Source organism: Phocoena sinus, chromosome 6 (assembly GCF_008692025.1).
Source record: "Phocoena sinus isolate mPhoSin1 chromosome 6, mPhoSin1.pri, whole genome shotgun sequence".
Lineage (NCBI taxonomy): Eukaryota > Metazoa > Chordata > Mammalia > Artiodactyla > Phocoenidae > Phocoena > Phocoena sinus.
In genome coordinates this window covers 50,731,399-51,308,114 of record NC_045768.1, presented here as the reverse complement: position 1 = coordinate 51,308,114, position 576,716 = coordinate 50,731,399, and the positions used below count along the sequence as shown (strand labels likewise).

Genomic DNA, 576,716 nt, shown 5'->3' with positions numbered 1-576,716 from the left:
TGCAGGCTGAAGGGCTTGCACAAGACATGAAGGCTTTCTGCACAGGAAGCTTCAGATTGATGACCAATCCCATGGTGGCACAATGGGCTGACAGTTGGCCACACTGAGCCAGTGTTCTCTGCGGGTAACACAGGCAATGACAGGGTTAATGGCATGGCGACTTCTGATTGGCCAGCGTGGCTCAGTGTAAGGCACAGGATTTACCTTGGCAACACATCCATCAGCCACGGCCTGTGGCGGGTGTGGGGAATTTGAAATGCTCCTGGGGGAACTGGTAGTGATATAACAGATGACTCCATTTTATTGCTTGATTACCCACCGGCTACTCGCCAAACACGTGGACCCTGATATCCCAGACACGTGCCTTGAAGAGATTTCCATTCCTGAGTGGTGAAGGGGCTGAGACATCACGCACCTTTGGAAATGAGGTAACTCCCAGTAAATCAGTCTTTGGCCCTTCAGAAGTTGCAAACAGCAAGAGATTATCCGAGGCGGCAGAGCTTAGCAGAATACCTGCTCCACTCCGACCAGCTGGAAACGTCATCAGTGGACGGTTCATGCGGCTGACGACCCACTTGGTAAGTGCATCAGCCTAAGTTGTCATGTCACGGAGCGTAGAATATGGTGCAGGGATGCGGTATAAACCCGTGTCTTTATCATCTTCCCATGTCTTTTAGCACCTAGTGTGTGCCTTACAAAATAGGTGGGCTGGGGCGATACCTCACCAAAGACAGTGTGCTTAAGTAGAATCTTAAAGGATGGATACGAGTGGGAGATTTTGAGTGGAGGGGCCCAAAGTATACACTCTACATTTCAGGTGTGCAAAAGGTGCGGCACAGTGGGTTCTATAACTGACCTTGTCATGCTCATCTTCTGGGGGTGGAGGTGGCTTCTTAGACGTGATAAGATAAAACACTGGACAGTCATCACCTCTGAGAATTTCCCTTCCCTTGTTGACACGTGAGCCCCCCACCCCGCCGTTCACATTTCAGAGGAGGTAACGGGTAAAGACCGCACTTTCTCATAGTCTAAGTGCCCTGCCTGCCATTCACAGAATTGTGGTTCTCAATTCATCACCATTAAATTGATCGTAAACTTCAGGAGGAAGAGGGGATACAATGTCTACTTCCCCTGAGTGAATCTTCCAGGGGTGGCCAATGAATTTTCATTAATCACAACAGGACACTTTTTGTTTTTTTTTACTTTTCATTTTATATTGTATAGCCGATTAACAATGTCATGATAATTTCAGGTGCAGAGCAAAGCGACTCTACCATACATATACATGTATCATTCTCCCCCAGACTCCCCTCCCATCCAGGCTGCCACATAACATTGAGCAGAGTTCCCTGTGCTATATAGTAAGTATTTGTTGGTTATCCTTTTTAAATATAACAGTGTGTACATGTCAATCCCAAACTCCCTAACTATCCCTCCCCTCCACCCTTCCCCCCACCCCGTAACCATAAGTTCATTCTCTAAGTCTGTGAGTCCGTTTCTTTTTGTAAATATGTTCATTTGTATCACTTCTTCTTAGATTCTGCATATAAACGATATCATACGATACTTCTCTTTCTCTGTCTGACTTACTTAACTCAGTATGACATCTCTAGGTCCATCCGTGTTGCTGCACATGGCATTATTTCATTCTTTTTTATGGTCGAGTAATATTCCATTGTATATATGTAGCACTTCTTCTTTATCCATTCCTTTGTCAATGGACAGTTAGGTGGCTTCCATGTCTTGGCTGTTGTAAACAGTGCTGCAATGAACGTTGGGGTGCATGTGTCCTTTCGTACCATGTTTTTCTCTGGATATATGCCCAAGAGTGGGATTGCAGGGTCATATGGTAGTTCTATTTTTAGTCTTTTAAGGAATCTCCATACTGTTCTCCATAGTGGCTGTACCAATTTACATTCCCACCAACAGTGTAGGAGGGATCCAGTCTCTCCACACCCTCTCCAGCACTTATCGTTTGTGGATTTTCTGATGATGGCCATTGTGACTTGTGTGAGGTGATAATCTCATTGTAGTTTTGATTTGCATTTCTCTAATCCTTAGCGACGTTGAACACCTTTTCGTGTGCCTCTTGGCCATCCGTATGTGTTCCTTGGAAAAATGTCTATTTCGGTCTTCTCCCCATTTTTTGACTGGGTTGTTTGTTTTGATGATATTAAGCCACATGAGCTGTTTGTAGATTTTGGAGACTAATCCCTTGTCGGTCACATCATTTGCAAATATTTTCTCCCAATCTGTGGGCAACAGGACACTTTTGTCTGACTCGCCCAGTGGGTTTTAATTGGTAGGCCTCTCAAAGGCAGGATTTGTTGTGGGTAGTAACCATGTTTCTGATGCTTGCTTCAGAGTACATTTGTTTTTTTTAAAAAAAAGGCAATAAATGTCTCTTAGTCGTATTTCTTTATGAAAGGCACATGGCTCATTTTCTGACTCAATAGTTGATGTTCAATGATGTTAGGCTCTGCAAAAAGATTAACTCATCTGGATGCTGTGTTCCACATGGAGAATAAAATTTTGACTTACGTTCCTCTATTGATTTTTTTTCTGATACAAAACAGCAAAAAAGGGGAAAGTTTAAGTACAAAATTTATTGCAGGAAAGAGATTAAAACAATTTTCTTATGTAAACCAAAATTACATTTGTCTCACATGACTACCAGTAGTTGGAAAAACCATCTATTACAAATTCAAACTCTGGACGATAGCCCGGTTATAGAGCTTGTTCAGGTCAGTGAATGTGCTCAGACCCCAAGGAAAATTTCAGGATAACCATCTAAGTAGAGGAATAGAAAGAGATGACAAGAGAGAAATAATAAATCGCCTTGCTAATAAATGACCGCCTTCCTGTTGGACAACCACGAGTGACCTTCATGTCCAGTTATGTTCTTGATGTCAAGGATTCAAATCACAGATGCCCAAAGTCCTGCTTTGTGTAAAGGAACCAGGATTTCCTTTTATGGCTTCCTGTGTATTTGTCAGGACATGCTTCATCTGAGCGCTCAGCAATAACAGGGAAGAGAAGGCTACAGAGGCCCCATCCTATCTCTACAACCCTTATCCTCTTGAAAGCTCTCCATCCTTCCCACTGCTGTCCAGAGCCCTCCTGCACCCGTTCACCAAGGCTGTCTGTTATCATTAGGAACCATCTTTCATCAACAGTATAAGAATCAGATGAAAGGAAATTACACCAGGAGGTGAGGGCCAAGCTCCTAGGCAGAAAACCGAGGGCTTATTTACATTTTAAAAGAGCAGCCAGACTGTTAACCCTAAAGCAACCTCTGCTGCCTCTCTTTAAGATAGTGCTGCAACCCTGGGGCTCCACTTCCTGTTCGGCCGACTTCCTCAAGTGGGAGACAAGTCCACAAACTGTTCCCTGGGAGGAGGAAGTAGGACAGGATTAGCACAACCTAGCACAAAAGTGTGAAGTCGATATGTCTTCCCATGCCCCCTAGGAAACTTTCTTCACCCTCCTGGAAATAACTATGTTGTTGGAAAGGTTTCTTAACTTCTCAAAGTCTCGATGTATGCATCTGTAAAATGGGAATAACCATAGCACTTATCTCTGAAGGCTATAGTGAGGGCTAAATAAAAAGCGTAAAAAGTTCATAACACAGTGCCTGTGATATAAAAGGCATTCCCCAATTGTTAGATATTAATCCCAACATAAAGTCCTCACTTGATGGGGGAGGAAACTGAGGCCCAGAGAGATGAAAGTTTTTGCTCAAGCTCTAAAGCATCAGGCTGCATCTCCTCCCACCATTCTGCCACCTGATTTGTCCTCTTGTATTAAAACTTATAATAAGATATAATGAAGCTGACGAGGAATCACTGGGCTTTAAAATAAATGTCCTAAGTCTAAAAGTGCCTGGATCTGTATCTTGAGACACAAAGAATTTTCTGTTAATGATTAAGGTACTACAATATAGTCTCCTTTCTTTCAAATCCTAGAGGTTTACAGGGGGGTTCTCTGAAATATATGTGTATTTTAAAACTTTTCAAGATTTATGTCCAATTCTGTATTAATACAACCTATGGCTAGTACAAATTCTTTTTTTCCTGAATCCTGTATATGATGAATTTTTAAGTATTCTCTTTATTCAACTTGAGTCTCTAAGAAATCTTATCATATATGCTTGTACAACCATCCGTTCTTTTTTTTTTTTTTTTTTTTTGCGGTACGCGGGCTTCTCACTGTTGTGGCCTCTCCCATCGCGGAGCACAGGCCCCAGACGGGCAGGCTCAGCGGCCATGGCTCACAGGCCCAGCCGCTCCGCGGCATGCGGGATCCTCCCAGACCGGGGCACGAACCCATGTCCCCTGCATCGGCAGGCGGACTCTCAACCACTGCGCCACCAGGGAAGCCCCAACCATCCGTTCTTAAAATACTCATTTAAGATTTTGTACTTGAACCATTTTGAAAGCAAATAGTGAAATCACTTTCCTTTCACAGAGAAATAGAATACACATATTCAAAATAAAGTCATTCAAAATAACATTCATGGGTTCCAGAGGCAAATCTCTTACAGTGTGAATTACTGTGTCACTCTGGTAATACGGTAAATGAGGATAACTTCAAAGCCAGCCAGCAGAACCCACAATTTAAATGATAATGCCCCTTCATTGCCAGCATGCTTTCCCTTTGTGATTATTGGTAATGCGGTACATGAAGGTACGTGGTGTCCAAGCAGCATCTGTTCCACCCTTTTGGGGGTCTAGGTGATGGGAGAGGAGTTGAGAGAGCAGAAAAGCTCTCCGTGGAGCAGAGCTCTCACAACACTTTGGCAGTTCAAAAGTTCACCTGGGTTGAGCTCCTTTGAAACGTTTGCCTGGTGCCGACCACACCCTTCCAGGGCTCCGCTCTGCCCTTGCAGGCCAAGCACGTGTGCGGAATTGCATTGCTGTCACACGCAGCATCCCCTCTGCAGACTCTCATGTGGGATCACTGATGTGGCTTTTCCTCCCACAGTCCCTGCCTGGGTTTATTACTAGCAGCTGCATCCCATGAGGGTGCGTCATGAGGGCTGGAGAGCTTCCCCTGCTTCAGCACTCTTGGTTTTGCCTTTCAGCGTCCTGCAGTGGCGTTGCTGCCTCCTCCCTGTCTGCTACAGACTCGGCATAGGATGGTGGGGCCTCCGGGTGGGCATCACCTTCATCCTCAAATTCGAGGCCCATCTCTGTATACGGAGGTGGAGGAACACCCGAGGTCTCTTGCTCTGCAGGACAGCCTTGCTTTTCAGCATCAAGACTCTCTTCATAAGCAGGAGGGTAAAAATCTGGCCTGGGGGACAAAATGCCACAAGCATACATGTGTTATTTAAGCGGTTCATGCCAAAGAGGCATATGTCTGCCTCTCTCAAATCACATCGTGTGAAGTTAAACTGTTAAGAAACATTGATTCTGAAACAGATGTTCTTCCCTGGCATCACCAGGTTTTTAAAAATGTGCTGCTCTTCCAGCAAAACCCTCTTTATCAGCCGTTGGACGTGTGCCTCTATACTCATCTTTTTCCAGACTATTCCCTCTCTCTTACTCATTGGAACCAGGGACTTTCAGTGTGAGATCCTTAGCAGGGGTAGGGGACATGGGGGCCTTGGCTGTGGAGCATCTCTCTATCCAGTTATTTAGTTCTTCACATTTTTGTCCCCATTCACACACATCCTCTTCTACTCGATTGCACTCACTGTCTCAGATCCTCACAACCAACAAAATGGTGAATGAAAACCAGCTCCATGAAGATTCCGGAACTATATCAGATGCTTCTCTCTTTCCTATCACTCTTTCAATCAGCTAGGCCGCCCTTCCTCCCGCCGCCATACTTATTTCTCAAACTATTTCAACTGACAACTTTATGTAGATTTCAGTCGTGGTCCTTTCCATGCCAACAGGCCAATGGCTAAAGGAGCCGTTCATGCCAGAGCTGATGTACTCATCGGTAATCTTGCCCAGTGTTGCTAATTGCTAAATCCTCTGGCTTCTCCGTCGTGAGTGGGATTGCGGGCGGCGTGGAGGTGAAGAAGCGGGAGGGTGAGCTTGATTTAGTTGTGTACTTATAGAGTGAGTCTTTCCAGTGCCTACAGGGAGTGTTTGTGGTATGTAACCACAACAGAACAGGGACTGCCATTTGTAGCCACAGCTCTATTCCAATGTTACCAGGCCCAAAACCAAAGAGCTGGAGGAGCTATCTACTGTACAGCATAAATGTCAGCCTTCACTCAGAATAGCCAAGGCTGTGCCATGGGGCACATGTGTAAAGGCATTGAAGACAGAAAGTTGAGCTGTTCCCTGGAGTGATTTGAGAGGCTCCAGGATGACTGCTGCCTGCCCCCATGTCCCATCTACTTCTCCCATCCCCCAGCCTCCCCACACTGCTTCGCTTTCCCAGTGTCCTGAGCTCCACCATTGCAGACCCCTTTGGGTACCCATTTTGAATGCAAATGCTTCTGAGGAACGTAACTTAACCATTTACTGACTTACTAGCCATTCTGAGTGGGCTGGGCATCTATTAGATGCAGCAGAAAGAGGCAGTAAAAGGGAGGTGTCGTGATACCATAGTTTAAAGTATTTCAGCACAGACAGTGCAATATTATGCACGTGTCAGTAAACTAAGCTACATCCTAAAGGCAATCAGTTATTCTTATCAGGAATTCACACTCTGGAGGCAATCATCTAACATTTATACCAAAAGAAAGAAAGAAAGAAAGAAAACCATCACTCTAGAAGCATCTTCTACAATCACTTCAGTTATCTTTAATCTTTTATCTGCAAAGAGACCTTGCAGTGAGTGTAATAAACATTGGAAATGGGTTTTGGTCATTGTAATTAGTATCTTATTAATTAGCATAATCACGTCAAAAATCAACTGTCATGGGTAAAAATCACTTATATTCAAGGTACATGGAGTAGCTAAAATATTGTTTGGCTAAAAAGTTCGTTCGGGGTTTTCCATAAGATGTTACAGAAAAACCTGAACAAACTTTTTGGCCGACCCGATATTTTAGATGAAGAGAATAAAAGAATTTATGGAGTCTTGCAGACTGTACCTTAAGGATGATGCCTGAGGTTTTTTCCCTAAATGATTCCGTGTTCAGCCAAAAACTAGGAGATTTTTGGTTGTCCGATACTTACCATAAGGTTAACTGAAACTTTTTTATTGTGGTAAAGTACATATAACATAAAATTTACCACTTTAGCAATTTTAAGTGTACAGTTCAATGGTATTAAATACATTCACATTGTTTTGCAGCCATCACCATTATCCATCTTCAGAACTTTTTCATCATTCCAGACTGAAACTCTGTACTCATTAAACAGTAACTCTCCATTCCCTCCTCCCGTGGCACCTGGTAACCACTGCTGTATGTTCTGTCTATGAATCTGACTGCTCTAGGTACCTCATATAAGTGGAATCATATAATATTTGTCTTTTGGGCTTATTTCTGGCCTATTTCACTTAGCGTATTGTCTTCAAGGTTCATTCATGTTATAGCTGCATCAGTATTTCCTTTCTTTTTAAGGATGAATAATATTCCATCTTTTGTACGTACCATATTCTGTTTATCCATTCATCCACTGATGGATATATGGGTTGTTTCCACAGTTTGGCTGTTGTGAAGAATGCTGCTACGAACACTGGTGTACAAATATCTGTCCAAGTCCCCGCTTTCAATTATTTTGTCTGTATATCCCCAGAAGTGGAATTGTTAGATCAAGGGGTAATTTTATATTTAATATTTTTAGGATCCTCCGTACCACAGAGCAGCTGCACTATTTTGCATTCCCACCAGCAGTGCACAAGTTTTCCAGTTTTTCCACATCCTTGCTAACCTTGTTGTTTTCTGCTTTTTTGATGATAGCCATCCTAATGGGTATGAGGTAGTAAGGTTAACCAATTAAAATAATTTACCTCTGGAATATGAGTGCCTTGTCTCAGGGAAATCTTTCATGCAATGTGTGATCAGAACACCCAAGAGTACAGAAAGCTGGGACTTCACTGAGTTCACGAAGAGATTATATGGCTGATTTTATGCTTGCTTGCTCATTTGTTGCGTGACAGAATTTGGTCTGGGACTTGCTTTCCTTACAACCTGGTAGCCAGGTTATGAGGAATGACTAACCATCACCCGCCTGTAAGGACAGCTCCCATGATACAACAAAAGAAAATGAGTTTGGCCTCTTAAATTGGCTTTGGTGTGTTTTTCAGTGGTGATGGGAGAAGGGTGGTTATTCTCTGGCATAAACTCCCTCTACTTCATAGTTTTCCCCAGAGGCAGCACCATTCTTCCTAATGTCTAATCCCAGAGTAACTCCCTGACAATAAAGCTTCAGTTGTAGACACATAGCCCCATGGGACGTGTAAGTTGCTCGCCAGTGGATTAGAAGTCATTGACCTTTTCCGGAACTCAGCCCCACCTCAGTGCTCCCCAGTCCTCTGGCTTCTCAGCACGTACCTGTCCACTGTGGCCAGGGGCAGGGCCCCCTGAGCACCGTACTGTCTGAGCACACAGCTGAACACCCCTTTGCTTTCACTGGCCTGGTGGTAGGTGCTCCAGAAAATTCCACTCAGAAGGATCACAAACCCCAGAGGCAGAAGCAAATAGGCCAGGATCAGGTTCCCCTGGCAGTTGAACAGGGAGCCCGAGGAAATGAAGAAGGCCCCCAGGCAGATCATCAGGAAGCCCGTCAGAAGGGCAAAGGCACAGAGAACTAGACAGGTTCTGTTCTGCATCCCTGCTCCTTTGGAACCCAGCTCCCTGACCCTGCCACTCCCCTGCTTCCCCTGCTCAGAGAGAATGCTCTCATTAGCCAGCTGTCAGCTTTATATGCTCTGGGACCAACTGGCCTTTGGACAATTAAATGAAGCAGGCACTTAGAAGCTATTCATTAACTATTGAAAGTAACTGTAATATCCTTGGATGATTAACCTAAAAACGCAGCATTGTGTACTGCAGGAAGGCGCGGCATAGCTCTCTTGCTCTTCTGAGCTGAATGGGACCCTAGGCTGACCCCAGTTATTTGAGGGAAGGTCTCCCATCCTTTGATTAAAAGGGTCTCTTGATTCCCCTGCGGGTGATTCCAAACTGATGCTAGAGAAATTAGCATTCCTTGCTGAACCCTTTTCTTTGTGGTTTGGCAGGGAGTCGTTTCCTAATTGCTTCTTCCTTTTTCTGTCCTGAAAAGATAATTGTTAAGCCTCTTACCATATTTGTCTTGCTTCTCTCAGTGATTCTCCCTTTATTGCCCTCACTTTATAATGTTGGAAAGGTTCCATGAAAAAAGCCGAGGGGTGAACTCCCTGATTCAAAGGGGAGTGTCAGCAGGAGGGGGAAGAAAGTGCTATGGAGAAGGATTGTAATTGACAGACCTTCAGGAATGTGAGGGGATTTCTGAGGATGGTTGTAAATGGTAATAATCTGGTGACTTCTGCTCTGAGTCTGATTTTGTATCTTTCCCATCGTCCCATTGTATCTTTTCCCATTTCCCCAGTCCCAATGCTGAAATAATCCTAGGGTCATTTCTTATTCATACATAGGTGTTAGATACATTTTTTTGCTTATTGCTCAACCACTGGCTACCACACTTGGCTCGGTAGAAGTATTTAAACCAGATCTCACCGTTCCTGCTCTCAAAAAAGCCACAGGTATTTGATAAAAGAGCATTCCCTAAACATGTGTAGCATGTTTCCACCTCCACGAAAAACAAATACGTATGAGAAGTGCTGGCTGTTCAATCCTTACCCTCCCCCCAACATATCTTAGGCTTTCACAGAGCACACTAAAATACTGAAGGCTCTGAAAAGTCCTACAATTTTTTCCCTCACAAAATACATATTAAATGAAATTTGTTTTGGTAGATGCTGCTAAAAATTGTTCCCTGTCTTCTCCTCTGTACCATTGCTCTATGTAGCACTGCCTTAAAAAATCTTTCCAGGGCTTCCCTGGTGGCGCAGTGGTTGAGAGTCCGCCTGCCGATGCAGGGGACACGGGTTCGTGCCCCGGTCCGGGAAGATCCCACATGCCGCGGAGCGGCTGGGCCCGTGAGCCATGGCCGCTGGGCCTGCGCGTCCGGAGCCTGTGCTCCGCAACGGAGAGGCCACAACAGTGAGAGGCCCGCGTACAGCAAAAAAAAAAAAAAAACAGAAACAAAAATCTTTCCAGAACCAGCCTTCTGTTTTCTGTTTGGAATTGGTTTCTTCCATCTTGTCTGTCTTTGGTTTAGACACCCTACTCCAGAGCAGGTTCATGCTCTGATTCCTTCCTTTTTTATTTGATGCTTTGACATGTCCCTGCCAAAAGTCTCCTCCCAGAGGGACTCTGGATCACTTTTGTCCAGAAAGGTTATCTTCAGTTCCTCTTTGATACTCCATTACTGCATTACTATTCTTTTCCATTTACTATCCCAATGGAAAAAGCAGTTCTTTGTGCAGTGCCCTAGTAGAAGTTCCATGTATACCCTTTCGCCTCATACCCACCACCTCCTCAGCTCTACTTTCATGTTACGGGCTAGGAGAAAGAGAGAAAGTCACCGGATAAAAAAGAATATACAGGGCTTCCCTGGTGGCGCAGTGGTTGAGAGTCCACCTGCCGATGCGGGGGACACGGGTTCGTGCCGCGGTCCGGGAAGATCCCACATGCCGCGGAGCGGCTGGGCCCGTGAGCCATGGCCGCTGGGCCTGCGTGTCCGGAGCCTGTGCTCCGCAACGGGAGATGCCATAACAGTGAGAGGCCCGCGTACCGCAAAAAAAAAAAAAAAAAAATAATAATAATAATATACAGTCCTTCCTCATTTCACCTGGTAACCTTTATCTTTATTAGCTTCAATCCTTATCCTCACCTACTTTCATCTTCTAATCCTGATATTATCCTTGTAGCCTTAAAGCAACCCCTTCTCCCTTTTTCTCCAAGTGTTTCTTTTTTTTTGCCATATTCAAAATTTTAATCAAATATATGTTTACTTCCAGTCTCTAACGTGTCAATTTATATATATGTTTATTTTTAAATTTTTTAACAAATCTTTATTGGAGTATAATTGCTTCATAATACTGTGTTAGTTTCTGTTGTACAACAAAGTGAACCAGCCATATGCATACATATGTCCGCATATGCCTTCCCTCTTGAGCCTCCCTCCCACCCCTTTAGGTCATAGCAAAGCACCGAGCTGATCTTCCTGTGCTATGCGTCTGCTTCCCACTAGCTAACTGTTTTACATTCGGTAGTGTTTATATGTCGATGCTACTCTGACTTCGCCCCAGCTTCTCCCTTGCACTCTGTGTCCTCAAGTCCATCCTCTATGTCTACATCTTTATTCCTGCCCTGCCACTAGATTCATCCATACCATTTTTTTTTAAGATTCCATATATATGTGTTAGCATATGGTATTTGTTTTTCTCTTTCTGACTTACTTCACTCTGTAGGACAGACTCTAGGTCCATCCACCTCACTACAAATAACTCAATTTCGTTTCTTTTTATGGCTGAGTAATATTCCATTTTATATATGTGCCACATCTTCTTTATCCATTCATCTGTCGATGGACATTTAGGTTGATTCTGTGTCCCGGCTATTGTAAACAGAGCTGCAATGAACACTGTGGTACATGTCTCTTTTTGAATTATGGTTTTCTCAGGGTATATGCCCAGTAGTGGGATTGCTGGGTCGTATGGTAGTTCTATTTTTAGTTTTCTAAGGAACCTCCATATTGTTTTCCATAGTGGTATCAATTTACATTCCCAGCAGCAATGCAGCAGGTTTCCCTTTTCACCACACCCTTTCCAGGATTTACTGTTCCTAGTTTTTTTGATAATGGCCATTCTGACTGGTGTGAGGTGTTACCTCATTGTAGTTTTGATTTGCATTTCTCTGATAATTAGTGATGTTGAGTATCTTTTCATGGACCTCTTGGCCATCTGTATATCTTCCTTGGTGAAATGTCTGTTTAGGTCTTCTGCCCATTTTTTAACTGGACTGGTTGTCTTTTTGATATTGAGCTGTTTGTATATTTTGGAGATTAATCCTTTGTCCAATATATTTATTATTAGCATAAAGAATGTTGTACATCCCTCAATGTGCAATTCTTTGAGCACTTTCAGGTAAACTTACAGAGGAGTTCTTAGATTCAAGTGGTCTTGAGGTTGACAGATTTCTAAAATGACCCCTGGAGATCCCTCCCTCCTGCTACCCATGTCCTCTTGAGTGTGGGCTGGACATAATGACCTGACTCTAACCAGTAGAATATGGCAAAGGTGATGGGATGGTACTTTAAAAAAATTTTTTTATTTATTTATTTATTTTTATTTTTGCTGTGTTGGGTCTTAATTTCTGTGCGAGGGCTTTCTCTAGTTGCGGCAAGCGGGGGCCACTCTTCATCACGGCGCACGGGCCTCTTCACTACGGCAGCCTCTCTTGTTGTGGAGCACAGGCTCCAGACGCGCAGGCTCAGTAGTTGTGGCTCACGGGCCTAGTTGCTCCGCGGCATGTGGGATCTTCCCAGACCAGGGCTCGAACCCGTGTCCCCTACATTAGCAGGCAGATTCTCAACCACTGCGCCACCCGGGAAGCCAGATGGGATGGTACTTCTGTGATTAGGTTACAAAAGGTTGTGACCTCTGTCTTGCTAGCAGACTCTCTCTATTGCCCTCATGGCTTGCTCTCTTTGAGAAGGAAGCCACCGTATCGGAGAAGCCCACATGACAAGGCAGCTTCTGGCCGACAGTCAGTAAAGAACTGAGGCTCTTAGTCCCCCAGCCAGTGAGGAGCTGCATCCTGCCAATGACATGAAAGGCTTGCCCAGATGAGCCTTGAAATGACCAGACCCTAAGCAACACCTTGCTTGCGAGAACTTGAAACCGAGGACCCAGCTAAGTCATGGCCAAATTCCAGACCCACAGAAACTGTGAGATGATAAGTGTGTGTTGCTTTAAGCTGCTAAGTTTTGGGGCAATTTGTTAGGCAACAATGGGTCACTAAAACAGTTCTTTAGGACTTGGAAACCAGAGGAGACAATTGGTTTTATGTGTTTACCCAGTACCAAGCACATAGGAAGTGTCCTATCAAAGTCAGCTATAATCATCCTCACCATTATTATTACTATCATCACTGCTGTAAATCCAAAAAGCTTGTGTGACCTACCACAAGTGAGCCAGGGCTCAGGGCTCATGTCCCAGCTTCCCTTGGAGGCTCCTGTGTTTCCTTGGTCTTCACGCCCGTCTTTGTTGACTGAGCACATGGGCCAGCACCCTTCTCTTGAAAGCCAGAAAAGCATGTTGCCCTGGATGAGAAGTAGATGGGGACTTTGGAAAGAAGCTAATGGTATGTAAAGGGTGTTGCGTAGGAGGGACATGGGGCCAAGAGCTGGGACAGAGTGGCCAGATTTCAGAAGGTCGCTTGGGTTTAGGAAGTGAGGCTCTGTGGGAGGTGGGGAAGGTGAGTATCTGCGCAGTGAGCCATGTCACCTGGTCTGATTTCATGGTGGTGATTACTGAGTGATTTCTGGATTAGCCTTTCACACGTGTGGGTTCACTAGGCACTGGCCACTTCCTCCTCCAGCTCCTTGTTTTTTTTGCTTCTGACCCTTTCCCCCACCTCTCTTTTCTGCCCTCACTCACTCAGGAAGATTTAAATGAAGGCATTTTTAGGTCAGCAGAGGACAAACAGCTTCAGAGAACAAGTGTGGTGTAGTGAGGTAAGGAGCTATGAGACCAGCATGCAGGACTCATGCTGCCCCTGCAGGGTGAGGCCCATGAGGCACTCAACTAGAGTACAGACTTCTGGGGGCACCAAAAAACTCAGTACTCAAGATAAATCAAAATTTCAAACAATGTTTAAAAAATCAAATTGGCAAATATGGCTTATGAGCTGCCCCCTGTTTCTGTAAGTAAAGTTTTGGTGAGGAAATTGGGTCATGTCTGTGGACCAAACAAGACAAATTCTGCTCTAGAGAGAGCTCAGCTTCCAATTTAATCCAGAAACAAGCCAGAAGAGATTTAATTTCTTTATGGATCCTTAGAAAACTGAAAGGAGGCCATACTTCTGTGGCCACTTTGGATCAGAGCAGAAGCCTCAAGCCAGGGCAGCTTTGACTGCCTAGGTTACACCAATTGGTGTGATGGCCAGTGACTTGTAAATATGAAGTGGGTTCTGTATCCCACCTCATGAAATTTTCTTTAATATTGATCTTCTATTTCCTACCTCCCTGGTTTTTAATACTCTTGGATGACTTAAATGATAGCATAATTATATGTTCCTCAAAGATTTGGTAGAACTCACTCATAAAACCACAGGATCCAAGACATTTTTTTCTCACTTTTTTATATCTTACAGTTTGGTGTTTTTTTTAATTGAATGCCAGATGGTATGCATATGATAGTAGAGTCTAAGGTAAATAGTATTTACGCCATGCCTGGAAATGGGAACACCTCCTTCTGTGCTCACCTATCAGTGGACTGGGTCGAGTGAATCTAGTCAAGATTTGAACTGAGTTTGGGTTTCATTGTCACTATGGTTACCTTCAGTGCACTACTGGTTTCCAATTCTTCATGTGTTAACTGGTGCTTGGGGTGAGGGTTGGGTTGCTGGACGGGTTTTTTTCAGCGTTTCTCCTCTGCTCTCAACTGTAGAGCTTCACTGTGGGCCCACAAGGGGTCTTCCCACTCACCTATTCCCTCAGCAGTAGACTGCTGTTGCTTGAGACTGGCGCTTGCGAGTTGGGCGGTGACGTCAGGGGCTTTCTCTGTTATCCTGTCCACCTCAGTCTTAGGCAGGCTCTGTGGTCCTGGGTCTTGGGGGTGAGGGCTTTCTCAGTGGTCCCACGATTTCTCCAACATTAGTCTCCTCTAAAGATCTGGCCTCAGGATGGTTCCCTGACCCTCCTCTTGAGGTAGAGGGTTTTTTTCCTTTTCGTTGACCCCAGCTACATGGGTTTCAGCTCTGTCCTGGGGGAAGAGGTTCTGCTGCCCTTCTCTCCCCAAGCTGCAGCTTGACAACGTCAGGTGGGGTTTTGACATTCATGTAGCAGCTTGGTGAAGGTCCATGGAAAAGAACCTAGAAAAGTAGGTGCAAACTCCCCTTGTGCCCGCAGCTCCCAGTGGTTCTGTTCTCTCAAGTTAGCCCACATTTAACATTTAACAATTCACTAAAAATGTTAACTGGATTCTTCCTACCAGCTTGTGTGACCTACCACAAGTGAGCCAGGGCTCATGTCCCAGCTTCCCTTGGAGGCTCCTGTCTTTCCTTGGTCTTCAGGATGTTTTCCCTTTAACTTCAGCTCTTTGATGGACTCAAGAAAAATTATGGTTTTGTAGGTTATCAGACGTTTCATTGTTGCAAGAGTGAGAACAAAGCTCTTTCCAGCTTTCTACATTCTAGGCAGAAGCAGACCATCCTTGGCACAGTCTTTTTAAATGGGGCAATTTTAATTACTTTTTCAAAGTTTCCTAGGGATTAATATAGTGTTATCTCCTTTTCTTGAATCAGTTTTTGCAATGTACAGTTTCCTAGAAAATGCACATAGAATATATATATATATGTTTCACTCATAATTTTAAAATCTCCTCTGATTCTGTAGGTATGTCACCTTTCCATTTCTTTAACATTGCTATTTGTGTCTTTACACTTTTTTCTTGATGAGACAAGAAAGCTATTTTACTAGCTTATTTCAAAGATACTTGTTCATGTACTGATCTTTTCCAAGAGTCAGCACATTTGGTTTTATTATTCAGGCCTTTTTTAAAAGGCCTTTGTGTGGGCTTCCCTGGTGGCGCAGTGGTTGAGAGTCCTCCTGTCAATGCAGGGGACACGGGTTCGTGCCCCGGTCCGGGAAGATCCCACATGCCGTGGAGCGGCTGGGCCCGTGAGCCATGGCCGCTGAGCCTGCGCGTCCGGAGCCTGTGCTCTGCAATGGGAGAGGCCACAGCAGTGAGAGGCCCGCATACGGCAAAAAAAAAAAAAAAAAAAAAAAAAGAGCAAAATATATAAACATATAAATGATAGAAAAAGAAATGAAAATAGCCCTTAAATAATGAAAAAATATTCAACCTTACTTGTAATAGGAAAAACACTAAAATACAATTTCTCACCAATCAGATTGGTAAATCTCAAAGTCTGACAACACATTCTGTTGGTAAGACTTAGGAAAAGGCACTCACTCACATATGTTACTCGTGGGAACACAAAATCTAGCAAAATTACATTTGTATTTTTCTTCTGACCCAGAAATCATACTTCTGGAGATTCGTTCCAAAGATACACTGGCAAAAACCCAAAAGTATAAATGCATACATCCACTCATTACAGCAGCACTGTTTATAGTTACTTAAGACTGGAAACACCCAAATGGCTATGAATAATGGGTCAGAAAAAAAACTAAGGTACATCCACATAATAGTGTTATACAGTTGTAAAGGAATGAGTAATATTTTTATATTACTATAGAGTGATATCCAGGATATATTGATAAGATAAAAAGTCAAAGTAAACAACAGAGTTTAGAGTATAAAAAAAGGAGTAATTGATAAAACAATGGTAGATACATGCCAGTATAAATTTGTCCAAACCCATAGAATGTACAACATCAAGACTGAATCCTAATATAAACTATGGGCTCTAGGTGATAATAATCTATCACTATAGGTTCATCAGTTGTGGGGTTTGATAATGGAGGAGGCTATGCATGTGAGTGTGGCATGGGATATATGGGAAATCTCTGCACTTCCGTTCAATCTTGCTGTGAACCTAAAATTGTTCTAAAAAATAAAATCAATTAAATAAAGTCATTTTTATAAAAGAATGGGATAAAAAATATGCATCAATGCCTGTATATTTTCAAAAAGAAACAATGAAAGTATCAAACAAAATTAATTTTTAAAAAAATGATTACCTTTAGGAAGAGGGAGGTAAAAGTGTAGGAGGGACAAGATTGGAAAACAGACTTGTCCGAATGTGCCTTTTAAAAATAGTTTTGACATTGGAACTGTACACACGCTTTATATAATTAAAACAAAATTAAATTAAAACTGAAAGACAGGGCAATCCCTAAATATTTTCTTTTTTAAATGAAGGACTTAAGGTTTCTGGTTCTGATGTAAGGAACTTGGAAGTTGCCACACCATCCTAACAAGTAAGGACCTAAATAGACTGAAAAATCAACAATTTTCTTGGATCCATGAGAGCAGGGAGGACACAAGGCAAACCACTACCTCCAAGATTAGAAAGACTGACAGGTGAATACAGGGAGTCATGGCTTCCTGGAGCCCCTCGAGACCAGGAACCATGGTAGGGACTAGTGCCAGTACAGGAAGACACTGCACTGAAAATTGAATTGAGAGTCGCTGGAGACTCCCTGTGGACAGCTCTGAGAGTTAACAGCTCCAGAGGGGCCCCGTCAGAGGTGGACCCCTGCACAATATTGTGAGATTTACTTCTAGGAGCTCAACCAAGTTCCCACGGTAAATACTGGGGGGAAATCCCCTCATGCTTCTGGCAGGGGGAGGGGAAAAGGAACTATTCTGAAATATCCCTGAGCACTCTGTTCTTCTTAATGAGGCCTGCCCTCAGGAGAAACTAGTTAAGAGGAGCCTAACCAGTATGGGAGAATGGAAATACCCAACTCTAGCTGGCTCTAGCCTTTGATATGGAGGAAGATAAATACCCAAATTCATCCCGTCTAGCCATCCTGTCCCACTTAAGGGGGGAGAAACAAAACAAAAGTGAGAACACTTGTGAAGTTCACAGTCCAGAGGGCACAAAAAACCTGAGACACAAACATTCTCATTCTATAGCGCTCCAGAATACTTCTCCTCTCCACCTCTCCACCACATTACTAAGGGCCTGTTTACTGCTATTCCTTTTACCTGGTACATCATGTCCAGCTGTCAACAAAGAAACAAACAACCAAGCAAAAACAAGGCCTACCAAAGGGCAAAAGACAGCATTTGAAAGATTAGAACCAGACATTGTAGGGATGTCGGAGTTATCAGACCAGGAATTTAAAACAACTGTGATTAGTATGCTAAGGACTCTGATGGATAAAGCAGACAGCGTGCAAGAACAGCCGACAATATAAGCAGGTAGAAATCCTAAGAAATAACCAAAAAGTAATGCTAGAGATAAGAAACACTGCAGTAGAAATGAAGAATGACTTTGATGGCTTGTGTAGACTAGACACAACTGAAGAAAGACTCTGAGCTAGAGAATCTATCAATAGAATCCTCAAAATAGAAAAGTAAAGGGAACAAAAGACTGGAAAAAATAAGAAAAACAGAAGAGACTATCCAAGGACTGTGGGACAACTACAAAAGGTGTGGTATGTGTAATGGGAATACCAGAAGGAGAAGAGAGAAAGGAACAGAAGGAATATTTGAAACAATAAGGACTGAGAATTTCTCCAAATGTCAGACACCGAATCAGAGATCCAGGAAGCTCAGAGAACACCAAGCAGGAAAATGCCAACAAACAAACAAACAAATACATCTGGGCATATTTTCTGGCTACAAATAAAAAAAAAGAAATAGGAAACAAATAAAGCTAACTCCTGATCAGGTTGATAACAAACCATAATGAAAATAATTATTTTAAGTAAATTGAAAATGCAGTATTTTCACTTAGTGGAAAAGACTTTAATGAAAAACAAAACAAAAGCAAAACCTAGGAATAAATCCTTCTATGTATTAAGTAGTCTTATTGTTAGTAAGAATATGAAGTATTATTTTCAAATTTTTATATGTGTATGGTAGGATAAGCCAAACAGGTTAATGTCAGTATGGACAAAAATTTCAGCATAAGATACACATAAAAATCAAAGTTAAATAAGATCTGCATAGTCTTAAATTTTAGCTTGAAAAAGCACTTATGAATTCATGATTTATTTTGCTATTTATGAAAATTGCATATCATCTGGCACTGAAAAGGCTTTTAGAAGCAAACAAACCCAACAGCAAAGAGCATCCATAGCACTCAGATTGTGGTCTCTCACCAAAATAAACAAACAAAACAAAACAAAACCAACCATCTTTGTAAAAAAATGGTTGATTCTAGGCCTCGGGCAGAAGAACTAGGAGATATAATAGTGACCCCCAACACAAGGAAACTAACAAAAACTGCAGGAGTTATGCCTAAGAGGTGTAGGAGCAAACCTGAAGGGGCCCTTACTAGCCTGCACTCATCCTCTGCGTTACATATTGACATTTTGAACCAAATAATCCTTTGCAGTGGGGGCTTACCTGTGCCCTGTTGTACAGGGTTTCATAGCAGCCCTGACCTCTATCCACTAGATACTCAGTCATGGCAATCAAAAATGTCTCCAGGCCTTGGTGAATGTCTCCTGGGGATCAAAATTGTCCCTAGTCGAGGACCACTGCACTAGCCCAAGATGGGGCAACCTGGGACCCAAAGTTTCAAGGACTGTAATGAGTAGAAACAAATTACCTAAAAACCCATGACTTCATAATATTTCTTCAGCTCCGAAAAATCGTCCTCTCTGACTTTTGAATGCCCTTCTATCTATTGCCTTTGTTCCCTCCATTACAAAACTCTCTAGACAGATGTAGTAGCTTCTGGAAATATCGTTATATCTCGGCACTGTTTTGAAAGAGCTCCTCGGCCCAATGTTGCAGCTCATTAAAATAATATTCATCTGTGCCCATGTATGGTCAGGCCACCCAAGGTGGCTGTTCTCTTGGTCTCTGTACATCCGCTGCCTGACCAGTGCCAGCTTCACCTACACGCTACTCACCTGACCGACCACCTTTTTACATACTCGCCTCAGGCCCCAGCTGATGATTGTTCTTATCAAGAGGGCAGTGAGGGGCGTGCCCTCTGCCGGTTTCCCTGGTAACCAGCGAGCGCACCTGCTGTCAGTCCCCCGATAACTGGCAATCTCCCCTCCCCCAGGAGCGAAGCCTGCCATGTTGTCCTGCCCGCCGTTGGCCGCACACAGTGGGGTGTCGCTCCAGGACCTTGCTTCAGACAAGTAAGCTCCCCCATCGGTTAAACCATTGATGTCTCTGTTGCTGACCCCGGGCTCTTTCTTTAGTCTGCAAGCTGGGCGAGTACAGGCCTTGTAGGCCTGAGGGGTGCCGCTCAACAGCCCGTTTGAATATTCAGCTCAATTTTCTTTTTCTTTTTTTTTGCGGTACGCGGGCCTCTCACTGTTGTGGCCTCTCCCGTTGCGGAGCACAGGCTCCGGACACGCAGGCCCAGCGGCCATGGCTCACGGGCCCAGCCACTCCGCGGCATGTGGGATCTTCTCGGACCGGGGCACGAACCCGTGTCCCCTGCATCGGCAGGCGGACTCTCAACCACTGCGCCACCAGGGAAGCCCTCAGCCCAATTTTAAGTAATGGTGATTCTATTTTCAGTAATCCAGAAGTCTGTGTATTTCTTTCACAAGGCTGCTTTTCTATGTTATGGCTGCAGTAATCATCCCAGTGAATGAAGGTTCTGACTAAAGAGCCACCTTCTAGGGTGTGTAGAGTAGAATGTTGCAGGTATGCAGGTAGATTATCTTCGTGTGGGAGATGCCTCTCCCCAGTGTAAGAGGTCTGGGAACCTCTTATATCAGCAGCATCTTGTGGTTTCTTTTTCTTGTCACCTCTTCCCACTCTAATTCTTGTTGTTATACGGGTAGACTTGTCAAGTTCTGCCCTACTTCTCTGTCCAGAGTCAGCCCTTCTGATAGGAGACCACGAAGCTTCACTGGCTGAAGCAGTTGCTGAGGCTTTAACGTAGGAGCAGACGTCGTTCGTGCCAGAACTTCAGCATATGATGTACATGCGTGGACCACGATAAGCCCCTCAGTTCATAATACAATCTTTTAGTTTATTTACCAGATAATTATTGACAAGGCCCCTCCCTACACTGTACTGTTAACCCTGAGCTTGAAGTTCCTCTAGAAAGTTAGTGCACAAAACAGCTGTTACCTTTGCAGTGCCCTTCTGCTTGGCTTTTTTCCCCCTGCTTTTATTGCTCCTTCAATCCAATTCTATCTTTCCTCTGTTTTCCAGGATAATATCTTCACATTATCTGATCTTTGATTGTAACTTTTCTTGTTTGGTATTTCAGTGGAATTTAGTGGGGAAGGAAAAGCAGACAGGTGTGCGCAGCCTGCCAATTTGATCCCCATATTTTTTCTGAGTGTATGAGTAGAACAACATATGTTTTCGAAAACATTATTTTTAATGAATGAGCCTTCATAGTTCATCATACTGGAGTGTATATACTAATCTTCTTCTCTTTCTTCACCACTAAATCATAAGGTCCTTGAGGAGAGAGAAGAATGTCAGCTTTGTAGATCCTTAAGACTAATTGAAATATCTGGCATGTAGCAGTTCATAAGCATTCCTGATTCAATCTGATTTTTTTTTTTCAGTTGAACAGGTGAGAACAAATGTAGAGACTTGGGGTAGCAGGTGGAGAGAGAAAGCAGGGAGGAAGGTTGGTTTGGGAACAGAGGACACTAACTGTGTGCGTTCCTGTTTCTATGTGATTCCCCCTCTCCTACATTTCTGTGCTATTGCAGAAGTTGATCCGCGTGCAGCCACAATGGAAAATAGTATGGCGATTCCTCAGAAAATTAAAAATAGAACAACCATATGATCCAGCTATTCAACTTCTGGGAATATATCCAAAGGGAAAAAAAAAAACCCACTAATTTGAAAAAATATATGCACTCCTAGGCTCATTGTAGCATTAAGTACTGTAGCTAAGATATGGAAGCAACCTAAGTGTCCACTGACGGATGAATGAGTAAAGAGTATGTGAGATATATACACACACAGACACATACACACATGGAATACTACTCAGCCACAAAAAGAAGGAAATCTTGTGACAACATGGATGGACCTTGAGGGTATTATGCTTAGTGAAATAAGTCAGGCAGTGAAAGATAAATACTGTGTGACTTCACTTGCATGTGGAATCTAAAAAACAAAACAAAACCAACACCCAGATACAGAAAACAGGTTGGTAGTTATCAGAGGGGGGGAAGTGGGTGGGTAAGGGGTGGGTAAAATTGGTGAAGGGTGTCACTTGAATAGTGATGAATGGCAACTAGACTTATGTGTTGATCACTTTGTAGTATATACAGAGATTGAATTATTATGCTGTACACCTGAAACTAACAAAATGTTATACACCAATTTTACCTCAATGAAAGAAAAAGAAGTTGATCCTTAGTTGGACTGGGAAATATGGATGTTGAGATTTTCCTCTCTCTTTCTAAAGCCCTAGAAATAAGAACTTATCTTTGGAGCACAGTGTTTCTTTCAGCACATATCACAGTATGTATAAAATAATCCAGAAGGGATGTGTTTCTAAGTTACAGATGTAGTAAGAAATATAAAGATGGTGTTGATCTACCCAAGTTGCTCTTTACTGCCTCAGAAGGATGAGTCATTCTGTTTATGTTGAGAGACTGAAGTCAAGACTCCTCACAGCCAGGAGTGTAATCAAGTCATGAAAATGCTATGATAGGAACTGTAAACTCTCATGGGATTGTGACATTCAGATTGTTAGAAACCTTTATGGAAGCGTATTGGGATGAATAGCTCACTACACTTGAACAAGTATTGGAAATCAAACCAAGAAGGCATAAGACAACATTATACTCACATATCATCAAACCTAGAATTATTTTTTCAAATTTTATAAATATAACTGGGAGCCTCAAAATCTGATGATTCCGATTTTCTATCCACAAAAACTGAAAAACAAATCCAGTCTTATTTTTTTTCTCTTTCACCCCCTGCCCTTTTTTTTTGACCATGCCATGAGGCATGTGGGATCTTAGTTCCCTGACCAGGGATCGAACCCGTGCCCCCTGCAATGGAAGTGTGGAGTCTTAACCACTGGACTGCCAGGGAAGTCCCTCTTTTCCTTTTTTCAATGCATCTATTTATTTACTGTGAGTCACTGGTGTCTAGCAAGCATAAAGTTGAATAATTTATTAAAATGTTCCTTTCTCTAAATGAGAAGTGATGTTTATAAGTAAACTGTCATCTCTTCACATATAATAGTTTCATAGATGTTTTTTAAATCAATAGGGGCCCAAATTTATTTCTTTTTTGAAAGATGAGTGAAAGAAGATCGGTGAGGACAACTTGCTGCTGATGAATAGGAAAGAGTTAGCAGTGAATACCTTGGTTTAAATAGAAATATGTATAGTTTCTCACATCTCATGATCCAACGTGGAAAACACCTAAAACAATTGTGATAACAATTTGTTGAGTACCACCATGTACCAGGGACCACTCATTTACTATTTCTAATTCTTGCATCAATACCACAAGGTAAATATCATAAGCTCCATTCAAGATCGGAGGATGCTGAGTTCTGAGAGAATCAGTGACCAAGGTCATTTAGAGATTGTCTGCAAACCCTCATGGGCTCTATATCCTACACTCTTCATTGTATATCACAGTGCCTCTCTTGACAGCTCCGTTTAAGTCTGGTGATTTTACTTGATTAATTTACAAGTGATAGACATTGATTGCTGCTTCTAATGGGTTTTGTAAAAATTCTAGACTCACAGTATTACCATTTACAAGTGTATCAATCAGGACGGGGTAGGCTTTGCTTTGTGGCAACCTCCAGATCTCAGTGACTTTCAATAACAAAAGTTTATTTCTTGTTCACTCACCATGGCCGTCATAGATCAGCTGGGGCTCTGTTATAAGTTGACATTATCCCACCTGAGGGAGGAATTATTCTCTAGAGCATGAACAGTCACAACAGCCAAGAAGAAAGATGACCTAAAGGGTCTTGCATTGGTGATTAAATTTTGTCCCAGATGTGTCACGCATCACTTTACTTACAACTCATTGGTGCTAATTGGCCACATGTCCCCAGCCAACCATAGGGGACCAAGAAGTGAAAACCTGTTATAGACCCAGAAGACTCTAATAGCCAGAAGTATTTGGTGAGTGGCATTAACTCTTAGCAGGTTTGCCCCTTGGTGCTGGGGGGAGCACAGAGAGTAAGGCATGGTCTTTGTCTTTAGAAAACTTAGTGTGAGACATGCAAAAAATCAACCGTAAGGCAAAGGAAAATAAGTTCTAAACTAGTATAAGCATCGCATTAGAGGAACACGGAGGAAAGAATGATTAATTTTAAATGGTGAGACTACAGAAGCCTTTGCAGAGAAGAATACAAATGAGCTTTAAAAGCTTGAAGGATTTCAAAGCATTGAAGGATTTTATAGACCCTCTTTTCTTCTCATCATGTGTTCTCTAAATTAGAGTATTCAAACCGTGGGTAGTAACCCATTGTAAGGCCATTAAATCAACATAAAAGTTTTGACCAGCACAGAGAAAAAGAACAGAGAATCACCGCACATCAGGCGTGGCAGAGGTGAGAATTGTTCAGGGTAATTTGTGTCTGGGATGTGTGTGTGTGTGTGATGTAAAATACATTTCTTACTGTAGATCCTCATCAAAAAAGTTTGAGAGGGGCTTCCTTGGTGACACAGTGGTTGAGAGTCCGCCTGCCGGTGCAGGGGACACGGGTTCGTGCCCCAGTCCAGGAGGATCCCACATGCCACGGAGCCGCTGGGCCCGTGAGCCATGGCTGCTAAGCCTGCGCGTCCGGAGGCTGTGTTCCACAACGGGAGAGGCCACAAGAGTGAGAGGCCTGCGTACCGCAAAAAAAAAAAAAAAAAAAAAAAAAAAAAAGTTTGAGAGCCACAGGTGTATATGGTCTCATTATTTCTTTGACTCCCAAACCTTTGTCTTTACCTGTCTATCTATATCAATTCCAAACCAATATCTTCAACTGCCTGCTTAACATGTCTGCTCAGAAAGCACAGAGCAGTTCACAGTCAGAGCTCCTTTTGCCATCATCCCTTCCAGGCCTTCTCCCATCCCTACCCCACTGCCAGCTCCAAACCTCCCTTGTTTCTTTCATCAGCCATCTACCCATCTTTGATGACCATCTACCCACTAGGCAAACTGGAACCCTGGGAGTCATTCTTGGCCCTTCACACACTACATTCTCTGTCTCTCAATTTTATTTCATGCCTATATAGCTTTCAAAAAGGTATTTTTGCAATAACTTTCACCCCTCTCCCTTACATGCTGCCATCCTGATGCAAACTACTGTCATCTCCCTTCTGGACAAGGGCATTTGCTTCCTAACTTGCCTCTCCACAGCATCTCTTGGCCCTTTCCAATCCATTCTTCACTCTGCAGACAGAGGGATCTATTAACCATGTCACTGCCCTACTAAAATCGAAAGGTAGAGCCACAAATCTGGCTTGAAAGGTGCTCCGTAACTAGTCCCTGACCATCTCCCCTGTCTCTCCCTCATAGCTTCCCATCTGGGGCTGCTCTCAGCCTTTCATACGTATCATACCATCTCATGTCTGGGTCTCTGGAGATGCTTTTCTTTCCAGGAGCCCTCTTCTCCCCTCATCTCTTAATGTATCCAAGCTTCCCTTATTCCTTGAAGTCTCAGAAGGCTGTCACCTCCTTAGGGAGGCCTTCCTTGGCTCCTGAGTAAGATTAGGTCCTTCCAACATAGCACAATTGTAATTATTTACTTGTTCTAAGGTCTATATTGACCATGAGACTCTCAGCTCCGTCAAGGCCAAGAATGCATCTGCTGTGCTTCTTCGCCTTGGAACCACAGTGCCATGCCCAGGGTCTGGTATACAGCAGTGGCTCAATCATTCTTTTTGAATAGATTGAAGAAGACTGTGTTTAAGACATTTCTTTAAATAATTACCGTGGCCAATTGTGATGTTACATCCTCGAAAGAACACCTGATTGCCTGAAAGTGGACCGTTGCCATGTGACCTTTTCTGGGAGGTTTGGACTTCTTTGATATTCCAGATAAGGGCTGTCAACGCCAGCTCAACTTCATCTGTCTAACAGAAGCGTGTGTTCACCAGGTGTCTGACTGTGCTACTCATCTGATAGTAAGTTGCTGGCTAATCAGATCCCTACAATGAAATCGTTCATCCCCGTCGGACTTCTCTGTGTCGCTAATGGTCAGAACACACATTCAGAGATGTGACTTAGTGATACCTGAAGCGGCGTGATTCCCTCTCTCTGCCTTCTACTGCCTATCATTCTTTTTCTATCTCTTCTGCTCCCCTGCCAACCTCGGGCCTACAGACAGAGAGGCGCCAGCAAGGCCACTGACTCCTGATAACGGAGGCCTCACTTACTTTACTTTTCATGCCCTTCAACGTGTTAGTCCTCTACCAGTCCCCAGGGGATACTAAAATCATCCGCTTGGCCTTGGCCTCTCTTTGAAGTTGAAAATTAAAATGAGTTTTCTCCAGTTGCTTTAAGTAATATAGTTAAATATTACAGTGTGGTTGACCCCTGCCTCCCGACATCTCCCCTTTGACGTGATTCTGACCAGCCTGCTGATCAGACAAATATGGGTGAGCTACAGAAGGGAGTTAGCAGGGAAAGGGACATGTTATACTTTAATTAAAAAAAAAAAAAAAAAAAAAAGCAGCCATTTCACGTTCCCAAGAAAGTTATCTTGGGACAGGCCATGGAGGCGCCCATACTGCATTCTGTAGAAACTACAAAGGCCAGGCCTCACTCGGGGTCCATCTTCCCTTCTGCACCAACCAGTGCAGGAGATGTGAAAGGGGCGGCTCCTTCCTGCTGCTGGTGAAGAGCCTACACACGTGTGGGGACTCTGCCGGTGTCTCCATCACTTGTAGCCCCAGCACTGCTCAACAGAGAGGAAGCACAGGCCTTTTCCTACCTTTCCAAGCCACTGGTCAGATGCAAAACACCCACTTGTTCCCCCATTAGGCTATGGGGAGACCTCTGCTGGTGGAGCGAGTTCAAATTTTGTTTAAATAAAGTCCCTGGCAGTGTTTCCCCTTCTCTGTCCATTCAGAGACAGAAAAGGCTGAGGTGGCTGCTGTGTCTTTTTGGCTTTGGGGAAGGATGTCTGCTATGGTTCCCAAAGAAGCTCCAAGGAAGTCATCACACTCTTAATGACCATTCTGCCTCTGGGGACTATTCGCCTTGAATTCACTCATGTGAGAGTCCACATCTTATTTTACGTGGACTCTTCTAATTATTTTCTCTCTCTACTTTGCCCTCTTCCCAGTGGAATATGTCTTGGCGAATCAATTGTTTTTCTTTCTTCACATGCTCCCTGTGTGAGTGCAATGCTCTGTACACCAAACTAATGCAGCCTTGGCTCAGTTTCGGTTCCCTGGAAATAGGCTCTGTGATAGAGAGCTGCATGCAGGTTCATTAGGGGGTGCTCTAGGGGGCTGTACAAGTAAGGATGTGAAAAAGCCAGAATTGGGCAAGGGGAAAAGCTGTCCCACGATGGGGCTGCAACCCAAAGGCCTTAGCCAATCGCGCAGGGATCTCTGCAGCTGAATGGCCCTCCAGAGGTGTCCCAAAAGGAAGCGAGGGGCCAGGCCTTTGTTTCCCTATATCAGCCGGTCACTGGCCACAGGCTGTCCTTGGGAAGGGGTTTATTCTTGGACCAGGTCAGGTAGTTCCCTTCAGTGGAGGGGAGTTCCTGGGGACGGGGACGGCAGTGAGCTGCCCATAGCTGATAATCCCAGCAACTGGCAAGGGATGTGGCAACCCTCATCTCAGGGAATACCGCTGCATTGGCTCCAAGGCTGAATTTGGTCTTCAGATACATGTTTTTCTTTCCACAGTATTTTAAAAAATGAGTGATTCCACAAAATAATCTAGATACTTAGCTTCTCCTAAAGTCAAAAGAACTGGTGAATCAGTCAGAGTCCAGGCAGGCAAAGAAAACCCACACTGGGTATTTCAACAGAGATTGAATGTTGTGGGGTCATTAAACAAGTATAAGGGAGGCTGAAAAGTAAAAATGGGGGACATCGTGGTACCCACATGTAGTAACTACAGGAGGGAGCCACCGCTCCTGGGGTTGGTGGAATGAAGGGAATAAACAGGGGTTATCAAAACCCAGGGGCTCAGAGAAATGGGGTCTGTGGAGCTGGGTAGGAGGAGCCCCCTGTGAAGAGGTGGGAGCCCCTGGGGCAGCTGCTGGTTCCTTTGTGGGGACAGGCTGATTCTGGGAGTGGGAAAGAAAGCTGGCATCTGAAACCAGATGTTGCTGCTGGCGTGAAGGTAACTGCCGGGGTGAGGCTGGTGCCTCCAACAAGCAAACAGGCACAAGGGACTTTTGCTCCCTCCTGTCTCCCGCCGTCCAGGCTCCCTCTACTGCCCTCTGCTGGCAGAACCTACCAGGAAGGCAGTTGACAAAAGAGAAAGGCCCCAGCATTGCTAAACTGAATGTAGAAGAATAGATAATAGCTTAACAACCGACACGTCACGGCGATTCTGCATCCGTGATTCTGCATGATAACAATCAAGGAACTGCACCTCAGCTGCCTTTTTAAAAAAGATTGAAGTGTAGTCGATTTAAAATGTTGTTTCCAAGGTACAGCAAAGTGATTCCTTTATACATATATATTTTTTCATATTCTTTTTCGTTATGGCTTATTACAAAATGTCGAATATAGTTCCCTGTGCTATACAGTAGGACCTTGCTGTTTCTCTATTTTATATATAGTCGTTTGTATCTGCTAATCCCAAACTCCTAATTTATCCCTCCTCGCCACCTTTCCCCTTTGATAACCATACATTTGTTTTCTATGTCTGTGAGTCTGTTTCTATTTTGTATATAAGTTCATTTGTATCATATACTAGATTCCTTCTAAAGAAGCTTACTTCACTTAGTACGATTATTTCTAGGTCCATCCATGTTGCTGCAAATGACATTATTTCATTCTTTTTTTATGTCTGAGTGATATTCCATTGTGTATGTGTATATATATATATATATATATATATATATATATATATATATATATACCACATCTTCTTTATCCATTCATCTGTCGATGGACATTTAGGTTGCTTCCATGTCCTGGCTATTGTGAATAATGCCCTCAGCTGCCATGTTAAAGAGACAGGTGAGGTGCCCTCCAGTTCACTGATCCCACCTGGCCAGTGTCTCACTCATTTACCTTCCCAGCCGGGCCCTTGTGGGCTTCTGTTTGCTACCCCTGTATGAAAAAACTATTGCCCCCAAAGGATCCACATCTTCTTGAGGAGTTCCAGGAATGAGTATGGGCTTGGGATTTAATGCCCCATGCATTAATCACAGCCAGTACCACTACATGATGTTTTTCCTGGGCCTAAATTCTCCTCCTCTGTCTTCTCCCCGAGTCCATAGGCACCCTCACCCAGCTCCTCTGGCTGAGAGAAGGTTGGGGACTTCCCATTCCTGATTTTTCTGGAACCTGGTTGTACCACCCGGCACTGGGTTTGTAACCTGTCTGTCCGTGACCCTTCTCTTTTGTTTTCCCTCACTATCTCTGTCCATTGAAGAGGGAGCTGTGTGTAAGGCCAGGCTGTTTTTCACAGCATGGGACTCGGCAAATGCTGTCTTGAGGGAATCAAAATTGTCTTGAGAGAGACCAAAGCCCCAAGTGGAACTATTTCCCCCTGATATGGATTTGTTTTGTTTTGTTTGAAAATTGATGTGATCAGGAATGGGCAAAAAAGTCACATTTTTCTGGCTTTCTAAGAAAGGCCACAAATGTTTTAGCAAATTAGTAGATAGCATTGGAGCCAATGATCATTTTGGAAATCAAGACCCTGGGACCCAGACTATGGAAATATGGGTCATAGATCTTCAGAGCCTTCCAGCTTTCAGAGCCTGGAGCCACCGATTGGTTCAGGAGAAGGAGGCCGATGGGGCATCAGGTGGGAAGAGCACAGTGTCTGGAGGGGCCTAGGTCTGGCTGCCCCTCACTGCTTAGGGTCCATGGGCAGGGTCCTGCAACGCAAAGGCTCAGTGTCCTGACCCATGACCCAAAGGGGAAGTGGATTCTGTGATCTCCCTTGTTTTCCAACAGTTTTAAGATATTCAGAATTGAACTTTCCCATCTATCCTTCCCATCTACTCCTTAGGACCCCTAGCAGGTAAGCAGATTCCTCGTATCAGTAGCCCTCCAAGCATCTTTACCCTGCCTCTGCTGAATGTGAATTGTCACACCCACCTGAGGCTTAGCCCACCCCTGCTCTGCTGAAGCAAGGACGAGTGAGATCCCACACCTGTGCTTTATTTCAAGCACAGAACTATAGTCTTTTTAAGAAGTGACCATTGATCATAGTGACTTATTGAGTGCCTACTGTGTGCCTGGCTTTGTGTACATGTGATGTCTACACCTCTGAGGTTGTTCTCATTTTCAGATAGAAACCTGAGACTCAGGGCAGTCAGATGACACAGGGCAAGGAAGGGACAAAATCAGATTTGGAATCCAGAGCACATAGTAAGAAAATGATGTTTGAGAGTCTTTTATTCATTATCATTGTGTTAAGGAGAAAGTCAAGTTCAGTTTTATTCTGGCATTAATGCATACTTTAAATTTTACTTTTTTTTTTAAATTAATTAATTTATTTTTGGCTGTGTTGGGTCTTCATTTCTGTGCGAGGGCTTTCTCTAGTTGTGGCAAGCAGGGGCCACTCTTCATTGCGGTGTGCAGGCCTCTCACTATCGTGGCCTCTCTTGTTGCGGAGCACAGGCTCCAGACGCGCAGGCTCAGTAGTTGTGGCTCACGGGCCTAGTTGCTCCGCGGCATGTGGGCTCCTCCCAGACCAGGGCTCGAACCCGTGTCCCCTGCATTAGCAGGCAGATTCTCAACCACTGCGCCACCAGGGAAGCCCTAAATTTTACTTTTTGTTATTTGTTTTGTCTTATGTTTTGGTTTTAATATATTTTTAACACCTCAGTAACACCTGCTTCTCTCCACCCCCCTGCTCCTTCTTCACAAAGAGAAAGCAAATCTCTGATCTTGGCAGGCAGGAGAATCAAGCTAGAAGTTAATAAGATTGTTTTGCATGAATTCTATCCGTGTTCATAGTTACCTCCTATTTATGGCAAGTGATACTGATTTTCCACCTACAGTTAGGGACATGAAGTTTCCTTTTGAAATAAACTTAAGTTTTAAAAAAACTTTATCAAGTTAAAAAAAAAATCAGTACCTAATAGCTGAGGTGTATTGGCTGTAGCAAATATCATGCAGGCATGACCTTACATAATGTTTCTGACCATCTCTGTGCCTCAGTTTCACCAGGATATGAATAACACCTACCTCCCAAGGTTGTTGTGAGGATTAAATGTGTTAACCTATGTCAAGGGCATAAAACAGCACCTGGGATACAGTAAGCTCTACATAGGTGATAGCCAGTGTTATTATAATGCAAATGTGTGACATTTAGAGACGATTTCCATTTGGTTCTTGTGTGTGTCCTGAGGAAATGCAGGCTGATGAAGCAATGACAACCAGGGGCATCCAACTTTTAAACACAGATTTATTGGTAAAAGCCATACCTAGTTCTACACTATTCTGTAAATTTTGCAGAGTGTGGGGAAAATTTTACTGTCATTTATTGTAATCAGCATGCAATTTACCTTTTAAAAATTCATACTGTGTTTATGACTATAAGGAACTTACAGCTTTCGAAGCGCTTTATTTTTAACATGCTCTCCCTGCCACCCCTCTTATCCACACACCCACAAAAAGTTGAGAACAGTAGTCAAGCTGTGGAGATTGCTTCAGTAATCATTTACCAAGTACTAAGCTTATTAAGAAAAGTCCAGGGACTTTTAGCACGTATTTCACTCACATGGGGCATCATTATGATAAGGTAAAACTTTGGCGTCTTCTCAAACAACCAAATATCTGGAAATACAAAGTGGCATCTGTGTGTAGAGGTGAACTTTTAAAAGAGCTTGTGGGGCATATTTTAGTGTTACCACAGAGTTTCAGCAGGAATTAGCTTTCAACAACCCGCCACGTCATTTTGGAGATTAAAGGCTGGTGTGAGGTGTTGGTCATGGGAGACTGAAATGAAGCTTCCCTGGGCTCTCAGGTGTGAGATATTTAGTAGTCAGCAACAATTAGGTCCTCAGGGTTGAAAGTAAAGGAGCATACTCCATGATATTTAAGGTACAAGGATTCTAAAGGAATACACTGTCGACTGAAGAAAAATTCACAACCTAAGGGACGTAAGTTAAGTTTTATTTGGGGACCTTACTGAGGACTATAGCCTGGGAGACAGCCTCTCAGATAATTCCAAGGAACTGCTCCAAAGAGGTTAGGGAAGAACCAGGATATATAGGAGTTTTTGCTTGGAGAGAAAAACAAAAACAAAAACCAAAGACAACTCATAGAATTGAACATCAAAAGATTACTGCTAATCACAAAAACAGACATCTCACATGAATGATTTCAGAGCTTGTCTGTGTATGGGAGGGTGCAAGAGTCTGGGGTCATTGACGTTATTCCTTAGATATGCATCTTAACTGTCTAGGGCCAGTCTCCTGTTTTTCTCCACGGTGAATTCTCCTCAGTGCGCCCAGTTAGGGGCAGCTGCAGTGACTGATGGCTTGATGGCGGGCGGGCAACATTCTTTGTTTACCGAAGCGGCAGCCGACATTCTTTTGTGCGCATTTGCTTTGGAGAGGGTGTTGCAGAGAGCCCAGAGCTGGACGCCTCCTCAGTTTAGTCACGGTTCTCTCACCCTTCGTGAATCTGCAGCCTGTTCTTTAGATGAAACTCGCCCTGTCGCTTTGCGCCTCTGGGTCTCAATAAAATAAAAACAACAAAGAGCATGGTGATTTTAGCTTAATCCCACAAAGGCAAGGGAACCTGCCTTTCTCGTTCACCAGTGTCTCTAGGGCCTGGAACACTGCCTGCTGCGGAGGTGATAAACATTTGAAAAAAATCAGCGAGGCTGGTGGTAGTTTGTTATCAAGATGAAAGATGGGGCAGGGTTTTCTCCCTTAGACAACCAGGCAGGAAAAAGCCAAAGGGTGACACTCCTTATGGAGTAACTTGGTCAGTCCAAAGAAATTGGGGTAAGTGTGAAAGTCCAAAGGAAGGAAGAGGGATGAAAACTGGACAGAGTCAGTGGTCAGGAGGTGGGCAGAACTGAACTTAAATGGGATCGAGGGAAGGAAATGAGGTAAGGATAGCCCTGGTATCCATCAACTGCCTGGTACATGAGTAGGTTAGGTTGGCTTAAAGTTAACGTTAACTAATATTTGACAAGTATTAAGTCCCTACTATGTGCCAGGTACTAGTCTAAGAGGCACTTGTGATTTTGCAGTAAAGAAACAAAAATCCCTGCAATCATGGAGCAGATAGCAACTGGCTCTGGAGGGAACATTAATAATAGCTACTTAATGATTTGATAATAGCAATTAATGATTGTTTACCATGTGTCAGGCATTGTCCCCTACTAGCTCACTTAGCCCTCGTAAATGGCTGATGAAGTAATTTCTATGCTTATTCTGAGTGTTACTTTTCCAAGGGTCATCCTTCTTTAGACCAGCACCTTGTGGGACACAGCCTTAGGAGTAAGTAAGGTCAGAACTTATGGCCTGGAATGTTGCATTTCAACTCTGTTACTAACATGGAGGCAGGCAAGTCACTTTACCTCATATCACTCTTTACGAAAGACCAAATAACATGGTTGTACTTAATGGAATAATACGAGGCTTTGGTGGAATGTTTATATGAATAATAAGTAAAGGAAATGTTTTAAAACAACGAGTATCAAATGTTTTTATCCCATGGCATGTTGTCAGAAGAACATTAATAATGAACTCTTCTATAAATTCTCTCAACAATGATTTTATTAAAAAAATAATACTGCCCAATCGATAGGAGTTTGGTTAAAAATTCCAGCCAGATGGTGATTACTTGAAAAAAAGAATCCTGATAAGTTAAACATACACACATTACGCTCTGTGTAAAAATTATGAAAAACTAGATAGAGATACCAGCCCAAAGTGCCTGTAGGACAGTAGTACTCCTGGATATCAAATAAGTTTTTGAGAAATTTTCAGCTTTATCAAGGGGTTCTCATTGTTTATCTCATACCTTCTACACATGGAGTTTGCTTATGTTAAACTAACTTCATTTATTTATTTAACTGATGAATGATTATGAAGCATCTACAGTGTCCTCGGTGTAACAAGACAGACAAGGCAATTACCATCCAGTGGGAAGAAATATCCTGGACAAGTAAAGCTCGGGTGTTGACAGTTGTTACAAGAGGGGAAACCCAGGATACTATTGTGGACGTTTGCTGGGTCCGGAGACACAGGGATCGGCTTCACATGAGTCTTGGAGGAAGTCTTGCTTCCTAGCAGGGGACCTAGCCTTTTGCCGTGTATACTTCTCCACGTATTTCTGGGAATGCATCTGGTGAATGCTTCTGTGTGTGAGAGAAGAAAGTATAGCGTTTAAGGACCCCGCCTCAGTAGCCAAGCCACTTAGGTTCAATTCCTGGCACTGCCACTTACTACCTGATCATTAGGCAAGTTATTTAACTTCTCCATGTCTCATTTTCTCCATCTGTAAGATGGGATGGTAATAATACATCAGGGGGTGATTAGGAGGCTTGAGTGTGTTCATAAAGATAAAGTGTTTAGCGTGGAGGGCGTCTGTGGAATGCACTGATAGTATAATTCTCTTTTGCAAATCTGCCGGGCTGTCCTTGGCCCATTCAGCAGACCCTAGACTGCCCTTTCCTCTGAAGGTCTCCGTCTTCCATCCAGATCCTCTTTCTTCACACTGCTGCTGCTGTCTCTTCCACCCAGTATCACCCGTAATTCCCCACAGCCCAGAAGAACCGAGCAATACCATTAGTATAGATAAAAAAGAGAGAGGGCACAGAGGGAATGTTCCCTCTCCAGCAGGGGCCCATAAGCATCTTAGTGTTGATTCCTGAGCTGGCTCAGGGCTTAGTCCTGGCCTTTTCCATGTGACCAGAGACAGTTCTGTGCAACGACCCACTCCAGGCTTCCCCATACCTCAGAATTTGCCCCCCCAGAAAATAGAACCATATTTTCCCCTCCCCCTAGTCTAAGGTCCACCACCAGAGCATCCTGCCCCTGGATCAACCCCTCTCTAGGATGGCTGAGAGTTGGAGCATCCCTTCCCTTCAGGGCAAGCCCCATCCCACCCACAGGGATGTGAGACAGCCCTGAGGCCCCAAAAGACAATCCCATCAGGGTTTGATTTAGAGAGTCTCAAGAAGTGTGGCCATAATTGCATACGGGCCCCCAGCCCGCCACACCGTGCTGTTCAGCTCCCATTCCGCCAGTTCCTCCAAATCAAGATTCCAGAAGTCTTAGGGTCCAGTCTCACCCGGGGTTGCCTTGACCTGGGAGAGCTTGGGGTTCTGAGAGGCCCACATGCCTAGGATTCAGCGTTCCCTGCTCTATCGAGGACTATTTTAGTTATATTATAGTTTAGGAAGAATTTGAGCATCCCTCTGGAGACTTAACTCTATTTTTAACATTGTTTCTATGGGAAAAGTGTTCCAAGCGACAATTTAAAACAGAATTCTTAGAATACAGCCTTTTCGTTGCTAGAGACTGCAAGTAATTTTTTTTTTCACATGTAGCAATGCTGTTGAAGCTTTCTTTTAAAAAATGCATCTAGTGTAAACAAATAGAACAAGGAAAAACAGGTGTTGCTTCTTGCGTTTTTTGGCAAGTTTTAAAAATTGAGGTTTTTTTTAAAAACAAACTATTTTAATTTCAAAAATTAACATTTATTGAGTATTTATTGTTTCCCGGACATTGAGTTAAAGGCTGTTTGTGTATAATCTCATTTAATCCTCACAACAACACTCTAGGATGGTATAATAAAGAATCTGACCTCATTTTTGATGTTTAGCTGCTGACAGCGGTCAAGCCCCCCCAGGCCCCTTGCCCTTCTCCCCCACATCTTGGCAAGTTTATTAAAAAAAAAACCTCAAGTGCTCCTACTTTGGTGCTATTGGGAAATTCGAACCATTTAAACCCCAGCTGCAAGGGGGAGCCTTCACTCCCTCATTATAGAACCTCAAATCCAGTGTCCTTTCCTTGTTTCCCTAAACCGTTCTTGGACCTGCTTGGGGACCCACCTTGCTCTCCCCAGAAAGCCTCCTTATGTGACTTATAAGCCTTTTCCCACCCTCTTGGCATCTCTGTGGCATAAATTTTGGTTGAGGGGTCCATTTCATTTCCGCAAGGCGACCACAGCAGGTGACTACAGCATTCTCTATTTTACAGATGAGGGAAATGAGGCTCAGGAACATTGTTTGCCAAAGGTCATAGAGCCAGTTAATAATATCATCTTAACTACTCTACTATTTCCCTACTTCAGGCCAGATGAGCTTGGCCTAAAAATTAGTGAATACATTTGCAAATTAGTGAATACATTTGCCTATATACCTCTTGCTAATATTTAACATGTGTGGAACACCTACCTTGTTCCAAGCCCTTTTTGTGAGTTAACTCATGGTATCCTCTTAACAACTCTTTGAGTTACATGCCATTATTATTCCTATTTTTATAGATGAGGAAACTGAGAAACAGCAAACTTAAATAACTTATGGAGGGTCAACCAACTAAGAAACAGCAGTGCTTGGATATGAACGTGGGCAGTCTGGCTCAGAACCCAGACTTTGAGTCACAGGGCTACAAGGCCTCATACCTGGTGTACAAATAAAGAAGCTGCTGTTAACCCAGGTTACAAGGATTGTATTCTTGCCACTGCTTAAGTGGACAGGACGTGTTTAAAGAAAACCTTATATTAATGACAAATTCATTGATTTCATTAGTGCTCTTATATTATCCATACATATGTCACTCAATATTGTATACTTCTAAAGGGAAAAGCCAATAATGTGTTGTCTTTGACATTCCCCTCTCTTCCCCCAACAACTAGGAGATTGCTTTTGAGACAAGAGGGGTTCAACAAGTGCCCTTTGAATAGCTTAAAGTCCATGGGTGTTGCAGAATGAATCCCTGCGATTTTACCTTCACCCTAGATACTGCACGACACATCACCGCAAATAGGCCACGGCTCTTCTGCAATTGCCATGGAAACTCTCTAGAATTCTTGTTCTCTGTCTTGTGCCATCTGTCTGACTAAAGGTATAACAAGGAAAATAATGATCTGTAATTTCTTATAGGAAAGCACCCCAAATTCACCAGGAAAGAGTCTTTTTTTTAAAAAAAAAAAATCATCTGCCTTCCCTCTAGGCTTTCCAGAAACCTCTCTGCAGCCTAATAAATAAAAAACTATGAAAGTTTTCATGGCCGGTTCACCATACATGGCTACTGGCTCTAGAGAGCCAGTTATTTGGAAGATTAGGATTAAACAAAAACGTCTGAATCAAAGAAAATCAGCATGAATTACGGCGCTAATAGTTGGAACAATTGTTAAAGCTAGTCTCTTATTCAGTCTGGGTACCAGAGGCAAGGCTTGCTGCTTTTAAATATTGGCCCTGACCTTGTCTCCCTCAAAACCCTTGGGCAAATAAGATTTATAATTTGCCCATGAACAAAGCTAGCTAAATAATGGCTTCCATGCAGAGCTGTTAGAAGATAAAGGAGGCTATGAAGGATTATGAGGCATAAAAATGTACATAATTAAGTGTCAAATATAGTCATTCCCCTGAGGAAATAGTTCAAAGCTAGAGAGTAAAGTGTTTGAGTTGGAAGGCACTTAGTTCAGTGGTTTTCAATCTGTGTTCCAAGGAACCCCTGGATTGTCTCCGATTTCCCTCCGGAGCTGCCAGAGTTAAGAAGTGAGTGTAGTCACCTCTCGACTCACCTACCAAACTTCCCCAAAGCAACTCTACATTTACTTGATTTTCATTGAGGATTCTCATAAAATTGATCTTAACAAATAGTTAGTTTGAGAAACCCCTGATATAATCCAGCTCCCTCATTTTATAGATGAGGACATAGAACTAGCTAGGACTAGAGCAGTTCTCGTGATTCCCCAATCCGCTCTTCTCTCCATGGTCTTTTGGCTGGAAATATAACACGAGTGCACAGCTGCCACTCAGAGACATTTCTGAACCATTCTTCCCCACCTCCGTCCTGAACTTCATTCTCTTGTCTACTAACTTCTTGCTTCTCTAATTTTATTTTCACCTGGCCAGTGGGGTTTGCTGCCTGGCATAGCTTTTTCCAACAATAACCTATTTGCTCTTCAGGTAGATAACTAAGTAAATGTTTATTTCCTAAAAATTCTCAGTGCACTCTGTCTTGGGAAAAATAAACCCTGCAGAGGTGTATCAGCAAGGTGCTGGGTCTTGATATCTTTAAGAAATGGTACTACAAGTGACCCTCTTCAAAGAAAACACTATTTTTATTCATGGAGTGGGAAAATCATAAACTTCTTTGACATAAGTAAAATAACTAAAATTATGGCTTTTCATCAGGTGAAAAAAATAATAACATAAAAGGAGAAAAGTCTATGTTTTCTTTGTTACATGGAACTGTCTCTAGATCACAGCATTGATACTACTAGACAGGACCATGGAGATCATTTCTCCTTCTGGAGAATCCATGCTTTCCAATATTGATCATTATTATCATCTTTAATTCTGCTACCATTTTTCTGAGCACTTCCTATGGACCAGGCAACTGTGCTAAGCCCTTCACATGTCTTGTCATTTAATCTCCATAACTACTCTGGGTGTTGCTATTCTCCCCATTCTTCAGATACGGAAACTGAGGTTCAGAATACTTTCATTGAGGCTAGCACCTTGCACTACTGCAGAGAGCCTCATCCACTTTTTTGCTATGGAAATGGCGCCTCCTGGGGAACAGTGCAGCAGCCCTGGTTAAAACGACTCCCAGCTTCACAGAGCTAATAAATGGCAGATTTGGGAATCACACCAGGACTGTTGGGATCCAAAGTCCATGTTCTAACCACTTACACAAGCTTTTTTTTTTTTTTACTTCAGAAACCTTTCTGTGTGCTCAGACTCTGTGAGTCTTGTTTTGGATAATTATTATTATTGGTAATATATTGGTAATAGTGAATCAAGGAGGAAGTAAGTTGGCTCTTATATATTGAGCATGACTCAAACCCACCACAAGTGCCCAAGGAGACTTTATTCATACTGGTTTTCTTTTTCCCAGATAGCAAATAATTTTAGTTTCATGGTATAATTTTTATTTTTTTAATTTTTATTTTGAAAGAATTTCAAACTTAAGGGAAAATTTGCATTAAGGGTAAAGAATTCATGAATACTTGTTACCCAGATTCACCAATTAAGACTCTGCTACATTTGCTTTATCAGTTTCTCTCTCTCTCTCTCTCTCTCTATATATATATAAATATGGTATCACATATGTATCATATAAGGTATACGTATATATACATGTACATACACACACATATATACTTTTGAGTTCTTAAAGTGTGGTTCCTGGGAACAAGCATCACCTGGGTAGTTGGTAGAAATGCGAATTCCTGGGCCCAACCCCGGAATTACTCAATCAGAATTTCTGGGAGTGGCACCCAGCTCTCCAGGGGATACTGAGGTTACCTGGATTTGAGAACCACTGTCCTATGGAAGAACACTTGAGGGGAAATTGTTCTAAGCACTTGCTATTTTTCTCATAAAAGGAGAAAAGTTGGGAAGTGTATGTTAGTTTTTCTAGGGTTGACTGTGACATAAAAGAATCATTGTTGAATTTTTCTCCAGTCTGCTGAATTGATTCACATAAAGGGACTCCATAGGCTAAGGTAAGTTCTAGGGCTTAGGGATCTAATTAAGGTTCAAATATGACTTTCCAAATTATTGCCTGGAATGAATTCACTTCTGTGTACTTAATCTCTCTAAAATTGTTCTAACTTTATTGCTCACACTCATACCAAAAAAATCTTACAGAAAAACAATCTTAACAAAGAAGCTTAATGACTATATACATTAGTGTTCACCAAAGTGGCTTATTATAATTTTCAGAGGATGAGAGTTAAAATTGAATCTACCCTTTCTAGAAAGCAATTTAATAAGATTGTCAAACATTGAGGTAATCAATGAAATCATCAACTACATAAAATTTCATTCATCCTTACAATTACAAAGTCACATTTCTCCCTTTAAACAAATGATTTAGGGTTTTACAACCTGCAAAGTGAAGATTCCCAGCTTGAAAGCGTGTGTGTGTGTGTGTGTGTGTGTGTGTGTGTATTTGAAAATGGAGCCTGAGTCTTACAACAGGTTGACATTGTTACCAGTAATTATGTCTGTAGCCTGGTTCAGTTACCAGTAATCATAAAATAGGCTGATCATGATTGTGTATGTAGAATAAGGAATAAATTTCTAAAGAAGGAACACTGGAAAACATTTATTTGGGCTATTAACGTCTGGGTACATCTCTGTGGCGCAGTCCTTTCAGGGAAGTTCCTTCATAATTAATATGACAATTAAGTCAAATTATAATAAATAGCTTAAATTTCTAATCATCATCGTCATCATCAGGGACTGTTTCTTAGGATGTTCTAAAATGAAATCCTTCCTGTATTTAGGATTTTTGTGTCAAGAGGGGAAGTAGGTTTAACATTCATTCCCTGGGGTTTATAAGCTATAGGACTTTGATAGTATTTGTGTATGTTTATTCTAAAACTTCAAGGAGCCCCATCTCACAACATCTCAGATAAGGAAGACGGGAGAACACATGAACAAAGGACACGACCTAATATATTTTGGGATTTTTTTACTCCTTTCCTACAGGCAAATCAATCTTTTGGAAACTGACCATTTTCAATAATCTCCCTGTAATTTTGATGGTATATCTCCCAACAATCCTAGCTATCATTTATATTTAAAAGTCTTCCAACACCCTGCTCATACCACCACCCCCTGCCCCATTTGGTTCTCTCTCCTTAGGATTCACTTTGACAACGGACAACTCTTTCCTCTGTCCTAACTTCAAACCCAAGATGCAGCATGTGAAGTCCTGCCCCATATCAGATCACATTTCTGACAAGTGATCCATGAAAAATTAACAATACAGGTTTTATGGCAATGGAATCATAAGAGCTCTGAATCTGGGATCCAGACACCTAAATTTGAGTTTGGGTCTGGCTGCTAATTAGTTTGTAACCTTGGACTCATGCTAAAACTCATTGTTCTCATCTGTAAAATGGGGTAGTTGGAGTAGGTGAACTAGAAAATACCCTTGACCGTTCAACTTCTGATACCTTTTCTCCCCCAGTTTTATTGAGATATAATTGACATACAGCACTGTATAAGTTTAAGGTAAACAGCATGACTTATCTATATTGTGAAAAAATTACCGCAAGTTTAGTTAACATCCATCATTTCATACAGATACAAAAAACAGAAAAAAAAAAAAGAAAAAAAATGGTTTTTTCCTTGTGGTGAGAATTATTAGGATCTATCCTCTCAACAACTTTCAAATATACCATACAGCAGTGTTAACTACAGTCATCATGTTGTACATTACATCCCTAGTACTTATTTATCTTACAGCTGGAAGTTTGAAACTTTTAATCACCTTCATCCATTTCCTTCATCCCCCATCATCTGCCTCTGATAACTGCAAATCTGATCTCCTTTTCGATGAGTTTGGTTTCCTCCTTCTTCTTCCTCTTCCCCTTCTTCTTCTCCTTCTCCTTCTTCTCTCCACAAGTAAGCGAGATCATTCAGTGTTTGTCTTTCTCTGTCTGACTTATTTCACTTAGCATAATACCCATCCATGTTGTCACAAATGGCGGGACTTCCTTCTTTTCATGGCTGAGTAATATTCTAGTGTGTGTGTATATGTATGTATGTTTGCATATATATGTGTACATATATATACACGTACATACATATATATATATATATATATATATATATATATATCACGAGTTCTTTATTCATCCATTGATGGACACTGAAGTTGTTTCCATGTCTTCAGTATTATAGATATCATGCTTCTATGAGCATGGGGGTGCAGATATCTCTTTGATATAGTGTTTTTGTTTCCTTTGTATATATTCCCAGAAGTGTAATTGCTGGATCATATGGTAATGCTATTTTTAATTTTTGAGGCATTTCCATACTGTTTTCCATAGTGGCTTTAGCAATTTACAATCCCACCAACACTGCACAAGGGTTCCCTTTTCTCTACATCCTTGTCAACACTTATCTTTTTGATAACAGCTATTCTTATAGATGTGAGGTGATACCTCATTATGGTTTTGATTTGTATTTCCCTGATGATTAATGATGTAGAGCACCTTTTCATTTGTGTATCATTTTTGGAAAAATGTTTATTCAGGTTGTTTGCCCATTTTAAAAATTGGATTTTTTAGGTTTTTTCTATTGAATTATGAGTTCCTTATACAGTTTGGATATTAACCCCTTGTCAGATGTATAGTTTGCAAATATTTTTCCCATTCCATAGGCTGCCTTTCCATTTTGTTGATCATTCCTTTTGCTGTGCAGAAGCTTTTCAGTCTGATGTAGTCCCATTTGTTTATTTTTGAATTTGTTGCTTGTACTATAGGTGTCATATCAAAAATATCATTGCCTAGACCCATATTAAGGCGAGTTTTTCCTGTGTTTTCTTCTAGGAGTTTAATGGTTTCCAGTCTTACCTTTAAATCTCTAATCCATTTCAAGTTATTTTTTTCAAGTGTTTGTAAGATAGGGGTCTAGTTTCATGCTTTTGCATGTGAATATCCAATTTTTCCAGCACCATTTATTGCAGAGACTGCCTTTTCCCCACTGAGTAATGTTGGCGAGTGTTAGTTGACCATATATGCATAGATTTATTTCTGGACTCTTAATTCTGTTCCATTGGCCTATGTGTCTGTTTTTATGCCAGCACCACGCCATTTTGATTACTACGGCTTTATGATATAGGTTGAAATCAGGAAGTGTGACGCCTCCCACTCTGTTGTTCTTTTTCAGGAATATTTTGGCTATTCAGGGTTTTAGGGGTTCTATATAAAACTGGGGATTGTTTTTCTTCTTTTTTTAAAAAAAGCCACTGGAATCTTGATAGGAATTGCTTTGAATCTATAGATGGCTTTGAGTAGTATGGACATTTTAACTACTAATTCTTTCAATCCATGAACACAGGATACCTTTCCATTTATTTGTGTCTTCTTTGATTCATTGATGTCATAGTTTTCAGTGGAGAGAACTTTTACTTCCTTGGTTAAATTTATTCCTAAGTATTTTATTGTTTTCTATGCTATTGTAAATGGGATCATTTTCTTTATTTCCTTTTCATATAATTCATTATTAGTGTATAGAAATGCTGTTGAATTTTTGTATGTTAATTTTATATCCTGCAGATTTACTGAATTTGTTCATTCTAACAGGTTTTTTTCTGGATTCTTTAGGATTCTTTAGGATTTTGCTGGATTTTTAAGGATTATTTCTTTATAAACGTGTCATCTGCAAATAGAGAATTTAACCTCTTTCTTTTTAATTCTGATACTTTTTATGTCTTATTCTTGCCTGATTGCTCTAGCTAGGACTTCCAGTACTATGTTGAATAGGAGTGGTGAGCATGGGCATTTTGCCTTGCTGTTGATCTTAGAGGAAAAGCTTTCCACGTTTCACCTTTGAGTATGATGTTAGCTATGAGCTTGTCATATATGTTGTTTATTATGTTGAGGCATGTTTCTTCTATACCAAATTTTTTATGAGTTTTTATCATGAATGGATGTTGAATTTTGTCAAATGTTTTTTCTGCATCTATTGAGATGATTGTATAATTTTTTTCTTCTATTAATGTCATTGATCACATTGATTTGCATACTTTGAAACATTCTTACCTCCCAGGAATAAATCCCACTAGATCATGGTGAATAATTCTTTCAGTGTGCTGCTATATTTGGTTTGCTAGTATTTTGTTGAGAATTTTTTGCAATCATATTCATCAGGAATATTGGTCTATAGTTTTCTTTTCTTGTAGCGTCCTTATATGGCTTTGGAATCAGGGTGTGCTGGACTCATAAAGTGAATTGGGAAGTATTCCTTCCTCTTCAATTTTTTTGAAGAATAAGCAAAGGATTGGCATTAATTCTTTTTTAAATGTTTGGTTAAATTCACCTGTGAAACTATCGGTCCTGAGCTTTTCTTTGTTGGGAGATTTTTTTTTTTTTTTTTTTTTTTGCGGCACGCGGGCCTCTCACTGTTGCTCCGGACGCGCAGGCTCAGCGGCCATGGCTCACAGCGCCCAGCCGCTCCGCGCCATGTGGGATCTTCCCGGACAGGGGCACGAACCCGTGTCCCCTGCATCGGCAGGCGGACTCTCAACCACTGCGCCACCAGGGAAGGCCCTGTTGGGAGATTTTTGATTACCTATTTCAGTCTTCTTACGCGTGATTGGTCTGTTCAGATTTTCTATTCTTCCAGTCTTGGAACGTTATATGTTTCTATGCTATCTTTTTCACATGATATCCCAAGAGCTGCGAATATAAGTTTAAAAAAAGCATAATAAAGAGAAATTTAAAAGGAAATGAACATTTTAAAAGCACAATGTACTAGAAACTGTGCTGAGTATATTTCTATGGATCAACTAATGTAATCTTTACAACTGTGCAGATATTTGATTTTATCTTCATTTTATAGATAGAAAATTTAATTTCATAGGAGGCAAACAATTTCCCAAGATTGCATGGTTTAAAAGTGCCAAGCCCGTCATTTGAACTACTTGGGTTTTAGAGCAAAGAGGTTTGAATCTGTATTTACAATTTTTTTTTAACAGAATAGAACTTGTGCAAGCAACCATGTGTGTTTGTTTTTGAATATGTATTTCAATGTACATATATTACTTAAGGACAATTTAAAAAGTAGGGTCAGAGATCACAACCATTTTATTTTTAAAATTTTTTATTTATTTTGAATGAGGTAAAGATTTATAATATTACAGTAGTTTTAGGTATACAGCATACTGATTCAAAGTTTTTATAGGTTATACTCCATTTAAAGTTAGTGTAAAATATTGACTCTATTCCCTGGGCTGTGCAATATATCCTTGTAGCTTATTTATTTTATTTTTTAAATTTATTTCTTATTGAAATATAGTTGATTTACAATTTTGTGTTAGTTTCGGGTATATAGCAAAGTGATTCAGTTTTATAAGTATATATATCATTTTTCAGATTCTTTTCCCATATGGGTTATTACAAAATACTGAGTATAGTTCCCTGTGCTATACAGTAGGTCCTTGTTTACCTATATTATATATAGTACTGTATATATGTTAATCCCAAATTCCTAATTTATCCCTCACCTCCCTTCTCCTTTGGTAACCATAAATTTGTTTTCTGTGTCTCTGAGTCTGTTTCTGTTTTGTAAATAAGTTCATTTGTATCCTGTTTTTTAGATTCCACATGGAAGTGATATCACATAATATTTGTCTTTCTCTGTCTGACTTGCTTCACTCAGTATGGTAATCTCTAGGTCCATCCATGTTGCTGCAAATGACACAATTTCATTATTTTTTATGGCTGAGTAATATTCCATTGTATATATATACACCACATCTTCTTTATCCATTCTTCTCTTGATAGACATTTAGGTTGCTTCCATATCTTGGCTATTGTAAATAGTGCTGCAATGAACATTGGGGTGCATGTATCCTTTTGAAGCATGGTTTTCTCCAGATATATGCCTAGGAGTGGGATTGCAGGATCATATGGTAGCTCTATTTTTAGTCTTTTAAGGAACCTCCATTCTGTTCTCCATAGTGGCTATACCAATTTACATTCCCACCAACAGTGTAGGAAGGTTCCCTTTTCTCCACAACGTCCCCAGCATTTATTATTTGTAGACTTTTTGATGATGGCCTTTCTGACTGGTGTGAGATGATACCTCATTGTAGTTTTGATTTGCCTTTCTCTAATAGTTAGCAATGTTGAGCATATTTTCATGTGCCTTTTGGCCATCTGTATGTCTTCTTTGGAGAAATGTTTATTAACATCTGCCCATTTTTTGACTGGATTGCTTGTTTTTTTTTTTTTTTTTTTAATTAAGCTGCATGAGTTGTTTGTAGATTTTGGAGATTAACCCCTTGTCGCTTGCATCATTTACAAATATTTTCTCCCATTCTGTAGGTTGTTTTTTTGTCTTGTTTGTGGTCTGCTTTGCTATGCAAAAGCATTTAAGCTTAATTAGGTCCCAATTGTGTTTTTGTTTTGTTTTGTTTTTTGCGGTACGCGGGCCTCTCACTGTTGTGGCCTCTCCCGTTGCAGAGCACAGGCTCTGGACGCGCAGGCTCAGCGGCCATGGCTCACGGGCCCAGCCGCTCCACAGCATGTGGGATCTTCCCTGACTGGGGCACGAACCCGTGTCCCCTGTATCGGCAGGCGGACTCTCAACCACTGCACCACCAGAGAAGCCCCCATTTGTTTATTTTTGTTTTTATTGTATTTTCATTACTCTAAGAGGTGGATCCAAAAAGATATGGCTGCAATTTATGTCAGAGTGTCCTGCCTATGTTTTCCTCTAGGAGTTTTATAGTATGTGGTCTTACATTTATGTCTTTAATCCATTTTGAGCTTATTTTTTGTGTATGGTGTTGAGAGTGTTCTAATTTCATTCTTTTACACGTGGCTGTCCAGTTTTCCCAGCACCACTTATTGAAGAGACTGTCTATTCTCCATTGTATATTCTTGCCTCCTTTGTCAAAGATTATTGACCATAGGTGTGTGGGTTTATTTCTGGGCTTTCCATTGATCTATATTTCTGTTTTTGTGCCAGTACCATACTGTTTTGATTATAAAATATTGACTATATTCCCTGTGCTGTATAATATATCCTTGTAGCTTATTTATTTTATAGATAGTAGTTTGTACCTCTTAATCCCCTACCCCTATCTTGCCCCTCCCCGCTTTCCTCTCCTTACTGGTAACCACTAGTTTGTTCACTATATTGGTGAATCACTGGTAACCACTAGTTTGTTCACTATATTGGTGAATAAAATTCATTCATTTTATTTTTTAGATTACACATACAAGTAATAAGATACAGTCTTTGTTTTTTCTCTGACTTATTTCACTAAGTGTAATACCCTCCAGGTCCATCCATGTTGTTGCAAATGGCAAAATTTTATTCTTTTTCATGGCTGAGTATATTCCAGTGTGTGTGTGTGTGTGTGTGTGTGTGTGTGTGTGTGTGTGTGTGTATTTATATATAATATATATATATTATATATATATATCACATATTCTTTATCCATTCATCTGTTGATGGACACTTAGGTTGTATCTGTATCTTGGCTATTGTATTGATAAATAATGCTGCTGTGAACACTGGGGTGCTTGCATCTTTTTGAATTAATGCTTCTGTTTTCTTCAGATATATACCCAGGAATTGCTAGATCATATGGTAGTTCTATTTTTAGTTTTCTGAGGAACCTCCATACTATAGTGTTTTCTATAGTGGATACACCAATTTATATTCCCACCAACAATGTACTAGTGTTCCCTTTTCTCCACAACCTTGCCAGCAGCTGTTATTTGTGGTCTTTTTGATGATAGTTGTGAGGTGATATCTCATTGTGGTTTTGATTTGCATTTCTCTGATGATTAGCGATGTTGAGCAACTTTTCATGTCCCTGTTGGCCACCTGAATGTTTTCTTTGGAAAAATGTCTAATCAGATCTTCTGCCCATTTTTAATTTTGGGTTTTTTTGATATTGAGTTGTATGAGCTGTTAATATGTTTTGAACATTAATCCCCTGCTGGTCATATAATTTGCTAATATTTTCTCCCACTCAGTAGGTTGTCTTTTCATTTTATCAATGGTTTCCTTTGCTGTGCAAAAGCTTTTAACTTAAGGTCGGTTCCATTTGTTTATTTTTGTTTTTGTTTCCTTTACCTTAGGGACAGATTAAAAAAATATTGCTATGATTTATGTCAAAGAGTATTCTGCCTATGTTCTCTTCTAAGAGTTTTATGTTTTCCAGTCTTACATTTATGTCCTTAATCCATTTTGAGTTTATTTTTGTATATAGTATGAGAAAATATTCTAATTTCATTCTTTTACATGTAACTCTTCAGTTTTTCCAGTACCACTTATTGAAGAGACTATCTTTTTCCTACTTTATATTCTTGCCTCCTTTGTCACAGATGAGTTGACTCTAAGTGTGTGGGTTTATTTCTGGGCTCTCTATTCTGTTCCATTGATCTATGTATCTGTTTTTGTGCCAGTACTATACTGTTTTGATTACTGTAGCTTTGTAGTATTGTCTGATGTCCACGAGGATGATACCTCCAGCCTTGTTCTTCTTTCACAAGATTGCTTCGGCTATTTGGGATCTTTTGTGTTTCCATACAAATTTTGGAATTATTTGTTCTAGTTTTGTGAAAAATGCCATTGGTATTTTGATAGGGATTGCAATGAATCTGTAGATTGCCTTGAGTAATATGGTCATTTAAGCAATGTTAATTCTTCCAATCTATGAAAACAGTATATCTTTCCATCTGTTTGTGTCATTTTCAGTTTCTCTCATCAGTGTCTTATAGTTTTCTGAGTACAGGTCTTTTATCTTCTTAGTTAGATTTATTCCTAGATATTTTATTCTTTTTGAGGTGATGGTAAATGGGATTGTTTTTTAAACTTCTCTTTCTGATTGTTTGTTGTTAATGTATAGAAGTGCAACAGATTTCAGTATATTAATTTTGTATCCTGCAACTTTACCAAATTCACTGAGCTCTGGTAGTTTTTTTGGTGGTATCTTTAGGATTTTCTATGAGTAGTATCATGTCATCTGTAAACAGTGACAGTTTTACTTCTTCCTTTTCAATTTGGTTTCTTTCTATTTCTTTTCCTTTTCTGATTATTATGGCATTATAACCATTATAGAGAATGAGAAACTTGACACAGAAGAAATACATAACTCACTTAAGGATTAATTTTCTGGTAGTAGAACTGGAAAGGAAGAGGTTTTTCATGGGGTTCTTCTGTAGTTTTAGAAGTCAAAGATTCCACAGTGGACATTATGAAAACTATGTAGCCATAAGCAGTCTTCCAGGGAGGATGAAAAATTGTACCCTCTGAATTAAGTTTTTTAAAATTCAAGAAGCTATTTAATAAGTTGCAAATGTTTGTTTGGTGTCATATGAGAGATACCCCTTGAGGGATGTACAGATGGCGTCACCTGCCCGAGAGCCCTAACAGCCATGCATAAGCCCTGGGCTGCATGGTTTGGATAATTTACTCAAATGGAAAGGCTGACTTGTTCCTTTAGGAAAACAGACCATTCATTTAAAGAAAGTGAAAATCTTTTTCTTTTCCTAAGATGGGCACAAAAAGCTGTGAAAATTCCATTCCACAGAAGGTGTCACACACACACACACAAAAGATAGTGTCAAAGGCAATACTTCTAATGGAAGAATATTGGCCAGTAAAATGTACCTGCCCATTTTCCTTAGACCCCTGACATATGACTCCAAGGAAGTCTCTTTTCAGGACCCTTGTTTGGTGCAGTGAGTTGAGTCTGGACAGGGCTCCAAAAAGAGAGTTGCTACAGGCTTCCTCTAGCAGCATTTACTGGCAAGGGGAAATATTCCCCAAGGTCAGGGGCAGGGACATTGCCTACATGCAGATAATCAGAAGGCACAGGATGGACTCAAATATTTGTGGCTTTCTCACCCCCTTCAGTATTTCTCAATATGTGGAAAATATCTTTCTAGAAACTACTAACACCTTTTATCTCAAACTGTCAACACTAATAGTGGTACCAACCCATTTTTTCTACCACAGGTAGTGACTCATTTTCTTGGGACCAGAGATTCCATCACACATTTTTCAATCTGCTGCCCCTGCTCCCACACCACCCTCCCCAGCTGCAGAGCAAGGCATACCATGGGTGTCAATGAATGGTTAGTGGGTTTAGTTCATTCCCAGTTCGATTTTTTTAATACTTACAGGTTGGGCTATACAAGTCTCACAATTCCCTTGGCAATTCCACATTACTACCAGTAGTGAAAGCTCAGAAGTAATCATAGTTACTCAGCCATAAAAAAGAATGAAATAATGCCATTTGCAGGAATATGGATGGACCTAGAGATGATCATACTAAGTGAAATAAGTCAGACAGAGGAAGACAAATACTATATGATATCACTTATACGTGGAATCTAAAATATGACACAAATGAATCTATGTACAAAACAGAAACAGACTTACAGACATAGAAAACAAACTTATGGTTACCAAAGGGGAAAGGGAAAGGGGAGTGATACATCAGGAGTACAGGACTAACAGGTACAAACTACTATACATAAAATAGATAAGCAACAAGGATTTACTGTATAGCACAGGGTACTATATTTAATATCTTGTAATAATCTATAGTGGAAAATAACCCAAATATATATCTCTATGTATATTCAGTTATATATATAACAAAGTTATTCCATTATATATATATATTTATAAACTATATATATATATTTATAAACTATATATATATAAAAATGGAATCACTTTGCTGTACACTTGAAACTAACATAATACTATAAATCAACTATACTTCAGTTTTTTAAAAAAGAAGTAATCCTAGTGGGGATTAGCTGTACATTTCTGAACTGCAAAAGCCAGCCCAAGTTTGCGGTCAGGGCTTCTCTTTCTGCTTCCTTGAAAAGTTGTTACAAGGGTCAGGTCACTTCTTGTCTTAATCCTTTAAATCAATGTGTGCCTGTCCGTCCGCAGTGAAAAGGGTACATGAAGCAGACAGACCTTCTAGATTCAAATATGGTGGAAAGGAAAGGGCCTGGGTTCCCTTCTGCAGCATCAGGCACTGTCGCCCCTCACCCTTCCAGAGTCACTATCCTGTACCTTCAACTGCTAGAAACATAGTTGAGAATCAGAATGTACTATTTTTTTGTTCCCTTGTTTGTTTCTAAGACTCTGAAACACACAATACTTATGTAACAAAGTCTGTATACCAGGATCTTATTTTGGGTGTGATTTCTGTGGCAATTTCTGCCCAGTCTTCTAGACTGGACAGCCCAGGTGAGATATGCACAGATCCCTCAGATTCACTGCACATTCCTACTACAGTGCCCCCCGTGTTGGGGGTCCTTTAATGCAGACATAAGAAAGGAAAGTATCTTTATTTGAACATAACCACCTCACTATAGGCAAACAAAATTTCTACTAAATAACTTGACACATTCCAACTAAAAAAAAACCTCATGAATGGAGGTCTGGTTTTAATCTTTGCTCCTTTTGGAATAGTGGGTAGGGCTGTAGTTCTCTGTCCATGAGTAGCTAGGACAGAGCCACCATCTTATTTCTGAGGTTTTCACATGTCCGTATATGCTCTTCATCATTATGCAAGATATTTATGACCACGGAAAGCATCTCCTAGACCGTTTGTTGCTGCTTCTCACAGGGTTATTTACATTGGTCTCTGCTTTTTCCGTCCTCATGTTATACTCATGATCACCTTCTTATGCTGCCCTGGGGATGGACTTCCAGGGTCTCGTTTATTCTTTGGTCATCCACTTAGTAAGAGGCCTGGGGTCACGTCAGACCCCATCCTGTCCATTTTAATTCCAGGTGTAAGACTCCACTGGTCACATCTTTCTCGAGGGCATTCTTGTCGTGCACTGGTGACTCCAGTTCTTTAGAAGGTCTGACTCCGGCAGCTGACTCAGTCCTGCGCTCTCAGTCTTGGGAGGTTCTCTTCCCTAATCACAGTGCCCTGGATAAGGAAAAATTAGCTCTCTGGATGAGCAATGTTTCTTTACCAAAATCTAATCCATAGGATACTAGGTAATAGGGATCTAAATACATGTAACATAAAGCAAAAAAATGATACCCTGTGTGTCCATATGGAGGGATTTGAGGGCCTTTACTCATTCATTGATTCCCTCATTTACCACATCCTTAGTGAAAGTTCTAGAGGACACCACTGATATCCTTCCCAGGTCCCCAGCTTTTCTGTGCCACACAGCTAGCTGCTCACAGCTTCGCCTTTCTTCTAACTTTTGACTGTGACTGCTGAAGTCACCTTGTCCACTTAGAGACTCTGGGAGTTGATGACCCACCGTGCCCTCATGGCCTCTGCTGCTTAATGACTGGCCTTACTGTGGAGGAAGCATTTGACATACCACCTTCCTTGCCTCCCAAAGGGAAAAACTCTGAGGTGCAACTGATGCTCCAGAGCTCCCCTGGGACCCGGAGACCGGGATTTTCCCCTGGCATCACACCATTGCTTAACTTCATCCTCTTTTCTCTCTTGCCTCCACGATCCCTTAGCAACTTCTCCCAGGAGCACATCCTTAATAAATCACTTATATGTTTTTTAATTTAAAAAAATTTTTTTTAATTTATTTTTAACTTTTTATTTTATATTGGAGTATAGTTGATTAACAATGTTGTGATTAGTTTCAGGTGTACAGCAAAGTGATTCCATTATACATACACATGTATCTATTCTTTTTCCAATTCTTTTCCCATTTAGGTCATTGCATAATATTGAGCAGAGTTCCCTGTGCTATATAGTAGGTCCTTGTTGGTTATCCATTTTAAATATAGCAGTGTGTACATGTCAATCCCCAACTCCCTAACTATCCCTTTCTCCCACCCTTCCCACCTGGTAACCATAAGTTTAGTTCTCTAAGTCTGTGAGTTTGTTTCTGTTTTGCAAATAAGTTCATTTGTATCATTTTTTTAAAGATTCCCCATATAAGTAATATCATATGATATTTTTCTTTCTCTGTCTGACTTACTTCACTCAGTATGACAATCTCTAGGTCCATCCATGTTGCTGCCAATGGCATTATTTCATTCTTTCTAATGGCTGAGTAACATTCTGTTGTATATATGTACCACATCTTCTTTATCCATTCCTCTGTCCATGGACATTAAGTTGCTTCCATGTCTTGGCTATTGTAAACAGTGCTACAGTGAACATGGGGGTGCATGCATTCTTTTGGACCGTGTTTTCCTCTGGATATATGCCCAGGAGTGGGATTGCTGGATCATATGGTAGTTCTATTTTTAGTTTTTTAAATAAACTCCATACTGTTCTCCATAGTGGCCGTGCCAACTTACATTCCCACCAGCAGTGTAGGAGGGTCCCCTTCTCTCCACACCCTCTCCAGCATTTATTATTTATGGATTTTGATGATAGCCATTTTGACTGTTGTGAGGTGATATTTCATTATAGTTCTGATTTGCATTTCTCTAATAATTAGCAATGTTGAACATCTTTTCATGTGCCTCTTGGCCATCTGTATGTCTTCTTTGGAGAAATGTCTATTTAGGTCTTCCTCCCATATTTTGATTGGGTTATTTGTTTTGATGATATTAAGCTGCATGAGCTGTTTGTAAATTTTGGAGACTAATCCCTTGTCGACCACATCATTTGCAAATATTTTCTCCCAATCTGTGAGTTGTCTTTTCATTTTGTTTATGGTTTCCTTTGCTGTGCAAAAGCTTTTGAGTTTAATTAGGTCCCATTTGTTTATTTTTGTTTTTATTTCCATTACTCTGGGAGACGGATTGAAAAATATCTTGCTGTGATTTATGTCAGAGAGTGTTCTGCCTATGTTTTCCTCTAAGAGTTTTATAGTGTGCTGTCTCACATTTAGGTCTTTAATCCATTTTGAGCTTATTTTTTGTGTATGGTGTTAAAGAATGTTCTAATTTCAGTTTTTTTACATGTAGCTGTCCAGGTTTCCCAGCACCATTTGTTGAAGAGACTGTCCATTCTCCCTTGTATAGTCTTGCCTCCTTTGTCTTAGATCAATTGACAATAGGTGTGTGGGTTTATTTCTGGGCTTTCTATCCTGTTCCATTGATCTATTTTTCTATTTTTGTGTCAGTACCATACTGTTTTGATGACTATAGCTTTGTAGTATAGTCTGAAGTCAGGGAGCCTGATTGCTCCAGCTCTATTTTTCTTTCTCAAGATTGCTTTTGCTTGCACTCGTATTTTTGGTTCAGGGTCTGCTTCTGAGAAAACACCATCTAAGGTAAGCACCTTCTACATGCAAGACAATGTGATTATGTTCTAGTGAAGAGACCGTAGTGGAGAAATTAAAAAATGAAATAAATGGGTTTTAAAATGTTGTTAAGCATCGTGGATCTCTAATGAAATACATGGTCTATGAGTCAGGATCATGAAAGAAAAGAGATGGTATACTCAACTTACCTATGGGTGAAGGATCCATACTCAGAAAACTGTAAGATGCAAGTGAAAGAAATTGAAGACGACACAAACAGATGGAAAGATATACCATGTTCTTGGATTGGAAGAATGAATATTGTTAAAACGACCATACTACCCAAGGCAATCTACAGATTCAATGCAGTCCCTCTCAAAATACCAATGACGTTTTTCACAGAACAAGAACAAATAACTTTAAAATTTGTATGGAAACACAAAAGACCCTGAATAGCCAAAACAATCTTGAGAAAGAAGAACAGAGCTGGAAGAATCATGCTCCCTGACCTCAGACTATACTACAAAGCTACAGACACCACATCTCCACTTCTTACCTTGTTATTTGTACTCTCAGTCATAGACCCACCTTGCCTCTCCTCACTGTGATCTTTGCTCCCGTCTTGAGTCTGGTTCAGATTCTCCTCCAGTTATGCTCCCCTGAGCAATATCTGCTTGCCCTCCTCTTATCACTACCTGCAGGATCCTTTTCTGTGAGACAGCAGCCTCCGGTAGCACCCTGCCCTCCTAACCACTAGAGGGCAGTGCTTCCAGCCTAGGGAGCAGAACCCAGCTCTCCTTCCCCACCCCTACCCCCCACAAGGAGACAAAAATCAAAAGAGGGCTGCCTCAAGAGCTCTCAGCTCGCATGATCAGCTGCCCATCCTAAGAAAAGTCTTTTAACACTTCCTTTTTTAAATTTTTGCTCTTTCCTACTCCCTGGGTATGGATTCCATAGGCACTAAAAGGCATACTTGTATTCAGATAGGAGATTATGTGTTTTGAAAAGAGGGGAAGAATTCAGACGTTCCCGCTAGAGTCTATTTAACCTATTGCATAAAACAGAATTCTAATCAGCTCTGTTACCTCATTTCTGACTCCACAGTGGATTCGAAAGAAGGGTGGAGTCAGCCGTGGTGTTAGAAATGGGCAGTGAGATAGTGAGGGAACAGGTGAAAATGGAAATAGAAACAAGAACTCAGAATGCAGTGCAGGCAGTTCACATGCAGATCACCAGCTTTGTAGTAGAAAAAAGTCGGAGAACCGTACTCAGACCTCAGCCACTTCTTAGCACCTTATTGCTCTTACTTATGGGCACAGAGTCATTTTTTACAAGGAAAAATATGAGCCTCCTAGAAAATGGTTAATGTCGGTCATTGTACTCTGTTTAAAAACTCAGTGAAGAACGTAATGCACCTTTTAAAAAATGTTCGTCTTCTGGTTAAATAGTAATAGTTAACATTTGCGAAGTACGATGAGCTAGGCACTGTGCTAATATATTTATTACATTCTTTAATTGTCATAACTCTGCAAGGTAGGAACTATCATCCTCCTCATTTTGTAGGTAAGGAAGGTGACGTTTTGAAAAGTTAAGTCAGGTGCCTGCCTGCCACCCAGTTAGCAGAACCAGTGCTGGAATTAGGCATGACAGCCCATGCCTTTAATCACTATCTTCTATCTGCAAAACCTGACAAACGCTATAGTGGTTCAGAGGCTACACCATCAGCTCTCTGGAGCATTCCCTTCATCCATAAACCATGTCTGATAAATGGGGCAAAATCGTACTAATGAAACTGGGTAATTCCAAGAGGATGCTCGAAGTAATGGAATAAACAGAACAATAACAAAAGGTATTGAATAAAAAAGACATACAATTCAATCATCCTAAAGGGACGAGAAGCGATTTGATTCAGCTTTTAATAAATCTCTGAGGGGGAAAAACATACACACGCTCTGCCGGAGGTGACTCAGTGTTTACCAATCCGTCAGGTCAAGTCTGTCTTTGTCAGTCCACCGGTTTCTCTGTAGCCTTGGTCTCTGCCATCTCGGAAATGTGGATGTCTTCTCCTGCCCTCCACAAGAGGGCGTTGAGTTCCCCAGCACGGGACCCACCTCATGCCAAGAGACCCGCTGAAACAGGATAGAACCACTAGGGGGAAGCAGTGAGGTCCTTATGCTTCATTCTTCCCTGAGATTTCAAATTTGTACTCTTTGTTTTTGATGTCATCATTTTAAAGATGCTCTCATCGGAGAGACATATTTCATCGTGCGTGGATGGTGCCACAGAAAACCGGGCTCTGCAAATCACCGGGGCACACTTCAGCTCAGCGTTTCCATCTCATCAGGGCGAGTCTGATATCAGCAGTTAACTTTGCAGGAGGCCCCAGGTAAACAGCTTGCCTAGTAGAAAAGGCATTTTCTTCTACTCAGTCTACTCATAACATTTTGCAGGACATATTAAATCCATTAAACTTTTCCCCGTTTCAAGAATGCATCATCAATCACAAACAACTGCAAAATATCTGATTCTTGTCATTTCTTTTTTGAGGGAGTTGGAGTGAATACAGAAATACAAAGACAATAGGAGAGGTCAAGTCCGGATAGAAGTAGCCCACACACTCTTCAAATGAGTCGTTTGGGTTCTGAAGGAACTGTGCCACCTAACAGCACCTCCTGAAGACTCTTCTGGAAGGCTACAGAATGCTACATCAGGTATGCCCTGAAAAGAGCTCTGAAGTGATTAACTCGACGATGATTACTCTGGGTTTGATTTTTCAAGTGCCCTCTTCCGTACATGTGGCCAAGAACACATCGCTTGAATGGATACAGTTAAGATTTTAACACAAATACAAGTGGGAGATTGGAGACGGTTCAGGATGTTCTTCAACATGGACTAATAAATGGCCACTTAAAATGATGCCGAGGAGTATACGTATTGATGCAGAAAGATAGTTGCAAGATATTGAGTTTTCTAAAGTAAGTTCTAAAGCCGTATGAGCCCATCTATATAATATAGATTTATATCCATGCGTTCAAAAAAGTCTGAAAGGCATGTTTATTATCTCTGGATGGTAGAATTATAAGTGATATTTCTTTTTTCCCCTTCCTTTTGCTTATCTGTGGCTTCAAAATTTTCTACCCAAACCATGTATTGCATGTATGATTTTAAGTTCACCAAAATATGCACTTTGTATCATTTGCTCTGCAAGGGTTTGTTTAGGTAGAGCCTTCTGATCTTTTTACACAGGATGTTCTCAGACGCACACAATTCTCATCCCTCTGTGCTTACCCTGGATCCGCAAGGTTGAATTAAGAATGAGCCAGGAACAATTGCTGCTCTTATGTGATGTCGTATTTGCCGTCTTGCTTTCAGAGGGCAATGCCACGTCTCCCAACTGTCCCCGCTCAAGGCTCTGGTCCCCAACGCCACCCCAACCATCTGACGTGTCCTGTCTTATTCTGTTTCCCAAGCTCTGTGATTACATAGACCTTTTCCTCTTCCTTGATCGTCCCCTGCACGTGCAGGGCCCCAGGCCTTTGGTCAGTTTTCCCACCACCTGGTAAACCTTTTCCTCTGGCCTCACCTGTCAAAATCTTCTCCATCCTTCAAGGCCCATCTCAGGTGTCTCTTCACTTGGAGCCTTTCCTGAATTCCCATAGGCTGTGAGCAGTCCAGTGTCGCGAGGGTGCGAGTGGGTGGGTGATAAAGCCAGACGGTGCTCCTGTGGTCTCTGCTTTTCGTGGGTGCTTCTCAGGGGCAGTAACCACAGCCGCGAACAACCAGCAACCTTCGCCCCCAAAAGCCACCGGTACCACGGGTGTTTATAAAGTGAAGTGACATATCTTAACCAAAAATACATGCAACAAACAAGAATTGGACTCTTACTAAAATGTTCCATTGTAATTCACAGGTTGTTTAAGAGAATTTCAAGAGCATATCTGAACACACCTTTCCGTCTTGAGTCACAGTAAAGGTTTTTGCAGAAATGATTTTGGTGGCCGCTGCTAGTATAAGATGGTGGAAAAAGATGGTCTGGGAACACACAGGGCCGTGAGGAACAAGCCCACCCCACACGCCCCGGGAGAAATGGCACACCAGTCCCACCCCGGCCTCTGCTGTCCCGGCCGATGGACATGGGCTCCACGGGGCAGCTGGAACTGCTCGGTCCCTGCACCCTCCCCACCTGAGAATTCCAGGAGGCCCCGAAGCCCCTCCCATCCTGTTTCCTCGTTCTGTCCTGATCCCCCAGTGATATTGCCATTTTCCCCACTGTCCTCCCAGCCCACCTCTCCCGGGCCTGCCCTCAGCCAGGCAGTGGGGGGTCTCACTGGATGTAAGTGGCCGCTAAGGACAGTTGCAGCCCTCCCTGGTTGGAGGCAGGCAGGTCCTGACCCAGCTGGGCTCAGCTACTCCTGGGTCCTCAAACACCCCACGTGCTTCCCTCCTGTTTCCCACAGGGCATATGCCTTGACCCCTGCCTGGAATTTTCTATCTTAATTCCATTCCAACTCCCATCCAACCTCCAAGGCCAGCTGAGGTCTCTCTCCCCTAGGGCTCTTCTTGACCGTCCCCACCCCCAGAGCATGTGTCCCCTCATCCTCACAGCACTGGCCTTGCTGTCATTCATTTAGTCCTGGGCACGTGCAGGCTTTGCAATCAGGCTGCCGGTTCCCAGGCTGGGCCCGACCACTTGCTGGCTGTGTGACCCTGGGCAAGTTACTTACCTGTGGCTTCCTCAGTTTCCTTGCCTGTAAAATGGGAATAATCGTAGTACCTACTTCATAGCATTGTTGTAAGAATTAAATGAACTAAGCCAGCCATTCCTGCTACATAGTAAGAACTTCGTAAGTGTTCATTTTCCCCTGGAGAGCACATCTTTCTCAAGTTAGTACATTCTTATTTACCTTTCTATAATTTACATCTTGTCTTCCTAACAAGGTTACAGCTCCTTTTAGTGCTACGACCGAGCCATTTATCTACAGGGCATTTTTGTAGTCTTCACAGCACCTACCCTGTAACCTACACACAGTAGGCGCTTAATAATTACTTACTGCCCAACTTACAAAATGGCAATAGGAGTGTCTTGTCATCTACAAAATAGACCAAAGCAAACTGCCGGTCATAGGTCAGTGTACCCGACTCTGCAAAGCAAACCACCCTGAAACGTGGTGACCTAAAGACCCTGATGACTCCGTATTTCTCATGATTCTGTGGATTGGCTGAGGAGTTGTGTTGGTCGACAGCATTCAGCCAGTGGGTCAACGGGGCCGGAAAGTCCGAGATGGCCTGACTCACGTCTAGCCGTTGGTACTGGCTGTTGGCCGGGTTTCTTGATTCTTCTTGACTTAACTTCACATCCTCCAATAGGCTAGACTGAGCTTTCCAGCCTGGTGGGGGGTGTCTCGGGAATCTAGGGTGTTACAGTGAAAGACACGTTACCCTGGAGGTCTAGGCTCTGGAACTTGCCGTGTCACTTTCACCATATTCTGTTGATCACAGCGGGTCCCAAGGCCAGCCCGGAGCGGAGGAGTGGAGAAATAGGCGCCGCCATTGGATGGGAGGAGTGGCAGAGTCATATTGCAAAAGGGGTGTAGACAGAGGGAGGCCTGATCCACTGGGGGCCGTTACCGGAAGCATTTTCCACACATCCTTGGTAAGAGGTTTGGTCAGCTTGTGAGATGACAACCTCAGTAACCTTCCTCTCCCTGCTTCGGGGTTTCACAATCATTAGCTGTTTTGACCTTCACAACGACGCCAATTCCTCTGAGGCAGGGAGAAGAGGTGTTAATCCTCTTTACAACGTAGAATAGAAAGCGGAAGTTAGACACGTGCCCTGACTCGCCCGGCGATTATTAACAGAATTGTACTAGTGTGACAGTTTCCTTTTTTATGAGTTATGAAATATTTGTCTTACAGAAAGTGTGGAGAGTAATACAAACACCCACCCACGTGACACCACCTTGCTTAAAGGCTAGAGTGTGAGTGGCTCGTTGGGAGCCCCCATGCCTGGGTCCCCATCACAGGCCCTCCATTTCCACATCAGCATTCTCTCTATGGTGATAGCAGCCATCTTGAATTTGGTGTTTATCACTTCCATGAATAGTTTTTACATTTCTATTCATAAATAATACCTACCATATTGCATCATTTCTAAGGCACACATCTGTTTTTCCTTTTCCATTATAGTTTATTTCAAGATACTGCAGTTAGCTCCCCATGCTATACAGTAGGTCCTTGTTGTTTATTTTATGTATATAGTAGTTTGTATCTGCTAATCCCAAACTCCTAATTTGTCCCTCCCCACCCCCCTTTCCTCTTTGGTGACCATAAGTTTGTTTTCTATGTCTGTGAGTCTGTTTCTGCTTTGCAAATAAGTTCATTTGTGTCATTTTTTAAGATTCCCCATATAAGTGATATCAAAATGTTGATTTCATTACAAAGCTGGATTGGAAGATGTGGCGTGGCTGTGAAGTCGAGTGGGTTTGCTAATACTCTCCTATTTTGAACTTACCCTCCAAAATGTAAAGCACACATCTTTTCTCACATTTGAATATCTCAGAAATCAGGACGCTCTTATACCTGATGACACCTTACGATAGCGGCCAGCCAGGTGGCAGTCGTGCCATACTGCCTGCACATCCTCCAACATCAAAAGTAGCAGGACTAAACTTGCAGAAAATTGTGGAGACAATAGTGGGGCACTCTTTTTCCCTTCAGGAACCAAGTGGTTGTGAGGAGATCGTGGGTACGGAGGTAAATCAGAAATGTCCAGCAATGTTCCAGAAGGAGGACTCTAAAGGAGCTTAGCTATACCTAACTGTAAAAATAGCTTAAGAACCCAGTGACAACAGCCATGAGTTCTCTTATGGATTGCTTTCAGGGATGCCTTATCACCAGCCCTGTAGTTTGGTGGAGGATTTATTATGTGGGAAACACAGACTTCAGTGACTTTAAGTCAAAAGAATTTAGAAGAGTCAGAATTTACATGTGGAAAAACGGATTTATTTCACTTCTATTTATTTTACTTTTTTACGCACACACAAGAGTAATATATGGTAAAAATACATGTGTCTAATCAAGTATAAAGTATCAAATAATAAGTGACAAGAAAGCATTTTGTCAGAGTTTAATTCTCAGCATTTCTTTCTGTCTTAAGGGTGCATAAAGAAATGATAGACCTTAGAAGCTTTAAGTACAGGATGTCAGGTCGTACCTGTATTTCTGCAAACCGTGGCTGTTTGTTCAACATTATGCTTTTGAGATTTTTTCAGTTTGATAAATCCAGCCCCAGTTCATTCATCTTAACTACTGCATAAAAATTCATGTATAAATATAGCATGTTTTATGTATTGCATTTTATCCATTCTCCTATTAATGGGCAGTTAAATTGCTTCCAGTTTTTTTATTTCAAAGAATACAGTTATGAGAAACTTACTCATAACTTCTTGTGAACAGAATTTCTGGATCACAGGGCACACATATCTTTGACTTTACTAGACATTCCCAAACTGTTCTCCAAAGTGTTTGTCTAATTTACACACCCACTAGCAGTGGTATGAGAGACCCCAGTGCAAGAGCCCCTTGACGGGATTCCCAGTCTCATTTCTCGTTCCCTCCAACTCACTCCCCTTGCATAGTCCAAGTGATCACGAAAACACACAGCAGGTCAAATCACAACTCAGCTTTACCCCTTCCCTGGCCCTAACTGAGCTCTACCGCCTCTTTCTGCCCTTGCTAACCCTCTGTCACAGCAGACCCACCCCTGACGTTATACAATCCAGCAACTTCAGAATCCTGCTATAGTTCCTAGCATGACACACACCCCTTCTCTCTCCTCAACCTCCGCATCTGCCATTTCGTCTCTCAGGAAGCCTCTTCCCAACTAAACTACCCTGCCGCGCCTGACACCCAGTTTTTTGCCAACTCACCCTCCACGAGTTAGAGCAAACTTATCCCTCTCTTTCTCCTCAGAGCCTCCTTTGACCTCCCCTACACACACCCCGCTGCCTCTGGACGCATCCCCAACAGCGTTATCTCAGACACGCCCCATCGACACCTCCTCACACGGTGCTGAAATGGCCTCTTTGCTTTGTGGATCTCGCATTAGACTCGTAAGTTTATTCTCTACATCTGTGACTCTATTTCCGCTTTTTGTTTGTTTAAAGTATTTTTTTTAATTATTTATTTTTGGCGGCGTTGGGTCTTCGTTGCGGTGCGTGGGCTGCTCATTACGGTGGCTTCTCTTGTTGCGGAGCATGGGCTCTAGGTGTGCGGGCTTCAGTAGTTGTGGCTTGCGGGCTCTAGAGTGCAGGCTCAGTAGTTGTCACGCACAGGCTTAGTTGCTCCACAGCATGTGGGATCTTCCCGGACCAGGGCTCGAACCCGTGTCCCCTGCATTGGCAGGCGGATTCTTAACCCCTGCGCCACCGGGGAAGTCACTCTATTTCTGCTTTGCAAATAAGTTCATATATACAATTTTTTTCTAGATTCCACGTATAAGTGATATTATACGATATTTGTTTTCTCTTTCTGACTTACTTCGCTCTGTGTGACGTCATACAGAGTGGATGGCCCTTGGGTGTTTAAAGGACGAATCTATACGGTGTAATGAGGGAGCCAAGGAAGGAGCCAGCTGGGCCGGTCCTGTTCGCAGCCACCTACAGTGTACAGCTTGGGTAACAGAAGGCACATCTGGAGGTGTTCGAGAAGAAACTAGCCATTCTCTAAATAGGATGGAAACAAAATGGAAAAGGTTGAGTTAACGTTAAGAGATTAAAAATAGTCTGAGATTACTTTGAAAGAATGTGTCTAGATATTCGATGTGTTTTTTAAGACAAGGAATGAATTTGGCAGATCCTGAAAGCCTTCTCCGACAACTCAAGAAAAAGGCAAAGCCATTTTTGCCTTTGAAACGTCTATACTGACTCGGGGTTTGGGGCAGAATAACAAAATCCTGAATTTAGGAACCTAACAACTTCCTTCTATGTCAAAGAGCGTAGGCTGACATCTCCTAAATCAGGAGTTCTTAAACGCTAGGATGCCTTCAGGTAACCAAGAGGGCTTGTGAAAACACCAGTTGCTGGACCCCACCCTCAGAGTTTCTGATACACTAGGTCTGGGTGAGGCAGGAAATTTGCATTTCTAAAAAGTTCTTAGAACCGTAGAAAGGAATGAAGTGCTAACACATGCTACAACCTGGATGAACCTCAAGAACGTTATGCTAAGTGAAAGAAGCCAGACACAAAACGTCACGTATTGTGTGACTCCATTTCTATGAAATGTCCAGAATAGGCAAATTCATAGAAACAGAAAGTGATGAGCGGTTGCCGGGGGCTGGGGGAGGGGAAGTAAGGAGTGACTGCCTAATGGGGACAGGCCTTCCTTTTGGAATGATGAAAATGTTTGGGGACTAGGTAGAGGGGGATAGTTGCGCAACACGGAGAACGGACTACATGAGGATGAACTGTACACTTTAAAATGGTTAATTTGATGTTATGTAAATTTGACCTCAATTGAAAAAGAGATTCCTAAGTAGTGCTGATACTGCTGGTCTAGGGACCACACTTGGAGAGCCACTGGCCTGAGTTACAGCACAGAGGGGGGAAGAGACTGAAGGGAGGTCGACTTCCAAAGTGAATGGAAGCTTCTCTGGACTCCACCAAGCTGGTCTGTGACTGAGAGTTCCGAAAGTCTGACACAGGTTGTTGTATTGAACCTTAGTTCTCAATTTGGGCTGAGACCCAACAGCTGGCGGCAAATTCCACATTTCAGATCTAAGCCCTGGACCACTTAACACAGGTGTTTAGCTGAGAACCAGTTTTGCCCTTCGCAGCTGATCATTCACCTCTAGCAGCTTATTCTTTATAAGCTTTATTGGTTTTACAGGATGAGGGGAAGTTGCCAAACAGAGAGAGAATTTCTTTGGGTGTAGTCATTGGTGTTCCGTGAGTCTGACCACATGCACTGGGGAAAGCATGAGAATTCTTCCCTTTCACCTCATCAACCCTGTCTCCAAACACTACTTGCTATCCTAGGACCATTTATCTTTGTAAAGAACTTGAGAAGGTGGAGACGATTTAATCCCCGCTATAATAATGTAAAGAGAGGGTTGAACCTGAAGCCAGAAGAACTAGGCACTTTTGAGCACCTTGACCAGTTGTTTCCTTTCTCTGTGCTTGTTCCTCAACTGGAAAATGGAATAAGAATAGCCCCTTCATAGGGCTCTTGCAAGAACCAAACCAGATAACTTGTAATTATCACAGTTACAATGTGGTTCTACTTTTGTCTTCATGGATCCAATCCCTGTGTCTCACATCCTCCGAGTGACGCCTCTCCTCACGTGGAGGGACAGTTCTTGATCTTTGTTTCTATGGCGACACATGAAAGATGGCATTTATGTGTGTCACAACATAATATGCATTTGTGTGTTATTTAAGAAAAATCACTGCTGCTTCAGAAGACAAGAAATACAAACGGGAAGTGTGGTTAGGTAGGTTGGTGACTCAGGGGACATGATAGGGCATACAGAGCGTGTAAATGCTGAACAGAGACTGGAAAGAATGGAGGGACCAAGAGGCACTTAAAATTCGTGAGGTAGTCAGTATTCATAATGCCTTAAATTGACCCCAATGATGATGGCCATTCTGGTCCCAAGAAACACAGTTGAAGACCACAGCTGCTCATCAGGCTAAGGGGTAAACTACAGCTTGGGCCAAGTGTGCCTGCTCCTGGGATCCGTCATAGGAGCAAATGTGTGTTGTTGACTCGAGACCTTTCATCCGCCAATCTCCCTTGTTCAGACATCCGCACTGGTCTGTGTACTCATGCTACGGGGAGGGGTGGGATCAGTGGTTGCCAGGAGCTAGTGGTTGCGGTGGTGGGAGGATTGACAACAAAGGGGCGTAGTAGGAGAATTTGGAAGAGGGGGTGGAATTGATCTATATCATGACTGTGGTGATAGTCTCATGAGTGTATACACACTGGCCAAAATTCACAAAACCATACACTAAAAAGCATGAATTTTATTGCATGTAAACTATAGCTTAATGAAAAAATAAATATGGTTTATTTATCCCCCCCAAATTATACTTCATTTGTTCTGGAGTAGATCCAAGAGATTGTTTTACAAAAACTCCCCAGGTGGGGAATATCTGCTTCCATCTAAGATGTAGTACCAGGGGGTGGATTTTCCTTCCTATTCCTACCTGAGACGACTAAAAAACCAGACAAAATATGTGAAACAGTCATTTCCAAGTAAGTGGACGCCAGGCAGCACCAAGGACAGTGAGCCTTGCAATCTGGAGGCGATAAATATGTTTATTATCTTGATTTTGGTGACGGTTTCATGGATGTATACGTATGTTAAAACTTATCAAATTGCTCACTGTATGTACGGTGTACTGTACATCAGCTATATCTCTATAAAGACTTTGGTTTTCTTTAAAGGTCCCCAGGTGGGCTTCCCTGGTGGCGCAGTGGTTGAGAGTCCGCCTGCCGATGCAGGGGACACGGGTTCGTGCCCCGGTCCGGGAGGATCCCACATGCCGCGGGGCGGCTGGGCCCGTGAGCCATGGCCGCTGAGCCTGCGCGTCCGGAACCTGTGCTCCGCAACGGGAGAGGTCACAACAGTGAGAGGCCCGCCTACCGCAAAAAAATAAATAAAGGTCCCCAGGTGATCCCAAGTGTATAGCCAGAGTTGAACACCATCAGCCCAAATCTATGACCTTACTTGGCCCTGGGATCTACCCTCATACGATTCTAATAATGTGAATTTAATGTAATGTTGAAGAATATAAAGTATTAATGTTTATTGGAAGACAGACTTTGCATAAATGGAACTCATTTTGGAAAATAAGTCTGCACTTGCAGGAATAATATTTATTGATAAGGATTCTTTTGATAGCTCACTGTAAAGAAAGATAAAATAGACCTTCCATGGAGAATTTTTAAGTGTTAGTACAAAACATGTCAATAGGGGCTCCTAGGCAATTTGGAATATGTATTAAAAGTCTCAAAATTGTTCATAACATTTAACCCAGAGTTTAAACTAAGAAAGTAAGAAATGAGTGCAAGGGTATACCACTGCAGCAATGCTGGATTTTTTTTGAAGAGCAAAGGAACTTTTCCCAGAAGTTCCCTACAGACTTCCTTCCTGTCTCTTTGGCCAAAATAATGTCACGTGTTTATTCCCAAGCCGGTCACTGGCAAGACGAGTAGAATTATCCAGAACGACCTAGACCAATTTAGTTGCATTACTTCAGGCTGGAGAAGGTCCCATCCTTCCCTCAGGCACATGGCTGTCCTCTATTTGAACAAAATCAGGGTTTACTGGCAAAGGAGAAAGCAGAGAAGTGGCTGTTAGGTAACGTGGTGAATGTGATACGATTCCATTTTTAGAAATAAAAAGTGAACATAGATAGGCAACCCCCCCAAAATGAATGAAATGCTATATATTCTTAAATATTATCTCCAGTTGGTGGGATTATAGTGAATATTTATTTTTCTTATTTCTGCTTTGCTTTTTTTCTTTCCTACATTTTCTGTAATGCATATATAATATTTGACCCAAAAAATTACCCAAGAAATGTCATTTTAAAATAAAACATGTTTAGCCCTCACCAGAACTCTTTAAAAAGTAAGTTATAAGAGTAATTATGTTAAGATCCAAGCCAGGACATTCCGTGGAGATTGGAATCTGTCTGATGTAGCCTCCAAGGCAGGGCCTCTGCATCTACATGAATCACGAGGACCCAGAGGCCCCACAGAGATTTCAGCAGCTCGGTTTTGAGGGGCTACCCCTGCTGCCTGGAAGACTGTGCCAGTTAGTTCTTTTCCCAACCCAGAGGGTTGAGCGGCAGATTCTAAGCCCGTCCTTAGAACATGGGGGCCGAGAAGGTAATGTAGATCAGACTAGGGAACAGAGTTACACAGAGACCCTTGCCCCTCCCCACCCCCTATAAGCAGGAAGACAGAGATGGAGGGATGGAAATGAAAGGCATGAAAAAGAAGATAATTAAAGAGCAGCAAGGCCACTCTCTGCCCCCAGACCACATGTCCGACAACTTGTGCTTGACCCTTAAGCACATTGATGTTGTGACCAAGTCAGAGTAGAATTCTGGTGTGTCCCAAGTGTCACCTATGGCCACTTCTCAGTCCATACCTGGGATTCAAAGGGATGAAGGAGACCCAGAATGGCCAAAGTTGACCAAAACTGAGGGAAGACATTCAACAGCTGAGACATTTGACGGCAATCTACATTGTCACTAAACCTCTGAGCTGCCCTCAAACCCAGCCAAACCTGGCCCCTGCATCCGGCCCAGTCTCCACCTCCAGCCCGGTCTTGGGAGCACAGGGCAGGCAGTGCCATCAGGGAGATGGAGAGGCAGCCCAAGGGGAAAAGACACCAGCTTTAGGGTAACACAGACCTCAGTTCATATCTGCCTCCACCAACTCCAGGTTGTGCAAATTTGGGCGAGCTGCTTCCCCTCCCTCTGCCTCAGTTTCTTTACCTGTAAAGTGGGGATAAATCTGTTTGAGGCACTCAGTGAGCTGGTGTATGCAGGGTGTGACAAACTGCACCTCCACATAATCCAGTGGAGAAGCTGGGAGAGGAGCAGTTGCCTGTGAATGCACCTCTGACACTTGCCCAGGAAATCCTTCTCTCCCTCACCTTGGACTTGGAGCACAGAAATTAACCGAGTGCACTGAGGCCAGGAGTCTGGGGCTGTCATTTTTACTTCTCTGAATCAAAGTTTGGGGTTTTTTTGGTTTTTAAAAATAAAATTTTAATTTATTTATTTTTGGCTGCGTTGGGTCTTCGTTGCTGCGTGCGGGCTTTCTCTAGTTGTGGCGAGCGGGGGCTGCTCTTCATTGCGGTGCGTGGGCTTCTCGTTGCGGTGGCTTCTCTTGTTGCGGAGCACGGGGCTCTAGGTGCGCGGGCTTCAGTAGTTGTGGCGCGTGGGCTTCAGTAGTGTGGCCCGCAGGCTCAGTCGTTGTGGCCCGTGGGCTCTAGAGCGCAGGCTCAGTAGTTGTGGCGCATGGGCTTGGTTGCTCCGCAGCATGTGGGATCTTCCCGGACCAGGGCTCGAACCCGTGTCTCCTGCACTGGTAGGCGGATTCTTAACCCCTGCGCCATCAGGGAAGCCCTGAATCAAAGTTTTGATGGAGGCAGATGACAGGTGCTTACTCTTGCCAAAAATAAACAAATGAATGGTTTTTGGGAAATGATACCCGGCTCACTTCACCTGTTCACAGCCGGACCACCCGGTGCTGGGGCGGCGAGCTCTGACTCTGGAGAAGAACAAATCGTGCCTGAGAGACCAAGGGAGATCACCAGAAACTCACTCTCTGCGGAGGATGGTGTGGGCGGTAGAAAGGAGGAGCAGAGAGGGAAGAAAGAAAAAGCAGGAGGAGGTGGACACTGGGGAGAATCCCCTGTCTGGGAGTAGCTGTGACTTTGACTTACCTTTCCTCTGGAAATGTTGAGCTCTTTGCTGGTTTAGCACAGTGAGGGAACTGGCTCATGGGAACTTGAGGGGAGGTGGAGAAGAAATTCTCTCCAATGAAAATTTCTGAACTATCCGCTTCATTAGTTCTACACAGGGCATCTTATGCCTGCAAGGAACACACAAGGATCTCTCCAGGGGGAAGATTATTCTTGGTGGCTTATCTGGACACCAAATTCTGGTTCAAGAACTATTGAAACTGTCCTGAGGTGGGGCAGGGGGAATGGGGCACGTGAAAATGAGAACACTCAAGGTCATATTTATTTATTTATCCACATTGCATAGACTGAAAATGGATCTCTTACAAGGCTTGCCAGACTATTAAAAATGATACATGACAAAACATGGCCAGTATGTCAGAGTTTTTGTACTCCTTTCTTTCTTTTTTTTAACCTAGAGCGTTTTGGTGTGTTTTAGTATTTTATCTATGAAAAAGAATTGCTCTTGTGAAAATAAGAAGTTGTCTTTTTACAAGTGTTACAAGGTATTTTACAAGTTTGCGTTTTGGTAATAGTGCATTTGAGATTTCAGAGATCATAGATAATAACTTCAAACCTCCCACCTACAGATGGGGAAGCAGACTCAGAGGTGCAAGTACTTACCTGAGCCCTTGCTGGTGTGGTTGACTCAGGACTGGAACTCAGGGCTTCACGTAAATATTAGGAATATTTATTAGTATTTACACAGGAACTAATCCTTAAAATAAGAACACATATTGCTCTGAAATAAAGAGTCAAACTGCACTACCCAATTTGTAACTGGAAACATAAACCATAGAATCAACATAGAGATGTTACTGGTTCAAAGGATTCACTCGTGTCAAGTTGAAAGCAAGACCAAGAAATGCTGATGTGCAGAATCAAAGGTTAAGGTTGACTTTTCCAGGAACCGGGAAAAGGGCACCCAAAACCGTCTAATCAGGCAGCCTTGCTAGCAGCTGTTGCCGTAAGTGGTCTCCATCCCTGAATGCATCTCCTCAGAAGTAACCACGTCCAAATCTGTCGTGTGGCTCCTCTGGCACGTACGTGCCTCTATGTTTTTAAATAATCTACTCGTAGTGATTCCTTGATTTACCTACTTTATGCATCATCTATTGATTTCCTAATTTGCAAGAGGAAGATTTAGTACGTCCCCAATTTCTCCATCCGTCCCACCTATATTTGGCAGTTATTATAAAATTTCTGATTAGATCAATAATCAGCAAAAAATTTAGTACAACCATGTAAATATTCTTGCCTGCCAAGTCAAGTAATAATTATGATATCCTTTTTCAATATTTTCTTGTTCTTAGAGTTAACAATTGCCTTATATTTTTAGATGCCCTCAGTTATCCAGGTACTGTCATTAATTCTTCCCAATAAAATGTACTCTCCCTCTAGTACTAATTTCCACATACATCAAGTTTCCCACCAGTTTTTTGGTTTTTTTGTTTTTTGTTTTTTTTGTGGTACGCGGGCCTCTCACTGTTGTGGCCTCTCCCGTTGCAGAGCACAGGTTCCGGACGCGCAGGCTCAGCGGCCATGGCTCACGGGCCCAGCCGCTCCGCGGCACGTGGGATCTTCCCGGACCGGGGCACGAACCCGTGTCCCCTGCATCGGCAGGCAGACGCTCAACCACTGCGCCACCAGGGAAGCCCTCCACCAGTTTAATGTAGTTCCTGGTTAGGGCTCCCCTGCAGACCCAACCTCCTGCTCCAAGCTGGCCAGTGCTCTCGAGGATCTGCCCAGACATCAAGCTGGGGATGCCCTTCAACGGATTCTCTCTATCCTGGGTTGGATTCCTGTCTCCTAATCCTGTGTATTCTTCTTGGATGAATATCTTACTCATTGTGGTGGAATACTTTCTGAGGAAGGGTGCATAGGCTATAAAATATTTTGTGAAAATGATTGTATTCAACCATCATCCTTACTTGATAGTTTGGCTGGGTAAAGACTTCTCTTTCATAGTTTTGAAGGCGTTGCTCCTTTGACATCTCTACCTTCCAGTGTTGCATTTGGGAAGTCTGATGCAACTCTGACTTCTAATTTTTTTTATATGATCATTTTCTAGGGTATTCTCTTTGTCCCTTTGCACGGGAAGCATGTACTGAGCATCTACTATATATTAGACATTGTATTAGAGGCTTTCCATGTGCTTATCTTGTTTAGTCCTTACCAAAAACAAAAATAAAATCCTGAAATAGAAACTTCTCTTTTTAAATAAGGGAACTGAGACACAGAGAGGGTAAGTAATTTACCCAACGTATGAGAGACCATCACTGTAGGTTTTGCTTATGATATAGTGACGACCCCAAAATCTCACCAAAGTTTCTCATGGATATCACGAGTTGTCAGTGGGCTCTGCTTATCACAGTTACTCAGGGACCCTGGTTCTGGAGGTTCTAATTCAACATGTGCCTCTATGATTATTGCAGCAGAAGGAATGTGACAAATCTCATCACAGTTGTCACAGTTTCCGCCTGGAAGTAACATGTTCCATTGGTCAAAGCCCACTCCATGTTGCACCTCACTTGTAAAGGCCATGGTGCTATTTCCATGAGTAAATGCCTTCCTGGCATTTTTCTAGAAATGTGTATGTTTTTCCAAATCCCAAGTCCCAATACAATTCAGTCAAGAAATTGGGAAAACAGGAAAAAGTTGTGATTCTCCTGAAAGAATTAAACCATAAAGAAGCAACATAGAGATGTTACTGGTTCAAGGGATTCACTCATGTCAAGTTCAAAGCAAGATCAAGAAACACTGATGTGCAGAATCGAAGGTTAAGGTTGACTTTTCCAGGAACAGGGACGGGAACACCCTAAAAGCCAAGACCATCTAATCAGGCAGTCTTGCTAGCAGCTGTTGCCATGTTTTAAGTGTGTGTTCATGGCCATGTCTGCTGGGTGAGGCATTCTTTCAAATAAATATCAATAAATTTGTATGCTTCATATATACCTCATCCAAATCCCTTGAGTGATGTTCTAAGAAATAAGTTTTGGAAACATTCAACACACGCTCCCATTTAGTGCTATTAACTTTGCTAGTAGGTCTTAATGTTAGGTTATTTGAACACAACCCAGTAATGTTCACTGGTGTTTTCCAGTGTTTGAATATTCCCTCTAGGCTGCAGTTCTTTGTAAATACTTTAGCTGAAAGAAATGCAAAGAGCTGATGATGGGAAAATTGTTGTGGAACACTCTGACAGGAAATCAGAAACTGAACAAAAATCTGAATTAGCAAAAGCAATATCAATTTCAACAGCAAAATCAAAACCAGGGCAAGAAGAAAAGAAAAAGAAATATTTTTAATTTTCATCATTAGAAAAGGAAATGAACTTATATGAAGCAGTATGTACTCTAACACTTGACTTGAAATTGCTTTTGGATGCACTGCTAACAGCTGAACGAATGTCAAGGCAAAAAGGAAAATTGGTTAGGTAATTAATGTTTTGTGGGTTTTAAATTTTCATTTTAATAACAATACCTTTTAGAAATATTTGTGTTACATTCCATTTTTATAATAATTTTCTTGAGTGTTTATCTTGTGTCTCTCCCCTTCTTTTAATATTTTTATTATCAAATGTCTCCATAAGGAAGAGATTATTTGTACATGTTATTGAAATATATAATCTTGTCACAAGAAATTGATTCATAACTATAATAAACCATGCGCTTATTATTATATCATTTTTACAGAAAACCTCTGGCAGTATAACCCTATCACAGAAAAATGATTCAATGTTCATTATTATGGTTACCCATTATTATTTAAATATAGGTAAATAAAATGTCATGAAAAATACAGCATAATTTATGATTTCAGAGTTCCTGGGGATTCTGACCCCTTATTCCCAAATCCCAAAGACTGATGCCTTTTGGGAATTTGAAAAACACTAAGCAATGCAAGATAGAATTACCAAGTGCCTGAAATGACTGTGGCCAGAAATATTTGGTGAATACTTTGTACTTAAGGACCACCCAAATGATAGAGCCAGAATCCAAATCTTTTTTATTCCAAAACTCATATTCTGTCCTCTACCTGAAACTTCCTCTATTGTCACTAACTATGTTCTAGTGTTCATTCATCCATCCATCATCCAGCAAGCATTTACTGAGCCCCATGTGTGGGAACCATATCGGTGTAGCACAGAGAAGTTCGACGGTATTTGTTGACTGCCTGACTATGAGGCACAAAAAGTACTTGAGCCTGAATCACTGGTCCTGAGGGACTGAGACACAGGACAATCCACTTTTGATTGGGGGTAGAAGATATGGTCTAGGAAACAGTGGGGCAGCTTGGATCTAGAGTATGGTAGATGTCTGCTGGAGTCACACCTAGTATTGTAAGTGTACTCATGGCAGGAAAAGGGGAAAGAAGAAAGGTCCTGAAATGGAGATGGCAGGCTTTTAGGAGAAAGATGAGAGGTCTCCAAGATGCAGAGCTCACTGAGTAGGAACATGGACTTTGACATCTGATAGTCTTGCGTTCAAATCCCAATTTTGTGATCTTAGACAAGTTCCTGAAGTGCTCTGAGGCTCAGTCTTCTCGTTTGCAAAATAGGAACAATAATACTTACCTTTAAAGCTTATTCTGTGAGTTACATATATTTATATTTACTTATAATGCATATCAGATTCTTAGCATTGTATCTGGAACATAGTAAATACTCAGTAAGAGGTAGCTATTAATCATATATTTTTGTCATTTTGTCTGATCCTAAGTACTGGAAATTAAGAAATTTCCAGTATTTATGAATAATGTGCCATGAAGAGTTTTAGACATTTCTTTAATGAATCAAGAGTTCTTTGCTAAGGGAACCCTCTTGCACTGTTGGTGGGAATGTAAATTGATATAGCCACTATGGAGAACAGTATGGAGGTTTCTTAAAACACTAAAAATAGAACTACCGTACGACCCAGCAATCCCACTACTGGGCATATACCCTGAAAAAACCATAATTCAAAAAGAGTCACGTACCACAATGTTCATTGCAGCTCTGTTTACAATAGCCAGGACATGGAAGCAACCTAGGTGTCCATCAACAGATGAATGGATAAAGAAGATGTGGCACATGTATACAATGGAATATTACTCAACCATAAAAAGGAACGAAATTGAGTTATTTGTAGTGAGGTAGATGGACTTAGAGTCTGTCCTACAGAGTGAAGTAAGTCAGAAAGAGAAAAACATACACCGTATGCTAACACATATATATGGAATCTAAGAAAAAAAAAAAGTGGTCATGAAGAACCTAGGGGCAGGACAGGAATAAAGACGCAGATGTAGAGAATTGACTTGAGGACACGGCGGGGGGAAGGGTAAGCTGGGACGAAGTGAGAGAGTGGCACGGACATATATACACTACCAAATGTAAAATAGCTAGCTAGTGGGAAGCAGCTGCATAGCACAGGGAGATCAGCTTGGTGCTTTGTGACCACCTAGAGGGGTGGGATAGGGAGGGTGGGAGGGAGACGCAAGAGGGAAGAGATATGGGGACATATGTATATGTATAGCTGATTCACTTTGTTATAAAGCAGAAACTAACACACCATTGTAAAGCAATTATACTCCAATAAAGATGTTTAAAAATAAATTAATTAATTAATTTAAAAAAAAAGAGTTCTTTCCTAAGGAGAGACTATTTAAAATGTAGTCTAACTTTTGGAGGAAGAAAATAGCCCAAGCTTTCATATTTCCTTTTCTATTCAGTGATGGGAAAGGTTTTTCTTAGCATGTTTGTCCTGAAACCATGGATACGGCACAAAAATAAAAGAACGTGGCTGCCCTGGGATTTGGGATGCATGTGTTAGTCAGAAAGCCTAAATAAATATATCTAATATGTTTCCAATATCTTTTCTTTCAAGATAAATGCGGAACCCATCCCTCCTCAAGCCTGTTGTGGTGTCACGGTGCGCCCTCTGGTGGCCCATTTTTCAATGGCTTCGTCGGCCCTGATGCGCAAAGTTAAGGAACCCTCTCCTGGTGAGTGCTTCCCTCTTCCACTATGGAGGAGGAACCACAGGTGGGGGACAGGTTTCTAAAGTCAGAGTCTTGTAAATGGCCAGGTCAGAGCTGCTTCTATGATTTCCCAAGGAGAAATTGCTTTATGTGTGCACACTGAGGAGCTGCACATATTTTCTCAAGAACACGTTTCATATACGGTATGTTTCCTTGTTCCTATCTTGGTCTGTCTGGCCAGAGGTGAGGCCAATGGGTAAGAGGTGGTTCCATGATGAAACATATCACTGGTGAAGTGGGCCAACTCTAGGCTGTGGGCCTTGTATGCCATGTTAGGGAGTTGAGACTTACCACTTTAGCCAAATGATCCTTAAGGGAATGGGGAGCTACCAAAGGGTTTATTGTGGTGGTCGGGACATGATCAGATTTATACTGCAGAAAGGTCACTCTGAATGAAGTGAGAGGAATGGATTGTAGTTCACAAAATCTTGGAGGCAGGGGGACAGTCAGGAGGCTGTTGCAGAAGAGCAGGTGAGAGATGCTGGTAGCCTGGACCAGGTGGTGCCATAGGGCTGGAAATAAGAGGGTGAATTCTTGGGGATGTTCGGAAGGTATCCTCACACAGGATGGTTGGTAATTAGATGTGGAGAGTCAGGAAGAGCTGGGACTAGAGAACGCTGCCCAGATTTTTGGCTTGTGCAACTGGGTAGACAGTGGTGATGTTCACTAAAATTAGAACTCTGAGGGAGGCACGGGTTTGAGGGCGTGATCGCCTCAAAGGAGTTCAGTTTAGGATGTGTTCATTTAGAGGAACCCGTGGAATCTCCAAGTGGAGATGCCAGATCATTGCTCATCTGACTCTCAGTCTCAGGCTCTCGCTGCTGCACCATGGCTGCCTCATCCTCCAGGCATAGCTCAAACTTTGGAATGGTGGGGTGAAGGTGCTCTCAGGGACCTTTATTCATTTTGGCCCAAATGGCTTGCCTGGGGCATCCCTTGTCCTGTTAGAGAAGGAATAATGGGGAAAGGCTGCAGGGAAGAAACCTCACTATTACAATATTCCCTTTTCCAAAAGTATCTATGCACCATAGTAATATTGTAATTGATTCAGGCAAGGGTTGTCAATGGATGCTAAAGCCAGTTCCCTTGAAAACAAGATATCTACACAGTCTAAAAATATCTCTCCATAGATTATTTATTACAACAAAGGGAAAAATTACCTTTAGAGTGAAGAAATCTGGGTGACAATACCAATGTCTACTCATTGATTATTTACTGATTATGAGAAGGGCAAGTATCCCGTAAAGTGGAGAAATCATCTGGGTACCACATGATCAAAGTCAATGTCACCAATAATGGGACAAATTGACAACAGGTGCCTCTTACTGCGATGTGCTGAGAAGGACACAGCATGTACATAATTTGAATCTTGTCCAAAGGAAACACCAAACAAACCCAAATCAAAAAACCTGCTAGAAAACCACCGGCCTGTACTCTTCAAGAATATCAGTATTGTAAAAGACAAAGGCTCAGGCACCATTCTGAAACAAAAGAGACTAAAGAAACATGACAACTAAGTGTAAATATGCAATCCTAGATTGGGAGAACATGTTATAAAGGACAATATTAGAAATATGGCAAAATCTGAATATGATTGTGTTCAGTAATAGTATTACATCATTGTTAAGTGTCCTAAATTGGATCGTTATACTGTGCGCTCATTCTTAGGAGACACTTGTCCATGTTTAGGTGGAAAGAATCACAATGTCTATAGCTTTCCTCGAACATTGATATTTCCTGCCTTACTCCATATGGGTTGCTATCACAAAATACAACAGACTGGGTGACTTGTAAACAGCAGAATCATATTTCTCACAGTTCTAGAGCCTAGAAGTCCAAGGTCATTGTGCACATTTGAGTGAGGTCCCTCTTCTAGGTTGTTGACTTCTCCTTGTATCCTCAAATTGGGGGAAGGGTCAAGGGAGCTCTGTGGGGTCTCTTTTTTCTTTAATTTTTTTTGTGAATACTTTAAAAAAATTTTTATTTTATATTGGAGTACAGTTGATGAACAATAATTGTGTTAGTTTCAGGTGTACAGCAAAGTGACTCAGTTATACATATACATGTATCTATTGTTTTTCAAGTTCTTTTCCCATTTAGGTTGTTACAGAATATTGAGCAGAGTCCCCTGTGCTGTACAGTAGGTCCTTGTTGGTTATGTGTTTTAAATATAGCGGTGTGTACATGTCAATCCCAATCTCTTGCTCTATCCCTCTCCCTCACACTTCCCCCTGGTAACCATAAGTTCATTCTCTAAGTCTGTGACTGTTTCTGTTTTGTAAATAAGTTCGTTTGTATCAGTTTTTTTAGATCCCACATATAATCGGTATCATATGCTATTTGTCTTTGTCTGACTTACTTCACTTAGTATGATAATCTCCAGGTCCATCCACGTTGCTGCAAATGGCACTATTTCATTCTTTTTTATGACTGAGTAGTATTCCATTATATATGTATATACCACATCTTCTTTATCCATTCATCTGTTGGTGGACACTTAGGTTGCTTCCATGTCTGGGCTATTGTAAATAGTGCTGCTATGAACATTGGAGTGCATGCATCTTTTCAAACCTGAGCTTTCCTCTTTGCCAATATATGCCCAGGAGTGGGATTGCAGGGTCATATGGTAGTTCTATTTTTAGTTTTTTAAGGAACCGCCACACTGTTCTCCATAGTGGTTGTACCAATTTACATTCCCACCAACAGTGTAGGAGGAGGGTTCCCTTTTCTCCACACCCTCTCCAGCATTTATTTGTAGACTTTTTGATGATGGCCATTCTGACTGGTATGAGGTGACATCTCGTTGTAGCTCTGATTTGCATTTCTCTAATAATTAACGATGTTGAGCATCTTTTCATGTGCCTCTTGGCCATCTGTGTGTCTTCTTTGGAGAAATGTCTATTTAGGTCTTCTTATAAGGGCGCTACTCCAATCATGAGGGCTCTGCCTTCATGACCTAATCACCTCCCAAAGGTCCCACCCCAATTCCATCACATTGGGGGTTAGAATTTCAACATATTGGGTTGACCAAAAAGTTCGTTTGGATTTTTTGTAACATCTTATGGAAAACCGAACGAGCTCTTTGGCCAACCCAATATGAATTGGGGGAGAGGGAGGCATAAACATTCAGCCTACAGCAGCTGCTGACAGTAATATTAATATGTATATTTGTATACAGAGAGATAAAGCAAATATGATAAAATGTTAACAATTGGTGAATGTAGGTAAGAGTGTATAGATGTTCAATGTACTCTTTTTGCAGTGTTTCTGGGGGGTATTTTTTTCAAGGTAAAAAGAAAAGAAATACATCTATCCGACCCATATACAAATAGAGGGGATTCTGAACACTGAAAATTCTAACCAGGGTCTCTTTTTTTTTTTTTTTTTTTTTTTTTGCGGTACGCGGGCCTCTCACCGCCGTGGCCTCTCCCGTTGTAGAGCACAGGCTCCGGACGCGCAGGCCCAGCGGCCATGGCTCACGGGCCCAGCCGCTCCACGGCATGTGGGATCCTCCCGGACCGGGGCACGAACCCGCGCCCCCTGCATCGGCAGGCGGACTCTCAACCGCTGCGCCACCAGGGAAGCCCCAGGGTCTCTTTTTTAAGGTCAACTCTAATATTATCTTTCAAAGCCACTAAATTCCATCTTGATGAAATATCAAAATAGCAAACAGGTGAAGGAGCAATTTCCTGTCCTGCCAGGCTCTTAAGAATGTACAGTATTTGCTGTCAATTTAGAACCTTCAGTGTTTAGAGAGGAATTTGTTTTCTTTTAAATCAAGGTACCTAAGTTGAAAGTGCCCAAGGTCCAAAGAGCAGCTGGAACAATCATTACCGCCCGCAGGCGTTCCTGTCCACTAGCCACATGTCAGTGGGCGACCTCCGGAACCAGCCAGGCTGTGCATGCACCGGCTGTTCCTGCTGGGGGTGGGAGTAGGGGGCCGGGGCCATTTGGAGGCTCCTGTTCACAGAGCTCCTCCTGAATCTTTCTCACTGCCTGCTGAGCATGCGCAGGAAGTCAGGGACTCAGAGCGCTGAAATGGATCTCGGAAGGCGCTCAGTCCAACTGTCCCCGCCTTCCCATCTGTGGCTTTAACCTCCTCTACAATGTCCCAACCAAGTGGTCATCCACCCACTGCTTAAACATAGCCAGTGGCCAAAACTCCTAGACAGCCCCTCCATTTTCAAACGTCTTAAATCATTTGAACATTTTTCCTCTTACGAACATGTATCAGAGCAAAATATCTACTATTTTTTTTTTTTGTTTTTTTGTTTTTTTGCGGTACGCGGTCCTCTCACTGTTATGGCCTCTCCCGTTGCGGAGCACAGGCTCCGGACGCGCAGGCTCAGCGGCCATGGCTCACGGGCCCAGCCGCTCCGCGGCATGTGGGATCTTCCCGGACCGGGGCACGAACCCGCGTCCCCTGCATCGGCATGTGGACTCTCAACCACTGCGCCACCAGGGAAGCCCAATATCTACTGTTTTTCAAGGCACCTAGTAAAGAACTTTTAATGAAAAAAATGTCAGAAAAGGTTAACTAAAATTGTGGAGCACTTCAAATACTTACAGTCCATAGTTAAAGTCATATTTGACTGTTTCCAATCCTTTAGCAAGGCATCTCTGTGTCACATCATTCAGAAATAATAGAAATTTACATTGGAAGGCCCTTCTCAATCACCTCCCGAGGTACGCCAATTTTATGGCTATATTTTTAAGAATAAAACAAAAATAGAGCAAAATTATTTGTAAACATAGAGAATGCATGTGTGTATATGCAGATAGTGTGTTTGCATGTGCTCAGATAGAGATGCAGGAGGATAAAGGTCTAGGATACTCCTGGGGAGTGGGATTAGGTAGGGGAAGTGGGAACAGGAGGGAAGAGGAAGGCTTTTTTACTTTTTACCCTATATATTTTGTTATTGTTTGAATTTTTTTTTCCCAAAGAGCACATGCTATTTTTATCATGAAAACATTCTCTCAAAATTTAAACAACAACAACAACAAAAGACACGTGACTTAAACTGAGCCAAAATCTGATTGCCTGGAGTTTCCATTCTGTACCACACTCTGGGCAACTCAAAATAAGCCTATTCCTTGTTGCACATGGCGGTGAGTCAGCCATCTGATGCCACTTCTGGGGGCCCCCATGTTGTCCTTATCCAAGCTATATGTTCCCATTTTCTTCAGCTGTCGTTCAGCTGACAGGGTTTCAAGTCTCCTTGACATCCTGTCACCCTCCACTGAACTAGAGCATATCAAGTGAGCTCAGAAAAAATCTATTTGCATGTTCAGGTGGCAGTTGGTCATCTGTTGAAAATTAGCAAGTCCATGTGTTCGTCCACTAACTTGGCCTAACTTTGTGGGTTCTCAAGTGCTCTATTAAGTGATTGTATCAGTGATGGACAAAGCGGGTCTGCAGGGCCCCCATGCAGTTTTTATCTCACAGCGCTTATAAAACCTGGCTGACTTATCAATGCCAACCCAGGACAAGAACAGAAAGGGCGTCACATGATATCCTAGTTGGGCTTATCCCGAATAAAACCTTTGTCATAGCTCGAAGATGCTAATTCTGGATGGAAGGTTAAATTAGGAGAATGGGACTAACAGATACACACACACACACACACACACACGATGCTAGTTCCAGTTTCATTTATCATTAGAGTGACAATACCTTCTGTTTGCCAAGTTGAGTCTTGGTTTAATGCCTATTTGTCCTTGCATAATTATTAATAATGCCACCTTTACTCTTAAAAGTATTACAATTTGGATGATTAGCTATATACATGGTCACCCCACTTATCACATACCAATAATAATATCTCCCTCACATACAGAAATTTTCTTAACATTGGAAAGGGAACTTATCCCTGGCTTCAGCTAAATCCAAAACATTTCTGAACATTTCAGATCTATAGATGCTGAAATTCAGGGGATGAGGCCGCTGCTAACATGATTTTTCCTCTCTGGAATTACATAACCATTTGAAATGGGAGCCCCCAAACTGCATATTGGGAAGCCAAGAACCAGATTCCTTGAGACAACGGATTTCAACGAAGTCTAAGGTTGACAGAGTGGCCATGGTACATTTTTTCTTTCCCCTCTTCCTTAGCAATATGCATTCCCTTGAAACTCCATCCCACCTCTCCCACCCAGGAAAATTTATTCCCCCAGGAATCAAGAGAATCAGCCAATCGGTGCAAATTACGTCAGCACAGATCAAAGATGAAAGCACAAAGCACGTAGTCCAGAGTACTGAGTCTGCCGCTTACTTGTTCGGGTTTCTTAACCACTCCGTGCCTCAGTTTCCCCATCTGTAAAACGGGGATGATAGTGTTCCCTACCTCATACAGTTAACAGGAGGCTTAAATGAGTTATTAATTTAAAACAGTACCTGGCACGTAACATGTGCTACATGGGTATTTGGTAAACAAACAAACAAAAAAATGAGGTAACTTGACCTTGATTCCATGATTCCAAGACTGGAATGGTCAGAGGAAAGAATATAAACAAGAGGTGTGTGAGTGGATCTGCTTGACAAATTTGAGAATTAAACTGGGCTCTGTTAGGAAACATCACTGGAGAATAGAATTCTATCAGCTGAAGCATCCCACCCGGTGCAAACAGAGGAAATTGTCCTTTCATAGATTGGTGCTCTGGACACCTGCCTGCCTGCCATTTCCTCCTTGTCAATAAAGTCTAAACTAGAACAACCTCATTAGTGCCAGGAGGACAGGAACAAATTAAATGGTGGCTATACTGAATCCTGTTCAAAGGTACAATGACTGAGGAGGAAACCACTGCCATTCCTTCGTTTACATGAAGCCTCAATGAGTGTTTTTTTGGGGGACACACAATTGAAGCTCTATAATTTCTCCCATAATGTACCATCATCGTTTGTACGCAAGGCAGATTGGATGTTCAAGGAACTAGGGTTCTCACTATGCTGAACATATCAACAAACTACAAGTTATCCTTGAACCAGGTCTTTCCTAATTCTGAGTTCTTCCCGTATTGTCTTCAGCTTACCCTCACTTCAACTGGTATCTCCCCGTGAGGCATTGCCAAGAACTTCCTCTTCAAATCTGTCTCTCCCATGCTCAGAAGTTAATTACCCCCTTTCATATGATAACTTCCTTTCATGTATTTGCTAATGTCACAAGTTTTCCTGCAGTCACATGACTGTCCTGGGAAGTTTTGAGTCGATTTCATTAATTCAGCTCTCAGAGTTGAAGTATAGATCTTGTTTCCCTTTTTTAGGTTCTGGGGAGACGTCTCACTTGGCCTCCCATGCTGCCTTTGGTCGATTATAGATTTTGCTGTTTTTTAAAAAAAAGTACGCCTGTGCGTGTGTGTGTGTGTGTATACTATATATATAGAACTTTAGTGAAAGAAAAATAAAAACAAGAAAAGAATTACTTTTTCCCTGAATTTAGAACCAGACTCTAATTCCTGTCCTAGACTGTCATGACCACAGGAAATGAGGAATATCCTCCCATAAAATGTTTTCCCTCATGATTTCTTTCAGATGCTTCAAAACAGAACTTTTAGGTCTCTGCCCAAAATCTGGTTCAGGTTGTGTGTTTTTTCTGTGCCTGAGGGTGGCATGGTTTAGGAGGAGCAAATAACATTGGAAATCTCTTCTAACTAGAGTTGCCAGATTTAGCAAATGATAATTGAATTTCAGATAAAAATGAATACATATTTAATATAAATCTGTCCCATTCAAATTGGCAGTATCTGCAATATATGGGACATACTTATACTAGCCAGTTATTTCTTGTGTATCTGAAACTCAAATTTAATTGAATGTCCTGAGGGTTTTCTTTGTTTTGGGGTTTTCTAAAAAAATTATTTATTTTATTTTTGGCTGCTTTGGGTCTTTGTTGCTGTGCGTGGGCTTTTCTCTAGTTGTGGTGAACAGAGGCTACTCTTTGTTGCAGTGCACGGGCTTCTCATTGCGGTGGCTTCTCTTGTTGCAGAGCACGGGCTCTAGGTGCGTGGGCTTCAGTAGTTGTGGCTTGCAGGCTCCAAAGCTCAGGCTCTGCAGTTGTGGCGCACGGGCTTAGTTGCTCCACGGCACGTGGGATCCTCCTGGACCAGGGCTTGAGCCTGTGTCCCCTGCATTGGCAGGCGGATTCTTTTTTTTTTTTTGCGGTACACGGGCCTCTCACTGTTGTGACCTCTCCCGTTGCGGAGCACAGGCTCCGGACGCGCAGGCTCAGCGGCCATGGCTCACGGGCCCAGCCGCTCCGCGGCACGTGGGATCTTCCCGGACCGGGGCACGAACCCGTGTCCCCTGCATCAGCAGGCGGACTCTCAACCACTGCGCTGTGTTTCTATAACGTTTTTATAATGTAAAAAATTCCCTAACTAATACATGTTCCTTAGAGAAATTTAAGAAATACATGCAAACAAAAATAAAAATCTCTTCCGTAAATCCAACGGGTGGGTATTACTCCTGTCAGCGTTTTGGTGCATGATGAGAGCACGTTGGTGTGGGTACCAGCATTCAGTCTTCCTTCTTCAGAAAGCCACACCCATATTTTTCTCTGAGGACAGCCCCTCAATCAATGGAGCATCATTTTCTAGTCCAACTGCCAATCCAGGTGTCATGTCCTCCACTGCCAAAACAGGTGACCAAGATGAGATTTCAGTCTCTAGCCAAGTGATCCTCAGGGATTAAAAATGGTAAAATTCCTTCATCCTGAGAGGAGAACCTTGAGGAGGTCACCTGTTAGTTGCCATCACCCAGACACCTGAGCATCCCTGGGTCCTGGGCCTTCTGAGAACAAATTCTTCAGCTTTTCCTTCAGTTCTGTTATGGTAAACTGATTGCACTGATGGTCCCAACTAGTGGCCTCCATATCCATGTCCTTTGCAAGAGTTAGAGCCCTATGAAGAGGTGGAGTCTAGTTCCTCACCCCTTGGGTCTGGAATGCCTTGTGACTTGCTTTGGCCAGCAGAATGCAGGGGAAGGGAGAGTGTGCCAGCTCAGAGCCTAGGCTTCAAGAGGCCCCGTGTGTTTCCACTCTCTTTCCTGGAACATTGACTCCACCATAAGAACTGACCTTGTGGGAGATTGGGATTGACATGTATACACTGATGTGTATAAAATGGATGACTAATAAGAACCTGCTGTATAAAAAAATTAATTAAATAAAATTCAAATAAAACCTTACAGTGTTGCTTGATATGACTTTTGAAGGCTTTAATTCAAATGAATACTTATAACAAAGAAATAAAATATATTTCCATCAAAAAAAAAAAACCTGACCTCATCTTGGCCAGTCTGCTGGAGGATGAGAAACCATTTGGAGGAAAGCCCAGGGGCCTCAGCCAACTCACAGAAGCAGAACCACCTAATGGACACACAGGTGCCTTCAGATAGATGGAAGACCAGCCTACATTCCTGAGCTAAATAAATTGATTTTTCAAACCACTAAGTTTAGGGTGGTTTGTTATGCAGCAATAGCTAACTGATACATCTGTGAACTTCCACATCCTTCCAATAACTTCCTGTCCTGGAGAGCCAGAGTGAATTTCTGTGGCTGCAAACCAAGAGCTCTAATTGACACTTTCAATTCTTCTACCAGAATATGATCACATGATACATCCTCTCTTGTAATCTACCTTGTTTCACTTAGCAATTGATTTTGAGCATCTTTCCCTAACAATAAACTGGGCACAGTAAAGAAGGAAAAACTGCCAAATACCACTTCAGAGCCTCTGCCCAAATCAGTTTCCATCATGACATAATGGCCTTTGGTCAAAAAGCCATTCTTAGATAGGCCTAGAATGATCCGTTCTGTTCAGCAGGAAGTGCCTTTAACCTGTTTCTCAGTGAGATTATTGAACAGCAGGATGATTTTTCACAGCTTGATGACCAAGAGAAGGACAGAGCCATGCCTCAGAGGTGCTTGAGAACATCAACATTTCCAGTCATTGTTTACCTCTTTGGAAAAGGAAGGCATTCAAAATGTTCTGTTCTTTTCAAATGTGTAAGACATTTGGATGGAGAAGACAGAAAAAGAGATAGGTATTCCCTATAATGATTTTATTTTTGGACCTAAAACTGAGTGATGGAAGTTCTGTAGTCCTTTTCTTCCTGATCATCCTATTTTTATTACCCTTTTTTCCCCCCACTAAATGGTAGCTTTAATTTGAGATACTATTTGTTTGCCAGAATGGGACAGGGAAGGTGCAATGCTTGCCCAATAATCATAGTGCTAATGGAAATACATTCATACTTTCCAAAAAAAATGAGCGTTTGTCAAAATGGATCCCCTGCAACTCTGCAAATGTTTCTATTGGAGGGAGTTTTCTGGATGCGTTATCTACATGGGTCCTTTCCAACAAGGTGCACCACTGGAAGTCAATTCTTGTCTTGATTGGTTTTCCTTTGAATTTGATTTTTGCTGATAATAACAATAGCTAGCATTTATAACACTTCCTATCACATTTATCTCATTTAATCTTCACAAAAACTCCATGAGGTAGTTATTATTATCATTCCCCTTTGAATAAATTGAGGCTCAGGAAAGGCAAGTAAACAGTGCAAGGGCCCACAGGTAACAAGGATCAGAGCTGGAATGTCAACCCAGTTTATCAGACTCCCAGGTGAGAGTGCTTTACGGTACCTTGATGTTATATTGCCCTGATCACTCTGGAATTTTTTCCATAGTGATATATGGAAAAGGCATGATCTATATATATGTATATATCAAAAAGACATGATATATATATGTATAAAATCACCAAAATATGGATTAAATACCTCTGATGCCCTTTTTATCCAATGGGAAGCATTAAGTGGTCTTAATGAATTTCCCTTCTATTCTAAGAGGGTATGATGTTGAAATCATACCTGATCTTCTCTGTTTGTTTCCACTTGAAGCAACTTCCTCAGTCTTCCACACAAGCCTGAAGGGGCCAGGAGAACACACAATATCTCCCTGAATGAGACGACTGGGAAAACATCATTCAAGAACTTGAGGAACGTTCTCAATATTACCACAGGCAATTGCTGTGGTACTAGATGGTGAGAAAGAATACACTGTGTGTAGAACAGGCTCTCCTCTTTCTGAAGTGGATCTCACCTTAAAGAGTAAACATGGGAAACATGAGAATACCTACAAGAGACACCAGAACTAAGAATTGCGGTACATCCTACAGATCTGTACTGTCCCACAGAACTTTCTATAATTATGGAAATGTATAATGTCTGTGCCATCCAGTATCATAGCCCCTGACCCCATATGGCTATTGACCACTTGAAATATAGCTAGTATGACAGAAGGACTGCATTTTAAATTTTAATTAATCTTAATTAGTTAATGAACCAAAATTTAACTAGCCACATGTGGCCACGTCTGGCTACCATATTGGACAGTGCAGCTCTGGATGATTGCCAAAGTATAGTGAATGAAATAGGGAAGGGTGGTTGGGGAAGGTCTCAACGAGATGTATCTTGAGCAGTTTTTGAAGAGGGGTAGGGAGGAAAGAAAATGCAATTGGGTTGAAAAAGAAAGGAAAGAGGGAACACAAGAGCTTTGTCCTAGGAGAGCACCATGGTTATAGATTCAAATGCCTACCACAAGGACTGTGAAAGTAACTTAGACAAGGGAAGCAGGTTGGGGGTAATGGGGTATGGTGGGGGCTCTGGAGAATTAGGGACCCTGGCCCCCTCTAACGCATAGGTCACTAGTCAGCTCCAGCCAGCTATTGTCATACAGAAATGCAGACACAATGTTGACTACGCTATTTTTTCAGAGAAAAAAAGAAGAAGAAAAAAAGTCAGAAATTCAGATTTTTATGTGAAGTCATCTAATTTTAAATGTTGGCACCCATATCAGTCAGTGTAGGCTACGTGTCTTCAGCAGACACTGTTGGTGCCCCCGTTCATGTCCACGCGGCATTCACCTTTGCCAGGCTGCCCCCTGTGAACACCTTTAACTCTCCTCCTGAAGACGTGGCACACGCACTTGGCCTTCATGCAGGGAGGGCTGAGAGACAATCCTGCAGAGTCTGAGTTCTTGGAAGCAGCTCTCCACCAATGCTAGACATGGAGGAAGCCCATCAATACCCCAGTCTCCCACCTCTCAGTTGGGATGGCTGTGAGGTACCATCTAAACTGTCTCCCAGAGAGACCAGCTCGGTGCTTTGTGACCACCTAGAGGGTGTGGGCTAGGGAGGATGGGAGGGAGACGCAAGGGGGAGGACATATGGGAATATATGTATACGTATAGCTGATTCACTTTGTTATACAGCAGAAACTAACACACCATTGTAAAACAATTATACTCCAATAAAGATGTTAAAAATAATAGATGAGTAGATAAAGCAGATGTGGTATATATATATGTATGGAATATTACTCAGCCATAAAAAAGAATGAAATTTTGCCATTTGCAACAATGTGGATGGACCTAGAGGGTATTCTGCTAAGTGAAATAAGAGAAAGAAAAATACTATATGTTATCTCTTGTATGCTGAATCTAAAGAATAAATGAATATTTTAAAAAATATATATAAAAAATAATAAATTGTCTCCCAGAGCTCTCTGTGAGATGAACTCCAGCTGTCCACAGCAGAGACTGGCAGAGGCTGGAAACCCATTGCCTTCCCCATCTCAACTCCCACCCTCGCCTACTCATGTTTCCTGGGATCACCTTCAAATAAACGACTTACACCCCAATCCCTATTTTAGAACCTAATTCTGGAGGGACCTGAACAAAATACAGTTGTAACAAAGAAACTCAAAATCTCAGTGGTGAACTCAGCGAAGTTTTAATTTTCACTCCATCACAGCCAGTGTGGGTCATTGCGGAGATTTCTGTCTGGTCATTCAGGGACCTGGGTTCCCTTCGTCCTGTGGCTCTGCATCCTCTATGATACCTTTCTTCTCTGCACTCAGCTGCAGATGGAGAGAGAGAACCTGCAGCCCTGGGAGAAGGATTTTTATTGGCAAGGCCTAGAAGAAGTGAGGAACCCTTCTGCCCACTTTCTCCTGGCAAAACAGTCACGTGGTCCCTCATCCGCTCTGAGGAAGCTGGGAAATGCAGTTTTGCTGCACATCTGTTACAGAAGGAAGTTGCTGTTTCTGCCACTGCAGCTTACCTAGATTTTGTAAAACACCGTCCAGACCAAAGAAACCATGTCTGGGAACCAGATTCAGCTTGTCAGCCACCAGTTTGGGATTTCTTCCCCACACATCATTCCCTACAATTGAGAAAAAATGCTAGCAAGTCACCCAACAAGTTCTTAACGTACACAGAAACAAGTGCGACACATTTTACCCAATCGTGTAATAAAATAAGTGTATGAAAATTGGATCTCTTCTTCCTTGACTATAATTTTATAATTTCAGGGAGAAAATTATAATTTCATTTCTGATAGTTCTTACATGGACAGTGTCTCCCAACGGGGTCGCTTTCTTTACTTCCTGTGCTCTCTGTGAAGTGATTATCTCTCCGTAAACAAAAGATTTAAAGGTAGTCCTATGCCCACCTCATCTTTGAGCATCCTCTCCTTGGCTCTCTGCACTCCAGCCATGCCGCCTTGGGGTCTTTGCAAATGCTGTTCCCTCCTCTAGGAATACGTACCCTCCCTTGTCTAGTCTCCTTTTCTCACCCTTTACCTAACCGCTCCTATTTATGATTCCAGTCTCAGTATAAACATTGTTTCCTCGCAGAAGCTTTCACTGACCGCTTCAAATCAAGTCACTTTCTTCTGCCCAACGTTATTCTCTCGTTCCATCCATCACAATTCAGGACCATATCTGTATATTTTATATATGTCTCCTCCAGAGACTGCTCACTTAAGCATCATACACACAGCACACAGTGTCGGGCACACTGCTAGTGCCCAAAATAGATTTGTCCAATAAATGATACCGAGAAAAATCCACTGCTTTAAAGAATCTTCTAGGGATATTTTTTATAATTAAAATAACATTTTCCAATCTGTTTTGGAAGTTTAGTTAAACTTTATTGGGATTTAAGAACGAGGAGTGTTTGTACATTGAATGCTACCTGAAGCAATGAAATAAAATAAAAATTCTTTCTTTATCCCAGAAATCCTTGAACTTAGTCTCTTCTAAAACTAGCCTAGATAAAACTCCATGTGATCATTTATGGCAACAGGGGTGGAAACATGAAAGCTCTTTGAAAAAGTGAAAGAGGTATTATTACAATGTAAAGGGTTATTTCTTAAGAGCATAACTGGCCCAAATAATCTACCAAATTGCCTGGGCAGGGGAGCGGGGTGGAGTCGGAGTTAACTTCCCCAATTCTTCCCTTTACTTTACCCCACGCATTTCCAATGCATCTGCCATCACTCCTAGTTGTACTCCCAGCTGGAGCCTCTCCCCCGCCCCAGTCCTTTGCCACCAGCAGTCAGAGTGGTCTTTCCTGTTTGTAAACCTAACCTTGTAGGAATTGCTCTTGGTCTTAGAATGAAATCCAAATTCCTACAAGGTTCTGCACGACCTGCTTCTGGGCTACTTCTCCATCTCATCTGGTGTTCCTCTCCCTTTCTGTCAATCTACTATAGGACTATTAGTCTTTTTGTTTCTCAGACTCGCAAGATATTCCCCCTTATGGCTTTAGCGCCCTCTGCTTGGGATGCCATTCCCCATCTCTTTGCCTTAGCTGGTAAATTCTCAGCTGTCTGAAACATGATTTCTGCAAAGCGGCCCTTCCTGACTACTCCTCTAAATGTAGACCCCCCCTCTTCACTGCCAAGTGCTATCACATCACTCTTCATTTTCCCCACAGAACCTATCCCCGTCTGTGAGCATCTACTTTGTTATTATTTGCATCTCCCCACTAGGTAATGAGGATCATGTCTGTTTCTATTTGCTACCATATCCTCAGCATTGAGGACAATGCCTAGCAAATAGTAGATGCTTAGTTAGGTGTTTGTTGAATGAATGAATGAACGTTTAGCTAGCATATTATAATAGAAGGTTTATATCCACAGATGTTACATATCAACGTTGTTAATGTGTCACTATTACTATTATTATATCTGGTATACACAATATCTTTATGCATGTTGATTCTTTGTGAATGTTCGGTCCAATCAGAGGTCACTTATATATTCCAATATTTCAACAGACATTTCTTGAGCACCCACCAGATGCCAAGCTCTGGGTTACTCGAAGTACTAAGCTCTCATTCCTAGCTGCACATTAGAATCATAGTGATGGAAATCATTTCACAATGTATACATGTATCAAAACATCACGTTGTACACCTTAAATATATATAATTTTATTTGTCAAAAATAAATGGAGTCCAATAAACCACTGATGTAAAAAAATAATTAAATAACTTTTAAAAAAGTTTAAAGAGTAACTGTGGATACAGTCAGGGAAAATGACTCCTGCTAAAGGTTATGTTTTGTATAGAAAAAACAAACAAAAAAAGAATCAAACTGATGTATACTGGGTCCCACCCAGACTAAGTAAGCTACATTCTCTAAGCGTAGAACTTGGGCATCTGAATGTTTTATAAACTTTGTAATGTGTACAGTGAGAGGTGAGAATCCCTTGCTCTGTGCTGCCCAATACAGTAGCCATTAGGTACATGTGACCATTTAAATTTAAATTAATTAAAATTAAAGTTTCAGTTCCTTAGTCACATTTAAAGTGCTCACTAACCACATGTGGCACATGGCTACAGTATCAGTGCAGACGTAAGGCATTTCCATCATCAGGAAGTTCTACTGGACAGCGCTGCTTGAGATATTCAAAGGAGAAGAAGACAGTTTCTGCTGTGGAAATGCTCACAGTCTAGGGGAAATTCTTCCTGAAGTCTCATCTTCTAGGAAATTTGAACCTATAGTATTGCTGTTAGATAATTCGTATACCAATGAAATGTCCACAGGAAAGATACAAAACCAACCCAAGGTCTAAGAGGTAAACAGTGTCCTCACAGCTAACATAGAAATGATGTCAAAGAGGCTGGCTTGTGATGTGCACAGTGTCTGGAACAGAGAGGAGCTCAATAAACACCTATGAATGAATGAATGAATGAATGAACGAGTGAGCAAATGAATGCAGAGCCGTAATGTATATGGACCAAAATGTGGTGTGCTCAATTCCCTTGCCCGCCTTCAGAGTCAAAACTAAAGAGACAGAATGGCCTGTATGGAAATAAGGTCAGAGTGTTACATGAAAGGATTGAGGAGATTCTTAACAAGACTGTTTTCTTCTTCATGCCTGAGCTACATTTTGTCTTCAATTGCTCTAATATGGCCCTGGGGGTCTAAGATCAGGAGTGAGCTGATCAGGGATTAGGAGTGAGCTAGTCAGACCATTTGATTCCAGGGCCAGCACTTGACAGCTGTGATGCCGGGCGAGTCACTTAGTCAGGTCTCAGCCCTGATTCCTCACGTGTAGAAGAGGAGTGTTGGTACCTCCCTCATAAGGTGGTGATAGCCAGGGATGAGTATTGCAACATGTGGACACTTTGAAAAAGAAAGAAAAAGAAAAGGACACTTTACCTTGAGTGCACTGTGAGCTCGTTATATATTTAGGTCCCTTAAACTGTCCGGGATGCCCCGATTTTTTCTAAAAAAGCAAATGAAGAGGTGGTAGATACAGGACTTGTATTGTGCTTTACAGCTGACATTCTCCAGTTCCTGGTAAATGATAAGAGATGTGAAGGTTCCGCTTCTGCCAGAGATTGTGTCACTCTAAGCTACCAAATGCAGAACAAAGCTTTAGTTTGGGTCTGACATGATTTTTGGTTTTGGGTTTTTGTTTTGGAGGGATTTGTTGCCAACGGGTGGGATTTGAACGTGTTTTCCCTGTAGGAGGCAGAGTCGGAAGTCTGGCCTGCTAAGACTCTTTTGGAAGCTGAAACTAATTAAAATGTTTATTTTAGCCCCTGTAGCTAAGACACTGCAGGGGAGAAAGTCCAGCATTCATTTTTATGCAGATGTAATTATACCCACCAAGCTCTTAGCTTGTGACCCATTCAGCATCTGCCCCAGGGCCACCCCACCTGTTCAAACACCTGCCCAGGACACAGAGTATTTGGTAAAACAGTACTTAATGCCGAGCCTAAGGCACCAGGGTTCCCCACCCACACCCAAGGACAATAAAGCCTTGTTCGACCTTTCGTTACCTACAGACTCACCTCTGAGTGAAGTACAGTCTGCCTTCCTGATGGCAGATGTGGAAACCAGGGATACAGAGGGCCAAACATACAGGGTCATTTTATCCAAGGGACTTGAGTATCCTGGATTTTGGTATCTGGGAGTTTGTGGTGGTTCCTCGAACAAATGCCCCACGGATACAGAGGAACGATTGTACTTTCCTAGTTTCCTTCTCAATGACATCTATAAAGTTACACAAAAGAGAAAAAGAAAGGGAAAGAGAAGAACTCAAAGTAAAGTAATTGAGTGTTAGTTTTTTGTGTGTGGTATCACAGAGATTGAGAAAGATACAAGAATAGGTGTGAGCCCTCTGTACTTCCTGAGTACTTACAAGATCCTTGAAGAAGTGTAAAGGTACAAGACAAAGCTAATGGAGACATTCATGGTTTTGAGTGGAGGAAATTAATGAGGCCACCTCTGAATACCCACTTTGTCTTAGCACGGGGTGGCTGCTTCACTTACATCACCAGGTTACTCCCTGATACTCCCCACTGTAGGTGCTGTTATGAATAGTCGGCAGATGAGGAAACTGGGGCTCCAAGAAGTTCAGTGACTTGGGAAGTATAACTAGAGGGCTAAGAACATAAGCTTGGCGGCCCCATGGATATGGGAAGGAGTCCCAGCTTTGCTAATGACCAGCAGTGCGATTTGGGGCAAGTTATTCATCTCACTAAACCTCTGTTTTGCCATTTGTAAAATGGGGATGCTAATAGTGAACTACCTTTCTTATGAAGAGTCAATGAATTAGCACATGCAAAATGCCTGACGTATCACCTGTCACAGGGAACATGTCCTCAGAGCAAGGTTAACCATCCTCCTCCTGAGAGACCACACACAGCTGGGGGGCGTGGCAGAGCCAGGCGACCAACTGGGGTTGTTTTATTCCACTCGTAAACCTTCCATATGTTCACTTTTCAAAAACTAAGTTCAGAGAAGATAGTGGGAAGTAGAAGGGGATAAACAGGGAGAACACCACAAGAACTGGAAAGAGACAGACCCGTCCTCCTGTCTCTGGAACACACCCTGCATGTAGGTCCTCTGACTCCCATCGCAGGCCCTAGAGAAAATCTGTTTGGTGGGCTAAGAAGTATTTGTTTTCATCAAGAGCAGAGACAGTAAGGCCTCTAGAATTCCCAGCCTTGATGGTGAAGAGAATTTACAAGGTACATATTATATTGTTACAGGCCAACTCCCTGTTTTCTTCTCCCCAAGACTTTTCTCACACCCTTTCCCCCTCTCTCCTTCTCCATCTCTTGACATTGGCCTCATACTTCAAGGGCCACTTCACATCCCACTACTGCCCCATGATCTGGTCTCCCCTTTCCCTAGATGCCAAAACATGTATTTTCAGTTTAACATTTAAATTGATTTCTCTGTTTCAGAAGGACTACTCTCCCTTAAATAGACTTATATACTTCCTTTGTCTATGCCATAGGGTTTGCTACTAAGTTGAAAACCTAGGAGGCTCTAGTGACGTGCTTGGTATGAATTCTTGTTGAGAACCAGACTGATTATGGCATTTGTGAAATGCTAGTGAGGTAACGAGGACCGAACTGAGAACTTGGCACAGAATTTTAAGACTTGGGTCTCCACCTGCAAGACACTTTCATCCCTAAAGAGAGCAAAGCTCACAGTATTTTGTACCTGGGAGACACTGTAGCAGAGAGGTTAGCAACATGGGTTCTACAGTTACTTAATTTCCCTTGCTTTTCTTAACAGTAAAATGAAAATAATAGTAGTACCTACTTCATGGGATCTTTGTCGGGTTTAAACAAGATAACGCAAGTCAGCCTCAGTGCAGAGCCTGGCATCTCCTAAGAGCTCATAGTTAGCTGTAGGTAGGTTCAGAAATGAGAAAAACAATTGTTCAAATGCCAGGGTAAAACAGCAAACATACTCAAGAGGCTCACCTGGACATATTCCAGAAACAGCCCAAGCTCTGTGAAATTATTTTGAAGGTAATTTAGTGCTAAGCTCACAGTAGGAACAGATACTGTGCCCATGCCAGTTTCTATGCAGTGTGCCAGGGGACAGGGAAAAAGAGCTGAAGAATGGCAAGGAGCTTGCTTCTGGGCTTGGGGAAACCCAGGTGGAAGTCAAGGCCACTTCTTGTCCTCTCTGACCCAGATCACCGGGACGAGTCAATTGAAGACACATGAAGTGACAGAGTTCCAGGTCGTGAACGTAGAGTTTTGTTGCTGTGTATTCCATCATGAGGGGAGTCGAGGGCTGAGGACACTGGGCTACAGTGGAACTGGGAGATTTTTTTTTTTTAACAGAGGCCCCTTTTCAACACAGGCAATATTTCTTTTCTCTGAAACTGCTTTGAGGAGAACAAGCAGGCAGATATGATATCACTGAGCTGGAATCATCCAGCCTCAGAGGCATCTCCTGGCACAGCGGTCCGATCCCGGGGGGCAGTTGTGTTCGACACTGGCACAGTGTGGAGGGGGGAAATCAGCTGTTTGGGAAATGACTTTGGTCCACATTAATGCGCTGTCCTGAGGAGGTGGGGGGAGAAGTTCTTGGACTAGGTAGTGACTTGGTTTCTGGTGGTTGCTGGTCCTGCTGGAAGCACTTACAGCACTAAAATGAAGCTCCTCCAGCCGCTGCACTTAGCATGAGGGTGCCACACATAGCTGAAAGTGGGTTCTGGTTCAAAGGCTCCTGTTCCAAATTTAACTGTGTTTTTAAAAAAAACAAAAAGCTGAAAGGGCTTCCCTGGTGGCGCAGTGGTTGAGAGTCCATCTGCCGATGCAGGGGATGCGGGTTCGTGCCCCGGTCCGGGAAGATCCCACGTGCCACGGAGCAGCTGGGCCCGTGAGCCATGGCAGCTGGAGCCTGTGCTCCGCAACGGGAGAGGCCACAGCAGTGAGAGACCCGCATACCGCAAAAAAAAAAAAAGTAAAAGTAAAAAACCAAATTTAACTGTGTTTTTGATGAACTTGGTTGGGGGGTGGGGTGGACACCTGCCAAGAGTGTCTCCAGTGGATCCTATTAACATGCATCCCTGCAGCTGGGGAAGTCACAGTGCTAAGGTGCCCTTGGTTGAGCTCTGGTTTTGGATGTGGTCATCTTCCTTGCCTGAATGCAGATAAAAGAGAACCACCTGCGATTACAGATTCAACAGAAGCATGTGTTGAAATGCACAGAGGAAACGGTGCAGGCTCAGCAATGATGAGCTCAAACTCTCTTAGGAAATTGATACGGTAGACTTCCTAATAACAATATCCACTCCAGAGACAGCACTTGCTGCATGCTTCATCTGTGCGCTGCAGTCAGGACCACACCTGCATTAATTATCTCAGACTCAACACCATCGTCACTCTGTGATCTTCCTTTTCTGTTGAGGTGCCCGAGGCACTGAGAGGTCAGCCACCTGCCTGGAGTCACACAAGCAGAAGGCGCAGAGGCAGTGCTTGAATGCAGGTTAGCCTGATTCCAAAGTCTCTGTTCTTCCTACCAAGCTGCCCGTGTTAGTCACTAATGCAGGTGGCACTGACAGCAACACATACTGAGCACCTGCTGCGTGTGAGGGGAGACAGAAACCGTGCCTACAAAACAGTTCTGAAAAAACAGTGAACTCTTTGTGTGTTACTAATTGGATGAGAATAAGAGCCATCTCCCAAAGAAAATAGGAATCCTTTTGAGAGGGGGGACTACATCTGCTTCCTACCCAACGTGCTTTGCTCAAGAGCCTATGCCTAGTAGGCACTGGGCAAACATCTCCTGATGCTGAAAGGAGAACAAACCAAGTCTTGGGGCTGAGGGTCCTGAATTATGGTCCCAGCTCTACCCCAAACTAGCTTAGTGCCGTGGGCAAGTTACCTCACCTCTTTGGGACTCAATTTCCTAGTTTACAGGATAGAAATAATAAAGTGAAATTTTAATGTATGTCCTGGCCGACATCACAAGTTCCAGTGGAGATCAAACGAAGTAATTACATAAACGTGCTGGAAAACACTAAGAAATGTTGTTATTGGGCTTTATTCCTTGGATTATTAGGGAGGGGTTATCACTGAGGCCTGAGTGCTGGGGGATGGCCTCACAGATGCAGAGGATAAAGGGAGCTATGGAGTCTTCGGCATTCTAGAAGCCTTAAACTGGTCAGTTCTCCTTTTATGGTGGCTCATAATCAAGTTTGAAAGTCAGGGGGTTAAGGATGGGATCCAAAATTCTGTCCAGCTTTGGGATCAAGGGTCTCCTTGTTCAGTGCAAGTGGTCCTGCCACCCTTCCTCCCTGTGAGCTTTGCTGGCTTCCTCTTCCACACCCTCTCCACACCCAAGGAGTGACATTGCCTGGGGCTAACCCTCAAGACCCAGGACCTGGACTGGAGTTGTTCTTATTATGACAGATTGCTTCACCACTCTAAACTGCTTCCTCAGCAGGAAAGAAGAAAAAAGAAAAAAGAAAAAGAAAGATGATAATAGAACCAACCTTACAAAACTATTGTAAATATTTTAAAAAGGTAATCACTATAAGATGCTGAGCCCAGTAGCTGGGAAATAAATATAGGCTATTATTAATATTATTACTATATTTATAATTCTAAGTACTATGTAGTTCTGACCTGCCAGACTCATCCCCTGATATACTTGTTTTTAGCTAAAGTTCAATTTCCTAGAAAGAGATTTTAAAGAATTGGGAAAGGTTAGTGAAATCAAGGAACCAAAGGTCGCTAAAAATTTATAAGGCAAGAAGCCGGAAGCATCAATTTCCCAGGATCCAGGTTTTCCCCCAATAATCCAAACTGAAAAACATAAATTCGGACAGAGATAACCTGCCTTGCAGGGTTATTTATAAATGACATCAAAAGGATTTTACATTCCGTAGCCCCTCAGTTGAGAGTTTTGGAGAGAGCAAATTTTTGTGCACGGTCATCACTATCATTTGCTATGAATCGCCTTAAATTTCCAGGCTCGCCATAATTCCAAAGCCAACCCCCTGGAATCTGCCAACAAAAGCACACTGACTAGATTACAAGTCTTCTAAAGTTTCCTGATTCAACCTCGAAAGGCCAGGAATTCCTTCCAACAAAGAAGGTGAAGGAAAAGAAGGAACTTCAACAAAAATGTCTATTTGTGTTATCTCATTAAATATCTTCAAGGTTTATAGGTTTGGGGAAAGATTTCCTCTTTGGGTGAAGTGGCAGGAGGAAAGAAAGAGGCTCAAAAGCATTGCTTGGCTTTCCAGAAGTAATGGTGGAAAATCCCCACCCCAGAGGCTTCCTTTCTCTCTAGACAAACAGTGCTCCTGGAGTTTCCCAGGAGAGCCCAGCGTCTTGACCCAGGCAGGCAGATGTCAATTATCGATCTTCCATTTTGCTGGCGGAGTCACCGGAGCTTAAAGGTGAGGTAGCGAATTCATGCGCACATCCTGGTAAACCTGCAGCCGCGGGTCAGATTTCACGACGGTTCATTAAAAATGATCGAAGACCCGTCCCTTGGGAAAAAAACCCAAAAAACTCTGGGCAACCATTTTGTCCCAAGGAGGCTGCTCAGACCCAATGTAAAGTAGTTCTGGATATGTCTTGGTTGTGTATGGCGTTGCCTTGAAATAAGCAAACAGCTCTGGAAAAGATCTCATGACAGAAGAAAGTGAAGTGCGCTGTGGGGAAGTAGCAAGACATAGCCTTTCCATCCCGGCAAACTATCTGCCCTCAGGCTGCTCAGTAAAAGCCTGGAAATCCCAGAGCAGTAACTTGGTGGTCCCACCTGCTATATATTTGCCTGAGCATTTTTATGGTCATATCGACACTTGTCCTTCTGTTTGTGTAGTTTAACTTTAAACACACTTGTTCTCTTTTTGGTGGCATTTTCAATTTCATTTCTTTTGATTCTTGACCCTCTCCTATTTCACGATCACTTCCATTCCCTTTGTGACACTTCAAGAAGAGAAAGCCTTTAACGAAGGGATGATGCCGTGATCGCCTTCAAGCCATAAACACAAGCGTTAATCTTAAATGAGAAGACTGTCTGCTTCCCTGCCCAGACTGGTTATATCTGAACTGACTTGTCAATCAGCATCTTTTCTGGTGAGGCATGTAGCCCAGCATGGCAGTGAGAACCCTGCAGCAGTCAGATAACATTTTGAATCCTGTAGTTACCACTGAATAGTGCATGATGTCAGGTCAGTTACCTAACCCCTCTGCCTTCAGCTTCCTGATCTCTTTTTTTTTTTTTTTTTGCGGTACGCGGGCCTCTCACTGTTGTGGCCTCTCCCGTTGCAGAGCACAGGCTCCGGATGCGCAGGCTCAGTGGCCATGGCTCACGGGCCCAGCCGCTCCACGGCATGTGGGATCTTCCCGGACCGGGGCACGAACCCGTGTCCCCTGCATCGGCCGGCGGACTCTCAACCACTGCGCCACCAGGGAAGCCCCTGATCTCTTAAACTGAGAGTACAACAGCATCCTCCTCACAGAGATGTTATGAGGATTACATGATTTTATAAAGCTTCAGTAAACCCTAACTCCAACTACAGTATTTTATTGCGGGCTCACTGAACTAGATGCCTGATAGAAAGAAGATAAAGTGGAGATGCTTAACATTTTATGACAACTTCAATGTGAAATTCACTTTCCCTAAGGATTACAATGCTTGCGTGACTTCAGTTTTCCCAAGATGACAGGGACAAGATATCATTCATTCTGAACGGCAGTTTCCTGCTTTCTGGCCCCAAATCTGTATCTATCCTCCAATTTTAATTATACCTTCTCTTCAGCCTCACTAGCGTCACCACATGACATGTGCTTTTCATCCAATACTCTCCTACCTTCCCAGAAACCTTAGATGTATCAATTATCCCTTCTTGCCTCTCAACTAGGTCCTTCCCATCAGTATCTAAGCCCATGAGTACTAGAAAATAACCTCCCTGGTCCACGTCCCCGCTCTTGTTACTATCCCTTTTCTCTTTTCCTTCAGGGCCAGCCTTTTAACAAACGGTGTACACATTGCCGCCATTTTTTCATAACTGATTCACTCCTTAGCCCATTATAATCTGGTTTCTAGCCCAAACGTTCCTCCAAGAGTCCTCACTAATATCCCTAATGCTCTCCACATTGTTAAATCCAAAGACTGTGTCAGTCTTCATCTCATTGACCCTTCGTCAGTGTTGGATGTGGTCCCTCCTGCTTGACCTTCCTTGGCTCTGGGACATCACATCTTGGATTTCCTTTCATCTCTCTGGCTGCTTCTTTTTTGTCTACATTTCTGCCTCATTCTCCTCCACCTCCTTTCATTAAGTGTTGAATTTCCTCAAGGCTCAGTCCTAGACCCTCTTCTCCCTTTATGCACTATGTCCAGGAAATAATTATCAATTATGATTTCAGTTATCATCTACATGTCAGTGGGTACCAACTTACATCTCCAGCACAGACTATTTCTCTGTGTTCCAGACCCAGATGTCCAACTACATATTAAATCTCCATTTGGAAACATTCCTTTGCAGCACGTCCAAGACCAAGTTCATGATCTTTCCCAGCAAATCTACTCCTCTTCTTTGTTCCCTGTTTCAATGAATGGCACCATTATCCAGCCAGTGTGTAGCATCCTTGCTGCCTTCCTTTCCCTCATTACCATATCTAAGTTATCACCAAGATCTGTCTCTTTCCCCTACAAAATGTCTTTCAAAACAATCCTGATTCTAGTATTCCCATAGCCATCACCCTAATCCATGCTGCCATCGTGTTCTCTCTGTTTTATTGTACTTCTTCCCCTATTTACTCTGCTTTCCCAGGCCCCTTCCTTTCACACACTATAGACAATCCACCATGTGACATCTTTCCATAAAACTTGCCAACTGATCACATTGGCACTTCCTATTGGACTTCCTATAGATCACAGGAAAATAACTAAAATCCTTAATACGGTGTGGCAAAGACTGACTTTCCATAATATCCATTTTCCCTTCTTCCTTACAAAAATATTAGGATGGTAATGTGTGTGTCTCTCTCTCTCTCTCTCTCTCTCTCACACACACACACACGCACACACACACACACACACACACACACACACACACACATTTCCTAGCCTCCTTTACAGAGAGAGAGATAACCTGTAAGGTGCAAGCGAAAGTTGTTAAGTACAGTGGCCAGGGAAGCCCTCTAAACTTTTCCTTTTAGTTCTTCTTCATGCCTGGGCTGTGGATGTGATAACTGGAAATCCAGCAGCCATCTTGAGACCTTGAAGGTGGAAACTAGTAACTAGAGGTGATAAGGCAGAAAGATGAAAGAAGCGCGGGCCCTGATGACTTTGTGAAACCACTATACAAGACTTGACTGTCTACTTCTGGGCTTCTTTCCTATGAGGAGACAAAATCCTTATTTGTTTAACTTCACTATCATTGAATTTCTGGCTTTAAGAGTTGAAGTCAATTTCGAATTGATGCATACAGGATTTATAAGGCCCTCCATGGTCTGGCGTCTCTCAATAGCTTCTTTCTGCCCCACCTCTCACCCTTACATTCTTCAGTTCATGCTGGCCTGAATTCAGTTGTTCAACTGAACCATGTGGGCTTTCCTTCACAGGGCCTTTGTATGCTCTTCTCTCTGTCTATAGGATTTTCCTTCCTGACCCTTCATCCTCCAGCCTGACCTAATTTACCTCTACTCATCCTTCAGATCTCAGCACAGCTTTCTTAGGGAAGCCCTCCCTGAACGTCCCTTTTACTCTTCTCATCCCCTCCCTCCACCAATCTAGACCAGGTTCCTTTGCTACGTGCTGTCATGGAACTATATGCTTTTGCTTCAGATGCTTTTCCTAAGTTCAGTAATTAGACATTCGTTTATGTAATTTTTGGATAAATATCTGTCCCCTCTATTAGATTTAAACTTTATGAAAGCAAGGGCCATGTCTGTTTTTGTTCAGAATTTTATTGCCAGCACCTGGCACAGTTCTTGTGTGTGTGTGTGTGTATAAATATGTATATATTTATTAGGCGTAATATATATAGACACAGACATACCTCCTTTTATTGCACTTTGCATACACTGCATTTTTTACAAGTTGAAGCTTTGTGACAACCCTGCATCGAGCAAGTCATTTCTGTGTCATTTTTCCAACAGCATTTTCTTATTTTGTGTCTCTGTGTCACACTCTGGTAATTGTAGTAATGTTTCAAACTTTTTCAGTATTACTGTATTTGTTATGGTGATCTGTGCTAGGTGATCTTTGATGTTACTAGTATAACTCACTGACCGCTCAGATGAGGGTTAGCATTTTTTAGCAATAGAGTATTTTTTTAATAAGGTATATACATTGTTTTTTTTAGACTTAGTGCTATTGCACACTTAATAGACGACAGTATGGTGTAAACATAACTTTTATATGCACTTTTATATCATGTGACTCACTTTATTGCAGTGGTCTGGAACCAAACCCACACTATCTCCAATTTATACCTGTATTTCATGCCTAATAACTAAGAGTCAAGTGAATGAAGGAAGGAAGACCTCCAGTCTCTTTTTCATAATCGATCTCAGTTCCCCCTCATTCTCTCTTGCCTCAATCACTCTTTTGCCAAAACTCTCAACCACCTTGCACTAATGTTTTCATAGTAGAGGTATCCTCTACTTTTTGAAAGTTTACTTTACACCACTTCACTTTTACACAAGACCTACATTAGTACCTGTTTTCACTGACCAGAAGAAATCCGAAGAATTTTGCTTTTACAAAAAAGGGCAGAAAGGGCTTCCCTGGTGGTGCAGTGGTTGGGAGTCTGCCTGCCGATGCAGGGGACACAGGTTCGTGCCCTGGTCCAGGAAGATCCCACATGCCGTGGAGCGGCTGGGCCCGTGAGCCATGGCCGCTGGGCCTGTGCGTCCGGAGCCCGTGCTCTGTAACGGGAGAGGCCACAACAGTGAGAGGTCTGCGTACCGAAAAAAAAAAAAAAAAAAAAAAAAAAAAAATAGCAAGAAGAAGTAGGATGGCATCTCTGACTCCACTTTAACTCTACTGATGGCTTATAAACTGGAATTATTTCCTCTGTGATCCTAGCCATCCACCCGAGTCTGATAATCTTGGCAATCTTAATAGCTGAGCATTTTACGGTTTTCTCCCACCAAGATACTTAAGTTGTTTCACGTTTTCCTTTTAAACTGGTCTGGGGAATTCGGTTTGTTCCTACAGTGTGGTTGTGTCTACTTTCATAACTGATGTTGAAAACCTGTTTGGGGTATAAGGCCCAGGACCAAAATAGAGACTAGTAAGATTTAACTATTCCTTTAATCCACTCAACAAACCTTTATGAAGTTCCAGACTGTGGGAGGCACTGGGATAGGCAGGGACACACAAAAAAAGAAAAATGTCTTCATTGCTCTTAAGGATCCTCTCTGAAGCCTCAGTTTCCTCACCTGAAAAATGAAGGTAACAGTAATAACCCCTATCTTACACAGTTGTTGTAGGAATTAAGTGCGATAATATCAATACATATTAAGTTTTTAGTAGCATGCCCAGTGCATCACTGGTTGTTATTAAATTAGGTAGAAAGATAACAGCACCAGTGTTTCAACTGATAGGCAAAAATATATTATGACTTTATGATGGTTTGAGTAAACCAGTACTTAAAAGTGTAAAATTTTATTACAACTCCTATCACTAGCATTACTATCCTAATAGTCACTTAGGTTATTACCCACGGCCTTTGTTTAAGGGGAATTGCATAACGCCTATAAACCAGTTTAAGTTGTGTCTTTACAGCCTTACTCTCCGGTGCATGTACGATGACTACTACTGTCAAATAATAATAACTCCTAACACTTTCTGAGCACTTACCATGTACCGTGCACTGTTCCTAAATGCTTTGCAAGTATGATCTCATTTAACCCTCAAGAGCACACTAGAACACAGATACTATTTTTCATCACCCTCTTACAGATGAGGAAACTGATACCCAGCGAGTTTAAGAAACACAGGAAACTCCCCATGGCTCTTACTATAAACATGTATAAGACTTTTCAGATATGCTCATGCGTGTGTGTCAGGAGGAAAATGAACAAGTATGTAAGTGTCCAGCTCTTACAATGCTGAGGATTCTGGCTCTACATGCTCCATTTCTTCTCCTCTACTGCCTGAGGAAGGGCCAGCTTGCCAGAGGTCCATTATGTTGAACCTTTGTGCTGAAAAATGGGTAAAACAGATGGAAGGGGAGAAGAATAGGAGAAACCTGAATTAGGGCTGTAGGAGGAGTTTGAGGAGTGTTGAGAAAAGAAGTGTGGGAGTTGCCACAGTGTGTGTCAAACATGGATGAGGGAGAAGAGGAATTTTGAGAGATGCTCACTCTATTGAGTTCTCAAAAGACAAGTAAATAACTTGAGTTATTTTTGACTAATTTTTTTGGATGCCAGATTGGGCTTCTTTGAAGAAGATGTGGATGAACAACTTTTAAACATCAAGGTTGTATATTTGAAACATTATAACTTTATCAAAACTGTCCTGATTTTTTGTGTTTGTTTGCAATATAGTACCATTGGTGACAACAGGTTTTGACAAACTTTGTCCTGGGATACTGTTTCTTACATTTCTTGTCAGTCAGAATGCCTAGAAATTGCAGAATGCCATGAGATATTGCTATGTCTAATTCCCTCATAGAATAACTTTAAAAAATTATCAGTCAGGCTGAAAATAGATAAATGGAATTTGAGAGCTGGACAAGTATCCTAAAGAGATGAAAACACTCAGAATCGGAGAAAAGTTTACTTCCAGAAATGAAGACTTTATTACATAAACTCTGTGTAGATCTCTGCATCTTCACAGAGAACAGTATATATATGATAACCTAACAAGTCAAGTTTATGAGTTTTTCTGTTATAACTTCCCTACTAATTCATCCATTTTTGAGTAGTAGCCAGCAAGTAATTCTGGGTACAAAACATTAGAAAAACATTGTGGGGAAATTTTTTAAACTGAGAAAATTGATACTCGTTAGCTAAGAGTTTTCTGCAAGTTGGGGATCTGTTATTTGATATTGGTGGTAGAACATTTTAGTTTAGATCACTGAAAACTAGTGTTCCATAGGAACAAAATATGAGAACCACTGTTACAAAAACAAAGGAAGTTACAAAGGGATCAATATGGGAGCTGTGCCTGTTGAAATAGGTACCGATGTGCCATCAATCATATAAATGTTTTGAGAGTGGACATCGGATTGTGAAATGCAGCTAAGAACCAACATTTTCGCTCTCAAGAGTCCCTTTAATTGACGCTATCAAATGTCATTCAGAAAATGTAATCCACGTGATATACTAATATTTTTCAGACTTGATGTTTTGACTAGCTTGTGGATGTAGATACTCAGGCTTGTATAGATTTAAATGAGGTTTTTGGGAAAAGAATTTGACAGTGGGTTTCTGTATCTGGCATTATGGCAAACTACATAGCCAGAAAACCCAAGGAAATGATCAGTGACCAAAAATGAAGAGGAAATGGAAAACTACAGTGATAAGCAAATAGACTGATGCTAGGGAAGCTTGGGAAAGAAGGGTCCCAGTTACTTAGTGTCTTCTGTTTTAATGGCTTTGGACCCATGCAAGGTGGGGAGTTGAAAATGAAATTCCTGAGTAAAGCCAAGATCCCTGAAGGGCTATAACTTTGCCCACTGGCACAGGGCAACAACCAAGAAACTTCTAAGTTTCAGTCTAGGTGTTGGTGTGGGAGAAATATCTCCCCTAAGAATTTGTAATCATAGGAATGTCCTCACATGGGTTAGGCATGGGTTTGGATTTCAAATTTACATGACTCACATGACTCAGGAAGCCTAAGAAATAAAAATCAAAGTGGTTTTTGGCGGGTCATACCCTGTAGCGACTGGCAAATGCACATGCAAAACCTCTCTAGAGGGACACGGTGCAGCATGAGACTCCTAGAGTTTCAGATAATAGAATTTCAGAGACTATAAAATCAGTTTTAAAAGTGTTTAAGGATTAAAAAAAGAATTAAAAATATATGGAAAGAACAATTATGAAAAATGAACAAGCTGAGTTGAAAATTGACAAAAAAGAATTTCAAAAAATGTCAATGTAGTCAATGAAATTAGAAACTCAGGGGAGGAATAACACAAGTAAAATGCAGCTAAAAAAACATAAACAAACTGGAACGCAATCAGAAGAAATTTCTAGATGGTAGCCCAGAGAAATAAAAATATTAAAGTGAGGATAAAAATAGTGTTTATAGAATGAGAAGGTATAACATACATCTAATAGGAATTTCAGAAGGACAGAATAGAGAGTAGGGAGAAGCAATGTTCAAGGCAGGACACTTAGACATATCATAGTACAACTGGAGAATACCAAAGGCAAAAATAAAGAAATTGGAGAGACTATTGACTGAAAAATGTCAAGAAATAATGATGAAATTCCATCACAATAAGCACACCAAACATCCATTTTTTTAAATGCAAGACACCAGTTTGTACTAAAATAAACCAGGCCCCCTTGGGGACATGGCTGATTCCAGATCTGTCTGGGAAATACCCAAGGTGAACCTAAAGTATCTTGTCATAACCAACAGTAAGGAAATATCAAAGACTATGAAAGCCATGTTAAAATGGCTTGAGAACCAACCTGAATAAGCTCCCTTTGGCCAGAATGGGACAATTGAGTGAGAAAAAGGAAAATAACTGAAATGAGTTAAAGTAAATCAGATGTGTTAAAATCCATACTTCATACTAATACCAGTGATCACCTGGGAGGATGCCAAGGTATAATAATAGACACATAGATCAACCACAGTATTTTGAAAACTGGTAAACAAAGAGAAAACATCTGTCATTTGTCCTAATTTTCCTATATGATCTCAAACTCAGGATAACCAAAAGTATTTACAAAGGAATTTATAAAAGAGTTTAGCTAATAACTGAAAAAGTAATTAAGGAATTAGACTATCATTTTACACACCTTAAGGAAATAATGGGTCTAGACAAGGCTCACCCAAAACTGCTAATATTCCAAAAAACTAGCAGACATTATGTACCTCCTTATGTAAACATGCAACACCAACTATGGAGGTGTCTTGCAAAACACAAAATGCAATAAAAACACGAATCTGGTCAAGCCTGTAGATTATCAACTTACAGGAAATAGAAGGGAGTGGGGGAGTGTTCATACCTTGGGGACGCGATCAGCAAAATCCAGATTGTGGGAAATTCTACAGAGCAAACTAACCAGGTTCTTCAACAAAATGTCTCAAGAAAAAAAAAAAAACAAAAAAACGAGGAGGAACCTATAGACTAGAAGAAATTTAGGAGACCTACAAACAAATTACAATGAATGGATCTTATCTGCCTCCTGATTCAAAGTGTTAAAAACATATATAATACAATCAGAAAAAATGTGAACATGAACAGAGTATTTAATGACATCAAGGTATTATTATTAACTTTAGGTGTGTTGATTTATCTTGGTTATGTTAAAATGTACACACACACACATACACAAAATTCTTGAAGTATTCTGCCTAAGCGCAATTTGTTGTCTTGTTAGTTAAAAAATCAAAAATATCTAGGAAATCCAGGACAAGGCAGTGAGAGTTGATGTGCAAGTATTAATTAGGTAGAACAACATATGATGACCAGTGAAAGTAGTTATTCTTATGTTCAGGAGCAGCAATGAGGAGCTGGTTTATACACTGTTGGGAACATGACAAATTGGGAAAATCTCTGAAACAGAGCTCTTAAACTTATTCAAAATGCCCATCAAGTGAGTTTTAATAAAATAGTGCTTTTTAAAAATGGAAGCGCATGGTAAGGAAGTGAACCACTTGGCATTCAACATCCTTTCAACCATGATGAGGAAAGCTATGAAGGCGTGATAATAAACCTCAGAGCTAAGTGAATCTTTTTCCGGGGGAAAAAGATTATACAAATCATGTTCTCACAGTTTGAATGAGATGTCTAGGTCTATTTTATTTCCAACATTGTATAAAATGCTAACTCTAGGAAACTAGAAATGATTTAAAATATTACATTAGAGATATCATAATGGGAAAATATCATTTAAAAACTATTCAGGTAAAACTAACACAACATTGTAAATCAACCATACTCCAATAAAAGTTAAAAAACAGAACCAAACAAAACTATTCAGGTAAGCGCATGCAAATTGCAGGAATTATGGGACTTACAGGGGAGAATTCAGAGTTAGAAAAATAGTGAGATTCCCCCATTAATTTATTTTGGGTTGATATGTTAACAGACAGATGTTAAGGTTGTTTTATTGATTTTTCTTTAAATGTTCATCTCTTGCAAAGAATTTTTTTCTTTTTGGAATTGAGGGTCTTTTTATAGTCATCAAAAAAAAAAAACAAACCACATCCTCATGACGTGTTATTGTTCAGAAATACATTTTTAAAAATTTTTAATAAAGCCGATTTGAAACTATTCATGGGTCCGAGAAGAAATTATAATGGAAATTAGAATTATTTCAAATTAAATGAGAGTCGTGAAATTAAAAACTCAAGGTAGCAGTAATAGAAGTAAATGCAGCTGAACGGAACATGAAATAATCCAAAGCAAGAAGGGACCACACAAAATAGAAAGAGCACAGATTAATGAAACTGGAAACAGAAATATTGTTGTTGTTTGAGAGAACCAAATAGATGACTTTGCTATGTTCTTTCACATGGTGAACCCACTGAGAGATCAAAGATCAAAGATATGAAGATTAAATTATCACCTTTATTGATGATAAGCTACTAAGAGGGTGTGACTTAGAGCAAGCATCAAATGGGTCTACTAATACTCCCCAACCACCGTCCATTTGTAGAACTTGGAACCACACACTAGGGAGAACCAGATGCACTCACCCAGCATTGTTATCTTGCGCTGGTCTGGAGGATCAAAAGAGAGCCAATTCCCAAGTGCTTAGGAGGTTTGATGATTTCCACTCACCCAACCAAGAAATGGCATAGATGCAGTGTCTGTAGCCTTAGTGGAAAAACTAAAGTTTAGAGGTTTCAGCCTCGTGTGGCAAATAGATCTTAAAGGACAAAGCAGTATATTGGTAGCTGTTAATAGAGCGGGGCTAGCTCTGTCTATATAAATAGGGAAATGGGCTTAGCCATAGAAGTTCAAACTATCTGGTTATCTCATGTATTAACACAAACTGGGTCTCAGTTACACAGTTGTTTTTAATGTTTTATGATCTCCTAGACTTTCTAGTCCAGGCACTTTTTGACAAACCTTTGTCCTCATTTAAGGGGTTTTGTTGTCAGGTTTTTCTGTTCGTTTTTGTGGGTATTTGCCTCATTCCATCCCTGAGCTTTGCAGCTAGACAGGTGTGATTCAAAACTATGTTCTAATGTGTTTCCTGTAGTGGAGTAATTGGTTTGCAGTAGTTAGTCATGCTTTTCCACTAAAAGGGGACGGAGAGGTGGTAATCCACGAGATAAGCTAAAGTTAACTTGTTAGAAGAATTCCTTGATCAGAAATTATAAATTTGCATTTTGTTGCTCTATTTCCTGAAAATAACCTGGAGATGCCCCTGATTTGTCCATCTACTGCTTTGATTCCTTGGATACCACTCATTCTTTCACGTTAAGCAAAAACAAGTAATTGTTGCAGAGGTCTCTGTATTTTGCAGCTGCCCTTTTGTAAGACACACTTTTCCCAAATAAAACAATTTTAAACCGCCCCCCCCCAAAAAAAAGAAATGGCTGTCACCCAACTACAGATACTCAAGTTCACCTTTATGCAGAGGGGTAAGGAATGGAAGAAAAACGTCAGATTACTTAAGGAAATCTGTTCACATGTAAATCATAGGAGTGGGGGATTAGTATTTCCTCCTGTTAAACACATGCAAAGGATCAACCAAATCAAATACTTTAAGTTTAATCAAGTAGACACATTTTGGGCAAAATTGAAAAAGAATATAAAAAGGAGAGAGAGAGCACAAATAAATACATGGAGGTGAAACAGGGAATATAAATGAAGATAAAGCAGACATTAAAATAATAAAACAATAATGTGAACTTTATACAGATAAATTTGAAAATTTAGACAAAATGGATAATTTCCCAGGAAAATATAATGTTGCATAACTGAGTCAGAAAAAAATAGAAAACCAAACAGGCTTATAACCATTGAAGAAATTGAATCTATAATTGTATAAAAAATCTACCCCACCTCACCGCCCCCCCACAAAAAAAAAAGGAAAAGAAAGAGAAGGTGGAAAGAAGAAAAAGGAGAAGGCAAGGAACCGTCACCAGGTTAAAATTATTTTAGTGCTAAGTTCCACCAAGTATTGGAACATGTAAGTCCAGTCTTATACAAGTTCCAGACAATTTGGACCACCCAAATATTTCCCAAGGGTGACTTAAATTTCCTCTCTGAGAAGGAACAATTCTGTTTTCCTTTAAGTTTTTGAATTTTTTTAGTTTTTTACTTTCTTTTCATAAAATATTCAAAGGGAGGCGAACAGGCTGTAAAAATATTGTTCTTTCATTTAATGGAATAATGGCTGTTGTGAAATGAGAGATTAGAGATATTTATATATATATTATATATGTGTGTGTGTGTATATATATATATATATATATATATATATATATATATATATGGTATATGTATTAATTTTTAAAAGGTTGCAGCGGGGACCACGACACATCTATTAGAATGGCCAAAAATCAGAACAATGACCATACCAAATTCTGGGGAGAATGTGGAGCAACAGGAATTTTCATTCATGGCTGTGCGAATGTAAATACAGCCACTTTGGAAGACTGTGGCGGTTTCTTACAAAAGTAAACGTACTCTTACCATACAATCTAGCAATTGCACTCCTTGGTATTTACCCAAAGAAGCTGAAAACTTATTTCTACACAGAAACCTACATATAGATGTCTATAGCAGCCTTATTCATAATTACCCAAACTTGGATGCAACCAAGGTATCCTTCAGTGGGTGAATGGATAAACTGTGGTACATCCAGACAATGAAATATTAATTAGCACTAGAAAGAAATGAGCTATCAAACCATGAAAACACTTGGAGGAAACTTAAATGCATATTACTAAATGAAAGAATCCAATCTGAAAAGGCTGCATACTGTATGATCCAACTATACGACATTCCAGAGAAGGCAAAACTAAGGAGACGGTAAAAAGATTAGGGGTTGCTAAGGGCTGCGGGGGAGAGATGACTAGGTAGAGTACAGAGGATTTTTAGGGCAGTGAACACACTCTGTTTGATACCATAATGATGGACACATGTCATTATACTTTTGTCCAAACCCATAGAATGTACAACACCAAGAATGAACCATAATGTAAACTGTGGACTTTGTGTAATTATGATGGTCAATGTAGGTTCATCAATTATAACAAAAGTACCACGCTGGTGGGGGTTGTTGATACCAGAGGAGGCTGTGCATGTGTGAGGGCAGGGGATATATGGGAAATCTTTGTACCTTTTGCTCAATTTTGCCGTAAACCTAAAAGTGTTCTGCCAAAAAAAAAAAAAAAAAAGACTAGTACGTTTTTTTAAAAGAGGAGACAATGCATGCATAATTAAGGTCAATTCATTTGATTACCTGTTCATGGGAGGAAAATTTTATGTTCCTCCTTCAACCAAGAAAAGCCAAGGAGTCCCATTCTAAGTTCACTGCCATAAGTGATCACGTTTTTTTTAAGAGGTGAAGATGATCCTTTACAGGTGTTATTTCGGAATTGCCGGCCTGCCCCCAGATTTCTTTCCAACCCCTACTATTTTCCAGAGTTTTGCTGCTTGGGAAGCCCTAAAGATTCCTAAAACATTGTCCACGGGCATCCCTACCCAGATTCATTCTATTTACTGTTGGCCTGCTTGTGGCATACCTGTGAGCTTTCATCGGCATCCTCTTTCTTTTAATTCCCCAAAGTTATGAATTATGAGATAAAACGTGGGTTGCAAGAAGTCACTGATTAAAGATAATGGTCATAATCTAGCTCTTGGCCACCTGTTTACTTCCTTCCAGATGGCCTGTGAGCCATCACCTCTGTGAGGGTGCCCGCTTGCCAAGGTTGCCCGCTCTGAGCACCACCCGAGATGGGCTTTCTATGTGACCCTGAAGACTTCATGTCTGTTCAGTGGGATTTTTTCCCCTGCTTTCTGTCTAGAACTCATCTTTGCAGAGTTCCATTTCTTTGATTTAAGGCCTCCTCCCCCATTATATGTCATCATTCCTGGGAGGAGTAACACCGTAAGCCACACAATGGAAGTGGATGGTAGACTAGGATAAGCTTAAGATGGCATTTTGCAAGGGGTGGGGGGTGAGGGCTGAATCTTATGTTGAACCAGTCACCCCTCCTTCCCCACAAGGTCTTCGGAGGAGGTAAATACAAACAGTAGGCAGAGCAAGAAAAAGTGATGCTTTTGATTAACTTCCCCAGTGAGGAGGTGCTGCTCTGGTTATCAGGGTGGACCTCATCTGATACCCACCCAATGCATCTAACATTGAACCTCAGAACTTATCATCCCAATGAAAAGCCACACACCTCCAGTGCCAGAGGAAAGGGAATTCAGGAATGCTTAGAGCTGGCTCCCAACTCCCCACTCCATTCTTCTCCCCAACCTTCCCAGGTGTGCCTGCTGCAAAAGAAGACAGACCATCTAAAGAGAGAAAAAGAAAAGGCTGATGCTATCCCAAGCAACCCCATGTAATCTGACCATTACAACTGGAAGAATATTAGTAAAGAGAGACACACGCCATTCCATGTGCGGTCCTAGAAGCCATTCGGAGTGCCCTAGAATTTCACCAAGTCATTGTTGGTGACAGTGATCAAAGCTGATTACCACATCCTCTCCTTGGAGTAGGATAAAAGGCGGGGAGAGAAGAAGGGACTGAAGAAGACTTTCTAAAGGTCAGAATTTACCTCCTACAGCATTTACACATTAATATGAATTAATTAATCACAGGAAGTTGACAAAATAAACATACATTAGGAAAGGCTGAGAGGAAGGAGTCTATCCAGGGAGAGATGGGGAAAGTGTGGAGGTTCTGCTGTGCTAACATTTTCAAAGTCCCAAAGCTGGTCAGTGGCAGAGGGAAGATTTCTATCGAGTTCCTTTAGGTTTCAAAGATCACGCTCTCCCTCCCATCTTGCGTACCAAAAAAAAAAAAAAGGGTGTCTAAAGAAGGCTTGACTGCATCTCAGCTGCCTAAGATAGTATCACACCAAGAACTACTTGAAAATAAATTCCTGTGTCGGTATCTGACTTAATTCTTCTATGGTATTTATTCTTGAGAAACACCAGAAGAGAATGAATGCCTCATTTTATTTGATTAAAATAAACTTGTTAAAATAAACATGTCAGAAAAAGATTTGAGAGACTTGTTTTCTAATCCTTCATGCATATTTTCTCTTCTTAAAGAACAGGAGTCAAAGAGATGGAATGCATCATCATACTTTTGCACTTTAGCACCGCATGTTCCAAATGCCTGTTAACGATACAAGCTATTCTGTGATGCCAGTTGACACCCCAAGGAGATCTCAAGTGGCTGCACTGAGTTCTCAAGAAGCTGCCTGTTCTAGGTTCTTTGAATCTCTAAACAAGGCAAGCCACCCGTACTATTAAAAAAAAAAAAGTTTCACTCCCTGGTATGTCATGCGATACCAGCAATGTGTATGGGAGACCGTAAAGTGGCACCCTGTGTCATTTATTTTCAAGAGAATGAAGGATTGACATGGACATTTATTGTGGGAAGGAGTCACCGTGCTGCCATATTGTCAACTGAGAAATATGCTTCCCAGAATCCCCTCCCCTGTAATGATTCTGAGAGTTGGCCAAAAGTGACGCTGTCGAAGATCTGGAAGTGAAAGCAAAGAGACTGCCGTTACTCTTTGAAGGTAGCTGTTGGTTAGAGGTGATGAGAGACCGCTTGAAAAGGCCGTTGTTAGAGACTCAATCTTCTTTTGAGACAAGTTGGTACCATCCTATTCTGACAGGCACTCGGATTCCAAAACGCCATTTCAAAGATGGCATAGACTTAGAAGTCACACTGGTTTAAGAGTCAGAAGCTTGTCCTGAGACAGCTAATAATAACAGCACACATTTATTGTTGGCGATCTGTTATCCTGCTCTGTGATTCACAGTACACATCTCATTCAGTCTTCACAATGACAGATGAGGAAACTGCGGCACTGAGATGTTAGGCAACCTGCTCATGGTTGTATATAGCTTATACGAGGAATATTACCAGGGCCTGGTTATTAAGCTTCACTGAAACTCTAAATTTCTAGTTGTGTGTTGGTGGTCCAGTCACTTCAACACAAGGAGTCTCATTTTTCTCATCTGTCAAAGGAGAAACTCATACTGCGTGGCCTCTTGAGGCCCTTTCTGGGACAGTTGGTCTATTATTCTACTTCCCTCATATTACAGAGTGACATTCTCCCCAGCAAGAATTTGATGCCACCCATTTAAAATTCCTTCATCAAAAATCACCTCTCGGGCTCCCCTGGTGGTGCAGTGGTTGAGAGCCCGCCTGCCGATGCAGGGGACACGGGTTCGTGCCCTGGTCCGGGAAGATCCCACATGCCGCGGAGTGGCTAGGCCCGTGAGCCATGGCCGCTGAGCCTGCGCGTCCGGAGCCTGTGCTCCGCGACGGGAGGGGCCACAGCAGTGAGAGGCCCGCGTACTGCAAAAAAAAAAAAATCACCTCTTAGGATAGATTGGGAGTTTGGGATTGACATGTACACACTGCTATATTTAAAATAGATAACCAAGAAGGACCTACTGTAATATAAATAAATAAACAACCAAATAAATAAATTTGTTGACAAAAATAAATTAGTTTTTAAAAAATCACCTTTTCGCTACCCTCTAAGAAACTCATCCCAGGTGGCTTAATCTTGTCTTCATCTTTGTATCTTTTCATCCAGTACCAAAATGCAGTGGAAGTCAATGAGAAAGTGATTTTATATACAAGTTTTTGTTCATTTATTTGTTTCTACACAGATCTTCCCAGCAAGCTACCCAGAGTGAATGTCTGAATTTTCTTATAACTTGGCACGCTTTCTCTCTTCTGCATTCTAGTATGCAACAAAATTCATAAAGTAACACCATTTCCTGTTACTAAGTACCTGTTGTCCAATTTGTTTTTAGAAGGTAAAAGACTCTGGTATTCCTGGTTTTCATTTTGATGTAAAGAAGGAGTTCTGAAGCTAAGCTGAGTACAAGGAGAAGAAGATCAGCTGGCATTCCGTGCTGCCCTTGGAAATGCTCACAAGGCCTACAACTTGAGAAGTATTTGGAGTCTTTCAAGTTTGGCAGGTTTCACAACCCATCCCTTAACTGGTCTCAAGGATAACAACGGCTCTAGTGAATTCTTTCCCACACACGTTAGTAAAGACCATCAGAAGCTGTTTGCTTTCATCTGGCAGGCTCGGCAGTAAACCTTCACTGTCCTACCCCAGGGCTCTATCCACTTTCTGGTCCTCTGTCAACATCTAGTCTGCTTGGATTTCATTGCCTCTGTATTCCACAGGATATGACGCTGGTCCACTGCATTGATGATATCACGCTGTTTTGACCTGGGGAGTAGGAAGTAGCCATTACCCCAGACAGCGTGATATGACACATCCATGCCAGAGGGTGACAAAAATTCAGGTGTCTGTGATGTTTCTCCCATAGCCAGGATTTATGTGTCTTGGAATCAAGGGGTGCAGCGAGACTGGCTTCTTTCTCTTTTATCCCTGGTGATCCGTTAGTAAAGTCTTTGCTTTTTGTTCCCACAATTTTGGGCTCTTAGTTTAGAGATCTCAAATCCCAGTGGAGAAATGTTGCCACCGGCAGACACAATAGTGGGTTTTTAGCTGATATCTGACATGTCCTTCTGATCATTTTAGGCAACTCGTACCAAAGAACAAACCAAAAAAAAAAAAAAGATCTCAGTACTTACTGGCTGGGGTGATTGACCCTGACCATCAAGGAAAAGTGGGGTCAAGGAAGAGTATGTCTGGAGCATCGGAGATCCTCTTAGGCTGCCTCTTAGCTATCCTGTGTCCTATGATAAAAGTTAATGAAGGACTTCCCTGGTGGCACAGTGGTTAAGAATCCGCCTGCCAATACAGGGGACACGGGTTCAAGCCCTGGTCCAGGAAGATCCCACATGCCGTGGGGCAACTAAGCCTGTGCACCACAACTACTGAGCCTGTACTCTAGAACCTGAGAGCCACAACTACTGAAGCTCATGCACCTAGAGCCTGTGCTCTGCAACAAGAGAAGCCACCCAATGAGAAGCCCATGCACCGCAATGAAGAGTAGCCCCCGCTCGCTGCAACTAGAGAAAGCCCACGCACAGCAATGAAGACCCAATGCAGCCAAAAAAAAAAAAAGTTAGTGGAAAACTACAACATCCAATATAAACTGGATTGGTAATGGCTGAGACCCTGCTGGAATGAAGGTTTGGTTTACTCCATCATGCAAGATTATGATCAGCTGTACTGCTTGCTGAGGGAAAAGAAAATATGAAATATAGTAGTGAAAGAGGAAAGTAATAAATACCAGCTATGACCACATGACCAGTTGTAGAAATGAGGACTGTAGTATTTATGACTGTTTCTTCCTTGCTTTGATGTGAACATGTTTGTAATATATATTAACCAATACATTTTTATTTTTATTTTCCCAGTTCTCCTACTATCTAACATAGGATGTGTTAATAGCAGTTAACTTTATATCTCAGTGTTTAAGTTAAAGGCTATTAGAGTGTAACTCAGCTAGAAGAGGACTGAGCATCGTTCAATAATGGACAAATGTTACACGTGAGCTTCCAAGTAGCCTTTTTTGGGAAAAGGGTTTGCGTTTTTCTGCTATATGAGGAATACCTGCGTCATGTTAAATGGAAGCATGATTTCACTATTGTCTTTATTTGAAAGTTAAATGTAGTTTTGTTTGTTTTTTTAAGCATTTATATACATGCCAGGGTGACAGAGCGTGGACTGTGGTGGTTTTGCTGTGTCACCTTGGTTAAACTTGAAGCTACATTTTCCAAAGTTATATTTCGTGTGTGGTTCCAAGTTATAGTTGGTCAAAAGAGGAATTCTGTGAAATTTAGGAGGCGGAAGTCAGACAGCAGCCATTATTCTCTAATGGTCATTTTGTTGTCCAATGTGGTAACAGATGGATGCAGAGGTGTCCAACAGTTTCCAGCTGGAACTTACTCTCTTCTGTTGCATGTCCAACTCTTCTTCCCAACTCTTGGCCCTGCTGACACACCCCAGATGTTTGGCTGAGGACCCCCAGACATGGCAGCAGCTTCCCATATATCTCGCTGGGAGCTCCCCCTTTACAGCCCCTTCAGCAGCTCAACATGCTTGGCTTCTCAAAATAACCAGTTGGTGATGCCTTCTCTGATGCTCCAACTTTCTGCAGCTTCTCCCAGAATGTAGGGTCTATTTTTCCATAATAAATCCTTTATCTCATAACACTTATAATCACTGGAACTCTGATGAATACAGACAAAATCAGAAACATCATGTGCAACTTCTCAAAGTAGCTATAAAGGGAATAGGCGTTCCAATCTCTATCCATTCCTTCTCCCTGCCGCCTGGAATGCGGAAGTGAGGGCTGGGGCTCTAGTAGCAGTTCTTGGACCATGAGGGAGCAGTCACATTCCATGGATGGAGGAATAGCAAAAGAAGAAGCCTAAGTTGATGATTGGTAAACCACAACCTTCTTACTTCTGGCTTTTGTTTACACGAAGAAAAGTACATTTCTGTTTGGGCAACTCTAATGTCAGCTTTTATATCAGTCACAACCACTCTAATTTCAAATTTTCTATCACTCATAGCCCAAACTAATCTTAACTGAAATAGTACCTGAAGACCTTATTTTTTCTTTTTTATTTGTTACATGTTATGTCATCATATTAATATACCATATTATATTTAACCATTTCTCCCTGTAGATGGGCACTAAGGTTTTTTCCAATTTTTTGATGTTATAAATGATGATGCAGCAAATATCTTTGGGAATATACCTTTGCCCTTCCCTATTTACCAGTCTCTCCCTCCACCCATCTGTAAAGCCCCTCACGGAATTTTACTGTTCCCCATCTTTGTGCCTGGAACACTATAGCACTCCAAGCATGTCTGAGCATGAATGGATAAATGAATGAATGCCACATGGCTCTAGCCACAGTGCTGCAAGCCCTTCCCAACTGCTGGTCCTACTGACCAAGTTCATACCTAAAAAGCCACATCCTACAACCACCCTGAGCCCAGGAAATACCTACACAGCCCCAAGATGCAAGCTAATTTTTGTCTTAATATCAAGTCCATGCTTTTTATGCCTTCACGCATCTATCTATCCATTAATCCACCTGTCCATACATTCATTTCTTCAACGAACAGTTATTGAGCCTCCCTATAATAGACCAGGCATCAGTGTCTGTTGCTAGGGATGCAATAACGGAAAAGAATGAAATAAATAATGGAAAAGTCCTTACACTCAGAGAAGTCTCAGCCTAGTGGGGAAGCCAACGGGGGACAATTATAAGGCAGAGGGACAAATACTCTGATGGGATAAGGTCCATGCGTTGTGGGTAGAGAGGAGGCCTTTCAACACAGACAAGGCAAGGGGGAGAGAGAACACAGAATTCTTCAAGGGCAGCTCCTCTGAGTGGTGGAGGAAGGTAGAGGGTATCCCTAGGAAAAGAGAACAAGGCCCATTCCTGGAGAGTGTGTCCTGCAATTGCCTTTACCTGGACTTAAGCTTCTTGAATCTTGTCCCTGATCCCTGGTGACTCAGAGACACCCCGTGCGATGTTAGACTCATAACATCACTTCCTTCTCTGTTCTTTAATCGTATTATGTTCTTTTATTTTAAACATCTTTATTAGAGTATAATTGCTTTACAATGGTGTGTTAGTTTCTGCTTTATAACGAAGTGAATCAGCTATACATTTACATATATCCCCATGTCTCTTCCCTCTTGCGTCTCCCTCCCACCCTCGCTATCCCACCCCTCTAGGTGGTCACAAAGCACCGAGCTGATCTCCCTGTGCTATGCGGCTGCTTCCCACTAGCTAGCTATTTTACATTTGGTAGTGTATATAAGTCCATGCCACTCTCTCACTTCATTCCAGCTTACCCTTCCCCCTCCCCATGTCTTCAAGTCCATTCTCTATGTCTGCATCTTTATTCCTGTCCTGCCCCTAGGTTCTTCATAACCTTTTTTTTTCTTTTTTTAAGATTCCGTATATATGTGTTAGCATACGGTATTTGGTTTTCTCTTTCTGACTTACTTCACTCTGTATGACAGTCTCTAGGTCCATCCACCTCACTACAAATAACTCAATTTTGTTTCTTTTTATGGCTGAGTAATATTCCATTCTATATATGTGCCACATCTTCTTTATCCATTCAACTCTTGATGGACACTTAGGTAGCTTCCATTTCTTGGCTATTGTAAATAGAGCTACAATGAACATTGTGGTACATGACTCTTTTTGAATTATGGTTTTCTCAGGTATATGCCCAGTAGTGGGATTGCTGGGTCGTATGGTACTTCAATTTTTAGGTTTTTAGGGAACCTCCATACTGTTCTCCATAGTGGCTGTATCAATTTACATTCCCACCCACAGTGCAAGAGGGTTCCTTTTTCTCCACACCCTCTCCAGCATTTATTATTTGTAGATTTTTTGATGATGGCCATTCTGACTGGTGTGAGGTGATACCTCATTGTAGTTTTGATTTGCATTTCTCTAATGATTAGTGATGTTGAGCATCCTTTCATGTGTTTGTTGGCAATCAGTATATCTTCTTTGGAGAAATGTCTATTTAGGTCTTCTGCCCATATTTTGGATTGGGTTGTTTTTCTTTTGATATTGAGCTGCTTGTATATTTTAGAGATTAATCCTTTGACAGTTGCTTCATTTGCAAATATTCTCTCCCATTCTGAGGGTTGTCTTTTTGTCTTGTTTATGGTTTCCTTTGCTGTGCAAAAGCTTTTCCGTTTCATTAGGTCCCATTTGTTTATTTTTGTTTGTATTTCCATTTCTCTAGGAGGTGGGTCAAAAAGGATCTTGCTGTGATTTATGTCATAGAGTGTTCTGCCTATGTTTTCCTCTAAGAGTTTTATAGTTTCTGGCCTTACATTTATGTGTTTAATCCATTTTGAGTTTATTTTTGTGTACGGTGTTAGGGAATGTTCTAATTTCATTCTTTTACATGTAGCTGTCCAGTTTTCCCAGCACCACTTATTGAAGAGGCTGTCTTTTCTCCACTGTATATTCTTGCCTCCTTTGTCAAAGATAAGGTGACCATATGTGCGTGGGTTTATCTCTGGGATTTCTGTCCTGTTCCATTGATCTATATTTCTGTTTTTGTGCCAGTACCATACTGTCTTGATTACTGTAGCTTTGTAGTATATTCTGAAGTCAGGGAGCCTGATTCGTATTATGTTCTTTATCTTCTTTATCCCCTCTCACTGCCCCATCTTTCTCCCCTCTCACTGCCCCATCTTTCTCCCCAAGCTTGGACTTCACTTTGTTTCCTTACTTCAAGCCTCTTTTAGTTTCCTAGGGCTGTTTGTGGTACAAAGTACCACAATCTGGATGGCTTCAACAACAGAAATGTATTGTCTCCTAGTTCTGGAGGCTAGAAATCTGAGATCAAGGTGTCATCACGGTTGGTTCTTTCTGAGGGCTTTGAGGGAGAATCTGTTCTTGGACTTTCTTTGGCTTGTAGATGGCATTCTCCCTGTGTCTTCACATTGTCATCCTTCTGTGAGTCTCTGTGTCTAAGTTTCCCCTCTTTATAAGGACACTAGTCGTATTGGATTCAGGCCCATCCTAATGACCTCATCTTAAATTAACTTGATCATCTGTAAAGACTCTGTTACCCGAAAACTGGCTTCGCCTCTTGGTGGTTGTCAAGCCAAAAGATAAACCAAGCTAAAGATCAGGAGAAGGAAGCTTTTATTACTTGCAGAAAGTAAGGAGAACACCAGAGATCCTTCCAAAAGCAGCATCTCCTTGAACACCAAAATTGGGGAAGTTTTAAGCTAAGGGTACATGCATATTCATGAAGGGGCTGGGTTGTGTTTGCAAAGTCATGAGGGGGCTTGAGTGGAGGTAAATTCAACGTAGAGTTGGGGCAAAGGTTGACAGACTCCAAGCTTTAGTTGATTGAAGTCACGAGGGTCAGAAAAGGTCAACTTCATCATTCCTTAGGTTCCGGCCAGTCCGGGGTCTTAGCATGTAGTTACCATCCTCCAGCTGGTTGGGGGCCTTGGTTCCTGCAGAACAACTCAAAGGTGTGTATCAGGTTGTTATGTATATCGCTTGAGGAGGAACTAGGACTCTGTCTGATTGCTGAACTATTGTTTCTTGAGTGCTTTTCCTCTGTTCCTGCATTCCTTTGTTCTCTTAAGATCATTAATTTCTGAGACCTGTTCAAGGGCAAGCACTGTGGCCAGGCTTAGATCACAAAATGGGCTTAGGTAAAAAATGGCTTCCCTTATGTCAAGAAGGCCATACCTGGTTTTCTTTCTCCAGGGACCCCTACCCGCTTACCACTCTACTTCCAAATAAGGTCACATTCAGAGGTACGAGGGTTTAGGACTTCAACATCTTTAGGGGAGGGACACAGTTCAACCCTAAACAGAACTTAAGATCTCAGCTCCCCTCCAATTGTTCCTGCTCTGCTCTCACCTCCTCCAATGTGACAATTAGGAAAGCCACCACCAAAAAGTCCTGATGCTTATGCTTGGGATTTTTAAAAAATTGCATTTCATCAGTAAGGCCCCCATGTGCTGCTGGTTTATTTCTTAATAAAATTGACCACCTCCTCTGTGGGCTTTAATTATATGGCAGAGGAAAGGAGTAACAGAGAATCCAATCTGAGGTGGCAGTGAGGCCATTTCCATTTAACTTTTTTGCAGATCCCCACTGTGTACATCATTCTCATAAGCCATGGAATTAAGCAAATGAGCCCACTGGGTCAGACCTTGCAGCTCACTACTGTCAGAGTGGATGTCTGGAGTAAATAGTGATAGCTGGGTCACGTGCACAGATGGGGCTGCACTAAGCTGAGCGGGCTGGGTGCAGTCCTCAGCAGGCATGTCTACTACAGGCTGCTCGGGAGAGGGCTCGCTTGAATATCTGCTCCAAAACTTATGCCTGAGAGGACAAGAAAGCTGTCCACTGCTTAAACAGGACAATAAGCTCTTGCAACTAGAAGAGATGTTAGTAAACCTCTTCCAAAGACTCTTAACCCATGTGCATGGATGAGCTTCCCAGGATCCGTAGCAGTGTTAATGCCCCATCCACATCCCCCCTTGGTCTTCCCAGAACTTACCTTCAGCTTCAGTGAACAATTCCCATACACCCGGAAGCCTTCTCAAACACCTGAGGGCTTTCCTTTACCTGAGGGCTTTTTTGGCTGCAGGAACGTGCTTGCCCCAGGGCAGAGCAGTCTGGAATAGCTGGAAAGTTAACGCCACAATTCTAAGGTATGTTCTGCACATTGTCTCAGAGGGACCTCCAGCAAAATGGAGCCTCTCTTATCCACAGTGGTACCTACTGGGTAACACATCCTTTACTGGGTTTCTTCCCTTCTCTGTTTTACTTCCTCAATGTATTCCTCTGAATCGCCTAACAAATAAACTACTTACATCCAAGTCCTTATCTCAGGGTTTATTTCTAGGGAACCCAAATTAAATCAAGGTTTATAACCCCCCTGAAACTACGTGCAAAAGTCTGCATGCCTGTGGTTTTTCTGGGAAAGGTTACATAGCTTTCATCAGATCCTCAAAAGTTTTTACCCAAAACCCCCAAAATGGTAAGAACCACTGCTCATCATTTTGTGGATGACAGCAGTTGTTTCTTTCAGGTCTAATCTAATCACTTTCAGCCTGGGAAACCAAAAGGAAAAGAGTCAACATTTTAACTTGTTGACAGATCAGCACAATGGGAACCAGGATGGCAAAGAGAACAGCACCCATGTGTGAAAGTTCAGAACAGGAAAGGTCTTTACATACAGTCCTCAGATGCTGTTTCCAAGGCCCGTGATTGTTTAAGGCTAATCTGATGTGTGTATGTGTTTTATTTTATTTTCAAATAGAAGGGCCGGTCACAAAAAGACAAAAACTGTATGATTCCACCAATATGAAGTACCTAGGGTAGTCATATTCATGGAGACAGAAAGTCGAATGGTGGTTCCCAAGGGCTGGGGAGAGGCGGGGAATGGGGAGTCGTTGTTTAGTGGGTACAGAGTCTCAGATCTGCAAGATAGAAAGAATTCTGGAGATTGGTTACATAACAGGGTGAATGTACTTAACACTATTGAACTATACACTTAAAAATGGTTAAGCTGGTAAATTTTATGTTAAATGTGTTTATCACAATTGTAAAGGAAAATGTGTAAAAGCCACTGATCTCAATAAACAGCAACAACAAAGTAGAAGGAAATGTGACCCCCATGTTGGCGCTACCTCTTTTCAGGGATCACTGCTCACAGTGTACAGTAATGACTTCAGAGACAGATTCTTGGGATCCTCAATGCTCAGTAAGAATATTTTAATGTATTTTTTCTCTATCATGATAATCAAAAATCAATTTAAGTGTATTCCGCATGATATGGCATTTGAGTATGTGGAATTGCTAAACAGTCCCCTCGCATTAGTGAATTTGACTTCTGTTGACTTTGACTGTGTGGCCACGATTAGATGGGTTCAATGTCCTAATGTCAGACTGTCAGTAATAGGGCTGTGTCTGCCACTGTCCTCATGTCAAAGTCCTGTACAGTGATAATTTTCCATTGGACAATCTTTTTTCTAGAATAAGATTTTAGTCTCTCTGTTATTTAATAAATTGAGACTTGAATTCGCCATCATGACAATGACAGGGATTGGCAGTTATGTACCACTGTGATTGCTGCAGGAGATGTACAATGTAAGTGAGATGCTGGAGCCAAGTAGACACCAAAGGACATGTGACTCCTCGACATCAGCAAAGGCTTCACAGGAGCTTAAACAGCCTAGCTTGAAGTCAAAGAGACTATGATGTAAAGAAAATTTGGCTTAAGGTCAAGTTGTTAAAATGTTTTCTTTCTAATATTTACAGGATTCTGTCAACATTCTAAGAGTTAACTCTATAAATCCAGACATTTGTTTTTGGCATCTGCTAGGAAAAGAACTTCAGATGTTATTTTCCTACACTAATGCTACCAAAAATTAGATTAAAGAACACATTTGGTCCAGATTTTGGGAATTCAGTAGAACTAACAAATTTTAAGTGAATATGATAACTTTTCACAGTTTGTAAAACAATGTAAGATTAAAATTGCCTTTTAAGGTTGTTTTTTTTAAAGTTATAATAAAATATTGGCTATATTCTTTGTGCTGCATGATACTTCCTTCTAGCTTATTTATTTTATACATAGTAGTTTGTACCCCTTAATCCCCTACTCTTTTTTTTTTTATTTTTTTAAACATCTTTATTGGAGTATAATTGCTTTACAATGGTGTGTTAGTTTCTGCTTTATAATGAAGTGAATCAGTTATACATATACATATATCCCCATATCTCTTCCCTCTTGCGTCTCCCTCCATCCCACCCTCCCTATCCCACCCCTCTAGGTAGTCACAAAGCACCGAGCTGATCTCCCTGTGCTATGCGACTGCTTCCCACTAGCTATCTATTGTACATTTGGTAGTGTATATATGTCAGTGCTACTCTCTCAGTTCATCCCAGCTTCCCCATCCCCCCTCCCCATGTCCTCAAGTCCATTCTCTATGTCTACATCTTTATTCCTGTCCTGCCCCTAGGTTCATCAGAATCATTTTTTTTAGATTCCATATATATGTGTTAGCATACAGTATTTGTTTTTCTCTTTCTAACTTACTTCACTCTGTATGACAGTCTCTAGGTCCATCCACCTCATTACAAATAACTCAATTTCATTTCTTCTTTTGGCTGAGTAATATTCCATTGTATATATGTGCCACATCTTCTTTATCCATTTCTCTGTCGATGGACACTTAGGTAGCTTCCATGTCCTGGCTATTGTAAGTAGAGCTGCAATGAACATTGTGGTACATGACTCTTTTTGAATTATGGTTTTCTCAGGATATCTGCCCAGTAGTGGGATTGCTGGGTCATAGGGTAGTTCTATTTTTAGTTTTTTAAGGAACCTCCATACTGTTCTCCATAGTGGCTGTATCAATTTGCATTCCCACCAACAATGCAAGAGGGTTCCCTTTTCTCCACACCCTCTCCAGCATTTACTATTTGTAGATTTTTTGATGATGGCCATTCTGACTGGTGTGAGGTGATACCTCATTGTGATTTTGATTTGCATTTCTCTAATGATTAGTGATGTTGAGCATCCTTTCATGTGTTTGTTGGCACTCTGTATATCTTCTTTGGAGAAATGTCTATTTAGGTCTTCTGCCCATCTTTGGATTGGGTTGTTTGTTTTTTGATATTGAGCTGCATGAGCTGTTTGTATATTTTGGAGATTAATCCTTTGACAGTTGCTTCATTTGCAAATATTCTCTCCCATTCTGAGGGTTGTCTTTTTTTCTTATTTATGGTTTCCTTTGCTGTGCAAAAGCTTTTCAGTTTCATTAGGTCCCATTTGTATATTTTTGTTTTTATTTCCATTTCTCAAGGAGGTGGGTCAAAAAGGATCTTTCTGTGATTTATGTCATAGAGTGTTCTGCCTATGTTTTCCTCTAAGAGTTTGATAGTGTCTGGCCTTACATTTATGTGTTTAATCCATTTTGAGTTTATTTTTGTGTATGGTGTTAGGGAATGTTCTAATTTTATTCTTTTACATGTAGCTGTCCAGTTTTCCCAGCATGACTTATTGACGAGGCTGTCTTTTCTCCATTGTATATTCTTGCCTCCTTTGTCAAAGATAAGGTGACCATATGTGCATGGGTTTATCGCTGGGTTTTCTGTCTTGTTCCATTGATCTGTATGTCTGTTTTTGTGCCAGCACCATACTGTCTTTATTAATGTAGCTTTGTAGTATAGTCTGAAGTCAGGGAGCCTGATTCTTCCAGCTCCGTTTTCTTTTCTCAAGATTGCTTTGGCTATTCGGGGTCTTTTGTGTTTCCATAAAATTGTAAAATTTTTTGTTCTAGTTCTGTGAAGAATGCCATTGGTAGTTTGATAGGGATTGCATTGAATCTGTAGATTGCTCTGGGTAGTATAGTCATTTTCACAACGTTGATTCTTGCAATCCAAGAACATGGTATATCGCTCCATCTGTTTGTATCATCTTTGATTTCTTTCATCAGTGTCTTATAGTTTTCTGCATACAGGTCTTTTGTCTCCTTAGGTAGGTTTATTCCTAGGTATTTTATTCTTTTTGTTGCAATGGTAAATGGGAGTGTTTCCTTAATTTCTCCTTCAGATTTTTCATTATTAGTGTATAGGCATGCAGGTGATTTCTTTGCATTAATTTTGTATCCTGCTACTTTACCAAATTCATTGATTAGCTCTAGTAGTTTTCTGGTAGCATCTTTAGGATTCTCTATGTATAGTATCATGTCATCTACAAACAGTGACAGTTTTACTTCTTCTTTTCCGATTTGGATTCCTTTTATTTCTTTTTCTTCTCTGATTGCCATGGCTAAGATTACCCTGAATTAGCAAACAAAACCTTATTGTTATTAATACAATTTTGTGCAAAGTACTTTACAAATAGATTTATTGTTCACATTGATATTTATAGAAATTTTTTAAAAAAGAACAGGATAAATGTAGATCTGGACTTGTGTTTTGTCTTTTTTTTTTTTTCTTTTCATATACCAGTTTATTATAAAGGATACAGAAGAACAACCATATGAAGAGGTACACGGGGCAAGGTCCATAGGGTCTGGAGCACAAGATCTTCTGTCCCCATGGAACTGGGATGGACCCACCCTCCTGGCATGTAGGTGCATTTACCAACCCAGAAGCTCTCTGAATCCCAACCTTTTGTGTGTTTATGGAGCCCTAATAACATAGGCATGATTGATTAAATCATTGGCCATTAGCAATTGATTCATCCCCTTGCACAGAGGTCAGGGTGTGGAGGTGAAAGTTGTTTGTCTTTTTAGTATTCAACCTTATACCTACAATTCAGTTTTAGCCAAACAATAATTTCTCAACATTACTTTAATATTATAAATATGAAATCAATTGCTTTTCTTGTTTTAGTTTGCATTTAATTTATACATTTTTTTCCTTTTTGTCTAGTGTGTAAGAGCTATAGCACAATGAGAATATACCTAGCTTTACTTGTACTTAAATAGTGTTATACTAGAAGTGCTTAAGTGAACCCCAGGGAGTCTATGAGACTTTGTTTTTTCAGAAGGGCTTTGTACATCACTCAAGCTAGAGAAATGCTGTCTTAAAGATTCAGAGGAAGGTGTTATCAATGTAGCCTGGGTTGTCAGTGTTGGGAGATAATTCTCCATGGGACTCTCATGTTTCTAAACATCTTGTGAGCAGAGGTGCTCACTGACTTTGTTCTGGACTGTATCTTCAAGGATGTTTGCATCGTGAACAACATTTGCAGATAGAGACAATGTGTCTATGAAGCAAAGTGCAGATTTGGTTATAGCATTGGAAGATAGAGAGAGTAAAAGGGGACCATGCTTACTGTCCATTATAAAAGGTTCCTGTTCCTTAAGCTCTGTGTTCCTCTCCTGTAAGGCAGCCTACTGTGTATGCAGGTGTCATCTGATCCACTTCATAGTACCCTGTGGGCATCAGGACTTGGGAAACTGGCACAAAAAATGCTAGTACTCTGGCTATTACTATTGCTGTTGGTAAAGAAAACAAAACAGAACAAACAAACAAAAAACGATCCTGTGCCTTTGTCATGAAACCCAGGAGTTTCATGGCTTCTGCCACATCCATGAAACTGTAACTGGTTGAATTGTCAACTAGCAAGTAGCGTGGAATTTCAGACCCTTCACAGTTCTAGACAATCAGGTTGGCCCTATGGAGGAAGTGGAGTTTGAGATATGACCTGAAGAATGGGTACAAATTGGCTGGGTGGATATGAAGCTGGCATTCCACCTGGGTGAATGTCACAAGGTTTGTAATGGGAATTGGCTGTGGTCTCTAGTGGGGTGGTGAGTAGATTAGCCTGATGAGAACAGAGGATTGGGACTAAGAAATAACAAAAATTAGATTAGGAAATTAATTCGGGGCTATTTGTCATGTGTTTAAATGTTAGGTTAAAACAAATTCTGTATGTAATAGAAAATCTTTGAAAGTTTCTAGTCTCCTTCCTTCAAGTCATTGATTTATCTGTTTATTTACTTAAGTTTCTAACCAGGGAGATGACATATTGAATCTCAGAGTATGATGTCATAAAAGAGTAAGGTGTGGTGTGATAAAAGAAGATCACCAGGTTTCTCATTCTGACTCTGCCATTTACCAGCTCTGTGACCGTAAGCAAGTTACTTCTCTGAATGCAGTGTTTCCATCTATAAAAGAAGGAATAATAGTCACCTTAGCTTAAGAAGGTGTTGCAAATGTCATAGATAATGTCTCTAAAATGCTTAATGTGGTACATAGTGGGGTCAATAAACGGGGAGGAGTTTTAACTAAGTGCAGAATGTAGAAGAAGTGGGGACACCAGTTTCCTCTGTTTTGAAGTTATTACAGTTATATAAGGATAAGGTCATTAGGACATGGGCTAAGATAGTGATGGTGGTAACAGGAAGGACCCTGAATAAATGAAAATCTACTCGAACTTGGAGATAGATTAGACATGAGAGCTAACATTTATTGAGTGCCTACTATGTGCCAACTGTTATTCGAAGCACTTCAGTATAATAACAGTTCTCCCAAATATGCTCTAAGGAGGGACTATTATTGTTGCTATCTCACAGTTGAGTAAGCTGAAGTTCACTGAGATGGAATAACTTATATGAAATCAAATAACCAAGAAAAAGCCAACCGAGACTCAAACCCAGGCCGCACAGTACCAAGCCCGTGTGCTAAAATACCATGCTGCACTCTCCCTGGCCATCAGAAGAAGTAAGGAAGCAGTCAGTGAGGACTTGCTGGTCTGGCCATCCCAACATCCTTGCCATGTGTGGTTCTGATGCTTCCTCTGTTTCTTCACATCGTGCGTTTTGCTTTTTAGTATGACTTGTAATTTTCTTTTTTCATAGCTGGACATGGTGTACCAGGTGAAAGGAACTGCTATAAATATGTGGTGGTGAGGTATGGGGGAGGGGAAACGTGCTGTAGTCCTGTGACTAGGTCTCAGTCTTTGGCCTGTGCCCCTGGACTGTGAACTTCACAAGTGTTTCTCAGTTTTTTCCTCCCACCTTAGATGGAACAGGCTGGCGAGAATGGGATGGAGTTGGGCATTTCCCTTCTCCCAATTAGTTAGGCTCTGATAATACCCCAGCAGGTTAGGTTCTGGTTAACTAGTTTCTCCTGAGGGCAGGCCTTGTTAGGAAGAGCAGAGTGCTCTGGGATATTTCAAAATGGTTCCTTTTTTCCTTACCTTGCTGGAAGCCCAAGAGGAATTCCTTTTTATTTATTTACTCTGGGAACCTGGCTGAGCCTCTGGAGGTAAATCTCACAATATTGTGAGAGCCCCAGCCAGGTCCCCCTGGAGTTTTTAACTCTCAGAGTTATCCCTACTGAGTCCACCACAATTTGTCAATTACAGTTCAGGTTTTCCTCCCCCAGCAGTGGGGCACCAGGGCGGTTTCTGTTCTGTGAGTCTCAGCTCTCTCTATGCACCTGTCTTCCCAGTCTTGAAGGCAGTGGTTTGCCCTGTGTCCTCCCTCTGTTACAGATCCAAGAAGAGTTGTTGATTTTTCAGTCTGTCCAACTTTTTACCTGTCGTTGGTGGACTTCCAGTTCCTGTGGTATCAGGAACTGGAAGTCTTCCTTGCTGGCCTGGGAACTGAGGACGGTGGGGGGAGCAGAAGCTTGCACTGAGAAAATGATGCTGTGTGTCCTGACATGTTGAGTCTGTGGTTGGGGAACATTGGAATGGAGGTGGCCTGGAAGTGCTTGTGTGAGAGGCTACGTACGAAGGCACGGGTGTGAGGGTCACCTACTACACAGGAAATGGTTGCGTTCTTTCATTAACGTCATCCTCTTTGACTGTCAAAGGTGTGTGACCTTGGGCAGAGACAGCCTAGCATAGCTGACCAGGAACCGGAGAAGAGCTAGGACACCTGGCACCTCTTGGACTAGGCTTGCAGGAGATGGTGTTATAGCTGAGCATACTATCTTCTCAGAAGGACACTCAGGTCACAGGACACAGTTCTGGGACACACTGCCACCAGTGACTCTTATTTCCCAAAAATAAGGAGGTAAGACCATGGTCTTCTCCCTTTAACCCCTTAGCCCCCATCACTGCACTGTCTGCCGTGGTTGACTTCTTCCTTTCTCTGTGGTAGACATCATGGTACAGTGGTACAAGCTCCAGAGTTGGAATTACATGGGTCTGGGTTGAAATCCCAATTCTCTAACTCAATAGCTCAGCCACTGTGTGTAAGTTAATTGTAAGTCATTTAATTTTGGATGTGTGGATTTTTTAAAGCTGTAAATGGAAATAATAATACCTTTCTCACAAGGTTTTGGTGAAATAACTATGAAAAGCCTTTAGTAAATGTTGGTTGCCTGCCCCCAGTGATTCCCTCGTCTTCCCGCCCATCCCCGGCCAGTTGTAAGCCCTGACCACAAATTCTTTGGCACTCCATTGAAAGGTGGGGAATCTGTGTCCGCTCTCCTCAAATCCAGGCAGGCTCATGACTGCTTCAACCAATAGAGTAGGGTGGCATGTCATTATATGACTTCTGTGACTAGGTCAAAAAAGATGCTGCAGCTTTTGCCTTCTTTGCTGGTACACCTGCTCTTGGTGCCCCGAGCTGCCATGTAAGAAGTCTGACTACACTGAAGCTACCAGGCTGGAAAGGCCATGTGTAGACATGGTGGACAACCACAGCAGAGCCCAGCCTTGTAATCACTCCCACCAAGGCACCAGACAAGTAGTAACGCTGAATTGGACCTTTCAAAGTAGCCCAAATGCCAGCTAAGTACCACCCAGGGATCTCCACTGATGCCACATGGAACAGGGTCAGCCAGCCAAGCCCTGTCCACAAAACCATGAGATACAATAAACGGTTGTTTTAAGCCGTTAAGTTTGGAGTAGCTTGTGACCCAGCAACAGTTAACTAGAACAACCCCTTTAATCCCATACACTCCAATCTCCCAGCCTCCTTACCTGAAATTGCCAGTCCTGAGTATATTTTGATTTTAGTCTCATTCTTCTAATATTTCATCATGTGACATGTGATTTGGGGGAAATTCATTCTATCTCCCTATGCCTCCTTTCATCCTTCTTTCCTTCAATAAGAGTTTCCTGAGTGTTTTCCCCATGTCAGATGCTAGATTGGGCATGATTGCTTTCCTCTAGGTCAGGGATCAACAACCTTGTTGAAACTACCAGAGAGTACATAATTTAAGCTTTGCAACTCTGCCTTTGAATCACAAAAGCAGTCATAGATGTGAATGTATAGGTATGACTTTATTCCGATAACACCTTACTTACAAAAATAGGTGTTAGGTGGGGCTTCCCTGGTGGCGCAGTTGTTGAGAGTCCGCCTGCCGATGCAGGGGATACGGGTTCGTGTCCCGGTCCAGGAAGATCCCACATGCCGTGGAGCGGCTGGGCCTGTGAGCCATGGCCGCTGAGCCTGCGCGTCCGGAACCTGTGCTCCGCAACGGGAGAGGCCACAGCAGTGAGAGGCCCGCGTACCACAAAAAAAAAATAGGTGGTAGGTTTGATTTGGTCCGCAAGACTATAGTTTGCTGACAGTCTTCCCATTGAAAGGTGGGGTACATTGCATCGGCAGGGGCTACAGCAAAAGCATCAGGAAGAGGAAATTTAAGACATGTTTTGTTTTCTTATCATTTAGCAAATGCTGCTACCACCTTTGACACTGGTATTAAAAGTCTACAAACCCATCCTATAGAAATGGTACTTAACAACTGGCTGGGAACATGTTACCTGTGCAGATGTCCTTCTGGGCAATGTGTGGTACATGCCAGCACTAGTGGCTCAAGAAAGATTCTCCCTCCACCCCAACTCAGATAGGACTTGGGATGCAAGGTGAGTCTTGGCTGACAGAAGGATGGATGTTCAGATGCGGAGATCATGGCACAAAAGCAGGTAGCCCCAAAGTACCAACAAGGATTTCAAAGAGGCTGATTGAGCTGGAGATGAGAATAGGCCTAGAAGAACTCTAAGAGGTAAGGCAGAATGCTAGAGGATCTCATTCTGTGAAATTGAGAGAATGCCTCTTTGGCTCACTCATTTTTTCTGCGAGGAGTTGTAAGGATAAATCAGATAAGGTAAAACAGTTGTGAGCTCCGCAGATGCCTGCCACGTGTGACTGAGGCTATCATCTTTCCTATTCGGAAAAATAGCTCCTGAAAGGAGGTGTATTCGGAACATGGTGTAAACCCTCCCCCACCCTGCAACAGAGCTGGCATTCATGGGAGGGAACCAGAATAACATGTCATGTTCTAACAGCTCTTCCAGCAGTGAGACTAAATACACATAAACTCTTCCAAATTTGTATCTGCTGTGAACATGAACAATGACACAGTGTCATTCCGCTGTGAAGTTCATCTGGACAGATTATATGCGAAGAAGGAATTGCACGCTCCATCCCTTTTCCTGACTTTTCCAGCTTCAACCTTTGTGACCAAAAATAAATAAATAAATAAACTCTGGGGCTTCCCTGGTGGCACAGTGGTTGAGAATCCGCCTGCCGATGCAGGGGGTGCGGGTTCGTGCCCCGGTCTGGGAAGATCCCACATGACGCGGAGCGGCTGGGCCCGTGAGCCATGGCCGCTGAGCCTGCGCGTCCAGAGCCTGTGCTCCGCAACGGGAGAGGCCACAACAGTGAGAGGCCCGCGTACCGCAAAAAAAAAAAAAAAAAAAAAACCTCTGGCTTCACTTTTATTATCCTTTATTGGGTAGTTCTGTCACAAAGATAGTGGATCCAGATTAAGATGGAAACAGGACATTTACAGGAGATACAATGCAGGTTTTTCTGGCTATCTCAGCTTTGTATCTTTAAATCAGTTTATCTTAGTTAAAGGAGTTTATCGGAGGGTTACACAGGGAAGTAAATAGGGTGAGATGTCTTTTCAGAGCTATAGATATCTTTTCAGAGCTATAAAGCGAGGCAGTCTTAAGAAGAACTAATGAAGTGTGGCGTACGGCACTAGCTCTGATCCTCCACGCAAAGGTCTGAGAACCTAAGAGCAAATGAGCCTTGCTGCCGAGGCAGCTTCTCTGTCTAGCTGCTGCCTATCCTGACTCTTCTCTGTGCCTCTTGCCTGGTAGCTCTGTCATTGTTTTCTGTCTGATTTCTTAGTGTCTTTTGACTTATACCTCCATTGTCAAGTGCTTACTCACTCTTTCTATGTCTCTCACTAAAACTCCATTAGAGAAAGGGTGTGATTAGGGTAGTCAGTCCCATTAAGAGTAGAACCCACCAACGGGAAGAACAACGCAGGACCACTGAACAGCCTGTGATAGCTTGGGATCAGTTACTCGCCCTTGGTTCCAGCAGCGGGGGCAGGGGTTGGGGGTCGGGTGGGAGTCGCTTTCCTCATAGGCACCTCTCCTGACCCAAGTCAATACACCTTAGTCCCAGTGTCCAACCATGAGCACAAAGAGGCAATGCTCCATCAACTACCTATAGTGCTTCCACTCTTGTCCTGTGTCCACCAGTTTCCTAATTCTGAATTCTCAATCATGATTCCACACCTGGCCACTCATGTTTGTACATGTCTCTCTGGCTTCTGACTCTTCAATACCCTTCAAGGGCTTTGCCTCAGCCTACTTTGGCCAGCTCTCTCCATTGCACGTTTCCTCTGAAATAAATCCTGACCCAGCAAGCCCACTGGCAGTGAAGGGTACAGGTTAAGCTGCTGTAACAAAAGACCCCAAAAGTATAGAGGCTCCAGCAAATATGACCTTACAGCTCTCAAGTAATAGTCCAGAATGATGTGGTCTACCATTATCTGCTGTCATTAACACTTAGCTTAGCTCTCTGGATCCAAGGTGGCTACTCCACCAATGCCTTCTTACCAGACAGCCGTAAAGGGGGAAAGAGAAAAAGGGAAGGGCACATCCTTGATATTTCTCACATTACCTGTGCTCACACTCCACTGACAAAATCCTAGTCACGTGGCCCTCCTTGGCTTATAATAAGACTGGAAAATATTGTCTCTAGATGGGGAAGTCACACCCAGCTAAAACTTGGCGAGGGGATGGGTGATTGGATCATTGAAAGGAATGGGGGAGAGTGAGTTCCGTAGAACAACTAGTGGGCTCAGCCGTAGGGAACAACTTCTGGCCCAAGCCCAGGGGCAGTTCTGGATTTTAGGAGGCCTGAAGCTTATGCAACTCTTGGGCTCCTCTTTAAGATAAAGAATGCAAACTGATAACCACAAAATAATGAAGTCAGGACTTTGGAACTGGCCCAAGCTAGTGAGGGGCTGGAAAGCCTAAGTTTCCTCAGCCTCATGGTAAACCTGCCTCTGCTCAGGTCCATTAATCAATGTCCCAATCAAGTTCTCCCAACCCCTGCAAAGGGTAGTTTAAACCATTCCTACAGGATGAATTCTGTAGACTTTCCATGGCAGTGCCAAAGGTGGTAGCAGCATTTTGCTAAATGATAAGAAAACAAAACATGTCTGAAATCTGCTCTTCCTGATGCTTTCACCGTAACCCCTGCCTGTGCAACGTAATTTGCTGGTGGGCTGCCCCAGGAAGGGTTGAAAAATGTTCTGCTGCTAATGGTGTAACTGGGTTACAGTGATAAAACTTGCTGCTGTGATTTCTCCTTCGGTACAGTCTACTTCCCAGCACCTGATTGGTGGAGAGACCTCCTTATTTATGGGCATTTATTCTATGCAGACAGGATACCATAAGAAACCCGTGTGGCAGCTGATCTTGGAAACTCTTACTGTGTCTTCATTTTCGTATCGGTAAGCACGCTGCAGGAGATGAAGAACAGACAGGACGATGGCATTATCCCGCACGCAGTCAATCAAGCCCAGGCTAATTAGATTTTCCAGGTGCTTGGATACTACGGGACTGCATACTACATAAATACATAGATAAACATTCCCGGCCATGAGAACCAAAGAATTACTGCAGAAGGCTGCAGAATAAGTCTTTAGAAAAGGCTTCAATGCTCTTGCTTGCATGCTCTCCCTCTCTTTTTTAGAAAACATAATGAAACTTCAATACAGTTGAAATGCTATGACTTGTGTACTATTGATATTTCACAGGGCACCGCTGTGTTTCTCAATAAGTGAAAATCTGGAAATATACATCCTGGAGGTTAGATGAAATCAAATATGTAAATACTTGGCAGGTTAGGGAAGTATCCAAGAACAGTTTGCTGTGAGGGATAATGATTGCTTCCTTATCTGTGTTCATACCATCCCTCAGCTACATTTAATCTCTCTGACTTTATATCAGAGATTTTAAAAAAATCATCTTCTTCATTCATTAAAGCTATAGCCTTAATTACAGCTTGCTTCTGGCTCTTCAGAAGCCATGGGTTTACTGATGAGCAGATCGCTCACGCACAGCAAACCGGCTCTTCAATAGCCTTAGCATATCTCTCCCACCCCCCAAACACCAGTATCTGTGTACCTAAGAGCATGGTGACTTCTCTGAATATGGACATCTGGGCATTTGCCTGGTCACTTCACTAGCATTTCCTCTTACGCCTTGCATGGATATTCTTCAGGGGTTCATCCTTATAGTCCTTCCCTTCTCCTTTATTTATTTATTTGTCTATCTATCTATCTATGTATCTATTTATTTATACTGAAATATAGTTGATTTACAATATTAGTTTCAAGTGTACAACATAGAGGTTCAGTATTTTATAGGTCACACTCCATTTAAAGTTATCATAAAATAATAGCTATATTTTCCTGTGCTGTACAATATATCCTTGTTACTTATTTATTTTATGCATAGTAGTTTGTATTTCTTAATCTCCTACCCCTATCTTGCCCCTGCCCCCTTCCCTCTCCCCACTGGTAACCACTAGTTTGTTCTCTCTATACACTCCCTTCTTTAATTCAACATTCACATGTTGATGGTGTTTCATGCTTTATCTCCAGCTCAGAACTCTTCTTCCTCCCTGAATTTGGGATATCTCCACTTGGATGTAACACTAGGACTGTAACATTTCCAAACCTGAACTCGTTTTCCCCCCAACCAATCTGACCCTCTTCTCGTGCTCCATATCTCCATGAATGGCTGTCATCCCACCAGTCTGGGAGCCGTACTTGACTTCTCCCTCTCATTTTTCTCACTTTCCATGTTCAGTCTGCAGAAGGCTGTATTGATTCTGTGTCACTAATTTATTTCACATCTGCCTACTGCTCATTCTTCACTGCAGAGATGTTCAGCCAGAATCTCATTCTCTCTTACCTAGATTACCGAACAACTTTTTGTTCCCCTGCTTCCCACTGCTGGGGTGATTTTTCTAAATACACGTATCAGTTATGTTACTGCCTTGTTTAAAACCCTTGACAAAACCTCGCAACTTTCAGGATAAAGCCGAAGGTCCTTAGCATGACGTACGAAGCCCTTCTTCTGTCTCTTTCTTACCTATTTGGAAAAATCGAGTTACATCAGAGCTCAGAAAAGTCAGTGCTTTCTTTGTTCTCTGGAATTTTAGTGCCCTGCCGTTCTTCACTTGAAGACCTCGCCACCATTCAAGAAGCTTCCTCTCACCCCACCGCACTGGGTTTGGTGCCTCTTCTCTGTGCTCTCACAGCCCACTGTGTCTCCCTGTCCATGGCTCCTGTCACACTGCATGGATACTGCCTGTTATTTTTTGAGTTCCCCACACTTAGACTAAGCCCCTGAAAGTACTTGTTCTTATCATAAATAGACGCTGTGCCTTGTTTTTCTTTGTGTTACCTTCATCTTAGCATGGTACTGACATATAATAGACACTCAAGAAATGTCTATTAAATGAGTGAATTTGGTAGCAAAGAATCAAGTATTAGATGGATAATTGGAAATTTCTAGGAATTATTCAGATAAAATTCCTTGGGCAGATTCTACTCTACTGTTTAAGCTATTGCTTTCCATACTCTCAGATCCAAGTTTCTTACCACTTAAACCATAGCTAAGTGTTTGATGAACACCTACTATGTGCCAGGAACTGTACAGTCACCAAGGATGTCTGGCACATAAAGTAGTGTGTAACATTGTCCCTCCCTCAAGAATCTCGCAGTGCAGGTTAGAGACGTGGCTACTAACAAATAATGATATTGCAACGAGACACTTCCTATTGATTAATACAGGTGATAAGGGAAGTCAAAGGAATGAACACTTTATTTTTCAGAAAAGGAAATAAGGAAGGGGTGATATTTGAATCTTGAAGGCTGGAGTGGTGTTTACCAGGACGATAAGGGGTCGGGAGTGGGCCTGTGGAGGACATTACAGAGGGTAAGATCAGCTCCTAGATTATGTGTATGACTGAATTCCAGGGATAGGTCTCAGAGAGTTCAGGTGGACAAAAATTGTGAAGGGCAATGCAGGTCATGCCAAGAAGTTTGGACTTCACCTTCCAGGAGATGAGGAACCACTGAATGGGTGAAGCAAGTTTAATCCAATTTGCATTATTGAGGGATCCTTTGGGTGGCTATGTGAAAGGTCTTAGAAGGAGAAAGAAGAGGCAGCAGGAGCAGCTAGGAGACAATTGCAGGATTCCAGGCTAGACTACGGAGGCCACATATCCCGTGGTTACTCACGCAAATTCCTGCATTCAAGTTCCAACTCTGTTGTTTACTAGCTTTGGCAAGTTACTCAACTTCTCTGGGCCTCACTCTCTTCAACTGAAAATGGAATTGTGAGAATAACAACTGATGAGCTAGCTGTGCAGGATTAAATGGAAATTTATACAAATGTTTAGAACAGTGCTCATCTAAAAGTATAAAAGCATTATTTTTTTTTATTCTATGAGAGCCTGAACAAAAGATGAGAACATAGAATACCGGAGGTAAGCCAAGAAATATCTAGCAAGTAAAACTGAAAGTATTTGGGGTACGATAAGATATGGGGGTAAAGAAGATGGATAAGTGGAGGGCAATCCCCAGGTTTCTGGCTTGAGCAGCTCGTGAGTGATGATATCTTTCACAGGAATTTCTTTGAAGGTAAGTGATTGTAAGTGAGTTTGATGTTTTTTATCTTTTTAATTTTTATTGGAGTATAGTTGATTTACAATGTTGTGTTAGTTTCTGCTGTACAGCAAATCGAATCAGTTATACATATACATATAGCCACTCTTTCTTAGATTGTTTTCCCATATAGGTCATTACAGAGTACTGAGAAGAGTTCCCTGTGCTATACAGTAGGTCCTTATTCGTTACCTATTTTATATATAGTAATGTGTTTATGTCAATCCCAATCTCCAGATTTATCCCTCTCTCCTTGTCCCCTCTGGGAACCAAAAGTTTGTTTTCTACATCTGTGACTCTATTTCTGTTTTATAAATAAATTATAAATTCATTTGTACCATTTTTTCTTACATTCCACATATAAGTGATGTCATATGATATTTGCCTTTGTCTGGCCTACTTCACTCAGTATGACAATGTCTAGGTCCATCCATATTGCTGCAAATGACATTATTTCATTCTTTTTCATGGCTGAGTAATATTCCATTGTATATATGTACCACATCTTCTTTATCCATTCCTCTCTCGATGGACATTTAGGTTGCTTCCATGTCCTGGCTATTGTAAATAGTGCTGCAATGAACATTAGGGTGCATGTGTCTTTTTGAGTTATGGTTTTCTCCAGGTATATGCCCAGTAGTGGGATTGCTGGGTCATATGGTAGTTCTATTTTTAGTTTTTTAAGGAACCACCATACTGTTCTCCATAGTGGCTGTATCAATCTACATTCCCACCAACAGTGCAAGAGGGTTCCCTTTTCTCCATACCCTCTCCAGCACTTGTTGTTTGTAGATTTTCGGATGCTGCCCATTCTAACCAGTGTGAGGTGACACCTCATTGTAGTTTTGATTTGCATTTCTCTAATAATTAGTGACGTTAAGCATCTTTTCATGTGCTTTTTGGCCACAATGGCAAATCTGAGTTGCTTGCAGCAAATTCAGGACAATTTATTCAGTAGGCTGGTGGGAATATAGATCTGGGGCTTAAGGGAAGATTCTCAGGCTGAAGATGGAGAATTGGGTCCTATTAGCATCCAAGTGGGGATTGAAGCCATGAAAGTGTGTGTGGCCAGATGGCTTAAGGAGAAAGTACAGAGGAAGAAGGGAGGTGAAGGCAGAGCTCCAGAAGACACTGACACCAAAGCAGTAGTGGGAAAAAAATGTCCCAGAGAAAGAGGCAAAGCAAGACAAAATAGAGGAATATGAAGAGAATCACAGCAGAACAAACTAAAGAAACGATAAGGTCACCTGTTGCTTAGCAATGGCACAAAAGAGTACGTGCCTGAAAATATACTGTACCAGACCAATGGCTCCAAATTCTAAATTTTATGAGAATTTTTAGGAAAGTCTGTTTTGTTGAGTCCAGCCTCAATTCTTTGAAGCTGCAGGTTTGTACTAATTTGCATAGATAGTTTGTATCCCAGAATCAAAGCAAAACTGTGGTATTGTAGCTGAAATAATTTTCCATTTCAGGAAGCAGGCTGTAGGTAATTCAGTTTTCTAACAAACACTCACTGTTTGTTACATCAAGAGTTAAAACACCTACAAGGATTAACTCTTTGACAAGTGATGAGGAAAGAGCCATGTGACACTGTGGTCTGCCTTTTTGGCAGTTTAGGAATTCAGAACAAATTCTCCTGTGTGGGTCATTTGAAACAACACCTAGTCTGTCATACATGAAAAATATATACATATCAGTAAGTGATACTTGCTCACAAGGAAATCAGTAAGCATTATCCCATAGAATTCTCATAATTGGAAGTTATCCTGCTGAGGGTCTGCTAGAAGGCAGAAACAAAATTCCTCTGTATAGAAATGCATCTACCTAGAATTTTAAGACTTCAAGAAATTCCAGTTCAATGTTAGAATGTGCAGTATGATTGTGTGTGTGTAATCTGACTTTCATTTACTCGTCACATAGGTATTGAACTTCTACTTTTGTCAGGCAGTATACAGAGGGCAGGGCACACAGTGGCATCCAAGGCAGATACCCCCATGCCTTCCCAGAGCTCACAGTCATGCAAGGACATCAGCTCAAAAGGTAACAGAAAAATAAACAAAGGTTGTTTTAATTTGTAATAAATACTGTGATGGAAAGAAGGGACTAAGCAGGAGGATTACACAAAGAGCTCGCTGTAGTTACTATGGTTGAACTAGAGGCTCACTTAGGAGGTGACATTCAAACTGAGCTTAGAGATAAGAAGGAGTAACCCTGGGGAAAAAATACTTGCAAATGACGTGACTGACAGGGCTTAATTTACAAAATATACAAACAGTTCACACAACTCTACATCAAAAGAAACATAACCTAATCAAAAATGGGCAGAAGACCTAAACAGACATTTCTCCAGAGACGACATACAGATGGCCAACAGACACTTGAAAAGATGCTTCACATCGCTAATTATTAGAGAAATGCAAATCAAAACTACAGTGAGTTTTGATCATCTCACCCCGGTCAGAATGGCCATCATCAAAAAATCTACAAACAATAAATTCTGGAGAGTGTGTGGAGAAAAGGGAACGCTCTCGCTCTCTTGGTGGGAATGTAAATTGATACAGTCACTACGGAGAACGGTATGGATGTTCATTTACAAACTAAAAATAGAACTACCATAAATGATCCAGCAATCCCACTCCTGGGCATATATCCAGAAAATATGAAAACTCTAATTCGAAAAGATACATGCACCCCAATGTCCATAGCAGCACTATTTACAATAGTCAAGACATGGAAGCAACCTAAGTGTCCACTGACACAGAATAGATAAATATATGGGATATATATATATATATATATATATATACACACACACATACATACACACAATGGAATATTACTCAGCTATAAGAAGGAACAAAATGGTGCCATTTGCAGGGACATGGATTGACCTAGAGACTGTCATACTGAGTGAAGTAAGTCAGAAAGAGAAAAACAAATATATAATATCGCTTATATGTGGAATCTAGAAAAATGGTACAGATGAACTTATTTGCAAAACAGAAATAGAGACACAGATGTAGAGAACAAATGTATGGATACCGAGCGGGGAGGGGGAGGGGGATGAACTGGGCGATTGGGATTGACATATATACACAATTGACACTATGTATAAAATAGATAACCAATGAGAACCTACTGTATAGCACAAGGAACTCTACTCAATGCTCTGTGGTGACCTAAATGGGAAAAAAGAGGGGATATATGTATATGTATAACTGATTCACTTTGCTGTACAGAAGAAACTAACACAACATTGTAAAGCAACTATACTCCAAAAAAAAAAAAAGAATGAAATAATGCCATTTGCAGCAACATGGATGGACCTAGAGATTATCATACTAAATGAAGTAAGCCAGACAGAGAAAGACAAATATCATGTGATATCACCTATATGTGGAATCTAGAATATGATATAAATGAACTTATTTACAAAACAGAAACAGCCTCATAGACATAGAAAACAAATATATAGTTACCAAAGGGGAAAGGAGGTGGGGGAGGGATAAATTAGGAGTATGGGATTAACAGATACACACTACCATATATAAAATAAGCAACAAGGATTTACTGTAGAGAACAGGGAACTATATTCAGTATCTTGTAATAACCTATAATGGAAAAGTATTGAAAAAAATATATATTGGGTTGGCCAAAAATTTCGTTCAGGTTTTTCTGTACGATCTTATATATGTATAATCGAATCACTGTGCTGTACACCTGAAACTAACACAATGTTGTAAATTAACTGTACTTAATTTTTAAATTTTATTTTATTTTATTTATTTTTTATTTTTGGCTGTGTTGGGTCTTTGTTGCTGTGTGCAGGCTTTCTCTAGTTGCAGAGAGCGGGGGCTACTCCTGGTTGCAGAGCAGGGGTACTCTTGGTTGCGGTGCGCGGGCTTCTCCTTGTGGTGGCTTCTCTTGTTGTGGAGCATGGGCTCTAGGCACGCAGGCTTCAATAGTTGTGGCACGTGGGCTCAGTAGTTGTGGCACTCAGGCTCTAGAGCACAGGCTCAGTAGTTGTGCCACACGGGCTTAGTTGCTCCGCGGCATGTGGGATCTTCCCGGACCAGGGCTCGAACCCATGTCCCCTGCATTGGCAGGCGGATTCTTAACCACTGCGCCACCAAGGAAGCCCTGTACTTAATTTTTTAAAAAAAGATTCTGAAGACAGCCATTAAAAAAAAAAGAGGAACAACTCTGGAAAGAGTTGGGGGAGAGCATTCCAGGAAGTGTAACCACACCGGCAAACCCTACTTGGGAATTCAAGGAAGAGACCGGTGTAGCTGGAGCTTAGCAAACAGGATTGGTAGGTGAGAGCTTCAAGAAGCATCATGGTATCCTTTTCAAGTAAGCAGCCTGAGGTGACCTCTAAAAATGGTTTGCCATTCACTTGACCCAGAAAACCCCACAAAATCATGCAAGTCAAGAGGTTCAAATCTTTGTGTTCACTTCAAGAATATTTGTGAAACCGCATCCGAAAAGCACCAAGTATCTGAAGGATGTCACTTTACAGAAGCAATGTGTGCCATTCCATTGTCACAATGGTGGAGTTGGTAGGTGTGCCCAGACCAAACAGTAGGGCTGGATGCAGGGTCAGTGGCCCAAAAAGAGTTCTGAATTTTTACAGCACATGCTCAAAAATGCAGAGAGTAATGCTGAAGTTAACAGCTTAGACGTAGGACTCTCTGGTCACTGAGCACATACAGGTTCACATACAGGTGAACAAAGCCCCCGAGATGTGGCAGAGGACTTACAGAGCTCATGGTCAAATCAACCCATACATGAGATCTCCCCGCCACATTGAGATGATCCTTACTGAAAAAGAACAGATTGTTCCTAAACCGGAACAGGAGGTTGCACAGAAGAAAAAGATATCCCAGAAGAAACTGAAGTAGCAAAAACTGATGGCCCAGGAATAGATGCTGTAAAAAAATAAATGCAAATAAAAGTTAAAAAAAAAAACCATCATAGTAAAGATCTAAATGTTTCCCTAAATTCATTGGGAAGGGTTGACATGGGAAGGGATGTGGCTAAGAAATTTAAATTCTTAATGTTTAAGAAGTTTCAACCAAGATGATACCAGAAAACTACTAGAGCTAATCAATGAATTTGGTAAAGTAGCAGGATACAAAATTAATGCACAGAAATCTCTTGCATTCCTATACACTAATGATGAAAACTCTGAAAGTGAAATTAAGAAAACACTCCCATTTACCATTGCAACAAAAAGAATAAAATATCTAGGAATAAACCTACCTAAGGAGACAAGAGACCTGTATGCAGAAAATTATAAGACACTGATGAAAGAAATTAAAGATGATACAAATAGATGGAGAGATATACCATGTTCTTGGGTTGAAAGAATCAACGTTGTGAAAATGACTGTACTACCCAAAGCAATCTACAGATTCAATGCAATCCCTATCAAACTACCACTGGCATTTTTCACAGAACTAGAACAAAAAATTTCACAATTTGTATGGAAACACAAAAGACCCCGAATAGCCAAAGCAATCTTGAGAAAGAAAAACGGAGCTGGAGGAATCAGGCTCCTGGACTTCCGACTCTACTACAAAGCTGCAGTAATCAAGACACTATGGTTCTGGCACAAAAACAGAAATATAGATCATTGGAACAGGATAGAAAGCCCAGAGATAAACCCACTCATATATGGTCACCTTATCTTTGATAAAGGATGCAAGAATATACAATGGAGAAAAGACAGCGTCTTTAATAAGTGGTGCTGGGAACACTGGACAGCTACATGTAAACCAATGAAATTAGAACACTCCCTAACACCATACACAAAGATAAACTCAAAATGGATTGAAGACCCAAATGTAAGCTAGACACTATCAAACTCTTAGAGGAAAACATAGGCAGAACAGTCTGCGACATAAATCACAGCAAGATCCTTTTTGACCCACCTCCTAGAGAAATGGAAATAAAAACAGAAATATACAAATGGGACCTAGTGAAACTGAAAAGCTTTTGCACAGCAAAGGAAACCATAAACAAGACGAAAAGACAACCCTCAGAATGGGAGAAAATATTTGCCAATGAAGCAACTGACAAAGGATTAATCTCCAAAATTTACAAGCAGCTCATGCAACTCAATATCAAAAAAACAAACAACCCAATCCAAAAATGGGCAGAATACCTAAATAGACAGTTCTCCAAAGAAGATATACAGATTGCCAACAAACACATGAAAGGATGCTCAACATCACTAATCATTAGAGAAATGCAAATCAAAACTGCAGTGAGGTATCATCTCACACCAGTCAGAATGGCCATCATCAAAAAATCTACAAATAGTAAATGCTGGAGAGGGTGTGGAGAAAAGGGAACCCTCTTGCACTGTGGGTGGGAATGTAAATTGATGCAGCCACTATGGAGAACAGTATGGAGGTTCCTTACAAACTGAAAATAGAACTACCATACGACCCAGCAATCCCACTACTGGGCATATACCGTGAGAATACCATAATTCAAAAAGAGTCATGTACCACAATGTTCATTGCAGCTCTACTTACAATAGCCAGGACATGGAAGCAACGTAAGTGTCCATCAAGAGATGAATGGATAACGAAGATGTGGCACATATATACAATGGAATATTAATCAGCCATAAAAAGAAACGAAATTGAGTTATTTGTAGTGAGGTGGATGGACCTAGGGTCTGTCATACAGAGTGAAATAATTCAGAAAGTGAAAAACAAATACCGTGTGCTAACACATATATATGGAATCTAAAAAAAAAAAATGGTCATGAAGAATCTAGGGGCAAGACGGGAATAAAGACACAGACCTATTAGAGCATGGACTTGAGGATATGGGGGAGGGGAAGGGTAAGCTGTGACAAAGTGAGAGAGTGGCATGGACTTATATACACTATCAAATGTAAAACAGATAGCTAGTGGGAAGGAGCCACATAGCACAGGGAGATCAGCTCGGTGCTTTGTGACCACCTAGAGGGGTGGGATAGGGAGGGTGGGATGGAGGGAGACGCAAGAGATATTGGGATATATGTATATGTATAACTGATTCACTTTGTTATAAAGCAGAAACTATCACACCATTGTAAAGCAATTATACTCCAATAAAGATGTTTAAAAAAAAAAAGAAGTTTCACCCATGACCTGTCTGAAATGTTACCCCTGTCCATATCCCTCAGTGCATAGTAGGCTGTAATAGCAGGGCTGCCATTATAAGGGGCAAGATTCTTAATGGCATTTCCCCCATTGGTGACAGGTGCTTATGAATCTAAATAGCAGCTAAGGGCACTAAGCACTCCTTCGGATCCCTGGAACACTTCTTACATTACACTAGGGAGATGTTTACGCCTGCTCTTGACAGGTTTGGGTGGCAGATTCTATCCGTCTGAAGGAGAGCTTCCCTGACCTCACTTGTGAACTGATGTTTAAGTCAGGAAGGCTTAGCCTCTATTAACCCACGTAGGAAAGACTCACATTCAAAGTAGCATCGAAGAGCTGGAGTGGTGCTAGCCGTCCTATAAACAAGATTTTGAGAAAGTAAATGGATCTTAAAAGAATGTAGGGCTCTCTACCACTTAGTGACAAATAATGTTTGCTGTTCTCAGCATACAGCTTAGCAGTTTGTCGGTCGTAGATGGCTGGCTGGATGAGTGAGCAGCGTGGCATGAATTGAGAGGCAGCCTGGCGTAACAGAAGGCAGCCACGCTCTGGAGGAGCCAGACTTTGTCACGCTGGGTTTCTGGGACCCTCTGCTTTTGTATGTGTATTGAGGGGATGATGATGCTTTGCTGGGAGGTTGGATGAACATTGGAGATAGTACTGATAATTTGGTTGCTGTTTTCATTCTCATCACCTCATTGTCCTTACTTGGTGCCTTTGGCTCTCAGCCGTCTCCTAAGTCACCCCAGGTGGGGTTGCATCCTGCTCCCTCTTATTGTCTCTGGTCATCTCCTGGGCTGGCTTGGCTAACTCATCTCTTGCCAACCCCTGCTCACTCTAAATCCACCCTCATCCTCAGACCCTCCAGTTTCTCTGACAATACCTTCCGGTCTGGAACCCTCTTTCCTTCTTTCTCCACCTTCTCATCTTTCAAGACTGGGTGACCCTTGGGAGGCAGTAAGTTGAGGCCCAACATTTGAGTTTTGAATGAAAACAAGCAAACCCACTGTGGCCTCATTCCTTGCCCTATATGCCAAAGGTGTTCCTGGAGGCCTCTAGTTACCTAGGATTTTTTTGTGCTTAGCGACTCTCTGCATAGAGTCATATTAGGTTCGGTTATTTTTCAGATTCTTCTTCATAAAGCTGTTTCAGAGCCCAGAGTTAGTGGTGGGGAAATATTGCTTCTGGGAAATAGGAGGGATCCCTGGCTCGTGCTGGGGAAATAAGATTCTGTGAGTCACACCCTTTATTAATCTGAGACACATCAATAGTAAATAGATTTGATGCACCTCACCTGCTCACACTAAACAAGTGGGCATGGCACTTTAAGAGCATAAGACATGCACTTACAGTTTATAAAAAATGAAGCGCTTAGTCATATAAGAAACCTCTAGCATCGGATTTTTAAGGTTGCCAGTGAAGCTGAAGAGAGACAATTCAGGAGAGATGTCCGCTGGACACAGTGTAAGCCTAGCCCTCCTTCCTCTATCTCAGCACCCTGAGCTCTACAAAAGTGATTTCTATCAGGCTGTCTGTCTCTTCATGGAGAAAGATTTGTAACTCATTCAGTAAACAAATTCCTTTTTTCTTTAAAGTAAGAATGGGAGCCATGTCGATAATAGGAAAGTAAGTAACTGTAAGTGTACTGAGTGCTTAACAGGGACCTCGAGCCTCTCCCCACTGGTCCTCCAGAACATTGGTGACCAGACATTTACCTACAGGAGGAGGATTTTAAACCTCTTCTTGGAGGCGGAAGGGTAGGGGTACAGATATCTGGCCAGCCTAGGAGGAATGACTCTAGGATACTAGCACCAAAGTCCCCCCAGAAAGCCTACTTAGATCACCTTAGAGGGATGCTCGAAGTTAATAAGCTCTACCCATGCCCTAAGAGATACCAATCAGCATTTTAACTCCCCCCCACACACCCAAGCAGACAACCAAGATTGTCAGACAGCTTAGGAAAGCCTCCAGTAATCACAACAAACAAATAAAAATGGAACTAGGAAGAAACAGGCTATTCAGGGAGAAAAAAACTTCATCTCCATAAACTAAAATAAATACCTGGAGAGAGATAGAAGTTATTGCAACCATGGAGTTAGAGTAGGATACAATAGTAAAGGACAATTTAGAAAACAAAAAGAGCTTTTGGAAAAAGAGCTTTTGAGAGCCGAAATAATCATGCAAAAGAGAGGTTAGAAGATAAAGCTGAGGAAATCTCCCAGATAGTAGAGCAAAATGACAAAGAGGAAAAAAGAAAAGAAAATAGAAGAGCGGTGGTCCAGAAAGTTCACACTTACGTGATGGGACTCTGCGAATGGGAAGATAGAAAAAACAGGGGAGATAAAATCAGTGATAAAATAACTCAGTGAAAATTTCCGGAACCGAAGAAGTGGGATTGCCAGATTCAAAGGATATACAGCATATGACGAATGAGAATAGACCCACACCAATGCACATCGTTATAAGTTTGCAAAAACACTGGAGACAAATATAAGATCTTAAAAGCATTGCTCCCCTACAGAGGAGCAATTAGAATAGGCGCAGACTTCTTAACAGCAAGACTGGAACCAAGAAGGTATGAAGCCATTCCTCCAAGATTCTGAGGAAAAATGATTCTGCCCTAGAATTCCATATCCAGCTAAGCTCTTTGTGTAGGAGGATAGAAGAAGGATTTTTCTGGAATGTATGATATCAAGAAAGAAATCTCCCATGCACACCACCCAAAAAGAGGGAGTACACCTGGAAAAGGTGAGATACCAAAAAACAGGAGATGCAACACAGCAAATGGTGAAAGCATTCCCCAGGGATGTGTCAAAGGGAGAGCTCAGAGTGACAGCTCTGCAGCAGATGCTAAGGGCTACCTGTCCAGATGGAACAACGTGGCATGCTAAGAGAGCTGTCACCGTCATGATGCTTGCTGCCACTGTCCTCACTTAAACGGCAAAGTGTCGGGCTTCCCTGGTGGCACAGTGGTTGAGAGTCCGGCTGCCGATGCAGGGGACGCGGGTTCGTGCCCCGGTCTGGGAGGATCCCACGTGCCGCAGAGCGGCTGGGCCCGGGAGCCATGGCCGCTGGGCCTGCGCGTCCAGAGCCTGTGCTCCGCAACGGGAGAGGCCACAACAGTGAGAGGCCCGCCTACCGCAAAAAACAAAAACAAACATAAAAAAAGGCAAAGTGTCTAGGTGAAAGTGGCTGGGTCTGACTCCCCTCCATGCCCTCCTCCCTGGATCAGCAGGGACACCTATCACACCCTCACAAATGTGTCTGCTTTGCCCTATTGTTTTTTTCCTAATTGTGGTCAAATATACATAACATTAAATTTACCATCTTAACTATCAGAAATTTAACTATTTTTAAGTGTGCAGCTCAATAGTACTTAGTCCGTTCTTCTTGTTGTGCAACCAATCTCCAGAACCCTTTTCATCTTGCAAAACTGAAACTCTATACCCATTAAACAACTCCCCATCCCCTCTCCCCCCAGCCCCTGGAACCATCCTTCCCCTTTCTATAACTATGAATTTGATTACTCTAGGTACCTCATATTAGTAGAACTATACAATATTTTTCATTAAAATGCTGGCTTATTTCACTTAGCATAACGTCCTTAGGGTTCATCCATGTTATACCATGTATCAGAATTTCCTTCTTTTTTAAGGCTGAATAATATTCCACTCGCTGTACATTCCACATTTTGTTTTTTCATTCATCCATTGATGGATATTTAGGTTGCTTCCATATTTTGGCTATTGTGAACAATGCTGCTGTGAGCCTGGGTGTACAAATATCTCTCTGAGACCCTGCTTTCAATTCTTTGGAATACATACCCAGAAGTGGAATTGCTAGATTATATGGTATTTCTATTTTTTCAGCTTTATTGAGATATAATTGACATATAGCATTGTATAAGTTTAAGGTGTACATGGGTTGACTTGATACATTTATATTTTGCAAAATGATTACCAACATAGCCTTAGTTAATACCTCTATCACATCATATATTTACCATTTCTTTTCTGTGGTGAGAACATTTAAGAACCTCTACTCTCTTAGTCACTTTGAAGTATATAATATAGTATTATGAGCTATAATCACCATGCTGTACTTCAGATTCCCAAGAACTTACTCGTCTTAAAACTGGAAGTTTGTCCCCTTTGACCAACATCTCCCCTTTTTCCCCACCCCCCAGCCCCTGGTAACCATCATTCTAGTCTCCATTTCTGTGAGTTCAGCTTTTTTAAGATTCCACATGTAAGGGATATTATATGCTATTTGTCTTTCTCTGTCTGACATCTCATTTAGCATAATGCCCTCAAGGTCTGTCTATGTTGTCACAAAAGGCAGTATGTCCTTTCTCATGGCTGAATAGCATTTCACTATTTATCAATAGTGTGTATACACTATTGATAAATCTTCGTTATCCATTCATCAGTTGATGGACACTTAGTTCTTTCCATACCTTGGCTGTTGTGAATAATGCTGCAACGAACATAGGAGTGCAGATATCTCTTCAAGATAGTGATTTCCGATCCTTTGGCTATATGCTGAGAACTGGAGTTGCTGGATCAAATAGTAGTCCTATTTTTAATTGTTTGAGGATCCTCCATACTGTTTTCCACAGTGGCTGCGCCAATTCACATTCCCACCAAGAGTGCACAAGTGTTCCAACTTCTCCGCATTCTTACCAACACTTTTTTGCTATTTTCTGCTTTTGTACTTTATAGTAGCCATTCCTAATGAGTGTGAAGTGGTATCTCATCGTAGTTTACCTTGTTTTTGAGAGCTGACGGAATCCATGATGAATTCAGAAGACACAGGTTAGAGTACAAACTCCCTTGACCACATTTCTGGTAGACATCTAGTATCTGGGTGATTCTACAATATCGCCAAATGCCCCCACTATCGTGATCTGTATTGAGTTCATACAAAACGTCAATTTGTCAGATGGGATGATGAGAATCCTAGGTTTTGCTCAGCACCAAACTTTACTAATGATTAAAAAGATACAGGCAAGCAACAGGCACAAAACAGAGCATTCTTTCCCTGGAGGGTCCTAAAACCACCAGTGTCCAAAAGTGTCCCTTTCACCTACATTAGGACATATCTTGGTGTCAGATCTACATATGGGTTTTGAGCCATATATGCAGTTACTCTCAAAGGAAGCTATATCTGTTTGGGGGCCCTCCTCAGTTTTATACTTCATTTATATTTTATTTATTTATACAGGTAGGAAGTAATTACACAGTTAGGAAATGCCCTGCCCCTCCCATTCTCCAGCCAGCCATGCTCTTAATCCATAAATTCCACATTTATTTACAGCGATCAATCTAAACAGAGCAGGTAATTCATGTTGAAAACACTCTATAAGTAGACCCTTTCCAAATCTTTCTCCTCCTTAATACCATCGATGGAATTACAGCAATGGTCTGACAGAGGCATCCCCTAGTGGGGAAGGAGTGAGTTACAGGCCTGTGTTAATCTTTTTTCTCCCACTTCTTTCCCCGGGACTCAGATGTGACGTTTGCCCACTGACTTCCCTAGAAAAGGCTCCCATAAGCTCCCAGGGAACCTGAAGGCCTATTCTGGCTCTGGGGATCTTCCGCTTATTTTTCCTGGGAGTCTTCGTCTAATAGAGGTAAGATCATCCTGTCCTTACACAGCTAGGTATGTGCTTGCTACTCAGTATTTAAAACTAAAACATATTTTGTTTAGATACATACAGTAGTCACCACTTACCCATGGTTTCCCTTTCTGCATTTTCAGTTACCCCTGGTCAACCACAGTCTGAAAAGATTAAATGAAAAATTCCAGAAATAATCCATAAGTTTTCAATGACACACCTTGCTGAGTAGATGAGGCAATCTTGGGCCATTCCGCTAGGTGCAGCCCAGGTCGTGAATCATCCCTTTGTCCATCATATCCCACCAGTTGGTCATTCAGTAGCCTTCTGGGTCTTCAGATGACTGTTGATGGTACCGCAAGACTTGTGTTCAAGTCACCCTTATTTTACTTAATAATGGGTACAAAGCACAAGAGTAGTGATGCTGACAATTCGAATCCACGAAAGAGAAACGGTAAAGTGCTTCCTTTATGTCAAAAAGTGAAAGTTCCCGACTTAATGAGGAAAGAAAAAAAATTTTTTTAAATATGTATTTATTTATTTGGTTGCACCGGGTCTTAGTTGCGGAAGGCGGGCTCTTTATTTGTGGCTCACGGGCTCCTTAGTTGTGGCATGTGGACTCCTTAGTTGCGGCATGCAAACTCGGTTGTGGCATGCATGTGGGATCTAGTTCCCCGACCAGGGATCGAACCCGGGCCCCCTGCATTGGGAGCGCAGAGTCCCATCCACTGCACCACCGGGGGAGTCCCTAGGAAAGAAAATTTTATGCTGAGGTGGCTAAGAACTATGGTAGGAACGAATCTTCTATTGGTGAAATTGTGAAGAAGGAAAAAGAAATTCATGCTAGTTTTGCTGTTGCAGCTCAAACTGCAAAATTATGGCCACAGTATTTGATAAGTGCTTAGTTAAGATAGAAAAGGCATTAAAGTTGTACAAGGAAGTATTTTGACAGAGAGAAACCACATTCACGTAACTTTATCATGCGTATGTATGTATAGGAAAAAAAATAGTATGTATAGTGTTTTGTACTGTCCGTGGTTTCAGGCATCTCCTGGGGGTTTTGGAATGTACCACCTGCAGATAAGGGAGACTGTTATATGTATAAGTAGGAAATCTGTAAAGAACAGCAAGGGACTGGTTAACCCCCAAAGTAAGCTAAATGTGTACTTCAAGGTGGGAAGGAGGGGACGTGGTTAGGGAAGGATGCATAGGAGGCTTCTCAAGTGCTGGAAATGATCTACTTCGTAACCAGGATATACGTACATGGATCTTTATTGTTTTTCAAACTGTAAAATTTTATACTTTTCTGGATGTATGACACATTTTACAATACAAATCATTGAATAAGTTATAATATTCTGGAGATTTCTCAGTGGTTAGAAGACATACCCGTGAATTCGTACAAAAGCAAGCCGATCATTTTGACCTCCGTGTTCTTTGGCATATTCGCCAAAGTCAGCATAGGATAGGGGGGTGGTAAAGGGAAAAAAAACCCTAACCTAGGAAAAGGCAGGTCACTGGGATCCCGACGTTCTGCCCTAACACCATAGCTGTGCTTCACTGGACAAGTTACTTACTCTCTCTGATCGTCAGTTACCTCATCTGTAAAATGGGATACTCACACCTGTCCTGCCCATCTCTCAGGATTGTGATGAGAATCAAATGAAATAAAATATGAATGTGCTTTAGTCTCAGAGCTTTGCTCTCTTTCACTGAGCATTCACTGAGCAGTTAGAATGCACTGGGCACTGTGGCAGACATTGGGGAAATAATGGGGAATAAAACTCAGCTGCTGTTTTCATGGAACGTGGAGGTTGGTGGGACAGAGAAGCAAGTAAATATAGGCTCTCCAGGTGCTCGAATGGCGAAAAGCAGAGAGCACATTGGGAGCACAGAGAAGGGATCTCTACCTAGTCATCACAATTTGAAAATAAGATAGTACCGTATATTATATATCCATAATATATATGTGTGTGTATTATTTTTAAGGGAATTTTTCTACTTTGGGGCTTAAATAGAAGGCTATAGAAGTTCTATCTTACAAAATATAAATAAAGGATCATTCTTACCTCTCTCTTGCCTCCTACCTCTACTCCTCCTACACACCTACCTCAATTACAGTACTTTGCCCACTGTAGTGCATTTGTTCATGTGTTTGTCTCTTTCACTAGATCACGGCCTCCTGAGGGCTAGGCTCTGTCTCACTCACCTTTTTGTGTCAGAGATGCTTGGCCCAGGCATCTATCTTCTAAGGACTGAGAATCAAGTCTCCTTTATCATGGCCTCTCCCTACCTGCAGCCCCTCTTTGCCTCTTTAGGCTCTTTTGTACCACCATCCCCTGCTTAATGAAACTCCAGACTCTCTGGCCCCCTTCCTGTGCCTCAGTCACACCAAGCTCATTCTCACCCCAGGACCTTTGCACTTGTTGTTGTCTCTTCCTGGAGGGCTCTTGCCTCAGTTTGTGCTTCTCACTCAGGCCTTGGCTTAAATGATGCCCCTCGGGAGAGGTCTTCCGCAACCACTGTATCTAATACCACCTTTTTCTCTGTCTTCTCACCTGTCCCCTCTGTCCTATTACCTTGACTTATTTTCTCCAAAGCATTTCACTACCTGAAATTAGCTTATTTATTTACTTGTTTATTTATTGTCTCTCTCCTCCATTAGAGCAGGGCTCTTCATTTTGTGTGTGTGTTTTGTGCTATATCTCCAGTAGCTAAACTATTACCTGGCCTATAGTAGGTACTCAATAAAATTTTTGAATAAGTGACTTAATGGATGTGTAGGTACTGTATACGTATTTATATAATTGAGATGAATAACTGCTTCTTGAAGTATTTAGCAATGAACAAAGTTGACTCGAGATTAGTGTGCTAATATAGTACCTGATACATAGCAGGCACTCAATAAGTATTTGGCCAATGAATAAATATACAGAATATATAAAGGACTCTTGCAAATCAATTTTTAAAACCCACAAACCAAGATATGAGTTGGCAAAGGAAAAATTTCTAGAAGTAATGGGCTTAGCAATGTTGCAGGATTCAAGGTCAATATACAAAAATCAATTATATTTCTATATACTAGCAACAGGAAAGCAACCTTTTTTATTTTAATTTTTTAATAGTTATTTACAATGTTGTGTTAATTTCTGATGTACAGCAAAGTGACTCAGTTATACACATATATACATTCTTTTTTATATTCTTTTCCATTATGGTTTATCTCAGGATATTCAATATAGTTCCCAGTGCTATACAGTAGGTCCTTGTTGTTTATCCATTCTGTATGTCATAGTTGGAAAGCAACCTTTTTAAAAGTACCACTGACAAACTGCACCCCAAAAAAGAATACTTAGGTATAAATCTAACAAAATATGTGTAGGATCTGTATGGTGAAAACTGGAAAACACTGATAAAAGAAACAGTGAACTAAATATGTCAAAAGATACATAGCCCTGGGATAAACCATAATAGAAAAGAATATATATATATATATATATATATATATACATTAGAAATCAACTATACTTCAGTAAAAGAATAAATAAAAAAAAGACACATAGCATGTTCATTGTTATAATCTCAGTTCTCCCCAAATTAATCTACAGATTCAACATAATCCTAATCAAAATCTCAGCAGAGTTTTTTGTAGATATCAACAAGCTGAATCTAAAACGGATATGAGAAGGCAAAGGAATTAGATTAGTCAAAATAACTTTGAAAAAGAGGAACCAACTTGAAGAGTCATGCCACCTGATTTCAAGAATTACTATAAATCTCCAGTAATCAAGACAGTATGGTATTGGCAAAAAGATAGACAAATAGATCACTGAAACAGAACAGAGAGCCCAGAAATTGACCCACACATGTATGGTCAATTGATTTTTGACAAAGATACAAAATAGTCTTTTCCACAAATAGTGCTAGAACAATTGGACATCCGTAAGCAAAAAAATGAAATTCAACTCATATCCTGTATTATGTACAACAATTGACTAAAGATGCATCATAGACCTAATTGTAAAACCTAAAACTATAAAACTTGTAGAAGATAAAATAAGGGGCAAAATCCTTGCAACCTTGGGTTAAGCAAGGATTTCTTAGACATGTCACCATCAACATGACCCATAAAAGAGCAAACTGATGAACTTTGCTTCATCAAAATTTAAAACTTCTGCTCTGCAAAAGACACTTCAGAGAGTGAGAAGACAAGCCACAGACTGGGAGACAATATTTGCAAATCATATATCCAACAAAGGACTTGTATCTATGATATAAAGAGTTTACAAAACTCAATAATAAGAGAAAAAACCCCAGTTTTTCAAATGGGCAAAAGATTTGAACAAACACCTTACGAAAGAGGCTATATGGACAGAAAATAATCCCATAATAAGATGCTTTTCACTATTATACATTAGAGAAATAGAAATTAAAACTGCAGTGAAATAGTTTTACATCCACCAGATTATAAATATAAGTTTTACAACTCCAAGTGGTGTGGAAGATGTGGAAAAACTGGAACTCTCATGGCCTATTGATAGGAGTATAAATTTCAGCTGACTGACTCTGGTCCATCCAAAGTATCTAGGATGATCTCCTTTACTTAAAGTCAACTGATTATGGAGTTTAATCACACCTACAAAATACCTTCACAGAACACCTAGATCAGTGTTTCATTGAATGACTGAGCACTGTAGTCAAGTTGACACATAAAACTGACCATCTCATGTATCAATAAAGATAAATCTTGTAAATATAATGCTGAACAACAAGTTGCAAAATGATATGTGAGGTATGGTAACCTTTATATGAAAGCTTAAAATAATCATAACAATTTAACAAAATTGATGTATACATGGATATATAAAACTATGTGGAACAATGATAAACAGCCACTTTATGATACTGTTTGACACTGGGGAGGAAGGAAAGGAATGGAATTGAGGGTGGGTATACTGTATCTGTAATTTTTTTTTTAAGGCAAGAGACTCCAAAGCAAGGGAGGCATGTAAGAATCTTAATAAGCTTCACCCTGGTATTGCAATTTTAAAACTGTATTATTAACACTATGTGTGTTTGTAATCTTTCACAATCATTATTTTTTAAAAAAGTCATAAGGATTGCCCTCCTTTGGACAAGTTTGAAAAAGCACATTTGCACTGTGCTGTCAACTTCAAATCAGCACCACACTGGATAGGATCAGAGAGTAAAAGCTTCTTTTTTTCCCCTAAATGTCAAACACCCTCTTTGGGGGCTACTTCAGTTTTTTTGCATGGATCAGTATTTCAGGGACTGAGCCTCACATCCTGGGAGCCGAGCATGGAAAATCACAGTGTTCATCGTGCTCCAGCCTGTGCCCAGAGGAGAGCATGGAGCGGGGTGTGAGTCATTCTTACAGGAGCCCTGACCTTGGCTGACCTCCACAGTGTCAAGCTCTGTAGCCAAACAGAACTCCTGACTTAAGGAGCTAGAGATAAAGAGGCAGGTGGCTAGTCACATGGCACCTGGCTGCTGATGGAATGAGACTTGTCAGACCTCCCAGGGGGCTCTCACCAGGGCCCGCATGTGTGTTCACACACTAAGGGACACAGCACTGAGCATTCTTCCTGAAGAATGTCAGAAGATTTCTGATTTAAGAGGTGGTTAAGCACAGATCCAGAGATTGCAACCTCCAGTATGCCTGCAGAAATCGATCAACTGACGTTTCATACAGCAAGGCAACATGACTCCTTTTGCAAAAATTAACTCTTTTTTATGATTCAGAAAAGTACATGATCTTTGTAAAAAATTGGAATATCTGAAAAGCTAGAGAGAAGAAAGCAAAAATCCCCCTATGCAGAGTTATTGGTGGTTATATTCCACTATTTTTTTCTTTGTCATATATATTTTTTTCTATAGTCAGTTCATGTTTTCAGCAATGATTATTGAGTACCTACTATGTGCCAGGCTTTATTCTAGGTGCTAGAGATATATAAATAAGCAAAACCAAAAACATCAAGGTCTCTACCTTTATGGAGCTAGTAATGAGGAAGGTAAACCAACCATGGAAAAGTAAATACATAAAAATGCAAGAGAAATTTAGACTATACGTGGTATAGTGGAAAAAATAATACCTAAAAATACTCGACTTAACAATGTGCTGTTCTAAGCCCTTCACCCCATATGTATTAATACATTGAGTAAAACCAGTGTGCATGTGTGTGTTTTAGATGGAAGATCGTTACCATAAACCTTTCCGTACAATGGTCAGGAAAGTCCTCTTGCAGGAAATGACACGGGAGTCAAGGTTTACATGAAGGAAAGAAGACAACCAGGGAAGATCCAGGTTAAGGGCTTTCCTGGCAGAAGGAACAGCAAGTTTAAGTTCCCTGAGTACAGAATAGTTTAGCATGTTCGTGAAACAGAAAGAAAAAGACAAGTGTATCTGAAACTTTGGGGAGCAAGGGACAGAGTGGTCTGCAATGACACCGAAGACGTATATTTTGTGATCACACCATGTAGGGCCTTGAGGGCCACAGTAAAGAATTTAACTTTTATTCTAAGACATTAAAAAGACTTTAGAATATTTTAAACAGCAGAGGGACAAAATCTGATTTCCACTGGTTTAAAGATCGCACTGCACAGTGTTTGGCAAATGAATTTTAAGGAGGCAAAAGTGGAAGCCAGAAGACTTAGTTAAAAGTTTCCCGAGGTCATCCAAGCAAGAGGTGATGGTGCATTGGGCCAAGGTAATGGCAGAATAGATGTACAAAAGTGGAGAGAGTTAGAATTTTGTTGAAGTGATACTGTTTTTGTAGTTTTATGTATGCCCTAATTATTTTGCTTAATTTTATAAAATAAAAAAGGATTTAGAAAAGTCTTCTAAAACAGAATTTTGAAATATATCAGCCATACTTCAGGAGACCCAAGGTGGAGAACAAGCTGGGAAGCCTAAGAATGATAGATCCTGAGAAGATGAAAGGGTAACCCCAGACTGTCATTTTGGGGGCTCCAAGGAACTCTTAAGAAGAGAAGAACCAGGCAATTTTTTCCAGCTGTTTCATTCTCTCCCCATCCCAACCCCTACTTTCACACTCTCATTTCAGTATGAGTAAAGGCCTGAACTTTTGTTACAGTTGCCACTCAAGGAAAAATTGAGACCCCCTAACTGACACAGTGCTTGTGCCTGACTCACCAACATCTTACAGACAGAATTTGAAGCTTGGGGGCCCTCTTTGCTGAAACTCTGCCCACGCTTAGGTCCATGCAAAGTTGAAGGCAGTTGCAGCTGAGGTTTTACCAAAGGCTGTAGAGCTCACATTATGGATTGCTACACAAAGTCACTCTCTAGTACTTCTTCCTCTCCTGAGAGCCTGCCCTTTACTATAAAGAGTGACAATACCAGATATTTTTCCTAGCCTCCCTTGCAGCAAGATTACCAATCTCAGAGTCTTGTCTTTGTTCTTAGATTTATTTCCTAATGACCACAGGATGCCTGCCTCTGTTTCCCAACAAGACTTTCCTACGGTCTGGATTTTGAATCTTTATGATGTCATTTAACATGGTCTTCTGATCTCTATATTTCCTATAAAATGATAGTTGTAAACCTCCACACATATATAATCCTTGCAACAACTCAAGGAGGCAGGGCTATTAATGTCCCCATTTTACAGAGGAATAATCAGCTAAGGCATAGAAAGTTTCCGTACTAGAGGTCACGTGGTCAGGGTTTGAGTCTAAGCAGATGCTTCTAACCTCTATGCCGCACACAAGGAAATATATCAGAAAGACATTTATGCAACTCCCATTGTTTGAACATTCTCCGGGAGCAGATAATTGGTTGGCTTGTAAGCCTAGAAATCAATTAAGTCAATTGGCAGCAGTTAGTGAGCATCTACAGCGTGTGCTTATCTAAGCTGTGGGATGCAAAGAGTGACAAGATGCTGTTGAAGATTATGATGGCTGCCCTACTGAGAGCTTCCTGTGTGCCAGACCCTGGGCTAGGTGCTATGAATACAGCAGTGATCATCACAGTCAAAATGAATTTCGCTATGTATCTCAGTCTTGTGAAAGATGAACCACAGTGTGTTAAGTGCTATAACGGGAATTGTTGAGAGCTGTGTGGTCCATCCAGTGGTCACTAGCCACATGGGGCTATTTCAATTTAAATTAATTACAGTTAAATAACACTTAAAATTCAATCTGTCAGTCTTTGTAGCCACTTTTAAAATGCTCAATAACCATATGTGGCTAGCGGCTACCTACTGGGTAGCACAGATTACAGAACCAGAACGGAATCATTGCACTAAGTTCTACTGGACAGCCCTGGTTTAGAGAGTTGGGAAAGCACAGAGGAGAGACACTGCCCTGTCGAGACTTGGAGGTGAGGAGGGGTATATGAGGAAAGGGATCCCAAAGAAAATAATATTTAAGCTGAGACTTGAAGACTGAGTAGTTTTAATCCTTACTGTACTCCTGTAAGATGTCTTATATCCCTATTTAATGAATGAGGAAATGGACTTTGAAAAGTTACAAAATTTGCCCAAAGTCTCAAGAAAAATGTGAGTGGGAACATTTGATCCCAGATCCATCTGTCTACTCAAAACACTAATGATTGAAATGCTAATACTCTAACTAAAGGAAACCAAGATATAAGTTGGCAAAGGAAAAATTTGGAACCTGGGCAAAAGAGACCTCTTTTAGAAGAAATGGGTGGCAGCTTCAGAAATTTTTTTAAAAATTTATTTATTTATTTTTGGCTGCACTGGGTCTTTGCTGCTGCCTGTGGCCTTTCTCTAGTTGCAGCGAGTGGGGGCTACTCTTTGTTGTGGTGTGCAGGCTTCTCATTGCGGTGGCTTCTCTTGTTGCGGAGGATGGGCTTCAGTAGTTGTGGCACACGGGCTCAGTAGTTGTGGCTCACGGGCTCTAGAGTGCAGGCTCAGTAGTTGTGGCGTGTGGGCTTAGTTGCTCCGTGGCGTGTGGGATCTTCCCGGACCAGGGATCGAGCCCGTGTCCCCTGCATTGGCAGCCGGATTCTTAACTACTGCGCCACCAGGGAAGTCCCAGCTTCACAAATATTGATTGAACACTTTGTGCCATATTTCAAAGCACTTGGTAAGCACTGATGTCGTTTGGGCAGTTTACAAAAACGGGGGCCTCTCACCACAGGGAGTTTGCCATCTCACTGTGAAACGGGTGCAGAAAAGTGAGTGTACTCTAAGTGCTTTGGGAATCACAAGTGGTGGCGATGGCTTCCTGTGAAGACTCCTTCGAAAGAGGAAGAGTTAAGGGGGTCTTGAAAGACCCATGGGATGTGATATGATATTGCTTATATGTGGAATCTTTAAAAAAGGGTACAAATGAACTTACTTATAAAACAGAAGTAGAGTCATGGAGGTAGGAAACAAACTTATGGTTACCAGGGGATAAGGGGAGCAAGGGATAAACTAGGAGATTGGGATTGACATATACACACTATTGTATATAAAATAGATAACTAATAAGAGCCTGCTGTATAGCGCAGGGAACTCTACTCAATTCTCTGTAATGGCCTGTGTGGGAAAAGAATCTAAAAGAAAAGAAAAAAAAAGACCCATGGGATGTGAATAGCAGGAGCATTCCAGGATGGAGGAAAGGCTTGTAGGAAGGCTTAGGGTGGGAGTATACAAGGCCAATGCCAAGACCACAGGTAATACCTCCATCAGGTTGGAGATTTATTAAGACGAGATGTCTCAGTCCTTTCTGCAGGCATGGGATTTCAATGCAAATTCTTCCTGAACAACATTTATGGGTATGTTTATAAACAGATCCATTCAGAGGCAGGTCAAAGACATTGCTGATTTCCCCCTGATCTTAGAGAGCATCACCGATATCACAGCAGAGTCTCTTTCCAACAGGAAAGTCTTCAGGAACATAAACACGAGAGGTTTTGGGGGTGATGCATTTTTGATTTCAGAAGCATCATGGTGCTGCCCCTGTCTTTCACACCCCTCTTCAAACCCTCAAATGGACCCCAGCTCCAGAGAGGGAAGGACATTTAATCCTAGAGTGCAAAATTAGTTTTGGGAATTTTAAATCAATGTACTGTTATGCACTTCACTCTATGGGAAAAATAATCCAATTAACAAAAAAATCAGAACTGACTTGTGAACAGTGCAAATATGACACATCCATGTTACACAAATGTTTTTTATAGTGGTGTTCACTCTTCACAAACTGTCTATGGTGTCCCACTTTTTTTGTCTTAAATTAATTCATGTACATCTTTTTGCACATCAATGTAGTCCAAATAATATTTCCTTACAGTGATAGTCTGTAACATAATGTCTTTAGCTGTTGGCTGTTGAGTTTATTTCTTGTCACTATTAATATCAATGCAATGAATAGTTTTGAACAATCATTATTTTGTAAGTTATGTAATTTTTTTAGAATATATTCCCCAAAGTAGAATGTCTGGGACATAGGTATTAATAAGTGTATGCTTTTTGTTAGTTGCTCTCTAAAAAGACTATGCCAGTGTTCATTTGGTGTATCTGTTCCCCCAAAACCCCATCAACACTGGGTTTTGTATTATTCCTTTGCTTTCAGTAATTTAAGGTATTTGGAGCCATGGAGAATCTCAGCCCTGTTAGCTTAGGGACTTAGCCTTTCTGCCTCAACTGCTTCATTTGAGAATGTAAATAAGACTAATTTCTTGGGTTGGGGATTGCACGAGATAGTTCAGGAGAAGCAGCTGGCACAGGGCCTGATGCACAGGATGTAGGCAGCCAATGTCTACTCCATGTCCCTTCACAGGGATTCAGAGGTACCTTAGAGCTCTCACTTTGCATTTTCCCTTTATTGCTGCTGAGGTTAAGCATTTTTTTTCAGGTAATTATCATTGGGATACCTATAGAATATGTAAGAACTACTGTCCCTTCCCACTCTTCTCCATCTCCTCTGTCCCACAGGATGCCCCAATCTTGATCTAGACTCTGTCATCCTCTCTTTGCCACCTGGTCCAAGATAATCACCACAGCACCCAGACTCGAGGTCCAGTGCTAACAGGATATAGCTGAGCATCCTCCTTACAAACCCAAAGTTCCAGACTCACAGACTCTCTGAGTTTAAAGGAAGCCACAGTGGTTATCATCCCACTTTCATTTGGATGCTTGACAGCTTCCCATCAGCATAAGTGGTCTCTTCTTCAAATTGATTAAATAATGTGCCTATTGGGTAAATACTATGATGAATTTAAGGTGAGGCCAGTATTTGGTCTCTTTATTCTTGGCCCCCAAGCAGCACAGCGTTCTTGTACACTACGGGCAATTCTCACATAAATTTTGAGAAACATTTTAAGTTCTGAATGTCATAATTAAACAGGGTAGGAAGCAGTCTTCTGTTGATAAAACTCACTATTTTATTTAATTGAATTTCTCCCATGTAGTTTATGTAGTTATGAAACATCTAAGGTCTACCTCCTTCTAGTTAGTAGATGGTGTCTAAGATTGATAAATCAAGAAATAGAGGCTTGAGTATATTATTAAAATTATAAAAGTGGAAACTCTTACAAAAATAAGAAACACAAAAATTGGGAGGCAGAAAGGAGGAGAGGATATGAGAGTTAATAAAACCATGTTAATTTTCTTCTCTTTCAGAGCAGAAAGTCAGATACTTTTTAATTTGATAGCTCAATTAACAAAAGTATAACTATATTATTTAATGTTAAAACGAGAGCCACATGAAGAACAAAAAACCAGAAACTTAAAAATGGTCTTCTCTAGAACTAGAGGTTGGATGGTGAGTAGGAAGGAAAATCTTACTTTTAATTTTAGATTCTTATATGGTTTTAATTTTTTGACATATGTATGTTATTTTTTTCCTTTTTAAAAAACTGCTTTATTGAGATTAATTTACATACCACTCCATTCACCCACTTAAAGTGTACAATTCAATGTTTTTCAGTATATTCACAGAGTTTGTACACTCATCACTTCTATCAACTTCAGAGTGTTTTCATCATCCCCCCCCCAAAATCCAGTACCTATTAGCAGTCACTACCATTTCCCCAGCCCTAGGCAACCACTAATCTATTTTCTGTCTTTATAGATTTGCCCATTTTGAGCATTTCATATTAATAGAATCAAACAACCTGTAGATTTTTGTATCTGGCTTTCTTTGAATTACCATAATGTTTCAGAGTTCATCCATGTAGTAACACATATCAGTACTCCATTCCCTTTTATTGCTGAATAATATTCCTTTATATGGATATACCACATTTTGGTTTTTGAGTTTTTTTTTAATTTTATTTTATTTATTTTTTTATACAGCATGTTCTTATTAGTTATCCATTTTATACATATTAGTGTATGCATGTCAATCCCAATCTCCCAGTTCATCCCACCACCACCCCCCCGCTTCCACTTTCCCCCCTTGGTGTCCATACATTTATTCTCTACATCTGTGTCTCAATTTCTGCCCTGCAAACTGGTTCATCTGTACCATTTTTCTAGGTTCCACATATATGCGTTAATATACGATATTTGTTTTTCTCTCTCTGACTTACTTCACTCTGTATGACAGTCTCTGGATTCATCCACGTCTCTACAAATGGCCCAATTTCGTTCCTTTTCATGGCTGAGTACTATTCCATTGTATAATATTCCTTTATATGGATATACCACATTTTGTTTATCCATTCATCAGTTAATGGAGATTTGGATTGTTTTTACTTTTTGGCTATTGTAAATAATGCTACTATGAACATTTGTATACACATTTTCCTGTGGATGCAAGTTTTCGTTTCTCTTGGGCATATTACTCTAGCAGTGAAATTGCTGAGTCATGGTAACTCTATGTTTAACCTTTTGAGGAACTGTCAGACTGTTTTCCAAAGCAACTGCACCTTTTTTATATCCCCACCAGCCGTGTGTGAGAGTTCACTTCTCCACATCTTCACCAACACTTGTTATGATGTCTTTCCGATCTAGCCATCCTAGTGGGTGTGAAGTGGCCTTTTGTTGTGGTTTTGACTTACATTTTCCTAATGGCTAATAATGTTGAGTATCTTTTCATGTACTTATTGGCAATTTGTATACCGTCTTTGGAGAAATGTCTGTTCAGCTCCTTTGCCCTGTGCACATGTTATTTTCACCTTTAAAAAATAGTATAAAATATAGTAAAGCAAGGTAAGCAAATACCAAATGTTAGAGGTGATGGTCTCTGTGTGAAGAAAATTAAGTTCTTTCTTTTTTGCTTTTCTAATTTTTTCTAAAATTTTAAAACATGCATAATTTTTATTCATCATCAGACATTAACATTTCCCTCATTTCTTTATCTTTCTCTGATTTGAAAAAGTAGCGCAAGGAGTTTTTTTAAAAGGAGACACGATATTAACCTAAAGGCAATAATAGCTAATATTTTAGCAGATTTCCCTCCAAGATATTTTACTAGACTTTCTGTACTTTTTGAGGTTGTAGCATACGTGCAATTTCAAATTATGCCTTTTATTCTTATCATAATATAGTAAATAAGCCCCTGCATATCAAACAAAGCTCTTTAGCCATTTCTTCTGAAAGTTTCTAGAGGAAATGCCACTAAATCTTTTGGTGTACAGAATGGTCATGAGAGAGGGCTTCTGTCTTATATTTGTTGCTTTAGAATTAAGGGAAAAAATTAGGTCACACACCTAATACATACTGTCCCCAAGCTGTGGAAAACACAAACCCAGTAGAACTTGTCGAGGACATAGCCTGGTCTTTTGCTGCAGTGTGATGCTGTCTCCCCACTTCACATAGGAAAAGACAGAAAGGAGTCTCATGCAGTAGGAAGAAGCTGGGCAACTCTCCAACTTCTTCTAACTTATATCTTCATCGTGTGGCTTTGCCTTCTGGCTTGAAGTATTTGTAAATCCCCACGGTACCACCAACTCCTGTATTTTTCCTTACAGAGTATTTGTGCTAAAAAGAACAAGTATACTTCTCTTGCTTGTCCCATGCTTTTTCTCTTTCCCTCATTATAACTCTTTCTTCTGAAATCACTCATGCCATCAGGACAGGCTGACTGCAGATAGAGCTATGACTTATGTTTCTTTTCATCTTTTTTTTTCCTCCCAAAGGCTCCAGAGTTTGCAGTTGCAGCCACTTCAAAAGCTGATTGCACGGATTCCATTTTCTCCCATGACGATGGAATCAATAGCCCTCTCCTTGTGGCAAGAGTTCCAGAAAGACACTTTTTTTTTTTTTTTTTTGGTACGCGGGCCTCTCACTGTTTTGGTCTCTCCCGTTGCGGAGCACAGGCTCTGGACGCGAACGCTCAGCGGCCATGGCTCACGGGCCCAGCCACTCCACGGCACGTGGGATCTTCCCGGACCGGGGCACGAACCCGTGTCCCCTGCATTGGCAGGCGGACTCTCAACCACTGCGCCACCAGGGAAGCCCCAGAAAGACACTTTTTTAATACACTTGCTTCAAGCGTTCAATTTTCTGTAACAATATAGGCTGCTGACTCTTTACGCTTCCATGTATGTCCACAAACGCTTCCAAGATAGCAATGCCATCCCAAACTACACACGTACAACAGGCTGCTTCTCGTCTAAAAATGCAGGGAAAACACCGGGATGCAAGCATAGAATAAATCTGACTACCAAAGACTCCCCCCAGGCCTCCAATCACAGCTGTGCAAGAATCAACTTAAGATGAATGATTCATCTTTAATTCAGCACATTGGGAAGAAAATATAGCGCTAACACCCATGCTCTCCTCTTCTTCCTGAGCACAGCACTTAGACATATCTTTCCAGGCTTCATACTGGTAGGTGGGGCCCTGGACCGAGTTCTGCCCAGTGGAATGTGGGTGGATGTGATATTCACCACTTCCATACCTGGCATCTTAAATCCTTTGCTCACTCTCCCAGTTCAGCAGGGATTTTGGAGGCCACTTGTTGAAGATAATGGTGCCACAAGATGGAAGGACCCAGGGTCCCTGAATGGCTGCAGGAAGCCAACCCCACCACCAGACCATGTTGAACAGAGTCATGAACAAGCAATGAACCTTTATTATATTAGTCCGCGTTAATTGGGGATTGGGGGTTGTATCTTTCATCATTTGCATATCCTGATTGACACATTTGCTTTTTGTGTCTCCTACCCCAGCAAAATATTCTAGGTTTCTGTGATAGCTTGCAGGTTATATCTTTTAAAAGTGGACAAACTAAGGGCTCCATTTTGCTAGCAAAGCATTCAAATTCAAATATTACCAAGAGGAGAAGCTTGCTAGTAAGGTTCTGCCAAAATGGTTCCAAGTCCAAGAAAGTTCCTAAATTTTTTGGGAAACAAAAGCAAAAATCCACACTGTCTTCCTGGTTCATTCACATGGTGAGGTGTCACAGAAGACTTGAAAAACCTTAGTGGGGGCTTCATTGGTTGACTGAAGTTAACATTCGCTTCTCTTCACCAAGTATCTATTGTGTCATCAGCGTAATTCACACCATCTCCCTTCAGACAGCAAGGCTGAGAAACTCCAAGTCTTGGCCCCGGAAGCTGCCCCTCCACAAAGGGTGGGAGCTAATCTTTCTCACGGTAAGCAGCTGAACCCTTCCTGAAATGGCTGCAGAAAAGCATCGGTTAAACCGAAAGGACATCTTGGGTGGGCAGCCATTGCCTCTATTTAGGAAGCTCAAGTGTCTTTGTTGAATTCATTACCTTTTCTTCTTTTTCAGCCTTCCTTCTTGTAGATTCCATTATTTCTTGGTACTGTTTCTAGACCTACCACCCTTTTATTGTGACCCATTTAATGTCAAATGTGCTCACTATTGATGAGAAACTGTTTTAGTATTTCAATGAGGTAGAACACAAACTGAGCATTTCACATTTTAGGGCAAATGAGGCTCTGGCATGAAAAACCTATGCTTAGTCATGAAGAGTCCAGGGCCCGTTCTGCTGACCACCTCCTGATCCAGGGATAAGATGGCAGCCCTAGGTTTTGTTCCCGGTTCTATGGCCGGGTTTAGTGACCTTAGATAGATTATTTCGACACACTGTTCCTCAGGGTGTAACAATTGCAATAGATTTTGCGAAGTTTTGAGGATCCCTGCTGATTCGTTTCTGCCTCCTTTCCCTACTTTAAGCTTTTAAATTAGCCCCTCCAACCAAAAAGGGGTTTCCTTCTGTCTGATGAAGACCTTGACTTTCAGCTTCTTTAAAACCCAAGTTCAGACTTGATATACAAAATGTGTGTATAAATTTCACATGCCTTTAGAATGCTGTCTTGAATGCCGCTTGGTTCTCTGTGCCATCCTACCAATTCTCTATTTTTTCTTCTTTCTTCCCTTCATTCTGACATTCTCTTGTTTCTTGTTCAGTCTTCAAATCAAACACTTAAGTTTACGTGGTTTCTGGAACTTCTGGGCAAGGTGAACATTCACCTAGAAAAGGTATGCATGTGAGTCTGTTTGTAACAAGAGAAAACCACTGAAGAGAAAAGGAGTAACTGAACTCAACAGAAAACAGGTTGCACAGGCCAACAGAAATTAGAAGTTGTAATGGCATATGCATTTTTTAAATGTAAAAACAACATAACATCGAAACTTTTGAAATCTTCGAATTCCCCTACCCTAGCACACTTTAATTTTTAACTGTTTTCTTTCAGGAGTTGCTCGCGTGCATGTTTTTTCCACATAATTGTAATCTCAATGCATATAATTTTGTAATTTGGTATAAATTAGTTACGGAAATCTTTCTCAGCTCTTTTTCATATTTCTTAGATGAGTTACCAGGTATTTGGGGAAACATTTTTAGGGTCAGACCTGAATGCCTGCTAACACTGGGCCTCCAGTTTTCAGACTGTTTCTGGCTAACAGATGTAAAACACCAGCTGGTCTTGAGAGCTAGGATGATACCAACCTCTGGGTAAAGAGCAATGAGTTAAATAGATAGGGCTTGTAGATGGTAGAGTTGCATGTTTTCTAATTAAAAACAAACAAACAAAACCTTAGGGAAAAGTATTGAGGTGCTGGGAGTTGCCTGAGAAAGGTTGAGACACATGTGTACCCCTTCTAAAGGGTTCTGAGTCCTTAATATTCAGCCCCCTCCAAGCCTTGCCACTGTATGTATTGCAGAAGCATCTAAGGATCATAGACTGTCAGGCTTGTGACCTTTCAGAGCATCTCATGATACAGACATGAATCTGAATCCAAGAAATATGGAGCCAAGAGAGAATGCAGACTTCACTGTTGCAGGGACGGTCCTAAGCAGGCCTAGGACTCCTAGTTCAGTGCTATAGGGTTAAGGAAGAAAGGATGCAGCGGGAAAAGAAAGCATAGCTAGAGGAAAGGAAGATGGTACAGGGAGAAAGAAGAGATGGAAGGGAATTGGGGGTGAGGTTCTCAAGTCTTTGCTAATTTTAAGAGCAAACCTGAAATTAGAGAGCATAAGGTCCCCCGCGTAAACGCACCCTCTGAAATGAGCATCTCAAGTTATATAGGGGAGTCAGCTAAGCATTTAACTTTTCTTATCTGCTTAGAAATCAAATTTCTAGAAAGTGAAGACAAGACAATGTTATGAAAGATGATCCTTGAGGAGTCATGATGGATGCATCCTCTACTTTACTGTTTGATGTCCATGGAGGCAATGCATGCCTTTCATGTGGCATCTTGAGAATTTTTTCTTGAAAAATAATTAACAGATGAACTGCTAAAAGTGCCCATGGTTGATCAGTGTGCCCCAAATTCCCTCTGGCGACTCCTTTTTAGATATTTATTGGACTTCAGTTTGCCCTTGAGACATCACCAAAGAAAAGTTAAATAGGCATTAGCAATATAGAGAAACTCAACCTCCCTCATTTCATAGAAAGGTCCAGAAAGGACTTGTAACTAGTCCAAAGTTCCATAGCTTAAAAGAACAACCACTCCAAAACTTAGGAGGTGAGGTAGTCTCCCCACAATGGCTGTGATAAGGTCCTTTAATTCCTGTACATACATGCTGCCCCTCAAATCAAAAGTTAGAGTCTATTTCCTCTCCTCTTGAATTTGGTTGGTCTTGTGACTGCTTTGACTAATAGAATGAAGTGGAAGTAATGTTCTAGAACCTCCCAGCTCAGTTCTTAAGAGGACTGGCTGTTTCCAGTTCCTCCCTCTGAGAAGCTAGCTGCCGTGCAAGAAGTCTGACAAAGCTGAGAGGACCACATGGCACGAGGAAGTCCAAGCTAACCACGTGGAAGGAGAAAGGTCGGGGGAGGCAAATGGAGGTAACTGATCTGTGAGTGAAGCCTTCTCAGACCTTCCCCTTTGGTCCAGTTGCCAGCGGCCACCTAAATGCAGCCAATTGAGTGACCCTAGGCAATGCCCCGCCGAGCCCAGTTGACTCACAGACTCATGAGAAATAGGAAATGGTGGTTGTTTTTGGCTACGAGTTTTGGGGTGGTGTGTTACGCAGCAATAGATAATTAATTGAAGCCGTGACTTAAAACAGCAACCATGTAATATCTCTCATGAACCTACGAGCTGGGTGGGAGGTTCGGCTGACCTGGACCAAGCCTGGCAGATCTCATTTGAACTTGTTTGTACCTCTGCAGTCAACTGAGGGCTGGCTGGTCAAGGATGACCTCAGCTGCAATGACTCAGCTCTGTTCCACAGGGTCTTTCACCCTCCAGGGGGCTTGTTCTCCTGGTGATGGCAGAATTCTAAGAACAGAAACAGAAATGCACACAATTTTTTAAAAATAGACTTTATTCTTTAGAGCACTTTTTGGTTCACAGCAAAATTGAGGGGAAGGTACAGAGATTTCTCATATACCTCCTGCCCCAGCACATGCATAGCCTCTCCATTATGAACATCCCCCACCTGAGGGCACATTTGCTACACCTGATGAACCTACACTGACACCATCATTATCACCACAGACCACGGTTTACATTAGGGTTCACTTTTTTTTTTTTGCAGTATGTGGGCCTCTCACTGCTGTGGCCTCTCCCGTTGCGGAGCACAGGCTCCGGACACGCAGGCTCAGCGGCCATGGCTCACGGACCCAGCCGCTCCGCGGCATGTGGGATCTTCCCGGACCGGGGCACGAACCCGTGTCCCCTGCATCGGCAGGCGGACTCTCAACCACTGTGCCACCAGGGAAGCCCTAGGGTTCACTCTTGATGTACATTTTAAGGTTTTGGACAGATGTATAATGACATATCTTCATCATTATTGCATTGTACAGAGTAGTTTCACTGCCCTAAAAATACTCTGCGCTCTGCCTATTCATCCCTCTCTCCCCCCAACTCTTAACAGCCACTGATCTTTGTACTGTCTCCATAGTTTTGCCTTTTCCAGAATATCCTATAGTTGGAATCATACCATATGCAGCCTTTTCAGATTGGCTTCTTTCATTTAGTAATATGCATTTAAGTTTCTTCCATGTGTTTTCATGGCTTGATAGCTCTTTTTTGTTTGTTTGTTTTGAGCACTGAATAGTATTCCGTTTTACCACAACTTAACCATTCACCTACTGAAGGACATCTTGGTTGCTTCCAAGTTTTGGCAATCATGAATAAAGATGCTATAAACATCCCCATGCAGGTTTTTGTATGGACATAAATTTTCAGCTACTCAGGGTATATACTAAGGAGGATGATTGCCAAATCACCTGGTAAGAGTATGTTTAGTTTCGTAAGAAAGTGAAAAACTATTATTCAAAGTGGCCATTCCATGTTGCATTCCCTCCAGCAGTGACTGAGAGCTCCTGTTGCTCCACATACTCGCCAGCATTTGGTGTTGTCAGTGTTCTGGATTTTGGAAAATTTAATAGATGTGTATTTCTTTGTTGCACAAACGTTTTTCAAACCTTCGTTTACATCAAGTCTGCTATTGTTCCACTGACCAAAGTAACTCATGTGGGTGAGCACAGAGTGGGAGGAGACTACAAAGTTAGAAGGAAAGGACCTGGATAAAGGGAGGTCATTAACTGGAGCCATTAATGCTATCAAATCTACCCTAAGAAATCTATGCATGTTTCTCATAGGGGAGTATTACATAGCATTATTAAGATTTTGGACTAAGATCCGAAATCAATTGGAGAAATTATACTCGAAATCAAGTAAAACAATTAGATAAGCATTATCTGATTTTTCAGTATTTCCAGATTTTATGGCCAAGCCACTATTGATAATGGTAGTGATACTGTTTTATTTCCAAAAGAAGGTGACTTTCCCAAATTGCTGTTGATAGATTTTGAGCTAGAATCCAGGAGAAATATCAGGTCTCATGGTATGTGGTCCCTTGTTCCATTAATTAATTTACAGTAATGATGATCTTAAGGCTCTTGGTAGATTTCCTTAAAATCCTGTTTAATAGAGTTAGCTCTCTAAATGGCCAGTGGGGAGTCTGCTTTGTGACTTCTTTCTGGAAAATGAAGCCTGTTGGCATCTGTGCTTTACAGAAGGGAATCAAACTGGCTCTTCATGGAAAAGGGGGAGTGTGTATACACGTGTATGCATCCATTTGTATGTAGCATGTCTGACCACCTCTGAGCCACTGTGTTTTAAGTTTGGTTTTACCTGTTTTCACCTCCTCTGCATTCCCAGGAAATATTGAGAACTGACTTTGCATTTTCACTTATCACTACCTCTCTGGGAAGCAGATTTGTTTTCTTCTCCTTGGATTTCAGAGCAAACGTCTGAGAAGCAGAGAAGAGACTGGGATTACCATCCCCAGATCCCAGGCAGTCTGCTACTTACAGCACTGTCCTGCTGCCCTCTGCACAGTGATTCACGCCAGGCAGATGAAGCGTTCTTTGATCTGTTTCTCTTTCCTCCACCTGTCTCTCTTTAGACCCCAAATGGAACTTTGTTAGTCCAGTGTTTCTGGGAGTCATGGAACCTATGGTCTTGCCCTTTGGTCACTTAATGTCTCTGGGTCTCCGTTTTTACTTCTGTAAAGTGAGCATATGCTGGACTAGACTTGTGTTCTTGCTCTGAGCTTTGACGAGCCTAGGATGGTAAGATAAAACCAGACACGAGTCACAGGGTCCTAAACAAGCGATGCCAAAAAAAAAAAAAAAAAACAAAAAAACCCAAAAACAAACAAACAAAAAAAGTGATGCCCTAAAACTCCCAGTGATGGCTAGACACATCTGGAAGAAGTATGCTGGAAAAACAGTCTAACAGATATGTGTTACCAAGGAATTATTGCACTCCATTCTGAGCTCATGTGGTGGGAGGTGGGAGGTAAAAAGGATTTCAAAACTGAAAAAGAGGGTTTTCATTTGCTGAGAACGAACGGAGTATCCTTTCAAACAAATTCATTTTGGCTTGCCAAGCCGGTGGTATCTGAGGGTAAGGACCATGAAATGTTGGCTTTGCTCGGACAGAATGCATCCCACATTTCCCATGAGTGTGTTCATTTGTTTTTTAAATAAGGGTAACGTGGAAGGAAGGGGTGAGGGTGAGAAATACCACTTGCTTTGATTCAACTGGGAGAGATCCGCTCCCTTTTCGGTTCCAATTAAGGACATTTAGCTATAGCTTCAATGATAGCATTCCCCTCCCCCGCCCCGCAAGAGAGCCCTTTAGACCTGGCCCGTGCCCTCTCCGCAGCTAGGCTGACGTCAGGTGAGATTACCAGGGCCCCACGCCCACTCAGTGCTGTCAGTAAGATTTAGCCCGAACCCCCATCACCGCCTATCCGTGCTTAACGTCCCTTCTCTCTCAACGTCCCGTCTCCCAAGACCCCTCGCCTACCCACTTCTACCTGTTTGGTAGGTCTTACTTCCTGGGAACACCTGCTGTCCTCAGACTAGCTTGTCCCTTCCTGGTGAAGGGGACACCTGTGCTTAAGTGCGGGTTCGGCACAAGCAGAGTTCCAGAGGGCAGGCGACCAGGTGTTGCTGAGAAAGCGGGGAGCCCTATCCTAACAGCCCTGTTTTCCGGGGCTACAAGACTTTGAGCACCGCCGGAAAGCCCTTGGCTAGCCCTGGAGCCCTAGAGGAACCGGCCAGATCGAGGGGCCCGCCCCCGCCCCGCTCTCCGTCTTAGGCACGCGGCGGCGGGACGGAGCGCCTTGTCCCCGAGCATCGACTCGGACGCCCAGTCCGACTGCAGCGGAGGCTCCCGCCGCCTCTGCTGCAAACCCGTCTGCTTTCCCTGCAGGGCGTGCGGGGATGGAGCGAGGGGGTGGAGAGAAAAGGGGAAGAGCCTGGGCGGCCGGCGGGCGGGGCTTGCAGCCTCCCGGAGCCGCGGCCGCCGCCGCGCAGCCCGCTCGGTCTCTGCGCCTCGCTCTCTGCACCGGGACCCGCGCCCGAGCGCGGGGGCGCCCTGCTCCTCGGCCCCCGGCCCTCAGCCCCCGACCCCGAACGCGCCGCGGCCAGAGCGCGCCCGGCTGTGGAGCCGCTCGGAGCGGCTGGGGCTTTGGCGGCCGCTCGCGGCTCAGTCTATCCGGAGGACCGGCGGGGAAGGAAGGGGAAAGCGGGGACACACACCCGCCGCGGCGCGCGCGCATTGCACACTCGCAGCCGCGCGTCCCCGCCGAGGCGCGTCGGGGGCGAGTTTGGCCCCGCGGCTCGGGCCCCGGCACCTGCCCGCTCCTCGAGCTGCGCCCCGGCCCGGGCCCCGCCCCGCCAACTCTCCGCCCCTCCCGCCCCTCGCCTGCACTGCTCTCCTTTCGCCCGGGGGAAGCGACAACGTCCTGATAACTTGCAGACTGTGGCGCAACTGGTCTCGACACCGGAGGCGCCCGAATGCTGTCCGGGTGAGGTAAGTTTCCTGCGCGTCCCCGGCCCCTCCTCCCGCGACCCTCTTTCTGGGCTCGAGCTTGGGGGCTCTGAGTCTCGGATGAATCCTGGAGGTCTCTCGACGCTTTCACTTCGTCCGCCTTGTGCTGGAGGTAGGGTGTAGGGGGTGCGCGTGGCCACCGAAGCGGGACCTTCATTCCCCCGGGCCACGGCTGCGCGCTCCCCGCGGGCACCCACCCGCTTACCACCCGGATCCCCGGAGCCGCAGTGACACTCGGGGGTCACTCTGGGTTCACTTAAGCAGGAGCCCCCTCCCCTTTAATGGGAGCCAGCTGAGTTTGGCTGCAGAAAGAGAGATCTCCCACCACCCTTCCCCGGTATTAAACAGCGGAGAACTTGTTAGGCGCCCCTGGGATCTCAGGAGGGGCTTGCGAGTCAGTGTTTGGTCATTTTTGGCGCCGGAGACGGGTTGAACAGGTGCGGTATGGTTCCAGCCTAAATGCAGCAACCGACTTCTGCATTTCCCCTGCTTCTCTCCCCTAGCCCCGTCAACGTGAAGCTTTAGCAACTGGGGAGGGGGGTGGGAGTGTGGGGCACCGGAGAGGGAGAATGCCGGGGTTTGATTTGCCACACCGGTGCCAGGAGTCACCAAAACAGCAGACAACAAATGTCTGCTTATCGTTCATCTATGCAGATGAGCCTGTTGTCAGTTCTTACCAACCCCCCACCCCCGGCTCACTTGTCTCTGGTGCCCAGCGTGGTTCGATAGAAACCTGTTCCAGAGAAGTTGTTTGGATAGGCTGATGAATTCTTTCTTCTGATCAACTGAAATCAGGGTTCTCAGCAAGGAGATGCTAGTTACTCTGATGCCTTGTTAAAGGCAGCGTATTGCAGACCCAAAATACCGGCCCCCGCCCTTACTATTTTTCTATGACATTCTCAGCCTGCCAGAGGCCCTAGGTCCTAAGGTGAATGACTCTTGAGGGACCGGTTGGGCCTCAGAATGTGTTAGTCTCCTGCAAAGAAGCAACAGTCTTCCCATCAGTACTACTGAGCGTGGGTTTGGGTAACCCTTGTTGCCCCTCCCGTGAAAAGCATCCACCCAGACTTCTGTCTCATTCTATGTAAAGGCTGAAGTGTTCTGCAGTTGTTAGGAGTGGAGAAAAGCCACAGGGTTGGATTCATTACCCCTCTAACGTGATGAAGTAGAATAGTGTTCATGGAAGCTTTTGTCAGAGCGTTTCCAGTCGAAAGGAGGCCCTAGAAAAAAACCTTTCTTAGTCAAGTCCATGCCAGTGGGAAGTTGAGTAAGCAGTAAACATCTCTGAGCTGAGGGAAATGGTGCGTTCTTTGGAGACTTAGGAAGACTGATGAGAAAGCTGGTAAGTCTGAGACTGAATGCGCAATGATGTCTTAGTTGAGGAGGAAAACTGTTAAAAAATGAAGAATAAAACCATGTTACATTTTTGTCCAAATTAAGACTAGAGGGATTTGGTAATAATACCTTACGTTTGCATCAATGCCTTGCTATTTGTAATTGCTTTTTAGTACTCTCTGAAAAGCATTTAATTCTGTCCATTTCTGAGGGAGGCAGGGCAAAGATTATTAACCACATATTCACAGGAGGAATGTGAGGCGCACAAGTTCAATGACTTATCAAGGTAACAAGTGGCTGGAATTAGAGTTGAAGCCGGGTTTCACCACCATTTCAGGTGGTGAAATCACCACCACTATCATCACCCAGTGTTAGTTCTGTACTTGTATAAGGCTTTTACAATGGCCAGACTTTTGCATTTATTGTGGTCTGTACTGTCTTACTGTGAATTACTGTTCACATTTCAACAGATGAGGAAACTGAGGTTTAGACAAGTGATTAGAGTTTTCTATAGTATCATGTCTAATCTAGTAGCTTACGGGACTAGAACTCAGAGCTTCTGATGTCTCGTCCTTTGCTTTGTGGATTATGCCATTGTTCCGCTTGTGATAGCAATGAGGACACATCATGGGATACAGTACATGCAATACACCAGAGACTGCTAAGCACGCCTGCTGGTGACCTGGGTTCTAGTTCTGGCACTGTATTTGGCTGTATAACCTGGACCAAATTCTACCACCTTTGAGCCTCAGGTCTCCCACATATATATAAAACAAGAGGTTTGTATTATTGTTCTCTTTCTAGTTTTAGCATTCTATAATGCTTATCAATATATTTGTAATCCAGTGGTATCATTTTTCTCTAGGGGAAAGAGAAATTTTCACCCTGTATTAACTAAGGGATTTAGCTAATAACCTATTCCACCTGTATTCTAATTTACTCCCCATTCCTCATCATCGCATACCACTCAATGAAGGGAAAGAAAATTCCAAGTGCACTTTAGCTTAGCATCTGTATTGTTTAGTATTATTTTTTGATTTGGAAATATCCTCAGGGGCTGAACTACTCTAAAATAAATGTCAAGATTCACCTGAATATTCCAGACAGTCGACTCATACCTTTGTTTATTTATTTATTTATTTTTTTGGCTTTGGGGTTTGCATGTAAGTATTTAATGAAGAGTTGCTGAGTGAAGGAGGGAATGAAATCACTCATAAGGAAAACACATGCTGTAAAACATAGAAAGCATCTTATCATGTAAATTCCCAGCACCTGCTGACCCGTAAGGTAATTTACCTACACGAGGTATGCCTCCTGAAGCTGGCAGGTGCAGGTGCCCATTGTGTCTCTCCTTCCTGAATACATCATATAAAGAAGAGATTTTATTTCTCCGGGTAGACAGTAGACTCACATCATCTATGTCTTGCTCTTTTGCTTGCCTCCCTCTGCCCCTTTAGTTGTTAGTAATGTGTAACTGGCTGAAATATATATTCCTAGAAAGTGACTTGTGCCATTTTCTGAAAGAGTATATCTTGAGATGGAGAAACCAACCACTCTTATAATTGGGTAAATTTCAGCAGGTGCTAATACTGGCTCGTGGTTTCAGAGGGGGAACCTAATTAACAAAACCAACCTAGTTTCTGTTCCCTTCAAGAATCCTCTTCTCTTTCCACCCCTTCGTCCTGTACGCACAAAAGTAGTGTTTTTACCTTTAGGAGTATGATAACAAATAATTAGAATGGGTCTTAAGTATTATTAACAGATTCAGCCGTTGGGGATTGAGGTAGATTTCTTTCTGATAAAGAATTAAAATATTAACTAGTTCAGCAACTCGCACCTTTTATGGGTAAGACAGCTGAGGCTTGGAGAGGTGAATTGACTTGTTCATGGTCGAACAGATGTTTAGCGACCAGGGCTAACGTGGAATTCTTAAGAAGGTTCTTACTCAAGGTTTTGCTAGGGGTTCTATGGTGAAAGTTCCTTTTTTACTTCTAGAAATCATAGAGGTTAACAGAAAATTTCTGTTTACTAGTAATTAATGAGTTGTCACTTTTTTTTTTTTTTTTTTTTTTTTTGCGGTACGCGGGCCTCTCAGTGTTGTGGCCTCTCCCATTGCAGAGCACAGGCTCCGGACGCGCAGGCTCAGCGGCCATGGCTCACGGGGCCAGCTGCTCCTTGGCATGTGGGATCTTCTCGGACCGAGGCACGAACCCGTGTCCCCTGCATCGGCAGGCGGACTCTCAACCGCTGCTCCACCAGGGAAGCCCGAGTTGTCACATTTTAACATTGTTTAGTATTTATATTTTTATACCTTCTTGTCCAAGCAGATAATTAAGGAGACAATGTCCATTTTCATCCATTCACTGTGATTCTCTTGGCTTATATTTGTCCCTGGACTCAGAATTAATACTTTGCTCCAACCAGTGCTTGGGCAGAGAGAACTATTTGAATAGAAAAACAAATGTATGGCGGTTTTCCAGGCTTGTCTTCCTGGTTATTAAAGCCAGAAGCCAAAGATGGCCTTGTCATACATTGGTAAAGTCATAAATATGTATACATTTAATTTCCATTTTCACTTTACTTGTAATTCTGTTAAATGGTGAGTCAAAACATTTAATATACTGGAAAAATAATTTTTTTCCTGTGGCTGGAGCCTTCATTAGTTACTCTGTAAAACATCAAGCCTGAAATGTATTTGTTGCAGAAACATGTTCTCTTTATGTCAAGTACATTAACTGGGGTTGGAAGGAGTCCTTTTATTTTTATTTTTTTAGAAGCTGCCCAGTTAGAACTGCTCAGCTGTTCATTTGTGGACTTATCTATGGCAGTTCTTCTAAATGCCAGGGAAATCGGGGAGGGAGGAAACCTAGCCTTTTGTTTTATTTAGTATTTTTCTTTTTTAAAATAAATGGTAAACTTAATCTCTTCATGACATTTTTGAAGTACTGTGTAGTCACGATTGGCTGCCATTGATGAAGCATTTTATTCAGTCGGGTTCCCTTTCAGTATAAAAGATTAGGGCAGGGAAACCAGGCTTGATTTTGTGTATTCCATTCTCATTTGCATACGAACTTCAGCAGAGGTGTATAAGGAGATGATATAGGAAAACACAGGACTCCTACCCAAGTTAGGTTACTCTTGGGAAGATTTGAAACATAGTAATTGGGATGTTGTTACATGTCTAGTCAACTGGCAGTTCCTTGGTATTATCATTTTAAGTTAAAACAAACCCCTGTTTAAAAGGACAACTCCATGAAGTGTGTATTCTTCTTGTAGAAAGTCTTCTGTGTTGTTCATGGGATGAATTAAAAATAGGTGTGCAGTATGTCTGTGGGAGTTGACATAATGGGTGAGCAAGTTCTTGAGACCTGTTTCTCTAAGAGTTTTAGAAAGTCAGTTATAAAATTGAGTATTGTATTGAACTGTACAGCATTGTGTGTGCAGTATTGCTCCCACTAAAAATGGGCTTGTGTGTCTTTCAGTAGAGGTTCTTCAGGCAAGGGTTGGGCGTGCAAGCACTGGAGGCCTAGAAAGTATAATTACCTGGTGTTGGAACTGAAATCCCAGGACTAAAGACACAGGACTGTAGAATATTCCTCTATTTTGTAGGAGAAAGGTGATATCTAAGACTTTGCCATCCAGTAATGCTGAGCAAGGGGTTTAGGAGGAAGTTATAGTTAGCCATAAAAATGTGTTTCTTTGCTTCATAGACTGGCACAAGAAATGCAATCGATTCTACTTATTGGGTGGTGGGTTTTCTTTTTTTTTGCTGAAGTATAGTTGATTTACAATGTTGTGTTAATTTCTGCTCTACAGCAGTTATATATTCTTTTAAAAATTCTTTTCCATTATTAGAGGATAGTCAGTATAGTTCCTCTATAGTCAGTATAGTTCCCTGTGCTGAACAGTAGGACCTTATTGTTTATCCAGGGTTTATCCAGGATTTTGCCCATCGTAATCATCTCATGATCATTTGGTCATGACATTTGTTGATAAAGTAAGGAAACAAAACAGTAGCAATAAAAAGAAGCCAAACTATGACCAGCTTGAGGAAGCGGTAAGTGCATGATAGGTGTTTAGCTAATATTTGTCAGTGGGAAAGGTTAGGCATCATGTTTTATCTTTGTATTCTTGGAACTTAGCACTTTGCATGGGAAATGGTGGGGATTTAATGAATGTGTACTGAACAATTTATGAATTTACATGATATCACTCTTCAAAACCTTGGAATGTTTTTTAACTATTCTGATGTTATTATTTTCCAGACCATTTTAGAAATGTCAGGCAGGCTGATAAACACTAGTTTCAGTAGTTTAGAGTGGTCCTTCCTTTTACATCATAAATGGTATTTATTCACCGGACCTCCAACTTTTTGTAACCAATATGCCTAGGAATGATTTTTTTTCTCTTCCTTAACAGAAATAATAATCTAAGTATGAAATGTGTTATTCATTTTTCTTTTTATAAGTATCAGATAAACATATTTTTAGAGCTCCCAGGGTGGCTTAAGAGTGAATTTAGCTCAGGGTACACAGGCAAGAGTGGACTTTAAGCTTCTCTAAGTTAATCAGTTTAAACATCACCTCCCCTAGGGGCTTTCTCTGATCATCTAACCTAAAGGGGACTTTCTTCATATGTTTTCTTCACCTATCACAGTGGACACTTACACATTTATGTATTTTACTTGTTTATTTTTTTATCACCTCTACTCAAATTCACACTCAATTTATAAGCTCCTTGAGGGCAGAGGTCATGGTTCATTAACACTGTTTTTCAAGAAAGTGCTTGACATATAGTAGGTGCCCAGTAAACATGTAAATGCATGAATGACTAGGTCCCATCCATCCTGTCAAGATGAATTGAGCCACCATTGAGGTCACTCAAGCCAAGCAGGTTGAGCTGTGAAGACAGTTCTTAAAGGCTGGCTATGGCAGGTCCATGAGAAGGACAACTAGGTCCTCCAGAAGAAGGAAACAGTGCTTGTTTAGGTGAATAGGTTCTGGCATGCGTATGAAGTAATATCTCTATTTAAAGGGTTCTCACACTTTATTTACTGAAAAATGAATAGCAGAGAACAGATAAGTAGAAATTACAAAGCGTAAGACAAAATGTTCCAAACCTATTTAAAATAAGGTCTGAAAGTACCTAAATCCCAGACATATGTAATTCCTAATTAAGACAACTTAGTGATAGTATACAAGACAACATCCTATGACACTCCAGGTAAGAACTTCCCAAGCTCAGCTGGTTTTTCTTTAAATGTTAGAAACATCAATAGCCCGGTCTCAGGGAAGAAGCCAGGACAGTGGTTCTCAGGTGTGGCCCCTTGACCATCATCATCACCTGAGAACTTGTTAGAAATGCAAATTCTCATACTGTTCCCCAGGCCAGCTGAATCAGAAACTCTGGGGATGGGGGTTAGCAATCTGGCAACAGGTGATTCTGATGTACACTCAACATTGGCAGGAAATGTTAAATCCATTGCTCAAAATCTACACCTCCTGAAGTGCTTGGTATTCCCAAGTGAATTTCAGGGTATATGGAGAGGGTGCCATCTGCCTGCTCCACTAGAAATACCAGAGGAGAAATAAAGCCAGTCTTTGCTTTTCTCACATCCTTGTGGATCACAAGAAAACAATTTCATAGGACTGGATTGGGTATCTAGGACTTTAGACAGTACAAAACCGCTCTGGTTAGTCATTGGCCCTGCCAAGTGATGGTTACTCCCAAGGCTGGGAGATGTGGCTGAAGAGGGGTAAGACACGTTCCATGCATAGCTTATGTTTGGGTGTTGCTTCAGTAGGACCCCAGGTGGAGGAATGAGTTCGGGAGCTAGTGGTTGTCTAGGAAACAGTGGCTTACTGACAATTCTGAATATTTCAGGTCAGTTCAACATACTAGAAACTGATGGACCCCTTGGCCAGGACAGTGCCAGGTGCCATAGGGTATACAAAAAAGTACAAACATGGCTCTGGCTCCACTGTGCTGAGAACTTGCTGTGTTCCAGGCACTTCTCAAGTGCTGTTTCTTTCATCTCCACCATGCTCCTGACAGCGGGCTGCAGCATCCTTGCTGATAGAGGAGCAAATGGAAACCTAATCAGGCAGGTACACGCTCATGGGCCCAGAGCCACTAAGGCAAGGTTCCATCTCTGGCTTTTCTGATTTTAAAGCCCACATTCTTTTCTCTGCTTCATGCAGTTGTGCCTCGAAATGTAGTTCTGGTACAAGAGTTTAAAAAAGGAGGACACAAGTGAATCTAAAATTTGTATCTCCAACCTAGGCCTCTCTGTGAGCTCTAGATTACATAATTGACGTTGCACCTGGATATCTCAAAGGCACCTCAAGTTTTTCATGTCCAAGACCAGAATCCTGATTTTTTCTCTTCATACCTCATCCTCTTGCATGGATGCTTAGCTCTGTGATGGGCACAACTAGCCACTACCTCGCACAAGGCAGAAACTTGGGAGCCATCCTTGCCCCGTCCTTTTCATCCACCACATCTAACCCATCACCCATTTCTATAGATTTTGCTTGCTTAATAGCTCCCCCATCCGTCTGCTTCTCATTGTTTCTGCTGATTCTGTCCTAGTCCAGCTTCTCATCTCTCTGCTGGATTCTAGCCATCGCCTCCCTGGGCTCCTGAGTCCACCCTGGCTCTCCTCTGATCCTCTAATCCATCGTTCATACTGCAGCCAGAGCAATTGAAATGGCTGGAGAGGACCCTAGACTTGGCTGGCTGGATCCTTACCTCTCACATCCAGCCAGGCCCTCCAGGAAGCAGACACATTTTGGTCCCTGCACTGGTACACAGGTCTGAGGACTTGCTCTTCTAAACAGCATCCTACTCTGATGCTTTTGCTCCCTGGAATGTGGTCAGGCCATGGTCATAACTATAGTCGGCTGCTCTTAAAGCCACAGGATGAAGACTTCAGTGTGATCCTAGGGACCACCCAAGCCACACCGAATACCAAGATTTTAGAGTGGTCTGGAATCCCGAGGTGCACTCTTATTCTAACAGGAACCAGAGACTGCTATTTAGATAAGAGAAAAGCAGTTGTTGAGTAAGGAGTTAGTTGGAGGCCAAAAGCATTATCTTTGATGTTCTAGGTATTTTTAGGATGAAACCAAGGCAGGATCGTAGGATCCTACAGAAACTAGTTAAAAGAAATTAGCCTAAGCTAAGCTTGCATTTAATCTTTGCACGTGGCTTTTTCAGTTACTCGTTGTCCCTTGACTGTAAATAATTGAGAAGTACCAAGCTGTCTCAGTCAGTTCCGGCTGCTGAAACAAAGTAACATAGACTGGGTGGCTTGCAAACAACAGAAATTTATTTCTCACAGTTCTGGAGGCTGGAAATCTGAGATCAGGGTGCCAGCATGGTCAGGTTCTGGTGAGAACCCTCTTCCAGGTTACAGACTGCTGACTTCTCTTTGTGTCGTCATACAGTGGAAAGAGGGCAAGAGAGCTCTCTGGGGTCCCTTTTATAAGGACACTAATCCCATTCATAAGGACCCCACCTTCATAGCTCTGTTACCTCCCAAAGGCCCCATCTTCTAATACCATCACACTGGGGGTTAGGATTTCAAAATATGAATTTGAAACACATTCAGTGCATTACACAGCCCTTTATGGCCAACTCAGTGCCTTTTAGGAAGCACATTCTATGTTGAGACCCAGTGCAGACATAAAGATATAAATAATAAATATATTCAAAATAAAGCTTTCATGGAGCGATACTTAGCTATACTGCGTGAAATGTGCTCTAGTATTTTCTGATAAGTTCCATCCCACCTCCAAACTCTACCGAACACTGATCATGATTCACCAAATTGATTTTACTCCCCGCTGATGGGCTGAGACCTGCAATTTGGAAAACAGATCTATCCTATTGTGCCTTCCAGTGCTGCCTGTGCAGAAGCTCAGGCCAGAGGTGTGCATTCATTGAGGAGCTGAGTGTGACTTCTCATCCAGTGCTCTGTCCATCCCTGTGGGTTCAGGGAGGGTTGTGAGTTAACAACTTCATAAGGCTCCCTCTGCAAGTTTTTTTTTTTTTTTTATAACATCTTTATTGGAGTATAATTGCTTTACAATGGTGTGTTAGTTTTTGCTTTATAACAAAGTGAATCAGCTATAAATATACATATATCCCCATATGTCCTCCCTCTTGCGTCTCTAATTTCTGTCAAAATGCATTGTGAAATTGGGAAAGTAGGCATCTGATAGAACTTGGCGTTGGGGGAAAGTAACTCATAAAGCCACCTTGTCAATTGCATAGGATAAATAATCTACAATGATGAACTATGACCTTTAAACTGGGGCAGGGCTACATTTTTTCATATACTGTTCACTCTAAAGTTCCTGATAATTTATTTTAGCAAGAATCTAAATAGTACTTTAAGAAAGAAAGACCTTACTTAAAAAATATGTCAACAATTTGACAGTGTGGTTTTTTTCTGCCTGAAGTTCATTGAGACATCAAGCCTGCCAATTTTAACTGGCTGTTCAAGCACAAAATGAAAGAAGCTTAAAACAGGGAATTCTTAGGTACTCAGAACTTTGGGGCAGGCTTTTTTACTTCTAGAATAAATTTCCTGATTGCTGAGGGTTTGCTTATTTAAGAATCAAAATTTATTATAGCCAACTTTTGTATAGAAAATTTCCCCAAAGTTGCTACAACCTTCCCTGATTCTTTAAAAGATTATACAGCATAGAGTGTGTCTCTAATGTTGTAGTAAAGTGATAGCTTTCAGACTCATTCACGGATACAAGGCTCTTTGCACCTGTACCAAACGGCCCCCTTTGCTGTTTTTGAAAATCTTACCTATCTTGATTTTTTTGTTTTTTGATGCTATTTCTATGGCTTTCAGCAGTGATAACCCTTCACTCACTCATTTGCTACGGAGAATCTGTTGTGATCTTGGGAGCCAGATAACACCCATATTGTCTGAATTGTGTTTCCGAAATAGACTCATCTTATGCATTGACTTGAAATTTATTTTGAGAAAGAAAAAAGTGGTTTTCGAGGGAGGGTCTCAAGGAAGCAAGCTTTAGTTCTTTCTCATTCACTTAGGTCATTGGCCAATAAAGAGCATGTTTTTCTTCTCTTATGTCTTGTTTTTGGGCTGTTCAGGTAAATAAAGTGCTACCTTTTTAGGCTGAGATATTCATGGTTTCTTTTTTATTTGTATAAAATATTTGTGTTTACTATATTATGGTCTAAAGCACACTTTCATAGACTTTTATCATTTAATTTAAACAGAGTGGTAATTTATGGGAGTTTTGGTGAGAGTTTCATTTTTAATATTTTATGCCCTTGGAGGATATAAATTACCAAAGGTTATTTCATGTCCCACTGGAGAAATTGCATAGAAACTTCTATTGTATAGGACTTCTGATGTCTATCTTCTATTGGAAAACTAACTTTAATACCTACAATAAAGCAAATAAGGTGCATATGAAAATTTTAACTTGTTTTTAAGAAGTGATGTGAGCCAGAGTGTTCTTAGACTTATGAATTCATCATATGGAAACAAACAGTAGCGTCATTGCTTTGGCAAGTTCTATTGAAATGATGCCCTTTAGTGTTTTTCCCAGGACATGTAGTTTAGGCAGAGTGGTGAAGATTTATGGAAAATGAGAAATCAGTCTCCCATGCTAAGGATTAAGAGAGAAACATGCCTTTGCTTATATTTGTTTATAAAAGATCGAATGGAAGTGCAGCTTTTAAGATTTGTATGGAGTTGGGCTTCACTAGTTTTGCAGTTTCTCAGAAAATTCCTCTCCTACGTGGCAATTTATAATGTAAACATGATGCATCATTTCATTTTGTGCAAACTGTCTGTAAGGAACAGTCACTTTCCACATATGTCAGAAGACTCCTGGCAGCATTTTAGAGCCTAAAGTATCCTCCACAAGCCCTAGCAGCTTTAGAGACAGTCGCCAGCACTCCCTGACAATCCGTTTTTATCGTTTTCTTCATTGTCTGCCTCTTGTACTGGAAAGCGAATTTCCACAAGGGGAGGGACTGTGTTCTGTTGGCTCTTGTATGCCCAACACCTAGAAAAGTGTCCAGTGCAGATGGTTCTCAATTAAAGTTTATTGAATGAATGATTTTCTTAAGCCACATCTGTCTTTTCTTCAACTTCATAGGTCCCTCTTCCTTTGTAAAATGTTAACAGTCAAGCTTCTAGCCTTACCGCTGCTTCAAGCTCCTTTCCCAATGAGCGGCCTTGTTTGTGGCCAAATTTTAGTCTTTTTTTCTATCTCTTGCTTTTTGGTCTGTTACATTTAGAACCATTTAATAATTCATGCCTCACTCTCTCTTAGCTGCTTATCTGCTCTTGTGAACCCAACTCTTGCCTCTGTCAAAAGTCCCTATATTATGAAATCTGAGCTTGTGCCTTTCAAAAACCTGAATCTGTCTCCTTCTCCAAATTCTAGATTTTCATCAAAGATACCCTCTTTTTTTTTTTTTAACCTACTTTTGAAATTTCAGCAATCTTCTTATCTTGCTCATCTTTGTTTCTGTGCAGCTACCAAGTCCAGAGGAAGTTTTTGAAAAGTTCTCTTCCATTTTCACGTGTATTTCCTATATTAAATGCTTCTTACCTGGACTATTGTAGCAGCTTCCCAAACGGCCCCTGTACCTCCCTCTCTCTCCCCCTGTAGTCAGTTATAATACTTGCTACCAGAGATTATAACTTCATCACCTCCATGCCCCCAAATCCTTAGATGCTTTGTTATGCCCCAAATCTAAGTACCTTGATTTGGTCCATAAGAGCATCCACAGTTTGGCCCTAGTTCTCTAACGCTGTCATTGTCGTTGTCATTGTCATCCTTGTAGTAGTGACAGCAACTACCATTTCTTAAACTCATAACTCTGTACCAAGCCCAACACATAGGAAGAAATGAAGTCATAAAGGTTCGTGGTATGTTTGGAGCTATATCTGATAATGAGTAGGGTAGGTGTGGGTGGGAGGAAATAGGGCTGGAGTGGTATGTTGGCTCCAGACCACGGGCAGCTTGTCAGATGGGCTAAGGAGTTTGAACTTTTCTTCTATAGGCAGGGAGGCAACAACTAGAAGATTTTCACAGACGAGTGATGAGCTCATGCCTTAGGTTAGATCAGCAGCATGGCCTCCAGTTTGGGAGGTGAATGAGGTGGGAATGAGACTGGAGACAGGGAGACTAGTTAGAGGAGATGATGTCGTTACAAGAGAGATGATGAGAACCTGAATTCAGGTATGGAGGGGATGGGGAAGAGTGAGCAAATTAGAGATTTAGGAGGAAGAATTAATAAGACTTGTTACCACTTGTGGATTTTGAGGGAATGGGAGAGGTAGATGATGATAATTCTCTGGCTTTGGCTTGGCTAGCTGGAGAGATTGGAGAATGATGATCAACAGAGAGAGTATGGAGAAGAGGCAGCATGTATGTGGTGGCAGAGGTGGGAGGGCTGTAATGATGAGTTCAGTTTTGAACACGCATTTCAGATCCTTGTGGGGTATCTGGGTGGAGTGTGGCTGTTAGAAGAGAGGCCCACGATGGACACACTGGCTGTGTTATGGTCATGGGTCTTTGGGCAGCGATTCAAGCCATCGGCGTGGATGAGACCGAGATGCCTGTGGGACTTCAAGGTATACGAGTGTGGAGGCGAGGAGAGAGGCCTGGGATGGAGACAGCGTTATGATCTCTTGCCAGTGATTAAAGCCATGGGATTAGACGAGGCTTCTGGAAGGGTTTGTAGACCAAGAAGAGAACATGTCTGAGAACCACCATCATTCCCTGATCTTCCTTTGCAATTTCATTTCTTTACACCTTGGCTGATTACATTTTTCTCTTACTGAATCTTCTTCCGTTTTCTTCTCCGTTGAGGGAAGTGGCATCAGGCTTTCATGACACCACATGTATCCCACTTCTCTGATCCCCACACGTGCCCAAGAGTGATTTCTCGGGCACACACTCCCTCTGGCATTCTTGCTCTTACCACTCTCTTGGAACTTTCCCTCAAGGCTGACTTTTCGTTTGTTCTCCACTTAGCTCTCCGCGCAGGCTCGAGTCCTGACAGCAGGGACCACATCTTCTCTCACTTCATGTTTCCCACCCAGCCTGACAGCTCCAGTGTCTCCTTCACACTAGCTGCTCCTACACCTTTTTGTTTATTTTCATTCTTCTGTAGAGAAATAAGGAAAAAGGTGAACAACTCCAAGTTCTCTAAGGATTTGGAACAGTTGAGGTCCCTTGAACTAAATTGGAAGTGCCTGCTTACAATAAGTTTGTGGCTAGAAGTTTCTGTTTCTCACTAAACAAACAAAAAAGAAAATTAGCAAAAAAGTCCATAAAACCAGTGCAGAGGTCTTGTCATTTATCATTCTCACTATTTGAAACTTTCAGAGGAAGAGACTATATCTTTTGGCAGCTCCCCTACAACTACCATTGCTTATTGCAAGCAGAGTTTATCTCCAGGTTTCACTGGGTTGTACTTCCTATGTTTTTAAATAACACTTCACATACATTTGCACAGGCTGAATCTGGGTGCAGTGAGAGATCTGTCCCTAGAAGCAGGGATTCTGGCTTATCCTGCCCCTCTCCTGATACTTTGGTGACCTATGGTCAAGTTGCTTGACCTCTCTTGTACCTTTTTGTTCTCATCTGTGGAATGAGAATCTGTACACTGGCTCCTGAACCTTTGAACACTAGTTCAAAGGTATGTTGTGAGGCCAAATGGAATGATGGCCTTTGAGGTTCTTAGAAAAAAAGCATCATGCACATTACATTAGAGAAAATGAGTTCAGTAAGTGGTACTGGGAAAACTGGACAGCTACATGTGAAAGAATGAGATTAGAACATTTCCTCACACCGTATACAAAAATAAACGGATTACCTAAATGTAAGACCTGAAAACATAAAAATCCTAGAAAAGAAAGTAGGCAGAACACTCTTTGGACATCAATTGTAGCAATATTTTTTTTTGGATCGGTCTCATAAGGCAAAAGAAATAAAAGCCAAAATAAACAAATGGGACCTAATTAAAGTTAAAAGTTTTTGCACAGCAAAGGACACCACCAACAACACGAAAAGACAATCTACTGAATGGGAGAAAATGTTTGCAGATGAAACGTATGAGAAGGGGTTAATATACAAAATATATCAAAATACAAACAACCTGATTAAAAATGGGCAGAAGACCTGAATAGACATTTTTCCAAAGAAGACATACAGATGGCCAACATGCACATGAAAAGATGCTCAGCATCTCTATCAGTGAAATGCAAATCAAAACTGTATGAGATATCACTTCACATCTGTCAGAATAGCTATTATCAAAAAGTAAATAGCAAATGTTGGCGAGGATGTGGAGAAAAGGGAACCCTCATGCACTGTAGTTGGGAATGTAAACTGGTGCAGCCACTATGGAGAACAGTATGGAGGTTCCTCAAAAAACTTAAAATTGAACTACCATATGATCCAGCAATTCCACTCCTTGGTGTACTTCTGGAAAACACCAAAATATTATTTTGAAAAGATACATGCACCTCAATGTTCATTGGCATTGAACATAATAATGGCAGCATTATTTACAATAGCCAGGACATGGAAGCAACCCAAGTGTCCATCAACAGATGAATGGATAAAGAAGTGTGTGTGTGTGTGTGTGTGTGTGTGTGTGTGTGTGTGTGTGGTGGAATATCGTTTAACCATGAAAAGAATGAACTTCTGCCATTAGCAACACAGTGGATAAACCTAGAGAGTATTCTGCTTAATGAAGTAAGTCAGACAGAGAAAAACAAATACTGTGTTATCTCTTATATGTAGAATCTAAAAAATAAAACAATTGTATATAATGAAATAGACTCACAGATATAGAAAACAAGCTAGTAATTACAAGTGGGGAGAGGGAGAGAGGGGCAAGATAGAGACATGGGATTAAGATATACATACTACTCCATATTATATAGATGAGGAACAAGGATATACTGTACAGCTCAGGGAAATATAGCCATTATTTTGTAATAACTTTAAATGGAGTATAATCTATAAAAATATTGAATCACTGTGCTGTACACCAGAAACCAATAAAATCTAAATTAGCCATATTTCAAATTTTTTAAAAAAGGAGTGTTGGTGGGCAGCAAATAATTCATATGATAGAGTCCAAACTAGGACGTCATGCTCAATGTATTAAACAAGTTCATTGCTTATTCAGTTTAGATTGAATGGTATGTGGTGGTCATTATCACCCCTAATGCTGTGCCTCATATACAAAGATGGTCAGTGTTTCAATTAGTGCCTATTTAGATGGAGTAGGAGAAGCTCCTAGAGGTCATTCAGGAGGCATTTTTAATACCTGTGGAATCCTTAAGGCTGCTTGAGGTTAATTGGACATTCCTCAAATGCTAATAAAAGCTTCAATTAATAATATAAATATTTATAGTTCAATGACCTGTATCACATGGCAAAGAGGTTTGACTGGAGTCACTGATGTAGGCAATACCTGATCAAAAGTGAGGGGAACTCAAAGAGTTTAACATCATTGGCATAGGGGTAATAACATTGGATCTGTAGTCATGACATGGGATCCACAGTAAGAGACCAAAATCTTAATTCCTTCCTTAGCCTGGCTGTGAGCATACTGGCATAATCATAATTATACAGGTGCTTTTTCTCAGTTTTCTGCCCTTAGAGTCGACTATGGACTAAGTATGGTGGACTTGGTTATGTTGGTAGGCTAGATTGCAAATTGTAGCAACCTCAGCAGAGTAAAAGCATAGCTGACAGAAGGTGGAATGTGGAAGCAGAGAAAAGGGTTAAATGTGCTAATATTCTCACCTCCTAAAATGGGGAGTAACATATACTTGTTAAAAGTTGGTGGGGGGACTTCTCTGGTGGTCCAGTGGTTAAGACTCTGGGCTCCCAATTAAGGGGGCCTGGGTTCGATCCCTGGTCGGGGGACTAGATCCCACATGCATGCCACAGCTAAGAAGTCCTCGTGCCACAACAGCCTAAATAAATAAATAAATATTTCCCATCCACCACAATGAAGAGTAGCCCCTCCTCGCCGCAACTAGAGAAAGCTTGCGTGCAGCAACAAAGACCCAACGCAGCCAAAAATAAATAAAATTAAAAAAAAAAAAAAGTTGGTGGAATTCTGGAGTTGTGCCATCTTGCATTCCCACTGGTGGCATATGAGAGTTCCAGTTGCTCCACATCTTCATCAACACTTGGTATGGTTAGTCTTTATTTTAGATATTCAGATAGGTGTATAGGGGTAGCTCATTGTGGCTTTAAATTGTACTTCTCTAAGGGCTAATGGTGTTGAGCATTTTCTCATGTGTTTGTTTGCCATCCGTATATTCGGTGAGGTGTTAAACTCATGTATTCATTCTGGTAACTTCTTTTTTGTAGTATGCATAGAATTTTTTACATGGACAATCATGTCGTCTGTGAATAAAGACAGTTTTACTTAAAAAAAAGTTGGCGGAAACACACATGAAGACCTGAATACGTAAAATTGCAAAGGTAATGAACAGAGGAATTAAAACAACAATATATATTAAACTTTGGATGGAAACCAGGGCAGTATGAGCAAAGTCCCTGATATGAGTCAAGAACAAGAGATTTAAGAATGTTATCAAGAGTTATGGAGATAACTGAGACCAAAATAGAAAATTTTAGGAATGGTTGTCTTGGGAGAATGGAACTAATGGCAGGAATAGGAAAATCAAGAAATGGTGACTCTCATGAGGTCCTTTATGTCATTTGATATATTACCTTGTACATGCATTTCTTTGATAAAAATAAATCATTGGTATATTGGTCATTAGATCATAAAGATAAAAAGCAACATGAAATAAAACAGGTAGAGGGTGAGAGCTGAATATTATAAAATAAGAAATACTGGGGAAATAGTCTGGGGAAATTATAAAATAAGAAATACTGGGGAAATAGTCTATGTTTAGAAAGCTGTATAAAGGAAGGAGGGGCCCTAAAATGGCCCAGATAAGTGTTAGGTACATTGCTGATATGTACCTAACACTTACTTGGGCACTTACTACATTCTAGGTATTTTTTAAACAGTAGACATTCATTAACTTGTTTAATATTCACAGCAACCTGTGAGGTCGGTATTATTGTCATCATTTTATAAGTGAGGAAGCCATGGAGCAGAGATATACGTATGTAATTCGAGGCCACACAGCCAGGTTTCAAAGCCAGGTGGTCCAGCTCCAGAACCATCTCTTTTAGCTATGATACTATGTGATGTCTCATGGTAGGACGAGGGGTGTCACATACAGTGCATGCTCACTGATTCTAAGATGATGACTTGTTCTTTGAAGCCGTCTCCTAAAGAGGTACTTGACTTAAGTTCACTAATAATTTAACAGATATTTGAGTGTCTATTGACATGGTTTTAGGTACTAGGATTATCCCATTTTAGTGGGGGAGGCCAATGATGAAGATGTAGAATTTACATTTACAAAAAATACGTGTAGAATTTAACACAAGATGCTGTAGAGAAAAAATAAAGCAGGATAAGGAGTAGACTGATGGTAGTGGTGGTGGAGGAATGTTATTTTAGAAAGCAAGGTCAAGGAAAACCTCTCTGAGGGGACTATACTTGAACATTGTCTTAGCTCAGGCTGCTTTAGCAAATACACCACAGGCTAGGTAGCTTAAATAGCAAACATAGGTGAAGGTCCCAACAGATGTGTCTGGTGAGTGCCTGCTTCCAGGTTTGCAAATGGCCTTCTTCTCATGGTATCCTCATATGGGGGAGAGCAGAGAGAGAGAGAGAGAGAGGGGAAGCAAGCTCTCTCATGTCTTTTCTGATAAGGGCACTAATCACATTTATGAGGACTCCACCCTCTTGACCCAATTACCTTGCAAAGGCCCTACGTCCTAATAGAATATTGGGGGTTAGAATTTCAGCATGGGAATTTTGTGGGGGGGGATACAAACTTTCAGTCCAACACAAACATAAATCTAAATGAAGGAAAGAAGTGAACTATTCAATATCTGTTAATTATACTGGGAAAAGCATTCCAGGTAGAAGGAATAGTAAGTGCAAAGCTCTGAAGCAGAGCTCCTTTGGCCTGTTTGAGGGACTGTACAAATGGCCAGAGCTGTGGGAGTGGAGGGAAGTACTTGGTGCCCAGGCAAGTAGAGCCTCTTAAACCTGATAGTGACTTTTATTTTTGGTGCCCGACTAAGGCACTTTGCTTGCAGTCGTAGTTGAAACCTGGTCCTCCTTTACTCACCCTTCAATCATTAACAAGTAAATAGATATGACCTTCATAGTCATCACTCTTAAGGCTGTCACTCTTAAGCCTATGGATCCTTTTCTTTTTAAAATTATTTATTTATTTTATTTTTGGCTGTGTTGGGTCTTCGTTGCTGTGTGTGGGCTTTCTCTAGTTGCAGTGAGCGGGGGCTGCTCTTCGTTGCAGTGTGCGGGCTTCTCATTGTCGTGACTTCTCTGGTCGCAGAGCACGGGCTCTAGGCGCACAGGCTTCAGTAGTTGTGGCACGTGGGCTCAGTAGTTGTGGCTTGCAGGCTCTAGAGCTCAGGCTCAGTAGTTGTGGCTCACGGGCTTAGTTTGCTCCACGGCATGTGGGATCTTCCCGGGCCAGGGCTCGAACCCGTGTCCCTTGCATTGGCAGGCAGACTCTTAACCACTGTGCCACCAGGGAAGCCCCCTATGGATCCTTTTTAATATGTGTGATAGTTTAGTTCAAGGATCATGGGTCATGTTCGAGTGCCGCTTTAGAATCTTAGAGGCTTGTTCTAGAACTCTTGATGTCTGAAAGTTGTAGTATTTCAGTGTGACAACAGTGTATGAATATCTGTTGACCAATATGATTTCTGATGCTCCCGATGTCTGGATAAGATGTGTATGTTTTGCAGGGGAAAGTGAGGAGAGGGGAACCTGACACCGCATTGTGTACAGTGGACAGGGTCTGAGATAATTCAATCTCTTTGTCTTCCTAGCAAAGAACAGCCTCTAAAATGAGCCTAATGGTGCCCACTTCAGTGTGTTCTTGAGAGAATTAAAGGAATGCGGGTAGTAGGAACGAAGTAAATGTGAGTTCCTTTCACTTTTTATGTGCAAAGCTTTTTGTAAGGTGCTGAGGACAAAAGGGGTAGCATTTAGAGCGAGGGAGTGGGGTAAAGAGGCAATAGCAAAAACGGATGAGTGGTCCTTGCCCTCAAGGAATTTATTCCTCAAGGAATAATTAAGGGCAGATACCCTTAATTAGGGGAAGATAATGCAATTAAAAGAAGAGTGGCAGGGGCTTCCCTGGTGGCACAGTGGTTGAGAGTCCGCCTGCCGATGCAGGGGACACGGGTTCGTGCCCCGGTCCGGGAAGATCCCACATGCCGCGGAGAGGCTGGGCCCGTGAGCAATGGCCGCTGAGCCTATGCGTCCAGAGCCTGTGCTCCGCAGCGGGAGAGGCTACAACAGTGAGAGGCCCGTGTACCGCAAAAAAAAAAAAAAAAAGAAGAAGAGTGGCAAAAGTGCTGAATGTGGCTTGAGCTAGGGTAAAAAACCAGCCTCCAGTTTCCAAATTAAGCCTCGGAGTTTGTAGTGTGTGATGCTGTTTCTCTTCAGGTTTGAAGATAGGCTGGTGCTTAGGGCGAACACAGCTATGAAATTACTCTGAGAGAGTCACACATAATGCTAGAATTATGCTCTTTACTTTTCAGAATTGCCTGTTTTTCACTGTATTTCAGGCAGTATTTCGTATTAAGCAAATTGCACTCCTTTTTGTTATGTGGATGAGAGGAGGCTGGGAAGGGAGCTCATTCTATTCCTCTTCCTCTTCCAGGGGCTGCTGTCAACTAGTCCCAAGGTAGAATTCTTCCTGAAGCTCCTGAAACCTTTGTGACACTGGAGTAAATAGGGAGGTGGAGGAGATAAGCATTTTATTTGTACTTCTCTGACGGGACTTACCGCCTTTCAGTGTGTATTTTCAGTTATTTGCAGGCGTGTCTTGTCTTCCCTGCTGAATTGAAAGTTCCCTGAAGGCAGAAAGATCTCTTGTTTATTTTTTTAATAAAACTTGTCCAAAGCAATTCCCTTTATCCCAAAGTCTTGCTGACAGAATGAATTACATGGATAACTTTTGCTTAATAGGGCTGTTCAAGGAGTATCCGAAACTCTGTATTCGTTTGGGTTTTGGTGTATTTGGGATTCAAAGGAAATTCATTCCCTCACCATTTCTAACTTAATCCTCTGCTAGCATTTTCCCTTTCGTCTGCTTAGGAATCAGCTACGGTATGTTTTAGTCTTCATTCAGATTTTTTTTGGAAACTCAGAACTATAACTATGTACTGTTTGCAAAGGGACATCATTAGAGGAGGCACTGGTCCCAAATCTGATAGCTAAACCAGACATGTGGGTCTGGTAAACAGAAGCTGGTGGGGCCCAAAAGATGAGTAATTAACACGTCTAAGAGATGGAGGAAGGACAGTGTTTTTCCCTGGGCAAAGCTTTCTGCGAGGCTTAGAGTTCAGTAGCAGCTGGCATGAGAGTGATGGCAGGAACTGGGCAGAGCAGAGAGGTCTGCCTGTCCTTTAGGCAAAGCCTGGTGATTCTTTTTTTTTTTTTTTTTTTTTTTTTTTTTGGGTTTACGCGGGCCTCTCACTGTTGTGGCCTCTCCCGTTGCGGAGCACAGGCTCCGGACGCGCAGGCCCAGCGGCCATGGCTCACGGGCCCAGCCTCTCCGCGGCATGTGGGATCCTCCCAGACCGGGGCACGAACCCGTGTCCCCTGCATCGGCAGGCGGACTCTCAACCACTGCGCCACCAGGGAAGCCCCAGGCATCCTTTAAAAGCTCAGCATCTGGTGGTGCTGCTAGTGATGATGATGATGATGATGATGAAAAAATTGGAGCCTTATACCAGTTTTGACGCTTTGCACCTGCTGAGGAGTTCAGCACCGTCTTCCTCTAATAGAAAGGACAGTGGTTTAATTTAGCCATGGGCTACAAGGTGACTGTAAATACTCATGTACTTGTGTAATTGAATTGGTGGTAAACTTATTTTTAGAACTCTTCTAAGAAGCTGATCATCCAACCACAAAATTGCCAGGGGGAAATGAGAAGCAGATGGCTGAAGAGGACCTCGCTGTGTTGTCCGTGCCCATATGGGATGGTGCTGCTGGGTGCTGGTTGCTCCTCTAGCAGGGTGCCTTGCCTCTGCCCAGTTTCCTCAAAGTGTATGAGCCAGCCTGGCACTGCAGTCCCAACTGTCCAGACTTGCGTATTTTGTTTTCCTCTGTTGGTTCATTCTGTGTCCATCAGCCCTCCGACTGGTTCATGTGTGAAAAATGATGGCTAACCACAGTGCTTGCTAAAGAATTGGTTTATGATACAGCTTTATTGAGGTAGACTTTATATGCCAAAATTTCACCTATTTTAAGTATGTATTCGGAAGACTTTTAGTAAATTTATACAGTGGTGCAACCATCATTACCATCCAGTTTTAGAACATTTCTGTCACCCCAGAAGTTATCTGGTACCCCTTTTGCAGCCAATTCACCCTTTCCCATTCAGCCCCAGGCAGCCCCTGAAAATGATTTATTTTTCAGTCAAAATGCAAATAAGGATTTTGGTGATGCACAAAGTCAGGATATATACAATGGAATTACTAAAATAAATCCATGGAGAGACATTTGCGCAAATAATTGCACATATAACACTATTTCCTAAAGATTTGTTTTACAGTACTGTCTCCCATGAGTCCTATTGTCTGTGCTATAAACAAACTCTGTGATTTTTAGGTTTTTTGGGGGGAGGGACAATTGAATAAAAATATTCTCAGTCCATTTGAGGTCCACAGACCAAGGGTTTTTTTGTTTTTTTTTTAAAGTTCTTACCGGAGTATAGTTGATTTACAGTGTTGTATAGTTTCAGTTGTACAGCAGAGTGCCACCAGTTATACATATATCCACTGTTTTTTTCCTTTTAAGATTCTTTTCCCATATAGGCCATTACAGAATATTGAGTAGAATTCCCTGTGCTGTACAGCAGGTTCTTATCAGTTTTTTTTTTTTTTTTAGTTATTTTATTTTTGGCTGCATTTGGTCTTTGTTGCTACGCGCGGGCTTTCTCTAGTTGCGGCGAGCGGAGGCTACTCTTCGTTGCGGTGAGCGGGCTTCTCATTGTGGTGGCTTCTCTTGTTGCGGAGCACGGGCTCTAGGTGCGTGGGCTTCAGTACTTGTGGCATGCGGGCTCAGTAGTTGTGACTCGCGGGCTCTAGAGTGCAGGCTCAGTAGTTGTGGCGCAGGGGCTTAGTTGCTCCGCGGCATGTGGTATCTTCCCGGACGAGGGCTTGAACCCCTGTCCCCTGCACTGGCAGGCAGATTCTTAAACACTGCGCCACTGGGGAAGCCCTAGTTATCTATTTTATATACGATAATGGGTATATGTCAGTCCCAACCTCCTGATTTACCCTCCCCCTCCTTATCCCCTGGTAACTATAAGTTTGTTTTCTAAATCTGTGACTCTACTTCTGTTTTGTAAATAAGTTCATTTGTACCCTTTTTGTAAAATTCCACATATAAATGATATCATATTTGTCTTTCTGTGTGCAACTTACTTCACTAAGTATGACAATTTCTAGGTCCATCCATGTTGCTGCAAATGGCATTATTTTATTCTTTTTTATGGCTGAGTAATATTCCAGTGTATATATGTACCACATCTTCTTTATCCATTCCTCTATTGATGGACATTTAGGTTGCTTCCATCTTCTGGCTATTGTAAATAGCGCTGCAATGAACATTGTGGTGCATGTGTCTTTTTGAATTATGGTTTTCTCTGGGTATATGCCCAGTAGTGGGATTGCTAGGTCATATGGTAGTTCTATTTTTAGTTTTTTAAGGAACCTCCATACTGTTCTCCATAGTGTCTATATCAATTTACATTCCCACTGACAGTGCAAGAGTGTTCCCTTTTCTCCACACCCTCTCCAACATTTATTGTTTGTAGGTTTTCTGATGATCGCCATTCTAACGGGCGTGTGGTGATACCTCATTGTAGTTTTGATTTGCATTTCTCTAATAATTAGTGATGCTGAGCCTCTTTTCATGTGCTTTTTGGCCATCAGACCAAGATTTTAAATTTTCCTTCTGGGATCACCACTTACTAAAATACCTAGACTCTGTAAAAGATCAGTTAACTAGTAAGTGTGTATTAGGGGGCAGTGGATGTACTGAGGTGATTAAGAGCTTGAATTTGGGTTTGTATTCAGGCTCTGCAACTTGCATGTAACCCTAGTGAAGTCACTCAGCTCCCTTATTCCTCAGCATTGCAGCTCTAAAGTGGAGGTAATTATGTGCCTACCTCATTGTTGGCAGAGTAAACACTCAGTGGCAAGCTTTGAAATATTTGCTGATGTTTACTGGGCAATTTGAATGATCAGTGCACGAAGCGTATACAGAAAAGTAGATAGAGGAGTTCTCCCCAGTGAGGAGCTTGCAGTGTAGTTGAGAGAATGCTCATGAAACCAGTGGTGCTAAGAATGCAAAGTGAGTAAGGTGGGGTTTAGGAGAGTTCAGAGAAGGGGAAGATCACTCCTGTGTGGGAGGCACACAAGACTAATGAAGCTGGAAGAAACAAGAGAATAGGGAAGTGGCCTAGATGGGAGGGAAGGACAACAAGAACAAAGGCTCAAAGCTGCACCCAGCATGTCTCTACTGCTTGGTTAAGGACTTTTAGCCAGTGAGGACTGGTGTTAGCAGGCAGGTGGTCCAGAATGTGCCAAGTGGACCCGATATGGCAGGTCCTACTCCTTTCCCCCATACTTCTTTTCTTTAACATGGGGTTGATGTTTGCCCCCAGGGCTTCCTGCCCAAGTGGTCCTGAGACTCACAGGAGTGGGCTTGTCTCTCCCATCCATGGAAGAGAAGAGGAGAAACATGATTGATAAAGAGGGAGGAACACGCTTATCTGTAAACCTACAGTCTGATGGAGGAGCCATTCTGCAGAGCGTTTGGTGAAGTTAAAAGGAAAAAAACCAAAGCATCAGTTTGAGTGTTGTGGGGACATTCTGCTAACCAGACAGATGGAGACTAAAGCTGAGGATACGTTGTTGACACAAACTGCAAAACTGGAAGAGGCAGTAGGAGATGGCTATCTCAGCTTCTGCGGGCTGGATAATTGGGCTAAAAAAAATCGAATACCTTGTGACCTTTTTTGGGTCATGTCTCAGAATAAAACAAAGGGACTTGTTATATTAGACTTAACATTAACCGCTAAGGCAGAATCACTTTATGAGGTGGAAGATGGAGGAGCCTTTGAAGACAGTGATTATGATCTCTTGAAATTATTTTTAGCACATTTTGAGATTTAGAGAACTCTCCAGAAGATAGTATAGAGGATTCTTGTATACTTCACAGAGTTTTCCCTGTCATAGTCTTTGATGAGTATGGTACGTTTGTCCCAATTCATGAACCAATGCTGATACATAATTATTAACTAACGTCCATACTTTATTCAGATTTACTGTTTTTCCCTGCTGTTTTTTTGTTCATCTCGTCTGGGACGGCACATTACATCTAGTTGTCACGTCTCTCTAGGCTCCTATTGGTTGTGACCGTTTCTCAGATTTTTCTTGTTTTTGATGATCTTGACAATTTTGAGAATTACTGTTTGGAAGGAAGTCACTGTTTGCAGCCCACTGTTAAAGAGTGGGGAGTTAACGTTTCTCTTCTTTTAAGGAGGTGTCCCTATAAAAATTATGTGGAAGTTTTCTGTGTGAGAGATTTGTCTGTTCTCCATGTGTTTATTTATTCAGTCATTTATTTATATCACTATGGACTCGTATTTGTTATACTTTGAGTTACAATCCGGGCCATGATTAGGGGCTAGAATTCCTGAAATTGAGGTGTCGGCAGGGCTGTGTTCCTTCTGGAGGCTCTAGGGGAGAATATCTTGCCTTTTCCAGCTTCGAGAGGCACCTGTACACTGTGACTCATGGCCCCTTCCTCTGTCTTTTTTATTTTTAAAAAATTTTTGGCTGCGCCCTGTGGCATGCGGGATCTTACTTCCCTGACCAGGGATCAAACCCGTGCCCCCTGCAGTGGAAGCGCAGAGTCTTAACCACTGGACCCCCAGGGAATTCCCCCCTTCCTCTATCTTTAAAGCCAGTAGCATAGCATCTCCACATCTCTCGCCTCTCTCCTCCCCACTTCAGTCTCTCTGTCTCTCACCTCTGCTTCTGTCATCACATCTCCTTTTCCGACTTCGACCCTCCTGCCTCCCTCTAAAGTGGACACATGATTACATTGGGCTCACCTGTATAATTCAGGATAATCTCCCCCTCTAGAAATTCTTAATTTATTCACTTCTGGAGAGTTCCTTTTACTATGTAAGGTAGCATATTCAGAGGTTCTGGGATTGGGGGTAGCTGTCTTTGTTGTGGGGCAGGGGCATTATTTGGCCTACCGCAGTTGCTATTTTGTGGTTCATAGCCATTGCTGTCGTTGGACACTTAGACTGTATCCAGTTTGGGCTATTATGAGATGCCTAAAGACATATTTTTGTATACTTGTATCTTCTTTTCTTTTTGCAATGTGTCCCTTAAGATAAATGTACAAGTGTAGGGTTCCTGGAGCAAAGGGCATGAATATCTTGTATTTGCTCTCCAAATACAAGTACATTTCTGGTAAATATAAGTATGTCCATTCCCCTACAACCTCATGAACATTACTTTGATCCCTTAAAAGGTATGTTCCTATGGTTTGTTATAAAATGACATTTCATTGTTGTGTTCATTTAATTTCTTGACTGGCTAGGTTGCACATTTTTGGTGCACGCGCGTGTGTGTCCAAGTGTGTAAGGTGTGTGGTGTGTCATTTGTATTTTGAGAATAGTATCTTAGTTTGCTTTGCTCTTTAGTTGTATATGGAGCTAGAAGAATAGAGACAGAGGCGGACTCTTGCTTAAGTAAGTGTGTAAGGCGGGTATCAATAGATGACATATACAGAACTATCTTGCTTTCATTTCTCCATCGAAGACAATGATCTTCAAAATGGAACAGAATTAAGAGGGATTTTAGAAGACAGTGAAAGATCATCTAGGTAAGTTGAACGAGTTCACATCTCTAGGGCCCACTAGATTGTGTCTCAGGGTGTTGAAAGAGTTAGCAGATAGCATCTCTGCGTCACTGCCAGTGATTGTTGAGTAAATCTTGGAGAGTGGGAGAGGTTCCAGAAGACCAGAGACATGGAAATGTTCTGTATAGCTTTTGAAAAAGTTGAATTCCTAAAGCTGTTAATGTGGAAAAGCTCCCTTGCAAAAATTCTGCGTTATTATCGTACAAATGATTTATGAGCCTGTAGAAGACACTGCACTGATCCCTAGGAACCAGTATAATTTTACTAATGTGTAGTGACTGATTTATCACATTTTTTTAAGATAAGGGTTTTAGATTGGTAGAGTAAGAAAATGTCATAGACATTGAAGCATCTGATAAAAATCTCCCACAGGTCTCCTTATGCACTTAATAGAGAAAAGTTGGAGGATGATGGAATAATTACATTCACAGTTGATTCTGTTCATATGCCGTAGCATAATTAATGACTGAGTGTCGGCCTGGAAAGAAGTTTCTAGTGTCAGAACTTCAAGTTTTTCTTTGGCCCCAACTTAAGAAAGCGCCTTAGGATTTGGATAGAAATCTAAACAGCCGTATATTTTATGTGATTGATGATGCAGAGTTCAATGGGTTATTAGCTAAACCTATAGAATAAGGATTCACGCTATGTAATACATACCCACCAATGATGAAAATACACCAACTAGATAAATTTAATAGAAGTGATGAGAATTTTTAAAAACTGAGGTTTTTAGAACTGAAATTGCAGTTCATTTTCCTCCTTCTTTGGCTTTCTTGAATTTCCCGCAATTAAACATGAAAGCAGTAGTACTTGTATGATGAAAATTATTATTTTATTTCATGTATGATGGGAGAATGGTGGGTCCACCTATATATGGTTGATATGAGAGCAAGGTATAATATAGAAATTGCTGGAATGAGAGGAAAATATCTGGGTGCTAACCCTGGCACTGCCATGAACTAGTTGGCATCTTGGGCGAGCAGTTGGCATCACCTTTCTGGGTCTGAGTTTTCTTATCTGAAAGTCGGGGATGGCAAAGTGGGGTGGGGTGAAGACATATTAAGTGTGTCTTAATATGTGGGGTGAAGCTAATTGCTTTGCCCCATTCCCGCTCTCAGGTTCCATCAGGCTGTTGCAAGTTCATCCTCCTGTTCCTTGGTAAGTTTGGCCAAATTTCTAGACTAAATGGAACCTTCCAGACTTTTCTGGATTAAGCAGACCCTTTCATGCCCTCTCTGAAAGGGGCTCCATTTTCTTTTAATCTGCAGGTTCCTTCAGGTCTCCCTCCTTCAAGGTTCTGTTAGCCCATCCTTTTTTCAACCCTTTAATCCAAGGGTAATGAAGCACTGTGCTTGGGCCCCCTTTGATCTTAGGAAGACCAACATCTTTTTTTGTTTAGGGCTCAGGCCCACCTTTGGGATTTCTGGATGAGCCTGGAGCCTCTCCTTCACCACCCCAAAAAGTTCTCCATGGCTTTACCCAAGGGCACTTGCCTTCAGCATCTCCATCCTCCATCAGTCTACCCTGGACCATCCTGGCGACCACTGGCTCCTGGTCCTTGACTCTTCTCCTAGCTATCTTCCCAGCACCATTATTTTGATTCAGTTGTAGCCATAATGAATGTTTAATTTTGAACTTTTAAACTTCATATTGGTTCTCATTTGTATCTTCATGTTATCATTTCTAAAGGGGTTGAGAATATTTCATGTGCCTTAATTTATTCTTGTCTAATTTTCCCCTACCATTAGTCACCAAGTAAGATCTAGTGTTTTTACTTTTGCTTTTATAGAGTACGATGTATTATGCACCTTCATACAACCTAGCCTTTTGCTCCTTTTGTCTTATTGACTTAGATTAAATTTTCAGAGTTGATTCTTTTTATTTTATTTTTTTAATTGAAGTATAGTTGATTTACGTTGTGTTACTTTTGCTTTACAGCAAAGTGATTCAGCTATATATATACACTTTTTAATATTCTTTTCCATAATGGTTTATCACAGGATACCGAATATAGTTCCCTGTGCTATACAGTAGGACCTTGTTGTTTATCCGTTCTATATATAATAGTTTGTGCCTGCTAATCCCAAACTCCCAGTCCATCCCTCCCCCAACCCCCTCCCTCTTGGCAACCACAAGTCTGTTCTCTATATCCATGAGTCTGTTTCCTGGATAGGTTCATTTAAATTCTGAATTCTCAGAGATGAGAGTCTGATTGAGAGGTACATTGGTAGGATCCTTGTTGCATTTTAAGTGTTTTTGACTGATGAAATAAAGAAGAGAGATCACTTCGGCACATTGCATTCTTTCCTTAAAACTTACAGATATTTAAGAATTTGGCATTTATAGTTAAACATATAAAATTCAGTCTCCTTCTAGGGCTTCCCTCAATACTGAAATAAGTTTGGTAGGAGGAATATTTTGCAACCTGAAATATCTCAGGTCGCAGTACTTTTCAGCCTGCTCTTACCTAAATTTCTCCTTGGAGTCTTATACCATAAATTCTTCCAGTGTCAGCAATTTCACATTTTCGCAGCCCGTGTTAGGTCCTTCCTGCTCTGCTGTGCCTGTGCGTGCTCTAAGCTTTGCCTTATTTCGCATGACGTGCGCAGCTGACTTCAGATTCTAATTCTAAGTTAATTACTGCTTAACCCAGGCAACTGCTGTATTGTCCAGACTCCTGCACGCTCTCTGCCCAGCATAAGTATATCTTGGGTTGCCTATTATGTTTCTGGTTAGCACACTGGGCAGGAAACAAGCTAGCTGCTGTGCCTGTGACCAGGGTGGGAGTCTTTGCTTACCTGAAACAGTTCTTTGACTTGCCACCTGTGGCCCGTCCTCTGCTACTGTGTCCTTGGAGGCCACCTCCCCACCGCTTGCCGAGAAAGCTTTCCCAGCCCCACCAGCTCAAGATAAGCAGAGCAAAATAGGAAGACACTTCTGTGTGGCCCATGGCTGCTCTGTACTTATGTTTGCATCAGATGTCTGAATTTTCTCCCTTAAGAAATGAAGGAGCTTGAAACTGATCTTTTTGTCAGATTTAGATGATGCTTTGTTCCTAACAAGGTTTCATGTTTATAAATAGAAAGTACTTAAAGCCTTTAGGATGTGAGAGCTTCTAAAGAAGGTTTTCAGTCTGTCTGCTTTTTCTACGTGTTTTGGGGCTGGATAAATGTTAAGTAGTTCTAATACAGCATGATATGGTGGAATGGAAGTTAAGCGACTGTTGTATGTGATGTTAGCAACAGTGGAAGATGGAAAATAAGCCACTTCTTCCCCCATCGTCACAGAGATGCCTGGCCTATGGACAGAGGTGCCTTCTGATGTATGTTCATCTTGAAAGTCTCTGAAGGTGGGTTTCTATTGCAATGCAGGAGTAAAAAGTGTAACCAGAACTCTGGTTCAGTAGCTCTGACGAAGTCACCAGAGCTCCTTTAGCAACTGAGTTGTTTGCATGTCATAAAACTATATGACTCTAGGCAAATATTTATTCAGTGAGAAGTATAGGTGTGCACAGTAAGACTTTCTCCTTTCTTATGGAGTATTTCCTTCTGAAGTTCATTAGGCCCTGACTCCAGGACACCGTGATGTCATGGGAGTGGCACAGGCCACACATGTCACAAGATCTGAGTTCAAGCCACAGTGTGGCTAGTTCTCCATTAGTTGGAAGACTTCAGGCTCATAAGTCACCTGAGGGGCCAGAGGTGTTTTCCCTATAAAATTAAGAGGGGTTGGAAGAAGTGTTGGATTAGGTCATTTCTAAGAATCCTTTTTTCTTTAAAATCTCTTATTCGAGTTTCTAAATTCCATTTTACCCCTTATTTATTTATTTTTTTGGCGGTACGCGGGCCTCTCACTGTTGCGGCCTCTCCCGCTGCGGAGCACAGGCTCCGGACGCGCAGGCTCAGCGGCCATGGCTCACGGGCCCAGCCGCTCCACGGCATGTGGGATCTTCCCGGACCGGGGCACGAACCCGTGTCCCCTGCATCGGCAGGTGGACTCCCAACCACTGCGCCGCCAGGGAAGCCCATTTTACCCCTTTTAATATAGTTACTTATTCATTTAACCAAACTTGGGAAATACAGAAAATCATAAATAAACCAACACACACAAACACACCCTGTATTTCCATAACACAGACAAAAGAATTGTTCATGTTTTGGAGTCTTTTTCCTTCTAGTCTTTTTTCTAAACAGATATGTAAGGATATATAAAACATAGCGTGTACATGTATTTCAAAATTGAAATCATACCGTATATACATTTTCATGAAATGACTTCTGTTTCATTTAACGTTGTATCATAAGTATGGTCCCAGGTCATCCCAGTAGTGCTCAGAGTTTTATGCAAAACCAGATTCCCTCGGTCATTTCTGCAGTTTCTTTTGACTTTTCCATATTAGAGACAACATTATAGGAACTGGCCAAGCTGCATACACTTAGCTCGTGAACATACTGTAAGTCCAAACAGCCAGCCTCTGCCATTCCAAAGACAAGCAGGGCGGAATACCCCAGAGCACTCTGTGCCTTTTTGCTGCCCATTGCATGAAGTCAGAGTGGGCACGGCCAGGGGTCAGACTGAGGCTGACAGATAACCCATACAAAATTGCGTATGCATGGTGACCCATCGGGGTCTCAAATGACCTCCACAAATAGTTTTAATTTGTGCACCACCAGGTGAAACAGGGCTGATGCTGGGAAAAGTGAGAAAGGAGGTGAAGTTGGTAACCAAGGCCTTTCTTCCTGTGCCCTGCTCCACACCCACGCCTCGTCCCCTTTGACACCCCCCCCCTCCCCTCCCCCAGTTCTCTCTGTCTCCTCTGTGGGCCTGCTACATTTTGTTCACGCTGCAGGTAAAGTTCCTGTCTCACGTTAACTGGAAGTTGTTGGATGTGGGGAGGGGCAGGGTAGGTTATAAGAAAGAAGAAATTGTCTCCCCACTTTCTACATCAATGAATTTCCAAGTGGAAAGCTAATCTTAGCTAAGGTTAGAAGATCATGTGAAGATGAACTGGTCAACATTTAAAAATCATTTTCTACTATTTTTTGTTTGCTGGCGTGTAGTATTTCAACTACATTATAGGTCATGTTGGTTTTGAGTGACTTACCTGAAACTTAAACCCCAGGGAGCCTACATTAGGAAATACTCCATTCAGTGGGAAGTTTTACTACATCACTAGATGAGCTTTGAGGCACCTTCTAGTTCTGAAGTTCTACGATTTATAGCATTGTTCCTATGGGAAAATGCATTCCAAGTTCCAAAGAGCTGAGTCTTAGATATCAGCTCCTTTAAGAGTTGTGGACCACTTATGTATAATATCATCTTTAGATGCAGGTAGGTGTATGTCATTCTCTTTATGTGTAGATAATGGTAATAAAACTGCTGTTTGAGCCCATATTATGTGTCAGATACTATAATCAGAGCCCCCGTACATTCCCTCATTCTCTGCACAGTGGTTCTTTGAGGTAGGCATTATGATCTCCATTTTACAGATAAGGAAGCTGAGGCCCAGCAGAACCAACATATGACGGGCTGCAGACCTGTCCAACTCCAAATCTTGTGACCTTTCTTCTTTGGTGCCTGACGCCTCCCAGCCATCTGCTAGTGAACCTTTCCTCTTTCTGCTTTGCCCCCAAAGGTCCTTCCACAAGAGAGGTGAAAGTCAGTTCTTTTCAGTGTGTCTATTTTAAAGCAGTATTATTCCCTTTGAGAGACCCAACACATGGATTCCCTTAGACGGAGTCACATACCATGATGGATCTTTGCTGTTGCTTAGTGGGGGTGAATGGCCAGTTGACCTGGTCTCAGGAGCCTGTTGAAAGAGTAGCCTTAGAAAAATCTTTTATACAAAGTAACACTAAAGTATCCAGTTATAAGAGTCAAATACACACACTAAAATTGGTAGAGAGTAGAATGGTGTAGTCAAAAATGATGGACAGCAGGTTTCTCCCTTTTTAAAGACATATTCAATTACAGTATTCACATAAGTCTAGCTTGAAATATAAACCAAGATTTTCATTTGTTTGTTCATTCACTTATCAGCCATAGGACTTTATTGAACCCTCTTAGGTACCAGATTCCATGCTAGGCTCCAAACGACGCAAAACAGATGAGACACAGTCTCTGCCTTCATGGAGCTCAAAACTTAGCGAACGCAGGCCCAGAAATACCTTTTAAAATTATCTTGATTTTAAATGAACTCTCATCAAAGTAGAGCATATTTATCTTGTATAGCATGTGTTTGGTACCAATATTTCCAATAAGATAAAGACTAGTCCAGTATGTGTCGATTCTCTAAAACCAACTCACATATAATGATGCTGAGACTGTTGATTTTGCACATTTGCTTGACCAAAGTGTCAGTTTATTTATTTATTTATTTATTTTGCGGTACGTGGGCCTCTCACTGTTGTGGCCTCTCCCGTTGCGGAGCACGGGCTCCGGACACGCAGGCTCAGCGGCCATGGCTCACGGGCCCAGCCGCTCCACGGCATGTGGGATCTTCCCGGACCGGGGCACGAACCCGTGTCCCCTGCATTGGCAGGCGGACTCTGAACCACTGTGCCACCAGGGAAGCCCCAAAGTGTCAGTTTATTGAAGATGAGTTCTGTTTCATGTTTTACTGCTCTGCATTCTAAGATATGCTTCTCATGACACAAAGACAAAGGGAAACTGAATGGAGGGAGTTAGAGAGGCCGCCATTTTGGGATTGATACCCTTGGGTTTACCGCTGGGTGTGAGTTGAGGTTCTGGGCTTCTCAGCTGGGTCTCAGTAGAAGGAATCCTATTAGAGTGATGTCTAAGGAGAAGACCGGTGAGGCTCCAAGTTGGGAACTCAGTCAGAGACTATTTCACACAGATCAGAGCTGAGCATGGTGGTGGCTCCCGGTGGCAGGGATCCCTTCCTGGACCGTGTGTGTATTTCTGGAAGAGCAGGAGGGTGTTGGGGACAAGAACTCTGCTGTGGGCAACAGGTCAGTAGCTTCAGCTCCTGCAGACTCTGCATGGCCCTCCCAAGGCTGGAGGGTGTTACAAGGGGAACCCAAAACCCGTAGGGATCTTCATGTTCAAATTGGGACACAGTGGACCTCATTTCTGGAAAGTACACTTTCCATGAGGTGTGCTGCCACAAATCGTTCCGTATATAATGTGCCTCCAAGTAGATTTTGTGGGAGAGAATGGGCAAGGGGGGAGGGAGAGGACCAACTTTATCATCTAGTTTCCCACTCTCTCATTAAAATTTATTCAGTGGAAAGCATTTCCCCTGTTTCTGGATGAAAACATATCCCATGACTATTCTCATTCGTCTTACATAATAAAAAGTCCCAGTTTAATGTGCCAAATACTGAAAATGTCTTGTGTCATCTCATAATCAGAGCTCCCAACTTCCAACTTCATTCCTACTTAGCCTGCCCCCCTTCCTCCAGGGAGGGCCTGTTGCAGTGAGAAGGGGCTGGGGTTGAATGCTTTCGCTCTTGCTTACTCAGTAGCTATTGCTTCTGGCTTGGTCAGGGGTGAGGGGGACAAGAAGGGGCTCAGGAAAAGGTTGATGGGCAGGCAGAATCACAGGTGAGCCGCCTTTGTGTTGTTAGTGTCTAGAATCGGTTCTTTCTCTGGTGGGACCCTTTTGTGGTTCCTCAGAGATACCCCCTTACCTTGTCTCTGGGGACCTCTTACCTCCAGTTTCTTTGGTGTGACTGCTGCACTCTGTCCTTTCATAGACTCTGGAAAGCCCCCTGGTCCATGTGGACTCCTGTCTACTGGGTTCCATTGTTGTGCAAGAGGTGGCCCTTGTTGGGCAGAGCCTGAGATAGCCCCATACATGTGCTCAGGGTGTGGTCCATGTCTGGTCTTTGGGAAAGACTCACACATCTTTGCTCCCGCAAACTTGGGGGGTGCAAGCCGATCCCAGTGCAACTATTATTTCCTCTGGCTTGTCCATCAGCATCCAGCCAGCCTACTTCTAGTCCTTTAAATTTCTTAAGTAGAAGTCATCGACAACGTTACCGTGTCTCCCACTTTGCAGGAGTGTCCCGCTCTCCTAGGCCCCTCACTGGGCTAGCAGAGGAGGGCTGGTACTTCTGCCTCTTCCGAAATCTTTTACCCTATGACCAGAGCTGCAGCCAGCTTGCTTCAATCGTTCCCTCCTTTTAGCTACCAACAGGCTGGCCCATCTGCACCCTCACTGTGGGCGAGGAGCTGAAGGTCAGTGAAAATAGTTTGGGACCATTGTCCTTTGAAGAATTGCATCCAGGCCTGGCACTTCACTTTGGAATCTGATATCTAGTCTTAGTGGTTGCCATGTCCATTTTGATATCCTGTAATACTCTTCTGGGAGGCCGTGCTTACCATACCCCCGATTTTGCCCTAGTTTCTTCCTCTCTCTTTTTTTTCTCTCAGTACTTTTTATTGAAGAGAAGTAACAGTACATGGATGAGTAGGTTATTGTATACAACAAATTCTTCAGACACATAGTTCAGTGTTCTTCCCAGCTTGTGCCTTTACATTCTAGTTTATCAAAGTGTTTGTAATAGATTCTCAGTGCAGAGGAGATCAGCTCTGCCTGGTTCTCTCTCTCTTTCTCTCTTTTTCTCCCTCCCCATCTCCCCATTCTCTCTTTCTTCTTTTCCCTCCCCCGCCTCTTTTCTTGGTAGTTGTTTGGCACAACGAAAGGATTTTCTAAGACATTTATTTAAAGTGTTTTTAAAGTTATTTATTTTTGGCTGCATTGGGTCTGCGTTGCTGCACGTGGGCTTTCTCTAGTTGCCGCGAGCGGGGCTACTTAGATTTCCCCCTAATTTTCTGCCACTGCATTCTCTTTATTTCCTTCACAACACATATTTAGTATCTTTCTCTCCCATCAGATTGGAAGCCCTACAAAGGAAAAGTTCATACCTGTTTTATTCAGTAATATATACCTAACTGGTGCTCACTAAATATTTGTTGAATAAATGAGTGAAGGCATGAATAACCAAGTCAACTAAAGCCATCATTTCCCAAATGCGTCTCTTCTTTCGTGTGAACTATTAACATCTGGGGGCTTGGTTGCATGGGATGCACCTGTGGGGTTTAGGAAGTGCTGATGGCTTAACTTTTGGTGTACTTTTCATTATTGTCCCTTTCCCCCCTTCACTCCCACTTTTTTTCTCACTCTTTCTTTAAAAATTTAATTTAACTTTTATTTATTTTTGACTGCATTGGGTCTTCGTTGTGGCGCGCAGGCTTCTCATCGCACCGGCTTCTCTTGTTGCGGAGCACAGGCTCTAGGCATGAGGACTTCAGTAGTTGTGGCACGTGGGCTCAGTAGTTGTGGTGCACGGTCTTGGTTGCTCCGCAGCGCATGGCATCTTCCCGGACCAGGGATCGAACCCGTGTCCCCGGCGTTGGCAGGCAGATTCTCAACCACTGCGCCACCAGGGAAGTTCCTTTTCTCACTGTTTTCTAACAGGAACTTAGTTTGAGGCTGGCAGGGCCACCGCCCCATTTTCCAGGTAACCAGAGCAAAAGGAGGAGGACTTAGGGGTGAGATCATGGAAGGGGTTACTGGCCAGTGTGGCCCAGAGATCAGCACTGCCAGCTCTCTCCTGGGCTTTTCCCTGTCGTCACAGCTGTCCTCTGGCCTTGCAGCAAGGCTGTGGCCTGGCTTACCACTTCCAAATCACACAAAGGTGACAGCAGCCCAGCCGCTGTTTGGAATGCAAAGACTAGTTCCCCGCCCAGAGTCTATTGTGCATGGTGCAAAGCAAGAGAATCTCTAAGAGTCATCCCTAGGAAAGTGGTGCGTTTGCAGGTGGCATGTCCCCTCCCTGTGCTCAGCCCACATAGTTGGAGGCTCCTGGGCCTGCTTCCTGAGGGAACAGTAGCAGCTGGATTCTGAAGGAAGGTGTTGGGCTTGGACTGGGTTAGGCTGGGCAATTGCCTTAGCTTTCATTCTCTCCCAGCTGCTCACCAGACTGCCCTGACCCCGGCCACAGTCAGAGAACTTTACATTCTTGAATGTTTTACTGGCACAGGGCCCCTGGGGCAGTCCAGGCTCCCTGAGGCGACAGCCTTGAGGTGCTCACTCAGGAGGAGGGAAGCTTATCTCATAAGTGCACATTCTTCTGGTCTGTCCTATCTGGTTATTATCACATCGAAACTGTAGCTGTTGACGTTTGCTTAATTACTGTCTGTTGACTGTGCAGTAATAGACCATCAATTTCTTTGGTTAGTTATTACTGCCTTGTCATTTTTTTTTTTTTTTTTTTTTTTTTTTTTGCGGTAGGCGGGCCTCTCACTGTTGTGGCCTCTCCCAGTTGCTGAGCACAGGCTCCGGACGCGCAGGCCCAGCGACCATGGCTCACGGGCCCAGCCGCTCCGCGGCATGTGGGATCTTCCCGGACCGGGGCACGAACCCGCGTCCCCCGCATCGGCAGGCGGACTCTCACCCACGGCGCCACCAGGGAAGCCCTGCCTTGTCATTTTAAAGTGCTCACTGCAACATGGCAGTATTTTACTTGCTGCTGTCTTTTTGATGATTATCATTATGTATACTAACAATAAATGCCTTACATTTGAGAGGTGCTTCAGAGTTAGTAGAGCATTTTCATTTTGTTATCTCATTTGGCTTTTTTATAGGAAAATCCAAGTAGGCAACTTATTTTAGGAGAGTGGGAGGTAAGGTTTTTATCCTAGGTATTACTTTACTACAGATTTGGCATAATTAGTTTCTACACCAAGTATTTCTTACATTAGTAGTAAAAATTAAAAAGTGAATTTAAAATTTTTATGGCCTCCATTTCTTTAACACTTCTTTTCGAACTTCAAAAAGTAGAATAGTAGAGGACAGATTCTGTCCAGGGACGTGTAAAATCAATCATAGTTTCTTGGCTAGGTGCCACTACTCTAGGAATTGAACCAGATTATGGTTTAACACTACATCTATCATAAAGAAATGGGTTGTCTACTCCAGAGTTTGCTTAGCATAGAGGTCTCCGTTTCTTTGTTCATATTGAGGTGAAATTCACACGGCATAAAATGAACCATGTTAAAATGAAAAACGGAGGCAACCACCACCTCTATCTAATTCTGAAACATTTTCATCACTTTAAAATAAAACCTCATACCACTAAGCAGTTACTTCCCATTCTCCTTTCCCTGTAGCCCTAGGCAACCAGTAATCTGCTGTTTCTATGGATTTAACTATTCTGGACGTTTCATATAAATGGAATCATACAATATGTGTCCTTTTGTGTCTGGCTTCTTTCACTTAGCAAGTTTTTAAGGTTCATTCGTGTTGTAGCATCCATGCATACTTCATTCCTTTGAATGGCTGCATGTCCAATATTTTTAATATGAAAAAATTTGTGGGGTTACGAAAACTCCAATATCTACCCACACGTAGACCCACCATATCCTTCCCTCCATTGGCAATAACTTCCTCTCACCATAAGCTTGGGATTTTAGTCCATTATAATGTACATATCCTGAAGGAACCTGTGCAGTTAAAGCTGTAATTGGTAGCATATTACATAAGACTCAGGAAGAAGGCTGTAGGCTGATCTGTGCAAGGCTTACACGTAACTCTTTGTACAGTAAGATACCTCCAAGGGGGATAAGAAATGATCACTAGGGGCTTTCCTGGTGGCGCAGTGGTTGAGAGTCCGCCTGCCGATGCAGGGGACACGGGTTCGTGCCCCGGTCCGGGAAGATCCCACATGCCGCGGAGCGGCTGGGCCCGTGAGCCATGGTCGCTGGGCCTGCGCGTCCGGAGCCTGTGCTCAGCAACTGGGAGAGGCCACAACAGTGAGAGGCCCGCCTACCGCAAAAAAAAAAAAAAAAAAAAAAAGATCGCTAAATTATGTAAAGAAAATAATGAATTAATGCAAATATTCTCAAGACCCTCACATCATGGAAGTTTGTGCTTTCATGATTTTTACTGGTTATTCTTGGAGCACATGTCGATTTTTAGTCTTTTATTAGTGCCCACTCGGTGGTTGGGACCTGCTAGTTTAAAATCTTTTCTTCAGCTTCCCTAAGTGTCATGGCATAGAGATAAGAGACTGAGCTTCAGAGATGGACAGAGCGAGGTTCAAATCCCACCTCCACTGCTTGTTAGCCATATGTCCTTGGGCACATGACTTAAAACTCCACCATGGGTAAAATGGGAGTGTGCTTATCTACTTGTAGTAGGCTGAAAAATGGCCCTCCAAAGATATCCATGCCCTAATCCCTGCAACCTATAAATATTACTTTATCTAAAAAAGAAGAGGCTTTGCAGATGTGATTAAATTAAGGATCTTGAGATGAGGAGATTATCCTGGATTATCTAGGTGGGCCCTAAATGTCATCACAGTAGCCTAATAGGAGAGAGGCAGGGGGATTACACAGAGGCACAGAGAGGAGACGGTGATGTGAGGATGGAAGCAGACTGAAATGACATGACCATCAACCAAGGAGTGCCAGTGCTGGTAGCAGCCAGCAGCTGGGAGAGGCAAGGGACAGAGTCTTCCCTAGCACCTCCAGAGGGAGTATGGCCCAGCCAACACGTTGATTTCAGCACAGGAATACTGGCTTTGGATGGCTGGGCTCCAGAACCATGAAGGAATAAATTTCTGTCATTTGAAGCCACCAAGTTTGTTGTCATCTGCTACAACCTTCTCAGGAAACAAATATCCTTCTTTTATATAATAACTTATAACTGCCTATTACTGGCACGTTATACTTAATTTTCCTCCTTTAGTCCTTGTATCAATCAATGGTGGTGTTTCTCAGACTTTGAGAACAGTGGCTAAGAGTTTTAGCTCTAGAGCAAGGTTTCTCAGCCTTAGCACTGTTGATAATTCTTTGTTGTGGAGCTGTCCTCTGTATTATAGGAAGTTTTGCAGCATTTCTACCCACTAGATGCCAGCAGCACCTTCGCTCCAGTTGTGACAACAAAAAACATCTCCAGACATTGCCAAATAGCACCTGGGGAACAGAACACTCCCTGTTGAGAACCACTAACCTGGAGTGTGACTTCTGGTTTTGATCCCAGCTCCATCACTGAGTAGCTGTGTGGTCCCAAGCAGGTTAGGCAACCCCACTGAGCCTCAGTTTCATTATCTATAAAATAGTAATAGTACCTACATCACAGAGTGGTTGTGAGGTTATTCAGATGATGTGATATACGTGAAGGCCTCAAAACAGTGCCTGGTACCTAGTAAAATGTTTAATAAGTGAAAACAATTATTAACTCATGCTCTGCCGTACTAGTTTATCATATGATTTTCTCTAGTTTCCTTTGCAGAAATAATGAGCATTTTAAAACATTTCCAAATATGTAGTGACTTCCGTTGTAAAGATCAGTGTTTGAAATTAAACATCCTGCTTTCGTTGCCCTGGCCTCCCACCCCAGTACTCCCCAGCCCTGTGCCTGAGAGTTGAGGAATCATGGCTTGAATTGCATGCTCCGATCACCTGTCAGTCATACTGACTTACTGAACACTTCATATAATTCCCTGGGTAAGGCGTAGCAACAAGAAAACCCCCTCCCGTCTGTCAGTGATATTTCTATGATTCCATAATTACAGCCTTCTCCTCAGTGACATAGCTGTTGAATTCATGTATGGATGTGTCAGTGTCTCCACTCAAGTTTGCGAAATATTTAGCAGCATTTAGCAGTTTTTGGTGACATGTTAGAAAGTGTTTTGAATAGATACCATCATCTACTTTTGTGAGGAAGAGGAAAGCACTGCAACTGTGGTTTAGGCCATTGTGTTTCTTAGCACGGGGGACACAGCAGTGAATAAAACAAAGATTCCGCCATTCTCAATGAGCTTGCGTTCTAGCACAGAGGAAAACTATGCACAGTCCGTAAGTCAGCGGTGTAGTGTATTAGATGGTGATGAGAACTGTGGGAAAACCAATAGTCCAGCGTAAGGGGGATTGGGAGTACTGGAGGTGGCACCCGGGAAGAGATGCGGTCTTGAGCACGGCAGGAACATGTTTGAATATTTTCATAGGGATAAGTGAAAATGTCTTTGACGTGGATTGAAACCAATGTTTGCTAATGTATTTCTGCTGATAACGAACAGTTGGAATATCCGAGGAGCTGAACCTCTGTTCCTTCTCCACAGTACTGCCTGGGAGTGTCTTTCACAGTTAAGCCATGTGGCTTTGGTTTATCCCAGCTGCCGTGGGAATTCTTGATAGAAATGGTTCTGGGATAATTACTGGCAGTGCAGTCTCAGGGAAGGACTATGCCTAGCAGATCAGAGCACTTTTTTTTTTTTTCTCTTACGTCACATGGATCATCTTTTTCATTTTGGCTCTCCACATATAAAGTGGATGATCTGGGGACAAGTCACTTAATCTCTCCAAGCCCCAGTCTCCTTATAACCTTCGTCAGGACTAAATGAAATAATGTATTGAAAGCACTTTGACCTGTGTCAGGAGCATGATAAACCCTCAGAAGATGCTGGTACAGGCATACCTCGTTTCATTGCACTTCACTTTATTGTACTTCCAAGATACTGCATTTTTTACAAATTGAAGGTTTGTGGCAACCCTGCATCAAGCGAGTCTATGGGTCATTTTTCCAACAGCATTTATTTGCTCATTTTGTTTCTCATGTCACATTTTGGTAATTCTTGCAATATTTCAAACCTCCACTAGCAAAAAGATTATAACTCACTAAGGCTCAGATGATGGTTAGCATTTTTTAGCAATAAAATATTTTAGAATTGAAATGTACATTTTTTTAAGACATAATGCTACTGCACACCTAATGGACTACAGTCTAGCGTAAACATAACTCTTATATGCACTGGGAAACCAAAAACTTCGTGCGACTGTATTGCAATATTCATTTTATTGTGATGTTCTGGAACTGAACCTGCACTATCTCTGAGGTCTGCCTATAGTTGTAATTTTACAATTAGCACAATAAATATTTCTAAGGGAATATGTAAATATGGTAATTGTAAAGCGTACCCGTAATTGTAAAGTGTACCCGTAATTGTTGGTTTCAGATGCGTGCAAACATCTCTGTAATAAACTCTGCCTGCAAAAGGGGGGGTCCTAGGTAGAGAGCCCGTGAACTGGCCTCTTGTGAGCTTGGGCCCCAGACACACTGTAAGGACTCTGTGCAGACTCTCACAAAGGGAGATTGAAATGAGAGCGTAGACACAGTGAATAATTCAGATAATAAATGTCTGGCTGTTGAAAAACGTGATTCATTAGCTCTCATGGATGGTTCTATTGATTGGCTTTTCTAAGTGATTGCATGGCTCTTCACTTTACTGATAGAGACCTAGATGGACATTTGTTAAATGGTTCTGGAGTAGAATGAGTCACCCAGTTATGTTGAATGACTTCAGAAATTCCTCCAGGAATCAAAGGCTTCGCTGGGAAAAGGTCAGGAGCGGGGGGTGCATGTGGGATGTACTGCCGCACTGCGGGAGAAGTTTTGGAACTGGTGGAGGTGGTGGCTACACAACGCTGTGACTGTACCAAGTGCCACTGAGTTGTTCACTTTAACATGGTTCCTTCTGTGGTACGTGAATTTCACGTCAGGAAGTCTTTAAAAAGTACATTTCTGACACTGCCAAATTCCCCACCTCCTTGTCTAGTCTTTAAGAGTTATTAAAGGATATGATAGTCTGACATTTATATATATATAAATATATATGTAAATTTACATATGTATAATATATGGAATAACTTTTCTTTAACTTTACAAATGTATTAGAAGTTTAATATTTCAGTATATGCCAACACTTTGTGCTTGTTTGCTAATTTATACAATTCAGGCCTTCCCAGCTCTAAAATTTTATGGTGCTATATTGGTTACATAGATAGAGGCCAAAGCGATATCCCCACAGTATCTGTCAGGGTATCTTGCCCATAGTAGATGCCCAATAACTGTTCATTGAATTGAACGTATGTTGTTTTCTGTGTTGCTCATAGGTTATAATTTCATACTTTAATGGAAGTGGACTTACACTGTACAGTATTAGAGACCTTCAAGTTCAGTTTGCTCTAAAATGAGTAACCTAGGCCCAGAGAGGTTAGGTTACTCCTAGAGCTAGGGGAAGGGCAGGAAGTTGTGGTTCCCTGCCTTACCCAGTTTTATTGAGATATCATTGACATACAGCAGTGTATAAGTTGAAGATGTACAGCATAATGTTTTGACTTACATATATTGTAAAATGATTACCACAGTAAGTTTAGTTAACATTCATTATCCCATATAGGTACAAAAAAAAAAAAGAAAATGGTTTTTTCCTTATGATAAGAGCTCTTAAGATCTACTCTCTTAACAGCTTTCAAATATAACACACAACAGTGTTAACTATACTCATTATGCTATAGATTACATATCTCCAGTACTTATTTATCTTATAACTGGAAGTGTGTACCTTTTGACTACCTTCACACAATTCCCCCTTACCCCACGCCCTACCTCTGGTAAACACAAATCTCAGCTTTTTTTCTTTGAGTTTGTTTTTTTCTTTTTCTTTTAGATTCCACATGTATGAAAGATCTATAGCACTTGTCTTTCTCTGACTTTTCACTTGGCATAAAGCCTTCAAGTTTCATTCATGTTGTCACAAATGGCATGATTGCCTCCATTTTTATGGTTGAATAATATTCTGTTGTATGTATGTGTGATATATATCACAAGGTCTTTATCCATTCATCTGTCAATGGACACTTAGGTTGATTTCATGTTTTGGCTACTGTGAATAAGACTGCTGTGAACATGGGGGTGCAGCTATCTCTTCAACATAGTGTTTTTTTCTAATTTAATTTTTATTTTATATTGGAGTAGTGTTGATTTACAATACTGTGTTAGTTTCAGGTGTATAGCAAAGTGATTCAGTTATACATATATCCATTCTTTTTCAGATTCTTTTCCCATATAGGTTATTACAGAATATTGAGTAGAGTTCTTTGTGCTATACAGTAGGTCCTTGTTGGTTGTCTACTTTATATATAGTAGTGTGTATATGTTAATCCCAAACTCCTAATTTAAGTTTTTTTGAAGTCTGTGAGTCTGTTTCTGTTTTGTAAATAAGTTCATTTGTATCATTTGTTTAGGTTCCACATATAAGTGATATCATAGGATATCTGACAGTTCACTGAGTATGATAATCTCTAGGTCCATCCATGTTGCTGCAAAAGGCATTCATTCTTCTTTTTATGGCTGAGTAATATTCCATTGTGTATATGTAGCACATCTTCTTTATCCATTCCTCTGTCTATGGACATTTAGGTGCCTTCCATGTCTTGGCTGTTGTAAATAGTGCTGCAGTGAACGCTGGGGTGCGCGTATCTTTTCGAATTACGGTTTTCTTCAGATATATGCACAGGAGTGGGATTGCTAGTCAACATAGTGTTTTCATTTCCTTCAGGTATATTCTCAGATGTGGAATTGCTGGATCATATGGTAATTCTATTTTTAATTTTTTGAGTACCCTCCATAATGTTTTCCATAGTGCTTGCAGCAATTTACAATCCCATCAGCAGTGCACGAGGACTTTCTTTTCTCCCAGGATGTTGTTTTTTAACTTAGCATTTGTGAAAACATGTGTAGGTAATTCATTCATCCATAGCCATTGGAATATGATTTGGTGTCCTTTTTTTTCTTTGCCTTTTCTCTTTTTCCTCCCTCCCTCCCTCCTCTTCTCCCTCCCTCCCTCCCTTCCTTCCCTTCCTCTTCCCACGCCTCCTTTTTTAAAAGATTCATGTGACCTGATGCTCTAGAAAACTTAACGTTTCTAGGAACATAAGACCAGAGTTTCATTCCTCCTTTTGCCACTAGTTAACCGTGTGTTAAAATTTTAGCCAGTTCTTCCTCTCCGGGTTTCTCTTACCTCACCTATCAAAAGGCCAGAGTAGTGCTTTCCCTGCCTTAAGGGTCAGGGGCCAGACTAGATACTAGATGTGCTTTTGAGGTTTCGTTTGATTTTACATCCCAATTCAGTGATTAGTTGGTGGGTTTGCTTTGAGCTGACTTAAAGATGAGGGGCTATTGCAGGTTCTGTTTATAACTATCTTTCATACTGTTTTCATGATAGTACTTGAGAAAGGCTATAGAAGGAATGGATATTGCTGTGGAAGAGGTGGAAAGGGGTCGTATCTGGAGTGCATGCAGACAAGGGTTCTATTGTATGTTACGTTCAATGTAATAGAGTGTGGTTGGGTGAGATTAGAAAGTTTGAAGGGGTGTTGTGAAAGGTAGGATCATTAGCCTCTGGGATATAAAAATGAGGCTGGCAAACTATGTCCAAAACAAACAAGGTAGTTCTTTTGTTTTTTTAGTGAAAATAAAGGAGGAAATGGACATTTTTTTAAAAAGGGAAATAACCCAGGAAGGGCAGGCGGGAGGAAAAAATATGGAGAAAGGGGCAGTTAAGATTCAGTAGAAATAAAGTCCAGTACCTGAGCTTACTGGCTAATATAATGCCACGTGAATCTTGAAATCTGCAAGTTCTATTTCATCTCTTCACAAGTCTTCCCCCAGCAAAATTTGCTGTAAATCTACTTTGCATAAAAGTTAAATATTTATTTGTATAAAAGGAATACATTGCTCATGTAGAAAATTTAGAAAGTACAGGTGATAAAAGAAGATAAAACCTCTAGTAACCTCACAATTTGGAATAACCAATTTAAATAATTTTGGTATGTATCCTTCAATCTTTTCTACGTCCATTCACTGCACATCTTCTAAAAACATAATCATAGGTGATATGCTGCTTTTTAAAAATTTAAGATGGCTTGAATATATTTTCTGTCTCTAAATAGTCTTCAATAATACTTTTAATCATTGCATTTTAGTGGACATTGCATAATGTATACAAATTACTAGTGTCAGAAATGTATTTTAATCATTAAATATTATAAATATGCTTTAAACATCTGCAGTCATTTCCATGGGATAAATTCCTGGAAATGCAATTACTGGATCGGTGTAGTTGCAGAATGTTAGGTTTTTTAAATGTGCATTGCCGAATTTCTCTCTTGGAAAATGATACCTATATAGATTCAGACCAGCAGTGGGAGTGGCCAATTCCTGTTTGCTTGAAAGCACTGGATGTGATCACTTTTTTAAAGCCTTTGACACGTTAATGTTGAAAACAGTGTGTCATGTTTTAATTTGCACATATTTGCTTTTAGATATGTTTGCATTTTTTGGTATGATTTCCTTTGTAAGTTGTCTTATGTCACTTGCCTGTTTTTGAAAGCAAGATTTTTAATCAATTCACAAAAACTCTCTTTGGTTAAGGTTATTAACTCCCTTTCTGCCACATGTTGCAAATATTTTGTTTAATTCACCTGCCTTTCAGTTTTGTGTTTGGTGGTTTTGTTTTTCTCAAAGATTAACATTTTTATGCTATCAAATCTAATATTTTTCCCTGTGATTTTGGCCTGTATTAGGCTTAGACATTTCTTTTCCATCCCATTATTATATAAATATTACCTTAATTTTCTTCCAGTACTTGTGTGGTTTCATTTTTCACATTTAATTTTATTGCATCCAAAATTTAATTTTATGTGAGGCAGGAGATGGGGATCCAACTTAATCTTTTCCAAAATGAATAACTGGTTGAAGAACCTGATTTAATAAGCCATCCTTTTTGCATTAATTTGAAATGTCATTTTAATTGTATGCTGAATTTCAGACTGTATTTGGACCTTCTTTTCTGGTAAGAACAAAACAGGTTTCAACTCCGATAGCTTATAACACATTTTGATATCTGATAGTGTGAGCTCTGTCTAGTTAACTCATCCCTTTTCCTCCAAATTTTCGTGAATATTCTTGGCTATTTATTCTTCTAAAGGAACTCTGGAGTAATTTTGTCAAGTTCTAAAGACAATTTCTGATGAAATATTATTGATAATTGTAACTGCATTACATTTCTGAATTTATTTGGAGAGAAATTCTAATCTTTACAATTAAGCTTTCACATTCAGCAGGATAGTACCTCATTTCATGAATTCAAATCTTCTTTTGTGCCGCACAGTAAAGTTACATGGCCTTCTTTATGTTGGCTCTGTATACCTCTCTTTAAATATATTTCTATTTGTTTACTGTCTTTTTCTTCCTTTATATATGTGACTTTTACCCTGTTATATTTTCCTGCTGGTTATTTCGGGAAATTAGGGAAGCTGTGGATTTTGTATGTTGACTCTGAATTGTTTTCAAGCATTTCTACTGGGTCTTATCAGTGAATTATCATGTCATTTCCAAATAATGTTAATTACATTTTCCAGTTTCCATTATCTATAATTGTTTACCATTTTGGCTAACACTTGTAAAAACAATAAATATTAAAATAACAGAGCTGCTAGGAGGCATCCTTGTCTGCTTTCTGACTTTAAAGGGAGTGTCACTAGTCTTTCACCGTCATACATGATTTGTGGGTACTAACAGTACTTTGGCAATGCCAGTCTCTTTCCTCTCCAAATAAGATATTTTTAGTGATATGTTATTTGTGTATGGCCTTCTTGATGTATAGCAGTTAAACTCTGTGAAAATGGTAGCTACATTTGCCTGGAGCTCTATGACTAAAAGGTGACATATCAATCAAATAGATACCTTTCGTATTAGATTCTAAGTGATTTGTACCTCTCTGCCCTGCTGAACTTTTAAAAATCTATAAGAAATAATTTGAAATATATCATACTCAAGTTAGAAAAGTGGATCAAAATTCATGTAATGTAAAGTCTTAATTTTTCATGCAGTATTATCAAGACCTTAGACGTACAATATAATTGAATGGTCGAAATTTCCACTCGTACTTCAGAGAAGAAATGTTTTAGGTTTATTGTATCTTACTTTGGAGACTACTTTCCTAAAAGATCCACTTTTTAGTAGTGATCCTGTTTTTTGGATTAGCAGGGGAGCACTTTGAATGTACACTTATAAATATACCTCTGCTTAATGATGTTACAAGCAGTTTATAAAATGTATGAGGTGCTAATATCAAAGGAGCATGCTAACTCAAGATATTTTCAAGTACCTTAGGAATATGGACCCTTTTAATTTGTTAACACTCCCCTGTACCAAAAATAAAAATAAAATAAAAAGGAAAACTGGCCTGTATGAGTGATACAAGTTTCCCCCCACCAAAATGTGGAAAATATTGAAAAGTATAAGCAATGTAATCCTTCCAGTAGAGTTAGCCACTGTTGGCATTTGCCGTTGTTTTCTCCTGTGTTCATGTAATTACAGTCACACTGCATATATGGATTGTATATTGTCCTTTTATCTAAAATGTTTTAATCATGTGTTTTTTTTGCCTGGTGGTGGAGCCTTTAAGTATGAAAGCTGGACTGTTCGGACTGTGGGAATGGAGAACGAGGTGATCTGAGCAGGCTTACAGATGGCCAGAGTCCTGAGGATGAATCCCAGGATGAGCTCAGCAAGGTCCACCACGGTCCTCAAACAATCACTGACCCAGGTCCTCAGAGTGCCTTTGGAAAACAAAGCTGAGATTATCCTGCGTGACCTCTGGGAGGCTTAGGGTCAAAACAAAATACTCCTTTTCTCTGAGCAACCGGGTGTCCTCTGGAAGCTGGCCTCCTCTGAGCGGCAGTGTAGACGGCCGTGACTTCTTTGGTCAGTCGTCTGGCACACGGGGATATTTCCAGGGTAGACTGACTCCTGTTGTGCATAAAGAATCCCGTGAAGAAGGAAGTCGGATAGATTGGTTTACTCCTAAGGCCAAATTCCAGGGATTTCTGTAGGGCCTTTGGCCATGTGATATTTTTACATAAACATTTTTTGAGACCCCTGTCTGATAGATCAGCATTTCTTTCTCTGTGCTGTAATACTAGTTCTAAAAAACTTATAGCTAATCCATTACCAAGACTGAAAATAGGGAGAGCTTGGATTGGCAATTTAATGCAAAGTATTTGTGAATTGCTTGTATTCTCATTTTGTCAGCTTGACACATTTGTAGAAAAAAATAGATTTCTAAAAATGTATAATAACTGCTATGCAGTCTGTGTGCTCATTCTTAGTTTACAATTTTGTTTTACAAGGTTATCTGTAAATTAAGAGCCAACTAACAAACAAGGGATGTTTTAAGAAGGGTGATTTTTGTTCGAATCATCCTTGTATTCCAATTGATTAAAAATAAAATTAGAAAAAACTTTTATCTGTGACCTTGTTACAAAGTTTGAGGATGCTGGTCATATAGATGTGTATTCTTCTGTCATGTGTTCCCTCTGTAATTTCTTCCTTGCATCAAACAAATGCCTGGTATTTTTGCTGTTTCCATTTTGTAGAGTATCAAATTAAAATACATGTGTATCTCAATCTATTCCTTTAGAACATCACTGTCTGTTAGGAATATGAGAGCCACATGTGTAATTTAAAATTTTATAGTAGCCACAGTTAACCTAATATATCAAAAATACTATCATTTCAACATTGAATCATGAAAAATTAAGGATACATTTTATATTTTTTCTTCAGACTGGATCTTCTAAATCCAGGGTGTATTTTACACTTAACAGCGCATTCAGACACTGGATTTTCATCAGAAATACTTGATCTGTATTTAGATTTCGGAAGCTTTACAGCTGAAAAAGTAGACTCACATTCCCAGGTTGTTCCAAACATACCTAAAAGTTTCCCAGTAACAGAAACATCAGGTTTTTAAAAAAAATTAAAATGAAATAAAATTTAAAATGTACCTCTTATGTGACTAAGCAAGTAAAAGCTCAAGTGCCATTTTAGTTGTATGCCCAGCATTTAATTTTAGTTACTAGTAGCATAGGGCAGTGAAAGAGAATTGGAGAGAGAGGGAGAACGAGAGAGAACGTGTATGGCTTTGTGATTAACTAGCTGTGTAACCTGGAGAATAGTGCTACCCGCGGCCTTCTGGCCTGGATGTCATCATTTATAAATTAATTATGGGGAATGGACCAGATGTTCTTCTCTGAGGTCCCTCTGGCACTCATAAAATGTTATGAATCTTGTATGCACAGAGCCTCAAAACGCCACACCAACTTGACTGTATTTCAGACCATTTCTGTAAAATAGATGGGTGTGAAGTGTTCTGTTTCATGATAAGGCTTAAGTTGAGGGCAGAGGTGGGAAGGGCCACATCAGATCTGGTCGTCTGCAGGAGCTCTTGGCTCTCCTTGGGGGGAATAAATGGTCACCTGCTATAGAACTTACAGAAATCATGTATCTCTTCTCTCAGGTGAAATTCCCTGTATTCCTTTCCTGTTGCTACTGTTACAAATTCCTACAGATGTAGCGGCTTAAAACAACACAGATTTATTATTTTCGTTATGATGGTCAGAAGCCCCAAATTGGTCTCACTGGACTAAAGTTAAGGTGTCAGCAGGGCTGCGTTCTTTCTGGAGGCTCCAGGGAAGAATCTGTTATCTTGGCGTCTTTCAGATTGTTGAGGCCAGCAGCAGTCCTTGGCCCATGACCTCCTTCTACCATCAAAGCCAACAATCCCCGGTTCAGTCTCTCTCTTTCCTTTAAAGGCCCCTTATTTTAAGGTCAGCTGATTAGCAACCTTAATGCCACCTGCAACTTTATCCCCCCCCCACCCATGCCACAGTCATAACATAGTTACAGGCTTGGAGGATTAGGACTTAGACATCTTTGGGGGAGCATTTTTCTGCCCACCACATTGTCAAGTCTCTGAGGTTTCATAGTTTATATGAATAATTTCAGAGCAAGTCGTTTTTGTCTCTCTGTCCCTTCTTCCCACTCCGAGTTAGGCACAGTCAGCCAATAGAAGGTAGGAGTCAACTGTGGGAATTAGGGCTAAATAGTGACCTTGAATGACTAAAGAATTTCTCTTCAGTGAAGCCTGCCTCAGTCTCCAGCTGTTTCTTAAAGCTAATTGTGTGTAGAAGGTTCTTTGACCAAGGACCATGTTCCCACCCATGGAAAGACAGAAACTGTGTCCTTCTAAAGATAATAAGAATGTATTGCCTAAGCTTTTTTTTTAACCTCTAATCAAAGATATCATAAATGTTTGCCAAAGTTCAGTGTGTAATTTTTTTCTCTCTGCTGAGTTGTGGAATGTTGGTTTTCTGAATTTAGAATCATGCTGTCTTTGTGAACGTGCTCGTTAAATAGAAAAGTTGGACTGTCTTAATTTGTATTTCAGTCCACTCTTTTGGGTAGATTTTTATATCTGGCTCTCACTACGATTATTTGCGTCTCTGGTGAAAATGCCACATTTATTTGCAGATTAATTATGCCATTATCAAAAGCTTAGAGGGAAATCTAAATTCACTGTTAGCGTTTAGAGAAAATGTACAAGAAACTGATGTAGAAGAGACGAGGCAGGGGTTTTCTGAGTGGGCAAACTAGCACTTATCTTTCGGTTGACAGTGTTGTTTAGGCTTTACCCTGTGAAGTGTTGGTTTGTAGGGTAATGAACTGGTTGGGAGACCTCAGTGGTTAAGCACCGTTTCACATTTATTGTGAGCTCTGTCCCGGCCATTTGTCACTTAGCAACGTGCCAAATTCTGTGGAAGGCAATGGGGATACTGTCCTTCAGAGCTGCCATATCGTACAACCCCAGGAGTCACCATTTACATCACTCTGTAGTCTATGAATGGCACCCCCTGGATTTGTGCGGTGAAAGACTATGAGGCCTTATTCAGTGACCCTGATATTGCCCGTGAGAGAGCCTGTAGCCCAGTGGGGGACAGATTTGCATACAGACTCTTACAATCCCCGTGTTAGGTGTGAGTGGATACATATTGGTAATAGGAGTGCAGAAGAGGGAGCATCTAACTTACCTTAGGGAAGTCAGGGTATCTAGAAAGGTTTCTCAGAGGAGGCCCTGCCTAAACTGAGTCTTGAAGAATCAATAGGAAATGGTCAGACAAGAAAAAGTGGAAAGGTTTTTTGGGCAAAGCCAATCGTGTGCAAAAGCATATGGCGTTTGCAAGACCTGCAAATATTTCAGTATGACTGAAGTGTGAGATTCATGTGGGAACGTGATGACGCAAAGCATTTAACCTTTCTGTGCCTTAGTTCCCCATTTAGTAAAACAAAGAAAACAACGCTCGCTTACCTTGTGGGGTTTTATTAGTAAGATCTCATAAGTAAAATGCTTAGAACAGGGCCTTAGATGTTAAAAAAACACTTAACAAATGTCAGCTGTTGATGTTGATCACAGTCATATTACATGAGGTTGAAAAAGTAGGAAAGGTCTGCATAGCCCATGCTGAGGAGTTTCAATATCAGAAATTGTTGGGGAAATTGTTGATTTTTTTAAAAAAAAATTTATTTTGCGAGGCTGATCAGACCCTGGTGATTCGATTCTTACTACTCAAAATCATCAGAGAGACTGATGAAGAGAAATGACACTTTGATCAATTCATACTCAAAATGGAAACCTCTCAGCGTGCCGTGACAGTTGTGGCAATGAGGTGGTGTATTTTCTTCCCACGAGCTGGTAAACTTTCTTGAGCTCCTGTGTTAACATCAAATGGTCTTATAAGTAAGGATGAGGATTTGAAGCAAATGCGGATGAATGCTTTGAAGGGCTGGTTTCAGCAGATGATGCCAGCCCAGTGGATCATCCTTACTCACTTAACGCCATGTCTGCCAGACAAATGAGAATTCTCAGAGCATTTGGTTCAGGGCACCATCTCTCTGGAGACACCAGAGACACTGATTTTTTCTTCTCTCTCCCTTTATAGATATCCCTTTTTGGGGACATATTCCTCCCCTGATTTTTTTTTTTTTTTTTAAATCATCACCTTTGTTTCAGCACGCTGTCAGGAGATGTCATGATGTTTCGGTTTATCTTGACTCTCTTTAAACTTGGTTGCTTTTTGATGATACTAATCTCAACAATAAACAGTCTCCACAGTGGTCATTTTTTCATTGCATTCAGGAGCTAAGTGGTGGGTTATTTCCGGGACTATTTACTCGGTTAAAGTCCATCCATTGTGGGTGAATTCACAGTACTATTAATTCCATAAAATGGCCCTTCCATTTCTTAGTGTCATCTTATTTTCCTAACCTGTTGCTTTAATCATCTCTTATACTAGGTTTTAGAATCTGTTATATTTGGGGGCCTATAGCTCAATGAATGAGTTGGGAGGATAAGATTTGTTTCCCAAAGTTGCTATATTTGTCTAGTAATTCTTTTATCAAAGTACTGTTGAAGGACCTTAGAATTTTAGTATCTTTCTACTGAATGCTTTAGGAATATAAACTTTTTTTTACTGGATTTTCATTTAATGCTAGAGTGTTGCTTTATACATTATATCAAGCGTTGCAAGGTCAGACAGATTAGGCAATACTTTATCAAAACAAAAAATAATAATGGTAAAAAGACTGATAAAGTAAACCTTTTCTTGCCCTCACCTTTATTATGTGATCTCTTGATGTAAACATAAGCATCAGTGTTTCCCCCCAAAATTGATTTTATGTTTCAATTTATAATTACCTTGATTTCTTTAATGATAGTTATTTAAAAACACTGAAGCATTTCACACATTTGACGTGTGCATTTTAAAATAAAACTAGAGTTTAAGAAAAAGTGGAGAAGGCCCATCTAAATTTGCTGCCTTTTGGAATATGTATTCTGAATCTTGTTTTTAAGCGTTTAAACAAAAATGCTTTGATGGAATGCTACAATCACTGCTCATTATCTTGAATTCACTCGCAGGTTATTTGTTCTTAACTGTTAAAAAAAAATAAAAGCGAATGTTCACTATGTTATTGCTCCAAAGGAAATCAGTCACAATTGTTCATAATGGGTGCTCATTTAAAAATGAAAGCCCTGAAAAAAATGAAAGCTCTGAGAAAGATTGCACTCCTTATTTTTAATGCTTCAAACATTACAGATGTTGACAATGTGATGAAACTAGCCTGCCTCTAGTATTTTAGCGGTCTGTTCCATGGAGCAGTTCGAGATGAGACTGTATTATAATGAAATATCTATTAAAATGCTTATGCTATACTGGAAAGTTGGGTGTGTACCCGTGCTACACTGAATTCTGTGCTCCAACAAAACATTTTATAATGTTCTGGTACCTGTTCATGTTAATGCAACATGGAGAAAAATGGTTGCTCTCCCTTACTTGGAATAAACTTAGAGCAAAATTCCAACAAGAGCACCCAGAGCTATTTCTAAAAATGCAAGGCATGTTTTTCTTTTTTTTTTATTTCTCCAAAATAGGCCTGAAGATTTTAATAAATAAATATGATTTATTATGGCTATTCTGTTTATAGATAGATACTAGATCATATAAAGTGATTTGGTAACTTGTGAAGAGCCAAAAAGTACATTAAAAATACCCAATTTATTAATAATTTTTTTTTTTTTTTTTTTTTTTTTTTTTTTTTGCGGTACGCGGGCCCCTCACCGCCGTGGCCCCTCCCGTCGCGGAGCACAGGCTCCGGACGCGCAGGCTCAACGGCCATGGCTCAGGGGCCCAGCCACTCCACGGCATGCGGGATCCTCCCGGACCGGGGCACGAACCCGCGTCCCCTGCATCAGCAGGCAGACTCTCAACCACTGCGCCACCAGGGAAGCCCAATAATTTTTTAAATGCAAAAAACAGGGATTTCCCTGGCGGTCCAGTGGTTAAGACTGCGCTTCCAATGCAGGGGGCGCAGCTTCAATCCCTGGATAGGGAACTAAGATCCCACATGCTGCGGGGCGAGGCCAAAAAGTTAAAAAAAAAAAAAAAATGCGAAAAACAGCAAACCTAAGTGCCACTTTTTGTTATCTAAGCCTAAGTTTAAGAACAAAAATGTTGAGGTTGAGGTTGAGGTGCATGTGGAGAGCAAGCACTCAGACTCTGTTGGGAATGCTGATTGATGCAGATTTCTCAAGGGTCTTGTGTTCATCAGAAGCCTTGAAGTAAAAGTCCTTTGATCTAGCTGTTCCACCTCTGGGAATTTAGCCTGAGGAAATAATTGAACAATGGAGCCAAAACTAAAGACAGTGATATTCATTGTAGCATTGTTTATAGTAGCAAAAATTGGAAACATCTCACATTTACATCAGTAGTTAATCAAATTATGGTTCTTTTATCCATTGACTATCTTATAGCTGTACAGAATGATGCTGTGCAGGAAAAGATGGCATAATATGGAAAGTAAGTTACAAATTAGTATGTATAATATGGTCTCATTTATGGTTTAAAAAAAAGTATACGCTAAGGCTTGGTGGCTATACCCCTAACAAAATGTGAACAGAAGTATCACTGGAGAATGGATTGCAGGAAATATTTACTTTGCTGATTTTTTAAATATAAGAAATATAGACTTTTTATAAGCAAAAAATTGTTTTTAAATATATCTATCTTTGACTAGCACTTCTACTTTTAATAATCTGTCCTACCAGTATAACTGGAGGAGCATGCAAAGATGTTAGTTAACGTTCAATGCAGCATTGTTAAAAACAGTTTTTAAAAAATAACCCATCTACCTATCCCCTACTGTCAGGAATTTAAATAGGAAAGTCATGGTATAATCGTGCTTCACCGCCATTGAAATTGAAGATGTAAATATGTATTTATTGATATGGAAAAGATGGTCACACCATATAACAGGGAAGAGACTGATTAATAAACGCTGTGTGTAGGTAGGAAGGTAGGTTTGTAGGCAGCCAGAAGTCTGAAATGTTCCACATGACAGTGTCGACAGTAATTATTTCTGAGTAATGGGTAATTTTTAACTTTGTATGTGTTTTTATTTTTTAAATTTTGTTTGTGTTTTTATTTTTAAAATTTTGTACGGTGAACAAGTATGTCTTTTGTTCTCTTATCACCAGAGAAAGTAAAAGTCAACAAAATTAAAGACCAAAAAGAAGAAATAACCAAAAAATATTGTAAGGTACTATGTGAAATTCCATGGAGATAGATGAAGTGTATTTCTAGGAAATTTTACTGTTTCAAAGTGGCTCCCAGGAGAGAGAGCTTAAATCAATAGCCATGGAAGAAATGAAAAAGTTATCGGAAGATGCTTTCTAAATTCAAAGTGCAAGGTCCAGTTGGCCTCAGTAAATTCTTCCAACATTCAAGGATATTAAGTAGGGTGACCATATAATTTATTAAAGGGAGTTTTACTTGGGACAAGTGATGTAAACTGGAGCTTTCCCATGTAAACCTGGATGAATGTTCACATTACTGTTACAGCTTTTTCTAAGCAAAGAGCAAAAGGCAAACTTCCAAGTTTTTTTATTCCAAAATGATCTTTATATCAGAACTTCACAAAGATAGTGTGTGTGAACATGTACATGTGTATGCTCACACACACCGAAGATCAATCCGGCTTGTGAATATCGATGCAGAACCCTTCAATAAAATACCACCAAATAGAATTTAGCAGTACATTAAATAAATACATGGTCAAGTGGGGCACATCACAGGAATGTGAGCTTGGTTCAGTATTGGAGAAGCTGGGCTCCATATTAGATCAAAAAAGAAAAATCTATATTGTCATCTTAACAGGTGACAAAAATGCTTTGCTAAAATTCAACATCCAATGATATATTGATCGTGGCAATGGTTACGTGACTATATACATTCGTCACAACTCACTGAACCGTATTCTTTATAAAGGTGAATTTTATTGCATGTAAATTATATGTCAATAAACTTCATAAGAATAAATAAAATCAGTCTTTGGTAACAGAAAAAATATCCAACACACATTCTGGATTATAAAGAAAAAATTTAAACTTAGTAAAATTAGAATAAGGATATGTTACTTTTGTTGCTTTATTTTAAATACCGCATAGCCTCATGACAAAGCAGCATGATATTTTGTGAAACACAAGAAGCATTCCCATTTAAGTCAAATGCATGATAAGAATGCTCATTTTCATTGAAATTATAAACCTGACTCAGAAAGTACCAGCCAGGAGACAAGAGAAAGTAGTAATAGATATAAACACTGAAGTGGAACTTATTATTTGTAGATATTTGAAGTACGTACCTAGTAAGGAGAGAATCAACTGGAAATTTATTAAAAACAGAGAAGTCAGTAAGACACAGGGCTGGTTATAACTGGTGCTGGTAGGGGTAGAAGTGGGAAGAAAAGGAAAAACTGGATGCATCCATCATCCACTAGGAGAGGTTTCACAGGTATCACCCACCATCATTCTCATGTTCCTGACGTGCACCAGGCCCCAGGTCAAGTACTACAGGGTATCCCTTTACTTGTAAGACATGGCTGGTGTCCTCTTAGCCTGTGGCCAGAGACTAGGTTGAGTATAAAGAAAAATGACAAAGGATATTGTGGAAGGAGGGGTCATCATGCAGCAGACCAGGAATGACGGTCCTGGGGAAAGAGGGCTGAGACTAGAGTGGCATGGACATATATACACTACCAATAGATAGCTAGTGGGAAGCAGCCGCATAGCACAGGGAGATCAGCTCGGTGCTTTGTGACCACCTAGAGGGGTGGGATAGGGAGGGTGGGAGGGAGGGAGACGCAAGAGGGAAGAGAGATGGGAACATATGTATATGTATAACTGATTCACTTTGTTATAAAGCAGAAACTAACACACCATTGTAAAGCAATTACACTCCAATAAAGATGTTGTAAAAAAAAAAAAAAATGAGAGAAAAGAATGGGTTTTCAGAGGTCATGAGCTGGTGCCTCAGAGCCTAAACCAGCGTTTATACCCTTTTGATCAGGCCCACCCAGTGTGTTAATTAGCTTTTTTATTTTTTTGTAATTTAACATGTACAGATTGTGAGAATCCCTGGTTTTGAAAATCTGAATGCTCAGCCTCTCTTGAAAAATTAGAAGCTTCAGCATTGAATGACACCTTTTTCTGCAAAGGGCAACAGTTGGCTAGAATTGCACAGTGGCTGTCTGTCTCCTTTAGATGCCCCCCAGCTCTCCAGTCTGCTGAGTGCAAATGCTGTTTCTTGTAGTGCTATCACTCCTCTGTCTGCCTGCCCTCGGAAGCATTTCAGTTGTTGATAATAAACTGAAGCGAGATACTGGGCACACGTGTAGACAGTTGACTTAGTCACACTATTGGGAAAAGTGGTGGGAGCATTTGAAGAAATTAAATATTTGCTTCATTAAATGCACAACTTCTTCAAACCCAATAATATATCCCTAGTTCCCTCATCTTATTTTAAAAATTAAAACATTATATACATTTAAAAAATTATTTTATTTCATTTTTGGCTGCGTTGGGTCTTCGTTGCTGCACGCGGGCTTTCTCTAATTGCGGCGAGTGGGGGTCATTCTTCCTTGCGGTGCACAGGCTTCTCATTGCAGTATCTCATTGCAGTGGTTTCTCTTGTTGCAGAGTGCGAGCTCTAGGCACACGGGCTTCAGTAGTTGTGGCACGCGGGCTCAGTAGTTGTAGCTCACGGGCCCTAGAGCACAAGCTCAGCAGCTGTGGCGCCCAGGTCCAGTTGCTCTGCCGCATGTGGGATCTTCCCGGACCAGGGCTCAAACCCGTGTCCCCTGCACTAGCAGATGGACTCCCAACCACTGCGCCACCAGGGAAGCCTAGGCTGTGGGTTTTTTCTAGCTTATAGTCTATATCCGGCTTCCAGAACTGCTAAGTGTAATAAAAGCACTAGCATTAATTGCATTTTCCCTTCATTTTTGCTAAAGAAAAGTGGAAGTTTTCATGTTGTCAGTGATGGAGTAGATCAAATGTAAGCAGCCCTCTGAAACTGTAACTAGCTATTGTTGAAGAAAAGAGTGATGTAATTCCCCCAGATTTGACTTCTCTAAAGCTAAAGGTTATTTTTATAGACTTTAAATAAATATTTATAACCTGTTGCTTGTGCCCCCAATTCCATTTCCTCCACTCACTCCACGACTTTCTGTCCCAATTATCTTTCCTTTCCTATCATTAGTATTTCTCTTACCACTAGTCACTTCTCGGGAAAGAAAAAAAGTTTAAGAAAATCCTGTCCTTAAGAACCCTTCCATGACCCGTCATGGTGATGTTTTATTGCTTGCTTTCCTCTGAGTCTATGCGGAAGCACCTGGCACCCCGTCAGAACTTGAAAAATGTTTTCTCAGTTTGAATCAACCACATTTTTCAGAGCATAGTCTACTGGCTTCCTCCAGTTTCTTATCACCCACCTAAGGTGCAGCTCCTCCCAACTCCTGCACACTCCCTCCCTCTGTTTCTATCTCCCTCCCTCTGCCTCTCCCTAAGATCCCCAGGTATCTCCCAGACATCCTCCTCCCTCCCTGCAAACAAAACCAAATCCTTGAGCATTTCTGCCACATTTGACAAGTGTCATTTTATTTTATTTATTTATTTTTTTTTGCGGTACGCGGGCCTCTCACTGTTGTGGCCTCTCCCGTTGCGTTGCGGAAAACAGGCTCCGGACGCGCAGGCTCAGCGGCCATGGCTCACGGGCCCAGCCGCTCCGCGGCATGTGGGATCTTCCCGGACCGGGGCACGAACCCGTGTCCCCTGCATCGACAGGCGGACTCCCAACCACTGCGCCACCAGGGAAGCCCGACAAGTGTCATTTTAAATCACGGTTTGCTGCTGGTATCTCCAATGTGATTGACAGAGCCTCCAACTTCATTTCAGCTCTTCTCCCCTCCTTCGGTAAGGCCTGCTGCAGGCAAAAAGCCTCTTTCTCAGCCTTTGGCCATCTTGCTGAGGTCCTGTCCTCTCCAGGTCAAAACAGGGATAGGAAGGAGTCCAGATAACAGAAAAACAAAAATTCTCTCATGAAGGTTTCACTCAGCTAGTGTTATTATTGGAAGATGGCGTCTCATGCTCCAAATTGGGCAGGTTAGAACAGACTCCCTGGGGATCCTGTTTGCAAGAATTCTTCATAGACTTTCTGTTATTCCCCTCAATCAGCTGAAAGCAATCTCCTCATCTTCTAAAATGTTAATATATATATATTTTTTTTAGGTGTTGGGGGTAGGAGTTTATTTATTTTGATTTATTTTTGCTGTGTTGGGTCTTCGTTTCTGTGCGAGGGCTTTCCCCAGTTGCGGCAAGTGGGGGCCACTCTTCATTTGCGGTACGCGGGCCTCTCACTATCGTGGCCTCTCGTTGCGGAGCACAGGCTCTTCTAAAATGTTAATATTTTAATAAGTACTTGTGAGCAGTAGAGATGCTTTTCATTCCAGGAGTTTCCAACCTTCGGAGTACGTCAGATTCACTTGGAGAATATTTTTTTTAAATAAAAACGGCAATACCAGGTCCCGGGCCTATTGAGTGAGAATCTCTGTACTGGGGCTCTGTTGTGTTTGTTTTAAAAATTCCGCAGGTGGTCCTGATGCTCACTTGAGGCTGAGGATATGAGAACTAGCTTATTGTATGGTTAATAACGTGCTGCTTACCTCCTTCCTGGATTCTCAACTTCCCTGGGGTCTTTTTCATCTTTATAATACCTGCTACAGAGCCTTCATTGTAACAGATTTTGAGTGTTTTGTGGTTTGAAGGATTTTGAAATCTCAGAGTTCTAGCAGAGAAGCTTTGTCCCCAGTATTTGTTCAGTCTCCAAACTGAACTGCATGTAGATGCGGCACTCAATACATATTGCAGGAAGAGCTGGCTAGGTGGTTGGTGCCTAGGAAAGAGAAGTGAGGCAACAGTCTGGTTAAATAAGATGTACTGGTTATGGTTCTAGGATCTGTTTTGAGAAATCTCATGTCTGGCTGTGTTCTAAGAGTTTCGTGCGTATTACCTCAATTAATGTTCACAACAGTCATTTGATAGAGGGACTATTATCCTCATTTTTCGATGAGGAAACTGAGTCTCAAGGAGGGGAAGTAACTTGACCCCCAAGCCACGCCTGTGTAAGTTACACAGTCAAGATTTAAACCCAGATTCTCTGACTTCAGAGCATGATTTCTTAAATACTGTGTTGTAGTACTTTCCATTCAAAGGCAGTAGAGCTTTAGAGCAATTTGGGCAGATATTAGGGTTAGCCTCTTCCTTCCTCCCTCGCACCCTCCTTCCTTCTTTTCAGCCTGTCTCCCTCTCTGTAGCCTGTCTGTCTGCTCTTGTGATGAGATTATTTCAGAAAATTCATCCTGGCAGCAAACTTATGCAAATTGGATAGGATTGGAGCCATCCTCACATGCCCAAGACTCATTGTAGCTGTTGTAGTTGGGGGCAGACAGAATGCTTTAGTAATAGAGGCCAGAAAGAAAGGGGAGGCTATCAGATGTTAAGCGAGTAAAACTGAAGAGATTTAGTGATGGTTTAGATGGAAGACATGAAGGGGTGGAGAGATCTAGAATCTGTGCAGTTTTGCTGTGGCTGTCTGGAGAGATTATTGTGTAATTCATTCTCAAGAGAAGAGTGGATCTGGGGTAGGGAGAAGTGAGCTTGTTCACAGACAAGTTTGAAGGACCTGTGAAAAGTAGAGTGGAATTGTCTAGTAGGTAGTTATATATTACAGTCTAGAGATAGGTCAGCCCTACTTAGGGACATGAATCTGAGAGACGTCAGCACATTGGTCATAGTTGAAACCATGGAAGTGGATGCTGTTGTTTAGAGAAAGAGGTGAAAGTGAAAGGGGAACCCCAGAGAGCAAACATGAGGAAGCAATTTCTATGACTTAAATAAAAGGTCTTGCCTCTGTGCTGGATGCCTTTTTGACCTTGAAGAAATCACTGGCTCTCTCTGAACCTAATTCCTTGCTGATAAAGGTTAGTGTAGGTGATTTCTAAAGGTCCTTTCAGAGCTGACATTCTGTGGTTCTAACACTTTGCATTCGTTTTTGGGACTGCTTTGGGGCAAGTAGGGCATTTATTAATTGCTGAATTTTGTAACCTCGCTAGTGTCTGTAAGCCCATGCAGTTACATGGATCCCTCATCTGTCTGTCTGATAAGCAGAATGATTATCCTGTACATGTCAAGTCCACCATCATTCTTTCAAAATAGCCTGGAGCGCCATGAACATGGCAGGTTTGAGGAATCCACTTGTGTTACATGAGCTGTGAGCCTCTGAAAGCCAGACCCCTGGGCTTAAATTCCTCTACCCCTTAACTGGTTATGTCATCTCAGGCCCCTACGTTAACCTCTCTGTTCCTCCTTTCCCTCATCTATAAAATGAGGGTCATAATCCTAGAAATGGTGTAGGGATTAAATGAGTTCATATGCACACAGTACTTAGAAGGGTACCTGGCACATATGCCCTCAGTAAATGTAAGCTACTATTGTATGGTGATGGTGATAATGATGACGACATTGTCTGGTAAAAGTGTCACAACCATAAGGGCTGAAGAAGTCTCCTCTTTTAGACTTTGAGTTTTCAAATGGAGAGTGAAGAAGAAAAAACTGTACCACTTCCTAATAAGTGGAACTTTCAGATGATAGAACTCCATGGGTGGTAAACCTTCATTTCCTACCAACAAGTTGAGCTGCAGGTGGAAAAGGCATACAGATGCTGAATTACGGTTGCATTCAGTTTATACATTAGTAAGTATGAGGTAGGAGGAAATAGAGCACCCCTCCACAATACATATTAGCTTAAAGTATAGCTGGGTGAAAGGAAAAGAACACATTAGAAACTGCCCTCTCTCTCAGTCATAGAATCCACTTTCTTCAAGCGTCTTAGAGGTTAGGTGACTCTTGGCTATGCAGCTGTCATCCTCTAAAGCCAAAAACATTTCCCTAAAGCATGTAGTTTATGAATCTTTAGGTCTGGGGCAGCAGCTTCAAACTTCTTAAGATCGTTTGACGTGATCTTCAAAACATACCTACAAGGAGTCAGCTACCTGGAGAGAAGGGTGTGCATCTCGAGGAATGCATCTCTTGAAACTTCTTGAATCTTTTTCTGGTCTCTTCCCCTTTCCTCTTCCGATTTTGTCTGAGAGTGGCTGGGTTCATCTTGTTTATCAGGCTCAGCCAAATGTGTGTCTGCGCAGTTCGTTATATGCCAGGAAAGACAGTAGCACGACAGCAGAATTCAAAACAGGGTTTAAAATGAATAAATGAGAATAAGCCTCTGGGATTAGTCCCAGTTGAAAAGTTCAGCGCGATCAGGGAGGGTAGCTGCTGCTGTTGGGGACAGACAAATGACTTGCTGCGGGGAATAGGATTCACTGATCTAGCCACATTTTTAGTTCCTGATGGCCTCTCCACCCTGTGGGGTCCATCTCTTCTCAGGCAGACTCAGAGAGTGAAATTCTTAGAAATGTGTTTTTTCTTATTTCTCCTTCTTAGAAATTGTCCACCTGATTGCACATGAACTTTTCAGTTCATACTTCTTAGACCACAGAAACTGTGTGTCTCTAAAAATTACTAATTGTCTTAGGGAAGAAGGCGGGGAGAGAATTTTATTTCACAGAATCAAACTAAAAGCAAGAAAACAAAGGAAGCTTTTTGATGAGAGTAGGGGAAGAGTAGGCAGGGTCATTTTGCGATCATAGCACTAAGTATTTTCATTGAGAGAAGCCTGTTTGTATAGGGCCTTTACCATTTGCAAGGCCTGTTACGGACATAGCTCGTTTGATCTTTACAACAAAGAGGTTGTGTCCCCACTTCATAAATGAGAAAAGCAAGCCCAGAGAAGTTGACAGACTTGTCCAAGGTCACTGTGCTGGAAGTATGATTGTCTGACTCCAGGTTTGGTACCTTTTTTTTTTTCTTGCTATAGTCCTACTGGCACTAATACGTTGAGCCCTTTTAGAAGTTTCCCAGACATCCAACTGGAAGACCCAAGTATATAATCCAACTAGATTTGCAGCTTTTGCATGTTTCAAAGTTAACTTTATACATTATCCGTAAAGACATCAGTTCTTTTTTCTTGCTTGCCAGATGGGTTAATCTTTTAAGGGAAAGATAGCAGACAGGTAGAGAGAAACATGAAAACAGTAAAGGACAACAATCATAACCTTGGTTTATGGCCTAGGAGAAGTTTAATGCCAAAGAGAAGGCACTAAAAAATGGGTACTGCCTAAAATGTATACAATTGGCGAGGATCAAAAAATGATACCAACTCATTGTTCTACTTTAGTCCAAGGACTTAAAGTAGAGAGTGGGGGCTGGATGGCTATTTTTAATACCTTCCCTGATCTTCTCCCTTGAAAAAAAATTGAACAACATAACTACAATTCACATATATTTGTTTGCTTGAACTTTGGTGAGGACCTAGGCTGTTTAAGGCTCCTCTATCAGGCCTTTGAGGCCCCCTTTCTGCCTTTTTACTTCTTCCCTCTAAAGACTGTAGCTCCATGCAAGTGGCGTGATGGCTTTTAGCAGTTACCGAAGATGAAAGATGAGCGGGTCAAAAGCCCCTTAGTAAGCTTTGTGCTTTGATCTTCTAATCCTTGCTGCTGCTTTAAAGTTTTAAGGATTAGATTAAGCAACCTCGAGGGTAGATGCTAGGAAGAGTCTCTGTACTTACTGGCTCTCAGTAAGTGTACAGTAAATGGTTGATAACCGTTTCTGAGATCATCTACTATTTTTCTTTCATTATGATAACAAAGTAAGTCCCCTGCGGCCAAAGTCGCGTCCTCAAACACAATTCTCATTCCTTCCATATGTAACAACAGGCCCCGCTGAGCTCCTCTGGCGTTACTTTAACTCTGTTTCATTTCATGAATTATGCTCGGAGGATACTGCAGAGCCGACTTGAACAGAACACACGGATTGCAGTTGAGAAAGTCAAAGGCTATGAAATGGGCTTCATTTCCTCTTTCATGCCTTCATAGAAATAAGTAACTTTGAGGGCTCTTTGGGAACAGGGCCAAGGAGAACGGATCGTTCTGTTGGTGATCTGTAACTGGCCTCAGACAAGTGTCCAGTGTTTGTGTGAGGCTCCTGGAGTCTATTGGTGTTTAGGGCCCCAGTGAAAGGCAGCTTGAAGGGCGTATGTGTGTGTTTCTGTCTGCTTGCTTTGTCCTGTCAAGGCCAACTAGCTATTCTTCCCCTGATAATGTGTGTCGGAGAGATTTGGAAGCTTAGCGTTCGAGTTTAGAGTTAGACTCGTGGTTAGCGTTTGAACAAAATATCTTCATCCCAACTAAAGTACATTCTTATTGTTTTGTCCTCCATTTACATTCCAAGTTCCCATTCTGTTTTTCTCTGTATCGATAACATTTTGAGGACAAACTTGATATGCAATATACATGTTAAGTACTTATTTAATAATTTTTTACATATGTTGATGCCTGTGTCAACAGCACCCAGAACAGGATATGGAACATTTCCTTGTGTCCCTCCCAGTTAGTAGTCCCAAGGGTAACCACTGTTTTGGCTGCTACCTCCATCGATTGCTTTTGGCTGTTCTCGAACCACATAACGAGGTAGTCAAAGAGTATGCACTCTTAGGTGTTTGATTTCTTTCATTCAACATTGTACTGTAACTCATCCATCTTGTTGAGTAAAGAATTCCATTGTATAATGTGTTCACCCTTTTGACTGTTCTGTTCATGGACATTTGGGTTGTTTCCAGTTTGGGGCTATTATGGATAATAATGCAAGGAACATTCTTGTACATGGCTTTCAGTAGACATAAGTACTCATTTCTCTTGGATATATACCCCAAAGTGGAATTTCTTAATCATAGAACATGCATATATTTTCTTTTAGTAGGTAGTATGATGTACTGCCAAACATTTTCCCTAAGTTGTTGTACCAGTTAACACTCCTGAGCTCCTACGCTTTGAAAGTACACTTTTCCTCTGCAATATTTTTATTCTAGATAGGTGATATTAATTAATGTGGGATATGGAGACATTTTCCAGCTCATCTCAGATTATACCTGTACACATATTTTTATATTTCACATTCATTCAGTATGGATTCAGAGGTGGATATCTGCCTTTTTATATGCTTGGGGGTTTAATAGTCAAAAATTGCTCCTAGATGTTTATAGAACTCCTATTTGCTGTAGCCCCAAACTGTAAACGGTGCAAACTTCCACTACTGTTTGAATGGATAAATAAATTGTGGTACATTTAAAGGGTAGAATACTATACAGCAACATTATGTTGAATCTCAAAAATAAAATGTTGAGTTAAAAAAAAATTGCTCCTAGGAATTAAAAGGAAACTACCTGTTAGTTTGAAAAAATAAAATATTAATCACAATAAAGTTTAATGAGTAGATGCTTGATTTTATGACTTACTCCTAAGTGTGGTATTTAATTCATACCCGGAGTGAAACCAGAAGGGTGAATTGACTTAGGGAAGATCTAGACCTGCCTCTGGTATTATTTTTGCAACAGGCTGAATTGCATCTTATGGTTGCTCTTTTCTTTCATTTATCTTTTATACCTTTGAGACGAAGCAGTAACTCAATATATTAAATACTGCTTAGAATCCTCAGCCCTGAGCATTTTAACTCTGTCAAGTGTGTATAAGCAGATGGTTTAAAAAGAATGGAAACTTAGGACTTCAACGTCTTGGTTCACATAATGGTTTGTTCGGGTAGCCTACCTGCATGGGCTGGAGGGCCCTGTAACTAATAATGATATTCTTGATACGAGAAAAGGAATTGTCAAAGTAAGGAGCACTTAGAATCAGTCTAGAAAAGCCTATTAGGCTTTTCTGGACTTTCAAATACCAGAGTTCTCTTCCCTTTTGGACAGAGCTACATTAGTCCATTCATTCATTCATCATTCACTTGCACTGTGACTCAACAACTGCTTACTGAGTGCTATGTGCCAGGCCCTGTTCTAGATACTAGGCCTATGGCAAGGAACAGAGCAAAGGCCTTGCCCTCATGGAGTTTGCCTTCTTGAGGATGAGGCAAGAAAACAGTGTATACATATTGTCATGTGGTGCTCTGGAGGAAAATGAAAACAGTGAGGGGGACGGGGGTGTAGACTTGGTATTGGGAACTGTTGTTGCTTTTTACAAGGAAAGGTCATTCGCGCAGAGAGCTGAAGGGATGGAACAATTTGATGTCCACTGGAAGAAGAGTAAGCTGGGTGGTGGGGGAGCATGCCGAAGCATAGCAAGGAGGCCTCTGCAGTTGGAGGAAGGCAGTGACTGGGTGGGTAGGCAGAGGGATGGCAGGGACCCAGATAGAGCTCTATAGGTCATTGTAATGACCTCGGCTTCCCCGCACCCCCCCCCCCCCCCCAGTGGGAATCCACCAAAGAGTTTTGAATAGGGAAGTGACTCTTCAGGTCTTATTTTTAAGGATGACCTTGAACATAGGGTGGAGAATTGACTGTAGAGACAAGGGTAGAAACAGGGAAACAAGTGAAGATCTCTAATAGGTGTATGTTTGATTTTGTAGTTATCACCATCTCTGTGCTTTATTAGTAAAGATAATTATTGTGTTTATCCAGACATGGACGAACAATGTTGGCACATTTGAGGCACACTATTGATAGAAATAATTTAGTAATATGCAAATTAGCAATATGCTATGGATATTATAAAGTAAGCTCTATAGTTAATACTTTTTTCCTATTCATCTAATATTGATTTTCTTCCGGAAGCTCTTCCTCTCTCTCCTGTTTTTATTCAGTACTGTTGTACCATTCTTTCAGCTGCTCATGCTTGAACTTAAGTTGTTTGTGACTCCTCTCTGTTTATCCTCCGTACAGCCACGCAGTCAGGTTCTGGGTTGTTACCTTCCGGTCTCCACATCCATCTCCTTTTTCTGCCATTCCCAACTTTAGTTTAGACCCTCTTTTCATCTCAGAGTTAGCCATCAAATTCTCCATCTTTATTTTTTTTAATAGATCTTTACTGGAGTATAATTGCTTCCAATACTGTGTTAGTCTCTGTCGTACAACAAAGTGAATCAGCCTCATGCACACAAACATCCCCACATCCCCTCCCTGCTGAGCCTCCCTCCTACCCTCCCCATCCCACCTCTCTAGGTCATTGCAAAGCACCGAGCTCATCTCCCTCTGCTATACTGCTGCTTCCCACTAGCTAGCTATTTTATATTCGGTAGTGTGTATATGTTGATGCTACTCTCTCACTTTGCCCCAGATTCCTCCTCCCCACCCCTCACCCCCGTGTCCTCAAGTCCGTCCGCTATGTCTACATCTTTATTCCTGCCCCTAGGTTCATCAGTACCATTTTTTCTTTTTTTTAGATGCCATATATATGTGTTAGCATACGGTATTTGTTTTTCTCTTTCTGACTTACTTCACTCTGTATGACAGACTCTAGGTCCCTCCACCTCACTACAGATAACTCAATTTCGTTTCTTTTTAGGGCTGAGTAATATTCCATTGTGTATATGCGCCACATCTTCTTTATCCATTCAACTGTCAATGGACATTTAGGTTGGTTCCATGTCCTGGCAATTGTAAATAGTGCTGCAGTGAACATTGTGGTACGTGACTCTTTTTGAATTATGGTTTTCTCAGGGTATATGCCCAGTAGTGGAATTCCTGGGTCATATGGTAGTTCTATTTTTAGTTTTGTTTTGTTTTTTGCAGTATGCGGGCCTCTCACTGTTGTGGCCTCTCCAGTTGCAGAGCACAGGCTCTGGACACGCAGGTTCATTGGCCATGGCTCATGGGCCCAGCCGCTCCACGGCACGTGGGATCTTCCCGGACCGGGGCACGAACCCGTGTCCCCTGCATCGGCGGGCGGACTCTCAACCACTGCGCCACCAGGGAAGCCCTATTTTTAGTTTTTGAAGGAACCTCCATACTGTTCTCCATAGTGGCTGTATCAATTTACATTCCCACCAACAGTGCAGGAGGGTTCCTTTTTCATCCCACCCTTTCCAGCATTTATAGGCTCTAGATTTCTTGATAATGGGCATTCTGACCGGTGTGAGGTGATACCTCATTGTAGTTTTGATTTGCATTTCTCTAATAATTAGTGATGTTGAGCATCTTTTCATCTTTCATCTCTTGGCCATATGTATGTCTTCTTCGGTGAAATGTCCATTTAGGTCTTCCACCCATTTTTTAATTGAATTGTTTGTTTTTTTGAATTTGAGCTCCATGAGCTGTTTGTATATTTTGGGGATTAATCCTTTGTCCGTTGTTTCATGGGGAAAGCAGCAAATGAGCATAACAGTATCTGCTTTATAGGATTACAATGAGAATTAAGTGGAACTGTAGTGTTTAAAGGGCCTGGCAGCATTGGGCAATTAGAAAATGTTGGTTCTTTCCACCTTCCTTCTTCCACTTCCCTCTGTCTAAGATCCATCCACCTGGCAGGCCCTAAAGCATAACTCTCATTGTGTCATTCCTCTTGTCAACGGCTTCCTATTGCCCCACACGTTAAATACAGGCACTTTTGTTTGGCATTCAGAGCTCCAATTCTCTGACTCCAACTTTAATATCCAACTTTTTCCCATTACCTATTCGTCTCCATGTACTTTATGTATTAGCAAATTTGCTATTTCATACTCATGCTTCCAATTCTATATAAAATATCATCTATTAAAATCCTACCTGTCCTTCAAATTTTGTCTCAAATACCATTGCACTCACGAAGGTGTAAACAATCTGGAAGTGGTTTGTCCTAGTCTGAAATGTTACTGCACGTGGAGGAGGCACCATCGTGCCCACGCTCTGGAGCCCGAAGGGCGAGGTCCCACCGCTTCCTGTCATCCTGGGCACATTACTGAATCCCTGCATCTCAGTTTCCCCTGCAAACTGGAACAATGCTACTTACTTCCTAGGGTTAGTGTGAGGATTAAATGAGATTCTACATATGATGCACCTTGAATAGTGTGTGGCACTTGGAAAATTTAAATCAGTTTCTATAATTAGAGGTATGAATAATCAACATTCTTTCATTACCAGGATCTGTATTCTATGGGAACTTCAAATTAAAAGCTGTTTGAGAGACAGTGGAGAGGGCATGGATTAGGATTCTCATACTGGATTCTAGTACTGGTTCCCACTACTAAACAAGCTATGTGATGCTGACTGTGCCGGCCTCTCTGGATCTTACTTTCTTCAACTGCAAAAAGTAGGCCAAACAAAAATCACTAAGCTCTCTTTCAGTTCACCTAGGCACATGGATATCTAATAGACACTTCCAACTCAAATCAAGCAAAACAGAACTCTTAATTTCTACTCCTCTAAATACACTCTTTCCCTATCTCAGTAAATGATACTGCCATCTACCCAGTTTAAGTAAAACTCCTGTGAGTTGCCTTTGAATTATCTATTTCTTTCACCATCTAAATCTAATCATCTGCCCATCCTGTAGGTTCTACTTCCAAAACGTATCCTGAATCCATCTACTTCTCCCCCATCGCCATTGATACAACCCTAGTCCAGTAATCTCTTGTCTGTACTGTTGCCATGGTTCCTAATCCATCTTTGTCTCCACTCCTGCCCTCTTTCAGCCTGTTTTCCACAGAGCCAAAGTGATATCTAAAACATAAACCAGATAATATCACTCTCCTGCTTAAAATTCCCCAGTGGCTTTTCATCATACTTAGAATAAAAGCCAAACTCTTTTACCCCCTCATACCACTCCCCCCCTTATGCTTCAGCGGCACGGCCCTTTTTTCTTTTCTTGCCAGCTCACCATACTTACGTTTGCCTTGGGCCTTTGCACCTGCTAGTCTCTATGGTTGGAATATTCATCCCCCAGATGTCCGCAGGACTTGGTTCTCGTCATTTAGATCCCAGCTCTATGTAATTGCCCCCTCCCTTCTACCAGTAGTGCTCTATCACACCACCCAATTTTATTTTTTCCTAAGGCTTACCACTATCTGAAAAATAGCCCATATATTTATCTCTTCCCCCCCAAATAGAAATTAAATGTCTCCACATTAGGGCCTAATTCCTACCACATTGCCTGGCACACAGTTGGTTATGTGCGAAAAAATCTGACTGAAGACACTAAAGAATAAATATAAACCGATTTTTAATGATATGAAAGTTTATGTTACTTACATGAGCCAAGTATTGTGTTTTTATTTTTAAAGTTCGAGGACCTATTGGTTTTCCCCTCATTAAATTCCTCATTCTAAATGAACATGATTGGGCACATATGCCTGTGCTGGAAATATGATTCTAAATAAAACAATAGTAATACAGGTTGGTTTTTTTCCCTCTTTGACCGAGTTCCCAGATTTTCCCATTCTCTCCAACTGCTCTCCTACAGTACCACCTTACTGCAAATTACCATCATCTCTGGCCCCGAGGATTGCCTCCTCTCTGGTCTTTTTCTGTAGGTTCTAATCTCCCAGTAACGTTATTCCCCGGACTGCAGCCATGGACCTTTTCAGTCGCCATTATACCCATGGCTGGAAAACCTTCCGAGTTTTCACTGTTCTCAGGATAAAGGTCTACCACCTCACGTCCCGCCAGCTTACTCTCCACTCCAGGCCACACTCCCTCCCTCCTTTCCTGGTTCCCGCCAGCCACCCAGCTGGCAGCCCTCGCTTCCCGCTTCCCAGGCAGTTCTACACCCCATCCTTTTGGCCTGTTTCTTGGGATCTCAGGAGATGGTCCCTTGCTCAGGGAAGGCCTCTCTGGTTAGGACGAACTCCACTCGTAATCATACAGCCCCACATCGCCAAGGACCTCTCTTTCAGAGCTCTAATTTTATAAATATATACTCCTGAATATGGTGGTAACCTTATTAATATGCGTTAAAGCAGGTCTGCGCTCACAGATATCAGCGGAAGGAACGTACTGACTGGCGGCCCAACCACTCCTCCCCCCCTCCCCCTAGGGCTGGGACGCAGCTATTCTGCGTTAAGCGGGCGCCGCGAAGAGAGACAGTGCAGGGCGCCTGCGCCAAGGGGCACGCATGCGCAGAGGGACGAGCCCGCTGACAGATTCTCGGTGGCGGTGGCGGCGGCAGCGGCCCTGGACTGCGGGGAATGGGAATCCTAGGTCTTTGAGCACCGCCCCCGCCTCCCTGCCCGCGACATGGCTCAGGAGAAGATGGAGCTGGACCTGGAGCTGCCTCCAGGCACGGTTGGGAGCCCGGCGGAGGGCGGCGGCAGCGGCAGCGGCGGCGGCGGTGGCGGCGGGGGCCTCAGGAGGTCTAACAGCGCCCCCCTGATCCACGGCCTCAGTGACACTTCGCCGGTGTTCCAGGCCGAGGCGCCGAGCGCCAGGCGAAACAGCACAACGTTCCCGAACCGCCACGGCCTGCTACTACCGGCCTCCCCCGTCCGCATGCACAGCAGCCGCTTGCACCAGATCAAACAGGAGGAGGGCATGGACCTGATCAATCGAGAGACCGTCCACGAGCGCGAGGTGCAGAACGCAATGCAGATAAGCCACTCCTGGGAGGAAAGTTTCAGCCTGAGTGACAACGACGTGGAGAAATCCGCCTCCCCGAAACGCATCGATTTCATTCCGGTGTCGCCAGCACCGTCACCCACCCGGGGAATTGGGAAGCAGTGTTTTTCACCATCCTTGCAAAGTTTTGTGAGTAGCAATGGATTGCCTCCAAGCCCTATTCCCAGCCCAACGACCCGATTTACTACCCGGAGAAGCCAGAGTCCAATTAATTGCATTAGACCAAGTGTTCTTGGACCATTGAAAAGAAAATGTGAAATGGAAACTGAATACCAGCCAAAGAGATTTTTCCAGGGCATCACCAACATGCTTTCTTCTGACGTTGCACAGCTGTCAGATCCTGGTGTGTGTGTATCTTCCGATACCCTTGATGGAAACAGCAGCAGTGCCGGATCTTCTTGTAATTCACCAGCGAAAGTCAGCACTACCACCGACTCTCCTGTGTCACCTGCCCAAGCGGCCTCTCCATTTATTCCAGTAGATGAACTTTCATCTAAGTGATTCACCCACCCATCCTGAGACTCGGTTTTGTTTTTGTTTTTGCAATGGAGAGAAAAATGAAGTTGGAACAAGCACTGAACTTTGTCGATTAATTTGAGGCTATTTCCTATTTTACCCTTTTCTTTTTTGGAATTTCCTGAAATGTTGTTATTCTAGAGAACTTTTATGTCAGATTCCTGCGGGTGCCCGTGAATTCAGTGTAGTAATATTTTCAGACGTTTTCCCAATAAGTGTGTTGAAGCATACATCTTTACGCTGCTAATATGTCTAAATACATATGTTATCCCTTGATTTTTTAAAATAACTGAGAGCTCTATTTATTTATGCGGTTATTAAGTTCTGATGCAAATATAAATGTTGAATTAATCAGCATAGTAAACTGATGTTTTAAAATTCCATACTTCATGCCCACACTAGTTTTTAATGTTATTTTCAGTGATTGCTAATTTCTATTGATGAAGAACAATAACTTACCTATGTACAGGTATTTTTAAAATGTTAGTTTTATCCATCCAGTGATTGTCTGTTTTACCCAGGAATCCTTGAATATTTAAGTTTCTGGGTACAAAAGTGGATGGGGGATGGTGATAAAAGAGCAGAATATAAAAGTTTGCAACAAATCTTTTAAAATTAAATATATAAAAGTAAACATATTTAAAAAACATTTTCTAATGAAATTTTAATAGTAATTCTAATAAGTTGTACAAATATAACTACTATACAGAATTTTTTTTTTTTTAACCAGAAAGTGCATTCTTTTGGGCATAATCCTAAAGTGAAATGGGACAGTGCCTTGCAGTCTTAGACCACTGTACATAGGCTGAGGCCAGGTTCTTTGTACCACTGCAAATTTAAAAGTTTTTCCATTGTAGAAGATGTGTGGGAAGCCCTGTTGAACTTCAGCAGAGCACCCAGGCAGATGAAACTCTCTCAGTCATTAATATGCTTTAAAATACCCAATCGTGCCTCAGTGAAAATCCTTGCCAACAAGGAACCAGCGCAACTTTTGGCTGCTTTTATGCTCTGCCCATCTGTCACCTTCTTGGTTTTCCCTGGCTCAGGAAGGAAGCAGCTGTTTCCTTGCCAACAGGTCCTTCCTCTCCACCTCCCAAGAAACTAGGGCATCATCGGTTAGACAAAGGTACAGTGTGACTCAAACTTCTGACAGTAAGCAACAAAAGGACCGTGGAATTGTTTCAGGAACCTCTGTGGTTAAAGCTGCAGCTGGACGTGACTGCCTGGGGGATGTCGTTTAATTAAGGGGCAGTGACTTGCCAGAGGAAATCAGGGGAGAGTCACCTAGGTAAATCATTATTTAACTTAGGTTTTGTTAAAGGTAGAATTGTGAAATGTTCTTTTCTTTGCCTTTTACAATTAAGACAAAGTATGAAAATATTTAATAACAAATTTTTTTATATTATACTTCCTTATATTTCCTGTATCTTCCTTAACTAGATAAGTAGGTAGATAGAAAGAATGGCAAACAAAAGGGGAAGGGGAAAAAAAGAGAGACCAAGAAACCAAGACAAAATGTTCCGCCTCACTTTAAGTTATTGCCTACAGAGACTTTAACAATTACGTGGAATTTTTACAACTATGAGAATAAATGGAACTGGTCACCTTTTGGCAGTTGCCTTAAGAATTCAGTGCATTACATCGAGGGTAAGATCGTGTCCACAGGCTTAAAATTCTCTATTCTGGGTAAAAGGGTTAATGTGCTCCAGTTCTGACCTTGTTCCTCAAATTCAAACGTGTATGTCCAACTTCCTGTTGGGCACTTTGACCTGCTTCCAGAGGTACTTTAACCTCAGCACCTTCAAAACAAAATTTATTATCTCTTCATTTAACTTGTTCTTGTATTACCTAAATTGATGTCATCCTATGTAATTTCTTAAAACCATGGGAAGCATCTTTGACTTGCCCTTTTCTCTGTGTGTCACATCCAGCTCAATCACCAAGTCCTGTCTACTTGTGAAGTGAATCTTGTGTCTCCCCTTCTCTATTTCTGTTGCCCTGATTTAGCTTAAGTTCCGGCGTAAGTGATCTCGCAGCCTATTTTCTTACCTTCCCTTTTGGCCCAGTCTTCACACTGCCTCTAAAGTGATCTTTCTAAAATATAAACTTGAGTTTGTCATCCTCCTGCTTAAAATCTTTATATGCTTCTCCATTTTCTATAGTTTAGAGAATGCTTTCTTTAACTTGACATATGATAAGGTCCTTCATGAGCTGGCTATACTCTAACACAGGTTTAATCCTCTGCTCATCCTGTCCCAATTACACATCTTCCCTTCTTACTCTGTAAACACTAGACCACTTGATACTCTAAATATGCCATGTACTTTCATGTGTTTGTGCCTTTGATTAAATTGTTCCTTTCCCTAAAATGCCATTTCTATCCTTTTTACCCAGGAAAATGCTGTTTCTTTTTATTGCATTTGAATTTAACTATGAAATAATGTATACCTTCTGCTTATAAAAATATTTAAACAATACAGATATCTATATAGTAAAAAAAAAAAATGAAAGTCTGCCTTTTGCTATGTAAAATTCATCTTCCCTACCTATAGGTCGTTTCTGTTAATAATTCGCTATATGTTATACAAGATGTTACTCTGCATTCCATGTATATGTGTATATAAATTCAGGAAACCAACATCTCACTGACATCTCTCTTTTCTTGCCCTCATATCTAATCATTCACCAAATCTTATTGATTTTATCTTCCAGAATCTATCTTCTTTCATCTGTACTGCCACCTGGATCCAGCCTACCATCATTTCCCTCTTAGGCCTCCTAATTCCCACTTGTCCCTTCACACTCATTCTGGTTGGCTACCTGTTCATCCTCCATACAGCAACTAGAGTAATCCTTTTAAAATTGCAGATCTGATCCTTCCATCTCCCAGCTTAAAGCTTTTCATTTGCTTCCTGTTGTTCTTATGGTATACCAAAATGTATTAATTCTGCCCTAGGAGGCCCTGTGCAGTCTGACCCTTGCCTCTCCCTCCCCTTACTTTCTGTGCTCCACCCTCACTGGCTTGCTTGCTTCTTGTTCAGTACATCTTGTTCTCCTGTTTTATGGGCTTTTACCAGATCCTTTTCCCTGAAGGTATAGAGAAGCTTTTATTTCTATAATTTTATTTTCCTATATAGGTGGTAAGTTTTAAATCAGATAAGGCTCTAAGAGTTTATATAGACAATTTAGATTATTATATTATTGCTCATGGCTTCAGTCATTACTTTATAGAATGTAAAGGCTTAGCTCGTGTAAGAATTAGCCTCAAAAAAACCTTTTTAAGGTATTAGTATTGCTAATCTATAAACGTTGTGCTAGAAGCCCCAAAGCACATATCAACATTGAGTTAAGGTACAGTTTGTCATGTATAACAAACCTCTGTTGTATATTTTCCTTTATGATGTTTCTCAAAAACACAGTGTAAATGGAACATATAATTAATGGTCACCAAATCTGCAGCTGCTGGATGTCGGAACCTTTAAGCGTACTTAAAAGATTGATTGTAATCAAGAATAACCTGTATGGGATTGCCTTCCAGTGGTTCACATTTATCAGTTCAGCCGGCTACATACGTATAGCAAGAGACCACTCTTAGATATTTGGCATATAAGGGGGAAAGGGTCAAGGCTTATGAGGGAAACAGGACTGAGAATTGTTTTCTTATTGGCATGTTTTTAGATGAGTAGAAAAAGTCTGAAGATCCAAGAGAGAAATGGGAGATCGGGGGGAATAGTTGCCAAAACAACAAACCGAAGAAGATGATGTAACTGATTCTTCCTGAGTAGCATCAGTGAATAGAAGAAAGAGTTGGTCCTGGAAAGGTTGTCTATAATTTTTTTTTTTTCTTTTGCAACAGGAAGGAGAGTGAAAAGGCTAGGCAAAGATAGCAGTAAATGTTGAACTGATTTGTGTTGCTGGACTTTAGGGGTTTGGAGGAAGGTGTATATGAAAAGTGAAAAGAAGTTGTATCTGATTGCTTCTATTTTCCAAGTTTTAAGGAGTGTAGGATGATTGAGGGTGGGGCAGCAGTGGATTTGGAAGCTTGAATGAAGTAAAGGTTTAATGCCGCCTCTGTGACAATCTGTAAAGGAGTAACAAGGGTGAGTAGGAGCTTTATTAGGCCACATTGGATGACGGGTTGCAATTGGATGTCCGGTGCAAAAGAAGTAGATTGGATTGACCTAAGTTTGGGAATTGGTTAAGCGGGAACTAGGTGAAGTCAAGTGTGTGAAGCAAATAAGTATTCTGCTGAAAGTGGAGCTGAGTGATTGGCCAAGATCTTGGAGATGCTAAGAGAAGTCAGCAGCGGGTCATGGAATAGGCCGTTTTTGTCCAAGGTCTTATGTGACAGTCATCCATGACAAAGTATACAGAGAATCTGATCTCACTGCAGAACTCTCACTTTAGCAGTTTTGCCCATATTTTTCATGTCTCATTGTGTTCAGAGACTCAATCCTGAATCAGCAAGCCTTGAGTTCCATTTAGTTGATTTAAAAAAAATTTTTTTGGAGTCAGATTGCTCACTGTAGCCAAGACAGTTCTTTATGCCTTCCCTACCTTGCCATGCAAGTAAAAAGGTTTTCTTAAAAGTTGATATGACCTTTATATTAAAAAGTATATATAAAGTACTTGCTACATGTCAGGCACTCTTCTAGCTGCTAAACAAATGTATTGTTTCATTTAATCTTCATCAGTGCCCTCTGAGATTAGTGCCATATTATCCGCATTTTATGTGTCCTCACTTATCATGGAGGCACAGAGACATTAGGTACCTTGCTCAGGATTCCGAACTGGGAGGTAGTGGTTAAAAACACAGACTGTGGAGCTGGGTGGCTGAGGTAAGGGTCACTCTAGGTAAAGTCCTTACAGCGGTGCTGGGCAGTTAGTATCAACTGTCATTACTGTCCTTGTGGTGGTGGTGGCTGTCATTATTGTCACCTAGTGTGGACTTGCTAAGGACTGATGAAACTCCCACTTTCACACTCAGTAACAGTATACTCTACCCTTCTAGGCACCCTGTCCTTTTATAAGATGAGAGTTTTTGACGTTGGAGTCTTTCTTACACTGAGCAGACATTTTGCTCTGGAACTTACACCGTTTAATTCAAGTCCAACTCTCTGGAAAATGCAGAACAAGCCTTATCTCCTTTTTAGATGATAGCCTTCCCTTCACAAATCAGAAACACTGTTCCCTCAGTAATGACCTCTTCTTACTTCTGGATTGGGGGAACCTTGAGCAGTTTCTTTAGTGTACTTCCTCTGTGAAATCAGGCTATCATTGCTCGGCAGCCAGGATTTTCACAAGATTGTGATCCCTTTAAGACTGTTTGCTTTCCCTAGTAGAAAAACAAGAGATGGTCTAATAACATGAGCCATTGCCAATAGTAATAATAATAATTAGCACTAATATTTATTGAGTATTCAGTAAGGGCCTAGACACTATTTTCCATGCTTTGATTGCAATGAGTTTATTTAATCCTCATGACAACCCTGTGAGGTAAATGCAATGATTATTCCCATTTAACAGATGAGAACACCAAATACATTTTCTCAAGTCTCTGTTACTTTCTATTATTTTTTTTTCCATTTGAATTTAAGTCTTTTTTGCCTTTTCCTTATGAACAGACTTTTTTAGTTTTGTTTTTTGAGATAAAGCCTATTTTCCAGCTTGCTAGGGTTGCCACTTGTTTTGAATCAAACGATACATTTACTTAAAATGATGGCTTTAGACATTATCATCATATTAGAGGAAGCAATCAGGATTGTTTTCTTTACTAATAGGTTAAAAAATATTAAAGTTGTAGAGAAGGATATCATGGTTTACATATTTTAAAACTGATTTGCTATTCGAAATAAATCCCCAAACTACAAATTTTAAATTATTGTTTTTAAAAAATATGTATATATATGTATATGTTATATATGCTTTGTTGTACTTGAGTTATACAGTATCCTTGGTTGTCCTTAGATTTTCACTCCTGGGGAAACAAAAGCAAGAACCATTTGACCGCCCCCCGCCCCAAACAAACTCTGTAAGGTAAAAATGTATCATTTTTAGAGGAAAAGTAACAGCAGGATTTAAAGAGTGATTCAAAATCTTTTATTACCTAATTAACAAATTCGCCTTCTTTCTCTAGAAGAAGCTCTCCCCAGAGGTTAGAGATTTAAATTCAGAACACTTGAGCAATCTTTGAGAAACTATTATTCTTCTTACCTTTACTTCATAGAAAATCACTGTTCAGCAAAAGGACCCAAAAAGGAAAACTTGCCTTTGAATGCATTTTAGAATTGGTGCTTAAACTTCAAGTTTCACAGTGTAATGTCCCTGCATTAGATATTTTGAAACACACCATTGAAAGCCACAATTTGTTCCAAAAGGTTAGTATCATTTTTGGAAGTTCAATAAATATTTTTAAATCACCTCAAAAGTGACTTTTGATTCTACCTATAAGGGAAATTAATCTGAAAAAGCATAGATAGGTAGATAGATAGATAGATATGTGGTTAGATAGATAGTTAGAGATAACTGAATCACTGCTGTACACCTGAAACTAACACATTGTAAATCAGCTGTACTTGAATTAAAAAATAAAAATAAGGAAGTTAACCTTAGTGAAGTTAAGTGATTTACCCAAGCTCACAGAAATAGTAAGTGGATGCAAATAAAATTTGTACATAGATCTGTACCGCGCCCCCCCCTCCCCCCCCGCCAAAAAAGTGACTTTTGGTTCTATATGTAGCTTGTTTGTGAAAACAGTTTTATAAGAGAGGTTAGGCAGCTAACATCAAATACTCCAGTCCTGTGCATGCACAACTAAATGTACATGCACATCTGCACATACACACACCTGATCTACTTTATGAGTTTTGTTCTGTGTGCTTGGGGCCTTATTTAGCTTTACTCCCATTTTAGATTTCCCCTCATTTTCCTCTCCTCGGTCTTCTTAGGTAGGTTAGACTTTGTAAATTACACACACACACACACACACACACACACACACACACACACACACAGGTACTGTTGGCGAAAGTGTTTTGTGCCTTGATTTTGCATCAACTTTCCAAATTCCAAGTGCTGCCCTAAAAGAGAAATAGGTATTTGGTTCTCATACCTCATTTCTTTGTGCCTGATTTCTATTTCTCCTTTTTGAACTTTTGGAATAAACACTTGGGAGATGTGAAAATCACTCATTAACAAATTCTTAGGCAGTGTGACTGAAACTAGAAAGCAGAGAATGTGTAGCTTTTATTTACCTGTGAAAGCTCAGTTCTGTATCAGTGCCAGGGATAGTTCTGGTTCTTTTCCAATTGCCTACAATGGTCTTCCAAAACAAACTGACCTCTAAGGCTTGGCTAGCAAGGCAGGTTGTGAAAGAAGACAATTGAAAAAGATCTTTTGTGCCCTCGCAAAATAAAATTGGTTGAGGTGACCATTCCTGTGATTCAGACAATCCCTCCCTCTTACTTTAAGGACAAAGAATGATTTCACTGTTACAATGCCCGGAGGGTTACTGGAACTCCAGAGTGACAAGTAGCTGTTGAATGTTGGTGTCTTTTGGAAAGAAAAATGCGAGGTGTTCAGGAAGGGATGGGAGTGAGGAGATGATGCATGGATTGGGTATTCCTTTTGGCACGTGAGCCCTCGGACTACCATTGTGAGCCCCCTGTTGACAAGAGAGTGACACTGATGGTGGTTTTCTTCATGAATGTTTTTTCTTTGTTCCACTTCATTTGGGATTTGGGGTTGAATCAGTATGTGTTTAAGAATGTCTTCGACCATCTTTCCCTTAATGGCCTCGTCTTTTAAGTCTTCTAAAAAATGGTAAATAATAATGATACTTATCTTTCATTATTATCAAAGGTTACTTTGAGTCAAGAATTAAAGTTCTTGGAACTCTTTACTTTACCAATTTATACTAGGTTTCTAACTCAGTTAAAATTCTACACCTATCTATATATGGTCTTTCTCAAGGCCCCATTTTACCACACTGCTTGCTACCAGTATTTCTAAAATGCAAACCTGAAATTCAACTTTAATAGCTACCCCTTAACTTCAGGATTAAGTCCAATTGCACAGTATGATAAGCTGCATATCTCCACATACCCCCTGAACCCCGGGACTCTAGCCACACGGAGCTGCCTGGGCTCCCCCAGCTTCAGGCTCCCATGTACTATCTGTGCTTTGACAAGCTGTGTCCTCTGCTGAGAACAGCACTTCCTCCCTTCTTCCTCTGCACTCCCTACCAACCTTTTGTCCTTAACTAACCCCTTAAAAACTTAGCCGGAGGGAGCATAGCTTCTGGAGAGCTTTTCCTAATGGCCTCTGCCTCTCCAGCCCTGGTGAGTTAGATAGCTTTCTTGTGGGATCTTGTTATACCCAGGACTTCCTTCTATAAAGGCAGTTAACAGGCCGATGCGTGTTTGGGTGGTTTCTTGTTTCTTTAACCTATGTAAAAACAAAGGCTATGTCTTTTACTTCTGTTCCTAATGCCTGTGCATAGAACATTATAGTTACTCGAATTTATATTGAGTGGATGATTAATGGATGGGTAAGTGGGTGAACAAGTGGCACAGACTGTTTTTAAGAGAAAGGAATGTAGTAAGATTTTTAGTGGACCAAGTCTAGTCACATGGCTGGGCTCTTTATAGTTTGCTAACAGACTGGAAATTCATTTGTTAAATAATTTTGATTTGAGCGCCTGCCTCACATTGGCTAGTCTCTTAGGCTACGTCAGTGTACAAAACAAACTCCCGCCCTTGTAGAGCACACATTCTGCTTACATCCTAACAGGGTGGAGGTGGAGGGACGGGTTGGCAATAAACATAATAAATAAGTAAATTACATCATATATACCGTGAGAAATGGCAAGGAAATCAAGGTGGCTGGAGCAGAGTTATTGAAGGGAAGGATAGTTGGAGGGGCTTAGAGAGGTGGGCAGGGGTGGGAACTGCTGCTAATACAGGTGGCATAAGGTCTCGTGTGCCATTAAAGGACACTGACTTTGACTATGAGAGATGGAGAGCCAGTGCAGGGGTTTGAACGTAGAAGTGGCATGACCTATCTTAGGTTTTAAAGGAAACACCCTTGCTGTCTTGACTATGAGGAAGCAGCGGGACCAATTAGGAGGCTTTCCAACAATCCAGGTGAGAGACAATGGTGGCTTGAACGAGGGTGGTAACAGTGGAGGCGTGGAGAAGTGGTTAAATTCTAGATATATTTTGAAGGTAGAGCCAGTAGATTTTGCTGACAGATTTAAGGTGGGCATAAGGCGGGGCTGGGGCCGAGGGGAGAAGGAGAGAGAGAAACTGAAAGGATGGAGTTCCCATCAACTGAGATGTGGAAACCTGTGAGTAAGGTAGGATTTTTTGTTTTGTGTGTGTTTGTTTTGCTGCTGTTGTTTGGCTGGGGGGTGGGGTGGGTTGAGGATGGGAGGTATTAGGAGCTCAGTTTGGATATGTTAAGTAAACGAACCTTATTAGACATTCAGACGGAGATGTCAAGTAAGCACTTAGATTTCTGAATCTAGAGTTCAGGAAAGAAGGCTGGGCTGGAATTACATCATTGGGAGCCATCTTCCTGTGATGATAACTTAAAGAGAATACCTGAGATCACCAAGGGTCATGTGAATGTGGATAAAGAACAGAAGAATAAGAACTGAACCTTGGGACACCCTATAACATTAAGAGGTCAGGAAAAGGACCCTGAGAAGGAACAACCAGGGAGGTAAGAAGACCAAGAGAATGTGGTGTCCTAGAAACTACGGGAAGGAGACGGGGAGAGGATAGTGTGATCAAATGTTACCCGTTGCAAGTGATCTGACAAGAGAGGATTGATTGTTGAGCCCTGGATTTAGTAACATGTAAGTTACAGGTCGCGATGGTGAGAGTCATTTCATTGGAGTGGTGGGGTGGAAGCCTGCTTAGAGGAGGTTTAAGAGAAAATAGGATGAGCAGAATTGGAGACAGCCAGATGGCTGAAGAAAGAGATTGAGTTCTTCTAGATCCTTAAGGATAAAGAGGAACTAAAGTGAAAAGGTCACCCCCCCCTCCCCTTCTTATGGGTAAATTGTTATTAAGCGTTTCACAAGCAATACCTCTTTACATATATGTGATTATAATTTGGGAAAAACCAAGGTCAAAAGAAATCGTTTTCTTTCCTTGTTTTTCTTTTTGGCTTTTTTGTGAGGAGAAAAACCTATAGGTAAATGCTTTAACGCCAAACATGAGGAGACTGTTCGAGCAGAAGACTTACTGATTCACTTCCTTCATGAATTCATCTGGTTCATTTTATTCCCTTGTCATCTATTTCTCTTAATGGCTTTTTTTTTCCCACTTATAAATTGAAATTTAATTCCACACCCGTGACACAATTATTTCTGCAAGTTTGGCCCAGTTTCTTAACCCAGAGACATTTTCCTCTTCAGTGAGTACTGTGAATTTTTTTTAAAGTAGTTAATTGTCCTCTTAGGTTTTATTTAGGGACAGATTTTTTTTTTTTTCCTTATCCCTTTTCACAATTGTTGCTGAACGGTGGGAGAGGAGAGTGCCAGTAATGATAAGAAAGAAAGACCGCTTTCCTTACTTTAAATTGCTACGATTTCATTCTAATCATAAAATATTGTCAGGTTCCTTCTTGTGGGTTGGCCAGTCCATCCCAGTCTTTCATACAAGAGGACTCAGGGACATCCAAACCATATTTGTAGTCAGGAGGGAAGAGTGCTTTCTCCTGGACCTCCTTCTCTCTCCTGATACTGCATTTCTGCCTTTCAAGACTCCAGCCAAGTCCTGCTGACTTCATGGAGACTTCTCTGCTTCTCCTGGCTCTAGGTAGTATTGGTTTCCTCTTCATCGCTATACCTACTGCCTGTAGCCCTTACTTTGTCGGGTTTCTTTGGGGGGGGAGGGGAGTAGGGGGGGTGTAATGTCATGTAATGGTTATAAAAGCACTGCATCTGCAGACTTGTAGAACTGCATTCCTGACCTAGCCCTCCCACTTCGCTGCTTCGTGCAAATTAATCTTTGTGTGCCTCAGTCTTTTTACCTGTTGAATGGGAGTGGTTCCTACCTCAAAAGTCGTAAGAATTGGAGGGGAGAAGGCATGTAAAATTATTTGGCAGAAAACTAATCATTTGAAAATATGGAAACCTGAAGAATATATATAGTATATGAAATAATCCCTTATCTTTATGGCAGATTTCCTGAAAGAAAGAGACAATGGCTTATGTATGTTTCCTAATAGCAGTGCATCCCTATAGAAAGAACTTGGGGTTTATCAGTGCTGATAGGTGCAGCTTGGGAAACATGGAGTGTTTGCTCATGGAAACCTGTGATACACATGTCATGATGTATTTCATTGTTGCACGTTAGAGAATATTTCAGGCTTTAGGACCTCTTCCAGACTAAAACCCTTACAAGACACAGGCTAGGGAGGGTGATGTTGCAACTTTGATGGTATGTGAAGTCAATACGCTTTCGTTTTAGTTTTCTTAACACTCGTGAAAGTTGCTGGGTTTTTTTGCCTCTCATTCATATTTTCACAGCCCAGAAGTCAGAAATCTGCTTTAATTTTAACACAATCGATCAAATTCTGTATAATTAGGACAAGAGTTTAGATGACATTTAAGCAACCTTCCATAAGCTGTGTATTTTAATAATGTGAAAAAAGATTAAAAAGAAACAACTAAATAGACTAAAAGCAAATTATACTTTCTAGTGATAAAAGCAATACAGATTCATTTGAAATTAAAAGAATTCCAATAAGCAAAAAGAAGTACACTTCACTGAGTTGCTGCTGTTTATCTTCCCATGTATATTATAGGCTTTTTCTCTTTTTTTAAAAATTATTTTTTAAATTATTTTTGGCTGCGTCGGGTCTTCATTGCTGCGCACGGGCTTTTCTGTAGTTGTGGCGAGCGGGGGCTACTCTTCGTTGCGGTGCGCGGGCTTCTCATTGCGGTGGCTTCTCGTTGTGGAGCACGGGCTCTAGGCTTGTGGGCTTCAGGGCTTGTGGGCTTCAGTACTTGTGGCACGTGGGCTCAGTAGTTGTAGCTCGCGGGCTCTAGAGCGCAGGCTCAGTAGTTGTGGCGCACGGGCTTAGCTACTCTGTGGCACGTGGGATCCTCCCAGACCAGGGCTTGAACCCATGTCCCCAGGCAGATTCTTAACCACTGCGCCACCAGGGAAGTCCTATTCCAGGCTTTCTCTGTGCTTAAATATGCACATGTAATTTTTACACAAAAATGGCATCTATAGTCAGCTCCACAAACTACTTTTTTCCATATAATATACAGTGAATGTTTTAAATATACTTTTGCATCATTTTGCCTTCTGTGGCTGTACCATGTTATAGGTAACCAGCTGCTTTTGGTTCTCTAGCACGTTTCTAATTGCTTCTCAGTTACAGCGTTCTGATGTACATCTGAACAACTTTTAAAATGTAAAGACCACAGAACTTTCTTGGACTTGCCAACGTCAAATAGCTGGCATGTTAATTTCAATTCCATTTTGTCCATTTCTAAAGCATTCTTTTCCAAGTCAGTTTTGAGTGATTTATTTGATGGTCATGTTTGGATCTCCCCTGTGTGACTGAAAAAAAAAAAAAAAAAAAAAAAAAAGAGCATAGTTCTCTGAAAATAATCTGTATTTCAATTTTTTTTTATGAATCTAGGACAGGCTTTTCTTCATTTAATCCAAACTAGAGAGTTTTGATAATGTCGCTAGGAAAATGTTGCTCTGAGGTCTTTATCTCCTCTACTAGACCTATCTGCAATTCAGGATTAGTGAGGTCTCCAGGAGGTCAGTTACTACTGTTTTGTCATTTCAGTGGAAAAAAGGCTGGAGTATTTGGAGGTGAGAAGGGGTGCGGAGATTGCATGGGTGGGTGGGTGGTGATGGAGAAGGAGGCCAGGATTAGACAGATACCTGCCCTCAATAGACTTAAGGTTCCCACCCATTTTCATCTTTCACAGCTATGGCAACGTGAGATCTCACATTTTCTAGGGTAGTCAAGATAACAAATATTGCCTCCAGCTGCCCATTGAAATGTCTCAGAAATCTTGACATTAAAATTGGCATACTTCTGTTTCATCCATCTAGAAATGATATGAAAATCCTTCATGATGTCATGTTTGTCAGTATCAGAGTTATAAAATATGGTCACCAAAGGTGTAGGTCTTAGGAGAAGGAATAATAGAGATGACTTACTCATTTTTGCAGTAAATGTCCAGTGAATACCTAGTATGCACCAGGCACTGTGCTAGGGGCCGGGGATGCAAAGAGGGGTGGGCAAGTCTTTAAGCTGCTCTTGGTGGAGTACACACATAGAAATTAAAAATGGACAGTGCTTTGCTGCAATATAGACATATTTCCAAGATTCTATAAGAATACAGAGGAAGGAAATACAAAGGTGTTTACAAAAGAAGCAGGTCTTTAGCAAGTTGATATCCTCCAAGGGGAACATGAAGAGGGTCATGTAACATGTGCAAAGAACAGAGTGTATTCCAGCCATTTCCAGCCAACAAGAATTGCAGTGTTCATTTAAAACAAATAATTAATTCTTAAGTTAAAAAAAATTTTTTTACTAATTTAATGTTTTCTTATTTCTCTATATTTCTGATTTTTAAAAAACCGAATTATTTATTTGTTTATTCCTTTTTAGGAAGTTATGAAATCATTTGATCCTAAAAGAGTAAATGAAATGAACTTGGCTTAATAAGGTGTTCTTGTAACTGCCTCCATATCAATCACATTCTTTTTCTCCTGCCTTGGATTTAATAGCTTAGAAATTATGGCTGTAGATTCGTAAGGAGATCGAAAGATAGAATAGACAAAGACTATGTAGATCAAATTATCTGAGAATTTTTTCATGCTTTTAGTAATATTCCAAAGTACGATCAAGGTCACTGTGCACGGTCTTAGCATTGGAAAAGCCCCGGGCTATACATTCTGAGATTTCAAATAAAGTGGATTTATAGTGGAAAGGAACCAGAGTGTTAGACTAAATAGATACATTGTAACAGAGCCATAATGATCTTATTTAGATATTTTCCACATTAAATAAGGCATGTAGTACTGCTCTGTTATTGTCACGATTTTTTTAAAATAAATGAATTTGCATCCATGGTAGTTTTTTTTTTTTTTTATTCTCCATGGAGTACCACACGTGAATAAAATAATCTGTTGGAGCCCAGATTTGAATTAAGCTTCCTCAAAGTATAATGATTCCTTCATTAATTTTAATCTTGTTTTATAAGCAAGAATTTTTTTAAGTTTAGGAAGCCTAATTAACAACATTTTGGAGAGTGAGAATTGGGGTGAATTTCTAATATGGTTGTAACATTGTTCACTTGGTAAATATTTCTTAAGCACCTACTCTAGGCCAGACACCGACCTTTCATTGACAATTTTATCTCAGTTTTCTAAAAGACACATGAATTCCCTTGCTTCATGGAGTTTATATTATAGTGAGAGGTAACACACCAAAAAAAAAAAAAAGAGGAGAGGGAGGGAGGGAAAGTGAGAGACAAACAATGGAATCCTTGCCAATTATAATAAAGGTTAGGAAGGAAGTAAATGAGGGACTGAGAACTTGAATGATAGAGAAGCTCCTGTTCTGTACAGGCTGGTCAGGGAGAAGCGTTACAGACCTGGAGTAGTGTGTGCAGAGCCCTTGAGCTAGAAAGAGCTTGGTGTGTTTGAGGAATTGCAGTAAGGCTAGTGGGGCCGGAGCCTAGTGAGTAAGGGGAAAAACAGCATGAGATGAGGTTGAAGAGCAGGGTAATCAGCAGATTCTACAGGGTCTTACAGGCCAAGGCCAGGAGTCTGGATTTTATTCTAAATGCGATGGGAAAGCATTAAAGGGTTTTACACAAGGGACTCACCTGAACAGATTTCCTCTTCATGATCGTTCTTGCTTGTGGAGAATGGAAGCGGGGAAACCCATGGGGAAGCTGTTGTATTCATCTAGGCAAGAGATGCCGGTTAACAGGGACCCCAAGGGGTAGCAGTAGGATGGAGAGGGGAGGATGAAGAGGGGATGGTGGTTGTGAGACATCAGCAGGACTTGGGGGGAGGGCGTGGTGAGCGGGGAGGGGGGACAGCAGGCATGATTCCTAGGTTACTGACTGGAGTAAAAAAGGGGGATGGAGTGACATTGAACAAGATGGGAGATTGGAAGAGGCAGGAGTAGAGGTGTTTGAGTTCTGTTTAGGATGTATTACGTCTAATATACTTGTGAGAAGCACCAAGGGAGATGTCACTTGGACATGTAAGCCCAAAGCTAAGGAAAGTGACACTCTAGCTAAAATTATATTTGAGATGACCACACTACCCATTAGAATGTTAGCTTGAATCGATTTTTTTAAAGTGCTGGGAGTGTGATTGATAATACTGAAACCCTCTCTCTGTAGTGCATATCCTTTGTTCATCAGTGACTCAGTTTAGGGCACACGCCAGTTGTGAAAATGAACGAAGTGGTGACTCTTCTCTTATTCCATACACATGGCACACAAGACCTTCCCTGCAGAACCTTCCAGATTCATGCCAGACCCCTCCCCAACATGTACCTCTGTATTTCCACCGTGACAAATAACTGGTAATTTCCAGAAGGCACCATGTTGTCCCACCTCCGTGGCTTTGCAAATGCTGCCCCTGTGTCCTGGAAATACCCATTCCAGCTTTTTCTACCTTGCTCTCCACGAGTCATTTAAGATACAACTCAGGGGGCTTTCCTGGTTGGCGCAGTGGTTGAGAGTCTGCCTGCCGATGCAGGGGACACGGGTTCGTGCCCCGGTCTGGGAAGATCCCACATGCCGCGGAGCGGCTGGGCCCGTGAGCCGTGGCCGCTGAGCCTACGCGTCCGGAGCCTGTGCTCCGCAACGGGAGAGGCCACAGCAGTGAGAGGCCCGCGTACCACAAAAAAACAAAAAAAGATACAACTCAGGTAGGAATCACTTCCTCAGAGGAGCCTTCCTGGAATCCAGGTAATGTGCCCCTTCCATGTGCTCCCCTGGGCAACCTGTATCCGCCCCATCTCGGTGCTGATTACACTGTTTTCTGACTGCCAGCTGGTCCTCCTGTTTCTTAGGCAAAATCTCTTAAACCCAGGCAAGAGGGGCCCTGTTCTTGAGGTGTTTAGGTGTAAGCATTCCAAGTGTCAGAATTTTTTTTTTTTTTTTTTTTTGCGGTACGCGGGCCTCTCACTGCTGTGGCCTCTCCCGTTGCAGAGCACAGGCTCCGGACGCCTAGGCTCAGCGGCCATGGCTCACGGGCCCAGCCGCTCCGCGGCATGTGGGAGCCTCCCGGACCGGGGCACGAACCCTCGTCCCCTGCATCAGCAGGCGGACTCTCAACTACTGCGCCACCAGGGAAGCCCGTCAGAATATTTTGAGCTGTTGTCTCCATACCTATATCTCCTTCTTCAACCTCCCCTCGATTCCCAGACAGGAAACTTGACCCGAGTCACTGGTGTCCGTGCCCATTCCCAGTGCTCCCGAGGCTCTCTCAGTTAGCACTTGCTGCTGCCGCGCAGGTAGGTGGTCCAGAGGTATTTTAGGCTGTCACTGTTCCTCTGCCTGCCTGTCTGCCTGCTGATAAGGTGAATTGAAATCGTGTGTATGGGGGAGGAGGGCTTGCTGCCTTCCTTGAACCAAGACTCAGTCGTCCTGAGCTTCTGATGGAAACTCCCCACGTAGGGCTATTCAAGGGGAAACGACAAGCCTGGGCAGCAGAGAACTTGGAATTCCAGGGAGACTTAGTGGTATTAACACTAGGAAAAGGGCACATATTTTTCCATGGATTGCTAATAATCAAAACAATGCTCGATCCTTCCTGGGTTGCATTCCTGAATTTAAACATCAGAGATTTATCCTTTTCCTTGATGTTAAGAGGGTATGTTTAGTACTGAGATACCAGCATGGTGGTGAGCTTTGAGGCAGCCTGCCAGGTGTGTGGGATTTGAAATAAATCCTAAAGCTGAAGATTGGGGATTTCCCCCCCTGTTTTCAAAGCCATAGGAATTGAAATAGTTTAATAATAAGATGGAAAGTTACTCCTGTGAACTTAATACACCACTTGAAAAGAAATCTTTGCCAGAGTGGACTGAGTCTCATCCAACGGATAAGTGAAAGTCTAGACAGTTTTCACTTAAAGGTAAGGTTACTTTGCAGCATAGATATACCCCAGTAGGGTTTGAAGATGAACAGCTCACTCCAAGAGAAGTCCAATCTCAGACTGAAGTTCACTCCTTAGAACGGCCGCTCCACAGGGTCTTCTTCTTTTGTTCTGTGACTCATGCTGTGTTGAATTCTGCTGGAATGAATGACGTAGGCTTGCCGCAGGGTATCACAGCCCAGTTCAGCCCCTGTGCCATAGAAGCAGTGAGGGGATGGAGAGCAAGGCAGTGTGTGAGCGTACCAGAAAGCAGATTAGAAGAGACGCCAAAGGAGCATGGTGGGCATCTCCAGGCGGTAAGATTGCTGGCCAGTTTTATTTTCTTTGTGATTCTCTATATTTGCCCAATATTTCTATAATAGATACGAGTTGCATTTATAGCCATATATATATATATATATATATATATATATATTATTTTTTTTTTTTTGCGTTAGGCGGGCCTCTCACTGCTCTGGCCCCTCCTGCCACGGAGCACAGGCTCCGGACGCGCAGGCTCAGGGGCCATGGCTCATAGGCCCAGCCGCTCCGCGGCATGTGGGATCCTCCCAGACCGGGGCATGAACCCATGTCCCCCGCATCAGCAGGTGGACTCTCAACCACTGCACCACCAGGGAAGCCCATATAGCCATATTTTTTTAAATGTTCAAAAAGAGATCCATTTGAAGAAAATGAGATGGGGGGAGGGATAAATTAGGAGTTAAGGATTAACAGATACACACTACTATATATAAAATAGATAAACAACAAGGACCTACTGTATAACACAGGGAACTATATTCAACTTATTGTAATAACCTATAATGGAAAAGAATCTGAAAAGTAATTCATGTACACCCAAAACTAACACAGCATTGTAAATCAACTATACTTCAGTTGTGTGAAATATAAAACAGGGATGGAAGGAAGGAAAGAAGGAAGGAAGGGAGGGAGGGAGGGAAGGAGGGAGAAAGAGAACTCTTGTAGAAGTATTTGGGATGCAAAATCACCGTCCTAGTTTCTCATCTTGTTTCTCACTCTGAAAACTAAACATTCATTTATTATCCAATGCTAAAAAGAAGGAAGAAGAAAACATTTATGAAGCATTGACTTAACTGAAAATAAGTAAGGACTGAAAATAAGACTTCCTTTCTGTACTCAAGATAGCTTATCTAAGAAGTGTGGCAGGCATTCTTATATGTACATTCATTAGACTTTCAACTTTTAAGTCCGTGTGCCAAGCACTGTGCTAGGCTCTGTGATTTACAGAGAAATACACAGGGGTTATTGCCCTGAAAGGGCTGATAGTGTAGTGGAAAGAAAAGAAATTGAAACTGATAATTACAGTATAATCAGTAAGTGTCACAGTAGGGGCAGGACCAGGGCACCATGGGAGCACAGAGAGGCACTGAGCCCTGACTTGGGAGGAGGAAGGGTGAATTCATAGAAGGAAACGATTGCCTTTGGTGCATCTTGAAGAATAAGAAACACCCAGCCGGGGAAGGGGTGGAGGAACAGTGGCATGTCAGGCTCTGGAGAGAGTGCATGCAATGGAAGGAGGCAAGAGAGCACTATGGCTTCTGAGAACTGCAAGTCATCCCATATGGCAGCAACCATGCTGGGGTGGGCAGCAAGGAGAGATGAATTGAAGAGGCCAGGTCATGAGAGGTCATGTGCTGTGCTAAAGACTTTTGAGTTCCCCCCTGAAGCAGTGGGAAGCTACCACAGGATTTTGAAGAAGGAGAGTGACATCGATTTGCATTATAGAAAGATTCTTCTAGCAATAGTGTGCCCCAGCAAGGCAGACTAATTAGGAGGCTGAGGCAGCAATCTGTGCAAGAAATAAAGAAGTCTCTATTAAGATAGTAACGGGGAAATGCGGAGAAAGAATCAAAGAACGTCAGGGAGATTGATTTAAAAGAATTTGATGCGCTGTGGGGTGAGGTTAAAAGAGGAGTCGGGATGACCCCTTGGTTTCTGGCTTGGACAACTAGATGGATGATGGCAGCATTCTCTGAGCAGGGACGAGTGTGATAAACTAGAATTTATAGTGCCCCTAAGGTGCTATATAAGAACCCTGAAAGCAACTGAAGATATAGATCTGGAGCTCAAGAAAGAGATGTAGGCTCAAGAGTTATTGGGGACTATTCCAAGTAGGTGGCAGTTGAACCCCTGGGTAATGGAAGAGATTATGCAGAGGGAGTGAGGAGAAGAGAATACAGAAGACCACGAGGAACAGGAAGTTCACGACGCAGCCCAAGAAGATGGAGCCTGCCAAAGAGACCAAGGTGTGTTCCGAGACGTAGGGGGAAAGCCGGCTATATCAGGAAGGGGAAACCAGGTATATGTGGAATCCTGGTTCAGGCTCACTCTCAAGCCTGCCATCCATGGAAGAAAGGGCAAAGAGCCAGTGACAAGTGGCAGACATGCCCACACCAACTGAGTTTGCCTCTAACAAGTCTCCCTGGACATGAACGTCTGCCAACATTTCATTTGTAAAACGTCTGGCAATATAAGTTTTCTGTTTGTTTAACTGGGCGTATTGCCTCCCCCAAGCAAAATCAGGCTTCTGTTAGTAAAGACCGTAAAGAAAGGGATTTGGGGTAGGCAGACGACAGTGTTGGCCATGTGGGGTAGCCAAGGGCGGAGGCACTGTCGGTGGAGGAAGACTGGTCATCCATCAGTTCAACACAGATCTCAGAGCCCAGCGTGTGCAAGCTACTCCAAGGTCAATGCCGTGAAGAAGTCCAGAAAGGTGAGGAATGAAACTTCATGGGTGAGGTAACCAGTAGCCCACTTGTGAAGTTGGGGTGGTTATGGGGGGTGGCTGGATTGCTGCTGCATGCGGAAGTGAAGGGGAAGGGGAGGAAGTCAAGGCAGGGAGCGAACACTAGTCTTCGGAGGATTTGATCTTGAGCGTAAGGGGAGTGAGAAGGTTGCAACCAGAAGAGGGCGTCAGGGTGAAGAAGACGTGTGCGGGAGGAAGGGTCTCAGGAAAGGTATCAACATGCTCATATTCCCAAGGTAAAGGGGCAGATGAGAGAAAGCGGTTGAAGGTCCAGGTCAAAGGATAACTGATGGAGAGAGGGCTCTAGACTGGTGTGTGCGGGAGGGAACACAGAACGTTCCTTAGCTGTGCATTAGAGAGGAGGAGAGAGCCCCAGACTAGAGAGAAGGTTGGGGACCAGCGTGTGAGAGTTCACAGGTGGGAAAGGCAGCAAATGAAGGGACCGTTCATCCCTCTGTGAAGCAGGAGGCAAGGTGCAGAGATTGTCAGGCAGGGCACCTAAGGAAATAAGCGAAGTCTTAAAATAGGCAGTATTCGTAGAGGGGTTAGGGGCCCTTCTTTGGAACTGGACAGTCTGTATGCTCACAGCCTGGTTCTGCCACTTGACTGTGTGAATTTGGATAAGCTATTTAATCTCTCTGCGCCTTAGTTTTCTCATCTGTAAAATGAGGGTAATAACAGAAGCCTGTTACTTGGAGTCGTTGAGAGAATTAAATGGCTTGATTAATGTACTTTTTTTTTTTTTTTTGCGGTACACGGGCCTCTCACTGTTGTGGCCTCTCCCGTCGCGGAGCACAGGCTCCGGACGCGCAGGCTCAGCGGCCATGACTCACGGGTCCAGCCGCTCCGCGGCATGTGGGATCTTCCCGGACCGGGGCACGAACCCGTGTCCCCTGCATCGGCAGGCGGACTCTCAACCACTGCGCCACCAGGGAAGCCCTTGATTAATGTACTTTTAACTGTGCCTGGCACAGAAAAAGTGCTCCATATGTATTATCTGTACTAATTACTATTAGGACTGAGAGCAAATGCAGTCTGGGGTCACACAAACACCAAAATGTAAGCGGTCGGTGGAGATTCTGCGAGCACAGCCAAGGAAGCACTGTGTTCTTCTAGGAAAGAGGGATGGAAGGAATCAAGAAGTCCTCAGGGACGAAAGACACTGGACTGATGCACAGGTCACGGAAAACAAATACTGGGCTTAGGCAAGAGGCTGTGGAAGAGCATATGCTCTCCTGAGACTTGAGAGAGGGCAGGGGAGGCGCGGTGTGTATGTGTAAAGGCTCCTCCCACCTCCAGGGAGGCAGAAATGCGCCGGCAGAGCAGAGCCGTGAGCCCGAGACTCTGCAGGGCCTTGAGTGCTGGGAGTCTGCCCCGTAGCCACGTGAAGTTTGGAAGCACAGCAGTGACAGGATCCGCTGTGGCTCATGGTGCCCCTGCTGGTGCGAGTAGCTGAGGAGACTGATGATAATAATAACGCTAAATTTATGGAGTGTGTGCTCTATGCCCGGGATACCATGAATGCTTTACATGTTGGTCACTCCTCACAGATGCCCTGTGAGAGAGGGCATTTCCCCCATTTCTCAGATGCAGAGGCTGTACAGCTGGTGAAGCCGGGCAGTCTGACTCCATCCCGTTTCCGTGACCACTTGGTTGTCACCACCTTGCCCATTAGGGCGTGACTTGGAGGAAAGGGTGGCAGGCGGAGGATGGGGTGAAGACCTCAGTTAAGCCCGTGGTAGCTTGTTGATAGTGGATTTTCTGTCCTGGTCAAGGAGAGTTTGGCCATAAAGATTAGAACCTCCTGCAGAGAGCTCAGGGGAATGGTGGATGTGTTATGAAGATACAGGACTCCCCCAGAAGCCAGCTGCTAGCTAGGGAGTGTGACTAGATTCCAGGGCTGGGTGTCGGCAGGCAGTAGTAGTATCTCTGTCTGTCTGGAAACACAGAGCCTTGTCTGTGCATCATTCTATAGTCTGATTAAATGGCGAGGTTCTCAGTTTCAGTGACTCTGGCTGGCTTCTGGCTCTCCCTGACCTGAGAAGTCCAAGACCAACCCCACTTGACCACTTAGTCCCTGCGTTGTGGGAAAGTTCTCAATATGGATATAACCCAGTGGATCAGCCTGGGCCTAGTGTGGCCCCTCGGTTCATCCTGAGGCTGGGATGGAGGTGGGGAGGGTACCACACGCGGGGAGACAGCTGCTCTTAGAGCTCCCATGATGGTCCACAATTAGCAAGGCTTGAAATATTAGTCACCCCGACTGGCCCCCAAATTCCCACAGGCCCTGGCAGTGCCTGGGTTCTGACCGTGTTTGCATTGTCAGCACCACTCAGGGCTCTGTCCTTTCAGTGTCGAGCTCAACCTCGCCTTCTAGGTTCTCACCACCGTGACCACTGCAGCAACTGCTGCGTTCACTCTTTCAATCCAGTCTTCCGTTCCCATTTCATCCTGTCTCCTTTTAAGCAATATTATTATTTTTAATGTTATTGGCCCCCTACTCAAAAGCCTTCAGCAGGTGTTCTCTAGTTTTTCGTATCTGTGGTTGGCTCCCAAGGCCATCTAGCCCGGGACTAATCACTGTCTCCAACTTCATCCCCCACTATTAGGTCAGGACGATCTTCCTCTCTCACCAGGAGTAGTTTTCCCAGATGCACCCACCGCTGTCACCCGACAGCTGCTCCATCCATTAGGGCTGCCTACTCCAGACCCTGTCATCTCCTCTTCTCTGAACAACTCCTTTAGTCTTGATTCTCCAGTTAAACTGTTGGTTTGTTGAAAACAACTCTCTGTCAGGATGTCTCAAACCTGAACACAGAACTTGGGAAATTTAATATTCAGGGACTAATAACTGATTTATGATCTCATGGCCTTGGGTTTTTGGGGTCAAGTTTTTTTTGTTTTTGTTTTTTTTAATTTTTAATTGCATTTTTTAGAACATTCCATGTAAGCCCTCTGACTGTGATAATTGAATACCTGTTAGAAGCAAAGCCAAGTAAAAGGTATTAGCTCCTAATCCTGTTAAAGACTTGCCCATTATTTCTGTGCTTTTGTTTTGGCTTCTCTTTTAAGCACTTTGACAACAGGGACCATCTTACTCATTGTCATTTCCCCCCAAAGTACCTACCATAGAAGTGCTGGAATCAATGTTTGGGTAAATGAATACTCTTCCGGGTGAAAGTGTGTCATTAAGTGGTCATCTCACCGCTGTTTTCCCTCTATCTAGACTTTTATATTTGTGCCTCGTTTGAAACTTCTCTTATTACTTGTTGACTATTAAGGTTATTAGCCTAGAACTCTAGAAAATTTTTCTCCTGCTCAGAGTCTCTTCTACTCTTCGGAGCATTTGCCATTCCCCTGAGCAGTGCGTTTCTTTTAGGGTCCTATGTACCCCCATCTCTGTCCTTTCAGATTTCCCCTCAGACACACAGCCCACAAACACTGGCCAAAAGAAAGTGCTTTGGGGTAAACTACTATCTGTCCCTTGTTTGGGGGGCATGTAGGAGATCTGTGTTGCTCTGGCTTTCTTTAAAGAAGATGAAATAGGCCCAGAAATACCCTGAACACTGCTGCAGGAGCAAAACCAAATCGATTTTGGTTATTTTGTTTGGACTACTTCTTTTTACCAGTCATGACTGCATTCATTCGCATATGGTTTACACAATTATTATTATTGGAGTAACTGAATAATTTCTGAGGCATATACTCTTGGGGGGAGAAAAAGAGGAAGATAGGTTAGAAATAAAATGTGGAAAGGAAACGTCATCTGGTAAATAAAAAATGAGGGGCTTCCCTGGTGGCGCAGTGGTTGGGAGTCCGCCTGTCGATGCAGGGGACACGGGTTCGTGCCCCGGTCCGGGAAGATCCCACATGCTGCGGAGCGGCTGGGCCCGTGAGCCACGGCTGCTGGGCCTGCGCGTCCGCGACGGGAGAGGCCACAGCAGTGAGAGGCCTGCGTACAGCAAAAAAAAAAAAAAAAAAAAAAAAAAATGAGAAAGTTTACAGTGTAGTAAGAATATAATGTTGTGAAGTCTACCCAATATCAAATGTCTAGTAAAACCGGGGAAAGAAAAAATGTAAGCATTATATAGAGGTAGAAAGCCCAACTCTGTGCAATTCTTAGTGACGGTCCCAGATGTCTCTGGGAAGAGACAAAAAAGTGACGATGTTTGTGAAGTCTTCATAGAGGCTTTTCCTTGTGCCAAATGGAAGCCCAGGTGTCATGACCATGTATGAATTTACTCTCCTGACGTTTCAGCTCTTTCCCCAACCCTCTTACTCTACCCCCAAACACACACAAACACACAGTAGGTCTTTGTGTATTTAACATGAAAACCAGGGCAGGAGAAGATTGTACAATAATGGTGTTTTCCTGAAAGGCTGTGAGTTGCACTGGTCTGGAACCAACACACCCGTCACAGTTGTTTCCATGGGCTACTTTCTTCTGTCTAATGTTTGCAGTGAAGGCTTGGTTTGAAAAGACGTATGAATTCTTTTAGCACAACCTTTGTTGGGAAAATGAATTACGAGTGGTTCATTTTATGCTGAGCCTTTTGTCATCGCCATTTATAGCTATTCTGTTTATTCACTTGGTGAGAGCCATTCTGAGAGTTGATGAGTGTGTTTCGTGAGAGACTATAAGAGCCCTGCAATTTGTTTTGATTGGTCTCCATTTGGATTCATAGCAAGCAGGTGCCACCGTTTGGAATTGGTTTTGGCAGCAGCTTGGTTATAGAAATATTAGATACATGAAACGAAACCTCATTTAAATTATTTTCATCAGTAGGAATAGGGGAGCATTACACTGAATATAAGCACCACGGTTTTATTTTTACAGCTTCTGAGCTTACAAATGTGTAACATACCATATGTCTGAACATATGTGTGTATAGGTGGCCTCCTTTGTGCAGATACTCAACATGCAGATCTTTTGCATTTCTTTGAGAGTTTATGCAAATATTCTAAAGAAAGAAATGTGAGCCTATGATTTCTTAATAAAACAGAAAAGTTTTCCCATTTGAAAAATATAGGTATTTCTACTTTGGAAAATCTGTCAAGGATTGTTTTCAGTTTGGTGTATTCTTGTTGCTTATATTTAAGCCTTGGAAAATAACCTATCACATTTTTAAGCCTTTGGTTTTTCCTGTCTGTTCTCTTATTGTTGTTGTTTGTTGCCAAAGCCACATTAGAAGAGTATCAAACCCCTTCCAAGTGCACGGGAAGGACTACAATACTTCTTACCTCCCCAGCAAAACTACTTACGAGGCTGACATTTTCCTAAGAATGACTTTCTAGGTTTTCATGAAAACCATATACATTTTTTACAAATTTATTTTTATTTAGGCAAGGGACTGAACAGGGATTTGTGATCATAGGTGGAATGACCAATCTGGATGTCTGTCTGTAACCCTATAAGTAACATCCTAAGCCTGCTTCTGGGTATATTCTTTTTTTTTTTTTTTTTTTTTTTTGCGGTACGCGGGCCTCTCACTGTTGTGGCCCCTCCCGTTGTGGAGCACAGGCTCCGGACGCGCAGGCTCAGCGGCCATGGCTCACGGGCCCAGCCGCTCCGCGGCATGCGGGATCTTCCCAGACCGAGGCACGAACCCGTGTCCCCTGCATCGGCAGGCGGACTCTCAACCACTGCGCCACCAGGGAAGCCCTGGGTATATTCTTAAAATGCCAGATTCAAGATCTCAGAGAACATGGCCGGAAAATGTGTTAAATATGCTTCATCCTGCTGGGGCTTTCTTTAAGCTGCCATGGCACCTGGCATCTTCCTCACCCTCTACGTCTCAACCTTGTGTCCCCCCAGAAACTGCTCAGTTTCAGTGTTCCTCATAAATGAAGCTTTCCATGGTCCCTACAGGCTGACTTTGGGCAGCTCTTTCTCCAAGAACCCTAGTAAAGCACGTGGCATGTTGTATTGTACCTGTCCCCATGTCTGTCTCTTCTGCTGATGTGACTTCTTTGAGGACGAGAATCTGTTTCTGTCTTTATGGCTCCAGGGCCAAGCTCATAGACTGACATGTACTCTTCAATGATGTTGATGAATGCATGAAAAAGTGAATTAATTTGCTGGCAGATAAAATGAACTCAGAAGAGCATAATTTAAACAGAAATGATTAACATTAACAGGCAGACATGAGCAAGGCCCAATTGTGTTTTAATTGCTTTCTCTATTGGGAAATGATCTAGGAAATGTTACCATAGATAGCCTGAATGGCGTGAGAACACTTGAATATGGCTAACTTGTGGAAGATCAGTTCCCATAGGGCAGGTTGTACTCGTGATGATGAAATGATTAGTGAGTCTCCTCATTCCAAAGAGGATCTGACGGGAGGCTCTACCCAAGAAAGCTGGCAATGGCACCAAACCAGAATCGCCATGTAACAGAGTCAGCAGGATTCGTGATAGAAAAGAAGTGGATAGGACCCAAGGTCATAGAGAATCAGTAGAAGAGATGGACTGAAAACCAAAGCCTTCAGAGGCCTCTTGCACTGTTCTTCCCATTAGTCCTTGTTGCGTTGTTTTATTGGTGTTTAATGAAGAGGTTGTTTTTATGGGAACATCAGTAAGGACTCATGGCTAGTGCCCCTCGCCTCTTGTATCTATAGGTTGGCTTGCTTAGTTGGGTAATTTGGTAATTAGTCATTTCCCCCCTCATTTGGCCTTGCATGAGGAGCAAACTCATCTGTGGCAAATTAAAATACTGACTTCGATGGCCTTAGCTGGGAAATTAGAGGTTGAAAGGGTTACATCTGACTAACTCGAATATGGCCCCCAAGTATAATATATCTAAAACCTTCGGTAACTGTAGAGCTTTTGTTTTTGTTTTTAACACCTTTATTGGAGTATAATTGCTTTACAATGGTGTGTTAGTTTCTGCTTTATAACAAGGTGAATCAGCTATACATATACATACATCCCCATATCTCCTCCCTCTTGCGTCTCCCTCCCACCCTCCCTATCCCACCCTCTAGGTGGTCACAAAGCACCGAGCTGATCTCCCTGTGCTATGCGGCTGCTTCCCACTAGCTATCTATTTTACGTTTGGTAGTGTATATATGTCCATGCCACTCTCTCACTTCATCCCAGCTTACCCTTCCCCCTCCCCATGTCCTCAAGTCCATTCTTTAACTGTAGAGTTTTAAAAAGCTCCCCTACCACCTTGTAAACTCAGAAATGCCCTCCAGGTTGAGACTCACTGATGTCGAACAAGTTTTACAGGAAATAATTATGTAAATTAATGTTGTCAGCTAACCTCCTGATTGCATTTACAAATTGAAAAATACAATGCAATATTTAGTAGACAGTCTTCCAACATATTGTCAAATAACTAGGAGGGAGAGTGTGCTATGGTAGATTTGAAGTCAGACAGCTCTGGATCAAGTCTCAACCCCACCACCTCTTGACTTGACCCCAGGCAAATTGTCCCAAGTCACAGTCTCACTCCTACGCTTAATGAAGAGGCTGCAGTAGACCCTGGCTGCTTTGTAGTGATCTATTTAAGCTCTTTGGAAATCCCCAGAGTCAAAAAAATAGAAATGTTTGTACCAGCTCCTAGCCTGCCTCCCAATCCACATTTTCTTTGGGAACCATGTATCTTGTGCATATCATTAGCTCATATCTGCTTTCCCACATTCATATTTTTATCTCATTTTTGTATCTCATTCTGTAGCCCATCACTGGCCTGTTTGTCTCAAAGCCATTCCTCACTCTTCTCCTGTTCTGCGTCACAGGGCAGGCATTCCTAAAGGATACATTTCTCGGGCTCCCTGTGTCACATGGTTTTCAGTAGGCTGGCCCATGGGAGCCATAGACAGGGATTGCTGGGTAGAGGGGCTGAGGGAGAATCTAGAGTGTATCCCCCCTCTGTGCCCTGGGTAGTATCCGCAACAGTGACTGTCTTCACCATGCCTCCAAATATACCCCCTCCTTCTGTAGTTCCAACCTCTTCCAGTTCACCCTCGCCATGATGTTCCGCAGATCCCTCCGACTTTTGAAGTCTGGTAACACCCCTTCACTTGGTGCGCCTCTAGCCCTTGGGGTGCCGATGTTAGTCTCTGCATTTCATCACCATCTTTTGCTTAGCTTTTTAACTCACCCGTCACTTTTGTAACTAATTCCATGTCTTAAATTCTCTTTCTTTAACATGCCCAGAATAGGTTCTGTGTTCCCTCCTGGACCCTAACGTCTCTCTTGAAGTGATAAAACGTATTTATTGCCTCTACTGCTTAGAGTAGCTTAGATGAACCCAAGGCCTTGAAGCATACTGAAAAAACTGGTTCCCCAGACCCACCATGCAGAGGCAGTGATTTAGTTGTTTTGGTGCATGGCCTGAGAACCTGAATTTTCAGAAAGCTCCCCAGGGGTTCTGATGCTCAGCATTGGTAAAGAGAACAGCAAACCAGGCTGAGATGGAGGGGTTTGGGAGTTGCTATATTTCTTCACCACTAAGGGCTTCACTTCTACAAACCAGCCTCACAGCGAGAGCCTCAGCGAAATTAAAAATGACTGCATCCCATGGATGTTATAGAAAAGTCAATCACAAGCGTCAGAATCACACAAGCTAAATTGAAGAATGCCAAAGGATTCGTTGCAGGATTAAATGAAATCTTCTTTGTGACAGCATCTCACACATAGTTGTTGCTCAATAAGTCTTTCCTTCCCTCCAATTGAATGAAAGCATAGAAAGATAGCAGGCCCTGAAATAGTATACATTATTTATTCCTTATGCTAACAAAATCCAGATACCAAATACCAGAAAGGATAGATAAGCCATCATCAAGTCAAAAAAATTTCATTGCTTGGCATGTATTATTGTTAGCTGAGCTGGTGTTTCAACAATCTAATCATATGACACTATTAATTGGCTCTGTTTAATGTCAGAAATAATTTAAGGAAATAAGTTCTAACAGGGAGTCTCGTGTCAGATTACATATTAACACATCTCCTAAGGAGACCTGAGTCATGATTATGCCCTTACTTGGCCATTAGCATTCCTGCATTCCAGGCTCTTGCCAGAGACTATAATTTTGAGTGGTCCCCTGTCCAGTTCTTATCAAAAGGTTGGTCACGAGAAATAATTTTCAGAGAGCACTGCCTGAAGGATATGAAGTCTGTTCGTTCCTCAGCTAGAGAGCCTACATATTATTCATGGTTTAAGTCATCAGATCTCCGTGTAACAGCTTCTTGTCAGTTTCCCTTTGCTGGGCAGGATTGATGAAAAAAGACACATCTGTCCTTGTGGAATTTTTGAACTCTGTGTTCAAAGGGAAAACTCTCATAGGTTTCTAGACAGAGAAAACCAATACGTTACCAAGACAGAAGCATCAGACTAGCGTGAAACGACTCACCTGTAAGCCAGGAAGCAAGAAGACAGCAGTGACGTGGCAATAGGGAGATGAAAGAAAGGTCTGGGAGCCAAGAATCCGAGAGATCTAGTTATACATGGGGACAAAGGAAAGACATTTCTGGACGTGGAATGACACAGAGCAGACCATCCATGCGCCACTTCTTAGGAACTACTTGAAAAGTTGTTCCAACTGAATGAAAATTGAATCAGAACAAAGGTGTTAGGATAGGAGGAGATGAAGAGTCAAAGAAACAATGATGAGCAATGAACCTTGTAAAACTTGTGGTCAAGTCTAAATAAATGTTAATAATATGACTGTGAGCTATAAATTGTTCATTAAGAAGAGCTGTGTCAACTACAAGGAGCTATTTAGTGGTTCAAAATGGAGCAGTCATTGAGAGAGTAAAAATATTCCATATATCTCCTCTTGCGGGGGAGGAAGAGAACAGATGTCATGGGTTGGGCTCTCTAGAAGCAGGCACTGGGACAGAGTTTTGGGTGCAAGATGTTTTCAGGGATCAAAAAAACATATATTGAAGTCCCAACCCTCAGTACCTGTGAAACATGACTTCATTTGGAAATAGAGTCTTTGCAGATGTAATGAAGTTAAGATGAGGTCATTGGGTGGGTCCCAATCCAATAGGACTGGTGTCCGCATAAGAAGAGGAAAATGCCACGTGAAGGCAGACAACAGAGGCACAGACTGGAGTGATGCAGCTGCATGCAAAGGAACGCTCAGGATGAACGGCCACCACCATGCAGCTAGGAGGAGGAAAGGAAGGATGCAGTCCAGAGCCTGGGTGGAGCAGGGCCCTGCTGACACCTTGATTTTGGACTTTCAGCCTCCGTAACTGTGAGAGGATGAATTTCCGTCGTTTTAAGCCACACAGTTTGGAGAGTGATACAACCTGTGAAAGGAGGAGGGGGGAAGCACGGTCAGGCAAGCAGAGGAAGAAGTCAGACTTCCATGTAGGACCCACAAAGCCGGGGCCAACTCAGTGGGGAGCTGCCCTATCATTCAGTCACAGGCTGTGTGCAGCCCCAGCAAGGCCAGGGCCTGCGAGAGGAGGCTCCCTGCAGAGGCAGACCCTGAAAGGGCTGGCAGCCGGAGGCGTCTGCTGACCACACTCTTAGCGGTGAGCAACCTGCCCTCCTTGAGGGGAGATCTGGGTGGCACAGGTCTGCGTCTAGCACAATAGACCATAGGAAAAATGCCTGGGTAGTGGGATGGCATAAAGTCATTTTATTATTATTATTTTTTACTAGAAATATATAGACTCTTAATGGTTTAAAAATAGAAAGATAATTATGAGCAAAATATATGTGGAATAAAAAATTTCAATTAATGGGAAAAAATAGAATTGTAAATTTTATTAACCCAGCAAGAAAGGAATAGATAAAAATAAATGCAGGAACCATAACTGTAATTAATAGTAAACAAATATGATGCAAGTAAACCAAATATAATCTAATCACAATAGATGTGAATTTGTTAAGTCCCCTTTCAAATGACAAAGACTCTTAGATCGGTTAAAAAAAAAAAATCCAGTTTTAAGCTGTTTGTCAGGAACACAGCTGAAACCAAATGACAATGACTAAAAAAGCTGAAGATAAAAAAATGGGCAAGAAGATGCCAAGCATGTGCAAATAAAAGGAAGGAAGTGAGGATATTAGCATCAAGATGGAATCCAAGACCAAAATTATTAAATAAGAAAAAAAGATACTTTTGCAGATAAAGAGTACAATTCACAAGGACACTATTATACATATAACCTTTGTACACGGCCAGCATAGTTATGGAAATTTTAAGGCAAAAAATAAAAAGTAGAAATACAGGAGAATATGATTGACCTATAACCATATCAGAGAATTTTACTGTATTTTTTCATAATTTGACAAAGTAGACAGTGTTATAAGGTGGCAATAATACAGTGTTTTTCTACCCTAGAAACAGGGCACAGGCACGTTTTTCTCTTGTGGCTACGTAACATTTACAAAAAATTGTTTCTATGGCCATAGGAAAAAACTTGAACTTGAGTGGGAGGGGAAATTTTACTTATCCCATATTTTGATCCCAGTGCAATAAGCAAGAATATAGCAATGAATGAAAAGATTAATAATTAAAATATAAATACTTGACATTAAGAAACTCTCTTATAGATGATTCCTGGATCAAATTGAAAATCAAGTCCAAAATTACAAATTATTTGGAAATTAAACAGAATACTTCACATCAAAATTTATGAGGAAATCATTAATATATTCAGGAATACTTTGTAGCCTAAGTGATTTTAATACTATCTTTTTAAAAGAGTGAAAATAAACTAAGTAGTGCATCTAAGAAATTCTTTAAAGCCCAAAGAAAGAAAATATTAAAAGCTAAAATTAATGGAAATGGCCACAAAAACAAATAATAGAAAAGGGAAGTCTAACAAAAATACATATTTATAACATATATATGCAACATATAATACATATACATTTTATGTCTACACACACACACAAACATATGCATACATGCACACACACACACCCCATCAGGAATAAGGAAAAAGACATCACCTGGATCCCAAAAGAATCGAAAGAATTCAGTAACAAAATATTATGTGTTAACTTTATGACAATAAATTTAAAAGTCTAAAGGAAATCGATGGCTTTCTAACAATTAAATTATGAAAATTTGATTCAAAGAAAGGTTATAAATTCCAAGAAATGAATAATCCCCCCAAACTAAGTGCATATAAAGAGCCATCCAATTTTATGAAAAGTATTAATTTTTTAATGCCAAAACCTGATAAAGATGGGAGAAAAATCATTCAATTTCAATCATGAAAATATCCTTTTAAAAATGGTAGCAAATCAAATCCAAGTTAAGGTTTTTCTAGAAATATATAATTTTTCATTGTGAAGTTTCTCAATGTTATATTTGGCACAGTAGAATAAAGAAGAACAATTATGATTATATCAACTGATGCTGAAAATGCATTTGATATAATTCAGTAGACATTCCTAATAAAAAGAGTAAAGTAGAATATAGCAGAAAGAAGCTACTATGCTACCAAACAAACAAGACCATTGTAGAGGATGGTGACTACTGTAGGATTATAATATAAATATCAAGCACTACTACTGTTACTCAACTGCTATTATTCAACATTTATTTGGAAGTTCATTGAATGTAAGAGGAAAAGAAATAGAAGTACGATGTATAAATATTGCAGGTAGTGTGATTGAGACTCTGCCTAAAATCTTTTAAAATTCTGTAAGAGGATTTGATTAAATGACTGGGTGAAAGATAATAGCTGAAACCCAATCATTTTCTTTCTATGAGTTAATAACCAGTTAGAAATGCAAATAGAAAAATCCCTATTTAAAAGCAGGACAAACTAAAGTATCTGGGAATGAATTTAGTAAGACATAAGACAAAAACAAAAGATACGGTTGTAGTAAAAGATATAAAATAACATTTGAAGAAACAGAGAACTATACCATGATTTGAATAAGAAAACTTAAAATTCCAAAGATATTAATGCTTCCCAAAGTAGTATATAACTTTAATATAATTCTAGTCAGAATTCCAACTTGGCAGGGGGCTGGTGGGGTGGGCGTGTTTTCAGGTTAAGCAATGTGCTTTTCAAGTCCATATAAAAATATAAACTTGGAAGAAAAATAGTGTGGGGAACTTGTAGCAGCAGCATGTTACTGCGTTTAAGACAACATTAGCTTAGAAATCAACAAGTAAGTCTTTGGAACAGAGAGCCTAGAAATATATTGAGGTATATAGGAAAACTTAATATTTGCTAAAGGAAGCATGAAGGCATGTCCTTCCAGTAAGAAGATAGATTATAAAGTAAATGATGTTGGGGCAGTTAGCTACCCATCTGGGAGACGATGAGGTTAGTTAGATTCCATTTGAAGCAAAGATCTAATGTTAAAAATGAGCTATAAAGGTATTTGAAGAAAATACAGGAGAATACATGTAGTGTAACATCAGGCTTGGGAGAACTCTCCCAAGTAAGACAGTAAATCCACAGTCCATCTAGGAAAAATTAGTAGATTTGACTCTGTAAATATTTTAAATGTCTACCTGACAAGGCACCATAAACAGAGCCAAAAGATGAACAGCAGCTTGCAGCTCATATGACACAGTTAATGTTTAATATACCAGGAGATCTTACAGATTGATTATAAAAGAAAAAAAGATAAACAGCACAGTATAAAAATAAGCAAAAGGAAATGAACTGAAAATGTAAATCACCAGTAAACCTGTGAAGAGGATAGGCCCCGTTAGTGGTAAGAGACCGTGAATTAAAATGACCGAGGTGTCATTCTCTGCCCATTAGATTGGCAAACATTTTAAAGATGGCAAACATCCAGTGCTGATTAGTATGTCATTAAGCAGGTACTCATTATGCACTGTGGGACTCATTGCTTCACCCTTTTTACAGAAAAGAATGTAACAAAGGTCCTTCGAATACTGAATGCACTTATCAACTTTGGATCAATTTCCAGGATTCTTTCCCACAGAAATAAAAGTACTAGAACATTAGAGATGTTTATGTAAGTCTGTTTATTCCTTCTCTGGTTACAGTAGCCAAACCTGGAAACTGTCTGCATGTTTGTCCAGGAGGGAGTGATTGCTTAAATGATGGTGTATCCATTTTGTGGAATATGGTACAGTTATTTTTTTTAAAGGTTACACACCATAGGATTCCATTTGTACCTTTTTTTTTTTTTTTTTTTTTTTTGGTTGTGCCGGGTCTTAGTTGCGGCAGGCAGGCTCCTCCTAGTTGTGGCTCGTGGGCTTCTTAGTTGCAGCTCGCTGACTCCTTAGTTGTGGCATGCGAACTCTTAGCTGCGGGATGCAAGCGGGATCTAGTTCCCTGATCAGGGATTGAACCCAGGCCCTCTGCATTGGGAGCGTGGAGTCTTAACCACTGCGCCACCAGGGAAGTCCTGATACAGTTATCTTTAAGTGAGAGAGATATATAATATAGATTTGAAAAATATCTTTAAAATGCTGATAGAAGTGGCTGAAATAAGTGTGTGCATGTGTGTGTGTAAGCGTAGGGAAGATTTTGGAAGTATAGTCAACAAACTGTTACCATTGGTTATCTCATTGGGGAGATACTGATGGGACCTTATTCATTTTTACTTTAAACTGTATTTTTAAAATTGGTTACCATAAGCAAGTATCTCTTTTGTATAAAAACATAATTATAGGGCAAAAAGGTTTGTTGAACTGTCTTTGAAGTTGTGTTATTGAACCAACCTTCATGAAAATCACAGTTGATTTATCACAGGGATAATATTGCAAAATTATCCACACATCACGTGGGGTCTCTTTTTTGAAGACCCACAGGAGAAATTTCCACTGCAGCCTCAGTCCCCAATGTGGTTCATTTGAGCAACTGACTTGTTTTTATCTTACGAACATTGGGCATTTATGTAACTGATTATTTCTTCCTCTGCTGTGACCACTAGGAATCTCAGAGTCAAACTGGAGACTGACCAGGGTATTCAACAACTATACAGGATTACATGGCTCACATTCTGTGACAGACAGCCCATACTGCTGGCACCATCTTGTTGCTCACCTTTATCTTCCCTTTATTTATACACACATTTCTTTATTTTAGTTTTAACTGATTGCATTGTGTGTATCCCTATAGCCACCTCTGATCTCTTCTGGGAGATGAAGTAGAGGTATGAATAAATAATGAATAGTGATTTCTATTTTAACAGGAACCTGGGAAGGAAAACAGTCTCAACAATGAATAGGCCACTCATCACGACCAATTACAGATGACTTGCCATTTCATTGACAAAGGTAAGGCAGTACAGTCTATATTTTTAATTAATTCCAACGGACTCATTATAAGCCCTTACTCTTTTGTTTTATATTTACAAATACTCTAAATCATGTATCTAGTTCATGGCCTTTAACTTTGACATTATCAAATTGAAAACAAACAGCAAGCAAATAGAAACAGGAAATGTTGTGGATGTTGGCATGCCAAAAGGGGCAGAACCCAGGAGATGTGGTCTCTGCTATTAATTACTGTGTATGGTTAAATATTTGACTAGCATTAGTGTTTTCCTTATTTCTAAATGTAGCAGTGCTCACTGCAGAATACTTGGAGAATATAGCAAAATATTAACATGATAACCCAAAGCATTCACGATCCCATCATTTGTAGATAATTTCTTTGCTCCTTCCTTCTTGCATATGTAGAAATATATACGATTATAATGTTTTTAAAAGCAATGTTTTTAATCCATACTTACCTTGGCTTCCATAGTTATAAATGATGAACCTTAACGAGTGCAGAACATAGCAAGTCTAGGAAGAGACAGTAATTGTCACAGTGACCATTTTAATAGCCATTTGCAGTTGACCAGAGCATCCCCAAGCATCTCATTTGCCTCTCCTACATGGATGTCCTGGTGAATAAGTCCGTGTGATCTTTGTTAAACAGAGACAAACAAACAAAAACCTTTGAATCCAGGTGCTATCTCATGGTCTGCTTTTAACATTATTATCTGCTTGTGCTGCTTAAAGGGAATTTTTTTTTTTTTAAATATATTAAGTTTACCCACTTCTTTTCTACTGTCTAGTCAGGAATGATTTACAAAGTAATAAAAAAAAGACTCATCATCCGTCCTTCATTCATGCCAATTTGTCAACCCCTCATTAAGACTGTATTTTCAAGCCCTTTCAGCATTGCTCTTGAAGTTTTTCGGTTTTAGAGGCTGCAAAGGCTTAAAAGTGAAATTACTGAAATGGCATTCTTTAGGGAAGTCTTCATTCTGTGGGCTCTATCAAACAGTTGAAGATTAAGGAAAATCCTACTCTTATTAGTGGTAGTACATACTAAACTGCACAAACATACTCTAATACAGAAACAGGGATCAAATATCAGATAACTCCTTATATATTCTTATAGTGATTATGTAATTTGAGCTTTCCAGGGGAATGATACAGGGTTGGGTTTGCTTTTTACCCTGAGTCTGATATTGTAAAACCTTTCAAATATTCCAATTCCACTAATATATTATTCAAAACTCATGAAGTAACTAGAAAAATCAACTATTCTTTAAATAAATTAAGCAGATACAGTGTGGGAAGCAGTAGTGTATGAAACATCTGTCCTTGAAAACTTCATGTTCAAATACGGACAGATTGAATGGAGACAAATGGAACTGAAAGTTTATCTAAGAGAATGCTTGGATTGGTGGGCAGTCATAGGTCTGGTGAGGTTGGCTTGCCATGGTCCATTCTTTCATTTTCTTGGGTGGTTTTTAGTCACATCCAGCTCATGGCAGTCATTTAGTTCCAGTACAGAGAAATGGCTGGCAGATCCTTAGGTTTAGTACATACTATGTTTATTGAAAGCCCAAGATTGAAAATGTGCTTCAAAGGCTTATGAGAAAGTCAGAAGTTTTCTCCTCCATGGTGTATAGAATGCTCTTCATTGCAATTTAAGATAAGACCCTTAAACATCATGGCACCCTGAGTTATGTAGTTATCCTTGTTTACCACATAGGTAACTGGTTTTAAGAAATCAGATGAATTAAAAAATGTAAAAACCTTATTATTAAAAGATGAGAGGAGCACATGTTTAAACATCTGATACCTCCCAATGACAAATAAAATTTTATCTAAAAGCATTGGAAGAAATCACAAAAATAGTCAATAGTTTTAAGTATCAAAAATGTAAAACTTCTCCCTGTCGTAATTATAAAACAAATTAAAAGACAGCAGCATGGAAGATACTAATAATGTGCTTGTGAACAGATTAATAACCTCAATACATAAAAATCAATAAGGAAACCACTAATATTACTAGCCATAATAGGTAAAAAATCAATACCCAAGAACCCAGTAGATCAGTGGGCAAAATAATAGAAAAGTTGAAAGAAGAAATACAAAGAACCAAAAAAAGATACGCAAATAATGTTAACCTTCGGCTAATAATTTTCAAGGATGCAAATTAAAATCAGGAGGTGCTTCCTTTCACCTGTCAAATTAGCAAAGATAGTTAAAATGATAATAGTCATTGCTAAGCATGTAATGAAACCAGCTCCCACTCATTGCTGTTAGTGTGAATGGGTGTATTCTTCTTGGAAAGAAATTTAGCAATATGTGGTAAGAGCTTTCAATTTTTTACTGACCTAGTAATTCTAGGAAACTAGTGCAAGAAAACATTGAAGGTGGACAAAGGTAGAAGCACACAGTCATTACTGTTGCATTATTTGTAGAAACAAAACCCCTGATCCACCTCAACTGTCCTTCAATGTTGGCATTGTTAACGAAAGTATTAACGCGCAATTGTGTTCACCCAGTGGTGTCTCTTGCACCTAGAAAAAATTATTCTGACATTGAGATTTTTATAATCAAATGGGCAAATGCTTATTACATAAGTGTTCAGCGAAAAATGCTGTGTTAAGATAGTATCATAATATTTTTAGTATGAAAGTGCATGGAACAAAAGGTGGAAACAAACATACCAAAATGTGAATAGTGGAGTTGCCCAAGGGCAGTAGAACTGGGTAATGTTTTTGTTCTGATTCATGTTTTTGGTACTTTCCAGATACTTTTACAGGAAGTATATATAACCAGAAGAATAGGGGAAAGAAATTAATTTTTTAAGGCTTTGTAGAAAGAAACTTACACACATATGATCTGGGCTTGGACTTCCATGGCCTCTTTCTTAGAGCATACGGAGTAAAATATGCTGCCAAAATGATTTATATGTAAAGCTTTATTTTGGAAAGACTGGGGAACACAGAATTTTTTTTTTAGTACTCTGAGAATCTCTTCCTTTCTTGGAGACAACAGCATAACAACAAAAATGTAATTAAGCAAAACAGGTAACAATATTATTAGCATATGGTATTTCAGAGTAGAATATCTAAATTCAAATAGGTACATTTTTCTCTTGTAGATGTCGTCTGCTGCTGAGAACGGAGATGCAGCACCTGGGAAACAAAACGAAGAAAAAACCTATAAAAAGGTGAGTGAGTGTGTTATCGTCTTTTTTCAGCTCGAAAAGAGGAACACTTGTATTGCTAATATTGCCATAAGCCTTTTCTTCCTCCAAAGCATTTGTATGTAAGTTACCGCCTTAGTTTCCTATTTCTGTAACAAATTACCACAAAGTTAGTGGCTTAAACAACCCAAATGTATTTTCTTACAGTTCTGTAGGTCACAAGTCTGGCATGGGTCTCACTAGGTCAAGATCCAGGTGTCTACGGGGCTGCATTCTTTTCTGGAGGCTCCAGGGAAGAGTTCATTTCCTTGTCTTTTCCAGCTTCTTGAGGCTGCCTGCATTGTCTATATCATGATTTCTTTCCGACTTCAAAGCCAGCCAAGGCCAGTTGAGTCTTTATCGGGCCCTATCACTCTGACACTTTAAAGGATGCTTGTGATTACATTGAGCCCTCCTGGATAATCCAGAATAATCCCTTTATTTTATTTTATTTTTATTGGGTTTTTTTTTTTTGGCGGTAGGCGGGCCTCTCACTGTTGCGGCCTCTCCCGTTGCGGAGCACAGGCTCCGGATGCGCAGGCTCAGTGGCCATGGCTCACGGGTGCAGCCGCTCCGCGGCATGTGGGATCTTCCTGGACCGGGGCACGAACCCATGTCCCCTGCATCGGCAGGCGGACTCTCAACCACTGTGCCACCAGGGAAGCCCAATCCCTTTATTTTAAAGTCATCTGATTAGCAACCTTAATTTCTTCTCCACCCTTACTCCTCGTTGTCACATAATGTAGCATATTCACAGATTCCAAGGATTTGAACATGGATATCTTTGGGGGGCCATTTTTCTGCCCACCACAGTTACCGTGATACAGAACACTGACAGAAGGTAGTTACTTGAAAACCCTTTTTATGCCTAAGAAGAAGGCCCTTATGTGTGTGCAGTGTTCTTTGTTCACTGTGAATCTTTTTATTGACTTGCTACTTGCCACCATAATTTTAAACATTTTCTACCTTTAAAGAAGATTTTTAGCCTGGAATTGCATCTCACCCCTTTCTAAGCCTCTCAGATTCCATGTCTTCAGCCCATTTCACAAAAATCTCTTTCTAGACTTCCCAGAGTATCTTGCCTGACCACTCTTTGACTTCGATAAATTCTTGGTTCCTAGCAGCCAAGTTAATGTTCAGAAGCATTACTGGGTAATATATGTTCCCAAGCACTGCTGTTCCTGATTTTAAATGGACTGTACATTTTAGCTTTTTAGCTTTTAAAAGACCTTGCCCTCCTCCTCTCTGGGGAGTAGAAGGCTTGTGTATTGAAGCTTTGATATACCTTGACATTTCCTTTTGCCTTTTACTCTGTAATGGATAGCTAGCAAGAAGTTTTGTCATAAAGTCCCATGAGCCATGTGATCTGACCACAGATTTAGGTCATGGAACTAACATGATGTATTTCCTGTTCCATTTTCATGTGGAATAACATGCCCTTTTTCCTGGTATATCTTTTCTTCTGACTTTTCTACTCAGCCAAACCTAGAAGTATAAACAGAGAGCTTGCCATCCAAAGAGGTGATGTGTTTGGGGAATAGTAGGTTAAAGATTCATGAGCTCACAAGTGTCATGTTACAGCTTCTAAAATTTGTTAACCTGAACAGAGGCAGCAATACGTTATTATTTACTTTCAGACACAGGTGGAAAACGAAATCCTATCTCATTTACCCAAGACTCTTTGTAAATTCAGTCGTACATGGGACCAACACAGAGATGGTCAAACTGTCAGCCTGGCATTACTTCGGAGCAGTTTCAGGCAGTTTTCTCAGTCAGCCTCAAGATGCATTGTGATTCTTGATTGTGTTCTGATTTCCAGGAGCTCTTTAGTAATGCAAAAGTAATAGAAGGCATGTGACCATGCGATCTTGGAGTTTACTAAGTGTGTCTTGCTCAAGAATCAGTAAAATAGGTTTTCAGTAATATTATAGGTATGATTCTGTGATGAATGTCCCTAACAGGGTATCTGACCCAGCAATGTTGGGAAGGTTATAAAAACTAAAAATCATATTGTATGACAGCAAATAATTCTGAAAAATAAAGAGAAGATGCAGGAAACTTAAGAGGACCAAAAAAAATCAATGATTTTTTTTTTTTTTTAAATGTGTGATGGCATAGGGACCTTTTTGATGACCTCTGATTTTAAAAGGAAGGTTAGCAAGGGAAGAGGAGGACCCTCTCTGTAAGAAAAGCACCAAGACACAGCATAGTGCCTAGAACTTTGGCCCTCGGTTAATATGGTGTTATTATGCAAAGCAGGAAGAAGGGATCACTTAGAGAAAGTGTTGCTTTGCCAACAGGTTAACAGCTCAGCTGAACTATTCAACTGAATTCTTCCCCATGAAGCAAAAGGTCTTTTTTTTAACATCTTTATTGGAGTATAATTGCTTTACAATGGTGTGTTAGTTTCTGCTTTATAACAAAGTGAATCAGTTATACATATACATATGTTCCCATATCTCCTCCCTCTTGCGTCTCCCTCCCTCCCACCCTCCTTATCCCACCCCTCTAGGTGGTCACAAAGCGCTGAGCTGATCTCCCTGTGCTATGCGGCTGCTTCCCACTAGCTATCTACCTTATGTTTGGTAGTGTATATATGTCCATGCCTCTCTCTCACTTTGTCACAGCTCACCCTTCCCCCTCCCCATATCCTCAAGTCCATTCTCTAGTAGGTCTGTGTCTTTATTCCTGTCTTACCCCTAGGTTCTTCATGACATTTTTTTTTCTTAAATTCCATATATATGTGTTAGCATACGGTATTTGTCTTTCTCTTTCTGACTTACTTCACTCTGTATGACAGACTCTATGGGTGTTAATGGTGGTGTTAGGAGTGGTGATAATAAGAGTTACGTTAGCTACTGCAGATGTGTGTCTCTAGGCCCAGCTGAACCATGTCCCAGATGAAAGAACTTGAAGCTAGAATAGGGAAACCACTGAGTGTGAGCTTTGAAAAATCGGGAGAATGGAAGGCTTATCAAAAGGCCGGAGATGAGCAAATATCATCCCTATTTTCAAAAATGAGGAAAAGGTACATTCTGGAAACCAGATGTGAGACTGTTCCTCGGCATAATTTGAGCATGGGTTTGTAAACATATAGCTATGTACATTCAGAGAAGAAACACGTGTCTTTTATAAACCTGCAGAGGTTCATAAAGATAGAGTTTATGTCAAATTAACTGCATTTCCTATTATGAAAGAATCATTAAATTGGTCGCAGATACGGAGAATTCTCAAGTTTAGTGGATCTTGATTTAAAGGTACCTGGAACATTCTTGTCTCTACTGACATGATGTGAGTTGATCCTGTGTAGCTTCATAATTTTTACCCATGACCTGCATGAAGACATCAAATTTATACTTTGCAAATGTGCAGATGACAGAAAACTGGGAATGATAACAGATTAGGTGGGTGTCATCAAGGCTTATCATTAACTATTTCATTTCATTAACTATTAACTATTGTCCCTTGCATTTCATTAACTATTGTCCCTTTGACAAATACTTTAAAATTAACTTTCTTTCCCAACCCTGAAGCCCTGACCATGGGGTATGCTCCTTTTTAATGAGGAGTTTGATGAGCAATTGGATTTTACCTGTGACTGAAGCCAATCCAGGTTCAGAACACTCTGATCTTGGGTGCTAGGCATGAGAAGGATATCAAGGGAGTTTATAAGGAACTGATGGTTGAGTGGGAGAGCCAAGACATCAAAACAGTTTTAGAACACAGTAGTCTATAAAAAAGGTTCAAAAGAGGAGAAATCAATATGGGTTAGAGTTAATGAGCGGGTTTAGGCTTTCTGTGTCAAGATTCATTGGGCAGCTGCCAGCAACACTCAGCATCGTGAGTGCTGTGATGTCCACGTGTTTTTAGGGAACACTCAGAGTTCATGGGACACTGTTATGCTCTCCGAGTTTCAATTATTTGCATGTGATTGTTTAGGCTGACTGCTTTTTGTTCTTCCAGTTGACCATTTCTCTAATGCATTATCAGTTCCTGACAAGCCCAGGAGGAGTAGCTAAAATCAGTTGGGAAGGTTAATGTCTTCAGCTAATGGCTGAGATAAGAATTCTGATTTTAGCTGCTTAGAACAAACATGACGTCCATGAAGACAGGCATTAAGGGCTGCCTGGCTTCGTTACAGAGTGTAGTATTTCTGTTCTCAGTTCATTTACTGGGTGTCTTCCACAAGAATTGTAAACGCAGAGGCTTTAAGGGGCCAGGCAGGTAACAAGGGAGTAAAACAAGCAGGGGGAAGGTGGTAAACAGGAGAATACGTTCCTTTTATAAAGGGGACAGGTGGCCTTAAACGCTAGCTAATAGAGCTTTGCATGAGTCCTCACCCAGGGCTGCCAGATAACTGATTTCTCAAGAAACCAAAATTGTAGATTCTGATGTAAAATCTCCTAATTGTTAAAGATTGGCAACTGATTCAAAATTGTTCAGAAATACACTCTGGAAGAAAGACTGTACATAGTGGGAGATAATAAAGACGCCGGCCCCTTCCCCAAATGATTCTCCTTTTGAAAACTTTCATGGTCTGGCAGAATGTTGAGGTTAGCGTTTGGACAGGAGTCCACCACGTCCCCAGGTGCTGGCCTCCTGAATAAAGCAACCTTTCCGTTCTTTAAACAAAACAAAAAAAAAAAACACTCTGGAAAAAGCAACAAACTATCAATCATATCTGGTCCTCACATGGTGGCCAGTTTGCAATTCTGTACTCTTTGGGGAGAGAAGTGAGATAGGAGAGGAGGATGCAAAAGATATGCATGTAAGGCCTGGTCTCTGCTTCCTATATCCATACAATTTATTTAAGAGAAAAAAATAGGTAGGAGGCCCATGTGAAAAAAATAACAACTCAAAAGTGGTATGAAGTGCCCAAACAAGTGGCATTTCACTTAATCCTCTAGCAAGTCCTGACAAGCCCAAAGTTCCTTACAGTCTTCTGGGGAAAAGTCCTTTCCTTGGACTTGTTTGTTAGCAGAACATTTTGCTGGGATAAAAAGTTCTTACATGCCTCATTGCTTTTTGTCATGGCAGAAAATGCCACTCATTCGACGACTGTGCATTGACTAACCGAGTCATTTGTCTCAATGACGGGGAATCCGATGGGCAGAGGCACAGAATCAGGGATGAACGTGATTTGTTGGAAGGACAGTAGAGTCTGACCTAGACAAAGCTACGTGTCATTGTTTGGGGAAAGCAGAGGCAATTTCAGAAGTATGGGCTGGCTCTAATTGACAGCTAGCTTTGCGTGCTGGTTGGAGGAGTTTGGATTTCGTGTTCTGAGCCAGCACTGTCCATTAGAACTCTTGGCAATGATGGAAATGTTCTATAATCTGTACTAATACAGTAGCTACAAGCTGTGTGTGGCTATTGGGCACTTGAAATGTGACCCATGTGTCTGAGGAAGGAATTTTTAATTTTAACTTTAGTTAAATAAGCACATGTGACTAACACCTACCATGTTGGACAGCGCAGCTCTAGGCAGTGAGGTAGCATGACACTGGTTCGGAGATCAGTGACATGATGAAATGACAGTCTAAACCACGATGAAGGGTGACCTGAAAGTTTCCAATCAGAGTAACTACTAGAAATTTTCTGCCATTGATGGAACTAGAGAAGTTTGAAGAAGAGATGTTTTTTAACAAGGTGATAAGGAAGGAAGGAAGCAGAAAGTAGCACATCAGTTCACATCAGTTCACATTCTTAAAATGGTTTAAACTCGAGTTAAAATACCAATGCCAGAGGTCTGAGTTGTTTATCTTTTGTACGTGAGGAAATTGCCCACCCCACTTCCCCCACCCTTCCAAAACAAACATGTCAGCGTAGTTCAATGGCTTATCCCAGGTCCCCTAGCAATTCTTTGTCAGGAAGATGACGAAAAGGTCCAGGCATACGATGTCCTAATTGGTGACTTGTCCATCGGAAGCGATCAGTGTTTCCCAGTCGGCTGGCCGTGGATAGGCGTGGGAAATTTTTAGTCCTGCCACTTGCTTTCTTCCCTCTCTCACCTCTCCATCCCAAAGGTGTCATTCCAGGCTTGTCATCCTCCCTCCTCTACTCCTCCTTCCATCCTGGGCCTACCCACAACAGGCCCCCACTAGGAGATTCTGGTGTTGATGACTACCACAGGCGACTTGAGGTCTGGAGGGCCCACCTTTGGCACCAACACCCTGACTTCAGGTGTGGTCTGAATCTTGTTAACCAGTTTCCGCCAGGACGGGCACACGTGATGAGAGCACTCAGAGTGACCTAGTAGGAAGGTGAACACTCTGGATACAAACAGGGCCCTTGACCCAAATTCCCCAGGTGGTTTTCATTTTGTTTTGTTTTTTAAGACCTGGGTTGTCATGTAAATCCACTGTCTCAGTCAGTGTTCCTCTCAGTGGAGGCAGGCAGGGACCAGGGTGGGAGGATGATGCCTGCCTCTTACCACATGGCAAGGGAACATGTCCTTTATGACTTTTTAAACATGAGTGAAGTCGTGACTCAGTGATACTTTGAACTAAGAGGAAGCATTTATTTAAATACAAGCTCTTTTATAAAACGTCTCTGACAGATACGCAACGCAGGCAGCTATCAACATTGACTGCCTCTGGGGAAAAATGGGTGGTGGGAATCTTGAGTCAGGGGAAGCTTTTCCGTATATACATTTGATGGCTATTTAATTTTGAACCATATGAATGTTTTGCCTATTCAAAAATTGAATAAATAACATTTTAAGATGGGAAGAAGGGGTGGGGGGAAGGGTTAGCATGTGTCCCAAGCCCTGACTGCTCTTCCTTCCCTTCAGGCTCTAGAAAGCCACGACTTCCAGAAATAAGACCCTTGCTTTCCGCCCTGGTGGAGCTACACTCTGTAGCTTAACAGAGACAGCTTTGTCTTTGCATTACGCAGCCCTTGTCATCAATAGCAACTACGTTGGTCTATAGGAAGAGTGATGCTTTGGCATTCCAAGTGTTATTCCTAATTCACCTTAATCCAAAACACCCTAACCCAGTGGTTCTCAACCAGTGCCCAGGGAACATTTGGCAATGTCTGGATACATTTTGGTTGTCAAAACTGGGGGCGTGGTGCCGTTGACATCTAGGAAGTAGAGGCCAGCAGTGCTGCATCCTACAATGCCCAGGGCAGAGCCCACAACAAAGGATTATCAGAATTTTAGCAGTGACAAGGTTTTTCAGCCAAACTCAACTACCCTTTTAAGTGAAGGGTAGATGTGAGTCCAGCTCTTTTGTTTTACTTTATTTTTATTTATTTATTTATTTTATTTTTGGCTGCATTGGGTCTTCGTTGCTGAACGCGGGCTTTTCTCTGGTTGCGGCGAGCGGGGGCTACTCTTTGTTGTGGTACACGGGCTTCTCATTGTGGTTGCTTCTCTTGCTGCAGAGCACGGGCTCTAGGCATGCGGGCTTCAGTAGTTGTGGCGCGTGAGCCCAGTAGTTGTGGCGCACGGGCTTAGTTGCTCCACGGCATGTGGGATCTTCCCGGACCAGGGCTCGAACCCGTATCTCCTGCATTGGCAGGTGGATTCTTAACCACTGCACCACCAGGGAAGCCCCAGCTCTTTTAGTTACTAGTTGTATCATCGTAGGCATTTTCCTTAATTGATCTGAATCTTAATTTTTCTCATTGATGACATGTGATTAATACTTGCTCACAGCTCTGAGAGGGTCAAACAATTTAACAGATGTGAACACATCCTGGGGAAAGTGGAATGCCAAGGAGTGAAGTGGCTGTTGTATTAGCAAAAGCAGAATCCCTCAGCCTCTGATTTCCAATCAGATTTTAGTTCTGCTAGAACTGAGCACGGCAGCCAGTGTGGCTTCCTCCCCCAGCACTGGGCTTACGGGGAGAAGTGTTGTCACTTAGCATCCTGAAGCTGGCTCTGGTCTGGCCTGGGCATCAGAGAGTAGACGGAGCTGGAAGAGGACAGTCTTTCCTTCCCAGCAGCAGTGGCTTCGGAAATAAGAGAGAAAGATGTGCTTCTAATGGTGGGCTGCCTTTGCACTTTGAAAATTTGGCAGCAAGGAGATGAGCTGCACCATTCAGAGAGCTGGAGTTTTTAAATAATCTCGTTCAGTTTAGAAGCATGTATAATCATTTACCATTGCCACCCACCCCTTTGTACAGATCTTCCCTCCAGATCCCTCAGCTTCCATAGAAGATCACCTGTGCTTGTCTTCTTCCTTGAAAAGTCCTAAAGCAAATGATTTCAAATCTGCCTGGATGACTTTTAAGAAAGAAGTGGCAGGTAATTAAGCAAAAACTCTCAGCAGCTTCTGAATAGGAAGAGAAGCCAACCCACCCCCGCCCCCAGGGTGGTTCCCTGAGCTGTTCATTTCTCAGTGACCTCGTTTAGCGTTCACTTCGGAGGGAGCATCTGTATGTTGAGCCACCCAGGTTTGCCACGCTTCTGCATCCTGGTTAACCATGGAAAGTCCCCCAAACACTGACTCCAGGGGATAATATGCTACACCCTACACTTGCTGCACAGTTTCCTTTGGGGGCAATAAGAACCACCGCATTGTTGCATTTGGTGTTCATGACGGGCTGGGAAGCTGGGGTTTCCAGTGTTTCTGTAGCGTCTGAGCTGGACCACCTGCTCTCAGGGCACAAGGGTGCTTTTGTTTTCAAGTTAAAAGGGTTAATATCCGTGGGTGATCTGCACGCCTCCCTGCACAGCTTGGCCAGCGGGTGCTGATCTGGTCAGCAGGCTCCTGTCCCAGCGCTCAGGGCTTGACCACTTTTATCACTACCACCCCTCTTCCCTCTCCTGGATACTTAACAAGGATTTTTAAAGGTGGCTTTTAAGGTGTTGCATAAGATCATAGATATTTAAAATTCTGGAATTCTTCATTCTGGATTCCAAAAAGGATGACAGGCAATGTATGTTGGATTCTCGGCTTATATCTACTTAATAGACACTAATAAGACATATGCCATGTGCTTATTCAGGACTTTTGATGTTTTATGAAGGTAGAATCATTGGTTGCTGGAAGCATCTTATTTTTCAGACTCCAGTGGGTTTATTCTAGCCAGAAATCTATTAATTCAGCAAATTAAAGTATAATTATTGCCAGTTGGAAGCATTTTAAAAGCTATGCGAGTAATAAGAACTAACATTTATTAAGTGCTTAGCATGTTCTAGGCACCATTCTAAGCACTTAGAATTATTAACTCATTTACTCTTATAAGTACCCTATGAAGTAGTACTATTACTCCCATTTTACAGAAATGGGAGAAAACTGAGGTACAGAGAGGTTAAGTTAACCTGCTCCGGGGCACACAACCAGTAAGTGGCAGAATAAAGCTGGGATTTTCACCCTGATTGTCTCTCTCTAGGGTCTGTCAGACCCTAACCAGTACACTCTCCTCTGAATACTGTGGTGCCTATGACGTTAAAATGGAAAATTCTCAATTATCCAGTAGAATAATGGGGGCCAGTGGCACAGATAAACCCAGCCATCTTTGGAAAGGGATAAATGAATGGAAATAAACAATTTTAGAGCATGATTTCCCTAATTTAGTGGTTCAGAAGCCAACTTGTCTCCTCCAGAGTGTCTCACCTCTGAGTATAGAATCTGAACTATAGCCTCAAGAATACTTTTTTCTGGAAAGTGCATAGTCATTTTGAAATGAAAAACAAATCGATCCCTTGGGCACTGAGCAGAACACTGGAAATAAAATGACGAATAAAGTCATAACTTCAAAAATTATTCTTGACCACAGAACTCAAAATTGTCAGGAAGGGATGAGATCTACTTGGAGGGGGTGACATATTCTGAACTGTCAAATTAGGAGAACATGTTTTTAAAGCTAACTATGCGGTAGACTGTCACAGGGGGGTAATAACTCACTAATAATCTACTCAGTAGCTAAAAAGACCTGATAAAGGAAGCATTGGGTCAAAGGGTGACCCAAGTTAGAAGTTATTTTCCCCTATGGGAATCAAATTCCCCCAGGTGGCACACCTATCTTTGCCGGTGAGTTCAGTTCACTGCGTCTGAAACTTTTGTTATGAAAGGAAGATGAGATAGCTCGCCCTCTGCATGGAAGCCATCACCCCTGAGACACATAGCACTAGGGAGAGAAGAAAAAGAGGTTGGTGTGGTCCCTGGGGACTGTAATATTAAGGTCCTTTGTCCTCCTGAATTGATTTTGCTCAATTCCTGAGACATAGATACATGTAGACACCCAGAGATATAAATTGGGTCCAATTATAAGGACTATAAGGAATTATATGGAATTGGGTTCAACCAGAGGGTCTAACTGTACTTATTTCCCAGTGGAGAGAAGATGGAACTACTGTTACTTTTATGCAAGTGCTTTCTCTTCATCCAAGATGTGCTGCCATCTGCTTTGCATTATGGATCAGGGTGCATTTGATATAGGAAATATAGGCTGAAATATAGGCTGTCTAGGTGACATTCTAGTTCTCCCGAGCTAATTTTTCATATTGTGGCTTTGTCAATTTTAAGGGTGTGGGTGCCTGGGCCTGGGCTATAAGACGTACGTCTGATTGTACGTGCGTGCATTCACTCAGTTATTTAGTTGGTGAATATTTGTTTAGCTTGGCACTGAGCTAGACCTTGGAGGTAGGACAGAGGCCAAGACAGACATAATCCTGGCCCTGCTTTCATTGTTGTGGTAGAGACAGACGTGAAAAAGTAAGCACAATAAAATTATTACTACCTTTAAAAGTGTTAGGAAGAAAATAAGCACAGGCAGCACTGCTACCTTTTAGATGAGGTATTCAAGGCAGCCTGAGGAGGTGACACAGGTCTGGGATCACAAGCTTGAGAAGGGGCCGGCTGACAGAAGAGTGGAATTGAGAGCGTTCTTGATAGAACAGCATCTGCTGAGCCTTGGAGGCAGGAAGGAGTGGGTGGATTCAAGGACCTGAAGGAGAGCCCAGTGTGATGGAGCGTCCCAAGCATGGAAGAGAGAGGCAGCCTGAGCTGAGAGCCATGGCTTTCAACTGGGGCTGGTTTTGTCCCCCGGGGTCATTAGACAATGTTGTCACAACTGTGGGCAGGGGGTGCTCCTGGGCAGCTAGAGCCCAGGGATGCCGCTACACGTCCTACAATGCACAGGACAATCCCAGAAAACTACTCTCTGGCCCCAAACGTCAGTAGTGCTAATTGGAGAAGCCCTGGGTTAGAGAAGGAGGCGGTGGCCTAAGCTAAGGGTGTAGGCTAGGAAGAGGAAGAAGGAAAGGAAAGAAGTTCTAGGTATATTTCAGAGTTAGGATGGACTGGGCTGGCTCATGGGTGCATGTGGGCGTGAGGTGACAGGCATCACTGATGAGCCCAGCATTCTAACTTGAGCACTTGGGTGGATTTCGTGGCCATTTATCAAGATGGAAAAGAATGGTGTGGGGAAAGGTTTGTGAGGGAAAATCAAGGTCTCCAATTTAGACATGTCACCTTGGGGGTGTCAGTGAGCCATCGAAGGGGAGAATCAAGTAGGTAGTTGGAAGTGTGGATTGGGGACACTGGGGAGAAGTCCAGGGTTCTGCTTCGGTTTGTCAAGCTGTTGATTCACAGGAATTGGTGAGACAGATGGAAAAGAGAGGCCCCCAGACTAAGGAACACCCACATTTTGATATTACCTCCTAATACCCTCTCCTCCAGAGTGTCAGATTCCTGAAATAAACAAAGCTGGCCAAGTCACTCCCCTATGATCTTCCACTGGCCTTCTGTTACCTACAGAGAAAACCCACACTCCACAGCACAACATACGAATCGTTTGCAGTCCTCCCCGCACTGGGTGTGTCTTAACCCATCTTCTGCCATTGCCTTCAACACACACCAGACTCCAGGCACACTGAATGAGTCCGTCCCTGGTCCTCTCTGCCCATGCTGAGAATGGCTGCATTCCAGAAACAGCTCTCTCATGGCCCTTGCCCATGTTCCCAGGTAGTGACTGTTTGTCACTGCTTCCCAGGCCTCCTGCACTTACCTCTGTTATATCATGGATGACTTTGTTTTGTAATAATCGTTTGAAGTTATGACCTGCCAACTGCTCTGGGAGCAGCTGGAGAGCAGGGGCCTTGCCCAATCATCTTGACATTCGTAGGGCCCACACGGTGCCTGACACATAGCGTTGAAGAAATGTATCACTTTTTTCTTCTTAATTCTAAAATTGTTGTAGACTTTCCAGAGAGATATGTTCTTGAGCCTACAGTTCCAGATCTGCAGTTAGAGGTGAGATATTTTGGGGGGAGGGAGGCGGGGAAGAAGTGGGTAGAATTTGGGCTTTGAATGTGCAGATCGCGGGTAGAACACTTTGAAAGAGCTCAGTTTGCTTCTGGCTGTTTCTGTTCAAAGGTGATAGTGATTTGTCTGTGTCATGGGTCACCATATGGGTGTTTGAAAATTGGCTGTTCATGACATGGCATCCTCAAGTCCCCTAGTCTGTGGTCCACAGACTGTTTATGATCAGCCACATAGGGAAGAGCTTCAGCAATGAATTTTAAAAGGCATTCGTCTCCCATCCTTGTCATATAAAGGTTCTCTTCTTTCCGGATGTTGGCCCCATTAAAGGCTGCCCTAGATGGATGCCAGTAATTGTCAGGGGGATTGGGGTTTGGTTGGCAGTCTGGTTTTTTTAGCACAGCAGCATAGTAAACACCCTTTTTTTTTTTTTTTTTTTTTTGTAACTGTATGTTATAAACATACAGTTTGTAACATAAAGTTACAAAAGTTTGGAAAGAAACAGGATCCATGATTTTTTCAGGTTTGCTATTTCAGAGGGAGGGAGAGGGAATCATAACTTAGCAGTTTTAAAAGCAGCTCCATCCCTCACAAAATCGTGGAGGAGTGCAGACTTTAAAGCTGCACTCAGGACCCAAAAACAGGCAGTGATGAGAGTGCCGGCCCTTGGGTCTTCCTGCCTGCCTTCCTCACCAGCCATGGATGAGAGGGGGTGTGGCCGGGCAGTCAGGCTGGCTCTGCCGTTTATGAACTCAGCCTCGTGCAAGACAATGAATGTCTGCGCCCAGGAGGACCACAGTGTGGTTTGAGCATTAGATCTGAGGATGTATGAGAAGGCACTTGGAAGATGGTAGTTGGCTGTACAAATGTTAAATCTCTACTCTTGTTGCTGGATCCCCACTCACCCACAACGGAACTTAAGCCGCTTGAGAGCAAGGACCTGGCAGGCCCGGCAGAACGCAGCTCTTAGTGAAGCAACAGATATTAGTGCCCCCTTCTCCACACTGGGACCCTGCTCGTATTTGGAATTCCAAGTAGCTTGAGACCCTGTCCTCTCTTGATGGCAGCTCCTACTACTGACAAGTTGTTTTCGAAAAGCAGTGGGATTCAGTGGCAAAAGGAAATCTAACTTTTGTCCATTAAAGAAACCTGAAAAAAAATAAATAAAAGACTGCATCCAGGAAGGGGAAATGTTTTCTTTGCTTTCCAGCATATTAAATAAAAATTTGAGGTCTTCTGTTGTAGCTTTACCATAGCCCAGGGTCTGAGATAGTCTGAGGTAACTGGATAGTGTTTCAAGAGCCCTTTCTCCTCATTTGTCTCTGCCTTTAAGTGTTCTAGCTGCTCGTCCTGGGCCAGTGGAATTCTCCTGAGGAAATGAAAAGTCATTCTTTCCAAGGACACCGAGTGCAGTAGAATGGGGTGAAGATGTGTCACGGAAGACAGCAGGAGGGGAGAAGTGGGGATGGGCAGGGAAGTCCAGCTTTGCGTTACATGCATTTTCAAGAAAATCATGGAGAAACTAAGCAGCACCATCAGCACAGTCCTCCCCCAAGATCATTTCCTTATTTTTAACTTAATTATTTGAAACTTGAAAGCAAATCTTTTCCACCATTCCCTCCCCTCCTCTGTTCTATGGAACATTTAATTTGGATATAACTGTAATATAAATTAGAGGTGTCTTAAAATTGTCAATACAAAAGAGATTTTGAAGCAGTGAAGTTGCATTTGTGAACAAAATCAAAGGATGAAGTCTTCTGAAATTCTGCTTGGTAAGATGAAATCCTGTTTCTCAAGGGAGTTTCACGTATAAAAATGTCCTAAGTTTCCATTTCCTTTCAAAATCTGGAATATGCCTACCTAAGCCACCTTGATGTTTATCACCACACTTGTTATTCATTCATTTAATTTGTAAGCAGGCTTTTAAAAGCATATTGAATACTTCCATTGGCATATGTATTGCTATTTATTTATTTGGATTACGGAGTTTCTGGAAGGTTTCAGGCAAGTTTACAAATGGGTGGGAAGAAACTACACAGTAATGATAAAGCTCCTGGGTGCTCTAGCCCAGGGAAAGGTATCCTGCCAGAAGACAAGTGGCTGCACAGAGCAGCAGCAGATGGAGCATATGCCAGTGGAGCATCCCTTGGACCTCAGAATCCTTTCAGGGACACACACAGTGCTTGGTGCCCAAGGGAGAGTCTGGCCAAATGCGAGGCACCAGGCCATAACCTTTTACCCTCAGGCTTCCAGCCCCATGAAGGAGGAATTTAGCAATCTACTCTTGAACAGCAAACATTAGAACCATCCACACTCTTCCTACTTAATGACCCAGACTCATCCTCAGCAAAATCACCTTGAGTGATTTTGATTTTGATTTTGATTTCTAATACCCTGTGGATTAGAAACTCAAATGACCAGAGAGCATTCAGCATCCAATGGCCCAGGCAAGATAGCATCTTTGTTCTCAGCTTTCCAAGGCCCTAGGATACCTATTTCCTCATGTGTTCTTACTCAGTAGATAAATCTGGGCACCTACTGGTGTTAGGCAGCAGGAATACAGCAGCGAATACAAGGGACTTGGCCCCTGACCTCATGTACCAAGTTAAACTGTCTGGACATCTTAGCACTATTACTGAATTACCTTTCAAAAAGTTATCCCACTTTAGACTCCCTCTAGCTGATCAGGGGAGCGCATATTTTCCCAGGTCCTCACCAACACTGAGCACGATTCTTTTCAAAAAGCTTTGCCAACAGGATAAGTGAAAAATGCCCTAATTTTCATTGTCTTTTTTTGCGGTACGTGGGCCTCTCACTGTTGTGGCCTTTCCCATTGCGGAGCACAGGCTCCGGATGCGCAGGCTCAGCGGCCACGGCTCATAGGCCCAGCCGCTCCGCGGCATGTGGGATCTTCCCGGACCGGGGCACGAACCCGTGTCCCCTGCATCAGCAGGCAGACTCTCAACCACTGCGCCACCAGGGAAGCCCCCTAATTTTCATTTTAATTTGCGTTTATTTTTATCACTAGTAAGTTTGACCATTTTTTTCAGATGATTTTTATTCGCTTGTATGTCTTCTTTTGAGGATTATCTGTTTTAAAGAGCTACTTATATATGAAAGGCTTGCAGTTTTGTTGCCAGTGTTTTTCTGGTTTTAGATTAGGCTTTTAATTTTCTTTAACTCAAGATTTATAAAGTCAGGTTTCTTGATATTTCCCTTAAATCTTTGTCTTTGCTTTCATTTCTTAATTTTGTACTGGTAATGCCTTGTTTTAATTATAATATTCATAATGTAAGACCTCCCATGGTATTTTTAATTTTCAGAAATTTCCTGATTGATGTTTTTATATTTATCCCTTTAATTCAACTTTTGACTTCTAAGGTCATTTCCTCTAAAAAGATTTCTATTGTGATATTTGTTACGATTAAACTTATAAATGAATTTAGGGAGAAGTAGCATCTTTATTCTTCCAAGAATGAAGTGTCTATATATTTATTGTCTTTTCTGCTTCTCAGTAAATTTTTATTCAGAGATTTTGTACCTCTTTTTGGTTAAATATACTCTGAGTAATTTATGTGGATTTTTTGGTTACTGTTTTGGGATTTTTTTATTCCTACTGTGAATAGGATTCTTTTTTTTTTTTTCCCATTGCATTTTCTAACTAGAAATGTATAAGATCTTGATTCGTGTGCATATATTTTATAAAGTGCCAACTCGATCTTTTAAAACTATTCCACTAGGTCCATGATTGATTCTTGAATATTACAGGTAATAATCATACCATCTGTGAATTATAAGTTTTCTCCTTGTAACCAGCATTTTGTATTTGGTTTTCTTGTCTTATTTTACTAGCTTGATCTTCCAGAATAGTATCAAAGAATCTTCATGATAAAAGGACAGCCTTGTCTTGTTCATGATTTTAAAGGGCAAATGGCTCTTGCACTGTTTCTCAGAGTGCATTCTTTGGCACACACACATTATTAATAGATACGTAAATGCAAATCCCTTGGTCAAATGCATTTGGGAAGTGCCACTCTAGTGCTTCCAATAGTGTAATGTTGTCACGTAGCTCAGTAATTGTTTTTCATATTAAGAAAGTTTCTTCCTGACTCTAGTTTTATTAAAAGTTTTTTTGTAAACCTTAATTGGATATTGACATTTTTGTAAAATTGATTTAAGCAGACAATGAAAAGGCAGTCACTGGAAGCACAGTTCTCTTTTTGAGATACTCTTAAGTACTTGAAAATAATAAAACCATGTTTTCCATAAAATATTGTTTAATTTAGATTTGGTATCAGTTCAGATGGACAAGATAATTGTATTATTTCCTTATAGTTTGGGACAATTTTTAGAATTTCTTCCTGTAGGCCTGCTGACCTTTCCCCCATACTAGAGTAATCTGTGTGGAAATTATCCTAAGGTTTAATGCCTTCTGCGAGCTATTCTGGGGTAGGCAAGTTGTTGAAATCATTCTCCTCGGAAATTGTGTTTTGGGGGAAAAAAGGAGGGGGAACATATTTTTTCCACCTGAAGTTCTTTGTTTACTGATCTCAGTTTTACTTTTTTTTTTTTTTTTTTTTTTTTTTTTTTTTGCGGTATGCGGGCCTCTTGCTGTTGTGCCCTCTCCCGCTGCGGAGCACAGGCTCCAGACGCGCAGGCTCAGCGGCCGTGGCTCACGGGCCCAGCCACTCCGCGGCATGTGGGATCTTCCCAGACCGGGGCACGAACCCGTGTCCCCTGCATCGGCAGGCGGACTCTCAACCACTGCGCCACCAAGGAAGCCCTCAGTTTTACTTTTGAATGTAATTTTGTATTATATTTGATCTTCTCTTTCTTCATTTGTAAAATTGAGGATGTGGATGACAAGCAAATACCCTTTAAGTTGCTCAGGGTTTTAATTTGTTGTTTTGTTTGTTGTTTTGTTTGTTGTTTGTTGTTTTGTTTGTTGTTTGGTTTTGATTCTGTGATCACCCCCTGCAGCAATTGCTTTACTAAGTGCATGCAGGATGCTATAGAAAAGTGAAAGTGAAGAAGGTGAAAGGTGCGCAGGAGGTTACAGTTTACTTCTCAACTGCTTTAAGAAAGTCTGTGCTAGTTTTCCTTTGGTGCAAAGGCGATAATATCTTGCATACTTTCCCACCCTTTATTAAATACCCTGTGGATTAGAGACTCAAATGACTCTATGGGTTTAAAAAGATTAATCCTCTATGGGAAAAAGTGGCGATTTCCCTCTTTTTCTATGGTCCAGGGAAAATGAGTACACCAGAAAATGATCAGAAGCCTGTCATGAGACTTACAAGACAATCTTGTAAGGAAATAAAATAAACTGAAGTGTGTATAAGCTTAAAATAAGTGTGTATAAAGCATGGCACTCTGACCCTACCCCACTTGCTCTTCAAGCCCAGGGGAATCATGACATAACCAGAGACTAAGATATAGAAGTGGTCTCATGGAAAGAAAAGGAGAAAGACCAGAGTGCTGTGTTCCCATTGGGTCCATCCTTGGTCATCTCTACTCCACAGAGGTCCTGTAGAGACCACCTCCCATCCAGAAGGCCAGATGTATACTCTTCCATGTCAAACCCATCACCCATATATTCATTCATTCAACAAATGGTCATTGAGAGCCTGTTTTTTGCCATTCACTGGTACTATAGAGATATAAACCCATCTCCTTAATTTTAGCCCAGTGCAAATTAGCTGTGAAGAATGCCTTGGAAACAATTTTGTAAGTATTGAGTTTAAAGAAAGAGATAGTCAGCCAACAGTCAGTCCCCTTGGTCTGACTTCAGTGTGTTTAAACTTACTGTGGGCTGCCAGCATGTGACTTTTGCCTTAAAAAAAAAAAAAGATAAGCCATTCCAGACAGGTCCCAGTAGAACATTTTGTTTACAAACAGATCCATCTTTTGGGGGCTGGTGGATGAAAAGGTGGGGTGCCTCAGGTAGACAGGACCTAAAAGTATTGAGAGTGTTTTAAAATTAATACATGCATTAGTTTCCCTACTGCAATAAATTTCCACAATCTTAGTGGCTTAAAACAGCACAAATTTATTATCTTACAGTTCTGTATGGTAGATATCCAGTACCATCTCACTGAGCTCAAATCCAGGTGTCCCAAAGGGCTGCAATCCCTTCTGGAAGCTTTAGAGGAGAATCCATTTCCTTGCCTTTTCCAGCTCCTAGAGGCCACTTATATTTTTTGATTTGTGGCCCCTTCCTCCATCTTCAAAGCCAGCAATGGCAGCTGTAGTCCTTTTTACATCTCACTCACCCTCTCTTTTGCCTCTTCTTTTTTCACTTTTGAGGACCCACGTTTACTACATTGAGCCCATCTGCATAATTCAGGACAATCTCCCCATCTCAAGTTCAACTGATTAGCATCCTTAATTGCATCTGCAACCTTGTAGGGTAAAATTTTGCCTTCTCAGGTAACATTCTCTTAGGTTTCATAGGTTCTAGGGGTTAGCACATGGACGTATTTAGGGGTTGATCTTAATATAATTTAACAATGTCTTCCTCTGTGTACCTAGAGCACTTTTCCATCCCTTTATCGTGTCTGTCTGAGACTGTCAGTAGACCTTGGTGTAGGGGTCCTGAGGTGTAGACTATCTCCTGTCTGTATTTCTTTTTCCTCCTCTCTTTCCCCTCTCGCTTCTATTTAACTCCCTCCCTCCAATCAATAAGGGTAATAAACATATCTCCAGGACCTAAATCTTTAATAAATTTACATAGATAAGAGATCATTTTACAAGGTGTGAGCATGAAACTGGGCTTCTGATATTATTCCATGTGATTAAAAAGCAAATATGGCTCATGTGTTCAAAGATCTACTGTTTCATGTTACAGTAGTAACATGAGCCACATTACTTTTCAATCTTTGAACACAGTTTTGAAAAGCAAATGTTGATCTCGCTGCTGGAGATAGTACAGATGGTGTCCATCATTTCCTGTGTTGTTATGCATCTCCCACAGTACCATTTGCCATGTGATTTCTTCGGTGTTTACAGAAGCAGGTCACGTTTATGAAGCATGTCTGGAAGAAGGAAATGATTTATGGAAAATCTCTCCATGGGGTATAGAGTCAAGTGATCCCTAGGTTGGAATCAAGGGCTATAAATACTCTGGTGACTTCATATGCGCCATGGGACTGGTATTTTCCATCTTTCAGCACACAGTTTGGGTTAACTAGAATGGACCTTTTTAGTAGTTCTTTGGAAATGGAACACTAGCTATCCACAGAGATTTAATCTTGGGCAAAAACATAGGAACAAGGTCATCACCTCCGATGACAGGATTAGTCCTTTTTCTTGAAAGTAATTGGAGATCTGTGCATTTTTGCAGTTTCCGTTGAATTGAGAATTCTCATCATCACTCGAGGTGGAAATAACAGGAATGATTAATTTAGAAAGGAGAAGGATTGTGGGGTGGGTGGGAGTGACATTTGTCTGCATTATATTCTTAGAAACTTAAACTGTTAAGAGTTGGAAATGCCTCTGATAAAACTGTTCATTAACATGTAAGGAAGTAAAAGCCCAAATACTTATCTCTAGCCAAGAATGTGCTGAGTCAAGAAGCAGAGCTGGAGCTTAAGTTGCAAGTTTCTGGGTCCTCAGCCTTTCTCAGCACACTGCACTTGTTGCCAGTGCCTTTGGTGGCCGCACTGGGGTGAACAGACCAAGCCATCTGCCCCAGAGACACCCTTCAAGTCGATTTCCACGTGGGCATTTCTTCTGAGCAGATGGCCAAAATACTTCCTGTGCCATTTACCCTGGAGAACTGGAGAGTCATCTGCTCTGGGCCACAGTAGCCCCTGTTTGTGTGTACGTGTGCAAGTAGACATGGAAGGCAGGGAGGGTGGGCAGGCTCGTCTGCACACACACACTACGCCAGCAGCATTTTTAAGGACCAGGATCATGACACAGGTGAACAGAGTGCACTTTCCTGTCCTGCTCTATCATTGGTTTTTTGTTTATAAATCACTTCAGTAATTAGGTTTTGCACTTGGCTTGGTGCAACACAACATGAATTAAAACAACTGTGAAACTTCAAGACATTGTTCTTGATAAACCTAACATGCAAGGCATTCTTTTGACATGGACACCATATACGCAGACAACAAATTAAGCATCAACACGGTACTTTCACCAGCAGATAGGAGGTGATTTATCTTGGTGTATATTGTGAGAGTTTTGCACTTAGATGAACTTGTGGTTTCCAACCAGGGCTAAGTTTGTCCCCTTCCCCTCAGGGAACTTTTGCCAATGTTTGGAGACATTTTTGATTGTCCCATTTGGAGGAAGTAGTGCTACTGGCATCTAGTGGGAAGAGGCCAGGGATACTGCTAAACATCGTACGATGCACAGGACAGACCCCACATACACAACAAAGAATTATACAGTCTAAAATGTCAGCGGTGCCAAGGTTGAGAAACCCTGGCCTAAGGGCATCTATGACTTAACTGATACTTGGCTTTAGAAGGCTATGTGAAGAGTTGATTAATTTAGAAACAGCTTAGATTGTGGAATAAACATGCCAGTATAATACATGGCTTGAGGAAGTTTCCCTAGTCCGGTTAGGTAAAGGAATAAGTTTGCCCCCCAGTCCCAGAACTGCCCCCTGTGCACTGTCTTTCAGGCCTCTCTTCTCAACGACTAGAATTGAAAATCAGCTTCCCTCTGCTCTTCACATCTGTGGATTCTGTGGTTGAGGATTTAGATGTATTGTTTTTGTTTTTAGGTCATGATATAATTAGATAACCAAACATAGTATTAAAGGAGATAATTAAGATTATAAAGACTAAGGAATGCCTTACCCTTATCCATTCTTTACAAAAACAGCCCAGTCAGGGAACCCTATGGCAGGTGAGGAATCAGGCCTCAGTATGGTCAAGTTGTGGCGAAGTCTGCTATGACAGCAGTAGTTGAAAAGGGAGAAGGATCCAGGGAGGGAAGACGTGGCGAGGAGGCTGCTGGAGCCCTGGCCGTATGCTGTGTTCTACTCAGGCACTGAGTGTAATAAGAATGATTTGTATTTCCTTGCTCCTTTTTGAATCTTTGAAAAAAAAATTTTCCAAAGGGCTTCCCTGGTGGCGCAGTGGTTGAGAGTCCACCTGCCGATGCAGGGGACACGGGTTTGTGCCCCGGTCCGGGAAGATCCCACGTGCCGCGGAGCGGCTGGGCCCGTGAGCCATGGCCGCTGAGCCTGCGCGTCCGGAGCCTGTGCTCCGCAACGGGAGAGGCCACGACAGTGAGAGGCCCGCGTACCGCAAAAAAAAAAAAAAAAAAAAAAAAAAAAATTCCTTATTGTTTGGGTTTTTCCCCATTACCAGGTGGTTAAATTCCAACCACATTAAATCATGGGCTAGAGACACAGGTATTTCCAATCACGCTCATTTTGCAGGGCTGATGGCAGGTGGTTCCACTCCCATGAAATTAACGCTTCTTGACGATGCAAACCCATCAGTACGAGTGGCTGTGGTGCTTCGCATCAGGACCATCTGCACTTTTGTCTAGCAGCCCTGGTTGGTGGTGGTCGATTGAAGAGACTGGGGCTGCTTTCCTTCCCTTCAGTTCACAGTGAGACACCGCTCCTCTTGGGAAAAGCTATTTTCTTACCCAGCCAGACCGCAGAAATTTCCCCGAAGCCACATACTATACCAGGTATGCCTATTTCACAAGCCAAGACGTTTCTAAGCAACCATCCACGTCGCCGCCTGAAGCCGATTGTCGGGTACTGGTGCTGGAAGAAGGGTGCAAGGATTGTGCACAGGTCCAGGTCATATCAAAGTAGACCTGGAAGAGCAGAAGTTGGAGGTGTGGGTCAGGACACAGGTGGAGGCCATCGGAAGTCAAGACAAGGTCGGGAATCAGCCAGGCCTTTTCTACAGCAGATTGAAGGAACATGTAAGAGAACATAACACAGAAATTTCTAGACAGAAAACTGCTTCCTTATATGCATCCTGAGAGTTAGCTACCGCAGGACCTAAAGAGGTGCTGTGGTAGATGGCAGACAGGTTAGCACAGTTGGAGAGGGAGTGAGTATAGGGTCGGAGGTCTGGGCTGCAGAAACCCACCAGAGTTTCCTCTAACTGTAACCAAGAAAGATGGAAGGAAGCAGCCCTCTATCGAGCACTGGACAGTGGGTCAGGCACTTTCACTTTAATAGCAGGTCATCCGCCAGCTGGGGCCATCAGTGATCCATCCTGAGCTGGGCCACTGGGAGGCTGGTTTGTTGGGATCAAGTCAAGAGGTTCTGAGAAACTTGCTAAGAACAGTCATATCACCTGAAGGTCCAGAAAGTTACCTGAATCTGGTGGCGAGCTCCCATAGGAGGAATCCTAAACTAGGTGTTTATTTGTCGGTAACTCTGACACCAACTTTTATGACCTTAAGCAATGTCAAAATCAATTTAATAATGCTCTGAGTTCAAGAGAAAAAGACCAAACACATAAGTAGCACCTCCAGCTTTACCCAGCTGGCACTTCTGGAAATTGCTCATGGGTGAAGCAAGGTTGTTTCCTCCTGCTTCTCTTGTGAGAGTCACCCTGTTCTCCTTTCTCAGTATCAGTCTTACTTACTTTAAGGGTTGTAGTCTAAAGTAGGCAAAATGCATTTACTTACGTTGTATTTTTTTTACACCTTTATTGGAGTATAATTGCTTTACAATGGTGTGTTAGTTTCTGCTTTATAACAAGGTGAATCAGCTATACATATGTTCCCATATCTCTTCCCTCTTGCGTCTCCCTCCCTCCCACCCTCCCTATCCCACCCCTCCAGGCGGTCACAAAGCACCGAGCTGATCTCCCTGTGCTATGCGGCTGCTTCCCACTAGCTATCTACCTTACGTTTGGTAGTGTATATATGTCCATGCCTCTCTCTTGCTTTGTCACAGCTTACCCTTCCCCCTCCCCACATCCTCAAGTCCATTCTCTAGTAGATCAGTGTCTTTATTCCTGTCTTACCCCTAGGTTCTTCATGACATTTTTTTTCTTAAATTCCATATATATGTGTTATTTGTAATGAGGTGGATAGACCTAGAGTCTGTCATACAGAGTGAAGTAAGTCAGAAAGAGAAAGACACACACTGTATGCTAACACTTAGGTTGTATTTTTTAAGGAGCAACTGTAATGGGAAAAAAAAAAAGCAGAGAGAAAATGTTGGAATGCAATACGTTAAACCTTGCAAAACAAGTGGCTTCTGGTTGGTGACTGCATAGACTGAAAAATAAGTGAAATTAGAAAGTAGACTTATAGAATTTTAGATGGGAAGAAATTTTGGCAATCATCCAGTCAAATGCCTTCATTTTACAGAGCAGGAAATTGAGGCCCAGTGATATCATTAACTTTCTCAGTCTCACAACCTCCCCTGTAGCAGAAGGGGTCCCAACCTCAGATTTTTCTGCGTACTGCTGATCCCAAATGTCTGTTAGTGTTTGTTCATTAATATGGTGGGCCTTATGAAATACGGGCAGTAGTCGTTGTCTGTGAATGCTTTTTCTTCTCTTTTTCTCCCTGTGGTGAAAAAGCTGGTTTGGCAGACCTAGGAACCTCCAATCAAGTGTCTTTTCACTTGTGTCTGGGCCTCGTCCTGCACCCCCAGCATCCAGCTGAAGGTGAGAGGAGGGAGAGGGCCTGGGACAATAGATTGTGGCATGGTGCCATGGAAAGGATCTGGGAGAAGCTTCTCCAGCGACCCGGAGCTGTGGTGAATGCAGAAGCATATTAGGCAGGCAGGACCCCACAGTAGAGCTTCTCAGGGATTCAGGGGGAGGTACTGGCCCCTGTCAGTCCATCACATTCGCCTCAGTGTCTGGCAGCCCGCTGGCCAGGGACTCTTCCCTTCCATCCTTATTGCAGCCCAGGTGTCCAGCTGGGTTTTGATAGTGCTTCTATTATAGAGACGTAGGGAGCTTTTCTGGCAGAAGGGGCTGATCCTAGCTTTTGGGACCAGGAAAACCACAGTAATTTGAAAGGGCCATGATAGGAGAGACCCAGAGGCAAGGGAGAAAAAACCATCAGACATGGATCGAAAGAGCTGCAAGCAGATGGGAGAGTCCTGAACTCCTACAATGGCTGGGGTTTTGTTGTTGTTCAAATGTACGGGGTTCTAAGACAGAAGATTTTGGAAATGGTTCCATGATTCTAAAAGAGAAAATGTGTAGGGAGAAAATCACATCTTGAATGCAACGTAATCCTAGATCTTGAAACATACAGGTTACATGGGCAAAGAATGCTTAATCCCTACTTGAAACTGTGCACAATGTTTCAGATTATCCCCTAACTTTAACCTGATTATTGAGATTCTTGAAAGATTCATAAATAACCTCTACTTCTGTCTGTACATTTTAATTACATAGTCTTTTGTGCAAAATGACCTAGAATTTATCTTTCAGATGTGCAGTGTTTCTGAATTTCAGTATTCATCCATAAGAGGAAGATCATAGGGTTATGGTGAGAAATCAATAATGCAAGTAACTTGACCTGGCCCATACATAATAAGCACTTAAAACAATTACAGCAGAATCTAAGGCAGTATTGTAGAAGTATATGTGCATATTTGTCTCACAAAAGGAATTATTATATTAGGGCCTGTAAATCCTTAGAACCAATCTTTCTGTATTAAGGAAACACCTAAATTCCAAATTTTAAAGCCCCATCAGATAAATACTAGCATTAACACTTCAGATCTTTTCGTTAAAAACTCTCTTGGTATTGTTTTTCTGTGGTTTATCAGAAATATGGGGAGAACTACCAAGCAAGTAGTAATACCACTGTTAACAATGACTGTTACGAGCGTTTAAACTAACTTAATGGTGAAAGGAGGGAGAGCTTCACTCCCCATTCTTTCAGAAAAGCTTGATCCTAGGAATTTAAAGAGAAGCCATTTTTTTTCATCCTTTGTCAGCATCCATCATTCCTTGGTCTGACAGCTGCTGGTTCTGTTCTATAAGGAGCGTTAGGGCCTACCTATAGAAGAGGGGTTGAAGTTTGACAGACAGCACATCTCTAGCAAATGGTGCTTTTCATCGTCAATCTACAGAAGTCACTGTATTTTCAGTTTGTAAAATTATTTTTGTTTTATGTATGATTCTGTCTCATTTAGCAATTATAAGCCTTCCCCTTTCTTCCCTCTAAATCTTGGGTCCTTTTTATTTTTTTTTAAATTTATGTATTTATTTATTTATTTTTGGCTGCATTGGGTCTTCGTTGCTGCGCACAGGCTTTCTCTAGTTGCGGCGAATGGGGGCTGCTCTTTGTTGCGGTGCGTGGGCTTCTCATTGTGGTGGCTTCTCTTGTTGTGGAGCACAGGGCTAGCAACAAGCCTGTGGAGCAGGCTTCAGTAGTTGAGGCATGCTGTGGCTTGCGGGCTCTAGAGCGCAGGCTCAGTAGTTGTGGCGCACGGGCTTTGTTGCTCTGCAGCACGTGGGGTCTTCCCAGATCAGGACTCGAACCCGTGTCCCCTGCATTGGCAGGTGGATTCTTAAGCAGTGCGCCACCAGGGAAGTCCCAGAAATCTTGGATCCTTGAGCTTTGCCTCTCTATTCCATAAATATTATTTATTCCTGTAAAAATATATATAATACATACGTGTATATATTTTTCCATAAGTGTTATTTATTCCTATCGCATACGTATGGATATGTATATATTACGGTATCATAGAGAAAAACAAATACCGTACGCTAAAGCATATATATGGAATCTAAAAAATTTAAAATGGTACTGGTGAACCTAGTGGCAGGGCAGGAATAAAGACATAGACATAGAGAATGGACTTGAGGACATGAGGTGGGAGGGGGAAGCTGGGGCAAAGTGAGAGTAACGTGGACATATACACACTACCGAATGTAAAATAGACAGCTAGCGGGAAGCAGCCGCATAACACAGGGAGAACAGCTTGGTGCTTTGTGACGACCTAGAGGGGTGGGATAGGGAGCGTGGGAGGGAGGCTCAAGGGGGAGGGGATATGGGGATATACGTATGCATATGGCTGATTCACTTTGTTGGACAGCAGAAACTAACAGCATAGTGAAGCAATTATACTCCAATAAATTATAAATATATACTTTACATATTTTATACTTTATTAATATATATTCATAATATATTTAATATATATTAAAATATTTAAATATATTATACGTAAAATATTTATATATATAATATATATATTAAAATATATATTCATAAAAGTCCCCTCTGGCCTACTTAAAGAGTTTGTCATGAAAATTAAACTAAGAGGGGAAAAAAATTAAACTGGGAGAGATTTGAAAGAAGAAGCAAAGCTATTTTATACTATGGTGTATGTCTGCTTCTATGCCATTTATTATTTTTCTCATTTTTTCTATTTTTTATAGATCAAGAAACTTAGTTATTAAAAACAATGTGACTAATACAAATCAACGCATAAATGGAAAAAAAAAAATCCAGTGATCCCTGCCCCAGGAAGAAGTTTCATTTCTGTTTTTGTTCTCTTTATTTGAGTAAATGTATAGCAATTAAGCCCACCTGTTTCAGGAAGTCAGAGACCTTACCTCCTGAACAATGACCAATGGCCCTGCCAGCAGTGCTGGAGCACTGAGAGGTGCTGGGTTATTTCTCCTCCTTAACTAAAGACATTCTTCTTTTAAAAACTGAAGAAGTCAGTGGAATGAAAAGGAAAGGTTTACTTACAGTCCCTTCAAGTAGGTGATAAAAGATAGAACAATAAGATCTTATATACCACTGGTAGTTCCAGAAGTATATTAAATGTCCCTGTATGTCTTAGCCTCCCTTAAGGAGTTGTAATTATCTCCTCCCATTCCCTAAAACAGCAACAACAGCAGTGCGTGTGTGTGTGTGTGTGTGTGTGTGTGTGTGTGTGTCTCTGTCTGTCTGTCTGTCTTCATATGCAGCAAGAGCATAAGCGGCTAGGGGTGTAGGTGGGCAGCGGTTAGTATCCTCTCAAAGTAAGCGGGGCTAATACAAGCCTGGGAAGGATGGATAAGAGAGTGGAGGTTCCTCGAGGGTTTCTTTTGGCGGAGAGGGGTTGGTTGTTTGTCCTACACCTGCCCTATGGAAAGCTGGTAGACAAGCCTAGATTCTAATTCCTTTTCTAAAGATTCCAAAATGCCAATATTGTAGTGAAACCTTTCTACTTTGGCCCCATCTAGGAAGACTTTCAATCGAGTGCCCACGTCTCCGTGTACCTAACTGGCAGAGTTCTGTGAAACTGTCTCGTGGGAACTGTAGAGGAGTGAGGCTTGGCTTGTCCCTGACCCACCTCCACACCTCTGGGCAAAGAGAGTTAACCATGAACTTGCTGGTCAATGGAGAGCACAGATAAAAAGAATAGAAGCTGGCTTGATATTGCTTGGAAATTGGCCCACACAGCCAAGAAACAAGTAGTTAGACTAACCATAGAATTTAGCTGGGTGTGTGCTAAGTTGAAAGGCACAGTTGGCAAAGCTGATATCTCTGTATTCCTGTGTCTAGTTATGATGTCAGATGTGATGATTATGAGCATGGACTCAGGGTTAACAGATCTGGGGTTAAGGGCCAGCTTTGTCACTTCCTCATTGCGTGGCTCTGAATAAGCTTCTTTATCTTTCTGCACCAGTTTCATCTTAGGTAAATCAGGAGTAATAGTTTTACATTCCTTGTCAAGTTGTGTTGACGATAAATGCACCTAAAGGAGAAAATACCTCTGACACACTTAGGACAATGCCTAGATAGACAGACAATAAACCCTCAGAAAATGCCAGCTATATATATGTCCATGCCACTCTTTCACTTTCTCCCAGCTTACCCTTCCCCCTCCCCATATCCTCAAGTCCATTCTCTAGTAGGTCTGCAAACGTAAAATAGATAGCTAGTGGAAAGCAGGCACACAGCACAGGGAGATCAGCTCGGTGCTTTGTGACCGCCTAGAGGGGTGGGATAGGGAGGGTGGGAGGGAGGGAGATGCAAGAGGGAAGAGATATGGGGAATATGTATATGTATAACTGATTCACTTTGTTATAAAGCAGAAACTAACACACCATTGTAAAGCAATTATACTCCAATAAAGGTGTTAAAAAAAAAAAAATAAAGATGGCTTCACTCAGTGGGAAAAAAAGAAAATGCCAGCTAGATAGGAGAATGGTGAAATGCTCTCAATGTGCTTCATTCATTCCCCCCTAGAAGGAATGAAGCAGAAGTATGGCAAGAAAGATACTACCGTAATGTAAAACAATTCCAGCTAAAGAGACCTGATTGCTTCTCACCACAGGGAAGCTAATCCTAAAGGTCCTTTTCAACCCTATAGTGTAAGATTCTAAAGGGATAGGTAAACACGCACTTTTTTTTTTTAAAGAAGATGTTGGGGGTAGGAGTTTATTAATTAATTTATTTATTTTTGCTGTGTTGCGTCTTCGTTTCTGTGTGAGGGCTTTCTCTAGCTGTGGCAAGCGGGGGCCACTCTTCATCGCGGTGCGCGGGCCTCTCACTATGGCGGCCTCTTTTGTTGCGGAGCACAGGCTCCAGACGCGCAGACTCAGTAGCTGTGGCTCACGGGCCTAGTTGCTCCGCGGCATGTGGGATCCTCCCAGACCAGGGCTCGAACCCGTGTCCCCTGCATTAGCAGGCAGACTCCCAACCACTGCGCCACCAGGGAAGCCCTAAACATGCACTTTTACAGTTTCTCTGTATGTCTCTCTGCCCAGGTGTGTTTCTCAACCCTCCAAACACACGGCAGGCTGTTGGTATATATTCCTCCAAAAGAATCCCCTGTCCCTATCAGCCGATTATGGAGTGCATCTCTCATTTGTTATTGCAAAAAAAAAAAAAAAAAATTGTGAATATGGGTATAAATTCTTCTAAACTACTTTCAAATTTCAAAAGCTATCTAGAGAAGTGTAAAATTTTATTATAGTGAAAAGGAATAAAGAAGAACTATTTGGTAGATGATGAAGAATACCTACAGTTTCTGCCCTGTGAGAGCTAATAAGTTTAACAATAAAAACTCCTAAGAGCAGGCATGGAATCTTATTCATTTTAGAGTTTCCAGGACGATTATTTTGTAAATGCAGTTTAATTGATATAAAATATTTGAGCATGTCATTAGTGTATAAACATAAAACAGGAAAAAATTATGAAGTTAAAGGCAAATAATACAATGAACACACAAAGAGGGTCTGCTTCGCTAGTGGTCAGGAAAATGGGAACTAAAACAGCAAGATTTGCAAAAATTAACAATATCAATGGTACCAGTGTTGGTGAAGGGTTGATGACAAGTGCATTCTTCTGTTCTGTTGGTGACTGTACCAACTGATGAAATCTCTTTTGGAGAGCATTTTGGCAGTACCGGCAAAAGTATAAATGTGCATATCCTTTAACTCAGCAGTTCTTTTTCTAGGAATCGATGCTGCAGAAATTTGCAAGAAGTGTGCAAAGTTATATGAGCAAGAACATTCATTGCAGCATTTTTTACTATTAAAAAAAGAGAATAAGAGGGCTTCCCTGGTGGCTCAGTGGTTAAGAATCCACCTGCCGATGAAGGGGACATGGGTTTGACCCCTGGTCCGAGAAGATCCCACATGCCGCGGAGCAACTGAGCCACAGCTACTGAAGCCCGTGCACCTAGAGCCCGTGCTCCGCAACAGGAGAAGCCACCGCAGTGAGAAGCCCGCACACTGGAACGAAGAGTAGCCCCCGCTCAATGCAACTAGAGCGATGAAGACCCAACACAGCCATAAATAAATAAATAAATAAATTTAAAAATTTAAATTAAAAAAAGAGAATAAGAACCTCAATGTCTATCAATAGGAGAGTAGTTAAAACAGTTGTTTTTACATACAAACTGTGAAAATCTGTATAACTATTAAAAATAATGAGAATCTGTACAGATAGACATGGAAGGATATTGTGTGAAAAGAACAAAGTGCAGTAGAGCATGAATAGCAGGATCCCATTTTTATATTTTTTAATGTATATACGTGTGCATGTATTTTCAGTGTGTAAAGAAAAGATAACATGGAAGGATACACACTAAAGAAGTGACAGTAGTTAACCCTGAAGAGGAAGATTGAGAAAGGCACATTTGTGTTTTACTTTCTATAGCTGAGTTGTTTGACTTTTTCTCAGTGAGTGTGGGCTACAATTTAATTTTTTTAATTAAACAATGCTATCTGTGTAGACATTTCTCTTTCAGTTTGAAATATTTTTGAGTCTGCATCACTTTTCAGGTAAAGAGCGCTTGGTCATAATATCGTAGGTTTATAAGCAGTTGGAATATAGGTTCAGTTACATGTAAAAGCAAGAACCTGAATAACTGACTTAAGCAAAGTTGAAATTTGTTTCTCTCTCGTATAAGAGTCAGAGGTAATTTACTTCCTCTTCGAGTCATCAGGGGCCCAGGTTTCTATCTTGTTTTTCTGTCGTCCTCGATGTACAGCTTCCAAATGAGGAGGACTGCTGCAGCTCCAGCCATCACAGCTGCAGAAGACATTCCCCTCCCTGTGAACAGTGTGACCTGGGAGTTGGACACATTTCCTCTCACATCTTGATGGTCGGAAATTAGACACGTGACTACACCTAGCTGCAAGAGAACCAAGCAAACTACCCAATTCGAGTTTCTGTTAGCGTCTAACAGGGGTTCTCAGCCTCGGCACTGTTGACGTTTGGAGCTGGATAACTCTCTGCTGTGGGGCCCATCCTGTGCATTGTAGGAGCAGCATCCCTGGCCTCTGCACAATAGATGTCAGTAGCACTCCTCAGTTGTGACCACCAACATTGTCTCCAGACACTGTTCCATGTCTCCTGGTGGACAAAATCAACCCTTATTGAGAACAACTACTAAACAAGGAGGGTGAAGGGATACTGGGGACAACTAGCAACATCTGCCATAAGCATTGTGTTGCTCCCCCCAAAACAGTGCTTAGTACCAATGTAATAGTTTACCTTTAAAATCGACACCCCCTTACCAGGAAATATAATACTCAAGACTGTGGTAAGGTAGGGTTTTTTGATTCCAGAAGGATGAAAATTCAATCCTTCTTATTTTTATTTATTGAATCTACATTTGTATTTGTATCAAATAAATACTATTTTTATTTGAATATACAAACAAATGAAACTTTCTTCCCTAGTGTGTAGGGTAGCATTAAGGATATTACACTGTGCCACATTTATGATGAATGTCTCAGTCTACACTGTAGTAACTGTAAAAGACTAACATAGCAACGTTCATGATACTGTTCTAGCCTAAATCACAAATTTCAACTGCGGTTGACGGCGTATCGCTTTCTTTTTTTTCTTTCTTGTATGATCATTTTACAACTCTCATTTTGTTTTTTGTTTTCTTGTTTTTTTTTTTTTAACATCTTATTGGAGTATAATTGCTTTACAATGGTGTGTTAGTTTCTGCTTTATAACAAAGTGAATCAGTTATACATATACATATGTTCCCATATCTCTTCCCTCTTGCATCTCCCTCCCTCCCACCCTCCTGATCCCACCCCTCTAGGTGGTCACAGTGCACCAAGCTGATCTCCCTGTGCTATGTAGCTGCTTCCCACTAGCTATCTATTTTATGTTTGGTAGTGTATATATGTCCATGCCACTCTCTCACTTTGTCACAGCTTACCCTTCCCCCTCCCCATATCCTCAAATCCATTCTCTAGTAGGTCTATGTCTTTATTCCCATCTTGCCTCTAGGTTCTTCATGACCTTTTTTTTTTCTTAGATTCCATATATATGTGTTAGCACATGGTATTTGTTTTTCTCTTTCTGACTTACTTCACTCTGTAGGACAGACTCTAGGTCCATCCACCTCACTACAAATAACTCAATTTCGTTTCTTTTTATGGCTGAGTAATATTCCATTGTATATATGTGCCACATCTTCTTTATCCATTCATGTCTTGATGGACACTTAGGTTGCTTCCATGTCCTGGCTGTTGTAAATAGAGCTGCAGTGAACATTTTGGTACATGACTTTTTGAAGTACGGTTTTCTCAGGGTATATGCCCAGTAGTGGGATTGCTGGGTCGTATGGTAGTTCTATTTTTAGTTCTTTAAGGAACCTCCATACTGTTCTCCATAGTGGCTGTATCAATTTGCATTCCCACCAACAGTGCAAGAGTGTTCCATTTTCTCCACACCCTCTCCAACATTTACTATTTGTAGATTTTTTGATGATGGCCATTCTGACTGGTGTGAGATGATATCTCATCGTAGTTTTGATTTGCATTTCTCTAATGATTAATGATATTGAGCATTCTCTCATGTGTTTGTTGGCAGTATGTATATCTTCTTTGGAGAAATGTCTATTTAGGTCTTCTGCCCATTTTTGGATTGGGTTGTTTGTTTTTTTGATATAGAGCTGCATGAGCTGCTTGTAAATTTTGGAGATCAGTCCTTTGTCAATTGCTTCATTTGCAAATATTTTCTCCCATTCTGAGGGTTGTCTTTTGGTCTTGTTTATGGTTTCCTTTGCTGTGCAAAGGCTTTGAAGTTTCATTAGGTCCCATTTGTTTATTTTTGTTTTTATTTCCATTTCTCTAGGAGGTGGGTCAAAAAGGATCTTGCTGTGATTTATGTCATAGAGTGTTTGCCTATGTTTTCCTCTAAGAGTTTGATAGTGTCTGGCCTTACATTTAGTTCTTTAATCCGTTTTCAGTTTATTTTTGTGTATGGTGTTAGGGAGTGTTCTAATTTCATACTTTTACATGTAGCTGTCCAGATTTCCCAGCACCACTTATTGAAGAGGCTGTCTTTGCTCCACTGTATATTCTTGCCTCCTTTATCAAAGATAAGGTGACCATATGTGCTTGGGTTTATCTCTGGGATTTCTGTCCTGTTCCATTGATCTATAGTTCTGTTTTCATGACTGTACCATACTATCTTGATTACTGTAGCTTTGTAGTGTAGTCTGAAGTCAGGGAGCCTGATTCCTCCAGCTCCATTTTTCGTTCTCAAGATTGCTTTGGCTGTTCGGGGTCTTTTGTGTTTCCATACAAATTGTGGAATTTTTTGTTCTAGTTCTGTGAAAAATGCCAGTGGTAGTTTGATAGGGATTGCATTGAATCTGTAGATTGCTTTTGGTAGGATAGTGATTTTCACAACGTTGATTCTTCCAATCCAAGAACGTGGTATATCTCTCCATCTGTTTGTATCATCGTTCATTTCTTTCATCAGTGTCTTATAATTTTCTGAATACAGGTCTTTTGTCTCCTTAGGTAGGTTAATTCCTTAATGTTTTATTCTTTTTGTTGCAATGGTAAATGGGAGTGTTTTCTTAATTTCACTTTCAGATTTTTCATCATGAGTGTATAGGAATGCAAGAGATTTCTGTGCATTAATTATATAGGCTGCTACTTTACCAAATTCATTGATTAGCTCTAGTAGTTTTCTGGTAGCATCTTTAGGATTCTCTATGTATAGTATCATGTCACCTGCAAACAGTGACAGCTTTACTTCTTCTTTTCCGATTTGGATTCCTTTTATTTCTTTTTCTTCTCTGATTGCTATGGCTAAAAATTCCGAAACTATGTTGAATACTAGTGGTGATAGTGGGCAACCTTGTCTTGTTCCTGATCTTAGTGGAAATGGTTTCAGTTTTTCACCATTGAGGACGATGTTGGCTGTGGGTTTGTCATATATGGACTTTATCATGTTGAGGAAAGTTCCCTCTATGCCTACTTTCTGGAGGGTTTTTATCATAAATGGGTGGTGAATTTTGTCGAAAGCTTTCTGAGCATCGATTGAGATGATCATATGGTTTTTCTCCTTCAATTTGGTAATATGGTGTATCACATTGATTGATTTGCGTATATTGAAGAATCCTTGCATTCCTGGAATAAACCCGGCATATCTCTTTTAAGGGCAATTAAGTGGGCATAATTTACCACTGCTGAATACCTTAAGAGTATAGTATTTTTATGTTAATGAGAAATGTTTGCTGAATATGCTTTTCCATTCCATTGAGAGTACGTGCTTCACTGCCAGTCATATACATAAGGGGAAGATCATTTAAAAGAGAGCACAAAACACCTTTCCTTTGTTCTGCCTTTTCCATCACGTTTAGAGAATCAAATCTTCCTTCCAACAAGTGGATACACTGGGATCTTGTTATAAAGGCTGCTTAGTAGTAAGGGAAAATTAAACAGAAAGTGAATTCGTCTTGGGCTTCTTCCAATGTGGTTGAGTGCTTAGTGTGTCAGAATGACCTTGTTATGAGGCTTTTTCACCACATAGAAGGTCTGTGCAGGTGCAGGGAAGGACATCATTATAATGGTGCTCCAGTATTCTTGTTTTCAAAAATGTCAGCTGCAGAAATTGTATCAGAAAAGTAGTTTCCAGCTGTGAAAATAACAATACCCCAAAAGTATGAAACCACTCATACTGGGAGAGGGGCGTAGTCATGTCTAGCTGCTGAGTGAGCAAACACTGTGTGCAGAGACTAATGGTAGAACTGGACCTGGAACAGTCAGTGGGGAGCAAAGGAGAATGGAGACAACATTGAAGGCAGGGGGATCAGCGTGGGCGGAGACCAGGAATCACATGGCAAGTTTAAGCAGGAGAGTTTGGCGGAAGGTGTGGATTTGTGCGAAGGCAGTAGGGTCTGTTGTGTGGCCTAGACAGCAAACTGTCCACCAGAATTTGTGTCCCCTCTTCCATAGCAAAGCTGGAATTGTAAAGCAGCTGCAAAGCAAGCCCTCCTTGTGTCTTGGTGAGGCCATGTGGTTCTTCCTTGCTAATGGACCATGAGTGGTCCACTATCTTTAGCTAGAGGATCTGGATGGCAAATGGATGGCAGACTCAAATTAGATCACTTGAAGAGAGTTTAAGAAAGGCACTGTTCGCACAGATGCAGGAGTGGATAAGGAAACTACAATGGATAGTATAGTATCATGAAGCCCAACCCTACCCCGTTAGCTCTTTTAGACCTGAAAGAGAAGAGAATGGTACAGTTTCTAGGAGTTAGAATAGGAGTTATCTGGAGAGGTCCACAAGAAGGGAAAGGAGCTGTAACCCTCAGAAGGACACAGCAGTCTGAGTCAAACCTGAGGTAAGGGGGGAAGGAGGGGAGTGGACACCCAGATGTCACTCTCTAACCTCTCTTCAGTCTTCTGTGGAGGCGTCCTATTGGCCAAAGCCAACTGGAAGCCAGATGGATAGGAAGTACTTTAATGTAGTTGTACAGGGAATGTTCCAGGACGCAGAGTAGGATGGAGAATGGCTGAGTAGCAGACCTGGGGTAAGTATCCTGCACGGTGACTTCTGGCAAAGGTAGTCAGAAGTGGAAAGTGAGTGTTCCTTCACCATTCTTACTGCTTCTATCAGCCAGCTGGATTTGGAGGACTTTGAGACCCTAGGGGATGTCAGAGCCACAAGGATACAGGATGCCAACCAATAGAGGGAAGCAGAGCACCAATCAGGGACAACCATAGAAGACTATTCCTGATTGAGAAATCAACGTGTATAGAATTAAGACACCAGATTTCAGGGTTGTGCTTTTTACAGAAGTTAGAATTTGGAAATTTATGTATTACTGCAGTTAGCATTAGCAGGAAGTAGATTGTAGAAAATTTTTGAAGACCAAGCAAGGAATTGAGGTTCACTTCTACAGATAGTGAAAAAACAGTGAAGGTTTTTATGCTGGGAGATGGTGTTAAAAAAAACCGATAACCTGAGAATGATGAGACTGGCAGTCATGTGACAGGTGGAAAGGAAGACAGAAACCAGTTGATGCCACTGACCACAGCCCCACGTTTTAGCAGCAGGATCTGTGAATTAGTGAAGGACAGTGCAAGCTGAAAGGGTGCCAGTCCTCCACGCGGAACTTGGGAAAAGAGGTGGTCTCAGACCAGTGCAGTGATCATCCTGGTCTGTGAAAGAGCTTGGCTGGCCCATGTGAAATGTGGAGACTGAGAAAAGAATTTTGGAGAGAGTTGTTGATGTCATGAGTTACCCCTATGAGGGGGGATTGGGATGAGGAGAGGGTTTGCCCGTCATCTTAAGCCTAAGGAAACGGGGCTTCAGTGAGACCACTGTGAATGTGATATGACCCCTGCAGCCTGGGGGATGCAGTGAACTGTAGTATTTTCTGGGAAACTGAAAGAACGAGAGAATTGTTGGTCAGCTCCTCTGATGGTGGCAAATCTAAGAGAGGATTCTTAGGGAGGGTGGCAGATAAATGAAATGTGACCAGTTGAGGACACTAAGCTAGAGATAAAGCTGCTGTATGGTCATCACTGAGCCTGTCCAGGTAAGGACCTGGAGGAACAGCATGGACCTACCAGCCAGAAGGAGATGTGTTCTTCCCCTAAAGGGGAGATGCAACCACCATGTAGAGGGGTAACTGCCGATCCTGTGAAAGCAGCATGCAAGAGAAAGAGGTGTACATATACACCTGCTGAGCCTTGAGTGCCTGGGGCATCTTACAACTGTACCCCTCTCCTCAAGTCAGACCTTTCCTGCTCCCTCTAGCAATCAGTCAGAAAAGAGAAAGAAGCTTCCCCAACCCTTCCCCTTCCCATAATAAAGTTCATTATGATTACGCTTCATAAGAGTATAATAGTTACATGGGTTTCTAGCGTAGAGGCCTTGACTTAGAAGAAAACGAGATTTTAAGAAATGAGCAAATCCTAAGCATGCCTTTGTCATCCTTCAAAATGTATTTATAAACATAGTAAAAGTGCTTTCATTGAAGGACATTTCCATTCCTGCCTGGAACACAAAATTTAGAAAATCTGAGAAGTACAAGACTTGACAGTAAAAAATCACCCAGTATCCCACAACCCAGAGATAATCATACAGTTTGATGTATTTCCTTCCTGTCTTGTTTTCCTCTGTGGTTGTGTGTAAAACATTTGGAGTTTTTTCTTTTTCAAATTTTATTGTACGTATTTTGTATCCTGCTTTTTTAATGTAATATTTTTAAAGTTATAGAACATTTTTAAAATATGGTTTCAATGAAGGCGTAAGTTGACTGGAGTTTATCAAATAATTTTGTCAAATATTTTAGATCTGTACTTGGACTATGAATCAGTGATGTGAATGAGAAAAGAATAGAGAATTTAATGCATAGCTTTAGATATTCCAAATTGTGACATTCATATTATCAAATGAAAGAGCCACTTGTTGAGACTGTTGTCGCTTCAAATTCTTCATGTGGTTTTCTCAGTTTTTCTGAAGCCATGTTTTCCTGATTTTCTTCCCACTCCTGTAATCACTCCTAAATCTCCCCCAAAGGTTCTCCTTTCTCTGTCTCCACCCTAACTGTTGACTGTGCTCAAGGCCCTTCTAGAGAACTCCCCTTTCTCCCTAGGTTACTCATCCAGCCCTTTGGTTTTCAATACCATTTATATGCTCAAAACACTCAAATTCGAATTTTCAGCCCAAACCTCTGTTCTAAGCTCCAGACTTGTATCTTGACACCTCCGTTTGGATGTCTCATTGGCATCTCAAATGGAGCTCTTAATCTTCCCCCCAGAATATGTTCCTCCTTCAGTCTCCCCAACTCAGTAAAGCAACCAGTCCTCTCAACTGCTCAAGGAAAACGCCAGGAGGTGTTTCAGTACTTTTCTCTCCCTCATTTCTAGTTCATAGCAAGTTCTGTTTATTTCCCTCCAAAATGTATTTCAAATTCAACTCTTCTGTCCATCGTCTTGTTGATCACCCTACTCTAAGCCATGCACATCTTGATATGAACCATGACCATTGCCTCCTAATCACTTTTCCTCATATGTGCTCTCCAGTCTGTTCTCCACATGGCAGCCAGAGTGAACTTTTTCAAACTAGACAATAACCGTTCCCTTATTGGAACACATCAAACCCTTAACAGGATCTATAAGACTCAGACCTAGATTCATCCCATCTTTGCAGCCTCCAATTCCGATGTTCTCCCTGATGCCCACCTTAATTTACCCACAGTGATTTGCTTTCAGGTCCCTAAACTGCTGCTTCTCTATGCCTGGAAATCGATTCCCCTGACCTCCTAATGTGCCTCTCAATTCCTTGAGGGCAAGGACTCTGGCCAGGTCACTTCTGTATCCCCAATTTGTAAATGAGTACTTGGCACTTGGTGCGCATACAGCCAGACTCCGTTCACGTGACCTGCCAACTCACCTTTCACATCTCAGCCTGCATGTCTTTCCTGCTACACCTCTGCTAACTCCCCCATTCTAAACTGGATCGCCCACCCCCGCTTTCGGCCTCAGTCACATGACACTGTTGTTTGTATCACTGCCTATTATGAATGTGTATCTTTATTTTTTATTTTATTATTATTATTTTGAACATCTTTATTGGAGTATAATAGCTTTACAATGGTGTGTTAGTTTCTGCTTTATAACAAAGTGAATCAGTTATACATATACATATATCCCCATATCTCTTCCCTCTTGTGCCTCCCTCCCTCCCACCCTCCCTATCCCACCCCTCTAGGTGGTCACAGGGCACCGAGCTGATCTCCCTGTGCTATGCGACTGCTTCCCACTAGCTATCTATTTTACATTTGGTAGCGTATATATGTCCATGCCACTCTCTCACTTTGCCACAGCTTACCCTTCCCCCTCCCCATATCCTCAAGTCCATTCTCTAGTAGGTGTGTGTCTTTATTCCCGTCTTACCCCTAGGTTCTTCGTGACATTTTTGTTGTTGTTGTTTCTTAGATTCCGTATATATGTGTTAGCATACGGTATTTGTTTTTCTCCTTCTGACTTACTTCACTCTGTATGACAGACTCTAGGTCCCTCCACCTCACTACAGATAACTCAATTTCGTTTCTTTTTAGGGCTGAGTAATATTCCATTGTATATATGTGCCACATCTTCTTTATCCATTCATGTCTTGATGGACACCTAGGTTGCTTCCATGTCCTGGCTATTGTAAATAGAGCTGCAGTGAACATTTTGGTACATGACTCTTTTTGAATTATGGTTTTCTCAGGGTATATGCCCAGTAATGGGATTGCTGGGTCGTATGGTAGTTCTATTTTTAGTTTTCTAAGGAACCTCCATACTGTTCTCCATAGTGGCTGTATCAATTTGCATTCCCACCAACAGTGCAAGAGGGTTCCCTTTTCTCCACACCCTCTCCAGCATTTACTATTTGTAGATTTTTTGATGATGGCCATTCTGACTGGTGTGAGGTGATACCTCACTGTGATTTTGATTTGCATTTCTCTAATGATTAGTGATGTTGAGCATCCTTTCATGTGTTTGTTGGCACTCTGTATATCTTCTTTGGAGAAATGTCTATTTAGGTCTTCTGCCCATCTTTGGATTGGGTTGTTTGTTTTTTTGATATTGAGCTGCATGAGCTGTTTGTATATTTTGGAGATTAATCCTTTGACAGTTGCTTCATTTGCAAATATTCTCTCCCATTCTGAGGGTTGTCTTTTTGTCTTATTTATGGTTTCCTTTGCTGTGCAAAAGATTTTAAGTTTCATTAGGTCCCATTTATTTATTTTTGTTTTTATTTCCATTTCTCAAGGAGGTGGGTCAAAAAGGATCTTGCTGTGATTTATGTCATAGAGTGTTCTGCCTATGTTTTCCTCTAAGAGTTTTATAGTGTCTGGCTTTACATTAAGGTGTTTAATCCATTTTGAGTTTATTTTTGTGTATGGTGTTAGGGAGTGTTCTAATTTCATTCTTTTACATGTAGCTGTCCAGTTTTCCCAGCACCACTTATTGAAGAGGCTGTCTTTTCTCCACTGTATATTCTTGCCTCCCCTATCAAAGATAAGGTGACCATAGGTGCGTGGGTTTATCTCTGGGCTTTCTATCTTGTTCCATTGATGTATAGTTCTGTTTTTGTGCCAGTACCATACTGTCTTGATTACTGCAGCTTTGTAGTAGAGTCTGAAGTCTGGGAGCCTGATTCCTCCAGCTCCGTTTTTCGTCCTCAAGATTGCTTTGGCTATTCGGGGTCTTTCATGTTCCCATACAAATTGTGAAATTTTTTGTTCTAGTTCTGTGAAAAATGCCAGTGGTAGTTTGATAGGGATTGCATTGAATCTGTAGATTGCTTTGGGTAGTATAGTGATTTTCACAATGTTGATTTTTCTGATCCAAGAACATGGTATATCTCTCCATCTATTTGTATCATCTTTAATTTCTTTCATCAGTGTCTTATAATTTTCTGAATACAGGTCTTTTGTCTCCTTAGGTAGGTTTATTCCTAGATATTTTATTCTTTTTGTTGCAATGGCAAATGGGAGTGTTTTCTTAATTTCACTTTCAGATTTTTCATCATGAGTGTATAGGAGTACAAGGGATTTCTGTGCATTAATTATGTATCCTGCTACTTTACCAAATTCATTGATTAGCTCTAGTAGTTTTCTGGTAGCATCTTTAGGATTCTCTATGTATAGTATCATGTCATCTGCAAACAGTGACAGCTTTACTTCTTCTTTTCCGATTTGGATTCCTTTTATTTCTTTTTCTTCTCTGATTGCTGTGGCTAAAACTCCCAAAACTATGTTGAATACTAGTGGTGACAGTGGGCAACCTTGTCTTGTTCCTGATCTTAGTGGAAATGGTTTCAGTTTTTCACCATTGCGGACGGTGTTGTCTGTGGGTTTGTCATATATGGGCTTTATTATGTTGAGGAAAGTTCCCTCTATGCCTACTTTCTGGAGGGTTTTTTCATAAATGGGTGTCGAATTTTGTCTAAAGTTTTCCCTGCATCTATTGAGATGATCATGTGGTTTTTCTTCTTCAATTTGTTAATATGGTTTATCACATTGATTGATTTGCATGTATTGAAGAATCCTTGCCTTCCTGGAATACGCCACTTGATCATGGTGTATGATCCTTTCAATCTGCTGTTGGATTCTGTCTGCCAGTATTTTGTTGAGGATTTTTGCATCTATGTTCATCAGTGATATTGGCCTGTAGTTTTCTTTCTTTGTGACATCTTTGCCTGATTTTGGTATCAGGGTGATGGTGGCCTCGTAGAATGAGTTTGGGAGTGTTCCTCCCTCTGCTATATTTTGGAAGAGTTTGAGAAGGATAGGTGTTAGCTCTTCTCTAAATGTTTGATGGAATTCGCCTGTGAAGCCATCTGGTTCTGGGCTTTTGTTTGTTGGAAGATTTTTAATCACAGTTTCAATTTCAGTGCTTGTGATTGGTCTGTTCATTTTTTCTGTTTCTTCCTGGTTCAGTCTCGGAAGGTTGTGCATTTCTAAGAATTTGTCCATTTCTTCCAGGTTGTCCATTTTATTGGCATAGAGTTGCTTGTAGTAATCTCATAATCCTTTGTATTTCTGCAGTGTCAGTTGTTACTTCTCCTTTTTCATTTCTAATTCTATTGATTTGAGTCTTCTCTCTTTTTTTCTTGATAAGTCTGGCTAATGGCTTATCAATTTTGTTTATCTTCTTAAAGAACCAGCTTTTAGTTTTATTGATCTTTGCTATTGTTTCCTTCCTTTCTTTTTCATTTATTTCTGATCTGATCATTATGATTTCTTTCCTTCTGCTAACTTAGGGATTTTTTTGTTCTTCTTTCTCTAATTGCTTTAGGTGTAAGGTTAGGTTGTTTATTTGAGATGTTTCTTGTTTCTTAAGGTAGGATTGTATTGCTATATACTTCCTTCTTAGAACTGCTTTTGCTGCATCCCATAGCTTTTGGGTCTTCTTGTCTCCATTGTCATTTGTTTCTAGGTATTTTTTGATTTCCTGTTTGATTTCCTCAGTGGTCTCTCGGTTATTAAGTAGTGTATTGTTTAGCCTCCATGTATTTGTATTTTTTTACAGTTTTTATTCCCGTAATTGATATCTAGTCTTAAGGCATTGTGGTTGGAAAAGTTACTTGATACGATTTCAATTTTCCTAAATTTACCAAGGCTTGATTTGTGAACCAAGATATGATCTATCCTGGAGAATGTTCCATGAGAACTTGAGAAGAAAGTGTATTCTGTTGTTTTTGTATGGAATGTCCTATGAATATCAATTCAGTCCATCCTGTTTAATGTATCATGTAAACCTTGTGTTTCCTTATTTATTTTCACTTTGGATGATCTGTCCATTGGTGACAGTGGGGTGTTTAAGTCCCCTGCTATGATTGTGTTACTGTCGATTTTATGGCTGTTAGTATTTGCCTTATGTATTGAGGTGCTCCTATGTTGGGTTCATAAATATTTACAATTGTTATATCTTCTTCTTGGATTGATTCCCTGATGATTATGTAGTGTCCTTCTTTGTCTCTTGTAATATTCTTTTTTTAAAGTCTATATTGTCTGATATGAGAATTGTTACTCCAGCTATCTTTTGATTTCCATTTGCATGGAATATCTTTTTCCATCCCCTCACTTTCAGTCAGTATGTGTCCCTAGGTCTGAAGTGGCTCTCTTGTAGACAGCATATATACGGGTCTTGTTTTTGTATCCATTCAGCCAGTCTCTGTCTTTTGGTTGGAGCACTTACATTTAAGGTAATTATCGATATGTATGTTCCTATTCCCATTTTCTTAATTGTTTTGGGTTTGTTATTGTAGGTCTTTTCCTTCTCTTGTGTGTCCTGCCTAGAGAAGTTCCTTTAGCATTTGTTGTAAAGCTGGTTCGGTGGTGCTGAATTGTCTTAGCTTTTGCTTGTCTGTAAAGGGTTTAATTTCTCCGTCAAATCTGAATGAGATCTTTGCTAGGTCGAGTAATCTTGGTTGTAGGTTTTTCCCCTTCATCGCTTTAAATATGTCCTGCCACTCCCTTCTGGCTTGCAGAGTTTCTGCTGAAAGATCAGCTGTTAACCTTATGGGGATTCCCTTGTGTGTTATTTGTTGTTTTTCCCTTGCTGCTTTTAATATTTGTTCTGTGTATTTAATGTTTGATAGTTTGATTAATATGGGTCTTAGTGTGTTTCTCCTTGGATTTATCGTGTATGGGACTCTCTGTGCTTCCTGGACTTGATTAACTATTTCCTTTTCCATATTAGTGAAGTTTTCAACTATAATCTCTTCATATATTTTCTCAGTCCCTTTTCTCTTCTTCTTCTGGGACCCCTATAACTCAAATGTTGGTGCATTTAATGTTGTCCCAGATGTCTCTGAGACTGTCCTCAATTCTTTTCATTCTTTTTTCTTTATTCTGCTCTGTAGTAGTTATTTCCACTTTTTTATCTTCCAGGTCACTTATCTGTTCTTCTGCCTCAGTTATTCTGCTATTGATCCCTTCTAGAGAATTTTAAATTTCATTTAGTGTGTTTTTCATCACTGTTTGTTTGCTCTTCGGTTCTTCTGGGTCTTTGTTAAACGTTTCTTGTATTTTCTCCATTCTATTTCCAAGACTTTGGATCATCTTTACTATCATTATTCAGAATTCTTTTTTGGGTAGACTGCCTATTTCCTCTTCATTTTTTAGGTCTGGTGGGTTTTTACCTTGCTCCTTCCTCTGCTGTGTGTTTCTGTCTTCTCATTTTGCTTAACTTACCGTGTCTGGGGTCTCCTTTTCGCAAGCTGCAGGTTCGTAGTTCCCGTTGTTTCTGGTGTCTGCCCCTGGTGGCTAATGTTGGTTCAGTGGGTTGTGTAGGCTTCCTTGTGGAGGGTACTAGCGCTTTTGTGTTGTAGATGAGGCTGCATCTTGTCTTTCTAGTGTGCAGGTCCACGTCTGGTGGTGTGTTTTGGGATGTCTGTGGCCATATGATTTTAGGCAGCCTGTCTGCTAATGGGTGGGGTTGTGTTCCTGTCTTGCTAGTTGTTTGGCATAGGGTGTCCAGCACTGTAGCTTGCTGGTCATTGATTGGAGCTGGGTCTTGGCGTTGAGATGGAGATCTCTGGGAGATTTTCGCCGTTTGATACTACATGGAGCTTGGAGGTCTCTGGTGGACCAATGTCCTCAACTTGGCTCTCCTACCTCAGAGGCACAGCCCTGACACCTGGCTGGAGCACCAAGAGTCTGTCATCCACACGGCTCAGAATAAAAGGAAGAAAAAGGAAGGAAGGAAGGAAGGAAGGAAGAAGATAAAATGAAATAAAATAAAATAATGTTATTAAAATTAAAAATGATTATGAAAAAAATTATTTAAGTAATAAAAAAAGAAAGAAGAGAGCAACCAAACCAAAAAACAAATCCACCAATGATAACAGGCGATAAAAACTATACTAAAACAAACAAAAAAAGCCAGACAGAACCCTAGGACAAATGGTAAAAGCAAAGCTATACAGACAAAATCACACACAGAAGCATACACATACACGCTCACAGAAAGAAAAAGGGAATATATATATATCGTTGCTCCCAAAGTCCACCTCCTCAATTTGGGATGATTTGTTGTCTATTCAGGTATTCCACAGATGCAGGGTACATCGAGTTGATTGTGGAGATTTAATCCGCTGCTCCTGAGGCTGCTGGGAGAGATTTCCCTTTCTCTCCTTTGTTCGCACAGCTCCCTGGGCTCAGCTTTGGATTTGGCCCCGCCTCTGCGTGTAGGTCGCTGGAGGGCGTCTGTTCTCCGCTCAGACTGGACGGGCTTAAAGGAACCGCTGATTCTCGGATTCTGGCTCACTCAGGCCAGGTGGAGGGAGGGGCACGGATGCGGATCGAGCCTGCGGTGGCAGAGGCCGGCGTGACGTTTCACCAGCCTGAGGCTCTCTGTGCGTTCTCCCTGGGAAGTTTTCCCTGGATCCTGGGACCCTGGCAGTGGCGGGCTGCAGAGGCTCCCCGGAAGGGAGGTGTGGAGAGTGACCTGTGCTCACACACAGGCTTCTTGGTGGCGGCAGCAGCAGCCTTAGCATCTCATGCCCGTCTCTAGGGTCCACGCTGATAGCCGTGGCTCGCGCCCGTCTCTGGAGCTCCTTTAAGCAGTGCTCTTAATCCACTCTCCTCGCGCACCGGGAAACAAAGAGGGAAGAAAAAGTCTCTTGCCTCTTCGGCAGGTCCAGACTTTTCCCCGGACTCCCTCCAGGCTAGCCGTGGTGCGCTAACCCCCTGCAGGCTGTGTTCACGCCGCCAACCCCAGCCCTCTCCCTGCGATCCGATCGAAGCCTGAGCCTCAGCTCCCAGCCCCGCTCGCCCTGGCGGGTGAGCAGACAAGCCTCTCGAGCTGGTGAGTGCCGGTCGGCACTGATCCTCTGTGCGGGAATCTCCCCGCTTTGCCCTCCGTACCCCTGTTGCTGCGCTCTCCTCCGCGGCTCCGAAGCTTCCCTCCCGCCACCCGCAGTCTCCACCCGCGAAGGGCCTTCCTAGTGTGTGGAAACTTCCTCCTTCACAGGTCCCTTCCTGAAGTGCAGATCCCGTCCCTGTCCTTCTGTCTCCGTGTATTCCTTTTTCTTTTTCCCTACCCAGGTACGTGGGGGGTTTCTTGCCTTTTGGGAGGTCTGAGGTCTTCTGCCAGCGTTCAGTAGGTGTTCTGTAGCAGTTGTTCCACATGTAGATGTATTTCTGATGTATTTGTGGGGAGGAAGGTGATCTCCACGTCTTACTCCTCCGGCATCTTGAAGCTCCTCCATGAATGTGTATCTTTAATATCTCTTTCACCCACTAGACTAGAAACTCTCATGAGAGCAACAACAGTGTCGTTTTTTGGTTTATGCTTTCCCCAACATCTAGCACAGTGCCTAGCTCACAGAAAATTCTCAGATCTTTGTCAAACGAATGAACAGCCTGTGGCTGAATGGAGTTTTGAGGGGAAGTCTTCTCTTTGCCTGTACAAGCCTGGAAGAAATGCTGGAGTCAACCCTGAAATAGAGTGTGGTGTGCAGAATCATGGGGAACCCAAAGATGGCCACACCCTAATCTCTAGAGCCTGTGAATATGTCACTTTACATGGCAAAAGGGACTTTGCGGAGGTGATTAAGTTGAAGATCTTGTGATGGGGAAGTGATCTTGGATTATCCAGATGGGCCCAGTGTACTCACAGAGGTACTTGTAAGAGGGAGGCTAGAGAGTCAGAATCGGAGGAGGTGTGATGACAAAAACAGAGGGGAGACAAAGAGAGACATTAAGAAAGATTTGAAGATGCTACTGGCTTTGCAAATGGAGGACGGGGCCGTGAGGCAAGGAATATGATTTACCTCTAGAAGCTTGAAGGGGCAAGGAACTGGATTCTCATCTGCAGCCTATAGCATGCAGCCCTTCCAACACTTTGATTTTAGGACCTCTGACCTCCAGAACTGTAAGGTAATATGTTTGTGTTGTTTGAAGACACAAAGTTTGTGGTCATTTGTTACAGCAGCAGTAGAAAACCAACACAGCAAGGAGGGACTGGAGAAGTGGGTTGGGGAACCTGCAGGTGAGAGGCAGTCCAGCCTCCTTTCAGAAAGCTTTAGGCTTGCCTGCTCACAAAGTATCCCATGTCCATAGTCCTACAGCCAGTTTTGTGCAAGCTATCCCTTTCTTTTTCCTTAATTCTCTCATTGGGATGAGCAAGAAATCTCTGCCCTCTTTGCCGAGTTCAGGTTCAGAGACGGGAGGGAGAACCTAGCACTGGACTTGAGCTGTCACATGGGAAAGAGGGGCCGGGGTCTCCCTGGCTGAGCAAGGATTGTCTCCTCTTCGTCTTAAGAGGTGTTACTGAACCATTTGTTTTAATGGCCTTGTTTAAGGTGCTTCTCAGTAAACATCTCTGACTTAGAATTAGCCTCTCTACATCTGTGGTTTTGAGAAAATGGATGTTCTGAGATAAAGAGAAAGCATTAGACCCCCTCCTTGGAAAAAAAATGCACATAGCAGAAAATTTCACACATAGTTTTTAGGGGTTCGTGGACCTGTAAGGTCCCCTTGCTCAAAGGGTAGTGTGTGTGTGTTTAGGATCTTTTTTTATGTTGGCATGCAGGAGTCAGTGGGAGGTACGGAGGGTCTAATATCATAGATGGTTTCCGTGTCAAGCTAAGGTACTTGGAGTTAATCCTGTGGTGAGGATACTACAGACCCATTAGAAGGCTTCGAGCAGGATGGTGACAAGATTAGATCTGTGCTTTTTAAAAAATCACCCTGGTAATGTATATATTGGCTATAATCCTGTAATTAGGTTATCCGATCACCTTAGGGAGGAAAATGCTGTTGACTTGAAATGTTTTCATACTTCCTTTTAAAGCCGGGGATATCAGATTGCCTATTAAGTGATCTAATTTGATAGACAATGTGCTGTAGAAAGCAGTTTCCTGTAACCAGTGTAAGAGCATTAAAATCTTACTGTTGTTGGGATCATTGCTCCCCTAATAGTGGGTTTACATAGATGCTTAGTCTCATTGATGGTATCATCATTATTATCTCATGGTTCGAGTACGTCTCGGCTTCGGTCAGATCCGTCTCCTGCAGAGAAAATTCAGGCAGGTAAAGCAGTGCACACTGGTAGAGCACTGAACTGGTACCTTCTAGACCAGAATATCACTCCTGGCTCTACCACATACTAGCCAGGGGACTTAGGTCAAGTTAATCATCCACAGCCACAGTTTCTTTATAAAATGGGCATTAAAACCCTACCTACCCACATAACAACTGTGACAATCAAATGCAATCATTAAAAGGTAATATTGTGAAAACCGTAACATATTATCCAAATGCAAGCCGACCTTAATTTTCTTCTTAGTATTGCCATCATTGCTGAACAAATTTGGGTTAGTAAAGAGGAACTATGAAACTAAGTGTGTGTGGTTTGCCTTTGTGGTGTGGTCTGGTTCTTCCTCCAAGTATCAAAGTCTTTAGAGGTGTTCCTAGTATCCACACAATATGTTGCCTCCACTTAGCCCTTGAAAAAAAACCCCGAATTAAAAATAGACTCTGTTTGGCTGTGTTCTGAAATCTAAACCTGTATGTTTTCACAGAGGTCAAAGGGGAAATGGTCACGTCTCAGCATATTTAGAGCATATGCAAAGCCACACAGAGAAAATTGGAGGCACTGAGTGTGTGTGCGCGAAGCTGCCAACTCATTACAGACTCACTGCTCTGTTGGTGGCATCCCCGAGGAAGGAGGAGAGGAGTTTTCTCTCAGAGTGTTCAGGCAAAGAACTGCTGGTTCTAGAGCAGCAGACACCGGCACTACACACAGCAGGTTCTTTGTCATCATGATTTACTAGTCTGCTAATCAGAGATTCTCCAGCTAGCATTTCAAAGTGTTCTCGTAATTTTAAAGCACATCTTGCTCAAGAGTGATTGTGTCAGAAAATACTATGGTTTCTTCCATCCCAGCCACTGCACCTAATGTCCAATGGGAAAATGTCAGGTAATGGGGCCTTTACTGCTGGTGGCTCTAAAGACCACATGCCACAGTGAATACAAGTGGACGTTTCCATGAAATAGACAAGATGCTTTTTAATTATACCCAAACACATCAATGCTAAAGCATTTAATTTTACACAAAGATGGGGAGGAGGAAACCTTGAGGTGACGATCCTCCCGTGGCAGCAAAACATCTCCTTTTGTTTCTACCTCCCAACGTTATCAGTAGTGACCTTAACAATGGAGTTCATACGGGGTTTACCAAGTGGTTTACAGGTTTTTCTTACGCTTACCCATGGTTGGGTGTGATTAGAAGCAAATAAAATATTTTATCCCTATTTTCATCAAGAGGAATGGCTCCCACAGAGCTGCTTCCTTTGCTGAGGTCAAACAGCCAGACTTAAGAGAGAGCTTCCAACTCTGATTCCTGGCTCATTTCGAAAAAAAAAAAGAAACACTGAAGCAGCACGGGTTTTGCAGCCAGACTACCACGCGCTAACAATGTGAGTGGGGCAAGTCAGTTAACTTTGCTGAGCCTTAGATCCCCACGGGTAGAATGGGTGTGATTGTCGCTACCCTTCGGTGTCCTTGGAAGGCTTAAATGAGGTCAGAGATTCTAACGTGTACTTTATAACTTGGACTCAGGAGCCGTACTCCCCAGGTATGAGTCCCAGCTCCACCTCTTCACTAGCTGTGTGACCTAGTGTAAGTTACTAAACCTTCCTGAGTCAGTAAGATGGAGATAGTAATAGTACCTACCTCACAGGGTCGTTGTGAAGATACAAGAGTTAATGTAACCAAAAGCACTTAGAGTAGTGCCTGCCTTTTTGTAATCATTCTATAAGTGTGCTATGATTATGGTAGATGGTGATTATAATTGTTGTTATCTATATATTAAGTGCCTGGCACAAACAGTTGATCAAAAGAGATTAACTTTATTATGATTTCTTTTATATCTCTCTTCAAAGCACTTGCATTTTAAGGAGCCTGAAAGGAAAGTAAAAGTATTACAAGTCTGGTTTTTGGTTTAAACAGATGTCAGCGGGGTCCTTTCCAAAATCTTATTCCTTCGGGGTTTCCAAATTTAATCCTATACCACAGGACAGAGATTTTTTTAATGCTCCTTAGAGCAAGAGCAAATGCTTGAGCCTCACTGCAGACCTTCAGAATCAGAAGTTCTGGAGATGCAACCCGTAAGTCGCTTTTCTTTTTTTCAGTGCCTAATGACTTTTTTTTAAAGACTTGCTTCTTAAAGTAGTTGTAGGTTAACAGCAAAATTGAGAGGAAGGTACAGAGGTTTCCCATACACCCCCTGTACCCACACATGCACAGCCTCCCCATTATCAGCATCCCCCGCCAGAGGGGTGCACTGTTACAACCGATGAACCCACGTGGACACATCATAATCACCCAAAGTCCATAGTTTACATTAGGGTTCACTCTTGGTGGTGTACATTCTGTGGGTTTAGACAAATGCATAATTATATGCATCCATCACAAAGGTATCCTACAGAGTATTTTCCCTGCCCTGAAAATCCTCTGTGCTCCACCTCCCCTCCCCCAGCCCCTGGCAACCACTGATCTTTACACTGTCTCTGTAGTTGTGCTTTCAGTCTGTTTTAACAAGTGTCCCAGTGAATCCCCGACTTGCTGAGGTTTGAAAATACCAGATATATCCTCCTGCACCTTTGACCACCCTCTGTTCCTGGGGGTGTGGGAGGGGGGACGTGGTGGGTGGTTGACAAAGAATTGGGTACTCCATGTTTGACAGATGTTCCAGTCCAAGAAGCCCTAAGTGACTGAATTCAGCAGAAATCCAGGTAGTTCTGGAAGCAGAGTCGGGGTGGGGTGCGGGGAAGGAAAAGCAGTTTGAGAGCATGTGAGTCTGTTGATAGGTCTGGAACAGAACGTTTCGGGATGTTGGGTCCTCTGGAAAATGCTGATGTCATGTCTTGTGCCGTACTGCCCTGAGTGATGGGTAGGAGAAGAGAAATCTCTTGAATTTTTATGTGAAGTTAAAATGAGAAAAATTCATTTCAGCCTTCAGAAGTCAGAGCTATTGGTACAAAAGGTCACTGATGTCAATTGGCATTGCTGAGCTCAGAGCGGGAGTATTAAAATAGCAACTTTTTGTTTTTTAAGCACTGGTTGCACTATTTGGGCTTGACTCTTAGTCTTTTGCCATCTTGCTGCTCTGGGATCATAAGTAAAAAAGAAAAACACCAAGATGTTTCTCTTACCTTCTGCAGGGACAGGGATAGGTAGTTTTCCTCACCCTAAGGGGGATGTAATATTTGCAGTGAAGTAAGCAGAGCGATTCAATGATGACTCCATGGGAAAGTGATTGTTACTGCTTGTGGAGTGGAGGTGCCTGAGCGGTGTGAATGATCGTGGCCATTTCAAGGGAAGTTAGCAAGTATTTACTGGGGACCTAGCCCTGTGCAAGATGTGGTTTGTTTGGGGTTCAACCTTGGTTGACAGGATTACTGAACCTTGGGAGAGGAAACCAGTCTCGGGGGGCGTGGTGGATTGGTTGTAAGATAAAATTTAGTTTGGTGCCGTATATACTGTGTTTGTGATGATAGAGTCGCATCCAAGTAGGTTTAAAATGTCTGAGAGTCATATGCATAGAGCCATTAGTTCCAGTATTTGAAGTCATTAGCAATGGATTGATTGTCTGCATAATTAAGGAAATCTAAGGATCAAGGATCAAACTTTTAGGGGCACTGCAATTATAACAAATAAAAGATGAGGGGCTTCCCTGGTGGTACAGCGGTTGAGAGTCCGCCTGCCGATGCAGGGGACACGGGTTCGTGCCCCGGTCCGGTAGGATCCCACGTGGCGCGGAGCGGCTGGGCCCGTGAGCCATGGCCGCTGAGCCTGCGCGTCCGGAGCCTGTGCTCCGCAACGGGAGAGGCCACAGCAGTGAGAGGCCCGTGTACCGCAAAAACATAAAAATAAATAAAAATAAATATGAGAAGTTAGTGAAGACATGAGAGACTATCAGAAAAGGTGGAAGTGGGCCCAGAACCATGTTCTATCATGGAAATCAAGAGGATACATTTTTTCAAGGAGATACATTTTTTGACGTTAAAAGCAAGAAGAAGTAAAAAAAAAAAGCATGTGCGAAAGTGGAGATGGGTCTTGGATTTGCTAAGTGAAAATGACAACTCAAAAGGAATATATTTTTTTATAAAACAGATGATCTTTATTACATTCATTTAAGGCATGGTTTCTCAACCTCAGCACTAATGATATTTGGGGCTCGATAATTCTTCGTTATGAGCTGTCCTGTGCGCTGCAGGATGTTTAGCAGCATCCCTGGCCTCTACCCACTAGATGCCAGTAGTAACACCACCACCATCACCAGTTATGACAACCAAAAAATGTCTCCAGACAATGTCAGATGTCCCTGGTTGAGAACCACTGATTTAAGTATTTACTTAGCTCCTGCTGTGTACATGGTACTACATTAAACACTGCAAGGCATAAAAATATGCCACACTTTCACCCTTAAGAGGAATGCATTCTGATTTTCCTAAATTGAGTTATTCTGCTATTTCTCCTATTATGTTGGTTAAAAGTATTTATGTACACATGCACATTTACGTACACACACACACACACACACACACACGTATGTTATTCCTCCAAGATAACATTGTCAATTTAATTATGGATTAATATTAGAAAAGTAGTAAATTGGAAATATTGGTGTTCCAATGCTATGTGTTTTATCATAGATCAGTGAAGGAAATTTTGATTATGGACCCATGGCAAAACGAGTAAGCAGCTTTCAAATCAAACTTTTTATATTCCATTTGCATTTCTCTAATGATTAATGATGTTGAGCATTCTTTTGTGTGTTTGTTGGCAATCTGTATATCTTCTTTGGAGAAATGTCTGTTTAGGTCTTCTATATCACCTCACACCAGTCAGAATGGCCATCATCAAAAAAATCTACAAACAATGCTGGAGAGGGTGTGGAGAAGAGGGAACCCTCTTGCCCTGTTGGTGGGAATGTAAATTGATACAGCCACTATGGAGAACAGTATGGAGGTTCCTTAAAAAACTAAAACTAGAACTACCATACGACCCAGCAATCCCACCACTGGGCATATACCCTGAGAAAACCATAATTCAAAAAGGGTCATGTTCACTGCCGCTCTATTTACAATAGCCAGGGCATGGAAGCACCCTAAGTGTCCTTGGGCAGATGAATGGATAAAGAAGATGTGGCACATGTATACAATGGAATATTACTCAGCCATAAAAAGGAACAAAATTGAGTTATTTGTAGTGAGGTGGATGGACCTAGAGTGTGTTCTACAGAGTGAAGTAAGTCAGAAAGAGAAAAACAAATACCGTATGCTAACACATATATATGGAATCTAAAAAAAATTTTTTTAAATAAAGGTCATGAAGAACCTAGGGGCAGGACGGGAATAAAGACGCAGATGTAGAGAATGGACTTGAGGATGCGGGGAGGGGGAAGGGTAAGCTGGGACGAAGTGAGAGAGTGGCATGGACATATATAATATACACTACCAAACGTAAAATAGATAGCTAGTGGGAAGCAGCCGCATAGCAGAGGGAGATCAGCTCATTGCTTTGTGACCACCTAGAGGGGTGGCATAGGGAGGGTGGGAGGGAGGGAGACGCAAGAGGGAAGAGATATGGGAACATATGTATATGTATAACTGATTCACTTTGTTATAAAGCAGAAACTAACACACCGTTGTAAAGCAATTATAACTCCAATAAAGATGTTTAAAAAATTTTTTATATATTCCAAAGGCTCAAATTATTTTTTGCTCTCTCATTTCTTATGAAGACAAACACTCTTCCTGATCCATAGGTATGTTACAGAACTTCTGATTTTTTGAAAAATGCAATGGTATCAATTATCCTTTGGTAGAAATTATAATTCTGTATATTGCAAGTGTTCTACCAAGTTTCTAAGTTGTTAATAAAAGAAAGATGGAGATTTTGGACTGTAATTTGACCTTAGGAACACTTATAGGAAAGATTACCACCGAAATAATTTCATGGCAAGAAGTGTACTTGATGTTTGGAAAGTACTCTCCATGAAAAGAAGCAGCCTGTCATCTTTCCAAACCTAGCTTCCTCTTTGCTTAGGAACAAGAAAGGAAATCTAACCTCACTCTCCTGTTTTTGCTGCTTGTGACATTGAGCAAGGCCCCAACTACTGAGGCTAACGCTGAAATCCTTGTTGTCCCTGCAGACTGCATCATCTGCCATCAAAGGTGCTATTCAGCTGGGAATAGGATACACAGTGGGTAATCTCACCTCCAAGCCAGATCGAGATGTTCTCATGCAAGACTTCTATGTGGTGGAAAGTGTGTTCCTACCCAGGTAAGAACGTTGTTACTTGTGATGATTTCCATGCTAAGGAACCTTCGTTGTGACATCTCCATATTGAAGACTTTTCTACCAGTACAAGACTTTATTATCCATGCATGTGTACATCATGTACTGATGTTCATGTTAGACCTTTGGCTTGCCCAAAAGCAATCCAAATGATTATTACTTTCGGTTGCGTCAGGTGTCTTGCATTTGTATGTGGCGGTGGTAAATAGGGTTCATCCTTTGGGCCAGTTGTAATTAATTAGTTGTGATAATGCTTAGAAGACCCTATGGAGAAAGACTCTGAGATTCAGTGGGAAAGAGTACAGTAATCACAGAGTAATGTCTGCATAGGTTTAGAGAAAGAGGGCACCCGAGACACAGCACCTGGTGCCGAGCTTTTGCTAGCCCTAATTTAAAAGATGAGTTGGGGGATGCGCATTTGGGCCTACTATCTGAGTACACTCATGTATCTCCTCTTTTAACTTTCCTCCAGAAAGCTTATGAGGATCCCCCTATTTTGATGCCATATTTGCAAAAACACCCAAGTTACCCAGACATATCACGTCTAACTTTATTATACTGGGCGGGGGGGAAATCAAACTAATAAGTCTGAGATGGATGGTAGGGATGGTTGCACAACAGTACGAACGGACATAATGCCACATAACTATGCATTTTAAAATGGTTAAGATGGTAAGCTTTATGTTATACATGCTTTACCAAAATAAATAAATAAATAATTTATAAGTCTAACACTAGCTTAACATAGGAAGAGAACTACTCATTATTAAATTGGAAATGTAGCTACTACAGACAGGACTTTTCAAAAAAATAAAAATAAAGATATTTGATTTGGGGGCTTGGGGCCAATTATATTTTCTTTGGGGCTATGAGGATTGACTTGTCATTTATTTTAAAATAACTGTTTCTCTCCAAAATAAGCCAATTTTATTATCAATTATTATTTGGCTTGAGTGAGAATGGTTGGACTGAAACTTTTCCTCTCAGTGTTCTCATTGTCTTATTTTTTAAAAAACCTTCAGGGAGATGGCACTTACATTTATTTCTATGTCCAGGTGTCAACTGCCTAGAAATAAAACCTTTAGGTGAGGGTGTCCATGTAGCCACAACAGAGCCCATGGATAAAAGAAAGTCAGCTATGAACCCAGACAGCTTCGTTTTGCTTTAAATGCTCTGGGCTGAAGAACAAAGTTGGTCTATGCAAGTTTTAAAGTTTGCTTCTCTAGGTTTCCCTAGCAGCCACAAGAACTAGTTTCCATGCAGAAAATGGACAACCCCAAGGCCTAAGATATAATCCTGTCTGCTCATGACACTGCTCTTCTTTCTATAGCTGGAAAATGTCCGTTGTGTTTGTTTTTAACAACCTATCATTCCAAAACAGTATGTATTAACTATTTTTTCTCTTTAAAGTCAGGAGGTTATGAGTTTATCTTAATCTTTTGGTATGTTCTGTTAGGCTCAAATTCCTGTGAATTAGGCTTAAATTCCTGTAAATGTGTTTCCAGAATATTCTAATTCTCATGGTCTTCTAGGGCCTCTACCCAAATATTCCAACCTTATTTTTATCTTCCACTGCAAAGAACAAGAGGAGCAGAGGCCTTTGGTAAGAGGCTGGCTGGCAGTGAGTTCAGGATGCTGGAGCAGTTACAGCTCAAGATGGGTGTACACAGAAGGGCAGGGTGCTGCATCCTGGCTGATCTTTTCTTCTCATAGTGTCCAATCAACAGAGCCAGCCATTGATGGGAACCACAGGAAGGCATGGCCCAAGCATACGGTCCCTAGGCCGGTAGCATCAGCATCATCTGGAACTTGTTAGAAATGCAGATTCTTGGGCTTCCCCAGATCAACAAAATCAGATACTCTGGGTCTGGGACCCAGGAATCTGTTTTAACAGTTGCTCCAGGTGATTCTAAGCACATAAAAGTTTGAGAACCACCGAGCTAGCACATTGCTTCCCATTTTAGGGTGACAGTTGTTCTAGTTGATACCAAGTTTTGTTCTTGGAGCTCATAAAACCCTAAATGATTTTTTCTTTTACTTTTTCTTTTTTTTTTTTTTTTTTTTTTTTTTTGCGGTACGCGGGCCTCTCACTGCTGTGGCCTCTCCCATTACAGAGCACAGGCTCCGGATGCGCAGGCTCAGTGGCCATGGCTCACGGGCCCAGCCGCTCCGCGGCATGTGGGATCTTCCCGGGCCGGGGCACGAACCCACGTCACCTGCATTGGCAGGCAGACTCTCAACCACTGCGCCACCAGGGAAGCCCCCTAAATGATTTTTTAATTAATATCTTAAATATCAAAATTACATGTTTAGCAACTGAATTATACATGACACTGTATGAGATACGTACAACAAGGAGCACATAACTGAGGTCTTCATAGGCTCTTTTAGGCCCTTTGAGTGCCTTGATTCCTTTTGTTCACTGACAATTTTTCATAAGCATACTGCATCGTTATGATTAAGACAAGAATGAGATTTTTTTTCACCTTTTTATTCAGGAGTAAGAAACCAGAGTTGGACCTGGCTGGCTTCTGTATCTTTGACCTTAACTCTGTATTCCAGGATAGCAGCAGCAGCCGCTGAATGGCACACACGTCACTGGTGAGGGGCACCTAACTGACCCTATTTAGAGGAGTCCATTGTCACATTTAAAATATATCATTTAAAGCATATATAGCTTTTAAATGTCAATATGACATTAAATGTTTGATTCAGGCAAAAATTTCTTTCAGCAGATACTGTATTGTTTGTTTAAAGAACGTATGTGCTCCAGATGCATTTATATGAAGCAGAAGAAACTTACATGGGGTCTTGTCTCAGTTTCCTCATCTGGGATCAGCTTCTTCATTGGTTTAGCAAAGGGATTGGACCCAGTATTTCTCAATGGAGGTGCTATTGGCTTTTTTTGGATGAGTTAATTCTTTGTGCAAGACTGCACATTTGTCAACCCCAGGCCATGCCAGTAACTGTAGCAATCAAAATGCCCCCCAGAGTGATGGATAAATTCAGTATCTTGACCATGGTGGTGGTTTCACTGGTATATGCATATGTGAAGATTAGTAAATGTTATACTCTATTGTATGTCATTTGTAACTCAGTAAAGGGGCCAAATAATGCTCCTTCCCTACCTACCCATATGCCTGTGGATGAGTAGAGAAAGGTGGGCAGGACTGGCCCTTGTTGAAGCAGCTGAAACATTCTGAAGTCTCTGGTGGCTCTAAAATTCAATGCATTTATCTGGGTCATAGAACTAATTGATTAGGGTACCTTGAGATGTTTTAATTTACCACTGCTAGGAAGCTGCTGGTTCTGTTTCCCTTAGCAACAAAGTGCATTGTGTTATTTTTTTATTTCTTTATTTTAAAGTGGCTCAAAGTTATTTTCAGGTATTATGTATTTGCACTACAGATTATTTCATTTTGTAGATGGAGAAAGCTCTGGACCTGTTTAAGACTTGAAGGATGATATAATACCCTTTTCAACTATATGGTTCCATGATCTTCCAAGGTCACAAAGTAGATGAGTAAGAGAACCATGGTCACATATCTTAATCTTTTGACCCCAAATTCTGTGCCATGATCAGAAACTCAGGGTTGCAGATAAATGTTCCCATGTAAATGGAATTAGGAAGAAAGAGGATGTTTTATAATGTTTCTACCATGTAAACCTGAACCTGAACTGGCAACAGGAGGCAAAGTTTATGTGCCAACTATGGACCAAGCATAGTTTTATTAATAATATTTATATAATATGCATTATTCAATTATTGTTATTACTTTCATCTTTACCATAAAAAAGCCATTTTATATATGAAGTAACTAAGGCCCTGGGATGTTAAGTGGCTTAACCCAAAGTGATAAACCAAAAAATGGTAAAGCCAGGATTTGAACTCCGGGGTGGCTGGCTCCAAAGTTTTGTTTCTCCCAACACTATGGTGATAAAGCACAGGAACAGTATTTCTGCATTTTTGAATCAAAAAAAAATCTAGAATTACGAAACTAAATCTACCTGTCTGGCCCCTTGACAATCAGCTTGAATCCGTCCCTCTGCTCCCCTGCAGGAGACACCATCACTGCCTTCTCTGGAAAGCTGGCAATAAAAGTTTATATATCTTTCCATATTCAAGAATAATTATCTAACCAAAGACTTTGTAAAACTCTCCTGAATTTTCATCTCCTCACTTATGAAATGGAGTTTAGCTTGCTTTGAGGACCGTTGCAAAGCACAGACTGCCCTTAGATTGATGGATGCTCTTTGGGATTTATTTGAATCTCCAGGGAATACCCTCAAAGAGAGGAGAGAATTCCACAGAACTACTGTAAGGGTGAAACATTATTCTAAATGACAAGCAAACATATATGTCAAAGGTCATATAAGTGTTGCCAGATATCAGTGCTAGACGTTATGGTTTTGACAGACTCGCCAACCACCTGCATTTCAAGTTTCACTGACATAAACTCATCCAAGAATCTGTCTGTACCAGGGGTCAGCACACTACAGCTCAAGAGAAAAAGCTGGCCCCCTGCCTCTTTGTTTAAATAAAGTTTACTTGTAACACAGCCTCGCCCATTCACTTACATATTGTCTATGGCTCCTTTTGCACTACGACAGCACAGTTGGGTAGTTGCAACAAGACTCTAAAAAGATTGCCAACCCCTGATCTATACAGACATTCCATACCGGGTTTTATATAGATGTGGATAGAACACAAAGCTGCCGGAATATTTTTCTCTGGATTAAATGAGAGGTGTGACTGTCACTGGACAAGCCAATAACACAAGGTCCCTTCCAGTCAAAACTTTTAAAATATTTGTTCAACATTTGTGTAGCGGGGATGTGGAAAAATGATTTTCTGTCAATAAAAATTATATATCTCTTCCTTTAACTCAAAAATGAAAGATTTATTGCACGCACTGAATATTACATAACATTTTAACTTATTTGAAATTGCCTTGCAAACATAATTTCCCAGTGTGGTAATAACTGCTTGAGAAGTTTACCATTTAGAGGATGAACAACAATATCACATGTTCCCAGTAAATGACACCCCAGAACGCATTCTTTGGTTTTGGAATTTAAGCTGTTGCTGTCAGCTGATTCGCCTCGAAAGATGGTGCAGCCTCGTGTTTCACAAGGCGGCTCAGGGGTACCCATCACAGATGTGCTCAGCAGAAGGAGGTTGGCACCAGCAGGGGGGTATGTCTGTTATTTTCTTATGTTTGTTTTGTTTTTCCATTCAAGAGCACTGTCTGATTTGGCAAGAGAGAGGACCAATTTCTGTTTCACAGGTTAAATAGTTATGTGTGAAACCTGCGCGATCTCTACCTTGCCTGAGTTGGCAGAGGCAATTAATAATGCTTAAAGCTGCTTCTTCATACCCTGACTTACAAAGGTCTACTTTGAAGACTGGCTGCCGCCACTAGTTTGTTACTGGACTGTAGTGTCACTTGTCCAATTGTATTGCACTTAAGTTTTCTTTGTCTCAGTATCACCATCTGTACATTAGGACAAAGGACCCTTCACTGATCCTGCCTCATGGGAGGTGTGGTCATGTTTGCTGTGATGGTTAAATTTATGTGTCACCTTGACTGGCTAAGAGATGCCCAGATAGCTGATAAGACATTATTTCTGGGTGTGTCTGTGAGGATGTTTCTAGAAGAAAGTAGCATTTGAATCAATAGACTGAGTAAAGAAAATCACCTCACCGATTTGGGTGGGCATCATCTAATTCGTTGAGGGCCTGAATAGAACAAAGAGGTGGGAAAAGGGCTAATTCACTCCCTGCTTGAGCTGGGACATCCATCTTCTCTTGCCCTGGGACGTCAGCATTCCTGGTTCTTGGGCCTTCAGGCTTGGACCAGGCCTTATACCATTGGCTTTCCTGGTTCTCAGACATTCGGGTTTGGACTGGAATTACACCACCAGCTCTCCTGGACCCCCAGCTTGCATATGGCAGATCGTGGGACTTTTCAACCTCCATAATTGCATGAGCCGATCCCTCATGATAAATCTGTCACCTAGGAGTTGCTGACCTACTTGTTTTGCCAGGAGGCCACAAACCCACTAACTGTTGAAATCAAGGAAGCTCACCATATATAAAATGCTGCCTCTAAAACCTCAAAGCTCTGGGCCTCAGCTCCAAAACTGGACCCCTTAAGGGTCCTGGAGATGCTTACTCAGTTTCACCCCATTGCTTTGCACCACATCTCTCCACCCAGTGCCGCCAAAAATAGCGCTTGGCTATCAGGCTCTAAAATCACATACACAAAGCTGGGTGTTCACGGTACATACAGATGAGAACCCCAGCATGGCTAATCAAACTCAGCCTACCTGAGGCCCTCCTGGGGAAGTAATTGGGGTATTTGGGCAGGTGGTACCTGAAGCCTCTAACTGGATCCTGAAAAGGAAGCCTAACCGGGGAACATTAAATTGAAGTTAAGGCAAAGCTGACTGCTTGTGACTTTTCCAATGCCCTGATGTGGATCTCATCTCCCCTCTTGTTTGTTCCTGACTAGCCTCGGTCAGTGCTTTCCCTCCCTGGGCTTTGATTTCCTTATCTGCTAAATGGGAAATTCCAGACGGTGGCTAATGCTTCCTCAAGCTTCAGCGTTGTATAATCCTAAACATTTATTGCCATTAAGAAATAACGTTATGGGAACATATGTATATGTATAGCTGATTCACTTTGTTATAAAGCAGAAACTAACACACCATTGTAAAGCAATTATACCCCAATAAAGATGTTTAAAAAAAAAAAAAAAAGAAATAACGTACTTTTGGACTTAAGACGAACACTAACTTTAAATTAAATGTAGTTAAATTAACAGTTGAACACTCCTCCGAAGAGTGAATATCAAAATGCCAGAGCTGATCCATAATCAGACTTTGCTTCTTGGTGAAATAAGGGAGAAAAGGACGAGATAGAGAAAAGTACAGTTTTTTAGTTGAAGTTTCTCCCTCCTCTGGTGGAGTTAACAAACCCTTTCTTTAATAATTTGATAGGACAGTACTGTGTGTTGGCTTACTTGTTTAGGTTCTTACTCGGCAAAAGCAAGTTGGAAATCCCATGTCGGCCTCCAGATTTTTATTGGTGAAATTTTACCAGCTCTTTTACATGTCAAACCCCTGGTGAAAACCTCACAGCTGAAATTTCCAAAGGCTTGATTTTATGCCAAGACAGGAAAGTGGAGTTTTTTCCCCCAGTCACTACATAAATGGATTGAAGAAACATAAGTCTTAAATTGTGAAGAAGTCTGCTCTTCAGCAGAGTCCGTTTTTGCTGGAGAAACCTAGGTGCTGGACAGTCTCCTGTTGGCTCCCACCCAGGCTCCAGCAAGGAAAGCCTGCAGGAGTCTCTGGTGGACCTCTTCCACGGGCCAGCAGACTAACGCTGACTGCGGTTGTGTTACTGCCTTGGCTTAGCCTTTCGTGCGCGTGCAGAGGAGCCTCTGTGCTGGCCATCAGTGGACCAGCACCCACACTGGTACCCAGTAGGTCTGCCAGTGCCCAACCTGAGAAAATCAGGTTAGTGTCTGCTGGCTTATCCTCACTGCACCCGCTGTTTGGTGTTGCGCTTGTGCCCTATACCTCCTGACAAACTCCAGCTGGAGCCAACAGCCCATTAATTTACATTTCCTGCAGTAGAACTTCATTCATGCCGAGTCGGTATTTGTTACTCCCTGGAGCAGCTCAATAAGCAGAAGCAAACCCTTCTGCTGTGTGGTACCCAGTGTGCAGAGCTTTGTTTTGGGGTTATGGCTTTTACCCCTAACTTAAAAAAATTTTTTTTAATGTTGTAAATGGTAATATATAGAAGGGTTAATCCCCATGATGCTTTTAGAAGAAATACTGTGAAAAGTGTGCCTTTCATTCCTGTGCCTTTATTACCTGTCTAGCTCTAATGGTCACTGTTACTTGGGGTCTGTATATCCTTCAAGGCTTTTTTGTGCAGATGCATGCCAAAGATATACTTTTTGCTTTTGTATGCAAATGGTGGCATGCCATACACAGTATTCTGCATCAAGCTTCTTTCACTTAATCTGTCTCAGATCTCACCACGTCAGTACATAAGCCTCCTCGTTCTTTTTTAATAGCTGCGTGGTATTCCAGTATGTGGCTGAACCATAATTACGTTGACTGGTTCCCTTCTGAGAGACATCTAAGTTGCTTCCAATCCTTTGTCCTTACAAACAGTGCCATAATGAATAACCGGGTACAAACATGTCATTTTGTACAAACAGCAGTTTATCTGTACTGTAAATTATAGCCATGCATTTGCTGAATCAAGAGTTATGTACATTTGTCATTTTGACAGGAGTTGTGAAAATGTCCTCCAAAGGAAAAGTATCAATTTACTTTCCCACTAATAGTGTCTCAGGGTACCAGTCTCCCTTGAGCTATATCAAAGTTTTAAATTTCTGCCCATCTGAGAGAGAAAATGATATCTCGGTGACCGTTAATTTGCATTTATTCTATTATAAATGAGGTTGAACATCTTTTCATATGCATAAGCCATTTATACTTCCATTTCTGTGAAGTGCCTGATTATACCCTTGGCTATTTTTTTTACATATATAACTTTTCGGTCTTTTTCTCTGCTGTATTTTGGAGCTCTCTGTATTGGGAGATTAGCTCTTTGTGATATGAGCTGCAAATATTTTCTCATTTTGTCACTTTCATTTCCCTTTTTTTTTTTTTTAAGCCCAGTTAGTCCACTTCATTCTCCACGTGACATGTCAACCCTGGGCTGTCTCCCATCACCACACAGCCTTAATCATCCAGACACACTGAGGGCTCCCCACTTGCCAGGTGCATGGCCTTTCACGTTTCCATCCACTTTGCCATGTTATTTCTAGAGGCTCAGTACCAGGCCTCAGAGAGCACAGCTTGTAAATGGCAGAGATGGAACTGGAACCCAGGTGTCCCTGGACCACAGGGAGTTAGGAGCATCTTAACTCCCATACAGGGCATCCAGTATGATTTAACAGAATGCAAAGTCTTAATGTTTGTCAAAGGAAAGCAGAATTCATAAGCTAAAACCTACTAAGAGAAAAAAAGTGGCAATGTTTTATGATCCACTATAGGGAATGTTCCTCTCCATTCAGGCAAATGGAGAGGTTCAAGATTGTATAACCTCAGCAGTTAATTATTAATATATTGTTAGTTATGCTGTGAAGAAATTGCCACTTTCTATAATGCCTGTGTTAAGTATTACCCCTGCCCCCTTTTCATCATCTCCATTTATACAAATACAATTTATTGATGACCCCATACAGGCAAGCCTGCCTCACAGTTGACCCATACCATTCTCTGTATCTTAATGTGGCCCAAAGCTAGCTAGATTCGGTGGGGTTTTTTTCTCATTTTTAGTGATGCGGTGGCTTTTAATACGAGCTGTGTCAGGGTGGATACCTAAAGAAACGAATGTTCCCTTTCTCTAACCAGAGATGTTCTCTGTGTACGTGTGTGTGCGTGCGTGCGTGGGCGCATGTGTCTGCCTGTCTCATTGCCAAGGAAACCTAACACTATCCTTTTTACACCATTGCTAAATAAACCATAGCACTCAGGGAGATGTGAATCCAAGGAAAACTATTGTAATTAATACTTGCTTCAGGGAAAGGTGAACAACTCAAGAAGCTCAGAGTTACCAAAAATGAAGATGATAGTAAAAAATACTGTATCCTCAGGGGCTTCCCTGGTGGCGCAGTGGTTGAGAATCTGCCTGCTAATGCAGGGGACACGGGTTCGAGCTCTGGTTTGGGAGGATCCCACATGCCGCGGAGCAACTAGGCCCGTGAGCCACAACTACTGAGCCTGCGCGTCTAGAGCCTGTGCTCCACAACAAGAGAGGCCGCGATAGTGAGAGGCCCACGCACCGCGATGAAGAGTGGCCCCCGCTTGCCACAACTAGAGAAAGCCCTCGCACAGAAATGAAGACGTAATTAATTAATAAACTCCTACCCGCAACATCTCCTTAAAAAAAAAAAAAAAATACTGTATCCTCTCTAATAAAATCTTGGGCCCCCCAACTGCATGGAAATAAATCATTTAAAGAATAATTCCATGTAAGTGGAACGGGTGTTTTATTTTACTCTTGAATGTTGAAGGTGATCTGCTATAATGGAGTGAATTGCTTTGCATGAGATTGAAAGGAGAAAACAGAGTGGAACAAATTAAAAAATTGGCAACACTCTTAACCCACTGAAAATAGCCTGCTTCAGAGCCCAAGGCATTGTGATTATTTTTACTTGCTTGCAACAGTGAAGAAGGATGTCAGAGGTCATTTTGAACCTCTGCTTTTACCTCTTATGTCTACATAGCGCATGTTTTCAAGTTATGTTCATATAAGTTCCAAAATTACTCCTTTTGGCAATCCCGTAAGAGCTGTAACTGAGTGCATGTCTCCTCATAAATCCCAAAATATGGAATGAGGAAATGTTTGAATACCATACCTGGGTGTCATACAAGCATTATGAAATATTCAGCTGTACTTACTTAGGGCAACGGTAGCCATTTAAGTGAGCAGATGATATGGGGGCTCTTCCAAACATGAGGCTCTTCTCCCAGGCAGCCTCCGTTCCTGTGTCACTCCCCTCCTGTGTGTGCCTTGCTGCTGCCTGAGTGCAGGTCCTGGCCTTTCCAGATAAGATTTATTATAAGAGGATGGCCCCTACCAACACAAGCCAACTACTTCCTCTGGAACTCACCAGAAGGAACAGTCATCTGTAACCATGCAGGGGAAAACCTGGCCGCACTGGGTACATTGAACAGATCAAGGATGATCTTTGACTATGGTGATTTTGACTTATATGTTGACTTTTGAACCTAAGCTTCACCTAAGAATCAACTTTACTGAATTAGCATTATCTTGAAAACTCATTTTTTCACTCAAAAAATACTTATCGTCTACCATGTGTTAGGTGCTGATACAAATTCTGACTGACCTCAGCAAACTTAAATTGTAGTAGATTCCAAGTGCTTGTTGTGTGCTAAAAGCCTTTTTATTTGCACCAGTTGATTTCGTTTAACATCCATGAAATCAGCCTTCAGTGTCCCATCTAGAATATGGTAAAAAGAGATCCTGAATCTCTACATGAAAGTACATATTCTACTGCATTGTTCTAATTTCTTACAATGAAGGATTAGGTGACTTTTCTGATGTCATGTGAAATAGATCTAGTCAAAGAATAAAATGAATGGTAAACATCAAAATTCAGGGTAGTGGATGCCTCTGAGGAGAAGGAAGGGTATATGATCAGTAAAAAGGCAATTCAACTATATGAATAATATTCTTAAGGAGCATTTTAGGTTCATGAGTATTCACTGACTTCTTTATACCTTTTATATATCATAAATTTTGCACAAAATTTTTCAAGGGTGAACCCAGAAGAGGGAAAAAAAAGATAATGATATATATGGGAATGGAAATCAGGTTTAAAATCCCTGAAATATCTAAGGTCTTTTTCCTGTAACTACGGATGTAGAAAGGGTTCAGATTCAGGACCCATCTATTTCCACTGTGATGGTTCTCTCTGTTGGTGAGATATTTTCTAAATTATTTTACTTATTCCTGGTTTAAAAATGTTTATCCAACATTCAAAATTCATTGCCAAAAAAAAATGCATTTTGGCATTGCTCCAAACACTAAGCCCTGGATCTTCTACCTGAAGCATTACAACAGTGGTTTCACTGGGGAAAATGGAGAGGTTTTCCCAAGAAGGAGGCAGAGGGGGATGATGAATTTTCAGGTTAAAGACACACTGTGATTGGCAAGGGATGCCTGCTTGGAGTGGCCCTTGCTGCGTTAGCATCTGTTTTTACCTGATGCCCATTGGCCTTTGTGACATGAGGTTAGAGAGACCCAGTACCAAGGGATGTTTTCCTAGAGGGGAAATTGGCACAGGACAAATAGAGCTAGAATTTGAAGTCAAAATTGTCTTTGCTAATGTTCCTTCTCTCTCTTTCTTTTTTTTTCTTTTTAACATTTTAACTGCAGTGAAGGGAGCAATCTGACCCCAGCACATCACTACCCAGACTTCAGATTTAAGACATATGCTCCACTAGCATTCCGATATTTCAGAGAACTTTTTGGTATCAAGCCTGATGATTACTTGGTAAGAACCTATCATTTTCCTTACTTCTCCAGAAATGTGTGACGTCAACATTTTTCTCATAGCAACAGTGACAAGTGGCTTGTGTCTCTTATTTTACAAAGCTCTGGAGCATAGTAAAAGTTCCAAGTTTCGTAAGGATTATAAATTTAGCTTCAGGAAATGTAGTTTAACTCTGCAGCTCTTACCTGATAGCTACAAAATGTGCTATGGTAATTGATATTTGAATAAGTGGGGTATCGGTTGCTACTTCAGATAATTATTCTAACAGATATATTATAATTAGTTATAAAGACTCCTGTGAATTTTGCTGATTGGATTCTGTATGAAAGCCTTCCTATTTTAATTGACTTATTTATACCATTCGTCTCAAACCTGCCTTGGCCCACAGCCATTTTCACCTTGACCTACAATTTGAATATGATTTTAAAGCAGCTGGATAGTTTTGTTTTCAACAGCTCTTCATGCCGGCTCTTTCTAGAGGTGTTTTTGTTTGGTACCAGAGCATGTATTATCCTTAGGCCTGTCTCTTCTCCCTGTCTGCCTCCTTGCACACAGTGGGTACAAACACAGCCGCCTTATTGTGAGAATGTCTGATGTGACCTCAGAGTTTTACCATTATTCCTATTCAAGAAGCCAGGAGCTCTCTTTCTGTTTCAAGAGAAAAAGTGGTTTAGCTCATAATTTGATCACTGTTAACACCCTGGGGCTCTTGAAAATTGGTTTTCAAGAAGCTTTAGGAAGGATACCATCAAATAGTTATTGTTCTTCCCATTCTGAACGATCTTAATAAGACTTGAGCCAGATCCTAGAGGAATCCTTTGCAGAGGAAGTACGGCAACATGTGTTACTTGTTAACAGAGAGTATTTAAACTGTATCTTATAATTTGGGTAAGGTATAAATGGTTAACTTCAGAGCTGATTCTGTTCTGGGCTGATGAAAACCCATGAATTTAGCTGGGCCCTAAGAAAATAACATGACTTCTGCCTGATGAATGAGAGAATACTGGTTCCTCAAGACACATTAATAAGTCTTCACAGAGCATGAGAACTGAGTAGAAAGTCCTTGGGTGCCCTGCTGCCCTTAAATGTGCACTGATAAAACTCAACATCAAAAACAAATAAACAAACAACCCAATTTAAAAATGGGCAGAGGATCTGAACAGACATTTTTCCAAAAAAGACATACGGATGGCCAACAGGCACATGAAAAGATGCTCAACATCACTAATCATCAGAGACATGCAAATCAAAACCACAATGAGCTATCACCTCACACCTGTCAGAATGGCTATGTTGATCTCTGCCTCACCACACCCCTTTGATGGAGAGACTAGGTGCCTCTACCCAGCATTACGAACCCTGCCCTCCCAACCACTCAAGTACAACACAAACACACATATTTGCAGGATTGGGGGTGGGGTGTACCTTAGAGAAGATCCTTTAGTTTCTGGCCATTCTGTAATTACTGAGGGTCACTGTCATTCACGAAACATGTTTGGAGAACCCAGTGGGGTCTTGATATTGTGTTATTGAAAACAAGATTGATAGCTCATCTTCTGCCATATGTTACCAGTTAATGGATTCTCTTCTGACTTACCTTGAGCTTCTACCAGCCAAGGAGATGCCACTAGACTTGCATTTCATAACACAGATTCAATCAGTGTGATGAGATGGCTGTCTACCCTGAGTAGGTCTTCCTTTAGTGTTCCTATGGCCGCTGACCTGCAGGCTGGGAAGCCCATTCTTTTATTCAGTCTTTCTCACAAGATTTCTCTCCTTGGGGAGGGCCTTTTTCTGAGCAACGACTCACACAGCTTATACAGTTTCCTAATGAGCCTTTAAGCTGGAAAAGTTACCTTCAAAATGAGGTCGGAGTATTTACAAAGGAGCAGGGGAGACCAAGCTGATGACTTCTCAAAGCAAAAGTCCTCCTTCGTGTACCTGGCAAGAGGTGGTTAGTTGATCGCTGGGTACTTTGAATACCAACTGTAACTAATGTACTTTGCTAATAATTATGGAGAGATTCAAAAAATTATAAGTCATGGCACTCAGAGAACTTAGAATCCAATTGGAATGATGATTTATGTGGGAAAACAACGAATTCTACCAGGCAGTAAATAAAAAGACGGAAGCAAAACAATGAATACTCCAGGATTTCAAAGGAGGGAGAGGTCTTTCTCTGTTGGATTGATGATTGGGGGGCTTCTTATGGGCATGGCGTAGTTTAAATGTGACTTAAAAGTTGCAAGGGATTTGAGTAGGTGGGAAAAAGGGAAAGATGTTGGGACAGGGTAGAAGGGTAGGGAGCAGTGTTAGCACTGTCAGCCAGAGATGCAAATGCATTAAATATTTAGAAGGACTTTGAGTGGTCCAGTATAGCAGGAGGGGAAGGTTTTGATCAGGAAGATTAGAAAGGCAGTGCTAGATAATTCAAATAACCAGTTGTGTGTTTAGTGGGTTTTTTGGTTTTGTTTTTTTAATTATAGGAAATTGGTGAAATGTCAAGACTGACTAGATATTTGATTATGTTGAAGTTTTGGGGGTTTTTTGGTGGGATGATTGTATTGTGGTTATGTTTGTTTTGTTTTGTTTTGTTTTGGTTTGTTGCGGTACGCGGGCCTCTCACTGTTGCGGCCTCTCCCGTTGCGGAGCACAGGCTCCGGACGCGCAGGCTCAGCGGCCATGGCTCACGGGCCCAGCCGCTCCGCGGCACGTGGGATCCTACCGGACCGGGGCACGAACCCGTGTCCCCTGCATCGGCAGGCGGACTCTCAACCACTGTGCCACCAGGGAAGCCCGTGGTTGTGTTTTAAAAGAGGAATCCTTGTCTTTTAGAGACACATACTGAAATATCTGTGGGAGAAATGATACGATGTCTGCGATTGGCTTCAAAAGAATCTGAGGGAAGCAGCCAGGACAATGGTTGAGGGTGTAAAGGAAACAAGGCTGGCCATGAGTTGATAGCTGAAGATAGACACGTTGAAGCCAGAAGATAGACACGTGTGTCAACTCACACATAATGTTAATTAGTTCTCTTTACTTTCGTGTATGTTTGAAATTTTCCATAATGAAAAGTTAGGGGGGAAAAAAAGATGGGATCAGACAGATAAGTGTGCTTTTGTTTGATTGCATTTTCCACCTCCCTTATTAATTGTACACACAGTTCAGTAACCGGACCCATTTCCGGGACCTGCAAGAAACAGAACAAGGGCAGTGGGCCTCTAGCTAAACATGGCCACCTGGTCCCCAATGGCTGCGGCTACCCACAGCCCAGGACCAAGGCAGCTCACCTTACTGGTCTTGGAGCTTCTAGAAGCTCACTCTAAACTACTACATCTGAGGAGCCCACCCAGTCATCTGGAGTGTGGTAGATGAGGAAAGGGGTCTTTTGCCAGACACAACATACTTCAGAAAGTCAGGTGGAAACTCAGAGACCATTTTTTTTTTAAAAATTAATTAATTTATTTATTTTTGGCTGCATTGGGTCTTTGCTGCTGCGCACGGGCCCTCTCCAGTTGCAGCGAGCGGGGGCCCCTCTTCGTTGTGGTGCGCGGGCTTCTCACTGCAGTGGCCTCTCCGCTGCAGAGCACAGGCTCCAGGCGCCTGGGCTTCAGTAGTTATGGCTCGTGGGCCCCAGAGTGCAGGCTCAGTAGTTGTGGCGCAGGGGCCCAGCTGCTCCGCAGCATGTGGGATCCCCCCAGACTAGGACTCGAACCCGTGTCCCCTGCATTGGCAAGCAGATTCCCAACCACTGTGCCACCAGGGAAGCCCTCAGAGACTTTTTCACCCAGCTCTTCATTGTAGGTGAGGAATCTGAAGCTCGTGAAGGGAGATGCCCAAGGTTACCCACGTTGGGGACTGGAGGCAGAGCCCAGGCCGGAACAGTGGTCTCACCTCCTTCCCTGGTGCTCTTTCCCTCTACCAGTTGGCCTCATGCTTCCCAACCACTAAGTCTCAGACCTCTTATTAGATGTGGTCTCAAGGTGACCACTCCCTAGCCGTCAAACTATGAACTGTGGTTCTCCATTCTGAAGAATACAGCCAAAAAGGTAAAAGACCCCTAACAAAGCACATTTTCAAAGAGTTAAGGCCAAAAAAGCACAGAAAAATGAATTAAAACGTCCCCTGAAAAACTGTGTGAAGAAAAAGAAAGGATATGGTGCAGATCACAAATGCATGCTGGCATCTATCAAACTGGGGTTATCTAAACCCAAATTTGTGAAGATATACTGATCTAAATGGGAGAGGAAAGGAGAGGGTAACTTTACGTAGGGATTGGTAACTATTGGTAGATTTGATATTGGATCTCTGTGATATGTTTGTATTTCTACTTAGTCTTACGCTGTTGCATCTGGATTTCAGCCTGAATAACTCTGATTACATTCTCAGTACCATTAAAACTCACCATGTGCGTGCTAATTACAAGTTCATGTTGAAACGTGCATAATTTGGATATAAGACAGTGTGGTGAAGGTATGTCCACGTGCACTGCACAGCAATGCAAATGCTCCTTATTCCTTATTTGTTCCTAAATAAATGCCTCCCAGGGGAAGGCCAAGGGGCCCCAAAGCATTTTTTTCCCATTTCTGCTTGGGCAGCAGGCCTTTGGTTCATTTCCTTCTTTACCAGGTGCCTGGGTAGTCCCAAATCCAGGGTGATTTATATGATATTTTTCAGGCTCACCAACACCCATAAGAAAGAGAGCGGGGTGAATATTTGACACTGTCAAGGGTAAGAAATGGCAGGAAAAATGATCTCCACCTCACTGTGCAAGTTTACAACGTTAATTTGCCTTGGCAGGTTCCAGCTGGGTTGTACTTTGCATTCTTTCCAGTGGGTACATAGGGAGGCCCTGCAGGAAATACAAGGCAGGGAAGGAACACGTTGGAACAGCTTGCCCAGATGAGAGGGCTGGGAAGGTGCATCAACCCAGGCGTGTACACAGGGGCTTGTTGATCATGGCTAATTAAAATGTTCCCATAGGGCTTCCCTGGTGGCGCAGTGGTTGAGAGTCCGCCTGCCGATGCAGGGGATACGGGTTCGTGCCCCGGTGTGGGAGGATCCCACATGCCGCGGAGCGGCTGGGCCCGTGAGCCATGGCCACTGAGCCTGCGCGTCCGGAGCCTGTTGCTCCGCAACGGGAGAGGCCACAACAGTGAGAGGCCCGCGTACCGCAAAAAAAAAAAAAAAAAAAAAAAAAAAAAAAAAAAATGTTCCCATAGCTCCTCTATATTTGCTCTGAAAAGGCGACATTTCAGAGAAGATTGCTTAGCAAGAGAACATGGTAACCAAGTTGCAGGGTGGAAAACCATAGAACTAGAGGTGATAATGGTAATAGTCCAAGGTGTTCAGCATCGTAATGCTAGTTTATTGCAGACTGATGCTGTGCTAGGAGTGACCCCAAAATGGTTATTAAAATAGGTCAAAACAACTGATTTCTCCATTCATATTCATTTATAAATTACATAATAAAGGAGTATTTGGCAATTAAGTAACCAATGAGATAGCCTCCAGATTGTGTTACTGCTTGTAGAAGAATTTGAGAGTTTAATTGGAAGCAGATGTTCACGTCTGAATCCGGTTTTCCCTAGACAGCTCTTCCCGGATCACCCCCTAATTTCTCTATTTGCAGAAATAGATCACCCCCTAATTTCTGTATTCTTTGTTTTTTTTTGTACTTTCACAACATTTACTCCTATCCATAAGAAGGTTCTGTGCCAGAAATTCAAACCCCATGGAACAAAAAATCAGAATCCTAAAGGGAGTCTGGGGTCTGCCTTCACTTTTTATGAGAATGGGATCCACACCTTAATTTTTCCGGGTCTCAAATTCATGATTATACAGAAGACCCAGGTTTTTTCTTTCTTTTTTAAAAATATTAATTTATTTTCTAATTGAATTATAGTTAATTCACAATGTCATGTTAGTTTCAAGTATACAGCAAAGTGATTCAGTTACGTGTGTGTGTGTGTGTTACACACGCACACGTTCTTTTTCAGATTCTTTTCTATTATAGGTATTACAAGGTATTGAGTAGAGTTCCCTGTGCTATACAGTAGGTTCTTGTTGTTTATCTATTTTACGTATAGTAGTGTGTATATGTTAATCCCAAACCCCTAACTTATCTTGTCACCCCCGGCCCATCTCTTTTCTTGCTTCACCAAGAATATCTTAGTGTACCTTTGGGTAGCCCTCTTGTCGTGGGACTTAGGCTGAAACCCTCAGTACATCCTAGGGGACTGCTGGCTCTCCAGCTGTGTGTATGATCATGTAATGAAAAATGGCAACAGCAATGACTAAGTGGTCACTCTGCCTGGGGTTTCAAAAGCATTCATTTTTAAAACTTTGAGCTGCTATTAGGTAGATATTACCACCTTTATTTTAGAGATGAGGTTCCTAAGACTCCAAGATGCTAAGTTCCTCACTCAAGGTCAGAGAACTGGCTACTGACAGAGTCATGATTTTAGAAACATCAGTCGATTCCAAGTCCCAGGCCTTTCCTTCCGCATGGACTCTGCACACAGCAGGGAAGGTGCCCTCTGCTTCTTCCTGGCTTTTATAGCATCCTGTGTGCAGTATGATGACTATTTTTGTTTTCCTCTCTTATCCTCAACTGGTTCATAAGGGCTTAGGCTGCATTGCTGCTTAGCAAGAGAGCTTCAGGAAGCAAGGCTAGAGGAAAAAGGAGGAGGTAGCAGATGGAAGTTGCCAGTGATGCTTAGGAAGGCAGCAAACACTTGCTTCTTTCTTTTCCTGGTGGATTTTGTTTCCCTTACCCACAGTGCTGCCAAAGCAGGTTAATTTAAAAGGTAACATCTAGGTTGGGAGTCCGCCTGCCGATGCAGGGGACGCGGGTTCGTGCCCCGGTCTGGGAGGATCCCACATGCCGCGGAGCGGCTGGGCCCGTGAGCCATGGCCACTGAGCCTGCGCGTCCGGAGCCTGTCCTCCGCGACGGGAGAGGCCACAGCAGTGAGAGGCCCGCGTAATGCATAAAAAAAAAAAAAAAAAAGGTAACATCTAGAAACTTCCTTTTAATCATTCTTCTCCCAGTTTCTCTGTTTCTTCTCCTCCCTCCTTCCTTTTGTTCCTCACTTCCTCTCAGATTTTTCTGTGATGAGGACTTAAATATTCACAAGCCCAGATAAAATGCTTTGGAGGATGTTCAGCCCTGGTGTTTTCAGATGCCTCCATCCTCAAAGTACAGTTCCTTAAATCCCTGCTTTTGCCTTGCACCAGGGCTCGTCTGATCTCACACCATAGCTTCCTTACCTTTTTCTCTGCCCCTAATGTTTCTCTAGTTAATAATTGGGATTTATTAGCTAATAAACACTAAGCTCATTAGCCCAAAGTTGACTGTTCTGCTGGGTTGGGGCACTTCTTGGTGAGACAGCTCTTCAGTTGTTGGTAAATTTCAGTCATTTATTTGACAAAAATTTATTGAGTTCCTTCTGTGTACAAGGCACAGGTCCTGAACTGTATCAGAGTATAAGACAGTCATAGTTTCTGCCCTCATAGAGTTTTACAATCTCATGGGAACTTGGAATAACTAAATAGGCAATTAAGGTATTTTGTGGTAACTTGTGTGACGAGAACATTCAGTGCCAGGAAACAGTTGATCTGGATTCACAGAACCAGGGAGAGTTTTCCAGGGCAAGCGCTGTCCAGCAGACACTGAAGGCCAAAGTCACTGTAACAGCCTCCTCACTGTGTCTTCCTTTTGTCCACCTACTGCGGGCTCTCAGCACAGCAGATGGAATGGTCCTCTGCTCCAGATGCTGCAATGGCTTTCAGCTCCCCTAGAGAAAGGGCCAAAGTCCATACCATGGCCTATGGCTCCCTATGTGTCGGGTCCACCCAACCCTTCTGGCTTCTTCCCTTTCAGCTCTCCTCCCTGCTCCCTCTGCTTCAGCCATGGCCTCCTTGCTGTGCCTTGAACTCTCCAGGTCTCAAGATCTTAGCATTTGCCCTTCCCTCTGCCTGGAGTACCCTTTCCCCAAGTATTCCCAGGCCTCTCCTCAAATGCCACCTTCCCAATAATGCTTTTTTTTTTAATAATTGTTTTTCTGTTATTTGTGAAACAAGTTTTACTTTTTTTTTTTTTTTTTTTTTTTTTTTTTTTTTTTTTTTTGCGGTACGTGGGCCTCTCACTGCTGTGGCCTCCCCTGTTGCAGAGCACAGGCTCCGGACGTGCGGGCTCAGCAGCCATGGCTCACGGGCCCAGCTGCTCCGCAGCATGTGGGATCCTCTCGGACCGGGGCACAAACCCATGTCCCCTGCATCGGCAGGCGGACTCTCAACCACTGCGCAACCAGGGAAGCCCCTCCCAATAATGCTTTTAGTGACCACCCAGGCCTCATCATTGCTGGCACTCCCTGCCCCCCTTTCCATGCTTCCTCTTTCTCAACAGCACTTGGCACGTACTGATGTATAAGTTATTTACTTGTTTGTTGACTGTTTCCTCCTACTAGAATATAAGCTTCCTGAGTGCCTGGGACAGTACAGACAGATGCTCAGTAGATACTTTTTAAATGTTGAATGAACACATGAATGATGCATTTCTGGCATACAACTAGAATCATATGTGAAATTAACCAAATCACCCTGAGGGTTTTCATGAAGAATCAGCAAGCCGAGTATATGTTAAAACACTGGTATGTCGAGTATATAAGTGCATACTCATTCTACCAAAAATACTCTGTTACAGTATAATGCTAGTCTAGTTTATGTTCTCAAGAAAATAAGGGTTTTTTTTTTTAGAATAAGTTTTATTCAGTGGTAGTCAACCAGGTAAAGGGAGCATGGAGGTTGTTTCCGACAGAGGAAAATGCAAAAGCCAAGAGTGTGTGGCACACTTAAGAAAATGAGACATAGTTCTCTGTGTTTACAGGTAGGGTTTGAGGAGAGAAGTGATGAGAGAGAAGGCTGGAGAGCAGGACTCCATCATTCATGGACTCAAATGCTCTCTCTTAAGAAACTTGGGTATTCTCTTCTTTGTAAACAGGGGAACCCATTGAAAGGTGTGAAGGCATGGAAGGCTTTGCAATTCAGAAAGACCACTGGTCTCTTGGTGGAGAATGCACAGGGGGGTCGAGAATGGATAGTTGAGAACAGGTGGAGCTCGCCATAGCAATGAAGGCATGAAACAATGAAACCACTGAACTTTGGGTATTGGAGAAAGAGATGCCATGAAGGGGGCAGATATTATCAGTAGTCTGGGTATGGAAGGTGAAGAAATGTGAGACATCGAAGAGGATGCCCAAGTTTCTGGTTTGGGGAGCAAAATGAAGATAATGATGCATCAGGATAATGATGCTTCCATGATCTAAGATAGAGGAGAAGGGGAGAAGATGGAGGGTGGGAGAGGAGGCAGATGATCTAGAGTCACCATGTATAGTTGTACAGGGTGCGCACTGCCCAAGAACACCTGGCTAAGGTGAAGGAATGAAGACCGGAATCCATTCCTTCGTCTATTCACCAACCTGTATCTGGTCCAGAGCTGCATCTGCCAGGAAAAAGAGTTCCCTCTTTCTGATTACTACAAAGTCACCACAGGGGCTAACCACAGGCCCGAGATGAACTTGTTACCTGTGCAGTGTTTCTGGTATAACCAAATAGAAATGTCTGTTGAAAAGTTAGGCATACAGGTCTGGATCCCTAGAGAGAGATCTGAGCTGGAGACTGAGAGGTTAGAGTCATTTCCTTGTTGAAACCATGAGTGGATGACCTCCCTTGGGAGAGTAAATAGTGAGAAGAGAATAGGTGTTGGTGTCAAGTGACAAATACACAGTGTGGATCACACCTTCTGTTGTTATTCTATGGGCACTTGTTGGAAACAAAGCACCTTGGTCAGTACCACTGTTGGAGTTGTCTCATTGGACAAATATAGTGATTGTGATTCTGTCATACTGGGGGTGGGGGAGGGCGTGTTGTTTCCCATCGTAGAATTATTAAGGTAAATGGATCAAGTAAATGTTTAGAAATCTCCAAAGAGACCTCTTAGCAAACATGGAGTCTTCTTTTAAAGCTCTTGGAGAGGGCTTCCTATTGTAACATGGCCAAGATATGTAACGCTGTGATTTTTCTTCCTTGTATGCATCATACACATTAAATGTATTTTTACTATTTATTTATTTGCTCTTGTAGTATTCCATATGCAGTGAACCTCTCATAGAGCTCTCTAACCCTGGAGCCAGTGGATCCTTATTTTTTGTGACCAGTGATGATGAATTTATCATCAAAACTGTTCAGCATAAAGAAGCAGAGTTCCTTCAGAAGCTCCTGCCAGGCTATTACATGGTAAGTAACTACACATAACTGAAGCTTCGACTTAAGGTTTAATTACTTTCCTCCACAGTTTTCTTTTATATGTTTTTTTCAGTGGCTCTTTGGCATGTCTCCTTCTCTTTGGTGAGCTTTATTTTGCATTTAGAGTGTACTATGACATTCGTTGAATAGATTTTTAAAAGTAAGTAGAACTGAGTAGTAGAGCATAGCTGTTGACTGACTCAGTCCTGAGCTTACATCCCACTCAGCCGTCCGCTAACTATGTGAATAAGGTAAGCTCTGAGCCTCAGTCTCCTCAGTCTTTGAAGGCTGGGAAACACCTATCTTCCATGGTTGTTGTAATAAAGAAAGGATCTAGGATGTAAGATAAAGGAAGCAATGCATTGCAGAGCTCTTTGCCGCAGTACATAGTACTTATATGAGTAGTTAACATTCATTGAGGGCTAAGCTCTGTGTTAAAACACAGCTGTAAGTGCTTTGCATGCAGTAACTCATTTAATCCTCACAGCATCTTGGATACTTCAGTCATTGCCATTTTATAGATGAAGTAGTTGAGACAAAGATAAATGGAATCACTTGCCAAGGGTTATTTAGCTAGTGGGCCGTAGAAGTGGGGCTTGAATACAAGCAGTAGGGTTCCAGAGGCTGCATCTTTAACCCCTGCACCATGTACTGGCATACATTCCGTATTACCTATTCTTAGCCATTACACTTCAGAATTTAGGATTTCATCGATTAAATATAATGTGAAAATCGCCTTCCATGTAATATTTTAGAGACAAAGAAACAATAACCTAGCCCAGGTGGATTTGCTAGTCATTTAGACCAGATTTTTAAGAAATAAACACTTTTCCTCAGCAGTTTTGTCATTTTCATACCTCTGGTTTTTTGTACTTTCATAGCAGTTATTAATTTTTTGTGATTGGAATGGCTACAGGGAGAAGTTTGGATTTCAGAAGCCCCAGCTCTGCCATTCATTTGCTATGAGAGGTGATAACTGTCATCTTTGTTTCAAAACAAAATTGATGAAATATGCCACTTAGTATGTAAAAATACTATTTAGTTCCAACATCAGATAAGACAACATTAAATGCTATAAATTAGTCCCACATATAAATATAGGAATCAAAACTCTAAACAAAAATATTAGTGGGCAGCATATACAGATTTTAAAAGATTTTGATCCTGGACAAAGCTGGGAAATATTTTTTAGCACAAATTGTCTACTTTATGTCAGAGAAAATAGAAAATACAGAAAAGAAAAAAAATGCAACCAACTATATTTATTTTCTCAGAAATACATATTACTCATATTTTGTATATATCGTTTCAAATATATTCTAGTCGTATACACATTTTTAAATAATTTAAAATTGCAATCAAACTGACAGCACTGTTTACTAATCTGCTAAGTGAGTAAATCTTAAACTTCTATACTTCGAAGCTTAGATAGACTAGTCTCTTTTATAAAATTACATTGTCCAATATCGTAGCCATTAGCCATATATAGCTATTAAATTTAAATAAATTAAATAAACTTTTAAAATTTAGCTGAACAAGTAATTTTATCCCAATCATGTAAGCTAGTATAAAAACAATAGAATTCATCCCATTAACAAGAAGAAATGTGAACATTACGTGGTTGTCCATATAGATATTGAGGAGAAGTTAAGGCACTCAAAGTTCAGTATCTTCTCTTAATTCTTAAAATTGGCATGGAAGTTTTTAACATAATAAGTAAGTAAATGAACATATACATATTATACATTTATCAGTCTCCAAGAGTTCACATGATGTCTCATGGAGAAGAACAAAAGCTCTTTCACTGGAATTGATAGAAAAAATAAGGATGCCCTCCATCAATGGTCCTTTCTGACATATTTGCTAAAATTTCTATCAATAACTTTGAGTATTAAAAAAAAAGAAGAAAAGTATAAATACTGTTCTCTGCAAATGATACAATTGAAAATGAGCAGGAAAAAAAAAAGAAGAAAAAAAAGAAAATGAGCAGAATTTCAAGAAAATAAACCAGTACTTTCTAGAGGTAATGAGAATCCAGTAGATTTTCGGGATATATGATAAATCTACAAAATCTATCATATTCCATTATGTAGATCATATAAATTTGGAGGGTATAAGGGGGAAAAAAGAATCCCATTCATGATGACAATAACTTATACTGATTATTATTAGAGAAAAATAAATAAATAAATGAAAACATACTATAATTCTGATTGAGAAAGCAAATATAGTAAGTATAACATATGAACAACAATCCAAAAAGAATTTTTGTAATAAGAACTCAAATACTTAAGTCTATAAAAACAAATGAACAAGACCAATATGAAGGAAACTACAAAATGTTATTGAAGGACAAAAGACCCCGAATAGCCAAAGCAATCTTGAGAAAGAAAAACAGAGCTGGAGGAATCTGGCTCCCTGACTTCAGACTCTACTACAAAGCTACAGTAATCAAGACAGTATGGTGCTAGCACAAAAACAGAAATATCGGTCAAACGAACGGATAGAAAGCCCAGAGCTAAACCCACGCCCATATGGTCACCTTATCTTTGATAAAGGGGGCAAGAATATACAGTGGAGAAAAGACAGCCTCTTCAATAAGTGGTGCTGGGAAAACTGGACAGCTACATGTAAAAGAACGCCATGCAGAAAAATAAACTCAAAATGGATTCAAGACCTAAGTGTAAAGCCAGACACTATCAAACTCTTAGAGGAAAACATAGGCAGAACACTCTATGACATAAATCACAGCAAGATCCTTTTTGACCCACCTCCTAGAGAAATGGAAATAGAAACAAAAATAAACAAATGGGACCTAATGAAACTGAAAAGCTTTTGCACAGCAAAGGACACCATAAACAAGACGAAAAGACAACCCTCAGAATGGGAGAAAATATTTGCAAACAAAGCAACCGACAAAGGATCAATCTCTAAAATAGACAAGCAGCTCACGCAGCTCAATGTCAGAAAAACAACCAACCCAAATCAAAGATGGGCAGAAGACCTAAATAGACATTTCTCCAAAGAAGGTATGCAGATTGCCAACAGACACATGAAAGGATGCTCAACATTACTAATCATTAGAGAAATGCAAAAAAAAGTTGGTTCTGATGAACCTAGGGACAGGACAGGAATAAAGACACGGATGTAGTAAATGGATGCAGGGAGGGGGAAGGGTAAGCTGGGACGAAGTGAGAGAGTGGCGTGGACATACATATGCTACCAAATATAAAACAGTTAGCTAGTGGGAAGCAGCCGCATAGCACCGGGAGATCGGCACTGTGCTTTGTGACCACCGGGGGTGGGGGTGGGGGATAGGGAGGGTGGGAGGGAGACGCAAGAGGAAAGAGATATGGGGACACATGTATACGTATAGCTGATTCACTTTGTTATAAAGCAGAAACTAACACAACATTGTAAAGCTATTATACTCCAATAAAGATGTTAAAAATATATATACAAAGAACTCATACAACTCAACATGAAAAATAAACAACCCAATTAAAAAATGTTAGAAAGTGGTCAGAAACAGGCACATGAAAAGGTGCTCTATATTGTTAATTATTAGAGAAATGCGAATCAAAACTATTACAATGAGGTATCACCTCACACCAGTCAGATGGCCATCTTTAAAAAGCCTATAAATAATAAATGCTGGAGAGGGTGTGCAGAAAAAGGAGCCCTCCTACACCTTTGATGGGGATGTGAATTGGTGTAGCCACTACAGAGAACAGTATGGCGATTCCTTAAAAAATTAAAAGTAGAACTACCATATGATTCTGCAGTCCCACTCCTCGACATATATTTGGAGAAAACTCTAATTTGAAAAGATGCACCCCAGTGTTCATAGCAGCACTTTTTACAGTAGCCAAAACATGGAGGCAACCATGTGTTCCTTGACAGATGAATGGATAAAGAAGATGTGGCACATACATACATAATGGAATATCATTTAGCCATAAAAAAGTGAAAAATAATGCCATTTGCAGCAACGTGGATGGACCTAGAGATTATCATACTAAATGAAGTAAGTCAGAGAAAAAAATATCATATGGTATTACGTATATGTGAAATCTTAAAAAAGGATACAAGTGAATATTTTTACAAAGCAGAAACAGACTCACATACATAGAAAACAAAACTTATGGTTACCAAAGGGGAAAGGGGGTGGAGGGATAAATTAGGAGCTTGGGATTAACAGACACACGCTACTTTATATAGGATGGATAAAGAGCAAGATCCTACTGTATAGCCCACAGAACTATAATCAGTATCTTCTAAGAACCTACAATGAAAAAGAATGAAAAGATACATATATATATATATGTACACATACATACACACACATATACATGCATATAAAACTGAACCACTTTGCTGTACACCAGAAACTAACACATTGTAAATCAATTATACTTCAATAAAAAATAAAAATAAAAATCGGCAGAGGATCTGAATAGGCATTTTTCTAAAGAAGATGTACAGATGTCACAGAAAAAGACAGTTAATATCACTAATTACCAGAGAGATGCAAATCAAAACCGCAGTGAGCTAACACGTCACATCCATCAGAGTGGGTATTATCAAAAAGATAATAAATAATAAGCATTGGCAAGGATGTAGAGAAAAGGGAACCCTCATGCCCATTGGTGGGAATGTAAATTAATGCAGCCACTATGGAAAATAGTATGGAGATTCCTCAAAAAATTAAAACTAGAACTACTGTATGATCCAGCATTTCCACTCCTGGGATTTATCCAAAGGAAACAGAAACACTAATTCGCAAAGATATATACACCCCTGTGTTCATTGCACCATTGTTTTATGATAGCCAAGATATGGAAGCAGCTCAAGTGCCCATCAATAAATGAATGGAAAAACAAGATGTGGTATACATATGCAATGAAATATTACTTAACCTTCAAAAAGGATGAAATCTTGCCATTTGTGACAACATGGGTGGACCTAGAGGGTATTATGTTAAGTGAAATGTCATACAGAGAAAGACAAATACTGTTTGATTTCACTTATATGTGGAATCTGAAAAACAAAACAAATGACCAAACATAACAAAACAGAAACAAAGACATAGACACAGAGAACAAAGAGGTGGTTACCAGAGGGGAGAGGGGTGTGGGGGGAAAAGAAATAGGTGAGGGAGATTAAGAGGTACAAACTTCAGTTGCAAAATAAATGAGTCATGAGTATGAAATGTACAGTGTGGGGAATATAGTCAAAAATTATGTAGTATCTTTGTATGGAGACAGATCTTAACTAGACTCATTGTGGTGATCAGTTTGAAATGTACAGAGGTAGCAAATCACTATGTTGTGTAACAGGAACTAGCATAATGATGTGGGTCAATTATACTTCAAAAACAAACGAACTCATAGAAAAGGAGATCAGATTTGTGGCTACCAGAGGCGGGAGGTGGGGGAAGGGGGCGTTAGAGGAAGGTGGTCAAAAGGTACAAACTTCCAGTTACAAGATAAATAAGCACTAGGGATGTGATGTACACCACAGTAAATATAATGACCACTGCTGCATGTTATATGGGAAAGTTGTTAAGAGAGTAAATCCTGAGAGTTCTCATCACAAGGAAATAAATTTTTTTCTATTTCTTTAATTTTGTATCTATATGAGATGATGGCTGTTCACTAAACTTATTGTGATACTCATTTCATGATGTATGTAAGTCACATCAATGCTCTATGCAAACTTTCTGGAAGAAGAAAATTAATTCCATGTGCAGTAAAAAACCAAATGTAATCACCAAAATTATTAAAAATTTGTAAGACCATAGAAGAAATTTATAAATTTCTTGGGGTATAAAAAGCTTTCCTAAATAAGAAGCCAAAAAGGCACAAGAAACAAGTACATAAATGTGATTACATGAAAAAGCAAAACATTTGTATAACCAAAAAAAAAAGAAAACCAGGTATAAAATTAACATAAGCACATAGGATATTTCTAAAATGATAGAAAGTGAGGACAATAGTTTCCACAAAAGTTGGGAATTGGGGGAAGGATTAGGAATAGTAGACTTTTCATTATATAAATGCCTTTTAGTAAACTATTTTTTACTTGTTGCCTACTTTTAAAGTGAAACAAAAATAGGTGTGTATTCCCTATTTTTATAACAAAAAAGACAACATAGTGGAAGAAAATATTTACCCCGAATAGAATAGGAAAATAATAAATATCCAGCATATATCAAGAACTCCAACGATGACAAAAACGTAAAGAGAAATGAGCAAAGGATAGTGACAAAAAATTATCTTTGAGGTGGCTAAAAATATTAAATTTCTCTAGTTATTAGTGGTATTCACATTTAAATTAAATTAAATTGGAAACAAGTTGTCATTTTTCACCAACCACGCTTACAAAGATTCTAAAGTTAGATAATATTCAGCACTGGTAAGAGGGGTGGGAAATATGTAATCTTACAAAGTGTGGTAAAGTGGTCTGGCCATTGTGGAAGACAGTTTCTCAGGAGCTATTAAAATTTTAAATGTTCATCCCTCGTACCCCAGCAATTCATTTTCTCTTGAGCTACCTTAGAGAATAATCACACATGGCACTAATCACGTCTTTGCCTGATTTCAGTTGGAGCTAATTTGGGACATTGCGTCCATTTTCAGTTCAGCCACTTTTAATGCCCTGAGATCAGAATGATAAAGTTGCTGTTCCCATAAGCCGACTTAAAAACTAGGTTAGGAACAGCAAAATTTTAACAATGGCCGTTAACAAAAATAATCACATTCCACTTTTAATTATCATTTTAGTTGAAAACACGTCATAGTGGAGCATTATTTTGTAAAAGTAGAGTTTAAACATTTTTTTCCTTTTTCTTTTTTTAGAATTTAAACCAGAATCCAAGGACTCTTTTGCCCAAATTTTATGGACTGTATTGCATGCAGTCAGGGGGCATTAACATCAGAATTGTGGTGATGAACAATGTCTTACCACGCTCCATGAGAATGCACTTTACATATGACTTGAAAGGCTCAACCTATAAGCGAAGAGCATCCCGAAAAGAGAGAGAGAAATCCAACCCCACGTTTAAGGACTTAGATTTCCTGCAAGACATGCACGAAGGGTTGTATTTTGATACAGAAACATACAATGCGCTCATGAAGACGCTTCAGAGAGACTGCCGGGTAAGGAAATGTCATTGCTGTGAATGCCTTTGAAAAGTCATCTGTGGTAAGGTACCTTTGTAAGAATGTCCAAACACTGTCACGTGGAATCCCATCATTACCAATCCTGATGCTGATCCAGGCTTCCCTGTTGTTGAAGGAACTGGTGGATGATAAGGGAATTGTCTGGGGTCTGTTGGTTTTATTAATAAGCTAAGTCAGCTTTCTTTGATCAAATGAAACAATAATTTTTTTTTCTTTTCATCCTCCCCTGTGGGAAAGGTGTTTAAAGTGGAGGGAAAAGAAGTTTAGGTTTAACACAGTGATTGGCGAGAAAAGCCATATACAAGACTTGGATGAAGTAAGATTCCAACAGGGGAGAGTAGTTTAGAGAAAATGCACTTGGTGGGATTGATAAGTGGATCCCTGGAAATCCACTGTATATGCAGAACCATGAGATGGGCCCATTTGATGAAACTGCTTTATGTGATCTGAATAAGAGGCGATCAGGAATGAGGCTTGACAGAGCAAAGACCATTCCATGCAAAGTAGCCAGAGAGATTGTCAAGAGGAGGAGTTCCCCCAGCCAGCAATGCATAAGAAAAAAAGAAAAAAAAAGTAAAACCAAAGTCCAGGATACATTTTTCTGACATGGCAAATTTACAGAAAGTAGGTAAAAGCCCTTTTGGAGAAATAGATGAAAATGCAACTCTGCTAGGTTCTGAAGGATGATGAACATTTGATTAACAGATTCTCAGGAATGTTATTTCCTGGCCCAGATGAACTTAGGAGAACCATGCAGGTTCTCAGCTGGGTTGGGCATGTTGGAGATGGGCTGAAGGCGTGCTGGTGCGAGGTTGGGTCCAGGCCTGACCAGGGCTTTCTGGAGAAGAGAATAGGACTCATGGGGCGTGATCACTGGGAAATATGGGGTGTGCCTTGGCTTCCTGGGCCTTCTGTGGACTTGGTCAGATGACGCACCTTGTTACAGGGGAGGGAGAGTCCCTTCTCTGCCAGACTCGAGTTCACCTGAAGGTGAAGAAGGCGGTCTAACCACCGCATGTAATGTATAAAATGGGGAATCCTCAACGAGAAGCACAGCCCCACTGTTGCTGGGTTTTTTCTTTCTGTATGTTAAAACATCTCTGATAACGCATAGAGATGTGTCCTTGGAATTGTTTGTTTCATCGGTAGAGGATTTACTCCACAGCTCCTGTCCTTTAGATGCCATTCATTGATGCTTCGAGTTTACCAAGCTAGCCTAAGATATTTCCCTTTTGTTTTTAAATTGAAGTATAGTTAACTTACAATGTTGTGTTAGTTTCAAATGTATGGCAAAGTGATTCAGTTATACATATATGTATATATATATTCTTTTTCAGATTCTTCTCCATTATAGGTTATTAGAAGTTATTGAGTATAGTTCCCTGTTCTATATAGTAGGTCCTTGTTGTTTACCTGTTTTATATATAATAGTGTATATGTTAATCCCAAACTCCTAATTTATCCCTCCCCGCCTTTCCCCTTTGGTGACCATAAGTTTGTTTTCTGTCTGTCAGTCTATTTCTGTTTTGTAAATAAGTTCATTTGTATCATTTTTTTAGGTTCCACATATAAGTGATACCATATGATATTTGTCTTTCTCTGTTTGACTGACTAAACTTAATAGCCTAAGACTTTTCAATGCATTATTTCTTTTAATTATCTCATCCACCATTTGACATCAGTACCATTCATACTCCCATCTTAATTGGTGAATAATTAGGTTCTTAAAAAGGTTAACAAACCTGTCCAGCATCACCTAGCAAGTCAGTGGCAGAGCCCGCACCTGTTTGGGGATAAAGCATGTGCTCTTAACAATTGAAATTTAAAGATTCAATGTAAGGATTTTTTTAAAACTATCTTTTCAGAAGTCATGGGAATAACAGTGGGAACCAAGCAAACAAAAAACTATCCAGCTGATCTATTCAGATATCTGGGTGCATATGAGTGACTCTTGTTTTTCTTTAAAAAGGGAAAAAATAAAACATACACACATTTTAGGAGAAACCTTTTCCTGTGCTTTTCAACCCTGACAGGATGTGGGTGAAAAGTGACTCTCAGTTCCCCAGGGTTTCAAACAATTTTAGATTTGCTTTCTCTTTGTGTGTGTGTGCATTTCTTGCCTCTTGAATATGGAAAGCCTTTTTTCTGCTGTTTTCTAAAGCCACAGGCTCCTATGCCAGAAAAAAAAGGAAAGGTCAAATGTAAAAAGCCATTGCACAGGATTTGTCTGTTTATTAGCATTTCCTAAGCCCAATCCTGATAGAACAAGGTCAAACATGACTCTTCGTCAGGAATGAGACCCTGGGGATTTGCCTTTTTAGTTTTTATTTTTTGAGGATTTGTTGTGCTAAGGCACATAAAGGTCAATGTGGAGGTATCCTAGGCCTAACTCCCTGTCTTTCGTTGCATTTGAACTTGTCAAAGACACAGATCATGAAACTTCCTTAAATTACGCACGTCGGCCTTCAGAAAGGCTTTTCTTGGGGTGGAGTTGGAGCATGGGAATGGCATGCTGCGGGGGAACCTGAGTCCCTTCTGTGATCTGCCTTGACTATGACCAAGGCCTCTGTGATCTGGAGTCAGCAGCTGATTCTCAGATCAGAGCTACCTGGAGGAAGGCACTTTTCTGGAATGGTAGGTCTTAATATTTAATAGTCACGGACCTCCTTGTAAAACGGATGAAAGCTGTGAACTCTCTCCCCAGAAAAATGCCCACTCACACTCCAGTTCATGAATCCCTTGCAGCCCATCGTCTCTCTACCCGCTCCCTACCCCGGGCTAACGACCCCCATCCTAGAGCCGAGCAGACTCATCTCTCTTTCTTCAGGTCATCCTCTGAAGGGCTGGAATAGGATGTGTGGTTGGCACTGCCCACAGCATCTCTTACCCTGACATTTCCCTCACTTTGCAGAGCTGAGCTTTAGCACCAGATGAGGTGCTGTGGAGATCCGGAGAGGTTGTAAGTTCACCCTGGGGCTGGCACCGGCCCCAAACGATCGGGAATCTCTGCTGTTAACAGTCCTCTGAGTGAGGCAGTGCTGCTAAGGCTCTAGAAACAAGTCAGGCAGGGGACTGGATTACTGTGTCACCAGCCCAGCCAAAGAAAGGTGAGCTACACCCATATTAGGATGCATTCTTTTACTCACTTATCAGACATGTATCGCAGGCCTCCTGTGTGCCAACATGAGGTGAATGACCTCTATTTTTATTTTTTTGAATTTTTTTTGAAGCATCAAAAAATGTGATTTATTAATATGTGATAAACATATTCTCAGCAAGAAATTTCAATCAATTCTGATGTCAATTCATCATCTCAGCGGTAGCAAGATCTTTAAGACAGAAGTAAGGTTAGGAGGGAGGGAGGGAGGGAGAAATGAAGGAAGGTCAGGTGTCTGGATGCCTGGATATTAGATCTTCCATTGATAAGCTGTATGATATTTGACAAGTCATAACTTCTCTAAACCACAGTTTTTCCTTAATATATAAGCTCATCTTATGTCCCAGGAGCATTGTGATGATTAAATTAGATGGTGTAGTTGACATTATTTTATAAATGATAAAGCCAATATAATATAAATTTTTATATTTATAAATACTTATATTTATTATTATAAATTATTTATTATTATTTATCTTTATAAATAATATGAATTTTGAATTTTATTTTATTGATTTTTTTTTTTACAGCGGGTTCTATTTTTAATCAGTTGCCATTCAGAATATTAAGGGCAATGATAATATTCTAAAGCATTTGAGGGATCAGAATAGGTAACATCATAACTTGGTTCTGAAGAAGGAGAAGAGTTCTCCAGGTAGGCAAAGAAGTAGAAGCATATTTCTAGGAAGAGAAAATAATATAAGCTAAGCATGAAATGGCGTAACATGTTCCAAGAACTAGAGTTGTTTGGTGTTGCAACAGTTAATAGTAAAGGAACATGTGAGGTAGGAGAGGAATGCCGTCAGGAACCAAATAATGTCAAAAGACCCTTTCTGCTGGTGCCAGGTCCTCTCAAGGGTAAAGCCAGGAATCCCAGACCTTTGGACCTCAGCTTTTCTGTTGTTCCCAGATAGAAACGATAACCCTCCTCACCTCTTGCTGCCGACTTCTTGCTTCCTGCCCCCACCTCTTTCATACTTCGGCGTGACGTCTCAGATCCCAGGACTCCATTTCCCTTGCGTAACTGCTGGCCGGAAGATACCTGCCTGACTCATTGACCCAGCCTGACCTGCATGCATTGTGCCCTGCTCCCCACAGCCTACTTCCCTGACCCCCCCCATCAGAGCTGCTGCTTCTGGACTCTGCATCCAAAACAGCCTGGGCCGCCTCAACCCACAATGAGCCCTCTTGACAAATGCCATCTTCCCCTGCGCCCTTTGAGCAGCCCCCGAATCCTTTTCCCCAGCTTCCCCAGCCCAGCCTCGGGCCCTTGCCCGTAAGCCTGTCCCCCTGTGCTGGTCCATGCCTACCAACTCCTCCACGTGGCACGCTGGCCACTTGGAACTCTTCTAGGGAACGGAGCGCACTTTATCCTTCAACCCTGCTGAGGCCACTTGCCCACAGGCTTCAGACAAAGGGCTCTTTCCAAAAGCAGGGATCCAGATCTTGGGTTCTCTCTGGCTCCCACATTGCTGTTCCCTGTAGGCTACGTCTGGGGAAAATGGACATGTGAATAACTGGGTTCCCTTTCTGGAAGCATTTCCTCTTCTTTGGCCTCACCCTCTGCCTGCTGTGACAGCCATCTACACCCATAAGAGAACTTGGCCCAGGGTTAAGAGTTATGTCAGCAGAAAGTACCGCCAGGGCATCACAGGTCACTTGCCATCAAAAACAGGAAGTAGGATTTATTCAAACCATCCCCTATGGTCCCCATGTGACAAGCTGAGAGACACATCCTGTGTGAAAACCGGTGTTCCCAGGTACTCCGTTATCTTCCCACAGCCTGTTCCTCTGCCCGTCCTCCCTGGCCTGGGGATATGATCAGCAAGAAGCCAGGTGCCCACGTCAGTACCCTGAAGCTACTCTTTCCATCCTTCTTTCTTGTTCTCTTTCTCCACACTCAGAAAATCACCGTGTCCTATCCAGTCCTTCTCCTAAATAACTCTTGGATCTGCCCCCTCCTCTCCAGATGCACAGCCACGGCCCTTATTGAGACCTTTCCTCACCTGGAGTTTTGCAGTAGCCTCTTTACTAGTTTTCATTATCACTGCCTTTCAGCATATCCCTAATGCTGCTGCCAAAGTGATCCTCAGATCAGAAGACCACCAGTTCCTGAAGATCCTCTAGTGGAGGTCCTCTACTGCCTCTGGGCCAGAGCCATACTTACCTCCTAGCTTGGAACATTCAGATCCTTCCCGATCTGTTCCTTGCTGCTTCTCCAGATGCTCCTTCAGCTTCCTTCTTCAGCCTTCTCTCCGCTCTCCCCAGAGCATCTCTACTCTCCAGCCATTCTGATCTACTGGACATGTTCTCTAAAGGTTTTGGTCTTTTTTTTTTTTTTTTTTTTTTTTTTTTTTTTTTGTGGTACTTGGGCCTCTCACTGTTGTGGCCTCTCCCGTTGCGGAGCACAGGCTCCAGACGCGCAGGCTCAGCAACCACGGCTCACGGGCCCAGCCGCTCCGCGGCATGTGGGATCCTCCCAGACCGGGACACGAACCCGCGTCCCCTGCATCGGCAGGCGGACTCTCAACCACTGCGCCACCACGGAAGCCCAAGGTTTTGGTCTTTTAATACATGTTTCAGTCCGCTGGACCATTCTTCCCCTCTCTCCTTTACCTGTCCCCCTCCTTCTCATCTCTTCCGTGAAGACCACCATGCTGCGGTTCCCCAAGCCTCTGGGGTTGACCTCTTTTGAGGGATTTATCACACTATTTTATTTATTCACATGTAGATCCTTGAGCATGAGGATCAAACCTTAAAGTCTTTGTTATCTTCATTGCCTGGTGCTTAGTCAGTACTTAGTAACTGTTCATTGAAACACATATTCGAGGGACGTCTCTGGTGGCTCAGTAGTTAAGAATCCACCTGTCAGTGCAGGAGACACAGGTTCAATCCCTGCTCCGGGAAGATCCCACATGCCGCAGAGCGGCTAAGACCATGTGCCACAACTACTGAGCCAGTGCTCTAGAGCCCGTGAGCCACAGCTACTGAGCCCGCATGCCACAACTACTGAAGCCCGCACGCCTAGAGCCCGTGCTCCACAACAAGAGAAACCACCGTGATGAGAAACCTGCGCACCGCAATGAAGAGTAGCCCCCACTCGCCACAACTAGAGAAAGCCTGCGTGCAGCAGTGAAGACCAAATGCAGCCAAAAATAAATACATAAAATAAATAAATTTTAAAAAGAAAAAAAATACATATTCGAGCAAGGGAATAAACTATCTGATGATAGAGGGAGACAGGTTTAGTCGCACTTCCAAAAACAATCTATCTTTGGTGACTTTTGTACATCTAGCTGTCTTTTAAGTTCTGCTTATTTTGGAAGAAGTATCCAGTTTCCCTGCAATGCCTGCCACATATAGCATTGAGAATTTAATAAAGCAGATGATCTCCCTTTTGAATCACTTGGGATTTTTTTTAAAAACTGTACTGATTGTCCCCATGTTAAAAGTCATTTGTGTAACAGAAGTATTTTTATCTTTCAATTATTTTCCCATAGAATCAGTATTGTAAATAGTCATTAGACTTTATTTTATTTAATACTGATCCTTGTCTCCTTTAGGTGTATATCCAGTCTCCCTAGCTAGACTGTAAATGTCTCAAAGGCCAAAGCTCATTCCTTATACCTCTCTGCAGCTGTGTACCTGGCTTATTGTGTACACTCAGTACATATTACAAGATTATGAAATTAAAGTTGACTTGAAATTTATGTATTAATTTTGGAAGAACAATTGGGAACTATTTTGTGTGCATTTTAAATTTACTATAATTATTTCTTCTCTGACATAACTTATTTATGAAAAATCTAAAATGTCCCATATCATTTAATTAATTTGATAAATTATTACATCCTACAATATTTATTGATAATTCTGGGGACATGACATTGATAAAGCATATTAGTAAGAACTTGTGTTTGCAATTCAAATAGTTCTTATGTGGGAGTCATATCAGACAGTCTTGATAATTAAGGACCTAAATGACTTATTTTACATTTATTATTTTTTTGGTTGAGCAGCAAATTTATTAATTTTTATGTGGTGTGGAACCAATTTTCCTTTTTCACACAAATGTCTGTCATCATAAATATTAATATTAATGAAATATTAATGAAACTGGTCTTAAGAATACTGAGACTTTTTGATGTGCAAACTGGGATTTCATCCTAACTATGTATGGCAAGCTCTAAATTTGTAGATCAGATTCTTCTCAGCTATAGGCATGTTTGTATGGGTTACAATGTAGGTTATTTTCTGTAATACTTAATTTAGCATAATGTTAGTGCTTACCCCATAGCTATAAATTTCTTTAGCATTAATTTTTTTGCATTTAGTTTAGACAGGTTCTTTTCTTTTTTCATATGTATTGGTTGCCTTCCAGTTATCTTTAAGGAGGAAAAAAATGTTTCAGACCTAATAGAAAAAAGATGTACATCTCTTACTGATGACAACACTTACATTTAAGCTATTTCCTTTATCAGTAAGGAATTGGAGTTTGTTTTTAGACTTCAGCTAAAATATGGGAAGGGGACAAGGATATCATTGACTCCACATCTCTGTTCCAGACATTGAAAGATTACTTTCGAAAAAAGATATAGATAAATGCACTGTTTTGCAAATTATATCTTTAAAACACTATAATCCCATGATATATTTTATTTGCTCCATTGTTTTAAGTTATGAGTTTTGCTATCTCTTATTAGTTATTTTGATAACATTGTAATACCAACATAAAGCAAAGATAAAGTTGGTGAAAAAAAATAAGTAAATAAAACCAACTTACGGAGTCCAAGATTGTTTGAGCTGGGAAGAATCATAGGACTTCCCTGGTAGCGCAGTTGTTAAGAATCTGCCTGCCAATGCAGGGGACACAGGTTCGAGCCCTGGTCGGGGAAGATCCCACATGCTGTGGAGCAACTAAGCCCGTGCACCACAACTACTGAGCCTGTGCTCTAGAGCCGTGAACCACAGCTACTGAAGCCCGCACGCCTAGAGCCCGTGCTCTGCAACAAGGGAAGCCACCGTGATGAGAAGCCTGCGCACCACAACGAAGAGTAGCCCCCGCTCGCCACAACTAGAGAAAGCCTGCGCGCAGCAATGAAGACCAAATGCAGCCAAAAATACATACATAAACCACATGAGAAGCCTGCGCACCACAACGAAGAGAAGCCCCTGCTCGCCTCAACTAGAGAAAGCCCACGCGCAGCAACGAAGACACAACGCAGCCAAAAATAAAATATAAATTAATTAATTAATTAAAAGAGAATTTTTAAAGGGCAATGAGTTTTAAAAAAAAAAAGAAAATCATGAAGTTTCTGAGAAACAGTGGAACAATGCCTTCTGTGCTCTGGCCTGAGAGGAAATGATCTTGGACATAGATGTCTGTGTCTAGCCAAGCCAGATTTCCCTGTGAGACTGGAAATGAAGGCGTCACATATGCAAGGACTTTAAAAAACTTCCTACCTCTAAATCTTCTTTTATAAAAAAAAAATTTATTTTGAAATAATTGTAGATTCACATGCAGTTGGAAGAAAAAAAAAATACAGCGAGATCTCATATACTCTTCACCTAGTTTTCCCAGCAGTAATATCTTGTAGGACCTTAGTACAATATTACAACTAGGAAATTGACATGGGTACAATGCAGGGATCTTTTTCAGATTTCACCAGTTTTACATGCACTCATTTGTATGTGTGCGTGGGTATGTATATATATCGTTTATGCACACGTGTATTTATGTAACCACCACAGTCAAATATAGAACAGTTCTTCCACAACGATCCCTCCTGCTCCCCTTTTATATGTGGCCACAGACACCTCCCTCCCATCCCACCCCTCCCCAGTCCCTTGCAACCACCAATCTGTTTTCCGTCTCTATAATTTTGTCGTTTCAGGAATCATATGGTGTGTAACCTCTGAGATTGGCTTTTTTCACTCAGCATAATACGCTTGTGATCCATCCAAGTTATTTTGTGTATTGGTAGTTTACCCTTTTTATTGCTGAGTTATGTTTCATGGTATGGATATACCACAGTTTAAGCATTCACTCATTGAATAACGTGGGTTTTCTGTAGTTTTTGACTGTTATACATGAAGTTGCTATGAATATTTTCATAAGGGTTTCTGCATAAGCACAAGTTTTCATTGCTCTGGTATAAATGCCCAAGTGCAGCTTCTGTGTTGTATGGTAAGCACATGTTTAGTTTTGGAAGAAACTGCTAAGCTCTTTTCCAGAGTGGCTGTACCATTTTGCATTCCCATCAGCAATGTATGAGTTATCTAGTTGCTTTTCATCCCCACCAGTATTTGCTGTCATCACTATATATCTATATAGACACACACACACACACACACACACACACACACACACACACACACATATATATTTTGGGGGAGGGGGCTGCATCGGGTCTTTGTTGCTGCATGCAGGCTTTCTCTAGTTGTGGCGAGCCGGGGCTACTCTTCGTTGTGGTGCGTGGGCTCAGTAGTTGTGGCTTGCGGGCTCAAGAGTGCAGGCTTCACAGTTGTGGCACACGGGCTTAGTTGCTCTGCGGCATGTGGGATCTTCCCAGACCAGGGATCGAACCCGCGTCCCCTGCATTGGCAGGCAGGTTCTTAACCACTGCACCACCAGGGAAGTCCCATGTCATCACTATACTTTTTACGTTAGACATTCTGATAGGTGTATATTTAAGCCTGTTAAAAAAAATTGCTTAAGTATATACTTCACCAAAGTAAAAGATAAATCCAAAAAAGAAGTAGTTTGGGGATAAAGAGTGGTGAAAATGAAACAAAAGAGCTTACAATTAACTCTAATGGCTGATCATATGTCTGTGGGTCTTAATGCAATTGGTAGGGATTCCTGAGAAAGAGACACCTGAGGTACAGGACTTTAGCACTAACAATAATCATTTCTGTGAGACTTTAAAGGCTCATAGCACTTGATCTACCTCTATTCTATAGCCATTGGTATTTCTATATTGTATTGTAATTACGTGGGTACACGTTTTATGTTTGCCTACTAAAATCTGCTCTCTAGGAGAACAGGAGTTGTGTGATTTCATTTTCCTGCCCTTCAAATCACTTAACAGAATAACAGTTGTCTCAGTGTTAATCTTTTGATGAAGCCTAAGAGATAACAACATTTTTTTTTAATGTTTATTTATTTGGCTACGTCGGGTCTTAGTTGCAGCACGAGGGATCTTTTGTTGCGACGCGCGGACTTCTCTCTGGTTGTGGCACATGGGTTTAGTTGCCCTGTGGCATGTGGGATCTTAGTTCCCCGACCAGGGATCGAACCCGCATCTCCTGCATTGGAAGGCGGATTCACAACCACTGGACCACGAGGGAAGTCCCAACAACAACATTTTTGAAATTATAAATCTTCCCTAATCAATAAACATAATAAGAGCAAGCTTTGTTAATAGTGTACCCATGGTTTGATACGAAATAGTACCAGAGTTAATCATCATACCAGTGTTGTGAATTGGAGGATAATGGTTTGAAGTACATTTGTATTGCTCACCTGGCCAGCATCTGTTAATGACCAGTAAATTAGTCAATTGCACCTGTGTTGACCGCTCAGTCCACTCACGTATTTATTTAGGTGGTGACTGGTGTCCCCATTTAAGACTTTCTGAACGACACAGCTGTTCATCAGTCCTGGAACGGGGCTGATGTTTGTCCAGCTTTGGTACTTGCTGCTCTGCATCTCTCATGCAGGTGGGTGATGGGAAGGAGCTCCCACCGCAGTAACAGAAGGGACAAGATGGTCAGTACCAGAGAATTTCAGGGTAGCTGCCAAAATCCAAATACTCCTCTATGTTGTTGTTCATGCCTGACTTTCTACTCAGCAAGAGATACTTCAATTTGAGCCAGACAAGTAATTCTCAATATTTCAAAACAGCTATTCCAGTTTTGGGTAGAGGGAGCATTCTATCTTAGATATAACCTGTAGTTACCAAAGTAACTTAGCATTTAAAACACATCATACATGGTATATAGTCATGAAATACGTAGGCACAATATAGTACCCAATACATGATTTTGTGGATGGTAAGGACTCATTTCCAAGGCTCAGTTCATCAACAATAGGTTGTCTCCATTAACATTTGCTCTGAGCCAGGCAGTGCTTGACATTTCAGATAGATTGTCTCACTAATCCTCACAACAGCCCTGCAGAGTGAGTGCCATGATTCCATTTTGACAGATGAAGTGGGGACCCAGGAGAGGTTCAGCTTCCCCAGGTCTGCAGAGCTTATAGTGCTGGAGCCAGGATTTCCACCCAGGTCTCTTTGGTTGCAAAACCCAGGTTCTTTCATCTGTGCACTCTCCTTAAGGGGCTTGTAGGTGTAATGGAGGAAAGTCTGTGGAAATGAAAGTGTTAAGTAATAATTTGGATGGACGCAGACAGGGTGGGCTGGAAGTGCCCGATCACTGGTTTTCTAGCTCTGACACAGAGCTGGTGAGAAGGTGCTATAGGGGTTAAGAAAGGGCTCCATCAAAGTAGAGAACTTGGTTTGGACAAGGCAAAGAGTTAATGAAGTCTCACAACCTACTTCAAGGAAGGAGGGAGAGAGGAAAATCGTGCCACGTGACTGAGGGAACACAAAGTAAAATTAGTAATCCAAACATTTAGTTTTGAAAGTTAAATGAAAAGCATAATCAAGCCCATTGACACTTGCCAACTGTTACCAACATGTGTGCACATGAAATCCTATTAACTTAAAAGCAAAACTTCTCTCTTTGAGAAATGTGATGCTTCCAGTGGAGTCGATTGTTTTTCCAATCCAGTGGAGAGGGAGACTGGGGACACAATGTGGGCTGTTGGATCCTGTGTGAGCAGCTTTTGAGAATTCTCATTAACTCCAGAAATTGAAGGATTATCGAGCCAGTAGTTGTTTTTTTAACGCTCACTTCAAGCCACATGGAACAATATAAAAATTTCTACCGAAAAGAATGGAAATGGGAGACTGGAAATATCTTCCTCGACTCCTTTAAAACTCCTTTCTCTTTTCTTCTCATAAGAAATAATACCTAAAGATTAGAGAACTCACATATGTCCTAAGGTGTGGAGGTGGTGATGTGTCTAGCTAACTTTCATTTTAAGTAATTTGTCACATATAAATATACAATAATTCCAGTCAAAGGAAGCTAAAGTCTTTGGGCTTTATGAAATAAAAATAGTATGTGAGGGTTTCCTGCTTTTGTGTGAATAGAACCTACCTGTCTTTGATTTTGTAGATGACCCTGGGTCTAGAGGTTAGGTCACTGTAGGCCCCAAATAGGAGGACTCACAGAGTATCTGAGGGCAGGGAGCAGAGGGAAGGAAATGTCCCCATGGCCATATCCTCCTCCCCTGCGGGAATCCTGGGAAACCAGAGCAAAGAGGTAGAGCAGGAAGGGGAAGTGGCCGCGGGGGACATGACAGTAGCAACCCTGGCTTTGAAGATGTGTCTGGAAAGGCTGTGAGGTTGGCCGGGGTGGATCCGGTTGTGGGTGCCAGTGTAAGTCTGTCACACGGATGACCATGTGTATTAGAGCAGGGTTGTAAATACCCAAGCCCATGGGAGACAGGGGTGGCGGACCCCAGCAACTTACAAAACGGAGTTGAACCCCCATAGCTTAGGAGAAACTTCTGGAATCTAGTAAGAGACTGAGTTCCAGAGACTTAAGAAGTATTTGAGAGTTTGCAGGGTCTGGGAAAATGTTACGAAGTTTAGGAAGTGGATCAGAAATATGCCCTGTGAAAACACTTTTAAAGGGGGAAAATCTCTTTGATTTTTATAGGGTTTTATTTTATTCATTCAACAGTGCCCATTTACTGAGTACCCACGTTATGGAGGAATAGGGCCTACATGACTGCCTTGTGAAAGGCAAGGTACTTCTTGGGCCACGCACTGGTTCTAGTTCTTTCCAAAAAGCTCAGCACGTCTGGCTTCTGAGAGACTTTGGCTCACGTACACAGCTCTTCATCCGTGGCCCTATCAGCACTTTTATATGCGTCTCTCTCCTGCAAGTGGACTGTCCCTTTGATGTCACCATTGTTCTTCCTTCAAGACATACCTTAATTGAGTTATTTCAATCAGCAAGGATAACTACTTCTCTCCTCACGTCTGTTCCTCGAAATTCTGCACTTCTATACCTGTGAGGTAGAGAATCTCCACAGGAGACTTTCTACCTTCCCTCAAAGGAGTGAAATGGCCAAGGACAATCTGTATTAGTGAATTTATATATTAATTTTCAACTTTTAAAATTTGTTTTTATTTTTTGGCTGCGTTGGGTCTTCGTTGCTGTGTGCGGGCTTTCTCTAGTTGCAGCGAGCTGAGGCTTCTCTTCGTTGTGGTGCGTGGGCTTCTCACCGCGGTGGCTTCTCTTGTCATGGAGCACAGGCTCTAGGTGTGCGGGCTTCAGTAGTTGTGGCTCACGGGCTTCAGTAGTTGTGGCTTGCGGGCTCTAGAGCGTGGGCTCAGTAGTTGTGGCGCACGGGTTTATTTGCTCCACAGCATGTGGGATCTTCCCGGACCAGGGCTTGAGCCCGCGTCCCCTGCGTTGGCAGGCAGATTCTTAACCACTGCGCCACCAGGGAAGCCCTAAATTTCAACTTTTTATAAACAAAAGGATATATCTGTGCACTTCTCTACATGTATACTTGAAAAAACTATTTTAAAAGGGATACATAGTCCACTGGATATATTAGTTGTCCGTAGCTATTAGGGAGGCAGGGAAGTTAAAACCTAATGTTTATTTAAAAATATCCTCATGCAGCCTGAGAGCGATCCTGGCTAGAGTCCGATATTGTTGACTTCCTCTCTTCGTTCCTCCACATGAAGACCTCATTTGTAAACTTTGCCCGTGTTCAGTCAACCTCAGCTGTTCCAAAAAGAAACCATTCTCGATGCCAACTCATTGTGTACTGTGTTTTCACAAGAACCTGGTAATCTGGCTTCGGATGATAATGGACATTCTGTGGAGATAGAGATCTGCCAGACTCTGATATTCCTCTTTATGAAAGAGCTGTACAACTTTTTCTAGATTATGAGCAATTTCAGAAAATATGTCGACAACTGTATTCTCAAGGAACAGAGAAAGCAGTGATTCCGGGTTGCAAATTTATTCTCTCCACTCAGAGGTATAGGGAAAATTGAGTCTCTTAATTTTCCATCGACTACTCTTTTGCTCACTAAAATCCACAGTCTTGAACTTACCAATTAATAATATTTCAGTCTTTTTGGGTTTTAAATAGTCGTTGTCTCAATTTTAATAGTCTTCTATTCAAAGTTGAACTCCCTCTGAGGACTGGTGTAGATTGACCCTCTTTTATCACTCCCTCTTTTTAGATACACACCATTGAAAATGTAGGGTATTGATCACATCTTGACATACAGAGACTAGAACATTGCTACGGGGCCCTCCACTTACTATATTCTATTTCCACCTCAAACCATCACCCTCATGCTGTGTGGATGTGGCACTGAGCTACTATCCTATGCTTCTTTAATTTTGACCATGTACATATATAATTGTTTCTTAAATAAATCAAAATACCTCAAGACCCCAAAGAATTCATTTCTAGTGACGGATCCCACAACCTGGGTTTTCTGTCACTTCTTAAAACTTACCCCACGGGTAGGTACTTGTTCTTCGTAAATCGTAAGTTTTTCCGTACAAATGATGACTTTCCCAGACTTAAGATTGTTCCTGCCCTGTGGAACCTTTTATGATCTCAGAGCATGGTTTGGCTTGATTTTTCTGGCTTCAAACCACCACAGGAATCTTGGTTGACAAATTGTACCTTCCCTTCCTACCAAATTAATTACATGTCATTCAACAAATAGTTTAAATTCTTGCTCTGCAAAAGGCTCTGTGCTAGGTCTGTGGGAGGGATAAAAATGAATAGGATATGGCCCTCGCCTCAAAGAAGCCTAGTGTTTAAACCATAAGGCCAGACCACTGAGGTCTTATTTATTGTGGACAGATTACCCCATTCTTCTTTGCTCTCTTTGTTTATTAAAGTGCAGAGGGGAGGGAAGAAGACTTTTTTCCTCTTTACCCAGAGAGGCAGTTCACCACAGCAGGTGGACTGTAGTAGACAGTGAGGAAGATTCAGGAATTGCACCTCATACATTGAAGTGGATGTGGAAACTTGTGCCACGTGTGGCCTCTGAGTCTCACTGGGCAGCTGGACAGCCCCAGACTCTCAACTGTCCCACCAGTTAAGCCACAGTGAAGCAAATTACTCATGGCAAAGCAAACCAAAAGATGAAATGGGAAGTCCTTGACAATTTTAATGTGTTAGTTTTAAATCTGTTTACAAATAATTTATTAAGACATATTTATGTGTAGAAACAAAGTGTCTATAAAGAAAAAGATCCATAACCCATCTAATATAGAAGATGATGAATATATATATTATTCGTTCATATATCTTTTCATAGATAGATAGATAGATAGAGGTTTTAAAATAATAAATGACTATTTCTAGTGCCTCTCAGGTATACTTCTATTACTTTAAGCTTTTTAAGTGAGCAAAAAAAGCCTCTGTACGAGGTAATCAAGCACAGCTCCGAATTCTAAATCACCACATTAGACACAGTGAAAAACACACTATTGCCGTCACTAGGCTAAGGATTGAATATTTATTTCAGTCTGCTTTACCAGTCAAAATTGTATGGCTCGTCACAGCCTGGTTTTTCTCTTTATTATATTAGCAAAGAACACTCTGAGCTGTGTGGAGGAAATTAAGTTAAATTATAAAACAACATTTAGCTTTAACTGGGCTTGCACATGCGAGTAATTCTGGAGCTGTACTCCAAGGAGCCTTCTTTGCGGGTAAATGGCAGACCCTTGGATTCATTTTACCGTAAACCAATGGGTCCAGGAATGTCTATTTGCATAAAATCTTCAGGATACTGTTTTGAATTGTGTTGTATCATCGAATTAACACAAATGTTTTTGCCAGTCGTTTACTCTTTTTTTTTTTTTAATTTTTTAATTTTTGGCTGCACTGGGTCTTCGTTGTGGTGCGTGGGCTTCTCATTGCGGTGGCTTCTCTTGTTGCGGAGCACGGGCTCTAGGCGAGTGGGCTTCAGTAGTTGTGGCTCGTAGGCTCTAGAATTCAGGCTCAGTAGTTGTGACGCATGGGCTTAGTTGCTCTGCGGCATGTGGGATCTTCCTGGACCAGAGATCGAACCTGTGTCCCCTACATTGGCAGGCAGATTCTTATCCACTGCGCCACCAGGGAAGCCCAGTCATTTACTCTTCATTCAAGGACTAGACAAGGCAAGTTGGAAAATTACTCAGGGCCCTTGATACATCTTCCTGTCAGCTCCACATCTTGTTAATTTGGTTGGTCTTTAGATCTTTCATCAAAGAATGATCAGGTGAGATGAGTGTAGAACATAGCAACTTTTCTGCTTTAATTATTTTAGTTAAGATCCCAAATAAGTTTTTATTTTTATCTGTGCCATCTCTTGCCTGTCATTAGCAGAGGTAGAGGTAAGTTAACTCTAAACAGGCATATGAATGCATTTCATCTAAGCATTTCAAAGCAGTATATTAAACTTTACGTTTTGAAAAATTCAAACCTATGCAAAAGTGGACAGAATATTATAATGAACACCCATGTACTCTGTACCCAGCTTCAAAAGTTTTCAACTTGTAGCTGATCTTGTTTCAGCCCACTTCCAACCCCCGCATAGAATTTGAAGCACATTCCATACATCACATCATTTTGCTCAAATATATTTTAGTAAGAGTCCCTAAAAACTAAGGACTCCTTTTTGTAAAAGTAACTAGAACCTCTTTATCATACCTTTACAAAATTAACAATTCTTACTCGTCAGTGTCCAAATTTCTAGTTGTGTCAGAAATAAAACCTTGTTTTATAGTTTAGATCAGGATTTAAATAGGATCCACCCCCCACCCCTCACCCTGGTCACTTATTTTTTCATTGTGGATATTTGTTGAAGAAATCGGTTTGTTTATTCCATTGTCCAGATTTTGTTGATTACATCCCTATAATTTCTTTTAATATGTGCGTCTCTCCCCCTTTTTCTTTCCTGTAGATTGGTTGCTGGATCTAAAGGTTTAGTCAGATTTAGGTTTGACTTTATTTTCAGTGCTCTCTCCTTGCATCTGGAGGCACATAGTGTCAGAATGCCTTTCTTTCTGTGATGTTAGCGGCATTGCTGACCACTGACTAGATCCATTAATTCATTAGGGGTTGTAAAATGGCAATGTTCTTGTTTTATCACGCATTAGCTAGAATGCTCAAAGGATTTCTAAACAAGAGAGTGCTGAGCACGTAACAGGTGCTCAGTAAAATATTTAATGAATGGATTAATTTTCATAAGAGCCCCCGTGACGTGGGAAGTCATTAGAAACCTTGCCTAAGATCTGATTAAAGAGCATCTTTTTCCTCCTAGAATCACCATCATTCTTTCTCCGCTTTGCATAAAGCATCGCTTACAGATGACTTGAATTATTTTTGCCACTCTTAATATCTTCTGGTGCTGTTCTTCAACAGTCTTTTGGACTTATCTGATGATTTTCCTTTCTCAGTCTTATGCCAACTTAACTTCACATTCCTTACAGATTGGAAAAGCAGAGAAACGGAGGACAGGAATGCCAAGGAAACCCTAAGATGTGTTTCAGAACAGAGCCTCCGTCTTAAACTCAGCACCGAGCACTCTTGGATAGTTAAAGGGTCTTTGAAGTTGACCCAGCCTGTGACATGCTCTTTTTGCAAAGCCTTCCTAAAAAGAAATGTGATGATCTTACCAGCTTCCAAGCTCAGACTAGTTTATAACCAACAAGCTTGCCTTTTATCTGCCATTTAGTTGCGTGCCTACTGAACAGTGAATTCAGTGTCTCTAAATAACAGCTTGATTTTTGTCCCTGACACAGTGCGTATAAATACCTCTGGTGTGGGAACGTTTGAAAATACTGTAGGCTATTAGATCTCTTTTTTTTCTGACAACAGACCACAGAATCACAGTAAATGCTTTCAGTGCTGAAGATTTTGCACAAGCATTGTAATTGTGAAGCGGAGAATCTAAGTTCTTATATTTGAGATATAAGATGTATTGCTATACATTTTTTGCTGCTGAATATTTTTTCACTTGCTTGCTCGCAGGGAAAACAGTATAACACATGCACATTTGTGCTGTGATCAGAGTGTACAGCAGGGAGCACAAAGTAAAGCAAGGCTTTGGTGAGCAGAGCAGCCTTGTGTGCATCATAGGAAAAGTATAGATAAACCGAGGGTCAAATTTTATTCCGTAGAGGGGCACTGGTAATGTGCTTGGGTTTTCAGAGAGGAGGTGTTTTCCTAATATTTTGTGCAGATCATGAGTATAGTTTTCATGGAGCTAAGAATTGAGATAGACTTTGAAAGACCAATGTGATTTGAATAAGGACCTTCTAGAAGAAACATGAACAGCATGAGCTGTTCCTCTTACCTCTTCAGGGCACATTTTGGGGTAATTAAGGGATTTCCGTTTGACTAGCCTGGGAGGTATCTCTAGACAGGTATGAAATAACAGAGAGATGTTGGCTGGGGCCACGGTAGCAAGGACCTTCAGTGTCACTTGAACAATGGTGAGAGACTACAGGCTTTGAGGAGAGGTGTGATGTCACCTGGTCAAGTAAAGGTGTCAGGAATGAATCAGAATGGAAAAAAAAAAGGGAAGTTGAAATCAAAGCTTTAGCAAGGAGGATCACTTTGATTATAGAAGCTGCTGGATTGGGCAACTTCATGAAAGGAAAAGGAGTCATGGAGTCTGAAATCCACATCAGAATGATTTCAGGTAAGAGAGAAAAAGTGAGAAAGAACTGCCTTGGGGGGAAAGTGTACAGAAGTTTAGAAACGTCCAGAAGGCTGTGGGAAATGTACAGGACTGGAGGTTAGGAGTGAGTTTGGACTAAAGGTAACATTTTAGGAATTGTCCGTAGAGCAATAATAGTTGGAATCTACCCCTAAAAGATTCTTAAATCTATCCACGTCTCCCTTGAGCTGCCCTGCTGCCACCTCATTCAAGTACCATCAGCCCTCACCTATACTATTGATACCCTTCAGTCAAAAGTAGGTCCCCCTTTTGTGGGGTATCTCCACAGCACCCTGATTTTTCCTTCCAGGCCTTATTCCAATCTGTGGTTCATGCTTGTGTAATTTTGAGGATGGTGTCATTGTCTGTTTTACTTATTCCTGAAGATCTGGCAGCTTCCAGGGTGCCTGGCACAGACTAGACACTCAACTTGTTTTTTCCAAGCAAAAAGAGTAAATGAACATCACTACCAAAGAGAAGAGTTGAAGAGAGAACTCTGGTGACTATTTTTAGAGCCTAGAAGAAAAAAGTGGGAAAAACAAATAGGAAGGCAAAGAACCAAGAGAAGCTGGGCCCCAGTAGCTGAGGATGAGTGGAGGTTTCAGTGGGGGGTGGTCAGCAGTGATGGATTCTACAGGTGGAAGAGAACAAGGACGACAAGAAAAAGTAGTATTTATTGGGTGCTTTCTGTATGCCGTGACTGTCCTAAGACCTGATGTGGATGAACTGATCTTCATACTAACTCTGTGAGGCAGGTGTCCCTGTTATTTCTGTTTTACAGATGAGGGTGCCAGGCCCAGAAAGGTTGCATGCTCTGCTCAAGGACAAACCAATGGGGGAGCCACGAGTCCAACGAGGCCACCTGGCCCCAGAGCACAGAGTCTTTACTACCATGCAGCCATTCTGGCTCCTTCTAGCAGAGGGCTAAGGGCTATGGCCCAGAGATGGAAAAGGAAAAAACTGGCCACTCTTTATGACCTTTGGCTGTGAAAAGAGGATAGCAGTGCCTGTCATTCTAAGTTAGGACATCTCCCACGTTAGGTGTAGACTAAGTCTACAGAAATCATATGTGAATGAGAGCATACCTGATGCGTTGCCAGCCATGAGAGCCTAGAGGATATGCTTTATTTCAGAAAAAGATAGGTTTTTTAAAAACTTTTTATTTTGTATTGGAGTATAGTTGATTAACAACGTTGTGTTAGTTTCAGGTATACAGCAAAGTGATTCAGTTATACATATACATGTATCTATTCTTTTTCTAATTCTTTTCCTATTTAGGTTGTTACATAATATTGAGCAGAGTTCCCTCTGCTACACGGTAGGTCCGTGTTGGTTATCCTTTTTAAATATAGCAGTGTGTATATGTCAATCCCAAACTCCCTAACTATCCCTCCCCGCTACCCTTCCGCCCTGGTAACCTTAAGCTTGTTCTCTAAGTCTGCGAGTCTGTTTCTGTCAGAAAAAGATAGTTTTGATCACATCGTCAGGATTTTGTAGCAGCTGCTTTAACATTGACTTTTATACCACATTCCGATATTATTACTGACTTAAAAATAGTCCTTGAGAAATAAGAGAAAAAATAATCTGGCTCTGACGATAAAAAGCATTGTGGTATTTCAGCTTGCTTTCAGTTTTACATACATCTGTGAATCTTTCCTGGAGTAAGGTCTTGTCCAAGCTAGATGGGAAAGCACCTGTATTTGACTTGTAACTGTGTTTTGCATAGCAAATGCATAGGTACAGGATCCACCAGCAACAGTGAGGTCAGGCCGACATTCTGGGAGGAAATGTGCGCCTGAGTGACTGATTAGACTGGTGTCTGTTATGTTGCAGGATGTTGCACCCTCTCAAAGCTCGCATGTTAAGATTTGGCAGATGTATCGATTCCTTTCATTAAAGATCTGAGAGGATATGAATAACAGAACTATTTTGTTCGTAATTGATGCAAATCTGCAGTGCACGTGACTAAAATCTGTTCGCGGAATTTTTCATTACACAAGTTTGGGAATTTGGTTTAAAATATATGTCTAGGGCTTCCCTGGTGGCGCAGTGGTTGAGACTCTGCCTGCCGATGCAGGGGACACGGGTTCGTACCCCGGTCCGAGAAGATCCCACATGCCGCGGAGCGGCTGGGCCCGTGAGCCATGGCCGCTGAGCCTGCGCGTCCGGAGCCTGTTCTCCGCAATGGGAGAGGCCACAGCAGTGAGAGGCCCGCGAACCGCAAAAAAAAAAAAAAAAAAAAAAAAAAAAAAATATATATATATATATATATATATATATATATATGTCTATATATTTATCATTTTCTTCCTTAACGTTTTTTATGGATGGTGACTTTCCCTAACCCCAAATCCAAATATCATGGTCAACTTTCCACACAATAGGAATAAAATTTGTCCTTTTTTTTTTAAGGCTTTCACTCAGAAAGTAGAAGCCTGGCCCCCTGAGGACAGTGAAGCCCCTTCAGGGTTGCTGGCAATCCAGTTTAAAAGTACAGAGGAAAGGGTCTTCCCTGGTGGCGCAGTGGTTGAGAGTCTGCCTGCCGATGCTAGGGGACGTGGGTTCGTGCCCCGGTCCGGGAGGATTCCACATGCCACAGAGCGGCTGGGCCCGTGAGCCGTGGCCGCTGAGCCTGCGCGTCCAGAGCCTGTGCTCCGCAACGGGAGAGGCCACAACAGTGAGTGGCCCGCGTACTGCAAAAAAAAAACAAAAAACAAAAAGAGTATAGAGGAAACTAATCTCTGTTTAAAATTTATTTGTAACTTTTTCTTAGTTCTCTAAGTTTTGGTTTGTATGTTTTTTAAATAAACCCAGACTAATATTTGACCACTTAAAGCAATGAAATCATTTCTTGCCTTGTCTACTAGTTGAAGTTGGACCACAGCCTGACTTCATATTTCTTATAAAATGCACATGCTCACTTTGGATTGTCCTTGGGCAAGAAAGGAGACTCTAAGTACAAATGAAACAGTTCACGTTGAATCATGCATTAAAAAAGTATTATAAGAAATTATAAGAAACAGTATTGTATAAAGAAAGCTTATTAACAAGCAGGACTATTATATGGATGCTTTGCAGAGAAAAATGAAACAAATATGGAGTCCACGAGTGCCTTTCAGTTTTCACTACTCTAGGTGCCTGTTAGGAACATTTACAATATTGTCACAGGGACTGATTAGAATTTGCTTTTGAAACCAGTTCACTGCTTTGCGGGGGGAGAACATTTACCAATGGGCACTTTGGGCTGTGCAGGGCACAAGGCTGTGACTTTCACCCATTGAGAACAGGGCTGTTCCCTCCGGCAGATCGTGAAGTCATTATTTTATATAGCCCATTGACCAGAATTTCTGTCAGCCAACCTTTTCCTGCTGAACATCCAAGCTGTGCTCCTGGGTACCACAAGCCCAGAACCTTTAAAGGAATCGGGACACACCAAAAGGGCACTAGTAAGCAGGCTAGAAGTACAGTGATATTTTTGTTGGCTTTTTTTTTCTTTCTTTCTTTTTTGCGGTACGTGGGCCTCTCACTTGTGGCCTCACCCGTTGCGGAGCACAGGCTCCGGACGCGCAGGCTCAGTGGCCGTGACTCACGGGCCCAGCCGCTCTGCAGCATGTGGGATCTTCCCGGACTGGGGCACGAACCCATGTCCCCTGCATCGGCAGGCGGACTCTCAATCACTGCACCACCAGGGAAACCCTTGTTGGCTTCTTATGATTTCCGTTTTCAGAAGTATAACCCGATCAAAAGCACTTGGGCTGAGGGAGAATGAGAAGTGTAAGATATTCTGGGTACGTATTCAATCCCTGGTTAAACAATTATCTATAGACTCTGATCTTCAAAGGCATTTCCTAGCTAGGGTACAGTGATAGATTATCTCCTTGGTTCAGAGATAGCTATTCTGCTGTGCAAACTGGTCTTTCTGGGCTGTTTTGATTTCCTGAGCAACTTTGTGTGAAAAATGCCAAGGTGTTAAAAAAAAAAAAGAAAAAAAAAAAAAAAAAACCTGTTGTAGGAAGAGAATCATAGACAAACTATTAGGAAAAGGACTTTATCATAGAGGTACACACCCCATTCTCCTGAACCCCTCCTGAACACTCTTCCTCACTTGAAGGGTCCTGAGTGTCAAAGACTTACCCACACTCGGAAGCCATGTTGATGACCTGTCTCGCATCTCGACTGTGTCTCCGTCGTTTTCCTGTCAGAGCATTGCTATCTCCTTTGTCTGGCTGCATCCAGCTACTTTCACTTCTTTCTCTTTCCCACTCTTTGCTGAGTGGATAATTAAACAGTGAGTCCTGGTCTTTGTTGAGACCATACATGTAGAAAAGACTCGCTGCGGGGAACCGAATGATAACTTTGAAAGTCAAGCTTTGAAAAGGAGACCACTGAACTCTAGGAAGATGAAAGTTTATGAGAACAGATTTCAGACAAAAGCCCATTCCAGCTGAGTCTTCGTGCTGAGGAGGGTATACAGGCTTGTAGAGACCATTGGTTGTTGGTGTCTCTCCTCTAGTACCTAAGATGCTGGAGTTGACTGCCTGGGTTCAAATCCAGGTAGTGTGAGTTATGAGCTGTGTGATATTGAGAAAATTATATCTGTCTCTGTGTCTCATTTTTTTCATCTGTAATACAGAGATAATAATAGCACCTAGCTCAAAGAGTTGTGAGGATTGAATCCCAATGAACCACTTAGCACCTGGCACATGGGAAGTGTTCAATAAATGCTGTTGGTGAAACATTCATGGAGTGCTGAGGAAAGATGTGCTTATTCTATATTTACCTAAAAATACCATCTAGGAGCCATGGTGATAATCCTTACTGCACATGACCTAATCATAACCTCAAATGTTTTTATTTTGATTTTTCCTCTCTCAGCCACCCGCTGGGAGGCAAGCAAGAGCCGCGTGTCTGCATATCTCTCTGATTCTGTGCAGATGAGATTTACAAGCCATTTGAGTGACGGGCCTCCTTGTTCTTTCCCTTACTCAGGTGCTGGAAAGCTTCAAGATCATGGACTATAGCCTTTTGCTGGGAATCCACATCTTGGACCATTCCCTCAAAGAGAAAGAAGAGGAAATTTCACAAAATGTGCCTGATGCTAAGCGGTTTGGGATGCAAAAAGTCCTCTACTCAACAGCAATGGAATCCATCCAGGGTCCAGGGAAATCAGGAGACGGGATCATCACAGAGAACCCGGACACGTAAGTGCAGCGCTCTGCCCACACATTTCCTTGATCGTGGCAGCCAACGTCATTGGGTAATTGAGTGCAAGCATGTTCCCTTCATGGTGGCTCTTTAGGAATAGATTCCTACCTGGTGCTAAAGTGGATTAAGCCAGCCTTATTTCCTTTCATCCACGGATAACTAGATGAGTGGCAGTTTTTCGAGTTATTACCATTCTTTCACCCACATGGTTTCTTTTTTCAAATGGCTCCATTTTTTAACAATGGCTAAAAATGTTTTTATCCCTATTTACTACATATTCAAAACATCCACCACAAACAGGGTGAATATTCTTTGAATTTGAATAAACATGTATTTAAGCAAATACATGTTAGAACTTATGTCCGCAATTCAGAGCTTTTTATGTGCGTTAGAGGATTCTGTTTTCCTCGTCCTATACCCTGGCAGATGTGACCTCTTGCTCCAACGAGATGTGATAGTAACTGCAGGATTAGTTTGCATGTATAAAAAGTGCACATTGACTAACAGAAACAATTACAGTCAACCATTGCAGTAATTTTCTTTGGTTGTGTCACGTGTGTGTACTTAGCTGAGCAAGGAGACTGAAAGAAAGAAATCATTTCTCCAACAATGACTAAATCACAGGCACACTTCACTTTTATGAAGGAAATTCATACATATTAAAGATTTTTTTTAATCCTTCCTATAAATCCATCTAAATGTCCAATACCTGATTAAACAAATTATTCTGTATCAGTATAGTGAAGTACTATACAGCCATTAAAAGCACATTAGCACTGAATATGAAGAAATGTTCATCATTTAGCAAGTGAAAAATTCAGGTTATAAAACACGATAAATTGGGCTTCCCTGGTGGCGCAGTGGTTGAGAGTCCGCCTGCCGATGCAGGGGACGCGGGTTCGTGCCCCGGTCCGGGAGGATCCCATATGCCGCGGAGCGGCTGGGCCCGTGAGCCATGGCCGCTGGGCCTGCGCGTCCGGAGCCTGTGCTCCGCAACGGGAGAGGCCACAGCAGTGAGAGGCCCGCGTAACGCTAAAAAAGGAAAAAAAAAAAAAAAACATGATAAATTAAATAATAGCTTTTGTGTATTAATAAATATACACACACACAGGAAAGCTGTACCAAATGTTGATAGTGTTTATCTTTGCATCCTAGGAATGGATTCTTTATATATTTTTTCTTTGTGCTGTTCTATAGTTTATTTAAAAATCTCACGGTAAGTATATAAAAGTGTTGCATTTTTGATGAGCAGTATTTTGAAATACTTGAAAATTCTTGCTCTTGGTTTTAAAGTAGGAGTGATTTTTTAAGTGAATTCTTCCCATCCAGCTCTTCAGAATTGACAGCTATGGTGTTACTCTCCTTCAGGGGAGGTACGTCATTCTGGATTCCCAGGAAGACTTTAGCTGAAGCAAAAAAAAAAAAAAGATGAAGGGAGAGAGAGTCCAGGATTCTTAGAGACTACCCATTTTCATTTACAGTCTATTTATTAGAAATGATTTTTAACTTCCTATTCATATAAATTTTTTCTCTTTTGCTCTATTCACAGAATGGGAGGCATTCCAGCTAAAAGCCATAAGGGAGAAAAGCTACTTTTATTTATGGGCATTATTGATATTCTGCAATCATATAGGTAAGAAATTTGGGGAAGTAGTCTTTTATTATTTCAAAATAAATCAACGAAAGGTTCTGAAAATTCACCATATGGGAGTGATTTTACATTCTTATTTTTATTTTTCTGTCCGTTTATGTTTAGGTTAATGAAAAAGTTGGAACATTCCTGGAAAGCTCTTGTTTATGATGGGGTAAGTGATTTATCATGATCCTTATTAAACTGTATATTTTTCTGATTTCTCAGAGACTTCAAGGTATGTCTAGGAAGCCGTGTCACTTGAAGAGGAAAGGAAACAAAGATCTTTGTAAACTCAGAGTCTCAGGCTAGCAGATTGGTTCAAATCTAAGAACAAAGACAACATAAATGTGAATAGCTCTTCAAATAGAGGCCATCCAGCCTGTGACTAGGTAGAGGCCAGGAAAACAAAATGAGATCTCGTTTTTATGTGCAATCTGCAGGGCCCAATTATGAGATGGTGAGAAAAAGGAGGAGACTTTTCATAGACACTGGGAAGACCAGTAGGGCGCTTGAACTCAAGTTGTCCCAAGACCAAGCTTCAGAGGGATTTGAACCCTACTTTGATGGTAAACAGCCCTGGGCTTGAACTCTGCGTTCAAACCACTTTACTAGCCATGTGTCCCAGACACATTGCTTGCTTGTCGTCTCTTAGCCTGGTTTCCCAGGTAGCAGAAGCCTAGTAATAGTACCTCGCGCCTGCCTCGTAGGCTGATGTGAGGGTTAAATTAAATAATGCCCCTTAGTGTTCAACAAGATGCCTAACATAATAAGGACATAGGAAGGGAAAACTTTTTCGGTTGTGTTGGATTGATACATGACAAAGGCTGACTGACATGAGAATGTCTTTTGGACCCAGAAGTGGCATGACTGAAGAAAACCATCGGTTATCAAAGAGCAGCCTCTGTCTCTCTCTCTGTCTCTGTACACGCACATGCACGTGCACGCACACACACAAGCACACGAGACTTCCTATCTAGATGTTAAATTTGAACTTCCTGCTGTTGACAGAACATTTATGGCCTCAGCCTCCCTCAGTTAATAACTCAAAGTGACACTTCCAGAGAATATATTGGTCAAAGATTTGCTCACACATTTTTTTAAGACGTTAGCAGATGCTTTCCTTTGAAGCAAAGATAAATTATAGATGCTATTCTTCTCCTTTTTTGGAAAAGAACACCCACTTCCTCAGTTCTGTGGAAGACTGGGAATAACCTTTCAGCATGAAAGATCTGCATTTTGCCCACAGGCTAAGGAATGACCTTCGACAGAATGCACTTTTAAACAACAGGTTCACAAGTTTGTTTCTGAGAATCGAACTTGGGCTTATTATTCAAATCAAAGATTCTTTTTATGAAAAGGCCAAGATGGTAGGTTAATTTTTTTTCCTTCTAGCTGAGAAAAGTAGCAACTACATGAATGCCTCGAACATGGAAGGGAAAGAGAGTAAACACCCTCTGTTTCATTCTCCTTCTGTTTATTGACACAATTTCAATTCCCTGTTACCAAATGAAATTTGTGCTCTGAATGGCCTAGTCCTCTATTGGTCAGATGCTTCCAAGGAGCCCCTACTTTTGTCTAAATAAGTTATATCTTCTGTTTTGTGGTGTCTTTTTTTAATTACACAAATATATAATCAGATGCTGATTATATATTTGTGTAATTATAAGCAATAATTAAGACTTTTTTTTTTTCTTATTTTGTGGTAAGCAGGCCTCTCACTGTTGTGGCCTCTCCCATCGTGGAGCACAGGTACCGGACGCGCAGGCTCAGTGGCCATGGCTCACGGGCCCAGCCGCTCCGCGGCATGTGGGATCTTCCCAGACCGGGGCACGAACTCGTGTCCCCTGCATTGGTAGGCGGACTCTCAACCACTGCGCCACCAGGGAAGCGCAAGACTATTTTTGTCTTTTTACAAAAGTGCCTGTTCTTTAAACACTGTTTCTTCATACCAAGGAGAATCACAATCTAACTTCTCTTGGAAAACAAGAATCTTAACCATCTTGCATCCTACTTATTTTTAAATGATGGTACTTGTGAATTTGTGTCCACTTCCAACAGGAGCTGACTGAATACTGGGGAGAGTGCATGTCAAACCAGTGGGAAATTTTCCACCACATCTGCAGCATCACTGATAGTCTAGGGGACCATTTTAACTTGGCAAAGAGGGTTTCTCCATACTGTGTCCTTCGTAACTCAATCATTACAGAATTACCTTATGCCTCATGTAACACCCAGTTTCACAGATGAAAAGACTGAGGCACTGAGATAGTGTCTTTACCCAGAACCACACAGCTTTTTAAAATTAGAGCTAACACCAGAACCGGGTCTCTGGATTCTGGTCCAGTGTGTGTTTTTTCTTCTAAACCCATCATAGACACTTTATAGTATCTAAACGTAAATTTTTAGAAGTTTCCCTGTTGGACGCCATGAACCTGAAATCAAAATGGAGCACTAAATAAGCAAATTTACTATTTTTAGGAATGTGTATCTTGGATAGTTAATAAATGACTACTGAATAAACATATAGAATTAGCTCCTTCATCCATCTTCTTTCCTGGACTTGTAATAAAATGCCCCCTCAGTCCTTAAGACTCTTACCAAGCATGAGAGAATTAACAATTTAATTCAATTCAACTCTATCTAATTAGTAGATAAATTGAACATAACAGGGGTCATCAGTCAGCCTTGTCTCCTAGGAGTCTTCCCGGTGTCTACATACCTTATTATTGGGAAGTGAAACCAGCAAACTTTTTTTTTTTGCCCTCTATCTCACTCTTACTTTAGGGCTGTTTTGCTCCTTTATGTCCCCAGTTTTTGTCCCTGACTGAAAGTGATATGTCTTTATTCCAGATGACACTTGAGACACTGGCTTCCATGTTAAAAAATGGAATTTAAAAGCCCCTCATGGTGCACAGTGGAACAAGGATCAGCTGTTTGGGTTTATGAAGCAGAGTCTTTGCTATCTCACCCCTGCCCCCTTAATGCTCTGTTTCACCATGAGTATCTGGAACCTCTGCTCAGATTGAGCCTTGTGCTTCCTGCCCCACCCTAGCTCCTGGGCACACAGCACGTGGGCATCTCTCTTTTTTGGCTCCCAACACCCACACCTTCTGGTTAAGGACATTGGCTAACAGAGAGCCAACTGCATAGAGCTTTCCTCTAGCTTGAAACAAACTGAGAGATAAACCTCTGGTACCTGATTTGTCTTTTCAGGACACTGTTTCGGTTCATAGACCAAGCTTTTATGCAGACAGATTTCTAAAGTTTATGAATTCCAGAGTTTTCAAGAAAATTCAAGGTAAGATTTTTATGAATTTCTTTTTTTTACCTTTAGCACTTACTGGCTGACTTCAATTTGTAAGATTTTTATGAATTTCTTTTTTTTACCTTTAGCACTTACTGGCTGACTTCACTTTGTAAGATTTTTATTGGAAGAGTTGGGACTATTTATCTCCCAAAAGTGGTAATCACTTAGTAATTATGGTTAAGTACCCTAGCCAGGTATTTATTGATGCTGTAATCATTAAAGTCTAATTTTGTGCTGGAAAAAATTATAAACTGCCTAAAATCCAACCCTATAATATATTGGTTAAATATGTTATGATACAGTTAAATAATGGAATAATATGCAACAAATAAAAAATGATGTATTAAAGGTACATATAGCTAGCTTCATTCACATATATATAGTTATTGGTCTGCATACCTAAATGCACAACAAAATTCTTATGGGATATATAAAAATGTTAACAGTAGTTATTCTCATGGAGTGTTCTCCAGAATAGACCATATGTTAGTCCTCAAAACACATTTCAATAGATTTTAAAAGATTGAAATCACACAAAGTGTCTTTTCCAATCACAATGGAATGAATCAATAGAGTGAAAACTGGAAAACTCACAAATATGTGAAAATTAAACAACACACTCTCAAACTACCAATGGGTAAAAGAAGAAAACACAGTGAAATTAGGAAAAACTTAGAGATGAATGGAAATGAAAATACACATTCCTAAAACTTAGAGGATGCTGCAGAGTCAGTGCTCAGAGGGAAATTTATAGCTATAAATGCCTACATTAAAAAAGAAGAAAGAGCTCAAATCAATACCCTAACTTTAAATCATAAGGACATAAAAAAAGAAGAGCAAACTAAACCCAAAGTTAACAATGGTTATTCCGAACCATGAGATTGTGTGGCATTTTCTTTTTCTTTACATCAATATTTATCAATTTTTCCATAATGGATGTGTATTATTCATGTAGAAAATTTTTTAACTATGTGAAAAGGAAAGAGTAACCCTGTTGTTACTTATGTTATTTTATCATTTAGGTATTTTGTGGTCCAATTTCATAACAATTTAGCCACACAAAAAAAACTGAAAGAGTAGAATGTTCATATTTTGTATTTATATAAGACAGATTTTTTTCTTATAATATTTATTGGAGTTTTTTGTTAATGAAAGTAAAACAATTTCTTTTTTAAGGCTTTTTTTCCCAGCTTTATTGAGATATAATTGACATATAACATTATGTAAGTTTAAGGTGTACAATGTGATGATTTGATGCACATATATATTGCAAAATGATTATCACAATTAGGTTACTTAAGACTTTCATCATCTCACATAATTACAAATTGTGTGTGTGTGTATGTGTTTGTGTGGTGAGAACATTTAAGATCTACCCTCTTAGCAACTTTCCAGTGTGTAAGACAGAATTATTAACTATAGTCTCCATGCTGTATATTAGATTTCAAGAACTTATTCATCTTATAACTGGAAGTTGGTACCCTTCGACCAATGTCTCCCCATTTCACCCACCCGTCAGCCTCAAGTAACAATTCTTCTACTCTCTATGTCTATGAGTTCAATTTTTTAGCACATGTAAGTGAGATCATACAGTATTTGTCTTTCTCTTTCTGGTTTATTTCACTTAGCATAATGTTGTCACGGTCCATCTATATTGTCACAAGTGGTGGGATTTCCTTATTTTTTTCTATCCATTCATCTGTCAGTGGACGCTTAGGTTGTTTCCATGTCTTGGCTGTTGTGAATAATGCCTCAGTGAACATGGAAAAGCAGATATCTCTTCAAGATAGTGACTTCATTTCCTTCAGATACATACCTAGAAGTGGGATTGCTAGTCATATGGTAGTTCTCTTTTTAATTTTTTGAGGAAACTCCATACTGTTTTCCATAGTGGCTGCACTAATTTACATTTCCACCAAGAGTGTACTAGGACTACCTTTTCTTCACATCCTCACCAACATTTGTTATTTTTTGTCTTTTTGATAATAGCCATTCTGACAGGTATGAGGTGATAGCTCATTGTGGTTTTGATTTGCATTTCCCTAATGATTAGTTATGTTAAGCATCTTTTCACGTATCTGTTGGCCATCTGTATGTCTTCTTTGAAAAATGTCTCTTCAGGTCCTTTGCCCAATTTTTAATCAGATTATTTGCTTTTGTTACTATTGAGTTTTATGAGTTCTTTATATATTGTGAATATTAACCCCTTATCTGATATATGGTTTGCAAATATTTTCTCACATTCTGTAGGCTGCCTCTTTATTTTATTGATTGTTTCTTTTGCTATGCAGATGTTTTTTAGTTTGATGTAGTCCCACTTGTTTATTTTGCTTTTGTTGCTTGTGCTTTTGGTGTAATATGCAAAAAGTCATTGCTAAGATCATTGTTGAGGAACTTTTCCCTATGTTTTCTTTCAGGAGTTTTACAGTTTCAGGTCTTATGTTTAAGTCTTTAATCCATGTTGAGTTAATTTTTGTGAGAGTAAAACCGTTTCGATGTAAAAATATTGGAAAATACAAAGAAAACCATAAAGATTAGTTGATATCTCACAACCCAGAAATATCCACTATAAATATTTTTTCTTCCAGTTTTATTGAGATATAATTGCGATACAGCACTGTATAAGTTTAAGGTGTGCAGCCTAATGGTTTGACTTACATACATCATGAAATGATGAGCATAATAAGTTTAATGACAGCCATCATCTCACATAGATACAACATTAAAGAAATAGAAAAAAGTTTTTCCTTGTGATGAGAACTCTTAGGATTTACTCTCCCAACAACTTTCCTTTATAACATGCAGAAGTGTTCGTTATATTCACCATGTTGTACATCACATCCCTAGTGCTTATTTATCTTGTAACTGGAAGTTTGTACCTTTTGACCACCTTCGTCCAATTCCCCCTCCACCGCCCACCCCCAGCCTCTGGTAGCCACAAGTCTGATCTCTTTTTCTATGAGTGTGTTTAGTTTTGAAGTATAATCGATCTACAACACTGTGTTAGTTCCTGTTATGCAACAGAGTGATTTGATATTTTTATACATTTCAAACTGATCACCACGATAAGTCTACTTATGATGCGTCACCATACAAAGATATCACATAATTATTGGCTACTCCCTACACTGTACATTTCATACTCATGACTCATTTATTTTGCAACTAGAAGTTTGTACCTCTTAATCTCCCTCACCTATTTCTCCCACCACCATCTGCCCAGCAGCTACCTATTTGTTCTCTGTATCTATAATTCTGTTTCTGTTTTCTTACGTTTGTTTTGTCTTTTAGATTTCACATGTAAGTGAAATCATACAGTATTTATCTTTCTTTGTCTGACTTATTTCATTTAGCATAATACCCTGTAGGTCCATCCATGAGGTCACAAATAGCAAGATTTCATTCTTTTTTATGGCTGAGTAACATTCCAGTGTGTGTGATCTTCTTTATCTATTCATCTATTGATGGGTGAGCACATAGGTTGCTCACATATCTTGGCTGTTGTAAATAATGCTACAGTGAACATAGGCATGCGTGTATCTTTTCTATTTAATGTTTTGTTTCCTTTGGATAAGTATCCAGCAATGGAATTGCTGGATCATATGGTAGTTCTATTTTTAGCTTTTTGAGGAATCTCCATACCGTTTTCCATAGTGGCTGGTCAATTTACCTTCCCACCAACAGTGCCTAAGCGTTCCCTTTTCTCAACATCTTCACCAACAGTTATTATTTGTCATCTTTCTGATAACAGCCATTTCTGTTGGCACCTCTGTGTCATCACTGGAAAAATGTCTATTCAGATCCTCCACTATTAATATTTTCACATACTTCCTACCATCTTTATTTCTGTCCTTTGTATATTTATATAAAACTGGTAGCATAGTGGTGTACAATTTTATGTATATGTCCTCTATTTTTCACATATTATAATATGAATAGTTTCCCATATCACTGTATATGGTACAAAGAAACCATTTAAAATTACACTACAACATTAAAATTATATGGGTATGCCATAATCTATTAAAGATTCTATCATTTGGACATTTACATTATTTCTCCTTTTTCTAACGAGTATTTTTGTGAACATGATTTTAGATAAATATGGTGTCCAAGCTTATGACTATTTCTTTAGGATAGATTCCAAGAAAAAGTACTAAGGGTTTAAAATGCAGATAACTGCACAGAATGATTATGCCACTCTAGACTTCCACGGGAGTCTGTATTCTTCTAGCCTTTAGCCAGAATTATTCTTTTTAAATTGTGCTACTTGGATAAGTAAAAGATGTTATCTGGTTGTTTTATTTTGTATTTCTTAAGTACTGGTGAAGTTCAACCATTATTCATGTTTATTGCCCATTTGTAGTTCCTTTGAGAATTGAGCTTTGTAATATTTGCTCGTTTACATTAGTGTTTATTATTTTTCCAAATGATTTATATGAACTCTACACGTCAAAGATATCAATCTCTTTTTTTAACCTTATTTCATTCTAAGAAAAACTTTTGTTTCACATTTGACTATCTCAGTGGTATCTTGAAATTGGTCTCAAATTGAGACCACTACCAATTAAAATTTCTGTTTAAGGTCTTTTCTGCCTAAGATGGACCATAACATAGTATTTATTCAGCCTGCAATCCTGTGTGAATACCAACTTGGTTCAAATTTTGAAGGAAGATTTTCTGCCTCTCTTTACCCTTTGCCGTGGTTGAAAATCATGAGTTTCCTTGTGGCCCCTGGTAGGTTTATGGAGGATGTAACCCATGGGATCCAGGGTTTAGTGAGGCTCCTCCATGAGATTCCCCATGTTGGGAGTTTTTGCTTTCTTAGTAGTGTATAAATTAATGGTGCAGTCAGTGGCGTCCTCAATTCCATGAAATATGGTGTGAGTTGTGAACCTTTCCAGTTTGTATAGTTTATCATGTTTTTAATGTAACAGGTCTTTTACTTCTCAAGTAGCCAAATCTATTTTTTTCCTATTTTGATTTCTTAGTCTACTTTTTATAGCATCTTTATTCAGGTATAATTCACATACCAGGAAATTCACCCTTCTAAAATGTGCAATTTGGTGATTCTTAGTGTATTCACAAAGTTGTACAAACATTACCACTATCTAATTTTAGAACATATTTATTACCCTGAAAAGAAGCCCCATATCCATTAGCAGTTACTCTTCATTCCTTCCTCTTCCCAACCGCTGGCAACTACTCATTTATTGTCTGTCTCTATGGATTTGTCTATTCTGAATATGTCATATAAATGGAATTATACAGTATGTGGCCTTCTGTGTTTGGCTTTTTTCGCCTAACATGATGTCTTCAAGGTTTAGCCATCTTGTAGTACTTTATTCTTTTTACTGCTGAATAATATTCCATTGTATGGATTTAACACATATTGTTCGTCCTTTCACTGGTTGATGGATATTTGGGTGGTTTACATTTCTGGCTATTAGGAATAATGCTGCTATGAAAATTCATGAACAAGGTTTCTGTGGACATAAGTTTTCATTTCTCTTGGGTACATACCCAGGTGGGGAAACACTAGGTCAGATGGTAACCCTATTTAACATTTTGAGGAACTGCCAGACTCCTTTCCAAAGTAGCTACCCAATTTTGCAATCCCACCAGCAATGTATGAAGGATCCAATCTCTCCACATCCTCACCAACGTATGTTACTATGTGTCTTTCTCATTTTAGACATCTAGTGAGTATAAAGTAGTATCTCAATGTGGTTCTGATTTGTGTTTTTCTAATGACTAATGATGTTGAACATCTTTTTATGTGCTTATTGACCCTTTATATCTTCCCTGGAGAACTGTCTATTCAAATACTTTGCCCATTTTTAATTAGATTGTCTTTTTATTGTTGAGTTGTAAGAGTTCTTTATATATTCTCAACACATGTTTCTGTTATCAGGTGTATGATTTACAAATATTGATTTAATTTATAGTATATGGTGTGAGGTAGGGTCCAAATTCATTCTTTTGCATGTGGATATCCAGTTGTCCCAGCACCATTTCTTTTTTTTTTTTTTTTTTTTTTTTGGGGTATGCGGGCCTCTCACTGTTGTGGCCTCTCCCATTGCGGAGCACAGGGTCCAGACGCACAGGCTCAGCGGCCATGGCTCATGGGCCCAGCCGCTCCGCGGCATGTGGGATCTTCCTGGACTGGGGCACGAACCCGTGTCCCCTGCATCTCAACCACTGCACCACCAGGGAAGCCCCCAGCACCATTTCTTGAATGGTCTCTTCTTTCCCCCGTTGAATTATCTGGGTTCCTTGTTGAAAAATCAGTTGTCCACAAATATTAGGACTAATTTCTGGATTCCCCCAGGTTGGTCAAGAACCTGCCTCACATCCTGAGTCCATGCCTCCCTGAAGGTCACCACAATTTACTCAGTTACCCAAACCAGACATGCGGGCATCAAGCTTTGTCAAAGCCTAACCACCCACATGCAGTCACTTACCAATACCTAGTCTCACCTGGAAATATCAAGAGTTCGTGCCCTTCGTCCATAGCACCTCTCCTAATTCAGCCATTGTGATTTTTATGGTTTTGGTTTGGGCTTTTTTTTTTTTTTTTTTTTTTAAATAAAGTTGTGGCCCTCATGTTCCTCTCTTACCTCCAGTCATATCCCCTTCCAATCCAATCTCCCCCAACCCCAGCCAGAGGCATCAGTTTAAATCTCCTCTTGCTAATTTCCTATTTAAAACCCTTCCATGCTTAAAAAAAACTTTTTTTCTTAATAAAAACTTCAGTGTATTTCCTAGTACGCAAAATCCTAACTTCGCTTCTGAGTTCCTGTGTGATGTGGCCTCTCTTTCCCTAGCCGTGACTTTTCTCACACCCATTCCATGCTCTACCCTACCGTCAAGCCTCCAGCAGCTCTGAGTGCCCTGCAGTTACCCCTAACATTCCAGGCTGCCTCCACATCTGTACATGTTCTTGTCCCTTTGCCTATAGTGATCTCCATCCTTCCCCTGGTCTTCCTTCACATCTCAGCTCAGATGATGCTTTCTTCACAGCAGTTACCATACTCTGCTATAGTAAGCTGTTGTTCTGTCTCCCCCACTTGACTTTGAGTTCCTGAAAAGTAGGGGCTGTGTGTGGTTCTCATATATATTCCCAGAAGCTAGCACATTTCCTGGCACATTGTAGGCCCTCGATCATTATTTGATGAATAATTGAATGAATGAATGGACTTTTCATCTACTGCCAGCTTTTCAAAGGGTAGCCATTTAATTAGTAAAGTTGACAGTTTAAAATACAACTTCCAGATCCTTTATCAACTATGATTAAGTTAAAGCCCTTAATTCCTACAGTCATACTTTCCTTTTTTTTTTTTTTTCTGATTGTGAAAGTAATATATGTTTATTGTAGAAAGTTCAGAGGAAAAAAATACAGATTGAATGACAGTAAGGAAAATGCATTACCCAGAGAAAGTCACAATTTAAACTTGGGAATCTAAATTTCCAAATGTTTCACTAAGCACATACACACACATTCACACACCCCTTCTGTTGTGATTTTATTTAAAAAAATAGTTTATTACTCATGTTAGCTAAGTTTTACTGCAGCAATAAATTAACTCTGGATTCTCAGTGGCTTAATAAAACAAAGATTATTCCTTGTTCAGACTTTCGCAGCACAGGTTGGCAGGGGGCTCTGTTCTATTCAGCCATTCAATGACAGGCATACTTTCTTTGTATGTGAAAACTTCCCCTCCCCACCCCTACCCCCAAGAAAACAGTACTTGGTCTTCAAGTTTCTTTTTTTAAATCATTTTTTTTAGCCTTCTTAAATCTGTTATCCCACCCCAGAATTGAGTCATGCTGTCAATGTAATAATGTTTGCAAAATCCTATAATTCTTTCTGCAAATACTAGTCACCGTAATGTTGGAACCTCACTGAAATTCTCTACCCAGATAATGTGTCTAGAGTACTAAAACTTAGTTTCCTGAAAGGAACAGAATAGTACTGATACATTAATTAATTAAAAATCAACTGTCCTAAAATTTCAGAACAATAGTTAATTCTTTCAACCAACATTTGAGCACCTATTATGTACCTAACACTATGCTCAGCATTAATAATATAGAAAGCTTTTCTTAAAAAAAAATTAAATTCCCTCGGTAACTTCATGGTCCGTTTTGGGTCAGGGATTGGGACATGTAAAAGATTTATAATGTAATAAAGCAGCTGTTAATAGAGTTTTTGCATAGGCTACTGTAGGTACACAAAGAGAGATAAAACCAATCTTCCCAAAGAGAGCTTCACAGAGAAAAGAATATTTAAATTAAGTCCTGAAACTATAAGCCAGTGTTTATTAGGAAGAGAGGCAAGAAGGGCATCTCAAGTAGAAGGAGCAGCATGTACAAAGGCCCAGGGGTAGGAATGAACATGGAGGTTCAGGGGATGGCAGATAGGTGAGCCGAAAAGCAGTCGAGGGTGGGAGCAGTTGAGTAGCAGGATGTAGAGCTGGAAATGGACACACGATACCTGTCACCGTTATTTAGCCAAAGACAAATCCAAGAGTTTCTGTGGACAAAAGAAAGTAACCAGCAGCCCAAACCATCCTTTGAGATTTTCCAGTCAAAACAATTCCCTGATTAGGTGCTCACCTCCTGGTGGCAGTAACTTTCCAAAGTCTCCACAGCCCAGCCAAGTCCAAACACAACAGCTATAGGCTCTGGAGAAGAATGAGCTTGGCTCTTTGCTTGATGTTTTATATATTCTCCAAAAACCACGCACATTTCCTCCAAGTGATAGAGTTATCAAACCTTACGAAAGGTATAGGTGCACATGATTAGATTTTTACAGAGTTGAAAACACACCCTGATGCCAATGATTGACGTCAAACCTTTTGAAACCGACTGAATCCAATTGCCACAACCCAATCTCTGGTATAAAAAAAAAAAAGTCACAACTTGAGTTCACATTTGTAATCCATGAAATTGTTGTTTGGAAAATAAATGATCTCCCCAAATATGAAAAAAAACAAGTCCCTGAGGTATTCGATTTCTGCAAGATTCAAGTCCTTATCCACTGAATGAGCCTCAGGTAATTCCTTTAAGGAAGATTGACCATTTAAGACAAAAGTAAAGGCTTTCTTTAGGTGCAGTCTGGTCCTGGCAGGGGTTTGTTTTGGGGTCTTCTCTGCTGTTCATTGTATGTGATGCTGATAATGAGCAAAGAGCTATTTCTTTGGGGGGATCTTGGCCTTTGGTCCATGATAAGCCACAACAAGTACAGACAGTTGTCTGAGCATCTTCCCCTCATTCACTCTTCCATGATGCTGCCAACATTCTTCTGATCCTGGTTGCTTCTCAGTTTAGAGAATTAGCACTGACCTAAGAACTACGCAGTTCTCAAACCTTTTGGTCTCAGCGCCACTTTACACTCTTAAAAATGACTGAGGACCCCAAAGAGCTTTTATTTATGTGGATTATAGCTGTCTGTATTTAACCTATTAGAATTTTAAATTGAGGAAAATTTTAAATATTCTTACAAGGTAACAATAAAAAAAATTGCATGTTAACATACGTCAATATTAGCAAAAAAGTAAAAAATTTCTAACAAAGTAGTTATGAAAAATAATTATGTTTTCCAAAACAAATAATTGCTTGGGAAAAGTGGCATTATTTTGTATTTTTTCAGATCCCTAATTCTGGCTTAATAGAAGACATCCAGACTCTCTTGTATGCTTCTGAATTCAGTCTCTGTGGTGATACCACAGCTCATGTAGCATCTAGAAAACTCAGGAAAGAATGGGAGTGAGGAAGATAAATAACTTCTTAATACTGTTAAGAAAATAATTTTAACATCACAGACCTTCGAGGAGAATTTCAGGGATCCCTAGCAGTCCCTGAACCACATTTGAGATCCTCTGAGTTAGAAATTTTAAAACACAGTTGACCCTTGAACATCACAGGGGCATTAGGAGTGCCAAAGCCCAACACAATGGAAAGTTCACATGTAACTTAGAGTCGGCCGTGCACATGTGTGCTTTCTCAGCATCCAAGGATTCAACCAACCCCAGATCATGTGGGACTATAGCATTTGGTATTGAAAAAAATCCATATATGAGTGGGCCCACACAGTTCAAACCTGTGTTGTTCAAGTACTAGATTCAAACCTGTACTAGATTGAAAGGTGAGAGTTGAGAGTTTATGAAAGCTAGCAGATAGAATATTAAAGCCAAAGCCAGCGTATGGATAATTGCTTCACACCTGTAAAGCAAGTGTGACCACTGTTTTGATGAGATGAGGAGTTTAAAAAATGACACATTTGGTCCACTTATTTGCCACTAAAATCCATTTGATCCGTTTTTAAACATTCCAAGTCTCCTCCCCTCAAAGAAAAACAAACTCTAGTTTTATCTTATTCCTCCCTCACCTTAACCAGAAAATAGGATGCCACAGAGCTAGGAAATGAACCACCAGTTAGGCAACGTCAAACAAAGACACCTGGGATTTCATGGTTTCTAGCTCTGTGACCTTGAGCAGGTCACAGTTTCTCTGCTCTCAGTTTCTGGACCTGTAAAAGAGCCTACCTCCCTCAGATGACCACCTGGATAGTTTGAGATAAGGAATGTGGCTGCTGGCTTCCAAATTCTCAAGGCTTCTAAAATGTTATTGATTACAATTATGTTATTATGCTTATAAGACTGCTCACGGGACACATAAACCTTCCCTTCTCTTTAAGTGGAGAGATTGCCCTCTATTCTTTCCTCATTTGTGTGTCCCAAAGTCCTTCTCCAATTAAGTTTTTGCAAGCTGCTGATGGGATGCCCCTGATGAGCCGTGTAATCTAAGCTCTGAGATTCCCAAGGCTGAACACAATCACTGTAATGCATCTGCTGTCAGGTTATCCCTATGTGCAAACCTCCAAAGGAAGAGAGACACTGCTAACACCAAGTTCAGGGGAAAGCGTAAAGAGGTCTCAACCTCCCTCTCCGTCTCCCCTCCAAGAAAATTCTCCAACAGTGTTGAGCAAGAAGAATGATTGCAGCATGGAGAAAATATACATGGGGATGGTCTGGCTGCAGCTGAAGCAGCTCCCACTGACATATCAGAAGTAAAGTCCCAGCCTTCAGTGAGCGTGATTGATGGTGAAGTACACTTGCCTTGGTTCAGGTTCCCAACACACTTCAGAAGTTATACAATGCCGTCTGGACAAAAATCAGGAGTGAATTATACATCTGGAGTAACCATGACCTAGAAAAGACCCAAAGGCAGGAAATTTCAGTGGAAAGTCACTGAAAGAAAAAAGCAACCAGAAGTAACTTGGTTAAATTGGGTAACATGAGTATTAAAGATTAAACATTGGCATGTTTAGAAATTCCCAGTCCCAAGGTAGTAAAACTGGGGTCATGAGAATTCTCCTTACTTTACCATCTGTGCTTATCGACCCACTCAGCCTCTTCCCAGCCCTAGAAAAACATTGCTTGGAGGAGGAAATATAATTCTTCAGCAGCATTTGAATTTCACCTCAAATAAGACTATATTTCAACATCTGGAGAGATATATCAATCCAAATTTATTCTAAGCTATTCTGATTTAAGTCAAATCATTTTGGACAAATAAAATTGCCAAAACATAATATCATCTCCCTTTCCTCATGTATATAAAACAAAGCATATTGCATCCTACTGAAATAATGACTAAAATCTTAATAAATCATGAGTAAAATTTTAATTTAATAAATAATATATTCATGCGGCTTTACAATAACTGTAATTGTCTCTCCTTTTCCTTCTTCTAGCTTTGAAGGCCTCACCTTCTAAAAAACGGTGCAACTCCATTGCTGCCCTGAAGGCAACCTCACAGGAGATTGTGTCCTCAATTAGCCAGGAATGGAAGGATGAAAAGCGTGATTTGCTGACCGAAGGGCAAAGTTTTAGCAGCCTTGATGAAGAAGGTAAAGACATGGAACTTAGAAAAAGAAGAAAAGAGAAAAGTTCTTGTGATTTTACTTGTATAAGTAATGTAAACTCACAGTAGAAAAATGAGAAAGTACTTTCTCTAGGAAACAAAGTCTCTTAACTAATTTTTAAAATGACATTTACAGTATGACACAGTTAATGTAAAATTTTTATAACACGTAAACAATACTGCATATGGTTTACGGTAAAAAAAATTAAAACAGACTAAAAAATTCAGAAACAAAGATCTACAATCCCACTACCTGAAGGTAACACATCTGAAGGTTTCGGTGTTTTTACTAGTAGACCTTGGTCTGGGCTTGTATATATATATTTTTCAGACATACACACACATTATATACATATACGTACATACGTACACAATGTAACAGTGAATTACCAATTTATTTAGGTCCTCTTTAATGAGTTTAATAAAAGTTTTATAATTTTCTCCTGGCATGTCATATATTCCTACCTTTTGTTAGATTTATTTCTCAAATGGTTATAGAGATAAAGACATATATATGTATTTTCTGTCTTTTCAGGTAATGTATATATATATTTTTTTTTTCTTTTTTAAATGACAAAAATGATTTAATGGAGCGGCTGGGGTTTCTGACAAATACCAACCTAAAAGGCCAAACAAAGAGTCATTCCCAAGAGCATCAACTTTGCAGGTTACCCTTGATTAATTTCATCAACCGCCCATCAGAAATCTGTTGCAAAGGCTCTGATGGCAGATCACCATTTGGGCAGACCTTTGGAAAGAAAGCCTCCCGTTTGCTCTGGCTCAATTTCTGCCTGCATCAGGGAACCACAGAAGTTAAATCTGCACTCAGTAAAAAAGGGCGTGTCTGAATCTCAATGATACTTGAGTGTCTGAGAGAAACTCTGTTCTCTATTTCTGTTTCACAAAGGACCCATAATGCATGAAGCTGACAAAGCAATGATTAAGGCTGAGCTTCCTATAGCCTCAAACAGTGTTGCTTAAATTGGGGATTTGGGGAGGCCACCAAAATCCCGCCCAAGTGTTGACCTTTGGCAGAGTTTCTCTTCAGCACCACCCTCTTCTCTTTTTCCCTGGTGCTGGGGAAGGAATCTTGGGCTTAGAATGATCTGACATACATTTATTGAGTGCCTACTATGTGCCAGGCACAGTTTTAGGATCTTGAAATTTGGCTTCAAATCCAAGATCCACCAGTCCTAGCTATGGACCTAGCTGTGGACCCTTAATATCTGAGCCTCACTTTCCGCATCAGTAACTGGGGCTGATTGTGCTACATTCTTCATGGGGATATTTTGATAATTCACGTGGATAATATACAGCATAGAACCTGGCACAAAGTAGGTGGGCAATAAGTGTTGCATTTAATAGGATCTCTTTCCAATACCCCTGGAAAACTCATCCCACGTTGGCACCTTTCGAGACTATTCAAAGCTGCCCCAGCCAGGTGCTCAATATTCTGAGACAGTCCAACCACTATCAAACTTTTGCATTAAAGAACATTCTGGAAAACGAATACAATACATCGTTACTATTATTTAAAGAATGGCTTAATAGGGCACCTTCCCAGAAGTTTTTAGGTTTAAACTCCACTCATCCTTTTTTTTTTTTTTAACATCTTTATTGGAGTATAATTGCTTTACAATGGTGTGTTAGTTTCTGCTTTATAACAAAGTGAATCAGCTATACATATACATATATCACCATATCTCCTCCCTCTTGCGTATCCCTCCAACCCTCCCTATTCCACCCCTCTAGGTGGTCACAAAGCACGAAGCTGATCTCCCTGTGCTATGCAGCTGCTTCCACTAGCTATCTATTTTACATTTGGTAGTGTATATATGTCCATGCCACTCTCTCACGTTGTCCCAGCTTACCCTTCCCCCACCATGTCCTCAAGCTATTCTCTATGTCTGCATCTTTATTCCTGTCCTGCCCCTAGGTTCTTCAGAACTTTTTTTTTTTTTTTTTTTAGATTCAGTATATATGTGCTAGCATACGGTATTTGTTTTTCTCTTTCTGACTTACTTCACTCTGTATGACAGACTCTAGGTCCATCCACCTCACTAAAAATAACTCAATTTCGTTTCTTTTTATGGCTGAGTAATATTCCATTGTATATATGTGCCACATCTTCTTTATCCATTCATCTGTCGATGGACACTTAGGTTGCTTCCATGTCCTGGCTATTGTAAATAGTGCTGCAGTGAACATTGTGGTACATGACTCTTTTTGAATTATGGTTTTCTCGGAGTATGTGCCCAGTAGTGGGATTGCTGGGTCATATGGTAGTTCTATTTTTAGTTTTCTAAGGAACCTCCATACTGTTCTCCATAGTGGCTGTATCAGTTTACATTCCCACCAACAGTGCAAGAGGGTTCCCTTTTCTCCACATCCTCTCCAGCATTTATTGTTTGAAGACTTTTTGATGATGGCCATTCTGACTGGTGTGAGGTGATACCTCATTATAGTTTTGATTTGCATTTCTTTAATGATTAGTAATGTTGACCATTCTTTCATGTGTTTGTTGGCAATCAGTATATCTTCTTTGGAGAACTGTCTATTTGGGTCTTCTGCCCATATTTTGGATTGGGTTGTTTTTCTTTTGATATTGAGCTGCTTGTATATTTTAGAGATTAATCCTTTGACAGTCGCTTCATCTGCAAATATTTTTTCCCATTCTAAGGGTTGTCTTTTTGTCTTGTTTATGGTTTCCTTTGCTGTGCAAGAGCTTTTCAGTTTCATTAGGTCCCATTTGTTTATTTTTGTTTTTATTTACATTTCTCAAGGAGGTGGGTCAAAAAGGATCTTGCTGTGATTTATGCCATAGAGTGTTCTGCCTATGTTTTCCTCTAAGAGTTTTATAGTGTCTGGCCTTACACTTAGGTCTTGAATCCATTTTGAGTTTATTTTTGTGTATGGTGTTAGGGAGTGTTCTAATTTCATTCTTTTACATGTAGCTGTCCAGTTTTCCCAGCATCGCTTATTAAAGAAGCTGTCTTTTCTCCATTGTATATTCTTGCCTCCTTTATCAAAAATAAGGTGACCATATGTGTGTGGGTTTATCTCTGGGCTTTCTGTCCTGTTTCACAGACTATCATTTAAAAGACAGTACCATACTGTCTTGATTACTGTAGCTTTGTAGTATAGTCGGAAGTCCAGGAGCCTGATTCCTCCAGCTCCGTTTTTCTTTCTCAAGATTGCTTTGGCTGCTCGGGGTCTTTTGTGTTTCCATACAAATTGTGAAATTTTTTGTTCTAGTTCTATGAGAAATGCCATTGATAGTTTGATAGGGATCATATTGAATCTGTAGATTGCTTTGGGTAGTATAGTCATTTTCACAATGTTGATTCTTCCAATCCAAGAACATGGTATACCTCTCCATCTGTTTGTATCATCTTTAATTTCTTTCATCAGTGTTCTGTATTTTTCTGCATACAGGTCTATGGTCTCCTTAGGTAGGTTTATTCCTAGGTATTTTATTCATTTCGTTGCAGTGGTAAATGGGAGTGTTTCCTTAATTTTTCCTTCAGATTTTTCATCATTAGTGTATAGAAATGCAAGAGATTTCTGTGCCTTAATTTTGTATCCTGCTACTTTACCAAATCCATTGATTAGCTCTAGTAGTTTTCCGGTAGCATCTTTAGGATTCTCTATGTATAGTACCATGTTATCTGCAAACAGTGACAGCTTTACTTCTTCTTTTCTGACGTGGATTCCTTTTATTCTTTCTCGTCTCTGATTGCTGTTCCTAAAACTTCCGAAACTATGTTGAATAGTAGTGGTGAGAGAGGACAACCTTGTCTTGTTCCTGATCTTAGTGGAAATGCTTTCAGTTTTTCACCATTGAGTTTTTCACCATTGAGAACAGTGTTAGCTGTGCATTTGTCATATATGGCCTTTATTATATTGAGGTAAGTTCCCTCTGTGCCTACTTTCTGGAGGGTTTTTATCATAAATGGGTGTTGAATTTTGTCGAAAGCTTCCTCTGCATCTATTGAGTTGATCATATGGTGTTTCTCCTTCAGTTTGTTAATATGGTTTATCACATGATTGATTTGCATATATTGAAGAATCCTTGCATTCCTGGGATAAACCCCCCTTGATCATGGTGTATGATCCTTTTAATCTGCTGTTAGATTCTGTTTGCTAGTATTTTGTTGAGGATTTTTGCATCTATGTTCATCAGTGATATTGGCCTGTAGTTTTCTTTCTTTGTGACATCTTTGCCTGATTTTGGTATCAGGGTGATGGTGGCCTCGTAGAATGAGTTTGGGAGTGTTCCTCCCTCTGCTATATTTTGGAAGAGTTTGAGAAGGATAGGTGTTAGCTCTTCTCTAAATGTTTGATAGAATTCACCTATGAAGCCATCTGTTCCTGGGCTTTTGTTTGTTGGAAGATTTTCAATCACAGTCTCAATTGCAGTTATTGGTCTGTTTATATTTTCTATTTTTTCTTGGTTCAGTCTCGGAAGGTTGTGCCTTTCTAAGAAGTTGTCCATTTCTTCCAGGTTGTCTATTTTATTGGCATATAGTTGCTTGTAGTAATCTCTCATGATCCTTTGTATTTCTGCAGTGTCAGTTGTTACTTCTCCTTTTTCATTTCTAATTCTGTTGATTTGAGTCTTCTCCCTTTTTTTCTTGATGAGTCTGGCTAATGGTTTAGCAATTTTGTTTATCTTCTCAAAGAGCCAGCTTTTAGTTTTATTGATCTTTGTTATTGTTTCCTTCTTTTCATTTATTTCTGATCTGATCATTATGATTTCTTTCCTTCTGCTAACTTTGGGGTTTTTTATTCTTCTTTCTCTTATTGCTTTAGATGTAAGGTTAGGTTATTTATTTGAGTTGTTTCTTGTTTCCTGAGGTAGGATTGTATTGCTATAAAGTTCCCTCTTAGAACTGCTTTTGCTGCATCCCATAGGTTTTGGGTCGTCGTGTCTCCATTGTCATTTGTTTCTAGGTATGTTTTGATTTCCTCTTTGATTTCTTCAGTGATCTCTTGGTTATTTAGTAGTATACTGTTTAGCCTCCATGTGTTTGTATTTTTTACAGATTTTTTTCCTGTAATTGCTATCTAGTCTCATAGCATTGTGGTCAGAAAAGATTCTTCATATGATTTCAATTTTATTAAATTTACCAACGCTTGATTTGTGACCCAAGATATGATGTATCCTGGAGAAGTTCCATGAGCACTTGAGAAGAAAGTGTATTCTGTGTAGAGAATGGAGCACACGGGGAGGAGGAAGGGTAAGCTGGGATGAAGTGAGAGAGTGGCATGGACTTACATACACTAACAAATGTAAGATAGATAGCTAGTGGGAAGCAGCTGCATAGCACAGGGAGATCAGCTCGGTGCTTTGTGAGCACAGGGGTGGGATAGGGAGGGTGGGAGGGAGACTCAAGGGGGAGGAGATATGAGGATATATGTATATGTATAGCTGATTCACTTTGTTATAAAGCAGAAACTGACACACCATTGTAAAGCAATTATACTCCAATAAAGATGTTAAAAAGAAAAAAGTAATAGAAAGTGCATTCTGTTGTTTTTGGATAGAATGTCCTACTAATATCAGTTAAGTCCATCTTGTTTAATGTGTCATTTAAAGCTTGTTTTTCCTTATTTATTTTCATTTGGGATGATCTGTCCATTGGTGAAAGTGGGGTGTTAAAGTCCCCTACTGTGATTGTGTTATTGTTGATTTCTGCTTTTATGGCTGTTAGCACTTGCGTTATGTATTGAGGTGCTCCTATGTTGGTTGCATAAATATTTACAATTGTTATATCTTCTTCTTGGATTGATCCCTTGATCATGATGTAGTGGCCTTTTTTGTCTCTTGTAATAGTCTTTATTTTAAAGTCTATATTGTCTGATATGAGAATTGCTACTCCAGCTTCTTTTGATTTCCACTTGCATGGAATATCTTTTTCTGTCCCCTCACTTTCAGTCTGAATGTGTCCCTAGGCCTGAAGTGGGTCTCTTTCATATGTACGGGTCTTGTTTTTGTATCCATTCAGCCAGTCTGTGTCTTGGTTGGAGCATTTAATCCATTTACATTTAAGGTAATTATTGATATGTATGTTACTATTACCATTTTCTGAATTGTTTTGGGTTTGTTATTGTAGGTCTTTTCCTTCTCTTGGTTACCTGCCTAGAGAAGTTCCTGTAGCATTTGTGGTAAAGCTGGTTTGGTAGTGCTGAATTCTCTTAGCTTTTGCTTGTCTGTAAAGGTTTTAATTTCTCCATCGAATCTGAATGAGGTCCTTGCTGGGTAGAGTAATCTTGGTTGTTGGTTTTTCCCTTTCATCACTTTAAATATGTCCTTTCACTCCCTTCTGTCTTGCAGAGTTTCTGCTGAAAGATCAGCTGTTACCTTATGGGGATTCCTTTGTATATTATTTGTTGTTTTTCCCTTGCTGCTTTTAATATTTGTTCTGTGTATTTAATTTTTGAAAGTTTGATTAATATGTGTCTTGGCATGTTTCTTCTTGGATTTATCCTGTATGGGACTCTCTGTGCTACCTGGACTTGTTTAAGTATTTCCTTTCCCATATTAGGGAAGTTTTCAACTATCATCTCTTCAAATATTTTCTCAGTCCCTTTCTTTTTCTCTTCTTCTGGGACCCCTATAATTCGAATGTTGGTGTGTTTAATGTTGTCCCAGAGGTCTCTGAGACTGTCCTCAATTCTTTTTTCTTTATTCTGCTCTTCAGTAGTTATTTCTACTGTTTTATCTTCCAGGTCCCTGAACCATTCTTCTGCCTCAGTTATTCTGCTATTGATCCCTTCCAGAGAATCTTTAATTTCATTTATTGTGTTTTTCATCATTGTTTGTTTGCTCTTTAGTTCTTCTAGACCCTTGTTAAACGTTTCTTGTATTTATTCTATTTCCAAGATTTTGGATCATCTTTACTGTCATTATTCTGAATTCTTTTTCAGGTAGACTGCCTATTTCCTCTTCATTTGTTTGGTCTGGTGGGTTTTTACCTTACTCTTTCATCTGCTGTGTGTTTCTCTGTCTTCTCATTTTGCTTCACTTACTTCGTTTGGGGTGTCCTTTTCACAGGCTGCAGGTTCGTAGTTCCCGTTGTTTTTGGTGTCTGTCCCCAGTGACTAACGTTGGTTCAGTGGGTTGTGTAGGCTTCCTGGTGGAGGGGCTAGTCCTTGTGTTCTGGTGGATGAGGCTGGATCTTGTCTTTCTGGTGGGCAGGACCACGTCCAGTGGTGTGTTTTGGGGTGTCTGTGACCTTATTATGATTTCAGGCATCCTCTCTGCTAATGGGTGGGGTTGTGTTCCTGTCTTGCTAGGTTCGCATAGGGTGTCCATCACTGTAGCTTGCTGGTCAACGAGTGGAGCTGGGTCTTAGCGTTGAGATGGAGATATCTGGGAGAGCTTTCGCTGCTTGATACTCTGTACAGCAGGGAGGTCTCTGGTGGACCAGTGTCCTGAACTTGGCTCTCCCACCTCAGACGCACAGGCCTGATATCCGGCCGGAGCACCAAGACCCTGTCAGCCACACGGCTCAGAAGAAAAGGGAGAAGAAAAGAAAGAAATAAAATTATTAAAATAAAAAATTATTAAAAATTAAACAGTAATAAAAAAAGAAAATAAACAATGAAGGATCAACCAAACCAAAAACAAATCCACCAATGATAACAAGCGCTAAGAAGTATACTAAAAAAAAGAAAAAAGACAGAACCGTAGGACAAATGGTCAAAGCAAAGCTATACAGACAAAATCACCAAAAGAAGCATACACATACACACTCACCAAAAGAGAAAAAGGAAAAAAATATATATATCTATATTAAGAAAAAAAAGGAAGAGAGCAACCAAATCAATTAAAAAAACTATCAATGATAATAAACTCTAAATACTAAACTAAGATAAACATAAAACCAGAAACAAATTAGTTGCAGAAAGCAAACCCCAAGTCTACAGTTGCTCCCAAAGTCCACTGCCTTGATTTGGGGATGATTCATTGTCTATTCAGGTATTCCAGTGATGCAGGGTACATCAAGTTGATTTTGCAGATTTAATCCACTGCTCCTGAAACTGCTGGGGAAATTTCTCTTTCTCTTCCTTCTTCACACAGCTCCTGGGGTTCAGCTTTGGATTTGGGCCCGCCTCTGCGTGTAGGTTGCCTGAGGGCGTCTGTTCTTCACTCAGACAGGGCGGGGTTAAAGGAGCAGCTGATTCGGGGGCTCCGGCTCATTCAGGTCGGCGTGAGGGGTACAGAGGCAGGGCGAGCCTGCGGCGGCAGAGGCCGGCGTGACATTGCAACAGCCTGAGGCGCACCATGTGTTCTCCCGGGGAAGTTGTCCCTGGATCATGGGACCCTGGCAGTGGCGGGCTGCACAGGCTCCCAGTAGGAGAGGTGTGGATAGTGACCTGTACATGCACACAGGCTTCTTGGTGGCTCCAGTATTAGCCTTAGCATGTCATGCCCGTCTCTGGGGTCCACGCTGATAGCTACGGCTCACGCCCGTCTCTGGAGCTCGTTTAGGTGGTACTCTGAATCCCCTCTTCTCGCACACCCCGAAACAATGGTCTCTTGCCTCTTCGGCAGGTCCAGACTTTTTCCCAGACTCCCTCCCGGCTAGCCGTGGCGCACTAACCCCCTGCAGGTTGTGTTCGCGCCGCCAACCCCAGTCCTCTCCCTGCGTTGCGACTGAAGCCCGAGCCTCAGCTCCCAGCCCCGCCCACCCCGGCGGGTGAGCAGACAAGCCTCCCGGGCTGGTGAGTGCTGGTCGGCACTGATCCTCTGTGCGGGAATCTCCCTGCTTTGCCCTCCGCACCCGTGTTGCTGCGCTCTCCTCCGCGGCTCCAAAGCTTCCCCCCTCCGCCACCCGCAGTCTCCACCCGCGAAGGGGCTTCCTAGTGTGTGGAAACCTTTTCTCCTTCACAGTTCCCTCCCACTGGTGCAGGGTCCTGTCCCTATTCTTTGTCTCTGTTTTTCCTTTTTTCTTTAGCCCTACCCAGGTACATGGGGAGTTTCTTGCCTTTTGGGAGGTCTGAGGTCTTCTGCCAGCATTCGGTAGGTGTTCTGCAGGAGTTGTTCCACATGTAGAAGTGTTTCTGATGTATTTGTGGGGAAGAAGGTGATCTCCATGTTTTACTCCTCCACCATCTTGAAGGTCTCTCCCCAGGTAGTATATTTTTAAGGTTTGGTTTTTCTGGCTGTTTGTTGCTACTGCATAGATCTCACATCTTTTTTTCTTCCCTTCTTACTTGCTAACTAGGACTTCTGGTAGAATGATGAATAGAAGTAGTGATTGTGGGCGGCCTTGCCTCATCCTGATTTTAAAGGGAATGCTTCTCATGTTTCACTGCTGAGAAAGAATTTTGCTGTATTTGATGCCCAGAATCAAGTCAAGAAAGTTTCTTTTTATTCCTAGTTTCTAAAGTTTTTATCAGGAATGAGTGTTGCATTTTATCAAATATTTTCCTCTATTGAGTTGATCATTTGGATTTTCTCTTCTAATCCTATAAGAGGAAGTGACATTTTAGATTTTATTATCAGTATATTCTTTTGGGAATGCCAACATCTCCCGAAAATTTCTTTTATTTCCTGTAGAAGATTAGATCTCTTCTGGGCTTTTTCTTTTCCTCAGTCTTCAGAATAGTGTGTTCATCCTTTTCCCTTCTGCAGCACTTTTCCATATCTGCCATGTTGGGTTTCTTTCTCATCTTATAAACCAACTTTGATGCAGATTTGGTGATTTCAGCTGGAGTTACTGAATTGCCCTTGCTCCTCTCTCTGAGTTGATGGCTCCAGTTTCTGACAGGCATCCACCTCTTTCCCTAAACTTCCCTTGCATTGGCATCTCCCTACCACACTGCCTAATTTTCTAGGATACACTTATTTTTAAACTGTGATAGTTAAACTTTCAAATAGTGTGGTCAATATGACTTCTATCAGCTATACCTCAATAAAAATGTATATATTGCTTCTAAAGTTTAAGCCATGAGTCCAGTTGTTAATCTTAGGGTTAAGTATAATAAATACACTACACAGCATCTAGAAAGTCTGGAAACGTAGGAAGCAGTGCACAAATTATGCTTTTTTCAGCTGAGCTATTGGACTCATTGCTTTAGATCTAAAGGTACTTCACCAGAAAAAGTCTCTGAAGGTTGAATAAAAACCTATGGAGCATATTCTTTGAAACTGTTAACGTACTATTTTTAAATGAGTTTATCTTGACAATTCTCTGCATCTACAGTTTGCTGCAAGGTTCGGCCTTTCTATAATGCTCTATACTTGGGGACTTCCCCTTTCGTAATGCACCAAGTCATTACCAACTTTCCCTCCAGTTTTTAATCATTTGTTTTCTATCATTCTCAGTATGTCTGGGTTGTATTAGTCTCCTTTTGCCATGTGACAAATTACCAGAAAGTTAGTTAGCAGCTTATTATAACCTCCATTTATTAGCTCACAGTTCTGCAAGTCAGAAGACTAGCAAGGCTTACCTGCGTTCTCCGACACAGCTTTTCAGGGTCTCAAAAACTGGGATCAAGGTGTCAGCTGGCTGAGTTCTCATCTGGTGTTTCTGGAGAAGAATCCTCCTCCAGGCTCATCCTGTTGTTGGCAGAATTCACTTCCTTGCAGTTGTAGAGCTGAAGTCCCATGTCATTGCTGTCTAACAGCTGTGGGCCAGGCTCAGCCCCTAGAGAGCATCCTCATTTCTTGCCATGCAGCCCCCCTCCATCTTCAGACAGAGAATTTCTTGCAGGTCAATCCCCCTTACACTCGGAATCTCTGCCATCACCATCTCTGACCTCTAGACACAAATTTAAAGGGCTCACGTGACTAGGCCAAGCTCACCTGAATAACCTTCCCTTTGACTAACTCAGAGTTAACTGATTAGTGGCCTTAATTACATCTGCAAGATTCCTTTTGCCACATAAGATAATCACAGGAGTAAAACCTCATCCTTCTCACAGCTTCCACCCACACTCAAAGGGAGATTATACAAGGGTGCAGGTCATTGAGAGTCATCCTAGGATTCTGCCCACCACACTAGTTATTTTAAAAAACTGAAGAGTATGGGCACATAAGGGAACAGTTCTCTACTTCAAAGAACTGCTCCTAAGGGTCAGCCACCCAGTGTCTGGGTGCTGTCTGACCTGGGCCTGAGTCACTGGACAGGTAGTGTGTTTCTGTATTGTGTCACTCAGCGAGCCCCTGGTTTATGAAATCAGGCTGAGAATGCCCAAGACCTGAGTCTGCATTAGCTGTTCTCAGTCTAGCTCTATCTGCCTTATATTTAGTAGTGATTCATTGGAATCTGATGTGAGGTTATTTTTCAGATTCAGTTTTCTATGTTACTGAGAGTTTTCATATTTTTCTCTGTATTTAATGAGAAGGTGGGATCAAGTATATATATATTTTTTGGGGGGGGGATCAAGTATATTGAAGACTGCTAGCCAACTGTCGTATGGAAGCCTTTCTGATTTTTGCATGTTGAGCATGTTGTCACTTGTGTTTTTGTATGATTATCATCTGTTATTCATCATGGCAGTTCTTTATTTTGATCTGAATCGGATGCAGAGCTGCAGCATCTCATACATTTTAATGTGTGTCTGGATTCCTAGTCCGGAGTCCAGGCCTTCTGTGCTTGCCCCCGTCTCCCTCCATGCCTCACCCCACCTCTCCATCTATATCCCTCCAAGTCCAAAATCCAAACCTCACACTCACATGATAGTGCCTATTAGGATCAATTTCCATTCGTTCACTTCCTGACAGTACATAATTTTGAGCCTATTGTGCCTATAAAGGAATACAAGAAACACTGTAAGGTTATATTGTATTTATTATCATCTGTTTTAGTTTAGTTTGGGGAAATGATTAAAAAGAATCCACAGTACAGCGTGGTGACACGAGCTAATAATACTGCATGGCATATTTGAAAGTTGCTAAGAGAGGAGATCTTAAAAATGCTCATCACCAGAGAAAAATGCTGAACTGTGGTGATAGGACGTTAATTCAACTTACTGTGATGATCAGTTCACAATATATACATAAATCTAATCACAAAGTTGTATACCGTAAGACTAATACATTGTTATAGGTCAGCTATAGTTCCATAAAGTTATATAATATCTCCACTGGTGAAAAATAAATCAGCTTGAGCCCAACTATAGAACTTTAAAGACAGGATTTATCCACAGCGTTCTATCTCTGGGAACGTGCATGTCTCTTTTTAAAGGAGCTCTGTTCTTTGTGGCTGGACCTTTAAACAAAATACTATCTCTGACAAGCTAAGCAATCATGAATGTGAATTTGTCCAAAGTTTAGGATAGGATGATTAAAAATGATCCAGAAAAAAAAAAAAAAGATCCAGATTCAACTCTCAAAAAAAAAAAAAATCCACATAGAGAGAGTAGGCTGGGTCACTGCTCAGCCCTGACTGTTCCACTTTCCTGATGAGGGAGGGCTCTTGCATAAGTATTTTCATAGGTACCTACATTTTAAAGAAAAATAAGAGTTTTCTCATTTTTAAAAAGGCAGCCTTGCTGTTAGAATATAATGTCAAGAAGAGCTGTGGATAATATTCAAAGATGTATGTGGGCTCAAACAGTGTTAAGGTATAGCTGGCTGTTAGTCTGTGAAGCATTTTTTTCTTGGCTGTTAACAAGTCTGAGTTCTTAGATCTGCACTGAGAATCACAGATAATGGGCATAGCCTCGGGAGAGGAAAGCAAGTTCACTGTCTGTTTATACATTTGCCAATCATCCTTTTAATCTCTGTCGAATTATCTCCTTAAGCTCCTAGGAGCTTTTTATGTCATCTTTCGAGAAACAGTAAATCACTTTATTAGGTTTTTAAAAGAACATTCATAATGGCATTTCCATAAGCCATTTTGTAAATTAAGGCAATTTCCTTTCTGTTTTACCTGTTTGCAAGAAGCTATTTTACATTTCTGCTGTAGTTCAAAAGAGCACAGTTATTTCATAATTTAATTTGCAGCCTGGTATGTAGAATGAATGCCTTTGACTCATTTAAATTATTATATACACTAAAGCAGCATTTCTTACCGAGATTCATGAGTGTTTGTTTGCTTTTTGTCACCCAGCATTGGGATCCCGGCACAGGCCAGACCTGGTGCCTAGCACTCCATCGCTGTTTGAAGCTGCTTCCTTGGCGACCACAATTTCATCTTCTTCCTTGTACGTCAATGAACATTATCCACACGACAGGACCACGCTTTATTCAAGCAGGTAATACTTAGTGCAATCAAACTACCAGTCGGCTATTACCACACTAACATCACAGCTAGGCAGTATCTCTGAATGAGAACAAGTCATCCCTAACAACCAGGATGGGACCGTCGCCTGCCCTGTAAGAGAAAGAGAGAAAATGCTGGATATTTACTGTGACAGGAGGAAAAACCCTCCTGATTTTTCTGTACAGTTAATCATTATGTCCTGTAGAAACTATGTACTTTGTGGAAGAAGATGAATCTTTCATCATTTTTATTTTAATAATCGTATGATTGGATTTTTTAAGCAAGCACTCCTGGTTAATGTTTACACAGATAGCTACAAAGTATCTGAATATTTTCTTTTGGTATGAGTGACCTTAGTAACTGCTGACAGATAGAATAACAGCCCCCGCAGATTGTGCACAGCCTAATCCCTGGTATCTGTGATGCTGTTACCTTATAGAGCAAAAGGGACTTTTTTTTTTTTTAACATCTTTATTGGAGTATAATTGCTTTGCAATGTTGTGTTAGTTTTTGCTGCATATCAAAGTGAATCAGCTGTACGTATACATATATCCCCATATCCCCTCCCTCTCGTGCCTCCCTCTGTCCCACCCTCTCCATCCCACCCCTCTAGGTGGTCACAAAGCACCTAGCTGATCTCCCTGTGCTATGCGGCTGCTTCCCACTAGCTATCTGTTTTACATTTGGTAGTGTATATATGTCCGTGCCACTCTCTCACTTTGTCCCAGCTTACCCTTCCCCCTCCCCGTGGCCTCAAGTCCATTATCTACATCTGCGTCTTTATTCCTGTCCTGCCCCTGGGTTCTTCAGAACCATATTTTTTTTCTTTTTAGATTCCATATATATGTGTTAGCATACGGTATTTGTTTTTCTCTCTCTGACTTACTTCACTCTGTATGACAGACTCTAGGTCCACCCACCTCACTACAAATAACTCAGTTGCGTTTCTTTTTATGGCTGAGTAATATTCCATTGTATATATGTGCCACATCTTCTTTATCCATTCATCTGTCAATGGACACTTAGGTTGTTTCCATGTCCTGGCTATTGTAAATAGAGCTGCAATGAACATTGTGGTACATGACTCTTTTTGAATTATGGTTTTCTCAGAGTATATGCCCAATAGTGGGATTGCTGGGTCATATGGTAGTTCTGTTTTTAGCTTTTTAAGGTAACTCCATACTGTTCTCCATAGTGGTTGTATCAATTTCCATTCCCACCAACAGTGCAAGAGGGTTCCCTTTTCTCCACACCCTCTCCAGCATTTACTGTTTATAGATTTTCTGATGATGGCCATTCTTACTGGTGTGAGGTGACACCTCATTGTAGTTTTGATTTGCATTTCTCTAATGATTAGTAATGTTGAGCATCCTTTCATGTGTTTGTTGGCAGTCTGTATGTCTTCTTTGGAGAAATGTCTATTTAGGTCTTCCATCCATTTTTGGATTGAGTTGTTTGTTTTTTGATATTGAGCTGCGTGAGCTGCTTGTAAATTTTGGAGATTCATCCTTTGTCAGTTGCTTCATTGGCAAATATTTTGTCCCATTCTGAGGGTTGTCTTTTTGTCTTGTTTATGGTTTCCTTTGCTGTGCAAAATCTTTTAAGTTTCATTAGGTCCCGTTTGTTTATTTTTGTTTTTATTTCCATTTCTCTAGGAAGTGGGTCAAAAAGGTTCTTGCTGTGATTTATGTCACAGTGTGTTCTGCCTATGTTTTCCTCTAATAGTTTTATAGTGTCTGGCCTTACACTTAGGTCTTTAATCCATTTTGAGTTTATTTTTGTGTATGGTGTTAGGGAGTGTTCTAGTTTCATTCTTTTACACGTAGCTGTCCAGTTTTCCCAGTACCACTTATTGAAGAGGCTGTCGCAAAAGGGGCTTTGCCATTATGACTGAGTTAAAGGTCTGGAGATGGGAGGAGTATCCTGAATTATGCAGATAGGCCCAATGTAATCACAGGGTCCTTGTCAGAGGAAGTCAGGAAGATTAGAGTCAGAGAAGGAGATGTGATGGCAGAAGCAGAGGTCAGAGAGAGAAAAGATTTGAAGATGCTACACTGTTGGCTTTGAAGGTGGAGGACGGGGCATGAGTCAAGGAATGCAGGCAGAGTCTAAATGCCAAAACAGGCACGGAAACAGATTCTCCCTTAGAGCACCCACAAAGGAACACAGTTCTTCCAACCCCTTGAATTCTAGGACTCCTAACTGCCAGAGCTATAAAATAATAAATTGGACTTATTTTAAGACAGTAAGCTTATGACAATTTGTCACAGCAGCAATAGGAAACTAATACAGGGACTCTCAAACATTTAAAGTGAATTTGAATATTGGGGAGGGGTACTGAAGTTTCTTAGATAGAAAGTTAATTTGTTATTATTATTTTTTTAACAAAATATTCTCAAACATTGGTTCTCGTAATAGAAAGTACCTCTACAAAGAGGTCACAACGTTGTGGGATTAGCTATTTTTTCTGTGTTTATATATGCACTTTTGTAACTAGCTTCAATTACAGGTCAGGGATAACTATGTATACTTTGTCGAAAATTATCTGTTAAATGTTGAACTGGTTCTTGTCATAATTCAGCTCTCAAGAATCAAGATCAAATTTGTGCAGGTGAAATGTTTTTTATACTGTAAGTCATTTCCCCCTGCACCCTAGCAACTTGGTTCACTTCCAGAAAGAGGACTCAATATGGTAGATTCATTTTTAATGTGTGCATATTTATAAATTCTAGCTTGGTTTTTTGGCAAGTTAAGTTTTGGTAGTTGGAGGTTCTAGAAATTCTCGATTTGTTGCTGTTGCCTTCTCTCTTGGCTAGATACAGGTTAGGTGGTAGCAGGTGAGACAGCCCATCTAGGTCTAGAGAAAAGGAGCAAATGACAAGGTGAATCACAAATCTTGGCTGGGCTTCTGTTTGGATAGCTCTGCTGTAGGACCAGCAAATAAGGCTCCATTGTAAATTATTCAACTCACCTGAACTGTAAAAGTAATTTGGTTAGCTTCCTCAAATTAGAAGAATTTGAAGGGACTTATACCTAAAACAAATGTGTACTTTGAATGTTCAAGTTTGTTATGTAAATTTGTCAAGCAACAGTTTTTGCTATCTGTACGGTACAGCTGAAGGCAGTTGTTTTGCTCTCAAATATAAATAGCAGCTCGAAAGATGGCTGGAAAGTTGCAGGAAATGCTTTGCAAGGTCAAAAACAATTCTCATGTGAAGCTGCGGTGGTTTCTTACCATTTGCTACTATTCTCATTATCAGGGCAGATAGTTGGATATGTATTAAATTATTTACTAGAATTTTCAGCACAAAAATAAAAGGGTTTTGTTTGTTTGTTTTTGGTGGCAGTGGTTTTGACTAAGTATTCGGTCTCTTGGCCAGAGGTATTCAACTCTTGGGTATTCATAAGGTTCCTTCAGGATCTGAATCAGAGTTCCTTCTGACTCCCAATCCTTTCTGGCCAGCTTGGGAGCAAGCTACCTCTGCATGCTCCAGGGCTATGGTATAACTCTTGGTACTTTTATTTATGCTGACAGTGGTTAACATGTGTATTTAGATGGGAAAAGCATCAGTGTTATCTATGATATTTCTGCCCCCCCCCCCCTTTTTTTTGAAGAGAATTGTTTGAAATAAATCTTCTGTGGCATTGTGTCTCCAAATTGCGATTTGATATCTTATATTAAGCTATCCATCCGGGTTCAGTTGCAAAAACAAGAAACCACTCTATCTTAAGCAGAAAGGGATTTGATACAGGGAATTCACAAAGTCTTTAAAAAGGCTTGGGAAGTGGGCTCTGGGCTGAACATCAGAAAACCACGCCAGCTACACACCACTGAGCTGGCCCACCAGCAGCCTTTGTCACAATCAAGTGGGTGTTCTTCCAAAGGAATGCAAGCCAAAGAAAAGCATGTTGTGAACCTAGAATTTTTTTTTCGTAGAGTGCTATACAATTTATTTATTTATTTATTTACTTACTTACTTATTTATTATGTTATCTAGTTTACACATATTAGTGTATATATATGTGAATCCCAATCTCCCAGTTCATCCACCACCACCACCCGCCCTCTTTCCCCCCTTGGTGTCCATACATTTTTTCTCTACATCTGTGTCTCTATTTCTGCCTTGCAAACCAGTTCATCTGTACCATTTCTCTAGATTCCACGTATATGCATTAATGTACGATATTTGTTTTTCTCTTTCTGACTTACTTCACTCTGTATGACAGTCTCTAGGTCCATCTACGTCTCTACAGATGACCCAGTTTCGTTCCTTTTTATGGCTGAGTAATATTCTATTGTATATATGTACCACTTCTTCTTTATCCATTCATCTGTCGATGGGCATTTAGGTTGCTTCCATGACCTGGCTATTGTAAATAGTGCTGCAGTGAACATTGGGGTGCATGTGTCTTTTTGAACTATGGTTTTCTCTGGGAATATGCCCAGTAGTGGGTTTGCTGGGTCATATGGTAATTCTATTTTTAGTTTTTTAAGGACCCTCCATACTGGCTGTATCAATTTACATTCCCACCAACAGTGCAAGAAGGTTCCCTTTTCTCCACACCCTCTCCAGCATTTGTTGTTTGTAGATTTTCTGATGATGCCCATTCTAACTGGTGTGAGGTAATACCTTATTGTAGTTTTGATTTGCATTTCTCTAATAATTAGTGATGTTGAGCAGCTTTTCATGTGCCTCTTGGCCATCTGTATGTCTTCTTTGGATAAATGTCTATTTAGATCTTCTGCCCATTTTTTAATTGGGTTGTTTGTTTTTTTTAATATTGAGCTGCATGACCTGTTTATATATTTTGGAGAGTAATTCTTTGTCCATTGATTCATTTGCAAATATTTTCATCCATTCTGAGGGTTGTCTTTTTTTCTTGTTTATGGTTTCCTTTGCTGTGCAAAATCTTTTAAGTTTCATTAAGTCCCATATGTTTTTTGGGTTTTTTTCCATTACTCTAGGAGGTGGGTAGAAAAGATCTTGCTGTGATTTATGTCAAAGAGTCTTCTTCCTATGTTTTCCTCTAAGAGTTTTATAGTGCCTGGTCTTACATTTACATCTTTAATCCATATTGTGTTTATTTTTGTGTGTGGTGTTAGGGAATGTTGTGATTTCATTCTTTTACATGTAGCTGTCCAGTTTTCCCAGCACCACTTATTGAAGAGACTGTCCTTTCTCCATTTTATTTCCTTGCCTCCTTTGTCATAGATTAGTTGACCATAGATGTGTGGGTTTATCTCTGGACTTTCTATCCTGTTCCATTGATCTATATTTCTGTTTTTGTGCCAGTACCATATTGTCTTGATTACTGTAGCTTTGTAGTATAATCTGAAGTCAGGGAGTCTGATTCTTCCAGCTCCATTTTTTTCCCTCAAGATTGCTTTGGTTATTCGGGGTCTTTTGTGTCTCCATACAAATTTTAAGATTTTTTGTTCTACTTCTGTAAAAAATGCCACTGGTAATTTCTTAGGGATTGCGTTGAATCTGTAGATTGCTTTGGGAGGTATAGTCATTTTCACAATATTGATTCTTCCAGTCCAAGAACATGGTGTATCTCTCCATCTATGTGTGTCATGTTTGATTTCTTTCATCATCAGACAGGTCTTTTGTCTCCTTAGGTAGGTTTATTTATAGGTATTTTATTCTTTTTGTTGCCATGGTGAATGGGATTGTTTCCTTAATCTCTCGTTCTGACCTTTCATTGTTAGTGTATAGGAATGCAAGAGATTTCTGCACATTAATTTTGTACCTTGCAACTTTATCAAATTCATTGATTAGCTCTAGTAGTTTTCTTGTGGCATCTTTAGGATTATCTATGTATAGTATCATGTCATCTGCGAACAGTGACAGTTTTACTTCTTCTTTTCCAATTTGTATTCCTTTTATTTCTTTTTCTTCTCTGATTGCCATGGCTAGGACTTCCAAAACTATGTTGAATAATAGTGGTGAGAGTGGACATCCTTGTCTTGTTCCTGATCTAAGAGGAAATGCTTTCAGTTTTTCACCGTTGAGAATGATGTTAGGTGTGCGTTTGTCATATATGGCCTTTAGTATATTGAGGTAGGTTCCCTCTATGCCCATTTTCTGGAGAGTGTTTATCATAAATCAGTGTTGAATTTTGTCAGAAGCTTTTTCTGTATCTATTTAGACGATCATATGGTTTTCATTCTTCAATTTGTTAATATGGTGTATCACATTGGTTGATTGCATATATTGAGAATCCATGCATCCCTGGGATAAGTCCCACTTGATCATGGTGTATGATCCTTTTCAAGTATTGTTGCATTCTGTTTGCTAGTATTTTGTTGAGGATTTTTGCATGTATATTCATCAGTGATATTGGTATGTAATTTTCTTTTTTTTTTTTTCTGTGGTACGCGGGCCTCTCACTGTTGTGGCCTCTCGCATTGCAGAGCACAGGCTCCGGACACACAGGCTCAACAGCCATGGCTCACAGGCCCAGCCGCTCTGCGGCATGTGGGATCTTCCCCGATCGGGACACGAACCCATGTCCCCTGTATCGGCAGGCAGACTCTCAACCACTGCGCCACCAGGGAAGCCCTAATTTTCTTTTTTTGTAGTATCTTTGTCTGGTTTTGGTGTCAGGGTGATGGTGGCCTTGAGAATGAGGTTGGGAGTGTTCCTTACTCTGCAATTTTTGGAAGAGTTTGAGAAGGATGGGTGTTAGCTCTTCTCTAAATGTTGGATAGACTTCACCTGTGAAGCCATCTGGTCCTGGACTTTTGTGTGTTGGAAGATTTTTTATCACAGTTTCAGTTTCATTACTTGTGATTGGTCTTCATATTTTCTATTTCTTCCTGGTTCAGTCTTGGAAGGTTATACTTTTCTAAGAATTTGTCCATTTCTTCCAGGTTGTCCATTTTATTGGTATAGAGTTGCTTGTAGTAGTCTCTTAGGATGCTTTCTATTTCTGCATTGTCCATTGTAACTTGTCATTTTTCATTTCTAATTTTATTGATTTGAGTCTTCTTCCTCTTTTTCTTGATGAGTCTGGCTAAAGGTTTATCAATTTTGTTTATCTTCTCAAAGAACCAGGTTTTAGTTTTATTGGTCTTTGCTATTGTTTTGTTTCTATTTATTTCTGCTCTGATCTTTATGATTTCTTTCCTTCTACTAACTTTGGGTTTTGTTTGTACTTCTTATTGTAGTTCCTTTAGGTGTAAGGTTAGATTGTTTATTTGAGATTTTTCTTGTTTCTTGAGATAGGCTTGTATAGCTATAAACTTCCCTCTTAGAACTGCTTTTGCTGCATCCTATAGGTTTTGGATCGTCGTGTTTTCATTGTCATTTGTCTCTAGGTATTTTTTAATTTCCTCTTTGATTTCTTCAGTGATCTCTTGGTTATTTAATAACTTATTGTTTAGCCTCCATCTGTTTGTGTTTTGTACGTTTTTTTCCGTGTAATTGATTTCTAACCTCATAGTGTTTTGGTCAGAAAAGATGCTTGATATGATTTCAATTTTCTTAAATTTACTGAGGCTTGATTTGTGACCCAAGATGTGATCTATCCTGGAGAATGTTCTGTGCACACTTGAGAAGAAAGTGTAATCTGCTGTTTTTGGATGGAATGTCCTATAAATATCAATTAAATCTATCTGGTCTATTGTATCATTTAAAGCTTGTGTTTCCATATTAATTTTCTGTTTGGATGATCTGTCCATTGGTGTAAGTGAGGTGTTAAAGTCCCCCACTATTATTGTGTTACTCTCAATTTCTTGTTTTATAGTTGTTAGCAGTTGCCTTATGTATTGAGGTGCTCCTATGTTGGGTGCATATATATTTATAATTGTTACATCTTCTTCTTGGGTTGATCCCTTGATCATTATGTAGTGTCCTTCCTTGTCTCTTGTAACATTGTTTATTTTACAGTCTATTTTATCTGATATGAGTATTGCTACTCCAGCTATCTTTTGATTTCCATTTGCATGGACTATCTTTTTCCACCCCCCACTTTCAGTCTGTATGTGTCCCTAGGTCTGAAGTGGGTCTCTTGTAGACAGCATATATGTGGGTCTTGTTTTTGTGTCCATTCAGCAAGCCTGTGTCTTTTGGTTGGAGCATTTAATCCATTTACATTTAAGGTAATTATTGATATGTATATTCATATCACCATTTTCTTAATCGTTTTGGCTTTGTTTTTGTAGGTCCTTTTCTTCTTTTGTGTTTTCCACTTAGAGAAGTTCCTTTAGCATTTCTTGTAGAGCTGGTTTGGTGGTGCTGAATTCTCTTAGCTTTTGCTTGTCTCTAAGGCTTTTGATTTCTCTGTTGAATCTGAATGAGATCCTTGCCAGGTAGAGTAATCTTGGTTGTAGGTTCTTCCCTTTTATCACTTTAAATATATCATTCCACTCCCTTCTAGCTTGTAGAGTTTCTGCTGAGAAATCAGCTGTTAACCTTATGGGAGTTCCCTTGTATGTTATTTGTCATTTTTCCTTTGTTGCTTTTAAAAATTTTTCTTTGTCTTTAATTTTTGTCAGTTTGACTACTATGTGTCTTTGTGTGTTTCTCCTTGGGTTTATCCTGCCTGGGACTGTCTTCAGTTCCTGGACTTGGGTGGCTACTTCCTTTCCCTTGTCAGGGAAGTTTTCAACTATAATCTCTTCCTATATTTTCTCAGTTCCTTTCTCTCTCTCTTCTCCTTCTTGGACCCCTATAATTTGACTGGTGGGGCATTTAATGTTGTTCCAGAGGGTGCTTAGGCTGTCTTCATTTGTTTTCATTCTTTTTTCTTTCTTCTGTTCTGAGGCAGTGATTTTCACCATCTGTCTTCCAGGTCACTTATCCATTCTTCTGCCTCAGTTATTCTGCTATTGATTCCTTCTAGTGTATTTTTCACTTCAGTTATTGTATTGTTCATCTCTGTTTGTTTGTTCTTTAATTCTTCTAGGTCTTTGTTAAACATTTCTTGCATCTTCTCTATCTTTGCCTTCATTCTTTTTCCGAGTTCCTGGATCATCTTCACTATCATTATTCTGAATTGTTTTTCTGGAAGGTTGCCTATCTCCACTTCATGTAGTTGTTTTTCTGGTGTTTTATCTTGTTCCTTCATCTGGTACATAGTCTTCTGCCTTTTCATTTTGTCTGTCTTTCGGTGAATGTGGTTTTCATTCCACAAGCTGCAGGATTGTAGTTCTTTTTGCTTCTGCTGTCTGCCCTCTGGAGTGAACCTAGAATGCTTTAAAAGAAGCTAACATTTTAAAATCATATTGTTTCACTACAATGCCCAGATCCTTTTGAAAAATCACTAGCTTTGGCACCACTTGGCTCCATTGCTTCCTGGCATTTATCTGCTGGAGGGGAGAAGCATGGACCCTCCAGGTCAGCAACCTCTGCTTTGTTCACCTCTGCTCTTGCCTGCCTGCTCCTGTGGGCATCTCTGCTTTTAGCCTTAATGTATAAGAGAAGCCAAAGACATACCTTGGATCTTAATGACTGCCTTATGGAAATCATAAGGAAAAGGTGGGAAAAAAGCACAGACGTGCTAAAGAACCCTGAAGAGAAGTTATGGCAAGCGAACCCCTGGGAATCCATATCCCTACTTCCCTCCCCACCATACCCACCCCTAATTATTCAACAGGAAAACCTTACCAGAAAACTGAAAAGAAGTTGTCATATTTTGTTCCTACCATTTTTTCCTTTAGAGCCCTCCTAGTCCTACGTGGTATCTCTTGCGGTAATACATAGACAATATTCTAAGTCTCATGTGGCCCGCTAAGGTTTAAGACCTAATCCAGATAGCCTGGAAAGAAAACTGATGTTATAATTCACGTGTTAGGTTTTTCTCTTCCTTTATCTCTGAATCATTTTTCTGTTAAGGCAGAGTGGTCTGTTTTCCCACTTTGCATTATACTAAACATATCTGCACTTAAATACGCTGTAGATACTTCAGCTAGTGGTTGTCATTCTGTCAGTCTTTTCAGAATCCTTAAGTTTGAAAAGTGTCAGTTAGTGCCTGGATGTCTCCACACCTAAATTATATACCGCAATGGGAAGCTGCTGTCTCTTAGAATTATTCCTTTTTTAAAATGATTATTGTTTGTGACTTCAAAAACCCCAATTGCAATTTATTCTTTTTTTTTTTTTTTTTAAGTGTACTCCAAAAATTGACTAGGAAGCAAAGAAAAAAATAGTATCATTTTTTAAAGTATATATTTGACCTGTTTACTGGGGGTACATATTTTCAAGTTCTGCTCAACAGTGCTATGTTAGAGCATGCAATTCACAGGAATAAAAAGAAACTATTGTGGATTCTTGCTTCCCAGTCAAATAGTGGGATTTATATTCTGAAGTTTTTATTCTTAAATTTTTCTTTCCTAATAATAATTCTGTCCTTTGAAAGGAGGTATAAATTGAGCACTAAGAAATGCAGAGGCAAATGTGTTCTATCTCAAAGTTAAGAACAAGTTAGTTTAATGTTGTGGAAATTGGTTACACACATGAATATTAATTCTTTTTTGTGATTTCCTGCACAGTTGGTAGCAAAGCTGAAGCTTTGATTATGCATAGGGATAGAAAACCCTACTGCATTCCAATATATTTATCCTTTCCCCATTAAAGGTGCCTTTTCCAACATCACCACTCTGTCTAGTCTCATGTTTTGCTAGTGGCTATTTCTAATAGTTGACTCATCCTGAAGACATTTGATGTATTGTGAGAAGGGCAGATAGGTCAGAGGAAAACCACTGGTCATTTGCCCATAGAGGGACAGCTGACAAAGGCTCCCTAAATGATGGGTCCAACATTCTAGACCTCAGAGGCTGCCTCGGTGGTTCCAAGCAAAGTTCTGTGCCGCTTTCTTCCTGCCTGTAGAGTATGGCAAACGTAGGAGAGGGTGGAACCATTGCCTCCAGCTAAAGGTACCTCCCCACAAATTGCTTACCACTCAAAGTTAAAGACATACAAGTAGAGCCATCCCAAAGAATATTAGAGACCCATTATCTTACAGATGTGTCTAAAAGATAAGGAAAGAGAAATGCAGAGACATGCATTATGTGACATATCCAAGGTCACATAGCCTGCTAATAGGATTTAAACTGTCACACAGGTCTCTGGGGTCCAAGCCTCATGTTCTTTCCACTGTACCACCCCTTTAATCATGGTCTCCAAAGACTTCTGGTCTTATCCTTGATGTGTGTGTTATGCACAGATGGTCAATTGGCTGATTTTTTTCCTAATGTGAATTCTGGCCCTGTGTTTGAGCCGTTTTTTGCTATTTAATAACTACAGTATTTCCAGTAGGCAAAGTGCTGTGCTTATGTTAACATCTACCTATGATGTTTATTCTAGAAGTCATTGGGCTAAGTTTGCTTACTAAAAACGTGGTAACTATGGGAACTTCTCTGTCATAGTACTAGTCATACTTCAAATCGCCAATAAGAATCCAATAACAACTACAAAAACAGCTAATTATTGGACCTTAGTAAGGGTCTGTGTTAAGTTCTTAACATGGGATCAAGTCACTCAATTCTCACAGCAACCCTATAAGGTCATTATCTTCGTTATCTCCAGTTTACGGATGGGAGTTGCTTAGCAACATTAGCTAACTTTCCTGGGGTCAAATGGCTAAAAAGTACAGCCATGATTTCCATGCACAGCATTGACAGAGAATATCAGGCACGAGCCTCAGCCATTCAACAGCTGCCCTCGTCCATATCATCACGTCTCAGACAAGATGGCTTTTAGATGATGCTTTTAATGGAAATTCAGTAACATCCACACAAGTTCTCTTCTTTCTTACCCGTTTTGCCTTTTCTTTTTCCATGTGATTTTGAGTTAAGGTTTTTCATTTCAAAGATGTTAGATTCTTAGTGTTCAAACACTAAAAATAGGACATTAAGTTAAATTCATAAGAAACCTAAAATAACTATTTCCTTACGTTTTTATTTTCCAACTCTACAGGTTGACTCCAAATTGTTACATGATCATTGAGAAGAGACTTATTTTTGAATTGAAATATAGTTGATTTGTAATTCTATATTAGTTTCAGGTATACTACATAGTGATTCAGTATTTTTATAGATTATACTCCACTCAAAGTTACTGTAAAATATTAACCAGATTGCCTGTGCTGTACAATATAACCTTGTTGCTTATTTATTTTCTACATGGTAGTTTGTATCTCTTAATCTCCTACCCCTACCTTGCCCCTCCCCCCTTCCCTCTCCCCACTGGTAATCACTAGTTTGTTCTCTGTATCGGTGAATATGTTTCTGTTTTTGTTATATTCATTCATTTGTTTTATTTTTTAGATTTCACATGTAAGTGATAACATACAATATTTGTCTTTCTCTGACTTATTTCGCTAGGCATAATACCCTCTACGTAATACCCATTACATTGTTGTAAATGGCAGAATTTCATTGAGAAGAGACTTTTGTTAGGTATGTTTCTGCTCGATTTAGGAAATCCCATATCCTCTGTTGACATAGTAAGGTTAAAAGGAAGCTTCATTACTTACAAAATGAAGGGAGAAGAAAGTTGGGTGCAAGAACTTGCTAGTAATTCCAGTTCTCTAACCATAACCTCCAGGGACAGCCAGCACGTGCCTGCAGTATCTGCTGTGGCCACGGCAGCTCCCTGCCATACCCAGATGCCAGCTGGGGGCTCTGCCAGCCCCTTGGAAGGTCTCTGCAACCCTCCTGTTGATGCTGAATTTTGAATCTGACCTTTCCAGACTCTGTGCTTTTATGCTTCTTCTTCTGAATACTCCTACCTGCAGACAGACCTCCTTGACCCCTCCAGCCCTGGCCAGGTTTTTCTCTTTCACTTTGACTATTATAAATCATCAGTTAGGGCATTAGTCCTCAAACTGCCACTTCTAGCTATCGAACGTTGGGCAAGTCACTTTACCTTTGTGTGCCTCGGTTCTTCATTAATAAAATACGGATTATGATGCTACCGCCCCAGAGCGTTGTTAGAAAGATTAAATGAAATAATAATTAGAAAGCACTTATGCCTCTTGGCACATAGTAAGCAGCCTCAAAATACTTGTTAAAATAATCAAGTGATTCCAGACCCTAACACCTTGCAGCTTCCCCGTAAGTCCCACTGTAAGGGGCAAGATATAGTTGTTTTTGGCAAAAAGCCCTCATGGAGTACTTTATTAGTCAGAGTTCTGTCAAGGAAACAGAAAACACATTTGGAACTTCAAAGAATTTAGGCAAGGGAATTGGTTACAGAGCATGGGAGGCTGGAAGAGTGAAAGGAGGGAGTTGCAGAAACCCAGGTAAATCACTAACTGCAGGAAGCAGCTCCTAGCCAGAGCCCTACCATGTCACCAGAACCTAGACTCATGAAGGAGGGCCCCACGTGGGGACCAGATGCCCCCTTAGGAGCAGGGACAATGGAGGAGGACGTCACCTAAAGAGCTGGGATAGTGGTAGGGACAAAACCGGCTCCAAAGACATCGTCCAAAGAAGGAAGGAAAAAAAATAAGAGAAGAGACCCTTCTCTCTTCCACCCACCCCGCTTCCTTACAGTGTCCTCAACTGGCAGAACCTGTCCAAGGAGCCTGAGGAATGTGGTTTGCCCAGCATTGCAAAGGAGACTTGAGACAGCATATAAATAACAACCAGAGCACACAGAGCAAAAACTTAGGTAGAATTAAAGGTCTTTCACAAAAAAGAATTACAAAGATCAAAGCTTCACAGAGATGGTGTGTGCGTGCAAGAGCAAGAATCGGTCTAGACTCTTATAAAAGGAATCATAGAGTCAATTTAGTAGTATGCCAAGGTAATAATGGAATGTAAGGTAGCCGTAATTTTTTTCAATACTATGTGCAAGTAGAGACTCTGGTATTTACCAACAAGTCTGTCTGACAGCCAATAACACTTTCCCTGGTACTGTGCTAGAGTAGATGCTGGTTATAAATACTCATAGAAATGTCTTAGCTAATTCCAGGCACATGGGATAGATAAAAAGGTTCTTCAGCTCAGGAATTCCACAAAGAGGTTTGTAAGCCTGGGGAATCCAGGTGATAGAGCAGCTGATATAATTTGGAGGCAAGATAGCCATCACCCATGCCCTAACAAGGCACTTTATTGCCAAGACCCCAGCCTACCCCATCTCATCAACTGAATAAAACTCAGTTCAGAGCAAACACACTTTTGGCTGGTGGAGAGGTGTGATGTCACTTCCATTCTCCTTAGAGTGAAGAGGAGGATTTAGTCAACTTTTCTCTTGTGTCAGGAAACTAGGTCACCAAGAAAATGATGATACGTGTTTGGGGGAGAATTACACTCCTCAGAATCCTGAAGCAGAAGCCTGCTTTGTTACCCAGCCTCCCAAGAGAAGAATATCTCATTTTAGAAATTAGGACCTTTTTAGGCATGCTGGGACTACAGACGAACCTAAGAGCCGTGTCATATCTTTCTCCAGTTGTGACTGGGGCACCTGCAGAGAAAATTGGAGCCTGATAGCAGCTTCATTATATGCCTGTTAGTTTAGCTTCCCCTCCTCAAACCCAGGCCTTTTTTTTTGGCAAAAAAACCCCCAGATTTACATTATATAGTCTACACCTGGATCCTGAGTTTGATTTTGATTCTCCGATACACCTAATATACACAAAATAACAAACCTCATTTTTTCCAAGGCTAGCAGGAAGTGGATCCCCAGCATCCTGTGTTAAATCCTTCTGTTATGTGTGGAATTATCTCCACAGTAGCCAGCTTTATCTCCCTGTAACTTAGATGACTTATGCTTTGGGGTAAAGCTTTCACCCTGGAAGTCCACAAATGTGAACCTGCTGCTGAGGACTCATTAATTTTGGAGAAACTAACGGACCTCGCCGCCCCCCGCCCCCCACTGGCTGACTAAACACGTCTACACAGCCACCGTAAGCTCTGATAGTCTGGGTGACAGGAGAATTAGGTAAGTAATGAGGGAATTAGGAGACAATGATAAAATGTCAAATCAGAATAATATTAACCCAAAATGTAATTATTTAATAACCTGCTTTCAAGGATAAAGTCATAAAGATGAAATATATAATGATGTAAAGGAGCTCATTACTTTTCTGGCCAGCCATATTAAAAATTAGTGTTTGGAAGGTCACAGAAGACCTTAAAAACAACCAGACTTGTTTTCTCAACAAAGGATTTGGCTAAAATGAAAATTCATCCTGATGGCTACTGGAGAAAATATGTGTTCGTTTCTCTGTCTTTTCTTTTGTTTCTTTCTCATCACGTTGGAAGAATACTTTTGAGTATTTAAGCACTAAGGTCTGGGAAAAGGTGTTTTATCCTTTATTTTATATGTAAGTGCATCTGGCTTCATGTCCTGATAATTCTATCTGCCATTACTGGCCATTTTCTTTGTCCTCGCTGAGTTGCGGTAGAAGAGAAGGCAGGCAAGCCAAGGCCAAGTTAATGAGTGAACTTCCCTGCCCATCCTCCTGACACTTTCCCAATCCCAGTAGCAAAACTTGCCCTAAAAGAATCATGGAGCTTTGGCAGTGGAAGGGTCCTTTTGACATCGTGTCATCCAGCCCTTTTATTTTTTTACATCAAAATTCTGTGTCCTGAATTTAACAGTCAAATAGTTGTATAAAGTTTATTAGGAAATAGAGAAGGTCCTTGTTCACCTCCCCCTACACTTTACTGTCCCCAGATGTGACCACCTTCAATTCTTTTAGCTGATTTGTTTGACAGTTAATTCTGTAGCTCTAAACAGCATGCTTATATTGCTGTTTCTCAATCTTTCAGGTTTAGACATTAGCTAATAACTTCCCACTATAGAAGATGAAGATTTAGCTGTCTTTTCCCCATTCCACACCCACCACATACATGCCTCCTTCCCACCCACCCTTCTAGTCTTCCAGCATAGTTATATCATGATTGTGCTTAGATCTATATCGAGTGTTTTATTATAATCGTGTGAATATTATGTTTGGGTTTCCTTTTCTGTATGACTTTTTATTTTCTCTGTAATAATCATCTTGTTCTTTCGTTTGCTTAGCTTTCTATGTATTTGTATTTAATGGAAGCCTAAACTCTCCACCAATTGTCTTAATTGCTTCCCAGACTATTTAGATGCATCATGTTCTGTTAATTTCACTGTCTTACAGAAGTTTCCCCCAAAGCCTTCTGACTTGCTCCCGTCTGGATTGGACTGCCCTCTAGGGCCTGAAGTTCATATGCTATCTTGGAGTCTCCCTTCTCCACCATCCTGGGATCCTTATCAACTCTTGTCTGTGTTGGTTCCCCTGTTCAGCATATCCTGTATCTGCCTCTTTTTTTGTTTACTCCCTCATTTTGGTGGAGCGCATCCTCCAGTATCTTCCTAAGGATTCATGGGAGGCAAAATATTCAAGGGCTTGCATGTCCAAACAAGTCTTTATTCTCACCCTAACACTTGATTGATAGATTAGCTGATATAAAACTCTACACTGTAAATCTTTTTTGTTGTTGTTTTTAACTGTGAAGGCTTTGCTCTGATATCTTCTAGTTTCCAGTTACCATTGAGAAATGCAGTGCTGTTCTGATTCCTGATCTTCTGTATATGGCCTGTGTTTTTTTCTAGAAGCTTATTATCTCTTCACTTTCCCCCTAGTGTCTCAGTGGTTCATGATAATAAGCTTTGCTGCAGGTCTATTTTCCACCAATCTCAGAAGGCCTTTTTGATCTGCAAACGCATGCTTTGGAGTTTGGGAAAATTTTTGTAACTGTTTTTTTATTTCCTCCCTCTACTTTCTTTCTTCTTCCTACAACTTCTTTTAGGCATATAGAATCTCCTGGATTTGTCCTCCAGTTTACTTTTCTCTCTTTATTTCCATCTGTTTGTCTTCCTATTTTACTCGCTCAGAGAGTTCCTCCACTTTATCTCCTAATCTTTCCACTGAGGTTTTCATTTTTTTTGCCATAGTTTATGAGAATTCTTTTTTGTTTACTGAAAAAAGATTCAGTAAAAAAAATTCTTTTTTGTTTACTGGTCTCCTTTCTAGCAATCTTTCCTTATTTCACAGTTGAAATTTCTTCTCTTTTCTCTCTGAAGAGATCAGGATTTTGTTTTTTGTTTTGCTCTGATTTTTGTCTCTTTTGGTCTTAATTTTCATGTGGGTTGCCTTTTTCTGTCTGTTTTGGTCTGCCTCTTTCATATTCAGAGTTTTCCTCAAATTTCTGGAAATCTTTGCTTGTTGCTCAACCACATGTTTGAATGGGAAATTAAAAGTCTGACTGGAAGTTTAAGCATTTGAGTTGACCAAGCTTCACTAAAGGGCATCCAGTTGGACTCTTTGATGTGGAACCAGTGTTGGTGTCCACCAGTCTTTGCTGTGACCTGATCTGATTCCCTATAGAAGATGCTCCCAGTTTCTTGCTTGGAGGGGAAAGGCCTGGCTGTCAGCCTTCTGGGACCTTTGGCAGGGAGGAGGGCTGGGTGTCTCAGCATCTAATAGGCACATGTTCAACCTCATCACTCTCTTTTCCCTCAGCTGCCTCTGGTGTCCCTAGGTCCAGATGTCCTCTGTTCTATGTCCTCATCGGAGGGGAAAAAAAGCCTTCCAGTGTGCTGCTGGAATGGACCCAAGTATTTGCCTGGCTATGTCTCTCTCTGCTTTCCCCACTGGTGGCTTAGGATTCAGCTCTCTTGGGTTTGCAATCAGTTACTACCTGTCTACGTGGCTTCTAGGCTCCAAAATGTTGTGTCTGTTACCCTCTCCCCATCTACTGCCCTTTTTTTAAGTTTATGGCTTTTTTTTTAACCCTTTATTGTTATTTTAGAGGGGTTGGAGGTGACAGAACAATTAGATGTGTTGTATTCCATCTGCTTCTACTTCTTTGTCTATAAATTAAGAGAGGCCCAGGGAGTTGCCGACTGAGTATTCTGGAGTTGCAGCATAACTTAATAGCAGAAATGGTACGAGGACCTATACTTCCTGTCCTTGTTCAGGGCACCCTCTTTCAAAATAGACATCATCAATAATGGATTCCTCCATAACAAGTATGTGCCTGGTTCGGTGTGAATGAGTTTAAAAGTCTATTTTGCCATGAGTCCTTTGTATTTTTGCTTTGACTGGTAGCTCATCACGAGGCTATAAGTCAGGAAGCATCCCCCACTCTGTGACTTTCTCTGTGTCTCTAGCCCTAGGAATAAAGCATGAGTCCTTGGGGTTAGCCTACCACTGAACTAAACATATCGTCTGATAATTAAGACGTGATTCAGTTCATCTGCTTTCTTAGATCTCCCTCAACCCTCAGCAAATAGACTTGCACTGGGCCTGCCTCACCAGCCTATCAGACAGATCTAAATCCTAAAAATGGACATTGCCTCATCTCAGTGTCCCAGGCTGGGATCCTTACCACATCTATTAACATAGATAATACACATTCTCACGTACTTTAATTCAGTATCCCCAAACATTTGGGGAGGACCTTCTAGTCACAGGACATTATATAAGATGCTAGAGAGGATGGAAAAGATGGAAAATCTTTGCTCTTATAAAACTATCGTATTTGAATAAATAGAATGGAAGGTGAGTGGCATTCAGTTCAATGAAAGATCTGTGCAAAGTGAGTTAGGAGAACAGAGTTAGGAAATATGACTTGCCCAGAGCTGTCTGTGACGCCCGCAGCAACGGAAGGCGCTAAAGAGCAAAAACTATGTCCCTAATGGTAGTGTCCCTTTCTCTAGCTCAGAAAATGTTTCTTCATTATCCAAATGCAACATTTGAGGTGTATATTCTTAGTTGAACTAAGAAGGGATCCCCAAAAGGGAAATGCTGTTTTATTAAAAACTTAATTCCAGGAAGACGTATACTGATCATTTGCTTCTAGCCATATTCGTAACAATAATTAATACATCTACCTTTTCAAGTGCAGGCAGATGCCTTGAGCTTATCACTCCAGACACTGTGAGAGAGCAGAGTTCCCCAGTTTGCCCTTGATTGTCATTCAGTCCCATGTGTCATTCTGTGGCTGAGGCAGATTTAAAATTCATTTCTGTGCCTTAGTGACATAAAAGCAGTTCTTAACAAACAAGGGGCTCCCACATAAAGTCCTCTCAGTATGTTCTCTGGAGAACTAGGGAATTGGATATTTTTGTTGAAGAACACACAGTTCTCAGACATAACCGGAGCATGGCACCTCTTCGCTAAGACAGGAAGGCAGGTCACCTGGGAGCTGGCCTGAGATTGAAATAATTACATGAATTCTGGGGGATGGTGAGCGCTTCATATTTTTATAGCACTTATCTAATAATATTTATAAAGTCTTTTGCTAAATATGGAAGCTTTTTGAAAATTGATGAGTTATATGGCTACCATTAATTAATGCATAATTTTTACATTTCTTGTTACGATAATAATATTAAGAACATGTATTGGATGCCTACTCTATACCATGTAGTCTGCCAGGCGCTCTACAGGTGTTATTTTATTTAATGCACCTGTCAACCCTGTAGGGTAAGCACTAGTGGAGTTGGTTAAAGGGACTTACTTAGAAACATACATGACAAGAATGTAGAAAAGTCAGTTATTATCAAGGCCACTGTGTCCCCAAACCTAAGAATGTATTTAAAAAATGTAATAACTTGACCCATAAAATGAATTTCTAGATACTAATGAATTTTTTTCTTTATCTTCAATCATAATGACTATATTCTCAGTTGCATCGTTTGAAAGCTTTCCTATTTTAAGATCTCATGAAATGTGACCTTAGTCAACTAGGAAGTACCCCATAACTGACAAAAAAGAACACAAGTTAAATAACAAATATTCCAGTCAGTGGAATCATGTGATGTGATTTAGGCTTAGATCAGTGTTTCTTATATATTTATATGTTGTTAGAGAATGTATAAGATATCTTCTGAAATCTTGTCACTTTGCATTAAGAAGTAGAAGTGAGCCCAGTAATAGTTAGAAATGCTTTCAGCCCAAGTAACAGAATACTGATTGGTAAGCACAGCTTAAACTAGAACTTTCCAACCTGTATGGTGAGACCCGCTGGTGAGCCACAGAAAGAGGATCAGAGATATTTATTCCCCCCTCAGTCTTCAGGGTGGTGAGGGAGACCTAGGACAGCCAAAGTCCCAAGGGCTATTCATCTCAGGAGCCAGCAGTCTCTTCCATGTTCCCTGTAGGACAGTACAAATATTATCCTGTCCTATGAATGTCATGACACTAAAAAAACATTGGGCAGTACTGGCTTAAAATATAATAAAGAAGATTTGTCATTTATTTGACATAAAGTCTGGAAGTGTGCAGTCCAGGATGGGTGCAGCTGCCCAGTGACATTCTCATGGATCCAGGCTCTTTCCATATTGTTGCCCCATGGTCACAAAGTAGCTGCCACAGCCTTAGACATCATGTCCTCACTCCAGGAAATGCATTCGAGAAGGAAACAGAAAGAGCAAAGCAAAAGAAAAGGGAGGGTGTTTCCTATGGTCATGGTATGTTCTTCTATCCAATGGGTAGGGGAGTTGGGGGGAGCTTTCCCAGTCATGGCCCCAAAAGACCTCCTTAATAACTCATGGTCAGAAGTAGATTGCATGACCACTTCTTGTTGCATAGGAGTCTGGAAAGAGGCCTACCTACTCTGAGACTACTGATCTCCCCCACTACCTAAACTCAAAATATGGGGGTTCTGTTAGCAAAGACAGGGAGCTGTGCCAGTTGTATAGGCAGCAGTGGTAGTACCAAACATAGCCTGTAAGGAAAAGTCAGGATTTTTTCTTTAATAAGACAGATTTTCTGCTTCTTAATTGTTCAGACTGTTTCAACTAAAATACCACCCACAGGATCATTTACCCCTGAAACTAAAAGCCTCCTCTGTGGAAGTGGGTTTCAAACAGACCATCCTACAGTTAAGAGAAAAGTTTGTGCAAATATTAGTCAAAGAAATTTAAGTTTTTTCAGTATTCATTTTCATTCAGAGACATCCAAGCAGCTTTTATGATTTTGTAGCTTTGAATTGTAGAACTAGGTATGGTTTTTTACCTTTTTTTCTCCTGTTTGATAGTTTACTAAATTTCATCGTGTGTCACATTGGCAATGAAAAGGCATTAATATTTTTAATTTTTAAATCTGATGGAATCTTTGGAATGTTGTGTGAGATGTCTCCAGAGTTAGACCACAGAGCTGGTTTTATTTCTTTTCTTGAACATTAAAATTAAAAGTCATTGTAATGCATATGTCTCACACCACAAATTTTTAAAGATTAACTTTTCTTTATTTGAGCAGTATTAACTTTGGATATTTGGAGATATTTTTTCCCATTTCCTCAAAATTGATATTGCAAAGACTATATCTGAGACTCATGGTAATGAGTGGAGAAACTAAACATAAACACTACCTTTGATTAATTGATCATTTTTAGAAGGTTGGTTCATAATATTCCCAATACTGACTTGGAAGTAAAAAAGAATAAGAAAAAGAGAAAACACCACTCACCCAGAATCCTTCCTTGATAACTTGATCTTGGATTTGTAAAATAGAACTAATTCTCGACCAATTTTCGGTCCATGATAAGGAACACACTTTTTCAGCTTTGTGAATTCATTTTCTGATTATAACAGTTATATAAGAACTTTATAGTGTAGGGAATTTGGAAAAGAAAGCAGTTATTCTTAATCCTACCACCATAATACAATTTTCAATGCTTTTGTAAACCCCAATCAAGCTCTTTTCAGATTTGTTATATGATTATAATTATAGCATAAATGCTACTTCATATCATGCGTATTTTTATGGCACTGTTCTCATGCTTTTTTCCATATTTTTTTAGTTATTTTTATCAAAGATATACTTTAGAGTCAAATAGTTCTTCAATTACTACTAATGAAAACCACCAACCCATCCACTCCTCATCCCCATTTCCTCCTTCCCAAAGGCAATCACTTTCACCTTTTTATCTGATTTTTTGGCTGTTTCTATCTCTCTAAACAGAATGCTTGTGTTTCTACTTCTTGTTCTCATTTTGGAAGAGGATAATATAGCTCCTTTTTATTACCCCTACCTCCACACTAACCCTTCTCTACCCCTCTATTCCCCTAGTAGAGTTGCATCATAATTTTGGTTAGATTGTTATTTACCTTATTGTGTCATAATCACTATTTACAACTGTGCCTTATTATAAAATCTCATTACTTTTCCTTGTATTTTTCCCAAAAATAAATGATGTTCTGTTCTTTTTTGTTTACTTAGTTGTCTAATACTTGTTACTAATTGAATCTCAAGCTATCACCATGCATAACTGGTTCAGATGCATCAGACATTGCCTCACTGTCATCACCTGAAGCATCTCTCCCTGGAGCCTTCCGACCTGATCCAGTCTGCCCTCTGTGCCTGATGTACAACTGTCATCCTGAGAACTTCCTTTACCTTTGTCTCCAGTATTGGCTCCCCTGCTTCATAGTTCTCAAATCTTCCTCTTTGGGGGATTGTTCCCTTGTTTTTGTGGAGCACATCCTCCAGTATCTTTTTGAGAAAAGGACTCGTGGGGAGCAAATTTTTTGAGTTCATTTATGTCTGAAAATGTCTTTATGCTTAGCTCAGTCACATAACAGTTTGGCAGGCTGTAGGATTTTATTTTGGAAATAGTTTTCCTTTAGGTTTTTAAAGGCATTATTCCATTGCCTCAGGCTCCCCAGGTTTTTACTGAGAAGTTCAAAGTCATTCTGCTTCCTGATCCTTTATATGTGACCTATTGTTTTCCCTATATGAAAGTTTAAAGATCTTCACTTTGTCCTAATAAAGTATGTTGGAGTGGGTCTTATTTGTATTCATTGTAAAGTATATCCAATGGACCTTTTCATTCTGCACACTCACGTCTTTCAGGTCTAGGAAATTTTCTTTTTTTCTTTTACTTTTTTTGTTTTGGTTTGGTTTTTTCCTTTTTTGTTTTGTTTTGTTTTTAGATCTAGGACATTTTCTTTATTTTAATTGAAGTATAGTTGATTTACAACATTGAGTCAGTTTCAGGTGTACAGCACAGCGATTCAGCCATATACACACACACACACACACACACACACACACACACACACACATACATGCACACTTTCAGATTCTTTTTCAGATTCTTTTCTCAGATTCTTATATTCAGTATCTTATAATAATAGGTTATAAGATATTGAATATAGTTCCCTGTGCTGTACAGTAAATCCTTGAGGTATTTTATATATAGTGGTGTGAATCTATTAATATCATATTCCTAATTTATCCCTCCTGACCCCTTTCCCCTTTGGTAAACATAAGTTTGTTTTCTATGTCTGAGTCTATTTCTGTTTTGCAAATAAGTTCGTTTGTATTATTTATTTATATTTCATGTATAACTGATATCATATGGTATTTGTCTTTCTCTGTCTGACTTCGCTTAGTATGATAATCTCTAGGTCCAAACATGTTGCCGCAAATGGCATTATTTCCTTTTTTATGGCTAAGTAATATTCCATTCTTTATCCATTCATCTGTCGATGGACACTTAGGTAGCTTCCATGTCTTGGCTATTGTAAATAGTGCTGCTGTGAACACTGGGGTGCACGTATCTTTTGAATTAAAGTTTTCATCTTTTCCAGATAATATGCCCAGGAGTGGGATTGCTGGATCATGTGGTAACTCTAGTTTTAGTTTTTTAAGGAAGCTCCATACTCTTTGCCATCGCGCCTGCACCAATTTACATTCCCACCAACAGTGTAGGAAGATTTCGTTTCTAGGACATTTTCTTGATGATTTCCTTGCCTCTGTTTTCTCTCTTCTCTCTGTATTTCCTCTTTTGAAAATCAGAACTGCTGGGCTGGCCTTCTATGTTTCTCTTGTTTTTCTCTGTCTCCCCTCTCTTTGTTTCTTTGCTCTGTTTTTGTGTGTGTGAGATTTCCTCAAATTTTCATCCAGCCCTACTACTGAGTCATTTCTACTATTGTGTTTTTACTCCCCAAGACCTCTGTCTTGTCTTTATTGTTTTTTAAGTATCATGTTCTTTTGTTTCATAGTTACAGTTACTTACCTAAGGATATGAGAGATAGTTGCGAGGTGGATATTTTGGCATTTTCTTCTCCATGCATGATCTCAGTTTCCCTCCAATTAGGTTTTTTTTCTGTATTTTCCATCTCTAGCTTTTAAAATAGTGACTTTTCTCAGATTTATGGTAATCTTCGGTTGTCTGTTCATACTTAAAAGGGCACCACTACGAGTCTATAGAAACAGAAAGTGGATTAGTTGTCACCTAGTGCTGAGGGAATTGGGGAAAATGGAGAGTCCTGCTCATAACTACAATTTTCTTTTGGAGGTGATGAAAATCTTCTGATATTGGTTGCAGTGATAGTTGCACAACTCTGAATATACTAAAAACATTGGATTATATACTTTAAATGGATCAATTGTATGGTGTGTGTATAATATCACAATAAAACCATTTCAGACAAAAAGTGGGACACTAACAAGATAATTAAAAGCTCCACGTGTGTGGCTGGGGCTTGTCATCTGTGGTTTTCACTGTACAGTGATCTGGCTGAGTTGTTTAGTTGGGGGAACCTCTGATAATCGGTATCTTTGTCTTCTTGGGTTGACGAGATTCCCCAGGAACGACTCTACCAATCTCTCCAGCCTGGAGGATAAAGGCTGGCTGCCAGCATTCTGGGACCTGAGTGAGGGAAGAAGGCTGCCTCTGAATCGAGCAAGCCAACACCCACCTAATCTCCTCATTTCTAGAATGATCTCTAGCCCGCCATGGTGCCTGATGGCCCCTGGTCCAGAGACCCTCTATTCTACCCACTGTAGAGAATCAGTCTCCATTTGTGTGTGTTTGCATGTGTGCCAGGATTGAGAAAGGGCAGTTGCCCCATGGTAGGGAGAGGGAGAGATGATCTGCCTGCTTCTTTTTCTTTTTTATCGGCTGCATTGGGTCTTCATTTCTGTGCGCCCATGGTTGTGGTGCGCGGGCCTCTCACTGTGGCGTGCTGGCTTCAGTAATTGTGGCGAGTGGGCTTAGTTGCCCCACGGCATGTGGGATCTTCCCGGACCAGGGAACGAACCAGTGTCCCCTGCATTGGCAGGCGGATTCTTAATCACTGAGCCACCAGGGAAGTCCGCATCTGCCTGCTTCTTAAACGTACTTATCTTAGTTGCCCCCCACCACATACACACACATATACACACTTTCAGAGACCCCTGGTGCTTCTATTTCCTAAGCTTTGGGGGATTCTGTGAATCAGGTTGGTTCTAGGCTTTTTTTCTCAATTTCATGAGTTCCTATGGAGGAAGCAAAGGTGGAAACGTGTTTACACCATTTTTGCCTGAACACAGATACACATTTTGCCTTCTCCAATTTTTCAGGAATGTAACAATATGTAGTATTGAGATTACTTTATTATTTAAAATTCTGATTTGGGGAAAAAAACATAGAATAAACTTTTGATTCTGGACAAAATACTCTTGTTTTATGCAGAATCCAAAGATTTGATGATATTTCTCTGCTATCAAAGGAGGATATATTATTTTTCATACTCAAATAGAAAAACCAATCCTCTCTGAATTCAGAGAACCAGTTAAGTGCATTCAAAATTATTAGGCTTGTGTTAAACTGATTTAAGATAAATAGATGAAGTAAGCTTCTCCTCAAATCATGAAGCATTTCTTTACCTTAGCAAGTGAGCAAGGTTCTCAAATTCTGACTGCCTCATAAAGATTAGATGGATTTTATTGTTAATTTTCCATAGATAAAATTAGATGTTTAATACTTGCCTTAAATACTCTCACGTTGTTCTTTGATTTGAAGAGGATCATTCAGCCCATCTAGACTGAATCTGGAGCTCAGGGTATTAAAATGATGGAAAAGACACTGGCCAAGCTTACCATCCTCTATGATACTTGACCTTGAGGCCAGGGGCTGACTTAATTCCTCTTTGCATTTCTGGTACCTAGAATTGTACTTGGTATCTAGTTAACATTTCTTGAAGCTTATCACGTGAGTAAGAGAGGGCAACGTTCATAGTCAAAAGCACAACTGTATCATATATATTGACAACTTCAAGACAATTGTAAATTGTACCTCCAACTAAACATTTCAGTGTAATACAACCTTGGGCCAAGTTCTGCTTCATAATAACCATGATCTCTACTATTATCACAGTCTCTAAAACCTTACGATTCTGTTTCTCAACCTAAAATACCATCCTTTTACTTTTAAAAAGAACCTTTATCTTGCTGTATTGAAACTTATGTTTAATTTAGATTATTATGCAAAACCATTTGCCCTTTCCAAAGCATCACAGCCATTCAGGACTGACTACATAATTTGTGGGATCTCCTGCAAAATAAAAATGTGGGCCCCTTGTTCAAAAATTATTAATAGTTTCAGGATAGCAACTTCAGGGCATTAAACCAAACAAGCAGTCCCTCTAAGAATGACATGCTGACCATTTCTGGAAGGGCTATACTTCTGATGTTTCTTCCAATAAAAGTTTACTTTGGTTCAGTTGTCACAGGGCTGACACTCCCCTGCTTAGTGACCTTTCCTATGAGAGCAGCTGGGGCATTCATTATACAGTCTTTGCCTGAAACTCTGCATTTCAGATACATGCTGGCGTTCAGTCACATAGCGATTACACTTCGGACTTCAGTTCCTTAGAGTGCACACTTACCACCGTGGGCGTTCAGTAATTGGTGGTGATGATTTTCAGGTGCTTTCTTTGTGCTCTGACAGTAGCTTTCCATGGGTGAAATTCTTCCAGCCAAATTAAAGTAAAATGCAAGATCTGATCCCCAGGGGGAAAAGAACTTGAATAAAAATATATCTTCTATTTCTCAGCTCCTGGCAGTTGGTAGAGCTACTTATTTTCCCCCATCACACTTGTTTGTCAGCTCAGTGTGTCTGAGCACCTGCTATTCATATCAGAAGGAAATGAAACCAATAGCATTTTTCTTTCCCAGTGGCGGTCTTGAAACTTCCTTCTCTTTTGCCAGTAAGCCATCATTCTTCTTAGAGACTGCTTTTATACTCAGGCATGTCCGAGTATTGACTTGTTTGTTTTGAACCTTGAATCTGATAGACACTTAGAAATGTATGCGGTTCCACCTTCACCCATAGGGGCACTTTATGTGAACCCAGTGGACTAAATGTCTCTTAAGGGTTTACCAAAGGATGATTGTGATCCCGTTAAGAGACGTAAAGGTCCTAAGGGAAGTAAAGAGCTAATATTTATTGATCACGAGTAAACGTTCGATCTTTGCTATCTGAGAAGAGGGGCATGTATTAATATGTTGACTTTGGATAAATTGGCGTCACAGTTCTGTGGTTGCCTTGCTGTGAAGGATGCTCCCTTGGATCCGCCACAAAATAAGCAGTACCTGACGCAGGGCTAGCCGGACTCCCCGCGCAGTGCAGGAAGCTGATGGGGCTGGCACGTGGAAGCAGGCTGAGAGCTCCCCTTCCCAAGGCAGAGAGTCATGCCTAGAAGCTACAAAGACACAATTGTTCTCTAGAAGGAAGAGTTTATAGTGTGGTTAGAGAAGAAATAGCCTCCCTCTGAAAACGCTAAGCCTCTCACTGGAGCTGAATGACCATCTGGGAGAGCTGCTGGGGAGGGGAGAGAAAATCACGTGGCTTTCTTAGCTAGGATGCCTTTTGGTTTCCTTGTAACCTTGCAGTTCTGGGTTTCTCTTAAGGTAACTCCCAAGAGAAGAATGCTTGATTGTAACCAATACAGAGCCTCATGGGAGGAAAGTCTAACCCATCTTTGCCCTTTCTTATGAATAGAGCGAAGCCAAGCCAGCAAGCCTGTGGCCTTAAATCGGCCTAAGGCTTACACTTGGCACGGAATGCTTCCTTTGAGGAAACTAATATTATATAGCCAGAATTTGCAGTCTGGAGGGGTAAGCTAGCGTAGAGAGTTTTGAATTAGAATGCCGGTCTGCCGTTCAGCAGCTACGTGACTTAACCTCCCAGGCCTCAATCTCCTCACCTGTAATAAGAGAATAACGATATCTTCCTATAAGATCATTGTGAGGATGAGGTGAGAAAATATGTATGACTATCTAGTGCCTAGAATGTAACATGTACTCAAATATCCAGTTTTTTAGTGAGATAGCCCTTCAGACATTCTTGTAGACACACTGCATGTCAGTACTATACCCAACTAACACAATTAGAGGACACCTGAACTCTCCTGGGTCCCCAAGGATGAATGATTCCATATTCTGTCTACATTACCCCAGGACCTCCAACCAGCAAGCTGGTTCCACCAGTGATAACCAGTGGATCGCTTCTAACTGGTGATAACCAGTGGACTGGTTCCAACCAGTGACTGTGAAGATATGACTTGAAAGTACAAGGTGAAGTACAAAGGAGCAGAGAGTATCCCTGGAAAGGCTAATGTTCTAGCAGAGTTTACTTCACTGTTGCCACCTCTGATGGTCAGCCTAGTTCTGAAAGACCCAGCCTTTCAATGTGAATTAATACCATTCATGGGCTAGGAATGGTTTAAGGAAAGTAACCCAGTTCTGAACCCCTGTACAAAGTTTGTCCAATCAGTGACTGACGAAGTGACTGAGGTCAGTCTTCAACCTTTGACTTAACTGTAAAATGATGCCAGAGCTCAATATTTACTGAGGATTAGAAGATTCGACCTAGTCCCTCAGTGGTTCCATAGATAAGCCATCCAAAGATACAGGTATCTATCCTTCTGTATTAAAGAAGAAAAAGTAATTGGTGTTCAAACAGCAAAACGACGGGGATATGTCAGAGGGCATGGGAGCCAACGGAAAGGATTCTCAACGGGTGAAACTGGAACAGGTCGAGCAATAAAATAACATAGTATTGAATTATAAACCAAAGAATAAATAAATATACAAGTCCATACTGATATTGCTGTGTGATTGAATAAATAAATAAATGGGGGAGGAGAAACAAATCTCCCATCAGAAGAATTCCAAATAATTATGTAGCTACTCTGCCCTCAGAGAGGTGGAGCCTAACTCCCCGTCCCTTAAGTGTGAGCTCTGCCTAGCAGCTTGCTTCCAAAGAACACAGTATGGAAAGGGAGGTAGGGGTAACTTTACAATGAAGCAACCTGATAAACACCACCTTGGCCAGGTAATCAAGGTTAACATCATCAGGGATCAGTCATGTTAATACTTTATACCCTTGATATGATGTGATGAGAATGGTACTTTACCTCTGTGATCTTCCTCCCAGAAACCTATCATTACTGTCTAACCATGAGAAGGACATCCGCCAAACCCAAATCGTGGGACATTCTACAAAACACCTAATAAGTACTCCTCAAAACTGTCAAGGTCTTCAAAAACAGGGAAAGTTTAAGAAACCACCACAGTCTATAAGCTTATAGCCCAAGGAGATATGATGACTACATGTAATGTGATATCCTGATGGGAACAGAAAAAGAGCATTAAGGAAAACTTACAAAATCTAAATAGAGTATGGACTTCAGTTTTGTTTGTGTTTTTTTTTTTAAGTGGTTGATGTTTCTTCCCACAAAGTGACATCACCAAAACCTACACGACAATCATTCATTATAACAGCATTTCTTATCATGTGAGTGTTGGGGATCATGTTTTAAAACTACCTGTGAGGCTTTACTTGAAATGCGGTGTACTCGGTATACGTGTTGTACACATAAGGACACAGGTAATCTGTTGAATGGTGTAGGTCTTTTTGCAGCCACACTTAACTGTGATTAACGCTTTATGCAGATTATATTTTAACCTGCCTTGGAACCTCGACCCACATAAGGCTGGTATGGATACCTTTGGCTTTTATAGCTCAAATTTCCCAGTTTCCAGAATTTGGGGTTGGGTCAAAGAAATTTTCCATGCGTTTGTGTCCGGGGTAAGGAAAAGTTTCTTGCTTATATTTAACTGCCCATAGTTGACATACAGATAGCCGTAATTTCTTTATGTCCCAAATATAGGAAACCAGGCTGTGTCTCTCCTGAGGGAAAGGTACATGTAGTCAGACCATGTTCCATTCACTGCAGGCTTAGGAAACTTTACTCAGAGATTGTTGCCTTGGGAACACGTGTCATCGTCATCACTCTAAGGCACTCTTTTTACATCAACTCCAGCCTTTTCCACTGTCAAGGAGACAAAAATCAAAGCAAGAAAGGTGTGTGATTTCTTTGGTACTGGTTCTGTGCACGCTATTGGCTTTTATATCTTGATACCGTTCCTCAAAAACAATCAGCCCATCTCTTCCTGAGAAAATGTTAATATTTTCTGTGAACTCATATGCTGTTTGCATTGATTTTGTTTTCATGACTGTCCCTGGATAAACGTGTGGAAGTTGGTCCAAGTTTCGGATGAGTCAAATGCAGTGTAGAAATAAACTACTTCCTCACATATTGTAGCTGGTCTTTTTCATAGCGACCTGTATGCCACTTAATAAATTACCTCTGTCCTGTGAGATTATATAGTTCCTTGATGCCCCAATTGAAGAATTTTCTGTCAGCATCCTTATTTAGGGTGACAATAGTGGGTAAAATACATTGCTTTAGGAGAATAGAACGCCACGGGGCTGTGTTCTCAAATATTACGGCACATGTAACAATTCCGGAAATAATAATCAGATAGGGTTCTTTGCTTGCAAGCAAGAGAAGCTGACATTGCAACAGGAATAAAAGCTGGCATTACACTGGGAAAATAGCAGTTAGTTCACATAATGTAAAGAAAAGGCTAAACTGTCAAGTCAAGGGAAGAATATGAAATGTGACAGCTCAGGGGATTCATTGAGCAATATTTACTGAGCGTCTACAATGTCCCAGGCACTGTGTCCACGTGAGGATATAGCAGGGAATCTGTCGCGCTCTTGCTTCCACGGAGCTTGCTTTCTGAGGATGTCAGACCCACAGACAGCTTCACATTTGCCTGCTGCTGGTGTTATTACTGAGCTCCTATAGTTTTCATCCATCATTCATCCAAGGTTCAGATCCCTTAGAGTGTCCAATGAGCATAGGTTAGTCAGAGACACCCTCACGGGGTGAGGTGCTGTCATGTACATTCCCCACAGGACCACATGGAATGAGGGAAGGCTAGTTCTCCAAAGGCTGAGTGGGCTGCCCTTACCAGCAGAGGAAAGGAGTGCTGGGTGGGCAAAAAGAGAAATCCACTCTAATTTAATACTGCTGCTGTGAAGAAAGGAGTGAGCGGGCTCAGATGTGGCTTAGAATCCTGGCTAAGGCCACTTGTAACTAAATAAGTATAACCTTGTGTATGTTTTCATAACCTCTCTAAAGGTCCCTTTTTTTATCTGTATAAAAATAATCCCTACCTCATAGAATTGTGTTTTTTGTTGCTATTTTTCTCCGATGCCCTCTCAAGGCCCTTTACAATCACTACCCACTGCCTCCTTCCCAAACCTCACCACCCGCCTGACTTCTAATGCTGTTTGTTAGTTTTGCCTGATTTGGGACATTATATGAATAGAATCATACCACGTACTCCTTTGTATCCAGCTTCTTTGCTCCATAGTATTACGTTTGTGGGTTTCATCCATGTTGTTTGGTGTGGCTATATTTATTAATTCTCATTGCTGAATAGTATCCATTGTATACCAATATTTGTTTATTGATAATGGACATTTGTGTTGATTCTGGTTTAGGGCTACTATATAAAGCTCCTAAGGATATTCTCATACATGACTTTTGGTATCACATGCATGCATTTTTAGGGGGTGTATACCTAGGATTGGAATTGCTGGGTCGAGAAGTATGCTTTTCTTCAAATCGTTTTCACCGTACACTGCCCCCAGCAACGTATAGCAGTTTTAGTTGCATCACAACCTTGCCAGTGCTTGGCATTATCATAGAATCATTTTGATGTTTAAATCTGGATCACATTTAATAGCCAGTTGAGAGCTTGTTGTGGTAGTTGCTTAATAAAGTTGTATTTTCACGCAGTTGTGAAATATACATAGCGTCTCTAGATATTTCCCATACTTTTCTAAAAATAATATTTCAGTACATTCTGCAGGTATGGTTTTCATCTTAGCATGGAAGTCCTTACTGGGTTGGATAATGTGTTAGACAGTCCTTACTGGGTTGGACCCTTTTTTGCATGTGTTGATGGTAAAGCTTTGCTTGGTAAAGTGTCACGTTCACTTCAAAATGGGCATTCTACCCCAGCTCCCAACTGTGTCTCATGAACGATGTTCATGGTGAAACTGCCAAGCACTGAATCGCTCTGTGCTGTTCACTGCTCTCTTCCCTGTTCAAAACCAAGACAGGCATCAGTCTTGCCTGGGTCATGCTGGGGTTTTGATCTGCAGTGGCAGGTAGGGTAAGGGAGATCATACACTTACTAGCCTGCCAAACCTGGGTCTTCGGGCACCGTACTTAGCTTCTCAGGACCTCCTTTGCTTCAGGTATGAAGCTGTGTTGATAATACCCACTTTGATAGGTTGGTAACATTGTAAATGAGATAATATATATAAAGGGCCAGGTTCAGTGCCTCACTAAGGGGCAACTATTACTATTCTTAGGGGTGGTGGTTTTTGTGGTTGTTTAATCTCAGGCACGATATGCTTAAAAGTGCAGAATTTTTAAATTGGACAGTGTCGAAAAAGACCACAGACTCAGCATTTTAAAGTAAGACTTAGCCATTTGAAGAACTACACTGCCAGAGGTAGAAGAATACTCACCAGCCAAGGGGCTGGGACCACCACACCCTGTCTTCCTAACATATCAACATTATAAGATATCTTTTGTACCTGGGCATATCCTACACCTCCCACAACAGCCCCTTCCGGGAATTGCTTTATGGTCTACTAGAAAAGAGAGCCTTGTTCTCACAAGTAAACAAGCTTCAATAGGGAAAACTGAGAATACACATTTGAAAGAAGGTCAAGTGTACATTTGGAAACTAGAGGAATCACAGTGTGTGTTCACGAGAACAAAGAGGAGTGTGACATTGAAAATCTGTAAGAGGGTCTTAACGGTTGTTCAGGGGAGACATGGAGGATATATTTGTTGCGTTTTAATTTTTAATTCTATCATGGGACATGAAATGCTTTTGATTATGGAGGTTGATTTCCTCATTTTAAAAAACTGGCCATTATTTAGCCCAAAACTTTTACTTTAAAAATTAGGAAACTAGGGACTTCCCTGGTGGGCAGTGGTTAAGAATCCGCCTGCCGGGCTTCCCTGGGGGCACAGTGGTTGAGAGTCCGCCTGCCGATGCAGGGGACACGGGTTCATGGCCCGGTCCGGGTAGATCCCACATGCCGCGGAGCGGCTGGGCCCGTGAGCCATGGCCGCTGAGCCTGCGCTCCGCAACGGGAGAGGCCACAACAGTGAGAGGCCCGGGTACCGCCAAGAAAACACACAAAAAACAAAAAAATCTGTCTGCCAATGCGGAGTCGATCCATGGTCCAGGAAGATCCCACATGCCACGGACCGACAAAGCCCGTGCGCCACAACTACTGAGCCTGCGCTCTAGAGCCCATGAGCCAGAACTACTGAAGCCCGTGCACCTAGAGCCCGTGCTCCGCAACAAGAGAAGCCACCGCAATGAGAAGCCCGCGCACCACAACCAAGAGTAGCCCCCGCCCGCCACAGCTAGAGAAAGCCTGCACGCAGCAATGAAGACCCAATGCAGCCAAAAATAAATAAATAAATATTTTTTAGAAAATAAATAAAAATTAGGAAACTAAGGTAAATAGAGGTGACATTACTTATTCAGCATCACTCAGCACACAAGATAGGTAGTAGCAGAATCAAGAGCAGAATCTAGGTCCTTCAACTCTGAATCCAGTGACCTTTCCACTGATCCTTTCTTAAATATTATGAGGGTTGAGGCTGACTTTCCAAAACCATTGCCCGATGAAGTCTAAATTTATTTAAAGGAGCATTTGTTTTCCCTGAAATTGTTTTTCACTGAAACTCTGTGCCATCTAGAATTATAGCCGGGGTTAATTATAGGTTGTCAAGACCAGATATTATGTCAGATCTTTCAGATGCTTATTCATTATGTACTTGGAACAGGACTGGCCTACGCTTTCACGATTACCGCTGGTGTTTGGTTGTTCCTGGCAATTAGTAGGAAATTGTCCTACACAGGCAGTATTGCATCAAAGGGATCATCTGAGATCATCTTTCCTGCAATGTGAAGAAATGTGTTGGTTAAACAAAGTAGGTCATTAATACCAAGATAGATGAACTTTTGTTCATCCAAATGTTGTAGATTTTATTCCCTAAATATATATTATCTTCCCTACTAGAAGGTATACACTGTTTTCTAGCTCTCAGTTTGTAGAACTAAAAGAAGTGGGCTCTCACTCTTCAAAGTTGAAATGTTCATGCAATTGTATTTTTAATGTCTGTTGATTAAGAAATTACATATGGATGTATAAATTTGATTATTCTGGAATCCCACCAGGCTCTATTGTTCACTGGTAACATTTTTTTTAACATCTTTATTGGAATATAATTGCTTTACAATGTTGTGTTAGTTTCTGCTGTATAAAAAAGTGAATCAGCTATATGTATACATATATCCCCATATCCCCTCCCTCTTCTGTCTCCCTCCCACCCTCCCTATCCCACCCCTCTACGTGGTCACAAAGCATGACTGGTAACATTTTGCCAGCAGCCATAGTGATTCCGGTGGAAGCAGCAGCTCCAATAGATTGTGTCCAAAATGTCTCCTAAGGTTTTCCTTTAGCGTTTGTCCAGCAGTGTGCTGGAGCCCGCTCCTTCTGGCTCTTGAGAGCCAACTGTGACATTTTGCAAGCCAGTTATTAAGCACAGCCAGTATTAGAAATTAAATTACATAAACTAACAACTAAATGAGTTATATTTTTTAAAAGATAATACTCAAAAGTCATCCCTTCCTAATTGCTTCACTATATACCTACTGTTATTTGCCCTTGAGGTTGTTTATGTACACTGGATCTGTATCATGGGAATGCTAGGTAGTCTTCTATGGTGCATTCCATTCCAGCTCCTCATTCAGCGACATCACATTGGTAAACTGAAGCAGAAGTATTTATTCCACAGCAATTGTCAAGCGCAATAAGTCAGGGCTAGACGTATTGTTTTGTTAATCATCTCTTTTTAAACCTTCAAAGTGTGTCATATCTATAGCCATTGTATTGTCAATAGCATAACATATTGAGGATGTAATTTTCCATTATTTGAAAACTGTTTTTCCACTTATCAGAAAAGTAGCTCATATCATTGACAAATGAGTGAAGTTCTGACAAGTGTCTTTATTTTATTTTTGTCTTATTAATGTAAAGGAAAATACCAACCAACATCATGTTAGAACTACACAGTCATCTACTGCACTCATAAGTTGGCTGTGGATGCAGAAGTTCTACCAAACTCAACGAAAGCATTCTATGACAATCAATTGGTTATATGGAATTGACAGTAAAGACTATTGCATGTTTTATTATTTTTTGTATATTGTGTGCTACACATTCTTTGCCAGTAAAATTTACAATAAACATATATACACAAAGACATTTTTTCCCAAAATTCTAGTTGTTAAACACTTCCCAGTACACCACTCCTTATATGCCACTGAAGTCCATAAAATGTCTATTATAATTATCTTCAGTGATAATATTAATAAGAGCTAAAATGTATTCAACACAAGCGACAGACTTTATAAGTTACCTCACTGAACCCTCACAAATGCTGGTATATTGCTAGAGACAAGGGGCCAACGAGGAGGTAAATTCAGGCACCTCCAGCTTTAGTGGAGAAGAGGACATTCCAAGGGCAAGAAGCGTGGGAGACACTTGCATATAAATTACTCACGTCAGCCTTGTGATAAACAAGGAAAGTCATCATATGGATAAAGAACAATCTCAGAGAGATGGAGTAACTGCCTAAGTGGCAGCTAAGTAACACTGGTTAGAAGGGGAAACCACGAGGGGAGAACCAAAGCTTTCAGGTGCCTCTTCCTAAATCAACTCACGTGTCATATAACTACGTCATCTAAGGAAATGCTGTGGAGGCCTCTGAATGGTAAATACTTTGAGAACATTTTTATTAATAGCCATTGAGAAATTTCACATTAATAGGATGTAGACATGCATATGAAAGATAGGCATTATCCAAAATTAATAGCCTAAATCAAACTCCAAAAATGGATAATTTAGACTTCTCCAGAGTAGGTAAAATAAATGGGAAAGGGTATAATTTCAGTGACAACTTTTAAACATTAATATTTGTATTTACAGATTGCTAAGCACATTTACACATATCAAAGAGTCAGGTATGTGAACAGTGTAAAATAATGGGTAGCCTTTTTTATGGTGTTTTACAAAGTGCCTAATCATTTATTAGATGACTTATGTGTTTTTTCTGGAAGGTAGGATTTCTTGAGCGTGACACCTGGTAAATGGCTACATATCTGACCCCAGTAAAGTCAATGGTATTCAGAGCTCCTGAACACCAGCCAGGTCCAGCCTACAGAACTGGACGCCGACCCTTGCAGGCGCTCTCAACAGCAGCTGCAGAGCAGAGCCAGCATTGAACCTCGAAGGCATGGGCGAGGCCCTTCAGCAGTGACCAGCATCTTCCTCATGCTTTGCCAGGCTCCCCAGGATGGGCCGTTCTGCTCCTTAGTCATTCGTAGACGCATACCACACCATGTCTTGACTGCATGTCCCACTGCCTTACCATTCTGTTAAGCCAGTATTTCTTTTTTCTTTTTTCTTTTTAGGTTTTAGTGTTTATTTATGACAACCTGATATATTAACTTGAATGCCTATGACCATTTCTCTAAAATACTAGTTTCCCAAAAATTACATAGGAAATAATACATATGCAAAGTTTTATCGTGCTGAATATATTTGGAACTTATTATATTTCCTCTTCTTATTTTGCATAGGTTATTACAAACTGTTCTCCCCCAGAACTCTTATTTTTACAGTATATACTTTTAATAAAAATGGCATATGTTAAAGGTGTAAAACATGATGAGTTGCTGTACATAGTGAAATGGTTACTGTAGTCAAGCTGATTAATATATCCATCTCCTCACATAGTTACTTTTTTTTTTTTTTTGAGACTAGGAATTGGTTTTATTTACTCGAAGTTAGCTTGTTTCTTCAGTAGATTATGGACTCTTAAAGGTAGGGACTATGTTTTGTGTCTGTTTTAGTTGGTTTGGTTTCATTTTGTTTGTTTTTAAGATCTACTCTGTCTGCATCTTTCAGACATACAATACAGTATTGTTAACTACAGTCACCATGCTGTCCATTCCATCCCCAGGACTTATTTTATCTTATAACTGGAAGTGTGTGTGTGTGTGTGTGTGTGTGTGTGTGGTGAGAGCACCTGAAATCTCCTCATGTAAATGAGATCATGCAGTATTTTTCTTCCTGTTTCTATAAGGCAGTATTTCTTAAACTACAGGTTCTAGAACCACCTGCTTCAGAAACAGCAAGTGGGTAAAGATTCAGCTTCCTGAGCCTGTGAATTCTAGTGCATGGTTGTATGAGAACCACTATTGAAGCTAATGGGGTGTCCTGACTGTTGATTCTAAAGCACCTAGTTTTATTCCTTAACTTAAAAGAAGGGTTTTGGTGTATGAAAGGACCACGGCGAGAGATAATTAAAGCTGAGCCATGATTTGGAAGCCAGAACGATTCCCAGTTCTTCACAGAGATGCCAATACTCTATTCCCCACCCATCTCAGCCAGCCACCTCCCCTCCTTGGCAAACTAGGGCTCTGTGCGATTTCTCTCTCCTTAAACTCCTTCTGTTCCTAATGACTCCAGACAGGGTGTTGACCTGTCCAGCAGAGACCAGTAGTTTCTGTGACATTTTCCGATTATTCCAGTCAGAGCTTATAATTAGTTTGGCATTGGCCCGGCCACATGTGAGAAACCTTCATGTCATTATGCACCTCTCTGAAGCTAGCAGGCCCACTAAAAATCAGTTCTGCTAATGGTTTTCTGATAGCCCTGAACAGCGATAATTACAGTGTACATCTGTGAGGGCAAAGCTGCCTTGTAATCTGTTCTCGTATTATTTTTTTCCAGCAGCTTCTGCAGACTTGATGGTAATTTGGATTTTGAGTAAATGATGCCACTTATGTGCTGAGGTGGTCATTAACACCCTGTGCACGTTTAGGACATTGACATGAGGAGGACCTGAGTGGAGTCCGAAAGCTAAGGCACAAACACTATCTAGATATTCCTGGTAGACTCAACAAATGTTTGGGAGATTTTCCTGGAGTGCCTTACTTTTTAAAAACAGGAAATGTAGTGTTTAGCAAAGAAAAGGAATAGTACGTTTTTCAGGTACCCAAATTATAAATTTCCTGAAGGTTAAGCTTACTGGTGTTATGGGCTAAGGAAAGGAAGGGAAAGTTAGTGAGCCCCAGCCCACTGGCCAAGGCAGGGTTTTCCTTTAAGCATTTATACCACCTGTACTAGTTTGCTGGGGTGGCCGTAACAAAGTACCGCACGCCGGGTAGCTTGTCTCACTGTTCAGGAGGCCAGGAGTCTGAGATGTTGACAGCGCTGCTTCCTTCTGAGGACTGTGGGGATGAATCTGTTTCATGCTTGTCACCTGGCTTCTGGTGACTTCCTGGCAATCTTTGGCATTCCTTGGCTTCCAGAGGCATCACCTGGTCTCTGCCTTTATCCTGACGTGGCATTCTCCCTGTGTGCATGTCTGTGTTCAAATGTCCCCTTTTCATAACAACACCAGTCATACTGCAGTAGGGGCCACCCTACTCCAGTATGACCTCATCTTAGCTAATTACATCTGCAATGACCCTATTCCCAAATAAGGTCACATTCTGAGGTACTGAGGGCTAAGTTGTCAACATACAGCTTTTAAGGGGATACAATTTAACCTATAGCACCATCTCTCTGAATAAGGATTTTTTTTTCTGGAATCTTTTTCCCCAGTCCTGCTAGGAAGTAAGTGTAAAGAGATTGCAGAGTATCTGACTACAAACCACCATCCATGGGAGTCATGTCATTGAGGTACAGTGTAGGGGGTAAGGGTGCTGTGGTTCGGAATTATTTGTTCACTTTATCTTAAACCCTTACTGGTTCCATTGGCTTACACAGCACGGGCATTTCCATTTCAGCATACTGTATTCCTGATAGGCTGCTCTGACCTCAGACTTGGTTTTCTGGGGAAGTTGAAAGAGGGCCAACTAGGCTAAGGATCAAAGCTTTTGAAAGCTGGAAGGACCTTTCCGAGTTCAAAGCCCTGATTTTGACAAAGGAGGAAACCGGGGCTCAGGGCAGTTAAACGGCTTACCCAAATACAGCACACCCCACACTTAGTGCCAAGTCAGTACCAGAAGTCAGCTACCCTGCCTCTTGTTCTAGCTTATTCTTCCACATACCATGGAGGCCATGGGTCCCCTGTGATTTAAAAGGTCCCAATTCCTGATGCCTTTGTGGTGCGTTTCTCTAGCTAGAGTACTGTTTTCAGTGCGTGCCACTTATCTGAGGGTGTTTGCATGTTTATATTTGATGATAATGATATATATATATAGTCATTTTCCTCTTTTTAACATCTATCATCTCACCAACTTTTTTGAAAGCTCCTTAAGCCAGTGACTCAGCCATGTGAGAACTGTTTACCAACTTATTTTTCACTTTCAGCACAGTACCTGGATGAAGTAGGCACTCAGTGTACATTTGAATGGATGACTTATAGTTTTGTGAGTAGAAAAGCAGATACTGTTTTTTCATGCAGACAGTTCATTGTTAAAATATAATTTGTGTACAGTAAAATGCACAAATTTTAAGCGTATAGTTTCATAAATTTTGACAAAAATGTGTACACTCCAGTAACCATCACCCAGATCGAGATAAAGAATATTCCCATCATACCAGAAGTTCCCTTCTGTCCCTTCCTAGTCATGACCCCCCAAGGTCAAGGAGACATTCCCCTTTGTTTTCTCCTGGAAGCTTAATAGTTTTAGCTTTCATATTTTGTCTGTGATCCATCTCAAATTAATTTTTGTGTATGGGGGTATCAGAGTTCCTCTTGCTGTTCTCTAATATCTATTGCTGCCTGTCTTAAGTCAGATAATCAAGACTTATTTATAGTAATAGATTTGTCATTTGGAAACAGATATATATATATATATATCCTTTTTTATATAATTAAACCATTGTTGCTGGGGATATCTTAGGAACATAGCAAAGGGTGAATTTTTTGCAGTGGTTGGACACTTGAGGGAATATGTGTGGCATTGCTCCAGAGTCAGGCCTGGGTTCAAATCCAGTGCCACCATTTATTAACTGTGGTTAGATACGTTAGCCTTAAAACTCACATGTACAAAATAAATAGGAAGAGACCCAACCTAACAGGGCGATCTTTATTTTTTTAATTTTTATTGGAGCATAGTTGATTTACAGTGTGGTGTTAGTTTCAGGTGTACAGCAAAGTGAATCAGTTACACATACACATATATCCACTTTTTTTCTTTTAGATTCTTTTCCCATATAGACCATTACAGAGTACTGAGTAGACTTCCCTGTGTTGTACAGTAGGTTCTTATTAGTTATCTATTTTATATATAGTACTGTGTATATGTCAATCCCAGTCTCCCAATTTATCCCTCCCCCAACCTTATCCCCCTGGTAACCATAAGTTTGTTTTCTACATCCAAGACTCTACTTCTGTTTTGTAAATAAGTTTATTTGTACCTTTTTTTTTTAGATTCCACATATAAGTGATATCATATGACATTTGTCTTTCTCTGTCTGCCTTACCTCACTATTACAATCCATCCATGTTGCTGCAAATGGCATTATTTTGTTCTTTTTTATGGCTAATAGTCCATTGTATATATGTACCACATCTTCTTTATCCATTCCTCTGTTGATGGACATTTAGGTTGCTTCCATGTCCTGGCTATTGTAAATAGCGATGCAATGAAAACTGGGGTGCATGTATCTTTTCAAAGTACAGTTTTCTCCAGGTATATGCCCAGTAGTGGGATTGCTGGGTCGTATGGTAGGTCTAGTTTTAGTTTTTTAAGGAACCTCCATACTGTTCTCCATAGTGGCTGTTCCAATTTACATTCCCACCAACAGTGTAGAAGGGTTCCCTTTTCTCTACACTCTCTCCAGCATTTATTGTTTGCAGATTTTTTGATGATGGCCATAGTGACCGGTGTGAGGTGATACCTCTTTGTAGTTCTGATTTGCATTTCTCTAATGATTAGTGATATTGAGCATCTTTTCGTGTGCTTTTTTGGTCATCCTATCAGGAGGACCTTTGGTGATTAAATGAAATAATGTCTGTAATGCAATCATCACAGTATAAACATCACCGTCAATAAGGACTGCTAGCTTTATTTTTTTTTTAACATCTTTATTGGGGTATAATTGCTTTACAATGGTGTGTTAGGTTCTGCTTTATAACAAAGTGAATCAGCTATACATACACATATATCCCCATATCTCCTCCCTCTTGCATCTCCCTCCCACCCTCCCTATCCCACCCCTCTAGGTGGTCACAAAGCACCTAGCTGATCTCCCTGTGCTATGCGGCTGCTTCCCACTAGCTATCTGTTTTACGTTTGGTAGTGTATATATGTCCAAGCCACTCTCTCACTTTGTCACAGCTTACCCTTCCCCCTCCCCATATCCTCAAGTCCATTCTCTAGTAGGTCTGTGTCTTTATTCCCATCTTACCCCTAGGTTCTTCATGACTTTTTTTTTAACATCTTTATTGGAGTATAATTGCTTTACAATGGTGTGTTAGTTTCTGCTTTATAACGAAGTGAATCAGCTATACATATACATATGTCCCCATAATCTCTTCCCTCCTGCGTCTCCCTCCCTCCCACCCTCCCTATCCCACCCCTCTAGGTAGTCACAAAGCACCAAGCTGATCTCCCTGTGCTATGCGGCTGCTTCCCACTAGCTATCTATTTTATATTTGGTAGTATATATGTCCATGCCACTCTCTCACTTCGTCCCAGATGTGTGTGGGAGGATGTTGAAAAGAAAAATAAATCTCCTAGAGATATATGGTGGAAAAGTTCCCTGAACTTGGATGGGGGTTCCTTTTTGAAAGCATTCTCCCTCCAGCCACCACCCACACACGTACACACATTTTCCTCAGAGGGAGGGCCCTGACCTCCTTCCTCTGCTTGCTTCTGAAGCTGCTGGTCGCAGGAGCTCCGTTGCTGCCAGCTCTCTCAGCAGCTGTGGCTTCCGGTCCCCAGAACTAATAGACCTGGCGGCACACTGTTTGCGTCTCTCTTCGCCTGCCAGTTCAAAGTGCTACTCTTTGTGCTCTGTCTGCAACAGTGTTTGTGCCTCAGGTGTCACTTACGCAGGGAGAGACGAGGGTTAAACCCAAGTGTTAGACCAATAAGGCAGCCATTGCTCAATTCCAAAGAGAGAGCCTGCCGCTCTGCTTGCCTTTATTAGAAACAGGCAGCCTCCTTGTCTAAAAACAGCCAAAGCGGGAAAGCATGGAAGTGGCTGAAAAGGAGAGAAGACAGGAAGAAAGCATCAGATCCTTCTGAAAGCCTCCTGTCTGGCAGGGTAGGTTAGGAAAGTGAGCGGTAAAGCATTCTGGATGCAGTGACCATGGCCAAGGGCTTCCCACTTCTCTGGGTCCATACTTGGCGGGAGGGGCGTGATGGTGGCGGGGGGGGGGGGGGTGTCTTGCAGATGTGCCTGTACACTCAACCAAGAAGCTTGGCATGAAGGAGATGCTCATCCTGGCACAGGCATGAGACTTGCTGCAGGCCGACACTATCCCAGCTGCAAATAGGCACCCTGGTGCCAGGGCTTCAGAACTCCAGACCCTAGAGCAGCCTCCACCCCCAAGCCACCCCAGCCAGAGGTGAGCTTTTCCAAGAGGGGCATGTGGGCTTGCCTTGATCATCACATCAAAAGTGCCTGAGTCACGCTGGGGTGGGCCTGCCCATACGCAGAGTGTGTCTCTAGGACTGAACAAGTATTTGTAGCCTTTAAGTGAGACTGGGCTATACTTGTCGGTTTTCTCTGCAAGTAGACCTTTCCCGTCCACGTTTGTTATCATCAGTCAGTGTTCCGGTAGCTAAACTTAGACTAGCAGAAAAAGAATTCTTTCCAAAGTGTTATGATAAATCTGTCTATGCCAGCAGACCTCCTCAAACAAACACCCCCTCCCCCCACCCCCAGGAAACAAGCAGAGTCCCGGAGGTAGAAGCCATAGTGATACTGCAGGTAGTTTATACAGAAGAGCATTACCCTCTGTCTGCCTTTCTTTCACTTGCATGTTCTGGCTTGGTCCTCTTGATGGCCCTGGGAGGTGGGCTGGACGGGGACTGCCGTTCTCACTTTCAGAGGAGGAACCAGGACCTCAGGGTCATGACTTGCCCAGCGTTGTAACTAATAATCCGAGAAGCAGGGCTTGTATTCAGGCCTCCACACTTAGTCCAGATGCTCCCTAGGTTTTACCCACATGGCATTCAGTCCATTTCTAAAGGGCAAAAACCTCCAACCATGAAGCAGACTAAAATGTGGTAGGAATTTGAGCAAAAGTTTAAAAAAAAAAGCAAAAAAAAAAAAAAAAACCACAGAGATTCCAGTTAACCTTGATGATGGGAACATTTTTCTTTGCATGGCCCAGCAATCATGATTTTGAATCCAGAGAGGGAAATGTAACCCTAACACACTGTTGGCCAGGCATTAACAACATTTACATAGTCATAATAATATTAACTGTGTATTGATTTTCTAATTTTAGAATCAGTCCATAGACAAGCAGGAAAAATTGGTTATAGCTACAAGATAAGAATAAAGGAATATAAGTATGAATAGCCAAGACAAAGTAAAGATTTTTAAAGATCTTTTTAAAGTGTATCTAATACAGAGTGAGAGAGGAAAGCAGGGACAAAGAGTAAATAATATGGGAAATTAAAGATATATGGTTTGTGGTTGATGGACTAGAAAAAGTTATTAAGTATATGATTTACAGTTACACAATAAATAAAATATAAATAGCAAATGTTGGGAGGAAGTACGAAGTAGGGGTAGGCAAACATCCTTTATATTGAATCAATAGATGCTGCCTTGGGTTGAGAATCTATTTTATTCCCTGATTCATCAAAAGATATGAAGGGAAGCACCAGAAGGGCTAAAAAGAGAAATGGGGAAAGGTGCCGCCTTTGGGGAGATGACTGGGGTGCAGGTGAGAGCAGGAGGTTGTTTATTTCATCACAAGTCATCTGTATTGTATGATACATTAGGATGTTACTTTGACCAAAAAGAAATTAAGGCAGTTAGAAGATGACTTTCAAAAGACAGAAACTGTGCTTTTAAAAGACAAAAACCCTATGTTCTCTGAGCAAATGCCTTCACGAGAATTAGCTATAAAACACTCATTAGGTCTGCAAACAGAAATCAGAGTGTTCCAGGCTATAAAATGACTGATGTCTGTTTTCAGCAGTCCAGCCAGGCTAATGCTCTCCAATGAAGCCAAACTAATGCTGCTGGTAACAGAAAGGAGCATTTTTGTGAATGACAGAGAAGCCTGCGTGGCATCAGAGAACCATTAATGTCAGCTCCCAGAGGGAGCTAGGAGAACAATAAAATTCCCCCTCCTTGTACTGCTCTTACCTGTGACAAGTTTGTGATGTGTGCAGAGACCAGAGCACAGAGCAGCTGAAGAATGTTGGCAGTTCCTCTGCTTTTACAAGGGAGGAACAGAACTAGATAGATTAACGGTTTCCTGAGGGCCTTGTTGCAAATTAGGTGCAATTAGCCCTCAGACAGTCTCAATTGAGGGAACTGTGGCAAAACTTGATGGTGCAGAACCCAGGCAGCCAGCCAGACTTTTAAACCCATTCACGTAAAATTGCTTCTAGACATGGATCTTCCCAAGCTGCAAGGCTGAGAATGGCAGGCCCTCTGACTGGATCGCTGGGTTTGGAAGGCATTCTACCCAAGAGAGATGCTCTCCCTTAAAAGTGACCCCTAAAACGGAATCTGCCAGAGAAATTAGAAATTGATTCCAAATAGGCTTGTGCCCAGGAAATCAACAGTGAGTAAGAAAACAGGGCAATAGCAAGAATATTTCCCAGTGTCAGAACTGAAGAGAAATGAACATGAAATTGGTCAGTGACATAATAAACATTTAAGTGAAAATCCCCTTTTTTAAAAAAATTTATTTATTTTTGGCTGCATTGGGTCTTCATTGCTGTGCGTGGGCTTTCTCTAGCTGAAGGCAAGCGGGGGCTACTCTTCGTTGAGGTGCGCAGGCTTCTCATTGTGGTGGCTTCTCTTGTTGCGGAGCACGGGCTCTAGGCACAGGGGCTTCAGTAGTTGTGGCACATGGGCTCAGTAGTTGTGGCTCGCGGGCTGTAGAGCACAGGCTCAGTAGTTGTGGCGCACCGGCTTAGTTGCTCCATGGCATGTGGGATCTTCCCGGACCAGAGATCGAACACGTGTCCCCTGCACTGGCAGGCGGATTCTTAACCACTGCGCCACCAGGGAAGTCCCGAAAATCCCTTTTAGAACATATCTTACCTTTCTACTTGGGGCCTCTTCAAAGAAGGAGGAATTTGCTGTCGGCTAGGGATGCCATTATTTAGGTTGGATGGTTTATTCTTACATTACCTCCCTACTCTTTTAATAATTGCTCTTCATTAATTTTTTAAGTAGCAATGACATACACATTCAAAGTATAGTATAAAGGTTCTTAAAGCCCAGATAATACTTTATGTCCTTATGTGAATCATTTTCATGTATAACCTTTACTAACCTCTTTGCTAAAAATAACGGAATGTTAAAATGAAATATTTTTACTATCAGTTTCACCAGAGACCCAAAACAAAAGCAAGGTGTGAGACTGCAGGACATGCAAAGGAAGTGGTCAAAAACCGTTAGCTGACCACCACCTCCAGTCCCTAAAAGAAGTTAGAGAAGCCAAGAAGAGTTGGCAGTTTGAGTGTGATCTTTGGAGAGAGATGTCAGGGAGTGTGGGTGCCTGTCCCAGCCCAGGGAAAGGGACTTCAGTGGGGCTTCGGAGGGCTTGCTAGTGTGTCCCATGGAGTATAGGAGACCTGGGTGTGTCCCCTAGTGTCTGACTCATGCCTGAGACCCCAAAAACTCCAATGGCAGAGCCCGGAAAGTATGCTGCTTGGAAATGCTCTATGCCACTCACTCACTTCTCTCCCTTCTGTGCTTTATTTTTCTCCTTGGTGCTTTTGACCAACATAATATGTGTTTTAGGTATTTTTCTCATTATCTGTTCTCCTCAATGCTATGTAAGTTCCATGAGGCAGAGATCTCTGTTTATTTTAATCTCTGCTGCATCCTGGCACCTAGAATACAATGTGCAACAATGGCTGTTTGTGTTGTACATCCGTTATCACTCATCACTCCCAACAATCCTGCATGTTTGGTATTATTATTCTCATTTTACATGTGGGAAACTGGAGTTCAGAGGGGTTAAGAAACTCATCCAGTATCACACACACAGCTAAGAGGAAGAGCCAGAATTCAAAGCCAGTCATCTGATTCCAGAGTTCATGCTCTGCCTGGAATGCCTTATCTGCTCAGGTATCCAGTTCCCTAGGGTGTATTCTCATTCTTTCTTGGGCAGTAGGTAGGACCTAATCTAAGAGTTTTAGGGAAGTAAAATGCCAGTTCTGTACTCTGATCTCACTCAGTACATACTGAAGAATGAAGATAACAAATATTTTTAAAAGATTAATCAATTGGTTATATAGCTTTTGCTATTTTTTTTAACATCTTTATTGGAGTCTAATTGCTTTACAATGGTGTGTTAGTTTCTGCTTTACAACAAAGTGAATCAGTTATACATATACATATACCCCCATATCTCTTCCCTCTTGCGTCTCCCTCCCTCCCACCCTCCCTATCCCACCCCTCCAGGCGGTCACAAACCACCTAGCTGGTCTCCCTGCGCCATGCGGCTGCTTCCCGCTAGCTATCCACCCTATGTTTGGTAGTGTATATATGTCCATGCCACTCTCTCGCTTTGTCACAGCTCACCCTTCCCCCTCCCCATATCCTCAAGTCCGTGCTCTAGTAGGTCTGTGTCTTTATTCCCCTCCTAACCCTAGGCTCTTCATGACATTTTTTTTTCTTAAATTCCATATATATGTGTTAGCATACGGTATTTGTTTTTCTCCTTCTGACTTACTTCACTCTGTATGACAGACTCCAGCTCCATCCCCCTCACTACAAATAACTCAATTTTGTTTCTTTTTATGGCTAACATTCCATTGTATATAATTTCAGATTATTCTGAGTGCATTTAATGGGACTATAAATGCCTGATTATTTATATAGAGCTATATATTTATATGTCACTTTGGTTTAAGTATTAAAACATTGGAAGCTTAAATAGCTTTGTTGTTCTTGTGAACTATTAGATGTGTATTATTTTTAATAATGAATATTAATTACTTTTTTAAACTGTGGTAAAATATACATAACGTAAAATTTACCATCTTAACCATTTTTAAGGGTGCAGTTCAACAGTGTTAAGTACGTTCACATTGTTGTGCAACCAATCTCCAGAACCTTTTCATCTTGCAAAACTGAAACTCTGTACCCATTAAACAACTCCCCATTTCCTCCCTCCCCTCAGCCCCGGCAACCACCCTCCTACTTTCTTATCTCTGTGAATTTGACTACTTACATGAGGAAGTAGGTGGAATGATACCACCTATAGGCTACTGAGAAAAATGCTGCTGTGAACATGGGTATATTCGTTTTAGGGTTACCATAACAAAGTACCACAGACTGAGGGGCCTGAACAACAGAAATGTATTTTCTCACAGTTCTGGAGGCTAGAGGTCTGAGATCACTGTGTCAGCAAGGTTGGTTTACTCTGAGGCCTCTCTGCTTGACTTGTAGACCGCCGTCTTCTCCCGCTATCTTCACGTGGTCTTTTCTCTGTGTGTCTGTGTCCTAATCTCCTCCCCTTCTTATAAGGACACCAGTCATATTGGATTAGAGCCACCCCAATGATCTCACTTAACCTTAATCACCTCTTTAAAGAGCCTATGTCCAAATACAGACACCTTCTGAAGTACTGGGGGCTAAGAGTTCAAGATATAAATGGACGGTTGGGGGAGGCACACATTCCAGCCCATAAGACTGGGGGAACAGAAATGAGATTGCCGGCTCATACGGTAACTCTTTTAACTTTTTGAGAAAGATAGATATGTGGCTTATAAAGCATACTTTACCTACTTACTTTTCCTCAAACCTTTCTGGCCATCATAACTCTTCTCAAACAAAAGATCTCCACAGCTCATATCAAGCTCACAACAATCCTGCATGTTTGGTATTATTATTCTCATCTGTCCTCAAATCCTGCATTTGTTTATTATTATTCTCAAATCTTCATTAGTATTCTCAAATGTTTATTACTCTCAAATCCTGCATTTGTTTTTGCTGGTTTATATGATGATTTTCAAGCTCCTAGGTACATTGGCCTCAGCTCCCTCAACTTCTGCAGTGGCAAATTTCTAAAATTTCATCACAGATGACCATAGAAAAAATGTTTAATTGGAAAACAAAGTTTATATCCCAGCTCTATTCAACTGCAGTGTGACCTTGGGCGAATTATTGTGCCTCCTCGGGCCTTAGTCCCCTCATCAGCGGAGTAGGGATGTTGGGCTGACACATACACAGAGGGGCCAGGCAGAGGTGATGCAGATGGGTAGAACAGGCCAGGTGTGACGCCGAAGAGAGCAGTGGGGACCCTGGGGAACCAGAAAGGACATGCCGCAACCTCATCGCTACTCAGAAATGTGGGCTCAAAGTTGCCTGCTCTTCTCGTTTCTCATAAGAAGCTGTGGAAAACTGGGTTTGGTAGGAATTTCCTGTTTCTTAATTTAGCAATCATTCAAATTAAAAAAAATCTCCTTGGGCCCAAAACACACTTCTCTCAGCCAGACTGGGTCTGTGGGCCAGCAATTTGCACCTTCTAGGCAAAGCATCCTCCAGGATAAAGGTCCCCTTACCTCTGCTCGTACTTCAGCAGCACTGGCCCTGTGACACTGCAGATGGTCAGGCTTCCCCAGCCTGCACGCAGCATCTCTCCACCTCAGGCCTTGAAATCGCAGAGCCCAACTCTCTCATGTCAGGTCAACTAGAATTTTTTTCTCTATTAGGAAAAAGAAGATGTTTTCTGAATGACCGGCAAATAAATCGGGGGTTTATTCAAAACAGATAATTCTAAAATGTATGTAACCTAAAAATATCTATTCCATCACATTTCTGATATTTCTGATACTGTGTACTGAGAGATCAAGTTTAGAATCATGACCCTTGGTGGGAATATACGTTGGTGCAGCCACTATGGAGAGCAGTATGGAGGTTCTTTAAAAAGCTAAAAATAGAGTTATGTGGTGCATATGATTCAGCAGTCCCTCTCCTGGGCATATATCCAGAAAAGACAAAAACTCAGTTCGAAAAGATGCATGCAACAATGTTCATAGCAGCACTATTTACAATAGCCAGGACATGGAAGCAACCTAAATGTCCACTGACAGATGAATGGATAAAAAAGATGTGGTGTGTATTATGTATGTATGTATGTATACACACACACAATGCAATATTACTCAGCCATAAAAAGAATGAAATAATGCTATTTGCAGCAATACGGATGGACCTAGAGATTATCATACTAAATGAAGTCAGACAAAGACAAATGTCATATGATATCGCTTATATGTGGAATCTAAAATATGACACAAATGAACTTATCTACCAAACAGAAACAGACTCATAGACATAGAGGACAGACTTGTGGTTGCCAAAGGGGAGGGGGGGAGGGAGAGGGATGCACTGGGAGTTTGGGGTTGGTAGATGCAAACTATTACATTTAGAATGGATAAACAACAAGGTCCTAATATATAGCACAGGGAATTATATTCAGTATCCTGTGATAAAACATAATGGAAAAGAATATAAAAAAGAATGTGTATATGTGTATAACTGAGTCACTTTGCTGTACAGCAGAGATTGGTACAACATTGTAAAACAACTATTCTTCAATATAAAAAAAAGAATCATGACCCTTAGGTACCTCATGAAACTTTTTTAAAACTTTATTAATATACATTTCACATACTACAAAATTCACCCATTTACAGTATACAGTTTTGTGAGTTTAGTATATTCACAAAGTTGTGTAACTGTTACCAGAACCTAAATTTAGAATGTTTTCAATGCTTTAAAAAGAAACCCCACACCCAATAGTAGTCACTCCCTATTGCCCCCTCACCCCTGCCCCTGGCAGCCACTAACCTCCTTCTGTCTTATAGATTTGCGTCTTCTGTACCTTTCACCTAAATGGAATCATACCACATGTGGTCCTTTACGACCAGCTTCTTTCACTTACCGTGTTTTCACGATTCACACGTTGTTGCGTATATCAGTGCTGTTATTTTTTATTGCAAAATAATATTCCATTGTATGAATTATTTATCCATTCATCAGTTGGTGGACATTTGGATTATTTTCACATGTTGGCTATTATGAGTAATGCTCTGTGAACATTGATGTTCAAGTTTTTGTGTAGGCATATGTTTTCATTTTCCTTACATATATACCAAGGAGTGGAGTTGTTGGGTCATGTGGTTTTGAAGATACACAAAACTGTTTTCCAAAGTAGCTGCATCATTTTACGTGCCCATCAGCAACGTAAGAGGGCTCTCACTTCTCCACATCCACCCCAACACTTTATCATCTGTCTTTTTTATTATAGCCGGCCTAGTGGGTGTGAAGTGGTATCTCATTGTGGTTTTGATTTGCATCCCCCTAATGAGTAATGATGTTGAGCATCTTTCCATGGGTTTATTGGCCTTTTGTATATCTTTTTTGGAGAAATGTCTATTCAGATCCTTTGCTCATTTTTAATTGGGTTATTTGCCTTTTTTGTTTTTTTACTGCAAGTGTTCTTTATATAATCTGGATATAAGTTCCTATGAGCCTCACTTTTGTCCCCCCAAATTTAAGGATGCTCAGAATATTCTGCTTACTAAGATAGGAATTATTCTAATACATGTGAGAAAACAGTGTAAATAACAGGAGGTTTGTGCTTTTTTTAAATATGCTTGTTTGATTTTATCAAATTTGGCCATATGCTACTGAGGAAATCTGGTATTTTTTTCTGTAATCATATTATATCTTAGCTAAAAGAATCGATAAATGTACCTATTAAACCCCAAAGAATACTCTAATTTTTGTTCTATTTTAATTTAGTCTTAACCATGCTAGTGGCTCACTCATCGTTTCCAAAAATAAAACAAATATTAGATTGAAAAATACTTGCAAAATGGATTTACTCCTAGGGAGGTGAACTCTGGATCACAAAAGGAAAAGAAAAAGAGAAGGATTACTTTTTGCTGTATTTTATACTACATGTGGTGCTATTAAAAAATTAAATTTAAAAAAAAATTAAATTTAAAAAGAAAAAGCACTTCTAGAGTATTCTTGGTTATACCCTTAATCTTAGGATGGAAATAATTAAAAATCATAAGGAAAACCTTAGACAAAAAGAGGTAAACTTAGATTTGAATCTCATCAAATAAATTATATGTTTACAAAATAACCCAGAAGACAGTAGAGATTTTTTTAATTGTATCAAATGTGAACCGTACATAATTTCCGACCACTTTCTTGCTTTGCTGTTTAAGTAGATAAAGCATTCATCTCTCTCATAAGGCTTAACCAGGCTGAACTGTTCTCTACACACGGGATTAGCGAGTGGCATCTTAGCAGTTAAAAGGCAAAAGCCAATTAAAACCCATCACTGCATCCTTGCTCTTGATCCAGAAAATAACCTGAGCAATGTTCATTACCACACAGTGCCTCTCCAAACAGCATCCCTTGAAACCTGATGGTTTACTTAACCCAAGAAATCTGTGAAGGCTTACAATATAAAGTCATCAGCTCAATGGAAAAAGGCCACATTCACCCTGCTCTTTAAAATCAATCAAAACAGACTCTGTTTCCCACATTGTATAACCCATCTTGGGTTTTTGAAAAGCAAGAGGACCTTTTACCTGTGTCCAGAACTTAAAGAGAAAATATAGCAAGCCAAGGTGAAGTGGCTTTCATCTCTGAATGTCCACATTCTCAAATATCACCAAATGGAAGACCTATGGGAGATCCCTTCTTCTCATTCCTCTTACTACTAGTCTGGATTCTTACAATTTTGCATTATATGTTATATAAATGAACCTGATTTCATAAGACCCACACAATTCTTTTGACGATTTTTTTTAATATTGAAAACCTCAGAATTTCTATTTCATGTATCTTCAGTTAACAGGTAAACATGTACACAAGTAGAATTATGTGTAGTCCCCAGACTAGGGGAGGGCAATAGTCCTCAGTAGTCGCCTGTCCAGCTGGGAAGCTCAGACAAGAAGCCCAGAGGATGACTTAGATGGAGCGTTTTCAACGGGGTGAGCTCAGAGCTCAGCCCAAAGGGGTGGCAGCCCTGGTGATGGGGAGTGAGCGAGGAGGCCAGTCTTCTGCACTCGGGCTCTCAGCCCCAGTGCCTGCTGCCAGGTTTGTCCCACGTGGCCGACAGCCAGCCCCCTAGCCCACCTCTTCTAATATCAATGTCACACTCTTCCACCATTGCTTGTAGATATTTTGTTCCTGCAAAACCATCACGTGCAAATTTCCACAGGTTAAAAACATAACTAATTTTTATTTCATTGGGGGAAAGATTGTACATTCCTTCAATCCTTCCTTCCTTCAATCCTACAAGCCCAGGAGGTTGGGCTTTCACCAGCCCCCCATGCTCCTTTGAGAACCATGGATGTAATTGAACCTTTCATGCCAAAAAGAAAAAGAAAAAAAACAATAGAAATCATCACTGCTAATGAGGCACAAGGTTATCTTCTATAAACTAGCAAAGCATCAGTACTGTTGAGAGAAGAATTTAAACAGTGAGAGCTAACTGTTCAGAGTCAGAGATGACTGGTGGGCCTCTAAATTCCCAGCAGTCCACCCTCACAAAGCATGGAGCCCACAGATCACCTCTCAGAAGTGTGAAGTGTCTCACGTGCTGAAGTAGACAGAGAAAAGGCACTGTCAGTAACGCCAAATCCTTGAAACTCAAGTGAGCGTCTCTTTAGGTATAACCCTATTTCCTTCAAATGCCCTACATTTGTTTTCTTGCCCCCAAGTTTTCCCACCTCAGCCGCCACTTTGGAGAAGTCCTTTGGTTTTTTTCTGAAGATCACATGCCCATCATTCTTCTTTATTTTTCCAGTAAAGGGTTACCTTCCAGTTCAACCTTTACCTTGGAAGAGGGGACCATCTACTTGGCTTCTGAGACAAATGCTCTGGAAATGCAGGATGATAGTGCCTCCGTGCTTGACGTCTATTTAGTAAGTAATTTCTGGTTTCTTCCCCTTCCCCTCCTGGTTTACAAATGGGCCTGGGCCATGGCTCACACAAGAACAAGTTCTGTAAGATCAGACATGCTTGGGTTTTAAAAGAAATAATAGCACCCTGTCACTTCTACAAATGGTGTGTCTTTTCACAAGCCATGTCGTCCCACAGTTCCTGTAGAACAGCACACAGAAGAGTATCTAGCATAAAATCCTAAATCACTGTATGTGATGAGAACAAATCCCCTACTGTTGAAGCCAAGTGGGGCGCCTCAGTGTCACTGCCCACAGAGTTATGTCTTCTTTTATTTATTTATTTATTTATTTTGGGCTGTGTTGGGTCTTCATTTTTGTGTGAGGGCTTTCTCTAGTTGTGGCAAGTGGGGGCCACTCTTCATGGCGGTGCGCGGGCCTCTCACTATCGTGGCCTCTCTTGTTGCGGAGCACAGGCTCTAGACGCGCAGGCTCAGTAGTTGTGGCTCACGGGCTTAGTTGCTCCGTGGCATGTGGGATCCTCCCAGACCAGGGCTCGAACCTGTGTCCCCTGCATTAGCAGGCAGACTCTCAACCGCTGCGCCACCAGGGAAGCCCGAGTTATGTCTTCTTTGACTCAACTGTATCCACTTGTGTGTGAATCTTCTTCGCCTTGGGCTTACTCCCTTGATAAATTGGTAGTCTAAGAGGCACAGAACCAGGTTATGAGAAGAAGTTGAATTCAGTGCCAAACGATCTTGACTCACTCCCTCCCTCAGTTGTCACCAGCTGTGTGATCTGGGCAGAAACTTCTCGTTACCGAATTAAGTCATATGGACTGTGCCCAGGCCCTAGCTTGGCTAAGGCCCTCTGCCTCAGCTGGGAAACGTTCTTTTTCCATTCGGGTTCGTGTAGCCAAATAATGAAGCTGAGATCAATGCGGCACAAGCTTGATTCAATGGCCAGAAAATGGAGAAGCGAGAACTTAGTTCACAGCTCAACTTCTCACCCACGTGGTGAAAAGGATTGTATTTTAAAGAGTGAAGACAAAGGGAGGAGGAGTGAGGCTAATGATGGAGAGGCATGTGCATTAGTCCACCTGGGAAGGGGCAGGGCTTTTGGAGGGAGTGGGGTGCCACTCTCTTTTTATCCTTTTTTGGTCCTTAATCTCCGGTCGTGGCCACCAGTAGGTGTATCATTTAATTCGCTAATGTAGTAAAATCAGTGTATAGTGAGACTCAGGGTCTGTCGGAGGTCAGATTTGTCGCCATCTTGGTCCCTGCTGGTTCCATCTGATGTTTTTGTCTGTCTCTCCCTGTAACTTCCTTTCTTATCTCCAGACCCTGTGACTTAAAGATTTATGTTAACTCCTGCTAAAGGTGGGGGGTTGGCGGGTTTTGAGCAAGGACCTGGCGCAGCTCTGGCAACACTCCACGTGTCCTTATCGGCCAAAGGAGGGAACTAACACCTGCCCTCCCTACCTCACGAGGCTGCTTGGAGGATTGTGAGTGATCACGTATGGGAACACCCTTTAGTGCGCCTCAAGCTGTCTGTGGAGGCTTAACGGAATTGTTAGCTGAGGCCCAGAAAGATACCCCGATGGTCTGGACTGCAAAAGAGGAGACTGAGCATTTTCCTTACAAAGTACATCTTGCACTCGTTCTGCACGCCCCTTCCACCCGCACAAAGTCTCGTGAGACGGGCAAGTGCTGATTCCGAGTTTGCTACTTTCGAAAGCCTTGCCGAGCCTGAGCAAACACTCTCCATCACTCTCCATGTGCAGGCTCGACCTTGGGCATCACACCACTCGGTGCGTGTCTACAGCAGCACATCTCCATGCCCCCATCCTCTGCTTCCCCGTATCCCCTAGGCTTGCACTGTATCTCCTCATGTGTACTCTGCAGGACATCAGCCCCAAATTGCTACTCCTCAGCCCAAAGCCTTGCAGCGTCTTCCCACCTCTCCCAGCGCACCATCCAAAGTCCTTAAGGCCCTATGCCTGTCTGGTCTCCCCCGCCTCTCTAACCTCCTGCCTTACTCTGTGCTTGCAAACGCTGTTCCGGTCACACGGGCCTCCTGGGCATTCCTCCCACAGACCAAGCACATTTCTGCCTCAGGACCTTACCGTTTCCATCTGAACACTTTTTCTCAGCTGTCCCATGCTTGCTTCCTCCCTCCCTTCGGGTCTCAGCCCAAACATCTCTTTCTCAGATGAGCTTTCCTTGACCCCCCTGTATAAAACAGCAACCTCCTCCCCACCAACCGTTGTGAGAGGATTTTTTTGTTTTTACACCGTAAATATCCCAGTTGTGGTACACGGTCTTTTTGCACTGAACAATACTCCTCCCCACACTGCCTTCACTTTTTTAAAAAAGTAGGTTATGGGCTTCCCTGGTGGCGCAGTGGTTGAGAGTCCGCCTGCCGATGCCGATGCAGGGGAAACGGGTTTGTGCCCCGGTCCGGGAAGATCCCACATGCCGCGGAGCGGCTGGGCCCGTGAGCCATGGCCAATGAGCCTGTGCGTCCGGAGCCTGTGCTCCGCAATGGGAGAGGCCACAGTGGTGAGAGGCGCGCATACCGCAAAAAAAAAAAAAAAAAAAAAAGTAGGTTATACTGCAAAATCCTTGCAGAAGAGTTGGCTCCCCTCCACGACCAAGAAGATAGGGAATTAACTAGGAAAAAATATACGGTATTTTTAAAATTTTCATCTGGAAGCAGAAATCAGGAAAGCTGAAAGACCAGGTGAAATCTCATCTTCCTGAGCTGAGGGTTCATGCACTTGCGCGCATCTTTACAAAAAACCAGATTTGCACCAGCCGGGGGCCTGTGATACTCCTGAGTGGAATGTAAAATCACAAGGTAGTTAAATGGCGTTGCTGGCGCCAGTTCCTTATCTGTTATCCCTTATTCCTTTGGTAGAAAAGTTATCTTATTCATTGTTTTGATTGTTCCTCCTTGGTACTGTCAGTTTTATTTCTAAGAATGTTGGTTTTATTAGTGTCTAACTTTATTGGGTTTTTTAAATGTCTTTATTTGAAATTGAAAAGCAAAGCACTTCAGAAAAGGATAATGCTTCCTAAGAAGCCATAGGGAAAAGCCACAGCATTTAATTGTTGCTTGTATTGAGAGCATTTGAGGACCAATTAGAAATATCATGGGCCTTTAGAACTGAAAGAGATAGCGGTGGTGGTTAGCTGGCTTGTGTGGTCAGCTGACCAGTCTTCCTAGCACAGTGTTCGTTGTGATTCAGAAGCATCGGAGGACAGGAAAGGAGAGGGAAGTCGGGCTGTAGGAGGGTAACAAGGCAGTAGAAACTTTTCTCACCAAGCTTGGAGAAAAACTGATCTAGTTTCATCTTATTTTATAGCTAATAACAATAAGCTGTGAAATATTTGGGGCATTTTCTTTATTTTACTGGCGTATAGTTGATTTACAATATTGTGTTAATTTCTGCTGTACAGCACAGTGATTCGGTTATACATATATACATTCTTTACCATTATGGTTTATCATAGGATATTGAATATAGCTCTCTGTGCTATACAGTAGGACCTTGTTGGTTATACATTCTCTATATAATAGTTTGCATCTGCTAATCCCAAACTCCCAACCCATGCCTACCCCACCCCCCTTCCCCCTTGGCAACCACAAGTCTGTTTTCTATGTCTGAGTCTGTTTCTGTTTGGTAGACTTTGTGCTTTTGTTTTTTTATTGAAATATAGTTGACTTACAATATATTATTTTAGCTTCAGGTAATTTGGTACTTTTATAGATTATACTCCATATATATTGATAGTTATAAATATTGGCTGTATTCTCTGTGTTGTGCATTACATACATCCTTGTATGTAACTTGTTTATTTTATACTTAGTGTGTAACTCTAAATTCCCTTCACCTATCTTGCCCTTCTCGCCACCCCTTCCCCTCTGGAACCAACAATTTGTTCTCTGTATTTATGAGTCTGTTTTTGTTTTGTTTTATTCATTCCTTTATTTTTTTAGATTCCACATAGAAGTGAAAACATATAGTATTTGTCTTTCTCTGATTTATGTCACTAAGCATAATACCCTCCAGGTCAGTCCATGTTGTTGAAAATTACAAAATTCTCATTCTTTTTTATGGCTGAGTAATAATCCATCGTGTGTGTGTGTGTGTGTGTGTGTGTGTGTGTGTGTGTGTGTGTGTGTGTATGTGACATCTTCTTTATCCATTCATCTATTGATGGGCATTTAGGTTGCTTCCATAACTTGGCTATTGAAAATGATGCTGTAGTGAACATAGGGGTGTGTATATCTTTTTGAATTAGTGTTTTCATTTTTTTCTGGATATATACCTAGGAGTGGAATTGCTGAATCATATGGTAATTCTATTTTTGAGGAATCTTCATACTGTTTTCCATAGTGGCTGTACCAATTTACATTTCCACCAACAGTGCAAGAGGAGGGTTCCCTTTTCTCTACATCCTCGTAACACTCATTATTTGTTGTCTTTTTGATAATAGCCATTCTGACAGGTGTGAGGTGATATCTCACTGTGGTTTTGATTTGCATTTTAGTGATGTTGAGCATCTTTTCATGTGCCTGTTGGCCATCTGTATGTCTTCTTTGGAAAAATGTTTGTTCAGGTCCTCTGCCTGTTTTTTAATCAGGTTGTTTATATATATAAAACATTGAGTTATATGAGTTCTTTATACATTTTGGATATTGACCCATTATCAGACATATCATTTGCAAATATCTTCTCCCATTCAGTAGGTTGCCTTTTTGTAGCATAGGATTTTGAACAATAATTAGAATGGCCAGTATGAGTGCTTACCATATGCAGGCGCTATCCCAGTGCTCTTCTTACGCTAGCTCTTTCGTGAAGGTGTGTGTTATATTTGTCTCCATTCATGCAGGTAAGGAACCTGAGGCTTAACTGATCAGCTCTCAGAGCTAGTAAATGGCAGAGCCAAAATTCAAATCCAGCTCCTACCTACGCCCCCTATCACTGTAGTGTTAACCATGAAGCACCGTATCACTGTCGTTGTTACTGATTGATTGACGTGTCCATCTCATTGGAATCAGGCTCCTCATGAAGGTGAGAGATGGATCCAAAAAGGAAGTGAGGGCTTCCCTGGTGGCGCAGTCGTTGAGAGTCCACCTGCCGATGAAGGGGACGTGGGTTCGTGCCCCGGTCCGGGAAGATCCCACGTGCCACGGAGCGGCTGGGCCCGTGAGCCATGGCCACTGAGCCTGCACGTCCGGAGCCTGTGCTCTGCAATGGGAGAGGCCACAACACAACGTGAGAAGCCCACGTACTGCAAAAAAAAGAAAGGGAGAGTAGTTTTTATAAAATTCCACTCTCATCTTGGTTTCCTTTCTATTTTTTCAAGTTTTAGTGCCACAGTTCTTAAACTTTTTAATCTCTAAATCCCTTTACATTCTAAAAATTGAGGATCCCAAATAGCTTTTGTGTGTGTGGGTTATGTCTATCAATATTTTATATTTTTAAAATGCGAAAATTTAAAAATACTCATTTAAAATAGTAACTATTAAAATGTTAAATAAATTTTTATGAAAATAACTTTTCCAGGACAAAGATAAGCTTAGTGAGAAGAGTGGCATTATTTTTCTTTTTTGCAGTCCCTCTTGTCTGAAGAAGCTGGATTCTCATATCAGCTTCTACCTACATTGGTCTGGCATGATCTGGCACACGACTGTATTCAACTGGGCACCCATGAGAGGGAATGAGAATGAAAGGGTAAATCACATCTTAGTATTAATAGGAAAATAGTTTGACCTCATGGACCCCCCGAAATGGTCCCCCACACCATTGCTCTAGTACTTTAACTTAGTCCTTTCAACTCTTGCAGAATCAAATAAGACAAGAATTAATTAGAAATAGGCACCAGGATACTATGCTTATCTCTGCCTCTCATTAATCACTGACCTTGAATTAATCAACCTTTTTGGTCCTCAGTTTTCTCATCTATGAAATGGATCATTAAGTCACCTCTTAAGACCCCTTCTAGGTCTGACTGGCCATGACTTATTCTAAATTACAAGGAGTTGTAGAAATAAGGTTTTTCCCAGAAGAGCTGTTTCTTCAAATTTCACTGTTTCATCACATATTCTACCATCATCCGTCACAGTATTTGATTTTTGTGGCAATGCATCTAGAAAGTTCTGCACCATTAACTTGTAATTCCAGGGTGTGTTTTCATGCTGGAGATTTTTATTTAGCATGCTCTTCCAATCTTAAAGGATACAGCTCATTGCCTTCCCTTCAATATTTTCATTTGCCTCCACACTGTGAAAGAGTGCATGGCAAAGAAAAGCATCAGAAGGGAAAACCAATCTTGCCTACACCTTTGTCTCTCCTTCCTCTTGACCTGATTAGAATCCTCTTAATCGTAGCCATCCTTACTGCAAGGGCAGTTGAAGGCTTCTGTGGTGACATTATATTGGGTGTTATAACCAAACATAGATTTCTCTTGTAATGTTTCTTCTCCTTTAAGAATTGGTAGTTGTAACTAATCCCCTAGTGCTACTGTTTGCATACGAATGGACGATACTGTTTATATCACTGTAAAATATGATTTAAACTCAAGTGATTTATGCACACCAGATAACATATGAAATTTCCTTATTAAAGATCCACCCACATTATGTGCATGTAAATTAGGCCAGCTATCCTGCTTTTTCTGATAATGTGACATGAAGTTAAAAAGGATAGCTTACCTTAAAAGGCTGCTAATTGTTCCAGCACCCTTATTGAAGCATTTGGTTCAGGTTCCATGTTCCTAGTTATTGCTTGGAAAAGGCCATTCACCTTCACGCTGTAGTTCCAGGCTATCTGATTCATTTTCAAATACTCAGATCATCGTGTTTTTGAAGATGATTTTGTCCAATGACCAAAGCGGTGTTTCCATTGAGTTTTGAGTTGACGACACAGATTAGGGTATTTAAAAGAATACAACAGAGATAAGCAGGCTCTTGCTTTTAAATGGGCAGTCGTGCCATCTTCATAATAGGGCTAGATTCCACTTTTTGAATAGTCTGATATTCTAAGGCACTGATCACGACAGCTTATTATTTCAGTTCCTCAGGCGACTCCTTTACCTGCTGTAGAATGCAATTTGGTGTTAACGGAAAGAGGAACAAGCAACAAAGGCAGTGCAGCTGAACAATGTCACGGGTGAGCGTGTCCTTTTTTTATGACTAGCTGAGAATGAATGGGTAAGTGGGAGATAATGGAGTTGCTTTTTTAAATAACATAGAAGTTTGAAAGAGGGCTGCCACAAAACGACAATTTTCTCACTTGTGTTATTTAGGTCTTGAGGTTATGCCCTTTTCTTTTTACACTTTTCCATATTAACAGCCTCTCAATAATATGTCCTTTCATCCCATACGTGTTTCTTGCAAGGTGGCTGAAGTACAGAAATAGCTGTGGGCAAAGAAACAGTTAAGCCATTTTTTTAGCCGTGCCGGTATTGGAGATCAGTGTGCTCTGATGTGCAGTTGTTGGACAGCTTCGTTATTTAATGTGTCTTTACGGTGCTTAATAATACTCTTGCATCGTGGGATGAAGGGTGGCAGAGAAGTGAAAATGATTGTGAATTAACAGCTTACCAGACTATTATGTATGAAAAAAAGCCCGAAAAAGAGAAGAAAAACACTTTAAATTAGGTGGTCACGGGGTTCCTAGGAAATTCAGTGGAACTTTTTGGCAAGAGAAACTGCCTTTCTGGACTTGACTCTGCTGGCGTTGACATTAATGACTTGTATGTGAAGAATCGGGTCTCTTGAATCCCTCCTTGCATGAGCCAGCATTGGCTGCTGCCAAAGATGTTTATTTGAAACAGTGGCAATTCTGTCGCTTCTCAGCAGAGAGCTACAGTCCCCACCAAACAAAGATGCTGCTCGAGGTTTTGGCAGATTTTAGTGAGACCAAAACAGGAAGAGGAGAAAGAAGCAAAGGCTGCCTTGGGCTTGTAAGGCATTTCACCAGAATGCCATTTTCTTTCACCATATGACCACATCGTTGAGAAATGAAGAGATTTCAGAAAGAACAAAATAGGGCCCTTTTTTTTATCTCTAGGAAGGCTTGACCCTCTTAAGTCACTGACCAAATAATATTTCTAAGACATGTGGGAAAGCTGAAAAAATGGATCCAACTGCCTGCACCCCGTGGCACCTAGAGGGATTCCTGTCCTGCAGCGAGAGCGACGCCAGCTTCAAATTAATGAGGCAACCCGCTGGGCCGGATTAGGAGGTCACTGTCGGATCTTTTCTTTTTTTTTTAACGAACAGTATTAAACTGCTGTTTAAGGATTAGCTTAGGGAACTGGAGTTATAAACGCATACTGGCTTTTCAGTTGTATTAGGCCCACAGTTAACAATTAAATGACAGCATACAGGGCTATGGTAGATTCTTTTCTGTTTTGTCCTAGCTTTACAGTGAATCCTGGCCTCACAGGCCAGGTGATTTCCACCTTTCTCAAGGCCAGTTCTGCTCTTGCGCTTGGCTGAGTCTATTCATCCAGGCCCTCCTTGGGGGGCACCATTATTCTTCTTTCTTTACCTCCTAACACCAGCCTCTCTCTCCTTCCCCCACTCCCTCCACACTTTCCCTGCTGCTTTTGTTTCTGATTTTGATTTCCATCTTCTCCATCGTCATAGGAAGCCAGTGTTTGCTAGGCTCCTGAGCCTTCAGAAAACACAAAAACAATGCAAAAGGAACCAGATTAGGAACAAATGAGAACTTTAGGGAAAGCAAGTTTAAATCACACCTGTGGACCTTGTGAGCCGGGCTGTCCTCCTTCATGCCACTCGCCCTCCCGGGACCTGAGAAGGAATGGGAAAATTGGGTAGAAGGGAGGATGCATAAATACTGTCCACTTAGTAAAGAATAAGGCCTCCCCAAGTGTGATGGATGGTATGAGGATGACTAGGGAGTGGAGATGAGGGCCTGGCTTCCCTTTGGTTTGTCTTTGCCTGTGCTCCTAGGGCTGCCGTGACAAAGTACCCCAGGCTGGGAGGCTTAAACAACAGAAATTTGTCTCCCAGTCTGGAGGCCAGAAATCTGAGGTCAAGGTGTTGGCGGGGTCCTGGTACCTGTGAAGGCTCTAGGAGAGGATCCTTCCTTGCTTCTTCCAACCTCTGGTGGCCCACGTGGTCCTCAGCATTGTTTGCCTTGCAACACTCTAATCCCTGCCCCAGTTCACACTGCCTCCCTGTGACTCTGTGCCTCTGTGTATCCTCTCTTCTTGTGAGAACACCAGTCACTGGATTTAGGGCCCACCGTAATCCAGGATGAACTCATCTTAACTAATTACATCTGCAAAGACCATATTTCTGAATAAGATCACATTGCAAAGGTTCCAGGTGTACGTGAATTTTCAGGGGACGCTATTCAACTACACCGCCTTACCGAGGACGTGTGACTTACCGAGGACATGTGAAAGGGCACACACGCTCTTTACCACGCTTGGCCCCGTTTTTTCATTCACTTCCGGTCTCCCTGGCTTAGTCACTGGGAGGTTGGGTAGATGTTTCCAAATTACTGTGGACGCCTTGCAAAAAGGTGTCAGGTAAACGAATGTATTAACTGATACAGTCACCTGTTGGGGACATATTGTGTATTAGAAATAAAATCCCTGAGGGTGGACCAGGGCAATGGCATTTTTAAAAGCTCCCCACACATACAGGGCTGAGACCCAGTCAGCTTGTTGACAGGGTCCTTCAGCTCTGAGCATCCTATAATTCTTCTGTGCTAGATGAAAGGGAAATCTGTATCACTTCCCTAAGGGCCCTCCTAAGATGGCTGGCCAGTTAGCTTTGCTTTACATCGGAGGAAGAATGAACTTGATTCTAAGGTGAACCTTAATCACATTCAAGTTTATGAACTGGGCTTGGGACTGCGTTCCTGCAGCAGACCCTACTGCCACCTAGTGGTAGGAAGGCGCCTCTGACCAACCAGGATAAGGAGCTTTTGAGGTCCTTGAATTGAACGCTGCTATTAAGTGCGAGTGCGAGGCTCAGGGGGCTGTCTCCACTCCGTGTACTTTACGGTGGCCTCCCACTGCTGTGCACGCACGTCTGGCAGGGGCACATCCTTCAAACGGCAAGGGCAGCTCCCTCAACCTTGCAAGTTGAACCAGAGGCTGCAATTACAATCAGGCACAGAAATGAAGGTGCTAATCTTCCCTCGGATCCCATCGTGCCCTTCTCATCCATTAAGGCCAGTTCCACTTGAGCCTCTTTGAAAAGGCCCTATGGCAGTTTGGGGATTCAACCCAGAAAATGCTTCTTTCTGCTGCCTAGGCAGCAACTTCAATGAAGTATCAAAAAATATGGAGTGAAAAAAACCTTTTCCTCACTTTCAATCTTTGACAGGTTGTCCCCTTACAGCCACTCCACCCCCCGAGGTAACTGTAGCTTTGGTGGTAGCCCCCAGTGGAGGATAGGATTAAGTACAAAAAAATTCAAATATGGATCCTTAATTTTTTAAAAAAACTTCCTAAATGCCAGTAATGGCTACTGTATTTGTTTCCTAGGCCTGCCATTACAAAATATCACAAACTGGGTGGCATAAACAACAGAAGTGTATTGTCTCACAGTTCTGGAAGCCAGAAGTCCGAGATCAAGGTGTTGGCAGGGTTGATTCCTTCTGAGGGCTGTAAGGGAAGCTTCCCTCCTTGGCTTGTTGATGGCCATCTTCTCCCTGTGTCTTCCTTCTGTGTGTCTTGTCTCTGTGTCCAAATTTCCCCTTTTTATAGGCACACCAGTCCTATTGAATCAGAGCCTACCCTAAGGACCTTATTTTAACTTCCTTACTTCTGTAAAGACTGTATCTCCAAATAAGATCACATTCTGAAGTACTAGGGGTTAGAGCTTCAACATGAAGGCAGGGTGTCAGCGGCAGGCGGGTGGGCGGGGGAGGCACAATTCAATCCATGCCGGCTACTGTGTGTTTTTGTAAAGAAAAATGGTACCAAGAAAAGTGCTGAGAGGGGCGTCTTGGTAGGGGCGCAGCTTCTGGTTCCTACACTCCAGCCTGTGGCTGGGGGCCTCTGGCATCTCACCCTTTCTTTCTACACAGGGAGAGGGAAACCAGTGGCCTCATCCCAAGGCAGTGCTCCTTTTTGAATGAAACCAGTACCATATTCCTCTCCCTACACTACCCAGAGTGAATTTGGTTGCAGCCCCAGGGCTGCATGACATATTAGATAACAAGGTGACCATTTGGATTTACAGTTAGCAGAAGTCACTCTCACGCAGGGAAGTCCACTGTAGAATTGTCAGCCCACATAAATCACGGATTTCCTCCAGCTTTCCTTAGGTCTTTAGAAAACAAATTAATCAGGCAGGGAACTGAATTAAAATACCGCTGCTGCACTGACAGTTTTGAACTGAGAGGCCATAATCCTAAATACATCCCACGAGGCATCTGAAATCAGTGCCAGCTTTTTCTTGGGTCTGTTCTCCTCTTATCAGTAATCTATCTGCTGGTTGGTGTGGAACGCTTTGATAGGGCATTTGAAGGTTGGCAGGAGGCCTGGTACTCCATGTGCTGCCAACACCTCAGAATTCAACAAACATTCTACCAGATAGGCACAACATGGTAGTTTTCATCCAGATTGTACATACTCTTCAAGGTTGTTCCAAGTCCCACCTTCTGCCTCAAGGCTTCTCAATTAAGGCCCTGTAGTCTCTGGTTCTTGGGAAAGAATAATTTCACCACTGATTCTGAATCTAAAGATTTTTTTAAGTGCAAAGGTAGGAAATTTAGACCTAAGCTTCCTTCCAGCTATAAAACCCCATAGCGGTGTGATTGGACTCCATATATATAGACTGTGTCCTGATTTCTGGAGCACTAGTGTTATGTATTTGTTCACCCCCTTTAAAAAAATGGTGCGCTCTTGGACACCAGCAACTGTTGTTCAAAGAGAAATCCCCTATTCCAATCTATTTCCAAGTGATTGTGCCTTGTGAAGTACCCCCAATATGAGGTAGATATGAATGTGATAAAAAGTAAATATAGAGCCTTATGTTAAAAAAAAAAAAAAAAAAAAAAAGGATTTCCAGAGAACATGGTGGCTGCCTGGTGTTTGAAGCATCTCTGGTGAGCCCAGAGATGGAGGGGACTCCAGACCCAAGGGGATGATTAGGGTGGGGCGTTGTGAAGCCTTTACATGTGTTTGTGGTGATGCTGTGAGTTCAGACTAAAATGAGGGGAGTGAGGCAGGATGAGCTGGTGTGCTCTCATGGCAACAGATAGAACACTGGCCAAAAGAACAATACGAACTAGAAAGGAAAACACTGGGGCTGGGGAAAACGGCCTCAGTATAGGAAAAGGAAATAAGGGACTTGCCACCTACAATAGCCTGGAGAGAAATCAATATTTTCCTCAAGGGTATTTTGGCAAAGAATTTCAACTTGAATTGAAAATGAGGCTGCCCTTGGACACCAGACAGGAAAAGATCCTGCTTCTGTGGGACCCTGGAGCTGAACTCTGAGGCAGTTGTAGTTTAAAAAGAACATTGCCCCCGAGGGTCGGGAGCTCATGGAACAAGGATACCCCAGGGACTATTTAGCGTGGTCATCTTAGCCAGTCTGACTGTCCTGAAGTTCTGCTTTGTTTCAGCTCTGCCCTTAAATCCCCTCACAGCACATTCCAGATCTTATGAAATTCTATTGGCTAAATATGTCTTTTAAACAGTAGGTTGAGGGTATATAGAAAAAAAGGGAGGGTTGGAAATGAGCCTAGAAATGAGACCTTGGAAGAGAAACTTCTCGTCTTTGATGCCCTCTGCACCTGGCTCTAAAAACTCAACTTAGACCCTCCAACTTAGCCCATCTTGAAGTGATCTGTACTTTGGGGGTCCCCTGGGGCAATCTGGCTCCCAAAAAGTGCAGTCCACCCTCCCAAAGGGCTTTGTGGTTAGCAAACTGCTTTTGCTTTGCTATGTTCCCTTATCTCTCTGTGTCTGTGTTTTAAATAATTTTATTGAAAAGGCTTTGAAGTCTTTGACCACATGTGTGCATTACGGTGTAGTTTCAATCACAGAATTAAGTACTTGAGTTTAAGTGGAAATAAAAATACAAGCCTCTCACACACCCACACACTTACTCACATATGTGGATAAACAATGCTAAGGATTAAGGCCACAGAAATACCTAAAACCTCTACTCCTTTCATGCCAACTGTTATCACACCTTTACCTTCAGGTCCCAGAATTTAAAATATATCATGCGTTCTCAAAGCATCACATGCTTAGGAAGAGACACTGGCATCTGTGTGGATGTATGATCGCGTGCAGTCAGACTGGCTAAGATGACCACACTAAAGAGTCCCTGGGGTATCCTTGTTCCATGAGCTCCTGACACTCAGGGGCAATGTTCTTTTAAAACACAGAAGTTATTAGGCATTGAGGGAACTTACCTCAACATAATAACAGCCATATATGGAAAACCCACAGCCAACATCGTTCTCCATGGTGAAAAACTGAAACCATTTCCTCTAAGATCACGAACAAGACAAGGTTGTCCCCTCTCACCACTATTATTTCAACATAGTTTTGGAAGTTTTAGCCACAGCAATCAGAGAAGAAATAAAAGGAATCTAAATCGGAAAAGAAGTAAAGCTGTCACTGTTTGCAGATTACATGATACTATACACAGAGAATCCTAAAGATACTACCAGAAAACTACTAAAGCTAATCAATGAATTTGGTAAAGTAGCAGGATACACAATTAATACACAGAAATCTCTTGCATTCCTATACACTAATGATGAAAAATCTGAAAGAGAAATTAAGGAAACACGCCCACTTAGCACTGCAACAAAAAGAATAAAATACCTAGGAATAAACCTACCTAGGGAGACAAAAGACCTGTATGCAGAAAACTATGACACTGATGAAAGAAATTAAAGATGATACAAACAGATGGAGGGATATACCATGGTCTTGGATTGGAAGAATCAACACTGTGAAAATGACTATACTACCCAAAGCAATCTATAGATTCAATGCAGTCCCTAACAAACTACCACTGGCATTTTTCACAGAACTAGAACAAAAAGTTTCACAATTTGTATGGAAACACAAAAGACCCCAAATAGCCAAAGCAATCTTGAGCAAGAAAAACGGAGCGGGAGGAATCAGGCTCCCAGACTTCAGACTCTACTACAAAGCTGCAGTAATCAAGACAGTATGGTACTGGCACAAAAACAGAACTATACATCAGTGGAACAGGATAGAAAGCCCAGAGATAAACCCACGCACCTATGGTCACCTTATTTTTGACAAAAGAGGCAAGAATATACAATGGAGAAAAGACAGCCTTTTCAATAGGTGCTGGGAAAACTGGGCACCTACATGTAAAGAATGAAATTAGAACACTCCCTAACACCATACACAAAAATAAACTCAGAATGGATTAAAGACCTAAATGTAAGGCCAGACACTATAAAACTCTTAGAGGAAAACATAGGCAGAACACTCTATGACATAAATCACAGCAAGATCCTTTTAGACCCACCTCCTAGAGAAATGGAAATAAAAACAAAAATAAACGGGACCTAATGAAACTGAAAAGCTCTTGCACAGCAAAGGAAACCATAAACAAGACGAAAAGACAACCCTCAGAATGGGAGAAAAAATTTGCCAATGAAGCAACTGACAAAGGATTAATCTCCAAAATTTACATGCAGCTCATGCAGCTCCATATCAAAATAACAACTCAATCCAAAAATGGGCAGAAGACCTAAATAGACATTTCCCCAAAGAAGATATACCGATTGCCAACAAACACATGAAAAGATGCTCAACATCACTAATCATTAGAGAAATGCAAATCAAAACTACAATGAGGTATCACCTCACACCGGTCAGAATGGCTATCATCAAAAATTCTGCAAACAGTAGATGCTGGAGAGGGTGTGGAGAAAAGGGAACCCTCTTGCACTATTGGTGGGAATGTAAATTGATACAGCCACTATGGAGAACAGTATGCAGGTTCCTTAAAAAACTAAAAATAGAATTACCATACGACCCAGCAATCCCACTACTGGGCATATTCCCTGAGAAAACCGTAATTCAAAAAGAGTCATGTACCAAAATGTTCATTGCAGCTCTATTTACAATAGCCAGGACATGGAAGCAACCTAAGTGTCCATCAACAGATGAATGGATAAAGAAGATGTGGCACATATATAGAATGGAATATTACTCAGCCATATAAAGAAATGAAACTGAGGTATTTGTAGTGAGGTGGATGGACCTAGGGTCTGTAATACAGAGTGAAGTAAGTCAGAAAGAGAAAAACAAATTCCGTATGCTAACATATATATATATGGAATCTAAAAAAGAAAACAAATGATTCTGAAGAACCTAGGGGCAGGACAGAAATAAAGTCACAGACATTGAAAATGGACTTGAGGACATGGGGAAGGGAAAGGGTAAGCTGGGACAAAGTGAGAGAGTGGCATGGACTTATATATACTACCAAATGTAAAATAGATAGCTAGTGGGAAGCAGCCACATAGCACAGGGAGATCAGCTTGGTGCTTTGTGACCACCTAGAGGAGTGGGATAGGGAGGGTGGGAGGGAGACGCAAGAGGGAGGAGATATAGGGATATATGTATATTTATAGCTGATTCAATTTGTTATAAAGCAGAAACTAACACACCATTGTAAAGCAGTTATACTCCAATAAAGATGTTTGAATGAATAAATAAACAAACGAACAAACAAACACAGCAGTTCAGTTGGTGATAGAACTGAAATGTTCTGCCATCCCTTACCTGAGATATGGCTAGGTTCTCTCGCCAAAGCACCAGTTCCCATTTCTGTTTCTAAATCCATCAGGTCAGGAGAGGGTTGAGTCTCAGCACATCAGAAGAAGTTGCTGGCGTTCAGGGCACTAATACCTGAAGAACCCATCTTCATGTTGGGGAGCTGGAGGGGATTCTACATGCACCATATTTTGAAGAATAAACTCAAGCTATGAGTTTCTTCCCAGGGTAGACAGACAGCTGACACTTTGTCTCTTCACTGATGGCTAATATAGGACTTGTGGATTATAATTTGAAGAAAGGAAAATTATTGCACACTTAATACCAAATAATGGATAATAAAATTGCCTTCTGGAGCCAGCTCACTGTGGCCAAGTTTACAAGCAGGGAGATGCTGTGCTTTCAAGTTCCGCAGAAGACTTAAAGACCTGTCAGGAAAAAAAAAAAAAAAAAAAAAAAAAAGACCTGTCAGGCCACCTCATTTTATTAGGGTTATAAATGGACACTTTCGGGTAACCAAACATGTCATCCCAGGAGTACATTACAACATGGATATAGAATTGGCAGTTCTCACCCAACTTTGACATTCTTGTACCCTGAGGGTGAGAGTGCTTAACAAAGTTTATAGAAACTTCTACAAGACCCTCAGTTTTAAAAAAACTTGATTCCAACGGGACAAGAAATAAGATGGTGGAGTAGAGGACTTGAGCTCACCTTCTCTCACAAAAACACCAAAATTGCAACTAACTGCTGAACAACCATCAACAAAAAAAGACTTGAATCTAGCAAAAAAGATATTCTACACCCAAAGACAAAGAAGCTACAACGAGATGGTGGGAGGGGCACATTCACAGTAAAATCAAATCCCATACTGGTGGGTGACCCACAAACTGGAAAATAATTATATCACAGAGGTTCTCTCACAGGAGTGAGAGTTCTGAGCCTCATGGCAGGCTTCCCAGACTGGAGTTCTGGCATTGGGAGGAGGAGCCCCCAGAGCATTTGGCTTTGAAGGCCAGCAGGGCTTGAGTGCAGGAGCTCCACAGGACTGGGAGAAACAGACTCCACTCTTGGAAGGCATGCAGAGGTTTCACATGAACTGGGACCCAGGGCAAAGCAGTGACTCCATAAGAGCCTGGGCCAGACCCACCTGTGGGTCTTGGAGGGTCTCCTGGGGATGTGGGGGTCGGCTGTGCTCACTGCAGGGGCAAGGACAATGGTGGTGCACGCCCCAGGGAATACTCATTGGCTTGAGTTCTCCTGGAGGTCGCCATTTTGGCACTGAGACCTGGCCCCACCCAACAGCCTGCAGGCTCCAATGCTGGAATGCCTCAGACCAGACAACAAACAGGGTGGGAACACAGCCCCACCCATCAGCAGACAGGCTGCCTAAAGTCATCCTGAGCCAACAGCCACCTGTAAACACACCCCTTGATGTGACCCTGCCCATCAGAGGGACAAGACCCAGCTCCACCCACCAGTGGGCAGGCACCAGTCCCTCCCACCAAGAAGCCTGCACAAGCTTCTGGGCCAAATTCACACACCAGGGTGTAGACACCAGATCCAAGAAGAATTACAGTCCTGCAGCCTGAGGAACAGAGACCACAAACACAGAAAGTTAGACAAAATGAGACAGCAGAGAAATATGTGCCAGACGAAGGAACAAGATAAAACCCCAGAAGAACAACTAAGTGAAGTGGAGATAGGCAATCTACCTGAAAAATAATTCAGAGTAATGATAGTAAAAAATGATTCAAGATCTCAGAAAAAGATTGGAGGCACAGACCGAGAGGATACAAGAAATGTTTAATAAAGAGCTAGAAGTTTAAAGAACAAAACAGATGAAAAATACAATAACTGAAATGAAAAATACACTAGAAGGAATCAATAGCAGAATAACTGAGGCAGAAGAATGAATAAGTGAGCTGGAAGATAGAATGGTGAAAATCACTGCTTCAGAACAGAACAAAGAAAAAAGAATGAAAAGAAATGAGGACAGTCTCAGAGGCCTCTGGGACAACATTAAATGCACCAACATTTCTCCTTCTGGGACTCCTATAATGCAAGAGAGAGAAAGAGGGCCTGAGAAAATATTTGAAGAGATAATAGCCAACAAATTCCCTAACATGGGAAAGGAAACAGCCACCCAAGTCCAGGAAGCACAGAGAGTCCCATATAGGATAAACCCAAGGAGGAACATGCCAAGACGCATATTAATCAAACTGACAAAAAGACAATGAGAAAGCATTAAAACCAACAAGGTAAAAGCAACAAATAATATACGAGGGAATCCCCATAAGGTTATCAGCTGGTTTTTCAGCAGAAACTCTGCAGGTCAGAAGGGAATGGCATGATGTTTTTAGAGTGACAAAAGGGAAAAACGTTCAACCAAGAATACTCTACCCACCAAGGCTCTTGTTCAGATTTGACAGAGAAATCAAAAGCTTTACAAGCAAAAGCTAAGAGAATTCAGCACCACCAAACCAGCTTTACAACAAATGCTAAAGGAACTTCTCTAGATGGAAAAGAAAAGGCCATGACTAGAAACAAGAAAATTACAAATGAAAAAGCTCACCAGTAAAGGCAATCATATGGTAAAGATAGGAAATCATCCACACACCAATATTATATAAAAATCAGCAATCATGAGAAGAGAAGGTACAAGTGTAGGATATTGGAAATGCATTTAAAAATAAGAGACCAGCAACTGAAAACAGTCTTGTGTGGGTGTGGGTGTGGGTGTGGCTGTGGCTGTGGCTGTGGCTGTGGGTGTGGGTGTGGGTGTGTATAGACTGCTATATCAAAACCTCATGGTAACCACAAACCGAAAATCAACAATAGATACACAAAAAAGAAAAAGGAATCCAAACACAGCACTAAAGTTAGACATCAAATTACAAGAGAGGAGAACAAAAGAGGAAGGGAAGAAAAAGACCTACAAAAACAAATCCACAACAGTTAACAAGATGGCAGTCAGAACATACATATTGATAATTACCTTAAAAGTAAATGGATTAAATGCTCCAACCAAAAGACATAGACTGGCTGAATGGATACAAAAACAAGATCCATATATATTCTGTCTACAAGAGACCCACCTCAGGTCTAGGGACACATATAGACTGCAAGTGAGGGGATGGAAAAGGGTATTCCATGCACATGGAAATCAAAAGAAACCTAGAGTAGCAATACTCATATCAGACAAAAGAGACTTTAAAATAAAGCCTATTACAAGAGACAAAGGACACTACAGAATGATCAAGAATCAATCCAAGAAGATATAACAATTGTAAATATATATGCACCCAACAAAGAAGCACCTCAATATATAAGGCAAATACTAACAGCCATAAAAGGAGAAATCAACAGTAACACAATAATAGTGGGGGACTTTAACACCCCACTTTCATCAATGGACACATCACCCAGACAGAAGATCAATAAGGAAACACAGGCCTTAAAGGACACATTAAATCAGAGGGACTTAACCGATATTTATAGAACACTCCATCCAAAAGCAGCAGAATACACATTCTTCTCAAGTGCACATGGAACGTTCTCCAGGATAAATCATATGCTGGGCCACAAAGCAAGTCTCAGTAAATTTAAGAAAACTGAAGTTGTATCAAGTATCTTTTCTGACCACAACACTATGAGATTAGAAATCAACTACAAGAAAAAAACTAAAAAACACAAACACATGGAGCTTAAACAATATGCTACTAAACAACCAATGGATCACTGAGGAAATGAAAAAATACCTAGAGACAAATGAAAATGAAAGCATGACAATCCAAAACCTAAGCGATGCAGCAAAAGCAGTTCTAAGAGGGAAGTTTATAGCAATACAATCTTAGGAAACAAGAAAAATCACAAACAACCTATTCTTACACATAAAGCAACTAGAGAAAGAGGAACAAACAAACCCAAAAGGCAGTAGAAGGAAAGATATAAAGATCAGAGCAGAAATAAATGAAACAGAGATGAAGAAAACAATAGCAAAGATCAATGAAACTAAAAGCTGGTTCCTTGAAAAGATAAACAAAGTTGATAAACCTTTAGCCAGACTCATCAAGAAAAAAAAGGGAGCAGACTCAAATCAATAAAATTAGAAATGAAAAAAGTTACAGTTGACACCACAGAAACACAAAGGATAACTGACTACTACAAGCAACCATATGCTAATAAAATAGACAACCTAGAAGAAATGGACAAATTCTTAGAAAGGTACAATCTTCCAAGACTGAACCAGGAAGAAATAGAAAATATGAACAGACCAATCACAAGTAATGAGATTGAAACTGTGATTTTAAAACTTCCAATGAACAAAAGCCCAGAAGCAGCTGGCTTCATGGGTGAATTCTGTCAAACATAGAGAAGACTTAACACCTATCCTTCTGAAACTATTCCAAAAAATTGCAGAGGAAGGAACACTCCCAAACTCAAGCCAACATCACCTTGATACCAAAACCAGTCAAAGATACAACAACAAAAGAAAATTACAGGCCAATGTCACTGATGCACATAGACGCAAAAATCCTCAACAAAATACTAGCAAACCAAATCCAACAATACATTAAAAGGATCATACACCACGATCAAGTGGGATTTATCCCAGGGATGCAAGGATTCTTCAATATATGCAGATCAATCAGTGTGATACACCACATTAACAAATTGAATAATAAAAATCATATGATCATCTAAATAGATGCAGAACAAGCTTTTGACAAAATTCAGTACCGGTTTCTGATTAAAAACTCTCCAGAAAGTGGGCATAAAGAGAACCTACCTCAACATAAGAAAAGCCATAGATGACAAACCCACAGCTAACATCATACTCAGTGGTGAAAAGCTGAAAGCATTTCCTCTAAGATCAAGAACAAGACAAGGATGTCCACTCTTGCCCCTTTTATTCAACACAGTTTTGGAAGTCCTAGCCACAGCAATCAGAGAAGAAAAAGAAATAAAAGGAATACAAATTGGAAAAGAAGAGTTAAAACTGTCACTGTTTGCAGATGACAGGATAGTATACATAGATAATCCTAAAGATGCTACCAGAAAACTACTAGAGCTAATCAATGAATTCGGTAAAGTGGCAGGATACAAAATTAATACACAGAAATCTGTTGCATTTCTGTACACTAGCAATGAAAGATCAGAAAGAGAAATTAAAGAAACAATCCCATTTACCTTAGCATCAAAAAGAATGAAATACCTAGGAATAAACCTACCTAAGGAGGCAGAAGACCTGTACTCTGAAAACTGTAAGATGCTGATGAAAGAAATTGAAGATTACACAAACAGCTGGAAAGATATACCATGTTTTCGGATTGGAAAAATCAATACTGTCAAAATGACTGTAATACCAAGGCAATCTACAGATTCAGTGCAACCCCTGTCAAATTGCCAATGGCATTTTTCACAGAACTAGAACAAAAAAAATCTTAAAATTTGTATGGAGACACAAGAGACCTCGAATAGCCAAAGCAATCTTGAGAAAGAAAAATGGAGCTGGAGGAATCAGGCTCCCTGACTTCAGACTTTACTACAAAGCTGTAGTCATCACAACAATATGGTACTGGCACAAAAACAGAAATATAGATCAAAGAACAGGATAGAAAGTAACAGTGCGAACATGTTTTAGATTAATGAGAAGAAGCAGTCTCAACTATGAAACAACAAAAGTTACAACTCACAATAGGCTCAAATTACGAGATGTAATACTTTTAAACAGAATCCTCTTTGATATAGTTTCTTTCCTAATAATTTTCAGTCATTTCAAACTGTTTACTCAAGTATTTTCAGCCTCTAAATGTATGTGTTGGGCCACACAATCTCTGTGATCCCAACTGCAACCTTCTTAACTACTATTTTGGAGACACTACTGTTGCCAGGCACTAAATGATATGTACAGAATTTGTGTATATCATGTATGTGTGTCTATTTGTACAGATACTATTTCCTCATAGAAAAGTTTGTCACTTATAAAGTAGGGTTTATTACTCCCATTTAACAGATAAATAAGGTGCAAAGATGATGAACTAACTTGCATAATGTCCTGTAGCTGTAATAATTAGAGATAATAATTAGAGAGAATCAATAGATTTAAGCCATTCTGTCTGACTGACCATGGTACCGCTTCCCCGTATATATCTTGGTACAGCTGTCAGGGGTTGAATTAGCTGCCTCTGAGCTTAAGTGGCTACCATTTTAGGTCCAGTATTCGCTGGACACATTTTTTCCTCCCCAGCCACAGGGATAGTGTGTAAAAATGCACACAGCATTCATGAGTTCCAGACCATGTTCAAGTTGCTCTGATTGGCTTCAGGCCTGATATACCACAGCACGTCCCCAAAGCCCTGTGTACTTGGAGGGCAGGAGTGTGTCTTAGCCAGCGCTGTTTCCTTCAGAGTCCCTAGCACTAAGCTGTGATGTGGTAAGCGCTTGATAGATCTTGGTGTAATTTACATGTTGCAGGTCCAGGGAAGCAGATGTTCATCATTGCAAAAGAATCAATTCCAGGCCTAATGCCCTCCCATTTCTACCTGCATGTTTTCCGGGCACAAGTCATTGGAAGAAAGAATGAACTTGTTCGCAATCATGAGGCGCCATTATAAATTGATGCCAAAACTTAGTCTTACGTCTGCTTTCTTTTTTTCTCCCCCAGTAAGTGAAAATGGTGACCACCTAAGCAGATGGATGAGGCAGGAACACGGTTGTGGGAGAGAAGTTTCTCCACTCCACAATTTCCCAAAGGAAACTTGGCTGAGCCCCACTACACACAGAGTCATAATCAACTGGACTTGGAGTCTGCGAGATGTCAGGGGAGCCTCGGCCGAGAGGCTGATCGGCAGATGTGATGTGAAAAATACCACACTCTTCTGTCATTTGCTGTTGCTTGCTGAACTGTGAAGAACTGCATGAACTCTATTTAAGCTGCTTTCTATACCATTGCCAATCACCTTTTCGGACTTGGAAGTGCTATTTTACTATTGACACTTGCATTATTTCATTTTGCATGCATCCAGTGATTATCCATAAGCAACATATGTAATCTGCTTATATATTTTTTAAAAATCCATCCATGCAAAATGGTAACGTCTGAATTATGCTCTTTTTCAAAGTTATAATCAGCCCATGTCATTAAAAGTTTAAATTGGTTTCATATAAAGATCAGTGTAATAGGTCTGCATATACTTTATAGAAAATTAGCTTCTATAAAGATTTTTTCACTGTTTACTAGTGAAATGAGAAAAGCAAAGCTATTTATAAAAGGCCTTATGTCGTGTACATACATTGTCTTTGAAATATTTGTGATTTAGTTTATTGCTTGTAAAAGAGATTATATAATTTATTTAGTAAATACTATTGTAAACTATAGTTTTATTGAGAGAAATAAAATATTTTGTTCTCAATTGTGGTATTATATTAATTCCAGTGGTTTATGGTCTTTACATTTCTTTCTTTTGTTAATAAAAAAGAAGTAACTTAGATACCCATCATTTTTACATATTCTGGAATCCTAAATAAACTGACTCTCGTGATTGATGAAAATGGAGAGAAAATTACCTGGGCCCTGAGAAAAGACCCAATAGCAGATTCTGCTCAACTTGTTCAAGAGACTTTCCCAAATGTCCTGGTGTGTTAGTCAGCTTTCACTATGTTATGTTGTGGTAACAAACAATCCCCAAACCTCTGGATTGGGATCCAGAGCAACCCCTGTCTAGGACATGCCACTTTTATGGCAAAAGAAAAAATGTGATAGTGGAACCATGGGAGCTCGTAAAGCTTCTGCTTAAACATGGTTTACAGAACTCACAATCCACTGGCCAAAGCAAACGACATTGACAAGTCTGTCGTCAAAGTGTTGGGAAGTGTACTTTTCACATAGGAATAGACTCAGCAGAGAGGGGCAATGAATATTTAAGCAGTTAATACATCTATAGTATCACATGAGTGTCCCAAGCAGCAGAAGGTTAAGAGGTTGCATAATCATACACTGCCGAAAAAATCACTAGAAAACAAAAAGACATTCCTGATGAGTAAGATGCTCAGTGTAAAATACTTCAAGTTAAAGCAAGCTGGTTCTCATAAACAAACATAATATTAGCTTTTGTAAATACAGCTTGGAGCCATGGTGACTCAGTATAAGTATTAATTTCATCTGCAGAGTTGGTGCTGGGAATTTATCCTGGGTTGGGCTGTCAATGGGAAATTTTACTGAAGTGGATCGTGGAGGATTCTTTGCCTCTCTCTGCCTGGTATCCATATGTGCTAGCAGATGCCCGATCTTACTATAGGGGTTTACTTAGCTGCAATCCTGCTCTTCCCCCTCCCATTTGTATCCATTTATCTAAGCAGGGGTCCTTAAGCCCAGGACCCATTGATTCTTAGGAGGGTCACAGATGGATATTAATAGGGCCATGAAATAATATACACAAGTTGGGTATGCCTTTGTGTATATGGGGGCTTTTTTCATGAAGAGAAAGACAATAATTTCCATCAAATTCACAGTGACTTTGACCCAAGAACTGTTAAGAACCACTATTTTAAGGCTTAACTCAAATGCTATTTCAATGCCATGAAGCTGCCCATGATGCCCAATCCTCTCTCCCCACCGCGACCGTCACCCTTGGCCAGTCTGTGGTCAACTCACCTGTCTCAGAAAACCTCAACACTTTGTACCTTCTTTTAAAAATTGAGGTATAACTTACATATAATAGAGTGCACAACTATTAATTGTATGATGCAATGATGTTTTACATATATACACACACCCTTGTAAGCAGCACCTAGAACAAGAGATAGAATATTTCCAGCTAACCTACAGGCTCTTTCATGCCCCCTCCCCATCAATACCTTTGAGAGGATTGATGCCTTTCCATCAATGCCCCAAAGGTAACCATTATTATTATTTCTATCATCATGGATTAGTTTTGCCAGTTCTTGAACTTCATATAGAGGAATAGAGTACGTCCTCTTTATCTAGCTTTCTGGTGTTGTTGTTCAACACTGTATGAGAACCATTCATTTCACTGTATACAGTGAGAGCTCATTCTTTTTCATTGCTGAGTAGTATTCTGCCATATGATTATCCCACAATTTTCTACTCTATTGCTGACTGACATTTCGGTAGCTTCCAGTTTGGGGCCATAAGCATGCGCACTGAAAGATAAATAATGAGTCCCTAGACGTCTTCCTCCACACAGTTCCTAGATGCATACTGCTTGACTTCTAGCACCCATACTGGGTGTGGAAGAATTTTCTCTGAAAAAACTATCACTACCAGGAAGTAGATGACCATACGCTAATTTGCCTAAGATAGTCTGAGTTTATGCCGGACACTCAGGGATAATAACAGTATATACTTTCACTCTCAAAAATGTTCCACTTTTACCACACCGAGGGGGAAAGCTTAAAGGTAATAACACTGGAGATTTCCCTAACAACTGACTCAGCCAAGGCACCCGACAGTGAAGTTCCACTACACCCCCCACAACCAGTGCTCACTCACATTTTAGTCCCCACTCAATGCACGGCCAACGAAATATCACAAGACATCTAGGGATATTCTCTAAAATGAGACTGAAATATACAAACAGAAAATTGCCGCTGGGGTAAACAAGGACTGCAAGAAGTAAACCTCAAAACAAAAATTACCATACATCTTCAAAGATAATAAATTATACAGCATCCATGAAGCACGATCAGGATGCTGTGACAAAAATGAACATTCTTACAGATGGCCAAAAAGCACATCAAAAGATGCTCAACATCACTAATCATTAGAGAAATGCAAATCAAAACTGCCATGAGCTATCACCTCACACAGGTCAGAATGGCCATCATCAAAAAACTCTACAGGGCTTCCCTGGTGGTACAGTGGTTAAGAATCCTCCTGCCAATGCAGGGGACACAGGATCAAGCCCTGGTCTGGGAAGATCCCACATGCCACAGAGCACCCATGCGCCACAACTACTGAGCCTGCGCTCTAGAGCCCGCGAGCCACAACTACTGAAGCCCGTGTGCCTAGAGACCGTGCTCTGCAACAAGAGAAGCCACCGCAATGAGAAGCCTGTGCACCACAACAAAGAGTAGCCCACGCTCACCGCAACTAGAGAAAGCCCACACGCAGCAACGAAGACCCAACGCAGCCAAAAATAAATAAATTTTTTTAAAATACTTAAAAAAAATTTTTTTAATTTTAATTTTTTTAATCTACAAACAAGAAATGCTGGAGAGGGTGTGGAGAAAAGGGAGCCCTCCTACACTGTTGGTGGGAATGTAAATTGGTACAGCCACTGTATGGAGGTTCCTTTAAAAACTAAAAATAGAACTACCATATATGTTCCTGCAGTCCCACTCCTCAGCATATACCTGAAGAAAATCATAATTTGAAAAGATATATGCACCCCAATGTTCACTGCAGCACTATTTACAATAGCCAGGACATGGAAGCAACCTAAATGTCCATTGACAGAGGAATGGATAAAGATGTGGTATATGTATACAATAGAATATTACTTATCCATAAAAAAGAACAAAATGATGCCATTTGCAGCAACATGAATGGACCTAGAGATTGTCAGACTGAGTGAAGTCAGTCAGACAGAGAAAGACAAATATCATCTGCTATCGCTTATATGTGGAATCTAAAAAAGGTTACAAGTGAACTTATTTACAAAACAGAAATAGAGTCACAGATGTAGCAAACAAACTTACAGTTAACAGTGGGTAAGTGGGGGGAGGGATAAGTTGGGAAATTGGGATTGACATATACACACTACTATACATAAAATAGATAACTAATAAGGACCTACTTTATAGCACAGGAAACTCTACTCAATACTCTGTAATGGCTTATATGGGAAAAGAATCTAAAAAAGAGTGGCTATCCTTTACATCATGTTGGAGTTAGTATTTTTGAAAACTTTGGGGACAAGAATGTGGAGGTGACACACATCAAGTTAGAAAATGAAAAAAAGGAACACAGATGGCCAATTCTTCCTCTCCCCATTTCTAACCTTATAAGAACCCATACTAATTTTTTATGTTCTAGCTTCTTTACATACAGTATACCATTTAATAGGCACAGTGGTCTTGAGCAAACATAATAACCTGTATTATATATAAATAATAGAATGTATAAAGCACCCAAAAATTTTGTAATTAAAAATATTAAAAATTGGATATGTGTATATGTATGGCTGATTCACTTTGCTGTACACCTGAAACTAACAAACACAACACTGTAAATCAACTATACTCCAATAAAAATTTTAATAAATAAATACAGCGAGTCTAGCTAACCTTAAGAGCCCACACGTCTAACTACTATACTATATAACCTTGTATATGTAGCAACCTACATATGTATATAACCTATATATGTTATATAACCTCACATATAAAGGTTCTATGCAGACAAAATGATCACTGTGACAAAGGGAGAGATTTATGCAGGGAAAACGTAGAAAACAAAAAAAGATAATTGCAGTTTATATAAGAACTTAGAGCTGCGTGTGTTAAATGAGAATAAGAAAGTATGAAAACAGTAGGTGTTAACTAAAATTACAAGACTACATATTGAACTGATACATCTTGGCATGTTAATAAACCCATGGAAAAAGATCTAGGATTAACTAGGATTAGTGTAGTAGTTAAGAAAAATGAGACAGCATACCCAAATTTTTGCATAAGTAGATGGAATTAAATGCAAAAATAATCAGTAAGAATAGCATCTATGCATTGAAAACACATTCAAGGACATGTGTTATGCTTCACCAAACAAAACAAGGCATTTCTATAATGTAAGCATCACAGAGGCATTTATTTAGTCTGTTAGTAAATACTTACTAACTAGGGATATCACTATTTACAGAATTTTCTTTTAATTTGTTTTATTTATTTTCTTACACATGAAACAAAAATTAAATTATAACATTCAAAATTTTTGTGCAGTGCATTTGCATTGCTAAATTTTAGGGACCAAAATATTCCAGAAATCATACAAATTTAACTTTCTGTTTTCAGTTTTATAACAAAGAAAATGATAATTTATAATATTCATTGTTTGGGGCAGACAGATAATGATTTCAATATATATTTTAGTTTTTAAGTGATTAAATAAATATATGGAAAAAGAATGAACATTCTGAAAACATAAAAGAGCCCTTGGAAATTAAAAGCATGATGGCAGAAATTAGCATCTAACTGAGAGAGTGGTTAAGAGATAAGATTCAAGATACATCCCAAAAAGATTAAAAATAGGTGAAACGAAATAAGAAAACTTGAAGACCATTCCACTAGAACCAATATCTAAATAATAGGACTTCCAGAAAGAGAAACTAGAGACAATGGATGTAAGAAAAGCCTCAAACAAATGTCAGGAAAATTTCCCAGAGCTAAAGGATGTGAGTTTCCAGATTGAAAGGGACTCTAAGCACCTAGAACAATGGATGAAAATGAACCTTACCATGCAATTTCAGACCACCAAGGATGATGACAAGATTCTACAAGCTTTCAGAGTAAAATTAATTTTATATAAAGGCTCAAGGCTCAAAATTGTATCAAATTTCTCAACAACATACTGGTAGCTAGAAACCAATGGAACTATGCCTTCAAAATTCTGAGAGAAAGGTATTGCTAACCTATAATTCTATACCCTGTGTATTAGTCAGTGTTCTCTAGAGAAATAGAATAGTAGAGACATAGACATGGATAACAGATTTATTTTAAGAAATTGGCTCAGACAACTGTGGGGAAAGACAATTCTGAATTTCACAGGGCAGGTTGTCAGGCTGGAAACTCAGGCATGGGTTAATAGAGCAATCCTGAGGCAGAATTTCTTCTTTTCAAGGACACTTCAGTATTTGCTATAAGGCCTTCACTTGACTGGATCAGGCCCACACATGTTATTGAGGGTAATCTCCTTTACTTAAAGTCAACTGATTAAAGATCTCAATTATATCTATAAAATATTTTCACAGCAATACCTATATTAGTTTTTGATTAAATAACTGGGTGCTCTACCCTAGCCAAGTTGATACATAAAATTAATGATCACACCCTGGAAAACCAATTAAAAGTGAGGGTAGAATAAAATTATCTACGAAAAATTCATTTCCATCTTCCCTTTATCTAGAAACTCCCAAAAGATGTGTTTAACCAAAATGAGATAGTAAATCAAGAAAAAGAAAGCCATGAAATAGAAGGCCATTGGATCCAGAAATCAAGAGATCCAACCCAAGAGGAAGGAATCCCCAGGATGAACATAAAGGGAAATCCCAACATGGCAACAATGGAGGAGATCTATAAATAAATCACTCCAGATTGGAGTAGGTCAGATGGCTCTAGGCACAACTTCTCCAAGAAGGTAAAGATACCCAAAAGACTTATAAAGTAAGGACAGAAAATTAACTCTAGGTATACTGGATCTGAGCCTGGAGCAGGGGGCAAAGGGGTAGGGGTGGGGAAGGTTATTAACAGAAAAAAAAAAAAAAAAACTGGTGAAATCTGAATAAAGTCTGAAATTTAGTTAATAGTATTGTACAAAAGACAACACTGAGTTTGGAAAAATAATATTAGCATCTTATGTAAGTATGACTCAATAGAAACTGGGTAAATGGTATATAGAAACTCTGTTCTAGGGAATGCCCTGGCAGTCCAGTGGTTAGGACTCGGTGTTTTCACTGCCACAGCCTGGGTTTGATCCCTGGTTGGAGAACTAAGATCCCACAAGGCATATGTGGTGCTGGAAAAACTGGACAGCTACATGTAAAAGAATGAAATTAGAACACTCCCTAACACTATACACAAAAGTAAACTCAAAATGGATTAAAGACCTAAATGTATGACCGGACACTATAAAACTCTTAGAGGAAAACATAGGAAGAACACTCTTTGACATAAACCACAGCAAGATCCTTTTTGATCCACCTCCTAGAGAAATGGAAATAAAAGCAAAAATAAACAAATGGGATCTAATGAAACTTAAAAGCTTTTGCACAGCAAAGGAGATCATAAACAAGACGAAAAGACAACCCTCAGCATGGGAGAAACTACTGGCAAACGAATCAACAGACAAAGGATTAATCTCCAAAATATACAAACAGCTCATGCAGCTCAATATCAAAAAAGCAAACAACCCAATCCAAAAATGGGCAGAAGACCTAAATAGACTTTTCTCCAAAGAAGACATACAGATGGCCAAGAGGCACATAAAAAGATGCTCAACATCACTAACTACTAGAGAAATGCAAATCAAAACTACAATGAGGTGTCACCTCACACTGGTTAGAATGGGCATCATCAGAAAATATACAAACAATAAATGCTGGAGAGGGTGTGGAGAAAATGGAACCCTCTTGCACTGTTGGTGGGAATGTAGATTGATACAGCCACTATGGAGAACAGTATGGTGGTTCCTTAAAAATCTAAAAATAGAATTACCATATGACCCAGCAATCCCACTACTGGGCATACACCCGGAGAAAACCATTACTCAAAAAGACACATGCACCCTAATGTTCATTGCAGCACTATTTACAATAGCCAGGTCATGGAAGCAACCTAAATGTCCAATGACAGATGAATGGATAAAGATGTGGAATATATATACAATGGAATATTACTCAGACATAAAAAGAAACAAAATTAGGTCATTTGTAGAGACATGGATGGACCTAGAGACTGGCATACAGAGTGAAGCAAGTCAGAAAGAGAAAAACAAATATCATTTATTAACGCATATATGTGGAATCTAGAAAAATGGTACAGGTGAACCAGTTGGCAAGGAAGAAATAGACACACAGATGTAGAGCACAAATGTATGGACACCAAGGTAGGGGAAGGGGGAGTGGGATGAATTGGGAGATTGGGATTGACATATATACACTAATATGTATAAAATAGATACCTAATGAGAACCTGCTGTATAGCACAGGGAACTCTATTTCATTTCGCTGTACAGTAGAAACTAACACAACATTGTAAAACAACTATGCCCCAATTAAGAAAAAGAAGAAGAAGAAAAAGAAAGAAACTCTGTTCTGTCTTCACAAATTTTCTGTAAATCTGATATTATTTTCAAAGAATTTTATTAAAACTGAAAAAGAAATGAGCAAAAGATTTAAAGAGACACTTCAAAGAAAATATATGGTTGGCAAATAAGAACAAGAAAAGATGCTCAACATCATCAGTCATTAGGGAAATGCAAATTAAAACTATAATGACATGCTACTACACATATATTAAGATGGCTAAATTTTTGTAATGGACAATACCAAGTGCTGATGAGAATGCAAGGCAATTCTAACTGCCATACTTTGCTGTTGGGAAGGCAAAATGGTACAGCCACTAGGGAAAAATGTGTCAGTTTCTAATAAAGTTAAACATACCCTTATCATATGACTCAGCAATTCAACTCCTGGTATTTACCTTAGAAAACTGAAAACTTACATTTGCATAAACACTTGTACATGGATGCTTATAACAGCTTTTTTAACAATCACCAAAAACTGAAAACAACTCAAATGTCCCACAATGGGTGAATGGATAAACAAACTGTGGCTCATTCACACAATGAAATGATAACACAGCAATAAAAAGAAAAGAACTACTGATACACTCAAAAATACGGATGAATCTAAAAGGCGTTATGCTGAGTGAAAGAAGCTAGACTCTACAGGTCACTTACTGTATGAATTCATTTATATGACATTCTAGAAAAGGCAAAATGATGGGGTTAGAGAACAGGTCAGTGATTGCCAACTAAAATAGGGGCAGCATGAGGCAATTTGGGGGGCAAAAGAACTGTCCTCTATCTTGATTATGGTTGTGGTTACACAAAATTACATATGTATTAAAACTCATAGAATTGTTCACAAAAGAAAAAATTGAATTTTACTGTAATTTTTTTAAAAATTTTAACCAGTTAATTTTAAAACATACGTAAAATAGACTATTAACACTCTTAGATGTTTTATGTAAGTCTCATGGTAACCACAAAGCAAAAACCTACAGTAGATACATAAATAACAAAGAGAAAGGAATCTAAGTATACCACTTAGAAAATCATTAAATCACAAAAGAAGAGAGCAAAAGAAAGAAACAAAGGAAATATAAAACAGCCAGGAAACAATTTTTAAATGGCAATAAGTCTGTATCTATCAACAGTTACTTTAAATGTAAATGACCTAATTTCTCCAGTCAAAAGAGGTAGTATGGTTGAATGGATTAAAAAATGATAATAAGGACCAACTATATGCTGCCTTTAAGAGACTCACTTCAACTCTAAGGATACACAGACTGAAAGTGAAAGATGAAAAGAAAAATATTCCATGCAAATGGAAACTGAAAGAAAGCTGGGGTAGCTATTCTTATATCAGAAAAAAACAGACTTTAAGATAAAGATTGTAATAAGAGACAAAGAAGGTTATCATGTGATAAAGGGGTCAATCCAACAAAAGGATACAACATTTGTAACTATTTATGCACCCAACATACGACTACCTAAATATATAAAGTAAATATTAACACATTATTGATTGGGGGATTTTTGCAGAAACAAACACCTGTGGCCGTAATACGTCTCCAGCAAAAACGTGTTAACAGACATAAAGGGAGAAATAGACAGCAATACAATAATAGAAGAGCACTTCAACACCTCACTTTTATCGATGAGCAGATCATAAAGATAGAAAATCTATAAAGAAACACTGGACTTAAACTACATATAAGACCAGACAGACTTGACATTTTCAGATCATTCTATCCAAAAGCAGAATACACATTTTTCTCAAGTGTACAGGGAACATTCTCCAAGATATGTCATATGTTAGGCCACATAACAAGTCAATAATTTTAAGAATATTGAAAAAAGTCATGCATCTTTTCTGACCACAATGGTATGAAAATAGAAACCAATGACAAGAAGGAAACTGGAAAATTCTCAAATACATGGAGATTAAACAACATGCTCCTGAACAACCAATGGGTCAAAGAAGAAATGAAGAGAAATCAAAAAAATATCTAGAGACAAATGAAAATGGAAATACAACATATCAAATCTTATGGCATGCAGCAAAAGCGGTTCTAAGAGAGAAATTCATAGTGATAAATGCCTACATTAAGAAACAAAGAAAGGGCTTCCCTGGTGGCGCAGTGGTTGAGAATCTGCCTGCCAGTGCAGGGGACACAGGTTTGAGCCCTGGTCTGGGAAGATCCCACATGCCGTGGAGCAACTAGGCCTGTGAGCCACAACTACTGAGCCTGCGTGTCTGAAGCCTGTGCTCCACAACAAGAGAGGCCGCGATAGTGAGAGGTCCACGCACCGCGATGAAGAGTGGCCCCCGCTTGCCACAACTAGAGAAAGCCCTCGCACAGAAACGAAGACCCAACACAGCCAAAAATAATTAATTAATTAATTAATTTTAAAAAGAAACAAGAAAGAGGGACTTCCCTGGTTGCACAGTGGTTAAGAATCCACCTGCCAATGCAGGGGACACGGGTTCAAGCCCTGGTCCAGGAAGATCCCACAGGCTGCAAAGCAACTAAGCCTGTACACCACAACTACTGAGCCTGCGCTCTAGAGCCTGTGAGCCACAACTACTGAGCCTACATGCCACAACTACTGAAGCCTGTGCCCCTACAGCCCATGCTCTGCAACAAGAGAAGCCACCACAATGAGAAGCCTGCACACTGCAACGAAGAGTAGCCCCCACTTAATGCAACTAGAGAAAGCCCATGCGCAGCAATGAAGACCCAGCACAGCCAAAAATAAATAGTAAATAAATTTATTTTAAAAAAAGAAACAAGAAAGACCTTAAACAACCTAACTATACATCTTAAGGAACTAGAAAATTAAAAACTAAGCCCAAGTTAGTAGTAGGAATGCAATAACAAAGATCAGGAAAAAAAAGAATGAATGAAATAGAGACAAGGAAGACAATAGAAAAGATCAATGAAAGCAAAAGCTGGTTTTCTGAAACAATAAACAAAGTAGACAAACCTTTAGTTCAACTTTCCAAAAAAAAAGAGGAGTCAAAAAATAGATAAAATAGGAAATGAAAGGTATTACAACTGATACCACAGAAACACAAAGGATCATAAGAGACTAGTATGAGCAACTGTATGCCAACAAATTCGACAACCTAGAAGAAATGGATAAATTGCTAGAAACCTACAACCTACCAAGACTGAATCATTAAGAAATAGAAAATATGAACAGACCAATTACTAAGGAGATTCAATCGGTATCCAAAAACTGCCCAACAAAAGTGCAGGCTTTCATTCGCTGGCTTCACTGGTGAATTTGACCAAACACTTAAAGAATTGATACCAATCCTTTCCAAACGTCCCAAATGTTAGCAAGGATGTGAAGAAAAGGGAACCCTTGAACACTGTTGGTGGGAATGTAAATTGGTGCAGCCACTATGGAAAACAGTATGGAGGTTCCTCAGAAAACTAAAAACAGAATTACCATATGATCCAACAATTCCAATCCCAGTTATATATTCAGAAAAATCAAAAACACTAATTCAAAAATATACATGCACCCCAATGTTCATAGAAGCATTATTTACAATAGCCAAGACATGGAAGCAACCCAAGTGCACATCAACATATGATTAGATTAAGAAGATGTGACATATAGATAGATATAGATATACAGATATATATCATGAAAATGAATGAAATACTGCCAATTGTAGTAACACTGATGGACCCAAAGATTATGCTTAGTCAAATAAGTCATACAGAAAAAGACAAGTACCATATGATATCATTTATATGTGGAATCTAAAAAATAATACAAATGAATGTATATACAAAACAGAAACAGAGTCACAGACATAGAAAACAAACTTGTGGTTACCAAAGGGGAGAAGGAAGTGGGGAGGGACAAATTATGCATACGGGATAAACAGATACAAACTACTATATATAAAATAGATAAGCAACAAGGATTTACTGTATAGCACAGGAAACTATACCGATTATCTGTAAATTACCTATAATGGAATATAATCTGATAAATATTGAATCACTATGCTGTACACCTGAAACACTGTATTTTAAAGCAACTATACTTCAATTTTTAAAAATCAGAAAAAAATCAAAGACAATGAAAGAATTCTGAAGAGAAGTTACATACAAGGGAAGTCCCATAAGATTATTGGCAAATTTCTCCAAAAAAGCTTTTCAGACCAGGAGATAATGGGATGATATATTCAAAATACTGAAGAAAAAAAAACGTGAACAAAAAAATCTATACCTAGTAAAACTGTCCTTCAGAAACAAAAGAGAGATAAAGACTTTCCCAAACAAACAAAAGCTGAGGGAGTTTATCCTCATTATACCTGTCTTATAAGAAATGCTAAAAGAGAGTCCATTCAGTGGAAATAAAAGGACTTTAACATCATAAAAATTTAAGAAGGCAACCTAAAACTCACTGGTATGGTAAATATATAGTCAAAGTTAGATTCTATAATATTGTATGGTGGTGTGTAATTCACTTACTACTCTAATTTAAAAGTTAAAAAAAAATGTAAAAACCAACAAGGACCTACTGTATAGCACAGGGAACTCTGCTCAGTATTATGGAGCAACCTAAATGGAAAAAGAATTTGAAAAAGAATAGATACATATATATGTATAACTGAATCACTTTGCTGTACACCTGAAACTATCACAAGATTGTTAATCAACTATACTCCAATATAAAATAAAAAGTTTTTAAAAAAACAAATGTAAAAATAACCATAGCTACAACAGTCTGTAGTTAGTTATATAATACAAAAAATATGATCATTAATGATCTAAAATGTGATGGGGAGGAGAAGTAAAATTGGAAAGTTAAGGAACTCTATTGAAGTTAAGTTTTTATCAGTTTAAAATAGGATGTTAGGGCTTCCCTGGTGGTGCAGTGGTTAAGAATCTGCCTGCCAATGCAGGGCACACAGGTCCGATCCCTGCTCTGGTGCGTGGGCTTCTCATTGCAGTGGCTTCTCTTGTTGTGGAGCACAGGTTCTAGGTGCATGGGCTTCAGTAGTTGTGGCATGCAAGCTCACTAGTTGTGGCTCGCAGGCTCTAGAGCACAGGCTCAGTAGTTGTGGCACACGGGCTTAGATGCTCCGTGGCATGTGGGATCTTCCCAGACCAGGTCCAGATGGCTTCACTGGTGTATTTTACCAACATTTAAGGAACTGATGCCAATACTTTTCAAACTCTCCCACCAAAATCAAAGAGGTGAAAATACTCCCAAACTCATTTTATGAGGTCAGCATCACCCTGATACCAAAGCCAGAAAAGGACACTACCAGAAAAGAAAACTATAGGCCAATATCCCTGGTGAATAAAGATGCAAATATTCTCAGCATACTACTAGCAAACTGAATTCAGCAGCGTATTAAAAGGATAATACACAATGATCAAGAGGGATTTACCCCTGGGATTGAAAGATTGTTCAACATACACAAAATCGGTGAGATAAATCACCATAATAGAATGAAAGAAACAAATCATATGATCATCTGAATAGACAGAGAAAATGCATTTCACAAAATTCTAAACCCTTTCATGATAAAAATTCTTGACAAATTAGGTATAGAAGAAATAGACCTCAACATAATAAAGACCATATATGACAAGGCCACAGCTAACATCATACTTGATATGGAAAGGTTAAAAGCTTTTCCTCTACATCAGGAATAGGACAAGGGTGCCCACTCTAACCACTCCTATTCAACATGGTACTGAAAGTCCTGTCCAGAGCAATCAGGCAAGAAACAGAAATAAAAGGCATCAGAATTTGAAAGGAAGAAGTAAAACTGTCTCTGTTTGCAGGTGACATGATTTTATATACAGAAAATCCTAATTATTACACCAAAAAAAAAAAAAACTGTTAGATCTAAGCTACAAATTCAGTGAAGTTACAGGATTCAAAACTAACCTACAAAAATTAGTAGCATTTCTATGCACTAATCACAAATTATCTTAAAAGGAAATTTTTTAATGATCCCATTTACAATAGCATCAAAAAGAATAAAATAGAGACCCATCCAGCTGGTAACAGAATTCAGGTCACAGTGATTAGTTACCATAACAGGAGGAAAACCAAAGGTCGGGCAGTTCATTTCTGAAGAGACCAGAGCCCACAGCTAACCCCAGATGTTGAGCATGAGGCAGGGGCAGAGACAGCCCTTCTGACCAGCTGCAAAATAATCTCTGAAAAAGCTGGGTTCAAGATGGCGGAGTAGAAGGACATGCTCTCACTCCCTCTTTTGAGAACACCGGAATCAAAACTGCTGAACAATCATCGACAGGAAGACACTGGAACTCACCAAAAAATATACCCCACATGCAAAGACAAAGGAGAAGCTACAATGAGATGGTAGGAGGGGGCACTATCAAAATAAAATCAAATCCCATAGCTGCTGGGTGGGTGACTCACAAACTGGAGAACACTTATACCACAGAAGCCCACCCACTGGAGTGAAGGTTCTGAGCCACACGTCAGGCTTCCCAAGCTGGGGGTCTGGCAACGGGAGGAGGAATTCCTAGAGAATCAGACTTTGAAGGCTAGTGGGATTTGATTGCAGGACTTCAGCAGGACTGGGGGAAACAGAGATTCCACTTTTGGAGGGCACACACAAAGTAATGTGAGCACTGGGACCCAGGGGAAGGAGCAGTGACCCCATAGGAGACTGAACCAGGCCTACCTGCTAGTGTTGGAGGGTCACCTGCAGAGGTGGGGGGCAGCTATGGCTCACCAAGGGACAAGAACACTGGCAGCAGAAGTTCTGGGAAGTACTCCTTGGCGTGAGCGCCCCCCCCCACAGTCCACCATTAGCCCCACCAAAGAGCCCGGGTAGGCTCCAGTATTGGGTTGCCTCAGGCCAAACAACCAACAGGGAGGGAACCCAGCCCCACCCATCAGCAGACAAGTGGATTAAAGTTTTACTGAGCTCTGCCCACCAGAGCAACAGCCAGTTCTACCCACCACCAGTCCCTCCCATCAGGAAACTTGCACAAGCCTATTAAATAGCCTCATCCACCAGAGGGCAGACAGCAGAAGCAAGAAGAACTACAATCCTGCAGCCTGTGGAACAAAAACCACATTCACAGAAAGACAGACAAGATGAAAAGGCAGAGGGCTATGTACCAGATGAAGGAACAAGATAAAACCCCAGAAAAACAACTAAATGAAATGGAGATAGGCAACCTTCCAGAAAAAGAATTCAGAATAATGGTAGTGAAGATGATCCAGGACCTCCGAAAAAGAATGGAGGCAAAGCTCGAGAAGATGCAAGAAATGCTTAACAAAGATCTAGAAGAAATAGAGATGAACAATACAATAACTGAAATGAAAAATACACTAGAAAGAATCAATAGCAGAATAACTGAGGCAGAAGAACGGATAAGTGACCTGGAAGACAGAATGGTGGAATTCACTGCTGTGGAATAGAATAAAGAAAAAAGAATGAAAAGAAATTAAGACAGCATAAGAGACTTCTGGGACAACATTAAACGCAACAGTATTCGCATTATAGGGGTCCCAGAAGGAGAAGAGAGAGAGAAAGACCCGAGAAAATATTTGAAGAGATTATAGTCGAAAAATTCCCGAACATGGGAAAGGAAATAGCCACCCAAGTCCAGGAAATGCAGAGAGTTGATACAGGATAAACCCAAAGGGAAGCATACCGAGACACATAGTAATCAAACTGGCAAAAATTAATGACAAAGAAAAATTATTGAAAGCAGCAAGGGAAAAATGACAAATAACATACAGGGGAACTCCCATAAAGATAATAGCTGATTTCTCAGCAAAAACTCTACAAGCTAGAAGGGAGTGGCATGATATATTTAAAGTGATGAAAGGGAAGAACCTACAACCAAGATTAGTCTACCCAGTTAGGATCTCATTCAGATTTGATGGAGAAATCAACAGCTTTACAGACAAGCAAAAGCTAAGAGAATTCAGCACCACCAAACCACCTCTACAACAAAGGCTAAAGGAACTTCTTTAAGTGGGAAACACAATAGAAGAAAAGGACCTACAAAAACAAACCCAAAATAATTAAGAAAATGGTAATAGGAACATACATAACGATAATTACCTTAAATGTAAATGGATTAAATGCTCCAACCAAAAGACACAGGCTTGCTGAATGGATACAAAAACAAGACCCAAATATATGCTGTCTACAAGAGACCCACTTCAGACCTAGGGACACATACAGACTGAAAGTGAGGGGATGGAGGAAGGTATTCCATGCAAATGGAAATCAAAAGAAAGCTGGAGTAGCAATACTTATATCAGATAAAATAGATTTTAAAATAATGAATAAATAAATAAATAAAATAAAATAAAGAATGTTACAAGAGACAAGGAAGGACACTATGTAATGATCAAGGGATCAATCCAAGAAGAAGATATAACAATTATAAATATATATGCACCCAACATAGGAGCACCTCAATACATAAGGCAACTGCTAACAGCTATAAAACAAGAAATCGAGAGTAACACAATAATAGTGGGGGACTTTAACACCTCACTTACACCAACGGACAGATCATCCAAACAGAAAATTAATAAGGAAACACAGCTTTAAATGACATGGTAGACCAGACAGATTTAATTGTTATTTATAGGACATTCCATCCAAAAACAGCAGATTACACTTTTTTCTCAAGTGCACTCAGAACATTCTCCAGGATAGATCACATCTTGGGTGACAAATCAAGCCTCAGTAAATTTAAGAAAACTGAAATCATATCAAGCATCTTTCCTGACCACAACGCTATGAGATCAGAAATCAATTACAGGGGAAAAAACATAAAAAACACAAACAGATGGAGGCTAAACAATATGTTACTAAATAACAAAGAGATCACTGAAGAAATCAAAGAGGAAATCAAAAAAATACCTAGAGACAAATGACAATGAAAACACGATGACCCAAAACCTATGGGATGCAGCAAAAGGAGTTCTAAGACAGAAGTTTAGAGCTATACAAGCCTACCTCAAGAAACAAGAAAAATCTCAAATAAACAATCTAATCTTACACCAAAAGGAACTAGAGAAAGAAGAACAAACAAAACCCAAAGTTAGCAGAAGGAAAGAAATCATAAAGATCAGAGCAGAAAAAAATGAAATAGAAAAAAAACAATAGCAAAGATCAATAAAACTAAACGATGGTTCTTTTTTTTTTTTTTTTGCAGTTCGTGGGCCTTTCACTGTTGTGGCCTCTCCCGTTGCAGAGCACAGGCTCCAGACGCGCAGGCTCAGTGGCCATGGCTCACGGGCCCAGCAGCTCCGTGGCATGTGGGATCTTCCTGGACCGGGGCACAAACCCATGTCCCCTGCATTGGCAGGAGGACTCTCAACCACTGCGCCACCAGGGAAGCCCTAAAAGCTGGTTCTTTGAGAAGACAACCAAAATTGATAAACCATTACCCAGACTCATCAAGAAAAAGAGGGAGAGGACTCAAATCAATAAAGTTCGAAATGAAAAAGGAGAAGTTACAACAGACACCGCAGAAATACAAAGCATACTAAGAGACTACTACAAGCAACTCTATGCCAATAAAATGGACAACCTGGAAGAAATGGACAAATTCTTAGAAAAGCACAACCTTCCAAGACTGAACCCAGAAGAAATAGATAATATGAACAGACCAATCACAAGTAATGAAATTGAAACTATGATTAAAAATCTTCCAACAAACAAAAGCCCAGGGTCAGATGGCTTCACAGGTGAATTCTATCAAACATTTAGAGAAGAGTTAAGACCCATCCTTCTCCATCTCTTCCAAAAAATTGCAGAGGAAGGAAAACTCCCAAACTCATTCTATGAGGCCACCATCACCCTGATACCAAAACCAGACAAAGATATTACAAAAAAATAAAATTACATACCAATATCGCTGATGAATATACATGCAAAAATCCTCAACAAAATACTAGCAAAAAGAATCCAACAGCACATGAAAAGGACCATTCACCATGATCAAGTGGGATTTATCCCAAAGATGCAAGGATTCTTCAATATATGCAAATCAATCAATGTGATACACCATATTAACAAATTGAAGAAAAAAATATATGATCATCTCAATAGATGCAGAAAAAGCTTCTGACAAAATTCAACACCCATTTATGATAAAAACTTTCCAGAAAGTGGGCATAGAGGGAGCCTACCTCAACATAATAAAGGCCCTATACGACAAACCCACAGCAAACATCATTCTCAATGGTGAAAAACTAAAAGCATTTCCTCTAAGATCAGGAACAAGACAAGGATGTCCACTCTCACCACTATTATTCAACATAGTTTTGGAAGTCCTAGCCAAGGCAATCAGAGAAGAAAAAGAAATAAAAGGCATACAAATTGGAAAAGAAGAAGTAAAACTGTCACTGTTTGCAGATGACATGATATTATATATAGAGAATCCTAAAGATGCCACCAGAAAACTACTAGAGCTAACCAATGAATTTGGCAAAGTTGCAGGATACAAAATTAATGAACAGAAATCTATTGCATTCCTATACACTAATGATGAAAAATCTGAAAGAGAAATTAAGGAAACACTCCCATTTACCATTGTAACAAAAAGAATAAAATACGTAGGAATAAACCTACCTAAGGAGACAAAAGACCTGTATGCAGAAAACTATAAGACACTGATGAAAGAAATTAAAGATGATACAATCAGATGGAGAGATATACCATGTTCTTCGATTGGAAGAATCAATATTGTGAAAATGATTATACTACCCAAAGCAATCTACAGATTCAATGCAATCCCTATCAAATTACCAATGGCATTTTTTACAGAACTAGAACAAAAAATCTTAAAATTTGTATGGAGACACAAAAGACCCTGAATACCCAAATCAGTCTTGAGGGAAAAAAACAGAGCTGGAGGAATCAGACTCCCTGACTTCAGACTATACTACAAAGCTACAGTAATCAAAACAATATGGTGCTGGCACAAAACCAGAAATATAGATCAATGGTACAGGATAGAAAGCCCAGAGATAAACCCACGCACCTATGGTCAACTAATCTATGACAAAGGAGGCAAGGGTATACAATGGAGAAAAGACAGCTTCTTTAATAAGTGATGCTGGGAAAACTGGACAGGTACCTGTAAAAGAATAAAATTAGAACACTTCCTAACACCATACACAAAAATCAACTCAAAATGGATTAGAGACCTAAATGTAAGACTGGGCACTATAGAACTCTTAGAGGAAAACATAGGAAGAACACTCTTTGACATAAATCACAGCAAGATATTTTTTGATCCACCTCCTAGAGTAATGGAAATAAAAACAAAAATAAACAAATGGGACCTAATGAAACTTCAAAGCTTTTGCACAGCAAAGGAAACCATAAACAAGACAAAAAGACAACCCTCAGAATGGGAGAAAATATTTGCAAATGAATCATCAGACAAAGGATTAATCTCCAAAATATATAAACAGCTCAGGCAGCTCAATATTAAAAAAACAAACAACCCAATACAAAAATGGGCAGAAGACCTAAATAGACTTTCTCCAAAGAAGACATACAGATGGCCAAGAAGCACATGCAAAGCTGCTCAACATCACTAATTATTAGAGACATGCAAATCAAAACTACAATGAGGTGTCACCTCACACCAGTTAGAATGGACATCATCAGAAAATCTACAAACAACAAATGCTGGAGAGGGTGTGGAGAAAAGGGAACCCTCTTGCACTGTTGGTGGGAATGTAAATTGATACAGCCACTATGGAGAATAGTATGGAGGTCCCTTAAAGAACTAAAAATAGAATTACCATACAACCCAGCAATCCCACTACTGGTCATATACCCAGAGAAAACCATAATTCAAAAAGACACATGCACCCCAACGTTCACTGCAGCACTATTTACAATATCCAGGTCATGGCAACAACCTAAATGCCCATCGACAGATGAATGGATAAAGAAGAAGTGGTACATATATACAGTGGAATATTACTCAGCTAAAAAGGAACGAACTTGGGTCATTGGTTGAGACGTGGATGCATCTAGAGACTGTCATACAGAGTGAAGTAAGTCAGAAAGAGAAAAACAAACATTGTATATTAACGCATATATGTGGAACCTAGAAAATGGTAGTGATGAACCAGTTTGCAGAGCAGAAAGTGAGACAGAGAAGTAGGGAAAAAATGTATGTACATCAAGGGGGGAAAGAGGCAGGGGTGGGGGTTGTGGTGTGATGAATTGGGAGATTGGGATTGACATGTATATACTGATGTGTATAAAATGGATGACTAATAAGAAAATATAAATAAATTAAAAATAAACATAAAAAAAGAACCTAGGGGCAGAACAGGAATAAAGATGCAGACATAGAGAATGGACTTGAGGATACAGAGAGGGGGAAGGGTAAGCTGGGACAAAGTGAGAGAGTGGCATGGACTTATATATACTACCAAATGTAAAATAGATAGGTAGTGGGGAGAAGCCTCTTAGCACGTGGAGATCAGCTCAGTGCTTAGTGACCACCTAGAGGGGTGGGATGGGGTGGGGAGAGGGAGGAGATATGGGGATATATAAATAAATAAATAAAAATTTAAAAAGAATAAAATACCTAGGAATAAATTGAACCAAGGAGGTAAAAGATCTCTACTCTGAAAACTACAAGACGTTGATGAAAGAAATCACAGGTGACTCAAATAAATGGAAAGGTATCCCATGTTCATGGATGGGAAGGGTTAATATAGTTAAAGTGTCCATATTACCCAAATCCAAATGCAATCCCTATCAAGATTCCAATGGCATTTTTTTAAAGTGGAAAACACAATCCTAAAATTTATATGGAACCACAAAACCCTGAATAGTCAAAGCAATCCTGAGAAAGAAGAATAAAGCTGGAGGCATCATGCTCCCTGATTTCAAGCTATATTATAAAGCTGTAGTAATTAAAACAGTATGATACTGGCATAAAAACAGACACATAGGCCAATGGAACAGAATCGAGAGCCCAGAAATAAACCCATGCATATATGTTCAACTTGGACAAAGGAGCCAAGAATACTCTTTGTAGAAAGACAGTCTCTCCAATAATTGGTGCTGAGAAAACTGGATATTCATGTGTAAAAGAATGAAACTAGACCCCTGTCTTACACCACTCAAGAAAAGCTAACTCAAAATGGATCAAAGACTTAAGTATAATACCATAAAACTCCAAGAAAAAACAACAGGGAAGGGCTTCCCTGGTGGCGCAGTGGTTGAGAGTCTGCCTGCTGATGCAGGGGACGCGGGTTCGTGCCCCGGTCCGGGAAGATCCCACATGCCGCGGAGCGGCTGGGCCCGTGAGCCATGGCCGCTGAGCCTGCGCATCCGGAGCCTGCGCTCCACGACGGGAGAGGCCACAACAGTGAGAGGCCTGTGTACCGCAAAAAAAAAAAAAAACCAAAAAAAACCATATGATTCAACGATCCCACTTCTGGGCATATATCCAGAGGAAATGAATACAGGATATCAAGGAGATATATGAACTCCCATGTTTATTGCAGCATTATTCACAATAGCCAAGCTAAGGAAACAACCTAAGATCCATTGATAGATGAACGGATTAAGAAGATGTGGTACATATATACAACGGAATACTGTTCAGCCATGAGAAAGAAAGAAATCTTGCTATTAGTGACAATATGAATTTGCCTTGAGGACATTATGCTAACTGAAATAAGTCAGAGAAAGATAAACACTGTATGATATCACTAGCATGCGGAATCTAAAAAAGTCTAACTTGTAAAAACAGAGCATAGAATGACGGCTACCAGAGGCTGGGGGTGGGGGGGATTGGGAAACAGTAGAGATGTTGTTTAGATGTACAAACTTGCAACTACTAGATAAATAAATCCTGGAGATCTAATGTACAATATAGTGATTAAACATAAAGATATTGTATTGTAGATAAACTTGATAAGAGACTAGATCTTAAGTATACCCACCACAAAAAAATTGATAATTATGTGACATGATAAAGGTATTAGCTAATGTTACACTTATTACCATTGTATCAATTCAACATGTTGTATACCTGAAATTTACATAATCTCAATTATATCTCAATTAAAACAGTAAAAATTAAAAGCTTCTGTACAGCAAAGGAAACCATTAATAAAATGAAAAGGCAACCCACAGAATGGGAGAACATATTTGTAAATCATGTATCTGTTGAGAGATTAATATGCAAAATACATAAGGAACTCATACAACTGAATAACCAAAAAAAATCTGATTTTAAAAATGGGCAGAGGAACTGAATAGATATCTTCCAAAGATATACAAAAGGCCATCAGGTACATGAAAAGTTGCTCAACATCATTAATCATCAGGAAAATGAAAATCAAAACTACAATGAGATACCACCTCATACATGTTAGAATAGCTATTCTAAAAATACAAGTGATAACAAATGCTGGCAAGGATGTATGGAAAAGGGAACCCATGTTCATGGATCAGCGGAATTAATATTGTTTAAATAGCCATGCTACCCAAAGCCATCTACAGATCCAACACAATCCCCATCAAAATAACAAAGGCATTTTTCACAGACATAGAAGAAACCATCCTAAATTTTTTGTGGAACAACAAAAGACCTTGAATAGCCAAAGCAATGTTGAGAAAAAAGAACAAAACCAGATGTATCACACTCTCTGATTTCAAACTACATTGCACAGCCATAGTAATAAAACAGTATAATATACACTGGCACAAAAATTGACATATAGACCCGTGGAAAAGAATAGAGAGCTCAGAATTCAATCCTGGCATATATGGTCAACTAATATCCAACAAGGGAGCCAAGAATACCCTATAGGGGAAAGGATAGTCTCTTCAACAAATGGTGGTAGAAAAACTGGAGAAATACATGCAGAACAATGAAATTGAACCCCTATCTCACCTCAGTCACAAAAATTAACTCTAAATGGATCAAAGATTTAAACATAAGACTAGATACCATAAAACTCCTGTAGAAAACATAGGGAAGAAGCTCATCGATGTCGGTCTTGACAAGGATTTTTTGAACATAACACCAAAAGCACAAACATCAAAAGTAAAAATTAACACATGGGAACACACCAAACACAAACCTTCTGCATAGCCAAGACACTACTAACAAAATGAAAAGGCAGCCTTCAGAATGGAAGAAAAATTTTGCAAGTCATATATTGGGTAAGGGTTAATATCCAAAATATATAAAGAACTAACACAATAACAACAATAAAAACAAAAAGCTTTTATTTTAAAATGGGGGCCTTCCCTGGTGGCGCAGTGGTTGGGAGTCCGCCTGCTGATGCAGGGGACACAGGTTCGTGCCCCGGTCTGGGAAGATCCCACATGCCACGGAGCGGCTGGGCCCGTGAGCCATGGCCGCTGAGCCTGCGCGTCTGGAGCCTGTGCTCCGCAACGGGAGAGGCCACAGCAGTGAGAGGCCCGCGTAACGCAAAAAAAAAAAAAAAAAAAAAAAAAATTGGGCAGTAGAACTAAATAGTCATTTCTCCAAAGAGGATGTCAAAATGGCCAACAGGCACATGAGAAGGTGCTCAACATCACTAATCATCAAACAATGCAATTCAAAACAACTATAAGAGGGACTTCCCTACCAGTGCAGTGGTTAAGACTCTGCACTTCCAATGCAGGAGGTGTGGGTTCAATCCCTGGTGGGGGAACTAAGATCCCACATGCTGCACGGTGTGGCCAAAAAAAAAAAAAAAAGGATCAGTTAACAAAACAACTCACCTCACACCTGTTAGAATGGCTGTCATGAAGAAGACAAGTGACCACAGGTGCTGAAGAGGATGTGGTGAAAAGGAAACTCTTAGACACTGTTGATGGGAATGTAAATTGGTCCAACCACTGTGGAAAACAATATGGAAGTTCCTCAAAAAATTAAAAATAGACCTACCACACAATCCAGCAATTCCAATACTTCTGGGAATATACCCAAAGGAAATGAAAACCCAAAGATGTGATATATACACAATGTAGTATTATTTAGCCATGAGAAAGGAGGATATCCGGCATTCTTGTGACAACATGGATGGACCTTAAGCACATTTTGCTAAGTGAGATAAGCCAGACAGAGAAAGACAAGTACATGTTACATAACATCACTTATATGTGGAATGTAAAAAAAAAAAAACACAGTAAAAAAAAAAAAAGTAAAACAGTGGTTAACGGGATGGGGGGATACGGGGATAAGATTTAGGATGTTTAAGAGCACAAACTTGTAACGAGTACTAACATAGCCATAGAGATTTAATGTAAAGTTTATTAAACATAGACAGTAATATTGTACTATAAGTATGTACTGTGAAATGGGTAGAGGGGATCAAAAGGTATAAACTTCCAGTTGTAAGATAAATACAATCTGGGGATGTAATGTACAGCATGGTGACAAATATACAATATACTACAGTCAAATATACAATACTATACTGTATATTTGAAAGTTGCAAGGAAATAGGATTTAAAAGTTCTGTCAAAAGGGAAAAAAAATGGTAACTGTGAGGTGACTGATATTAACATATAGTGGTAATTATTTCAAAATATATATCAAACTATGTTGCATACCTAAAACTAAAATATTACATGTCAGTTACATCTCAATAAAAAATAAAAAAATTTAAATGTATATTATTTCCTTTCTTCTGCTTGCTTTGGGTTTAATGTGCTCTTCTTTTGGCTTCTTAAGATAGAAACTAAGGTCACTGATCCGAAATCTTTTCTAATACAGAATTTTAGTGCTGTAAATTTTTTTCTAGATATTGTTTTAGTAGCATCTCATAAATTTTGATATGGGGTGACTTTTTAATTCAGTTCAAAATATTTCCTGTTCCCTTTTGATTTCTTCTCTGATCCATAGGCTACTTTTAAATGTATTATTTAGTTTGCAAATATTTGGGGACTTTAAGAATTTTCCTGTTGTTAAGTTCTAATTTAATTCCATTGTGATCAGAGAATATACTTTGTATGACATAATTCTTTCAAATTTATTGGGACTTATTTCATGGCCCAGAATATGGTCCATCTTGGTAAATGTTCCTTGAACACTTGAGAAGAATGTTTATTCTGCTGTTATTGGGTAGAATGTTCTATAAATGTCAATTAGGTCTGGTTGTTTGATAGTATTGTTCAGGTCTTCTATATTCTTAATGATTTCCTGTCTATTATATGAATTATTAAAAACATACCATAGGAATTTATGAGAAGACAGAGTGTATAAGTGATGGGCCCTTCATCACTCCCTCAGGCCACCATGTCAGAACACCCACCAGAAGAGACCCTTGACTGCTCTCCCCTGTCAATTCTATACAATAGATTGTATCCCCCATTGCAAACGCCTAGCTAACAGACATATCCATTTATCATCTCATTTTCTCTTCATCCTGCCCTTTAAGTTTGACAGTCAGTTCCGCGTACCTGCAGTTCTGATTACACACCTGGGCTACATCACTTTTAGCTATGCTTTCACCTGGCCCTGCAGGCGGGAATGAAACAAAATAAAGAGGAACTCCCAATTGCTTGACTCCAATTCGAAGGTTTCTACTATAACTGTGAATTCTTTCCAGTTAAATCAGCAAGTGTTGGTTAAGCAAATGTATATACTGCGTGCAATACCCGGTTCTGAGCTTAGGTTTTAATCTTGGACCAAAAAATGGGGATTGACTACATATTCAGAGAGGGTCTGATTGCAGGGGAGGTGAAGGAGGAAAGAACTAGTGTTGATAGCAAGAGGAGCCCAACTTCCACAAAAGGGAAACCCACATTCCCTCAAGAAGAACATAGCAGCAGGGGGACATCGCCCCTCCACATTTTGGACCAAGGCAGTGCCTTGGCAGATGGGACTTCTAAGTCTTCCCCACAGAATAATCTTAGAGACCCCCTCTTTGCTTTCAACACAGGCAACTGAATAAAATTCTGCCCATTTCTGATAATAATTACCTCCAGATTATTCAACAGAATTGATACACAAAGAACAATTACTACTAAGTTGCCTTTTTAGCAGTAGTCCCATGCTTTGGAGGTGGGACAGTTGGTTGAGAAGCAGCCATGTGCCATTCAATGACAAGTTTATGTGGCATTAGTCTCTGAAGTTCAATTAGAAAAACTGAACAGAGTCTAGAATGAGCACAGTCTGCACACAAGAAACAGCTCCATACTTTGTTTACAGGTCAGAACATCAAGTATTTAGCTGTCCCAGAGCCAGCACAGAATATTTACACTCTATATCTTTCCACTTTCCCTTCTGCTTTTCCTCATGGTCTTGGGGAGCAGGGGAGTACTTAGCATGTGCAGGGGAATGGGGATCCCTCTGCATTCATATAAATTCTTCCATTTGATGGGAAAAAATCAGAGAAGCAGGCCACGGTGCCTCCAGAATGTCCTGCTTGGAGCCCAATGAAGAGGGGAGAGCCAGCCCTGCTTTGTGTGCCCATCTGAAGACAAGATAACCTTTCGCCCCCAAAACTGCTTAGTGGGAACACACCAGCTGACGCCCCTCTTTACTGCTTATGTAGCTGTTTCTAAATGGCCAGTAGTATAAGAAGGCTTGTATCAGTCAATTCTAACTTCCTCTCTATCTGTAAAATATTTTATGAGAAGAAAACTATTCCCCCAGACTTCAAACAAGAAAAAAAACTGCAAATATCTATCTCCCCAAGAATTACTTATGTAATACTGCATTTTCTGGTCCAGAGAGAGATACTTAACTGGATTTTGACAAACCAGCTTCTAGTTTGTTTCCTTCCTATTAGCAGAATAATGTAGAAGATCTTTGAACACCAGTTTCTATATCAGATTTATAAGCAGCAAGGATATCTATAAAATGTTGATTTTAAAATTGGCATGGCCTCTGTTATACGAAAAAATATATACTTGGGGAGTCAGGAAGTTTAGAAGATGGAGAAAGTTTACTGACAGTAACTTAACAAGTACTACCTTTCTTAACAAAAATCTTGGCAATCATCCATCCATCCATTGATACTATTGATTTTGCTCTATTTATGGAAATGGGCTGAAAAACATGATAATCAGCATTGTAATGTTGTTGGGATAAAGAAAGGGAGCGGTCCTAGAAATAGGCCCTACTTGTTTACCTTAAAGTATTTCTTCTGATACAAAAGAAACTTAACAGTGGTCACCTCTGGGAAACAGCACTAGGAATTTAGGAAAATGTGGATTAGAAGGAGGGAAATTTTTACTTTTCATTTTATAAACTTCTGAACTGCTTAAGTTAATGTTGCCCATGAATTACTTTACTTGTAAAAGTAGAAATGAGGTAGAGCTGTAAGTTTTGAAATGGTAAAGATCTGTAAATTAAGTGAAGTCAGTACATCATATTCATTTACAGATATTTACAGTATCTAAATGTACCAAAAATGTCTATAAAAAACACCATAACTTGGTAGTACTTACCTCTGGGGATGAGAGTAAGATGAGGAGTAAGGTATTAGTCTACATTCCTCATTATTTGGCTTTTCACAAATGCATTTCCTAATGTTTATCTTTTTATTTATTTTTATTATTTTTTTTTTTTTGGCTGCGTTGGGTCTTCATTGCTGCGCGCAGGCTTTCTCTATTTGTGATGAGCAGGGTGTACTCTTTGTTGCAGTACGCGGGCTTCTCATTGCGGTGGCTTCTCTTGTTGCAGAGCACGGGTTTTAGGCACGTAGGCTTCAGTAGTTGTGGCTCGTGGGCTCTCGAATGCAGGTTCAGTAGTTGTGGCGCACGGGCTTAGTTGCTCCACGGCATGTGGGATCTTCCCGGACCAGGGCTTGAACCCGTGTCCCCTGCATCAGCAGGTGGATTCTTAACCACTGCACCACCAGGGAAGTCCCCATAATGTTTAAATTAATAAGATGAGGACAGTTTTTATAAAATCTTTTTTCCCCTCCTTGGAAGTTCTTCTCCTTCTCTTAGTAACAGCACCCTGCTGGACCTGCACCTATCCCATTTCGTCTGTTTCTGGTGGGTTTCCAACCACAGGCTCCACCCACCTGAGTTAAAGTCAGGGGTGAGCACATGACCCAAGATAGGCCAACCAGCTCATCTCGCTCAGGAATTTGAATCTTGAGCAGAAACACATGGGGACTGGAGGTACTTGTAAATGAGTCATCCAAAGACAGCGTCTTAAAAGGCTACCCATGTGTATCTGAGGCTGTGAATCAACAAGTTTCCTGGGCTCCTATCCTCCTTACTTCTGGTTTATCAATTCTTCATTTGTGTGTCCTTTCAGTAAATTCCTTAAAAAAAAAAAAAAAGCAAAAAACAAAGCAAATGGAGAGTGGGTAACAAATTTATTGAAAATAATAATAAATTCAGGATTTATTATTTAACCATTGAGTCCATGGTTCCTATAAGACATTCAGGTGGAAATGTTGACTGTTGGAAATATGGGCTTGGAACTCAGCAGAGAATAAGAATTCTTGGCAGAGATTTAAGAGGTATGAGTGTGCAAGCCAAAGTAAGCGATTCAAGAGAGACAAGACAGCAGAGTCAAGGTTGGGATTGTGGGAAATACCTCCACCTGAGGAGGGGGGAAGGAATATCAGAACTGCCATTTGCCCACCATGGTTAATACCACCATAATACCATGGTATCTGGGGAGGCCCGCCCTACTCAGTCCTGAGACCTTGAAGATGATTTTTTGTGCATACCTACCCACCGGGCATTGTCACATGGTTGCAATGTGACTGCACGTGCATGACATATAGTCATGATCATATAACATATAGACAGTATACCCAGGTGACTGAATAAGAAATTGTACCCAGGACAAGATGTTAAATCAGATAGTGTGCACCATGAAAAGAGGCTTTGCACCCATTTAAGGTAAAACAACATATGAGTTTCTCAGGGACCTCTTCTGCCATCACCATAAAAACCCACATTTCATGACAAAGACTTGGGGCCCTCAAGAGAAACAGAACAGGGGAGCATCTAGTGTTTTCCTTTGGACGTCCCATCCAGGGCACCTGACATCTGGTGATCTAGCACCCCTGCCAATGAATGCTAGAAAAGGCCCAGGTGGAGCAGATCACCCATAACAGCCTCCCGCCAAAACACGCCCTTAGAAATGAGAGGTCACAATCTGATGGTCATCAAACCCAGTAGTTCTGAACCTTAACTGCACCTTGGAATCACCTGGGACATTTTGAAAAATACTGATGACTCATCCTGCCTCCCAAGATTCTGACTTAATTGGCTGGGGGTGTGATTTGGTATCAGCACTTTTAAAAGCTCCCCAGGTGACCCTAACCTGCAGCCAAGGTTTAGAACCCCGAATGAGCCCGTAAATGTTTTGTTTGACTTGCATTATACTGACCTATACAGTATTTTTCAATTATTTTTCAAAAATTAAAAATTAGTCAATTTTCATAGAAAACAAACTTATGATTACCTAAGGGGAAAGAGTGGGGGGATACATTAGGAGTATGGGATTAACAGACACACACTAGTATACATAAACAACAAGGATTTACTGTATAACACAGGGGACTATATTCAATATCTTATAATAACATATAATGGAAAATAATCTGAAAAAATATATATATATATAATTGAATCACTTGGCTGTACACCTGAAACTAACACAATATTCTAAATCAACTATACTCCAATTAAAAAAAGGAAAACATGTTAGTCAATTTTATATACCCAAATCACCCAAGATGGTGGTCTTCTGTTGGAATATCTGTACACAGTAGGCCTGCATTCCCAAGGGATGCTATTCAGCCGTCCTGAGTTGCAGCCACACCTTACATAAACATTTTCTCTGCGTTCCACAGTCCTCCCCAGCCCACCCCACTATCACCACAGCACAGAGCCCATGACAGTTGCCGCTTATCATCCTGCTTGTGCTGTGGGTTTTTCAGATCAGTGTTGAGAAAAGTGAAGTCGTGCTTATGCCTGTGTCTCCAGCAGCACAGGAAACAGAAAGGTACTCCAAGATGGCCATGTGTTCCATAGGGCCTGCTGCTCATTTCCAGTAACTACCTGGCCCCTACAGCATTTGGGTGTGTGCCCTACATTGAAATCTCCATTTTCCCAGCAGGAGAACCAACGTGCCTCATAGCCTATGGAGCAAAAACCTGAGAAGTGAGAGATCCCACCTCTCATTATCTTAATAATTAGATACCTCTCTAATACAAAAGGAAGCTACATAAAAACAGTAAGAAAGGAGGAGCACGCAATGGCACCAGAGAGCAAGTTCCAGAATTAAGGAAATGCAGGAAGTTTATATCCTTTATAGGGGACACAGGGGGCTGACCTGTGAGGGGAGAATGGGGAGCTGCTATTTAACAGGTATGAGTGTCCCCTACGCAAGATAAGTTCTAGAGACCTGCTGTGCCTATAGTTAACAAAACTGTATCGTGAGACTTCCCTGGCGGTCCAGTGGTTAAGACTCTGCTCTCCCAATGCAGGGGGCGTGGGAGCGATCCCTGGTCGGGGAACTAAGATCCCGCATGCCACACAGCACGGCCAAAAATAAAAAAATATATATAAAAAATATATATATACTGTATCGTGCACTTAAACTTTGTCAAGAGGGTAGATCTCCTGTTAAATGTTCTTACAAGATTTCAGGAACTATGAACCTGGAGTGGGATAGACCATCATCCTCGTTTATACTGGAGCCACCCTTTGACACTGCAGAGGTGAAATAGAGGGACGACTGTGGCCCGGGGGCCAGAGGGCTCAATAAATGTCAATATTTAGGAATGATTTGGAGGACAAGAGATAAAACAAGGAAGGGAAAAGGGCGTTCGTGTTACATCACAAGCCTGGTCTGAAAAGAGCGAAGGAGAGGTGCAAGATCATGAGAGCCTAAGGACCCAAGTGTGAGTCCCAGCTCAGACACTTCCTGGCTGGAGGATTTGGGCATATGAATTAGCCTCTGAGCCTTGGTCTGTAAAACGGAGACAATAATAGTACACTCAGTATGGCTGTTAGGAGAATTAGGTGAGATAGTAGACATAAACTACTTAGCACAGGGCCTAGTCATGGTAGCCATGCAGAAAGTACATTCAGTCTACGTTCTCAACTCTAGAGCACTGAGGAAAAGGCTTCCTCCGAGCTCTGGTCCAGGGTCTCACGTGAAGTTGTAGTCTGTTGGCAAACCCCTTTCCTCACTGGCTTTCGACTGGGTAACTCACCTCCTGGCCATGTAGGCCTCTTCGTATGCTGCCTGACTGTCCTCAAAGTATGGCCACCAGTTTCCCCAGAGTGAGTGATCCGAGAGTGAGTCCAAGAAGCAAGTCACAGTCTTCTAAGACCTAATCTCAGGCACGACATTCCATCACTTCTGCCACATCCTATCGCTCACACAGACTAACCCTGGTACAACGCGGTACAATGTGGAAGGAACCACACAAGCGTGTGAATACCAGGGGGGATCCTTGGAGGACCATCTGGGGCTGGCCACTACGCTTCCTCTCCGTCTTCCTTGCTTTATTTTTCTCCATACCACCTATCACCAACTGACACCTTATTTAATTTATTTGGTTTATCGTCAGTCTCTCCACAATAGAATACAAGACGGAAGAGATTTTTGCCTGTTTTGCTCACCGTTGTATCATCAGCCCCTAAAACAGTGCCGGCACACAGTGGGGCTTCATTAAACATTTGTTAAATGGTGAATAGTGGGCCACCCAGCTGCACCGTTTCTACAAGAAATGAGCCTGAGTTCCCACCCAGAACATCACTGCTCAGAGGTCCTACCCCCACTTCTTAAAAAAATTCCAGTACGTGATTCTCACAATTTTATTCGTGAGGCAATTGAAATCCAGGGAGATTAAGGGTCTTCTTGCCCAGGGTCAGCAGATGGTGCCGTGGATCTAGGACCAGTTGCCTTGCCCTTGACCTGAGCACTCCCCGTCTCCCAGGGCCTACCTACAGCCCGGTGCAGCATATGACCTGACAAGTCATGATTCACACAGGTTGGTTCACTAATATGATAATTCAGAGTGCTTCCTATAATTAATAGCTTGTGTATATTAGTTCGTATGGCTTCCACTCAGGTAGTGAGGTACTGCGGGAATGAGAAGCGGAGCTGAAGAGCTTGGAGAGAAGGCGCTCACCAAATGCTCTGACTCAGTTCTCCTTTTCCCTGGAGGTAGTGTCATTTCACTCCAGAGAGACCCTTAAGCCCAGGCTGCACCTGTCGGTGCTCTATACTCTGGGAATGGGGAGCAGTTGTCCCCACAGATGGGAGAGGGTTCTATCACCTCAGGATGAACCAGTTCTGAACCACTACCCCCTGCAAAAAAAAAAAATTACCACACATTTAGCAGCTTAAAAAAAAAGAAAAGAAAAAGAAGACAGAAACCGTAACATAACCCCTTCCCCAGTCCCAGGGCCCCATGCACGCGGGCCCCTTTGCTGGACGATGGAGTCCCGGGGTGTCCCACGGAGGGAGCTGGGCTAGTCTGAGAGTGGCTTCCTAGGTAATCCCTTGTCTCCTCCTTCAGGGAAGGGGCCTGGGACCACAAAAGCCCCTTTCCCCTCAAATCCTACCAAAGTATTAAAATATGTTAACAATACACACGTACGGTGGGGAGGGATAAATTGGAAGATTGGGATTGACATATACACACTACTATATATAAAATAGATAACTAATAAGGACCTACTCTATAAGTACAGGGAACTCTTTTCAATACTCTGTAATGGTCTAAATGGGAAAAGAATCTAAAAAAGAGTGGATATATGTATGTGTATAACTGATTCACTTTGCTGTACACCTGAAACTAACACAACATTGTAAATCAACTACACTCCAATAAAAATTTTTTAAAAACACACACATAAATTCAATTCAGTTGATCAACAAGCTCACCTCCGAAAACCAGAAGTGCAAGGATAGCAACAAAGATACCAGTTAGGGCTTCCCTGGTGGCGCAGTGGTTGAGAGTCCGCCTGCCGATGCAGGGGACACGGGTTCGTGCCCCGGTCGGGGGAGATCCCACGTGCCGCGGAGCGGCTGGGCCCGTGAGCCATGGCCGCTGAGCCTGCGCGTCCGGAGCCTGTGCTTCGCGACGGCAGAGGCCACAGCGGTGAGAGGCCCGCGTACCGCAAAAAAAAAAAAAAAAAAAGATACCAGTTACACTTCCATATGGAATTCCTGCCCCCTATTGTGGTACTCTTGATTGCCTAAGCCAGAGGAGAGAGGAACAGGCAGGGCCAGAGTCCTCGCAGAAAGCAATGGAGGGGTTGACAACAGCGTCATGTTAGGGGGAGGAGAGTGGGCAACACCACGATGGCCAAGGGTAAAGAAGGGTGGGTAGCCAGCCACTCCCCGTTCCTCACCTAAGTCTCGTCAAGACGACCCCACTCCTCTGCCCCGCCTGCAGCAGTGAGGAGAGGTGCCCAGATCAGCTGCTGGGCCCTGGCTTCTCAGTGATCCATACGGGCCTGTTATCTCCTGAATTTGGGACTGGATGTCTGTGCTCCACCAGCCAAAGTGGTCCCAGGGGAGCTCTCAGCCCTCTGGGGCCACAGGTGTGTGGACATGGCCAATCATGAGGCTAGTGCAGGACAAGGGTTAGATGATGTCTTTGTTTTGCACATACAGTTTCACTTAATCACACAAAACTCTGAGGTAAAGGTGTGTTGCTTGGTTTTACAGCTAAAGAAACAGAAACTCAGGTTAAAAAACAGACCAAAGTCATACCAATAGGGAGGGGCAGAAATATGAATACTATTAATGACAGTTATCTAAAACTTGGAAGTCAGGCAAAAAGATGGCTTTGGGCCTTTGATTCAAAGTTATACTAGGACAGTGGTTCTCAACTAGGGACAGTTTTGCCCACCTACCACCAAGGAACATTTGGCAAGAAGCATTTTGTCTAGAAGAATTTTGATTGTCACAAGTGGATGGGGGAGCAGATACTACTACCATCTACTGGGTAGAGGTCAGAGATGCTGCTAAACATCTTATGAGGCACAGGACGGCCCACACAACATAGAATCGTCCAGTCCGAAATGGCGATAGTTCCACTGATGACGAACTCTGCTCTAGGACAATGTGACAAAGTCTGACTTGTTACTTGGTATTTATTAGGTCTCAAGAATGTCAACTTGTAGAAGACTGATAAGATGCAAACGGTTCTTGGGACTTCCCTGGTGGTCCAGTGGCTAAGACTCCGTGCTTCCAATGCAGGGGGCCTGGGTTCGATGCCTGGTCAGGGAACTAGATCCCACATGCCGCAACTAAGAGTTCGCATGCCACAAGTAAAAAAAAAAAAGATCCCGGATGCCACAACAAAGGTCCTGCATGCTGCCACTAAACTAAGACCTGGCACAGCCAAATAAATAAATATTAAAAAAAAAGAAAAGAAAGATGCAAACGATTCTTGTCTAGGAAGGTACCCGGAAGGTTCTAGTTTTACAGACCTGAAGGACACTCACCTGTCGTGGCTCTAACTTAGCTATCTCACTCCAGCACTCTCATTATCACTGTCCATATAGCTCAGTCTCTTCCATCCTTTTTTTTTTTTTTTTTTTTGCGGTACGCAGGCCTCTCGCCGCTGCAGCCCCTCCCGTCGCGGAGCACAGGCTCCGGACGCGCAGGCTCAGCGGCCACGGCTCACGGGCCCAGCCTCTCCGCGGGATGTGGGATCTTCCCGGACCGGGGAACGAACCCGCGTCCCTTGCATCGGCAGGCGGACCCCCCAGCCACTGCGCCACCAGGGAAGCCCTCTTCCATCCTCTTTGAAACCACCTTTGCCTTCCTGCTGGTTCTCTCTTGTACTTCTTTAGGGCTGCCATAACAGAATACCACAGACTGGGTGGCTTGAATGACAGAAATTTATTTTCTCACAGTTCTGGAGCCTAGAAGTCCAAGATCAAGGTGCCAAAGGGGCGGCTTCCTCGGAGGCCCCCCTCCCTGGCTGGTAGACGGCTGCCCTCTTGCTGCCTCACATGGTCTTTTCTCTGTTCCTGTGCAACCCAGGTGTTCCTTCCTCTTCTTATAAAGACAACAGTTACATTGGATTAGGGCCCCACCTTTGTGACCCCATTTAACCTTAATTATCTCTTTAAAAGTTCTATCTCCAAATATAGTTACATTCTAAAGGGCTGGAGGTTAGGATTTCATCCTATGAATTTGGGGGAAATGCAATTTAGTCCATAACACCTCTCTACTTAATCTTTGACACAATACCAGTTTGAGGGCTATTGTTACATTAACACAAATTCAACAAGACTGACTCTCCCAAAGTGATATTTCAGATACATCCTATGCTCCTCTCTTCCTGTCCTCTCAACAAGACTCCATTAAGAGGTTTTTGTACAGTGAGAGTCCCCTGCCTGAAGCTTTCCTAATCTGTCAGATCAAGGATCAAATACTATGACACATGTTCCCAAGGGATCCTGCAGGGACTCTCTCAGCAACTAAATCCAAACCTCCTTTTTTCTGTCCACTGAAAGTTTCCATATTTAGCATATTATTTAAATAATTCACGTTTCTGTTTATTGTCGAAAACATTTTAGATTTGTTGATCGATTAATTTGTTGAATAGCTTATGAACTCAATCTACAGTAAATTCAAGGTCATGTATCAAATTGCATTCCAGACCTGGGATTCAGATTCTGGGCCCATAATCAGTCTCCTGGGACTTACGGCTAGTTCTCATTCCTCCTTATAGAAAACTTTGCCCCTGGCAAATGTCAGAAAAGAACATCCTTGGTAATTTCTCTTATCAATCGATCCAAGCAAACACAATGGGCTTGCTTCTCCCCAGAGCTGAAGTCACCTCCTGGCAGGAAGTTAAGTGTTAGGCTCTGAGTCAGGGCACTGAGCTGAAGCTGAAAGCCAAGCAAGAATGAGTGAGATTTGGAGACGAAAGTTTTTATTGCCTGTGGTGGACTGGGAGAGCACGCATTTTGGGCACCCTGGAAAGCTTTCCCATCCGCCTTCATCTGGCAATATGCCCACACCCCCTGGCATGACCAATCACATCACCCCATCCCCTTAGCAACAGTGATTGCTCCAAGGGGTAGGTACATGACCCCAGCAGAACCAATCAGAGCCCTTCCCTGGGACTGATACAGGCACACCTTGGGATATTACAGGCTCGGTTCCAGACCACCTCAATAAAGTGAATATCCTAATAAAGAGAGTCACACAAATTTTTTGGTTTCCCAGTGCATATAAAAGTTGTGTTTGCACTATACTATAGTCTATTAAGTATGTAATTGCATTGCATGTTAAAAAAAACCAATGTACATACCTTAATTAAAAGTACTTTATTGCTAAAAAATGCTATCATCTGAGCCCTCATCGAGTTGTAATCTTCTTGTGGTAGTAACGCAAAAGATCGCTGATCACAGTCAACATAACAAATATAATAATAAAAGTTTGAAATATTTCAAGAATTACCAAAATGTGACACAGGGACACGAAGTGAGCAAATGCTGTTGGGAAAATGGCTCTGGGAAAGTTGCTTGACACACAGGGCTGCCACAAACGTTCTCTTTGTAAAAAATGCAATATTTGTAAAGTATTGTACAAAGTGCAATAAAATGAGGTCTGCCTGTATATGGAAACTAGTGAAAGTATTGTTGTCTAAGATTGTAGGGTCAGAGCACTGAGTCAGAAATCCAGAAGCCTGGGTTCTAGTCCCGTTTCAATCATGGGCACATCACTTAAATTCTCTGGGCCTCCATTTCTTCATCTGAAAATTAGGGGCAAGTCGGAGAGGACCATATTAGCATCTACCACACACACACCTATGAACACAGCACTTTCCTTTGGCCCAAGAAGAGTGCATTTCAATAAGAAATCTGGTTTTCTTTTCCAGCAAGAAGGATACAGAAAGGTTTGCTGTGGGAAATCAGAAGAAATGTTATCTCAAGGCAGGTGGGGCCGCTTGGCTGTTTTCACCACCTGGGCTGCTCTCTTCCCCGCAACCCATCTCAAGACCCTCTGGGCAGAAGGCTTTGCTGGCAGTCAGCCGACTCCTCGAATTGTGACGTGCTTTCAGATCATCAGACATTGCGCCGTATCAAGCAAACTCACTTTCAAACACGCACAGTCGGAGGAGACCTGCCAACTCGTCAGACAAGGCCAGTCCTCAACCCCTCCTCCAATCAAAACTCAGTCAGATGATTCCAATTCCTAAGTGACCCAGAATATCAGAGAAAGTATCCAGGCCATCGGACATCTTGGAATGTAAGTTCCATGAGAGCAAGAGTTTTTGTTTATCTTGTTTATCACCATCTCCAGCACTAGAACAGTGTGTAGGCAACTCAATAAATGCCTGACTGAATAAATTCTGGCAGCCCAAGAGGTTCTGTGATTAGCTCAGGTTTGCCCAAGCAGGGTCAGAGTTGAGCCTAGAATTCAGGGACAGAGAAATAAAAGAGAATAGTAACTGTCAAGGTCTAACTACATGCACATAATCATTTTTTTTATCGTATTCCTTATTTCATTTATTTTTTTTTTTTTTTTTTTTTTTTTTTTTCGGTACGCGGGCCTCTCACTGTTGTGGCCTCTCCCACTGCGGAGCACAGGCTCCGGACGCGCAGGCGGCCAGCGGCCGTGGCTCACGGGCCCAGCCGCTCCGCGGCATGTGGGATCTCCCCGGACCGGGGCACGAACCCGTGTCCCCTGCATCGGCAGGCAGACTCTCAACCACTGCGCCACCAGGGAAGCCCCTTATTTCCTTTAAATTCTTACTACACTATGTGGTGGATACCACTATCATCCTCGTTCTACAGATAAAGCTTAGCCAGCAGGTCACACAGCAGCACTGTTCATCCATTCCTTCATTTGGCAAATAGTTACTGAGCACCTGCTGTTTACCTGGCACCACATCCAGCAGGAGGATACAACAGTGAACAGGACACACGTGGAGCTGCTATTCTAGTGTGGGAGACATCCAGTGAGCAAGCAAGACACAGACAATATACTTGCCAGTTAGGATACATGCTACAAAGGAAATCAATGGAGGGAGGCGACGGAGAGAGACCGGAGTGGAAGGAAAGGTCTCCGTTAGGTACATCGTTCAGAGCAGGGCTCCTTAAGGAGGGAACATGCAACCTGAGGCCTGAAAGATGAGAAGGGTCCCCCTGGGATGAGCTGGAGAAAGAGCGTCCAGCAAGAAGAGCAAGTGCAAAGGCCTGAGGGACAGAAGGGCGTGGCGAGTGGAAGCACTAGAAAGGGGAGCAGGTGGAATGGTGAGGAGGGGGTCCAGGATGAGTTCCAAGGGTAAGCAGAGGTCACATCTCTTTCCCCAGAAAAACGTAGAGATACTGTCCTTCTCCATACACTTTCTTAGAATGTTTCTGGAGCTTGTTCTACATCGAAACAAGGAAGTAACCCCAGAAGAGGGAAGGCATGGAATTCAGATGGGGAGTTCCAGGATGGAATTGTGCCCTGAGCCTAAAGAATATCATTCCAGGGCTTCCCTGGTGGCGCAGTGGTTGAGAGTCCGCCTGCCGATGCAGGGGACACGGGTTCGTGCCCCGGTCTGGGAAGATCCCACATGCCACAGAGCGGCTGGGCCCGTGAGCCATGGCCACTGAGCCTGCGCATCCGGAGCCTGTGCGCTGCAACGGGAGAGGCCACAACAGTGAGAGGCCCGCGTACCACAAAAAAAAGAATATCATTCCAGGTTGGAGCAGTAGGGAGGGGTTTCTGCAGGACAGGACATTCCAGGGATTTCACACAATCCTGGGGAAGCTGAGGAATGTAAGAATACAGTCAAGGCAGACAACACAAGTTGGGGGAAGGCAATTAAAACTCCATGAAAAACACCTAACTGTCCATGAAAGAAAATGTATCAAATATAAATATTGGTTGTGCCATGGATAGTTATTTGCATAGTAATAATTTATTTATTCAACAAATATTGAATATTTATTGAGGACCTTCTATATGCCAGGCCCTTATCTGGCTCTAGGGACATATCAGGGAACAAAAACAGACAAGCTGCTTCCTCTCATGTAACTTGTATTCTCGTTGGGTAGACTCATGTATTTAAAAAAGAATGAGGGACTTCCCTGGTGGCACAGTGGTTAAGAATCTGCCTGCCAATGCAGGGGACATGGGTTCGATCCCTGGTCCGGGAAGATCCCACATGCCATGCAGCAACTAAGCCCGTGCACCACAACGACTGAGCCTGTGCTCTAGAGCTCGCATGCCGCAACTACTGAGCCCATGCGCTGCAACTACTGAGCCCATGCACTGCAACTACTGAAGCCCACGCGCTCTAGGGCCCGCATGCTGCAACTACTGAGCCTGCGTGCTGCAACTACTGAAGCCAGTGTGCCCAGAGCCTGTGCTCCACAACAAGAGAAGCCACCACAATGAGAAGCCCGCACACCACAACAAAGAGTAACCCCCCCACTCACCGCAACTAGAGAAAGCCTGTGCACAGCAACGAAGACCCAACGCAGCCAATAAATAAGTAAATAAAAAATATTTTAAAATTAAAAAGAATGAGATTGGTTTTGCCTTGCATCCTTGTTCAACAGACCAAATATATACACCTACTGCATTGTGTGGAAGAATGTTCACTACACATTTACTGTAGAAAACATATTCCAAGGGGTGATTTCTTGCTCTCTTTGAGTACGTTTTTTCAAATCTCCTAACTTTTTATAAAACATAGATCATTTGTGCAAAACACTAAATCATTGTTTTGGGAAAAAATGAATGCCTTAAGAGAGGCATTCTTACACTGCCTTCTGTTTGAAGAAACAGCTGGCTGTGGTGGGAGGTGAAAGACCAGGTATGAGGCCATTGCAGTTATCCAAGCAAGAGAATGGTTTTAAACAGGGACCAAAAAAAAAAAAAAAAAACTGGGCAGATTTGGTATACATTTTGGAGGTAGAATTGACAGAACTCATTGAGGGGTTGAGTGTGGGGAGTGAGGGAAAGGAAGGTGGAGGTGGGAGGGTGACAACCCAGGTTACTGCCAAGAACCATTCAGTGTCTGAAGATAATATTCATTGAGACGGTATAGACTGGAAAACTTTCAGATTCGGGGTAAGACTATTTATTTATTTATTTACTTATTTATTTTCAGGGGTAAGATTTTAAAAATCCATTCACTGGGTCTTAAAAGTTTTGAGACTCCAAGTAAAATACAAACAAACATCTCGAGGATGACATTACTCTGTAAATCTCTACTGGCCAGTATCAGTTAATTCCATACTATTCCTTGGCAGTGAGACCCAAGATAATAAAGGCATTCCTAGAGGAATAAGAGGCCAACAACGAAGAACATCATTCACTTTTTCTTTCATTCATTCACTCACCAATAGAGTGTCTTATTTAGCTAAATAAGGAAACACTAGCTAAATAAGGAAAGTCACAATGACATCACAGCCTGTGGAAACACAGAGGAGGGTGCCTAAGACACACTTGTGAGAACAGAGAGGTTGGTTTCAGCAAAGACTGTGGAAAGGGTCACATCTGACATCTAAGTTGAATCCTAGAGGAAAAGAAGGAGATAGCCACATGTTCTAGTTATCATGACTGTTGAACAAATTACCACCAAACATACTGGCTTAAACCCATGCCCATATCTTTTATGCTCACAGATGCTGTGGGTCTGGAATTCAGACAAGGCACAATGGGGATACCTTGTTTCTGTTCCATGGTGTCTGGGGCCTCGGCTGGAAGGCTCTAAGGCTGGGGTGGCATCATCTGAAGGCTGGTTCGCTCACTTGTCTTGTGGTTGATGCTGGCTGTTGACTGGGGGCCTCAGTTCCTCTCTATGTGGTCTCTGCTTGGGCTAGTTTGGATTTCCTCAAAATAGGATGGCTGGTCCCCTGAGCAAGAATTCCAAAACGATGCAGTTAGGAGAAACCTATATCCTTTTTATGACCTAATCTTGGAAGTCACCCAGCGTCACTTCTGAGGAGTGTCAAAGACTTTGGAGTCCATGTGAGATGAAATAAATATTTGTGTGGTGCTCTTTGAGAAATCCAATCTTCCACACCAGGCAAAGAGATGGAAAACTAAGGAACAACATGAGGGATGACCCAGAAGGGAAAGAAAGCATCACTGGTTCTGGGAACTGAGTAGTGTGTGAAGGCAAAGATGTCTAGCTGCCTCCTAATATCCATTCACCCCACCCCCCAAATATTTTTTGGCAGTTCCCTGACCAGGAATCAAACCCATGCTCCCTGCATTGGGAGTGCAGAGTCTTAACCACTGGACCATCAGGGAAGTCCCATCCCCTTTTTTTAAATTTATTTTTTAATTGAACTATAGATGATTTACAATGCTATGTTAATTTCTGCTGTACAGCAAAGTGACCCAGTTATACACATATACACGTTCTTTTTTATATTCTTTTCCATTATGGTTTATCCCAGGATATTGAATATAGTTCCCTGTGCTATACAGGAGGACGTTGTTGTCCATCTGTTCTATATGTAATAGTTTGCATCAGATAACCCCAAACTCCCAGTCCATCCCTCCCCCATTCTCCCCTTTTTAATAACAGGATTTCCAAATTTTAGTTGGACACATTGGCTGCTCAGCTAAATGACTCCATTTCCTGGCTTCCCTTGCAGCTAAGTAAGGTCACATGATTAATTCCTAGCCTATGAGATGCAAGTGAAAGTATTAGGTGAAAATTCCAGAATGTGTCTTTTGAAGGGAGAGGATTCCTTTCCCTCCACCCTGCTGCCTAGAATACACGTGTGATGGCTGATACACTGGCAACTATTCTGGACTGTGAGGACAAGGTCCACAACCCAGATAACAGATTGCAGAGCCGGAAGGATGCCTAATAACTTTGTTGAGCTGCCCAAGAAACCTGGATGCCAGCTCCTCAACATCTTTGGATGTGAAAGAGAAATAAACTTCTAAATTGTTTAAAACATTATTTTCTTGTTCTCTGATATACTCAACAAAATCTAATCCTAACTGGTATACTCAGATTACCTGGAGAGTAGGGTACACAAAAGGGAGTGGAAAGAGCACTTATCTTTTTCTTTTTTTACATCTTTACTGGAGTATAATTGCTTTACAATGGTGTGTTAGTTTCTGCTTTATAACAAAGTGAATCAGTTATACATATACATATGTTCCCATATCTCTTCCCTCTTGCGTCTCCCTCCCTCCCACCCTCCCTATCCCACCCCTCCAGGCGGTCACAAAGCACCGAGCTGATCTCCCTGTGCTGTGCGGCTGCTTCCCACTAGCTAAGAGCACTTATCTTGATGGTGGTGAAAGGGAACTAACAGGAATGCTATGGTTAGATTAACATTTTAGATTTAGAAAGATAACCTCGTGACACCAGCTTAATTCACAATTTTGCCCAAGATGTACCCTACTGCAGTGGTTCTCAAACCTCAAGGTGCTTCAGATTTCCCTGGAGGGCTTATTATATCACAGATTGCTGGGCCCTACTCGTAGAGTTTCTGATCGGTAGGTCTGAATAGGACTTGAGAATCTGCCTTTCTAACAAGTTCTCAGGTGCTACCGAAGCTGCTGGTCCGCACATTTTGCAAATCACTGTCCTAGAATACATCTCATCAAAGTACCCTAAGGGCTGACAATGTGAGTTCCAGGGAAATATTGGGGTGGCCACACACCACCTCCTAGCACCTGCCTTTAGGGGGAGGCAACCTAGCGAGCAGGGGAAAGGCACTGGTACCTACAGGGTCCCTCCACATCTCTGCACATCCATGGGGGCGCGCCGCAGCCTCTTACCAGGTGGGCCCAATTGCCTTTGATCACCTCCCAGAATCTGGAGAAGAACAGATTCTTGGGAGACCTTAATAGTCTCTGCTCTGCTATTCCAAGCCTGTTTCCTTGGCTGAAAAGACAGGGCAGTGATACCAACTTTGCAGGCAGTTGGAGCAGGTACTGGGGCGCTTTCTATGCCAAAACATGCTAAGCATGCTGGTTAATAATAATTCAACTCTCTAAGTAATGCTGTTCTGAGCGTGTGAGGAAGGGCCTCGCTGTTAGTGCCGCGGGTCTGGGGCCGAGGCCAACAACCAACACACTTCTCTTTGCCTCCAGTGGATTCTACCAGTATGGCTTTAGTGAGTGCTTCTCAGACTTGGCACCATTGGCGTTTTGGACTAGATAATTGTGTTGTGGGTGTCCTTCCTGTTCATAGCAGGATGTCTAACAGCATCCCTGGGTTCTACCTACTAGATGCCAGTAACGCACACACACCCTACCCCGGCCTAATTGTGACAATCAAAAGTATCTCCAGGGCTTCCCTGGTGGCTCAGTGGTTAAGAATCCACCTGCCAATGCAGGGGACACGCGTTCGAGCCCTGGTCCGGGAAGATCCCACATGCCGTGGAGCAACTAAGCCCGTGTGCCACAACTACTGAGCCTGCCCTCTGGAGCCCGCGAGCCACAACTGCTAGGGCCCGCGTGCCTAGAGCCCGTGCTCCGCAACAAGAGAAGCCACTGCAATGAGAAGCCCGCACACCGCAACAAAGAGTAGCCCCTGCTCGCCGCAACTACAGAAAGCCCATGCCCAGCAACGAAGACCCAACACAGTCAAAAATAAATAAATAAATTAAATTTATATTAAAAAAAAAAGTATCTCCAGACATTTTACAAGCGGGAAATGGTTTCTCCATGCCTAACATCTACATAACAGGTGCTCAATAAACTGCTGCTTAGAATTACCTGAATGCAGGAAAATGTCTCCCAACCAAAAGAATGCCCTGTCAGAGAGCCAGTCAGATCCCACCTCCTTTACCCTGTTTTTCAAGGCCCTGTACAAATGCCCCTTCCTCCATGAAGACTTCCCTGACTGCCCCCACCCCTAGTTGTATATACTCTCCCATGCAACACTGACACCCATTTAACACTTGTCATTGTCCTAAGTATTTATATGTGTGTCTTATCTACTCCATTCACAAAGTACCAAGGTGGCTTTGGTAGAATTTTAACACTTTCTATCTCCTCTTCTCACTATCTTACCCATAAAGATGATATTCTCTAGTACACATATTTGACATTTTCTAAAGCATATTAAAATACGAAAGAACTTTCACAGTTTGTATTCCTTTGCACTACACTACCTAAGCAAAATTTTATTTTAAAATGTATTAACAACTTAGTATTTATTGTGGACTTAATAGGATCCAGGGCCTGTCCAAGAAAACTTCACATAGATTAACTCATTTTATCCTTATAACAACCCTGTCAAGTAGAAACTTGTATACCCCATTCTACAGATGAGGCACAGAGAGGTTAATTAACTTGCCCACTGGCCACACAGGTAGGAAGTGGGCAGGGGACATATTTAAATCAGGCAGTCAGTCTCCTGTCCGCAATCTCCTAACTGCTGTAACCTATACTGGCGGCCAAGCAGCTTCAGGACCCCCACCCGTCCACAGCAAAACTGCAGCTCCCAAAGCCTTTTGTATAGAATTCGTCAGCAGCGGGTCACTAAGCTGAAGTCTCTGGGGTCAGGGACCTTGGTTACGCATTCACTATGTTGCCCAAGGGGTAAGCCCCCTGCTTTGCACGAAACAGGTTCTCTATCTATTTTTGTTAAATGCAGAAATAGAGCAACGCAGGGAAGTTCTTACTGAAGTCTACCTTCTGCTCGTTTCCCAAGCCTGCAGAAAAGGGAAGCTTGCGACTGCAGCTGCAACCCGTGACCACCAGGCGGCGCCCGGCGTCCCCGGAGCAGGAGGCGGAGCGGCCGCAGATCGCGAGGAGCATGTGGACGCTAGGGCGCCGAGCGGCTGCCAGCCTCTTGCCCCGCTCGGCGCCCCCGGGCTCTGCCCAAGCCCGCGCCGGGGCCCCGCGGCCAACGAAGGACTCCCGGCTCTACGGCTGCCGGGGCCTGCGCACCGGGACCGCCGCGGCCGGCACACCCAGCCAGCCCGTGAGTATCCGCACGGGCCGCCGCACGGGCCGCATGCCGGCGTAGCGAGGCCGCGCACGCCGGGCACGCGCACCCGCTCCAGCTCCCGCGGGGCCGCGCTCAGGCGGGGGAAGGGCGGCGGCGCCCGCCGTGCCTTCCCCAGTCTCCGTTTCTCCCGGTTACAGTTGCACTGGCTTCCGCTTTCTGGTGAGAAGACAGAGATTGTATCATGCAGTGCAACTGCGGGAACCGCGCGGGCAAAGGCAGGGAAGGCGGGCGGGCATCGGCTCTTAGGGACCTGTGGTGGCTCTAAGCTTGTCGATTCTCTTTGCGATAACTTTAATAATATATGCCAGGTACTATAATATACATGGGCTTTTATGAACGAAACGCTTTCAGCGACCGAGGTAAAGATGTCAAAGTTGTGGAGCACAGTAGCTAGAGCAGCAGGGCTTTTGGATCGGACCTGGGTTCCAACTCTGGCCCCTGGACTCATAAGAGCTCGGGGACGTCGGGGGATCCCAGAACCTCTCTGAGGCCTGTCTTCTTTTTCTCTGAAGGGGAGAGTACCCATTTTGCCGAGCTGGCATGCAGTTTAATTAACATATATAAAGCCTTCAGCACTTAATTGCACTTGTTCCCTCGCGGGGATACAAAGAAATACCTGACCCGGTTACTCCACGACTTGAAAGGAGGAAACCCAAAGAAAGGCTGTGGGCTTGAGAAGGTTACACCGGAGGATGGAGGTGATGTTTAATCAGGGTCTGAAGACGGCAGGGGGCGGTGAGGGGCTCTCAGAGGAGAGAACGGCGTGGATAAAGGCCGGGAAAGTGGTCAACGATCAACTCTGAGTGGCTGGTCCGCTGGATGGATTGTGGATAGTGAAGGAGGCAGGTGAAATCCAACCCAAATTGTTCACGGAGCTCCGGAATTTGGACTTTAGGCCTACACCTCCCGCTGACGTGTGTTATTTGACCCTGTCTGAAGAAACACTGGGATTGGTTGTCAACACTCAAAGCTGGAATCTCGGATTTCCCCCTCTTAGGAAAACTAGGTAGTTACGGCCATGCTGGTCCCACGATCCCCTTCTGCAGAACGCCCACGTTTATTACTCTGATCCTTCTGTGCTGCTCTCACTTGGAGCTGCCCTGACGTGCCCTTCCACGCCTGCCTGTGTCCTCAGCAGTTTTTAATTTAGGAGAGTGACAAGATATGGCGTGGTCTTTTGGACGGTACCTAGTGGCTGATAAAGGCTGTTGATTCAGAGGCGCACCCGGGAGGTGGGCACTTGGCACATACTGGGATTTGGGCCATTGGGAGGTTGCTAGGTGGTTAACAACCTAGGCTACCCATTGGGCCCCTTCTTCCATAGTTAATCAGGTTGGTTTAACCTGTCTCTTCCGCAGTTCCCTTGCACATCTTCAGTACTTGTGGAGTTGGGTGGATGACAGTGGCAACTGGGATCACGATCCTGTTTAATTTTTTGAAGGCCTTAACTGTCCTCAGGTTGATCCCTTGGACTCCATGTGGGTCCTGATGACTTCTGACCCAAGATTGTTTGGGGAGTTCATTTGGGGACCCTTTTCTCCACCTTTATTTTCTCTACCCGCTGCTTCTACTTCCACAGCAGAAATAGAATGGGAGCCACCTGTGCAATAAGTTTTCTAGTAGTTACATTGGGAAAGTAGAAAGAAACAGGTGAAATTAATTTCAACAATACATTTACGTAACCTAGTATAGCCAAAATGTTACCATGTCAACAGGTAATCAAGACTGAAAGATTACTGAGATATTTCACATTCCCTCTTTGTACTTATTCTTCCAAATCCAGTATGGATTTCATACTTCCATCCCTTGTCCATCAGATGTTAAACTGAGGTTATTGTGGAAATACTTGATCTATATTTAGATTTTATAAAATTCACAACTGAAAAAGTAAATTCACACACTTGAGTTGTCGCAAACATATTTTAAATTTTCCAGTAACCTTACTGAGTATCATTTTAAAACTAAAATTAAGTGAAGTTTAAAATCCAGTTCCTCGGTCACACCAGCCATGTTTCAAGTGCCCAGTGGCCACGTGTGTCTGGCGGCTACTGTGTGCACAGCTTTGGAGGTGAGCACATTTAGCTTCTGATTGTCAGTTCTCAGTTCCAGCTGCTCAGCAGAACCCAGAATCCACAGAAATGCCTTGCAAGCCTGCAGCTCACAGCCCTCCACTGCCTGCCTTATTCACCCCGAGGCTTGGAGAAGACCCTGCTTCCGGCAGGCAGCCTCCGACCCTAATAATAAGAGAGTGTGACAGTGACAGGGTCTCTAACCTTTCCCCTTTAATGCTGGAGGCAGCTCCAAGGAGGAGATACCTAGGTGCCACTGCTCTTAAACAACTTCAGAAGCTCCTGCTGCAGCCACTTCTGCATACCTCGGAAGGCGTTTAGGCATCTATTAATTTTTCTAGAGGGACACGATCGTCACTTATGACCCCATGGCCTTTGCCTGGGTGGTTATGCCCTACTTCACTCTAAATTCATTGTTATTGTCTTCCACAGACAGTATACATGACTCTATGCGTAGAGTCTATACACAAAAGTGTATTTAAAATATCCGTGGGCTTCCCTGGTGGCGCAGTGGTTAAGAATCCGCCTGCCAATGCAGGGGGCACAGGTTCGAGCCCTGGTCCGGGAAGATCCCACATGCCACGGAACAACCAAGCCCGTGTGCCACAACTACTGAGCCTGAGCTCTACAGCCCGTGAGCCACAACTACTGAGCCTGAGCTCTAGAGCCTGTGTGCCACAACTACTGAAGCCCACACGCCTAGAGCCCGTGCTCTGCAGCAAGAAAAGCCACTGCAATGAGAAGCCCGCACACCGCAACAAAGAGTAGCCCCTGCTCGCCGCAACTAGAGAAAGCCTGCGCACAGCAACAAAGACCCAGTGCAGCCAAAAATAAATAATAATTTTTTTAAATATATCCGTATTGTTTAAAGATTAATAACAAACTCCCATGTTCCCACCACTAGGTTAAGAAATTGAATATGGAGTGTTCCAGGGACTTCCCTGGTGGTCCAGTGGTTAAGAATCCACCTTCCAATGCAGGGGATGTGGGTTCGATCCCCGGTCGGGGAACTAAGATCCCACGTGCCTCGGGGCAACTAAGCACATGCACCACAACTACAGAGCCGGCGTGCCGCAACTACTGAGTCTGCATGCTCTGGAGCCCGCACACAACTAGAGAGAAGCCTCTGTGCTGCAATGAAAGATCCCGCATGCCGCAACGAAGATTCCACGAGCCACAACTAAGACCTGACGCAGCCAAATAAATAAATAAATAAATATTTTTTAAAAAAATACAATATTGAGTGTTCTGTGAAGGCCTGGTGCGCTTTCCGTTACAGCCTGGTCCTCCCTGAGAGGACTCTGCTACCCTGAATTCTGTCAGGCGTCCCCTTCTCAGAGTTTCACCTCCTGTGTATGTCTCCCTAAAGCATGTAGCATTCGTTTAAAAGAACCATTTTGCTCTATTTATTCTGCTGTGCCGTACTCGTGATCAATGTCGTGATCAGTGTTTGAGACTCAGCGACACTGATGCACACAGTTGTCATTTATTTGCTTTGTCTCTGGATAGTAGCCGTTGGGTGAGTATGTCACACCTTGTCCAGGCTCCTCCCGTCACATCCGGTTGAGTCCAGTGAGCTGCTCTTACGGTGGTGCTGCACTGGGCGTGCCCGTGCGTGGACAGAACCTCCTCTTGGGTGAAGTCCTCAGACTGGCATTGCTGAGCGAGGGGCCAGCAGATATCCCAGTCACTAGATGCCAAGAGTGGTCATGCCAGTTTGTCCTCCCCAGCAGCGGATGAGAGCTGATTCTCTCTTCAGGCTTGTGGCTTGACAGGGCCCAGGAGACCAAGGGGACCCTGGGGTGAAGGCTGGCCTCCCTGCCGACCACCAGGCCAGGTCTTAGTTGAGTCGTGTGGTTCCAGGGCCTGAACTTGAGGCTGTGGGCCCAAGAACTATCTAGTATCTCCTCCAATGTCTCCCATGAGCCAGCCGTGTGCTGCGCTCACGGAGTCACTGAACCCTGGAGACTCAAGCAGACCCGCACAAGACACATAGTCCGATGGCTCCAGGTGATGTGGCCGCAGGAGGGGTGGCCCTGGGTGGCTCCCCACCGTGAAATCCATCTGCCTCCCTTGGGCAAAGGCCAGATTTTGCCTCTCTGACCTCCTACCTCTTCACACTTTCCGTTGACATGCTTCAAAATGGAAATTGACGGAACCCTCAGGCCCCGTGTTTGGAATATTGATGTCCTACTGTTGGATCCTCATAACCAGTCTTCAAGGCCGGTACCATGATCCCTACCTTCAGAGGAGGAAGCAGAGCTTGGGAGGGTTAAGCAGTTACCCAGGGAATGTTAGATGGGGAAAGCAGGTGAGAGACAAGGCAGGGAGTCTTCGGCCACTGTCCTCTTGTGATTCAACACAGCTGAATGGAGCCTTCTACTCTGGCTGTGAATGAGGAGTACCTTGCTTTTAGATCAGCCCTCCCACCAGACCATCGAAGATGTAAAATTAAAAGACAAAAACAGCTGTGTGAAGGTAGCAGCGAGACTGAGACAGCTAGGATCTGAGGGCCCAGGATCCCGGAGAGAAGGGAAATTGACTGAGGGGAGCCCTGTATTCTCAAACACCTCCCCTCCGTGTCTGGAGTCCTGTATCATTCCCAGGATGTGATTCTTTCCTTTGAGGCCCAGACCTTGGGTCCAGACAGCGTGGGTTCCAATCCCAGATCCCCCACTTTGTGTGTTTGTGTGACTCTGGGCAAGTTACCCTTCCGTGCCTCAGTTCCCTCATCCATAAAATACAGATACAGTCGATCCTCCTTCTTCCTGCATCCTCTACTTGTGAATTCACCTACTCACTAAAATGTATTTCTATCCCCAAAATCGATACTCAGGGCACTTTTGTGGTCATTCTCAGACGTGCACAGAGCAGCAAAAAAATGTGAGTCACCTCCACTCACATGTCCCTGACTCCCACACTGGAAACAAGGGTCCTGTTCACAGTCTATTTGGTGGCGCGTTTTTCACATTTTCGTGACTTTCGTTTATAATTTCACTGTTTAAAGCGGCCCTCAAGCGTTGTGCTGAAGTGCTGTCTAGTGTTCCTCTGTGCAAGAAGGCTGTGATGGGCCTTAGGGAGAAAATACGTGGGTTGGATAAGCTCCGTCCAAAGCGTGAGTTCTAGCGCTGTTGGCTGTGAGTTCAGTGTCAAGGAATCAACAATATATATTAAACAAGGCACCTTTGAACAGCAACACATGTAAAACAAGGTTATGCATTGATCATTTGGTGAACGTGTGACCAGAGGCTCGCAGGAACCTCTCCATATTTCCCTTAGTAACTTGCTAATCCAGTGTTTGTGGCAACTTTATAGGACATCATTGTCGTGAATAGTACTTCCCTCGTTGGAATGTAATGAGGACTAACTGAGTCCTTTTGTCTAAAGTCTGAGGACGCTACCCCGCTGATGGTGAACACTCTAGAATGTGCTGTGGCGATGCTGTGCTTATCACAGCCGCTCTCTCACTTCTCCCTTCTGAGCCAACGTTTTTAAACGGCCATCCGCGTTCTGCACCCCCATTTCCTCCGCTCACTTCTCAGCCTCCTCCTTTCTCAGCTTGCCCAGGGCCCTGATGGCTCAAGAGAGTAACCACAGCCTCTGCCCCCTTCTCTTAGTGGCAGCCACATGCTCTGTGGAGAAGGTGAACCTTGCCACCAACCTCAGGAAGCCACTCAGTGCCTTCCTGGGATGAGGTCCAGCAGCCCACCTCTCCATCACTCCCTTGCCATCTCTGCTCGGCTCTACCACTTCTCCCTCCGTCCAGACCTCCGTCCCCTCCACCATCTCTCTGGCTGGTCCGCCTGCCTGGCAGTCATCAGCTCAGACCCCAGTCCTCAGAGCCGGGCTCCAGGGCGCTCAGCAGTTACATATTGAAAGAAATCAGTGGGTCACGGTGTCCCCTGCAGATCGTGTTAGTGAGATCTGTCACATAGCACTGGAGGCACAGCCTGTCTTCTGGACACCTATCTGTTGTCGCTCACTTTAGTCACATTCTAAGAACTTTGCTGACACTTCCCACCGCACCCCCCAACCCCCCCTCTGCTCCCCCCACCCCATGCTAACTGCCCCAGCCCCATCCGGAGCGGTGCTGCCAGCAGCGCCTCCCGTGGTGGCGGGCATGTCCTGTCTGTGCCACGAGCCACAAGATGCCACAGGACACCTGAAACATGGCCCATGGGACCGAGGAACTGACTTTTAAATTTTTATATTATTCAGTAAATTTACATTTAAATAGCTGCCTGTGGCTTGTGGCTACCGAGTTGTACAGCGCAGGCTTAGTGAGAGCCTGGGAGAGCGCAGTTTGATGCACTAAAAGAAGGCGAAACAACTTCCTGAGAAAGATACACTCCGAAGCACTTTAACCTCGTCAGTCCCGAACGTAGTAGTGATATTCAAACTGTGCGTTAATGGACTGTACATTGTAAAATGGTAACGTTCTTCTTCACTTTGGCTTTTAGAGTCTGAGCTGCCTCAACCAGATCCTGAATGTCAAAAAGCAGTGGGTCTGTTGGATGAATTTGAGGACAACGGGAACTTTGGGTGACGCTGGGTGAGATAAACACCTCCCACATCAGAGATCTCTTCCTCCCTCTCCCTCTCTCTCAATATACAGCATATGCACACATATACATACTTTTTTTTTCTTTTCTCTTACCTTTTTTAACAACGACAACAAAAAAAAGAAAACCAAAACCCATCCCATCTGTTTTCTCCCTAAGCAGCAGCATTCATAAGCGTCTTTCCACATCACTACTTACCCACCGCATTATTATTATTATTATTCTATTAGCAGTACGCGGGCCTCTCACTGCTGCGGCCTCTCCCGTCGTGGAGCACAGGCTCCGGACGCGCAGGCTCAGCGGCCATGGCTCACGGGCCCAGCCGCTCCGCGGCACGTGGGATCTTCCCGGACCGGGGCACGAACCCGTGTCCCCTGCATCAGCAGGCGGACTCTCAACCACTGGGCCACCAGGGAAGCCCCCCACTGCATTATTTTTAATGAAATAGGTTTAAGTTCTATGGCTGTACCATAATTCATTTAACCCATCCCCTATTGCTGGACATTTAGGTTGTTTCCAGAGTTTTGTTATTATTCTCTTTGACATCTTAGTAGTTAGAGCAGGCGAAGCTTCTTAACAAGTAGACCCAAAACTGCAATGGCTCCAACCAGGAGAGGTTCGTGTCCCCCCTCTCTATCGGTGGGGGGTGGCCAGACCTCTGTGAAATGATTCAGGGAGCCGGGCTCCTTCCACCTTCCTATCGCCTATCAGCAACTTACTGTCCTCTGCAGGCCAAGGCCAGGTCACCCTGTCCAGCTTCCACTCCACAGAAAGGGATAAGAGCATGGAAGGTCTGGAGGTGACATCTGTCCCTCACTCACATTTTAGCAGGGGGCCCCAGCTAACAGCTGGGGAGGCCAGGAAATGTAGCCTAGCGGGTGCCTGGAGGGAGGACGCAATGGGTTCTGGGGAAAATCTGCCAGGCACCGCTGCAGCCCACCGCCCTGCGCCTGTATCTGCAGGGACTCTCCTTCCACACACACCCCCAGGCTGCAACCACAGGACCATGCAGTCACTCATCCACCTCGAAGGCCGAGGTGTCCAGTGGCACTGGGACAGCCTCTACCCTGGCTCTGGGGGACTTCCCTCTATGAAACCCTGGTTGGAGGCTCTTTCCTTGTCTGTCACTCCCCATGGCTGCAGGGGAGGTGGGCGGTGGGACCTGTGACCTCCTTGGGCAGACTCTCTGCTACTGTCTCCCAGTCCCTCCAGGCAGCCCTCTGAGGTTGGGTGGGACCTTTGCAGGAAGCCCCAAGTCCAGCTTCCTTCTTCAGGGTCTACTTCTGGCCTCTGGGAAGCACACCTTCGACCTGTCGTGCTAAGGACAGCCCACTTCTGCCATGGTCCCCCTGTCATCGACAGGTAGCACCTGTCAAGCTCTTGACTTTGGACTTTATGCCTGAGTCAGGGGTGCCTTCATGTTCCCCAAGCTCCTCCAGGCACATGTCAAACTCTCCTGGTTCTGTCCAGATCCCCCCTCCGTCGGCTGTAGCCGAGGAGAGGGAGAGGGAAACATCCAGCACAGCCCCACCGCAGGCCCCCCACTCGCCATGTCCCGATCAGCCCTGTAGCCTTCCCCACATTGTGCCCTTGAGGTGGGGGATGGGCTGGGTGGGGGAGGGGCCATACTGCAAACCTCTGTCTTCCACTGACTGACTGGCAGCCACTGGTGTCTTCCTGGGGCCACTTAGAAACTCTCAGATGATGGAGCTGTCCGAGATGCCTCCTGTAACCTACAGACATGTCCTCACCTGGGTGCAGAAGCTCATACAGGGAGGTTTATAGCAATTTTCTTTGTCATAATTTACATACCATAAATTCCACCATTTTAAAATGTACCATTCAGTGGTTTTTAGTGTCCTCAGAAGGTTGTGCAACTTTCACCACTGTCTAATGCCAGAACATTTTCATCACGCCAAAAAGAGACCCCATAACCATTCGTAATCACTCTCCATTCCTCCCTCCCCCAACCCCTGGCAACCACTAATTTACTTTCTGTCTCTTTGGATTTGTAGCAATTTAAAAAAATTAAAAGATAGTACCTATACAGGAATGTCTCCAAGTTATAAGTATACAGCTTGATAAATTTTCAAAAACCGAAGATACCATGTAACTCAAGAAATGCTTCGAGAAATAGAATGTTACCAGCCCCTTGAAAGCAAGCCTTCTGCTCACTTCGAGTTATTAACCCCTCCCTGCCCCAGAGTAGCACCATTCTGATTTCCAATAGCATGGGTTAGTTTTGCCTGTTTTTTAACTTTATATAAATGATATCATCAAATATAAATATGTCTCTACGTGGCTTCTTTCAGTCACCATCAAAAGAAGTGTTTCGTCCATATTGTTATATTTACACACAATTCTGTTTTGCACTGTAGTATTCCATTTTATGAATATATCATAATTTATTTATCTATGGTATTTCCTATGGATACTTGGGCAGGCTCCAGTTTGGGCTGTTGGATAGTTATGCTATGAACATTCTAGCATGGTGCATGTCTCTTGGTGAACTTGGGTATGCATTTTTTTTTTTTCTTCTTTTTAGAGCAATTACAATATTTATTAAGTATCAAATTGTATTATACAATTCTATATTTCTGTCATCTGAATTATTTTTTTCAAATCGAAATTGGTTTTGGTCTTTTCACTGCTAAGGAAATTTATATTTGGGTATGCATTTCTGTTGCGTAAATGCCCAAGAGTGGAATTGATGGGTCATAGGATATGAATATATTCAATTTTAGTAGAAGTATCAACAGTTTTGCAAAGTGATTGTCCAATTTACTTGCCCATCAGCAGTATCTGAAAGCTCTGGTTACTGTACGTCCTGGCCAACTCTTCATATTATCTGTCTCTTTCATTTTAACCATTCTGGTGGTATCTCAATGTGATTTTTTAATTTACATTTTCCTGAAGATTAACAAAGTTGAGCCCCTTTTCATACGTTCATTGGCCATTTGGATATCTTTTTTTTAAAATGAAATCTGTTCAAGTATTTTGCCCATTTTTCTGTTGGATTTTCTTTTCTTATTGATTTCTATGAGTTCTTTACCTGTTCTAGATATGTCCTTTTTCAGATATATAGAATAAAGATATTTTCTCCCACTTTGTGGTTTGCCCAACAAATTTTAACAACAAAAGCAATGGAAGCAACCTCAGTGTCCTGCTGAAGGGGACAAACTGAATGAATAACATAAGATAAAATACTATGAAAACTGTATGTGCTAATATGGAACAATTTCCAAGACATATGAAAGGAAAACTGCAAGGTGCTTCATTGATATATTTAAAAGATTGCTCATCATAGCTGACTCTGGGATGGGGGCTGCCTATTTGGGAAGAAAGGCTTACTTCTCTGTAAACCCTCTGATGCTGTTTCAATTTTTACTCGGTATATGTTAGGTATTTTCCATCAATTTAAAAAATCTAAGTAAAAAATAAATGTGTCCATCGATGTTAATAGAACGGAGCGGTTTGCTGATTGCATGATTGGGGTTGTTTCTGTTCCCCTCACAGCCCTCTGGACGATACCACCTATGAAAGACTGGCCGAGGAGACGCTGGACTCCTTAGCAGAGTTTTTTGAAGACCTTGCAGACAAACCTTACACATGTGAAGACTATGATGTCTCCTTTGCGGTACCTATTTGCTTCTTTTCATTCTTCTGTATCCTCCCTAGGAATTTTAGCTAAGATAAAGAATTCCTCTCCAGCCGTATGCGGTTATGGATGGGACCAAAAGACTGGGGTTCTGGTGTCAGCCCTGCATCACCAGGCTTGTGACCTTGGGCAAGTCACTCAGCCTCTCTGAGCCTCACGTTTGCCTAAAAATACAGATTCTCAAGCTTCACTCAATACCTGTGAAGATAAATCAGGGAGGGACCCAGGCAATGTGTTTGTGTAGCAAGATGCCTCTCATCATGCAGGCAGGCTAGTTCCTAAGCGGGGTGAGAGATTGCCCGAGATGTATTCAGACTAGACATGGGCCCCACTCCTGGAAATTCTCATACAGTGGTCAGGGTACAGTCCTAGGAAGCATGTTTTTGAAAAGCTCACCTGAGATTCTAATGAGCATCCCTGGGTCTCATCCCTAGGGATTTTTATTAATCAAATAAAAATCGGTGTAGGGTGTGGCTCAGGCCAGGCTTTGGGGTTTTTTAAGTTTTTAGAGTAACTCCTCAGAGGATTCTAATGCAGCTGGGTGAGAACCCCAGGGCTGGATGAAATTTGAGCCCCAAATCCTAGCAGCCAGGGCAGTGCTGGTGTGTATCGACTGGCCACCAGGTGGCAGACTTGAACAAGGGTCTGCCTTTGGGTTTAGAATTATTGCTTAGGCCTTAGGGAGCAGCTCTTTTTTGCCACTGGGAGCACATCCCCTGCAGAGGTTAACCCTCTTGACAGCAATTAATTAATACCAGAAAATGTCATGAAGAGTGCATTTGGGATTAAATCATGGAATTATTTAGGACAACCAGCTGTCAGGCTAAAGCAATAGAAATGGTATTGGATATTGCTGTTGGGGGCACTGGATAGAAAAGGACTCCATCAGATGGGCAGGTGTCAAGCCTAGTTGTAAGGACAGTAAGGGCCTTGGTGGTAACGAGGCAAGAAACGATTGAATGCCTTCCAGGTGGATTCGTTGGTCGCTGTCAGCAGCAGAAATGTCCCGGCGGGGCTGTAGATGTGCTTATGCAGGCAGCCTCAGAAGACAGAGCTACTTGGGAACCATTACAGACTGGCCTCCAGAACTTGACCGTCTGTGGGATGATTAGAGCCGGGGAAGTTACAGGTCTCCTCTACCCCAGCCTCCTTACCAGGCTCTGTAACTATGGGAAAACCAAGGCTCAGGCTAAACTCTGCCACACATGCAAACCTTTAGGTACATGCCACAGAAACAGTCACACCACCTGTTCTTACAGGATTAATGAAGCCCCTGCTTGACTCAAACACTTTGCCTGAACGTTTCATTAGAGGCAAAGGTGCCAGTATTGTAGCGGCTGGATTCTGCTTACCTCACTAAGGCAGGCAACAAAAGCTTCTGCTCAGTGGTGGGTCAGGATCTTACCTACCTTTAGAGTGTCTCTCTGAAGAGTGATTCAGCTGCTACACTTTCCAGAGTCTAAAACCCATTCTTGCAAGGGAAGAGGCACCTGAGTTTTTCTAGCCAATCCATACACTGTACATTGAGTACCATTCTACTCACTAGGGAAGAAGTACTTCTAGCAAATCATTTGCCAAGTAGGAAAATCTCTAGTGTAGGTGTAGAAGGCTACTGGCATATAGCAGCTCCCTCTGTAGTTTGGACTTCTAAGTACTTTGAAATGCTGTTTACCCTCGGGTGTGAATTCCTGATTAGAGTCCTTCAGGTGCTAGCAGACTCATGTATTTCACATATAAGATAAATCAGTTGAAATTACATTATAGACAGCAGAACACCTGTAAAACCATTACTTGAGCTTGGCTGGAGTGCAGTCTTTCTATGCCCTCAGGGTCCAGCTGGCTGTCACCTCCTCTCTGCAGCCCTCCTAGATGCTCCAGGCAGACACCACCCTGCCCTCCTTGCCCAGCACTCTGAGGATGATCACCCTGTGTTGTAACTGTCTCTTTACACATCAGTTCCCACGGCTACACCGAGCTGGACAGCTGGAACACTGCCCATTCCTGGTCTCCCAATGCCTGGAACATTGCTAAGTACTTAGCGGGGACTTAACGAATGTCGATTCACCATGTAAATGAAATGAGGCGCACGTACTTTTCCAGAACATGCTTTCATTGATGCCACTCGGCACTTAGTGCTCTTTTATCCACTTGCTACTGGCCAAATAGGCAAATGAAAGGAATTCTCTAGATACACCCAGGCCACGTTTCTTCACTTTCCTCCTGTGGACTGGGAGACGTGAGCAGCTTCTTGGCTGCTGTGTGGTCCGTCAAGTGGGGCGGGTCGCGGTGGATGTCAGTGTCTGGGTCCAGGCCTCGCTGCTCACTGGTCATGGTTATCAGAAGGAGCTGCCTACCAGAGCCCAAGCCCCTCCCGTCACCAGGCAACCACGGAGTCCGCTACACTTGATGCGTGAGAAGCACCACACTATTTAGAGAGTTACCTCCAAACTGCCATCGTTTTTCTTCCAGGCAGAGCCCTGGCCTCTTAGACACTTTAACGAGAATTTGCTTGCCGCCATGTCCTTCGTTCACTGAGTTGTCTGCATGTTATTGCCACAGAGCAGAGGTTTCTTAACCACTTGGCAATCAGGACACCCTGTGAGAATCTGACTGCTCTCCCAAGAAAAACATCCCTGCATACCTATGAGTACATATCAGCTTCCAGAGCTACATGCAGACCCCTGAAGACCAGCTCTGGGTCCTAGGTCACACACCCCTGCTCAGAGTTAGCACTTTATTGGATATGGTGACAGAGGGCGGGCCTGGCCTAGCATCCTGCATTTGTATTTTCTTTCCGAGAGCACTTCAGTGAATTCTCTGTGAGGGCAGGTCCTTCAGTTGTAAAGGAGAGGTGACAGTAACCTCTACTTCCCCGGGTGTATCTTAGGATTCAGTGAAACAATGTAGGTAAAAGTGCTTTATATTCATTATTCTTATTCCTTAAGGGGAAGTCAGCATCTGTTTTAGGAGTGTGGGAAGCCACATGCACGTATGTGAAATCCCGACTCAACATGCCATTCCCGTATGTGCCTGTTTCTGCAAGTGAGCTGGTGACAGCAGAGCCTGAGCCTTGCTATTTTTGCTTCCACTGATATTGCCTGTTGGGAATCAAGCCTCACCAGCTGTGGCCAGGGCCTCTTGCAACTGGTCAGTGCCTGGGTCTCAGCAGCTGCTAAGTATTGCCTCTCTCTCCCACACTGCCCTGCATTAAAGTCTACCCACTCTCTCAAAGTAGACACTCAGATTGCCCCTTAAGGAATAACACTAATGGACAAAAAACTGTTTATTTGGTCTACTTGAAGACAGTTGCAAAAGCTTTAAGAACTCCTGGGGAACCAGTAAGACAGCTAGTTTCCCTTCTCTTGCCACTTTCCTTTGGAAACAGCTTCTGGCTCTGTGGGGAAAAATGTCTAATTACACACCACGAACAAGAGGGGGCGTGGTTGAGTGTTGCCTTACATAACCTTGCCCTTCATGTGGTATGTGTGTGTTATCACAGTGCCTGGTTATCAGCCACTCAGTTCACTCATCCACAATTTTTTTCTAATTCAGTGATATTTTGTACAAATACTGAAAATGCTAGGATGAAAAGACAGGTCTGCTCTCAAGGTGCTTATAGTACTGGAGCGAAGGGGCAGGTGACCAGCAAACAAGCTAGCAGCTCAGACGCAGTGAGGAAAGCACAGAAGCTGTGGGGACATGCACGGGTCATGGTCCCAGCTGAGGAGCGTCAGGGGAACCTTCCCAGAAGCACCTCAGCCCCTCGCCCTCGCACTGTCTCTGAAGGAGGCAGAGCAGATATTGTCCCAAGGAGACGACACAGCTGATGGGGCTTGACGCACATCCCTAGACCTGGCCCCCTGCCTTTTCCACTGCATCACGCACCTCCCAGGTGTAGGGTCAATGCACATTGGAGCATTTAAGGGCCACAAATAGGTCAGGTTAGAAGAAATTATGTCTTGATTCTCTGGGCCTCATATCGTATGGAAAAATAAGCCATAAACTATATATGGAGGGGGGAAGGAGTGACTGCTGATACGTACAGGGTTTCTTTTGGGGGTGACGGAAGTAGTCTGGAATTAGACAGTGGGGATGTTTGCACACTTTATGAAAATACTTTGTGGAATGCTAAAAACTACTAAATTATACAGTTGTAAGAAATTTTTAAATAAATGAAAGGTAGTCCTAACAAAATAGTACACGTGGGTTTCAGGAAAAAATGTTTTAAAAAGCAAACTTATGTATACTGTGATCCTAGCCCTGCATTTAAAAACTGCAGCCGATACCTGAGAGTGAACAGCTCATGTCGCTGATTAATGGGATTGAGAGAGCGCTTCGTGTTATGGAAACAACAGCATCTTATGGACCCGAGCAGACCCGAATTTAAGATCAGCCCTTCCCGTTACTAAGTTTTCTTTATTACCCTGTCCCTCTGTTGTCCTCACCTATAAATTGGGGTAATGGTTCCTACCTCCATGGTTATGGTCACGGAGGAAGCAGTTTTACACAAAGTGCAAAGCACAGTGCCTGGCGCAGAGTAGGTACTGAAAAACAGTAGATGCTATTTTTATTGATGTTTGCATTTTATTTATACCACCTGTATTCCCAATGCTTCTATAATTTTGCTACGTTTCTTTTTTAATCAGAAAAAAACATTATTTAAAAAATAACCCAATAGTGTCCTCCCTATCCCATGCCTATGAGTTATATTATTATTGGCACTTTCTCCGCCATGTTTTGTTTGTTTGTTGTTTATTTTTTTCCATACTGCTTGTGGGTCCTAGTTCCCAGACCGGCGAGCGATGGAACCCGGGCGACCTGCAGTGGGAGCACGGAGTCCTAACCACTGGACCACCAGGGAATTCCCTCCACCTTTTCAACAGCTCTTTGTGTTTGCAAACCAAACACAAAACTTTTTCTAAGAACCACTGGGGGGCCCCTTGGTGGACAGGGGCTCTGAGAGGTACAGAGAAAGGCTGCCTGTCTGCGGGCCGTGCAGGGGATGGGGGGCAGCGAGGCTCCCCGTTCACCAGCTCAGCCGTGTAGCTGTTTCTTTAATATCCTGTGCATTCTAGAGAGACCTCAGGCCTTGGGAGTAAAGGGCTCCTTTGTTGAAAGAGGGTTTTCAAATTTAAGTGAGCATTTATTGGGCAAAGGTGGGACCAGCCAGTCTTGACGAATTCAAGGCTCCAGTAGAGGAAAATAAAGCTGGAGAGGGGTATCTGAGAAGCTTGTGAGCTTGGGAAGGGTCTGGAATAAGAACCCTAGTCTGGAGTGTCAGCCTTCTGCTGGCAGAGCTCAGGCTACTGCTCTTCTGAGACCAGCAAAGCAGGTGGTTTGATTATTTCCTTCTCTCTTGCCTTTTTTCCTTTCTTCGGTCATGAACTTGGCCTGCCCGATGTTTGTGCTGACTGGGACGTCAGTAGAGTTGGTGTCCATTTATTTTTATTTTATTTTTTTTGCGGTTCGCGGGCCTCTCACCGCTGTGGCCTTTCCCGTTGCGGAGCACAGGCTCCGGACGCGCAGGCTCGGCGGCCATGGCTCACGGGCCCAGCGGCTCCGCGGCATATGGGATCTTCCCAGACCGGGGCACAAACCCGTGTCCCCTGCATCGGCAGGCGGACTCTCAACCACTGCGCCACCAGGGAAGCCCAGTGTGTCTCCATTTTTTAATGTCTCTAGTATGTTCTGGCCGGTATTTGAGGAACCAAGGCACCAATAAGGATGTGGATCCTTTCGTTTGCCAGCTGCAATACCTCTGACTAGTCACTTAACTAAGGATATTCTCACCTTGCCACTTCATAGGAAACGAGGAAAGGCACTGATATTTTTAAGTGTCATCGTGATTAATCATAGTCTGATTCTGAGAGCAGCGCTCTTTCTGCATTACCTCCTAATTCCAAACACTAAATTATAGACAGTTCTTTATGGTGTATGTTGCATACCTGTATAAATGCAAAGTGTTGAGATATAACAAAATAGGAGGTGATTATGACACAGTGATAACTCTGTCTTATTTTCTTCATGCTTTTTCCATCTGATGCACCAGAGTGGTGTTTTAACAGTTAAACTGGGTGGAGATCTAGGAACGTACGTGATCAACAAGCAGACCCCAAACAAGCAAATCTGGTTGTCTTCACCATCCAGGTACGTTCAGAAGTCAAAATCTCTCATTGTTCAGCTTGCTCGAAACAAGACTTTGTGTACCATTTAAGAAGGGTCACCCTCATGTGTTAGCAGCTGTGTAAGTGAACCTTTTCTGATGTTTCACAGCATGTCTCATTCTCAGTAGGAAAGCTTACTGTGGTTCTAATCACTTCTTGTCTGGTGATTCTGTGGCTCAAAAAGCAGATAGTGGGACGTTAACAAGATGCAAAGTGAAAAATTTTCGGAGCCCACCTTGACAGTTTTTCTCTACTCAATCATTGCCGTGCCTTTGAAAAAGCCACTTTTGCTTTTACAGCATCTGAACAAGTTGCCCTTTGTCTTCAAAGTTTGGCCTCTGGTTCATTTTGAGCATCTCAGTTAAAGGCCAGTTTAATTCCATTTGCAGAACAGGGCTGTGTACTCTGTGGAGGTGGGAAGGTGTTTTAAACAGCCCTTCTAGGACTTTTCATCCCTCCTGCCTTTTGCATTGATGTGCTTTCAATCTAGCGGAATAAAAGATTGTACTGGAGACAGTCTGTACTGCGTCTCAAGGCCTGAGAACATGCAGGGAGAGAGGGTCCCTCATCCCTCTGGCTGCTGTTGAAGTGGTTGTAAGACAGTAAAAGAGGCCCACAAAAAGCTCTCAGACCAGCCTTCCTGGTCACTCATTAGCACTTCCAAAGAGAACGCGCTGTGAATTGGGAAAGGCCCAGATATAACCAGCATGGAAGTCTTTGAAAGCCTCACGGTTTTTGCATTAAAACAAAAAAAGTATTTAACTCTTCTCCTGCCCCAGTGTTGACATCACTTTTAGGCAGTTAATATTATACTGTTTATGGTGCTGTAATATGTGATTCTTCATTCAAAATAAATAAAGCATTAGGCCTCCTTCATCCCAGCCTCGTCTAGGAAGTATGTTACAATTCAAGAAAAACAACTCCAAGGAATCACTTGTCATTTCTAGCGAGGCCCTTATTCACAGATGGTCTTGGTTTTAGATCCAGGTAGTTTACTTGAAGTTTGGCAGGGGTTGGGGGGTTACCCTGGGAGGGCCAATTAGCCTGTTCTCTTTGGCCTCAAACAGTTGTCCTGACCCTAACTGTGGCCATGCACAAGGGCTGCAGTCTTGTCCGTCATCTCAGAGGAACCAGTACGAGAGAAACTGGCTGGATCAGCTCAAATCCAGCCATCAGCTTTGGGAATCAGTGGCTTTGTAAATAGCAGGCAGGGCACCAGAACCAGCTGTGATGGCTCCACTAACAGAATTCCCTCGTGTTGTATCTTGAGACAGAAAAAGTCCTTATAGCATTTGGACACACCTACCAGCAATAGGATCCTACCACAGGCATGTTTAGAAAAATCTACTTCTGGATAATAAGAAATTCTGAGAAATTCCAAGTTTTGTTGTTTTCTTAAAATCTGTAATTCATGATGGGAATCTGGAAAGAAAATCTGCCGAGCAGCCATTTACTGTCATGGATACTATGTTCCTCAAAAAAAAAAATTTATTTTCCACTCAATTTTTCACGTTGGTCCAAAATAATCCTTCCTAGGGCTGCATTTCTGATATTTGGGAGGTTTTTTTTTTTTTTTTTTTTTTTTCGGTACGCGGGCCTCTCACTGTTGTGGCCTCTCCCATTGCGGAGCAGAGGCTCCAGACGCGTAGGCTCAGCGGCCATGGCTCACGGGCCTAGCCGCTCCGCAGCATGTGGGATCCTCCCGGACCGGGGCGCGAACCCGCGTCCCCTGTATCGGCAGGCAGACTCTCAACTACTGCACCACCAGGGAAGCCCTGGGAGGCTTTTTCATTGACAGCGTTTCAGGTCAGAGGAAACAGTGGCCTTCCCCCATCACCTTGCTTGAGGAGATTGCAGGGTGGAATCAAGGAGAGGTCTGGGTGGACAGCTGGGCGTCCGAGGCAGCGTGGAGGGGCCTGGAGGTTCTCACACTTGCCTGGCATCCCGGCAGCAAATCGGAGTCCAGGGCCAAGGGAACGTTCTCTGGATTTGGTCCAGGTTATTATGCCTTTACGTGTTCAGCTATTTGTGCATATTAAACAAAAGTCCAGTGCTTTTGGTTTGTCCCTATTATCATTATCCCCATTGTTAAGTAAGTGTTCAAACCCCAGCCTCTGGTGGGTAATACAGAAATCCTTGATGTTTTCCTAACCCCACAAAGATGCTTCCCTTCTAAGCTTTCCTCGTCCCTGGCAAACCCGTCCCAGTCTTGGACTTCGGAAGAGCTCCCCTGAGTGTGCAGGTGGACTCAGGGGCCCCTTCCTTCCCGTGGGCTCTCAGCATCCTCTGCTCCTTTGTCCATCAAGGCGTCATCATGTAGCACCATTAGCTGCTGGCACTGATCTCGGGTGGCCTCGGCCTGCAGCGGCTTGAAGCAGGATTTCGGTTCCTGGCCAGAGATTGACGTCAGGCAGTGGCAGTGAGAGCGCTGAATCCTAGCCACTAGACCACCAGGGACCAGTGGCTAATGACAAGGCCCTGGCCCATCAGCTGTGTAGAAATGAATTTCCACATAGAGACGGAAAGTAGCGAAGCAATAAAGTGCTATTAGGAGGAAAAAGAGTATAGTATGTGTGGATAGACACACTTGCGGGCTCAGAGAGAGAGTCGCGCCCTTGTGGTAGTTTGAATCACTTTTATGGAGCATTTCTTCCAGGTTTCCTTTAACCGATCATCTTGCTTTGCCTGGTTCTGAGGCCATATTTGGTATATCTCAGGGTCCTCCCCTGTGTACATGTGCATCTCTTAGCCAAGATGGATTCTAGCGAAGAGGCCTATGGGTAGTTGACATCACTTACTATGGGGTGGCGCCCCCTCCCTTTTGACTTGCAAGGAGCCTTTCTCTGCATGTGTAGTTGGGAAGGTCTCCTTGACTTTGAGAATGAGGGATATGCGGTCTTTTGTCTCTTATCTGGGCAGGGCTCAGCTCTTCTCCCAACTGTCCTGCTATTGATATTTTGGAGTTTCTGTCCACAGGGAACGAACTCCAGATGCTTACCCTGAGGCCTATCTATCTCCTGCCTTAGCACGTGTTCCCCCCACCCCCCGCTCCACTAGGCCCAGAGGAGGTGGAATTAATGGGCACACTCTGTGTCCATCTGGAATAATAAGACACGGCGAAACCTAGCCACACCTGGGTCCACACAAACACAGCGTTCCCAGCATGAAGTGCACGTACGGCTTGTGTTCACTAGATGAGCTTGAGATGGATGAACTAGCCCATCAAACTCTCACCTTCATGGACTTAAAATTGAATTAAGAAAACTATTTTTTAAAATAATAATACAGATGGTTGCCAGGGGCTGGGGAGAGGAGTGAATAGGGAGTAACTGCTTAATGGATATGGAATTTCCTGTGGGTGATGAAAATGTTTTGAAACTAGATAGAGGTAGTGGTTGCCCAGTGTTATGAATGTACTAAAATAATAATAATGTAGGTAAGGGACAAATCATGTCAGTGGTACATGAATGGCCATCATCTAAAAGACACTGCTGTAATATTTCAGGTATCATATGTGAGTTAGGAAAAGCAAAAGATCAGAATGTGATACACGGAGACTCATCAATAGGGTTGAAATATTTTCAGGTCTTGAGAGGTGTTCTGTGAATTGTACCAGAGGATAATTGTGTAGCTGCTTTTTTTTTAATTGGAGTATAGTTGATTTACAATGTTTTGTTAGTTTCAGGTGTACAGCAAAGTGATTCAGTTATATTAAATAGACCCTAAGACGAGAAGTCAAATACATGGCTCGTTAAGTATTACTTTCTAGATCTGCACTGCAGTCATTCAATTTCTTGGTGAGAGTTTCTTCTGAAGGGCTGTTCCCGTGGACTTACTCTGACTGTGTTTTGTCCTGCAGTGGCCCCAAGCGTTACGACTGGACCGGGAGAAACTGGGTGTACTCCCACGACGGTGTGTCCCTCCACGAGCTGCTGGCCACAGAGCTGACTCAAGCCTTAAAAACAAAACTGGACTTATCTTCTCTGGCCTACTCTGGAAAAGGCACCTGCTGCCCAGCCTAATGCTAAAGACATGGAAAGCTCTAAAGCCAAGACCCCAGCTTCGTTCTGCAGCTGAATGGCTAGTTCTTTTCCATTCCTGCTTTTGAGGACAGTTGCATTATGTGTAACGGCTCTGTGAAAAGACCGTGTCGCCTCCTGCCCTGCCCCTGAGTTCAGATTTTTAATTTCCGTAGGTTTCTTTGGATTTATTTTCTGATTTCTTCCCTCACATGATAGCCCTTATCTTTCGTAATGTCTGTATGCCCATACCTTTAATATATAACCTCACGACAAAGAAAAAGAAGGACAAATTCCAGGAGGAGAAATGAATTGGCTTCACCATTCATTCTCTGAAAGACTTACTACAAAAACTGCATGAAGAGTGGCTGGCCAACCTTGCCATCCTATCTCAAAATGAGACTCATTAAAGGGAAGCCTAAAACATTCCTACTTCTCTTGAAAGCGTAAACACTTCTGAGCCCAGTGGCACCTCGGGAATTCTGAAACCAAAGACCCTTTTCTGTTTGTGCTTTGTGACTGCCAGGGTGTGGCCCGCATGGGGTGATACAGGGAGATGTGGTGCCGTGTCTTCCACATGTGCATGTATACGTACACACACATTTACATGTGTGTGTACATACATATTTTTTAAATTTAAGGGTCAGTATAGAATAAGCTATTGCAACACTGGTCTGTGGATGCAAAAAATCTCCCAAAAGCCATCTCTGTAAGCTCACGGATATAGTATAATAAATGAGGTCATGGAGCTGACGAGGTGCTTGGTAAATTGTGAAAGGCCACGTAAATGAAAAGATGTTGGTGTTAATGAAAGGAACCCCGGTCTTACACTTGGCCCAGCCCAAAAGTAGTTGTCTGTCTCTGGGCAGGTTTCTCGAACTCCCTGGACCTCTGTTTCCCCGTGTTAACAGAAAGGGTTAAACTGGATAGAATATAGTCGATTCCCAATTTAGACATTTAGTGGTCCTGTCAGGCAACTTAACAGGCCAGCTTTAATTCCCTCTAGTAGAGGAGATGACAGTGAACAGTTTTTTTTAAGCTATAGAGTAAGTATATGGTTTTGAGTTTTGTTTTACTTGAATTTCATGTTCAAATAATCATCCTTTATTGTGCCATTACTGTGCTAAGCCTGGGCTGTAGGCTGAATGCTAAGATGTTGATCCTAACCCCCAATCACAGCACTCATAAGTGAGATTAGTGCCCTTATAAGAGAGACCCCAGGGCTTCCCTGGTGGCACAGTGGTTGAGAGTCTGCCTGCCGATGCAGGGGACGTGGGTTCGTGCCCCGGTCCAGGAGGATCCCATATGCCGCAGAGCGGCTGGGCCCGTGAGCCATGACCGCTGAGGCTGCGCATCCGGAGCCTGTGCTCCGCAACGGGAGATGCCACAACAGTGAGAGGCCCGCGTACCGCAAAAAAAAGAGAGACCCCAGAGAGCTCCCTCATCCCTTTCACCATGTGAGGACACAGCGAGAAGACAGCTGTCTATGAACCAGGAAGCAGGCCTTCACCAGACACCCAGTCTGCTGGGGCCTTGATCTTGGACTTTCCAGACTCCACAGCTATGAGAAATAAATTTCTGTTTATAAGCCATCCTGTCTCTGGTATTCTGTTACAGCAGCCCTGATGGACTATGGCAGCCAGCTATACCATATGACCTCGTTTGCATTGTTACTGACCTGCATTTTACACATGAAGAAACCAGGGCTCAGGAACATTAAAACTCGCCCAAAGTTAAGCTCCTGTTCTGCTACTTCCTTACTAAAGCAAGATTTATTAGTGACTAGTCTATGCAAATCTATAACAAAGGCTTTTGCAGTAGGAAAACCAAAAACATTCCACTGTGGAAAAAACTCTTAACAATAGAATATAAACAAATGCTAAACGAGTATTTAAAATATAGTCCTTTTTCAAAAATAAATTATTTTTTAGTCCAGTAGAAATTTTTAAGTGAGTAATCAGTACCAGTGAAAAAATAAATCGTGTGTGTGTATATGTATCTCTTGCTTCTAATGAAAGTTTCGTTGTCCCTCATTTACCTAGAACTCAGTTAAGTGGTGCGCTCTCCTATCTGGGATACAACATAAAATTTAAAGAAGTATTTAATTGGGCTGTGGTAACATGAAAATGGAAAGTAGGGACTGTGCTCTTAATCTTTTCCTTGTGCAGCCTTTCAGGCCTACTTGCTTCTATTTACGTACAATTCTAACTGGTTTAATTATTTAGATTCTAAGACCCTGGGAGATTCCCATTTGAGGCGGCGAAAAGACTGCAAGCACAAACAGCAGCTGGGGGAGGAATAAAAATCATGCTCTGACAAACTGGAAAAGCAACACGGTGTGCGGCCAGTGCCCCCCATACCTCGGACCCTGGGAGCATCATCTCATCTCTGGTATCACCCTTATTAAGGATGAATTCTCAGGAAAACATTGTAAATGTTCAGTATTATTTAGCATAATAATGTTAACGGGGCAAGAAAATATATTACATAATTTTAGAAAGCTTTCTATTATGTTTCGCTTCCTGAGTGGATAGACTCTTTGCCACTAGAAAATAAAACTACCCAGAATGATTTATTTACCTCTGTGAAGATACAGAAAAGCGCTGGGGTATGTAAAAGAGAGCCTGAGTTTTTTGGGGTTTTTTTTTAATCAGAGTTTTAAAAATTTGATCCAAACTCTGCCACTTAAGTTGTTTGTTGACACTAGCCTCAGTTTTCTTGTCTGTAAAGTGGAGAACCTAACCTGTGGCACGTGGGCCATGAGCAAAGCAAACACATGACAAATACTATCACGTGTGCAGCATAATTTCATATTCAGATTTGGGATTTTCCCCCAAAGTGTGATTTATGACATCCTCTGCTCAACCTCAAACTTAGTCAAAACACTTATTTTGGTTATCTTGGTGATGGATTCTGATTCCCTGGAACAGTTTTTCTTGCCCCTTAACAGTACTTGCATTTTACTCCATCTTCTTCATAGCTTCTAAAACTAATAAGCCAACCTTATGTTTGACAGTTTGTATTAAATAATAGGTTTATAATAGGTTTCTCAAGCTATACCTGACTCGATATTCTAATAAACCTCATTGCTACTTCTGAAGAAAGACCCCCTGTTCATACATGTAAAGTCTGTGTGGATTGACTATACACGGTTGCCAAGGAGAGCGGACTTTATACCTCCAAGGTACATGCTAAGATTAAAGTAATTTTAGGGGCTTCCCTGGTGGCGCAGTGGTTGAGAGTCCGCCTGCCGATGCAGGGAACGCGGGTTCGTGCCCCGGTCCGGGAGGATCCCACATGTTGCAGAGCGGCTGGGCCCGTGAGCCATGGCTGCTGAGCCTGCGCGTCCAGAGCCTGTGCCCCGCATCGGGAGAGGCCACAACAGTGAGAGGCCCGTGTACCGCAAAAAAAAAAAAAAAAAAAAAAAAAAATTTAGGTCATGTCCAGTTGAATTCTTGGCATGGATTTATCTTTTGCAAATGAAAACAGCTACATACCAGAAAAAGAAGGAGGGGCACAGGTATGAAATTTCATATAAATTTACCCTGCTGTTCAAAACTATGACTTCATGATCATCTTTCTGTGTATACTACTATTAGAGTAAGAAATGGCTTCAGATCCTTGGCTTGACTTAATTAACCATGACATTTTAAAGATCCCAATTAGTGGCCCCTGGGAATTTATAAAACTGAGCTCACTTATATCCTGATGTTTGCTACAGAAACAATCTGAGCTCACCTGGTCCATTTTCTCTGGATGTATTATTTAAGATAAAATGTTTCAGCTCTCAACACACTGGGTATAGAGGGACTATACCTCAACATAACAAAGGCCATATATGACAAGCCCATAGCTAACATATTCAAGAGTGAAACGCTAAGAGCTTTCCCTCTAAGATCAGGAGCAACACAAGGATGCCCACACTCTCCACTTTTATTCAACATAATATTAGAAGTCCTAGCCAGAGCAATTAGGCAAGAAAAAAAGAAAAGACATTGGAATCAGAAAGGAAGAAGTAAAGCTGTCACTATTTGCAGATGGCATGATATTATAGATACAAAACCCTAAAGGCTCCACCAAAAAACCGTTAGAACTAATAAACCATTTCAGTAAAGCTGCAGGATACAAAATCAATATGAAAAAATCAGTTGTGTTTCTAAACACCAACAATGAACTATCAGAAAGAGAAATTAAGAAAGCAATCCCATTTATAATTGCATCAAAAATAAATAAAATGCTTAGGAATAAACTGAATCAAGAAGGTGAATGATCTGTATACTGAAAACTCTTAGACATTGATGAAAGAAATTGAAGGAAATACACATACATGAAAAGGTATTTTATGTTCATGGATTGGATAAATTAATATTGTTAAAATGTCTACAGTACTCAAAGTGACCTACAGGTTCAATGCAATTCCTATAAAAATTCCAATGGCGTTTTTCACAGAAATAGAATAAACAATCCCAAAATTTGTGTGGAACTACAAAAGACCCTGAATAGCAAAAGCAATCTTGAGAAAGAAGAACAAAGCAAGAGGCATAACACTTCCTAATTTCAAACTGTACTACAAGGCAATCAAAACAGTATGGTATTGACGTAACTGAGACACATAGATCAATGGAACAGAATTGAGAGCCCAGAAATAAACCACCACATATTTGGCCAATTAAGTTACAACCAAGGAGCCAAGAATATACAATAGGAAAAGGATAGTCTCTTAAATAAATGGTATTGCAAAACCTGGACAGCCACAAGCAGAAGAATGAAAGTACACCATACACCAAAAAAAGAATGAAAGTCTTACACCACACAAAACAACTCAAAATGGATTAAATAAATGAACCTAAGACCTCAAACTATAAGACTCCTAGAAGAAAACATAGGTAGTAAGCTCCTTGACATGAGTCTTGGTGATGATTTTTTTGGATTTGACACTGAAAGAAAAGGTAACAAAAGTAAAAAACAAATGGGACATCAAACTAAAAAGCTTCTACACAGCAAAGGAGAAGAAAATATTTGCAAACCACTTATCTGATAAGGGGTTCATATCCAAAATATACAAGGCACTCATACAACTCAATAGCAAAAAGGAAATAATGCAATTAAAAATTGGCAAAGGACTTAAGTAGACATTTTTCCAAAGAAGGCATGAAAATGACCACAAGGTCCATGAAAAGGTGCTCAACATACTAATCATCATAAAAATGAATATTAAAACCACAATGAGATATCACATCACACCTGTTAGAAGGGCTCTCATCAGAAAGACGAGATAACAAAGGCTGGTGAGTATGTCAAGAAAAGGAATTCCTTGTACACTACTGGTGAGACTATAAATAGGTACAGTCACCATGGAAAACAGTATGGAGGTGCCTCAAGAAATTAAAAATACAATTACCACATGATCTAGCAGTCCTACTTTTGGGGATATATCCAAAGGAAACAAAACTATTATCTCAAAGAAATCTATGCCTTTATACTCATTGCTTCGTTATTTACAATAGCCAAGATACAGAAACAACCTCAGGGTCTGTTGATGGACGAATGGATAAAGAAAATGTGAGACATATCTATAGCTGTATCTTTACTTAGATATAGGTATAATGAAATATTTATCAGCCTTAAGAAAAGAAGAAAATCCTGTCATTTTCAACAATATGGATAAACCTGGAGGGCATTACACTAAGTAAAATAAGCCATACAGAGAAAGACAAATACTGCATGGTATCACTTATATGTGAAATCTAAAAATAAATAAATGAATACATAAGTTTTTTTTTAAAAGTCAATCTCATAGAAACAGTAGAAAAGTGGTTGCCAGGGACTGCAGGGTAGGAGAAATGGCATGATATTGGTAAAAGGGTACAAACTTTCAGCAATTAAAAAAAAAATAGAATGTTTCTATTCTTATATAAGAGTGATAATAATCCAGAACCAGAGAGTTTAAGCCAATAAACCAGAACAGATTTTTTGAGCTGTCTACTGAAGACTTAAACTGTTGAGGAAAACACCTGTACCCAACAGGAAAATTGGCTCACAAAGACTTTCTGCTGCTCTAAAAAGAAAAGTCAAGCCCATTGAGGCTCTATCCAGTTAGAAATATTAGTGCAAGACAAGCCTCTATTTCCACTTGTGTTTCTGTGATATCTGGGAGCATTGGTAATGCCACATCTTGACCCCAAAGTTTTTAGCTCCAATTTCTGCCATGTTAAGTGGAAAAGTAGTTAAATGATATAGAAAGATAAAAGAGTGCACTGCCCAGTTACATTAACTTCCTACCCCTTCCTTCAATGCTGAGATTTTTCTAAAAGAAAGTGAATGAAATAAAACCGGAAGAGAAATAAAAGTTTAAAATCTCCAAGGTTCAAAAGTAATAGAAGTAAATGAATTTAGGGTCAGGGTTGCTGTGTAAGGCTGCCCAGGCTGTGCACTGCACAACTCTCAGCATTACTATTTATGAAGATTACAACAACCACAGTGTGATGTGAATGGTGCCACCTAGAGCTGTGCAAACTGTTCACAGCATATCCACCTGATCCTGCTGGAATTCATTTTGCCAGTTTATCAACAATTCTCCTCAAATGCTTCACCAAACATTCCTAAAATCTGCCCTCCTACCAACCCCCAATTCAGGTCTACATCATTTCTTATCTGTATTATTGCAGAAGCTTTCTTGCTTCCACCTCCCTCCCCTTCTTTTAGCTCATCACCCATGCTGCCTCCAGAGTGAGCTTCCAGAAGTATAAATATGATCTTTACCTCTATAAAACCTTAGCAGGACCAGGTCAGACAAGACCAAGTCCAAGTATCATAGCATAAAAAGTGAACTTCTCTGACCTAACCCTGCACTGACACCACAGAATAATTAAGCTTTTCTCACCCTTCACTCTCAACATTTGGCTACAAGTCCAAATCCCCAGCTCCCTAAAGACTCTATGCTGTTTCACATGGTTCTGAGACTTGGCCAGCATTGAATCCATTTTTGTCCTTATTACCCACTTTTCTGCCTCGGGCATTCATTTTACCTGAAAAATGTTCTCAGCACAACCTTGCTGACCCCTCCTGCACTCAGCCTCTTAACCTGGACACCCTTGATTGTTCCATAATCTCACAGCACCTCATGTTTCTCCTTCCCAGCACTGATGGCAAAGGGAATTCACTACTCTAGAATTTTTCCCTTCTCCTGGACTATACACTCCAAGAGGACAGAACTTCATCTCCCCCTTTTACTGCTGTAGCTCCAGCATCTAGCACAGTTCCTTGCATACAATAAGAGCTCCACAAATGTCAAATAAATGTGTTGTAATTATGTGTTTACCAGTACAGCCCAAGTAAAGTTCAAATAAACCCAGCTCCTGAAGTGTTAACAAGAAATATAACTTTTACAGAAAAATGGTTGGGGGGTGTCAATTGAGGGTGTAGAGGAGGGGAGAAATCCTTTTCCTCTACCCATTTTAGATTGTTCAGCTGGGGGGGCTATAAATTAGACTGGCAAGAGACAAATTAAGGGGAGAAAAACAAACAGAAGTTTATTAACATGTGCATTGCACATGCATTCACAGGTATTGAGTACTAAGTATTGAGTAGCTCAAATGGGTGGTTGGAATTTGGGTTTAATATACCAACTTAGGTTAAACAAAGGCAAAAGGGTTTTGGGTGGCTTTTGAGCATGTAAGGGAAGTAATGGGAAAGTGACCAGGAGAAGTATGATAAACAAGGGTTGTTTAGTAATGTTTGTTATGCAGATTTAAGTTGCTGCCCTCTCCACTGGTAAGAACTGTTAAGAGTCCTCCTCTTCCTGGCAAAGGGGAGGGAGATAGCTCTACAAATGGAAATTTCCTTTATAAATGTAAATTTCCGAGGAGGGGAGTAGGAGGGCATGGAGCTCTCCTCCTACCATCAAAAATACATCTACAGGGCTTCCCTGGTGGCGCAGTGGTTGAGAGTCCGCCTGCCGATGCAGGGGACACGGGTTCGTGCCCCGGTCCGGGAAGATATCACATGCCGCGGGGCGGCTGGGCCCGTGAGCCATGGCCGCTGAGCCTGCGCGTCCAGAGCCTGTGCTCCGCAATGGGAGAGGCCACAACAGTGAGAGGCCCGCGTACCACAAAAAAAACAACAACGTCAAAAAAATACATCTACATACGGAGCATTCTCACTGAAAACAAACTGAAGATGGTCAGGAAGACTCTTGTACAACCAGGGCTATAAGAAAGAGTCACACAGAATTGGGTAGGAAGGGAAGAGAAGTGATAAGGTCAGGACATACACCCCTGGGAGGGGACACAGAGGAGGAGGGTGATTACACAGTCTCGGAGATCCTCCCTAGGAAACAAGTAGCTGGAGCCACATATTGAGTGCCCCAGGCCTGGGGTCCAACACAGGGAAGACAAATCCCCCTAGCTGGTTTGAAAACCAATGCGACTAACAGGAGGGCTGTAAGAAACCTGGACTCTGCTGGTGAAGAGCACACACACATTTGCTCACTCCCAACACAAGGCAGAGGAAGCAGATTGAAACTACCGGAGACTCTGGCCGTTTTCCCATGACCACCCCAGCATGTGCACCAGCCTGAGCTGAGCACCCACTCCAGCCCCTACTGCTCCATAGCGCAGCTCAACACCAGCCTGAGGGCGGCAGCCAAGGGGAGCCATTGCTGGCATTACAGAGGCAGCAAATCAGGAGAGGTCCAGGGCACTGACTGGGGCTAGGACCGCCATAGCCTTCTCCCCTACCCATGCCAAGTGCCCGCTCAAGCCCCACTTGCTCCAGCACTGCTCCCTTTTGGAGTGAGAGTGCCAGTACTGGGTAGTGCACATTAAGAGGGAATGGAACCATCTCAGACCCAGCCCTCAGAGCTTTTGTTCCAGAAACTTGTGACCCACCCCTGCCCCCAATAGGGTGGTGCTGGCCACTGAGCAGAGTAGAAGCCCCACACACCTGGCTCTGGCTCTAGCCCCTCCATCTCCAGCCTCACTTCCTACCAAGATGAGAGTTGCCAGCACACTCCGTGGGGAAGGCATGACTCATTCTCACATCAGATCAAGCTCTACCACCAAAGCCAGTGGGCACTCACAGACTGTACAGGGCCAATCCCATACAAGAACATCCCTTCAAGACCTAAATAGGTAACTATTTCACCTGATTTCATAGAGAAATTAGGCAAAATGAGAAGACAGAGGAATTTTTTTCAAATGAAAGAACAAGAGAAAATATCTGAAAGAACAACTAATGAAAGAGAAATAATTTACCAGGGCTTCCCTGGTGGCGCAGTGGTTGAGAGTCCGCCTGCCGATGCAGAGGACACGGGTTTGTGCCCCGGTCCAGGAAGATCTCACATGCCGCAGAGTGGCTGGGCCCATGAGCCATGGCCGCTGAGCCTGCGCGTCCGGAGCCTGTGCTCCACAACGGGAGAGGCCACAGCAGGGAGAGGCCCGCGTACCACAAAAAAAAACAAAACAAAATGTACCAGATAAGAGTTCAAAGCATTAGTAATAAGAATGCTAACTGTATGAGGGAAAAGAACAGATGAACACAGTGAGGACGCTAACGGGGAACTAGAAAATGAAAAAAAAGAACCAGTCAGAACTGAAGAATACAATAACTGAAATGAAAAACACACTAGAAGAAATTAATAGGAGGCTAGGTGATACAGAAGAATGTATAAGGGATCTGGAAGATAGAATAATGGAAATAATCCAATCAGAACAAAAACAACCCCACAAATTTTTAAAAATGAGAATAGTTTAAGGGACCTCTGGGACAACATGAAGCATACCAACATTCACATGATAGGAATCACAGAAGGAGAAGACCCAGAGAAAAGGATCGAAAATGTATTTGATGACATTATGGCTGAAAACTTCCTAAACAGGAAGAAGATATCCATGTACAGGAAGCACAGAGGGTCCCAAACAGGTGAACCCAAACAGACCCACACAAAAACATATCATAATTAAAATGGCAAACGTTGAGGATAAAGAGAAAAATTCTAAAGGCAACAAGAGAAAAACTAAAGACTCATATACAAGGAAACTCCCACAAGGCTATTAACTGATTTGTCTGCAGAAACTTTGCAGGCCAGAAGGGAGTGGCATGATTTATTTAAAGTGCTGTACGGGGAAATTCTGCAACCTAGGACACGCTACACAGCAAGATAATTATTTAGAATTAAAGGAGAAATAACGAACTTCTCAGACAAGAAAAAACAAAAAGATTTCATCAATACTAAACCTATCCTAAGAGAAATGTTAGAGGGTCTTCTGTAAGTGGAAAAGAAAAGGCTATAACAAGAGTGAGAGTCAATAGGAAAGGAAAAATCTCACTAGTAAAGGCACATATACAGTAAAGTCTGTAGATCAACAACCTAAATAAGCTATTACAAAGACTAAAAGGCAAAAAAAATTGTAAAATCAACTATAACTACAATAAACAGTGAAAGGATAATATGAAGATATAAAATATGACAGCAAAAACACAAAATGTGGCAGAGGGGAGTAAAAAAAAGGTAGATCTAGGGCTTCCCTGGTGGCGCAGTGGTTGAGAGTCCGCCTGCCGATGCAGGGGACACGGGTTCGTGCCCCTGTCTGGGAAGATCCCACATGTCACGGAGCGGCTGGGCCCATGAGCCATGGCCACTGAGCCTGCATGTCCAGAGCCTGTGTTCCGCAACAGGAGAGGCCACAACAGTGAGAGGCCCGTGTACCGCCAAAAAAAAAAAAAAAAAGGTAGATCTTTTGGGATGTGTTTGAACTTAAATGACTACCAGTTTAAAACAAGTAGACAAAGTTATAGATCAACATATACAAAGCATATGGTAACCAATAATCAAAAACCTACAATAGATATACAAAAACTAGAGAGCATACCATTGTAGCAAATAATCAAGCCACAAGGGAAGAAACTAAAAGAAGGACAGAGAAGAACTATAAAAAGAACCAGAAAACAAGTAACAAAATGGCAATAAGTAAATACCTATCAATAATCTCTTTAAATGTTAATGGACTAAATGCTCCAATCAAAAGACATAGAGTGGCTGATTGGATAAAAAACATGACTCATCCATTTGCTGCTTACAAGAGATTCACTTCAGAGCTAAAGACACCAAGAGACTGAAAGTAAGAAGATGGAAAAAGATATTTCATGCAAATGAAAACGACAAGAAAGCATGGGTGGCAATACTCATATCAGACAAAATAGACTTTAAAATAAAGTCTATAACAAGTAACAAAGAAAGGCATTATATAATGATAAAGGCATCCATACAAGAAGAGGATATAATGCTTGTCAACATATGTGTACCTAATATAGGAGCACCTAAATATATAAAGCAAGTATTAACAACCATAATAGAAGAGATTGACAATAATACAATAATAGTAGGGGATTTTAATACCCCACTTACATCAATGGACAAATAACCCAGACAGAAAACCAATAAAGAAATAGTAATCTTAAATGCCTCATTAGATCAGCTGAACTTAATAGATATCTTCCAAAAAACAGCAAAATACATTCTTTTCAAATGCACAAGGAACATTCTCCAGGATAGATCATATGCTATGTCACAAAACAAGTCTGAACAAATTTAAGAGGATAGAAATTATATCAAGAAATATTTCTGACAATAGTATGAAACTAGAAACCAATTACAGGAAGAAAAGTGGGAAAAACACAAACACATGGAGACTAAACAACATGATACTAAAAAATCAATGAGTCAATGAAGAAATTAAAGAGGAAATCTGAAAATACCTTGAGACAAATGGAAATAAAAAACATAACTTTCCAAAATCTATGGGACGCAGCAAAAGCAGTTCCAAGAGGGACATTTATAGCTATATAGGCCTACATCAAGAAACAAGAAAAATATCAAAAAGCAGCCTAACCTACTATCTAAAGGAGTTAGAAAGAGAAGAACAAACAAATCTGAAAGTCAGCAGAAAGAAGGAAATAATAAAGATCAGAGAGAAAATAAATAAAATAGAGATCAAAAAACATTAGGAAAGATCAATGGGGCCTCCCTGGTGGTGCAATGGTTAAGAATTAGCCTGCCAATGCAGGGAACACGGGTTCAAGCCCTGGTCCAGAAAGATCCCACATGCCGTGGAGCAACTAAGCCCATGCCCCACAACTACTGAGCCTGCACTCTAGAGCCCGTGAGCCACAACTACTGAGCCCGTGTGCCACACCTACTAAAGCCTGCACACCTAGAGCCCATGCTCTGCAACAAGAGAAGCCACCACAATAAGAAGCCCATGCACCACAACAAAGAGCAGCCCCTGCTCACAACTAGAGAAAGCCCGTGTGCAGCAATGAAGACCCAACGCAGCCAAAAATAAATGAATAAATACATTTATTTTTTTTTTAAATCAATGAAACCAAGAGCTGGGTTTTTGAAAAGATAAACAAAACTGATAAGCCTTTAGCTATGCTTATCAAGAAAAAAAGACAGAAGACCCAAATAAACAAAATAAAAAATTAAAGAGGAGACATTTTTAAAAAGACAAGATATCACAGAGATATAAAAAAATCATTAAGAGAATACTACAAATAGTTGTATGCCAATAAATTGGATAATCTAGAAGAAATGGACAAATATTTAGAAAAATACAGCCTTTGGGACTTCCCTGGTGGTCCAGTGGTAAAGAATCTGCCTTACAATGCAGGGGATCCGGGTTCCATCCCTGGTCAGGGAACTAAGATCCCACATGTCGTGGAGCAACTAAGCCCTCATGCCACAACTACTGAGCTCATGTGCCTCAACTAGAGCCCACGTGCTGCAAACTACAGAGCCCACGCACTCTGGAGCCTGTGCGCCACAACTAGAGAGAGAAAATCCGCACGTCACAGCTAGAGAGAAGCCCGTGCACCACAACAAAGAGCCCACACACTGCAACAAAAGATCCCGCATGCCGCAACACCCAATGCAGCCAAAGAAAAAATAAAATTTTAAAAATACAGCCTTTAAGACCGAATCATGAAGTAATACACAATCTGAACAAAATGATCACTAGTAGTGAAATTGAATTTGTAAAAAAAAAAAAAAAAAAAAAAATCCCAGCATACAAAAGTTCAGGACTTGATGGCTTCACAAGGAATTTACCAAACATATAAAGAAGAGCTAATGCCTATCCTTCTCAAACCATTCCAAACATTGAAGAGGAGGGGACACTCCCAAATTCATCCTACAAGGTCACCATTACCCTGATACCAAAACCACAAAAAGACACTAAAAAAAAAAAGTACAAGCCAATATCTCTGATGAATATAGATGCAAAAATACTCAACACAATATTAGCAAACAATACGTAAAAAGGATCATACACCATGATCAAGTGAGATTTCCAGGGATGCAGAGTGGTTCAATATCCACAAATCAATCAATGTGATATACCACTTTAACAAAAGGAAGGATAAAAATCACATGATCATCTCAATAAATGCAGAAAAAGCATTTGATAAAATTCAAAATCCATTCATGATAAAAACTCTCATCAAAGTTGGTATTGGGGGCTTCCCTGGTGGTGCAGTGGTTGACAGTCTGCCTGCCGATGCAGGGGACATGGGTTCGTGCCCCGGTCCGGGAAGATCCCACATGCCGCAGAGCGGCTGGGCCCGTGAGCCATGGCCACTGAGCCTGTGCATCTGGAGCCTGTGCTCCACAACGGGAGAGGCCACAGCAGTGAGAGGCCTGCATACCACAAAAAAAAAAAAAAAAAGTTGGTATTGGGAACATATCTCAACATGATAAAGGCCATTAACGACAAACCCACAGCTAACATCATACTCAGTGAAAAGCTGAAAGCATTTCCTCTAAAATCAGGAATACGACAAGGATGCCCACTCTCACCACTTCTATTTAACATAGTATTGGAAGTCCTAGCCACAGTAATCAGATAAGAAAAAGTATAAGGCATCCAAATTGCAAGGGAATAAGTAAAAGTATCATTATGCAAATGACATGATACTATATATAAAACCCTAAAGTTGCCACCAAAAAAACTATTAGAACTAATAAACAACTTCAGTAAAGTCATAGGATACAAGATTAACGTACAGAAATCTGTAGCTTTTCTATACATTATAATGAACTGTCAGAAGGAGAATTCAAGAAAACAATCCCATTTACAATTGTTTTGAAAGGAATAAAATACCAAGGAATAAATTTAACCAAGGAGGCAAAAGATCTATACCCTGAAAACTGTAAAACACTGATGAGGGAAATTGAAGCTGATACAAAGAAATGGCAAGATGTTCCATATTCATGAATTGGAAGAATATTTTTTTAATGTACATACTACCCAAAGCAATCTACAGATTTAATGCGCTCCCTATCAAAATACCCATGACATTTTTCACAGAACTAGAACAAAAAAATCTTAGAATTTATATGTAACCACAAAAGACCCCAAATAGCCAAAGCAATCTTGAGAAAAAAGAACAAAGCTGGAGGTATCACACTCCCTGACTTCAGACTATACTATAAAACTACAGTAATCAAAATAGTATGGTACTGGCACAAAAACAGACCCATAGATCAATGAAACAGAATAGAGAGCCCAGAAATAAGCCCATGCTCCTATGGTCAATTAATCTATGACAGTGGAGGCAAGAATATACAATGGAGAAAAAACAGTCAATCCCTGGTGGGGGAACTAAGATCCTGCAAGCTGCACGCTGCCAAAAAAAAAAAAAAAAAAAAAAAAAAGGTGGGCAGGAGTATTTGCATAAAACCTAAGCACACTCTCCTATATACTATAAATCATCTCTAGATTACTTATAATACCTAATACAATGTAAATGGTATGTAAATAGCTGTCAGCTCCCAGCAAATTCAAGTTTTGTTTCTTAGAAATTTCTGGAATTTGGGGGGGGCATTTTTTTTTTCTTGCCAAGCCATGCAGTATGAGGCATCTTAGTTCTCCGACCATGGATTGAACCCATGCCCCCTGCAGTAGAAGCACAGAATCCTAACCACTAGACGGTCAGGGAATTCCCCAGAGAAGAATATTTTCTATTCAGTTGGCTGAACAAACAGATGCTGGACCCATGGATGCAAACAGCTAAATATATAGTTATTTATCATAAACTGTGTCATTAACATTAATAGGTCATGAGCTTATTATTATT

The 576,716-nt window shown here is 41.5% G+C and overlaps 4 protein-coding genes and 1 pseudogene across 7 annotated transcripts; 4 read left to right on the top strand and 1 right to left on the bottom strand.

The window, feature by feature from the left end:
* Positions 1-4,387: 4,387 nt before the first annotated feature.
* On the bottom strand, positions 4,388-8,784 carry TMEM252 (transmembrane protein 252). Its single transcript, XM_032633920.1, has 2 exons — positions 8,465-8,784; positions 4,388-5,295 (listed from the first exon to the last, which is right to left on the bottom strand). Exons 1-2 carry the CDS (start codon positions 8,740-8,742, stop codon positions 5,058-5,060), a joined length of 516 nt encoding a protein of 171 aa, XP_032489811.1. The 5' UTR covers positions 8,743-8,784; the 3' UTR covers positions 4,388-5,057.
* Positions 8,785-141,014: 132,230 nt separating this feature from the next.
* On the top strand, positions 141,015-141,559 carry LOC116755895 (annotated as a pseudogene).
* Positions 141,560-171,619: 30,060 nt separating this feature from the next.
* On the top strand, positions 171,620-496,605 carry PIP5K1B (phosphatidylinositol-4-phosphate 5-kinase type 1 beta). Of its 4 annotated transcripts, none has more exons than XM_032635392.1 (15): positions 171,620-172,109; positions 279,229-279,313; positions 282,432-282,500; positions 336,097-336,227; positions 348,238-348,355; positions 358,500-358,652; positions 365,522-365,821; positions 389,819-390,030; positions 391,584-391,667; positions 391,791-391,839; positions 394,881-394,965; positions 406,736-406,891; positions 419,973-420,117; positions 473,309-473,426; positions 495,858-496,605. In XM_032635392.1, exons 3-15 carry the CDS (start codon positions 282,432-282,434, stop codon positions 495,858-495,860), a joined length of 1,623 nt encoding a protein of 540 aa, XP_032491283.1. In that variant the 5' UTR covers positions 171,620-172,109; positions 279,229-279,313; the 3' UTR covers positions 495,861-496,605. The 4 variants fall into 4 exon arrangements, with proteins under 4 accessions (XP_032491283.1, XP_032491286.1, XP_032491284.1 ...); XM_032635395.1 differs by lacking the exon at positions 171,620-172,109 and adding an exon at positions 172,220-172,239; XM_032635393.1 differs by lacking the exon at positions 171,620-172,109 and adding an exon at positions 230,992-231,106.
* On the top strand, positions 172,060-245,799 carry FAM122A (family with sequence similarity 122A). Its single transcript, XM_032635396.1, has 2 exons — positions 172,060-172,109; positions 243,097-245,799. The coding sequence occupies exon 2, from the start codon at positions 243,297-243,299 to the stop codon at positions 244,173-244,175; it is 879 nt and encodes a 292-aa protein (XP_032491287.1). The 5' UTR covers positions 172,060-172,109; positions 243,097-243,296; the 3' UTR covers positions 244,176-245,799.
* Positions 496,606-540,896: 44,291 nt separating the features above from the next.
* FXN (frataxin) lies at positions 540,897-563,627 on the top strand. Its single transcript, XM_032635397.1, has 5 exons — positions 540,897-541,082; positions 547,639-547,730; positions 551,257-551,377; positions 557,448-557,545; positions 561,422-563,627. Exons 1-5 carry the CDS (start codon positions 540,915-540,917, stop codon positions 561,582-561,584), a joined length of 642 nt encoding a protein of 213 aa, XP_032491288.1. The 5' UTR covers positions 540,897-540,914; the 3' UTR covers positions 561,585-563,627.
* The last annotated feature ends 13,089 nt before the right edge of the window (positions 563,628-576,716 follow it).

What these genes read in the sequence shown, in the direction of transcription:
- TMEM252 (XM_032633920.1), bottom strand. Translation starts at nt 8,742, where the DNA reads ATGCAGAACAGAACCTGTCTAGTTCTCTGTGCCTTTGCCCTTCTGACG. An exon ending in CCCCTGGCCACAGTGGACAG is followed by an intron (nt 5,296 to 8,464) that starts GTACGTGCTGAG and finishes TTTGTCCCCCAG; the next exon opens with GCCAGATTTTTACCCTCCTG.
- FAM122A (XM_032635396.1), top strand. Translation starts at nt 243,297, where the DNA reads ATGGCTCAGGAGAAGATGGAGCTGGACCTGGAGCTGCCTCCAGGCACG.
- PIP5K1B (XM_032635392.1), top strand. Translation starts at nt 282,432, where the DNA reads ATGTCGTCTGCTGCTGAGAACGGAGATGCAGCACCTGGGAAACAAAAC. An exon ending in AAGAAAAAACCTATAAAAAG is followed by an intron (nt 282,501 to 336,096) that starts GTGAGTGAGTGT and finishes TTGTCCCTGCAG; the next exon opens with ACTGCATCATCTGCCATCAA. An exon ending in ACCACGCTTTATTCAAGCAG is followed by an intron (nt 420,118 to 473,308) that starts GTAATACTTAGT and finishes TTATTTTTCCAG; the next exon opens with TAAAGGGTTACCTTCCAGTT.
- FXN (XM_032635397.1), top strand. Translation starts at nt 540,915, where the DNA reads ATGTGGACGCTAGGGCGCCGAGCGGCTGCCAGCCTCTTGCCCCGCTCG. An exon ending in CCGGCACACCCAGCCAGCCC is followed by an intron (nt 541,083 to 547,638) that starts GTGAGTATCCGC and finishes TTTGGCTTTTAG; the next exon opens with AGTCTGAGCTGCCTCAACCA. An exon ending in GGAACTTTGGGTGACGCTGG is followed by an intron (nt 547,731 to 551,256) that starts GTGAGATAAACA and finishes TTCCCCTCACAG; the next exon opens with CCCTCTGGACGATACCACCT.